This window comes from Dipteris shenzhenensis, chromosome 9, assembly GCF_047967505.1.
Source record: "Dipteris shenzhenensis isolate YYH24624 ecotype China chromosome 9, Dip_SZ_1.0, whole genome shotgun sequence".
Taxonomy (NCBI): Eukaryota; Viridiplantae; Streptophyta; class Polypodiopsida; order Gleicheniales; family Dipteridaceae; genus Dipteris; species Dipteris shenzhenensis.
This window is the reverse complement of record NC_141604.1, coordinates 1,081,437-1,644,380: the sequence shown is the minus strand read 5'-3', so window position 1 is coordinate 1,644,380 and position 562,944 is coordinate 1,081,437. Positions and strand designations below refer to the sequence as shown.

Below are 562,944 nucleotides of genomic sequence, written 5' to 3'. Positions count from 1 at the left end.
GGGGGGAGGAGGAAGAAGGAAATAGAAGGAACAATGGTGAGCTTGTGGAGGGATGGTGGAGGAAAATGGAAAACGAGGAAGAAGGAAATAGGAAGAGGAATGGTGGCCAACTAGTAAAGGGATGGTGAAGGAAAAGGGGGAGGAAGAAGGAAATAGGAGAAATAGTGGTGGGCTAATGGAGGGATGGTGGAGGAAAAAAGGGGAAGAGGAAGAATGGAACATGTGGGAAAGATTCAAAAAAAGGGGGGTGCAAAATATAAAGGAAAAATGAATTAGTGGAGGAAGTGATAAGGATTGAAAGACTTGTGGCTAATAATCAACATGCTCTAACTTTTTATGAGAATGTCAAAATGTCGAGCAATAAAAAACAGTAGTCAAAATCTTCAATGCTTCTACATTGTGCTCATATCTTGGACCGAAAACATTGGATAAGATTATGATAAAACATAGATCTAACAAGAGTTTATGCTAGAGTGTATGGGTTAATTTGAAAGCATTTTCACTCTTGAGTCTCCTTGCCCATGAGTAGTCTAGCTATGAGGGTTTCCTTCCTTATGCAAGCTCAGTTATGCCCATATTCACTTAAGATGCTAATCTCATCGACAATGGTGCCAAATGTTCTAACTTTTTCTCTCATTTCCAAGTATGAAGATTTTGGTCACCTACAAATATGGTTAGTCACATCATAATAGCAGAGTGACAAAAGTTATAGCATAGGGCCTTGGGTTGTATTCCAATTGGAGATGTAGGCTCTAGCATGGAAAGCAATCCTTGCATTAGCTTAGGTAAAGAAAAGCAGTTGTTCATGAAGGTTGATGGAGGTTTTCATATCCTTTGTGAGTTTTTAAGGTAAGGACGACTCGTAGGTTTCAAGTAAAGGTTTCTTGTTTTAAACGGAGTATGGTTGAGGAAAGGAGAATTGTCTCCTTCATGGACCAAGGGGAATTGAGGGTTGAGAAGCCTAAGCTAGTGTTTCATGGGGTGTAAGGGTTGAGTGGAAGTGAACAAGAGAGAGAAGGAGGAAAGGAGGAGTTGGAGTAAACAAGGAAGGGGCGAGAATGAAGGAGGAGTTGGAAGGAGGAGGAGCAAGACGAGGAGGCAAGAAGGAGTTGGGAGGAGGAGAAGGAGGAGTTGGAAGGAGGAGGAGCAAGACGAGGAGGCAAGAAGGAGTTGGGAGGAGGAGGAAGAGTTGGGAGTGAAAGAGGAGGGGTCGCAAGGAGAAGAAGGAAGACAACTGAAGGAAGAGGAGGATGAGGTTTGAGGGAAGGACTTACAAGGAGAGTTGGGAGTGCAAGAGTATAGGTTTCCCGAGTGAGAGCATGCTAGTGCACATGATAGTGTAAGGGAGCATGGACACAAGGAAAATAAGCACATGAACACTTGAATTGAAATGGACACTAAGCCCCAAAGAGTGGGAGCTTCATTCCATTAAATGAATTTATACATGTTCTTTGAATTCCTCTGCCTATGGTAAGGATTATATCTCTCTATGTAAAGCATATGTCAAGGACTTAGTCTTTCACTCTCTAGTCTCAAAATATCACTAGCTTTAGAATCCAAGGTCTTAATGTAAAATGGATGCTTCATTAGAAAAAGTGAAAATAAAGTATCTATTAGTGCATTCTCATTTATCATCTTTCTCATAGTGAGCCTCTCTCTCTCTCTCTCTCTCTCTCTCTCTCTCTCTCTCTCTCTCTCTCTCTCATGATTTTGCAAGTATGTCCATACTCTCTATCATGATTTTGCAAGTATGTCCATATCTTTTCTATGGAGTGTTTTGGCTATATCGATCCTATTAGATTAATCGAAAATGCTTTCAAAATCAAGATATTACAAGAAAAGCTTTACCACTGCTCTGTATCCACATAATGCACTCATATTGACAACACTTGCCTATGCCATTAACCCTTCTCAACAAAAGGTTAGCAAGTATGCACCTTTCAACTTTCATGGATATATTGATGTCAATTGGGAAGGGAGTATAAAATGATAAAAGTTCCAATAGTGAATATAACTTTAGTCATGGCAAAAACCAATACTGGCCTTACCATCAATAGAAGCAAAATACAAAAGATCCACCAATGTTGCATTTGAAGCAATTTAGTTTAGAAGACTTTTAGCCTATAATGCTCTATTCTAATAATTTAAGGAACACTTACCTAGCAAAGAACCCAATGTTTCATGACAAAACAAAGTGAATTAAATTGCATTACCACTCATCCAAGAAAAAGGCCTCAATGGTGAAATAGACCTTGTTTAAATAGGTACTAGATGTCTTCACCAAGCCACCTCTTGTCCACAAGTTTTATACTTTCAATAACAGGTCACTAGCTACATCTTACGTGGGGAAGTGAAGATTAAGTTGTAATCAGTGTAGAAGATATATTCAATGTACAAAAAGATATCTCATACACACCCTCTATTTATCTATTACAATTTAAGAGGGTGTGTTAAGTTTTATATATTCATCTTCTTCTTCATTATAATGTAGTATACAGCTAGTATGTGCATGCACCTCTCTCTCTCTCTCTCTCTCTCTCTCTCTCTCTCTCTCTCTCTCCTATGCATGATCCACTTTCACTTACTCCCCAACAATAACACCAAAATGTCATCATTCATTATCATTCATGTGTATTTCCAGGCTTTAGTCACCTAGTGTTATGTCAATTGTATGCATTTACAATGTAGCATATGGCCTTAATTCATATTCCATTGAGAGGTGTAGGTTGAAGCATGGAAAGCAGTTCATGCATCAACTCATGTAAGAAGAGTTCTTGATTGATTGAAGCTCATGAAAGTTTTCACTCTATTGGAGTTTAAAGTTTTAGAAAAGATTGTACGGTTCATAAAAGGATTGTAGGGTTCAAAAATGAGATAGGATTAAGAGAGTGGAGGCTAGTATCCTCTACCCATTGAGGGGGATGTGGGTTGAGTAATCTAATGTAGGGTTGAGAGAAATCAGTGTTGAGTAGTCTAATCTAAGAGGTTGAGGTTGCATGACTAGACCGAATGGGAGAACCAAATTATATAAATGGAGTGGATTTTGGAGTGTAGGGAGGAGTAGATTTGAGAAATGGAGGGTTGAGAGGGAGGTAGAGAGCATAGGATATCGCAAGGGGAGGAGTGCAAGGGTTGAGGGTAGGATGCAAAGGTTCTAGTATAACATGCTATCACATGTTGATAATGATGAGGGAGCAGACACACAAAGAGAGAGTGCACAAGAATATGAATGGAGTGAAAACACTACCCAAAGAATGCGGAATGCTTTGCATTTTGGGTTTTTATATGAGCCCTCGTGCTCTCTCTAGGACTATTCTCTCTCTCTAGATTGTAGCTTTTTACAATGTGCATTACATGTCTTGTATTGGCTTGGAATAGTAAAAACTCAAGTTGGAGTTCTTTTGATATGTCAAAATGAGCTATAACCGTTCAGAAATCCAACTCCAATTTCTCATTAGTAGCCTTTCTCTCTCTAACTTCATGATACACTTGCATTCAAGGTTAACAATTGTTATTGTCCTCCTAGCCTCTTTCTATGAGATGAAAGCTCAAGGCATGACAACATGGAAGAAATAATAAAACTACAATAATCCTTTTGATGAGAGTGGGAGTATGCCAAGATGTTGAACAATGCAAACCAAATATAGCATACTAACCTACTTTCAATGTTAAATATTTGATTAAAAGCATAAATTAAAGAGTATGCAATAAAAAGTTAGCCCAATTTTTTTAAATTTTTATGCTTTATATGTTATCGTGTGCCTATTGAGTGTGACATGTCCAATTTGACATGTTTAGTTTGTCTTTGTCTATCCCTTTGTTTTTGAAACAAGAAGAACAAGCCTACCGTTAAAATTGTGATGCATGGAGAGGACGGACTTCTTTTTTAGGTTGCTGCTTGCTTTATCCTTTTTACTTTTGCTTGTGCCACAAGTCAATCTAACTTCTTTTTTTGTCTAGCTTTCATTGGATTATTGTAGGTTAAACATAGAGGCAATATGGGAGTACTAGAAATAGTGTGGAGGAACTAGGAAGAATGAAAGTAGTGTATTTGCGGCAATTTATGAAAAGTAAAATGGTCGTGATGTACTATACTAGAGGAAAATTTTCAAGAATGATTGCTAGGTCTTTGGCCCTATAGTGAATAGTTCACACAAAGCAAGAAGCCTTGAAAGAGCTAGTGATTCCAACTCAAGTGCAAGAATTAGAGTTAACAAGGAGAAACCCCATATAGGCCAATTACTTTCAAACGAACTAAGGGGGACCTTGAGTCACTAAGGGGAGAATTAGTATCACCTAAGAAGAGTATAATTGGTTGCACTTGACCTAATTATCATTTGTAAGTGCTAGATGTGATTATGAGCCATTACAAAAATGATCTCAAATTGTTGAACGAGCACCTTGGGACACAATGTCCCTCTCTGTGACAACCAGAAGGGATATGTGCTCTTCTAGGCCTTCCAGCAATTACAAGGGGACTATCTAAACAGCCTCAATCATTGAACCCACCGGTAAAGGTCCGCAAGATATACAACGAAAATCACTTCACACCTAGGGGCGTTTGCACAACACCATCACTTAGTGAACACACGGATTTTCACCATAGCTCTTTGTACGCGGATTTCGATTTCGAGGCAAATCTTAGATTCTTGACCGAGACCAAGACGAGGAACCGGAAACAAAACTTGAGATTCAGATTGAGATATCTACCTTTGACCGTGATTGAGACTGAGATTGTGATAGAGAATGAGATTGCAATTGAGATTGAGGGATGGGCGGTAGGGAATGGGGGTGGTGGGGTGGTATATCCTTCCTCCTCTCCGAGAAGATTTTCCTTGTAAAAAATTTCCTTTGAATAAAGATATTCTTCTTCTCCAATTTTGAATTGCTATTTTGTGTGAAATCTCAACTTCACCTCACCATACCCTGAGACTAAAGGCTAGTTTGAAAGTGTGAACATGGGAAGAGGAATACCTAGAGCATCTTTCTCACGACACCTAAGGTTGTGGGATAAGTGGCTTGCAACAACACTAAGCCTCTCTCTATCGGAATGAGCCCATTTGAGGCAATGTATGTGTAACACAATTACTATCTATTCCTTTCCTGCAGATCACGGGAGCAGCACCATGGATATCCTCCCAGCCAACCTTGCTGAAGCTAACGAGCCAACAGAGAATGCCAGAAAAAACTTATGTGAAAATCCTTCTCTTCTCTCTCTAGCCTCAACAAGCCCCATCTCCCTAGATAGATCTAGATGCCACATGTCATCCATATAGGGCCTTCCTAATGCAACATTTCACCCCTCTCTTGGGATGCATTAAATCCTTTGCCCCTAGGCACAATCTTTGCATTAGGCCCTTAGCCTTAGATCTACCTAGTCTGGTGCTATCAACCCTCACCTAGGACCTTGACATTAATTCCCTCTCGATCTTTTACATGAAGCGTAAACAATTAATTTACAAAGATAGATCCTTTAAGGGAAATGTCGACTGATTCTTCCGAGGTCATGCTACCTCGGCTAGAGCGTAACATTCCTTCCCTCTTCAGACATCAGCGTCCTCGATGATAAAATCTGGAAACACTCTCCGCAACTGGTATACGGATTCCCAGGTAGCTTCGGATAGAGGCTGACCATGCCATGCAACCAGCACCGTGGGTATCTTCCGATTTTGTATTTGCATTGTTCCTCGGTCCAGCATTCTTGTTGGTTTGCGCCTTGCATTATCCTCTATCTCCTGAAACAAAACCACACCTTCGATTAGTGAGCCACCTGTATGCAAAAATTTCTTTAAGCACGAAACATGAAAAACCGGGTACACCTTACACCCCTGTGGCAATTCTAATTTATAGGCTACACTGCCTATTCTCTTTAGAATTAACCACGGCCCATAGTATCGAGGTGATAACTTAGCACACTCTCCTGAAGTCAACGACTTCGAGTGCAAAGGAACTCTGAAAAAAACTTTTTCTCCTTCCTTAAATACTCTTATAGACCGGTTTTCATCCGCATACACCTTGGCTCTATCCATAGCCTGGCGGATATTAGCTCTCGCAAGTGCTAGCATCTCCCGCATCTGAACTACAAAGTTCGCGGCACTAGGCACTTTCTGAGGTACTCCAACTATAGTTGGATTTGCTGGTTTATAACCATAGTTCAGCTCAAACGGACTGAACCCAGTAGAGGAATGTTTTCTATCATTGTAGGCAAACTCCAACAATGGCAACCACTTGTCCCACGTATGTTGCCTCAATGACACATATGCTCTCAGCATATCCTCTAAAGTCTGGTTGACTCTCTCCATCTGACCATCCGTCTCAGGATGATCCCCACTACTCATTCCCAACTCAGTCCTTAGTGTCTCAAATACCGCTGTCCAAAAATGACCAATAAATCTGACATCTCTATCCGACACTATGGATCTAGGCAATCCATGCAGACGAAATATATGTCTAATGAACAAATCCACCACTTGCGGGGCACTAACAGACGCTCTAGTCGGAATGAAGTGAGCCATCTTGGTTAGACGATCAACCACCACAAGGATAGAATCATACCCTCCTTGTGTCGTAGGCAGCCCTACAATAAAGTCCATGGAAATGCTCTCCCACTTACTTAGTGGTATTTCCAAGGGTTGTAAAAGTCCGGGTGGCTTCACCCGCTCGGCCTTACTTACCTGACACGAGAAACACCGTGTCACATATTCATGAATATGCTTTTTCATCTTGGGCCAAAAGAAATCTCGCTTCACGAGATCATACGTCTTCTCGACCCCTGGATGTCCCGCACATGGGCTATCATGGCACTGTCGAATGACTCTCTGCCTGAGATCATTCTGACTAGGTACTACAACCTTGCCATTTCTTTTTAGCATACCATCCCTTATGGCATAAGTTTGGCCTTTTCTGGATGCCACGTCATTCTTTTCATTTTCCCCGGGTTTTAACACATGAGCTTTAGGCCATAAGCTCTGGACAAACTCGTCCACTTTTTGAGTTTCTCTGATCTCGGTCATTAGAGCACTCTCTAATACCGTGAAACTCAGGTTGTGCATAATGCGAGACAATGCATCAGCAACCTTATTGTCTTTTCCTCTTCGGTATCGAATCGTTAAATTAAACTCCTGCATGAGCTCTGCCCACCTAACTTGGCGGCCCCTCAAGTCAGACTGTTTACAAAAATGTTTCAGAGTATCATGATCCACATCCACATAAAACTCTGAACCATACAAATAATGCCTCCATGTTTTCAAAGCATGGATAACAACATACAACTCCAATTCATGAGTTGGCCAATTCCTTTGAGAGGGAGAAAGCTTCTTGCTTTTAAAGGCTACTGGCCTTCCCTCTTGAAGGAGAACTGCTCCTACCGCAATGCCACTTACATCGGTTTCCAGAAACAACAGTTTCTGGGGATCAACTATTTTTAACACCGGTCCTGTGACCACAGCTTGTTTTATGGTGTTAAAACTTTCTTGTTGATTCTATCCCCATATAAAAGGTACTTTATCTGAGGTCAGATCAGTCAATGGCGATACTATTCCAGAATATCCTTTGATATGCCTTCTATAAAACTGGACAAATCCCAAAAATGATCGCAACGCGGTCAGACTCCGAGGGATTGGCCAAGTTAGTATCGCAGCCACTTTCTTCGGATCCATTTCTACCCCCTGTGGAGTAATTATGAATCCTAAATATTCAAGCCTAACCATACACAGTATAGTTTTCTTTTTATTTACATAAAGACTAGCTTTCCTCAGAGTATTGAACACTACTCTTAAGTGTTCACGATGCTCAGTAATACTTTTATTGAATATCAGGATATCGTCAATAAAATGTACTACGAACTTTCCGATATACGGACGTAGTAAACCGTTCATAAGCATGACGAATGTAGCCGGAGCATTGGTAAGTCCAAAGGGCATTACCAAAAACTCATAGTGACCAAACCTGCTTCTGAAAGCGGTTTTATGCACATCCTCGGCTCTAATCCGGATCTGATGGTAGCCACACTTAAGATCTATCTTACTGAAAATCACGGCTCCATGTAATGCATCTAGCAAATCATCAATCCGAGCCATCGGATACCTGTGCTTAACAGTGATATTATTCAATGCTCTGTAATCTATACAGAGGCGAAACATATCATCCTTTTTCTTCTTTAATATCACTCGCGAAGCAAAAGGTGAGAAACTTTGTTGAATCTGCCCCAACTTAAAGTATTCTTCCAGTTGTCTACGCATCTCCGCCTCTTCAGTAAAACTCATTCTATAGGGAGGTCTATTTACAGGTTCTGCCCCCAGAATCAGTTCAATCTTATGCTGAACATTCCGCTCTAGAGGTAACCGATAAGGTAGTTCATCCCTAAAACATTCAGAGAACTCCTCTGTTATAAGATTAGCCAGCTTGGCCATCTCACCACTTTGCGTAACATCAGTGCTAGCCGAAGAATCATCAACCGGCTCTACCGATGCTATGCAAAGGAATAAAAACTCTTCCTGAGCTTTTCGGATTTCCATCACGGAAACCAACGGTCCCTGAGGTATATCTTTTTCACCTCGCAAGACATAAAGCACATCATTCATCTTGAACTGATATACGTGCTTTTTCCAATCAATGGCTGGATTCTTCCTAAAATGCCACGCCATACCCAGGGCTATATCCGCATGAGCAAGCTTGGTCATTTCAAAATCAAGCTTCTCAGCATAGTCCTGAATTCGAAGCTCCAACTGGGTAACCCTTTGGTCCCATACTTCAGTTGAACTTTCATCTGCCATCCTGACTGTATACGCATAGTCAGATGGACTTGTTTTTAACTTCAGCCTCTTCACGAGCTTGGAGTTAATCACATTGTGAGTTGACGCCGAGTCAAACAACACAATGACATCATGATTGGCCACTTGCCCTTTCATTTTAATTAACTCCGTATCATCAAAGGCTGTATACCCCGTTGCTGCGGGCTTAGATAGGATGTTATCAGGTGCACTCGTCACTAGCTTAGCAACAGACACACATAACAAACAAGGTACTAACCTCTGAGAAGATCCCGCTAGCTAAATCTGCATCTCTTCCGCTCTGGGACTTCCCTCCATCTCCACGTCGCACTCTGAGATCACCATCTCAGCCATCCGACGATCTTTGTTACGTGGACAATCCTTCCACTGATGAGGCTCAAGGCAACCAAAACATAAGCCTTCTCTCCTCACTTTTTCTCTTTTTTCTGGGTTCAAGGGAGACTTAGACCAAGCCTAGGCTGCCATTGGGGTTACTTTCCTCTTCACTCCAATGGTAGTACTTGGTTTAGGAGTTTCAGCCGGTTTCGCCTGCTTGGCTTGACCACTCGGCTGAGAACCACTCCCTCTACTAGTCCATTTCTTCTTAAACCCAGATTTCTTCACATACCCATACTGGGTTCCGACCTGTGCAAACCCACTTGGCTTGCTGCCCTTGGCATCCTCATAGTTCAGGGCTATAGCTATTGCATCATCTAACGTGTTCGCGTACTTAGCCCGAACTTCCATTTTTATTCGATCATTCAATCCAAATATGAAATCTTTCATTTGGATTGATTGAGGCAGGGGTTCGTCAACCTTCATTACACTCTCTCGAAACTTATCAGTGTATTTTGCCACTGATAAATTTCTCTGACGAAGGTTCCTATATTGATCCCAAGCTCAGGATGCTTCGTCAGGAGGTAAGAAGTGTTTCCTGAACTCTCTTTTAAACCCCTCCCAGGTAGTGGATGCTATACCATCTTTTTGTTGTTTAATCCACCACCGATCCGCTACCTCACTAAACATGTGGGTGGCCTCACGGATCTTCTTGATGTCATTTCTGATTTCACAAATGGCGAACGCCTCGTCCCATTTGTGTAACCAGGTCTCAATGACATCGGAGCTACGGTCGTTCATCCGACCAGAATACTTTTCCGGTCTGTAATTGGCAATATTTGGCACTTTAGCCTTCCTAGGCTCGACCGTATGGACTAGACTCCGGTTCCATTGGAGCCTTTCCCTTCTCCTCTCGAGAAGGTCTGGCAGACATACTGTGTATCGCTCTCCTAAGTTCGGACTGCCCTGCATTGGCCTGTAATTGCTGCGCTAACAACTGTTGCAAGGCATCCTCCAGCAATGCAATCCTGCCAGATAAAGTATGAGCTACTGGGCGCGACACCTGCTGGGTCGGCCGGACTCCTGATTCACCAGGGTCCCTCCTAGAAGCTCCTTCTGCTTCCATTCAGTTCAATGGGTGTTTTGTTCTTTTTTTTTTTTTTTTTAAACACTGCTAGAAAACTGTATTTATAATCTGACACAATTCAGTGTACTGACACTTTGACACAATTCCCTATACTAGGGAATACCTGCAATCCCACATGCACACTGACCAGGCATTTGACACAGGCATATATCTCAAACCGCGCTTTTCCCTATACTAGGGAAATTCCTGCAAACTGACTCTAACTGAAGCACACAGGCATATGCACAGGCATAATCTGTCCCTGCTACAACATCAAAGCCTCATGCAGGCTGATCACTCTCGAGATCCTATCTATGAAAGTAGAGCATCACCCGACTAAATCGAGAAGAAAAAAAACAACACGAAACTAATGGAGGTCAAAGAGAGCTCCCTGGTCATCAACGATTTCACCACTTCTTGGTTCCATACAGATCCAGCCACACTCCTGCGACCAATCTGCAGTCATAGCTCCTGTACTGGCTGCTTGGCGTTCGAAATCTTGAGCGTACGTGCACCAGGGAAGCAGGTCACAGTTACTACGGGCCACCAGACTGTCCTGCGTCGCCTCTGTACTCCTAACCTGTCATCCGCTCCAGATCACCGCTTACGTACTCGCTGCCCAAATCCTAATTACGCGCCACCTGCTCGTCGACTAGCGCTACACGCCTATCGTTCCTTCCTAATTTCTAGCCTTGGGCTCTGATACCAAATGTAACACAATTACTATCTATTCCTTTCCTGCAGATCACGGGAGCAGCACCATGGATATCCTCCCAACCAACCTTGCTGAAGCTAACGAGCCGACAAAGAATGCCCTGAAAAAACTTACGTGAAAATCCTTCTCTTCTCTCTCTAGCCTCAACAAGCCCCATCTCCCTAGATAGATCTAGATGCCACATGTCATCCATATAGGGCCTTCCTAATGCAACATTTCACCCCTCTCTTGGGATGCATTAAATCCTTTGCCCCTAGGCACAATCTTTGCATTAGGCCCTTAGCCTTAGATCTACCTAGTCTGGTGCTATCAACCCTCACCTAGGACCTTGACATTAATTCCCTCCCGACCTTTTACATGAAGCGCAAACAAATAATTTACAAAGATAGATCCTTTAAGGGAAATGTCGACTGATTCTTCCGAGGTCATGCTACCTCGGCTAGAGCGTAACAGTATGGGTTCCTTAATTGCAAACATGGTTGTCAAAAAACAGCAAGCACAAGATCACTTGGAGAGGATGGGGGCTCGTCTACAATTGGCAAAAAAGAATAAAGCCAACCAAAAGAAACATGCGAATGAGCATAGGAGATACTTGGTTTTCAAGGAAGGGGATTATGTGCATTTACATTTCCACAAAATTCATTATGCTTCACTGAAGAGTAATATCAACACAAAGTTTTCTCATCAATATAATGGCCCTTACAGGATCATCCGCAAGATTGGGAAAGTTGTATCAATTGGAGCTACCAAGCACCTCCAAGATCCACAATGTTTTAATGTATCTTTGCTGAAAACACACATGGGCCAGCATTTGCATATTCTTCCAAAGTTCCACCTAGGAACGAGGAGGGCCATATCCTCCATGTCTCCGAGTGCATTGTGTGTTTCAGAGATAGAGTAATTTGCAACAATGTATCCATTGAGCACCTCATCAGATGGAAAGGACTACCGGAGGATGAACAATCATAGCAGCCAGAGAGCATTCTCCAATAGTACCCCTTCTTTTACCAGGCTGATCAGCATGACTTTCCTATCTCAGCACCCTTGTGTGACAGCCGAAACATGTAATTTTGAGGGAACTTTTCTATGGGAAGGGATGGCTGTAATGAAGGGGGAGAAAAGGGACTGACTTAATAGTACTCTAGTAAATGTTAGAGGGGATTGTGGACAGGACTATATAAGTCCAAACCCGCCACTCATGTAGGGACTTTTGATGTGACCTCTGATTTTATCCTACTCTCCTTCCTCCTACACGCCTTCTCTCTCTCTCTCTCTCTCTCTCTCTCGCACACACACACACACACACAGTTCACTCCCTCATAGTCCGCTCTCTCTCTCGGCCGGCTCCCTCACAGCCACTCATCTCATCCCGTCTCTCTCTCTCTCTCTCAGAACTACAGAACAGAACCACAGCAACTAAGAGACATGCAAGGAACACCGGAAGGGGCACACTAGGCAATGGAAGAACTGATATCTGAGAATGAGAAGCTCAAGAACGAGATGGCAGCCTTGCAGACAACGATACAAGGAAAGCATGCTGAGTTTACACGGCACATCACCAAAGGGAGAGCAGATATGCTAGAATGGAAGACTCTGGTTAAAAAAGGTGCAGCAGCCCCCAAGTAAAGAGATCATCTCTGAGGCTCTGGAGGAAGAAAAGAGAAGGAACAGAGGCTTTGAATGTCTTGGTTAGAGGCTTAACAGTCCTATGTCAGATGCCAAAACCTTGTTCACCAAGAAGGGAGTCAACCTCACATGCGAGACAGCATCGAGAGTTGGCAAAGCTGAGGCTCCAATAAGACCCAATGAAACTCCAAACAGCAATGGACAGGTCTACCCTAGAGATGCTGAAGCTGAGGAGTAAAAATATCCCCAGAGGTGGACAACAAACTCGTGGGGAATATCAGGTTCTAGGTATTGACCTGTCTCGTGAAACACAACCTGGGCCGTGCGGAGGAAGTAGTGAACTTGAGGTGCCTCTCGCAGTAGGTATGGAATGTGGTCCAAGTCAGTAGAGGGGCCCGGGCATATGACACAAAATACCCACAATGCAAAGGCCCTGAAGTGGGTTGGGTGTGCAATTTGAACACGATACTGAGTAATTTGAGATGCCCAAGGTGTTCTTGAGGAGATTGGAGGGATTACCAGGGTGATCCATTCCTTAATAAGGGGGTCTTCATTTGCTGTAATATTGTGAATGGAAAAACAGCAAATATGCTTGAGATACCGTCCTCAAAAAGGAAGGAAAGAGGCCACCTAGCACCAAAACTGTCTGCCAAAACGCTGCTGAGAATCTTGTGGGATCCTGGCTGAAAAGGGTACACAAGCAATTACGAATTAGAGGGGATCCTGATCTTGAGGAAGTTGATGACATTTTCCAGGCTCCAAATTTCGAATTTAGGGCTTGCTGTCCTGTGTAGACCAAAGACCACTTCTGGAGGCTGATTGCAGCGAGCAAAGGCGCACAAAGGCAGATGATGGTATGGCCGAAATCAGGCAAAGGATTAGCAGATTGGAAACAAACTGAAAGGTATTCGGTAATCAGCTGATTTCAGACTTAAAGGCACAGAGTTGGCACTGGTAGAGGCTATGTGTGGGAAGCAAAGTCGGGCAATAATCCAGGGCACTGAAACTGGCAGCAACTGTGCTGCTTGCAGGCAAAAATCAGGCGCTGATCAGGGCTGCTGTGTGTGGCCAAATCCATAGACAAAGGGCTGCTTGCAGGTTGCTTTACAGATGGGGCAGATCCACGTGGGAAAAACTGGTGCGATAGTGAATGTGCAATTTGACGAAAAGGCATCTGTGAGATTTTGAGGTTGGTTATGGCCAGAAATTAATTCGTGGGTTGGGATAACCCTTGATGACCTTGGAGTAGACCTTCAGTGAAGGGTTAGGTGTCCCTTTTTAGGCCCCCCTAGGTAACCCTTTTATAGGTTGATGCTTGTTATGAAAGGGTGCGCCTATTCTAAGGGGTATGACCCTTGGAGTAGATATGTCTTTTCATAAAGGGGGTGAATCCCTTCGTAAAGAAGGGTAGCCTTTTGTGGAAAAGGTGAGTCTTTTCGTAAACGGGTGAGACCCTAAATAGAAGGGGGTGGGTCCCTTCAGGGTGAGTGAAAACTCTTAAGTGAAAGGGTGTGACCCTTCATGAATGGGTGCACCCCTTGGTGAAAAGGTGTGACTTTTCACGAGGGGATGTGCCCCTTGAGTGAGGAGTCGTAGCTCTTCAAGGTGTGTCCGTAGGCGAAAAGCATGTGTCCCTTGGTTTGGGACAGCCCAAGCACACGAAAGAACACGAAACTAGTCGTGTCCATTCCCATCATCAAGTGATGTGAGGTGGATAGAGAGGCCACTAATGACTTAGGTGGGTTGTTGGTGAAATTTTGATCACTCATCATCTCCGTCTCTTCCATGCAACAGTGTGCGCACTGTGCATTACCTTCTAGCGTAGATTGAGGTATCAGATAAGTGCTAGAAGGTGAGGGGCATTTCCTACAGGCAGGGCAAAATTCACTCTGATACCACTGTAAGAAATCTAGATTTACTATTATTATAAATGTGCTAAGGAGCAGAAAGGTGACTAGAAATAGCAAAGAATAAGGAATAGTTGTATGGCTTGAAATGTCTCGAGTGTGTGTTCCGTACGCACAGCGGAAGACTGATAGAATGCATGCCCCAGGAGCTCACACAGTATGAGTATGGAGTGTGGAATCACAAACTTCTTAACTCATGTGCATAGATGTGCAAGCCAGTAAATAGACAATGCTCAGAAACAGATATAGAAGCAACTCTTTATATTTCCGTCCGTCCACAAAAAAGGACAGGATACAACACCAAAAAGTTCTCGTACTAAATGTCAAGCACTCCTAGATCTCTGAGCCTGCGTGCTTCACCTCGAGCATATGTAAACTCTCTGTCTAGATCCCTTCCACCTTGCTGTCCGGAACCTAGCCTAGGTGGGCAGCCCTTTCTCAGCTTTGTCTGCAGGCTATGATGTACCTCCTTCACCTCCAGAATATAGGCGTAGGTCTTACTGCTGCTCCAATCTGCTGACTTTTGGCTGCTCCAGGTGATGTTGATCTCAGCAACCTTCTGCCCTAGAAGACAGTCTAGGTTCAGCCTCTCCCTGGAACTAAGTCTGCAGCAACACCTCTCTACTTCACTTCCTGTACTTCACTTCCTGTGTAGAGGCCCAAGGATGGTGGATATGCTGCTCCTTTCTGCTCCTCCCAAAGCTGCTAGGCTGGATAAATTATGCCCAGCCTGCCCATTCTGGCCGACCAGTCTGTGGCTGGTCCAGCCCTATTAGGGCTCACAAACCGGGGCCTTTTTGGCCCACTCTTCTAGGGCCTTGGCCCTCCAATCAAGGCAAGGGCCCAGCCCTATATAAAGGCAGGTCCCTGCCTCATAGCAGCCTCCGTTGCTGCACCACCAGGCCTCATCCAGCCCCGTACAGCCTTGTACCCTGCTCCGTACACTTGCTGATGTCAGCACCACCTGTCCCAGGCCTGCACAGCCTTGTACCCTGCTCCATAAACTTGCTGATGTCAGCGCCACCTCTGCGCCTTTATTCGGGGCCTGTTCCAGCCCATACAGACAGTCCTTGAAGCGCCTCTGCCAGGCTGCTGTGTTGCCCACATGACAGCTCATGTGCTGCCCATGTGGCAGCCCCTTATGGCTTTCCTTTCCCTGTGAGGTGCTGCCCATGTGGCAGCCCCCTCCCTTAGCTTTTCTTTTGGGTTGCCCTAGGTCTCCCTCCCCCATGCTCTCCTCATATGGGGGCTTACAGATGGGGAGGTGACCATTCCAACGGTGGGATCCCCATATCCTATATATGGTGAAGTAAGAGGGCCCATGGAACAAAGTAGAAGACCCTCGGAAGAAGACAAACAAAGTAGCAGTGTATCCTTCTGCTTCACATGCTTCCCCTCCTCGGAGTGTGAGGATATGACCTAGAATGGAGTGATCTGCTTCAGACTAATGAGAACCCATTCTTGGGTACCTGCATTTCACCTTCAGGTAAGCGTCTACAACTGGGACAGCTTCCTTCTTGCTACCATGCTCTGAGAAAATCTGAACCTGATACTAATGGGGATCCTTAAAGCTAGTCAAGGCTCAGTAGAGATCCTGGTAGCTACCTCGTTGTTATGCTTGGTCTGTGTCCTGAGCAGGATACTAGCTTACTGGAATGCATTGTTCACAGCTTAAGGCATTGGAACAAAAATTTACTTTAGAAATAAGGTACACATTTGGATTTTTCGCTTGAAATGAGACGCCCAGAATTGAAGACCAAATTTTCAGTACCTCCACAAAAGGAATCTTCCTTATCTTCACACATAAAATCAAATTCTGGCACATGTCCTCCACCCTTTGTTAATCTTGTTAATCTCCTTAAACTGGAATAAATATTCACACTGTCTGGGTGGGTTCTGTCTCCCACGGTGAAGTGTTGTATTTTATCATTCACCTCAATCCAGGCCCTCCCAGGCTTCTTCCATACACCAGCATAAGTTCGTTGCTCTCGTACATTGTGAGCATCTGTCCACATGTGGGCATGCACATAGATGTTTGACATCAGAACATAACCAACAGCAGTGTCAGGATCCAACCCAATGACTTGATCAAAGCACCGTCTCCCTATATCTACATTCCCATATGCTCTACAGGCTGTCAGCAATGACGTCCAGCCAATTACGTCAGATGAGACAGGCATTGTGTGAAGTAGCTGTTCTGCCTCTTTCAGCAACCCTGCACTGCCAAAAAGTTCAACCATGCATGTAAAGTGCTCAATACTTGGCATGATGCTATGGTCTTGAGCCATAGATTTAAAGAAACAATGGCCCTCCTCTACTTGGCCAGTATGACTGCAAGCTGAGAGAATGCTGGTAAAAATGGTACCATTTGGCTGCAAGCCTTCTGTTTTCATTTCCTCAATACATTTCCTGGCTAGGCTCCAGTTGCCATGCTGGGCATACCCAGCAATCATTGCACCCCATGAAACTACATTTCGATTTGGCAATTTGTGAAACGCTTCACGCGCCTCCTCCATGCTCCCACATTTGGCATACATGTCAATAAGGGTGCTCACAACCACCACATCCAATTCAAGTCCACTTCTAGAAATTTGTTTATGTACCAGCTTCCCCTGCTCTAAGGCTCCCAAGCTCCCACATGCTTTTAAGATGTGGATGAATGTGACTTTGTCTGGCTTTAAGCCTTCCTGCTGCAAGTTCTTGAAAAGTTCGAGCGCAATAAGCTCATGCCCATGCTGTGCATATCCTCCAATCATTGCACACCAAGACACGACATTACGACTTGGCAACCCTTCAAATACTCTGCGTGCTTCCTCTAAACTCTCGCATTTGGCATACATATCGACAAGGGTGCTCCCAATAACCACATCAGCTTCAACCCCGGATTGTAAGATTTGTTCATGGATCCGCTTGCCCTGCCCTAATGCTCTTAAGCTGCCACAAGCTTTCAAAATGCATGGGAAAATTACTTTGTTTGGCTTCATGCCCTCCATTTGCATTCGCTCAAAAAGTTCAAGTGCAAGCCTACCTTGCCTATTCTGAGCATATCCGGTAATCATTGCACCCCAGGACACTACATTTCGGTTGGGTAATTTATCAAACAACTTGCGTGCCTCATCCAAGTTTCCACATTTGGCATACATGTCAACAAGGGTGTTCCCCAAAACGGCATCCGATTTGAATCCACTTTTGATGATCTGTTTATGTATCAGCTTGCCCTGTCCTATCGCTCCTATGCTACCACATGCTTTCAAGATGCACAAAAAGGTGACTTTGTCTGGCTTTATACCCACCTGCTGCATTTTCTCAAACAGCTCTAAAGCAGAAAGTCCAGAACCATATTGGGCATACGCAGAAATCATTGCAGCCCATGACACCACGTTTCGACTTGGTAATTCATCAAAAACTTTCTGCGCCTCATCTAGATGTCCACACTTTGCATACATATCAACAAGGGTGCTTCCAACGACCACATCTGAATCAAGTCCACTTTGGCTTATCAGACTATGTATCGCCATGCCCTGACCTATAGCTCCTATGCTACCACATGCTTTCAAAATGCATGGGAATATGAATCTATTTGGCTGTATGCCCTTATGATGCATTGCATGATACAATTCAAGAGCCCTGTGACTTTGTCCATGTGTAGCATGAGCTGAAATAATTGCATGCCAATTATGGATGTTTGGTTTTAGAACCTTGCAAAAGGCTAAGTTTGCCTCTAGCAAGCTCCCACATGATGCAAAGAGTCGGATAAGGCGATCCCCTGAGATAGGTGAAGAGTCAAGATCGTGGCTGACCATGAGAGCATGCACTTGCCTGCCAGCTGCCAGATCTTTCTTTTTTGCACACTCTTGCAGAAGATTGTGAATGGTCTGCTCTCTACATGGATTCTCCTGTATGGGCGTTGCCTCCACGTCCTTAGATAACTCATCGTGCAGTTCTGCCGTGCAAGCCCCACCACAATCTATATAGGGCCCAAAAGTTCCACTGTTGCCCTTAAGCCTAAAAACCCCAGCAAACTATGTTCAAGCATATGTGTCGTGAGTAAATTTGAACAGCAAATGAAAATATACTGAGTACAAAAGGAAGTCTAATACCTCCTCTGGAGTACCTGAAAGGCAACTGTGTTGGATCATCAAATTGTATGGCAGATTCAATATGATAGTGCCTCAAGTTGCGCAACTCTGCCTTTACCCAGGACAACGTGGATGGATCAGGGAAACCCTCTTTTACCTCGTCCTGCAAGACCTGAACATTTCTGAGTTCTCTTTGGCTTCCAGCTTGTGCTACCAAGGCGGACAAGAAAGCCATGACATAGATAACGAATAAGCATACCTTAATGAACCCCCCATTCCACAAATCCGAAGACTCAACCCACCGGAAGTGTTCTCTTATTCGTATTGCTGCTGCTACATCTGATGCCGTCGCTACTGCCCTCATCCCGACGAGCAGCGTAGAAAAGCAGTGACTGAATCACGGTGAGAAGGAGGCGAAAACTGCAACATGTTCACTGATAGACAGGTCGGGGGTATACCTGGCGAAATTGTGCGGGCTGTGCTTATGGGAAGATGTACCAAAAAAGACTATGTGAAGGCCCTTCTTTTTGTGTTGTAGAAAACCTGCATACTATATACAATGAATTTGCAAATTTGTGAAGTTAGTCTATATCATAGTGCCAAAATCTCAATAATATGTAAGTTTTGTGATTTGTTAAGAAAAATGTTTTCTCAAAAGATTAGTTCTTGTTACAAACTCCCTACTTTTAGAATGCCACTTTATCTAGCCGAGTGTCTTGCTCTTGCAAACATACTTGTCCAATAGACCCTGTTTGGTTTTAAGATCATCTTAGATACATGTTAGTACATAAAATCTCTCTCTCTCTCTCTCTCTCTCTCTCTCTCTCTCTCTCTCTTTTCAACTAGCTAAACTCTATATTTCAACCCCCCAAATTTGAAAGTCTCAAACCCCTATTGCTTCTAATTAGGAGCTTATGTCAGTGAGACAAAAACAATTTGGGATGTTTTTCCCTTATTCGGACATTTTTCCTTTTGTCCATGAATGATGACATAATATCTAAGGGCAAATGAGAGAGAGATTTAAAGAAATGTCAAGTCACTAGTAGAGACTTGCCATATTAATGGTGCTAAAGGGTGTCATAAATGTTTTGATGGGGGAGAGTTGGAGCATATTGATTCTGTGCCAACATGGACTTATGTAGAAAGAGAATGTGTTACAACTTCTACATACGACTTCTACATGTAGAAAGAGAATGTGTTACAACTTTGTGTTACAACTTCTACATACGACTTCTACATGTAGAGAGAGAATGTGTTACAACTTCTACATACGACTTCTACATGTAGGGAGAGAATGTGTTACAATTCCTACATGCAGAAAGAGAAGCTCTCCAACTTGTGTAAATACCCCATAATGGAATGAAGCCCACACTCTTTGGGGCATTGTGTTGAGTCTACTTTGGTATTCCAAGCATTTGTCTCAAGTGTCAATGTTTCTTTGTACTCCATGTCCAAAAGCATGTCCTAACCTTGCAACTCCTCCTCCCCTCACCTCCAACCTTGCAACCCATCCTCTCCCTCTCCTCCTCCCTCCTCCTCCTTCCAATTTCTCTCTCTCTCTCTTTCCCTCCCCCCTCCATCTCCACCACCCCCTCCCTCTTTCCCTCCCCCCTCCCCCCTCCATCTCCACCACCCCCTCCCCCCTTCTCCCCCCTCCATCTCCACCACCCCCTCCCCCCTCCATCTTCACCACCACCACCGCCTCCCCCCTCCATCTCCACCACCTCCTCCCTCTTTCCCTCCCCCCCCCCCCCCCCCCTCTCTCTCTCTCTCTCTCTCTCTCTCTCTCTCTCTCTCTCTCTCGCTCTCTTTTTCTCTCACTCTCTTTCTCTCTCTCTCTCTCTTTCCCTCCCCCTTTCTCTCTCTCACCCTCTCTCTCTTGCACTCTCTCTCTCTCACTCTCTCTCTTTTCTCTCACTCTCTCTCTTTCTCTCTTCTCTCTCTCTCTTTTTCTCTCTCACTCTCTCTCTCACTCTCTCTCTCTTCACTCTCTCTCTCTTTTTCTCTCTCTCTCACTCTCTCTCTCTCTCTCTCTCTCTCTCTCTCTACCATTACCCTCCCTCTTCTCTCTTCCCCTCTCTCTCTACCACCCTCCCCCTCTCTCTTCCATCCCCCCCTCTCTCTACCACCCCCCTCCCCCTCTCCACTCTCCCCCCTCCCCCCACCCCCCGCCCTCCCGCGGCGACGCCCCACAGTGGTGCCAGCCGCCCCGCCCACCACCCGCCACCCGCCCCGTAGCCCCGCCCACTCGCACCTCACCCCCCTCTCACCCTACCCTCTCCCCTTCCCTCCCTTGCGTATCCCCCCCACCCGCCCCCCTTCTCACCCTCCCCTCTCCCCTCCCCTCCCTTGCGTATCCCCCCCCACCCATCGCCCCTCTCACCCTCCCCTCTCCCCTCCCCTCCCCTGCGTATCCCTCCCTTGCATATCCCCCCCCCGCCGCCTCGAATGCCCCCTGCTCGAAAGCCCCCCCCCAACCCCCCCTACGTCACCGTCAGGAACGCCCCCTAGTTTAAACAAAAAAAAATCCCCAAAAAAAACCTAACCTAAAACTAACCTACGGTTAGTTACTAACTGAGGTTAGGTTAGTTGGTTAGCCTAAGTTAGGTTAGGTTAGGTTAGGTTAGTTGGTTAGCTTAGATTAGGTTAGGTTAGTTAGTTAGTTAAGTTAGGTTAGTTTAGTTACCCTAAGTTAGTCTAACTACAATTAGTTTACCTAGGTTAGTTACTAACAGTTAGGTTAGGTTCACTAACCTTCAGTTAGTTAATCTAACTAGATCTACTTGGTTCCAACCCCTCAGTTGGACCTTAAGTCCATTCACACTACCCTTAACCCCCCCCACAAAAAGGTCAATTTTACCCGCACATTAACCCCTCGTAACTCATCCGTTTGGGACCCAAACTGAACCCCGTTTAAACCCAGATTTCACACACGAAAACACCACGCTATGGGGTATTTTTCCAGCCCATTGCACACCATTTCGACATCCCTAGAACTCGCTCATTCACGCCCCCGTGTGGTCCTCATTTCGCACATATTCGCTCATATTTTCATGCCATGACCTCCAATTAACAATCCATCTACACCGGCACATTTCCCTACACACATAGGATCATCTTAGGCACATTATTAACACGACGGTCCCTACACACACTAACACCACTCTAACCCTCCCAACAACACTACATCCACACCCGCACTTGTGGCAAAGACACTCTTGGCAAATCTCACCCAATCTGCATGCCACTACATTTCGGCCAATGCCTTTGCCTCCACCACTCGCCAAATCCACATATAACTCCACTACAACAACCGCCCCTGGGAATCCTCTACACCGAATCCCCCCCTGAGATTCAACCACTCCCTTTAACTCCTCCATGACCCAACATGGCTAGACGCCGTCATGACAATGATGGGGATATCGACCTCAATGCAGAGGCTGACAATTTCTTTAATCGACGAAATAATAACAATCACGGCAGACACCCCTTGGGAAAATTGGAACTTCCCAAATATAATGGTAGGGGAGATCCAACCCGCTTCCTCCAGTATTTTGATGCCGCATGCCGAGCAGGTGGCGATCAATCCTATGAAACCAAGGTGGCTTGGTTTCCCATGGCCTTAATTGATGAAGCGTCTGAATGGTACCTAGACCTTCTAGTGGAAGAGCGCGCCACATGGGACCTACTTCAGACGAAATTTAAAAGACGCTTCAAACGGAGAGGCTACAAGATGATCCCGCTCTCCAACTAAGCAAGCTCGAACAAGGCCGGCGAGAAGATGTACGCACGTACCTGGGTAAGATGAAGAGATTAATCGCCAAATGTGACCCACGCCCAGATCAAAGTACCTCACGGCATGGTTCATTGCAGGACTCAAAAAGAAAAGGATATGAAAAAGATAAGCAGCTATGAAATGTTCAGTGCTGCTCATGCGGCAACCATTGACATCAACGATGGCATGATGGACTCAGACACTAGCAGTGATGACAGCAGATCTAGTACCCGAGATAAGCACTCCAAAAAAGGCAAATCCAAGTCCATTACCGAAACATCCAATGAAGATCGCCTAGAGGCCATGACCATGAAGCTGAAAGAAGACATGATGCAGGCCATGGAACAAAAACTTCACTTGTCTCAGCCGCCAACTCAAACATATCCACGGTGAGAGAATGTCTGGTGTCCACACTACATGGCAAATCACACAGCAAATGAGTGCCCAGTCCTCAGAGCCAGGATCACTGCACAAACAAGTCCACCGCCAAGGTTGTGGTGCCATATTTGCATCATCGGTGACCATCATGAGAACAGTTGCATCTTGAACATGCGCAACAATCCGCCTCGACCTCAACAATACCAAGCAACACCCATGCTAGTATACAGGCAACCGACACTTGCACAAGCGCCTCCAGCTCCGAGGCTAAATCCTGTTCCCATTCAGACACAAGTCCCACAACTACTCAGGAATCCGAATCCACGACCATATCCAAGAGCACCAAACCTAGCTCCTCAGGCAGTTCCAATACATCAATTACAAGCCGAGGAAGTAGACTCGTTATTTGAGTATGAAGCAGAGTACCCAGTGTACTATGTAGAAGGTGCAGAGGGTCTAATACTAGTTTATGCAAATCAAGTATGACCCAACACATTTCAAGCACCAATCAAGTGCTACGATTGTGGCAAAAATCATCGAATCGCAGAGTGCCCTCATTGTGGTAGCCCAGCTACTTTCCAACCACTCTATCGAGATTGTGGCATAGACATGCCTATATGGATTGTCCCATGAAAAATAAGGTCCCAGAACAGGTTAAGCCTAACATCCCAATTGGCATCATTGGGGTGGACCATCAAAGCGTGGGTCCGGCAAGTGTAAAATCACAACCTGTAAATGTAATTACATGCCAACAGAAAGAGGCCACCAAGGACCCTAACATTCCAATCCAACCAAAGCGACTCCTTAAAAAGAAAGCACAAGTGCCTCCACCTCCGCCAAGCAATGAGCAGCCGAGTTCATCCACATCAACTCTTGAGCCTCAAATAAAAGAAGCTCCATACCCAAATGCAGAGGTGGAGAAGGCTCGCTTTCAAGCACTTCAACAATGGGTACAAAGGAACAAGCCCAATTTGAGGCTGAGAAACAAGCTCAATTTGAGGCTGAGAAACAAGCTCAAGACCCAATCCATGACGGCCCCACAAAGTAATGATACTGTACTTGATCCTCTGTTCCAACAACAGACTCCAGAGCATAATATACCGCCACGTCAACTTGAAGGAGCCGCACTCTCTAGCATCCTGAGTTGCCCTGTGTCAATTCCCATTGGAATCCTCCTACGAAATTGTCCCAATCTCTGGGAGAGTTTCAAGGGATGGGTTGTTGAACTCGCAAATCCCCCTCCACCTATGAACGACATTGAAGATATCCCTGTGCGGATGGGTGAGAGAGATGACATACGCAACATTATTGTGCCTTTGATCCACAAGGCATATAACAAAGTCCAAGCCCTAGACTATTGCTTGCTTTTGGTGTCCACTTCACTTCAAGAGCTTGGAAACACCTTCATTCTTGAATCTGGGATCATTTCATTGGATTTCTGGCTCACTGTGTCAGTTTATGCGTTTTTTTGCCTGAGTGTTGGAACTCAAGTTTGGTGCAACCATTTGTAAATCTCTCAGTTCCAGTGGACTCAGGAGTCCTAAAACTTCTATGTTGCTCATCATTCACAGTCTGGTGGAGTTTACAAATAGCTCTGTTTCCAAAAATGTTTTTCAGTCCGTGTGTTGGACCCAGTGATTGAGACCACGGTTTCCAAAACCGTCTGTCCCATTGCGTTCTGGACACCCAAAGACCCCTACCTATCAGTTCTTACACAATTCGGTGTAGGATTTTCAGAGTTATAGATCTTTGTGTATTCGATTTCATCTCTCTGTTATGCATTTTTTATTCTAAGGTTTTGAAACCTTAGATTTATGCCACATGGCAGTGGATAAGTGTTGACTCCCATTTCTCACTCATCGGTTGGGATTTTGGAGTTCTGGCAGAAGAGAGATATTTGCACATTTTCTTGTTGAGTCCGATTATACAATGGCGCCCATGTTTTGAGGCATCTCAGGTTCTATTTTCAATAGAGGTCATTACCATGGGACTATGATTTCTTGAGCATACCTTATGTAGATCACTCTGGTTGCAGTTTGAGCAGTGTTGTGCGCTCATTTGTGGTGTGCATTGGGTTGCAGTGGATGATTTATAGGCCATTTGGATGCATTGCGGTCCTTATTGGATGCGTTGATAGGCCCAAATTACCTTGTGGGATGCTATTTTTTATGGACGCTTTGCACATGGATGCTATTTTATGCCGAGGGATAGCTTTGACACATTGCAGGTGATGCAATGATAGTGCTATGCTCTCTTGGATGAGATATTATTAATGCATATGCCAGTGGACGGTGTTTATGCTTGAGTCATTTGGCACTTATTGGCATTTTGGATTGCCATTGCAGTTGGCATTTTCTTTTGGGCCAAATTTGCTCATATGGATGCATAGTATATGCACATGAGTCAGATGCTTTGAGACATGAGTTTTGGTGATATTTCACTCTATTGTAGCATACACATTTAGGTGCACCTGGTATTTGGTGTGATTCTCTCTTGTAGGCACTAGCATTTGGGATTTTTGCTTCATTTGCATCATGGCATCCTCTTCCATGTCTGAAAATGAGTTTTTTAGCATTAAAAAGTTTGATGGGACAAACTTTTCTTTGTGGAAAGAACAAATAAGGGATGTGCTTATTCAAAAGAAGCAGATTAAACCCTTGCCAGGGATTGAAGCTAAGCCTGCAAATATGTCTGAGGATGATTGGAATGAGTTGGATGTATTAGTATTATCTACTATTAGACTTCATCTTGCAGAGTCAGTTTATTTCATAGTAGTAAATGAGCAGACTACGAAAGATTTGTGGAAGAAACTGTGTGCCACTTATGAAAAGGAAACTACCTCTAATAAAGTTTAGCTCATGAAGAGGTTGTTTGAGCTACAGATGAAGGAAGGGGTCTCCATTGCTTCTCACTTGAATGAATTCAATATTATTTTTAGCCAACTTCAGGCTCAAAAGATGAATTTGAATGCGGAGACTAAGGCAATATTTCGCTTATGTTCATTGCCATCCTCATGGGATACCTTCCGTACAGCTGACAGTAACTCTGCAGCTGGTGGAGTACTAAAATTTGATGATGTTGTGGGTAGCTTGTTGGCCCAGGAGATTAGACAAAAGTCTATGGATGGCAACAAGCAAGATGCAGCCTTAAATGTGCAAAGGGGCAGATCACAGTTCAGGGGGAAGTCCCAAGAAAGAGGGAAGTCTCGTAGCAAATCTAGGGCACGGAACATTGAGTGTTACCACTGTGGCAAGAAGGGCCACATGAAAAAGGATTGCTACAAGCTGAAAAGAGAGCAAAATGATAAGAAAAAGAATGCAAATTGGGGTGCAAATCAAAAGGAAGAGAGTCTAAGGGAGGACAAAGGAAAAGTGAAGATCGAGGAGATCAATGCAGTCACACATGATAGTAACAATGACGTTCTCTTCATGTCTAGTTTATCTGCAGAGTTGCTTACCACTTCAAATAATGCATATTCCCAAGATTGGATTTTGGATTCTGGTGCTTCATTCTATGTTACTCTCCATAGGGAATAGTTCTCCACTTATGACAGTGGAAACATAGGTTGTGTGCATCTTGGAAATCACTATGCATGTGACATAGTCGGAGCAAGGTGACATAAAGTTTTCTTTTGCAAATGGGTCTGCATTTATTTTGAAACATATGAGACATGTGCCTAAGTTGACCAAGAGTCTTATTTCAGTGGGTCAGCTAGATGATGTTGGTTTTCACACCACTTTTGGCTTTCAGAGTTGGAAAATTCAGAAGGGCTCTATGCTTTTGGCCAGGGGTGCCAAGTGTGGGACTTTGTATCCCTTACATGTATCAGGGGTATTTGATCATGTTGTGGCAATAACCAAGCAGCCAAGCACTTCTTTGTGGTATTGCAGGTTGGGGCACATGAGCCAGAATGGAATGAAACTCTTATTCCATTTGGGTTATGTACCACATTTGAGTTTCTCTGATTTTGAATTTTGTGAGCATTGTCTCTATGGGAAGCAAACTAAATCAGCCCATAAAAGAAGGGGAAAGAAAGAGTTTGAAAAGCTTGATTTGGTGCATTCAGACGTATGTGGTCCCATGCCTACATGGTCATTAGGCGGGGCTGAATACTATGTGACATTCATTGATGATGTAACTAGGAAAGTGTGGGCTTATGCTATAGCTCGGAAGAGTAATGTGTTCCAGGTATTTCAGAAATGGCTGGCCTTGGTTGAGAATCAGTCAAGTAGAACACTTAAATGCCTACGGACTAACAATGGTGGAGAGTATCTCTCTCATGACTTTCAGCATTTCTGTGATACATGTGGGATTAAGAGGGAGCTCACATCCTCTCGTACCCTAGAGCAAAATCTAGTTGCAGAAAAGATGAACCGTACCATTCAAGAAAGGCTGCAATGCATGCTTTCCAATGCAAGTCTTTCTGGTGGTTTTTAGGCTGAGGCAATGAAGAGTGCAGTGCATGTGATCAATAGATCACCTAGTAAGAGTTTGGATGGTGGTATTCCTGAAGAGGCATGGAGTGGCAAGAAGCCCTCTTACTCTCATTTGCATATATTTGGGTGTGAGGCATATGCACATGTGCGAAAAGAGCTTCGAAAGAAGCCAGATCCTAATTCTAGGAAATGCATCTTTCTGGGTTATGGTGAAAGTGGAGAGATGGGCTATCATCTTTGGGATCCAGAAGCAAAGAAGATCATATGCAACCATGATGTAGTCTTCACTGAGAAGAAGATGCATAAGGCACCCATGAGGGATGTGGAAATGAGGAGAATCACTTTCTAAGATGTGAATCCACCTGCAGATGTTGATAGACAGCAAGCTATCCATGCACCAAATGTGCAAGAAATGGTACCACCAAGTACTCCCATACGTATACAATCAAGGGTAGATGATGGATCATCTATTGGTGGAAATGATGAGCCAAATGTGGCTAATATGCAAGTGGGACAGCAAGCTGAAATGCCCTTGAGAAGATCATCTAGAGTGTCTAGACCACCTGATAGGTTTGTTCCATGGGTGGACTATGTGATGCTTACTGATTGCAGGGAGCCTTCTTGCTACAGAGAGGCTATGATGCACGAGGATCAACGCGAGTGGGAGTATGCTCTGCAATCAGAGATGAGTTCACTTATGAAGAATAAGACTTGGGACTTGGTTTCTTTGCCACATGGAAAGAAAGCATTGCCATGTAAATGGGTCTATAAAATGAAGGTCATAGGTGATGATGTGCCTAGGTACAAGGCCCGTTTGGTCGCTAAAGGGTTCAAGCAAGAGAAGGGTGTGGACTTTGATGAGATGTTCTCTCCGGTTGTGAAGATGACCACACTTAGATGCATGCTTGGACTAGTGGCATCAAAGCATATGGAGCTTATGCAGATGGATGTCAAGACAACTTTCTTGCATGGGGATTTGCATGAGGAAATTTACATGGTGTAGTCAGAAGGCTTTGAAGAAAAGGGCAAAGAGCATTTAGTTTGCAAGCTAAAGAAGAGTCTCTATGGTCTTAAGCAAGCGCCTAGAGAATGGTATCAGAAGTTTGATGCTTTCATTCAGTCCCAGGGTTTTAGAAGGAGTGAAATTGATCACTACCTCTACATTAAAAGGGCTAAGGATAATAGCCTGATAATCTTGGCACTATATGTGGATGATATGCTATTGGCTAGCAAGAATATTTATGAGCTAGATGCATTAAAGGCCAAGTTGCATGAGGCCTTTGATATGAAGGATTTGGGACTTGTAGGTCATATTCTTGGTATGCGCATCACGCGTGATCGGAGTAGGAAACTCCTTTGGCTTTCACAAAAAGAGTATGTTACAAAAGTATTGCAACGTTTCAATATGGAGAAGGGGAAGGCAGTGAGTACTCCATTGCCTCCGTATGTGAAACTGAGTCATACTGATAGTCCCAAATCAGATGAGGAAAGGGCCATGATGGCCAAGGTTCCTTATGCATCAGCAGTTGGGAGTCTTATGTATGCTATGATAGCTACTAGACCAAACATTGCATTTGTAGTGGGAGTTGTTAGCCAGTATATGGCTAATCTAGGAAAGAGGCATTGGGAGGTAATTAAGTGCATCATGAGGTACATGAAGTGTACCAAGGAGATGTGCATCTGCTTTGGTAGAGGAGACATGCATGTACTTGGGTACATAGATTCAGACTATGCAAGGCATGTGGATAGTAGGAGATCCACTTTTGATTATGTGTTCACCTTTGCAGGTGGTGCAGTGTCGTGGATGTCTCACGCACAGAAGTGCATTACTTTGTCTACCATAGAGGCTGAGTATGTTGCAGCCACAGAGGGTTTTGCATAGTGATTCCATGAGTGCTATTCAGCTAGCACAGAATCCGGTCTTTCATGCAAAGACCAAACACATTGAGGTCAGGTACCATTTCATCAGGGAGGTACTTGAGGACAAGCGCATAGAGCTTGTCAAGGTTCATACAGATGATAACCCTATAGATATGCTGACGAAGAGTCTACCTAGTCAGCGGTTTGAGTATTGTCATGTATTGATGGGCATTGGATAGTATGCTCACTGGTTGTTCTCCCTTAAAGGCACATTGTCCTTTAAGTGGGAGGTTGTGGGGGTTAAAGGTCATTGTGCCTTTACCCTGGTTATGTACAATACTCAAACACATATATAAATGAATGAAAAAGAAGATTAGGGTGGTTCTGCACCCACCAAAACTTGTGTGGCTCTCTATTTCTCTCTCTCCCTCTTCCGTTCTTGCTTCCGTTGAGAGCACTCTCACTTTGTTCCTCATATGAACCTTGGAACCTCCTTCTAACCCTGGAACCCCTTCTAAACTCTGGAACCTCTCTCTAAACCCTGGAACCTCCTTCTAAACCCTGGAACCTCCTTCTAACCCTGGAACCTCCTTCTAAACCCTGGAACCCCCTTCTAACCATGGAACCTCCTTCTAAACCCTGGAACCTCCTTCTAACCCTGGAACCTCCTTCTAACCCCAAAACTCCTCCTAAACCCTGCAACCCCCAATGAAGGTGAAAGCCTTCATTACCTCAATCATGATGATACACATTCCTTTTACACATGCATGCACTTTGTTTACTTACCACACTTATGCCTACGTCTCTCACTGGAACACGACTCGAGGTCCTAAGCTACACGTATACTACAACGACAACCCCAATATATCTGTGGGTGACAAAAAGCCTCGAAACCCTGCATATTGGGAAAACCCAGCTCTTCCTACGAAAGTAGTAGGAAAGAGCCAATAGAGCACATCGTGAAGGGTGGTGAGGAGAAGAGCACAAGTGCCAGTGAGGGGGGTGCATGTTTAAATCCCACTCCATTTTTTGGAGTGCAGGTAGAAAGACAGTCGACTGAAGTGTTGAACATGTTTGAGAAGAGTAGCTTGATGTCTATTGAGATGATGAGGAGGGGGCGTCAGAAGAGGTGGTACACTATGACAAGGAGGATGTTGGTGGGAACAAGGCACCCTTGTATGTTGAGAAGGTGAGTGGATTGTGTAGGAAAGGGTTTTCTGAGCTCAAAGACTAAGGCTTTGCCTAAGAGTTAGGATGGTGGTGAAGTTGGAGTGGTGTATCCTGGTGGAGTATGGGGTATAGGTTTTATTGTTGCTGAATGTCTGGTGATTGGCGAGCATTGAAGACAAGCCTCCTATGCCAGAAGCATATTATAAGAAGTGGGAGTTTAAGGAGGTCTAGATAAGGAAGCCACTGGATGAGAAAAGGAATGATCAAAAGGGTGTTCATTCACAAAAGATGGTTCCCAAAAGGGTTAAACATGTGGCACATAGTATAGGGGTGGAAAGGAGAATCACTTTCAATTTCTACATAAAGCTTAGAAGGGCCTATCCCAATAGTTGGGGAAGGGGGAGCAAAGGTGGGGAAGGAGGGGGGGGTCTATGGCAGTGTTGTCCTAGAACTTGAGGGGTTGCTATAATAAGGAGAAACAAAGAGGTTTTCTGAGAATGGGGAAACGTAGTATGGGGTTGGGAGAGGATAGTCACTTTCAATTTCTACATGAAGCTCACAACCCAATAGTTGGGGGGTAATCTATGGCAGTGTATCCTAAAACTTGATGTGTTGCTATAACAAGGAGAAATAGAGACGTTTTCTAAGAATGTTATGCAAAGGCTGTGATTCTGTTATTGTAGGAGATTGTGTGGGAGGACGACTTTTTTGGGTAGATGGTGTGGAATGAAGGGTTTGAGGTAAGTGTGAACTGTCCTAGTAGGGGTTGAGGGCATACGGCTGTGTTGGCTAAATGGCACCTACAAATGTGCGAGTTGTTTAAGGATCACGATGGACATTCTTTGGCTCTTCAGATTATTTGTGGAAATTTTGTGTTGAATGTAGCATCCATCTATGTGCGGGTTGTTGGAAATCTCTTGGAAAGAAGATGGTAGGGAAGAATTCGTTGTCAAGAGGGGATTGGAATATGACAAAAAGGAGTGTTGATAGATCGCATGCTAGGAGGATTGTATTGGTGTTGGAGTATGAGGAATGGGAGGAGTGTATTGATGTTGGGATATGAGGAATGGGAGTCATCTGTAATGGCTTGGGAGCTCATTGATTGTCATGAGATTAACCTGGTCACTTTTTCTTGGAATAACAAGAGGACGGGATTGGAATTCAAGGATCGGAGGAGGATGGGAGGATTGATAGCATTTATACATCCAAGGAGGGGTGGTGGATGTGGGATCCAATCAAGGGCTGTTCTTGTTTCAATTTGGTAGGGTATTGGGGAAGGGGGCAGTTTTTTACGGCAATGTTGTCCTAGAACTTGAGGGGTTGCTAGAATAAGGAGAAACAAAGAGGTTTTCTAATAATATTTTGAGAGGCAAGGGCTATGCTTGTGTTGTTGTAGGAGATTAAGTGTGGATGATGACTTTTTTAGGTAGATGGTGTGGACTAAAAGGATAAAGGGGTGTGTGAACTCTCCTACTAGGGGTTCAAGGTGTACGAATGTGTTGGCTAAATGGCTGCTACAAATGCATGAGTTTTTTAAGGATCAGGATGGACATTTTATGGTTGTTCAAGTTATTTGTGCACATTTTGTGTTCAATGTAGCGTCCATCTATGCACGGGTTGTTGAAAATGTCTTGGGGATAAGATGGTAGGGAAGAATTGGTTGTGGAGAGAGGATTGGAATATGACAAAACGGAGTGTTAATACATTGCATGCTATGAGGAGTGTATTGATGTTGGAGTATGAGGAAAGGGAGGAGTCGGTAACGGCTTGGGAGGTCATGGATTGTGGTTAGATTAACCTAGAAGGGTTGGGATAACAAGAGGAAAGGATTGCAATTTAGGGGTGGGAGGATTGATAGCATTTATGCATTGAGGGAAAGGTGGTGCATGCAGGCTCCCCAACCAGAGGGTGTTACTTGTTTCAATTTGGTTGACTGATCATTTGTTGGTAAAGTGGTGGTTCTCTATGCTTGTGGTGTTTGGTAGGTTGTGGTATACCCCTTTCTACTTAAATAAGCAGTGTTTGGTGAGAAGTTTTATGTAGGTGTTGTGAATCAATGGTTGGACTATGTGTTTTTCATAAGAGATCCCTATGTGAATTAGTGGTTCGAGTGTTGGCCTTTGGGAGAAGATCCCTATGTGAGATGGAATCAGGCTGAAAGGGGTTGTCAAGTTTGTGGTGTAGTGGGACAAGGAATATAAAACTAAGAGGAGGGTGGAGGGAATTCACTAGGGATTAGGGGGAAGCTGTATGAGGCTCTTAGGGCATGCTTGGAGGATCCAGTTATGGGTGTTCTTATTGCGGAAGGGGAAGGGACTGTACAGGTTTAAAAGTGTAAAAAATGGAGGAGGCAAGGGCGAAGCACATATTAACTTACGTACTATTCAGGATTGCTCGTCCCATTTCATTTCCCAACCAATTAGAAAGAAGCATTAGAAGGGGGGGGGATTTTCTATGGCAAGGTTGTCCTGGGACTTTAGGTTTTCTGAATGTTTTGAGAGGCAAGGGCTATGATTGTGTTATTGCAAGAGATTAGGTGTGGGAGGACGACTCTTTTAGGTAGATGGTGTGGAATTAAGGGTTTGAGGGGTGTGTGAACTGTCCTCATAGGAGTTAAGTGCATACGAATGTGTTGGCTAAATGGTCGCTACAAATGTGTGAGCTATTTAAGGATTAAGTTGGACATTTTTTGGTTGTTTAGGTTATTTGTGCACATTTTGTATTCAATTCAGCATCCATCTATGCACAAGTTGTTGGAAATCTTTTGGGGATAAGATGGTATGGAAGCATTGGTTGTCTAGAGGGGATTGGAATATGACAAAAAGGAATGTTGATACATCACATGCTAGGAGGAATGTATTGTTATTGGAGTATGAGGAATGGGAGGAGTCAGTAATGGCTTGGGAGGTCATTGATTGTGGGGAGATTAACCCGAAAGAATTGGGTAGTTTTTCTTGAAATAACAAGAGGAAGGGTTTGGAATTTAGGGTTGGGAGGATTGATAGTGTTTATCCATCAAGGGAAGGTGGTGGATGTAGGCTCCAATGGGGGTGTTACTTGTTTTAGTTTGGTTGAGGAAGGGTTTGGAATTTAGGGTTGGGAGGATTGATAGTGTTTATCCATCAAGGGAAGGTGGTGGATGTAGGCTCCAATGGGGGTGTTACTCAATTTGGTTGGAGTATTGGTCTTTGAGAGGAGATCCCTATTCGAGATGGAATCAAGCTAAAAGGGGGGTTGTGAAGTTTGTGGTGTAGTGGGATAGGGAGTATAAAAGTAAGAAGCAAATGGAGGGAATTTGGTGAGGATTATAGGGAAGCTTTATCAGGCTCTTAAGGTGTGCTTGGAGGATCCAGCTATGGGTGTTCTTATTGTGGAAATGGAAGGGACTGTACACGTTTAAGAATGTGAAAATGGAGGAGACGAGGGTAAAGCTCATATTAGCTCAGGTAGTGCTAGGGATTGCTCGTTCCATTTCCTTTCCCAACCAGTTAAAAGGAAGCATTCAAGAGGGGGAGGGGGGGAGTTGTCTATGGCAGTGTTGTCCTAGAACTTGAGGGGATTCTATAATGAGGAAAAACAGACAGGTTTTCTGAGAATGTTTTGAGAGGCAACGGTTGTGATTGTGTTATTGCAAGACATTAAGCGGAGGACCACGTTTTTTGGTAAATAGTGTGGAATGAAGAGTTTGAGGTGTGTGCAAACTATCCTAGTAGAGGTTAAGCGTTTACAGCTATGTTGGCTAAATGGTAGCTACAAATGTGCTAGTTGTTCAAGGATCAGGGTGGATATTTTTTGGCTGCTCACATTATTTATGCAAATCTTGTGTTCAGTTTAGCATCCATCTATGCGTGGGTTGTTGGAAATCTCTTGGTGATAAAACGATAGGGAAGAATTGGTTGTCAAGAGGGGACTAAAATATGACAAAAAGGATTGTTGATAGATCGCATGCTAGTAGGAATGTATTGGTGTTGGAGTATGAGGAATGGGAGGAGTCGGTAATGGCTTGGCAACACATGGATTGTGGTGAGATTAACCCAGAAGGGTTGGGCACTTTTTCTTGGAATCACAAGAGGAAGAGTTTGGAATTCAAGTATGGAAGGATTCTTAGCATTTATGCATCAAGGGAAGGGTGGTAAAGGGCTCCCATAGGGGGGAGTACTTGTTTCAATTAGGTAGGGATCATTAAGGCAGGGGAGTTCTCTACGGTACTTGTGTCCTAGTACTTGAGGGGTTGCTATAATAAGGAGAAACATAGAGGTCTTCTTAGAACGTTTTGAGAGGCAAGAGTTGTAAGTGTGGGAGAATGACTTTTTTAGGTAGATGGTGTGGAATGAAGGGTTTGAGGGGTGTTTGAACTGCCGTTGTAGGGATTAAGGGATTACAGGCTCATTATGGGTGTGTTGGGAAAATGGCCGCTACAAATGCACGAGTTGTTTAAGGATCAGGATGGACACTTTTTTTATGTTCAGGTTATTTGTGCACATTTTGTGTTCAAGGTAGCATCCATCTACGCACGGGTTGTTGGAAATCTCTTGGGGATAAGATGGTAGGGAATAATTGGTCGTTGAGAGGGGATTGGAATATGAAAAAAAGGGGTCTTGATACATCGCATGCTAGGAGTGTATTGGTATTTGAGTATGAGGATTGGGAGGAGTCAGTAATGGCTTGGGAGGTTGTTGATTATGGTGAGACTAACTCAGAAGGATTGGGCAGTTTTTCTTGCAGTAACAAGAGGAAGGGTTTAGAATTTAGGGCTAGGAGGATTGATAGCATTTATGCATCGAGAGAAGGGTGGTAGATGCAGGCTCCAACAGGGGATGTTACTTGTTTCAATTTGGTTGTCTAATCATTTGCTGGTAAAGTGTAGGTTCTCTATGCCTATGGTGTTGGGTAGGTTGTGGGATACCCCTTTCAAATTAGATAAGTAGTGTTTGATAAGGAGTTTTATGTAGGTGTTGTGAATCAATGGTTGGGGTGTTGGTCTTTGGGAGGAGATCCCTATCTGAATTAGTGGTTGGAGTGTTGGTCTTTTGAGAGGAGATCCCTATGCAAGATGGAATCAAGCTAAAAGGGGGGTTGTGAAGTTTGTGGTGTAGTGGGATATGGAGTATAAAAGTTAGAGGAGGGTGTGAGGTAGGGATTAGGGGGAAGCTTTATGAGGCTCTTAACGTGTGCTCGGAGGAAATTAGGTAGGGATTAGGGGAAAGCTTTATGAGGCTCTTAATGTGTGCTCGAAGGATACAATTATGGGTGCTTATTGGAGAAATGAAAGGGACCGTATAGGTTTAACAGTGTGAAAAGTGGAGTCGTTGAGGGTGAAGCGCATATTAACTTATGTAGTGCTGAAGATTTCTCATCCCATTTCCTTTCCCAATTAGTTAGAAGAAAGCATTCAAGGGGGGGGGGGGGCAGTTTTCTATGGCAGTTTTGTCCTTGATCTTGGGGGGTTGCTATAATAAGGAGAAATGCAGAGGCTTTTTAAGAATGTTTTGAGAGGCAAGGGCTATGATTGTGTTATTGTAGGAGATTAAGTGTAGGAGGATTACTTTTTCTTGTAGATGGTGTGGAATGAATGGGTTAAGGTGTGTGTGAACTATCCTCATAGGGGTGTAGGGCATATGGCTATGTTGGCTAACTAGCAACTACAAATGCACGAGTTGTTTAAGGATCAAGATGGACATTTTGTGGTTGTTCAAGTTATTTGTGCAAATTTTGTGTTCAATGTAGCATCCATCTCTTCGCCAGTTGTTGGAAATCTCTTGGTGATACAATGGTAGGCAAGAATTGGTTATTAGGAGGCTATTGGAATTTGACTGTTGATAGATCGAATGCTAGGCGGAGTGTATTGGTGTTGGAGTATGAGGAAGGGAGGAGTGTAGTATTAGGAATGGGAGGAGTAGGTAATGGCTTTGGAGCTCATGGATTGTGGTGAGATTAACCTGGAAGGGTTGGGCACTTTTCTTGGAATAACAAGAGGAAGGGTTTGGAATTTAGGGATGGGAGGATTGATAGTGTTTATGCATCAAGGGAAGGGTGATAAATGTGATTCTCCAATGGGGGGTGTACTTGTTTCAATTTGGTAGGGGATTAGGGGGGGGGCGAGGAGTTTTCTGAAGCAGTATTGTCCTAGAACTCGAGGGGTTGCTATAATAAGGAGAAACATAGAGGTTTTCTAAGAAAATTTGGCGAGGGTGAAGCACAGGTAGTACTGGGGATTGCTCATCCCATTTCCTTTCCCAAAAGGGTTGTGATTGTATTATTGCAAGAGAATAATTGTGGCAACACGACCTTTTTCACTAGATGGTGTGGAATGAAGGGTTTGAGTGTGTGTGAACTGTCTTGATAGGGGCTAAGAGCATATCGCTATGTTGGTTAAATAGTAGCATGGGTTGTTTAAGGAACAAGATGGACAATTTTTGGTTGTTCAAGTCATTTGTCCAAAGTTTGTGCTCAATGTAGCATCCATCTATGCACGGGTTGTTGGAAATATCTTGGTGGTAAGATGGTAGGGAAGAATCGGTTGTCAAGAGGGGATCAGAATATGACAAGGAGTGTTGATAGGTCGCATGCTAGGAGAGTGCATTGGTGTTGGAGTATGAGGAATGTAAGGAGTATATTAGTGTTGGAGTATGAGGAATGGGAGGAATCGGTAATGGCTTAGGACCTCATGGATTATGGTGAGATTACCCCGTAAGGGTTGGGTACTTTTTCTTGTAATAACAATAGGAAGGGTCTGGAATTCAAGGATGGGAGGATTGATAGAGTTAATGCATCTAGGGAAGGGTGGTGGATTGGGCTCCCTGGATTGGAATTCAGGGATGGGAGGATTGATAGAGTTAATGCATCAAGGGAAGGGTGGCATGACAACAAAAAATGATATTTTGTTTTGAAACTTGTGGGAGGATTTGTGGGGCCCACGAGGTGACAAAAGCTAGCCATGGAGACAAAGAACCAAGAAGCGTGATGGAGAAGTTGGTGGTGGGAGACGGCTCTTTGCGGTGGCTACTCTCGTTGCGGCTTTTTGATGTCGACTACTTTATTTCATGTAATCATTAATGTGGGTTTGACACTAATTAGAATAATTAGTAAAAATGATTATAAATGTGATTATGAGTGAAGTGCATCATTGTAAATACCACGGGTATGAATTATAAATACCTTGGTATAGGAATAGAATGGTTTGAGAGATATAATATGGAGAGCACATGCCAAGCATATGGAGGGCATGTGGAGGAGTGTGGAAGAGTGTAAAGTCGAGAGGAATTCTTCTAGAATTCCAAGGTGGTATATGGAGGATGTTGACATATGGAAAAGAGAGTTTCCCTATGGGCTCCAAGGGGAAAGAAAGAGTCATGAGGATCTTATGATGGGACACTTGTCAAAATGTGCCCAAAAGGACATTTGATTTGGTGACCCATGTCCTTATGTCACGAGTTCCTCCCTCTCCAACATCTGGTTCTCCCCTTCGTAGTTATGCCATCAATTGTATCTAGCTTTGCCTATCTTTTCCCTTCTCCCTAGAGCATAAGGCTCCCACTTTGTACCCCTCTTGTTGCTTTTGATGTTTTGAATAAACTTTTCCTCATCCTTCTTCCATCTCCTCTCTCCTCGCTCTAAAGCTTAGTGTATCCACATGAGTAAGTCATTTCTATTTTTTGAGATCTATGTTTCGTCCCAACCGTCCCATTCAGCCAAATCAGCCATATCAATTCATGCCTTTCACATTAGTTTCACATTGTGTTGAGTCAAAAGATGTTCTTCCAACAACACCTCGCCCTTACTTGTGGGGCTGACCGATTAGCTCAAATCAATGCTTCCCCTCAGCCTTTCTTATTTCCAATGCTAGAGTACAACCTCACCTTTGATGTCTATATCTTTGTTTTGATCTAAGAAGATAGAGAGTGAGTGTCTCTTTAAGCTTCATCTAAAGCCCAAATCTCTTCTCTCTTCTTCAATTTGTGGGTTGAGACATGACCAAAACCAAACCCCCAGTTTTGTGTCACATCTTTTGGTGGAGACGCCAGGTAGGTTTTGCCTAGGATTTTCCTATCATAACCTCACAATCTCAGATTGTTTACAAGCAAAGACTTTCTTCTTTGTGCTCATTTTTTGTGCAAGATGTACAACATTCTAGTGTTCCGTGGATCAGAAGGCTAGATGGTGCTATGTGACAAGGCAAGATAGATAAGGACCTCAACTACTAGAGTTAACTCACCAAGTTGCATCGGTCAAGGAGCTAAAACTGAAGGAAGAGTCAGATAATGATGGCTTCGAATGATCTAAACTCCAAAAATATTCATATGATCTAAACTCAAAAAATATTAATATGACAATGGATCTGTGAATGTGATAGGTCTCAAGAGGCCTGATATGATGTAATGGCACCTACCCCTCTAATAAATAGGTTCAAACCATTGTAGAGACGGGGGATAGTACCCCCACTACAAATGTTAGAAGAGGTTTTGTACATAAAGTCCTAGAGTCCTGAGGGTTTGGGTCATTCTTGCTACCAAGTCAAAACGGGTGTGTAGATTTTGGTCCCTTAGCTTGTTGTATATTGCTATCAATTTTGGCTAAATAATAGAAGAAAGAAATTGATAATTAGTAAGCATGCATCCATCTCTCTCTCTCTCTCTCTCTCTCTCTCTCTCTCTCTATATTGTGCATCCTCGCCCCCCGTCCCCCCCGCCCATGCTATATAGTCACTACACCTTGATAAGCCCTAGTTCACTAAGGAGCAAACACCCTACTAGTTGTGTGAAAAGGGCCATTTCCCCCCACACTAAGTGCACATTGAAGGGCAATGAGATGCAAACTTGTAGTACCACGATTTGGCATTAACATTGTGGAGACCTTGGAACTCCTAATATTCTAACTGTTAAACCTTGTAAACGAGGAGATATGACTTCAATAAAGGGCCAGAGCAGACAAAGGATTAAGGCCAAGAAGTAAAGGGCACTGACAAGGAGGACAACAAATCCAAGGCTCGGGCAAGCACGTGCCAAAATGAGGGGCAATCCACCGCTCAAGTTGACATCATCTTCACTAACAGCATACCAAATCAAGCCGATAGGGGTTACTTACGTCAAGAGTATTCCCTACCTATGTCAACGTATGTCACATCATTTTGGTCCTTTGCTTGATGACGCTTACCAATTTGATGGGGAGGTGCATATGCATGTAAATATGGGTGAGTGGTACCTGCCATTCCTTTTCAAAGGCTTGTTCATAAACAAAGTGGACATGAGGTAGTTATGGTCATGTTGTTGCCAATGGAAGTAGTGGGTGTGTAGGGTTCAGTCAAAGAGTTGGTTTGTATTCCATTGTCCAATGGGCCTTTATACTACAAATAAAATTTCCAACATTTAGCTCTTGAGCATTATTTTCTTATCTTTTCCCTCCATTTCAAGCAGCGTGTGTACTTGCCTTGCATAAAATGATTCACCCATTCATTACACATGCCTAGTAATCATTCCATGTGACGCGCATCATCACTTGCCCCTGAAAATCACAACTTGCCCCGCTTACCTAGAATAAATGCAAATGCACTAGCATGTCCAGATGAAGTGAATAACCTACTTGTGACCATGATTTGGGCTTAGCACCAATAATCATGGAATTTGATATAAACTCATGGTTGATATCTCTAAAAGAAGTTTATGTGTAAGGTCCTTGAGAAAGCAAGGGTGATAGAAAAATTACCCCAAATACAACACGTGAAGGTGTTATTGTGCTTTGGTTTATCTAGATAATATAGCCAATGTACTTAAGAAACTATATAGACTTCTCAATATCTTACATAAGAACTTGTATATCGAAAGGAATAAATAGGAACGTATTTGAAATAAGAAAGATAACCACGTTATATATATAATTATGCATATGAGTAAGTATAACTTTTCATTGAAAGGAGAAGCTCAAGAGAAGTGTACAATGTTGAAAGAAAAGAATCAGAAAATGCAACCATCATCAAGCATTGCACCAAATTAAAGGTACAGATTGAATGACAATGCGAAATTAGACTTTGAAATTTCTATTTGCTAGGTTAAGGAAAATTTGACACCTAAGTTCTATTGAGGTATTCATATAGTGTTGTCTCAAAAGCTAGGGCTAATAAGAGAGGAACTTTTTACATTAGTTGTTGTAAAATCTTGAAGCTTTTGACATAGGGCTTGTGTTCTTAAGAGTAAAGCTAAATCTAATGAGACCTTAAGTACTCCAAGATATGGAAGGATGTGCTTACATTGATCTCTACAAAAGAGTGACCACTTTGGATACAACTCCATGGATCTCTAGAGAAGAGTGACTAATTTGGATCATGTAGGGTGCCTTTGATCGCTATGATCATGGCAAAAATGAGGGCTCATTTGGTGTTCAATAGTAATAATAACATGTTTTTGCTATTGGTGGGCATATAGATTTTGTAACTACAACTGTAGTGTAGCTATTTGGCCATTATCAGCCATGCATGTGGTTGAACTTAGAGAATGGTATGGTGATCCAAGTGCACAATTATAATTTGGGCAAGGAGAGCGTGTTCCCTTCCATAAGGATGGTGTTAGGCCATGCATTGAGGTGAGCCATATGGAAGAGGGAGTCTGGAGCACATTTTCACAACTTGCAAATCCGGTGAATGAAAGTGCGACATAGTTTGACGATTGCAGTTGAGCCGATGAAAGGATTTAAGATGGTGAGACAGAGGGAACACACTGGGGCTTTATAGACAACCCAATTGCACCTCATGTGTGCCTAGGTCTTCAATGGGCAGAGGGTTTACACATTGAAGCGAGAATCTTTCAAAAGCTTAGTATTTGATGCATTGTTGATAGAAGACTACAACCGTACTTGAATTTAATTGATGGGATGAGTGCATGCCCAAGTTTAGGCAGCCAATGGAATTGCTTATTATGAGTGCCAATCAGTAGGCGCCTCACCTTTTCAATTCTGCCCAATTTTGGCTTTGTGTAATTGGGATGTTCCCTTCTAGCCCAATTTAAGCATTTGATTGGCTCCTAGCATTAGTAGACCTTATTGTGTAGCTACCCTAAAGGTTGAACCCTGACAAAAGTATGTTGATTGGGGTGGCTATGGAGTGACTATAGAGGTTGATAGACCTAAACCTTACAAAACCCTTGATGTGTGTGGGAGTGAGGAGTGGCTATTGAGGTTGAGAGGAGGAGTTGGAGGAGTGACTAGACAAGGTTTCACACGTGTTCGATGGGTGAAGTGACACACTGGAGCTGTGCCTGCTTGCCCAGCTAGCCAAAAAACTAAATCTGGCTCCCCATATGTCATTTTTTGCTTTGTTGCGTGATTTCCATCACTTGTCCAAACTTGGGCGGGCAAAGACCCCTCACCCAAGTGCTTGGGTGGGGATTTCTTTGTACAAAAAATTGAATTTTCCATTAATATGCTTGCGTTTGGACTTAAACTCGCCAGGTGTGTACCACCACCAGATGGACAGGTGTTCTATTCACACTAAGGTGGATGAAGACACACGGACGTAGAGGTAAAGCTAATATTTTTTTCATTGTCTATACAACGGAATGCCCATTGGTGTTGGGCAAGATTCTGCACAAGCTTGCCCTAGGGGGAAGGGTATTGTACTCTTTGTGAAAGGGGATTATTTTGCGATTCGTCCAGTTATTTTTATTCCTCTGCAGTCTCGCCCTCTTTTCCGCACTGCACATCCAATTAGTCTTCTGTTTCGCTATTTTGGGGCCTTGTAAATGATTTATTAGCATTGGCTCTCCTAGAGACAGTGCGTGTAAGGATCTAGTTGGGGCGAAGTTTTGTGATTATAGGTAATTTTTTTGGGAAATTTTCAAGTTTACAAGCTCTATTTTTGGATGCTTTCGACACATTGAGGAGCAATAGATTCTTTTAACACATTAAGAAGCAATACACCATTCACAACAACAAAGGTGTGCCCATGAACTCTTAAACTACAAATTGACTTAAGTAGAGGCTACCCGCTTTGGAGCAACCTTGAGTTTTTTCAACTACATGGATGTTCCATGAAAAAACTCATGCTTGCTATAATCACATTATATAGAAGTAAATGTAGATTACAACCTCCAAGCTAGATTACATAGTATCATACAATCATTAAACACATGCTTGCTATAATCACATTCCTAGTACAACTGTAAAATGTGAGGATATTCTGAGGAGAATTCTATATCTACCCACTTGGCATCAAGTGCCAAATAGTATTTGGACTTGACAAGATACCTGCAGTAATTCTGCCTCGAGTCCTTTCTTTCTTTCTTTGGAGATTCCCCTCCATCTCTTCCACCTCTAGTGGCTTTTGGTAACTTCTGATCATTAATGTGGACCGGTCTTGTGGTGTTCTCTGCTCCCTTCTGAATGACTGACCTGCTGCTCGAGCACCAGGTGGCCACATGCCCCACTTTCCCGCATCTAAAGCACTTTCTTTCCTTGTAAAGAATCTCTAGCATTTCCTGCTTTTTAAGAGCACTGGGTAGCCATGGGCCCTTCTTTCTTTGCAAATCTACACCCTTTTTCTTGGCAAGTCCATGCCCTTTTCGTTGTGGGGTTGACTACTTCCTTGTGGAAAAGGTATTCCAAGACAACCATGGTAGACATCCATTAATTTTCAACTCTATTTTAATAACTTCCTTGCACATAATCCTCAAATAGTTTTGGAATATGACTGGCTATAGCATCAACTTTGCTACTTGAAAGAATACTTCGTTCAAACTTTTTTTTGAGGCCTCATTGAAGTGAAAATTTGAGTTGCTTGGTTACTTGTGCATTGAAACATTAATTTTTTGAAGTCAATGAACTTACAAATGACATGAGCTCAACAAATTTTTTGGCATTTCCTTCAAATGGAGTACTAATGTCTGCATGATCTTAGAAATGATATTGTGTCGTTGCAACTAGAGAGATCATATTTCTTTCAAATGGATTGTTGATGTCTAGAGCCTCATAAGCTGAAGCCACTCCTTTTGTGCATACATGCACTCTTGTTATCAATCACATTGTGAAATACACATTCAATTATGATCATTCACCTTGTTTGACATACAGAAATGAAAGCTGCTAAAACCTAAACCCCTACAAAACCCTTGATGAGTGTGGGAGAGATGTGGCTGGCTATGGAGGAGTTGAGCGTTGAAGAGTGAAGCTTTCATCATTTTCTTCTTCTTCTTCTTCTTCTTCTTCTTCATCATCAGCATCATCCTCAAGTGCTATGGAGGTCTGAGCTTTGGAGCTTGAAGGTTTCAAGCTTTCATCAGCTTCTTCTTCTTCTTCAGCATCATATCTCGTCTTCTTGGCGATGGCTGTGCTGGCTCGTCGTCTCCTTCGCCACACCCTCCTCCTCTCTCAGCAGCCATCGCCGAGATCCTTCACCCTCCCCCTCTCCTTCTGCTCCTCCTCCTCCCCAGCTCCTCCCACCAGTGGCGAAGGCGAAGGCCAAGGGAAAGGGGACGAGTCGCCCAACGCATCTCTCATCCCCCCCATCGTCTCCTACCCTCCCCTTCCCCAGGAGCCTCGCAGACGCTTCCCCCCTCCTCCACAGGATGCTTCCCTCTCCCCCGACTCTCCTCCCGATGACCCTGCTGCCCCCAGCTTCTCTTCCGACATCATACCCCCCGCTTATGAATCCGCTTACAGACCTCGCGTGGCTCCCCTCCCTGAGGATCGCGCTCCCCAGCAGCCGGATGCCCCTGGCGGCATTGGTTTGGCGCAATCTCGAATGGGGCAACGGCTCAAGGGATTCGTTCCCGAGGATCAGATGGACATTCCTACACCCACAGTCGTGAAAGTTGAGACGAAGCCACGTCCGCCTCCGGTTGTTCTTCCGGACGCCATCCGGCAAGTGAAGGTAGAATTTGATTCTCCTTCACCTCAAGACGAATTTTCATCCTGCGAAGCAAATGTAGTATCGGGATCTTCCATTCATGCAGTTTTTTAAATCATGGACTCCAGGCTCACCGCAAGGCTCGGTTTGACGAGACGGTTGAAGTTGCAGTGCGCTTGGGTGTCGACCCGAAAAGATCCGATCAGGTGCTTTAGCCCGAAAGTGTTATGGGCACTGAGAAACATTACTTATGTCTTTCGTTTCAAGCTTTTCCTTCTTACATCGTAACCGTGGGCTTAGCGTGTTCTGTCTCATGCAGCTGGTCCGCGGTGCGGCTACTTTACCGCACGGCACTGGCAAGGTTGTAGACATTTTCATTGGCCCTTTCTAAACACCACTGTGGGTCTGTTGCTGAAAAGACATCATCGTTGACATTTAGTGCTTAACGCATGTAGGCCGTGAGGGTTGCTGTTTTTGCACAAGATGACGAAGCTGAGGAAGCCAAGGCTGCGGGTGCTGATGTGGTTGGGGCTGAAGAGCTTATTGACATGATATTGCGAAGTAAGCAGTCTTTGCTCTGTGGGAATCGGACGCGATTCCAAGATTCCTTTGAACTTTGCTGTTATTTATCGACAGCTTTTGATGAAAGGTCCTGTCTGGCACAGAAACATTTCAGGTGGAGGCAAGCTCGATTTTGACAAATGTGTGGCTACGCCTTCAATGATGCCGCAGCTTAGCAGGGTAATTTGTTCTCTTGATGCCTTTGAGAGCCCGGAATCAAGGCTGTAAAAAATTCAATCAGATGGTTTATCAGTCATGAGAGCTGAAGAACGTGGTAGGCTAACGCGTTGTGTTAGCTTGTCAGGGCCAATGCATGCAGAAATACATCTACACATTTGAAACTATATCCGGAACAAATCATCATAATTGCATTCATTTTTCTTATATCTACCAGCTTTGGACTTTCCTAAAGAGTCAGTAAGAAAGAAAGCTGACATACAGTGATTGTCTCTTAAAGGGAGGGTTTAAAGCATGAAAACGACCCGTTACAATAGTTTGTAAGAATATTAACCAGTGTGCGCCAGAGTAGAGTTGAATGGCCTCATACACATATTCTAGTTACTGAGTGGAAGTTGTCGCACAAGTAGCCTTGTCAAGCTGACCTGATTTCTTTGAATACTTTACTCTTTCGATTGCGACGGCTGAAGGCTGGCAATGTTGCACCTCTGTTGCTACACCTTGGCTTCAAAAACGCTAGGCCAAGGCTGAAACATGTTGGAATAAGGACTACAAAGAGTAATGATGTGTGGCTGACGTGATGACACATGCAAAGAATGCATTTGGATATATTGCCTCAAGGCCGACCTAGCCTTCTCGTCATCCATTTCGGCCCCTTTGTAGACCAAAAGAAGTGGACCAAGGTGGCCCTTTTTAGTTCATGCATCGGTTGCAGCAGCATGGTATTCAATTAAGTGGAAGCCTTGGCTGGATGTTGCCATAATGCTTCAATAACGAGTTCCCAATGTGATGGGGTGGAGGAGGTTGTGGGGTTTCGGAGTCTGGTTCATGTGTGTGAGAAAGGCAATATGACAGTGAGGCGATAATGAAAGAGGGGGAGATGGAACGGAAGAGACAGAAAGAGGCAGAGAATGTGGGATAGATGTAGAGAAAAAGAGGAGGTGAGAGCACATTGATTAGAGCTGAGGGCTTGAAGTATATCAAGCAGCGTGTTGTGGCATACCAGCTGTATTACTTCACAACACTTCTAGCACATCCATGTCCACAGAAACATCTCCCTCGCTTTGAATATCCACGATTTGCCCTACGACCGTCCCCTTGGAGGCTGTGGTTTTCTTGAGCTCAGTGATCACTCTTAGTACCTGCTCTAGAGCCACATCACACACTGCTCGAAGGCAAGGCTGAGAGCAAGGACAACAGTGTCTGTTGGAGGTCAACATCTCCTGATGTCACCTTAGTGAGAGAGGGCAAGTGCTTGTGGGTGTGCTTGCCCCCTGTGAGGTTAGGCTAGTCCAGAGAGGGTTTTGTTGTGGGTGTGCCCGCCCCCCATGAGGGTAGAGTAGGGAGTAAGGTTCCTCCGAGCTGACATGGAGGCACCTATATGGTGTGCCTGTGTGGCCACCTGTGGGGCAGCCTATATGCAGCAGTCCAGCACCCCCTGCAGGCAGAGGTGGGGTTGGCCACCTAGGCGCTGCTGTTGGCTTGGTTGGGGCAGGAGGTCACCTCCTTTATGGCTGTGTAGGCAGCCCCATAGGGCATAGCTGCAGTCGGCCTATAGGGCAGGAGGTCAGCCCCCTAGGCGGCCTGTTCATGGGCAGTCAGGCAGCCCTATATAGGCTGCACAGCATCCCCTTTATGCAGGTGTGGGGTCGGCCAGGTGGCCCAGTTGTCTGCCCTTGAGGCAGCCCTCTAGGGCTGAGTGCCAGCCCCTTATAGAGGGCAGAGGGGGGTCGGTCCCCTAGCAGGTGAGTCGGCTCTCATAGGGCAGTGAGTCGGCCCTATATGTAGACTGACTAGGGGGGACCATGGGCAATATATAGGCCCTCCTCCTCTGCTTCTTGTTTATCTCAGTCTGGAGGTTGTTGAGCAGTTGTGTCCAGCTGTTGAGCAGCCTGTTGTTGCAGACGTTTTTCCCCAGCAGTAGAGGGGCTTTCCCTAGAGATCACTTGCAGCTCTCTCTTGTTTCTCTCCCTCCCTCCCAGTGGTGTGTGTGTGAGGTTCTCTCTCTCTCTCTCTGTCTCTCTCTGTCTCTCTCTCTCTCTCTCTCTCTTTCTCCGTTTCTGTTCATTTTCGCTGCACTTCTCACAGTATCTTCTCCAAACTCCTTTAATTCTAGGATGTCCACTCCTGAGTTCATCGTTCTCCATACAGGAAAGGTCGCCATGAATGAGAGACAGTTTGAATCATCTACATGGCACATGCCGATGACATTACTGCTGCAACAAAGCTGAGTCGATTGAAGTCATGTCGGCAAGTGAAGTCATGTAGTCTTGCGTTTTCGTCATGCCTTGAGCACAGAAGCTATCGAATGCCACCTTAATACATTTGCCACTTAGCCAATCCATCATGGAGAGACCTTCACCCATCGAATCGACATGGTCTGGTCCATCCCATCCTAGCGCCTTGGAATATTACGAAAGGCTTGCATTTGGTAATTTTGACCTTTTCTCCACAACACAACCTTCTGTGCGCCCCATGAGTTCGCAGGTGGCGATGCAAAGGATTGGCCGCACCCTCTTCCCTCATGCAAGCAAAAAATAGCTCATAGATTCATGGATTTTGGTGGGATAGTAGAGAGGAACATCTTTCCATGGTAGCTTTGCCTTCGCATGTATGCAAGCCTTGAAGTCGACGGTTGAAGTAGAACTCTGTTGCCATAACTTAAGCTCCACTACATGCAGGCAAGGCACTATGAAGAGTGGGGCAATGGAAGAATCGAGCCATCGATGAATGTGTGGCCATGTGCCACATGGACAAGTACTAGAGAAGAATGGAGATGGCAAGTGAGCTTGGAATGCAATTTGGAAAGCTGCGGCTGTCCACACCATAACTCTTACTTGTTTTTCTCTCTCATGGAGGCGTAAGAACCCTTTAGATGCATTTTATGCTTCATCAAAGGGTCTCAACAGAAGGACCTTTTCTCAAAAAGTCCTTTGAATTTGAGGCCTACTCATGTATATACCTAGATGAATCCAAGAACATTCCTAAACTCATCCTCTAAAAACACAACATAGTGCAGTTTCAATCTCATGATAGTCACTCATAAGGTTGAAGACCATAAACTCCATCACGCATAACAGGGACTAGCTACTATGACATCACCACTGATGTCATCAACGCCCAATAGTGGGTGTATACCATAGTATAAAAAAATGCTCTCACACATACAAATCCACACACCCATACATACTTGAGCATCCATTTATACAAAGTCTTCATACTGAGTTTCTGTCGGCACTTCGGAGGTGAAGGACGAAGGCTAGCACTAAAGGAGAAGGCTAATAAAAACGTAGTCCAAAATCTCTTCATTCAAGCTACAACTACTTGTGAAGTCTAAACAATTTCATTTTAGTCTCTCCCAAACGAGCATCTAAATCTAGCTTATAGGGCAATTCACCATTTAAGATAGAAAGAATTATCACAATACCAGCAAGACGCAACATGGACGAAAACTTCACAAGGTGAAATTTGAAGAACATTCCCAAACTTTGTGTGCGGTTTCAATCTCATGATAGTCACTCATAAGATTGAAAACGAGAAATTCCATCAATCTCTTTTGCTCTCTTGCTTTGTGATTTTGATGGGCTTGCTTAGTGACATATTGTTCATAGCTTTTGCTTGTAGCATCATGGGGGACAAGCTTGTACTGTTCATAACTTTTGCTTGTAGCATCATGGGGGACAAGCTTGTGGAAATGCTTTCGTTCAAAATCTCATCTTCTTAGTCGCTTTGTCTGTCTCTTATGTGAGAGATTTATCCTCATGTCTAATTGCCCTCTGATTGTTTGCGTAGATCTTCAAACTCAGCTATTCCCTTTTTTACATCTTCATTAGGAGTTGTAGATGGGTTTGTGTTTTTAGCATCAATTTTTGAGGTTCTTGGTAGTTTAGGATCCTTGAGCATAGAATCAAAATTCCAATGCGAGGAGCTTCAAAGCCCATTTTCATTTTGCCCGAAGAAAGGGACAACCAACTACAAACATAAGAAGACGTCATTATATGAGAAGAAGGAAAGATAATCTCTGTCTCGAACATGCAGACAATCATAACATGATTGTTGTAAAGATGCACGGAAAACGGGTATTTAGCCAGAGAGGGATCACCAAAGACCTGATGATTGTGGTCGTTCAATAGGGTCCTTAGTGTCCAATAACAAATCAATAGTAAAGAAGATCATATCCTTGCCTCATTGGATGAAAACCAAACAATCAGAAGTTCCTACCAAAGGAAGCACTGGGGAAATGAGCTTGAAGTCGCTGTCGTAGCAAGAGCAAGAAATCACGAGACTTTGGGCAATGCCAGACTAGATCAGGTATAGGCTATTGTATAGGCAGGCATCGTTGATAAGTGGCAAGAACCCCAAGCATAAACCGCCACAAGAAAAAGAGGAAGCTTGAAAGCCAAGTGCTGTAATCTTTTGTGCGTGTCATATGCTAGATGCGATTGGCGTGAATTGGCGTGAATAGAAAGCTAAGGAGGAGGCAGCAAAACCTTGCACAAAGATGCAACTGTGATATCATCTACTGATTTCTCATGGCAAGGACGATCATCCAATTGAAGAACCTAATCTTTGAGGCGGTCAAATATATCAATACGCGGTACAGACTGAAAATCTGTGACAATAAATACCATATAGGACTATAACATTGTCCCAAAGCATACTTTCTGATAGCTACAGGAGAAGAGATGACCATACCAGCTGTATCAAGCACATCATCGACATGGCAGATACCTTTAGACCAAAGAAAATGAGAGTGGTGAGGTTCTTGTAAGGCCAAAGGAGGCATGAATTCCTTTGACCAATGAAGACCCTTAGCACTCTATGAGTTACCTACCAGAGTGTCCTTTGTCATGACGAGAGGAAGCACTAATCCGTGATTAGTAGACATTACAACATTATTATATATTATACGCCAATGGTGTAACATGTATTTGTATTTATGATGGACATCGACCGATTTGTTATGGCGGTGGATCATCTCAGTAGATAGGACTAGTCGAGCTGGAGCCACTGCTTCAAACGGCATCAAATTTGGACATGTGATACTTAATTTTTTAATAAAACTGTGCACACACATGTCTAGGTCCTAGGGACAATAGGAAGGGAAGGGTGCATTAAGGTGCATTGAATGGTAGATGCATGGGTCATAGGCTAAGGTTAGGTGTAAATGGGAAGATGGAACTTGAGTGATCTCGAGGGACATTAATGAAAGGGTATCACCCTTTCATTGTGAATCTCACGTAGCATTCTTCATTCACCTTGCATTCATCTGCCATCTCTCACACCTCTTGCATGTAGGTCGAAATAGAAACAAGTACTCTCATGAGGGCACGCTTCCCCATTGGATGGCCAATTGGCATTCGAATTCTGCATGCATTGCACACATTTGCATTCTCGAGAAGGCTGGTTCTTCACATCCTTGCCATTTCATTGCAGATGGGAGAGTATGTGCTTCTAATTAGTGATCAAACGAGAGAGAAAAGGGCATCCCTTTTTACTTTGCCTTTAATGTGACCTAGAAGAAAGTCCCAATGAGTGGGCTGCCAGTGAGTCCCAATGAGTGGGCTGACAGTGACCAGAAGTTCGTACTTTCAATTGCTCTCAGAGCTTCTCTTGCCGCTTTTTGACACCCCCACCCTAGGTGGTGCTTGTCTGGTAGGGCGAAGAGGAGCTTACTTTTTTGTCAAAGCAGCCACTGCCTTTGTCATCCTGCACCCGACTCAAAGGATTGTCCTGCTTTCTCGCAGCATGAGATTTGGAGCAGCATTTTGGAACAGCCCACATGCATTTCAAAGAAGCCCTAATCTTGCTTTGGGGCTTTGACGGCTCAATTTTGGCTTGTAGACTCTGTTTTTGGATAGTGCTATCATGTTTTATTCATTTTAGGTGCAGTCTATGTGTTTCCAACCCATATGCACATGGTGGAAGCCCGCATGTCACTTTGAACGTTCAAATCAATGTTTTGGAGCTGAAATTTATTTTCCAGTTGGTGGCTACAAATTTGCAGATTTGGTTGCACTTTAGTTGTTTGTTCCAATCATATATGGGGGGAGGATGGTTGCTAACAGTTTTCTAGTCATTGTTCAATTACAACTTATGGGTTGGTTTTTGATTTAATTTCTTTTTTCTATCATTACCTGCCCTATTATTTTACATAAGCTTAGCCAAGTTAGGCGTTTTATAGATGATTTATTTGTACCAGATGTTCCCAACTTTCAAGACTTTATGTACAAAGACGCTTGTGCTTTTTGGAGAAGGAATCTATCCTCGTGACTCTTGTGAACTGAACTGCACTTCAAGAGGGGATTCGTGTGTTTTGCAAAATATGGAGTCATTTCTTCCCAATTCCATAGATTTTTTGGCCTTTGTACAACTAAGGAGTCTTTTATCACTCAATGTCGTAAATTATTCACTTTACTAATACACGAGGTATAATCCAAGAAAAATAATGGAAAAAATAAGCACAATCTTAGATATGAAGTCTTTTATCTGTTGGAGATATCATAGCCAAAGAGTGTGGTGATGTGATGTGTTAGTGTGAAGTACTAGGTGATCTAGTACTAGTCTATGTGAGGAAATAATGCTCAAATGAAGAAGGCTTTGTACTTCACTTGTCTTGTTACACTTGATGAATGAATGAAAGCAATGAATGAGAGCATACTTCATGTCTTCATTTGAGCATTATTTCCTCACATCCCCTCTCTCTCTCTCTCTCTCTCTCTCTCTCTCTCTCTCTCTCTCTTCACCATGTTTCTAACATGGTATCAGAGCAGGCAGGATTCCTGCCCTAGCCCGCCTTGCCACGTCATCTTCTCCAACAAACCCTAAACCCTAACTCTGCTTAGCTGCCTCTCCTATGCAGTCTGCTCATTTCTGCCTCTAGCTGCCTCCTTTCCTCAGCCGTTTGCTTCCATTTCTGCGTGTCCACAGTCCGCCTCCATTGCCGCCTTCATACGAGACCTTTTGGAGCTTAGCCCGCCTTGCCACATCATCTTCTTCAACAAACCCTAAACCCTAACTCTGCTCAGCTGCCTCTCCTATGCAGCTTGCTCATTTCTGCCTCTAGCTGCCTCCTTTCCTCAGCTGTTTGCCTCCATTTCTGCCTGTCCACAGCCCGCCTCCATTGCCGCCTTCATACGAGACCTTTTGGAGCTTTGGGCGCTGCTTCTTGGCCTTTATAGCTTGCTGGTTGGCAGTTCCTGCAAGAGGCGTGTGCAGGTGTGGTTCCCACGGCTGTTTTGGAGCTCTAAGCTCCTGCAGCAGAGCCGACCATCTGTGTCTATCGCTTGTAGAAGTTTGAGGTCATTGAAGGCATTTCCGAGTGTGTCCGAGCTAGTGTTGCATAGCCGCCTTTAAGAGAGCAGTTTTGGAGGTTTTCAATGGCAAGAACAGCCTTTTATTACTGCTGCTGTGTAGTCAGCCACTTGACAAGATTCTCCGTAGCATTTTGAGTCATTTGAAGGCATTTTTGAGCTATTTCCAGCACTCCAGCACACCCACAACAGCCGTTTTTCAGCTTGGTGACCTGCTACGTCAATTTGAAGCTGTCCTTCTGAGCCGCCTTGCATATCTCAGACCTGCTGCAGCATTTCAAGCTCACAACGCCCACAAGAGCTCCTTCTCTGGTTTAGTTTTGTATTTGGAGCATCACCAGCCACGTGTATCTGCCCTCTTGCATACGTGAAGGCTCCTATTGTGTTTTGACGTCCTAGACGAGTCACCATACTTGCTGGTTCTTCAGCTGGTGCTGCGAGTTTGTTACCTTAGTCTGCACACATGGAGCCTCGCCCTCGTGGTGAAGGTCAATCGTCACAAGTCTCAGCTTGGAATGAGAAGAATGACAGGGCACTAGCGCTTATTGGTTTGAGGCTGGCTAACAATCTATTCATCTTGACTTGAGACATTGGACAAGCTCAAGAATATATACGTCACATCTACTGGACCTGAGGAGCAAGCTTTATCAGCTATATTACGTGATCTATCCCTCTCTGAGATGGTAGATGCTCGTTAGTGATGCTCTGTGTTTGTGTTGAGTCAAATAAAGGTTCTCAGCCTTGAGTTGTCCCTCTAAATTGAATGTATTTGGAGATTGAATGTACTTGGAATCAATAAGAGGTACCTTGCCGTGGGTTGTCCCCCAAAAAATGATTGTGTTGTGTTTTACTTCATTTGATGATGGTATTGACCACCCAGTTCAGAGTAAGGGGAGATGACGAGTGATGGTTTGCCCTTGCTTGCCCTATCAGCTAGATTTAGATTTAGATGCTCCTTGGGGAGAGACTAAAATGAAAATGTTTAGACTTCACAAGCAGTTGTAGCTTGAATGAAGAGATTTTGGACTACCTTTTGATTAGCCTTCTGCTTTAGTGCTAGCCTTCATCATGGCTGAGTCTGCCCTTCACCTCCGGAGTGCCGATAGAAACTCAGTACGAAGACTTTGTATAAATGGATGCTCAAGTATGTGTGGGTGTGTGGATTTGTATGTGTGAGAGCATATTTTTATACTATGGTCTACACCCACTGTTGGGCGCTGATGACGTCAGTGGGGATGTCATAGTAGCTAGTCCCTGCTATGCATGATGTAGTTTATGGTTTTCAACGTTGTGAGTGACTATCATGAGATTGAAACTGCACTATGTTGTGTTTTTAGAGGATGAGTTTGGGAATGTTCCTGGATTCATCGAGGTATATGGTTTGCCCTTGTTGGTCGCAAGTTGACTGAGAAGTCACTATCACATGGGAGGTGTAGGATAGTTGGACTTGCTCTTTGCAGTATTGCGGTGGAGGGGGATCGGTCTACCCTTTGCATGTTGGGTCTCACACTCTTTGCTCTAAAGGGGGGTGTTGGAGATATCACAGCCAAAGAGTGTGGTGATGTGATGTGTTAGTGGGAAGTACTAAGTGATCTAGTACTAGTCTATGTGATTGAGTCTTGTGTGAGTGCCACGTGTCATCATGGGACTTATCCCATATGCACTAGGTGCTAGTGTGTGAGTGAGTAGCCTATATAAGGCTTGTACTTCACTTGTCTTGTTACACTTCATGAATGAATCAAAACCTTCTTCATGTCTTCATTTGAGCATTATTTCCTCACACCCTCTCTCTCTCTCTCTCTCTCTCTCTCTCTCTCTCTCTCTCTCTTCACCATGTTTCTAACATTATCTATGGTGTATCGGCCTTAGGTATGTTTAGAATGATTGAACATAAGCTGAAAACAAAAAGTGGGGATCTAAATAGCCCGTTTTTCTTTTAGTTTCAAAAGGGAGTTTGATTGAGTATGCATGTGCTTTCTAAGTTAGGAATGTAATTTTGCATCTTTGTAGGAAGCGGTACATAAGTGTAAGGGTTCCATTTAGTTTTTTATGTTTTAAGAGAGAGAGAGAGAGAGAGAGAGAGAGAGAGAGAGAGATTTTGTTCTTGATTTTTGGAAGATTTTGTTTCTTGATTTGCTTGTTTATTTTTGCTTAGGATGCTTAGTTACCTTCTTCCTTTCTTGTTTTCTATTTGACGTAGTTTAGTAAGCACTGGGTTTGCCCAAGAGACTCCGCGGGTCTTTAGAAACCGAGTATAGATGCTTATGCTTGGGCACTGATGATGACATAAGTGTTGCTTTGCTTGCTAAGTATGTCTTCCTTTTGTTTTTCAAAAAAGTTTTTGTTACCTCTTTTTTCTTTTCTTTCGTTTTCTCTTTTATCTTCTGTGTAGAATTTTGGACTATAGAACAACAAAGAGACTCCGCGGGTCTTTAGAAACCCAGTATAGCTGCTTATGCTTGGGCACTGATGACGACATAAGTGTTGCTTTGCTTGCTAAGTATGTCTTCCTTTTGCTTTTCATAAAAGTTTTTGTTTACCTTTTTTTCTTCTCTTTCATTTTCTCTTTTATTTTCTTTGTAGATTTTTGATCTTTAGAACAACAAAAATTCTAAATTTGTATGATTGGACTTATTCTAGTCTTACAAAGGTATATATAAATCTGTATTATTGGACATTATCATCTAGCCCCGGCCCCCACATAGGAATCTTACTTTTCCAACCATAACATAACAAAACATAGCATAGCTATAACCTAACATAACATACGTTACATATTCTAGTCTTACAAAGGTATATATATTTAATTTCTTACATTTTTGGCTAGAAGCTCTCTTTGGAGCTCGTGGGTACAAAGTTGCAGATTTACTTACTTAGGTTGCTTGTTGTAGTCATGTGGGGTGCAAGGATAGTTGCTAATAAAATTTCAGTTCGTTTTCTACCTGTGGGTTGATTTTCTGTGCATTTTTGCTTTCTAGTAACTTAAGAGACCTTTTCATGAAAGGCTCTAAATTTTGATTGTACTTTTCAAAAGAGTCTTGCCCTTAAAAACTATTGATAATGGAATGTCAAACTTTGCTTTTCAAATAAAATAAAGTTTAGGAGTTTAAAATAGCTCATCGGAATGGAAAGGGAAAATTTTGAAGAAAGTTGCTTTGAAACTAGAAGAAGTCTCTTCAATTACTTGCTCAAAGCAAAGTAATTATCTTTCTAAAATGGGAAACTCTTCCTCAAAAATTCCACAGGAAAATTGTCATATCTTATATGGACAAATGTTCCAATTACTTCGCTTTTATTTGCAAAAATTTACTTAGAATGTCTTGGAGAGAATTGAACTCGTTTGCCAAAACTTATGCTCGTGCCTTAGTTTCTCAAAAGGATCTGATCTCAAAACTCCAGAGTTTTTGCACGTCTTTAGGGTGGGTTTGGAATCCAAGTATCCCTTTTCTTTGTGTTGCTTGGAAGTGTCACAAAATTCAAAAAAAGGCTAGATTTATTGCAGCGGCTTGTTAGACTACTTGACATATGTCTCTAAATGGCTAAGCTACTGCTTCAAAGCCATGTTGCCTAGCGACCATGAACTTTGGAGGGACTTATTAAAGGAGACAGATGATTCTTCACATTCAAGCTGGATTTGGCTTTGTAGGAGTGATTCCTATTGCAAAGTTTTTTAATTCCTCTCGAAGCATTCAAGAAAAAGAGTCTCCAATCCTCCTTCAAACCTACGATTTTACTACGCTTTATACAAAGATCCAGTTGGAAGATCTGAAGTTTAGAATTAAAAGCTAATGGTTGAAGTTCAAATACAATAATAATTTTGTACACGTTATCATTCATGGTTTATTAAACTTTTCTCTCAATATGGATGCTCTTGATGGTACTTAGTGTGAGATGCTAAGTATAATGAAGAATACACCACACCTTTAATTTATCTTTGCTTATTCTGCCCGCCTTGAGAATTATAGTGCTAATTTTTGGTTTTGCATCTTGCAGGTTGCTCGAATTCTAGGACCTAGAGGTTTGATGCCAAATCCGAAGGTAGGTTTTGCATAGAGCAAGACTAATCTGTTTTGTTTTTGAAGAGAGAGAGAGAGAGAGAGAGAGAGAGAGAAAGAAAGAAAGAAATTTTATTAGAGTCTTCGGAAGACCGATGGGTCTATGAGATTGGAAGAAAACCTGATACAAATCATAGTAAGGGTGGAGCTACTGAAACGAGAGAGAGAGAGAGAGAGAGAGAGAGAGAGAGAGAGAGAGAGAGAGAGAGAGAGAGAGAGAGTCCAGTGGGCAATGCAGAAGCTCCGAAGACATATCCAAGAGTCATGGTACCTCTCCGATAGGAAGCAAATATGTCACGTATTTGTAGCTGTCAAGTTGTCTCTTGTCGTGGTGGGGATGGTGGTTGCCGGGATCTTTGTATCCAATGGGTAGGATCAAGGGTGACACCTCGGGTTGGTCGGTCTCCTCTGAGTAAAGCGGGGATGGGCTGAACCTCTATTGTGTGTGCTCAGTCCTATGGCAAACCTCAGTGCATGGGTAACTCGCATGTCCTCTAGATACTGGGGCTTGATGATCAGTCCATCATCTGATACCCTCAAGAAGTGGTTTCGGTAAAACTGGAGCTTGGTAGGGAACTCCTAGTCCCCTCCCTAGGCCATGATGTGTATAGCTGAAGTAAATCCAACTGTATGATACGGTTGATCTCATCTCTTGGGATTTGGAGGGATGGGGGTCTAGACTAGACTGAAAGGTGGGGAGACGGTCCATTTGAAAGGCTTGAGATCGAAACCATTTGGAGATACGTGCATACCAGGCTGTGCTGATCCCACTCTTGGCAAGTCCTATGGATGACTCTAGTGTCAGTCTCGGTAATCTCCATTGGGGTAAGGTCCACATTCTGTGTAGATATGTCACTGTCTAGAAGATGGCATCAATCTGCATCTTGGACCCCATGACAACCTATAGCCTCTGGAATCTCCGCCACTCAGTCACCAGTAAATCATAGCCCCAAAAGGGTGTTGCGTACATGGCTGTCGGTCTCACTGGTGTATCAAATAGCCACCCCTTCGTCGGGGGATCTCGGAAGTGTGCTTGGAAGCATTGTCTCTCCAATCGAGCTAAGGCCCCCTACCCTCGTGTGAGTTGTGTCCTAACGGCGTGTGTCATCGTGAAGATGGGCCTTGCAAAAACTGCATCGAGATATGTATATGTTTGTACTATCTGGCTCCTCTCGACAAGTGAAGCTGTGTTGTCGGAGTACTGCTCGTGAGGTATTGAAGATTGTAAGCTTGGTCTTGCCAAGGTTAACCGTCAGGTCTCTCTCTGTAAAATGCCTTTAGAGCCTCAAGATGCAGTTGTAAGCCCATTGCAGAGGAGGAGATGAGAACTATGTCATCTGCATACAACAATATCTGTATCATCAAATCTGTAAGTAGGGACCCCTCTCCTCCTAGGCGGTCAATGAATGTCGTGATCTTGTCAATGTAGAGCCCAAAATAGGCTCATCACGCGCCAAATCATGTCATCTGGTATTTGCATCTCCTAAAGCCTCCGTATTAAACAAGCTCGTGGGACTGTGTCAAAAGCCTTTCGAAAGTCTACGAAGCAAGCATAGACTTTCTGGGATCTGGACCTCGCCTCCTCGATGACTGCCCGTAAGGTAAAAATGTGGTCTAGGGTGGAGTGCTGTGGTTGGAAACCTGCTTGCCCCAGTGCTTGCTGCCCATGTGCCTTAGTATGATCTCTCGCTCCATATATCTTGGCCAGTGTATGGCCTGTCATGAGTTTGCGGTAGTTCCCTGTATCCATTGGGTCTCTTGCTTTGTGTATCGGCACAATGATAGTGGTGCTCTAAGGAGAAGGGAATCTATGACATACTGCATGCTTAAACATCTATGCTAGGATTGGAGCCAGGATGTCATGCCCATGTGCAAAGTATTTTGTTCTCAGCCCCTCATGGTCCATGGCTTTCTGGTTGTGGAGTCGGTGTAATGCATCCCATACATTCTCTGCAGTAAACAAGGAGGATGTGGTGGGTGTGGGTAAGGAAGACAAATCCAGTGGTGTCTGCATTGGGACATCATATAGGGAGGTCGCGTATGTGTGCCAAACTCTTGGATCAATGGAGTCTCCATACAAAGGTGGGATCTCCCCCTCGAAAAGATCTGATCACCTCATCCATCCGATGTGAGAGAGAAGCTCGTCTCTTTTGACGAGTCACTTCACGCAGCATCCGTTGTGCCTCAGTCCTTGTAAGACGTCCCAAGGCTTGCTTTTGTATGACATGGGATCTCATCTCACGACACTCATCATTGAACCATGGATTTTGGGGCATCTTCCTTGTTGGGGAGCGTGAGGTAGATCAGGATGTGGGGAAGGATCTGGCTGAGCATCTTGAACCATTGATACTAAAGTGTCTGAGACATGAGCTATGTCTGCATAGTCCCCAAGAGAGTTTGGTAGCTCCGAGATAAGGTGACTTATGTACACTGTGTCAAGGGCATGGTCAAAATGTACCTGGATTCGAGTGAAGGCTAGCATGGGGGATCGAGACATTGAAAGTCAGATAGGAGTGGTCAGCGCCTTGTGGGGGGACGGGCACAGCGAGGTCATGTATATGTGGCACAAAAGATGGGGATCCCAAAAGGTAATCCATTGTACTCGATCCTCCTTCGTGTGAGAAGCAAGTGAACCCCTCCTCACAACGGCCACCTGGGAAGACCGTTGTCTATAATTAGATTGTGAACTGCTCCCATATCCAATAGATGTTGGCCATATGCATTGACATTTGGTGCATCATCTCGTAATCCCATGTTGGGTGTTGGAAGCAATGGAAGCTAAAAAATGGAAGCACAATGGAGAAAAACGAGATGTTGTAATAGATTGCTGAAAAACTGAAGTGCGTAGGCTCAAGGGAGAGCCAACATAACAAAACCCTAGGGCTAACTGTCCTAACTGGACTAAGTGTCCTAACTGACCTAGATGGTACATAAACTAAGTGTACCAATAGTCCTAAATGACTCTAACTAGGCCTACAAGGCTCATACCAAGGTATAAGTGGCATCTATGGATAGCCCATGAGATAGCCTACAAACCCCCCTCCATGGTATGGGTTGAAGTATTCTGGACATGGCTCAGGATACCTTAATAGCTAGTGTCATGGTTGCACATGTTTGTCCCGTAGGATATAGCAACCTATGACTGTAGAGAGTACAACAGATCAAGTGACAAAAGGTACTAAGTTTAAAGCTTGTCGAAAAGCCTCAAACTTAGGTCGAGGTAGAGCCTTCTTAAAAAGATCTGCGAAGTTGTCTTCAGTGGGAACATAAGACAATTCAATATCACCTGCTGATAATCGCTCTCTAACACAATGATAGTGAACCTCAATGTGCTTTGTGCGAACATGGAAAATTGGATTTCGTGCGACAGCCAAAGCACTTTGATTATCAGTGAAGATGACGGTAGGAGCAGTGTGACATGCACAAAGATCTGCAAGTAGCTTCCGAAGCCAAACTCACTTCACTGTAGTTGTAAAAGCCGCTCTATACTCAGCTTCAAAGCTAGAAGTAGCAACTGTACTTTGCTTCTTGCTGAACCAAGAAACACATGAAGTACCAAGCATAAAACAGTTGCCACTATGTGACACGAGTGTTAGAACAACCAGCCCAATCACTATCAGTGAATGCATGCATGACAAGTGAAGTATCAGCCCCATAAAGAAGGCCTAAATGCTGAGTGCCTTTAAGATATCTGAAAACACGCTTCACGGCATGCCAATGGTGCATAGATGGGCTGTGCATATATTTGCTTAATTGTGAGACAGCATACTGTAGATCAAGTCTCGTATGGCATAGGTAGATCAAACAACCAACTGCCTGCTGATAGAGAGTGACATCACATGTACCGCTGCCATCCTCAGAAGAGAAGTGAAAACCAGTCTCTAATGGTGTGGATACTGGCTTGCAATCCTCAAACTGAACATGCTGCAAAAGCTGTCCAATGTACTTGGATTGTGACATCAAAATGCCCCCCTCATTGTTAGCAAATTGAATGCCCAGATAGTAGTGCAGAAGACCAAGATCAGACATAGCAAATGTCTGCTGCAAATCAATTTTAAAATCTGCAATTTGCTGAGCATATGTCCCAGTTACAAGCATGTCATCCACATAAAGGACTAAAATCAGCAAATTTGTCCCACGCTTGCGGATGTAAAGGGTAGCCTCTGTAGGGCTGTTCTGAAAGCCAAGTGTGAGCAAATGAGAATGATTTCTCGAATACCAAGCCCGAGGTGCTTGCTTCAATCCATAGATGGCCTTTTTCAAGCGGCATACCTTGCTTTTAGAACCTTCAACCTCAAAGCCAAGAGGTCGGGAAACATAGACCTCTTCTTGCAAATGCCCATGAAGGAAAGCTGTCTTAATATCAAGCTGATGTATCTACCAATGAAAGTGGGCAGCAAAGGCAATAACAATGCGAATGGTAGTGATCGTGGAAGTGGGAACAAAAGTCTCCTCAAAGTCAATGCCATGCTGCTGAGCATAGCCCTTAGCAACAAGACGGGCTTTGTAATGGTCCACTGGACCATCAGCTTTCTGTTTGATCGTGTAAACCCACTTAGTTCCAATGGCATTCTTGCCATGAGGCAAATCACACAACTCCCAAGTGTCATTCTGATGGATAGAATCCAATTCAGCTTGCATGGCCTTCATCCAACAATCGTTCTGAAAGGCATCTTGATGACATAATGGCTCTTCATTGCATGCCGTAGCAACCAAAGCATAAGCAACAAAACTAGCATGCTCTTTCCGGACAGCTGCTCTCATACGGGCTGGTAGAGGAGTGTCTTGTTTGTTGTCTTTTAATGTGTCAAGGAGCCAACGGGGTACCTTTTTAGGCTCTTGAATTTCTGCTCTTTCCTGGTCAAGAGCCTTGTGCAAATGATCCTGATCAATGATAGGCATATCAGGCTGAATTTCTGCATGCACTTGTGGCTGCAAATGACCAACAGATGGAGGAGGGACAACCTCAGATGGAACATCATCCTGAGCATCGGATGGAAACAAAGGCATCAAGCTGTCAAATATGTCTGGGGCATCAACAACGGGCTGCTTATGACAGTCCAGCAAAGGCATAGTGGAAGATTCATAAAACACAACATCCCGACTGACAAAACACTTGCCCGTGCATAGTTGATATAGCTTATAGTCCCTGCTCTCTGAACTATACCCAAGAAAAATGCATTTAACAGCTTTATCATCCAATTTAGTGCGTCTCTGTGAAGGCACATGAGCATAAGCTAAGCATCCAAAAGTCCTCATGTCGGAAATGCGAGGCTTACGACCCGTCCAAGCCTCATAAGGTGTGATAGTCTGCAATGCCTTTGTAGGACATCTATTCAAGATGTAATTTGCACACATGACCGCATCCAACCACAACTTATTAGGTAAATGTTTGCCTTTCAACATGCATCTGGATATTTCCATCACTGATCTATTCTTCCACTCAGCCACGGGATTCTGTTGAGGAGTATAAGGCACCGTGCATCGATGATTAATGCCACGAGAAGTCAAAAAAACATCAAACTCCTTTGACATGTATTCACCCCCTCTGTCTGTATTAATTGTAGAATCCCGTAGGATAGAATAGATGCATCTTGGGAGAGGAGTGAGAGCACAATGAAACAAAATGTAGTTCTCTATTATGATTGTGAGAAAGAGGACTCTCTCTTATAGAAAGGGGGAGAAGGTAGTACCTTCCCTACATAAGTGGCAATCAGCCCCGACATCAGTGGGAATCAGTCCCTACATCAGTGGGACTGGCCTAAATCAAAGGAACCTCCCATGTGGGGGCCTTTGGCTTACATCATCACTTAGGTCACACACTAGACACATCATAGCACTTGATGTGCCTTTACAACACACACAAACACACATGTGACTCCCCTAGATGCACACATGCTCCATAGAGCAAGCCCTTGATCATACTTATCCCAACATACCCCCCCTCAAGGGGTTGCCTCTTGCAGTGCCAATGATACATCTAGTCTCATAGTTTCTCATGCCATCTCATGGTGGTCAAGGATAAATCTATGGCTAGGATCTCATGCTAGCAAGGGTTCCCAAGGGTGTGAGGTTCACAGAAATGGGATAGACAAAACACATATCACATGGTCTACATCATATGGTGACCAGCGGTGATTTACAAAAGACATAACATATGATATTCTTTTTGGAGTACTACTCCAGGTAGAGAACCTCAAAATTTGACCAAGTGATGATAAACAAAAATTCAAAAGACAAAGTGCTTAAAAAGCATAGTCTTTATTTTCAAAGTTTGATTCTTCATTTGCTGATGGAGTTCTTCCTTCAGCCAGATTTGCTTTGTTGTTGAAGTAGTCCTTCTTCACAAGAAATGCTTGATTCTCTTTGTTGTTCTTCATGGAATAACACATTCCCTTTTCCAATTGTAGGTAAAGGAACAAGATATATTTGAAGCATTTTCCTTGTGCACCAAATACTGAGAGAAGATGATCCCAAGCTTCATGTGAAGTTTCAAAGCCATCAATGATAGTAAGAGCCTTCTTGTCTTTGATCAACCAATTAGCTTTTTCTTTTGTAGACTTCTTTCCATTCACAACATTCCATATCTTCTTTTTCATAATCATAAACTCAGCTTTTGTTTGCCAAGTATGGAAACTAGTTCCATCCAACTTCTCTATATGCTTGGGCTTAGTCATCTTTACAATTCAAGTACTCATCAAGAGAGAATCACATAGTCATTATGTTGGAAAGGTCACCTCCCCATCTGTAAGCCCCCCATATGAGGAGAGCATGGGGGAGGGAGACTTAGGGCAGTGCCCAACAGGAAAAGAGAGAAAGGGGCTACCACATAGACAGCATCATGGCTGGCATGAGGGCAGCACATCTAGGACTGTTAAGGGCAGGACACAGGGCCAGGAAAGTACGGAGCAGAAGCAACACAGTCTGGGACAGATTGCGGAGGATCTAGGACATGGAGGCGCACTGTTTGCAGAGGCGCAGACATGGCAGGGAGTGCAGGCTCAGATCTGCAGCAAGGAATGTGACTGTCAGTGGGCAGGTGGCAGGCCTTTTATAGGCTGCATATTTGCCTTGAATGGAGGGCCAAAAGCCTTGGAAGTTTGGGCCATAAAAGGCCTGAATTGTGAGCCCTTTAAGGGCGGTTTTTCCCAAGCAGGCTGGTTGGTTTTCATACAGACTGGGTCGGTTTCTGTAACAGACTGAGTCGGTTTTTTTGGCCAGGCCTTGGGGGCCTATATAAGGAGGCCATTCAGGCCTCATTTCCACATCATCTGGAGCAGCAATTCCATCAGCAGAAAGAGCAGCAGCAGGGCTATCTTTGGGCCTACAGTCAGGAGGAGAAAGTAGTACCTTGTGCTGCAGACTTAGCTTGCAGGAAGCTGCCCACCTAGACTGGTTTCCAGACAGCAAGGTGGAGAAGATCATTCTAGACGGAAAGTCTACTCACGCTCGAGGTGGAGCACGCGGACTCTAGTCTAGAGATAGCCAGCAGATAGGAGGACGACTTTGTGGTAAGATAAGAGGACCACACCATTGGTGGGACTCTGGATCTGTCACTCTTGTATTGTGTCCATAGTTGTGGACGGAAATATATTATTTGGTGGTTTCTCTATCTAGTTTGGTTCATTGTCTATTGATGAGTCTGCACACCTATTGAATGCACATAAGTAAAGAAGTTTGTGATTCCACACCCACACCGCACACTGTGTGAGCTCCTGGGCATTATTTCCGCTGCGTGTACCCTCTGTTGGGTATTTTCTAACATGGTATCAGAGCCCAAGTAGGAGGCTCACAGGTGTGGGAGCCTGAAGGCAGGGACCTTGCTGAAGGACGACCCTGATTTAGAAGCTCTAAGGAATCGACTTCCACGACTGGAGGATTGTGCCCTTGCGAGAAGGAGGGTGACTCAGGTTCACGGTATGTTGATCCCGAAATCACAGTAAGGATGTCTGACATAGAGAGTTGGGTCGACGAGGAGTCAGATGCCTTTGTGAAGGTGAAGGACAGTATGGAGCGCTTTGTACCTTCCAGGTGTGTAGCTGTTGACACTGACACGAGGGTGGATTCCATGGAAAGCCCTGTGGTCTCATGGTCAGATGGATGCTGGACTTCAGAAGGGGACAGTACAGGATTACACAGGATCTTGGCAGGTGCCTCATTGAGGTACAGGGTTTGCTTTCAGAGCAAACATTCAGGCAGTACAACAGTCTGGTATGTATTTGATATTCTGCATTTGAACCTTTATAGCATGCTGTGGAGAGATTTTGCTCTTCATTTGTCTCAGGTGATAAGAGATTGGAAGGAATTGGCCTTCTTCGAAGGCAGAAGGGGAAGTTTTGGTGCTTCTTCAAATCTCGGACACAGATTGCTAGAAGGTGGTGGACAAAGAGTACTGAAGCCAGAAGAGTACCTGCTTGAGAACTCAGCGAGAGTTCGTGGTCCAGGTTATCTGGATAAATTCATTGGTTACAGACCTTGCCAAAGGAAGGACGGGTTGAAATAGACCCTCAGAGCATGGTGCCTGGAAGACTCCAGGTTGTTCACTCATTATGAGGGGGATGACTGGAAGATCGTGATGGCTGGGTTGCTCAAGTTCAGAGGCGGGAATGTGACTGAAGGAGGTGGTACCAGGAGGTGCTACCAGAGACGGACCTGTGTACCAGGATGGTGTGCGGAAGCGGAACCGGACCTGGTGGAGCAGGAGCCACTGGATGAAAAGCCAGGAAAAGATTTCGACACCGAAAGGTTCCAGAGGACTACGACCAGGGAGTTACTGGAGCATCTTCATCGACATGTTGGCATTGGGCTGAGATGTGTCGGTGAGAGGGGGTGTTGGAAAGGTCACCTCCCCATCTGTAAGCCCCCATATGAGGAGAGCATGGGGGAGGGAGACCTAGGGCAGTGCCCAACAGGAAAAGAGAGAAAGGGGCTGCCACATAGACAGCATCATGGCTGGCATGAGGGCAGCACATCTAGGACTGTTAAGGGCAGGACACAGGGCCAGGAAAGTACGGAGCAGAAGCAACACAGTCTGGGACAGATTGCGGAGGATCTAGGACATGGAGGCGCACTGTTTGCAGAGGCGCAGACATGGCAGGGAGTGCAGGCTCAGATCTGCAGCAAGGAATGTGACTGTCAGTGGGCAGGTGGCAGGCCTTTTATAGGCTGCATATTTGCCTTGAATGGAGGGCCGAAAGCCCTGGAAGTTTGGGCCATAAAAGGCCTGAATTGTGAGCCCTTTAAGGGCGGTTTTTCCCAAGCAGGCTGGTCGGTTTTCATACAGACTGGGTCGGTTTCTGGAACAGACTGAGTCAGTTTTTTGGGCCAGGCCTTGGGGCCTATATAAGGAGGCCATTCAGGCCTCATTTCCACATCATCTGGAGCAGCAATTTCATCAGCAGAAAGAGCAGCAGCAGGGCTATCTTTGGGCCTACAGTCAGGAGGAGAAAGTAGTACCTTGTGCTGCAGACTTAGCTTGCAGGAAGCTGCCCGCCTAGACTGGTTTCCAGACAGCAAGGTGGAGAAGATCATTCTAGACGGAAAGTCTACTCACGCTCGAGGTGGAGCACGGGGACTCTAGTCTAGAGATAGCCAGCAGATAGGAGAAGGACTTTGTGGTAAGATAAGAGGACCACACCATTGGTGGGACTCTGGATCTGTCACTCTTGTATTGTGTCCATAGTTGTGGACGGAAATATATTATTTGGTGGTTTCTCTATCTAGTTTGGTTCATTGTCTATTGATGAGTCTGCACACCTATTGAATGCACATAAGTAAAGAAGTTTGTGATTCCACACCCACACCGCACACTGTGTGAGCTCCTGGGCATTATTTCCGCTGCGTGTACCTATTGTTGGGTATTTTCTAACACATTATTCTAAATGCAAAGTATAAGGACACTTATGAGCTCCATGACTGAGTTCTACTACTCAAGTACAAGCAAAACAATGAAAGTTTGCAGTAAATAATGGAAGCCCCAAACTTACAGTGATTACTTAACACTCTTTGACCAAAATATGCAGAATTCTCTCAACAGAGATCAGAGTAGATTGAAGGGTGCAATTCTCATAGCTCATAGCTCTATTGAAGGGGATTTTTATGCAGAAAGAACACTAGTATACCAGACCAGGGCTACCAGCAAGAAGAGGCACAATGTTGCGCTAGGTCGCCATGTAGGTGCTTGAGAAAGTAGACTGGTTTTTTTGCAATTTCTCCTCCAATTCTTGACCAAACGAGCTCAGATTTCAACAGCAGCTTGCTTGTAGTGTCGTGCAGCTTGGGCTCAGAGGGATTTGCAGATAGGTAAGCACAGAGGCGGCATTGCGCGATTTATCGGCGAGCAGTCTTCGTGTTGGCGTTGCGCGTACAGAGGAGATATTTCTAATTGCTTGCAGCTGGAAGGTCGCCCGTACGTGAGGAGTCTACAGCTCTCAAAGGGTTTGAGCAATGGTCGCTTGTAGGTAGAGAACAGGGCTCTCACATATTTGGGGAAGGAGGAGGAAAATGAAGAAGATGAAGAAGCTTTTAGTTTATGCTAGAGAAAGCATCTAATGCTAGGCTAGGTTAGATCTAGAACCTAAAGCTCTGATACCAAGTGTAGAATAGATGCATCTTGGAAGAGGAGTGAGAGCACAATGAAACAAAATGTAGTTCTCTATTATGATTGTGAGAGAGAGGACTCCCTCTTATAGAAAGGGAGAGAAGGTAGTACCTTCCCTACATAAGTGGCAATCAGCCCCTACATCAGTGGGAATCAATCCCTACGTCAGTGGGACTGGCCTGAATCAAAGGAACCTCCCATGTGGGGGCCTTTGGCTTACATCATCACTTAGGTCACACACTAGACACATCATAGCACTTGATGTGCCTTTACAACACACACAAACACACATGTGACTCCCTTAGATGCACACATGCACCATAGAGAAAGCCCTTGATCATACTTATCCCAACATGAATGTGAGCAATGTGCAGCCCACTTTCATTCTCAGCCAAGGCAATAAAGTGCTAGAAGCATGAAGAAACATCAGACTTGGATTTCAATGCGAAAATCCAAGTGTACCTGGTGAAATCATCAATAAAAGTAACAAAATAGTAGAATCTTCCAAGAGTTGCAACCCTCATGGGTCCACAAACATCACTATGAACCAGATAAAGCTTACGTGAAGAACCAACTCTCCCATCCTTGGGAAACGCAGCATGGTGCATCTTACCAAGTAAGCATGGTTCACAAACATGTTTGGAAGGCATATGCATTTTGGGAATATCCACAACCATATCTTTCCTATATAACTTCACTAGGGCTCCAAAATTGAGGTGTCCAAACCTCTCATGCCACAAATGAGTATCTGCCATGGTAGAATCAATAGCAAAGGCATGTGCATCGGCAAGTGCAGCATCATCATCTGAACATCTGTCATAAGCATCAAGTCTGTAAAGATGGCTAGACAATGTGCCAGTCAAAACCAGGGTAAAGGCATGTGTAACATCATACATTGCACACCTCACACCATCAAAAATGACCTGAAAGCCACATGTGGCAATGGCTGAAATAGAAATGAGGTTCTTACGAATGCCTAGAACATAAAGTATATTCTCTAGAGTGACAATACCACCCGAGACAGAAGTAAGAGCAACTTGCCCAATTGTCTGTAAAAGACTCTGCTGTCCCAAGGTGTACCTGTGGCAAGAAAAATCCCCAAAGGCAACACGAGGCCTTTCCAAAATGCAAATGAAGGAGAAATTGGAAAAATCCAATGCAACAACGGCTTACCCAATGATGTACAGCAGTGACAGGCTCTAAAAGCGAGCAAATGAGGGCTGGAAATGAGAATCACAGCAAAAGAAGTGTTCCCACAAGGAGGAGAGCACGTGGAAATGGAGAGAAGCTCGCAGCTCGAGGCAAAGGGATGCCAAATGAGGAGGGAAGGGCTCAAAGAGAAGTCTCCGGATCAATTCAGCAACTCCAAATGGCTCCAAACATCGGCACACAGCTCGAGGCAGCTCCAAAATATTGGCATGCAGCTTGAGGCATCTTTGAAATGATTGGCACGCACCTCGAGGCAGCTCCGTACGGAGTTTTGACAGTTGTACGGGTTTTTGACAGGTGTACGGATTTTGGACAGGTTTGTACAGTGTGTATGGGATTCCGTATAGTAAGGTCTTGTTGCAGAAAAGTGCTCAGATTTGCTCTAAAATGCGTCTCCTTCGTGGTAGCTGCTCCAAAATGTGATCTTCTTGCGTCAGAATGAGATCTTTCATGACAGAATTGCTTTGAAAGGTCTCAAACACTCGTGGGAGTGTGAAAACCAGCAAGACTAGCAAGAATGAGGGCTCCATTGGCTGCCAAACAGCTTGGGAAAGCTGTCAATGGCTGAGGAAATGGATTCCTGACTTGCTCTGATACCACTGTTGGGTATTGGAAGCAATGGAAGTTAAAAAATGGAAGCACAATGGAGAAAAACGAGATGCTGTAATAGATTGCTGCAAAACTGAAGTGTGTAGGCTCAAGGGAGAGCCAACATAAGAAAATCCTAGGGCTAACTGTCCTAATTGGACTAAGTGTCCTAATTGACCTAGATGGTACATAAACTAATTGTACCAATAGTCCTAAATGACTATAACTAGGCCTACAAGGCTCATACCAAGGTATAAGTGGCATTTATGGATAGCCCATGAGATAGCCTACATCCCATGCTCTGTCAGATCTATTTCCGGCTCTCTAAGGTGATAAGCCTCGAAGTCAAGTAGGCCGACTTGTCTCTCCCCGTACGAGCATTGAAGCCCAAAAGTAGGTTTCCCCCTGTTTGGAGAATTCCAGGAGATTATCAAGTATCGTCTCATACAGGCTATTACCCTTTGTGGCAACCTCATGTGCGTACGATGATGTATGTGGAGGAAGTAGCATATTGCAAGGAAAATCGGGTGTGCACCAGCTGGTTGAATCCGCATGTTCTCTTTCCCCATGACAGATATATAGGGTCTCACGTTAATTGAAAAGGATTGCCACCCATCCTGATCCTCGTACGCCGCTGACTCTTTCCTATGGGCTGATTCCCACATGTACTCTGTCACAATGGGCATTCCCCTCTCCGGGCTCTCATGGAGCTCTGTGTAAAAGATCACATTTCTATTAGGGAATGTTTTAGAAAAGCCCGCGGGATTAGACCAGAGCCCCCGATTCCAAAACACTAAGCGGGGGCTGGAAATAGTCCCGTTGGACTTGTGTGCAGACTTAGTGCCTGCAGCGGCGGCCCAAGAAAAAGGGCCCATGTGCCCTGTTGGGGGTCTCTTGACCTGTGCGTCCTTTGCGTAGAAGGGTTGGAGCTTACGAGAGGGCTCGTGTGTCCTAGCGTGATCCTTGATGTGAGCCTGTGTTTTGGCGTTTTGCATGAGCCCTTGACCTGTGGCGGAGGTTCCGTGACTTATGGCCCATCATTTGTCCGATGGCTGCTCGTCCACACTACAGTTTGCACCGATCAGCTTTGGCTTATGACTCCTCTACCCAGGATCTATTTGTGTTTGCCACATAAGTTCTTGCCAAAGGTACGGTGGCTTGTGGCCCTCTGTGACAGAGGTCACTGGGTCGTGCAAGCAGAAAGGGATGGCGATGGGCCTAAGGGTGATGATGGGTGGGCTGAGAGAGAGAGAGAGAGAGAGAGAGAGAGAGAGAGAGAGAGAGAGAGATTAACGTCCGCGGAAGGCCTCACGGGCCTATGGGACAAAGTGCAAGAAACATCAAAAGGGAAAAAACTCATACAAGCCACAAAGGGTTGGAGTAAAGGGCGCGCTAAGGCCCTTGTTGAGTACTATGCTGAAATAAGAGCTCAATAGCTCAAGTAAGATCAAATACAAAACATGTCATATCGTATCATATCATATCATATCATGTCATGCCATATCATGTGCGATCTGAAGTAGAAAGAGAGCTGGAATTGGGACAGGATCTCAGAATCCGAAACTCGGTACTTTGGTACTCAGATCTGATGTGGATGTTGTCGCAGCCGCAGACTCTATAGTTCCACATCAGGAGGGGCCTTTAGATGCACCAGCCCGAATCACCTTGGTTGCTGACCACGAGGGGGCTACATGCACTTCTTCCTCGCAGACTGTTCCTGCCGCAGTCAGGACGACCGAGAAAGTGCAGGCACAGATGAGGACTCCATATTTTTCTTTAGCCTAACTCAGGCCTCCTCAGCACCTAGCTCTAGTTCTGTTGATAGAGGCCTGGCAGGTCCTCCTCCTCCATCTTTCACGAGTGCAGGTCTTCTTCGCACTTGCCGGCCAGACTTGCTTATCAAGAACTCTTTTTCGGCACTGGCAGATTCGGCGACTTTCATGGATGATGAGGAGTTTGTGCCCTCCACCTTAGGGGTTGTCATGGGGATCCCTTTTGATAGGGCCTCCCCTTCAGCAGGTGGGATCCTCTTACCTGTTGAGTTTCCTGCCCTCAGCAGGAGTGTTTCAGCCCAGGGGAACATGGTCTCATCTACTAGGTCGGGTAAGCCTTTCCATCCAGCATTCTCCCGTCGATGAGGATAGTCAGTTGGAACATACAGGGCCTAGGCGGAGTTCCACACCGTTGCCGTAGGGAGCTGATTTCGAATCAGCTTCATCTAGGTGTCATTGGAGGTGCGATTGATATCCTTTTTATCTAGGAACACAAGTTGGATCTCAGTGATTGCTCTAAATCGGGCAAACTGCTTTCAGGACATACCTGCTATGGGCACAAGGAGAGGTACTTGCATTTCGGTCTCTCTCTCTATTCTCCCCTTGGTTGCTGGTCATGGTATTTTTTTTCCCTCTAGAGCTCAATAGATTATTATTTTGATTGGAGGGCGTAAGATTGGTCTTCTCAATCTTTATGCACCCAACAACAGAGGGGAGCGGATCTCCTTTTGGAAGGAGTTACTCTTTTGGGCCCCCATTGCAAATTCTTGGATCATCGGTGGCGATTTCAACATGGTTGAGTTGCCATCAGACAAAAAGGGAGGCAGACAGGGTGGAATTCATTCTTTGGAGAGGGCAGCTTGGGATGCCTTTCTTTTTCAGTACAGTGGCAGGGACACTTGGTTGGATGATGCCTTTCATGTTATGCCACAGTCACTCCTGTATTCTTGGTCGAACAGGAGAATACACATGTTCGGACATCCATGCACGTATTGATAGATTTTATGTAGACGATTGGGCACTTGACAGAGGAGGATTTGTATGCATTTCTACAGGGGTTTCCACCTCAAATCATTTTCCAGTGGTGTTGCAGATCCTTGAGCCTCATCGGAGAGGACATTTTGCCAGTGTTAGGATTCCGGATGCTTTTTATGTAGAGGAGAGCCTCACGGAGGATATTTTACAGATTTGGGTTTCTCACATACAGGGTGGAGTTGTCCGTCCATCTCAGGTAGGTGCAGCCTTATCCGGAATTAGTGACTATTATCATACAGTCGCTGATTCCAGGAGACGTGAGATTGGTACACGCCAGCAGTTAGCGTCCCTTTAGAGGAAAGAGCAGAAGAGGCCTACAGATGCTTGGATTCAGGAGCGCCTTGTTGCAGCAAGGGCTCATTTGCAGATATTGTTGGATCAGAGAGCAGAGTATGCCTTTCATGCACGGGAATCTTTTTGGATTCAGACGGATGGCAGGGTCAACGAACACTTTTTCTCTCTCATGGACCCAGACATAGTAGAGATAGTGTCTCGCAGCTTGTTGACTCAGACGTAGTGAAGGATGAGATGTATGTTTCCCTTGATGCACCTTTCACTTATGCAGAATTCAAGATTGCATTACTTGCCCTTCACAAGGGCAAGTGCCTAGGTTTGGATGGACTTACCCCTTCTTTTTTTATTACTTTTTGGGAGCAAATTGGTGATCACATTACATCAGCCCTGCAGGGTGTGTGGGACTCTAGAGAGATGCCTGACTCACTTACAGATGGTCTCATTCATCTCATCCCCAAGGGGGGTAATAGGAATCTAGTGTCTCAATGGAGACCCATCACTCTATTGGGCACTTGTTACAAGATTCTGGCGAAAGCCATTAGTCTCTGGCTACAGCTTTTTCTTCCAGATTTGATTCATGGCACGTAGATAGGGTTTGTGCATGGCAGAAGAATATTTTCTCATTTTGGGAGGCCTGAGAATGGGCCATGTAGAGCCGCCAGAGATTGGCCATTCTACTCTTGGACTTTGAGAAAGCTTACGACAGAGTAGACTGGGATTTTTTAGAGGGTACTCTATCTCGCTTTGGTTTTTCAGATGCATGGATTAGAGGAGTATCCTCTCTCTACAGATCAGCCCATAGCCAAGTGCTCATTGGGGCGGTAAGAGAGGACAGATTTCAGATTTCCAGATCAGTCCGCCAGGGATGTCCTCTTGTCCCTTTTCTTTTTCTCTTTGTGGCGGAAGCTATGAGTATCTACCTTAGATCTCAAGCTGATATTTATGGGCTGAGGCTTCCTATCCGCTGGGAAGAAGAACTCCTGGATAGTGAGCTGGCAGATGACACGGCTGTTTTTTTGGATGCCTCCCCTAGGACACTCACTTCCTTCCGGACAGCCTTGGATTTATTTTGCATGACTGCAGGTGCACACATTAATTGGCATAAATCCAATGGTTTTTGGGTTTGTGAAGATGACACCCCGGATTGGGGTAATGATATTGCCTTCACTTGGGTACAGAGGGGCGTCTCTGTCAGATATGGGCTCCCAGGTTGGGGTGGGCATCTCTCCCTCACAACAGTTTGCTCCGATGTTGGAGAGCTTCAGAAGAAAGCTCCTTTTCTGGAGCTCAACGAAACTTGACTTGGCTTCCAGGGTGGTGGTGGTTAACCAGTTTCTTCTAGCCACAACATGGTTTGTATGCTCTTGTTGGTGTCACTCTAGGGATTGTATCACTCAGCTTAAGAGGCCCGCACGAAATTTTTTATGGAGTGGTCTAGATGGCACTACTGATGTTACAGCTAGGGTGGCCTGGGAGACCTTGATTCTTCCTAAAATCGGCCTTCGATAAACAAATTATAAACTTCATAAATAGCCACAATGCAAGCTTGAGTCACTTAAATCACTTAGCACAACTTAGAAACAAGCTTCAAGAACAACAAAGGTGAGGCTAGAATGCCCCTGCTCAATGAAAATAGTACACAGTGCACCGACTGGCCCCAAATGCCTTGGCGCCCCTTATGGTATTTATTTAATGCTTCTGAATGGACATGCTTTACAACAAGGGTTCAACCTTGCATTGTTCCTCTCTGCAAATCCTCTACTTGTCTTCAAGGCATCTAATCCCAGTGCACCACTAGAATTCCCACTGGCAAGGCATACTCAGGCATTCACTTCTGATCTGACACAACTTGAGGCATTTAGGCATCCAAACAGTGCATTGGCAAACTGAGCTCAAGGCAGCCTCAAGGCTATCACATGTATCTGCACTGTCCTTAGGCCTTGCACAGGATCACCTTGGCCTTTGGGTGCTTACTAGAACCTGTTGGAGTCCTGAAAGGACTGCACACAACACGCATGCACTGCAAAAAGCTGCAAAGCAAGAAAGAACAAGGAAAAATCGAACCTGGAACCAACTCCCGCTGTCTGTGGCAGAGGGGCGACCTCCTTCCTCGCACCTATCCTCTGTCCAAGCTCTCCGCGCTGTCTGTGGCAGAGGGGCGAGCTTCTTCCTTGCACCTATCCTGTGTCCAAGCTCCCCGCAGGGTGCAGGTGTCTTCCAACAATCAGGAGAAGAGAGAAATGAAGGTAGAGAGCGGAGGGTGAACAAGAAAGAGCTGCAGAGGAAAGATGGTTCATAGATCTGCCTCGAAATGATTGCCTCGGGATATGTTGTTAGAATTATAGATATAATTCAGCAGTGACCAATGTAATATAATAAGCTAGTTAGGGGCACTTTTCCCTCTTTAAGAGGTTTTTCCCTCTAACCGCAGTTAGTTTACTAACTATGGTTAGTGACTACTAAGGTTTTGTCACTAGGACAAAACCTTATCTTTCTCTCATTGTGTTGCACTCACACACTCTTCTATTGCAACTCAGCTTTCAGCTTCCAAGCTTTCAGCTCTCACTCTCTCTTGCTCTCTCTCACTCACCATCTCCTCACATTTGGTATCAGAGCGGGTTCAAGAGCTCCGTGCTCCCTGCTCCCTTCAGCTCCTACTCTTTGCCTCCAGCTCCAACCTCCCCGTCCAGCTCCAGCTACAGCCTGCATCATCTCGTCCGTACAGTCTGTACAATTGTACGGAATCTTGCCGTATAGTTGCGCCGTACAGATCAGCTCGTCGTACAGCTCTACTCCTGTATAGTTCCGTACTCCATTGTCGTCCGTACAATGCCTTGTAGACTTGCTCAGCGTATATCATCGCCAGATTGTACGGTTAGTCGTACAGTTTCGTATAGTTCCCGTACAGTTTCGCCGTAGTTGACCGTACTTGCGCGTACATTTTGTCCAACAGGTATCCGTACCTGTTTTCGTACAGGTTATTTTTTCGTACAGTGTACTACTTCGTCGTACAGTACCTGCCTACGTACTTGCTCGTTGTACAGTACTTGCCGTCGTACCATCCGTACAGTGCCGTACCAATTGTACGGCACTTCCGTACTCTTTTCAGTACAGTGATTCCGTATTGAATCTGCTTCCGTACAGCAGGTAGTCCCTTGTTTTCGTAGAAGAGAACTAGCAGGTGATCTTTGGCGGGCAAATTTTGCAGACAGCCATTGTTTGGCTCAGTATTCTGGGAGTACATTTGGGGCATTTTGTATGTTGCAGTCATTGCAATGATTGTGTAGTTTCGGAGCTACATTTGGAGCAAAAATTGCAGATTTTGTCTAAAATTTGGGGCTTTTGCAGATCTAGTTTGAAATTTGGGGCTTTTGTTTAGAAATTGCAGATTTGGGGCTTTTAGTAATTTTGCCCCTTTCTGGTTGCAATTTCAAGCCACAAATTGGGGCTTTTGTGTTGGGAGAGCAATTTGGGCTTTTGTGTTGGGAGAGCAATTTTTGGAGTATTCAGTTCATACTGCCTTTCTTGGAGTGTTTGAAGCACTTTTGGCAGATTTTGGAGAGTTTTTTTGATGCTTGGACAGATATCTGACAGTGCAAGTACAGAAATCTAAGTTGCATTTACAGCCCGTGCTTGGCTGTGTTTTTTGGGAGTTGTGCATTTCATTCCCAGTAAGGGAATTCAGCTTTGTATCTGCTTCAATCTTTTTCTCAGATATGGCCCATCAAAATCAGAATGAGTTCCAGTTCGGTGGTCTTTCACAAGAAGACAAGTTGGATGGTACCAACTACTCCCTCTGGAGTTTCATGTTACGTAATATTCTGATTTCTCTCAATTTATGGGATTATGTCAATGGGGATGAGATCCGACCAGCAGATATTGCACCTGCTACCCCTCCCCAGCAAGGAGGTGGAAGAGGTCGAGCACAGGGTGCAGCTGCAGGACAAGTTGTTGGTGCAGCTACAGTCACTACTCCAAAGCAGAAGAGATGGGATTCACGAGATGCCTTAGCTTTGTCATGCATCTCTCTTTCAGTAAAAAGATTTATCATTCCGCATATCCGGTTGTGTAAGACCTCCAGGGTAGCGTGGGATATTTTGGAAAGCATGTATGCAGCTCGGAATGATGCAAGGGTATCTTTTTTGAAAAGAGAGTTGAGTAATACACATATGGAAGAGGGTGACTCCATGTCAGTCCACCTCACAAAGCTACAGGATCTCAAAGAGCAATTGTTAAACATAGATGAAATTATTCCTGATTCAGAGATGATTACAACCACTCTGAATTCTCTTCTTGAGTCTTATCTCAGCTTTCATACCTCGCTGAACTTATCATTGAGGGGGGTGCAAATCCTCTCACTTTTCATGAGTTGATAGGACTTCTGCTTCAGGAAGAGCAGACTAGGAAAAATTTGGCTTCACGTGCAGGTGAACAAGCCATGCTCTCAAAATTTAAATAAAAAATAAAGGGACAGGCAAAGACATCAGTAAATCAGCCTTCCAGTGGGTCAGGACAGCCTTCACAAAAGGCTAAAAATGATGCGAGTAAGCCCAAGAAGAAGGGTTTTTGTCACTACTAGAATGCAGGAAAAGGCTTGCAAAAGAAAAGAAAAACAGCTCAGGTATGGCTGTTTCAGATTCAGCTCCTCATGCATCTGACAGTGGGGATGCTGCAGCCAACTTTGTTGGACAGGATTATGCCTTTTTATCTTGCATTTTAGATTCTAGGTTGGTTGTTCCAGATGCTCGGGATAGTACAGCCACTTGCAGTGATGATACATATGCATTTTTGACTTGCAGTTATGACTCTTCTACAGATGCATCTGCTTTCAGTGTTAATGAAACACTGAACACATGGTATTTTGACAGCGGTGCATCCAAGCACATCACTTCTAGGAAGTGTCTTTTTACTTCCTTGCATCCACCTCCCGTCGGTAGGAAAGTCACTTGTGCCAACAACTCATCATATTCAGTACGTGGCACAGGAGATGTTAAGCTCACTGCCATTGATGGCTCAATTTTCAGACTTTCAGATGTCTTATATGTGCCTGGCATAACCAAAAATCTCCTTTTAGTGTCCACTCTTAACAGAGGGGGATTTCAGGTCATCTTTGAGGATGACAAATGTGCTGTCCAAGACAGGGAAGATGACTATGCCTTAAGACAGCTGCCATGCAACATGCAGAATTATGGCATGCCAGATATGGCCACATGCATTACAACAGCTTGATGACATTTCATAAGTTTTCAATGGTTGATGCATTGCCACCTCTTGAGATACCTCCTCCACATGCCTGTGAAGGGTGCATTTTAGGTAAGATGCATAGATTCCCCTTCAAGAAGGATGGTTCAGTTAAAGCTGTCCGCAAATTACAGCTTATACATAGTGATGTCTGTGGTCCCATGAGGACTCCATCGTTGGGTGGTCATCTCTACTTCGTTACATTTATTGATGATTACTCCAATTTTACTTGGGTTTATGGGCTGAAACAGAAATCTGACGTGTTCACGGTGTTTAAACACTTTTCAGCCATGGTTGAAAATGAAATCGGACTCAAGATACAGACATTGCGCACGGATAGAGGTGGGGAATACTTGTCTGCAGAATTTGATGCTTTTCTGAAAGGCAAGGGTATTGTGCATCAGCTCACAGTCAGGCTGACCCCTCAGCAAAATGGCAAAGCTGAGAGGAAAAATAGAACCCTCATGGAGATGGACAGATGTATGCTGAAAAGCAAACACATGCCTCATAAATTCTGGCTAGAGGGTTTGATGTGTGCCAATTACATTTTGAATCGGGCTCCCACTAAGGCTTTAAAAACAAAAACTCCTTATGAGGTCTGGAATGACAGGAAGCCTTCAGTGGATCACTTCCGAGTCTTTGGATGCCTTGCTTATGCACATGTGCCAGTTGGATTTAGGCACAAGTTGTCAGATAAAGCCATCAAATGCATATTTGTTGGATACAGTGCAGAAAGCAAGGGGTACCGTCTCTACAATCCTGCTACACGCAAGATCATAGTAAGTAGAGATGTGATATTTTCTGAAAATTCAGCTCACACTCAGGCTGAATTTCAAATGCCTTCGTCTTCAGAGGATGTCTTTGAGGGGTTGCTACCCATTGCCTTGGGTTCCCCTGCTGATTTTTCTGATGCAAATCAGAATTTACAGCAACCTCGAGATGCTTCAGTTCCACCACAGGATGTCTTGCCCCCTCCATAGGTAGTGGAACAGGTGGTGCAGCAAGAAATTGCAGACATACATGCAGCAAAAATAGTCCCAAATTGGCTGTTACAGACTCTCAGAGAGAGTAAAATTGATGCTCCGTTATCTGGCAGAACTCGCAGTGCAGCAAGGCACATGGAAGGTGCTAATTCAGTGGAATCAGCATATGCAGGTACTCTCCTTGATGAGGAGGAGCCTGCCACATTCGAAGAGGCAAAGGATAATGTGCATTGGATGAATGCCATGCACGATGAGTTGCAGTCCATTGCAAAAAATCAGACTTGGGATGTTGTAGACTTGCCATAGGGTAAACATGCCATTGGCACACAATGGGTCTTCAAGGTCAAACGGAAGCCAGATGGCTCCATTGACAGATATAAGGCAAGGCTGGTTGCTAAAGGCTATGCTCAGAAAAAGGGCATAGATTATGAGGAGACATTCGCTCCTACATCCCGGATGACCACCATCCGATCAGTTATTGCAATGGCTGCACATTTTGAGTGGAATGTTCATCAGTTGGACATAAAAACAGCCTTCTTAAATGGGGACTTGCTTTAAGAGGTGTATGTCAAACAACCTTCGGGTTTTGAAACTACAGCAAATGCACTTCAAGTATGCAGGCTCAACAAAGCTTTATATGGGCTGAAACAGGCCCCTCGTGCATGGTATGCCAAGATCCATGCCTTTTTGACCAGCAAGGGGCTGCACAATAGTCCTACTGAGAGCACCCTCTACATCAAGATGGATGGGGGGGAAATTTTGGTCATCCTTCTTTATGTCGATGACTTACTGCTCATAGGGTCCAATGAAGAAAAAATTGCAGATTTCAAAGCTGATTTGCAGACCAACTTTGACATGTCCGATTTGGGGCTGCTTCACTTTTATTTGGGGATCCAGTTCTCTCATGAGAGACGTGGCATTGTTATGTCTCAGTCCAAGTATGTTCAGAAACTCTTGGACAAATTTAACATGCTTGAGTGTAAGCCCATAGCCACTCCCATGGAGCCGGGGCTGAAACTCACAATGCATGATGCAGGAGAATCAGTTGATGCCACACTTTATAGTCAGGTTGTTGGATGCCTCATATATCTCTGCAACACTAGACCTGATATTCAGTTTGCAGTATCTCAGGTGAGCAGGTATATGCACAGCCCAAAAACTATGCATTGGCAGGCAGTTAAGTGCATCTTCCGTTATTTGCAGGGCACAAAGTCTTTTGGCTTACTATTTCCCAGGGGGGGTGACTTGCAGATGCATGCCTACAATGATTCAGATTGGGTTGGTGATTATGACACTAGGCAGTCCACTAGTGGCAATTGTTTCTTTTTGGGTAAATCTTGCATTTCCTGGTTGAGCAAGAAACAATCTACAGTGGCTACCTCATCATGTGAAGCTGAGTACAGGGCAGCTTTCACAGCAACAGTTGAATGTGTCTGGCTGCGACGTCTATTTGCTGATCTTCATCTGTCTTTGGAGGGTCCTTCTCCAATTCTCACTGATAGTCAGAGTGCCATTGCAGTGGCAAAGAATCCAGTGTTTCATGCTCGCATGAAGCACATTGAGGTTCACTATCACTACGTCAGAGAGAAGTTACATGCAGGAGAGATCAGTATGATCTTTGTGTCCACACAAAGCACCACCACGTGAAAAGTTTGAGGCATTTCGCAATGCCTTGAACTTATATCCGTTTGGTGATTGATCAGCCTTGTACATGACATTGGCACTGCAGGGGGGTGTTAGAATTATAGATATAATTCAGCAGTGACCATGTAATATAATAAGCTAGTTAGGGGCACTTTTCCCTCTTTAAGAGGTTTTTTTTCCTAACCGCAGTTAGTTCACTAACTATGGTCAGTGAGTACTAAGGTTTTGTCACTAGGACAAAACCTTATCTTTCTCTCATTGTGTTGAACTCACACACTCTTCTACTGCAACTCAGCTTTCAGCTCTCACTCTCTCTTGCTCTCTCTCACTCACCATCTCCTCACATATGTGCCTGAGTCCTCCTAAGAGAAGGTGCCAAAAGCAATAGGGAAAGTTCCTCCTGTAGCCTGCACTGGTCCAGAACAGCTCCAGAACTGCACAGGCGATATCTTGTTGGAGGTACTGTTTCAGCCAGTTAGGATAGTGGGCTTCATGGAGCATGGCTCTCTTTCACGTGGTACTTGGATCCTGATCCGCTTCTTATCGCCCTGGGCTCATGGAGGCTGTGGCTCTATGGAGGTGTCTCAACTAAGTTTTTGCAGTGGGACCCTGGGGAATAGGAATGGATAGATGAAGGGCATCCCCTTCTTTTGTTACACGGTCAGTAATGCTAGGAAATTCCAGCTCAGCTGTAGGGATTGGAGGCCCACTAGAGCTCCTCATTGGAAGAACTTTCAGATTTCTGTTGACTTGCAGAAAATTTTTTGGCAGAGGGTCTGAAAATCCTACCGGAATAGAAAAATCACTCTCTTCTTTCGGCTTTCTATTCATGGTGGGATAGCAGTGAACCAATGGAGATCCAGGTTCGGAGCTGACCCTTCTTGCCCTCGTTGCCTTTCTGCTTTGGAGACAATACAGCATTGCCTTTGGGTTTGACAGGCGAGAATCATATGGAAGGGGATGGCAAGACTGCTCAGCACTTTTATTCGCCTATCTTTCTACATGACCTGGGGATCAGTGGCTTGGCTCACTCTTTCAGGGTCCCAGGTCTTCTTTGAGAGACTTGACTCCTCTTGGGCTCTTCATATCCGACATCTTATGGAGTCGAGCTCTCTAGAGGATGTTCCGGCCACTCTCTTCAGGGCTGCTCATTCCTCGGTTGACTCTCCTTAGGAGGTCTTAGCTAGCATTGCAGCATGGCACATTTGGAGAGCCAGATGCGCTGAGGCTTTGGAGGGTTCTCAGGTTCACCCTTCTCAGATCTTGGCGAGTACTTGGACAGATACAGTACACACTCTGATGGCCATTTGGGCGACCATGCAGGGATCATCTCGAGCAGCCTTCTCCAGGAGAGTTACTTTTCTCAGAGATTGGAGAGACTCTCCCTTCTTTGGTGAGACTTCTACAGGGTGAGTTGGCATTTTCAGCCTCAGCCTTGGTTTCTTTCTACCTCATTCCTCTGAGGTGTTTTTTATTCACATGCTTAGCATGTTGTATATTCGCACAGAGCTTGCTCTAGCGAGTTTCTTTCTTACTTAGTAGAAGTCTCTTTTTTGCCCCAAAAAAAAAAGATCTGCGTCTATCTGGCCGTCTCATGCTATGGTGGTAGAGGAGGGCATGGTCTCCTCGATCTCTGAACCCGTTGAGCTATGTTCAGAGTGACCACTCCTCTTAGGTAGTCTCCTTTGAGGAAAGTTGTGATAGGTCGGATCTCAATCGAGTGTGCTTCGGTCGCTCTCCGTGTCACGGGTAGCTTTTGCAATCCTCTCTCAGTAATCCATACTGCCTGCATATCAGCTAGCTCCTCCTCCACTCCACTATGTCTTGGAGTTGACTCAAATGCATAGAAATCTGTGACATGCTACTATGTCTAGTCAGCCTCTGTATCGTATGGTCTGGTCTTCTCCTGTTGCTCCTTGATCTGTTGTAGCAAGGTCTCCCTGTGGCGGCGCATCTCAAGTAGATAGAGCCCAATGCAGACCTGGTCATGGAAGTGGATCAGTGACGACAGTGGGCCGAATCCACTCCCATCATGATAAAGACAGTGGTATCGTCCCTGGATCTCGTAGTACGCTGGGCAGGCATAGAGAAAGTGCTCCTTGGCCTCAATCTCTTCTTGTGTGCATAACATACAAATCCACTGCTCTTTGGGTAATACGTGTTGCTCTCCCTGTCTCAATTCTCAGTTGATGGGATGGAACCCGTATCTGCGCAATGGCAATCCTCAGTGCATGTGAGACTGCCTTGTCCACGAGATATTGGGGCGTGATGATGAATCCGACTCTCAAAAAATGGTCGCGGTAGAATTTTGTGTGGTTGGGGAGCTCTTGATCTCCTCCCTAAGCTCTTGTGGAGCTGGACGAGGTCTAATTGTATGATACGGTTAATCTCATCTCGTGGAATCTACTCAAGGGGTGCATCCATACTATACTGAAAGGGGGGGAGTCTGTTTTCATCTAAATCCCGTGTCTGGCAAACCATGTGGATATACGTGCATACCGTGTGTCTGCCCCACTCTCAGCTAGTCGTCTGGATGACTCCAAAGCTAGCCTCGGTAGTCTTCACTAGGGTAAGTCCCAAACTTTGTGATGAATGTGATTGTCTGAAAGATGGCATCAGTCTGTAGTGGTGTCATGGCGAACTCTGCCTGTAGTATCTCATGCGACACTAAGGGCTTGCTCCGAATCATCCTAGATCCCATAGTCGCGTGTAACCGCTCAAATCTTCTCCACTCTGGTATCGGTAGGTCACATCCCTAGAAAGGTGTTGCATACATGGCAATCGGCCGCACTAGCGTGTCGAAGAGCCAGTAGTTCGTTGGTAGATCCTGAAAGTGTGCCTGGAAGCACTGTCTCTCCAATCGGCCTAGAGCACCTCGCTCCCGTGTGAGTCGTGCATGGGCTGCATGTGTCATAGTAAAAAGGGGTCCTTTGAAGATTGCTCCTAAATTGATGTAGGACTGCATTATCTCCACCGGCTTGTCTCGATAAGTGAAGATGAGTCGACGGAGCACTGCATGTGAGGTGTTGAAGACCATAACCTTGGTCTTCCCAAGGTTGATTGTCAGGTCTCTCTGTGCCTAACACCTATAGTGCCTCCAGGTGTGTCTACAGCCCCTCTGTTGAGGATGAGATAAGGACTATGTCATCAGCGTATAGCAATATCTATATCATGAGATCGGCCAGTAGTGACCCCTCGCCTCCCAGGCGGTCTATGAAGGAAGTGATCTCATCAATGTAAGCTCAAAGAGGGTAGGTGAGAGGGGGCAGCCTTGCGTCACTCCGATCGTGCTCTCGACCCAATCTGATAGTCAACCCAGGGCGCGAACTCTGCCTTTGATTGACTCATACTGGCTCATCACTCCCTATATCAGTGTCTATGGACTCTATAGCTCCTCTAGTCTCCTGATTCGTGGACCATGTCAAAAGCCTTCCGAAAGTCTACAAAGCATGGGTAGACCTTTTGGTGTTTGGATCTCGCCTCCTCAATGATAGCCCTTAGAGTGAAAATGTGGTCTAGGGTAGAGTGCTGTCTCCAGAATTCTGCATGTCCTAGTGTCCGTTGTCCGCGAGCCTCTGTGTGGCTACTGAGTTGCCTCTCTTAAACTGATGCAGAAATCTTAGTCAGAGTATGATCGATCATGAGGGTACGGTAGTTCCCAGTCTCCATAGGATCTCTGACTTTGTGTATCGGTACAATAGTGGTAGTGCTCCAAGCAATTGGGAAACCGTGCACAGCCCGGTTGAACATGTGTGCTAGGACCGGAGCTAGGACCTCGTGTCCATGTGTAAAGTGCTCAATTCGTAGGCCCTCATGGTCTTGGGCTCTCCGATTGTGTAATTTGCGAAGTGCTGCCCATACATTATGTGTGTGAACAAGTGGCAAGTAGTGGGCCTAGGCATAGAGGACATGTCTGGTGGTGTCTGCATCTGGGCATCGTAGAGGGAGCATGCATACGTGTGCCACACATTCGGATTGGTGATGGGAATAGGTGACTTCCCCTTCGATAGAAACCCCCATCCAGTGGTTAGGTCTGCTCCTCAAAAAGACCTGACAATCTCTTCCATTTTATGTATGAGGAAGGCCTGCCTCTTACGACGTGTCAATCGTCGAAAGATCCTTTGTGTCTCGGGTGGTGTCTGATGATCCCAAGCCTGCTCGTGTCCGGTGGGCTCTCGCCTCTCTGCTCGACATCGAACCAAGGGTTTTGGGGCATATTCCCGTCTCAGACCCGCATGGGTCGAGTCATGGGAAATGATCTTGTAGCAAGTAGAGTTGGGATCTCCCTGGCTAAGTAACTCATGTAAACTGGGTCAAGGACTCTGTCAAAGTGGATTTGGATGGGTGCATGTGCGGGGGGGGCTCACCCTATGGCTAGCATAGTGGCAGAGAGAGAGAGAGAGAGAGAGAGAGAGAGAGAGAGAGAGAGAGAGAGAGAGAGAGAGGTATTAACGTCTCCAGGAGACCTCACGGGTCTATGAGACAAAGTACAAAATATATGTAACTCATACAAGCCACTGTGGGCTGAAAGCAAAGGGCACACTAAGGCCCTTGCTGAGTACTAAGTGCTAAGAATTCAAAAAGCTAATACAAAATAGTAGGAAAAAGAGCAATCAAAAACCGTTGAGAGCCAGAGCTCCAAGTTCATGTGCAGGCTCCATATAACCCGGCCTGATGGCCTTGTGATGTGATGCAAACAGCTCACGTATTTGTGTCTATTGGGCTCTCTCCTGCGGTGGCGAGGGGCACGCTCTCTTGGATCTCTGTATCTGGTGGGCTACGTCGAGAGTAATGCCTCGTCTGTGGCGGTCCCCTCCGCGGAGGGCTGAAATGAAACCGGCCTCTAATCACTCAGAGGGCAATGGAACTAAACCTTTAATCATTTCAGCACTTATTTACAGCTCACAAAGCATATATCACAACCATTAACCATTGCATGATCACCATTTGGCATTTACCCATTTGCTCACAGACAAAACCACCAAAAAATGGATGGAGGCTAGAATGCCCCTGCTCAACTAACATATACCAAGTGCACCCGAATGGCCCCAAACACCGTGGCGCCCCTTTTGGTATTTCTTTATATTTCATAGTGAAATGATTACAAGTTGCATCTAGGAGACCTTCCCTGCAACTGAGAACAGAGCCCCAATTCACTGAGCCTTTGCAAGGCTTTCAAGCATAGAACACCATCACATAAGTGCACTTAACCCATAGGCTCAATCCAAAGGCATTCTCTTTTCTGAGTGCAATTCCATTGGCTTTCCAAATGCAATCACACTGCACCCCAGCTGCACTCTCTTTGAGTGGTTTCCAGATGGCATTCACAAAGCTTTTCAAAACTCCAAAATAAAATCAGCAAAGTACCAACCAAAGAATGACTCATGTAGCACTAGTGGCCTGGGCACCTGTGAACCAAGAAAGAGGCGGCACACGAAGCCAACCAATAGCTTATGGCAAAAAGAAATTGCTGCAGCAAAATCACAACTCACCAAGCTCTGAAAACTCGAACCAAGTCCTCAATCGCCAAGAGGACATAGTAGCCAATGCCCAATTGCATTCTCAGCCAAAGAGTGCAAAGGCATGAAGAAAGAGCATTTACAAGAGCCGACCAAGAAGAATTCCACTGAAAAATTTGAAAAGAAGCACTTTTGTCGTGAAGAAGTGGGGGTTCTTGGGCTCAAAAGAAGCGCGCTTCAGAGCGGAATGCATTGAGAAGGTTTTGGAGAATTTTCATCATCGGAAAGTCCTCCAAAACTGAGAAAAACCAGTCAAGCAGTGCGTGGGACCACTCGAAATTCAACAGAAAGCTATAGCTTTGCAAGAGGAGAGGCTCAAGTGGTAGGGGGGCCACTGAAGGTACATGGCTCTCTACGAGATCCATTAAATATGCCACGTCATCATTTTTCAACCACCACTCTTTTAATTCCTTGGAATGCCTTTGGGCCTAGAGATTAATTACCTGGCCTCCTCGATATCTGAACCCGTTGAGCTATATGTGCTAGGCACCATGCTGCGTTTAATTACACATTATTAAGCCCATGCTTGGACTTTTAAAACCAAAGTCCTAACTTCAGCTTTTCTGCTTGTCCTGACTTCTTTGCAAGGCATATTTGATCTTCTTGTAAGCCTCTTCAAGGCTTTCCACAAAACGATCAGCTTCGAAGATTCTCTCTTTTGTCTGCAAAATGGGAGGTATCTTGCTGGCACCTTCCACTATTTTAAAAGGTGCTTTACATGTGGATGTGTGCACCGTATTATTGTAAGCATATTCCAGCAAAGGGAAGTAATGCTCCCATTTGCTTTTGTAGTCTGAGACATAGCATTTAAACATATCCAGGATGGTAGAGTTTTCTTGCTCCGATTGTCCATCAGATCGAGGGTGAAAAGATGACGAAAAATTCAGCGTAGTGCCCATATTTTCAAACAGCCCTCTCTTGGATGAGTACATGACAGGCACCACTCCTGGACTTCCGAGACGACTCTATCATGCTACAAGACATGGACCTAGACGGAGCAGGTATGACCAAGACCTCATCGGACTGACACGGGCCTGTTACACCATATGGACACGCGCTCCTTGATTTGTGCAGGATGCATGATCTCATCATCTACAACGGGCTCGACCTATGGCTCTCCTCAGGTGGTTTTACTTGCTTCCCACACGGGGGAGCACTAGTGTAGTAGATTACATCATGGGATTCCCTACCTTCACTTCATTTATCAGCGACTTCACCGTAGCACCACTCCCTCGAGGAGTTGATCACACATACCTATTCTTCACTATCGCCACCCCACACTTAGCCACACCACACACACCACATAGGAAGCACGACACCTACCACGACATACACTTTGATCACAGCCTCTCACTGGCTTACTTTGGACGCCTAAACAGACTCCTAATCTACATCGATCACATACCACTCATAGAGGACCGTGCTGGCCTGATTAGTCGCACACTCCATGAGGCTGTCCTCGAAATCTTTCCCCACACCACATGGTCCACTAGACCACTACCTCTTGGTTCTGTACCCTGCAACAATTGGTACGATGTGGAGTGCAAGGCTTATCGCCGACAGCTCCGACTTGAAACTAGATGTCACCTCCCGAACATACCAGACACGGTACGCAAGTACCGTCTCCTCGTACGTCGGAAGAAGCAGGCATTTTTTCGTCAAAATGAGGAGGAGCTGTGCACATCTTGTACAGCAACAACTCTTAAGGATTTTTGGCGGAGATTCCTTGAGCGTAGGTTCCCATCACCCCTCACCGACACGAGAGTGTTGGAATATGGAAAAAGAACTAGAACTAGAAACTGGAAATGGAAATGAAATGACAAGACTAAAAGACAAGAAATACCTTGAGAAGAGTGTAGACAAGACATAAGCTAGACTGATAGATTAGAATGATGTGACCCATTGAATATATGGGCCAAAGTACAAGACATAATGCAAGAGTGTTTATGGGATAATTGTAGAAGTGCCACATGGCACACACTCAAGACATAAAGACTAGACTTAGACTTAGACTAGGAAATAGTACACTTAGTGTGCACTTATTTCCAACACCCTCCTTAAGTGGACACTAGGAGTAAGACAGAAAGACAAGACTAGAGGACAGACATAAAGACTGATAGACTGAGAGACAAGATAGAAGACATGACAGACAAAAGATCCTGAGACACCCCTCCTCAAGTGATATCCTCATATGGGTCCACAAGGGTAGGGACAAGATGGATCTAAAACATAGTCAGATTGATAGACAAATAGACAGACAGACAAGACTAGATAGACAGAAGACTGACTGTAGACAAATAGAAAGACCAAGACACTAGAACCCCTTGACCTACATCATCGGTGGTCAAGGTGGTAGACAAAACATAGAAGTAATCAGAAAGCCCACTTTTCATCATGTAAGGAAGGAATAGCAGGATCAGCTGATGGAGATGTTGCAGCAACATGGGCTGAGGTAGATGCAGGAGCTGATGTAGAGGTTTTGGAGTAGCAGTCCCTCTCCCGGTGATTATCACGGCCACAAATGGTGCATGGATGAGCCTTGAAACAGTCCTTCTCCACATGATTAGTCTTGCCACAATGGGTGCAAGGCTTTCTAACCTTAGAACTGCCTTTCTTTGCTAAAAATGCAGTGTCAGTTACCTTGCGTTGTTGAGTTCTTTCTTCTTCTTGGAGAGCATTGATGATACCCTCAAGAGAAGGATTATTATGATACTTGAAGGTAGTGACAAGAGTAGCATAGGAGTCAGGTAAGCTTTTGAGAAGCACAGCAATAGCAATATCTTCGGTTTGGGAGACTTGACTGACGCAAGCTGAACCATAAGACTGCGAAGATAATTGACATGAGAGGCTATAGTAGCTCCTTCCTGCATATGTAGATCAAAGAATGAGATCATAAGTGCAATCTTAGAGTTTTTAGATCGGGCTCCAAAAAGAGTGTCCAAAGTGATCCATGCTTGAGGAGCAGACTGTATGTCGGAGATGTGATGAATGTAATCATCTCCAAGGCCGAGCAATATGATAGCATAGGCTTTGTCGTTCTTGGCAGCAACAACTTGCTCAGATGGACCTTCGGGAGCATCACGGTGAACAATGTCCCAAAGGCCTTCTTTCATAAGATGGCACTTGATTTTGATCTGCCAAGTATGAAAGTTGGACCCATTGAATTTGTCGATAGATATGAGAGAATGAGAGGAAGATGCCATGTGGGAAGGTCTTACCTCTTGCTAGGATGCAAGGGCAGTGTCTATTCCCTTACAATATTGCAGAAAATAAATGAGAGGAAGAGATCCCAGAAGCCGGTTCTCTCACCACTTGGTCAGGGCCATAGCATATGACAGCCCATCGAAGTAGGAGGAACCAGCAAAAAAGGAGACTGTTCAGCAAACTGAAAGAGGCAAAGCTTAGTACCTCAATCCCGGGCAGAGATAGAGATGAAAAAGGAAAGCAGATCTTCGTGCAGATGAAGTCGAAGAAGTCTTCAGCCTGTGCAGGTACGGATTCCGTACAGTCGTACGGACTGTACGGATGTACGGACGATGGCGCAGAGTACTGACGGCGGAGTACGGACGAGGTACGACGACGTACGGACGGACGAAGTACGACGGCGTACGGCGGCGTACGGAAGAGCAGAGATGGATGCTGCGCAGATTTGTCGGTGACAGCAGATCTGGCGCTCAGATCTGGCTGAGCTGCGCAGGTCTGAAGCGCAGATCTGGCGCAGATCTTTGGAGTGGGCGCAGAAATTTAGAGCAGGAAAAGAAAAAAATGCAGCAGAGTCACGCAGATCTGGAGCGTGGCAGGGCAGATCTGCAGCAGGGGAGAGAGGAGAGAGAAGAGGCAGATCTGAGGGGGGGGAGGCAGATTTGAGAAGAGAGAAGAGGGAGAAGAGGAATCAATCTAGCTCTGATACCATGTTGGAATATGGAAAAAGAACTAGAACTAGAAACTACACCCGAGGGGCTCCAGCGACACTTGGATGCATTGCAGGATTTTTGTTTATCCCATGATTTGGAGGTCAACCTTGGCAAGACCAAGGTCATGATCTTTAACACCTCTCGAGTAAACATTCAACGGAAGTAGTTTACTTTTACTTTGGGTGGGTCACCAGTTGAGATCGTATCCTCATACACTTACTTGGGGGTCATCTTCTCCGGCCTGATCTTCATGATGAGACTAGCGATGCAGGCCAGACTGAGCAGGGGAAACGCCTCACTGGCTTGGCTAGAGAGACATTGCTTTCACTTCCACTTCCAGGACCCTCAGACCAAGGCTCTTCTCTTCGACCCCTTGGTCCGACCAGCCGCTATGTATGTATGGCAGTCCTTGTTGGGGGCCTGACATGCCAGAGATAGAGTGGACACGGGTGGAGTGCTTGCAGATCCTCATGCTCTCACGGATGATCCGGGGGAAACCGTTTGTACTACATCACATCATTCAAGCCGAGTTTGGTGCTTCTCCACTCCAGCTAGATGGAGCCTTTCAGACCATCACATATCTACACCAGGTTAGATCATATGGGGACTACACATGAGGGAGACAGAGGTTGCCATGATTGGCTCTCGATTTCTCCATGAGGTTGGCAGCAGAGGGAGACGAGCGATGTTGGTATGCTTGGACTCACAGATTGTTTGTGAGACTAGGGTTCCACATCGATAGGATACCTCCTTTTCAGTACAGTTTAGATGCCCCTCCGGTACTCCCACCCAGCATCCCGATCGGGCCACATACCAACCAGGTCATTTGAGACGATCTCTTGCAGCTGCACACCTTTAGGACCTGGTTGGAGCTGAGGGAGCTTCCATTGAAGCTGAGTTTCTATAGAGATTAGTGTCTTCGCATTTCGGAGGAGGGATTCATCACACCACCGGGGTACATTGGGCTTCATATGCCTCACTCACTACGGATCTCCATCGGACAGTTTCGGGTACACATGAGGGAGACAGAGGTTGCCATGATTGGCTCTCGATTTCTCCATGAGGTTGGCAGCAGAGGGAGACGAGCGATGTTGGTATGCTTGGACTCACAGATTGTTTGTGAGACTAGGGTTCCACATCGATAGGATACCTCCTTTTCAGTACAGTTTAGATGCCCCTCCGGTACTCCCACCCAGCATCCCGATCGGGCCACATACCAACCAGGTCATTTGAGACGATCTCTTGCAGCTGCACACCTTTAGGACCTGGTTGGAGCTGAGGGAGCTTCCATTGAAGCTGAGTTTCTATAGAGATTAGTGTCTTCGCATTTCGCAGGAGGGATTCATCACACCACCGGGGTACATTGGGCTTCATATGCCTCACTCACTACGGATCTCCATCGGACAGTTTCGGGTATCATCACACCGCCTCTGCATAGAGAGCGACAGAGTAGAGGGGATTCCTAGGGAGCATCGCTTATGCATATTGTGCGAGTGTCAGGAGGTTGAGTCGGAGGAGCATTTTATTTTCAGGTGCCCAGTGTACTACAAGATCCGAGGTCGCTACCACTGCCTCTTCAGAGACGGCTCCGGGCTCCTTTCCAGATTCCTCGCCTACCCAGAGCAGAGATGCCTCGTGACCTTCATCCACGAGGGAGTCCGATATAGAGAGTACTTACTTAGGCGACGGGGCTTGGTCACATCATCAGTCACCTCTCAGAGCAGGATCACAGAGTTCTTCCCATCGAGTGACATTGATCGTCCAGTCTCTAGCCGCAGACGTGATAGAGACCCCGAATCGACGATCGCAACACGACACACGAGACATCGAGGAGACACATAGATCACTCTAGGGGACCTCCCGTCATTGTTTAGACCCGAGATACGTCCCACGGGAGTCACGGTGGCTTTGGTCTTGCGTCGAGCCTTGTTCAGGAGATCGAGACGCACGGCATCCCTTGACGGGCACCAGCGTCCCATCACCGGCTATGCACTAGCCAGGGCGACATGACATACGGAGGATTCCGCTGTGCTCCAGTCCTTTTCTTTTCATTGTTACATCTAGATGTATTTGATTATGTATGATCAGACTTAGGATTCAGCATGGGTGATGATGCTTGTTTCAGTAGCTCCACCCTTACTGTGATTTGTATTAGGTTTTCTTTCAGTCTCATAGACCCATTGGTCTTCCGAAGACTCTAATAAAATTCATTTATTTATTTCTTTCTTTCTCCCAAAGAGGTTGGTCATCCTCGGATCTCTATCATTGATTATGGATTCAGGCATCCCATGATACTTAAAGACATGCTGCAGAAACAATTTGTCCATTTGATCTGCTGTAATTTTCTTTCGTACTGGCACAAAGTGGGCTTGTTTGCTAAACCTGCAAATTATTATCCACTATCCATCATGTCCAGTAGGAGTACGTGGAAGATCAAACACAAAATCCATAGCTATGCTTTGCCTTGGTCTATCCGGAATTGGCAAAGGGTGTAACAACCCAGGTGACTGCCAAACGTTGCTTTCTGACAAACCATGCATGTTCTCACATATTCTTCCACATCTTTTCTCAAAGATGGCGAATAAAAGTATTGCTCCACTGCTATAATTGTTGATGTAATTCCCCTATGTCTTGCATATGGAGGAGCATGACTTTCCATTATGACTTTTTGTCGCATCTGATCAGTGACACAGAGTTGTCCATGCATCAAAATGAAACCCTCTTTCAACATATAGTGATCATGCCTTTGACCATCAGAAAGCTGATCATAATTAGTTGAAAAATCAGCATCATTAACATATTGATCTTTCATCACATCTAACACATTGTTGTAAGCAATGCTCACTGCTGAAACACTGGGTTTCTTGGAGACTGCTTCAGGTTGTGGTTTCCTGGAAAGTGCATCAGCCACGACATTTTTGTTACCCGGCACATGTACAATTTGAAAATGAAACATTGAGAGGAAGTTAGCCCATCTCATGTGCTTTTCAGATAATTTTCTCTGCGTGAGAAAACATCTAAGTGACTGATGATCTGTCTGCACATAAAAATCAGCTCCAAGAAGGTAATGTTTTCATGTGGTCAAAGCATGTATCACTGCTAACATTTCCTTCTCGTATGTTTGCAAGTACAATTCAGCATCTTTGAGAACTTTACTCTCATATGCAACCGCTTTGCTATCTTGCATCAAGGTGCCTCCTATGCTGTTCCCACATGCATCACAAGTTATAGCAGGGTTTTGCAAGATTTGGCAAGATAATAACGCGTTCAGAACACAACTTTTGTTTCAGCTCTTCAAAAGCTGCATTTTCCTTTGGTCCCCACGGAAACGGTATAGCTTTCTTCTGTAAAGCATGCAAGGGAGAAGCAATTTCTGCAAAGTACTTTATAAACCTCCGATAGTATGAACACAACCCAAGGAAGCTTCTGACTTCATGCAGATTTTTCAGAGTTGGTCAACTCCTTATGGCCTCAACTTTTACAGGATTCATCTTGAGTCCATCCTTTGACACTAAATGACCCAGAAAATGAATCTCATGCATAAATTACTCACTTTTCTTGGTGTTTATTAACAGCTTGTGTCTTTTCAACTCTTGAAACACAATAGTGAGGTGTTTCCTGTGCTCTTGCTCATTTTTAGAGAACAAAGTGATGTCATCGAAGAAAGTGCCCACAAACTTTCTGTGTGCTCTAAAAATTATGTCCATCATTCTATTGAAAGTGGCAGGTGCATTAGTCAAACCAAAAGGCATCACAAGGAACTCATATAAGCCAAATGAAGTGCGGAAGGCAGTCTTGTAGACATCTTCAGGCTGTATCCTTATCTGATGGTATCCTTTTTTAAGGTCAATACGACTGAACATTGAGGAACCTTCCAACTGATCCAATATATCATCAATGCGTGGAGTTGGAAAATGGTTCTTAATTGTGACTTTATTCAAAGCCCTATAATCAATACACATTCTCCAACTGCCATCCTTCTTTTGCATGGCCCATGCTCTGCACATCTCAGTCTTTTTCGTTTCGTCTTCATCATGTGCATGTGGCAAAAGAGAGTTTGTTTGAGTATACTTGTTCTTTCTAAGTTAGAAATGTATTTTTGCCTCTTTGCAGAAACGAGACATAAGTGTAAAGTGCCATTTAATTTTTTATGTTTTAATTAAGAGAGAGAGAGAGAGAGAGAGAGAGAGAGAGAGAGAGATTCTAGTTTTTTGGAAGTTTTTGTTTCTTGACCTGCTTGTTTATTTTTGCTTAAGTCTCCTGCTTTGTTTCTTCTTTATTTCTTGTTTTCATTCTCTTTTGTTTATTTGATGTATTTTAGTAAGCATTGGGTTTGCCCCAAGAGACTCCGCGGGTCTTTAGAAACCCAGTATAGCTGCTTATGCTTGGGCACTGATGACGACACAAGTGTTGCTTTGCTTGCTAAGTATGTCTTCCTTTTGCTTTTCTTAAAAGTTTTTGTTTACCTCTTTTTTCTTCTCTTTCATTTTCTCTTTTATTTTCTTTGTAGATTTTTGATCTTTAGAACAACAAAAATTCTAAATTTGTATGATTGGACTTATTCTAGTCTTACAAAGGTATATATGCATGTGGCAAACTCCCAATCACATCTGGAAGAAGTCCTGCGGAAGGTTTAGGCCTTTTGCCCTTCCGATCAGCCTGTTTATCATCGTTCTTTTCATCATCCGATCTGTCTCTTTTCTTGGATGGGCAATCATAAGAGCGGTGTCGCTCTCCTTTGCTATTAAAACATTTGTTTTGCTTCATGAGTGACTTTTTCTCTTCATTAGATAACTTGGTACAGGGCTGTTTATTAGGCTGTCCACGCCTTTGACCAACTTTGAACCCCCAAGAAATGCAGCATCAAACTGTTGAAGGAATGTGAGGGCTTTGTACCTGTCCTGTACTCCATTATATGTCTCAAACTTGACATGAGAACCACCATCTTAAATTCTTTATATACATTTGATGTTGGTTGTCCCAGAGATGGCTGTATTTTTGCAGCATTCCCTTCACTAGGGAGAGCCATGCTTGACTGAACATTAGGCATGGGAGCATGTGCTGTGGCTTGCATGCCTGGCTGCATTCCCACATTGTCGTACATGGCTTGCTTTCTATGCCCAGTTGGCGGTGAAATCAACATAGCATCAAAGATAGAATCTATACCAAAATATTCAAGTTGTTGCCTCAAATATGGCTGAGGTGGCTGAGCCACATTTATGGACTGCACATTATTTTATTGAGGAGTAGAAGTACCCAAACCAAGGCCTTGTGCTGGCTGCTCATACTGTTGCACTGGCTGTACTTTTTGTTCCTCTTTCTCAAGTGCTCTTTTGGGGGCATGGCTTGCTTTCTATGCCCAGTTGGCGGTGAAATCAACATAGCATCAAAGATAGAATCTGTACCAAAATATTCAAGTTGTTGCCTCAAATATGGCTGAGGTGGCTGAGCCACATTTATGGACTGCACATTATTTTATTGAGGAGTAGAAGTACCCAAACCAAGGCCTTGTGCTGGCTGCTCATACTGTTGCACTGGCTGTACTTTTTGTACCTCTTTCTCAAGTGCTCTTTTGGGGGATTCCTCTCTCTTGGAAGTCACTTTCTGAGTCATTTTTGATGGCTGTCCCTCATGGGAAACTGATGCATGACTGTGCTGTCTGCCATGAGAAGTTGATGCATGTGTGTACTCACTCTTTCCGTGCTTGTGCTTTCTTGATTTCTTCTTCTTCTTGGCATGTGTTTGCACAATCTGAGTAGGGTTTTGAGTTAGCTGAGTCAAAGCAGTCACTGCACTTGCAAGCTGTGTATTCAACATAGTAGCATCATTTGACTCACTGCTAGGACTAGTATCACCGTTGAGCTGAGTTGTAGCTTCATGTATGGCCTGCTCAAAAGGCATTTATTGTGCTCGTTGCAGCTGTACACTAGCTAGATCATTAAGGCTTTCTTGCCTCCCCTTTGAGGTGTTGTGGAGCTCTCTTGCTCATGGGGACTCACCATGTTTATGGCTGTAATATTTCAAAAAGTGCAGCAAAGATATCCTTCCACTAAACTACTCAGGCCCACCTCTTGAGGAAGAGTGTGTGGTGTCCCGGCAATGGAACCAATGAAACCAGTCTCTAATCACTCAGAAGGCAATGGAACTAAACCTTTAATCACTTCAGTACTTATTTACAGCTCACAAAGCATATATCACAACTATTAACCATTGCATGATCACCATTTGGCATTTATCCATTTGTTCACAAATAAAATCACTGAAAAATGGATGGAGGCTAGAATGCTCTTGCTCAACAAACATAGACAAGTGCACCCGATTGGCCCTAAACACTGTGGCGCCCCTTTCGGTATTTCTTTATATTTCACAGTGAAATGATTACAAGTTGTATTTGGGAGACCTTTTCTGCAACTGAGCACGCAACTCCAATTCACTGAGCCTTCGCAAGGCTTTCAAGCATAGAACACCATCACATAAGTGTACTTAACCCATAGGCTCAATCCAAAGGCATTCTCTTTTCTGAGTGCAATTTCATTGGCTTTTCAGATGCAATCACACTGCACCCCAGCGGCACTCTCTTTGAGTGGTTTCAAGATGGCATTCACAAAGCTTTTCAAAACTCCAAAATAAAATCATGAAAGTACCCAACCAAAGAATGACTCATGTAGCACTGCCTGGGCACCTGTGAACTAAGAAAGAGACGGCACACGAAGCCAACCAATAGCTTATGGCAAAAAGAAATTGCAGCAGTAAAATTACAACTCACCAAGTCTTGAAAACTTGAACCAAGTCCTCAATCGCCAAGAGGACATAGTAGCCAATGCCCAATTGCATTCTCAGCCAAAGAGGAGTGCAAAGGCATGAAGAAAGAGCATTCTTGGGCTCAAAAGAAGCATGCTTTAGAGCGGAATGCATTGAGAAGGTTTTGGAGAAGTTTGATTGCCGGAAAGTCCTCCAAAACTCAGAAAAACCAGTGAAGTAGTGCATGGGACCACTCGAAATTCAATAGAAAGCTGTAGCTTTGCAAGAGGAGAGGCTTAGGAGGCTGTAGAAGCAAAAAGGTCCAGGAAAAGCCACTTTTGCAAATTCGACCAACAAAAGAAGTGCTCAGCTCTGCTCGTTCTACCAAACGCACGTGCATTGAGAAGGTTTTGGAGAAGTTTCGTTGCCGGAAAGTCCTCCAAAACTCAGAAAAACCAGCCAAGCAGTGCGTGGGACCACTTGAAATTCAACAGAAAGCTGTAGCTTTGCAAGAGGAGAGGCTTAGGAGGCTGTAGAAGCAAAAAGGTCTATGAAAAGCCACTTTTGCAAATTCGACCAGCAAAAGAAGTGCTCAGCTCTGCCCGTTCTACCAAACGCACGGAGGGAAAAGCATATCACTGCGAAGGGGAGGCAGAGGGGAAGCCATCAGGCCAAACGGAATTCGAGAAATCCAAATGGGTGAGGAGTTATGAAAGAAAACGGAATTCAGCTGAAGGAGGCTGAAAAACCAGTCCAAAATCTCAATAAAGGGAGAAGATGAGAGAGAAAACCACACATGTGAAGTTTAGAAGGTCCAGGAATGGCAAAGGAGCATGTAGAAGGCACTAGAGCCACCTGGAACTCTGGGGGGTCACTCAATCGCCAAGAGGACATAGTAGCCAATGCCCAATTGCATTCTCAGCCAAAGAGGAGTGCAAAGGCATGACGAAAGAGCATTTACAAGAGCCGACCAGCAAGAATTTCACTGAAAAATGCGAAAAGAAGCACTTCTGTCGCGAAGAAGTGGGGGTTCTTGGGCACAAAAGAAGCGTGCTTTAGAGCGGAATGCATTGAGAAGGTTTTGGAGAAGTTTCATTGCCGGAAAGTCCTCCAAAACTCAGAAAAACCAGTGAAGTAGTGCATGGGACCACTCGAAATTCAATAGAAAGTTGTAGCTTTGCAAGAGGAGAGGCTTAGGAGGCTGTAGAAGCAAAAAGGTCCAGGAAAAGCCACTTTTGCAAATTCGACCAGCAAAAGAAGTGCTCAGCTCTGCCCGTTCTACCAAACGCACGTGCATTGAGAAGGTTTTGGAGAAGTTTCGTTGCCGGAAAGTCCTCCAAAACTCAGAACAACCAGCCAAGCAGTGCCTGGGACCACTTGAAATTCAACAGAAAGCTGTAGCTTTGCAAGAGGAGAGGCTTAGGAGGCTGTAGAAGCAAAAAGGTCCATGAAAAGCCACTTTTGCAAATTCGACCAGCAAAAGAAGTGCTCAGCTCTGCCCGTTCTACCAAACGCACGGAGGGAAAAGCATATCACTGCGAAGGGGAGGCAAAGGGGAAGCCATCAGGCCAAACGGAATTTGAGAAATCCAAATGGGTGAGGAGTTATGAAGAAAAACGGAATTCAGCTGAAGGAGGCTGAAAAACCAGTCCAAAATCTCAATAAAGGGAGAAGATGAGAGAGAAAACCACACATGTGAAGTTTAGAAGGTCCAGGAATGGCAAAGGAGCATGTAGAAGGCACTAGAGCCACCTGGAACTCTGGGGGGTCGCTGAAGGTACATGGCCCTCTAGGGGGTCCCTTAAAAATGCCACGTCATCATTTTCCAACAACCACTCTTTTAATTCCTAGGAATGCCTTTGGGCCTAGGGATTAATTACGCTTATGTGCCTAAGGATTAATTACGCTTATGTGCTAGGTACCATGCCGCGTTTAATTACACATTATTAAGCCTACGCTTGGACTTTTAAAACGAAAGTTGTCACGGTCTTGTTGAAAGGGAGTGAAGGGGGAAGAAGAGGAAGAGAGTGAGGGTGAGAGAGAGAGAGACACTCAAAAATGTGCGGGTGTGAAATGATGAGCCACACCACAAACTCACTTGTGTTTTATTAGGATTAGGTTTACCCTATGACTGTCTTAAGACAGTCATAGGTGTCCTATCTTTTAATGAAGGGTTGGCAATGTGCCTTTACCCCAACAACCTCCCACCTAAAGGCCAATGTGCCTAAAGGGGAGAAAAGAATAAAAATTACAGCAATATACAGTTACTGTATACAAGACCATAAAGTAAGAATGGTCTCATCCTAATCCCATGATGTGGCGGCAATGTGCAAACCGCTCTGTAGGCAAGCTCTTAGTGAGCAAATCTGCAGGATTATCATCAGTATGCACTTTCACAAGCTCAAGTCGCTTGTCTTCCAGTACCTCCCTGATGAAATGATATTTCACTTCTATGTGCTTGGTCTTCTGATGAAAGACCGGATTCTTTGCCAACATGATAGCACTCTGACTATCACAATGCAAAACTGGCATATCTCCTGTAATGCCCAAATCTCCCACCAGCCGAGTAAGCCATATTGCTTTCTTGCAGGCCTCAGTGGCTGCAACATATTCAGCTTCTGTGGTTGACAGTGCAACGCATTTCTGCAACCGAGACACCCATGATATAGCACCTCCTGCAAATGTGAAAATATAACCGGTAGTAGACTTCCGGTTATCTGCATTTCCTGCATAGTCTGAATCTGTAAAACCATGCACCAATGCATCCTGCCTGTTGGGGTAAAGGCACTGGCCACCCTATGTAAATAGTACTTTATGTTGTACTTTAATGTAGGACACTTAAGTACACTAAGTACACATTTGTACTTAGATGTACTTAAGGGTTACTACCTTATCCATAATATATATGTGTGTACTTGGGGAGGTACCACTCACTCATTGTGATTATCCCCACTACTGTGTGTGCAGTGAGTCCTCTCACTCCCTACTCTATCTCCCTCACACTCCATCAACTGGTATCAGAGCCAACGGGCTCTCTCCCTCCGCTTCCACTCTCATCTCTCCCTAGCCTACCCCTACCGTACGGACAGGTCCGTACGGCCGTACGTCGTCCGTACAGCCGTACGGACGGATCGCAGGGCAAGGCTCCAAGGCCGCACGCTGCAAGGGCGAGGGCGCGGGCGGCGTAGCTGCAAGGCGCGGCGCAAGGCGGGGCTGCACGCTGCAAGGCGCAGTGCAAGGCGGGGCTGCAGGCTGCAAGGGCGAGGGCGCGGGCGGCGTAGCTCCAAGGCTGCAGCGCGCGGGCTACAGCGCGCAGACTGCAAGGCAAAGGCAAGGGCGGCGCGGCTGCAAGGCAAGGGCGCGGGCGGAGCGGCTGCAACGCGCAGCAGCTATCGACGTTGGCCAAGCGGCTGACCACAGTCGGCCAGAGCCCACAGACAGCCACCAAGGGCCGACCTTCCGTCGGCCATCACCAACAGCCAGCCGACTGGCCCATCCTCTCCTCCTTGCAGAAACTGGTACATCAACTGCTGTACATCAACAGCGTGCTACGCGCAAGCTCGAGCATTCAGCCACGAAAACATTTTGAAGGTACTGTTTTGCACGAAAATCGAGTGCATAGTACAGCAGCAAGTACACCGTACAAGTACAGCCAGCAGGCAGGGTACCGTGCAAAGGTACGCAAGGTGTTCTATTTGGGGCAGGGCTTTCACTCGCACTGAGGCTTAGCTTATGCCGCAAACAGTGTCGAGACAGGTCTATCACTTAGCCAGTGATTGTATGTCAGTGGTGGCACTGATTGTATGCATTGGACAGATCTGTACTTGATACTTGCAGTGTATGCCTTGTTGGATGCACCTCAATGGATTTGCAGTCAGATGCCTTGTGAGCAGTAGAAGTTGATGCCATTTACTGTGTTAATGCACGGAATGTGCTGTCAATTCAAGGGGCTTTTGATGCTATTATGCTTGGGACAAATGCTTTAGCTTGTTGCTGAAAGTACAATCACTTTTGGTACAGATTTGGTCGATTTTGACCAAGTTTGACTTTAGTCAAATTTGGGGCTTTTGTAGCCTGACCGGCAATCTGTCAAGTGGGAGCACTCTACATGCATCAGGCTATCTCGTAAAGCACTACTATGCTTTGAAAGTGCAAATTTGACTTACAGTGTTTTTTTTTTTGGTCAAAGGTCAATCTTTTTTTTAATTGGAGGTCAAATCTCTGATTTTCTTCATGCATTCAAAGGGCTTTTGAGCAATCTCACTTCCAAACTGTGAATTCAGTTGGGGGGGAAGTTTCTGGAGCATATGGAGGTCTAAAATCAGAGATCTTCATCCACAATCAGAGATTCACTGTTTTTTGACAGTCCGGGACTGTCAACCAGCAAGTTTGACCAGATTTCACTGTCAAAAAGGTCAAAAAGTACTGCTACTTTTTCAGAAAACAGTTCTGGGATTTTTCTGGAGCACTTTGAAGGAGCTGTACCGCACTTTCGCCAGCAGACCAGACAACAACTTGCTGTACTGTTTCTGCAGCAAGTGGGAGAAAGACTTTCAGTTGGTTTTATGCCACTGAAACAGTACCAAGTTCATTTTCTGATCGTACTTCCGCTGCGGGAGAATTTTCTTGGAGTGACTGGTGCTTAATTGAACACCTACAGGGATTCTACTTTCTTTACTATGAGTTCCAGCAGCGACGTGTCGTCCTTGTTCCAGATAAAGAAGCTCGAAGGAGCTAAAAACTACGACATATGGAGGACACAGTGCTACAATGTGTTGATGCAGAAGGACCAGTATAAACCTATAAAGGAGAAGGGTGTTAAGCCCTCCAACATTACTGATGAGCAGTGGGAGAAGATGGACGGCTTGGCCAGGTCGACCATTATGCTTACAGTTGTTGATTCACTGGTTGTAGGCATCAGGGATGAACCTACTGCGTGGAAAATGTGGCAACGCCTTGAGGATACTTATGCCAAGAAAAGTGCCACGGGAAAAGCTTACTGGCTGAAAAAGCTTGTTGGTCTTCAAATGAAGGAGGGGACAGCTATGTCCACTCATATTATTGAGTTTAACAGCATATTCAGCCAGGTGATCAACCAGGGGTTGAAGCTCGATGATGAGCTGAAAGCTACACTCATCTTATGTTCTCTACCTGAGTCATGGGACACATTCAGGACTTCTACCAGCAACTCAAATGTCATTCTGTTATTTGCAGATGTGGAGAGTGCTCTTCTACAGGAAGAGATGAACAGAAAGAACAATGCTATTGGGAAGTCAAATGCTTTGAATGCACGCAGCAGGTCCAAAACACGTGGAAAAGACAGAGAAAGAGAGAGGAGCAAGTCCCGCTCTAAAAGTGATCTTGTCTGCAATTATTGTGGCAAGAAGGGACATATTGAGAAAAAGTGTTTTCAAAAGAAGAATGACCAGAGAGCCAAAGAAGGCAAGGCTCAAGGCAAGTCTAAGGGCAAAGAAAAAGAGGAGCTGAATGTTACTTATGTTAGTGACAGTGACAGTGGACGTGAGATATGTTTCACCTCTTCACTGGAGGCTCATACACTTCATGCTGGTGATGGATCAGATATGTTTTCCTGGATTATAGATTCAGGTGCTTCCTTTCATGTGACATCCTACAGAGATCTGTTTGTCAGATATGCAGGAGGGCAGAAGGGAGTTGTCTTTCTTGGTGATAACCATGCATGTTCTATCATTGGTATAGGTGATGTCAGGCTTGTTCTTGAAAATGGCCAGCAGTTAATGCTTAAAGGGGTCAGGCATGTTCCTGAGGTGAAGAAGAACTTGATTTCCACAGGGTTGTTGGATGATGATGGTTATCATACCACCTTTGGTAATCAGAAATGGAAAATCAGCAAAGGGGCAATGGCTATTGCCAGGGGTCCTAAGGTTGATACTTTGTATTCACTTCATGGTGGACATTGTCCACATTCTGATGTAAATGCCACCGAGCTGCCAAAGATTTCATTGTGGCATAGCCGGCTTGGCCATATGAGTATTAAGGGAATGGAGCAACTGGCTCATTTTGGTTACTTGCCGAGTCTAAAATTTTCAGATTTAAAGAAATGTGAATTTTGTCTCTACGGTCGTCAAGTACAAATACCTCATAAGAGAAGGTCAGATCAGAAATTACAGCTCTTGGAGCTAGTACATACAGATGTGTGTGAGATGCCTACACTCTCTTTAGGAGGTTCAAAGTACATACTGTCATTCATAGATGACGCCACCCGCAAAGTGTGGGTTTACACTCTCAGGAAGAAGAGTGATACGTTCAAGGCTTTCACTAAGTTTGTTGCACTGGTCGAAAATGAGACAGGCAAAAAACTGAAAGCCTTACGATCTGACAATGGTGGAGAGTATTTGTCCAAAGAGTTTCAAGAATTCTGTGAGGCAAAGGGTATTCAAAGGGTGTTGTCTGCACCATATGATCCTCCACAAAATGGTACAGCTGAAAAAATGTTCAGGACCATTCAAGAGAAAGTCAGATCTATGTTGTCACATGCTGCACTGCCCCACACATTTTGGGCTGAAGCTGTAAAGACAGCTGTGCACCTTATTAACAGGTCACCAAACAAGAGACTATGTGGTGGTGTGCCTGAACAGGCATGGACGGGCAAGCCTCCGTCTTACAAACACCTACGGGTCTTTGGTTGTGTCGCGTATGTGCATTAGGATTTGGGATCCCAAGAACAGAAAACTTATACGCAGCAATGATGTCGTGTTTGATGAAACCATCATGTTCAAGGAACCTGTTGTACAGCAGGAACCTTTAAAAGTAACTATTGATGATGACAGGCATCATGGGCAACACAGACAGGCTGTAAATCAGCCACAACAGCAGCATAATCAGCCATTAAATGATGCTGCAGCAGATCCTATGTTGGAACACTGAAAGGAAAGAGTAGAGTTGACACAAAATCAGAATACTTGCTTATAGAATGAAGAAGAAAGAGGTCCTTAAGTAGGCACCTCATACAAGGTCACTGACATCACTGATGACCTCAAAGCTCCACAATCATCTCCTCAATCTGCTCCTAGATTCACTCAATCATCCTATGTGGCTTTTCCACCACCTAACTGTGCTTGTGGGCACCTAACTGTGCCTCTAGCACTCACACATAGAAACATAAGGTGTGCCTGAGGCATACACCTTGAGATATCCCAACAAACCCCCCCTCAAGGGAATGCCTCAAGCTATGTCAAGGATACATCTAGTCTCATAGTTTCTCATGCCATCTCATGGTGGTCAAGGATAAATCTATGGCTAGGTTCTCATGCTAGCAAGGGTTTCCTTGGGTGTAAGGTAAACAGAAAGGGATACAAACAGACCTTCCAATGGTTATCTCTCCTACATGTACATGCACACAATGTCTGTAGGAGGTACCATGGAACAAACATACACATGGCCTACATCATAAGGTGACCAGAGGTGTTTACAAACACACACAACACAATAATTTATTTTCATTCATTTTGGAGGACTATCCAGGCTGAGTACCTTGACATAAAAAGAGAGATCTGGAGCATACATAGAGATGAGTTTAAAATGCTTAATCTTCATGGGATGCCTCATCTTGTGGAGGCAAAATATCCATGTCAAGGCAAGGTCTTACCACATGGGCAGTGTCTAGTGCCTTATAAGATGGTACTATGATAGAACAAGTGGATCTGAAAGTCATATCCTTCAAGAGAACAATTATCTTGTCATCTCCATAGTTGTGTAGAGAAGCATATCTTAAGTATCTGAGCTTCATCTTTTTCTTGTACTTGGAGTCAAATAAAAGTGCCATGAGAGGGTAGATCTCTGTAGTTGCTTCCTTTTTGGCAACCATTGTTTTGGCAATCTTCAACAAGGAAGTCAGGTTGGCATTTTCATCCTTTGTAGCATAACAAGACATTGCTTTATGTTTTGGCTTTTCACATATTTTGCATAAGCAAGCCATGAGAGGCTCTAACCCAAGTATTGGGTAGTGTCTTCTCTCTTACAGGGCTTAGAATAACAACTGAAATGCTTCAAAATATAAGCATTTAATGTAGCAAATAGTAGTGACTAGATTTCAAACAATGATGCTTCCTTTTACATGCTTCATAGAAGTGGATGAAATGAACACTTTCCAATCACAACCAGGTCTAGCAAATCAAAGAAAAACTGAAGCAACACTTGTAATGAAGTTATTGAAAACTTCAAAAGACCAGAAATGCTAGAGTAGCATTTTATGTAGCATCATCTTCAAAACTTGTCCAAAACTGTCAAAAATGAAAAGCTGAACTTGGAGGGCTTGTAGCTCACTCTTCAAAGCAAGGAAAAGAGGGCTTTTTGAAGCAAAAGAAAGCTCATATACCAGAGAAGGTCCAGCACAGAGGTTGGACGAAATGGTGCGCACTTTTGCCCGGGAGAGTTGCTACAGGCTGAAACTGAGTTTTGACGATTTCTCCCTCGTTACTGAACCAAATGACTTGAAAAATGGCTCAAAATCTTCGTCTTGAGGTCGCCCATCTACTCCTAAGAGGGCTCAGGCAATGGCGGAGCAGGCAGGGAGTATTGAGCAACAGAAGAAATTCGCTGTTTGGAGAATGGCAGCCACCACAGACGTTTTTTCTTCAATTGCTTGCAGGTGGAAGTTCGCCCATACTAGAGGAGTTTCCAGCTCAGAGGGTTTGGGCAATGGTCGTTTGTAGGTGGAGAACCAAGCTCTCAAAGATTTTGGGAAGAAAGAGAAAAATGGAGAAGAAGAAGATGAAGAAGAAGATGATGATGTGGCAGAAATGGGATCAAGGGGGATCAAATGGCTCTGATACCATGTTGGAACACTGAAAGGAAAGAGTAGAGTTGACACAAAATCAGAATACTTGCTTATAGAATGAAGAAGAAAGAGGTCCTTAAGTAGGCACCTCATACAAGGTCACTGACATCACTGATGACCTCAAAGCTCCACAATCATCTCCTCAATCTGCTCCTAGATTCACTCAATCATCCTATGTGGCTTTTCCACCACCTAACTGTGCTTGTGGGCACCTAACTGTGCCTCTAGCACTCACACATAGAAACATAAGGTGTGCCTGAGGCATACACCTTGAGATATCCCAACATCCTAATGGACAGCCAGTTATGGCAGAAAACATCCCAATGGATGAGGCACAGTTAGGTGATCTTCCTGACATGCAAATGCAGCCAGGAATCATGGAACAGCCACCTTATCTGGGTGATGAACACGCTGGACAGCCAGCTCAAGATGATGGTCTTTGGGTTAGAAGGTCAACCAGACAGACGCGGCAGCCAGAAAGATTTGTTCCAGGCATTGATTATTTGATGCTCACTGATTGTGGAGAGCCTTCATGCTACAGAGAGGCTAGGCAGAGGGCAGACAAGGTTCAATGGGATCTTGCTATGAAGTCTGAAATGGACAGTCTTCACAAGAATGGCACTTGGGAATTGGTACCCTTGCCTACTGGTAAGAAGGTACTGCCATGCAAATGGGTTTATAGACTTAAAGTCACACCTGGTGAAAAGCCAAGGCATAAAGCCAGACTGGTTGCCAAAGGGTTCAAGCAGGAATATGGTGTTGACTTTGAGGAGATATTCTCTCCCGTTGTCAAGATGACAACACTCAGAACTGTATTAGCATTGGTTGCACATGCAGATATGGATTTGGTCCAAATGGATGTCAAAACAGCATTTCTTCATGGTGATTTACATGAAGAAATTTTTATGCAGCAGCCAGAGGGTTTTACAGTGAAGGGCAAAGAGAAGCTTGTATGCAGACTGAAGAAAAGTCTTTATGGTCTAAAGCAGGCACCCAGGGAATCGTATCATAAGTTTGATACATTCATGCGAACACAGGGTTACAGGAGAAGTGACATTGATCACTGCTTATATACCAAGAAAGCTTCAGATGGCAGTTTACTTATCCTCATTTTGTATGTGGATGACATGTTAATTGCTGGAAAATCTCATAAGGAAATGAATGCCTTGAAAAAGAGATTGCACCAGACCTTTGATATGAAGGATCTTGGTGATGCCAACCATATATTGGGTATGCGCATACTTCGGGATAGGGAAAAGCGGTTGCTATACTTGTCTCAGAAGGAATACATTGGCAAGGTCTTGCAGAGATTTCACATGGAGGGGGGGAAGAGTGTTGGTACTCCATTACCTCCTTATGTGAAAATCAGTGCTTTGGACAGCCCTCAGACAGATGCTGAGAGAGCTGAGATGTCAAAGATTCCGTATGCATCAGCGTGTGGCAGTCTCATGTATGCCATGGTTGCAACCAGGCCCGATATTGCGTTTGCAGTGGGAGTGGTTAGCAGATACATGGCTAAACCTGGCAGGAAGCATTGGAATGCAGTGAAAGGTGTCATGAGATACCTGAAGGGTACACAGGACTTGTGCATATGTTTCAGCAGTCAAGATGCAAAAGTGCAAGGTTATACAGACTCTGATTATGCTGGTCACCCTGATACCCGGAAGTCTACTACCGGATACGTTTTCACTTTCACTGGAGGTGCAGTGTCGTGGGTATCTAGAATGCAGCAATGCGTTGCATTGTCTACCACAGAAGCAGAATATATTGCAGCCACTGAGGCATGCAAGGAGGCTATATGGCTATCTCGGTTAGTGGCAGATTTGGGTTATCCATTGGAGATTCCATTGTTGCATTGTGACAGTCAGAGTGCCATACAGTTGGCACGTAATCCTGTCTTTCATGCAAAGACGAAGCACATAGATGTGAAATATCACTTCATTAGGGAGGTGCTTGAAAACAAGCAAATTAAGCTTGTTAAGGTGCATACACATGACAATCCGGCAGATCTGTTAACCAAAGGGTTAGCTGCAGAGAGGTTTGCACACTGCAGATCTCTTATGGGTATTGGTTGAGGCCAATATTCTTTCTCTCCTTGAGGGCACACTGCCTTTAAGTGGGAGGTTGTTGGGGTAAAGGCACTGGCCACCCTATGTAAATAGTACTTTATGTTGTACTTTAATGTAGGACACTTAAGTACACTAAGTACACATTTGTACTTAGATGTACTTAAGGGTTACTACCTTATCCATAATATATATGTGTGTACTTGGGGAGGTACCACTCACTCATTGTGATTATCCCCACTACTGTGTGTGCAGTGAGTCCTCTCACTCCCTACTCTATCTCCCTCACACTCCATCACTGCCTACCATAGCATATGCACAAGTCTTTGGTACCCTTGAGATACCTCAAGACACCTTTTACTGCTTCCCAGTGCCGCTTGCCTGGATTTGCCATGTACCTGCTGATGACTCCCACCGCAAAAGCAATATCCGGACGAGTGGCAACCATGGCATACATCAAAGATCCAACTGCAGATGCATACGGAACCTTGGCCATTTCAGCCTTATCATCATCTGATCTGGGGCTGTCCTTACTGCTGAGTTTTAAATGTGGAGGCAACGGGGTACTAATAGACTTCCCCCCCTCCATTTTAAAGCGTTGCAGTACTTTGTCAATGTACTCTTTCTGTGACAGAAACAAAAGTCCCTTGGACCTGTCACGAGTAATGCGCATGCCAAGAATATGATTTGCATCACCCAAGTCTTTCATGTCAAAAGACTTATGCAGTTGTTTCTTCAAAGCACTAATCTCATGCTGAGATTTACTGGCAATAAGCATGTCATCCACATATAGAATGAGTAGCATCAAACTGCCATCCTTTGCCCGTTTGGTGTACAAGCAATGATCGGTCTCACACCTATGATACCCTTGGGACTGCATGAAGGCATCAAACTTCTTGTACCATTCTCTTGGTGCCTGCTTGAGTCCATACAAGCTCCTTTTGAGCTTACACACAAGCTGCTCTTTCCCTTTAACAGCATATCCCTCTGGTTGACTCATATAGATCTCATCATGGAGATCTCCGTGAAGAAAAGCTGTCTTCACATCCATCTGACATAAATCCATGTCGTCATGAGCAACAAGAGCTAACACTGCTCTCAAAGTAGTCATCTTGACTACAGGGGAAAAGATCTCATCAAAGTCAATGCCCTTCTCCTGCTTAAATCCCTTGGCAACCAATCTGGCCTTATACCTCGGTAAAGCATTTGAATCCACTTTGACTTTGTAAACCCACTTGCATGGCAAAACTTTTTTGCCTGCAGGTAACTGCACCAAGTCCCATGTATCATTCTGAAGTAGGGAGTCCATTTCTGACTGCATGGCTTTCTCCCACTTCTTTTTCTCCGTTCTTCCCATAGCTTCCTTGAAGCTGGAAGGCTCACCACAATCTGTCAGCATGATAAAATCAGCCACATTATTGGCTCCTGGAACAAACCTGGTAGGAGGCCGTTGTACACGGGTGCTCCTCCTAACAAAATGTTCCGGATTAGGCTGCTGTCCAGCCTGTTCTTCATGTATGACGGGTGGCTGTACCACCATATCTGGCTGTGCTACAGCTCCATCTGCTGGCATATCCAGTGGTGCATCATTGGCAAAGTTATCTGGCTGATTTTCAGCCTGTATACCCTCTTGAACAGGATGATCTGCAGCAGGCTGCTGCTGCATATAAATGGGCATTCTTTGCTGTCCAACATCATCATAAATAACCCTCCTGTATTCCACAGGTTGCACGGGTTCCTTGTGTACACTATCCTCTTTAAAGATGACATCATTGCTGCGTATAATCTTCCGTTTAACGGGATCCCATAACCTGTACCCCATTTCACCTTCGTCACCATAACCCATAAAGATGCATCTGATAGACTTTGGATCCAGTTTGGTGCGTAGTTCTTTGCGTACATGAGCAAAGCACTCGCAGCCAAATACACGTAAGTGCTTATATGAGGGTGGCTTGCCAGACCACACTGGCACTTTCAACTCAAAAGCCTTGTTTGGCGACCTGTTAATAATGTGAACTGCTGTTTGCACGGCTTCTGCCCAAAAGCCATGGGGTAATGCAGCATAAGACAACATACATCGAACCTTTTCCTGAATAGTTCGATTCATACGCTCACTTGCACCATTTTGAGATGCATTATGAGGGGCTGTGAGTTCCTGTTTGATGCCCTTAGCTTGGCAAAACTGCACAAAAGCATGTGACAAATACTCACCCCCATTATCGGACCTGAGGCATTTCAGCCTGCGTCCTGTCCGATTCTCAACCTGAGAAACAAACTTCTTGAAAGCATCTAAGGCATCTCCCTTATGCTTCAAGAAATAGACCCACACTTTGCGTGTGGCATCATCAATGAAAGTAATAAAATATTTTGCACCCCCTAGTGATAACTGTGGCATCTCACACAGATCAGTGTGCACTAGATCAAGTGGTGCTCTATTCTGGGGAGTTCTCCTCTTATGAGGAGTGACAGAGTGCTTGCCAAATATACAATGATCACAAGTAGGCAAATCTGAAAAAGAAAGAGGCGGCAGATAACCCAAACGTGACAGTTCTTGCATTTCTTTAACAGACATGTGTCCCAACCGGCTATGCCACAATGAAACCTTTGGCAGCTCGGTTATGGCAACAACATGATTACCCACACTGGAAACATAAAGAGGGTACAAGGTATCACTCTTAAAACCCTCAGCCACTACAGTCTGGCCATCAGTAATCACCCATTTGGAATCCCCAAATGTGGTGTGGTAACCACTGTCATCCAATAAGCCAGTGCTAATCAGATTTTTCTTGATTTGTGAACACCATCAAGCATAAAAGACCGTCCATCAAGAAATACTATCTGTATACTGCCAATCCCTGCAATCTGACATGCATAGTTGTTCCCAAGATGAACAACTCCATGAGTACCTGTGTAGGAAGTAAACCACTCCCTATGAGGAGTAACATGAAAAGAGGCACCTGAATCCAAGAGCCAGGTGTGCATGTCATGGCCATCAATAACCAAAGCATGTGCTATTACAGCAGAAGAGCATAAAACATCATGTATGTCACTGTCACTATCCTCTGCTGCAACATTCACTGCATCCAAGTCATCTGCTTTGGCCTTGCCTTTGCCTTTGCTTGCATTTCCTGCATCCTTTGATTCAGCCTTCTTGGCTTTTTGATCCCGTATGAACTTGAAGCACTTAGACTTCACATGTCCCTTCTTGCCACAATAAAAGCATTCAATGTCCTTTTTGCCACGGGACTGACTGCGGGATTTGGACTTACTAGCTGATCTCCCCTTCTGCTGAGTCCTGCCTCTATCCTGTACCTGCAAAGCATTTGAAGACTTGCTTCCCGCATTATTCTTCCTGCTCATCTCCTCCATAAGGAGAGAGCTCTCTACATCAGCATAAATAAGAGTGGCATTCGAGTTTGACAGGGTGGTCTTGAAAGTGTCCCAACTCTCGGGGAGGGTACACAGCAAGAAAGTAGCCCTGAACTCCTCATCAAGGTTCAACCCCTGTGCAATCAGCTGTGTAAAGATGGCATTGAACTCACTCAAGTGTGAGGTCATAGCTGTACCTTCCTTCATGCGAAGATCGACCAGCTCCTTCAGCCAATAAACCTTACTGGCTGAGCTCTTTTGGGCATACAATTCTTCTAGTCTTTGCCATAGACCATAAGAGGTCTTTTCAGCCTGTACATTGAACACAAGAGTGTCTGAAATAGTGAGCATGATAGCTGCCCTCGCAGACAAATCAAGCTCTTCCCAGTCATCAGCTGCCATGTCAGATGGCTTGACACCCTTCACCCTTATGGGCTTAGCAATCTTCTTTAACAGAAGTACATTCAAGCACTGTTCTGCCCATAATGCATAGTTGTGTGCTCCTTCCAGTTTCTTTATGTTCAGAATCGAAGAATCACTTCCCCCTGATGCCATATCAGATAAGGAAAGTACCTGACTCCCTGGAAGTAAAAAAGACTGAATTAAAACTCTGATTTCTCAGAAAAAACCTGCTCTATTCAAGAGCAAGAAGCACTCTCAATGGTGCTGTTTTTACTGTCAGGAAAATCTGCAGCAAAACAGTAAATGACCTTGCAAATACTGTACCTTCTGACACACTGTACTGTGCTCAAAGAGGCATAAAAAACAGTAATTTCAGACTGCTGCAGCTGCTCAACAAGTGCTCAACAGTGCATAATTATCTGACAAACCACAAACACTGCTGTAAACACTGCTGTACTGACTGTACTGATCACTTCTCCCACCTCAGATGAGGTATTGCATTGAGTTAAATTGCAGAAACCACTTGGCAAACACCCAAAAAAAAATGACACTTCAGCCTGTCACATAACCTGCAACAGTAAATGGGATAAATCCCAAGCAATCACCCTTATACCAAGGGGAGAAAATGCATCTGAAGATCTCTGTCGGTAACCCAAGTGCTATCAAACAAAGTCTGGGCAAAAGCCCCTTGATCTGACACCTGAACCAAGTGAAGAACACCTCAACACTGAGGTAGCATGCAATACGAAAATCTCTCTGACACTTTTACCTGACAATGTGCAATGCATAGACTGCCCCTGTGTACTCAGTAACAACACAAATCACAACGTACAAACACCAAGAAGAAAATCTTTTGAGCACTGTCAACGATGGGCAGTTAGCGTGGCTCAATTGAGATTTTCAAAGTGCGTACAAAGAATGTGACCTGCAACAAATGTCACCAAATGCACTGCGGAAACAAAGCAAATGTGTGCTCCCTGGCTACACACTGCCTCAAGGCATATACTGCAAACACGTCCAGGCAAAAGCCCTTTGAAATTGTCACCCAAAACTGAGAATTGCACTCAGTAAATGCATAGAAGCTTCTGCAAAACAAGCATCTGACCTTCCTGAAAGACAAGTAACTACGCAAACACCACCACTGTGGCACAAGTCACCTCAAGCGTGAGGGACACGAGAGTACCTGCTGTACCTCAACAAATGCACAGTATACAGCTGAAATGCTTTAGGAATGCATCAGGAACGCTTCATGTACTTCCGTACTTGCGCATACATGCATGTACCACGCACAAAACAAAGTGCTTCAGCACTATTCCTCTTCCAAAAAATTTGTGTGCCTGCTGTACTTTTCTGTACCTGCAGAGTACCTGGTGTACTTTCTGTACCTGCAGTAGGCACGCTTCCCCAAAAAAAAAATTCTGTCGAGTCTTTTCAGCGAAAAATCGAATGCTGTACTTTCAAGAAAATGTCGAAAGGTTTGCCCTGATGGAACTCCCTACAGGTGTGGTGAAGGCGTCGTCCGTACAGTTGTACGGCAGTCCGTACGATTGCCCTTGGAGTAGCTGCGCGACGCCGCTTAGCAGCTATGCAGCTGTTGTGCAGCTGCCTGATGCAGCTCCGCCCTGCTGCTGTCAGCAGCTGATGTACAGCCCGCGACTCGCGTCGTCGCCCGTGCCCACGCCTGAGCTGCTCCCGTGCCCACACCACAGCCCGCGCCCGCGCTGTCGCCCTGCAGCTCGCCTTTGCTAATGCGCCGCCGAAGTCCGTCCGTACGACTGTACGGATGACATACGGTCGTACGGCGTTGTCCGTACGTCCGTACGGAAAGGGTTGGGTAGGCTAGGGAGTGGAGAGGAAAGGCTCTGATACCAGTTGAAAGGGAGTGAAGGGGGAAGAAGAGGAAGAGAGTGAGGGTGAGAGAGAGAGAGACACTAAAAAATGTGCGGGTGTGAAATGATGAGCCACACCACAAACTCACTTGTGTTTTATTAGGATTAGGTTTACCCTATGATTGTCTTAAGACAGTCATAGGTGTCCTATCTTTTAATGAAGGGTTGGCAATGTGCCTTTACCCCAACACTTGTAGTACATTAAAGTACTTAGAATTTCACCCCCCTGTGACATATTTCTCTCTTGAAACAACAAACCACAGTTTGCTGCTCCAAAACATAGGAGCGAGCATGAAATATACCATGAAAGAGTATACAAGAAAGCCGTAGCTTTAGTATACAGAGACAGTGAAAATATGGCTAGGAGAGGCATGCATCCATCCATATACACTCCTGAAAATCTATGTGATCCTCGGCGATCAATAGTGAAGATGCATCAATATCATGGAGTCTCACAGTAGAAATATTGTCAGCTCAGTATCTTAGTTGGTCTTACGAGAGAGATGTTGCCTACATGGCAGTCAATCTTACGAATTGGAGTGTGTGGAGCTTCGACATGGCTATCATACAACACAAGAAGAAAAAACATAGGGAGCTCAAAACTTCGTCGTTATCTGTACATCATATCATTCAAGCTGAGTTTGGTGCTTCTCCACTCTAGCTAGATGCATCCTTTCAGACCATCACATATCTACACTGGGTTAGATCATATGGGGACTGCACATCAGGGAGACAAAGGTTGCCATGGTTGGCTCTCGATTCCTCCATGAGGTTGGCAGCAGAGGGAGACGAGCGAGGCTGGTATGCTCGGGCTCCCAGATGGTTTGTGAAACTGGGGTTTCACATCGATAGGATACCTCCAGTACAGTTTGGAGGCCCCTTCGGTACTCCCAGCCACCTACCCGATCGGGCCACACACCAACTAGGTCATTCGAGAGGATCTGCTACATCTACACAGCTTTAGGACTAGTATCAAAGAGCCAGCCCTTCGTTGGTGGATCCTGGAAATGCGCTTGGAAGCACTGTCTCTCTAATTGGGCTAGGGCACCCTTTCCATGTGTGAGTTGTGCTCTGGCAGCATGGGTCATCGTGAAGCTTGGTCCAGTGAATATTGCCCCTAGGTATGTGTAGTACTGCACTATCTCTACTGGCTCCCCTCGGTAAGTGAAACTATGTCGACGTTGATGTTTATAAAGCACTGCTTGGGACGTGTTGAAGATCATAACCTTGGTTTTCCCAAGATTGATTGTTAGGTCCCTCTCTCCAAGTCTCCAAGTGTTTCTGCAATCCCTCGACTGAGGACGAAATGAGGACTACGTTATCTATGTATAGTAGTATCTGTACCATTAGATCAGCCAATAGGGAGCCCTCTCCTTCTAGGCGATCAACAAAGGATGTGATCTCATTAATGTATAGCCCGAAGAGAGTCGGTGAGAGGAGGCGACCCTGCTTCACCCCTATGGTGCTCTCAACCCAATCTGATAGTCCCTTAGGAGCGCGGACTCTCCCTCCGACGGCTCATAGTATCCATGGGGTCCCCTGTCTTATGAATCGGTACAATGGTGGTGGTGCTCCAAGTAGATGTGAATCCATGGCATACGGCATGGTTGATTATTTGTGCTAGGACTGGGGCTAGGACCTTGTGCCCATTCGCAAAGTGTTTAGTGCGTAGCCCCTCATGATCCGGTGATCTCCGGTTATGGAGTCGCAGGAGCGCCTCGCGTATGTTCTGTGTAGTGAACATATGACATATGGTGGGCCTCGTATGTTTGACATATCTGAGAGAGAGAGAGAGGCACAAGGCAGCTCCCACGGAGTGTAGAGGTAGCTCCATTTTATTTTGAAGTACGTACTTGATAACCTAGATAAAACATACACACATATAGTTGTTCCATACATCAGTTTAAGATTGAGAGTCTTTTGGTTTTGATTTGAACTCTTTAACTCCTTGATAGAATAATGCCGAGTTCCCATTTGTCCTGGCAGCCTTGACCTGAGAGAGAGAGAGAGAGAGAGAGAGAGAGAGAGAGAGAGAGGGGGGGGGGGCGTGGCGGGGGCAAGGGGAAGGCGGGCCTATGGTACAAATATGAACATAGTACACAAAAGAGGAAAAACTCATACAAGCCTCAATGGGCTTGAGCAAAGGGTGCGCTAGGACCCTTGATGAGTACTATGCTGATCTAAAGAGCTCAATATCTCGAGCAAAAATCAAGTACAAATCACATACTAGCTAAAGTAGGTTGAGACTTGGGACTCAGAAATCGAAGCCTTGCACTGTGGTGGCTCGTTTTGGAGCGGTGGACTGTCTCACGTTGTGGTGGGGGGGGGGTCGTGGTGGTCTCCTTGATCTTTGAACTCGTTGGGCTATGTTTAGAGTGACCCCTCTTCTCGGGCGGTCTCCCTTGAGGAAATTTGTGAAAGGCAATGCATAAAAATATGTGACATGTCGTTATGCCCGGTCTGCCTCTATATCTTGTGGTCTGGTCGCCTCTTGTTGCTCTCTGATTTGTCGTAGTGGAGTCTCCCTCCTTGTGCCGTTGCATCTCAAGTAGATAGAGCCCAATGCAGACCTCGTCATGGAAGTGGATTGGTTGTGAGAAAGCCGCTCCTCTCTTAGTAGAGGTATTAGGCTGGGTAGGCACCGAGAAAATGTTCCTCTATCTCAACCACTCCCAATGTGCATAGCATACATGCCGGCTGCTCTTTGGTTATATCTGTTGCTCTCCTCCTCTCAATCCTCATTTGATGGGATGAAACCCGCGCGATCCTCAATGCATGTGAGACTCCTTTGTCCTCAAGACACTGGGGTCTGATGATGAATCCCTCCTCCGATACTCTCAGGAAGTGGTCGCGATAGAACTGGGTCTTGGCAGGGAGCTCCTGATCCCCTAGTCCGAGATGTATGGAGCTAGAGGAGATCTAACCATATGATATGGTTAACCTTATCTCGTGGGATCGACTCAGGAGGTGCGTCCATGCTGTATTGAAAAGGGGGAAGCTAGTCCATCTAAATACCGTGCTTGGCAAAACTATGTGGATATTCGTGCATACAATGAGTCTGCCCGACTCTTTGCTAGTCGCCTGGACGACTCTAGGGCCAGCCTCCATAGTCTCCATCGAGGTAAGACCCATACTCTATGGATGAGTGTCAATGTTTTAAAGATGGAGGTGTCATGGCAAACTCTGCGTGTACTGTCTCAGTTGGAATTGAGGCCTTACTCTGAATCATCCTAGATCCCCTAGTCACTTGTTGCTACTCAAATCTCCTCCACTCTGTCATCGGGAGATCATTCCCCCAAAAGGGTGCTGCATACATGGCAGTCGGCCGCATTAGCATGTCGAAAAGCTAGCCTATCATCGGTGGGTCTTGGAAGTGTGCCAGGAAGCATTGTCTCTCCAGCTGAGCCAAAGCACTCCGCCCCCGTGTGAGCCGTGCTTGGGCTGCATGAGTCAACGTCAAAATGGGTCATGTGATTCGTGAAGACTGCTCCCAAATATGTGTAGGACTGCACTATCTCCACTGACTCACCACGGTACGTGAGGATGAGCCGGTAGAGCACTGCACGCGAGGTGTTGAAGACCATAACCTTGGTCTTGGCAAGGTTGACTGTCAGGTCTCTCTCTCTACAAAAGACCTCTGGGCCTTCAGATGTCTCTGCGGCCCCTCTGCTGAAGATGATATAAGGACTATGTCATCACCATATAGCAGTCTCTGTATCATGAGGTCGGCGAGTAATGATCCCTTGCCCCCTAGGCGGTCAATGAAGGATGTGATCTCATCGATGTCAAGTCCGAAGAGAGTTGGTGAGAGGGGGCAACCTTGCTTCACCGCGATTGTGCTCTCAACTTAATCCGATAGACCACCTGGGGCACGAACCCTGCCTCTGATTGACTCATAGAGGCTCATCCCACCCCAAATCAACGTCTCTGGAATCTGCATCTCCTATAGTCTCTTGATCATGGGGGGTCACGAGACAGTGTCGAAGGCCTTCCGAAAATGTACAAAGTATGTGTAGACTTTCTGGTGTTTAGACCTCGCCTCCTGAATGATAGCCCCCCCAGAGTGAAGATGTGATCTGGAATAGAATGCTGCCTCCGGAATCCTGCTTGTCCTAGTGCCCGTTGCCTCCGAGCCTCTGTATGACTGCTGAGCTCACTCTCTAATGCCGAATGAGTGTAGCCTCTAAGTGGGCATCTATACCCAAGACAAATGCAACATGAGCATAGAAACACTAGTACAATAGATGTTTGAGCCCATGGAGAGGATGGAAGCTATGGAAACTATATTGAAAGAGGGGTAATGTGTGTGTGTGTGTGAGTGTGAGAGAGAGACAGAGAAGACGGAGAGAGAGAGAGCTTATTGCAATGGCTTTATTTAATAGGTGGGTACTGTGACAAAGAATGTGGCAAATGCTGTGAGAAGCTTGAAGCAAGGTCGTGTGGATTTTAGAGCAGATAAAACAGGAATCGTCCATGCAGGTGTTGGAAAGGTATGTTGTATGCATATTTTTTATTCCTTTTCAGTTTTGGCCATGCTCTTTCAATGGACCTTCTCTGTTTGGTTACTGCAGTTGTAGAGTGTCAAAAGGCATTTCAACTTTGTGAAGTATTCAAGGGAGAGTGCTCTCTGGAAGTTCTAGCCTACTAGGCTGAATGGAAGACTCTGATGTAGCTTGGTTGTGGCAGGTGAGTTTTAGTGAAGAGGCTCTGAATGACAATATTGCTGCGTTTGCCAACGCAGTTCTTGCTGCAAAGCCAGCAGGGTTAAAGAAGAGTAAGTTAAATTGCCTTGTCAAGAGCTGACCAATTTAAGTGGTTATTTGTCTTCAAATGTGCTCGTTGGTGTGAATTTTTTCGCAGGAGTTGCATTTCCCGGTTTAAAATATTTGGTGGCTTTTGTTTTGGCTTCAATATGCAATTTTATTTTTAGACTTGTAACTTGGCACACATCTCAAAAGGGCTTTGATATGTTCTGATTTATATGAGCATGTGACAATTCTGCAGCTTCCAAATATGCAGGCTACATGCTTACTTTCTCAGTATGTTCTACGGTAATAAATTGGGGCAACAGTTTCACTGCAACAAACCCCACCCTCCTCCCCCCCAAGTTGTTTATATGCTCCTAAAAAATTTCCAGTTTTTTTTTTCCGTTTTCTTCCTGTTGAGGGTACCTTCCTCTTATATGCTACCTATGCTGTTTGAATTAAATGCCCAATGGGGTAGTTTCTGTGTAGTTTTGGCAATTTGGTGATGAATATTGTTTGTGTCACGATTGCAGATGGGCCCAGGTATTCGAGTTTCGATACCTTCTATTTCACAAGCTGTGGACAACTACACCAAGATGATGGGCAGCTTTCAATAGTCCATTCCTCATGGGTACAGGCTTGCGGTCTAGCTATACACAATCCATAAACGAAGGCTATTTTGATGGGCTATCCGATACTAAGATGATCAGTCAAAGCATTGAAAGTAGGCTTCACTTCTCAGGATGGTTTTCTCATAGTAAATGTGTGAGTATGGTTTACATGTAATTTTTAAGTTTCTGAGTGCCGCTGGGGTTGATGGGCTATGCCATACTTTTAGCACCTGAGACAAGATCAACACACAATTTTGAAGTAAAGGCATTGAAAGTAGGTTTCAATTCTCACGACAATTTTCTCATAGTAATTGTTTGAAGATGGTGAATTGTACGTTTCTGAGTGTGTTTGGCTCACAGATATTGGAATCAACATTTTACTCATTTGAAAGGAGCACTCCTTTGCACCTCTTGGAAAGGTGTGCAGCTAGTGTGAGCTCATAAAATCTCTTTGACCCTAGTTTTAGGGCCCGATCGGGGCTTTTTTTTCTGAAGTTTGATGGTAAACACTTCCATGCACATGCACACTCACACGCGTGCATTCAGTACTTTTTTTCTGGTGTTTGCCCATGGTATTTATGTCATTGGTATGCATTGAGCATATATAATTGTGACTCGGGAGTTACGGCATGTGTAGCATACCTTTCTTAGTATCTTATACTAGATGGTCTTCAGTGGTATGAGTCCTTTCACCTTTGCCATTCAGATTATTGTGTATGGCTCCTTACCTTCTTATGAGTGCACGTGCACGAATCTTTGCTTGAATCTTTCGATCAGACTACACGGTGCTAAAATGGATTTGATGTTGCATATAGGAAAGCTTGTTTAGGCTCTCTTTAGTTATGGATATGAAAATACTTGAATAAGAGATTTAGGAGTTGAAGAATTGAGTTGTGGTATCTTTAGGATTTTGTGTTTAGGTGTGTTTATAATCTTCAATCTAGAGGCGACCTTCAACCTGGCCCATTTCCCTGGAAAATTTAATTCTTCAGATTGGATACTATTCAACTTGTACATGTTTTTTGGAAGATTACAAGCTTATAAAACGTTTGCTTGTGATTTTGTTGTGGCCGCTAGACTTTGGCTTTTGTGGTCCATAAGGACATCATGGATTTTAACATCGATTTTGTTGTGGCCGCTAGACTTTGACTTTTGTGGTCCATAAGGACATCATGGATGTTAACATCAAGAATGTTTCGGAACATACAAATAGTAGATATGCCTATTAGTGAGCTGAAAGGCTTGCTATGTATAACTGCGATGCAAAATGTAACAATAGGCTCATTAGAATATAGTGAAATTGCGTATCATTGGTTGTGTTTACAAAGGTCTAAGGCAAAGCTTAACTCACCATTTTACACGATGGTGTCAAGGATAGGATAGTTTTGACTCGTTGGTCAACTCTTGATCATGCTACATGTATGAAGGCACACTCATGAAAGTCTAAGCTACCATCTTACACCAAGCTGTCTACAATGGTTGGTTTGCTTGACTAGCTGGGTTATAATTCAAGAGATTATAATATTTCGTTCTTGCATTTGTTGATGTATCCTTTTGCAATGTGCTTCAGCAAATTCTACCTTGGGCACATGTTTTATTGACTTCAGAATGAGATCTAGATACGAAGCCAAAAGGGTTGATATCATCCCACTCTATAGATTTTTACTCATCACATAGGAGTGTCGTGCTAATTTGCCATCTTGGACATACTTTGGAGACTTAAATTGCTAGTTTATTATTGCCCATGTAATTGTATGTGTGCCCATTCCTACTAAATGGTCTCTCCTTGATTTTATACCTTAGCCTACTTTGGTTATTCATAGAGCAGATTGTGCCTCCCTAGAGTGTGAGATTGTATTTTGTCCATTGGAGATCTAAATTTGGAATACATAGAGAGAGAGAGAGAGAGAGAGAGAGAGGGTGGGCGGGCGGGGAGGGGGACGGAGGGAGGGAGAGGTTTGCAATGTGGAAAGTTTGCATATAAACTTTTAAAGTACAATGTTCTCATAATTGTGTTGACTCATGAAAGTTGATGTTGCATCTCTTTAGTGGCTTTTGGACAATGTTAGATCATCTATGTGCAAAAAAGTAACAAAAATATCCTCCAATGTTACTCTTTATCAGTGCATGATCATAAAATTGCATGTTCTTAGCCTAAACTGACGTTGCAGTAATTTTTTCATCCATTGTTGATTGCCATTTTGGCTTTTGTCTCACATCTTCAAAATAGATAGATGGGGGAGGGAGGGAGGGAGAGGTTTGCAATGTGGAAAGTTTGCATATAAACTTTTAAAGTACAATGTTCTCATAATTGTGTTGACTCATGAAAGTTGATGTTGCATCTCTGTAGTGGCCTTTGGACAATGTTAGATCATCTATGTGCAAAAAAGTAACAAAAATATCCTCCAATGTTACTATTTATCAGTGCATGATCATAAAATTGCATGTTCTTAGCTTAAACTGACGTTGCATTAATTTTTTAATCCATTGTTGATTGCCATTTTGGCTTTTGTCTCACATCTTCAAAATAGATAGATTCTTCTATTTTTATGATTGCTCGCTTAAAAGAAAATTTATATCTTGACTAGAATTGTTTTACCCTTTTAAACAAATGTCAATCTTTGAGGTGAATAGTGGATCCCTTAGGATGCAATGAACCAATGGAGGTTCATGTTCGGGAGAGACTCTACTTGTATTCGTGGCCTTTTTGTTGAGGAGTCTAATCAACATTACTTATGGGATTGAGGATCATAATGGAGGGGTTTGCTAGTTTATTGAGCACCTTTAATGTTTCTCCCTTCTTCATGACTTGGGGCTTGATGGCTTGGATTTCTCTTTTGGGGCCTTGGTTTTATGAGGGACATGGCTCTTGTTGGTCTCTCTCAATTCGATGACATTTGGTCATGTCATATTCTTTGGTTGATGTTTCTTTGGTTCTTGTTACAAACCTACACATGCCTTTATGGATACCTCTTGGGAGATTTTGGCGAGCATATCAATGTGGCATATTTGAAGATCTTGATGCATAGAGGGATGGATCCCAGGTCCACCCTATGTGCAATTGGCTAGTATTTGAATAGATATTGTACACACCTTAGTGGTCATTTGGGAGAGCTTCTCGGGCAATTCTACTTAGAGGACTGTTTTCCTCGGGTGGTGGTGGTGGTTTTCTGTTCTTCTTGGAGCTCTCTCAAGGGTTAAGGTGGCACTTTCAGACTCAACCTTGGATTTTTTCTAGCTTTTACAAGTGCTCTTCTCGGAGCTCTCTCGAGGGTTAAGGTGGCACTTCAAACTCAACCTTGGATTTTTTCTAGCTCTCTTACAAGAGCTTGGTTTTGCCTACTAAGGTGTTTGTTTTTTTATGCCTTGCATGATTACTTCTCCCATGAGATTGGCTCTAGGAGTTTCTTTCTTACGTATAGAAGTATGTTTTTGGGAGAAAAATTAAAACTAAAATTAAGGAGTGTTAAAAAATAATAATTTCATACACGTAGGAATTAAAAGGCATGTGAGCAAACTTGCCCATATGGTTAGCTTACGATCTGAGGTGCAACTCTAGTTTGAAGCAGTATACTAAGATTTATGTCTTTTGAATCTAAGTGAATATATGACATCAATTGATGCAAAAGCATAGTAAATTCTACTATCTCTTAGTACCTTGAAAAGTTAATTGAGTATTCACATACTATTTAGCTATTCACATAGGCGAGATTATGATATTATAGAATGGATAAAAAATAAACATCAACCAATTAAGAATCTTCAAGAAAACAAAGTAATTCATATGAAACTTTATTGGTAATATGTATCACATAGGTTCATAGGGAAGAAATACCACATAGACGAATATCTTTAGAAATTGGAGGATGGAGGCTCAAAGTGTTTAGATGTTTAGTGTTGTAGAGAATTCTATCCAAAAGAACCTCTTCCATAGAATACAATTCCATTTTGCAAATCCATAACAATGCTTCAATAAGTTAGAAGTGGGTGTTGCAGATAACTCGGCTAATGGTGACACATGAATAAGAAAGGAATAGCCTTCTTTATACTCTTGGAGTAGTTATAAACTATTCATGGAGATTGTGAAATACAACAGATAAAGCTTCCATTATCATGTTATTAAGAACAATCTCAAAATGCTCAAAATCATATGATGGCAATCAAAAAGCAAATGGAATGTGTGTAACACTTGCAACTCAAACATGATTAAGAAAAGAGAGAAGTGATTTGGAGCTTGGAGCAAAAACTATGGCAAAACATGATAGAATTGTGTGGACGTGCCGTCCATAACACGTCCCGGCTTCGATGGACTCCAAACCTGCATGAGCATTTCGTTAAAGCAATCAATAGACTGGACGGTGCTGACAGTGAGTTTGAGGGACCTCGGTTGATGGCTTTCTATTCACATTTTTGTGTTATTCACATTTTTGTGTACTTTGCGTGCAAGACCTCTAAAGTCGTGAATTATGGGAGCTACTGCCAAGGCTATTTTGAAGCTCATCAATGTTGGACCATATTTCTGCGTACTTTGTGGGCAAGAGGTGTTGCTTGTGCAAATTTGAATCCTCTTTTTTTAATTACAGGAGCTACTCCCAAGGCTATTTTGAAGTTCATGAATGTGGATCACGTTATAATCTTCCATGTCAAAAGCCATTTACAGGTTTGTTCAAAAGCCTTGGACATTTGCTGAGATTTTAAATTAGAGAAGACGATTTTTATCGTGACAGTACATGGCCTTTGGGATCTCGACAGAAATACCGACTGGCAAAATACTCTTCAGGCTCGGTTGAAGGTGAGCTAACAACTTGTTCTGACTCCATGCACAAATGTGAATTATATATAAACTTATTTGATTCCACATTTGTTATGCATATGAATTGCAAGATGAGGAAAGATCAAAGCAAAGGATTTGAAAGTAAAGACATAGTAAATGAGCTGGGATCACATGGTGTCCATGTGCAAATCAAACACATTTCTTAGAAGAATCAAGTAACCATCTTGTTACAAAAGCAACACATTTTCTTCTAGCTAAAAAAAGTCAGGCATACTGGAATGGGAGTATGGGAGCAAATTTATGGTGCAAAACTTGTCTCCAGATAATTCTTAGACAAGTACGGATAAAATTTGAGAAGCTTATCAATTCCATGAGAGAAGGAAATTTTGTGAAAACTCTAATAGCTACAACAAGTAATCCTCAGAGATCCTTATATTATTTGTTAAAGCACAGGAAGAAAGCCATTATGCACACTATATGGTAAGCTCTTTTATGCTATATTCTAAACATAGTGAATTCTATAGATGATTCAAAAGATTCTTAACCAATAATTTCTTTTAACACAAGATTCTCACACATGGGCCATACTTGAAAAAAGAATATGGAAGCCTTCCCCTTTGGAGTTGGTGCAAAGTGGAAGAAATTAGGCTAGAGGGCCAAGGCTGCATGCTTTCTTGCTTGAGAAAAACAATTCAAAATTCACACAAAAAAAAGATAGTCAAATGGTAGAATCCAAAAGGAGATGTGAAACTTTCAATTAATTAGGAGGGAGAGCTAACTTGCTGCATGGAGCTCAACAAGACAATGTATTAGAAATAATGGTAAAATAGGGTCAAATTTTAGTTAGCTTTGACACAACTAGAGTTCCATTTAATATGCGGAATGGTGCAGCAATAGATTTTTCTCTCTAATGAGACAAGTCATATTTTAAAGCAAAAGATAGCGAGACATAAATTATAATGTCAAACAAGGAATAAGATTGTACTTAATCTTCATGGCTACTTTCTTCACTTGAAACTACATTTCTTACCTTTTTTTCATTCAATAGCTATGTTCCTCTTGTTTTATTTTGAATACAACAAACATCCACGTATATTCTAGTTAAAAATATTTTGGGTGTAAGCATGTTAGCTTGCCCTATTTGGGACATTGCTAACTAGGAATGCTCGTTAGATGTATTTTCAACCGTCTTCAACCGTCCGACACTCTTCTTTTCACATTCAAATGTATTTTCTCCCTTCCTTTCAAGGTTTGAAATATTGCCTTTCTCTTACATAAGAACATGGACATGTGAGACAAGCTCCATCTCTCTCTCTCTCTCTCTTACACACACACACACACACACAATTCTCATTTTATCCTTTGACCTTGCAAATTACTCTTCTTTCCTCTCTAAATCCTTTTAAAGCTATCTCTCCCCTCTCCTCCCTCTATAAATTTTCCGCCCAACTCTCTCTATCCTTCTTCCCCCCTTTTTTTATTAAAACCCTCTCTCATCCCCTCCCTTTTCCCCTACTCTAGCTCATTACATTCCCCCTAATTAGTTCTTAACTTTTCATAGTTTTCTCCTAAATTTGCATAATCCTATTTTGTCCCTTTTCACTCCCTAGCATAACCACACTCCTCTAATTTTTCCTTAATTTCCCTAGTTTCTTTTCCCTCAAACTCCCTTATTTTCCCCTTAATTTATCTCTAATTTTCTCCGCATCTTTTCCCAATCTCCCTTATTTTTCCTATTCTCTCTCTCTCTCTCTCTACAACCTCTCTCTCTCTCTCTCTCTCTCTCTCGTCTCTTCATTTCTCTCCCAAAACCCCCTCTTTCTCTTTCTCCAACCCCTCCCCCCCTATTTTACCTATTCATTCCCTCTACTAAGTATTAATTCTAATCTTTCCCTAAAATTTCTTAAGTCTCTTTCTAACAACCCCCCTTCTTTCTCCTTTATTCTTTGGTATGGTCCTATTTTCTTTCCTAAGTTTCCCTTTTTCATATCATCTCTAATTATTGCCTAATTGTTATTATCCCTCTCCTATTCCCCCTATTTTTCCTATAATTCCCCGCATGAGTCTCCGATTTATGACCCCCCTAACTCTCTGTTAGCCTCACTGATCACGACTCTCTACTAGCCCGACTCCCCTGACTGACCAAACTCCCATCTATTTAATTAACCCTGCTCCCCACCTCCTTTCCCATTGCCTTAGCCGCTCGCCTGTACTGTGCGTCTATCTTGTGCCTGTGCCTCTAGCTCCCGAATCCCTTTATTGCTCCTAGTTCCTCTTTGCCTCCCTCGCTATTCTGAATCCCCCTGCCCATGCTTTCTGTTGTCTTATGCCAACGTTGACCAGCTGCCTCCCTCCTTTACTCCCTCACATCTTTTGGACTCGTACTGTTGTCCCCCCCCTGGTGACCCATCACATCTTTTGGACTCCTTTACTCCCTCACATCTTTTGGACTCGTACTGTTGTCCCCCCCCTGGTGACCCATTCGAAACCTTGCTGGACCCTCACTATCTGCACTCTACCAACATGCTCTGCCAACCACGCTCACTGTCTCCATGTAACTATTATGGCTCTCTCTACCTCAAACTTGCCGCCACTTTGCTTAATAACTAAAGCTCTCCAATGGTCCAACATTATTCCTCTTTAAGCCTATTGGTCGACGATCTCTCACCGATCTCTCTCCCCCAACCATCTCTTGCCTTATGGACTCACACGTTAGACTACTTTTGGTCCCTCTTTTAAGCATATTGTGCATGGTTCCTTTTATTTAACACCCCTTATCCCACATTACATTATCGAAACTTACAACTACCTCTCTCCTACCTTACAATTATTATATCTTGCTTTTTCATAGCTAAAGTTTATCACTATACTTGAGGAGAGCGCTAGAGTCTGCCTCCTGAGTATTTTGAGCGAAATGTCTTTTGTCTGAGCAGTATGTAAGAAATGGTTTTAAGGAATATATGAGATTACCTCTTTCAATTTAAAAAAAAAAGTTTATCAGTATACCTTATATACCTCCCCCTCACTCATTACTATATAGCTCCCCCTCTCTTATACCCTAAAACTACTATGTCTTTCCCTTGATTCTTTTTTAAAATAGACTTCTATGTTATTATCATTGTCTTATATATGGTTAATTAAAAAACTTTACAGTAACTCTTATACTAACCTAGCTCTTAAACCTCTTGGTAAACATTCAACTTTTAGTTTAATACGTAGTTCATTCCCCTTCCCCCTCCTTTGGTTTAAAAATAAATTCATTCCCCCTATCCCATTCCTCTCCCCTTTTTTAAAAGAAAAATTTAAAGTGTTTTTTCTTTGTTTAGTTTCCCTATTCACTTTTTGAACCACACATCCTAATTTCTCTGAACCCTTACACCTTGTCTCCCTTATCTCTTCTCCATGGGTTTTTTCCATAACTAAACCCTTAGCCCTTATCCCCCTATCTTACTTTGTACTCTAAAAATTCCCCTTTCTAATCTCTTCCCAATTATTTACTCTCATGTGCCAATGGGGTGTGTGTGTGTTTATTTCATTTACCCCCCTTTAATTTTCATTTATTTCTTCACACTTCTCAATACCCCCACCTCCCCTTAATCTCCTCTCTTGTGGTTTGGCATCCACATCCAAATCTCCTTAACTTTTAGTTAGATTATTTCTTTTTAATCATTTCCCCCATTTTCTTTCTATTCATTTGTTTTAATTTTCTCTCCCCATCACGTCTAAACTCACTCTTCTACCCAAACAATCTTGTTTTTCCATTATGCTTGATAAGTGTATGGCCAAATATTAATTTTTATTGTGACTCCGATAACAAGGGAGGGGTGTTTATGACACTTGTTTTCCCAAGTAAAGTTAAAACTAGTTCTTACTGCTTTGCTTGTTGGATGGTGGCAGGTAGGCAGATTCCCCTCTTCAATAAAAATGATGTTGCCAATGACTTATCAAAGCTCAACTCCTCTCATTTCCTTTTTAAAAAAATGTTCACCCTATAGTGATGCTACTTCATTCATAGTGGATTTTCTATTTATCTTAAAGTTTGTCAATAAAACATTTCTCATTCCTACTCTAAATTGTCTTCACTTCACTATGGAAAGGGGTGTTGTAATGTCTTCTACACACACACACACACACACACACACACACACACACACACACACACACACACACACACACACACACACACACACACACACACACACACACACACACACACACACACACACACACACACACACACACACACACACATACACACACACACACACACACACACACACATGCGCATGCACCTATTAATCTTTCTCAACATATAGACTCACACATTAGCACCCTTTATAATTGTCAAAAACTGATACATTGCTTTGTTTGATGCAGCTCACCTAGATGACATCATATTGATAATGGTCTCTATGCAAACTTCGATGTAATGTGCAATTTTTCCGATGACCTTTGAATTTATTGGTACCTTCTAAGATTTGGAAGATGTAACAGTTTATCGTGGCTATGTCCTTTTTTTAATAATCCTTAATTTATGGTTGCCAAATTATAGTCACACCTACCCCGGTGCGTACCTAGATGATATGGCATTAGTACCTTGTGGCATGAATAATGTTATCTTGTTGATGTAACTATTGATATATGCAAAATTTTAAGTTATCTTATATGGATCCTATGAATTTTTGAGCCCTTTAAGCTTTAATTTAGTCACCATATAGACTTTCTACATTATAATGAATAACCTTATTGGCAATGCTAAACATGGATAGTTTAGAAAAATCCTACGCATGGATATTTTGGATGAGGGAAGAATAATTAGCATACCTACTTTAAGAGGTGTCTTTAATCTACTCAGTGGCATCTTGCCTATTTAATAACCCCCTATCCCCCTACCTAGCCCCCACTACCTAGGCTTCCTATTCCTACCACTTGTCATCCTTCTCGTTATGGCATCTACTCAAGTTCACTCCTGATCCAATTATCCCTCTACTGCTGTCCCGTTAGTACTTTCCAAGTTGTTGCCCTTTCTATAGAACTTGCACCACATTTTGGATTTCATGATGGTCCCTTCTCCTCTCTACTTCCTCTTCACGTTATGCCCACCACCTTTTGGCTCTTTCCCCTAACTGCTTCCTTGGTGCGCCCTTCTCCGTAGCCTTATGAGTTCTAGGTACAGGACACTAACCTTAGGCGCTTGTTAGCTGCTCGCTGCCACCCTGATTGCTCCCAGCTTGTTGCATGCTAGGCACCACTTAGCGCGTCGCTCCTATTCCATTACCCATCTAGTCATGGTAGACCCTTTGCTTTATGGTTACGTGCTTTGGAGTGAACTTCGCGTCTGCTTTGGCCCCCTTAGTTGATGCGACCTCTCTGGGCTCTTTTGTGCCATTACCTGCTATCATTTTCTTCCCTTAGGTCTATAAGTCTTGCTTGGCTTCATTTCCTTACTTGAGTCTTGAAAGTTCTCCTTGCAACCTTCTGCTTTTTCTACATACTTTGTTGATAACTAGTAACTCTACGTGTGCACCTCGTTGCTTGATAATGCTTCACTTTGATAATTGATCGAGGTTAGCATGACTTCTCGTACTCATTACGTGTCTTAGCCATTATAGTCTTGGCTACGTAACTCCTCACGTCTTGTCAACCTTTTGGTTGACTTTAAGATTTTGTAATTCATTGATAAAATTTTTCATTTATGATTTTTTGTATATTTTTCTAATTCTTTTTTACCTCTATGTTTTTATACTTACTTGTCCCCTTTAGTTATATTCTTGTTTTAGACTAACGTACTACTATCTTGGTTGAATTTAAGATTTAGTAATTCATTTCATTTATGATTTTTTGTATATTTTGTTAATTCATTTTTACCTCTCTATGTTTTTATACTCACTTGTCCCCTTTAGTCATTTTCTAGTTTTGGACTAACCTTGTAATTTATTTGTTTCCTTCCCCCCCTTTTTTTTGTGAAAACTCATTGCTTTAACTCCCTTTCTCTCTCTCTTTTAATGATGCATTACTTTATTTATTCCAATAATCGTATAGCCTTGATTCCTAATAATTTAAAATAATGTTTTTTTTCAAAATAAGTAGTCTTATAACCGTATGGTTATATGATTATTGACAGAATATGTTGGAATCGAACACCCCTTCGTGTAAAAAGACCATTAGAATGTCTGCTTGCTTGGATCCTGTCAAAATATCCTTCATCAACCAAATGATGAAGAAGGCTCGAAAAGATTCTAAAAAAATTAAAGAAAATGTTAGGACTAGACCGTACCTTTATAGAAAAGCCAAGATACTTCTAAAATAATGATGGATTTCCATTGACACTTTCCCTTAAATTCTCTCTTTTTTGTCGGGCTAATGGTTTAACTTGTTGTTTATTATTTGTGACAGCACAATAACAAGCGTGGAGGGAATGCTTGGATACCTGTCACCTATTCAATGACCATTAAAGTTCTAACTTTGATCATTGTAATCAAATATTTATTAAAATGTTATCACTTTTCTCTTCTCATTTTTTAATAATAGTATCTTTAAATTCTACGACTTTGAATTAAATGTATGGTTCAATAGTGTGATGGGATATTGAATTGTCTACACACACACACACACACATCCTTTCATTGTAGAGGATGTAAGTAAGCACCTATTATAAAGGTGTTTTTCCCCATAAGAAATACTTATATTGATAGCTTTCCAGACAAGTAATGCAATAGATTATTTGACATGGTGCCTACTATGGATTTTTTCTCACATGGGTACCTAATTGACCGAAATAATTATGGCTAGAATTCCTCATCATGGGGGTCATGGATCCCTTATCTAATAAATAAAAATATATTGGATAATTTTTCCCTTATGCAAATAGATGTTGAGTAATTAGATGAGACAACGAGGGAAATTACAAGAACAACCAACGGGTAACCACCGAGTAAGGAGGATTGCACATAAGTTTCAACTATGGTTTGGGTAGTCAAAGCATACCTAAGGACTACCCAACAACCCCCACCCACTTCGAGATAATGAAGGCGACTCCAGACCCTTAAGATTTGCATGCGGCGAAAGAACGGCCAGCAATTAAGGACGTAAGTACTATCACGCCACCCCGAGAGGAGAGACTTCACCCATACGTGAGAAACGGGGTATCCAAAGTATTCTCATCAGGAGGATATTACGAAAACAACCCCGTCATTCGTGCGAGATAGAAGAAGTGGGTGAACTCCATACGGGAAGAGGCTGTGAATATACTTGGAGACTTGGTTTCGCGCATCGAGGAGCCTGGAAGAGACGTTTCCTACACGTGCGATAAATAATCGACCTTCCACAGGTGAGTTATTACCTTGAGACTGTCGCAGACCAAAGGATAAGGAGACTCTTGGGAAGAACCTGCCTCCCCCACAAGATATTTAGGAAACCTCCTACTTTAGAAGGCGACAGCGGTGCCTCCCCATAGGAGGTTGCGAGCATAGGAAGTTGTAAACGTTGACCTGTCTCCAGCTTGCCAGTCTATGCTATACAAGATATGAAAGAGCCCCACACAGTTAAAATGCTGGAAGGGCGAGGAAGCCCCCGGTCGGGAGCTTGGGGGATGATCCCTAGATACGCTGGAACATGACGATGGTCTAGCTGTAGAAAAAATCCATCGAACACATTATCTTCATGAACTGTGAGCTTGAGCAACGTATCGTATCGTGGTCATTCTTGGAACTCGGTTCCAGAATGGTTGAGGGCGATATGTTAGCCCCAGGACAATCGGGAACCTGCGTGATCTACAGAGCTTGACAAAAGGCGAAAGACCTTTGGCTCCACCCCGTAGCGACAGAATGCATTTTCGTATTGCATCCAAAAATTCAATTTACGCTTTGGAGTCGAGACATGTTGTGCCAATCCATTATTTTGTTCGTTTGTCATTGCAAAGTTTCCGATGAACATAGTGAATGTCATGCATGACTTTTGTCATGAGCGTATACGAGCCACATAGCGAGCGATTTACAAAAACGTACTGTCTTTCTTTTACCCATATATGGCCATCTCCTCACAATTGATTATATCTATAGCCACGAATATTCTTTTACCGATCCATTCATTAGTTGTGTTGCAGGAGCACTACGAGTAGACGTTGAGGCCTCCATCAAACGACATGAACTTCCATAGCATATTTTATGATGCGTAGGTGCTGGATGATTTATCAACGGTGATATCTTGTTATCACGTTTTGCTTTGGTTTGCATGGCCAATAAGCAAGAGAAGTTTTGTAGTTACCAATATACAGTGGTTTTTCTCCTATTCGCTCTAGTGTGCTAATGACTAAATGTGGAGGTTGCTGCCCTCCAAGTTAGTGGTAATAGGAAAGATCTGAACATTTTATATCTTGGGCTACATTGTGTTCATCATAGAAATGCTTTGATTGACTTTGACATCCTTGATCTATGTACGTGGATTTGCTAATGAATAGAGATATTAGCAATGCAAATAGATCGATGGTTTGGTTTCTTGATTACTTGTTAGTCACACACTAGCAGGGTTGTGGTTGAGTGAAAAGTACAAGGCCCTAGTTGCACGATGTCGGATATCATACTTCTAGGGCATATTTTGGGCTGAAAATCCATGTACATGCCTGGTATGCATGCAGGATAGCCTGGGTTCTAAAGTAAAAAAATTTGGTTGGGGTTTGTACCCTAAATTATATTTTTTATTTCTACACTTGAAATTGAGAGCCTCATCAAGGAAAAATTAAACAAAAGAGATTACATCTACCTCCAAAGGCACTTTAAAAACTAACAACTCAATAATTGTGAAGAGCCTTATGGAGTTAAATGTTGGCTTAGAGCGACATATAGATGGCTCGGTTGAAACTTGCCTCAATCTCTTGATTAATGTAATACAAGAAATACTCTATGACAGTGTGTTTGAATGTCGACTTCTCATCTATATGTTTTAGTCACCATTCCCATGATATTTCCTAGTGGTTCATATTAGGCTATAACTAAATGTATAGAAATCTGTTTGGTGGGGATCACGGAATTTGTTTGATAGGAAGAAGAAAACTTCATGGAGGAAAGGGCATGTTGAGGCCCAGCAACTCTTTTTCATTATCATATTTTGTTGACTTTTCACAAGCCATAGAAAAGAAGTCAGTCGCGGCACGCAATGATTGTTGCCAAGGGGGAGAATTGTGTAATCATAAAGAGTAAAAAAATCAAGATAGAAAGGAGGAAGGGAGGGGGGGAGTGTGTGTATGTGTGAGAAAAATTGAAGGGTTATAAACAATGCCTCAAATAAATAGCAGGCGGACAATAGGACATTAAAGACATCTCCATGGTCTTTCTTATATATAGAAGTAAATTAGAGAGAGAGAGAGAGAGAGAGAGAGAGAGAGAGAGAGAGAGAGAGAGAGAGCTTAAAAATATAAATAGAAAAAATTAATTACTTAAATATGTAGAAAAAAAGTAAGCAAGAGAGTTAATAGAAAAAATTAATGACTTAAATATGTAGTAAAAAAGTAAGCAAAAGAGTTAATTAAAGAGGGTTAAGAAGGGTAAAGCGAGTTAGATAGGATAAAGAGGGTTACACACACACACACACACACACACACACACACACACAAGGGAATCAAGAAGATTGTATAGATATATTCATAAAAGAGGGTTAAGAGAGTAACTAGCAAGTCAACCACACTGACAGAAAGGGAGGTGAGTGGAGGGAAAGGGGGGGGGGGGGGGATGTGGACAAATTTACGGAAAAAAATTTGTGTGTATGTGTGTATGTGCTTAGATTTAAAAATCCCATCAATAATTGAGCCATACAACTAATTACATCAATTGGATAAAAAGTATAAAAAGGAGAACATATAAGGAAAACATGTTTGAGACATCTAAGTTATCAAAAATTTTCACAAAAATTAAGAATTTGTAATAATATTAAGTTTGACAAACACAATATTGAAAAAAGATTTTGAATCCTCAGGTAGTCCAGGTTTCGAGGTCAGGGTCCACTTACCTATACCACCATCCAAACAAACTAGGTGTAAGAACATCCTAGTTACATTTGGGTAGATAGGTAATGCCTGTTTTCCTCGGCTTGTTATCGCTCTAGCTTGGAATATAAACAATCATATGGGTTCTTATATAATTTAAAAAAGTTTAAGTCACAAGTGGAGAAAGGAGCAAATGAGTGCATGGGTTAAGAAGGGATTAGAGGAGGTATGGGAGGATTAGTGTGCTTGGTATGTGGGGTGGTAAAAAAAAGGGTGTGAAGGGAAGATTTCACGAGGTTTACACAAAAGAATAATTCATAGTTGGGAAAGTATACATGTGTGTGTGTGTGCGAGTGTGTGTGTGTGTGTGTATGTGTGTGTGTATTTGTGTGTGTAAAGAAATAAATGTTTGTGTGTGAGATACATTTACTAGTCAAAATTATTGTGTGTGTGTGTGTGTGGCCCGTCCCCAACCCAGAGGGTAAGACCACATGGTGGGGAGTAAGCCCACCATGTGGGACTTACTCCCTACCTATTGATAATAAGTGGATCTGTATAAGTGTCAAAATGAGAAAATGATGCCAATAGTAAATGCGTAACCATTTCTGCAAAATACATATAAAAGCTAGTAAAAAATAAGACGGATCATAAAAAGACTAGGGATTATCCATGATAAAGAAATACCTAATGGATGTGAATTAATTGTATGGTACTAGCCCCTGACCAAAGGCTACTTGGGAAATCAAAGTGTGTGTTTAGATTAAAAAGTCCCATCAATAATTGAGCCATACAATTAATTCCATCAATTGGATAAAAAGTATAAAAGGGGAACATATAAGGAAAAACTGTTTGAGACATCTAAGTTGGAAAACTAGAGTTTGCAAAAATTTTCACCAAAATTAAGCATTTATAATAATATTCAATTTGATTAATACAATGTTGAAAAAAGATGTCGAATACTTAGGTAGTCTAGGTTCCAATATCAGGGCCTTCTTCCCTACCACCATCCAAACAAACTAGGTGTAAGAACATCATAGTTACATTTGGGTAGATAGGTAATGCCTATTTTCCCTGGCTTGTTATCTCTTTACATAGAATATAGACAACCATATGGATTCTTAGATAATTAAAAAAAGTTTAAATCACAAGTGCATGGGCTGAGAAGGGATTAGAGGAGGAATGGGAGGATTAGTGTGCTTGGTGTGTAGGGTGGTTAAAAAGAGAGTGTAAAGGGGAGATTTCATGGGGGGTACATAAAATAAAAATTCATAGTTGGGGAAGTATACATGTGTGTGTGTGTGTGAAGAAGTAAGTGTCTGTGTATGTGAGCTACATTTACTAATCAAAATTATTGTGTATGTGTGTGTGTGTGTGTGTGTGTGTGAGAGAGAGAGAGAGAGAGAGAGAGAGAGAGAGAGATTATTGAAGTGTGAAGAAAAGTCCTGTAATTCCCAATAGTTCTATTATAGTAGGGTGGGCCCTACAGATTGGTCATTTTGATTTTTGGTCTCTACATGCCCATGACAGTTTTTGACAGATAGTTTCATTCAAGAAACAATCATACACATGACATGATGTGATACCCACATGTGCTTTGGAGGAATTAATGATCGATGACCGTTAGATTGTTTATGGATCGTGATGTTCTTTCGTAGCTCAGACCTATGTGGCAGGTGCATTTGTGGTGACTTTGAACTCTCTGACCAGTTACCTATGTAGTGGGGTCAACCCCTCATATGGCATGGTGTATTGAAGTCATGATGCATGTGGATGACATGTGGGTTTTAGGGGATTAAATCCTATAAGCAAAGGTGACTTTGAGTAATTCTTGGATATAATAAGGGGGCATCTTCTGCCACATTGCCAATAGACTTTAGTATTTCTCTTTCTAGATCATGATTTTGCATGTATGTCTAAATCTTTTCTAGATATAGATTTCTCTATCGCTATCCTATTGGATCCACCAAATCTATCTTCAAGGTCAAGATATGACAAGTAAAACTTTTCTGCTACTCCATGCATATAGTGATCTCATCTTGGTTCATAGTTGATTGCTCTGGACTTGTGCTTTTGACCCTTATAGCCACACTAATAAGAATCATCTTTAGTTAACCAATCCAAGTGCAATAGAAAAAACCATGCTAGACAAACAAGGTGTCATGTTCCTTGTAATCCAAAATATAGGAATGGTATTTGCATTGCACTTTCTTGAACTCCTTTGAATCTAATGCTAGATTGGTGCTAATCATATAATTTATCACATGGCTATAGGGGATATGCATCAAAATCGTTCTACTAGTCTTCATTTGTATTTTATCTTATTCTTGAAAATAGTATATTAGGGGAGACATGGGGTCGTGAAGAGACCTCATAAGGAATGAATTAGGAAATGGTTTAGGGGCTAATGCAAGCCCCATGTTGGGGTCCCAAGGAGGACTAACCCCATTCCCTAGGTGGGCTCAGCCCACAAGTGAACCCATTACCTACCAGCTTTACACATCACAATAAGAGGGAGACACCTCATTCAAATTTTGAAACTCAAATTTTAATTTCTCCCTCCCTCCTCCCTCCGAGGTGATGCAAGATTTCAAGGGCATTGTGGATGTAAAGGGGATGCATAGAGTTGATGTAAGTTGTGAAGCTTACAAATCTACTTTAACTAGAATGCTTGGCCAAGATGAGGGTTAAAACGTGTGCTTTCCCTTGTATCTTATATTTCAATAGAACATGAAACTACTTGTGAGTGGTTTTTAGCAAACATGAGAAAGATAATGTTAAAAAAATAGGACATAGAATAGGGAATAAACCATGAAAGTTACAGAGATTCTCTTGATTTTCATTATTAGTCTGGCGAAAAGGCAAAAGGATTTATAAATTTAGGGTATAAACAATGCATTGTATGAATTGTATTGCTAATGTTTGACACATGACAAGGAAAGTGCATGGCAAAATAGCAAAGCATTTTCAAAAATGTATGCTAGATCCAAAAAAGGTACATCTTTTTTAATCATAGTGGCCTCCTACTTTATGATACTTTTGAGACCGTGATGGATGCCCCTCAAGAATATTGTATCCTAACATTCCTATTGTGTTATTCTTTTTTATGTAGTATTGTTCTAATGTGCAAGATTTGTCTACATTTTCAGAAGTGGCCAAATTTTCAACTTCAAGTTGTCATCAAAGGGTGGATGAGTTGCAAAATCAATCGCCATCTTTAATGGAGGATTTGTTTTATGTTTAGTGATACTTCTTGAGAGTTTTGTCATGTGCCCTACATACTTTCTACTAGTTGTTGGTAGGCACATGATGCTATAAACTATGTGCTTCGGTCCATCTACTTGCATTGGCGCTTTGTTGTTGGCTCTTCTTTGTTGTCCTTGTTGCTATTTTCCAGATGTGTTTCTTTTGCTAGAGAAAAATAATAGATGCATCAGTGAGAGTAACATGGAGAGTGGCTACCCAATGCATGAAACAAACTAGGCTTTATATTTGCTTGTCATGATTCGATTTAGATGCTATAAATGGGTTTGTGTTTGCTCCAAATCATTGGTCGTATAGTTGTTTATTGAAAAGCTGGGTAATCTTCTCCATTGTGATTGACGGCTTTGTGGCATGGTGTGTATGGCCATTTGTTGCATGAATTTGTCTAAATTGCATTGCCCTATTGTCTTTTTGTTTCCTTTAGCAAATCTAAGGACACATTATATCCTTATCATAGCAATTTGTAGGCATAAGCTGATATGCCCTTCGTCTTTTCATCTAGTAGTTTCCACACTTCAAGTTTTTCTGGCAATTCTTTTGACTCATTGAAGTCGATGTCGAGGTAAAAAATAATCTCTTTGAGAAGCCTTACTATAATCACAAGTTGTGTTCAAGTCGTATTTATAGTGTTTGGCTATTTTGGTCTGGTAATAAGAAGTGCAATAATTAAGCAATGCAAATTTTCTTGAAAAAGTTAAATGTGACATACCATTTGCATATCTAAATCCTTTTGATTCAAGCTTCTCTTGTAGTTGGGCCTTGTAGAGGTATCCATGAAGTCACAAAGATCCCTACAATTAATGAACCCATTGATGTACATAGATGGGCACTGTCCTATATTGTTAGCTAGATGCATTTGACTCATTGTCAAGGTTTGAGTGTACCCCCAACATGTTGCATGTGCAATAGGTTGAGTGTACCCCCAACATGTTGCATTTGCAATAGGTTGGGGGTGCATATAACTTGTTGCACACATTAAGAAAATTTGATGATTTGTGCAACAAGTTGGGTGCACCCCCAACTTGTTGCACATGCACAAGTTGCCAATGGGGAATCATCATATCTTCTTGATTAATGCAACATGTTATATACTATACATGCAACAGGTTGCGGGTGCACACAACCTATTGCACAAATCATCAAATTTTATTGATTTCTGCAACAGATGCATTTTCTCCTATTCCCCTCTGTCCCTTCGTCCCCCCCTCTCCCCCCTACTCCCCCCTCCCCCCTCCCCACTACTCCCCCCCTCCTGTCCTCCCCCCTCCCCCCTCCACCTTTCCATCGCCTCCCCCCTTCCACCACCTCTCCCTCCACCTCCTAACCTCTAGCTGAATCCCCTAATAGATAACACATCATAGAATAACATATTGTATGCCTTGTTCCAAACAAATGGTGTATATTATGTAGTATCCACATAAGAAACATCATGTACCTTATGTGGCATCCATGTAGAACACACAATATATTATGCAATCAAATGGTGTATTAATACATTGCCTATTAGGCCATATTCATGTGGAGGTGACCATCTTGTTGCAAATTTACCCATCACATTGATGTATAGAGTGGGGGTCATCACTTACAACTTTGGGGAATTTCGAGCTTTATGAGGCCATATTTGTGTCTGATTCATACTCATTTAGTGCTCCAAATAACCCAATTTTAGAGTTCACCAAGTGATATTGAGTGGAGGTGACCAGTTCCAAATAGAAGTCCAAACGAAGTGAGAAAGTACAATATTTTTCAATAGTGTGTTTCAATTAATTTAAAATGATAACTTTATAATTATAGAGATGTTCTTGGATAATCCTAGAACCCATACCAAAATGTTTATCTTTTTTAAAAGGTTCCATCGTGAAGAATATATCAATATGGTAATGGACATTAGGGGAGAATTGGGGTCTCCAAAGGGCCCCCAATTAGTGTTTCCTAATTTCAACGGATTAGTGAGGTATTTGAGGTGTACCAATGGGAGTGCTCCTTTTTGTGGGGTAGTGCCATGTTGAGGTGGAGGGTGGGTAGACCTACAAACACCCTCCTCCCATATGCACCTCCCCTAAACAATGCTACAAGTCATTCAAGAGGTGGTGGGCTCTTCTGGGTGAATTTCCACCCCCTCTCAATTGTTGCAGGCCTTCCCCCTCCTCTTTTGTGGTCTAGCTCCATTCTCCCTCTATTTTTCAAATGTGGGAACTCATTTGGTAGCTTCTCTGCCCCCTCCTACTTTGGTCAACTATTTTCTCCCTCTCAAGCACCTCCTGTAGAGAAGCTACTCATTCTCTCTCCATTCCTCGCTATAGCACCTCCTACAACAACTGTTCATCCCCCTCTGCTCTTTCTCCCTCCATTCCTAGCTACAACACCTCTTGTAGCTACTCTCTATCTTTAGTTGCACCCTTTATACCTTCCCCTCTTCTCCCTCTATCGGAGTTGCTTTCTTCCTCAAAGCTGCACTTTCAGGTCCACTCTTGCTATTGTGATCTCTATACAAGCATGGTGAGGAGACCATACATGTCCTTTGTGTTCCACAGGAGCAAAAATGCATTGGGTGAATGAGTGCCTTGCACCTACATCTTGAATGATTGGATAGTCATGAGAGGATCTGCCAAGGGTCCACATAAGCTTCCCAAAAGCAAGAGAGGTGATCGTTTGCATGAATGGAAGGGCCGCATCATGAAGTTCAAGCTTGGGAAGAAAGGATGGCTTGCAAAGGTGCAACAAATCTACATGGGGAAGGACATGCGCCTTCCTCCATCAAGCAATCAATCAACAATACCATCGCATTATGAGTCTGCATTTTGTGTAAGATTTCTAAGTATAATGAGTCAATTTGAAATTGTATTTTGAAATAGCGCTTGTCTATAGACGATGTATCTCCTTCAGACTTTGAGGAGTGGAAATTAGTCGAGTGCTTCTTAGGTAAGTTTACTACCATTCATGAGGATTTAGGAAGGCAAATGCATGCTGGAGAGGAGTCCTCTGCTTTGAAATAGAGAAATATGTATTGGTATAATGCCAAGTACATTACTCCAAGGATGACATCAGGCTATGGCCATCTTGAATGCATTGCTACGCCACAACTTGAAGACATGGATTGCAGCATGGTGGACATAAGAACAATGCAATCATACAAGGAAAAGATTGCAAAGGATGTGGGCATGATGGCCATGAAGTTTACATTTGGCTCTAAATGGGTAAGGTTGTCTTGGTTTATGCCTCTGCACATTTTTGCTTCTTGTTTTCAGAATATCTAGATGCACAGAACAAAAACCATGTGGTCATGCAAGTGCCTACATGAGAATGCCCTTGAGGAATTTCTTGGGGTGAATTGGGGAAGCAGGTCAGGTGAACAAAAGGGTGATATGTTTCAATGCCATGTATAAAGGACAATGTGGTTGTCAAGTACCACATCTCCTGCCAAATGTTATATTTCACTTTCCAATATAGGTGTTGGAAGAAAATAGGTGGCAATTGGCTCCCCCTTGACTCTAACAATGATGATAATATAGGGGTAAGTTTATGTATTGATTCTCATCTAGGAGATGTCAAGAATGTGAGTGTCACATCACAATGGACTCTTAGGAGATGTGCGGGAACACCTATTGGTCATGGAGGATGACATGTTTGAGTGCTTTCACTTTACCTTAAATGGTGAAAAGGTAGGAAAGCATGTAGAGAAGCACATGCATAATGCCACTTTTATCCCTCCTGCAATATTGAAGATGGTAAACAATGTGGGGTGGAACAATTATGGATTTTGACATTTTCCAATTCATAGTGGTGCAATTAATTTTGATGTTTTGAATGGTTTTGTTTCATGACAATGTCAAGTCTTGCCAAAAAAAAATGTAATTCATTTTATTATTTATATTTAGAACATTTGGGGATATATAGGTTATAAAGTTACTTTAGTTTCAAAGTTTCACTATCATAGCCATAGTTCTCCTAGCTACCAAACTATCATGGATTCTGTTAGGTCTGCCTTCCATGATTTCATCTCCCGTACTCCATTAGTTGATAGAGAGGAGGAGTTATTTTGAGTCTTTGATAAGAGCATAGATGTCCTAGGCACCTACTTGGGAGCCTGAGATGAATTTGAAGACCTCATCAAGTAAATGCAAGACCACTTCGCGAGTTTTGCATATCAACTTGATGAGTCTACAAAAATATGGGTCCCAATTGATTATTTGAAGTACTTGTTTAATCAAGAACCTAGGTTCATGAAGCATTTAGATCACTTTCTAGCCTAGCTCACACCCTTAGGGTTTAGGGAGGTGGACACTGACCTCCTAGCATGTGGAGCCATGTGTTCATGCCACAATCCGTAGGCCAGCCGCCTGCTCTGATACCACTGTGGGTAGCCTTTGCATGGCTACCACCCGCCACATGTCACAAGGAAGCGCCAAGTACCGAGGGTCCCACTCCCCTGCCTCTTAGCCACGCAAGCCTCCCCATGCGAAAAAAATCCAATTGGGATCATGGGGAGAGTCTCTCAAATCCTTCTTATATCCCAAGATCCCTTCATGATCCCATTGTATATGGGATTTCTCCCTTTTATATCCACGTGTCACCTACGCATCTAGGGGTCTCAATACCCCTATAATTCTCACATGCTACCAAGGTTCCACCATGAAGGGGGTTAGGACCACATACCTTCCAACATGACAAATGGAAGAGGAGGCCTCAACCTCAAGCCCTGACCTTGTCCCTGCCCTTGCCGATCCTCTTAATTCTGTAGATGAGCCCAACATCTACAATGAAGAGTCCATTGATAAAGAAGCTGAGGAGTGGGAAGCTGCATTGGCCCTGGAAGTGCTCCAGAGACCTCTTGATCCCCATTCTACTTCTTAAATTCCATGCACCTCGGGCACCACCTCTGTTGACCCTACAACAATGATATGGCTTCTTGCTCCCCTTCTTGTCGATGGAGAACAGTGATATGGTTTCTTGCTCCCCTTCTTGTTGATGGAGAACAATCCCTCTTTCTCCATGACATCAAAGTTATGTTTGGTCTCTAGGAGGACGAAGCTCTTGGTGTCCCGTGTGGATATGAGGTGGACATGACTATGCAAGAACCTGGGTTTTTGGGAGCATATGATTCAACAGAAGAGGTTCTTGCTTTTACACTGGCCAAAATTAAAGATGCAGACAAATCGATCTACTCTGACCTACCTGATGTTCCAGAGGAAGTCTCCACATCTCACTCTAGACAGCAGGAGGCCTCTGGATCCATCCTCATTGACAAAGAGGAAGGGATTGAGCATGGTGACTCCATAGTGGTAAGAAAATATGAGCTTTGAATTTCTTCTCTCTTGGAATATTTTTTCTTTATTGGCATTCTAATGTAATGTTGGACTATTGCAGGAGGCATTTGAGGTCGACCTCTTCTCATCTCGGCAACGCCTTGTTTGCAATAGCTTCAATTAAGATCACTCATTGGCACATTACCTTGGCCAAGCAAAAGGGTGCTTTGTGGTTATATACATAAAGTTTTTGCCACCACAAGGCACTAATGACCTCATGAAGTGCAAGGCCTTGTCATGAGTGATTGGCCATGGTGACATCAATCAGAATGCTGACAAGGTCATTTTGGTTATCTGCATGGCTACCCTTAATGCTTTTGGAACCAATTTTCAAGGTATGGCATTGACGGCAGCAACAGCCATGTCCTTGGCCAGCAACGATAATAGTGTTGATGCTCTATCTACTAGGTTTAGAGCTAGGAGTCTATTTGGGAATTCAAAGCATGATATTCTCAATGTTTTAGAGAAGAGAGAAAGGTTGTGAAGCCTTATTGTACAGAACTTTTATTTTATATGAATATAGATATACTTTTTCTATAGTGTCCCATTTTGTGTTCTTTTACAAAATTTAGGATTACACCAAGTGAACCTAAACAACATCTAGGGCCTAAGGGAGGGATCGGAGTGAATACGCTTGGGCGAGTGCAAGATCCTTAGCCATCACTGAAACTCTTTTGGCATGGATAGCACATAAGTTTGCATCTTCAACAAGACCTATTGCGATCTGCTCCCTTCACCTCCTGAATTGCTCCCATAGTGTCTAAAGTGAAATGCACATCATCCTTGTAATGCTGTGCTATTTCATGTACAACACACTAGAAGGGTGCACGGGGAATGAGATTGTCCACAATGGTTTAGAACTTGCAGATCTCTTGAAGTGCCTTCACGCCTGATTTCTTATGCCTCTTAATCTTTGGGGGACCTGCACCGGCCTTTTAACATGGCTCCATGGCTGCTTGTCCACTTTAAACTTCTTTAGCCTCTCCTCCCTTGCAACCTCCTCTTCAGACTCCTCTTCCTGTGTCTGCTGGGTCTGTTGAGGTGGCCTCTCATGCCTAGGGGTTTGCTTTGTCCTTGTTCCCTTTTGTTGAGGCTGTGAGTCAGGCTAAGGCTCTTTCTTAGCTCGTACTAGAGGCTCCTCATATGCGACAATCTTGAGGCACAAAGGGTTGATGGTGCTCTTCCGTGCTGTCTGCTTGGTTGGAGGATTGGGGCCAAGGTTCATGATATCTATGAGCCCACCAAATACGTCCTCTTATTGTGGCCCCTTTAATCTCTCCATCTCCTCGCTTTACCTTTCTTGCTCCCCTTGTTGGTCTAGATGCTCCATGCTAGGACCCCACGGAGGAGGGGGGGGCAGTTGATCACAATTGATTGGACTATTTTGTCCCTCTTGGGAGACCTCTCTACTTCCACAGTTAGTTGTGTGGAAGGACTGAGAGGACCCATGATCGTGCTTGGATCCTTAATTATGCTGGGATTTGCTGAGATCCCTGGGATCCCCAATAAGAGTCAGATGATTGGGAATTGCATTGCTGTAACTCCTGATGATGAGAACCACCTTTAGATCCCTGTTGATCATCATTGCCCTGTTGGCCACTGGGGCTCACACCGTGTTCAGAGGCCATGGAGTTGTGAGGAGGAGAGCGGGTAGCGTCTAAATGACGTCTAATGGGTCTAGCAGTATGTTTAACTCATGCCATAGAAATGAGGGACTTTAACATTAATAGTGGATGGGCATGGAACATTTCAAGTTGAATGGCATCTGGCTGGTGATTTGAAGACCCTCAAGTGTTTGTATCGTTGTGATAAATGTGTTGATGTAAAATGGACATGCTTGTATTGCACCCACTCTCAGAAGATGCAAAAGGGAATCCTACATTGGCAAAATGGCATCCTTTCTTGCAACCAAAGTGCAGCCCCTCATCGTCACAAAAAGAATCCTAAGTGCTACCCCACTCTACCGATTCCATTGGAGCAAGTAGATGTGTGTACTTTGCATGTTGAACTACGTATACTTGATAAGTTACTCTATCTCCATCTAGTTTATGTTTGGAATTTGAGGCCACAACAAGTCTCTGCACAATGCATTGCAAAAGTTGAAGAACTACTCTCATTAATGGGACTTCACGGAGGCAATGTGAAGCTTAAGTAGGACAAGAAACAATTAGGAAAGACACAAAATCTTCCTGCTAAAGTGTCCATGGGTGGAGGAAAGGCAAGGAGGTTCTTGTCCAACCACAATGCTGATAAAGAAAAACATACATTGGCTCAAAGCACCCTAAGTTGGGAGTAATAGAAAGCTTTGTTTGAGTGCACTACAAATCAAGCTTCACATCCTACTTTGAGAGAGAAACTGTGGACAAAGCTTGATGCATTTATAAAGTTGCTTACACAAGGTCAAATAGATGAGCTTTATTATGAGAGATTCAAGACAGCATTGGGAGAATTCATATCATTGATGGTAGAAGTATGGGGGGAGTCACATATTACACATAACATGGTAATCCTCCTTAGTTTGAAATTTTGTGCTTTAAACTTGAGTCAGTTTATGTTTCTAATACGATGTTTTTCTTTACCACATATTCTTTATGCACATTCACTGTGGTTTGTGGAGCAATGGGGCCCTCTGTCCATTTGGAATACTCAAGGAATGGAGAAATCACACTACAGGGCAAAGGTAGCCTACTTCAAGAATACAAGGGATGGGGGTGGTATCATGTGAAGCAATGCACTACACAAAATGTTTGACTGGTTTTATAGATGTCTAGAGGCCAGGACTCTCAAGCGTGACAAGGTAGAGGTCTCAAGTCTCACAAAAGCGATTCAACATGTCAAGAAGACAAGGAGATGTGCTGCTTGGAAGTCCTTAATAGGGAGTCAAGGGGTTGCACTTTGGTTGCAACACAGAGTCAGACAGGGGAGGCATTGGGTCCTAAGAGAACCCCAAATTTAAAATGTTTGATGAATAAAGTTAACACTATTTTGAGTCAATTAAAGATTCCAAAATTCACAAATTTGTTTGGAAATTGCAGAGTTGCATGTGGATGTGCATGTGCATGTGCAACATGGTGGGGCACAGGGGTGGGTGGGTTGGGAGGGAGGGTGGTGAAGACGTAGCATTATCGAACTAGCAAACGAAAGATATGGGGGGGGGAGGGGGTGCACTCAAAAAACCCTAATTTTAAAGGGCCTATAAATAAAAACCCTAAAGTGCTTTAAAAAAGACTATATAAAGCATTTAAAAACCCTACCTCTTGTCTTTGAATAATCGACGGAATGTCGGTTCTCTCCAAAACCCACTTCAATGTCTCATGGCACTCCTTTAGGGTCTCAAAGGCTGCAAGCCACCATATGTCCTTCTTAGATTGGACTGAGAAACCCTACTCAACTTTCTCATCCCCTTGAGCAAAATGCAAGGCAAATATAAATGCTCACCCTCTGTCTCTTTTACCAACTAAGCTTCATCCATTTTTATAACAAATACTAGCTTGCCATCTGTACAATGAAAGAGAAATACAATAAGGATATAGAAATGAGAAGAAGTAAAGTTGAATGCGAAGAGGAAATTTCTCTTACCTTCTTCTCTCATCCCATAGAATTTGACCATGGCTCTTTGCAAATTCTCTACATCCACGTAAACATTATTGAAAGCATTCATCTCAAACGTTTGGATACCAGATTTCTTTTTACTCTTCCAAGTCATGGTGCCACTTATACAATGGTATCCTCCAAGCTTCTCTAGCACATTGTTTTGTTTCTTGATGTGCAAGCCTTACAGCCCTCGATGTTGGCAATGGCATTGTAGATATCTTATACTTTTCCTCCATAGCAGACTTGAAAATTTTAAAAATAGAGTTTTAAGCTTCACAACTTACACCAGCAGCAACACAAGCTCCAAGCACCTCCTTTGCTTGCATGAGGCCCTTGAAGTCCTTCATTACCTCTCTAGCAACTTGTTCATGTAGCCCTTTTTTGTCTAGGGTCTTTCAACACTTCATTGACATCACTTGGCTTTATTAAACTTCTTAGACATATGAAGGATCACTATCATCCATTTCCATTATTCCCATCACATCCTCCATGGAATTCCTAAAGTAGAGTACAAATGAGTCTTAGTGGAAACAATGCAACACCACGAATATTTTGGAGTAAGAAATTTCATTAAAAAATTGGGGAACTAACCTTGCAGCCCATACTATCCTCTTTTGGGCACCCCTATTGGTTGATAATGCATCCATAGATTACAACTATTTTTCCTCTCCTTCAATCCCAAAGCTGTTTTCTTCAACTTTTGTACTCGTTCTATTAACCTCTCTCGTTCCTTCTCCACAGCACATTGAACTTGGCCATAGATAGACCTTTCCAAATATTGCTTGCTTTCAATGAGCTTATGGATTGATTCTTCCAATTCCTATCGCTCCAAGTCCAGTGCACGTGCTTTGTCACACTGAGTTCCTTGTTTTGCATTTGCAGATCCTACATACTACTATGCATTGCCATAATAGTAATATTTCCCAAATGTTCTAGTTCTTCTACTTGGGGTCTTTGTACCACCTTGGAGAGCTAGCAAAGATGGAGCAGTGAGAGGGAGAGAGTAGCAAGTAAGAGGGAGGAGGAGAAGTAGGCCAGGGCAAGAGGAAGAGGAGGAGGAGAGTAGGGTGGCTGGTGTAGAAGGGAGGGAAGGAACTACTGTAGAAGGGAGGAGGAGGGGAGACCTGCTACAGGAGGGAGGAGGAGGGGAGTGCTATTGTAGGAGGGAGGAGCAGAGGAGAGGCAATGGGGCGGCTGGAGAAGGAGGGGAGAGGAAGGAGGAGCTAGAAGGAGGAGGAGGAGGGGAGAGGGAGGAGGGAGGAGGAGGAGCAAGACAAAGGAGGGGAGAGGAGGAAGAGCAAGACAGAGGAGGGGAGAGGGGAGAGGGAGAGGGGGAGCGAGAGGGAGGGAGAGGGAGAGGGAGAGGAAGGAGGAGGGAGGGAGGTGGAGAGAGAGGAGGGAGGGGGAGGGAGAGAGAGGGAGGGAGGGAGATTCAAAATTTGAAATTCAAATTTCAAAAAGTAGCCCCCTCCCCTCATTGATGGGGGGAGAGTTGGGCTCAATTGTCAGCTTAACCCACCTAGGTTGGGCTGGTTAGGACTCTTTGGGACCCTCCAAGCCCCTTGCATTAGCCCACTAAGCATTTCTTAATCCATTCCTTATGAGGCCCTTTTGAGACCCCCCCATTCTCCCCTAATGCAAATTTGAAAGAAAAACAAGTAGAAACAAGGATCAACATTGGAAAGACCTCCAACCAATTAATTTCAAATAAGAACCCTATTCTTGTAGAGATATTCAAATCAGTAAGTGAACTCTTCAGGGTTCACCTTGTCTTCATGAAGCTTTCCATCTAGTACTATTTTTTTAGCTCTAGGCTCTGTTGTTATTTATCTCTTATTGATACATTAATGGAAAAACATGAAAGAAATACATTGGTGATTGCACCATCATACTAGTATCTTATGGTTACCAACCTGCACAAACAATGTGGCAACTTTAATTTAATTTCTACTAGGGAGGAGAGGGATGCAATGGAGAGAAAGGAAAAGGTGTAAAGGGCAAGAAGAGAGAGAGAGACACACACACACATGGAAAAATGGGGGAAAAGGGGTGAGACTAAATGATGAATAAAAAAGGGAGGAGGTAAAAAATAGAGAGTGGAGCCCCTTGTTGTCACAATTAAATGGTCACTGGATTGCTTGTCATACATGTAATAGGTGCTCTAGAATAAAAAATACCATTGATCTAATAATTTTGACTCTCTTTCTAATATCTACAAAAAAAAGGGATAAAAATGACTAGTTGGTAGTGAGTCTTTTTGGTTGTTAAACATACGATTGAAGAACTAGTATAGATATTGCTAAAAGGAGGTCCATATATATATAAAAGGTCCTCCAAACCCCTCATTTTTCTTGCTTCAGCTAGGTGATAGTGATAAACAAAAGGCCTTGATGATTATCCCAAAGTTGCAACCCTCATAGTTGAGCATGTGGGGCCCTTCTTAAGGACTTTTACCCTTCAAATAGGGGGCTTAGAAAAGAAAACCTTCTATAAGTCCATTCAAAGAAGTGGCATAAAAAAGAAAACCTAAAAAAAAAGGTAATATGAGGAGCACCCCTCACAATAAGAAGGTTAGAGAACTCTTTAAACTTAACCAAAGAAAGTCAAGTCTACAATGGCCACCTAGGATAAATTCTAGAATTAAAGATGATTGGAGAATAAATACTAATGGCATCATGGCCCAACAATTGTAATACCTATTAAAATTTAGGTTGTTAAATGTATTACTTAATTCATTGTTGATTTGAGGTTGAGTTCAAGATTTCAAATTCATTCTCTCTAATATTACATAGGTCCTATTGAATCATATCAATTATTAATGAGTCATAACTTATGCCACATGGCTATATTCTATGATATGTTTTCCAATAAAATTAAAAATAGAATGTAAGCCTCTAAACTCAATGATACGCCAATCGTCATCACATATAAGCTTCCAATTTCAAATTCCTTAGTACCCCTCTAGTGACATCAAATCATTGCCATGCCTATCTCCATTTTCACCTCCTTTTCATTGGTTTTAGTCCAAGAGTCTTCATCGTCACCTTCCTCCTTTTATTATTGATGATCTTTGTAGAATTTTTATCAAACCAATTGCCATCTTCTATTTTAATATTGGTTTTATCTCCAATGCATCTCTATCATCCTTATCTTTGTTATTGTCTATAGCACATACATATTCTTCTTCATCAATTTACTTTTATAGCCATGGGATCGGCTATTATATACTTTGTCTTCATCAATTTACTTTTACAGCCATGGCATCAGTTATTATGTACTTTGTCTTAGCAGATGTAGGATTGATTTAAGGTTGTGATGTAGGTAAAACTATAATATCATGTATGTCTCCTTGAAGGAATTATCATCCTCATCTTTAACTTCATGTCCTCTTCTCCATCTGTTTTATGATTAGCATCATCTTTACCTCCTTCCCATTCAACTTAGTAATAAAAGAGATAGAGATAGGCGTGAAGATAAAACTTGATGGAGATTAAGCTAATGATAAAGTCAATTCAAAGAAAGTGCCCATAGACTTCAATGGAAAGATGTGAACTAAAAGACGGGGAGGTCAGCACTCGATAGAAAAAGCTCATAGCTTTGAGTACATCTTTGATGATGCCAAAAATGGAGATCAATATGCAGATGGGTTGGGGATGAAAACCAAAATAAAAAAGAAGATAGTGAGACTGGTTTGAATAAAAACATATCTTAGAACATAAACAAGAGAAAGAAGAAGGTGTAGATCATAGAAGTGCATGACTAAAAACAACATAAAATAGAGGAAAATAAAGATAGCTTGCATGTTCATTGTTGTCTTTCCCAAAATTTTCAACCAAACCAATTGCCATCTTCTTTTCCATTCTTGTCACCATGTAAAAGTTGGTTGTTGAAGACGAAGGCATGTATGGTAATCATAATAAAAGAGATGGAGATGGAGATGGATTGGAGATGAAGACATAAGAAAAAATGTAGAGAGGTGAATGAATAATAGAAGGAACAAGGTCCAAAGGAAGGAGATGGTTGGAGTAGAAAAGACATTGAATGGTCTAAAAATATCTTAAATAATAGAAGGAAGATGGTGCAATGAAGAAGCCCATGACTAGTTTAATTAGAAATGTTGAGAAAACCAAGAGAATGAGCATGCTTACCTCCATTTTCATGGTAGATAGGAAGAGGAGCATGAATAAAAGAATTGAAAAAGAGATGATATTGACTAGTTTGAATAGAAATGTTGAAAAAAATGATGATGATGAGCATGCCTATCTTCATTTGCATGTAGGCCTATATTTTTTTCAACAATCTAGTTTTTCATTATTGTCCTCATCTCCACCTACCTCCATATCTATTATTTCATTATTACATGAGTATTTTGTTAACACACATGGACCGAGCTCTCCTATGGACCCTAATCTACTCTAATGACAACACTAATCTAAGGTGGATGAATCCTAAGAGTGATCATGATCTATAACTCAAGTCAATTAGGTTCCAAGATAGATTAGCTTGGACTCATAAAGAGAATATTGAGATAGTGTAAAGTGCTTGATTGATATTACTTCAAATGGACCTCCCTTTTATAGGTGAGGGTACTTACATCCATATGCTTGCTCACATGTGGGATATCTCCTCCATGCCATGTGGCAGCTTGCCCTTTACTCATACCTTTGCTCTACATGTGCTCATGGCACCACAACTCTCAACACCTCCCCTTGGTGCCATGATCCTTTGGCTACTGCAAGGTGGTCAGATGTGAGTTACAAGATCAAATCCTCCCCTGGGTGCTTACATGGCTGCTCTCAGGTGGTCAGGTCTAATTTACAAAATATAGGCAAGGTTGGCAAGTGCTCATACCTTTACTCATACCTTTGCTCTACATGTGCTCATGGCACCACAACTCTCAACACCTCCCCTTGGTGCCATGATCCTTTGGCTACTGCAAGGTGGTCAGATGTGAGTTACAAGATCAAATCCTCCCCTGGGTGCTTACATGGCTGCTCTCAGGTGGTCAGGTCTAATTTACAAAATATAGGCAAGGTTGGCAAGTTTTTTTTGTTTCTCAATACATTCCATTGATGTCATCATGGATGTTTTTATCGAAGTTATATTTATATATTAATATAAAAAACTAGCAAAAGTTTATCGAGATATTTCTTTTAGTTTCACAATATTGATAGCATATAGCACAATTTTGTATATTTTCTTTTGAATTTTGAAGTGAAATATATAAATAATGGCGAAGCTTTAAAATTTTTCACATAAAAGTTTCAAATCCTGGCGAATGTTTCAAACGTTTATTTTTATTAGGGCATACAAGCTTTCGACACCAGTATAAAAGTTTCACTTGTTAACGAAACTAACATGAAAAAATCATCCCTGGATGTCACCTTTTGGCTCATGGCTTGATGACAATGTTGTGTAGTTGACTTGCTAGTTCTTCAATCTACAATCTTCTTCCTTGTGTCCCAGCTTCTTGCAATGGTGACACTTTGGTTTGTTCTTCATTTTGCAGTCACTTTTATAGTGACCCATCCTTCCGCAATGGTAGCACTTCATTGATGTTTTACTGAATAGTGCTTGTTCTTCATTATAGTTGTTGCGTGTTGATGTAGATGTCGATGTTGATGCCTTTAATTCTCTTTCTTTTCCAAGAACAGAGGATACACATTCCTCAAACTTTGGATCTGGCAAATTCTTCAAAGTGGTTGTCAGTGCACTGTACTCTGTAGGCATGCTTTTAAGGAGAATTGCAAGTGCATCTTTCTCCCCTACTTTTGCATTTATGCCTTCTAGTTGGGTCATAATGCTTTTGATTTTGTTGACAAATTGTGCCATGGATTCATTGAAGCCCATATGTGTACCATAGAATTCAATCTTAAGATGGATTTCTTGGTTTTTGGCTTTTGCACCAAACACTGTGTTCAACTCATCCCATGCATCCTTAGCATGATCCTTGGAGTCTAAATGATGAATTATGTTTGGACCCAAGTGCAATCCAATGAGTGATAGTGCTGCTTCGTCTTTTTTCTTCCACGCATCATTTTGTGTTGTGGGTATGTCTTCTTTTACAGTCTTCCAAAGCTTTTGATGCATCGGGAGATACCTCATTTGTGTAGACCACGTATGAAATCCTTCCCGAGTGAATTTCTCAACAGTTGGGGTGCGTATTGCCATTGCAAAGGTCTTACCAGTTGATGATACTTTCAAATCTGGCAGTGTCTAATTGCATACAAAAAATTTGAGTTAATAGGCGCGTAGAGCTCAAAAATTGATTAATTTTCCTTTTTGGAGCATGTGCAAATTCCTCTTAGATTGCAAGTTACGCCTTGTCGAAGATTCTGTGGAGAAGAGGGGGCATGATGAGGTGGCACAGGGAGCATTCACATGTTGTAGATACACTGTGCTTAGAAGGGGCTATGTGCTTAGGTGGCACTATGCCACATGGCAATCTCTTAACTGAACTAAATTAACCCATGTCAAAGCAAACTTAACCATAGTTAATTGACCAACACCTAACCATGCTGAATCTTTACCATAGTTACTTGACCCTAACCATGGTGAACCTGAACCTTTACCACAGTGGGAAATCTAACCACCTTATCTGCCATGTGGCATTTCCATGCGGTTTAAGGTTTGGAACCTGTGGAAATGTGCAATGCAACTGTGATGGGATGCTTGTGGAGTCACCGCCGCGTGCAAAAGGAATCGATGAAGATAGGGATGATTGGAGGAGGGAATGCGGAATGAGAGAGTGAGGTAGTTGCAAAGAAGACAGACGCCGTCCCATGGTCTACTCCCTATCATGCCTCTAACGAGCAGCAAGGCAAGCAACACCCACGAAGAAAGAAGGAGGAGCTAGTCAAGGCCCGTGGGCTTAAGAAAATGGAGTTGTTGCATGCACAGAAGTCGATGAAGCTACCAATCTCTCTCTCTCTCTCTCTCTCTCTCTCTCTCATATGCACACTCACAAATCTTAGAAAAGTTTTGAGCATATGGTGAAGTAGTCATGATAATTAGAAGGTGTAAACATATTTATAAAGCATTTGAGAAGGTTTGACCTTATACAAGATAATCTTCATGTGTTTGTTTCCCTTGAAAGTTTTGGCCACAAGGTCTAAACTTTCAAACTTTTGGTTCAAGATGTCATCCCCCATGGCCTCACAAAGTTTTTGCCTTGTGGCCAAATCTTATTCTAGAGTGGTGATCTTAACAAGATTTGGAAACGTTTTGACCTTGTGACCAAATCTAGTGAGCCGAGTCTCTATGGAGAATGAGGGAATTTTTTATTTGCAGCCTCATAAACAAGCTATGGAAAATTTTTGACCTTGTGGCAAAAACTTTTCAAGTGTCTACATATGTATATATGTATGTGTATGTGGGAATTTTTCTACCTTGTGGCCAAATCTTATAAACAAGACGAGGAAAAGCTTTGACATTGTGGCAAAATCATCATGATTCACAAGATTTTCTTGTGAGATACTCTTCGTGAGTTTGTCTCCCTTGAAAAATTTGGCCACAAGGTCTAAACTTTCACACATATGGTTCAAGGTGTCATCCCCTAAGGGCAGTTTGGAAGGCCTCACAAAGTTTTCGCCTTGTGGCCAAATCTTTTTGGAAGGCCTCACAAAGTTTTCTCCTTGTGGCCAAATCTTACTCTAGAGTGGTGCTCTCCATTTAATAAATGTTCCTATTACAGCCTGGTCTCATGTGGTCAAATTAATATGTTTCTTACACCATTCTAGGACAAATTAACTAGGTCAAGTGGTATTCTCCATTTAATGAATGTTCTCCATTTGGCCTATGGTTTAATAAATATTCCATTAGGAAAGTTTTGGGTGAGGTGGTCTTAGCACTAGGAAATCTTTTGTGATGACTTTGAAATTCTCCTCAATTTAGTAAGGGAATTCTTGAGTCCCTTGCCCTCCCCAATCTTATATCCCTCCATCACCCTCCCCTCCCAAACCCCCTTTTGAAGATATGGCTTTAGCCCATAGGCATGCAAAATATCTTTAGATGGTGCAACATTGACAACAAGAAACATGCCAATAGTAGATCCACAAGAACCTACTAATAAGAATGGAGTAGCTTCACAAGAACCTACTATTGCAATCAAGGATCTCAAAGAACTTCAAGCAACATTGCTGCCAACGGGATGCTCACCGATAAAGATCTCTAGTAATGTCTTAGAAACTTTCCTTCGAAGTGATTATCAGACTTACTCTAGGGGTCTACAAAATAATGTTCTTACTAGGTCTAGATGTGTCCATAAAGAGCAATAAAGTTATAACATGTGGAAGTCCTACCACTCTGCTCACATCTAGGAGTCCTAGGTGAAAATAGGACTAAGTGAAAGTAGGAGGTCAAGCCTCTTTGGGTCCTCAGCACGACACACTCAGCAAATCACAAGTACATCAGCCCGATGGCTCCTTGGTTGGGAAGATAAGCTACAAACACTAGGCAAAGTCAATACACCAATTAGCATCAACAACAAGTCCCATCAACAGAGCCAAAACAGAACAAGGCACTGACTTATGTCTAAGTCATCAGGGTCTTGAATTTGAGTTCACACATGGAATGATAAGTGGTTCTACACAAGCAACTCTCGAGGATGCATTCAACTCCAGAGTGAAGGTGATTACACCAATATGGATTTGGATGAGTTTCTTGTGAACTTCAAAGCTTTTTTTTCATATTCCTTTACTAACATCACCATTAACTATCTAACTTCTACTTATCCTCTTTTCTTTATTTTTTGTTTCTTTTAGTTGTAGCTTAGAAGCCTTTCCTAGAATCCCCCTCCTATAAACCTCTTCAGCCATAGTTTTCATTTTAGGGGTTCATACTGCATATTATCAAGATCCTCTCGATTTGATGACTCAGACAAATAAAGCTCCACATGATGCAGCAACCTTATTGGGCACAAATACTTCCAAGAAAAGCCCTCTATGAAATATAATCCAAAAAATGGATTTTGAAGGCACTTCAATGTAGAGAAGCAATACAAAATGTCATGCACAACTCCAGACATTCAAACATGGCATGACAAAGACATACTCTGATGAGAATCCATTAAGAGTCCTACTCAAATAAAATATGGGACTTAGGAGAAGCATGAGAATGCACTTTACTTACTCTACTAACACTAACACTACTAGGATCTTACATCAATCCCTATGAACACCTTTTTCCTAATAACTTACCCCTTAGACTTTTTTTAACTTTTTCTTATTCCTTCTTTGAATGGTCACAAGTACTCAATTCGGCTCACACGAACCTTGAGGTGCTAGTTCCATAAGAATCACTCATCTATACTTTCAGCAAGCATTCCATAACAAAGAGCCACTACATCCCTCTACTGTAATGGACCAAAAGAAGATTCCACCCAGTGCACACAAACGACTACTTTGTATGATCTTCATTGACAACACTCCAACAACCATGAACATTGCATGATCCAGAGGACTAGATCGAGATCAGGAAGGGGGGCATGTTAACATAATGGTTAACAATACGCCACCGCTGGTTAAGTGATGTGATTTGATGGACAATGGCGAGTCTGTAGAGCCAAGATTGTGTCTTGGAGCTATACGGGCCTGAAAAAGAAATGAGAAGGAACACTAAAAAGCTACACCTTTGTGAGCTTAAGTGTTTTCTAGCTATCTTTATTTGAGCCTTAAAGTAAGAATTTTGTGTAGTGAAAAAAAAAAGAAATGAAATTGTGGGCCCCACAAAGCTCCTTCTATCAAATTCCCTCTAAAACAACTTTTTGTAGCTCAATGAATTTTTGCTATCCATATGATTGATCCATTTTGTACACAAAATAATCAAGGAACGACTGTTGGCATGGCCCTTGCCCAAGCTCTAGGGCTCCTCTTTTTTGTCTTTGTTTAGAACAATCTTCCCCTTCACGTGAAGCTAATAAGGATGCCTTTTTAGTACCATTTATTATGCTTTTGTGGAAATAATTGATTATTAATAACTACTAAGTATATATCTTCAAACTATTGATATACAATGATGGTTGGCAAAACATTATGTTCATTTGTAGCATGATAAGTTCAAGCTCTTATGAACAAAGAGAAAAAACTTTTTAAATATTTAGAATTTTGACATTATAACATAAGAAATGGCTTTGTTCATATCACATTGATCGTTTTGACTTCAAACATGACCATGTTTGGAGTCATATTGGCCGAATTATGGCTGAAATATGACTGGCTATCCAAGCCCCCCCGAAATAAGTGCTTGGGGGGCTTGGATAGCCAGTCTTATTTCGCGGCCATAACTCAGCCAATATGACTCCAAACATGGTCATGTTTGTAGTCAAAACAATCGGAGTGGTATGAACAAAGCCATTTCTTGTGTTAGAGTGTCAAATTTCTATATAACTAAATAGTTTTGGTTTAACTTTTCTATTGAACACTTCCAATTGGTAGCTTTTAACTAGAACTAGGAGGACTTATTGGCATAAAGGTTAGATTCTTGTCCATAGAGACCTCAAAGAGTATCTTCATAAGTGTTTTGTGAAATGATTTAGAGAGCCCAACGAGCTAGGTGGGGCTAGGACATCTTGTTGGCATAAAGACTTTCATTAGTCTTAAGAGACCCAAATAGTATCTTCATGATTTTCCTGTGAGATGGTTTGAGGATTACATATATTCTCATCGGCACTTGTGATTAAAGAGACATGAAAGGTCTTCAAGATTAAGATCTATTACATCATTTGTGTGTGTGCCTTGGTTGTAGTGCTTACATGGAATGCAAGTTTGGAATGCTTGCCTTCAAATATGCAATGCTTTTTATGCATGACCAAAAAGATGCTTTGAAGGCATGCTTCTATAATTAGTCATCGTATTGGTTTGAAGATCAATGATTTGAAGGTTTTTTTTAGAATTCAATTTTGAAATGATTACCTTCATATAAAAAATGCATCCTTCCAATCATTGGATTGCTTTGAAGATATGCAAGCTTCCAATTAGTCAAATGCTTTTAGTAACTACATCGCTTCAAAGATTAATGCATGTTTGGAATACTTTGAACATGAAACCACACAAGAATCTACCATTTGAAACCTTACCCTCTTTTCTTGAGCTCTCACACTCCTTTAAATCCATGTGCTAGAACCTTGCCAATTGACCTTACTTCTCAAATGATCACGGATCAAGGGTTGTGTTATAATTTTTGCTCAAGACATGTGACTCTTATATCATGTGAAGTCCCTCGAGAGTTTTGTTATATAATGTTCTAAAAAATGACCAAAAAAATAAAGTCCCCCAAGCTCAGCCCAAGAAAAGCTCACAAAAAAATGAAAAAGCTTGCAATCAAAGCTCGCAAAAAATAAACATCTGTTTAGTGTGACTGTCTCAACTTCACATATTAGACAATAACACGTATATTGCTTTTCATTTTTGAATTTCACCATTAGAAAATAATAAAATATTCTGAATTTCACAATTTCAATCACAATTTATGTCAGTATAACTGCTTGCTGTTTGTCATGAACCGGCGCCGGGAGTTTCTATGCAACAACCCAGGCTTGGTGCCATTGTTTACGATCGGTGTCATCGAAATTTGGCACAATACTACTATAGGGACTGGTTTGGTGTCACTACAACTACAGCTATAACTCATGGAGGACCTATTGTCTATGGACCTGGATATGAAAGATGTCCTGGAACAAGAGAGGGAATCTCCAAGCCCATGAAGATCAGTGCACTCCTAGAAGTGGAATTCAGGAAGGAATTGGTGTCACTGTTGACTGAGTTTACAGACGTGTTTGCATGGGACTACTCCGATATGCGGGGGCTAGACCCAAAGTTTTACCAGCACCAAGCTAACCTGAAGAAGGACGCCATGCCTACCAAAATGCACTGTTAATGCATGAATCAACATGTGGCTAAGCAAGTCAAGATGAAGCTAGAGAGGCTACTGTAGGTGGGATTCATTGCACCAATCGAGGATCCAGAGTGTGCCCAAGAAAAACAAGAAGCTGCAGATTTGTGTGGATTACCGCAAATTGAATGCAGCTATAGTGCCAGACCCATTTCCACTCCCATATATATATTCCATGCTAGATGAAGTGGTAGGGCATGAGGTTTACTCATTTTTGGATGGGTCCAGTGGATACAATCAGATTCAAATGGTGCCAAAGACTTCTTCAAGCCTATCTCGAAGCTCCTTGATCCACTTCTCTGCTTCTTCTCTTCTATGCCTTTCCATGTCAACCATTTTTACAGCAGCCTCAGCTTGCTCTTGTGCCTCCTCTACCTTGGCTTTTGCACCCTCATTGAAAATTTTCTCAAGTTGCACTGCCTTTGTTGCATTGGTGGCTTTATCTTTTAGAAAAGTCAACTTCTAAATTATCTTCTTATCGTATTGCTCAAAAATCCATTTGAGGGTAGATGTCATCAAGTGCATTGCAACTCTAGTAAGTGCAGATTTTTGCTAACAACTTGAGCCTTGTGGGACAACCCAGTCTCTTTGAATACCTTTTACCAAAATCAAAATCACAACCACTTTGTTGTCATCACCCTTACCATGATTGAAGACTATATTGTTGCGGAACTCCCACACTGCCACCACCAACAACCCCCTTGGATGTATGCCTAGCAAGCCACCAACGTTGATGGGATTTGGGTGTCCTCAATAGGTAGCACCATCCTCTCTGGTCCTAGGTAAAACTTAGTTATGATACCAATAGATTCACGCACTGCTCTCTCGACTTTGTACCAAACGTTAGGTGATTGGGCAGTGCCAAAGTAAATGTCTCACAAATTCAAGGGATTTGTTACACAACGGGTACACCGGCAAAAGCTGATTTGCCCCAAACTAAGAGCCATTGATGAGCCACCTTCCATAGCAGGAATTTGGCCTTGCCGAAAACATAGCTCTTGCAGATTGTCCTCTGCCTTTGGGACCACCATGCCTAGCCCGCCCTGGATATCTTGGTCAAGTCACCAGATCCACAGCATTACATAGCATTCACTGATGAGAGGCCACCTTGGCTGAGAGCTTCTTGAGATGCATTTCTCCCATTACCCATTGATCTCCCCTCCATTGCAGTGGTGAGGCAACTGTGTTAGTTGGCAAGCCCTCTCAAATGCAATCCAACACAGCCTAAAGTGAATCCTTCTCACCAAGGCTTGGGGGAATCTGTTATGCTATTCGATCCACTGAGAGCTACTCTACAAAATTCATATCCCAAAGGTCAATCCACCTTCTCACCCCTTTACGGAATAAGCTCTGTGCTCTTGCAACATCATATAAGCCAAAGGGTACATCCTGGATGGCCAAGCTTCACCAAATTTATTCAAGAAGACTTGCATCACCCTTGAGACCACTATGTCCTTTCCACTGAAGGAGTTTTGCCCCTTCTTTCCAAGCTGCTACCAAAATTGCAGCTAAGGCCAAACCGACCACCTTATCTAGAAATCCTGAGACTAGTCGATCATACCAAGACATATCATTCTAGGAGCCCACCCCTTGACCCCGACCTTTTTCTATTAGGTCCTTCAGTAAATCAACCCATAGATAATGCCCATGAAATAGGCAAGATAGTATTTTACAGATTAGGGTCTGGTTTCATAGCCTTACATGTGGGATTCCAAGCCTTTCCTAAAGCTTTGGAGACTTAAGGGGCTCCCATGGAATGTGGTGGAGTTTCCTCTTCCCACTGTATTTGACGCAAAGAAAGTCTTCCAACAATCGTTCAAACTCTTTCTAGTTAGTTTTAGAGAATTTCCAGATGGTTGCTAGGTATATCGAAGTGGCAAAAAGCACACGTTGAATAACTAGTAGTCTTGCATTCTAGCTCAATTGGAGACCAATGCCAAGCCTTCAATTTACCCTTGATCTTGTCCATGAACCAGTTAAATATTTGCTTGATCGTGAATCCCATACCCAACAGGGCTCCTAAATATCTGACTACTCCTCCTCTCCGGATCGAGTTGATTGGCAAGGAACTTACCTAGATTGGCGATGGCGGATTTGAGTTGGTCCTTAACACGAACATTTTGGCTAGGCTACAGTGAGACCTAGAGGCATGAAAAAACCTATCCATCACTTCCATGAGGCTATTTACAATGGCCTCCTCCTTGACAAAGAAAGTGGCTATGTCATTGGTGAAGAGTTGCATGACTAATTGACCACTCGAGGGAAGGGCCATACCTTTGATCCAACCTTAAGACACATAAAGTTTGATCCAGTGGATAAATGGAATAGTGCATATTGCAAACCAAAGAGAAACAAAAGGGATGCTAAGGGATAGCCCTGGCAGATTGAGTGCCCTAAAGGAGTAACCTAGGAGTAAGTACCTACGACACCACCATAGAGACAAAGGATGGTTGGGACATTGCCAAATAGGGTGGTGACCATCCTAGTGAAACCTTCCCCAAACCCTAGACACTCTAGCATAGCAAGAATCAAATCCCACCTCACTCTATCATAAGTGTTATCAAGTTCAAAGCCATAGAGGATTACCTTCTAACCAGCATTCATGGCATGATATGATGTAAGCGAGACGTTAGAATGTTGTAAAAAATGTCATGACCTTTGATGAGCCTTGATCTACGACAGACTTCTCAAATCCTAGTGGCCAGTGCTTTAGCTATCAACTTATATGAGGTATTAAGAATTGTAATAGGGCACCATCAGTCCCCAACCTTGATGCGAGTTTGTCTTTTTGGGAAGAGCCTTATTGGCTAAAATGAAATCCTTAGCTCGTAACACTTGTTCTTAAAGAAATTCCTACATACATTGAAAAAAATGAAAAAGGAATAATGTGGGCTACACATACTTTAGCTTCATGAAAGGGAGTTCAATTTCAATTTCAAATGCCACAATTCATGAAAGGTACTTCAATTCCAAAGTCTTGATGTGTTTTATAAATGCTCCCAAAACTTGCCTCAAGGTGAAAATCCAACTATGGAATATCTAGGATGAAATGAATAGTTTTGCACTCTTCTTCTCCTTTCTCAAGCTCTTTGCATTCTTATCACTTTGTCCAACTCAACCCCATAAGACTAGCTCTCAAGGATCACAAGAGAAAGAAATAAGTCTCTCAATGATCATAAGAGAAGGAGATAAAGTAGAGTAAGAGCTAACTCTCAATGTTCACAATATAAGGAACTCTCTCTCAATGCTCATAAGAGAAGGAGATAACAAAGAGTATTGGAGCTTTGATAACTCATACACACCATGGTATAGTAATACTAACTATTCCAATAGGGGGACACTTTTTCTAGTAGTGTATACTCATTCAAGGGGGATTGTGCTTTCTTTAATTAAAAGGGCTTTTACTTACATCATGATTTCATGTAAAGACACCTTGTTGGAAGCTTATAAATCAAGAAAATTTACTTCCATAAATGGAGTTGATTCACACAAGAGTACATAAATATGATGAAAGGCCATCCATCAAGAGTCAAGTTTTTAGTTCAAAATTTGTTCAAAAGTGCAAGATGTATAGTTGACCACTCTATGAGAAGGTCGTTGACCTCAACTCTTGACCTCAACTCTAGAATCTATATGTTCTTGTTTCATCTTATTTTGAATATTTGGGTTGTTATCTAGAGGGATTGCTACCCTTGTGCCTAAATTCGTACTTGTATCATAGATCCGTGGTTACTTTGATTAACAAGTTCATCAACAATTTGGGATATGATAGCTCTTTTTATGAAAAATATTGTTATTATCTTGAGAGCTTGTTTTTAAGCTTTCTCAAATTTTCATATGTGAAAGGAAAAAAGAGTTCTAGAGAAAATTAAAGGTCCCCCTTGCTTCTATTGTTGATCGTTGCATTGGAGAGTTAACCTAGAAGTAATATATTCCAAAAAAGATTAGGAAAAAGTAAATAAATTATGGCCTCCTAAGTGCCAAAGAATAGTCACTTAAACTTATTTACTTAGTTTTCAACATGAATTTGGCGAACATTTGGTATTTAATATCAATCAATTTAATGCAAAACCATTTTATTGAATCATAATATCTAGAGTCTTGCTATACAACGTAACAAACATACTAGATAAAATATATTCACATTTAATAATTTAATGTATCAAAGGGTCACTTTTGAGTGAAGGTTCAAATTGCATGACAATGTTTTTACCACAACATGACTCTTTTGTGGTGTTGGTATAGTTTCAGTCTAACATCATATATTTGTTCCCATCATCCACATGATATTATTGAATGTAAAAATAGTATTGGCATGTTTCCTACCAAAAATTCATTGACAATGTGGTTTTGTAGTGCTATCCTTCCATTATCAATGTTTTCAATTTTTGTATGACTATGATGGATAAGTTCCCAATCCTCATGATGTTTAATGTAAAATCTATGTTCACATGGTTTCTTATATTTTATGTTCATATTCATAGTATTAGAGCTTCATTCTCGGTAAGGAAATTCTATTATGGGCACTATGTCTATTTATAATGTTGTGTTTATATTTATAGTATTGGAACTTCATTTCTAGGCAAGGAAATTCTGTTATAAGCACTAGGCAATAAAGGCATGATAGCTTAGATGTGAACACTTTTTTGTGGTGTTCCTTGGGGAGATCACTTCATTAGGAAAAAAAGATTGATTAGGTGGAATTAAAAGTAGATTATAATGCTAGCATATATAACTATGAATTTGTAATGCAAGGGAGCATCCCTTTTCACTAATGGAGAAAATTGCATTTGAAAAGATATGTGGACATCTTAAGTAGTTGAAAAATTGGGCACATATATATTTTATAGATGTTGACATGCCAAAATCATTGCTTGAAAATGTTAGAAGATGCTTGCATGCATAATTTAAAATTGAGTAAATAGTGAGATCTTGGAATAATCAAAGGTGACACCATATACATTCTTTTGAAATAGCTTGGTTTATAATCTTTTTATATGGAGGGAAAAGCAAAAATTGGTGAATAAATCATGTAAATGGAATCATGATTGCATGTCCCTACACTCAAGAGTCATTGTAGATTCTTAAGGGGATGGAAATTGATGGGAGTGTTTTCAAAATGCACATGAGTCTTTTCAATCTAGTCCCTATACATGAAAAGGCATCCTTACCTAGGAGTGTAGAAAGGAAACATATTGAAAATGAAAGAAAAATATGTGTGATGTGCCACCACAGTTTCAAATGAGGCCTATGGGTGACTTTACAAGGAAATGTTTTTTGATCACCCAAATATTAGGTCCACCCAATGTGCGTCATTGAGCCTTTTTTGAGAATTTAACTTTAATGACCACCACACTTTTATAGGCACCCACGAGTATGGATAAAAGATATAAGATCGAGTGGTTGCAAGAATTAAGCAATTGGGACCTAACATTTGAGGGGTAATGTCCTAAAGAAATATCTAAGACAATATGTGCACTCATGAAGAGCGGCTTTCGATATGAAAAATTAAAGCTTTTTTCAATTCCATTAGTGGACTGTGTCCCTTTTAAAACTTGACCACTAGCATGGGTATTGTGGAGAGATATACATGTTAATTTAACTTAACAAGTTCTATTAGTATTTAGAAGTTACAAATGATTGGAATTTGGCACTTTGAAGTTTAAATGGGATGGTATGTTAATTGATACAAGGTCCTTTTTTCCCTTGATTGGGTTTCTTAGGCACATATTTAAAGGATATGAAGCAAATATATCAATTTGAATTAGAATATCAAAGTTTCCCTTGATTGGGTCTTTTAGGCACATATTTAAAGGATATGAAGCAAGTATATCAATTTGAATTAGAATATCAAATTGATATAGTTAGATACGCAAACTTAATGTTGTTAACACTTTGTCTATTACTGTGATAAGAAGTCCTTGATGGTCACTCTATAAGGAATGCCCCAAGTTACCTCCATTTAAGGTCCTCGATAAAAACCCTTTGTTTGGTTTAAGGTAATTTAGAAACTCCCCTAATGTATGCATACAATTAGCCTCCTACATTGAAGATACTCCTCTTGTATACATATTTTAAAGTAGTCTAATAATTAAAACTTCATTTGGCTACGATGCATATTACATCAGTTAATTATGTTCTCATGTTAATTCACGTAATGAGCACGCGATCCTCTAGTGATATCATACATTTAAACAAGGATCATTTGGAATGGAGAATCGATTTTTTCAAGGTGCATTTGGTATTATATCTTTTCTTTAAGAAGGAAGGTGTCATACCATAGAATGTTTAGGTGGATGGAAGATGGGAAGCATCTAATGGTCCTATCAATGCTATTAGATAGCACTTTGAAAACAATTCTCACACACATATTTCTACTAAAATTTCATAGGCATAATGACAAAACAGCTTTGAAGCAAGATTTTGAAATTTGAGTCAGCTTGGGGGAGAATCTAAGTGTGTAGTGCCTAATGGAAGTCAATGCCGGTAATGAAAATAGATGACACTATAGCTTTGAAGCAAGATCGTGAAATGTGTTAAGCTTGGGGGGAGAATAGAAGTGTGCGGAGTGTCTAATGAAAGTAGATACCACTATTTCTAGATAGTTTTTTACTCTCTTAGCACATGCATTTTCTAATAAAATACCCTATTTAAAATAGGGTTACCTTAGGTGGGCCTAGCTTAATAAGCCTCCCATCCTTGTGGGGCTAGCCTTACCCTTAAATAATGTATAAACAAGTGGACAAAAAGGCCAAACACTCACACCATTAGGTGGATGTAAATGTGAAACAATAGAAAGCCAATTATATTGCTCTTGGTTTTCTAATCAATGACACGTTAGTGTTTTAACATTGGGACTAGGAGAGGAAAGGGGCCTCCAAAGTCATAAAGGAAAGGAAGTTTTGCTTTTGCTCCATTGTTCAGAGGCATGGCCTCATTCTCCTCCTTGAGAGCTTCTCTCTCTATCTCATAGAAAACTTTTCAAAATGAGCTTGCTTTTAATTCAATGTGTTATGTAATAGAGTGGGCCAATCTAGCTCGAGGGTTTTGGTCTCACCAAAAGCGTTAGCTAATAGAATACTGTGAATGCCTAGGCTCTACTCAAAGTCATAAAGGGTTGGCCGTGATGCTATATAAATGTATATACTATAATGCTGCAATAGTGGTAGAGAGCGATCAAATCTATATACTTAATAGATTGCTTACAATGCTGCAGTAGTGGTAGAGAGCGATCAAATCATCTCGCAGCCTTGCTGTGTAGTCGAAACGAGTTGTTGCCAGCAGCAGAAATCATGGCCGCGCAGGTGAAATTCGAACCTCACGAAACGGAGCACGTGAAATTCGTCCACCTTCCTTACGATAACCGTCGCATCGCTTACATGGAACTCGGTTGCATCGACGGCACCGCGCAACGCTCCCTCCTCGCCTTGCATGGCATCATGTGTTGCCGCCTCTCTGCTATGCCAGGTCTCCTGCTGGATTAACAGCATACAGACTTGCAAATATTAGATGTTTCTTGTTGATGGGCTACTCGAGAAAAGAGCTTTAGAAAGGCATATGATCCACTGGCATGGTCTCCAGAGTGTGAATGTTTTCTTTGTTCTCACTTTCTGGATGTTGGTACATGGTCATGGACAGGAATCTCCGAAGCAACGTTGAAGGAATTTGGAGTACGGCTTGTGGCAATAGACAGGCCTGGATACGGGCAAAGCGATCCGCATTACTCACAGACATTTGAGTCTGCCGCTAAGGATCTCGAAGAGATCATCGATGCTTTAGAATTGGGCAAGAAAGTGTGGTTGCTGGGTCTTTCAATGGGTGGAGCCTTCTGCTGGGCTGCCGCACGCCACATACCCGAACGCATTGCAGGCATAGCCATGTGGTCTCCTGTTGGCAACTTCTCATGGAAGGTGGGTCTGCAGGCAATTTTGTGTCATTTTGCATTTTGCCAGCGTCTCAGACTTCATCATACGGGAGGCCAATTTTCGCACCAGTACGACCTAGTCTAGTCCCTTTCGGATGCTATAGAATTTATGTTAACTCTTCACCCGGTCTTTCTCTCCAAGCTGTGGCTCCATCTTTGGGTTTTACCATTTTGTAATGATTCAGGAAGTTATAGTCTTTTCCGTTTCGGATATTGTAGAATTTATGTTGACTCTTCACCTGGCCTTTCTCTCCAAGCTGTGTCTCAATCTTAGGGAAGTTATAGTATTTACGTTGGCTCTTCAGCTCATGTTTCTTGGTCCTTCTCTGCAAGCTGTGGTTCAATCTTCGGGTCATTTGCCGAAGTTTATACAGGAACCATCAGAGCCTGATTTAGCTTTACCATTTTGTAATGACTCAGGGTATCTGCAAAGAGGATCGAACAGCGATGCTTGCTTCTTATACTATGACAGAACGGGCCCTCACCTCTATTGCGAGGTTGCTGCCGTTCATAGCGTTCCAGTGGTATGCAAAATTGTTGAGCCGCAGTCTCTCTAAAGGTCCCTCCGAGGACATCGCTAAAGGTCTCTCTCCTGAGGACTGGAAATGTCTGCAGAGGCCCGGTGTAGGGGAGCAGATGGCCAGGTAAGGAAGCAAGTGAAGAAAAATCTTTCTACATCTCGCTAAAGGCCCCTTGTCTAAAGTCCACCATTGAGAAAATCTTGTACAGCCAGGATCAACCTGCTTTGCAAGGTCTAACCATAGTCCTATAAAACAGAAGCTTGCAATAAAGAAGAGCTGTACAAGGTTGCACCCACCCTTAGAAGAGGGATCTGCTTATGTGTACAGTTCTGAGTAGAGGCATAATTTCGTGGCAAATGGTTTGTATGGTTTGTGTGATGGCAGGGACTATGTGGAGGCGCTCAAGTACCACGAGGGGTTTGGGGTGGCAAAGGACTTGCAGCTGATGAATAGGGACTGGGGGTTTGAGATCAAGGAGGTAGGAGATGTGTTCCAAGGGGAGATCCACATATGGCAAGGAGACAAGGATAGGCTGGTCCCTCTGAGAATGCAACAGTGGGTCGAGAAGCAGCTGCCGAACAAAGTCTTCTTGCATGAGCTGCCTGGTGAGGGCCATATCTCATGGGCTTGTTACAATGACACAGCCCATCGCCAGACCTTGGCAACCTTGTTCCACACTTAGCCCATACTCCCTCTAGTATAAAATCCAACATTTATCCACAAATTCCCACTACGTAATTTAACAAGACACGCTTCCTTCAGCTCAGCTATACACCGTAAGGTTACTTCCTTCAGCTCAGCTGTATACCATAAGGTTGACTGTTACTTCATCTTGCTCATTATTTTTAGGATCTCTTCCTCTATAGCAGCAATAGTTTGATCATTCGGCTTGCTAAATTCATCTATAGAACTCAATTCGCCTGTCCTTAAGCTTTTACAACTTCATTGTTACATAAACGCTATATAAGATTGTGATTGGTGCTCCATCTTAATCAGAGCTACTATCATTGTTATAATTGATCATTTGGCTAAATTAATCTCTAGAACTCTTACACCTTCATTGTTACATGATGCTATGTAAGATTGTGATTTTGTGCTCCATCTCAATCATAGCTACTATCATTGTTGTAGTACACATAAAGATTGCTCTTTTCTTACATGCCTTGTCTTTTGATCCATATTTGGGCTTTAAGTAGAGATTTTTTTTTGAACTAAAGAAGTATATTTCGTCACAGAAAGTAGCCAAGTTGTTGTCGGAATATGTATCGATATAGGCACATATATTTACATTACTATATCCCACAGTCAACTGTGATTATTCTGATAGCAATATTGGCATCTATATCAATACTAAGATTACTAATTTCTTTTACAAAAAGTACCTCCCATAAAAATATTAGTTTGTACTTTTGATATTTTGAAAGATAAAAATGTTGAGAACTTCCATAGTAAGTTTGGGTTAAAATAACTTCATATAATCAACATGAAGTCAAAACATGAAATGTCATTATGCAAATAGAAGTTTATCGACAATGAAAGAAAATCTCTATCCATGATAAATTATTCAAGAGGTTGTATTTACATCAATATTTGTATCTTCAACCAAGCCTCGCATTCTAATAGGGTCACCATTTGCTTGGGTGCAGTCAATCGCGAAACTATTTTCGGGGCCATTTTGGGATGCGAGGCAACGTGCTCATGGGTCTAATTTTGATTTTTACGTCATGATGTCGCACTGGCGTAATAATAAGACAATCTATTTATTCTAAATATAGCAGAGCTCGACATGGGGTAGCTCTGTACTACATCGTGCATTTGTGCATTGCTTCACGCAGTGCAATCTCTGGCTTGATCATCTATCATCGCATAGCCTTTTGCTGCAGCTTTGCCATCTGTCACTAAGCAGCGCACCCATTCAGATAATTAAAATTTAAGGTTGGCTTGGAGAGATCATCGCGTTGGTTCTTGGCATAATAATGAGACCCAATCTTTCATTCTGAACACCAATGCAATGCAGCAATCTTTGGTTTGACCACTTATCATCACGTAGCCTTTTGTTGTAGCTTTACTACCTGCCACTGGGCATTACACCTATGCAAATCATAGGTTGGCTTGGAAAGACCTTCGTGTTGATTTTTGATGTAGTAATGAGACGCAATCTATCATTCTAAATATCGCCTCAGTGTAGTCTCTGGCCTGACGACCTATCATCGTCCGAAATTCAAGGTTATCTTAGAGTGACCACTGCACTGATTCTTGAAGCTATAGCTCCATTACCTATTTTTACGTATTACAGAAGGAGGTCTATGACGACCAGCGTACTGGTAAACAAAAGGAGATCTATGACAGCCACCGCGGTGGTTCTTGGAGTTATATCTTTGTATACCAAGGAAAATGTATTTCCTTGTGCAACCAAGCAAAATGCAATTGACGATATAGTCATAGAGGGGTCCCTTTTAGGGACAAGGATCATATCGACATGCTATATCTGTCTAGTGGCATCCTAGATATTATATAATGCATGTTGGTATGGCCCTTGTTCTTAGAGGGGACCCCTTAAGGGTTGTATCGTCAATTGCATTTTTTGAAAGTTTAATTATATATTTTTAGATGTATCTCCATGCAACCACACAACGGTGGATCGTTAGAGCTATTCACTATTTTGGTCCTAAACCAAGAAAATTATAGTTTTGCTTTATTGGTATTTTAGTACTTACTGTAGTAAATATAAAATGAGGGCAAAAGTATTTCGAGCCACCACGGTGGCTGGAAGCCCGGTGGTGCCATCCAGATAATCAACTACAATTCATCGAGTAAAAATTGAGCAAAAAACACCGTATTGGAAAATTTGAGAATCTCGCAAGTCCTATTTTAGAATTTACAAAATTTTCAATATAGAATTTTCTCATTTAGAAGATACAAAACATAAACTAAAGTACTAAAATAATTAGTTTCTTTCCACATCTTATAGATTAAATAGAGAAAAGTAGTGCATTTAGAATTGCATGTGAGCTTATACGCACAAATGAGTGTTTAGAAAAAATTCAAATCCCACAATTCATGCCTAATAGATGCTACATCTATCTGTAATCTTTACAACAGGAAAGAATTGTAGCAATGATCCTTCTTACCAAAATCAGTGACAACATTTAAAATTTAATTAAAACTCGTAGTTTGCAAATAGTTCTTCCCTATATCAATATCACGAGTTGTTTGTAAAGTAAGGTTCCATATGCAGCCTCATTGTTAAACTCACAAGAATAACATGATTCTAGGGTGGATGAGTACACATAGCATACATTTTCATAGTCCATGCAGTCTCTACAATTGTTTATATAGCCTCCCACATTACCATCATGTACGTCACCAACAATGTATACTTGATTCTCTTCACCATCAACTCCTAGGTCCTCAACAATAGAGTACCTTAATGCTCGATGATTTAACGAGCATAGAGTCCTCCAATTAGAATATTTGTACTTTGGTCCTCTGTATCTTAGAATAGTTTTTCCAATCTCGATGGGTTTGAGAGCAAATAAGCCAAGGCCATCTCTAGTAATTGTTGAATCATCAATCATGAAGGGAATCCCCCTCACATAGAATTTCTCATGAGCTTGGAGTGGTAAGGTAGATGGTTTGAATTTATCATGATCAATAGTATATTTGCATAGCACACATACTTCTCCTTTTCCTGTCTTCCAATCTAGTAAGAATAACAAATGCAAGAATGCAATCAATACAATATATTATTGCATTAAAATGATCCACTATAGAAGATACATTATACATCACACTTGAATATAGTCCATTAATCATTGTTGTGAACAAAACCTTTGGAGTTGTCCTATATATTGCTTTGCTGCAACACCATTAATGAATGGTTTGTCATATCCCAATTGTTGAGCAATGTGCATGGCATCCATGTATTTTAAAGTAGACACACGAGTAATGCCTCTCAACTTAGACACTACTGATGAACTTAAGTAAATAGGTGGATTTTGAGAAATACCTAAAAACTTTGTTTGTATATTAGATGGGGCTTCGGGATTTTAAGTCACACCCTTTTCGTCCTCAACACCTCTAATGTTGGAGTTGGTCGAAGAAGTATCTTGCTCTCCCTCACTATTGATTGCACTCCATTCAATAATTACATTCATGCAATGGGGATACAAAGGGTGTCCAAATTCCACCGGTGATTGACCATATCTCTCAAAGTTTATCACTTCACGCACATCCGCTACTACCTCCAGACGAACAAGAAGGGTAGACGCTCAATAATCAAAACTGAATTCTTATGATCACAATTGAATGTTGTTGGAAAAATATAGTACCCTACAGGGCTAATACACCCTTTGTAAGGACTATCATCTATGAGCACGGTTCTGTCGTGTTTGCAAATATCAGCCCATCATTTCCAAACAAGTGTTAAAGGCTTGAACATTGCTTCTACTCCCATCTTATCTGGTCTGTATACTTTTTCTCCTGGATGTACGTAGCATTGTTCTTGGCTCCACAAAAGGTAATTTCTTCCCTACATGACGTTGTAGACACTCAATGATTGCCATCACATTCTTGCGCATAGCTGTTGACTAAATGCCCACGTGAAAGTTCTCAAATAAAGTGTTAAGAACAGTGCATACAGCCCAGCTGAAGTACCAACCATTGTTTGTCCATGCGTAGCTTTCACAATTTGTTGACTTTGAGAAGCAACATTGTAAAAGAAGTCCATTGAGATACAATACAATAGACAATCTGGTCAAGTTTCTGACTGGTGATATATTGGGCATATGGACTTCTTTTGTTTGATTTATTACCCACCCACATGTAAACATCCTTCAGTATCAATAGAGAGCCATACTTTTTCTTAAACATAATTTGGGTTTGAGGTGTGTGTGTGTGTGTGTGGGGAGAGAGAGAGAGAGAGAGAGAGAGAGAGAGAGAGAGAGAGAGAGATGATCGGTTTAAATTTTCAATACCAAACATTACAGACACATAAGGTCAAATTATTTATCTAGAACTTTAAATAGGAATGCTCTGAATGTTAAGAAAACATAACAATTTTATTCAAGATTAAAGATAACTAAGAATATTATAGAACACCGTAAAAGAAGTATTGTTCATAAATATGTAGTCCACCCTCCATCTTTACTCCTTTCTTTAATTTTTCTAGTGACTCAATCTGCATATTATTTAGACTTCTCCCTACACGGAATGAATATTCAAGGGGCATCGAATCAAGGGGATTTGCAAACTGTATAACTTGTTTCTGTGCAGCACCACTCCCACCAGTGCCATCATCTCTTGACTTTTCAAATGTTTCTTTACCCTTTAAAGAACCTCCACCATCAACTTTTGAAGAATTGCTCTCATCTATCTTTTGCCTCTTTGATTGTCTGCCATCCTTTCGATGAGAAACAAGTAGCTCACTGCTTTTTATAGTTTGAAATGCCAAGGAAATTGTTTTCGGACACACAAGTTCTTCGACCACATTCCACCCCATCTTCCTCATAGAGTACTCATCCTTATCAGTAATACGTGTGAAATCAAAGGCCGATGGATCGAGTTTGTATATTGTACTCTTCCCTTTCATCTTCACCACATTACAAGCTACTCCTTTTTTTCCTGCAGTTCCGTCAGAGACATCATCCACTATGCCAGCTTGTTCAAAGGTCATTCCACGATCCTTGAGTACAAACAAGTTAATAGTTGTTGTCATATTTCCATGATTTTCATAGACCTCCAAATACCATTCATAAAAAATGTCACCATTAACACCATCAACCACAAGGCTATCCCTCTTTGATGAAGTTTTGGGTGCCATGGAGTATCCAACCCTGTGAGATACAGGCAACTTTCCATTAGCAATTGATACTAGAAATGAAGATCTCTCTCTCTCTCTCTCTCTCTCTCTCTTCCAAAAACTTTTCATGGAAATATGAAAGCATACAGTTTTGACCTTGTGAACAAAACTTCTAAGGGCAAGGGCAAGATACAAGCATTGGATGTTTGGCCATAAGGTAAGGAAAAGATTTGGCCTTGAGGCCAAAATTTCTTATGACCATAACTTCTTAGGGAAACATCCAAGCATGGAGTTTTGGCCTTGTGGTCAAAAACTTATGAGGGCAAGGGCAAGATACAAGCATTGGATGTTTGGGCATATGATATGGAAAAGTTTTGTCCTTGAGGCTAGAACTTCTTATGGCCAAAAGGTATAGAAAAGTTTATGGAAGAGTTTTGACCTTGAGGCTAAAACTTTTGATGGAAAATGCAAGCATGGAATTTTGGCCTTGAAGCCAAAACTTCTTATGACTATAACTTCTCAGGGAAACATCCAAGCATGGATTTTTGGCCTTGTGGTCAAAACTTCTGAGGGCAAGGACAAGATACAAGCAATGGATGTTTGGCCATATGGTATGGAAAAGTTTTGGCCCAAAACTTCTTATGGCCAAAAGGTATAGAAAAGTTTGTGGAAGAGTTTTGACCAAGTAGGGAGTTTTTTCCGTGAGGCCAAAACTTCTAATGGAAAATATTTAGCCTTGAGGCCAAAACTTTTGAGGGCAAAGCCAAGATACAAGCGTTGGACGTTTGGCCACAAGGTTAAATGCAAGCATGGAGTTTTGACCTTGAGGCTAAAACTTTAGATGGAAAATGCAAGCATGGAGTTTTGGCCTTGAGGCCAAAACTTCTGATGGCCAAAACTTCTCAGGGAAACAAAATTTTGGCCTTGTGGTCAAAACTTTTTAGGGCAAGGGCAAGATACAAGCATTGGATGTTTCGCCACAAGGTGTGGAAAGTTTTCGCCTTGAGGCGAGAACTTATTATGGCCCAGAGGTATAGAAAAGTTTGAAGAAGAGTTTTGACCTTGAGGCTAAAGCTTATGATGGAAAATGCAAGCATAGAGTTTTGGCCTTGAGGCCAAAACTTCTGATGGAAAATATTTGGCCTTGAGGCCAAAACTTCTCAGGCAAACATCCAAGCATGGAGTTTTGTCCTTGTGGTCAAAACTTTTGAGGGCAAGGGCAAGATACAAGCATTGCATGTTTGGCCACAATGTATGGAAAAGTTTTGGCCTTGAGGCCAGAACTTCTTATGGCCAAACGGTATAGAAAATTTTAAAGAAAGAGTTTTCCCTTGTGGCTAAAACTTCTGATGGAAAATGCAAGCATAGAGTTGAGGCCAAAACTTCTTATGGAAAAGATTTGGCCTCGAGGCCAAAACTTTTGATGGCCAAAAATTCTCAGGGAAACATCCAAGCATGGAGTTTTGGCCTTGTGGTCAAAACTTTTGAGGGTAAGGGCAAGATACAAGCATTGGATGTTTGGCCACAAAGTATGGAAAAATTTTGGCCTTGAGGCCAAACTTCTTATGGCCAAAAGGCATAGAAAAGTTTGTGGAAGAGTTTTGATCTTGAGGCTAAAACTTTTGATGGAAAATGCAATCATAGAGGTAAGCACAAGATACAAGCATAGATTAATTGGCCACCAGGTATGGAAAAGATTTGGCCTTGTGGCTGAAACTTCTGATGGAAAATGCAAGCATAGATGCAAGGACAAGATACAAGCATAGATTGTTTAGCCATTCTCCAACATTGGCTATGTCTACCATCTTCAGTATGGTCTTTTGTTACCATCTTCAGCACGGTCTCTTTGCCATCTTCAACATGGCCATGGATCTTCAATATCCAAGGGTTGGCATCCAATGCCTAGGATGCTCCTATGAAGAAGGTTGATCAGGGAGCTTCTATTTGCCTTTTCCTTGTCCTCCACCTTCTCTTCCATGTTCTGATCTCGCATCTCTACCAGAATAGCCTTTGCTCTAGTAGTTGAACCTTTCTAGGCTCTACAATATTGTTGGAGTCAGAGAAGCTCTATAATAGTTTTGGCTCTAAATTTATAGCCATAATCAGCATTGTAACTATATTTTTTATCATTTACGAGCTCGACGAAGGGAGAGAGAAATCTCCAAACGATCGACGCAAACAAATCAGAGCTCCACAGAAAGCCAAGGAATTTCTCTGGTATTGTAATAATTTGTCATTAAAAATTTCTAATAGATACATCTATATTCAGGAGGGAGAAAGAAAGAGTTGGACTAGAGTAGAGGGGGATGAGTAGCTACTATAGGAGGTGCTAGAGAGGGAGAAAGACAACAGACCATAGAAGAAGGGGGTAGAGTAGCTGCCAAATGAGTTCCCACATTTGAAAAATTGAGCAATAATGGAGCTTGAGAAGAGAAGAGGAGGGGGCAATAAGCTAAGAGGGGGCAAAAATTCACCTAGAAGGGCCCATAGCCCCTTGAATTTTTTAGGTTTGTTTGGGGGAGGTGCACATGGAAGGAGGGTCAAGCATGGCTTGAGGGGGGGGGATCGTTTGAGTGGTCCCCAATGTAATAAGAGTAGCTAATAGGGGCTCTTTACCAGTCTGCCCACCCTCCCCCTCAACATGGCATTACCCCACAAAAAGGAGCACTCCCATTGGTAAACCTCAAACCCTCACTAACCACTTGAAATTAGAAAACACTAATTGGGGGCCTTTGGAGACCCCAATTCTCCCCTAATGTTCCAAATTTGAGCATCAAGAACCTTTAGGGGCCACAAAGGGTTTGAGGTGTAGAATTCATTCGCTCAACGTGGATGGCATCTACTTTGTGTCCCCCAATTTATTTTCCAATTAAAGATGCTATGATTGCAATTAATCAAAATTGTCCACAAGCCCCTGTTATCATGTGTAGTGTTGCACACAATTACACCACTTGATTCCATTTCCTATCCCTTAACAGCACCACTCCATTCACTGTGTTCACCTTTACTCGCCTTCCCCATGATCGCCTCCCTACTCAGTCGTTTTTTCCTCCTCCAGACACTCTCCTTTGGCACTCATGAACTCTCATAACAAAAAGGGGCTTCAAAATTTGGAAAGTGTCCATCCACCAGAATCTCTCTCATTTTCTTACCTAATAGCCAATTGGAGAGGAGAGCATGAGGGTGTAGAGGACACCCATAGTATCTACATAGATACTATGGGTGTAGAGGACACCCATAGTATCTATGCAGGCATCCCCAACAATAGTGTCTAGGTCTATAAGGTGACACGTTACACTGGCTTGAATGATCTTGGGAAGGTGAGGATGACAAGATCTTGATGAAAAATTCTGAGGGGGCCCAAAAATATCTCTAACGTGTGTGATTTCATATGTAGTTAATTAACCATAGGCCTTTGTGCTACACACAGTTGGAGGGTAGCCCCTTCAATTGTGTGTGGCACTACACACATTAGAGGGATCAATTGACCATGGCATAAAGTTGTCCACTCTCGCTATACACTCCATGCCTTCCTCCTGTTGTGGTAGTAACAGCTTGCTCATAGCCATTTCCACTAGCTTCCCCTCGACCTCACCCCAACAATGAATGACCTAGCCCATTCATGCACTTGGAAACTACTCGCTCCTCTAACATTACTCCCAAGTTGCCCACTCATGTCTTGGAAACTAGTCGCTCCTCTAACATTACTCCCAAGTCGTGCACCCCCACTTCCTCTTGGTGCTCAAATGATGTATCTTCATTTCTCTTAGCAAGCTTGATGATTGTGACATGCAGTAGGTTGTTATTGAGGAGTTATAAAAGATCGTTGAGACCATATACCTCGATAGGTTGTTTCTCTCCTTACCCCTTCAACTGTGTGTGGCATCGCACACAGTCAGGGCATCATGTAGACAATGGAAGAGCCTACCATTAGTGAATATTTGATGTATGTTTCTACATCTATAGCATGGGTTGCTCCCATTCCAAGTAGAAAGAGCCACATCGCTAGTGTTGCTCAGTGCAACTTTTATGTCTAGTAAGGTGGAAACAACCAATCTCAACTTTTCCCCTATAGCTACGAGTAAGGTCTATAGCTACAAGCAACTATGAATAGGAATATATGCGATATTTCCACACACAAAAAAATGTCGAACTACATGAAGAGACCTAATGAATGTTGCTATGAATGTAGGAGTTCAAAATGAGGAGGAAGACATCAGAGGAAGGTACTCATTTGAGTGGTGAGGGAGCAAACTGAATGAGGGAAGGAGAGGGCAGGATGTCATGTAAGAGGGGAGAAAGTTGTTGTTTGTCAAGGATTGAAACTATTCCAACCAAATAGTAATGAAATTATATTTATACAAACTTATAACGATGCATTATGCATGCTTGAAAGATTGCTAGAAAATGAACCTTTAATGGATACACTTGACTGAGAGAAGACAGAGTAATTAGCAAGTTACAGTTGGTGGGGAGGTTAAATAAAGGAAACGTTTTGGTGCTTGTTGTACTTCAAATTTGCATTAGGAAATCATCGTTGTTTAATGTTAGATTTTTGCTAGTTCAAATATTTATAAAAATACGATGCAGCGAAGAGATCGTTTGACAACAATGATCATAGTACAATAACCAAATAATAGACATAATAGAGCAGAATAAAAAATTTGTATCACCAAATAAAATACAATTGATTGTGCTGCAAGGGAATCATAGAACATGTCAAGAGGTTGGAATGCTCCTGAGTCAAGGCTAGTTAGATACTATGCATTATTCTTCCAAGGGATTCACAAACTGTATCAAGAGAGTGCTCCTAAGGCTAGATTTCTTAGAGACTACGCATTAGATGACTTTGTTCTTACAAACATTCTGCCAAGGGAATCGTAGATCATGTTAACAAACTGGAGTACTCCTAATGCTAGAATGCTTAGAGACTATGTATTAGATAATTTATTTTCATGAGTATTATGCTAGGGGAATCACAGTGTTTTAGGAGACCGGGTGCTCCTAATGCTAGATTACTTAGACACTACACATTATGCAACACTTAACTCTAGTGAACATTCTTCAAGGGGAATTGCAGGCCATGCCAATAAACCAAAGTGCTCTTAAGGCTAAACTGCTTACATTAGGAATATTTTGCCAAGAGAATTGAAAACTATGTCAAGAGACTAGAGCGATCTAGAGACTAGATTGTTTAGAAATTATATATTAGATAACTTGATTCTTATAAGCATTCTACCAGGGGGAATTACAGACCATGTCAAGAGATCGGAGTGCTCCTAAGGCTAGATTGCTTAGACACTACACATTATATACGACTTGATTCTAATGAGAATTTTACCGAGGGAGTTCCAAACCATGTCAACAAACTAGAGTGCTCTTGATTACTTCTGCAATAGATGACTTGACTATTATGAACATTCTGTAAGAAAATAATACAATGTTTGCTCAACAGATAATAGGATCTCGTATGCAAGAGAGAAAAGCAGATAGTATGGAGAATCAAAAATTTGATTACTGTAAAATTGATACAATAGATGGGGCTGCCTCCCAACCGTGTGCTCCTGTGTGAGAAGCTTCGATGGCATGCTGGAAACAGTAGAGGACGGAGGCTGGATGCTAAGGAATCAGGGTTGTTGTAGCCAGTGATGAATATGGGCTTCATGAGCTTGCTCTTATATAGCCACCAATCATAGTCGGTTAGACCCAATTGGGAGACCGACCCAGTCCACCCAAAACGGTCGACACGCTAGAATTGTGGCGCAAAATATAGCAACTGACCTATGGTCATCGTTCGGCCCACCATCCGGGATCATCTGGGACTCCAAACAAGCCCCGCAACCCGAGAGTGGGCTACCTCGGGAAATGCTCCGTCTACCCTCAGTGCGGTCAGTTATGGGTGCCAACTCTATCTGAAGCCGTCTAGCCATCAGGCCACACATGGCCCCCATCTGGTGTCCAAACCAGGACCTACTGGATAACCGAGCTACTCAAATGTCTTCTCCTCATATGGGGGGCTTACAAGTAGAGTTAGTTGGTTCCCGCATAGTTACATGAGAGTGGAGCATTGATATCTAACACCACCCCTCAATGTCCACTTGTAAGTGAACTTACTTTTTCGGCCCAATGCCAAGTCGATGAAGATGCCTCTCTAGCAAGTCTCTTCCAAGAGCCTTCGTGAAGATGTCCACAGCATTCTCTGTAGTCAGATAGTACACCAAGCCGACCTCTCCATCCATGATGAGCTCACGTATAAAGTGATATTGAATATCAATGTGTTTTGTGCGAGCGTGGAGCACAGGGTTCTTTGCAATTGCCATGCAACTCTGATTGTCACATGATAACTGTGTAGGCTTGTTCTGCACTGCACCCATGTCCCCTAAAATCCTCCTCAAACATACTGCCTCACAAGAAGAAAAACATGCTGATTTGTACTCAGCCTTGGTAGAAGAAAGAGCAATTGTGGGTTGCTTCTTGCTTACCCATGACACAGCTCTAGATCCAAGTGAGAAATAGTAACCTGTCACTGATCTCCTGCTGTCCACGTATCCTGCCCAATCCGAGTCACAGAATCTGGTCAAGGTGTTGCCCTTGGTATAGACGATGCCATAATCCTTTGATGTATTTTAGCACCTGCATCCCTACCCTCCAATGGTTCTCCCGAGGCTTATTGGAAAACCTGCTTAGTACACTAGTCGCAAAACTGATGTCTGGCCGTGTGTTGCATAAGTAAATCAAACTGCCCACAAGCCTTCTGTACTTCGCTTCGTCCACCAGTGGTGATGAATCCTCGTTTGAGAGCTTCACGTCAACCTCCATAAGGGGGCCAACTGTCTTACACTCAGCCATGCCAAATGCCTTCAATATCTCTCCAGCATACTTCAGTTGTGAAATGAAGATCTGTTTTGACTCTTGCCAAACCTCAATCCCCAAACAGAAATGCATCAATCCGAGGTCTGTCATTTCAAACTCTCTTCCTAGCAACTGCTTTGTCTGTGAGATCTTCTCTTCATGGTTCCTTGTTATGAGAAGGTCGTCCACATAAAGGACCACAATCATACACCTGCCTCCTTCTCTGTAGATATATAAAATTTGCATCAGATGGGCTCCTCCTGAACCCGTTTTGCAGAAAGTAGGCATCAATCCACTGGTACCATGCTCATGGGGCCTGTTTCAACCTGTAAAGTGCCTTCTTCAGTTTATATACTTTACCTTCTGAATCGGGGATCACAAAACCTGGTGGTTGTTCCACGTATAGCTCCTCCTTGAGATCGCCATTCAGAAAGGTGAATTTTACATCCATCTGAAACACGGGCTAAATTCCCTGTGCTGCTAAAGCCAAAACACTGCGAATTGTGGTTAGTCGAGTTGTGGGAGCAAAAGTATCCTGATAATCAAAACCGTGTACCTGTGCGAATCCTTTTGCCATGAGCCGAGCCTTGTGCTTGTCCAACGTGCCGCTGGACTTGTTGTACTTGGTCTTGTACACCCACTTGGTGCCGATTACCTTGCGTTTTGGTGGTCGATCCACAAGGTCCCAAGTGTTGTTCTTCATTATGGAGCCATACTCCGACTGCATAGCCTCCATCCACCTATCATCACCCTGTGCTTCTTCAAGACACTTAGGTTCTTCAGCACGGATCACCTCTATCATCAAAGCATAGTTAACCAAGTGTTCCTACACCCTTCTTTGCTTCTCTAATCCTTGGACCGGTGGTGTTCAGATGGTTCCTCTTCAATGGCTGGAGGTTCTCTGCCATCCAAAAGCTGCTTTACCCACTTCAGGAATGGCCATTGCCATTGTGGTTCTGTAGGCTCTTCTTCCTCTTCTTTATCTTGAATCCTCCCAAGCACCATTGGGGGAGTTCGGTCTGCTGTTGGTGGTTGTACTGGATGGATATCGTGGTCCTGGTTGTCTAGGAAGGAAGCATCCTCCTCCAATTGATGTGGCTGTTCTGAGAAGACCACATCGCGACTTACTATTACCTTCTTGGTAACAGGATTATAGAGATGGTAAACCTTTGCCTCTTCACCATAGCCCAAGAAAATACACTTCTGGCTCTTCAGTTCCCATATGGTCCTATTAGCATCAGGGACATGCACAAAACAGTCACATCCAAAAACTCTGAAATGTGCAGCTGAAGGTTTCTTACCAGAAAAGGCCTGCAATGGAGTTATCCCATTCACAGCCTTCGTGTAGCTATGATTCAAAATGTAAACTGCCGTGTTACATGCTTCAGCCTAGAAAGTCTTTGGCAAATCTTTCCCTTTCATCATACTCCTGCCCATTTCGTAGATGACGCGCATCTTGCGCTCTGCTATTCCATTTTGCTGTGGTGTATGTGGCGTGGCTTTCTGCCTCTTGATCCCATGACTTTTGCAGTAACTTTCAAATTCATTTGATGTGAACTCACCACCTCTGTCTGATCTCAACTTCTTCACCTTCCTCCCCATTTCTTTCTCGACCAATACATGCCATTCTTTGAACTTACTAAAAGCCTGATCTTTAGTCTTCAGGAAGTATATCCATATCCTTCTACTGTAGTCATCGATCAGCATCATGAAGTAGTAGGAACTACCTAAAGCTTCCATCTCCATCTTTCCGCAGAGGTCCGTGTGAACGAGCTCTAGAGGAGCCTTTGCCCTGCTAGCCTCTTTAGGAAAGGGTTGCCGATGCTACTTGCCCATCATGCAAGCTTCACATAGATCAAGCAAATTTGTAATTTCTGGTAGGTCTACAATCATTCCACTTTTATGCATCTCCTTTAAAGAACTAAGGTTTAGATGACCAAACCTCTCATGCCACAGCTTAGTGTTGCTCACATCAACTCGAGCACTGAAAGCTAAGAGATCGTAGATGTTGTTGCACCGTGTACCTTTACCAACGACCTTGCCTTGAAGATCCAAAATCTGTGTGCCATTCTTATCGAATTGAACTTTGAGGTCTCGATCCGTGATAGCAGAAATGGACAACAAGTTCCTCTTGATATCTGGCACATAAAGAACATCAGACAACTGTTTTACAACTCCATCTGACTTGAGAGCAATCGTACCTTTTCCTTTTGCTGGACATTTTGCATCATTGCTCAGTGCTACTAGGATGTCATTCCCTATCGAATGTAGAGAGGTATACCAATCCTTCCGACTGGTCATGTGGCGCGATGCACCACTGTCAATGATCCAAGGTTCATCCATAGGTACATGAACTGCCTCCGTGCAAATCTCCTCAATTGCTACAAACAGCTCCACTGGTACTGCCTGCGTGCTATTGCTGGACTCTTTCTTTACTCCGTTCTTCTCATCTACAATCTTCTTCCGGCACTCATTTTGCTTGTGCCCTGCCTTGTTGCAATAGAATCACTTGATCTTCTTCTTTCTCTTTTTATCATCAGAAGAAGATGGGTTACCAGAGTCCTTACCCTTACCTTTCTTTGATCCAGCCCAAAAAGCCGAATCTTCTCCAGTCCTCATCTTTTGACGCATCTCCTCCTCCAGAAGCATTGTGCTGAAATCCTCAAAGTTGAGGGGAGGATTTCTATTTTGCATATTCAGCACCGTAACAAGACCTTCATACTTTGGTGGGAGATTCCGTATGCACCTTCATGCTAGATTCTCGCTGGTGATGGTGATGCCAATCGCAATCATCTGATCGTGTAGATTCTTCACCTTGGTGATGAACTTCTCTACCATTTCAGACTCAGACAATTTCTCGTTCGCAAGTTGAGTCTCTAGATTCTGAATCTGTGTCTGATTCGTGGTCTCATACTGATTTTTCAAGACCGTCCATGCCTCCTCCACTGTGGTGACATGTTGAATTAACGCCATGACAGAATCACTTACACTGCAGACAATAGAACACCGCGCATCTGCATTTCTTCTTGTCCATGCGAGAATCTCATCTGCAATTGGTACTATCTGTTGTGCTGCATTGGCCGGATTTAGTCTCAAAACTGCTTCATGTCCACCCCAGTAGCAGTATCCCAAAGCTCGTATGCTGCAAAAGCATCTTGAATGAGCCATCATGAGAAGCCCATGAAGATTCAAGGGCTACAAAGCTCTTGAGAAGCTGATGACTAGAGCTACAAGTCTGAAGCAACAAATTTGGAGAGAAAAGCAAGGACATGAACTAAAGTTGGATGTGGTCTATAAGCAAAGAAGGTTTGTGGGAGCCTTGCATAATGGGAGAGAAGCGGGAAGGGGAGGGAAGGCAAGAGAAGGATAAGAGATGAGTTTTCTTATGGCCATGGCTCACCCCTACCCAATATGCATTATCCAGGGTCAACTTGGCTTGAGCAATGGCAGCAGCTTTCATCTTGACATTTGGTGGCTCAATTATGGCTTAGAGACCTCCTAGATCCATGGTAATCTAGACCTTGGGTGAGTTACAACAAAGTTGTAGAGCCACTAACAAAACTAAAAGCTTGAGCTGAGAATGCCAACTATAGCAAGGTGAAAGATGGACATCATTCAAAGAGATTACTTTGGAGCAAACCCAATTCGGCAAGAATGGTGACTGAGAGGAGATCGACATTGAGATAGAGATCAATCAAGGTAATGAGCTTGTAGAGCATGGCAGGGATCTAGGACCTTGGAGCTTATTGTAGTGAGAGTCCTGTGAGGTCACCAAGCTGTGGCTATGGCGGTGGAGATGAAGCCCCAAGGGCCATGCCTTGCATTAATTTATGTTGGCCACATTGCCCGCATTGTTGCAGGACCTAGGTCCTTCAAATCCTCCCCCTCCATCAGTGTAGGGATCTCCTCCCATGTCCTTGGGGGTCCAGAGTCCCCTTGATTTGCATTTGAGGTCTACCTTGTCACTACTTGTAAAAGAAAAAGAGGTTTAAATAGCAAAGGGAGAGGAGCAACTAAAAAGAAGGAGAAGCAAAGCGAGCAACCATTGTACCAAAAGCAAGTAGGAGAAGAGGAGCGAGTAGCCATTGCTCATCATGGTGTTCAAAAGCAAGTAAGCAAGCTGAAGCAACAAGATGATGGATAGATAAATCTCTAAATCTCTCTCTCTCTCTCTCTCTCTCTCTCTCTCTCTCTCTCTCTCTCCCTCCCTCCCTCCCTCCCTCCCTCCCTCCCTCCCTCCCTCCCTCTCTCTCTCTCTCTCTCTCTCTCTCTCTCTCTCTCTCTCTCTCTCTCTCTCTCCCTCTCCCTCCCTCCCTCCTTCCCTCCCTCCCTCCATTGTAAAGGTTTAAATAGCAAAGGGAGAGGAGCAACTAGAAAGACAGAGAAGCAGAGCGAGCAACCATTGTACCAAAAGCAACTCTCTCTCTCTCTCTCTCTCTCTCTCTCTCTCCCCCTCCCTCCCTCCCTCCCTCCCTCCCTCCCTCTCTCTCTCTCTCCCTCTCTCCCTCCCTCCCTCCCTCCCTCCATTGTAAAGGTTTAAATAGCAAAGGGAGAGGAGCAACTAGAAAGAAGGAGAAGCAGAGCGAGCAACCCATGTACCAAAAGCAAGCAGGAGAAGAGGAGCGGGCAATCATTGCTCGTCATGGTGTTCAAAAGCAAGTAAGCAAGCTAAAGCAACAAGATGATGGATAGATAAATCTCTCTCTCTCTCTCTCTCTCTCCCCTCCCTCCGTCCCTCTCCCTCCCTCCCTCTCTCTCTCTCACTCCCTCCCTCCCTCCCTCCCTCTGTGTGTGTGTGTGTGTGTGTGTGTGTGTGTGTGTGTGTGTGTGTGTGTAGATTTAATAATCCCATCAATAAATGACTATTTGGATAATAATAAAAAGTTGCATATAATAAATGGATTGAAATTTTTTAAGAAAACAAAATTGACATAACTTTGACCTAAGTACCAGGATCAGCAATAGAATTTTTCTTTATATAGAGGTTGCAAATTTAAGCAAAGAAATAGTACAAATGTGTCGAATCTATCTCCATGCTCCAAGGTCAGGGTCCACTTACCTGCCACCATCCAAGAAAAACTAGGTATTAGAACATCATAGTTTTAATTGGGTAGACAAGTAATGCATGTATTCCCTGGCATGTTATTGCCTTACCTAGGAACAAATACATCCATCTAGATTCACAAATATCATTTTTTTACAAATACCGTGTTATATGTACAATCAGTGTTAAAATTCCATCATTACCCTGCCACCAAAGTGTGTGAGATGATAAGGGAACCAATATTACTAATTTAAAGAGAATCAATGGATGGTCCACCTTATTATTGAAAAAAGACAAGGGGGGTAGTCCGCCCCTTTTGGAAAAGCGAAAAGTCTCTTAATTTTATTGAATGATGATGATGATGTGGGTTAAACCAAACCCAAGAATGGCAATTAAAGGTTAAAACAATTTGAAAAAATAAATGATTGAACCAAAAAATAACTTGCATGTAGGAAAAATAACAAAGAAATCATAAGGGAACAAGCAAAGCACTTAAGCCATAAAATGATTAAATAGACAATTTAATCCAGTCAATAATTAAAACACGAGAGTAAGTGCCAATATGGGAGGTAATCCACTCAATAATTAAACATGTTTTCACCATGGGGGGTATTCCACACCCATACTGGCAAATCGATATATTTGAAGAAAGTGTGAGCTTTAATTCAAATAAAGAAATTGAGAAACAATTAATCATAAATTATACATATAATTACTTTGAGAAAAGTAGGACCTTTTTGGTTAGTATCTAGGAAGTTTTCAACTAGTTGTGAACATCATCTAAAAAGATCTAAGCCTAAAACAAGTAAGTAAATTAATTCAATATTAACGATAGAATAATTAATAAAAGGAAGAAATTATATTATTGGATTACAAAAATAAAGAGTCATAACATAAATTAAATAGAAGAATTCCAAGTTAAAAGTGAAAACAACAGCTCTTAATGGAACACATAAAAGTGGATAAAGTTATAAACATAAATATATAATTTGTCAGTAAGCTACAGCACTATATATAATAAAGGAAAGGCATAGGGAACATATATATGTTCAAAAAAGAACACATATCTAAGAGTATAAATAAACACACACACACATATATATATAAATGAACATATATATATGAAAGTATGTATCTAAGGTGAGAAAAGGCCACTGAATAAAGGACAAACAGGAGGTGTAAGATCCAAATGGGAAGTCTAACAATGCTCCATAAGACGTAGCTCAGACTGCCAACAATAGTGCCGCTTGTAAGAAAAAGACACAACAAGTCGATAGCAAGAGCAAAAAAACCACCAACGTAAAGTAAGAGAAACTCAACGGAGATCACAGTAAAGCTAAATGTGAGAGCATAAGTAACTGGGGAGCACCAAGTAAGAAGAAGACTCTTGCAACAAGGAGGGTAATAAGAGAAAGCTCAAGGCAGCCAGGCACAGTGTCGAAGGCAGTCCGCAGCAGCCAAAAATCTAGGAAGGAGACTAAGCTATGCAAAAAGGAAAAAACACAATCGAGTACACTAAAGTTCATTTGTGTAGTTGAAGTTGCCATCGCTATTATGTAAGAGCAAGTTGGAGGGAAAAGAGGTGTGTAGAGTGATCAATGTAGTAAACAACTAGGCTACAAGGGTGGGAGTAATAAGTCTATGCTAAGGACAATCCATGCACAAAGTGTCAGGGACCAGCAATGCACAAAGAAGTAGTAGTACCAAAGAAGCATAAGGCGTGGAAGAATGAGGAAGCAAACAGGAGGAAGAGTAAACTTAACGTTGAGAATCTTGGAGGCATTACATGAAGCCATGCTACCACCCCGACAAGCAAGGTCATGGGTGTGAGTAAAACGGGGAAAAAGGATCTTAATAGTGGTCTTAGGGGGTTTATATATTTTAGGTTAGGCTTAGGGAGTTGGATAGTTTTAGGTTAAGCAAGGGGAGGGAAATGCTCATTAGAGACCCCAGAAATGCTCACCACTTACTAAACAATTCTACTGTGACAGTGACCTAATAATTGTGCCAAACTTATTATTGGTAGATTATTTTAGGAGTTCTCTCTCTGTATATATATATACAAAAAGTGTAGTCAATTATAATTAAGAACCCCAACATATAAATAAATTAAATTAGAAAACCATTTCAACACTTATATTTAAAGGAGATGGGATATTAAGTAGAGTAAGTTCATATAATAAATATATAAAAAAGGAAACAACACAAGTAGATATGGTTGTCATGAACTTAGTTAAAATGATAACAAAAGACTAATAGGGTATACAAATGATGAAAAAAGCCCAAGCAAAAGGGGAATCCTTAACAAGCAAGCTTGCCACCATGAAATACTCATACAGGAAGGGGAGATATTATATTACCATGGCTCATGCCTATACCATAATCAAGTGAGAGGTTTGAGGACAAGCGAGGTAACTATATAGAGGATGGCATGAATGTGTGTGTTTGTGACAGTGGGGGGGGGGGGGATAAATCCTCGGGTAATTTGTGTGGGCATCATGAGTGTGCATGTATAAGACATGGGAAAAGTGTGTGTGTGCGTGTTTTAAAAAAAAAGGAAACCTATAAACAACACAATACACAATGCTCAGATAAAGGTGGAAAAAACTTTTTTCATATTGTAATATGGATATATGAGTACAACTAGTAAGAAAATGTCGAATCCATCCAATAGTCTAGGTTCTGAGGTTGGGGTCCACTTACCTGTCACCATCCATAGAAAACCATTTGTTAGAACAAAATTGGCATCATGTGGGAAGACAAGTAATTCTTATATTCCCTGGCTTGTTACTGCTTATACCAAAGAGCCTAGAACTATAGACAGATCCTAAGAGTGATACATAAATTGGATGGATTTATCATAGGGGTAGTCCACCTCCGGAAGTAAAGTCAAGCTTAATTAAGAATTTTAAGTCGATTTGGTTTGAAAAAATAATGACTAAATGAAGGATTAAGTCTGTGTGTGTGTGTGTGTGTGTGAGAGAGAGAGAGAGAAGTGTTATATTGCCTACTAGATGTGTGCATGAGTGTGTGTGTGTGTGTGTGTGCCAATAGAAACCCATAATGGAACTAGAAAACAAATAAAAAGTAAAATACAAGAGAACTTTTTTTCTTTAATGGGACAAATTACTAAGAAAGCCAGCTTTAAAGAAAATTTAATGAAACAATGGGTCGGCATAGCTAACAATTTTCCATTAGTACAAGTAAATGGATTAGTAAAGGACAACATAAGTACGATAAAAAAGATGTAAATTCATAGAGAAAATATATTAACAGAGGAAGTATCAGTACTAAGTCAGATATAGCAAATAAAAAAAGGGGGATTTACAACTAATTAAATTTTATCTAGCCTTTCACAAAGGAGGCAAAAGCACTTAGAACAAATAGAAATTACTAGCCTTCCATCAAGGAGGCAACATACCAGTTATGGAAGACCAATTAAAGTATTTTCCTAGCCTTCCATGAAGGAGGCATGACATTAATTAACTCGCCTTCCATATAAGTGCCAAAACTATAGTTAAAATAAATTTTAAAGATAATATACATTTAGGAAATAATCATAAAGGTTATGAAAGAAGTTATATATATATATATATATAATCATTTTAGGTGGAAAATTAGCCAACCAATCCCCAAAGAAACAAAAGGTTAATTAAAGGTTTATTAAATTAGTTATCTCACATTCCATAAAGGAGGGACACAGAGCTATACCCCTATAGATGGGAAAAGGAATAATAAGTGTGTATGTGTTTGTTCAACCTATCAAACATCTATCCTATTATACTACTAGACCAGTTTTCAATGTCAAAGTAAATCAATTACAAACATCTACTATTGCCCTTTTCAAACAACTAGTGAGAATAGTCCGTTAATAACCAACCTCTCAATACCCCATAAGTGAGAATAATCCATATCATACCATTCCTCTTAACAAGGTGTCAAAGTGGGAGTCAATTATTATACTCACATTTATATCAGTACCTTACAAAAAGTACAATGATATTGATGATTAGTTTCTAATAGAGAGTTCAATTATATTTAACAATACTTGGAGAAAATCCGTTGTAGAGTCCTTCCCGAAGTTGCCAACACCATGTCTTCATGCCTTAGATTCTCTAATGTAAACCTGATGGAGAGGTATGCTGACTCACCTGCATCCATCCACAAACATAGCACGTTAGAACATGTACACTATGAATTGCGGGACTGCAAGCTTCAATGCCGGCACACAGTTGTTATCCATGTCACTCGATCAAGATTAGCATAATCAAATCCTGGCATTTTACTATTCAATAGTAATCAGAGGTGGGCAATTAAAGATATGAAGAAATGTATATAAAAGGTTAGTAAAATCCAAGTAATAAGTGGGAATCTCAAATAAACCATAAATATGGGAGTTCCAACCAAGTCCAAGGGAATTCCCAAGGTCGAAAATTCCAAATATAACATCCATATACTTAAACCTTTTCTTAATTTCCTATTGGCATTTTCTAACTACCAGTATCGAAGGACAGACTCCATGCTATAAGGACATGGTCCCATTCCAAGTCCAATTTTCCTAATTATAACAAGTTATCGACTCATAGCAAATAAATGAGAAATGATGGCCTTTTCCATTTATCAAAGTATAAAGTGTAAAGTGTAAAATATCAGAGCATAAAGTGTAAAGTGTACCTGTTACCATACAAGTTCTCATGAGATAAAATCCCAATGGCCACATTGTGAGCTTGGTTAGAGATAGATAGTCAAAGTCAAGATTTTTATGTCTAGCCCAACCATTTTCAATTCTAGCAAACAAATCATATTTGGCCAAGGGTGTAAAGACTTCCTTTCCATATAAAATTCACTAGTAATATGCAAAAGAATTCTCTTTTAAATTACAACTTAAGGCATGTTCCCAAGAAAATCCACCTAGAGCACTCCTTTATTTGATTTCTTAAAGCATTAATCCTTCTGCTCTCTCCATTATTCTTGAAAGACCAGTATAGCACATGATATATAAAACTTTGAAGTATTTAACCATGGTAAAAAAGAAATCCATATCAACATTAGTTTAACAAGAGGGAAAGAAATATTTCCTTTTGATGCCACTTTTCTCCAAATATCAAGATAATGCCTTCTCTGCATCACTTGTATCTCCATTCCAATGTGTTGTTCATAATTATTTTTGGAATATATATATAAATTTCTTACCTATCATATAGAATCCCAATATGTATTAGGCTTCCACACAAAACTCTCATGATAAATCCATTACCTTTTTCTAATAACAAATTCCCAAGTAGTTAAAGGAAATCAATTCGGGACTATGAAGCCCTGTGATCTAGTTAGTCAACCAACTCACGAAACAATGAAGAGTATTCAAGATGCATGAGTTAGGGAGTAGTATAAGATCAGGGACATCATGCATCGCCAAAAGACATTGTGAGTTTGTATCACAAGCATGGCTATGTGAGCAGAGTCGAAACCTCTCAGAGTTGCTTCTAGCTCCAACCTCCCAGTTTCTTGCGCATCATCCCAAATGAGGTTCGAATAGTAGTCAAAGTAAGATGATGGCATATCAAATAGGAGCATCCTCCAAACCAGCATACAAAGCAGCTAATAATGCAGCAGTAGGCAAGGGAAGTTCATTCCAATAGAGAAATCTCAAACCATAAGTGAAACAGAGAAAATATAGGCCATTGAAGGTCCATGCTTTTAAAAGAAAATCCAACCCATTGAAGAAAAAACGGTGACAAGGAATTACCAAGCTTCTAAAAGGCTATCATGCATTGGTAAGGCTTATAGGGTCGAATAAAATCCATCACAAATAAGCATTACCCAGATGGTTAATAGATAGGGGAAGCGCAGCTAAACTTTCTGATTACGTAGATGTTCCCCTTGTTTGGAGTAGCACAAGGCTCCGTAAGTGAGATCAAAGGGCTCAGGGAATGTGTAACAAATTCTTGATCCATTGTTGCTAGACACACGGAGTCAGGAAATACTTCTCCCAACTCCAATTTCTATTAGCGATACATATTTAGTGTAGTCATTCAACAATCCTCTCAGAAATCACGAGGAAACCAAGCGCTGATCTCTACCATGAAAACAAACATATTGGAGATGAAAGAACCCAGATCTACTGGTTTTTTTGAGGTAGAGAGTCATAGTTATGGTAGAGAGAATTCTTGCATAGAGCTATAGCTATACAGCTGTAGCCAGAGAATTCTTGCATAGAGCTGTAGCTATACATCTGTAAGCAGCGAATTCCTACATAGAGCTGTAGCTATACAGCTGTAGCCAGTGACTCTCTGGAGCGCATAAGGTGAGAAGATCTTCAACATAGCTATTCTAGAGTAGGAAATGACGAGAAATGTCTCTGAGATATTTGTACCCTCCCAGAAATGTTCTCATATCTAGGATAGTTTAGAACTCGAAATTGGGAAAGCCAATACATGTACGTAACTGGCGTGAGAAGCTCCTATATGTAAATGGTGCATGGAGCTCAGGGAATGGAAGGAGTCCATGGTGGGAGTATCTGGGCAATCCGGAAAGCTTTACATAGCATACAATAATTTAGAGGTAGAGAGTCAATGACACCAGAGCTAAACGATAGACAGAGGTTTTCTCTGTGGGCAAGAAGTTTCGGTGATGAACCTTGCTTTTCTTTAAACACTTGCCCATCGTCACTAACACATGGTCACGGAATGCAAGGGGGAATTAAAAAGCCAGTGTATTATGAGATTCCAGAGCAATCTAGGTACTGTGTGGCCATTAGCGAGCTCAGTTTAGAGACTAAATGAGCATAAATTCAAGAGAAGTCAAGAGAAGTATCCTTGTGAAGAGCAGTCTACTGGAAATTAAGAGAAGTCTCCAAACGAATGAGAAGAGCACACAGAATTTTGTGAGAGCCCTTACCTGGTTAAGGTTCAGCTCCGCAAAGTCTGCTGCCATCTCAAGAGTGTTGCTAATGCATGTTCGAGTTGAATAGTGGACTGGCAAAAGTCGAACAGTGTGCCATCTTCTACTTCTTCCATCCCAGCTCGTGTAGAATGCATTGGGTACTCCATCTTGGTAATAGAGAGAGAGAGAGAGAGAGAGAGAATGCATTGGGTACTCCATCTTGGTAATAGAGAGAGAGAGAGAGAGAGAGAGAGAGAGAGGAGGACGATGTACTTCCCATGCATTTATTCCCATAATAGAGCACGTTTCTTAGACTAGCCCCACATAGGCTCTCTTAAACAATCTCTTACAATAAGATCCTCAAGGATCACATGCCAACAGAGCCATTGAATTCCACTAGTGGTCCAATCAAGATGTCACCCTCCATCATTTAGTACCTATGGTACAAGTGTCCATTTTCTATCTTTTTTAATATATATAAAAATTGTTAATATACAACTCATTAGTAATGGGCCACTAAAGTGCTGACAAGTGTTCTATGCATACTTGGTCACGAGGGCACCTCTTTTTTCACCACGTGGTGGTCCAAGTTTTTTCAAGCTTTTACCAAGGACATTTTTCTTTCTATAAAATTTAATTATAAAGGTCATAAGAAGAGGTCTCAACATATACAAATCCTTGGGGTCTTAACATATATAAATCACATCCAACCCATTTAGATTTCCCTTATCATGGTTATGGATGCTAAATCCATCTCTTGTTTTCTATAAATAGATAATCATGAAGAAAAGGTCCACAATATTCTTATGGACAATCAAAGTGTTGATAACCCCAAGGAATGCCATTATACCCAAGGGGATTTGTGTGTGTGTGTGTGTGTGTGTGTGTGTGTGTGTACCCACCCTAACCCGGAGGGACACCATATGATGGGGACAGAACACCCATCATCATATGGTATCCTAGCCCTCACCAAGAAGTGTTAGTAAGGATGTAGTATTGATATGATAGCCCGAAAAGTGATTCTCATACATGAATTTAGTAATTAGATTTTTAATCTTACATTGGAGAAACCCATTATTGAAAAATAGTTTTATGAGTTTAGTCAAGTCTAGCCAGACCATCTCATGATTGATGCTGCATATATGATAGGGGACAACCTGAGATAAGCATACCTTGTAGCAGTTGTTCTTGGGTCTATTGCTATGAAGATGAATGAAAGCAACATTGGGGACAAGTAACTTGTCTTTTTTCCATGCAATTGACGAAATATAGTTTCCAATCAAAGGTTTTTGTAATATAAAGGTGGTATTGAGAAAGGTAGTACCCAGAGTAGTGGATCCAATAAAATTCGAAGTAGGTTTTAAGGAAAGGATATTAAGAGGATAAATCCATAAGGGGTTTTTGGGTGATATTTCTTGGGATGGATCAAGGCATCTCAAAATAAACTTATTGTTACAAAAGTAAAGATCATCTAAAAGAATATAAAAAGCCTTCTACCATATCCCAAAGATTAAGGCCCATAAGTCTCTGAATAAAAGCAATCTCAAACTTGAGAAGATAGAAATTGCACCATAAGGGGGAACCCATGGGTATTCCAAGTCCCTGTTTAGCAATGTTATTACCAATTTTCACAAATACATTAGTCAAAACAGAGAGATTAAGTTCAATGAATTTGTCAAATGAAACCTTGGGTTTTATAATCTTAGTAAGAACTAGCCTATGATTATATGTTTTAAACCTTGAGTTACCTTTTTTATGAAGTAAGTCCAAGTGAAATCTCAAAGAAGACATCAAGCTATCCTCCCCTGTATGTGGAATAGCTTCATAACATGTAGTAATATCAAACGTGTGCATGGAAAAAAAGGATGGAGAAAGATTAATCAAGAAGTCACAAGAGCTATTAATAATTATCCAAAAGGCATTAATCTTCTTATGACAGAATTTCCATGCATCATTATGTATGCTGATAACCACTTCTTTGAGTCGATCAATCATGTTTGCCAGGCCATAGCTAATAACTACAGTAATATGTGAGAAAACACATGCATGAGCATTAGTAATCCATTGAAACTTCTTTTTGTGGCTTTTATAGAGCTACACGTGAGATAAGGTAAAGTTAAAACATCCATTACCCCCAGTTCAAATGATCTAATTCTTTCTTTGATACATGCCATAATGTTTTCCTCATTCCAACTTGTAGTCTCAAATTCATTTCTAGATATCCTATCAATAGCTAGTAGTTGGCATAACCTTTTGCACATGAATGTAGGTGTTTGTGGTGATTTATCCAATCCTACAACAAACAAATGTGTACTAAGAGAGGTGGAACATAAGAGTATTGGAGATGATGATATGGATGATCTTGATGGCTCCCAGGATAAAGATGAAGGGGATGCACAGATGATTGTAGACAATGACATGGATGATCTTCATGGCTCACAAGATTACGCAAAGAAATCACGAACATATATCCTGGTATGATAATTTACTTTTCTTTTGCAAGCATTAGATTTAACTATAACCTATCAATCTCACAAGCTTTTGTATTTTTTATAGATAGCAGAGGGAAAGGAAGAAGAAATGATTTTACATGGCACTTCTCATCAAGCCTAAAGACACAAATTGGTTTAGCTATTTTTATGAGGAGATACTCATGGCTTGTGTCCATGGCGAAAAGATTGGAAACCCCATGTTCTTGATGCCTATCATCCATAACCTCTCTAATGACCCCATGCCGAAAGGCTATGGTGATGTAGACAAGGATATTGGTTTTTGCTCTCAACCCCCTCCACCAAGTCCATGCCCACAAAGCCCTCCCTAAAGAAAAGAAGGGAGGAACAATTCTCGAAAGCACAAGAGGAAGCAACTTCCAAATGGTAGCAAGATGAAGAAGCAGCTCGCAAACTGTAGGAAGAAGAAGAAGCCCGATGACAAAGAGAAAAAATAGAAAAGTAGCAACGATATGTTCTCTAGTACAGCAGGCACAGCTAGAGTGGCTCCGAGGAGAGGAGGAACAGAAAAAAGCTATAGAGACACTTGAACATCGGCAACAAGAGCAAAGGTTGAAAAGACCCATCGGCCAGGGGGAAGATATTAGAGACTTAACTCAAGAGCACCAAGAGCCCAACCCCCTGCCATAGACTCAGTAGCTAGCAGCCACTCAGGGACAACGGCCTCTCCAGCCCCCATTCCTTCCAAATGTGTATCAACAGGCAATGGAGTATTGTACGTCCAACCTTTGTTAAGGGTACTGAAATCTAATAAGGGAGGATAGGGAGGTTGATGTAAAAGAGATGGCATTCATGCAATCTATCACCGCCCTCATAGCCACTGCACATAATGTCCTGCATCGGCACCAAGAAGCCTTCATGCACCAAAACGTGGGCACAATTTAGACCACATGCAAACTCCGATAGACAGAGAGTGCCCTTGAAAAATAAAAGGCCGATCGCCTCATGGTAGATGCCAGTGGGCTTCAAGCAGTTGAGAAAGCCAAGAAGTTGGAATAGGAGCAATTGTAGACCCAAGAAACCCTCACTACTGAACGCTCCTGCACAGACACCCTCCAAGTGGATTTCAAGGCATTGCAATACCAAGCCACAATGAATCAGCAACACTATGCCCGAGTCATAGAGGAGAAAAGGGCACTAGAACTCTAGGTACAGCAATAGGCCACACTGATAAAGTAGTTACATATAGCTACCTAGCAAAGAGAACAACAAGTACTAGCTCTCCAGGCATAAGCGGCTCAAACATCATCCCCTCCAGAACAAGTACCAAGCCTTCTCCACAAGAGGTTGCATGCATCATCTTGTGCTTCCACACTCCGTTCCACATCGTGCACTATTCACTACACTTACACTTATTTTTTGCACACACTAGTCGTCGCTCTCTTGTGCAATATCCTTTTTTAGAACAGTTTCACACTACATGACCTCAATGAGGCCTTCTCCACTTATATTAATGTCGTAATTCCATGAAGATCTAGTTTTGGATGTTGACATGGATATCCCGACACTCTATTACCATCCAATTCTATATAATTTCATGGCATGGACTAGAGTGCTTTAAGAATCCATCAACTTCTTAATGACTATGACTCTACTCGAGCTTGCTAAGCCCTCTGCCCTATAAGACTTACCCTGCAATCCCAAAATTCTCCAACTTAGTCTCGAATGGATGCAAGGGTGCGGTTGAAATGATGCCAAGTTCATTTTCCATCACTTGTTTCGGGTATGTTGTGAGAGATATCCTCCTACCGGCATCATTGTCCTTTATAATAATATTCTACAAGCCCTTCAGAACATGATTCAAAGTGGCATAAGCCAATTTGATGATTCACATGTGGCCTATCCTACGGAATTCCATCTAGATGATATGGATTTAGCCTAGAATGTTTTTTCGGTAGCCCCACAACCATTTCCCTCCTCACACCCTGACATAGCACTTGGCACACAACCATAATAATGGGAACTCACATGAGCACGGGCCTAACCACACAACCATCCACCTCATAGCATGGGGACACATAACAATAGCCTCTCGAGGGAGAAGGACCAAAAGCCATGGGTACCAAGCAATGGTACAACATCCTTAAGCCCATGCTCTTCTCCAACCCAAGAGCCTGAAGAAGTAGCCTAGCATCCACTAGATGAAGAGAACTAGTAGCCATAGGAATTCACTCCTGACCACGACACCTGTTACGAAGTGATCACTTCATTCAGAATGGTCGAGGATGTGTGGTCGAGGATGTGGCATACACAAACCACTGGAAAGGAAAGCTGCAAAACTTTCATCTCACTCGGAAGGACATAATGGATGTGAGAGCTCTCACTGAGCTCATCCAACAAAGCTTCCGTAAGTGGCAGTGGGAGAATGATCGGCAAATATAGGGAGGATACAGACGACCTGACTACAATCAAATACCCCAAGCCGATGTTGATGCTGGTCTCTAACCAAAGTGGCGGGTTCCATTTTTGAAACACACAGTGTTTTGGAGAACTTACTGCTGCTCGTGGCTCAAACTAAGGATCAATCCCACATGCACCGACGATGGAGTTGGCCAAATTTTGAGAAGATGAGGGATGTGGATCCCAATATTTTGTACAACTTTCCTTACTTTGACTTCCTAGAGGTTGGCTCTTCACTAGCTTTGGATGCCCAGATAAAGGAGCTCAACACTACATTTGCATCAAATCCCTGATTCAGCACCTGTGGCCACCATGCATTTTTTTTTACTGCTCATCATTTTGCTCTGTGAGACCTCCCTACTCTTGACCTACTGGTGGAAGAGCATCATCAGCATGGCAGCTATGTGCTAAAATAGTATTCAATCTAAACGAGGGCCCCTTATTCCCTCAAGTGATGAGATTAAATGCACGTGTCTGGAATCTTCATGATCGTCACATCTAGACCTTTGAAGACATGTTCGAGACACATTTTTGAAAGCCGCTACATCTGTCATTTTGTTGCATCTCCCACAGAACATTCGACTGCTATCAAATTATGAAAAATGCCCTCAAGTCCTACATTATTCATCAGACACAATCCAAGGATAGATTGTGAACAGGAAGGGGGGCATGTTAACCCCACCACATTGGTTAATAGTTCTTGTACTATGATGAGAAAGCAGAAATGTAGGAGAGTGCGTGAGGAGTAGCATATGATAATTCCCTTGGAGCCAAATGGACCCAAGTGGTTGTAAAATGAGAGAATAGGGGTACATGAGAGCATAAGGGTTAGCCCTCCCTTCAAAATCTAGATGTGTATATAAGGCCAAAAGCTTGACTTTGATCTTCATTTTGTACTTGCAAGATTTGTAATAGAAGTTAGGCTCCTCTTCTCATTCTCTTGCATTCAATCTTCTTACTCTTTCTTGCTAAGTTGTCATGTGATTGCCACTCTCCCCCTACCCCCATCTCCTCTCCCTCATGCTCTCATCCCCCTTTCCCTCCCTTCTCTCCTCTCTTCCCTCCCCTCATGGAATCACTTGCACACCATCCAGTGGACACTTGGATGGGACAGTTGGATGACACAAGTGGACGGTTTACGCATACAGAGCTCCCACAAGGAGTTGTTTGAGAGTAGATGCTTCGAGGACATTCCCCCAAGATCCCCATGACACGTGAGCCACCATCGGAGACTTCACAGCTTAGGAGTCCTATAAGGAATTTTCTTTGGAGTGGGCTTGATGGCTTGACATATACTATAGCCAAGGTGGCTTGTGATACAATCATTCTCCCCACTCGGGAAAGGGGTCTTAAGATTATTAAGACCCCTTTCCTGCATGGACCATTGCACTATATGCAATGGTCCATGTGGGAAAGTAGCCCTACCTCCTCTATGGCTTCTTCCCAAAGATAGAAAAGTTGACTTGATGAGTCACCTTAGGTGGAGTTCAGGGAGGATCCAGCCGATTGATGCAGCCATATCGGTGGAGTGGTTGGAGACCGATGATATGCCTACTACTCGCTCTACTTGCATGGGTGCTTTTTTGGGAGTGGACATTCCTTTGCAGGTTATTGCCCTTTGATGTGCAGGTGAGGATGCCCTTGTATTTGATGTCCACTCAGGAGGCAGGCTATCCAGATCCATAGATGACATTTTGTTGGAGTCTCCTTTTCAGACTGTGAGGATATTAAGTTTTGTGGAGCATGGTTTTGACTCAGTGGTACCTTGATCTTGACCCACTTATTGCCCTAGGTTCATGGAGATTGTGGCTCTATGGAGGTGTCCCCATAAGGTTCTTACAGGGGGACCCTAGGGAGTGGGAGTGGATTGATGAGGAGCATGAAGAGAAGAGCCTCCTCTTCTTTTGCTACGCTGTCAATAATGCCACAAGAGGTTGGAAGCCTCCAGATCCATTGATTGAAGATTTTTCAGATATCTCGGAAGTGCAAAGGGTTTTCTAGAAGAGACCTTGGAAATGCCATCGGAATAGAAAAATCACTCTTTTCTTTTGGCTTTCTATTCATGGAGTGATTGCAGTGAACCTTTGGAGATCCAGATTTGGGGCAGATGCTACTTGTCCTCATTGCAATCCAACATTGCTTATGGGATTGCAGGAAGGCGAGGATAGTTTGGAAGGGGGTTGCTAGGATTTTTTGTACTTTTAGGAGATTCTAGCTACCATTTTAGCATGGCACATTTGGAGAGCTAGATGCATAGTGGCTATATATAGTTGGATCTCAGGTTCACCCTGCTTACACTTTGGCCAGCATTTGGATGGATACTATTCATACTCTAATGGCCATTTGAGGTACCATGCAGAGTTCTCCTCGGGCATCCACTACCAGGAAGACTTCATTCCTTAGAGAATGGAGGGTTTCTCCCTTCTTCTCAAAATTTTCTTCAAGGTTGAAGTGGCATTTTCAACCTGCCACTTCAACCTCCACCATGGCTTTTTCTAGCTCTTTTCAAGGAGCCTTTTTCTCCCATGCTTCGCATGATGTATTTCCGCTTCTAAGCTTATGCTTGTGGGTTTTTTTCATACTTTAAGTCTTTTTATTGAAAAAAAAATTGTGAATGTGTTACTGATGCAATATAAGGTGATGCCAATTTGAATTGTAGAGTATTAAATACACCACCTCTGAGTTGTGAGAGGGTGAACCTTCTGCTGCAAACCTATCCCTTTTCCTTCTTTTGTATCCAAAGTAGTTGCAAAATTATGACCACATCAACTTGTTACTAATTTTTAAGGGCCTTCTACATTGAATTTGAAGATTTAGGGTAGACCTATATTTTTTGTCAAATCTTATAGAGTTACATGTGCTCTCAATTTTGAACTAAAAATCTCTGAAATCAGAGTTGGAATGCAAAAGTTATAGCTATTTTACTATTCTCTTCATATTACATGCAATTAAGTGTTTTCAATTCTATGTATATTGTCTTAAATTCAATATAGGGCAATATGATATACATTACAAGTCATTAAAATGTTGTGTGCAAAGTTTGGCCACTCTAATGATCATATTGACAAATCTAGAAGGAATTTGACCATGACCTTGAAGGCAAAGTTAATTGGGATGGCATGTAGTGTTTTTGTCTTCGAATCAAAAAAATCTTTTTATAACAAGTTTTGGGGTTTTTGGACACTACATGCTATCTTGATCAACTTTGCCTTCTATTCCATGGTCAAATTTCTTCTAAATTTGTTAGAAATGATCATTAGAGGGGAGAAAGTTGTTAAATTCCTTAATCTAACCCTTGAAAATTTAATGCAAATCAAAATTTTGCAAGGTGACATAGGGGAACATCAAAGTATTAAATAAAAAATTACATTGGCAAAACCGACACAAGGTGCCTCCAAGGGCAAGATAGACATAGAAATTGAAATTTTTACAAGGTGATGTAGTGGAAGATCAAAATGTTTTGTATCAAATGAAAAATTACATTCACATGGACAGCCTACAAGGTGCCTCTAAGGTCAATAGATATAAGAAATCTATTGCCTAAGGGGTTAGAGAGTTGCTTTGCAAGGCACATAAGTTTGCATCTTGACCGACTGTCATTTGCTTTGTAGCCTATTAGAGTGCTCCCTCCATTTAATATAAAATATTTTAAATTTTGGCTATGTTTATGTTGAAGTTGATACATTTCATGATTTTTCATGAAGAAATATAGAGTTTGAAGGGGAAGATAAAGGAATTTGACCATTGTGGCCACACTAATTATCATTTTTTACAAATCCAGAAGGAATTCGATCATGGCACAGAAGGCAAAGTTGATCAAGATGGCATGTAGTGTCCAAAAACACCAACACCTACTATGGATAGAATTTGGCCATTTGGACATGCTCCAAATGGCCAAATTTAGCCATAGTGAGTTTTGGGGTTTTCGGACAGTACATGATGTCACGATCAAATTTGCCTTCTATGCCACAATCAAATTCCTTCTACATTTGTTAGAAATGATGATTAGAGTGGCCAAATTTGGCAAAAGACATTTAATTGACTTGTAATTTACATCAAAATGCCCTAAGTGAAATTTAAAATACTAGATGCAATTTCAACAACAATTAATTGCATGGAATATGATATGAAATAAGATATAATGATAGATGCAATATCGACAACAACAATTAATTAGAATAGCTATAACTTTGCAATAGGTTTACATACAAAACACCATTCAGCCATAGATGAATGAGAAATCTTAGCCATGGGCAGAAGAGCATTATCGATAATAGATGTTTGTATTTCAAATCGTATTACAAAGAGACTTTGTAGCCTATGTTTCTTCTTTTCTAACTCTAGTACTATATTGAGAATAGATGTCCTTGAATCCTTGAGTAAGTCTCTAGAAACATCACTAAATCTCACATTCAACTTGTAATTTTATGCAATCTACTGTAAAAGACATTATAATGGATCGTGTATGCTGCCTTGGGTCCAATAGTGTGACTCCTCCATGCCTTTTGTTCCAAATGGATAGTGACTTATGTATTATTTACAAACCATGGTCCATGTGCATAGAGAGTATGTTGCACACACGATGAAACAAATAAATATTGTGATAGTGATAGGATCATGGACTATGTAATATGCTTTTTTGTTGCCCCCTTAAGTCAGAAAGCAACTCCTCCCTCAGCTTGTGCAATGCATGGTGCACATACTTCTTCTAGAATCAAAATCTAAGCATGAACAAGTCTCTCTAGAGAAAATGGTGTTGGTAGTGGCACTAAAAAGTTCTTATACTTTCCAACGATAGCAAACTTGAAAATTTTAAACTAGATGTGTAAGCTTCATGACTTTTATCAAACATTTCAAGCTCCAAGCATCTTCTTTGCATTCACAATGCCCTTGAAGTCTTGCATCACCTATCCAGTAACTTGCACATTTAGGCCTTTGTGTCCTTAATTATGAAGAGAAAATATCATCCATGTCCATTGTTCCCATGAAGTTCCTTTAAAGAGAGCACAAGTGAATCGTAGCATAAACAATGCGGCATTATGGATATTTTAGAGTAACAAAATTTCATGTAAATACTAGGGAACCAACCTTGTAGCTTGGATTCTTCTTTTTCAAGGACCACTAGTGGGTCAAGATGCTTATTTCCTTGCAAACAAAGACTTTCATGCACATATAGAGCCTCCAACTCCATAAGTTCACATGGTACTTGTTGGAAATGTCCTCAAATGTTGACATCAATGATCGCAGGGTGTAGAGAGGGTGTGGGAAGCTAGGCATGAGTAGGAGGGAGGAGAAACAAGAGGAGGAACACGCATGAGCACCATAGTGGAGGAACTTACATGGGCATGAGGGAGGGGGAGGTAATAGCAATACAGAGGAGGAGAAGAAGGCATGATAAAGAGGGAGGAGGAATAGACATGAGCATGAGGAAGGAAGAGTAGGAAAAGAATGAGGAGGGGAAGAGGATGCAAGCAGAGGGGGGGTAGGAGGAGGAGGAGGAGGTTGGGTGCAAGAGAGAGGAGGACGAGGCATGTGGAAAGATGGGGGAGGAGGAGGGAGGAAGGGAGAAATTCAAATGTTGTGTTTCAAAATTTAAAAGAGATGCCCCCTCCCATGGTGATGTGCATCCCCTAATCCATTCCTTACAAGGCCCTTTTGAGACGCCATTTCTCCCCTAGTGTGAGAGTTTGAAGTCATTGTCGTGCCTTTCTGTCTTGCTTTCCTACAGTCATCATCATGGTATTGTTGCTTGTCTACTTGATTTCATCCCTGTCATGCACATTGTGTCCAACTATCGCTACATTGTATGCTTTGCTGCATATTCCACCCCAGTTGTGTTTCCCATATTAGTCTCTTATACTATCCTAATATTTTCCAAGATCCAATGAAACACCAAGCCCCTAGCGGCACTCCTAAATATTGCACTGCTCACCTTTACTCCACATTACTACATACTTGCATGTCCATCTTGTTTTCCCCCATTCCATACCAGATTGCATATTGATTCTAAAATGTCACAAAATAGTTAAATCTTCTATAACAAGCAATCCAAATGTTCTTCTTGTTCAATCAAAAGACTTGCAATATGATCCATGAATATTTGCAAGCTAAGTTCCTTCCTAGTTGGGAGTTAAGTTCCCTTAAGATTTACCTCGCAAGAGGCATTCTTGGTTAGAGCAATCAGTAGAGGTTAGTAATGCAAATAGTAGTGCCTTACCAATCTTTAGAGATCAAATCTACCCCATTTATGCACACTATGTGTAAGGCATTCCAAAACAAAGATTGAACCATACTTAAGAACCTTGCACTAAACCCCATTTTATTGAGGATTCTTATAAGAATAACCTACCTTAATCTTTCATATGCTTTATCCAAGTCAATTTCAAAGAAAAAATAGTGTTGCTAACTTTCCTAAGCATAGTCTATCACTATCAAGATGGTGTTTTAAAAATTTCCCTATGTTTTTAAACCCATTTTGATAATAATCCACTAATTGCATGAATATGTCTAATCCTAAGGGCCAAAAAATTTCCCAATATATTACATAAAATGTTGAGCATGGTGATGGGCATCCACACCTACTACTAGCTTGGATGGTCTCTTAGGGAAAAGCGTTTAAAAGCCCAAAGTTCACATATTTTGACCTCCATGGCATGCCTTGTTGTTGATCGTTGCCACAAAATTGGCTCTTCTTAGTCCAAGGTGGTCACTCTATGAAAACATAGAGCATGTGCAAGGAAGCACACATTTTAAATACCTTTGTATTTAAAAAATTACATTTGTTTGCATAATTGTTTACCCCTCTTCCATATGTATACATGTTGTAAATTTGAATTTAAAAGTCCCCTCCATACATGTAGATGTCATAATTACATTAGGTAAGTATCGTTAAACCCCTCAACCATAAAGAACTCGTAAGTCCCCCAGATTAAACAATCACCTGCTTAGTATACTATGTGTTAATAAAGTTATCGCCCCAAGCTTATTGGGTCCTAAAAATCCAAGTAGAATTCCACAATGAGTCCATTTGGTCCATGTGATTTCTCTTTCCCATACTAATTAGTATTTTTTAGAGATTTTTCTCAATGGATAATCTTGACAACACATATCTTTGGTCAATAATTAGACTTCTGGGAACTAGTCTCGACACTTTATGACCCATTCCATCAAGGAGGTTTGTTCCTCACCTAAGGTTTTACATAATTCCTTCAAGAATACTTTTGTAATATGCTAATAATCCATCACATTCTTACACTCTACATATTGTACTTTGTCCATGGCCTCTCTAACATATTTTCTCTTAATGGCACTAAAGAAAATATTTGATGCATAATCACCTTAGCTACCCATGCATACCTCCTCAAAATCCTTTATCTTTCACCCTTATCCACCTCTTATTTCATAAAATGCCCTAATTTTACCAATACTAGATCTAGGATTTTATCTCGTGTATTCCCCTTCAGTGCCAAAAACCTAGGCGTGAGTGGGCATACCAATTAGAGAATCCATCCTTATCTTGCCACGTTTCTATTCTCTGTTCCATTTCTAGAAAATCACAATACTTTTCTAATTGCGTTGTCCCTCTTGATCACAATGTTTGGTTGGTTACATGATTCTTCCTACCAAATTCTCGTCACATTCTCACAATAAATAACATAATTTAAATGGGAATAAGCAAAATTAATAAAAAACTACTTGATATTTCCACCCAAAGGGGTAGATGAAAACTCCATTTTATAGGCATGTGGCCTGATAGATCTGATGCACCTACCACTTCATTGCCCCTTTTATCCACTAGGGCCTTTAGAGCACATAAATTTGTCAATTCGAGTAGCTCTAAATTGTGTACATATTCAATTGTTGTTCCATATGAATTTGTCAATCGCTTCCTTATCTATCTCAATAAAATCAACTAATTCATATCACTCGACCAATTCATTCCATGCTTCACACTCTCTTTTCATCAATGATTTCCAATCTTTGACAAGGTTGAATTTCCCCCTTGCATATCCTCTCCAATTCTAGTCCATGCTCCTCACCTTTCTTGTGTCATGTGGGGCATAAACTATATGCAATCTAAGATCAAAGTAAATGCAACTTTTTTTTTTCCCCCCAAGAAAAAGACTTCTATTAAGTAAGAGAAAAAACCCGCGAGAGCAAGCTCAAAGCGGAATACATCATGAAATCATAAGGATAAATAAAAAACCCCCTCAGAGTGAGGTGGAAAACAACCAAGGCTTTAGAAACTTATTTATCTCTTTTTGTGAAGAGCATTGTTGAGGTGGGATCTTTTGCTCTTTCCTTTAATGTAGTTGTCCCCTTCAATCAGATGCCTCCTATTGAAGAGACTTTGCATGTCTCATTGGGTTTCAAATATTGCATTGAATTACTTAATCACTTCTAGTGCGATATCACATATGATGGCATGTTTCTTACCCATAAGAACACCGTTTCTTTTTGTAGTAGTTGTAGGACATATACTTGCAACATGCTTTGTTTGCTTATGACATATGATGGCATGCATCTTCACCCTCCCTTCCATCTCTCAGTTAAACCTTCTTACTATGCTTTGAGCCAAATAGAATGTCAATTGACATTTCTGCAATTTGAAGCTCCAAGATCATTTAGCTCATCATACAAAATGAACTTCTTGTCAGTCTTGCTCACCAACCAAATCCATCCCTTTACCTATGTAGCTTGGGGGGATGAGCACTCGATTGGCAATTCATTAAATGCACTTCCTCAAATCACTTTCTTCAAACTTGCTCCAATCAAGGTACAAGCAGTGGGGTGTTGCTATTGGTCTCTCACTTTAAGTTTTTAATGTTGCTATCGGTTGGTCTCTCAATTTAAGTTTTAAATGTTTGTTGCATGGGAGTGTGTACCATGGCTTTGCTATTCTAAAATTTAAATTCTTTTAGTATTTCCTCTATTATGGTTTCCACAACTATCTTTTGGTAGTATGAAAAATTTCCTTTACAGTATTTTCTCTATTATGGAACTATAGCTACCTTTTGGTAACTATGAGTTGAGTAATGAAATTACATGTTAGCAAGGATCTTTTGTTTGTTTTTATCCTATGATTGAGTTTTGCCTACCTTTATTGAATGGTATTCAAGTTTGATTATCTATACATGATCCAAACAAGGATAAAATAAGATGCAAAATTTATATTGTATGCTAAAAATTTCCTTGGGCATGTTAAGATGTCCTAACCAAAAAGATCTATTATGATTAAAAAGACGAAATAATGTTTAGTACTATTACTAAACAATTGTGAAAGTGGAGTTAAACAAGCTACTTTGAAGATGGTAACACTTTAGTGCATCCAATCAAGACTTACTTTGCCTTATTTAAACTCATATTGAGCATCAATGTGTATTGGTATCCCACAATTTCACATTGTGTTACGTCAATTGTAATACCGTGACATCGGTATAATGAGGAAACCATGAGGGCTTGACAATACTTACCTGTGTGGCTAATGAGGGCTAGGGTCTAGGGGGAAATCCTAGGCCTAGGCAATTAATGGAAGGGTGCATTAGTTGAACATAAAGAGGGGTTTAATGGTAAGGTCCATTTGGACACATGGCACCATGAGAGTTGGCCACTTGGGAGGTATTGGGCTGTGTGGGAGGATCTAGATGACAAGCTGGCTAGAAGGGGGTGGAGAGGAAAAAAACCCATGTACTAATTTTGGGTGAGCTAGCAGCTAAAGGTCTGGACCGTGGCTGGGAGGAAAAGACTGAAAAAAGCCCTCGAGTACAAAAGGTCGTAGCATTGGTATTAGAGCCCGCAACGATGGATTTTTAGCGTAACAACAGCCCGCAATGGTGGATTTTGGCATAGCAACAGCCCGCAACGATGGCGCAGTAGTAATTTAATAGCGTAGCAACAGCCCGCAACGATGGAGTTTGGAGAACCGTGTGCACTGTGCACTATCCTCTATTCTGAAATTCAGTTGTGGAACGAGACTGCAGGAGAGTTGCGAGTATGAATTTTTGAAGATTTTCAAGACTACCTTACGGCCATCGTCAACAGAGCACGACTAGAGAGGGCGTCACCTCTATGTTGCAGCTTTGATTACCCACACTTTCAGAGAGTCAGAGATCTATACTCCAGGGACTTATGGACTTTGGAAGAAGCATCGATGATTCGACGCTTATGTTCGTTGGTCGGCTTGGAGACTGCTCAGAAAGCTTTGTGAAAAGCCACGTCATCTAAGGTCTATAAGACCTTAGAAAAAGCCACATCATCAAAACCTTTTCTACCCCTCTTCTTCCTAATGTTTTTATTTTTTATTTTTAACCTTTTTTTCCCCTTGTTCTTCCCAATCTTCCTAACCTCGCCATTTTCAAAGAAGAAGATTGGAGATTGGTTCGAGGAGTTTGAAATCGAAGAAAGCAAAAGAACAAGATTAGGAAGTGACATCGCAAATTAAAAGAGCGTGAGGATGACTTGATTTCAAGGACAAAATCTAACGCTTCGAACAAATACCAGGAAAGCGGGCATCACATTTTTCTCTTTAACATAAAGCGCTTTGTTTTTTTTAATTTCTGAAAAATATACGTCTTTAAAATGACAACTCCATAAAGGGATGGTAGGATTAGGGAGGCCAAGGAAAGGGCTAGAAAGGGAAAAGCAACAATTGGAAAGGAAATACATGAGGAAGTACAAACTAAAATGCAAGAGAATAGTGTGGAAATGGAGGATATTGATTACGGTGATTATGGGATTCCGTATGCAGAATTCACTAAACTTGAAACTCGAACGCAAAATATAGAAACACAGTTAGGGGTTATCAGTGAAACATTAAAAACCCTAGCTAAAGCTATAACTAGGATAGCCGATTCTCAATCGGTATCTATTACTGAAAAATCACCGATTCCTCCTAATCAAGTTGAGAGGTCTACCTCTTGACTTAGAGAAACCTCGAACATCCTTAAGGACTTAAAACCGCCAATTTTCAATGGGGAAGAAAAGGAGCATAATAAAGATGCGATTAACACGTTCTTACAAAAATGGCAAGACTTTCATCGACTCAGGAATACACCTCCTGAAAATCAAGTCGTGGAAGCAAGTCTTTCCCTTGGAAATAAAGCCTATAAATGGTGGATGAGCCTCAGGGAGAGTGATAAAATTCCTAGATATTGGACTGAGTTTGAACAAGCCTTCCTAAAAGAGTTTTTACTGGAAAATGAATTAGAAAGAGCGTGGGAGGCTTGGGGCAATTGCACTATGGGTAAAAACACTCTAGTTCAGTCCATAGCGAATTATAGGGAGGCAGTCCTTAAGCTGAAGGGAATTGATGAATTCCAAAAGATAAGGGGTTTCATGAGAGGTCTCAAAGACACTTATAAGGTTGAGGTGAAAAGAAATTCACCAAAAACCTTTGAGGAAGCCATTAAGTATGCCCAAATATACGATAATACGATGGGAAAATTTAGAGTTGGAACTTCAGAGCAAACGAGTTTTGTTCCAAAGTTCAATAAATTCTCCAATTTGAAAAGGAAGGGGCACTTTAAGAAGGAGGTTCCTCAGGCACCACCTAAGAAACCTCAAACACTAAATTATCCTCTCTTAAAGAAAGAGGATTATGAAAGGGCTAGGCAAGAAAATCTTTGCTTCAAATGTCTGGGCAAAGACCATGCTGCTTGGAACTACCCAAAAAATAAACCAACGGGAGCTAAAGCCCCAAATAGACCTCCACAAAAACAAGTGCATGTGGTGCAAGTGTTACTGCTCAATGGTACTGAAAAGTACACTGAGGTAGAGGTCTATCATGAGGATAGCACCCATATGTGCTGTCTATCATCGGCAATGTGGCAACCCACCTTTGGTCCTCATGATTTGATGAGGATGCATGCAAAATTTAAGGGGCAAAGAGTAAGAGTGATGGTCGATGATAGTGCAACACATAATTTCTTAAACTACTCATTAGTTAAGAAATTAAAATTGCCTGAGAGTCCCAGTGCCCATGAATATGTGGTCTCTTTGGCGAAGGGCAGTGATAAAAAAGTTTGTGACACCATGATATATGGTGTAGAAATGGATATTCAAGGCTATCAGGATGCCTTGGATTTCCAAATCATGCATCTCGACCGAACAGATGTAGTGCTTGGTCGAGAATGGCTATATAGTCTTGGGCATAGCTTACAGAGGAGTTATCTTAATAACTCCATTATGTTTGAAAAAGAGGGTAAAGTCTTCCAGATTCAAGGAGAACATGATGTGCCTAACTTTCCTCTTATTTGTTCGATGCAATTGGAACGACTACTACACCAAGAAGAATGCGAGGTATATCTTTCTGAACTTACTTTTATTAGTGATTTTATGTCTTCTGCATCGGAAAGAAGTAATGTTATTTTTGATAATGTTAAAAAGTATAAATCTTCTTTCAATGATTTAATGTTTGAATTTAAAGATGTTTTTCCACTTGATTTACCTGATGGTTTACCTCCTGAGAGAGAAGTAGATCATAAAATAGATTTAATTCCTAGATCTACCCCTGTTTGTAAACCCCCATATAGGCTTAGTCAAACGGAGAAACGTGAGGTTGAAAGACAGTTAACATAATATCTTAGGAAGGGACAAATCCAACCAAGTAGCTCACCTTGGTCTACACCAGTTTTACTGGTAAAGAAAAAAGATGGTACTATGCGTTTATGCATAGATTACCGAGCACTAAACAAAATCACCATAAAAAATAAGTATCCCATGCCTCGTATTGATGAGCTCTTTGATCAATTGCAAGGGGCAAAATACTTTACTAAAATTGATTTAAGATCAGGATATCATCAAGTACGAATTAGGGAAGAAGATGTCCCTAAGACATCATTTCCTACTAGGTATGGGCATTATCAATTTAAAGTAATGCCATTTGGATTAACAAATGCTCAATAACTTTCATGACACTTATGAATAGTGTCTTAAGGCCATATCTAGGGAAATTTGCTGCAGTATTTCTAGACGATATCCTTATTTATAGTAAAACCAGAAAAAAACATTTGGAACATTTGCAAAAAGTGTTTCAACTATTTAGAGATAATTCACTCTTTGCAAAAGAATCCAAATGTGAATTCTTTGCAAAAGAAGTGAAATACTTGGGACATATAATATCCCAAGAAAGGGTTCGTATGGACCCTGACAAAGTAAGGGCCATATTGGAATGGCCACATCCTACAAATCTAGAAGAATTACAGATATTCTTAGGTTTATCAGGATTCTATAGGAGATTCATCCAAGATTATGCTAAGATTGTTGTTCCGATGACGGACCAGCTTAAGGGGAAGGGAAGCACCTTCATATGGGATGAACCTCAAAAGAGAAGTTTTGAAAAATTAAAGGTAGCTATAGCGGCAGCTCCTTTCTTAAAAGTAGTGAATCCCAATGAACCATTCGTGGTTGAGACAGATGCCAGTGATTTTGCTGTTGGGGTAGTACTTATACAAAAAGGCCAACCAGTAGCTTTTGAAAGCAAAAAGCTAGATCGTGTCCAACGGAATTACTCGGCATATGAGAAGGAACTATATGCTATAGTCTATGCTTTAAAGAAGTGGAGGCACTATTTATATGGTGCAAAATTTGAGATCATCTTTGATCAAGAAAGCATTAAATGGATTTGTAATCAACCAGAGCTTAAAGGTAGAAAAGCTAGATGGGCTGAGTTAATGCAAGAGTTTGATATACAATTGACATATAGGAAAGGGAAGTTTAATGTGGTAGCAGACTCTCTTAGCCGAATGCCAATTGTTAATGAATTGAGTTTTACTCAATTTCAGAATGATTTCCTAGAGTCCTTAAAAGGGAAATGTGAGTTTGATCCTCACTTCTCTGAAATATGGAAAGCAATTAAAAACAGGGATCCAACTAATCGAGAGGCTTTCACTGAGGAGTCACATGGAAATGGCGACACACCACATGTTGGTGATAAAGGACTCAAGTGGAGAAAATATACTATTGAAGATGGCTACCTACTCTACAAGGGTAGAGTATGTGTCCCGGATGATAATGACATTAGGCACCAAATCCTTTTTGAATGTCATGATAGTCCGAGTGCTGGACACCCGGGAATTCGGAAGACATATGTGCTTCTAGAAAGACAATTCTTTTGGCCTGGAATAGGTAAGGACGTCCAAGATTATGTATTGAAGTGCCAAAAATGCCAGGTCAATAAGGCTGAACGCCTTAAGGTAGGAGGTCTCCTACACCCATTGGAGATTCCTTCTGGCAAATGGGAAAGTATCTCCATGGATTTCATTGTGGGACTACCTAGGACACAGAGGGGGCACAACTCTGTGTGGGTAATTGTGGATTGGTTGACCAAGATGGCTCATTTTATTCCTGTCAGTGAAGATGTTAAAACTCCAGAATTAGCTAAGCTATTTGTGGAGCATATCTATAGACTGTATGGGCTACCCACCGATATTGTTAGTGACCGGGATAGCAAATTTAAGAGCCATTTTTGCAGGGCTGTGTTTAAGAGGTTGGAAACTTCATTGAATATAAGCACCGCGGATCATCCATAGAGTGATGGTCAAACTGAAAGGGTCAATCAAATCATTGAGGATATGCTTCGAGCATATGTAAGTAAATGGAAAACTAATTGGGAATAGTATTTGCCCATATTAGAATTTGCATATAACAGTGCCAAACATTCAGCTACAGGTTTCAGTCCATTCATGATGATGTATGCATTTCAACCTAAAGCCCCAATGATAGTGGGACTTGAAAAAGAGAAGGTTCAAGCGGCCAAAGACTTTCTTGAGGATATGAATCAAATGCTTAAGTTAGCTAAAGATAGCATAAGAAGAGCTCAAGATAGAGCACGGAGTTATGCAAACCCCCACCGTAGAAAGTTGGAGTTTGAAGTAAATGAGAAAGTCTACCTTAAGGTACCTGAATCTTCAGAATCTCTAAAAATAGGTAAATGTCCGAAGTTGTCTCCTAGGTATTGTGGACCATTCACAATACTTAAAAGGATGGGAGAATTTGCTTACAAATTAGCCTTACCTGAGGGATGTAGAGTACATCCAGTTTTTCATGTTGGTAGGCTAAAAAGAAAATTAGGAGATGATGATAATCTCATTGGAAATGAAGTCCTAGTTAAACTTATTGAACCCACATCTTTACCACATGAATCAAAAAAAATTTTAGATACACAAGACAAAAGAGCGCGACATACTATATGGAAAGAATATCTGGTTAAGTGGAAAGATAGATCTAAAGAGAGTTCAACATGGGAAAAGGTAAGCAGTCTCCAGAGGAGGTTTCCCAATTTTGTTTTCGAGGACGTAAACAATTCTTAAGGGGGAGGGAATGTTACGTCAATTGTAATACCATGACATCGGTATAACGGGGAAACCATGAGGGCTTGACAATACTTACCCATGTGGCTAATGAGGGCTAGGGTCTAGGGGAAAATCCTAGGCCTAGGCAATTAATGGAAGGGTGCATTAGTTGAACCTAAAGAGGGGTTTAATGGTAAGGTCCACTTGGACACATGGCACCATGAGGGTTGGCCACTTGGGAGGTATTGGGCTGTGTGGGAGGATCTAGATGACAAGCTGGCTAGAAGGGGGTGGAGAGGAAAAAAACTCACGTACTAATTTTGGGTGAGCTAGCAGCTGAAGGTCTGGACCGTGGCTGGGAGGAAAAGACTGAAAAAAGCCATCGAGTACAAAAGGTCGTATCATTTTGGTCATAGCACATTGTAGGGCAACAAAATTGATAAATTTTGTACCAAGGAAACAAAGACCACTATCGTGAATTTGATTATGTCCATTCTCATGTTGGAAACATCTTTTAACAATTAATCTTATCATTTGAAACTACATATGTTGTGGGTCTTGTGTAAGTTGATAACGTGGTTATTAAAAAGTAATATTGAAATTACATATGATAGCACATGAACTGACAATGATTCAATTTAAAAAAGGATGACATGATGTGTGCATAAATGGACCTAGCTACAAGCCACGAATATTGGTAAAAAAGCTCATTATAGAAAGGCATTGAGAATCTTCTATCCAACAATGACACTAACTTTACAAAATTGGATACTCATTTCTCCACAAGAATACCCTGTAGAATCATAAGATTAAATACACTAGAGTTTGTTCTATTACCAATTTGCAAAATTGATGTACGTCATTAGTATTTCTAAAACGTGACATGATAACAATTGAGAGTGCAGATTCTAAGCATTCCCAGCTCACTTATCATGTATTGTTCCAGCACTTGTGTTGTTTAAGAGGTTGGTAGGTTAGTCCTTTCTCCTTGATTTGAAGAAAGAGGTCTTATATAGTTGAATTTGGCATGGCATGGATGCCTAGCCAATTACTTCACCAACGATGGATCATTTCCCTATTTTGAGCTTTGTAAATATGGGCACTCCATGCACTGGACAACTTTAGTCTATCCCTTCCAAAAGACTATTTATATTGTTCTCTATAGTTCTCAAATGCATAAGAGAAATCTTCTCCATCCCTTTAGAACTTTCTATTATCTTTATAGTTTTTGAATGAAATTCTCTAGGACTAGAGTATGCTATTCTTTTCACCATTTTGTGATATTTACTCAAGAAAAATTTGTCATTTACTAAAGAGAAATTCTCTAACCTTCATGTATGTTGAGTGAATATATTAATCTACAAGTCATGCAATGCACTATTTATTTTCATATAGTGTTGTAACCATGTTTATTGGAACACACACATGCTAATTAGCTTGAGACATGCATGCAAAGTTTGCACATGGGCGCATCCTTGATGCTTGCAATAGACAACAACATGCACGTTCACACGTGTGTACACAGACATGTATATGCATATATACATACATAATGAACGCAATATTATGTATGATGTTGGATGATATTTCAAATTGCTACTCATACAAAGGTCTTATCATGGTTAGATGGCTTGAAGGTGACAGCTCGAATATTCAATATCACATCGAGCCTAGAAAGAGCCAACATTTAGACCCACCAATGACAAATGATATCTTAGTGGTCCAAGAGAGCTATCGCTACTCTTCCTTACCACAACCATAAAAATTAAGTCCCAAGTCTTTTTTGGCATTCTTTGTAAGGGGAGCTATGCATTTAGGGTGAATCTTGCATTTCATATGAGGCTATATTTATAGAAGACAAGGTTAACTTTACAATGCTAGTGATAATTTCTCCATAGAGTGCTTAAATAAAGTGTTTTTTGCACAATTGACAATATCTATTGAAATTTTCATCCAACTTTGCAAGTTGCCAAATGACACTCTTTTATTACACCATTATTATTTGAACATGCAAGTAATATCTCTTCAACACCCCTCGCCCCCCCTCCTTGCCTTCAGTCCTCCTTCCGAGGTTGTTTCATTTTGTATGTTCGTAATTGGGTTTTTCATGGTCATCTATGGGGTTTGACTTATTGTTAGGGCAACCCAAGATGGTTACCATTTACCAAATAGGTCTAATAGAAACGTAAGGATAAGATGGGAACTTGTTTCAAATAAGTTACCCCACACAGTTTAAGGATTATCCAATTGACTTTGTCTGCACGTCAGTTTGTTTGAGTTATACAGGCCATATGTGGTATTCTCCATCACTGAAGATGGTGAAGGCATTACTTGTTAGTCAAATCAATCTAGATTATTGATCATTACTTGTTGGAAGGGAAAGAGTGTTGACTTTCGATTCCTAGGGAGAATAAAGGGTGCAAAGTAAAGTGGTTAAGACTTTGAAGGGCATCTTTCTTTAAATATATGCCTCAAGTACACGAGTGTCCACATGAAGTTGTGGGAGTGAGGGTATGTTTACTATTTGCCTCATGTACATGCTTGTCATTGCTTGTCCACATGAATTCCTCGCTCTTGGAATATCTAGGGGCCTCTAAGGGGACCATGATATTGATGAAGGGAATTTCTATCTTTATGGATGTTATGAGTGTGTGGAGGTGGATTCTTGTTATGGGGCAAAGTCAAGCTAGGAGTTGTGGAGCATCATCACACATAATGCTAGAATCTATGCAAAACATAATCTGGCTTTACAAAATGCAAGGTGGTTTGTGAGATTTTGCCATGGCGGAGGCCACCTTTGGGAGGCTTGGTTGCCCAAGGTTGGGTGTAGAAACAGTTGTGTTGCATCCTCTGACAAAAGCTTACCGACAGAGGAAGCGCTAAAGAGTGAGGAGACGACGTGTCCCGAGCGACAGATTGGAGAGTTTGGTGAGAAGAAGGAGAAGAACAAGAAGAGGGCTGTTGTGAAAGGAGTGCAGTCCAAGGTGTCCAATTGGCCAGGTAGGATGCGTCCACGTGTGAAGTCGAGTTGGCAACAAAAGGCGAACCAAAAGGTTTGATCGTCTTCCTCATCGAGCCACCAAATCAATGACGAGATTCGCCATCCGCCATAGCCAAGCTTCATCTTCAACATTTTCCATTTCTAGGCGCTTTCCCGTTACCTTCGCTTCCATTTCCTCACTTCTCGGTCCATCTCCCAATCCGCACCACTCCCTCACAATCGCCGCATCACTTTGGTTGTTGCAGCACCAATCTCGAATCCCTACACCATAGCCTGGAATTTCGCCCCTCCCCCCCCAAGTCCCCCTTCCCAGCCCCTTGCCTTTCCTCCTCCTGCTTCCCCCGCCTTCCTCATGCTCACCAATATGTCCTTCGCAGTCCCCCTTCATGGACTTCCCAACGTCGCAGGCGACTCCAAGCACCTAGGTTCTCAGAATGTCGCCTGCAGGATGCAACGTTTGCAGCGGCAATGGGAGAGATTACCTTTGATAGGCGTTAATCGGAATCTCCTATCGCACCGTCACGCGTATCTTTTCGACCGATTGCGCTGCACCGTTCAGGTGCACCGATTGGAACTTTTTTTCTCCCCCAATTCTAGAAGTACTACCGTCTTTCTAGTTCCCGGTAGGGCTTTCGACCATGGTTTTTCGATCACAGTATTGAAGACCGCGCGCGTCCTGCGTTAACCGTTCGCGCGGTGTCAACATCAGTAGAACTTTTCTATTAATCCCATTGCGCGTTTGCGCTTCCCGCCTCACTTGGCAGCGGATAGGATTCCCCCCCGCCCCCCCCCCCCGGCCCTCTCTCTCTCTCTCGCGTATATTTCGGTGCGTTTCAACAAAGGCATCGAATGACTCTGTTTTGTTGTATTGAAGATTGCGTATCCAAGGTCTCTGACATCACTTACGTTATATAAATTCTGCAGCCTTTACAAAATGTAGATAATACAAGGAAGATTGCTTCAGGACTGGAAGCAAGTCAAAGTGACGGAGTCTTTGGGTCAACCGAATGGAAGGCTTTACCCGATATTTGGAGGACAGCTGCGGAAAAATTTGGAGACAGAACTGCGCTTTTCGATCCTCATCATCAACCTGTCACGCGGATTTCATTCGTACAAGTAATTGGAAGATTAAACTGTCTTTCCCGTTTTTCGTAAGCGGGACTCGTTCGGAACATTTTCGTCTTAATATTAAACACGACGCTGCCAAAAAGTTCTCGCTGCTTCTTCAAGATTACTGGTCCATAATTGCAGTGAACTTTATTCGTTTTCTGTTTGTCTCCTCATTCGAAAAGTGTTCTTTCTGGCTCTTACTCCCACGACAATAGCGCCGTTGGTCTGCGAAAAGGCTAGTGCGGGTCGCCTTCACCGTAATGTTTCTGAAGTTCTTGGTATCAATTTCATTGGACAGAAAATCCGTGTTCTCTCACTGGATTGTAGCGCATGATTTTTTTTGGAATACCAAAGGAATTTTCGTTCTTGAGAAATGGGCATACCGATTGGGAATTTGACAACGGCCTGTTAAAATTGCTTGAAAATTACCCCCTTAGAACACGTACCTTTTAGAATTTTTTTGAAGAGAATTTTGAAATATAGAAAATAAGGGTTCAATGGTGGGCAGTGGAAATGCTACTACAAGCACAATTTCTTCAAGACCAAATTGAAACGAGTACTCTTTTGAAAGTCGTTGAAAAGAAGCAACCATTCTGATCTCAAGCTCAAAGAATGGACTTCATATTGTAAAAATAAACCATTTCAACAGAATTCGAAAGTTTAGCGAAATTCGAAAATAAACCATTTCAGCAGAATTCGAAAGTTCTTGTTAAGACCATTTGGTGCATAACATAATGGATACAATGGAAATAGAATTGTTTTGTTAAGGCTAACTTTAATGTAACTGGACTAGTTATGCTAAGCTTACTAACATAATGTCCTGGATTCATCTAGCTATATGCTTCTTCCGTGTTAGCGGACATGCAAATTTCACCTTGTGAAGTTTTCATCCATGGTGCAGCCTGCTGATATTGCGATAATCCTTTCTATCTTAAGTGGTGCATTGCCCTATCAGCTAGATTTAGATGCTCATGTGGGACTCCATATGAAATAGAAGCTGCTGGAAATTCTCTCTGATCAGAGCATGAAAAAATCCTGCAATACTCTTGAAACTTTTTATTCTGACAGACAAAGCCTATTAGTTGTTGATTATAGATCAAAGAGTCTAATCTGGCATCTCATGGGCAGATTGGTTCGAGTGCCTCTTAGGGTGTCCATGGATCATGCAAGCATATTTTGCAATAGACATACCTTTCAGGTGTTTGATGCTCCGGGGGAAGGAAGAGTTGTGTGGCATTGCTGGCTACTTGGACACCCCTGAATGTGAGAAACAACCCCCCATCACATAGTGAGAGTTGGGGCTTTGACAGCAACTTCCACTTCGAAAATTTAACAGTTTAATGAAATTTAGAAAAACAAACCAGTCTAAAGAGAGGGAGTAAAGGCCGAGCGACAACAGAGAATGTAGACCGAGTCACGAAAGAAAATATCAACCTAAAGGTTCACGTCAAAATTTTGGAAGCACAATTGGATCTTGCCTCCGAAAAAGTACTAGTTTCAAAAGTAAAGCTCAATGATGTACATGGTGAGGTGTCCATGATTTTTTACGGTATATGGCAGCAGAGATATGAGCTCTAGGCCGAGGAGGTGCTGCAACTTTTGGCCAACCCACCGAGCTCTCTCAATCGAAGATATAGAAAAGGGATGATAAAGATCTGGATTCAGCAGCTGGGGGGGCATCGATGGCAAGGATGACCCCAAGAGCTTCATCAGTAAAGCCCACCCCAGCAAATGAACATCCACCAGCACCAAGGCAACTCAATAAGTGGAATCCTAATGACAATTGATTCAGGCAACTGAACTGGCGCGCAAATTGTTTTGATTGAGAAGCAGCCTATTGCCGAGCTCCGAGCATAGGAAGCTAGCTAGGTGATCCCTTAAAACTAGGGAGACATTCAAGCCGTGAAGGGCAACAATGAAGGATTGGTCTTAAGGCTATGCATGTAGTTGTTGCCATACTCACAGATTACATACTGCGCAGGGGTAACAAAGGCAGTTGAAATACCTCTCGCTCTTGAAAGACAGCAATTACTCTTTGATTCACTATGAACCTCCTTCGTAAAAGACAGCAAGCACAATGAAATACCTCTCGCTCTTGAAAGACAGCAATTACTCTTTGATTCACTACGAACCTCCTTCGTAAAAGACAGCAAGCACACTTCCCTTTTTGCTCTCCCTCTCTCTCTCTCTCAACAGAGACACTAGGGCCCAGGACAACATGTCGGGCTGGACCCCCCCAAGGTATTTTATTACTTGAAGAGAATCTGTTACAAAAGTTCAGCGTAGAGCTGTCTGATACACCCTCTAATCCAAAGCGTGAATCCTTCATTACAAGAGCTTCAAGCTCATTTCAAATTGGCAACATGCCACTTGTCTAAAATTTAGACTAAGTCCTATTACATGCCACTAAGGGCCATTCTGGAGTCTTCAAAGCACTTGGTCACACGAACCGCCTCCTAGATGCTTATTAGGCTCTCGTAACGCTTAGGAAAAATAACTCTTCCTACCTGCAACAATTAATTAAAGCGCACCACCATGGCACCCATTAATTGTTAGCGCTTTGCATGCAAATAACACACTGTGGACTAATTCTAGTCACGGTGGGCGTCCCCACTGAATACATGTGCACACCTAAACAAATATAAAAATATATATTTATTCTATGGTTGACCGGAGTCAACACTCTTGATTATAATTAAGGAGCTTTGACCAAGGGTCGAGGCGCCTTAATTATAGCCAAGTCTCTCCAACCGAAGTTGGCACAACTCTCCAACCGAAGTTGGCACATCTTGGTTAACCGGGGTTAACCCTCTTGGTAATAAACCAAGTCTCCCCGATCGAAGTCAGGTTTACTTGACTAGAGTCAAGTATCTTTGACCGTAGTCAATCCTTTGACCATTAAAAGAACTCTTTGACCATAATTAACACATATAAAACTCTTTAATTATGATCAAATAAATGGTGAACTATACTTTGACTTAGGATATTTACATTGTGGTGACAGCAGTCCATGCATAGTCAACATCAATGTGGCGGTGTGCCAAAGAGGAACAATGGCATCACGCACCATGTCTTTGTATGCCTCATGCTGCAAGTAGCTATTATTTATAATAAGCAGCCTTTTATCCGGTAGGCTATCATTTTTCACTTCGTAAAAAGATAGCGGCAACCAAAGTGGAGCATAATATAAATGTGGAAATGCATAATCAACCCACATATAGCAAGTGTGCATCATATTGCATTAAGCATATACCAATGATCCAAACATTCCCGGAAAGCTGACCGCTCGTTATGCTGAAAATTATAGCTAGGGAACAAAGCTTGTGTCTCTTTCCAAAGAATGGCAAGCCCCAACTGGAGGAGTAGTTGAGTCCGATGCACATGCTCCGAGGCTAGCATGTGCTATCATTTTTCACTTCGTAAAAAGATAATGGCAACCAAAGTGGAGCATGATTTAAATGTGGAAATGCATAATCAACCCACATATAGCAAGTGTGCATCATATTGCGTTAAGCATATACCAGTGATCCAAACATTCCCGGAAAGCTGACCGCTTGTTATGCTGAAAATTAAGGGAACAAAGCTTGTGTCTCTTTCCAAAGAATGGCAAGCCCCAACTGGAGGAGTAGTTGAGTTGATGGCTTTCGCCAAAATCTTGTAAAAAGTGCCCAATAAAGTGATGGGTCTCCATTGTGACACTAGATTCCTATTACCTGCCTTTGGGATGAGATGAATGAGACCATCTGTAAGTGAGTCAGGCATCTCTCCAGAGTCCCACACGCCCTGCAGGGCTAATGTAATGTGATTACCAATTAGCTCCCAAAAAGTAATAAAAAACGAAGGGGTAAGTCCATCCGAACCTGGGCACTTGCCCTTGTGACGGGCAAGTAATGCAGTCTTGAATTCTGCATTGGTGAAAGGTGCATCAAGAGAAACATACATCTCATCACCAATACAAGGATACACTGCCAAATAACCTCTCTGGCAACATCTATGGCATGTGTGCCCGGATCTGCAGTAAAAAGGGATGCAAAAAAATATGAAGCTACACGCATGACGGCATCAGGATCTGATTGTAACACCCCGTCTTAGTCAACAAGCTGCGAGACACTATCTCTACTATGTCTGGGTCAATGAGTAGAGAAAAAGTATTTGTTGACCCTGCCACCCATCTGAATCGAAAAGGATTCCCGTGCATGAAAGGCATTCTCTGCTCTCTGATCCAACAATATCTGTATATGAGCCCTTGCTGCAGCAAGGCGCTCCTGAATCCAAGCATCAGTGGGCCTCTTCTGCTCTTCCCTCTGAAGGGGCGCTAACTGCTGGCGTATACCAATCTCACGTCTGAGAATCTCACGTCTCTTGGAATCAACGACTGTATGATAATAGTCACTAATTCCGGATAAGGCTGCAGCTACCTGAGATGGGCGGACAACTCCACCCTATATGTGAGAAACCCAAAACTGTAAAATATCCTCCGTGAGGCTCTCCTTTGCATAAAAGGCATCCGGAATCCTGACACTGGCAGAGCGTCCTCTCCAATGAGGTTCAAGAATCTGCAACACCACTGGAAAATGATCTAAAGTGGTAACCCCAGTAGAACTGGATACAGATCCGCCTTTGTCAAGTGCCCAATCATCTACATAAAATCTGTCAATACATGCATGGATGGGCATGTGTACGCTCCTGTTCGACCAAGAGTACACGAGTGACTGTGGCATAACATGAAAGGCATCATCAAGCCAAGTGTCCCTGCCACTATACTGAAAGAGAAAGGCATCCCAGATTGCCCTCTCCAAAAGAATGAATTCCACCTTGTCTGCCTCCCTTTTTGTCTGATGGTAACTCAACCATGTTGAAATCGCCACCAATGATCCAAGAATCTGCAATGGGGGCCCAAGATAGTAACTCCTTCCAAAAGGAGACTCACTCCCCTCTGTTGTTGGGGGCATACAGATTGAGAAGACCAATCTTATGCCCTCCAATCAAAATAATGATGCATTGAGCTCTTAGAGGGGGAGATAATACCATGACCAGCAACCAAGGGTAAAATAGAAGGAGAGACCGAAATGCAAGTACCTCCCCTTGTGCCTATAGCAGGCGACCAGAAGGTATGTCCTGAAAGAAGTTTGCCAGATTTAGAGCAATCACTGGCATCCAACTTGTATTCTTGGATAAGAAGGATATCAATAGCACCTCCAGTGACACCTGGATGAAGCTGATTCCGGATCAGCTGCCTACGGCGATGGTGTGGAACTCCGCCTAGGTCCTGCATGTTCCAGTTGACTATCCTTATCGACAGGAGGATGCTGGGTGGAAAGGCTTACCCGACCTAATAGAGGAGACTAGCTTCCCTTGGGCCGAAACACTCTTGCTGAGGGCAGGAAACTCAACAAGTGAAAGGATCCCCACACCTGCTGAGGGGGAGGCCCTATCAAAAGGAATCCCAATGACCGGGACCCCTAAGGTGGAGGGCACAAACTCCTCATCATCCATGAAAGTCGCCGAGTCTGTGAGTGCCGAAAAAGAGTTCCTGAGAAGCAAGTCTGGCCGAGGAGTGCGAAGAAGACATGCACTCGTGGAAGATGGAGGAGAAGGACCTGCCAGGCCTCTATCAACAGAACTGGAGTTGGGGGCTGAGGAGGCCTATGGCAGGGCTGAAGAGGAATCTGGAGTCCTCATCTGTGCATGCATTCCCTCGGTCGTCCTGACTGTGCTAGGAACAGTCTGTGGGGAAGAAGTATCGGTAGCCCCGTCATGACAAGAAACCAAAGTGACTGGGGTTGGTACTGGTGCATCTAAAGGCCCCTCCTGACATGGAACTATAGTGTCTGGGGCTGCAGCAACATCTACCTCTGGAGTCTGGATGGCGTCTGTTTGAACCAGATCAAAGGTCTCCTCCTGAGGTAAAGGAGCCGCTCTGATCGCTCTCCGTCGTGGTACTGGATGTGCTGCGGGCTTTCGGCACCCTGCTGCCCCTGGTGGTCCTGGGGTGTGCGAAGCAGGGCGCCCTGCTGCTCCTGGTGGTCCTGGAGTGCGTGGTACAGGGCACTGGGGAGGTGCAGTTGAGGTAGTACGTGAAGGAGCTGCACCAGAAGACCTCTTGGGTCTTTTTCTCTTCCTTGGGCAGTCCCTAGCAAAGTGCCCAAGGGTCCTGCAAATCCTGCACTGGTCCTGTCTACCTGCAATCTTGACTCTCTGTCGAAAGAGAGAGCCATATGGGCGTTGAAGCACGATGTGGTCGTCTGAGATGTTAGGGTCAGAGACAATGACCCTAACTTGAGGCACCCCGTCCGCTCTGACTGCCTCTGCCGAGGAAGAAGGCATGCCAGGAAGTGGGGGGATCTCAGTGACCACTCCGAATGTGGCTTTGATAGTAGCAAGAAGTCCATGGTAGACCTGAGGAAGACCAGGAAATCTAATGAACAGTGATGTGACCTGACTGTCCTCCTCGACTAGATTGAAGCCCAAGGTGTAGGGCAAAAGAAAGATCCTCCTCGAATCCAAAGCTAGAGGATTAGCTTTGAGAACAAGGGCTGTGGACTCGTGGGAGTCGAAAACCACTTGGAAGAATCCACGTCCCAAAAGTCAAATATCCTTGAGGTGTGGGGCGAGATCTCCTGGTAATGCCGCCAGCATCCAGTCTCTGGCCTGTGATCTAGAAGGGTGTGACCCAAAGATCCAAGCGAAAAGTGATGTGGAGCCTTCTAGTTCCACATCTTTCTTGAGCTGCTGCAACTCGTCTTCTGAGAAAATGACGGTTCTCGCGGCCGGTGGAGGTGGACGAAGATTGGCTGAATGGGGATCCATTCGCCAATCGAAGTGAAAGGACCGATTCAAACACTGAAAAAGCTCCATCCGTGAAACTGCTGCCCAGGACGCCGTGGAACACGGGCGCAGGAAGAAGGAGAATAGGAGAAGAAGAAGAAGAAGAAGAATATATTATCGTCCTCTAAAGACCAAAAATCGGCCTATGGGACCTGAGCAATACAAAATCCTCGTACACAAAGTCTCCTCCCTTGGAGGGGAGGGTATTAAGAGAAACTACCTTTATGTCTTAGGTGAGTTTCTGTGCTTGAAAAGCTTATAGACAAACGTTCCTAAAGCTGGGGGTGACCCGCTATGTAGCATATCAGCCAGTCTGTTATGTCCCTCGAGAAGAGAGCTAAATGCTTTCCGGATGTGGGTATAGTAAGGGCATATCATTACCATGTGTTCTTCAGTTTCTGCCATTCCCTGGTCACATAATTGGCATATTCTGCTCTCTTTTGGCATATCTTTCCATCCTCCTATTTCAATCTGCAGCTGGTGTGATCGGGTGCGAAGTGAGGCCAAAGCTCTTCACTTATGTATTGCCATAGGTGTGCAAATGTACTTCTGCATGGCTGTTTCTCTTCCTGTATAAGTAGCCCAATATTCGGGGTTGATAAATGTATGGTAGTACTCAAACTTATCTCTGTTTTCAGCTGTTTGCCTTTTCCTGTGTAGTGCATTCAGCAGGTCATGATGAAAGGCATCCTCATCTACCTCCTCTGGAGAGTAGTCCAAGTATCTCTCTACCTCCCATTTTTGGAACCATTTTTTTAAATCTAGTGCCCATCCAGATGCCAAAATCTTACCCTTATTCGTCTTTTGGGACTTTTGACTTTCTACCCATGCCCTCTTTGGCAGCCTTTCATTATTCATGCCCTTGACCTTTGTGATGTATCTGAGTACTCTCTTGAAGGCATGCAACTCTATGGGTATGCATCCTATCTCTAGGAGTAGGAGAGAGTAGGGTGTGGTAGCCTTGATGCCAAGGTGTCTTCTAATGAAAGATTTCTGTATTTTTTCTACATCATTCCATTTTGATGATGGTATACTCCCCCCCCACACCTCTACCCCATAGAGCACTGTTTGTACCACATATGCCCCATAGAGGGAAGGAGAGAGAGGAAGAGGAGAAAAGGAGCCGGGGGGGGAGAAGCTAGGAAGGGAGGGAGCGAGGAGGGAGAGGGAGGGCGGGGGAGAGGAAAGGAAAGGAGGGGGCGAGATAGGAAGGGAGGGAGGGGGCTGGCGGGGAAGGGGAAGGAGGGTGGGGGAGAGGAAGGGAGGGGGCTGGTTAGGAAGGGAGGGGTGAAGGAGGAGGCGACGGGGGAGAGGAGGGGGGCGGGGAGTGTAGGGGCAGCTGGCAGGGGGGGGAGAGGGGAGCGGGGGGGGAGAGGGGGGGAGAGGAGAGACCTTTCCAGTGGGCACAAGCGGAGAATGAAAGAGTTGCATCTGATAAAGCAGGACACAGCATTTCAGCTTCACTTTGAGGATCAACGTGAGAAAGAGCATGTGCAGCATCCTGCATGATCCCCTCTGCAAGGGGCACATCCATATTCTGAGGAGAAGGAGGCTGATGATGCTAAACAAAAGTCGGATCCTAAACTTCTTCAACAAGAGAAAGATTGGCTTGTGATTTTTCTACCTTCCTCCAGTAATGCTTTGGAGCAGTAAAAGAAGGCTTATCCAAGAAAGCCTTAGCAGAAACCGGAGGAGAAGGAATAGTAACCTTCACAGTGGAAGGAGTAGGAGAAGCAGGCATTGAAGCAGAAGGGCAAGCACGTGCAAAATGACCAACCTGCTGGCACCGATAACATGCTGTAGGAGAAGAGGCAAAATGCAGCTTGATGCGCATCGGATGGGCAAATCCCAAATCAAGATCCAGAGTAGAGGGCACGGGCTGCATCATATCCCATAAAATACAAAGGCGAACATCCCGGGTAGCCTACAAAAACTCCTGTCTCGGAACATGTAGAGGCCTCCCCAAAAGCACTGCAAGAGTAGGAAGATGCTGAAGAAGAGGCAGAGGCAATGCTTTGAGGGTAATCCAGACCGGACAGTGAGTCAGAAGAGAGGCAGACGGATCAAAAAGCGGATCCTAGGGCATCACATAAGCAAAGAATATCAAGGCACATCGACCACCTCCACCCACACAGGGCATTTATGTTGAAGAAGACTCTGATAATCCTGTGTAGGCATCCATGGCTACACATGCACTAGTGATTTCCACAAAACAATGAAGATTTTTCCAATAACTATTGCTTATACTGAGCATATTGAAGGAACATGTGGCAAGCTATCTCTAGGAAAGGAAAGGAAAGATTGCAAGCATAATGGAAATGAACTCAAATGGAAGTAGGCAATAGCAATGAACCAAAATACTCACATGTAGATAGCTTGATGTTAACTGATATGAAAAGACTCAAGACTTGTACAAGACTATATAGTGTGAGCCTCTAGACTCTAGAAAGTCACAATGCATATGGGATGATATGAAAAGACTCAAGACTTGTACAAGACTATATAGTGTGAGCCTCTAGACTCTAGAAAGTCACAATGCATATGGGATAATCTCCCATATGACATGTGGCACTGTCTAGGACTCACTAGACTTTAAAATAAGTCCTAGGGACCTAGGACACACAAATACACTCACTTTGACTTCATATTCCAACATCCCCCCATGAAGGAAAGGTGAGGGAATACTGGAATGAAGCCAAGAACAGAACATGACAATGATGGAGTCTACTGCTTTGTGCACCCCAAGTAGCTCAGAGGCTCAAATGAAGCATGGCTACCTGACGAACACATCGGTATAAGGAATGCACCAACATCCTGGAACTTGGCCAGGCCTGATAGAGAGACCGATCAAAGCCAATAGAAAGGCTCCCACAATACACCCCCCCCTGGCTTCATAATAGGACTTGGTAGGAAGCCACACACCACTCATAAAGGAAATAAAACATCATTTGAGGAGGACTATACAAGGCTGAGAACCTCTATCGACTCAAGGACACAAGACTCATCATTACAAGCATTTAACTTAGCCCATAATTCGTGAGCAGTAGAATCAAAATCAAAATGATGAATAACTTCATCACCCAACCTCAAACCAATGAGAGAAAGAGCTTTGTCATTCAGATTCTCCCAGTGTGCAATTTTCTTTTCATTTGATTGTGGCTTTTTCTCCTTGCCACTAACAATATGCCACACTCCATCTTTCATAAGTACAAGATGCATCTTTGTTTGCCATGTAGGGAAGTTCTTACCAGAAAACTTCTCGAACGAAATGATAGTTGATTTGGAAGACTCCATGGCTGGAAAAGAGTAGAAATGCAAGTGTAACTATGGAAAGATCACCTTGGTAAGTTCTTCATGAGCTGGAACAGGTCTGGAGCTTCTTCATGGCAGAGAGATGGAGAAGTGGAGCAAAAATTTGCAGGCGGAAGTAGAAGGACATGGCGGGGAAAAACTGTAAAATCAGCAGCAGCTCCAAGAGAATGACTGGCAGCAGAGGTCAACGATAAAGAGGATGGACACCTCCACGTTGAGCTGGCTGCATCATGCTTGGGCTGTCAAATCATTGAGCTCGAACAAAATCCGCGCGCAGAAACAAATTTCGTCACTCCTTGCAGGAGCTATAACTTTTCACAGAAAACTTGGATTGCAATGATGTAAAAACGACTTAAGGTCCTCTACAACTTTTCTAAAGACACAAAGCCGTGATTCTACTTTCGGATCCAGACAGAAGCGTCACATCGTCCGCAGGTCACAGAAAGAGCAATAGAAATAGCACCACTCATCTCCATCTCCAACTCCATCTTCTATGTATTGTAAAGAGTATAGAGCCCTATCTTGACGGGAGCTGCGAGCTGCTCCCTGTGAGCTCCTGCTGAGCCGCCGCGCCTCCCCTGATTGCCCCGCTGCTTCGCCCTGTCTATCCCCTTCTGCTCCCCCTCTGCATTCCCTCGCCCTCGCCACCGCACTCTGCCTCTGCCTCCTCCCCCTCCGCTCACTGCGCCGCCTCCTCCGCTCTACCTCCCGTCACCCCCACCTCCTGCCACCTCCGCCAGCATCGTAGCCTCCATCGCCTCCGCCTCCACCTCCGTCCCCCACTACCTCCGCCTCTTTCGCCTCTCGCTTCCTCCTCCTCTCCCCCGTCGGCTCCCCTCTCCCGCCTCATCTCCGTCCTCTTGTCCTCTCCTTCCTTCCTTCTCTCCGTCCTTGCCTTCTCTTCCCCCCTCCTCTTCCGCCTCGCCCTCCTTGCTCTTCTTCTTCCACTTTCGTCCTTGCCCCCTCCTTCACCCCGCCTCGTCTCCGCCTCCCCCTCTGACGCTCTTCCTCACCCTTCTTTTTTTTTCATCTTCCTCCTTGCAGCGGGAGCATTTGTGCTTGTTAAGGCGAAAGAAAACCTTGGGCTCTATGGCAACACCCTCGAATCCCACAGCCGTTAAGGTTCTTCTTTCCCTAGCTAACAAGCAATAGGTACAGTAGGCAGTTCAGTCCCTCGAGGACAAGGCGCTTGTGGGCAGAATTGTGGGTCTCACGCTTACACGGAGACATGTGCAAGAGTGGATCCAGGCGAGCTTGGCATTAGAGGGAGACCACATCCAAGAGGTCACTATCTATGGACGAGGCGTTTCCCTCATCCAGCAGAGCTCCCTCGACACTACCTCTATCAGAATTATTGTTATAATTTAGCAGTGACCAATGTAATGTAATAAGTAGATTAGGGGCACTTTTCCCTCACTCGGAGGTTTTTCCCCCTAACCACAGTTTGTTCACTAACCGTACGGTTAGTGAAGGATAAGGTTTTATCACTTAGACAAAACCTATCACTCTATTCAGTTGTACTACACTCATCTATTGCAACTATCGTTTTCAGCTCTCTCTGTCTCTCTCCTGTTCCTGCTCTCTCACTTTGCTCTCTCCCTTGTTCTCACATTTGGTATTAGAGCAGTGTTCCTTCCCGGACCTGCTCCCAGCTCCTTGCCCAAGCTCCTCCTGCAAGTGACCTGCCCAAGCTTCTGCTACTGCATCGTCGCCGTACAACCCCAGCCCGTATAGCTTTCGTACCATTTCGTATAGCCACCGTTGGCTGTTCCGTACGTTCGTACTAGGCCCTGCCGCCCTATGCCATCTGCATGCCGTTCGTACCTACTACAGCGCATGTTCTGTACATTTCGTACACAGGCGCACACTCTGCCTGTACATTCTGTACAATTCGTCGTTGCCAGACCGTACAGCCCCCGTACCGTTAGTCGTACAGCTCGTCACTCATGTATAACTGCAGCGCATGTTTTGTACTGTTCACGTACACTGTAGGCAGTTCGTACAGCATACAAACTTTTGTACCTGAAAGCAACGTTCGTACATCGTACAACGTATGGCGATCGTACTACTCTGTCGTACGACGACTGTACACTTGCCAGCTGCACAGCTCACGTTCTATGTCCGTACACATCTCCCTGCAGCAGTCCGTACTAGTACGGGACTGCTTCGTTTGCAGGTGTTGTGCTAGAGAAGACTCTCTGTGCAGGTTATTTTCTTTGCAGGTACATTTTGTAGGGAGCCATTGTTTGGCAGAGCAAATTTTTGGGCAGATTTGAGCATATTCTTTGAATTGGGCATTTTGCAAAATTTGGGGCTTTTCGTGGATTTGCCCCAATTTCAACTCAATTTCACCTCAACATTTGAGGCTTTTGCAATTTCACTGCAATTTTGCAGTGAATTTTGGGGCTTTTGCAGGCAAAGAGCAATTTGTGCAACATATGGGGCTTTTAGACCATTTGCCCCTTTCTGGTTGCAATTTAAAGCCACAAATTGGGGCTTTTGTGTTGGGAGAGCAATTTTGCAGGTTTCAGTTCACATTAATTTCTGTGAGTGTTTTGAAGCACTTTTGGTAGGTTTTGGGAGAGATTGGATGCTCTGGCAGATTTCTGACAGAGACATTACAGAGATTTGAGTTGCATTTTTAGCCAGTGTTTGGCTGTATTTTTTGGGATTTGTGCACTCCATTCCCAGTAAGGGAATTCAGATTTGCATTTGCTATTTTCTTTCTCAGACATGGCCCAGCAAAATCAGAATGATATCCAGTTCAGTGGTCTCTCACAAGAGGATAAACTGGATGGTACCAACTACTCCCTCTGGAGTTTTATGGTATGCAATATTCTGATTTCCCGTAATTTGTGGGACTATGTAAATGGGGATGAGTTCCGGCCAGCAAATGTGGCACCTAATACCCCTCCCCAACAAGGAGGAGGCAGAGGTCGTGCACAGGGTACAGCTGCAAACACAAGTTATTGGTGCAGTTATACCTACCACTCCAGAGCAGAAGAGATGGGATTCACGTGATGCTTTAGCTTTGTCGTGTATTTCTCTTTCAGTGAAAAGATTCATCATTCGGCATATCTGGTCGTGTAAGACCTCAAAGGCAGCATGGGATATTTTGGAGAGCATGTATGCAGCTCGGAAAGATGCCAGGGTGTCTTTTTTGAAAAGAGAATTGTCTCATACACATATGGAAGAGGGTGACTCCATGTCAGTGCACCTCACAAAGCTACAGGACTTACGAGAGCAATTGCTGAATATTGATGAGATCATTCCTGATTCAGAGATGATTACCACTACTCTGAATTCTTTTCCTGAGTCTTATCTCAGCTTTCATACCTCGCTGAATTTGTCGTTGAGGGGGGGTGCAAAGCCTCTCAATTTTCACGAGTTGATAGGACTTCTGCTGCAGGAAGAGCAGACCAGGAAAAACATGGCTTCACGAGCAGGTGAACATGCCATGCTTTCAAAATTCAAGCCTAAAGTAAAGGGACAGGCAAAGACTTCAGCAAATCAGCCTTCCAGTGGTTCAGGACAGCCTTCTCAAAAGGCTAAGGGTGATGCAGGTAAACCCAAGAAGAAGGGAATATGTCATTACTGCAAAAAGCCAGGTCACTACATTGGAGAATGCAAGAAAAGGCTTGCAAAAGAAAAGAAAAACAGCTCCGGTATGGCTGTTTCCGATTCAGCTCCTCATGCATTTGACAATGAGCAAGCTACAGCCAACTTTGTGGAGCACGACTATGCCTTTTTGTCTTGCATTTCAGACTCTTAGTTGGCTGCTCCGGATAGTACAGCCACTTGTAATGATGACTCTTATGCTTTTCTGACATGCAGTTATGATTCTTCCAAGGATGCATCAGGTTTCAGTGTCAATGAGACACAAAATACATGGTATTTTGATAGCGGTGCCTCAAAGCATATCACTTCCAGGAAGTGTCTTTTCACATCTCTGCATCCACCACCTGTTGGTAAAAAGGTCACATGTGCCAACAACAACTCCTATTCAGTTCGTGGTACAGGAGAAGTTGAACTTACAGCCATTGACGGCTCAACATTCAAAATTTCTGATGTCTTGTATGTGCCTGGTATCACAAAAAATCTACTTTCAGTGTCCACTCTTAACAGAGCTGGATTTCAGGTCATTTTTGAAGATGACAAGTGTGCAGTCCATGGCAGAGAGCATGACTATGCCTTGAGATTGTCTGGCACTTTGTTACGTGGTCTTTTTCAGCTTGACATGTATGAGAAAAGACCAGCACATGCTCTTGCAGTTTCCACTCCTACTGTTGCTATGCAGAATGCAGAGTTATGGCATGCCAGATATGGACACATGCATTATGGCAGCTTGATGACGCTTCAAAAACATGCCATGGTTGATGCATTGCCTCCTCTTGAAACACCTCCTCCACATGCTTGTGAAGGGTGCATTCTTGGTAAAGTGCACAGATCTCCTTTTAAGAAGGATGGATCAGTAAAAGCTGTTCGAAAATTACAGCTTATCCATAGTGATGTCTGTGGTGCCATGAGGACTCCATCATTGGGTGGTCATCTTTACTTTGTCACTTTTATAGATGACTACTCCAACTACACTTGGGTTTATGGGCTGAAACGCAAATCAGAAGTGTTTATGGTTTTCAAACACTTTGCAGCCATGGTTGAGAATGAATCCACACTCAAGATACAGACATCACGCACAGATAGAGGAGGGGAGTATTTGTCTGCAGGTTTTGATGCTTTTTTGAAAGACAAATACTTTTTTGATGCTTTTTTGAAAGACAAGGGCATAGTACATCAGCTTACAGTGAGGCTAACTCCTCAGCAAAATGGCAAAGCTGAAAGAAAAAATCGTACTCTTATGGAGATGGAGAGATGCATGCTAAAAAGCAAAAAACTGCCTCACAAATTTTGGCTTGAAGGTCTCATGTGTGCCAATTATGTTTTGAATCGGGCACCCACAAAAGCTTTGAAGACCAAGACTCCCTATGAAGTTTGGCAAGGGAGAAAGCCTTCTGTGGATCATTTCCGTGTCTTTGGATGCCTTGCATATGCTCATGTGCCCGTTGAGTTTCGGCATAAGTTGTCTGATAAGGCAATCAAATGCATTTTTGTTGGGTACAGTGCAGAGAGCAAAGGCTACCGTCTTTACAATCCTGTCACACCGCAAGATTATTGTCAGTAGAGATGTTATATTTTCAGAAAATTCAGCTCACACTCAAGCTGAATTTGATTTGCCTTATTCTTGCGATGATGTCTTTGGGGGGTTACTACCCATTGCCTTGGGTTCCCCTGCTGATATATCTGATGCAAATCAACATGCTCCGATTCAGCCACAGGATGTCTTACCACCTCCACAAGCAGTGGAAGAGGTTGTTCAGCAAGAAATTGCAGATATACATGCAGCAAAAACAGTCCCAAATTGGCTGTTACAAACTCTCAGGGAGAGAAAAATTGATGCTCCATTACCTGGCAGAACTCGAAGTGCAACAAGGCATAGGGGAGGTGCTCTTTCAGTTGAATCAACTTATGCAGGTACTCTTCTTGATGAGGAGGAACCTGAGACATTTGAAGAGGCACAGGATAATGTGCATTGGATGAATGCCATGCACGATGAGTTGCAGTCCATCCAGAAAAATCAGACATGGGAAGGTGTCGATTTGCCACCAGGTAAACATGCCATAGGTACATAGTGGGTTTTCAAAGTTAAAAGAAAGCCAGATGGCACCATTGATAGGTACAAGGCAAGGCTGGTTGCAAAAGGATATGCTCAGAAAAAGGGCATAGACTATGAGGAGACTTTTGCTCCTACATCCAGAATGACAACCATCCGGTCAGTTATAGCAATGGCTGCAAATTTTCAATGGAATGTTCATCAGTTGGACATAAAAACAGCCTTCCTTAATGGAGACTTGTTGGAAGAGGTTTATGTCAAACAACCTCCAGGCTTTGAAATTTCAGGAAATACACTTCAGGTATGCAAGCTGAATAAAGCTTTGTATGGGCTGAAACAAGCCCCACGTGCATGGTATTCCAAAATTCATGCCTTTCTGACTAGCAAGGGGCTGCACAACAGTCCAACTGAAAGCACCCCCTACATCAAGAAGGATGGGGGGGATATTTTAGTCATCATTCTTTATGTAGATGACTTACTGCTCATAGGGTCAAATGAAGATAATATTGCAGATTTTAAAGCTGAATTGCAGACCACTTTTGACATGTCAGATTTGGGGCTGCTACACTTTTATTTGGGGATCCAGTTCACTCAAGAGAAAAGTGGCATCGGTATGTCTCAATCCAAGTATGTGCAGAAACTCTTGGACAGATTCAACATGCAGGATTGTAAGCCCATAGCTACTCCCATGGAGCCGGGGCTGAAGCTTACAATGCATGATGCAAGTGAATCAATTGATGTCACACTCTATAGTCAGGCTGTTGGATGCCTCATTTATCTCTGCAATACACGACCTGATGTTGAGTTTGCAGTTTCTCAGGTGAGCAGATATATGCAGAGCCCAAAGACTATGCATTGGCAGGCTGTAAAACGCATCTTCCGTTATTTGCAAGGTACCAAGTCTTTTGGCTTGATGTTTCTCAGGGGGGGTGACTTGCAGATGCATGCCTACAGTGACTCAGATTGCGCTGGAGACTATGACACTAGGCAGTCCACAAGTGGCAATTGTTTCTTTTTGGGCAAAGCTTGTATTTCTTGGTTAAGCAAGAAACAATCTACAGTGGCTACCTCTTCATGTGAAGCTGAGTAGAGGGCAGCTTTCACAGCGACAGTTGAATGTGTTTGGCTGCGTCGTTTATTTGCTGATCTTCATCTTTCATTGGAGGGTCCTTCTCCAATTCTCACTGATAGTCAGAGTGCTATTACAGTGGCAAAGAATCTTGTGTTTCATGCTCGCACGAAGCACATTGAGGTTCACTATCACTACGTCAGAGAGAAGTTGCATGCAGGAGAGATCAGTATGATCTATTTGTCAACACATGACAATGTTGCAGACATTTTCACCAAAGCACTTCCAATGAAAAGTTTGAGGCATTTCGCAGTGCCCTGAACTTATCTCCTCTTGGTGATTGATCATTTCCTTGTACATGACATTGGCACTGCAGGGAGGTGTTAGAATTATTGTTGTAATTTAGCAGTGACCAATGTAATGTAATAAGTAGGTTAGGGGCACTTTTCCCTCACTTAGAGGTTTTTCCCCCTAACCACAGTTAGTTCACTAACTAGGGTTAGTGAAGGATAAGGTTTTGTCACTTAGACAAAACCTATCACTCTATTCAGTTGTACTACACTGATCTAATTGCAACTATCATTTTCAGCTCTCTCTCTCTCTTGTTCCTGCTCTCTCACGTTGCTTTCTCCCTTGTTCTCACAACCTCGACACTTGTGGAGCAGAGCCGCATCCTCCTTGGCCCGCATCTTGTTTACCTCTTTCCTTCGTATCATGGATTCACAATGGAGGACATGGATACGACACACCATGTTCCACGTTTTTCGGCTACACTCCGCTTCCTAGGGCTCCCTAAGGAGTATCGGGCCATCCTCCCTTCCATTAGTCAGGCATTCGGCACAGTGCTCGAGTCCTTGCGGCCGCCTCAGTTCTAGCAGATGATGGAGTCCCTAGGATCAGACTGGTGGTTGAGAGCCTAGAGTCCCTTCTAGAGTTGATCCTCCTCGAGACCCTTGAAGGGGGCACACTTCGCTAAAGGGTGGAGATTTTCGAGTTACCAGGTCAGTGTCTTCGGTACAGACAAATGGGTCACCTCGCTAGAGACTGTGCCCCCGTGGCCTCCCTCGCGTGCCTCCCCCACCTCCTCTGCAAAGTAGACAGAGTCAGCAGGCCCGAGTCCAGCGTCCTCTCAGGCAGGAGCAGCAGTAGTCTCATACCCCTTGGGTTACCTCCTTAGAAGGGGACTGGACCTAGGTTAAAAAGAAAAAGAAACCAAGCAAGCAGGCCAACAAGCGCCGCAGGCAAAGGGCCAATCGCAGAGAGAGGGAGAGGGTTGACCGAGAGGCCTCGAAGGAGGAACAACAGGAGCTACCTCCTCTAGTGGCAGGGGCCACCGCCCATCCAGACGATCCTCCAGCTTCGGAGGTTCAGCCTCCGCACCCACCCTTGCAGCAGCAGCGAGCCTCAGGAGCTTCAGATGTGGCAATGGCGAAAGCCGCAGACGCTAGCCCGATGGGGGCCACGAAGGAGCCGATTGAGAGTCGCGACGAGCCTAACCAACAGGTGGGACCTGAGGTCATCCTTATCCCTCCTCCTCCCCCTCCCCCTCCCCCTCCCCCTCTTCCTCTTCACTTCCTCCTTCCCCTCCAGGGTTCCCCCCATCCCCTCTCCCCCCCTCAGCCCCCCCTTCTACGGTCACTCTCACCACTTGCCCCCCTCCCGCTATCCCCCGCATCCCTACTCCTCCCTCTCTCGCTGCCCCTCTTTCCACTTCAGCAACAGGTTCCTCAGCTTCGACACCCCTGCCAGCAGGCAAGGGAACGATGATGCCCCCTTTTGCTTCCTCATCGTAGCAGTAGGTCCGTTCAGGGAGGGATCCTGAGGGACGCGGCTCGTCCTCCCGGTCAGGAGCTCCCAACCTCCAGCCTAGGTGTCCCTTACCGCGGGACTTCTGGAGGTTGGGACTCTGGAACTATCTGGAGGTTCCGGACTCATATCCTCTACCATTGGAGGTAACGCTCATGGTCCTTCAACCCCGGAAAGGGGGTTTGATCAGTGCAGTGGGGTTGCAGACACACCCTGTTTGGAGATTTCCATTTGCCTCCACAGGGTTGGAGAAGTGATCCTTGAAGGTGTTCGATGCTATTTTGAAAAATCAGATTACACTCATGATGGACGAGTGGATGGGGCCACAGGGACTAGACCTTTGGTACGCCCATGGCGCGGAGGTGAACTTTCAGTTGAGCTTCACGCGCGAGGAGCCGATGTGTGGTTTGGCGACAGGAGTTATCAGATTGCCGTTGGAGGCAAAGGTGGAGCAGGCACACTTCTGGCCTCTCCAGAAGTGTGCGGAGCTGTTCGGGGTGGAAGCCTTCTTCATGATGAAGTGGGCACGGAAGATTGGTATTGAGCCGGTATCCACCCTAGTACGGCGCTGCACAGACACTGACTACTTGCCCTCTAAACCCCCGGCAAAATCACACATGGCAGTCTTTTTGGGACAGGCACCCACTCACAGGAGAGCCTTGTTCCCGACTCCCCAGTCCTCATGAGCTGGACCATAGTGAGTTGGAATGTACACGGGCTCCACGACCGTGTTCGTAGCCAACCGCAGTACCTGATACTCCGCCAGAAGTTGGAGATGGTAGTGTTAGGGCGGGCAGTGGACATCCTTATGATTCAGGAGCACATGTTTTCAGCCGCAGACATCAGATGATGCCATCACCTTCTCCCTGGGAGAGGTCCAGAGGAGTGGTCCTCCGCAGTAGGACGGAGCGGAGGGGTCTGCATCTCAGTCTCATAGACCTTGGCTCCAGAGGTCTACGATCAGGGCGAGCTCATTCCAGGACATGCAGTTTGGATGGGAGTTCGGACGAGAGAGTCCAGGATTGGGATCCTGAACGTGTATGCCCTAGCGTTTAGATAGCACCGCCCGGCCTTTTGGAGGAGGCTGTCAGAGTGTCTTCCGGATGTAGACTCCTAGATTGTTGGAGGTGACTTCAACAACCTGGAGTTTGGGGAAGACAAGTAGGGCAACGCCTCGTTCTTTGAGATGCCGGCAGCAAAGCGTAGCACCTGGGAGTAGTTCATTTTCATGATCAGTGGCAGAGACCCGTGGATAGAGTCAGATTTTAGCAGGACACCTGGCAACCTTCTCTTCTCCTTTGGACAGCGGAGACACGATGGACTGCTAGAGAGACTAGACCGTTTCTATGTTGGGGACTGGGCACTACACAGAGGCAGATCTACCAGGATTCTGGTAGGTACCACGATGTCAGACCACTCTCCACTGGTACTTCACTTGGATCAGCCCCGCCGAAGTCTCCCCCAGAAGGGGGTCCGCATTCCAGAGGACCTCCTGCAGGACGAGGAGATTCAACAGGTCATGGCAGGGATTGGGGAGCAGTCAGAAATGGCACCATGTGAGGGCTGGGCTGCGTGGGTGGCCAATACGATTCAGAGGAGCAGTGAGGAGCTGCAGGCTCACGCCCTTAGGCGGAGGAGGACCCTTCAGGAGCGTGAGCGGGCTTTGAGGAGAGACCTCGCCTCCATCGAGAGGCTCAGGGAGCAGGACCCAATTTCTCAGTGGCTTAGTGACAGACTCGAGAGCACTCGTCTCGAGCTTCAGGACACGGAGCTGCGGCGGGCTGAGTTCTCCTATCACTCCTCCCGGGCCCGATGGGTATAGTAGGGGAACATGATGACGAAGCAGTTCTTTCAAACCACTGGGCCCCGATCAGCAGGCACACAGCTATAGCGTCTCTGGGACTCGTAGGGCATCATGCACACTGACCTGCAGGAGACTCTGGACATGACCACGGGTTTTTACAGCCTGCTCTTTCAAACGGAGAGGATGCTGGTCTTGTGGCCCGAGAGCTAGTTTGGGATCATGTTCCGACAATAGTCTCGTAGGACTTATGCAGCAAATTTGAGGAGCCTTTCACAGATGAGGAGCTCTCGGAGGCCCTCAAGGCTCTCCTGGCCTAGAAGTGCCCAGGTGAGGATGGCTTGGCTTCGGCCTTCTTCCGGAACTTCTGGGAGATTATCTCCACCTGCGCCAACCAATGGGTAAGTCCTCGTGTGCTATCATCCAAAAGAAATAGGAAATCTTCCCTTGAGGTAGCCAATGCTACTGGTATTACGATAATTCTTTCTATCTTAAATGGTGCGTTGCCCTATCAGCTAGATTTAGATTTAGATGCTTGTTTGGGAGAGACTAAAATGAAATCGTTTAGACTTCACAAGCAGTTGTAGCTTGAATGAAGAGATTTGGACTACCTTTTGATTACCCTTCTCCTTTAGTGCTAGCCTTCATCATGGCTGAGTTTGCCCTTCACCTCCGGAGTGCCGACAGAAACTCAGTACAAAGACTTTGTATAAATGGATGCCCAAGTATGTGTGGGTGTGTGGATTTGTATGTGTGAGAGCATACTTTTATACCATGGTCTACACCCACTGTTGGGCGCTGATGACGTCAGTGGGGATGTCATAGTAGCTAGTCCCTGCTATGCGTGGTGGAGTTTATGGTTTTCAATCTTATGAGTGACTATCGTGAGATTGAAACTGCACTATGTTGTGTTTTTAGAGGATGAGTTTGGGAATATTCTTGGATTCATCTAGGTATATATAAATGATCTGCTGCTCGACCCAGTGTGTTTCCCTTGAGGTAGCCAATGCTGCTGCCTCCAGCTGCAAAGGGTGACCTATTCTAAGAGAAGAAAGCCACCTCCTCCACCCTATTAGAGTACAGTGTGCCCCACACGAGCGGGTAATAACCACTCCCTTGGATCCCACTGAACGTCCCCTGAGAGGAGGCCCCTCCCATAGCCATAGACGCCAGTGTGCAGCTATGGCTCGCTGGCATATCGCCCCTATCATTGTCATCTATGCTTTGCTCCCTGGGAATTGGTGCCTCACATCTTTTGGAGATGCCCTTAGTATAGAGATTTTTAATTCTTTCTGCAAAGGCTTTTGCAAGTGCGCTTTCCTAGTGCTACAAGATTTTCTGGCTCTTTGGGCGGCACCCCATGAGGCCAGGTTATGACCTTCTTTAAAGCTGGGTTGCCTATTGGGCTCTATGGACTTTATAGAAGGACTACAATCATAGAGGCTTTGGTGACCTTCCTTTTCTCAAGTTCTCTTTCTTCAGAGCATTGTTTACGGCAATCCTTTTGTGATTGCCTACGAGCTCACATTAGATGACAAGTTGTACAATGACCTTTTCTGATTTGTCATAGCATCTCCTCTCTTATGGGGCTGCACATTGTAAGATAAATACAACTGGTTTTCACCCCCCCCCCCCCAAAAAAAAAGTGTGCGTGGGTGTGTTTGGACCAAAGGAATTTGTTTTGTGGAAGATGTGATTGATACAGATGGTATGGTTATCTTTTTCCCTATTGCTGTCAGACAGTTTGCATTGGGGCATCATTTTAGACCACTTTGGTCCCTATTGTCACGAATGTTGCTTGATTATTTGTGAATTCCTCATCTTGAGATGCTCGACCGCCTTAAAGACTGGGTTCTTCAATCAAATGATAGTGTTTTCCATCCATTACTGTTGGCAGATATCATGGTTGCATGAGTTTATAAAGTCTTGCTGGCTCCCCCATGGTTCCTCTTCATGCTAATCACATCTGGTTTGTTACACACTCCTCTCGGTGGTGGTGCCAAAGATTGCAGTATGTTTGGGCTTTTAAACTTCCTCTTCGGTAAAAGTTCTTCTTGTTGTGAGATTTTACTCCTGTTCGGACAGCTTCTGGCTCATCGTCATATTGCTCCATGTCACCGATGCCAGTCTCCATGGGAGTCTATTCCTCATATTTGTTGGCATTTTCATGAATCTTATGATTTTTCGTTGTTGCTAAGGCAAAGTCTTCTGACTCACTACAGATTTGCATAGGAATTTCTGGAGGAGGCTCTGGAAATCCCTTAGAAATAGATCCCACTTGCCCTCGTTGTCTTTCTGCAGAGGAGTCAGTGCGACATTGCCTTTGGGACTGCAGTCAGGCGAGGACTATTTGGAAAGGGGTTGCGAAGATACTCAGCATTTTTCATACTTCCCCTTTCTTCATGACTTGGGGCTCGGTCACATGGTTATCCCTTACTGGGCCCTAGGTGTTTTATGAGGGTGAGCCTTCTTCTTGGGCACTCTTGGTCCGCCGGCAAGTGATAGAGCCCTGCTCTCTTCAGGATGTACCACTTACTCCCTTCAGGGCTTCTCATGCTTCAGTGGACACCTCTTGGGAGATCTTGGCTAGCATTTCCTCTTAGCACATTTGGAGAGCCAAATGTACAGAGGCCTTGGATGGCACCCAGATACACCCTTCACAGGTGTTCACGGGTATTTGGACTGACATGGTTCACACTTTGATAGCCATTTGGGCTAGCATGTAGGGCCCTTCACGGGCAGCCTCTTCTAGAAGGACTGTATTTCTTCGAGTTTGGAAGGATTCTTCCTTTTTCTCGGAGGTTTCTACTAGATTGAGATGGCACTATCAGCCCCAATTCTTTCTTTTTGGCTCTTGAGCTTTTCATGCATTGCATGGTGTATCCCGTATGGAGCTTGCTCTAATGGTTTTCTTTAATACTTAATAGAAGTCTCTTTTTGGGGGGGGGAAAAAAAAGTCTTCTGACTCATTTTTCGAGTGCTTGTTTTGACAAGCGTTTCTGGCTATTTGGTTTTCACCTTGTAAGGTAGGGCTATGATCTTCTCTTTTATTGGGTTCGTTAGTAGGCACTATGGACTGTATGGAATGACCATACCCATCGATTCTTTGGTGATCCATCTCTGCTAAGTATCAGTTTTTTGGGGCATCCTTAAGATTATCCTGCCTTCTTGTCATATAATGATATCGTTTGAGAACTTGTAATTGGATGTCCCTTTCTTTGTAATATAATGACAAATGGATTTTAACCCCCGCCCCCCCGCCCCCCCCCCCCCCCAAAAAAAAAAAAAAAAAGTGTGTGCGTACCGGGATAATTGCTTGTATAGTTCTTGCATCTTCTGTTTTGGACCTGTCCTCTTGCACGGGATTTCTTTTTCAGATTGATGACAAGGCTTCGAGCTTGTTTTCCCTCCACTTCCTTGGGAAGCATTTTTGGTTGTTTGGAAGCTATGCTCCCATCCCGGAGTATGATCATTTCTTCTCCTGGTGTTGATATTGGGCTCTTTGGTCATTGTATCGTGCTCGTGCCATTCGACAATATGAGCACTTTTCGGTGAATGTTTTTCCATACTTTGAAGGTTCTTTGCTTCGGTCTCTACAGAATGCTCATTCCCTTGGAGACCTTCCTCAGGCCCAGTTGGACGTTTTTTATTACTGTTTTTAGTTTTGAGTAGTAGCTGCCGACAGCTATGAATGTATGTTCTCTTAATGCAAAACTTCATTTGCAAAAATAAAATAAAGTTGTATGTGTATGTGTACATATATATGTATATGTATATATTATGTATGCATCGCAATTATGCATACCTGTTCTTGTAGCCCTTCCGACTTAATGGAAAGATAAGTTGCCTTGCTTAAACTGTGTGTAGGGCTCCCACATCATTGCAAGTGTGCCCCCAATGTGGAGTAAGTTTCGGTGATGAAATTTCTCATAGTTGTTGTTCATGGCTTCGGATCGTCTCTAGGGATTCATAGATGCATATTTGTCTGAATGATTTCTTTGGGAGAGAGGGTGTGATACCACCTGTGAAGTTTGTGGGAGTGGAGCAAGGATATGGGTGAGATGGATTATGGAAAGTGAAGACCCCCCCATGTTACCGAAAAACTGCAAATGCGAAGTATGAAGCTAAATCTAAATATTAGAATAAAAAACAAAATATGCACATGTTGACATGTGGCAATCTCGATTAATTTTGCCTAGGTGAACTTTACTTTTAAATTCAACCTTTAGTTTGAGGATAAGTTGTGCTTTTGCTTTAGAGCAAACGCGGTTGCCTAAACTAGAAATATATGCCTATGAGGGCCAAATGTGAATATATATATTATAGTCTTACAAAGGTATATACACTGGCCAAATGTCACTGAGACCATATTCACTAAAAATTACATAGACCAATGCTCTCAAGTCCTCGTGTTACGACGTTGTATCTCCTCCATCAGTGCTAAGGATCACTCCGACATCAAAGAGCGATGGTAAATGAACCATCGAGCAAGCATTGCTTGGTGTAGTAATCTTGTGGTGGAGGCTGGGCTTTCAGTCCCTTTGGTACAGTCTCTGTACGACCTAGCCTATGCATGGCTGTAACATCTGAGTGAGAGGTCCACCTCAAGCATGAGTCTCTACTCACTAAACATAATATCAAACATAAGATGATGCCTGCATTGAAGGTGAGAGTACTCTTGGGAATTTGATTGATGAACAAAGTTTTGTCGAGTTCTGCAAAAAAGTAACCCGTACACAGATTAGTAGCACGTTCATAAAAGAATACAAATATAGCAACAGGAATAAAAAGAAATCTTAAAAAAGTACTAATTAGGCAAGGCTTTTCACCTTGGACAGCTTGGATGAACTTGAGTTTTGTGAAGCTATTAGCACTTGTAGCAATGTCCTCACGAACAACAAAATGGGTGGTAGTACCAACAGCTTTGGACACAAGACTGCTACTAAGAGTCCTTAAGGAAGGATTTCTTTCTAGAATGGTTCTTATTTTGAACCAGAGAAGTAGATTGCAATTGTTGCCCAGGCCATTGGTTGCATGGTTGACTCCCACTTAAGTCCTAGAGTGATCTAGCATGGATTTCCCACCAAATTCTTATCATGATTTAAAAATAAATGTAAAGAATTCTTTTAGGCTTGCAATTTGATAGCTCCATGAACATCATAGCATAGGTACCCATGCTTATGGATCATGTATCTAATAGAGGCCAGGAATTGGTAGTGAGCTAGTGACATATGCGGAAATATACATTTTGAGTAGTATGAGTGTTTTGAAGGAGTCATCACTGACGAATGCAAGATTTGAAGGAATCGGAAGTATAGACTTTGCTTTGGTTATAAGTATCTACATGCACCTCGTCAAGGCATCCCTAAGGTGATGTAGCCCATGGCAGTTGTGGAAAGTATGACACATGTTAGCTGGTGGCGCCATGTCCTAGGTAAGTGGATGGCTTGCCACGTCCTATCAACCTTCTAGGCAACACCTAGGTAACCTCCCCACCTCTTTCATGTGTTTGCAATGTCAAGGGCATGTATGCTCTTTTAAGCAGACTAGAGCCCTCAAGCCTCCCTTTTCTCATTCTGAAGTTGTTGTACACCTCTCTTATTGTGAATGTAGCACTGAATTGAGGGGCTAGCTAGATGATCTTGAACAACAATTAATTCATGGCCTTAGCTTGACATGGTTGATGTGTCATTAGCTTCGTGGTTTCATGATTGCACTTTATGGTTGGATGGATGTCAAAGCAGCTTCCTAATAGAGATTTCCAAAAGCAGGTTTATGTGGAGTGGTCTCTAGTTTTTGGAGTTTCAAGGCAAGAGAACAAGGTTTGCAAGCTTCAGAAACCTCTTGAGCAAGCAATCCATGCATGTTGTCAGAAAGTACATCAAACTTTCTTGTCCAAGGGCTTCTTGCATTCTCCCATTGAGCCACAACATAATGACTCCAAGTATAAAGCAGTTCATGCAACCCCCATGGAATCCATGTGATTGATGAAATGATGATGGTCTTCATCATTTGGAGGGACATGTGCCACTCCCACTCATGATAATTTGGGTTGCATTACCATTGCAAAGAATCTCATATTTCATGCACGCATGAAACAATAAAAAAATTTCATCATTATGCCTAGGATTTTATCCAGGATGAGGTCAATGGGTGTTGGATATTCTCACCCAAAGCCTTTGCAAGGACACATTTGTCCATGTCAAAGTAGACTTAGTGATAAGACATTTGACTAAAAATGTTAAGGCTAGTAAAAGACAATTCTTTATTTGTACTTCTAGGATTTGTGGTCCTCATACGTTGCTATATCCCCATCGGAGCAATTTGTGAAACCATTGTACTTAGATACACTAGGTACTTTTGAGATATTTACTGAGTGCTATTCAGCCATACTGTTGGAGAAGCAAGACACATTTTCAGGATTTAAAAGAAAAAAAACGGGACCTTGAGGTATTGAGACAAGCATTAGGTTTTCCCTTGCTGGTTGTTTGCTAACGTAGGTCCTTTATGTTCTTCCTTAGGTTGCTCTGATCTACACAGTTGAGCATTGTGGAACCAAGAAAAGCTGATTTTATTTTCCTCAGCTTGCTTTTGTCCTCATCTTTGAAAGAAAGGCACAAGTTTTCGTTGCATATATTCACTTAGAAGAGGAAAAGAGGAAGCCCTATGCTGTTAATCTCCCATGAAGAGATCATACGAAGAATTATTTTGCAAAAATGCTATTGTGTCCAAAGATGGTAGGATTAGCTTGATTCTGCAAACTGTGAGACTGCGTACCTTGGATGTTCTCTTTTCAGATCCTGGAAGAACAAGTTTGTTGTATATGTTGACAGTTCGCTTAGTAAGAAGGATCTCCTTTCCTGAAAAAAAAAGGCAGGAAGTCTTATGTTTTTAATATCTGCAAGAAGGTATCACTCCAAGGATAGAAACATGTAAAGATGTCCAAAAGTGATGGGATTGGCTCAGTTATGTGAACTATGAAAAGCAGAGACCTTCTTGGATATTTGCATGGTCACTTTATTGATCCAAAAGTGGTAGATTGGATCAATTATGTGAAATATGAAAAGGAGATAACTTCTTGGGCATTTTGCATGGTCACTTTACTAATTAGAATGAATGGGCAGTAAGAATTGTAATTTAATGCCTTTGTCTGTTGGTTTTTTTTTGACGTCATGCAAGGCATAGATTTTATGGTCTAAGTTTTTTGGCTATACATTTCGTGATTAGAGTGTCCAATGTTGGTTTTTTCCATATGTTACTTTTCTCTGTTAAAGCATCCATGGCTCTCATAAGTGCTAATACCAAAGACATTTTTTCTCAGATCAAGGTAGCTACATTATAAATAATTGTTTTCCAATCTTCTGTTAAGTTTCTTCAGCACAGGTCAAGCTTATGCAGAGGATAGTTCACTCAATGTCATTTAGAGGCATACTTATTTCTACCTTCTATATCATATTAACTCACTAGATAGCAAAAAATGGATACACCATAGATGAATCAATTGAATAGAGTTGCTTTAGTTGAAATTTTACAATATCTACATGCCTTAGTGCCTCGTTAAGGTAGCACCCCCTTTTCATGGATTCAAGTCTCTGAAATCTGATGTTGAGAACGAACTTTGCCCTTCTTTTGCAATGATTATCGTTTCCAGCACTATAGCCTAGATCTTCATATCAGTTTTTCTGGCATGTTCAACGTGATGGGTTTTATTCATTCAAATTTATGTCTGATGCAGCTTAAGCAAGCAATTTTAGAGTTTGCAGAAGGCCTTCGGGTTGCAGGGATCTTGCCAAATGAAAAGGTTGCACTCTTTGCAGATAATTCATGTAGATGGCTTGTTGCAGATCAAGGTATTTGATGGGTTTTAGTTTTTAATAAATAAAGTGAATAAAGTTACATTTATATTTACTATGTGCATATCTTTGTCTGAATTGGCATTCCCTTTTCCCAGATCTCTTTGAGTCTTCCTCGCCACCAGCCCAGAGCTTGTCGGATTCCCCATTTCTTATTAAGATCCACTGTTTCCACTTTCCCCGCCATCAGTTTCTTGTAAGCAGCCTCAGTGGATAATTTTTTGAGTTGAGCCTTCCCTATAAACTAAGTCAGGTTAGGAGATTCATAGATGACTTTTTTGTCCTAGACATTCCAAACTTTGAAGTTGTTATGTACAAACATCCAAACTCTTTTGGTGGAGGAATTGAGGGTTTTGTGAACTTAATTGTACAGCTAGTGGAATCTTTTGTAGTTTCTTGGACCTGAGCATTACTCAATCTTCCTTAGGTTTAGAAGTTGATATCTATGATAAATGACAACAACCTGAGTATGCTATGTTGAATACTAGACGAATGCCTCACATCGACTCAAACATTTTTTATATGGCTAAATATGAAGTGATTACTTTTCAATTCTATATGTTCTCGTCTTTGCACAAGTAAGAGTGCATTTGTCTCTAGAAAGAGCTATAATACAAGAAAAGTAATAAAGAAACTCCGCTCTGTCCTTCGTTATAGTCATTAATCTTTGGAATTTTGGCATTGGGTATATTTAGGATCCATAAACATAGAATCAAAATCCAAAGTGGGGAGATTCATAGCCCATTTTCTTTTTAGTTCTTAGATTTTTAGAGTTCATGTATTCTTAGGTACCTGTTTAGTTTAGTTCTGCCATTTGTGTGTGTGTGTTTTCTTCTTCTGGGTTTGAAACTGGGCCCTACTATGGACTCTTTGGAAGGACATAAATCATTGGGTTTTTGATGATCTTTTTCTAAACAAGTTGTCCTTTTTCCTGAGCATCCCTCAGGCAGTCCATTTATGACTGTCCTTGACATGACCGTGACTCGGAGCCCGTGACCCGACAGCTCAGACAGAGGGTCAACACATAGATCACACTTGGGGACATCCCCTCCTTGTTTCGAGTCGAGTCGCAGCCCGATCGAAAGGGGTCACAGTAGCCGTGGTCAGATGCAGAGCTACGACCAGGAGACAACACTCTAGAGGAGCTACGCACCTCTAAGTGGCCGACAACACTCTATTGCTGACTTCATGCCTCCACTGCCTCATCCATCCTGATATCTTGCTGCCGCTGATGATGATGATGCTGAGATTGATATATAGTCGACCATGGACATGACTATGTTGTACTTGGGACTTAGTACTACCATTCTGCATTTTTTGCATTTTGCATTGGTATGGATGCTCGTTTAGTAGCTCCACTACCACAGCTTGTTGTATCAGGATTTTCACAGTCTCATAGACCCATCGGTCTTCCAAAGACTTTAATAAACTTTCTTTCTTTCTTTCTCAGTACTTGGCATATATGCAAGTTTTCTAAAGATGTAATTGCTATCCTTCTTGGAGACAACTTCCACTAATATAATTTTCTGGAGTTCCAAAAAAAGAAGAAGGTAAGATGCTTTTGAGAGCAAGGATTGGATGGATGCTAAACCCGAGTTGAATCTAATACATTACAACAACACTTGGGAGTTGTGTGACTTGTCTAAAGGCAAGCATGCCATAGACACTAAGTGGGTTTATAAACTCAAAAGAAAGGCTGATGGCAGTGTGGACCCCTATAAGGGCTGCCTTGTTGCAAAAGGTTGTGCTCAGCAGTAGGGTATCGACTTTTGCACGAACGTCATGCATTATGACCATTAGGTACATCATTGCTATAGCAGCCCATTATCATTGGCAATTGCATCAACTTGACATCAAAACCGGTTTGCTTCACGGAGATTTGCAAGAGGAGGTCTATCTCTCAGCCTCCTGGTTTTAAAGTCAGAGGGTGTGAAATTAAGGTATGCCAATTCCACAAAGTATTATATGGTTTGAAGCAAGCACCCCGGGCATGGTATGCCAAGACTCATACACATCTAATCAGCCTTGGTTTTCAGAACGGTCCTATGGAGAGCACTCTCTATGTACGTAAATGTGATGATGACTTGTTGATTCTTATTGTATAGGACCCACTACACAGCATATTGCAGCCTTTAAGGCTGATTTACAGGATTCATTTGTCATGACAGATGTGGGCAAGCCACACTACTATCTTGGCATTTAGTTTGCTTATGTTGGGGTAATTATGATGAGTCAGTCCAAGTACATTGTACAGTTCCTAAAGAGATTTCAGTTTGAGGACGGCAAAATAGTTGTTGAACCTTATTTATGTTTCTCCATGGATGATGTTGTTGAGCCATTTGATGCCACTCTCTATCTATAGGCTGTTGTTTGGCTGATATATCTGCCAGATGAGCCTAGATTTTCAGTATGATGTTTTCCCAACTGAGCAGATTCATGCATAGTCCCAGTACATAGCATTGGCAGGATATGAAGCGTTTCTTCCGATACTTAAAAGCACTCAAGGTTTGGGCCTTCTATATGGCCACGATTCTTCACTTATACGGCATGACTGTTCTCAATGATATGATACTACAGTGTCAAATTGTGGCAAGGTGTTTTATGCTTGGATCTTCACACATTCTTGGTTCTGCAACAAGCAGCCTACAGCTGCTACTTCTAGCTGTGAAGCTGACTACAAGGCAGCTTTTGGAGTGTATGTAACTACAAAAAATACTTGTAGATTTGGATGTTGGTAAGACATCTCCCCCCACTATCTACTGTCATAGTCATAGTGCTTTAGCCATTGCATAGAACCCAATATTTCATGCACGTTCTAAGCACATTGACGTTCATTACATAGTTACCAAGGAATGGGAACATTTTTGAAATCTCTGATGCTGGGAATGGGAATGTTCCGGGATGGGGGAAAGGGAATACCACATCATATAACACGTCATTGAGTCATGTGGAAATAGACCAAATTATGAAAACAAAACCACTTTTAGCAATTGTACAATATAAGAGAAAGGGCCTGAGAGAAGGCGAGGAAGAGGAGATTTGAACCGACCCATCATTGGTACGCATGAATAGAAAGAGGAGGACTCTTTCAGTGAGACTTGGCACGTGTCACAGCAGCCATGCCTAGCATTGGATGGATGGTTGATGATGAGGATGCTAGAACTACTAGTATCCTGCATTCTAGAGGACACTATCATTATACTTAACTCACGAATTTATGGATCAAGCTGCTCTGACAATCTGACTAGTTGAAAGGGACCAAGGTATGGATAGCTGTGGAACTCATACGAGCTCAATTGACTAATAAGGCAATGGAATTAGACAAGGTCAAGGCTGCTAGTAGGAAGGAATGGGCAGTATACCATGAGTGCATAGCACTCATCAAGGAGTTTCAATCCAAGCCAAAAGACTCTGAGCCTCGAACTGATGTATGGCTGATTATGTTTTTAATTATCAGACTACTAAATAACTGGAGTTGCTTTTTGCGCTCTTGGCAGCTGCCATGTGCCCTCCCTAAGCAGATGTACTAGATGGAATTTTGCTGTCCCATAGACGTGTTGGTCTCCCGTGGACATTAATAGACTTTCTTTCTTTCTTTATTTCTACTTCTTTCCAAGCATCCTAACATATTTCAGTATAAATGTCTTGTACTGAGATTTTTGTGGGGAAAGGATAATGTGAACAAACAGTTTTATACAGCTGAACCAGTTCAGATAAGTAGATCACCGTCACCCTTTCTGGTTCCATAAACTGTAATTTTGTAGGGATTCAAGTTTGACATGATTTATTCTAAATCTTATTTATAATGACATGGGAAATACAGTTTTATAAAATGAGCAGTGGGAATCTGAAATACAAGTTTTATTTCAGGCATAATGGCTGCTGGTGCAGTTGATGCAGTGCGGGGTACAAGATCATCCATTGAGGAGCTTTTACTTATATATACGCATTCAGATAGGTATGTCTTGGAAATAGGGATCCATATACTAGCAACAGAAAGGATGGATTGGGGTCAGTGGCTCATACTCAAGGAGTCTGCATAGTAATTGCGTTGGAGAAAGGCTCTGTTTGCTTAAGGTTCAAAATTATTCCTTGTTTGTTACAGTGTTGCACTCATTGTTGACAATTATGATCTGTATATCAAGCTGGGACCTCAGCTCCATGCATCTTCAAATTTGAAATTTGTAGTACTTCTTTGGGGTGAAAAGCCTGAAGTTGTTGAAGGCTCAAAGGCATCCAAGTTCACGGTGTACACGTACCAAGAAATTATTTGGAAAGGCCAAGAACGCCGAAAATTTTTGGCCACAGTTGGAAATTCAGGTAGGATGTTTTATGTCTACTTGGATATACTAAATGACAAATGGGGACGGCATAATTATCCAAAAACTTCTTGATCTTTGTCCCATAGATATGGCTTTAATCATCAAAAAATATCCACATAAACACTAAAATCCAAAAAATACTCAGCATATCTATATTTGTTATTCACTTTTGGTATATTGTATTTTTTGGATGAATATCTGATTTTCTTATTGCAAGCACCTAGCTATTTAGAGACTTCTCTTGATAAAAGTATGGCATGCATCACCTAATACTCTGGCAGCTGTTGCTACTTGACATGCTGTTGTCTTTTTCCATTGCGTTAAATTCTATCAGAAATAGAGAGGCATATTAGATAAGGTAGCTCTTTGGGCATAAAGATTTGTGCATTTTGAACACATTGAATGACACTACAGCATAATAAAAGTCATCGGGGCTGGGACATGTTATCTACTTGTGATAGGTGTATGTTGAAATCCTAATATTTCTTCAGTTTTTAAATCTATTTGTAGTAGATACTACTTGTTGACTTAAGTCTTTTGTATTCATATGACAAGAAAAAGGTATAGAAAGAATAGTGCCATGCCCCTCCTTCCAGAAATCACATCCTCAAGTGCATTACCTTGAGTTAACATAATCAGTAAGAATGAAGGACAATAATTTCGGAGTAATTTATAACCCATTTCTCAACTAACAGTACGTGCAAACAAGTGCTGGCTTGAAGAAATTGCATATTGATATAGATATGACTTTATAGTACATGTGTGGAACTATGTAATAGCGTTATCCCCCAAGCCTATGAGATATTTTCACATGATTAAGGATGGGAGAGATATTCATAGTGTCTTGGTTCAACGTTTTATTGGGGGTAAGCAAGTCATGTCCATGAGAGGGATGCAGCCTGCTTCAGCAAGTTATGTCCATGAGAGGGTTGGTTTAGGATTTAGTGGTAGTGCTTGAGAGGTTTGGCATTGTGGCAAGTGACTGCTCTCATTGTGTCAGGGCACTTGTAGTTGTGAGGTTCAGAGTGGGGCATTGAGTTAGAGAAGTGTTCATAGCAAGGAGTTGTTCAGGGTGGGGTTCATTTAGAGAGGGCAGAGGCCAAGCCTTCTCAATGCATATGGTGCTTTATAGTGTGTATAGAGATGGTGAGGGTTGCAATTATGAGTTGAATGGGTGGGTTTTAGATAAGGCAGGGGCCAAGCCTACTCATTGTAAATGGTGGTTTGTAGCCTCACACATCTAAATGCTAAATGCTTGTTTGATTCAACCTCCTGCATGTTGCACGAAGTGCAGACCTATCTCTCTCATGAGATGCCCTCTCATCACCGTGTCTAGATATATAGCCGGTGAGAGGACACTCAAAACTGCGCATTCTAGATCCTCAAGGCATGAGAAAGAAAGAAAGAAAGTCTATTAACGTCCATTGGAGACCAAAAGGTCTATGGGACAGCAAGAAACCCTCCAGTACATCTGCTTTAGGGAGGGCACATGGCAGCTCCCAAGGAGTGCAAAACCAACCCACATTATTTTAGAGTACCTACATATTAGTCTGAAAGAGTAAACAGCCATACATCAGTTTAAGATGGAGAGTCTTTTGCTTTTAATTTAAACTCTCTGAGGGTGGCGAGCTGTACGGACGGAGAGGTAGGTATGGACAGGGTTGTGCGGACGGGAGAGGTATGGAAGAGAGAGAGAGAAATTTTATTAGAGTCTTCGGAAGACCGATGGGTCTATGAGACTGAAAGAAAACATGATACAAATCACAGTAAGGGTGGAGCTACTAAAACGAGCATCATCACCCGTGCTGAATCCTAAGTCTGATCATACATAATCAAATACATCTGGGTATGACAATGAAAAGAAAAAACACTAGAGCGGAGCGGAATCCTCCGTATGTCATGTCGCCCTAGCTGGTGCATAGCCGGTGATAGGAAGCTGCGTCCGTCAAGGGGTCCCGTGCGTCTCTTTCTCCTGGAGGAGGCTCGACGTAAGACCAGAGCTATTGTGACTCCCGTGGGGCGTATCCCGGGTCTAAACAATGACGCGAGGTCCCTCAGAGTGATGAAGACCGATGGGTCTATGAGACTGAAAGAAAACATGATACAAATCACAGTAAGGGTGGAGCTACTAAAACGAGCATCATCACCCGTGCTGAATCCTAAGTCTGATCATACATAATCAAATACATCTGGGTATGACAATGAAAAGAAAAAACACTAGAGCGGAGCGGAATCCTCCGTATGTCATGTCGCCCTAGCTGGTGCATAGCCGGTGATAGGAAGCTGCGTCCGTCAAGGGGTCCCGTGCGTCTCTTTCTCCTCGAGGAGGCTCGACGTAAGACCAGAGCTATTGTGACTCCCGTGGGGCGTATCCCGGGTCTAAACAATGACGCGAGGTCCCTCAGAGTGATCTGTGTGTCGTGTTCTGGTCATCGGGTCTGGGTCTCTATCATGTCTGCGGCTAGACATTGGACGAGAGAGAGAGAGAGAGAGAGATAGATAGATAGATAGATAGATAGTTTTTTAACGTCGTAGGAACAATCCCAAGGAGCCAATTCTGACTCATCCAACGTCGATCCCTCTGAGAGAGAGAGAGAGAGAGAGAGAGTTTATTAAAGTCTTTGGAAGACCGATGGGTGTATGAGACTGTGAAAAACCTGGTACAAACGAGCTGTGGTGCGGGTCTCTACCTCTCCTGCTATCTATGATGTAATGAAGGCCGAAAGTGGGTCAAGTTAGTGGGGGTTAGGATAATTAGTATTTGGGGTGTTTGCAAGATAGAGGGGTCTAAAGGGCTAAGGAGGTACTATATAAGTACCATCCTCTCATGTACAAGGACACTTTCTGGATGTGACATCTAATCCTATCTACTCTCCCTCCCTCCTTCTTGCCTGCGCTCTCTCACTCTCTCTCTTCCCTATTCCCTCTCATTCTCTCCCTCTCTCTTTCCTACTTCATTCTCTCTCTCCTACCCCTTCTCCTCCCTTCTTCCCCTATCTCTCTCCCCCTTCTGCTAGTCTATCCCCTTTCTCCAAATCTGCCCCTACCCCCTTTTCTACATTGGTATCAGAGCACCTTCCTAGGACTCTAAGCCTTTCTTCTCATTTCAAGGTGAATCTCTGGAGCTGCTAGTAGTACTATGACGACAACAGCACTGAATAGCTACAGCAAGACCAAAGGAACACCATCATACAGCCGTTGAAGAAGCTAGACGCCATCGTACAGCCATTGAAGAAGCTAGACGTCATCCTTTTTGTTTAACAGCATATGGAATGCTTGGACGTGATGTAGCTTCTAGGCTCTAGCAGGCTCTCCCAAATCGACGAAGGTCTTCTGCTGTCGGTCTTCCGTCCGCTGAGCCTGTCAGGGTCTTCCATCCACTGAGCCACGTGAGCCCGTTTGCCTTTCGTCTATTGAAGACCATCCCTTTCGTCTACAGTCCACCCTTCCATCCATTGCCGTCCGTGCGCTCCCGTCGGTGTTTCTCCCGTAAGGCTGTTCGCTCTCATCGCTGCTGCTCATCCATGCCACACCACGTCCGGCAGCCCATCGCGGGTCTCCTGCAAACGCTCTCCTGCTCGCTCGCAATGCCCTCGCCGCTGGTGCCCTCTGTGCACCGCCCATCGCTACGGCCTCGTCGCCGTTGCCGTGGCTAGGCCCTGTACAAACCTTAGCATCTTGCATTAATTAATTGCCAGATTAGATTGTAACCAGGGTTAGTCTAGTTAGGGGGTTAGGTTTAGGTTTAGTTAGTTGGGGGCTAGGTTAGGTTAGTTCTAACTAGGGTTAAGTAGTTGGGTTAGGTTAGCCTAAGTCAGTGTCCTAACAGGCCTACTAGTCTTAGGTTAGGGCTGTCATAACTATCTTAGGTGGCTTAGGAACCCCCCCCAACCCAAGAAAGAAAAAAAAATGAAAAAAGACAAAAAAAGACCATTTTTCCAGCCTCTATCTTAGAGTCATTTCGGGACCTTCCCCAGCCCCATTTGGGCTTATTTGGGCCACATTTTGCAGGTTCTTCATCAACCTTTCTCTCAAGCTTCTCCATTGACATTTTCGTGGCTCTACACACTTTATCAATTTGGGAATTTCTTTGCACGGAAAGCCATCCATTCAAGCTTCCTCTCTCTCCCGTGGCAATTCACCATGGCAACCCAACGTCCCCCTCTTGAGTCACTTGATGACAGTGATCGGACTGCTCAGCATGAGTGGTTGCCTTCCATAGTGGGTGCATCCACTAGTGGTACAAATGTTCCTATTAACACTCAAGCCCTCTCTCCTACATCTCGGGTTGTTCAGGCTCAATTCCTTGCAGCATTCTCCTCCATGCTCCAACAGGATACATCTTTGCAGTTGGGACAGCAGATGATTAGTCAACAGTCTTAGCAGATTGGCCAGGTTGTCACATATGCATTACCGGACAAAGGCAAGCAGCCTATACCTCAGCATGGGGTCCAATCAGACAGCCAGAATGCATTCTCTACACCATGCCGAGGTTTTATGGCAGACGTTGCACGCACAGCAGGATTTCAGCCCAAGGGAACTCTTTCGATTACCATCTACAACCTCTTGTACCCTATTACATTGGATGTGTTACATCAAGTATTTTTCCCTTTTGGGCTTATTGAGAAGATGGTTACGCATCAAGTTTCAGGTGGACTACAAGCTGAAATGTATTTTGCCTCACAAGCTAGTGCACTGCAAACATGGAACACCTTGCATGGTCGGGATATATATGATGGTGGTTGTACCTTACATATTCAGCTGTTAGATTTGACAGTGATGTCCTAAGCTAAATGTCGAGATACGAATGCCATAGAGCAACCTGTTGTTGTGACTGCAGCTGCAAATACTAAAGGGTGTTGTGGGGAGAAGTGTTCTAATGAACATAGCAGTTTAAATGGCTATGAACAGCAAGAATCAAAAGCTGTCATTTTGGGAGCACCCAAGGGTATACCTCCTAGCTTTGCAATGCACACGCTTGATGGCATAGAGGCTGAATTCATGGATGCTTCATCGGTAATGTTTCAGAGCACGACCCAAGCCGAGGCAGAGAAGCAGATGGGCCAGCAAATTGGTGAACAAATTTGTGAGAAGGTCGGAGCAGTTGTGCACATTGCAATGCAGTCGATGTGAAAGCAGCCCATGCTTCCTCCTATGCACCAAAACGATGAGGATGGGAAGGATATTGATCCACCCAAAGAGTCTCCTGGAGCTATGATGCCTAGAGGAGCTATGCAGCCTAGCCATCCTATGCCTCTCACTAGTACACAGCCAAATCATGCTTCAAAGCCAGTTAACATGCCTTTGTATGCAGGACACAAATCTGATTATTTCAAGGAGATTACAACTGCAAATACAAGTGGATTTTTTGGGGATAACCGCTCAGATAAAAAGAGCAGCCCACATGATGGAAGCAAATACGGACAGCAAGCAAAAGAAAACTGTTGTATCAGTTTGCAAGAACAGTACTCTCCTCGAGATGATGCCTTGGCAGTTCAGCATATTAATGGAAGAGAGACCTATATGCAAGGTGATGGAACAAGCCTACATAATAGTCACAATGAAGCAGGCCCGATGGGTGAAAAGATCGATGATGAGCCAAGCAATGATGAGCAAACTTGTGATAGGAATCAAGATGCAGATGTTGACCAGCAAGATAAGGATGTGGATGCACTTACACTTGATCCTTCTAGGCATGCAAACTTTGAGGACAAAGTTTTTGAGGAGGAGGTGAGTATCCTGCATTGTATGGTCTCCATAAAGGAAGAAAATATAGAAGACTACACAGATGATAGCAAGGGATGCCCAAGTAAACTTACCCACAGTGACAAGGAGGAGCTTGTGCAGCATGAACAAGCTATGCATGATAATTTTAATCCTGAAGTTGTGTCACAACACATTCAAGAGCAGGACAGTGGGGAATATGGCCACAACTTCAACATAGCGGATGCCCTTCACTGCTGCTCACTAGGTGGGTATACTTGGCAGTTTAGCCTGCTACACTCAGCAGCCATTAGGAGAACAATGGCATTTCATAGGATTGCACTAAATGCAAGGGCATAACTCTGCAAGGATGTCCTCGTGCTTCGTACAAGATGTTATAAACGCTGTCATGTATTGGCACTTGCAAAAGCAAATCCCTATGCAAATGATGAGGTTGAACAGACCCATGAGGCTTATGTGAGGACTAGTACTTATAGCTCATCAAAGCTGACTACTAGTTACTTGCAGATATCACTAGCCTATGAGCTAGAAATTCAGAATTATGTAAAATGGTTCTTGGTTCAGCAAGTTGCAGACATAAGCCAGCAAGACAAGCCCCGAGATACAGCTGTTATGATTGCAGTCCTAATGCAGTTTGATGGTGATGTTTTTGGGCTACAAATTTTGGCATATTTGTCATCAGGGCATTATGCTTCTTATGCTGCATGCAGTTATTGCAGCTTACCAACAATGAAGGTCCATGGGAGTTGATATCACAGGAAGATCACCCATGTGTTTGCCAATTCCTTCATTGCCACATGCAAAATGTAATCACAGAAGGGAATCGTGCTATTGAAATGAATGGCTGCTTGATAGACATGCTTTCAAGCTTGGACGGAAATGAAGCCACTGCACTTCCAGATTTGAGTGTGGTGGCTATGGGTCTGAAATTTTTGATGCAATTCTTTTAGAGGGGTGATGCACTACACAGCCTTACGTGCATGCCACTATTTCAGTCCATTCACAACGAAGATTTATGGAACCTCATTTATCAGCTGATTGGAAACTCTACATCAATCTTGGGCATTGTCCCTTGTATGGAGAGCTTAAGAAGAGGCAGCTTTGCAAAAGAACTAACTGAGCTTGAAGGAATCACTTGGAACAGAATGATTGCACGAGAATTTATGGCTATGCCTTGTCAGTCCAAATTTAATGTTCATGTTACATGCAACCTACTGGTGTTGTTTGGGAAAGGGGCCAGAAGCATGCAACCAGGGAATGGTAATTCTGTTACAGATTTGGTTACAGCATATCTACATATGCAATTTCATGCCTCACCTTCAAGAAAGAAGGGCTACTCATTACAGTGCTTGACTGGAGCTTGGTTAGGAGATTATGGCAGAGACGACTTGCTCAATGTTGCTCAGATGCAGTCAATATGGCATGCACACTCAAGACTATGGGTCACCACATGCTTTTTTTTTGTGAAACCAGTAACTATATTATTAACTTGAGATCAATGTACATGATATTAGACTCCAAAAGAGAGCCTAATGGAAGAACTCAAAAACAGTCAGAAAACACTTCAAGGCTAGTCGCATCCAAGTCCCTCGCAGCATAGCTATCATGTAAAGATTGGTTGAGGGACATTCTGAAGAAAACATATGCCTGAGGAAACTGTTGTCCCATCCTAGAGTGCAATCTCTGTGTCCAAATAGTCCAGAGTACCCAAAAACGAGTCCAGTGAAAGAAAAGGAGGAATGGAGACATCTGGGATGAGAAGCATCCAAACATCCAGAATAGTTTCCCAAATCTGATAGAGGGAAACCGAAGCCACAGCAAATGAGAAACATGAGTGATTAATAACCGAGAGTGCGGGCAAGACCATAACAAATGGGGAACTGTCTCACGGTGATAAGAACAACGGGGGTAGGAAGAGGAAGCAATGCGACGTGCTGCCAATTTCACCCCAATGGAAAAAGCTCCCACTATACATCTCCAAAAGAAAAGCCTCTGTTTCAATGGCAATTTGGCTTTCCAAAATTTCTTGGGTCGTGATTGCCACCAAGATAGATGCTTATCCAAATTCCAAAGATTGTTGGCATGCTTATCAATCCATGGCGGTGAAAGAAGAAATCTGTAAACCATCGAGGAGGCCAGATTATGCATTGAAAGCGAACAGGTAGTAGGGGATAAGGAAATCAGATTCCAGTCCAGCAATCTGTCCTGTACAAACAGTGGAGGCACAGGAACAAATGGCTGCAACATAGCTGTAAGTATTCTCCAAATGGGCCGATGATGCAAACCCAAGGGGAATGTCCTGCAAGCTTGTGGGAATGAAAGCACATAACCATGTTGATCCACAACATCTCCGATAAATCTTATGCCCAGTTTCATAAGATTATATGCTTTGATTGGCGCCTGTAAAGCAAGAGGCGATTCAAACACCTTGCTCCAATGGATACTTTCCAAGCGAAAAGAATTACCATGATTGGAAGAAGCACCTGTCCATTTGGCATAAGAGAGAATTCTCTTCCAATCATGAATAAAAGCAGTAGAGACAGGACAGCCAGGAATTTTCCCCTGAAATGTGGTCATGATTGCTTCCCAGTGATCTGTAATCCAATGCCCATATGCATGGGACGTGATGTTTCCACACATAGCTGCTAACATAATAGCCCATGGCTGTTTTTGCTGAAAAAAATCAGCAATCATAGTGCTCTTTCTTGCCAGCATATGAAACTGAAGATTGAGAATATTCAGGCCCCCATGAGTCTTAGGAGAGCAAACAGCCTGCATGGGAAGAAGTCGCAATGCCTTTTTGTGAGATTTGCTTTTCGAAAATATCTCCATAGCCTGGGACATATAGGAAGCCAAATGCTTAAAAGACCAGGGATGAAGAGGCAAATAAAATTGCACGTATGCCATAATGATAGACTGGACTATCCGAAGTCGAACATGTAGAGGCCAAGTGGACAAATGCCAGTATTCCAGCTTCTTGTTGATCTTTTGAAGCACCCATTTGAGCTGTTGTTGAGGGGTAATATTCCAGCCAATGGGATATCCTAGATGCCTCACAAGAGTGTGGGGAGGGAGGATGTGGCCAGGCCAGAGAAGTGCATGCCAATCAGCTTCTTTCAATGCTAAAAGATTGGATTTCTGAAAGTTATTATGCAGTCCTGCAGCTATGCCAAAATCATTCAGAGTATACATCAAGTGAGAGAGGTCAGTTTGAGAGTTCTTGGGCATGAAATATGAATCATCAGCATATGCCTGTGCCAGAAACGGCTGTGCCCCTAGAATTTGCAAGCCATGAAGATGCCGTGTAGTTGTAAGATGGTCCATATGCAACAATAATGGATGAGTAGCAATGGCATATAGTAGCGAACTAAGAGGGCAACCTCGTCTCACTGAGCGGGTCATAGTCCATGCTCTTGACAACCCACCACCAAGCAAACACTGCGCAGTGGCATGAGAATAGAGCCAGTAAATAATGTGGACTAGCCGAGGGCCAAATCCCAATTTGTGCATAGTCTGAGAAATAAAATCCCAATGGACAGTATCAAATGCTTTGGCAATGTCAACTTGCAGAGTGAGAACATCTTGTTTAGAATATTTGGCATACTCAATTGCAAGCAAAGCATTGGAGATATTGTAATCTGTCTTCTGGGAACAAACCCATACTGCCTAGGATGAAGTCCTGCTTGCAAGATAAATCAAACCCTGAGAACAATCATCTTGGCAATGAGTTTGTAGATGACTGGCATGAGAGATATGGGTCGCCAATCAGCCATTGTCTCACACATGCACTCTGGGTTGCACATGGCTGATAGCTTTTGGGAGATGGGCATGTTTATGCTGTCTTCGAACTACAACAATACCTTGGACAGCTGACCCTTTTCAGCATGAAGCAAGTGGAGGTCACACAGGATCTGGCATTTGCTTGTTTTATCCAAAGTCCCCTCCTTGTTCTATCACATTAGGTACAAACAATATGTTTGAATATTTTGTTGTCATGGGGTTGGACTTTGGTGTATCCAGTGACGAGGAAAGATTGTGGGACCATGCCTACATGACTCCTAGCAGGCCTAATTCGTCTCTCTAAGATTATTTGGCTATTCACAGGCTAGATGCACCCAGAAGCCATCTGAAAGACATGTATGCTACTAGCATCCAAATATTGGAGGCTTGTGTGGTCAGAATTCTAGATCCATGGCATGTTGGGGTATTGAAGAAGCTTATCGAGCTGTTTGAGTCCAAATACAGCAGCTATAATGAAGATGATTTTCAGTTCTTGACATTTGGCAAGGACAGCATAACCAGAGCTACAATGCAAAGACAGCTCATTGAAGCGCTCATGGAAGCTACCATTGAAGGTATATGGCAAAGCAATCAATGCTTTACATGTGGAGAAAAGTGGACAGCAAAGCACAATGTGGTGTGCAGAACAAAAAACATGGATACAGCCGGAACTTATGTAATTATGGAGTTTCATGATGATGATCGTGGTAGGAGGGCTTACCACCCACATGACCCTGGAGGTGCCAAAACACCCAAGGCGCAAGAATATATTACATTTCCTTTTGACCACGGTGGTATGCATGACGGCATATGTCCTCTTTACAGCAGGGGACCCATCACCTGCAATTTTGAGGACAGAATGATTTTTTTAAAGGAGGGATGGTTGTAATGAAGGCCGAAAGTGGGTCAAGTTAGTGGGGGTTAGGATAATTAGTATTTGGGGTGTTTGCAAGATAGAGGGGTCTAAAGGGCTAAGGAGGTACTATATAAGTACCATCCTCTCATGTACAAGGACACTTTTTGGATGTGACATCTAATCCTATCTACTCTCCCTCCCTCTTTCCTGCTTACACTCTTTCACTCTCTCTCTTCCCTATTCCCATGTAATCTTCTTGCACAAGAGACCTAGGGCCACCTAGCAAAGATATCTCCACAATAGTCAAAAGCTCTTTGGATATATTTTCGTGATTGCTCACTGATCAACATTCATTCCCTTCTCTCTTACACTTGTTCTTCAATCTTACTACCCTTCATCCTCTTCTTGGCTTCATCTACCCAACTTCAAGTGCCTACCTACTCCAAGCTTCTCTTTCCTTTCCCTAGTTCCATTTCCATTAGAATCACCAACAACACTAAGTCTCTCTCTCTCTCTCTCTCTCTCTCTCTCTCTCTCTCTGGCTCTGGCTCTCGATTCCTCCATGAGGTTGGCAGCAGAGGGAGACGAGCGATGTTGGTATGCACAGACTCAGAGATGGTTTGTGAGACTAGGGTTTCACATCGATAGGATACCTCCTTTTCAGTACAGTTTAGATGCCCCTCCGGTACTCCCACCCACCATCCTGATCGGGCCACACACCAACTAGGTCATTCGAGAGGATCTCCTGTAGCTACACCCCTTTAGGACCTGGTTAAAGCCGAGGGAGCTTCCAGTGAAGCTGAGTTTCTACAGAGATTACTGTCTTCGTATTTCAGAGGAGGGATTCATCACACCACCGGGATACACTGAGCTTCATATGCCTCACTTACTACAGATCTCCATCGGATAGTTTCGGGTATCATCACACCGCCTTTGCATAGAGAGTGGTAGAGCAGAGGGGATTCCTAGGGAGCATCGCTTATGCATATTGTGTGACTGTCAGGGGGTTGAGTCGGAGGAGCATTTTATTTTCAGGTGCCCAGTGTACTACAAGATCCGAGGTCGCTACCACTGCCTCTTCAGAGACGGCGGTTCCGGGCTCTTTTCCAAATTCCTCGCCTACCCAGATCAGAGATGCCTCACGGCCTTCATTCACGAGGGGGTCCGCCGACACAGAGAGTGCTTACTCAGGCGATAGGGATTGGCCACATCATCAGACACCTCTCAGAGCAGGATCATAGAGTTCTTCCCATCGAGTGACATTGATCGTCCAGTCTCTAGCCGCAGACGTGACAGAGACCCGGACCCGACGACTGCAACACGACACACGAGACATCGAGGGAACACACAGATCACTCTGGGGGACCTCCCGTCATTGTTTAGACTCGGCATACGTCCCATGGGAGTCACAGTGGCTCTGGTCTTGCATCGAGCCTCGTCCAGGAGACCGAGACGCACAGCACCCCTTGACGGGCGCCAGCATCCCATCACCGGCTATGCACCAGCCAGGGCGACATGACATACGGAGGATTCCTCTCCGCTCCAGTCCTTTTCTTTTCATTGTTACATCTAGATGTATTTGATTATGTATGATTAGACTTAGGATTCAGCACGGGTGATGATGCTCGTTTTAGTAGCTCCACCCTTATTGTGATTTGTATCAGGTTTTCTTTCAGTCTCATAGACCCATCGGTCTTCCGAAGACTCTAATAAAATTTCTTTCTTTCTTTCCTCTCTCTCTCTCTCTCTCTCTCTCTCTCTCTCTCTCTCTCTCTTCACCCTCTTCACCCTCTCCCAGCCTCTTTCTTCTCCTCTCCCGCCTCAGCCCCCCCGCTCTCAGCCCCCCCGCTCTCAGCCCCCCACTCAGCCCTCCCGCTCTCAGCCCCCCGCTCTCAGCCCTCCCGCTCTCAGCCCTCCCGCTCAGCCCTCCCGCTCTCAGCCCCCCCGCTCAGCCCCCCGCTCAGCCCCCCGCTCTCAGCCCCCCGCTCTCAGCCCCCCGCTCAGCCCTCGCTCAGCCCCCTGCTCAGCCCTCCCGCTCTCAGCCCCCCCGCTCAGCCCCTCGCTCAGCCCCCCCGCTACCCCCCACTCAGCCCCCTCGCTCTCAGCCCCCCCCCCCCCCCGCCCGCTCAGCCCTCGCTCAGCCCCCCCCGCTCAGCCCTCCGCTACCCCCCCCCCCCCCCCCCCCCCCCCGCTAACCCCCGCTTGGGCGCTGCTGCAGCTGCAGCTAACCGCACCCCCCCCCTTTCGCTCCCCACTACCCCCTTTTTTTTTTTTGGGGGGGGGTCTCTTTTTCGTAAGGTGAAAAAAAAAAAAAAAAAAAACCTAGCCTCTCCTCCTTCTCCACCTCTTGGCTGCCTCTCCACTTCAGGCTTCCGCACTACCTCTCCACCACCTCGCACTGGATGTGCCTCCCATTATGGGGGGGGAACTACTGCTCCCGGTCCCAGTTGAACATTAACACTACGATCTGCACCCGCACCCCAAGAGAATGGGGGACAAAGCCAAGAAAGACGAAAATAACAACAACAACAAAAAAGCAAACGACACAACTGAATTTGGAGGATGTGAACACACGTTACAACCGAAGTGGACTCGGGGTAAATAGCAAGGCAAAGTTAGGACCCACCTCAGCTTCTTCAGCATCTATCTCTACCTCAACCTCAACCTCAACTCCAGCTACAGTGTTAGTTTCGTTTTCAGCTCCAACCTCAGCTCCCTCTATCTCTATCTCTACTTCGACTTGAGTCCCCGCTTCAGGCCCAGCTCTAGTTCCAGTCTCAGCTCCATCTACATCTACGATCAGCAGTGACATACTCATGCCCATGGCGCCGGTTGTTGTTCCCTTTCCCTCTTCTCCTGTTACAGCTTTCACACAGCTTTTGACACCTACTTCCGAGGTGTATACACTGTGCCGCATTATGCTTCACTCTCCCCTCTCCCTCTCAGTCAGCCCATCCTCCCACACCCCGTTGGGACTGCCTCACCCATTCCACTGTCATCTCCGTTCCTCACTCAGCCACTGTCCAGTTTTCGGACTCAGTCCCACTCTTTCATGCCACAGGCACCACAGTTTCAGCATGGACATGGGTGGACTGACACACCAGAGGCCCGTGAGACCCTACTCATGGAGATACATAATTTTCGTGAGCGTGAGATGGAGCTGGCTCGCTTCGCACGGGAGCAGGTCCGCTTCAACCACAGGAGCAGAGCCGCATCATACAGGAGCAGGCTAGAGCCATTCGGGACCAGGCGGATCTTATTCAGGGACTCAGACAAGATATCATGCAGCTTCGACAGGAGGTCACAGCCATACACACTGTCCCAGGGAGTACCCCGGTGGTCGAGGCACAGATTGCGAGCATGCAACCTGCTATTGAGGAGACTTCCAGATGGGTTGACGTGGCCAAACGGGAACCCGCAAGGGTCACCGTTTCGGCTACCCTCATGGAGCAGTAGCAGAGAGCCAGTAAGGCTCTCAACATCAGAGTACGAGGGATCCCACGCACTGAGGCTACACCGATGGTAGATGCGACTGCGTTCGTGACCGCTACCCTGGGTGTGACTGAGCACAGGATAGAGAGGGCATGGCGGGTGGGGGGAGATCCCAACCGAGAGCAACCCCTGATCATACGATTTGATGACACTCAGGCGCGACTTTCAGCTCTACGACGCAGGTCAGTCCTTCGAGATTAGCCAGCGATCTCTATGGATGAGGATCTCACACCTCTACAGGTTGAGGAGAGGCGCTCTTTGCTGCAGCAGCGGGATCAGGCCCGAAAGGAGGGGAAGTGGGCAGTGGTACGAGAGGGACGACTTCTTACAGGCCCCCATAGGACACCTGCCCCCTCCCCTACATAGGGAAGCGGGGCCTATGAGACTCAGATATCCGAGACCCTGTCCTGCACCATTTGGAACTGTAATGGTACCTTATGGTCAGAACCAGGGAACTTCTCGGAATCCTATACAGGCCACGACATAGTCTTCTATAGAGAGACACATCAGAGTCGAGAGCGCCCTCTCCCAATAGTCAGTGGATATACATGGGAGTCTGCCTACAGAGATGAGACGAGGGGTACAGGAGGAGTTCGAGGTTCAGGTGGAGTTGCAGTCCTTTTCAGATCCACACTTTGGGGGATCATTTCAGTAGAGCAGAGAGATACACATTCCAGATTCCTTTGGATCCGGATACGACACATGGATAGCCAGGATCTGTTTGTCGCAGTTTGCTACTTCCCCCCGGAGACCTCCCACTTTGCCAAAGATATTCGAGGTGATGATGAGACATCTCCATTTGCTGCCCTTTATCAGTCCATTGTTGACTTTTCTAGCTGCGGAGAAGTCCTTCTAGTAGGGGACTTCAACGCGAGGACAAGGACCCGTCAGGTACCACTTCTTGATTTCAGAGATGATTCCACTCTACTGGCAGATGTTGACCTTGAGGAGGCAGGTATGCTACGGGTTTCGGCTGACAGGCGAGGTCCACTTTCATCCTATGGGCAGGCCCTATTAGACCTGGGCAGAATACACGATCTCATTATCTATAATGGTCTTGACAGGTGGTTTCACATGCTTTCCACATGGGGGGGGCTCCAGTGTTGTTGATTACATCATGGGATCCCCTGTCTTCACATCTCGCATTACTGACTTCACTGTAGCACCTCTCCCCCCAGGGGCTGATCACACATACCTTTTCTTTCGCATCTCCACCTCCCTTCGCACAGCACCTTCCACCCCACTCAGGGCTTACTCCACCTACCACGATATACACTTTGATCGGGATCACTCACCTTCTTACTCTGGCTGTCTGTACATACTTCTCGCTTATATTGACTTCATACCCCTTTTAGAGGATCGTGCTGCCCTTGTCACCCTCTCACTACACGAGGCTGCCATTCACGCCTTTCCCCACACCACCCGCTCCACCCGCCCACCACCCCCTGGAACCGTACCCTGTAATAGTTGGTACGATGATGAGTGTAAGGCCTTACGCCGTCAACTCAGATTCGAAACCAAAAACAGTCTTCCGAGCACACTAGATACGCTACGTGAATACCGTAGACTGGTACGAAGGAAGAAACTAGACTTCATTCGTCGAAACAAGGAGGAGCTATTGAACATTTTGTTTAGTAACAACTCTAAGGACTTCTGGCGGAGATTTCTAGAAGGACGGTCCCCTCCGCCACTCACTGACACCCAGATCTGGTTTCATTATGCACGCACACTTTATGACATCCCAAATCAGCCAATCCCTAGCCTCTCACACATGCCTCGTCCCACATCATGCACCCTCTTCACTAGAGGAGGGGTAAAGAATGCTGTAATGAAACTTCATAATGGCCGAGCGAAGGATCATGAGGGACTATGTACTAAGTTCATTGCATATGGGATTAACCTCCTAGCCCCGATCTTAGCAAAGCTTTTTAATGAAGCAGTTTGTTTGGGATTTCCACACACTTGGACCATTAACACTATCTCACCCATCCACAAGGCAGGGGATCCCATGAGCCCGGAGAACTACAGGTTCATTATGATTGGACATGTCATGTCCAAGATTTATGCATCAGTACTTGACTCTGAGGTTAGTAGACTTGCAGAGTGTCGAGGACTCAGAGCAGCAGGACAGGCCAGATTCCAGCGTGATCATGGAACCATGGACCACATTCTGACGCTCAGATGTATCATCGAGGAGGCGAGATCACGAAAGCAGAGGGTTTATTGTTGCTTTGTGGATTTTCGCAAGGCATTTGACACAGTCCCGAGAGCCCGCCTCATATGGCGCCTACAGGACTTGGGTTATGACCAAGAGATCATTTGGGCTATCATGGCACTTTACGAAAGAGTTTCTGGCAGAGTTCGGGTAGGATCCGGGTGGATAGACGAGATCATGAGTACCATCGGGGTCAAACAAGGGTGTCCTTTGTCGCCTACCTTGTTTGGCCTCTACATTGACGAGCTTGAGACAGTGATGCAGACACAGGGGGGTGTAGGTTGCTCTCTTGCAGGCACGCTGATCCAGATTTTGCTCTATGCAGATGACGTGGCTCTCTTGTCTTCCTCAGCAGAGGGGCTTCAGAGACACCTAGACGCACTACAGTCCTTTTGTGAGTCTCATGATTTGAAGGTCAACCTGGGTAAAACCAAGGTCATGATCTTCAATACATCTCGAGCCATCATGCGTCTTGAGCAGTTCACATTTGCGGGGTCATCTGTTGAGATAGTTTCATCATACACTTATCTTGGGGTTATCTTCTCCGGACCGAGCTTCACTATGAGACCCACGATGCAGGCACGCTTGAGTAGAGGGTATGCCTCATTGGCCAGGCTAGAGAGGCAGTGCTTCCGCTCACACTTTCAGGATCCATGCACCAAGGGGTTGCTTTTTGACTCCTTGGCTCGCCCAACGGGGATGTACGGCAGTCCTTGTTGGGGGCCAGACTTGTCGGATACAGAGTGGGCCCGTGTGGAGCGGCTACAGGTTCTCATGCTATCACGGATGATTCGTGGTAAGTCGTCCGTTCCTCACCAGATCATTCAGGCTGAGTTTGGGTCACCCCCTTCACAGCTAGATGCTGCATTTCAGGTCATCACATATCTGTAACGAGTTAGGGAATATGGGGATTATACCTCGGGGCGTAGCAGGCTACCATGGATAGCTTTATCCTCTCCTATGGCACTTGCAGCAGGAGGAGATTAGAGGTGCTGGTATGCACGTACAGAGAGATGGTTTGAGCGAGTGAGGCTCCACATGGATAGACTACCTCCCTTCCAGTATAGCATGGATGCTCCGTTCTCTCCTCTCTTATCACACGAGGTCAACCAGGTTATCCGTGAGGATCTACTACAGCTACACACTTTTTGGACCTAGTTGGAACTGAGTGAACTCCCAATGAAGCTTAGCTTCTACAGAGATCACTTCTTACATATCACAACGGAGGGTTTCATTGACCCACCAAGATACACACAGATTCACCTACCCTACTCGATGAGGATCTCTCTTGGGCAGTTCCGGGTCTCTTTACACAGACTTCGCATCGAGAGCGGCAGAGCAGAGCGACTACCCAGGGAGCGGCGCATATGCACACTATGTGACATCATACAGGAGGTTGAGACAAGGAGCATTTCATCTTCAAGTGTCCTGTGTACTATGAGGTCCGAGGATGTTTCCATTGCCTCTTCAGAGATAGTTATGGGATTTTAGCCCATTTCCTCTCCTACCCAGACCAGCGGTGTTTGGCAGGTTTCATTCATGAGGCACTTAAGACACCGCGAGAGGATACTCCGAGCACGGAGACAGGAGTAGACTTCTTCCTAGGTTGATCCCTCTCAGAGCTCTATCACGGAGTTCTTCCAGCTAGATCACATGGATCCCAACGAGACAAGGCCTCGACATGACCGTGACCCGGAACCCATGACCCGACAGCTCAGACAGAGGGTCGACACACAGATCACACTTGGAGACATCCCCTCCTTGTTTAGAGTTGGAGCCCGACCGACGGGGGTCACAGTAGCCCTGGTTAGACGTAGAGCTACGACCAAGAGACGTGCCAGGACCGCACCTCTGAGTGGCCAACATCACTCTATTGCCGACTTCATGCCTCCACTGCCTCATCCATCCTGATATCTTGTTGTTGCTGGGGATGATGATGATGCTGAGATTGATATATAGTCGACCACCGACATCACTATGTTGTACTTAGGACTTAGTACTGCCATTCTGCATTTTTGGCATTTTGCATTTTGCATTGGTATGGACGCTCGTTTAGTAGCTCCACTACCACAGCTCGTTGTATCAGGATTTTCACAGTCTCATAGACCCATCGGTCTTCCGAAGACTTTAATAAACTTTCTCTCTCTCTCTCTCTCTCTCTCTCTCTCTCTCTCTCTTTGTGTTCGTCTACTCACGCCATCGTTATTGCATGTGACCATGGGTGACCTTCGCTGCTGCTCGCCATCACCAACTCTGTTGCTCCCTCTCCATCGTCAATGCTGCTGTATGTGACCTTCGTTGCTGCAGCTCTCCATCGCCAACACTGTTGCTCCCTCTCCATCATCAACGCTGCTGCTGCTCACCAACGCCAACGCTGTGATCTACTTCTCCATCGCCAACGTTGTGATCTACGCTGCTCGCCATCGCCAATGCCAATGCCAACGCTGAGCCCTCGCTCTCTCGCCATCACTATCTCCAGCAAATAGTGCAAATAGTGTGCTCTGTTATGGGAGCCACGCGTGCTACGTAAGGCCTTATGCCACTTGCCCGTCATCGCTGCTGATCGCCATCTGCCCGTCATCGCTACGCAAGGCCTTTTGCCTATCATCTCTCGTAAATTCTCTTCGTCCTGTCAAGAAACTCTCTGTTCGTCTCGCTGGCTCACGTTCGTCATCACTGGCTCATCGTTGTTTGCTGGCTCAGGTTCGTTGCTGGCTAACAGACTAGAACCAATCAGTTTGGTTAGTGTAACCAGACAGTTACTCACCCAGTTACTCCACACCACCCAAAAAATAATAAAATTAGGGAGGGTGCTACGTGTCATTTTCTGTCTATTAGAGACAATATGTACCTGTCAGAAAAAAACAAAAAAATCAGAGAAAATCACATAGAAAATCTCGGCACGTTGATCCAGATATTGCTTTATGCAGACGATGTGGCTGTTCTGTCTTCCTCTGCAGAGGGACTTCAGACACCTTGACGCACTTCAGTATTTTTGTGACTCCCATGATTTGAAGGCCAACCTTGGTAAAACCAAGGTTATGATCTTCAATACATCTCGAGCCGTCATGTGCCAGGAGCAATTCACGTTTGACGGGTCACCTGTTGAGATAGTTTCATCATATACATATCTGGGGGTTGTCTTCTCCGGGCCCATCTTCACTATAAGACCCACGACGCAGGATCGCTTAGGCAAAGGATACGCATCATTGGCCAGACTAGAGAGGCAGTGCTTCCGCTCACACTTCCACAGACCAAGGGGCTGCTGTTTGACTCCTTGGTCCGCCCAGCGGGCATGTATGGCAACCCTTCTAGGGGCCAGATCGGGTGGAGCGACTACAGGTGCTCATGCTATCACGGATGATTCGCAGTAAGCCATCAGTTCGTCACCAAATCATACAGACTGAGTTTGGGTCATCTTCACTACAGCTAGATGCTGCATTTCAGGTTATCACATATCTGTACCGAGTCAGAGAGTATGGGGATTACCCTTCCGGACGTAGGAGGCTGCCATGGTTGGCCTTGTCTTCCTCTATGACACTCTCAGCAGGAGGTGACCAGAGATCTGGTATGCACGCACAGAGAGATGGTTTGAGAGGTTGGGACTCCACATGGATAGACTCCCTCCCTTCCAGTACAGTTTGGATGCTCCTTTCTCCTCCCTCATGTCACACGATGTCAACCAAGTGATCCGTGAAGATCTCTTACAGTAACACACATTCCGGACCTGGTTGGCATCGAGCGAACTCCCAGTGAAGCTTAGCTTCTACAGAGATCACTTCTTACATATCAGAGATGAGGGTTTCATTGATCCACCAGGATACACGTGGATCCACTTATCCCACTCATTGAGGATCTCTATTAGGCAGTTCCGAGTCTCTTCACATAGACTTCGTATAGAGAGCGGCAGGGCAGAGCGTCTACCTAGGGAGAGGCGCCTATGCACATTATGTGATATGCAGGAGGTTGAGACAGAGGAGCACTTTATCTTCAGGTGTCCCATCTATTATGAGATCCGCGGGCGTTTCTACTGTCTCTTCAGAGATAGTTATAAGGCTTTGTCCCGATTCCTTTTCTATCCAGATCAGAGATGCTTGGCAGGCCTCATTCATAAGGTAGTTAGGCACCACGAGAGGATACTTCGATCAGGAGCAGACTTCTTCCTTTGCAAACTCCTCCCGGAGCTCTATCACGGAGTTCTTTCAGCCAGATCTCCTGGACCCCCCCGAGACAAGACCTCGACATGATCGAGACTCAGAGCCAGTGATTTGATAGCTCAAACAGAGGGTAGACGCACAGATTACACTCGGGGATATCGCCTCCATGTTCACCATCGGAGCCCGTCCGATAGGGGTTACTGTAGCCCTTGTTAGGTGTAGAGCTATGACCAGGAGACGTCATAGGACCGCACCCTTGAGTGGCAGCCGACAGCACTCTATCGTCGATTTCGTGCCTCTAGTGCCTCTTGATAAGACCTTTAATGAACTTTAAAAATGCACAAAATTTAAATGAGCTACAAAATGTCAAACTAGTTTTGAAGTTTTAGTTAGTTATTTGTAGGGAGATAGGTTTGAGTCATTCTTATACTTTAACAACGACTGATTCCTAGGTAAGGAAATTTTATAGGATATCTTTTCGTGCATCCAAGTACTAGTGTTAGTGTTGTATATTTGTAACTTCTAGTTATTCTATAACCTTTTGCACCACATAAAATTTTTTGTGTCATTTCCAAGGAAATATCAAGGTGCCTTGGGTCAAAATATTGAACGATACCTTTTATAGCATTATTGGTTGTTAAGTTTTCACTTTAGCAAAATATTTCACGATGCATTATCCCAAAAAGATGATGATAATGATGATGTGACTGATTTGTAGTTCAATCACCGACATGACTATGTTGTACTTAACACTTAGAACTATCATTTTGCATTATTTTTACATTATGCATTGGTGTGGATGCTCGTTTAGTAGCTCCACCTTCACAGCTTGATTGTACCAGGGTTTCACAGTCTCATAGACCCATCGGTCTTCCGAAGACTTTAATAAACTTTCTTTCTTTCTTTGTCATTCTCTCCCTCTCTCTTTCCTACTTCATTCTCTCTCTCCTACCCCTTCTCCTCCCTTCTTTCCCTATCTCTCTTCCCCTTCTGCTAGTCTATCCCCTTTCTCCAAATCTGCCCCTACCCCCTTTTCTACATGTGATCAGGGAGATAGCATGCTATGGCTAGAAGTACTTTGTGATCCCACTTTAAGATGGGTTAGATAAGGCCTCCCGCCCTTGTCTCTGTGATCTGATGAGGCGCTCTCTATGTCGAGCCGTCTCATGAATGAAAGTAGCGAGGCACCTTTGATGTGCGTATGAGAGGAGTCTGGGAAGGTCCTCGAATCCATCTTTGAAAAGGCAGTGGTATCGTCCACAGATCTTGTAGTAGACTGGGTGACGGAAGACAAAGTGCTCCTCTAACTCGACCTCATGCCGCTCACATAATGTGCATATACGACTCTCTCTAGGGATCCCCTCTACTCGTCCACTCTCGATACGGAGTCGGTGTGATGATGGTAGGCCATCTCCTGGTGGTTCTAGTGATGCCCTATAGGCCATGGTATGTGCCTTGTAGGCATAAATATAGGCACTTGTAGTGCTAGTGCCTTTTAGGCCACATAGGACACTTAGTCCTATGTGACACCTAGGATACTTAGTCCTAGGTCTATATACTTGTACCTTGTACTCCTTTTTTTTCATTGTTCTAGTTGACGTGACTGCAGACTCTATCGACTCCTTTTGCAATCTGCACTATCTCTTTGCCTATCGATCCTACAGTGGTATCAGAGCCACGTTCGACTCGTCTCCTGCCCTCGGATTTGCATCTGCTCCCTGTGCCACCATCCATACAATCTGTACGACTGTACGGACATCCGTATAGATCTCGCGCCAGAATTTGTATGTCTTCTACCAGCTGCTTCCGTATGTACTTGTGCTATACTTACGCTGTGCAATCTGCAACAAACGTCCATAGATAGGACACCTACCGTACCTGCGTCGACGTACAGCCTGCACACAGGACACCCATCTACCTACATTGCCGTACAGCAGCTGTACCTACGTCGTATCTTTCGTACTTGCATTCCGTACTGCGGCGTACATCTTCCATACAGCAGGTCTCGAAAATACTCCGTACAAATTCCGTACAGCGTACTTGCACCCGTACAGTCAAGTACATGCATCCGTACATTGCACGTACTTGTTTCGTACACTACAGTCTGTACTTGCATTGTACTTTGTACCTGCTCTATACTTGCTCAACACGTTGTACCTGCACCGTACCTGCTTTGTCCGTACAGCTTGTACCTTACAGGACATTATCAAAATTTGGGGCTTTTGAGGATTTTTGGTATCCTTATCTTCCTTCTACTGTTTAAAATCATCTCAAGCCATTTCAACAGTTTGGAAAGCCTACATTTGGAGGTCTATATTTTGGGACAGTTGCATTTTTTGCAGTCAATTTGTGGACAACAAGTCCTAATTTTACAGTTGCAAGTCTTGAGGGTATTTTCTTTTTGGGATTTGGTCTGCAATTTCTCATTTGATTGCAATACATTGGGTCAGATTGGAGAACATTGAGTCACATTTGCAGGACATTGTGTCAGATTATCATACATTGGGTCACATTTGCAAAAATTTCAGCAAAATTTGGGGCTTTTTTGTATTTGCCCTCTATTTGGCCTATTTGCCCTCATTAAATTTGGGGCTTTTGCCAGATTTGCTGTTTTTGCAGTGAACATTGCCTGCCACAGTCACATTTGGGTCAGATCTGCATTTGCCCTTTGTTTTGGGTTGGAAATTTGCAGATATTTGCTGTCATTTTTGGACAGCCAGCTTTTGCAGTGATAGCCTTGAGGCTTTTGGGTTTTTAGGTCTCTTTCAGGGTATCACATTTGCTATGGCTGGGAACAATCAGGATCTCTTTGGCGTTCTTTGTGAAGATGATAAGTTGGATGGCACCAACTATCCGGTGTTTTTATCTCATGAAACATATTCTTGTTGCAAAGCATTTGTGGAATATTGTTTCTGGGGTTGATATGAGGCCAGCCAATGCTACAGTGGTTGCCTCTACTGCTGGTCCCTCTGCAGGGGGTACTCCTCCTGATGCCTCATCTTCTAGCACTCCTGCTACTACTCTTCCAACTCAGGAACAGTCAAGATGGGATGCAAGAGATGCAAATGCACATTCATGCATTGCTTTATCATGCAAGAGAATCATTATTCCATACATCCGGTCTTGCAGGACAGCAAAGGATGCTTGGGATAAATTGGCTTCTCTCTATCAGATTCGCAATAAAGCACGCGTTGCATATTTGAGAAGGCAATTAGAGGAAGTCAGCACGACTGAAGGTGACTCTATGGATGCATACCTGGCAAAGGTCAAGGACCTCATGGAACAACTTGCCAACATTGATGAGGTGGTGCCAAATTCACAGCTTGTTAGTACCACATTGAATGGACTGCCATATACATATCAAGGGTTTGCTACAACCCTTCGATTAGTGGCCATGGGTAATCCAGACCACTATTCTTTTGATCAGCTAGTTACTTTGCTTTTGCAGAAAGAGCAAAGTAGAGCTAATAGACAAGCCATTATTCCTGATCATGCATTTGCTTCACAGCAGACAGGAAGAGGCAAGGCTTCCAAGCCTATGGGCAAGCCAAAATCTGCGTATAGCAGCTGCAATTCCTCCCATGCATCTAAAAATACAGCAGATAAGTCAAAGAAGAAAAGATGCAACTATTGTCGCAAGCCTGGACATGACATTTCAGAATGCAGGAAGTGCATTGCTTCGGAGAAAAAGAAAGTAGGATTGACAGTTAATGCCTCTCATGCTATTGAATCCCATGAGCTAGAAAGATGCTTCACATGCACATGCTCTTCAGGATGATTGTTGGGCATGGGCTGTCCATTGCTCATTTGATCCCTCCAAAGCTGATGCATTCTTTACTGCTAATGATGCTCAGTCGTGGTACTTTGATAGTGGTGCTTCCAAGCATGTCACATCTTGCAGACAGTTGTTTCATTCTTTAGCTGATGCACCTCGAGGAGACTGTTACATGTGCTAATAATGCTTCATATGCTGGAAAAGGAATTGGAGATGTGCAGCTCACATCCATTTCAAGCCATCCTGTCACTCTGACAAATGTTCTTTTTGTGCCTGGAATTGAAGTCAACTTGATTTCAATTTCAGCAATTGCCACTTCAGGTTTCAGAGTTATTTTTGATGGCTACAGATGCCTAGTTTATTATCTTCGTGATGACAATGCCATAGTTCTCACTAGCACTTTGCAAAAAGGGCTTCATCACCTTGATCATCACTCAGCTGCACTTTCTATTGAAGCATTGTCTATTTCAGATTCATAGCTTGCTGAAACTCATCTTTGGCATGAGAGAATGGGCCATCTCAATTATAGAGCTCTTGCAAAGCTACATTCATAGCAGATGGCAAATGATGTACCTCAAACTCACAGTTTCCAAACATGTGTGTGAGGGTTGTCTTTTGGGTAAGATGCATCGATTTCCTTTTCAAAAGAATTGTCCAAAACTCTCACAAAGGAAATTGCAGCTAGTGCACAATGATGTCCGTGGCCCAATGAGGACAAATGCCATTGGGGGGTACAATTATTTCATGACTCTCATTGATGATTTCACAAGATATTGCTGGATATATCCTTTAAAAGCCAAATCTGAAGTTTTCTCATGCTTTGAGAGGTGGCTGAATATGGTTGAGAATGAATCAGGATGCAAGCTTGTCACCCTCAACACAGATAGGGGGGGAGAGTATATGTCAAAGGAGTTTGATGCATTTCTGTCTTCACGGGGCATTATTCACTCATGTACTACCCCTTACACTCCTTAGCAGAATCCTGTTTCTGAAAGGAAAAACAGGTCCACAATGGAGATGGCCAGATGCATGCTTAAGGCCAAGTCTTTGCCAAATAAATTTTGGCTTGATGCAGTGATGCGTGCCAACTATGTGCTGAATAGATCACCTACACGGGCATTGAAGACTGTTACACCTTATGAAGCATGGAAAGGCAGGAAGCCTTCACTTTCACACATGAGAGTTTTTGGGTCTCTTGCATATGTTCATGTACCATCGCAGCTGAGACATAAGCTTGATGACAAGGCAATCAAATGCATATTTATTAGTTACAGCCAGGAGAGCAGAGGGTATTGGTTATACCAACCAAATACTGGGAAGATTATTGTCAGTAGAGATGTAATCTTTGCTGAACATTCAGCTTCTCCTCTTGTGGACTGCAAAGCTAAGCCAGATGTTGACATGTTTGATGCCTTTGAATCTTGGTTACCTCTGCCATCCTCAGAAGAGGACTTTGACCAGCAACATGAGCCTCGTGCAGGCCCTCCACCAAGCAATAATCAGCCACTACCTCATGCTGATTTGCAAGTTTCTCTTCCGGCACAAAATGATCTCACTATTCATGATGTAGTCATTGAAGAAAGAGCTATCAATAGACAGCAAAGGCACGTTCCCAGATGGCTTCTTGATACATTGAGGGACAGCAAACACGATCAGCCTTTTGCTGCCCGGACAAGATCAGGGAATAGACAGCATGGCCACTTTCTTGAGTTTGCACTCCTTGCTACAGCTTGCAATGAAGAGCCTCTATGCCATAAAGATGCTTTTGACAGCAAAGAGTGGATGGATGCAATGAGAGCTGAGTTACATTCCATTGCTAAAAATGACACATGGGAATTAGTAGATCTCCCTCCCGGCAAGCTTGCCATTGGAACCCGGTGGGTTTACAAATTAAAAGGAAATCTAATGGCAGCATAGATCGATACAAAGCCCGTCTTGTTGCAAAAGGGTATGCCCAACAACAAGGCATTGACTTAGGGGAGACATTTGCTCCCACATCCAGCATTACTACCATTAGATGTGTCATTGCCATTGCAGCCCATCATCATTGGCAAGTGCACCAACTTGACATCAAGACTGCTTTTCTTCATGGGGATCTGCAGGAAGAAGTATATGTCGCACAACCTCCTAGCTTTTTTTTTTTGCAAAAAGAGACTTCTATTAAGTATTAAAGAAAAACCGTTAGAGCAAGCTCCACACGGGATACATCATGCAATGCACGAAAAGCTCAAGAGCCAAAAAGAAAGGATTGAGGCTGATAGTGCCATCTCAATCCGGTAGAAACCTCCGAGAAAAAGGGAGAACCTCTCCAAACTCGAAGAAATATAGTCCTTCTAGAAGAGGCTGCCCGTGAAGGGCCCGACATGCTAGCCCATATGGCTATCAAAGTGTGAACCGTGTCAGACCAAATACGCGTAAACACCTGTAATGGGTGTATCTGGGTGCCATCCAAGGCCTCAGTACATCTGGCTCTCCAAATGTGCCAAGAGGAAATGCTAGCCAAAATATCCCAAGAGGTGTCCACTGAAACATGAGAAGCTCTGAAGGGAGTAAATGGTACATCCTGTAGAGAGCAGGGCTCTATCACCTGCCGGCGGACCGAGAGTGCCCAAGAAGAAGACTCACTCTCATAAAACACTTGGGGCCCGGTAAGAGATAACCATGCGATCGAGCCCCAAGTCATGAAGAAAGGGGAAGTGTGAAAGATGCTGAGTATCTGAGCAACCCCTTTCCAAACAGTCCTTGCCTGACTGCAGTCCCAAAGGCAATGTCGCACTGACTCCTCTGCAGAATGGCATCGAGGACAAGTGGGATCAGCCCCAAATCGTGATCTCCACAGGTTCACTGCAATCCCTCCATGAATCGAAAGCCAAAAGAAAAGAGTAATCTTTCTATTTCTGAGGGATTTCCAGAGCCTCCTCCAGAAATTTCTACGCAAGTCTGCGGTGATGAAGAAGCTTTCCCAATGGGGGGCTCTGGAGGGAATCCAACCCCTACTGTTCAGCTGAAACCTCCTGGCATTACAAACCGTGAAACGAAAGAAGGGAATCCCCCTCTCTTGGTGCCCATGATCTATCCATTCCCACTCTCCTGGGTCCCACTGGAAGCACCTGATAGGTGCACCTCCATATAACCACAACCTCCAGGATCCCAAGGCCAAGAGCAGAGGGTCGGGGTCTAAGTACCACTGCAAGCCAGCTCCTAGGTCCGCAAAACCAGCAATCCTGACAGGCTGAAAGGCAACCTCAAGAAGAATGCCATCCCTGGATGTAGAAAGTAAACCTCCATCCCCAACATCAAAGACCAATGTGTCTTCCCCGGGACCTCGAAGAGAGCGATCACCTGTAAAGGAACTGATGTCCTCGAAAAAGCCCCCATCCAAGTGGTGGAAGTAATAGGCAGCTCAACTATCCATTCCACCGAGATGGCTGCATCTATCTGCTGAATCCTGCGTGCTACCCCTCTGAGGTGACTCACGGATTGCAATCTCTGATCCACAGGTAGCCTGATAAAAGATTTCCAAGTGCCTACTGTGTAGGCGGGGCCTCTCTCCCATTTAGACCACTGCATGTAATGGGAAGTGCTCAGTGGTCTGGCATGCTCATCAAGAATACTATCATTCCAAATGATCGGCTGCCTATCAATCTCTTCGACAGTAGAAGGTGGAATCCTTCGAAGAGTGTTCCTGAAGCTCCCCCAAGCTTTCAGGATGGCAGTCATGAGAGGAGAGGCAGGAGATCTGAGAGGGGCTGATGTGAAAATCCATCGAGGGCTGTTCACCCAATCATCTCCCAAGGTTGGTGTGCAAGCCTGAATGCGTCCAAAAAAGAAATCTTTCCAAGGTTCCTGCCCAGGCATGAGTCCCCTCACCACCACCTTACAAAGCAATGCCCTACACTGCAAGTCCGGGTCAATGACATTAAGGCCCCCTTCACAAGTAGGGAGAATAATAGTCTCCCAGGCCACCCTTGCTGCAACATCTGTTGTGCCATCAAGTCCACTCCATAAAAAATTCCTGACTGGTTTGATGAGCTGAGTGATGCAATCCCTAGACCGGCACCAGCAAGAACACACGAACCAGGAGGTGGCCAAGAGAACCTGGTTCACTACCACAACTCTAGATGCAAGGTCGAGTTTGGCAGAGCTCTAGAAAAGGAGCTTTTTCCTTATACTTTCTAGTACTGGGGCAAACTGCTGTGCTGGAGAGATGTCCAATCCTACCTGGCATCCCAAATACCTGATAGGAACACCCCTCCGAATCCAGGAAAAACCAATGTCAATTCCCCAGCCTGGAGTGTCCTCATCACTGATCCAAAAGCCGAAGGATTTATGCCAGTTAATGAGTGCCCCTGCAGCTGAGCAAAAAATATCCAAGGCTGTCCGGAAAGAATCAAGTGACTGCAAGGAGGCCTGAATAAAAATAGCAGTGTCATCAGCCAACTCACAGTCAAAAAGCTCCTGCTCCTGTCTCAAGGGAAGTCTCAGCCCAAAAAGTTCAGCCTGAGATCTAAGGAAGATACTCATAGCTTCTGCCACAAAAAGAAAGAGGAAGGGGGCTAAAGGGCATCCCTGACGAACTGATATGGAAATCTGAAACCTGTCACCCCTTACCCCTCCAATCAAAACCTGGCTGTGGGCTGATCTGTAAAGGGAAGCCACCCCTCTGATCCAGGCATTTGAAAATCCAAACCGTAGAAGAGTGCCCTCAAGAAAACCCCAATCTACTCTGTCATAGGCTTTCTCGAAATCCAAGAGTAAGACTGCTAGCCTCTGTCCACTCTGCATAGCCCACTCTGTGGCTTCCCAAAAGGAAAAGATATTATCAAAAATGCTCCTGCCATGCACAAAGCCTGTCTGAGTATCATGGATGAGATCTGGAAGAAGAGGCTGTAGTCGAATGCTGATTGCCTTGGCAAGGATTTTGTAAAGAGTGCCCAAAAGAGTGATGGGTCTCCAATGGGATACAAAATTCCTGTTGCCACCTTTCGGGATAAGGTGAATGAGTCCCTCGGTCAGTGAGTCAGGCATCTCGCCCGAGTCCCAAATGCCCTGCAGGGCTGAAGTAATATGATCACCTATCATATCCCAAAAGGCTATAAAAAAAGAGGGGGTAAGACCATCGGAACCAGGGCACTTGCCCTTATGAAGGGCAGAAAGAGCAGTCTTGAATTCTGTGTTGGTAAAGCGTGCATCAAGTGAGCATAACATCTCTGGAGTGACCAACACAGGTAAACTCTGCCAAACTTCATCTCTAGCCACCTCTCTGGCCTGTGAGTTCGGATCTGCAGAAAGAAGGGAGGTATAAAAATCTGTCGCTAAATGCATGACGGTCTCCGGATGGGACTGCAAAACGCCGTCAGAGTCAATAAGCTGCCCGACACTCTCTCTACTATGTATGGGGCCAAGTGTAGAGAAAAAGTGTTTATTGACTCTCCCTCCCATCTGTATCCAAAAAGACTCCCGTGCATGGAAGGCATACTCTGCTCTCTGATCCAGCAAGGTCTGCAAGTGAACCCTTGCCGCAGCAAGGCGCTCCTGTATCCAGGCATCTGAAGGTTGTTTCTGCTCCTCCCTCTGAAGGGCTGCCAACTGCCGGTAGATACCGATCTCTCGCCTGAGTACCTCACCTCACCGAGCACTAGCAACTGAGTGATAGAAGTTGCTGAAACTGTCAAGTGCTGTGGCCACATGTGAAGGACCGGCCACCCCCCCTTGCATATGAGAAACCCAGATCTCCAACACTGCCTCTGTGAGAGTCTCACCCGTGTATAATGCGTCTGGGATCCTGATACTGTGAGACCGTCCTCTCAGATGAGGCTCTGAAATGGACAAAATTACCGAAAAATGGTCTGAAGTGGTAACACCGGGCGCAATGCAAACTGTCCCCCCTCTATCAAGAGCCCAATCACCCACATAGAATCTATCAATCCGAGCATGAATAGGCATCTGCACCCTATGGTTCGACCATGAAAACAAAAGTGATTGAGACTGAACAAGAAATGCATCATCTGATCAAACATCTTTGCCACTGAACCTGAACAAGAAGGCATCCCAGGCTGCTCTCTCAAGGGAGTGGATACCACCTTCTCTGCCCCCTTTCTTATCCGAAGGTGCCTCAACCATGTTGAAGTCACCTCCAATAATCCATGAATCCGCAATGTCAGCCCACGAGAGCAACTCTTTCCAAAACAAAACACGGTCCCCTCTGTTATTCGGAGCATAAAGGTTGAGGAAACCAACCTTACGTCCATCAATCAGAAGTAAAACCCACTGGGCCCTGGAGGGGGTTATGGTACCGTGTCCAATGACCAGAGGGAGAACAGAGTCTGAAACTGAAATTCATGTACCTCCTCTGGTTCCCAAGGCAGGAAGCCAAAAAGTTCGGCGTGAGAGCAGCTTACCTGACTTGGAGCAATCTCTGATATCCAATTTGTGTTCCTGAAGAAAAAGAATGTCTAGGGAACCACCTGAAACACCTGGATGGAGCTGATTCCTGATCAGCTGTCTGCGACGGCGATGAGGGATGCCGCCCAATCCCTATATATTCCAACTGGCTATCCTCATCGGCGAGAGGAAGTGGGTTGGAATACCTTACCCGACCTGGTGGCGGAAACAGAAGCCCCTTCCGGAGCAGGCCTCCTGCCATACACACGAGGTCCGAGGGGAGGAAAGTCCACATGTGAGAGAGAGAAGGATCTCTCAACAGGGAAGCCGATAACTGGCTCTCCAAAGGTAGAGGGTACAAAATCACCATCTGGGAGGCTAGAGAGGTCCTCCAAAGCGGAAAAAGAGTTCCGCTGAGCCAGTCCTGGGGAGGGGGTACGAAGGATTCCTACCGAAGCAGGAAGAGAATGTAAAACCCCCTTCCCTCTGTCCAAAGAGGGAGGCACCTGTACTGGATCCTGATCAAAAGGTAGAGCAGACGAGGTGCCAACAACCTGCGCTGCTGAGGAAGGTACAGCCTGATCCAAATGGTGGAGACGAACAAGGCTCCTGAACAGTAGTCTCCTCCTGAGGCTCCAAGGGGTAGCCTCCGAAGAGGTGGAGGAGTGAACTAAAGTAGAGGGGCTAGCCGCGACCGGAGCCCACCGTGGGCCAGAGGTGGCGCGGGGTGCCGAAGGGACTCGAGTAGCCCTAGGAGAGGGGGGAGCCCGTGTCTGAGGTCGTGTCTGTGGAGCGGTATGTCCTGCTCCAGCTCTCTGTCGTAGGCTAGTACGAGCTGGTTGCTTTGAGGGCCTCTTTTTCTTCTTTGGGCAATCTCTGGCGAAATGCCTCGAGGATCTGCAAATCCTACACTGGTCCTACCGACCTGCAACCTCAAATCTCTGGCGGAAGAAAGACCCATCGGGTCGCTGTAGCATGATGTGGTCATTTAAAATATTGGGGTCCTGGACAATGGCCCTAACCCTGGGAACCCCGTCCATCCTGACCGCCTCAGCAGCCGAGGAGGGCTCGCCAGGGAGAGGGGGGATCTCTGCCACCACGCCAAACCTCTCGCCAATAACTGAAAGAAGCCGGTGATAAACTGAGGGAAGACCAGGGAACCTGATGAAAACAGAGACTCCCTGCTTGTCCTCTTCAACTGGGTCAAATCCGAGTTGGAAAGGAAACAAAAAGATCCTCCTGTAGCCTAGAAGCAGAAACCCGTCCTGTAGCAGGTCTCTCGTGACGTCCGGGGAATCTAGGCACACCTGAAAGAAACCCCGTCCCAACAAACGAACATCCTTGAGGTGGGGGGCGAGGTCCTGTGGAAGCGCCGACAGCATCCAATCTCTAGCTTGTAACCTGGAGGGGTGTCAGGAATGCGTGCGAAGAGAGTCGTGGAACACTCATGCTCGAAATCCTTTTGCAATTGCTGTAGCTCGTCTTTTGAGAAAGTGATGGTTCTCGCGGCTGGTGTAAGCGGAGACGGATTGACTGAATGGGAACCCATTCGTCAATCGAGGTGTGTTGGCCGATTCAAACACAAAAATTAAAACTCCGTCCGCTTTCCTGAACCCCAGGAGACCCCTATAGGGGTAATCCAGAAGAAGGATAGGGTGAAGAAGAAGGAAGGAGGGAAGAGGAGGGGAAGATAGGGGAGAGGAGGAGTGGAGGAGAGGGGGAGAAGAGGAGTAGAGGAGAGGGGAAGGAGAGGGGGAGGAAAGCAGCAGCAGGAGCGGGGGGGGGGAGCAGCAGGCTGCAGCTGGGGAAGAGCAGCAGCGGGTGCAGGGGGGGAGCAGCAGCGCAGGGGGAGGAGGCTGCAGCGCAGGGGAGGGGGCAGCGCAGGGGGAAGGGGCTGCAGCGCAGGGGGGGGAGGCTGCAGCGGGGGGGAGGGGTCAGTGCGGGGGAGAGGGCAGGTAGGAGGGGCAGCGAGGAGGGAAGGGAGGGGGCAAGCAGCGGGGAGAAGAGGCTGCAGCGCAGGGGGGGGAGGCTGCAGCGCGGGGGAGGGGGGAGTGCGTGGGAGAGGGCAGTGCGGGGGAGGGGGCAGTGCGGGGGAAAGGGCAGGTAGGAGGGGCAGCGAGGAGGGAAGGGAGGGGGCAAGCAGCAGACGGGGAGAGAGGCAGCAGGGAGCGGGGAGAGAAGCAGCAGCAGCAGGGAGGGGGCAGCGAGGAGGGGAATAGGAGGAACAGCAGGGAGCGGGGGAGCAGCAAGGAGGAGGCGAGGGGAGCAGGAGGAGCGGGGAGCAGCAGCCAACCTCCTAGCTTTGAGGTTGTTAATTCTGAAAATAAGGTATGCCGGCTTAGAAAAGCCCTTTATGGTTTGAAGCAGGCACCCAGGGCATGGTATGCCAAAATTCATGCACACTTACTATCCCTTGGTTTTCATAATAGTCCCACAGAACCCACTCTTTGTGTCCGTGGGAGTAAATCTGATTTTTTAGTGCTGATTTTATACGTGGATGATATGCTCATCACGGGCCCAGATACTCAGCAAATTATAGCTTTCAAGGCTGTGCCACATCTAGCTGTGAGGCTAAGTACAGGGCAGCTTTCACCGCTACAGTAGAGTGTGTTTGGCTTCGACAATTACTTACAGATCTTGGTATTCGCCAGACATCCTCCACTATTGTCTACATTGACAGCCAGAGTGCTTTGGCCATTGCGCGTAACCCAGTGTTTCATGCGCGTACCAAGCATATTGAAGTTCACTATCATTATGTTCGGGAGCGGTTGTTAGCAAGAGACATAGAGTTGTCACTAACCCATGCCACTACCCCATGCTGATTTGCAGGTTTCTCTTCCAGCACAAAATGATCCCACTATTCATGATGCAGTCATTGAAGAAAGAGCTGTCAATAGACAGCAAAAGCAAGTTCGCAGATGGCTTCTTGATACATTGAGGGACAGCAAACAAGATCAGCCTTTTGCTGCCCGGACAAGATCAGGGAATAGACAGCATGGTCACTTTCTTGAGTTTGCACTCCTTGCTACAGCTTTCAATGAAGAGCCTCTGTGCCATAAAGATGCTTTTGACAGCAAAGAGTGGATGGATGCAATGAGAGCTGAGTTACATTCCATTGCTAAAAATGACACATGGGAATCAGTAGATCTCCCTCCCGGCAAGCATGCCATTGGAACCCGGTGGGTCTACAAATCAAAAGGAAATATGATGGCAGCATAGATCGATACAAAGCCCGTCTTGTTGCAAAAGGGTATGCCCAACAACAAGGCATTGACTTTGAGGAGACATTTGCTCCCACATCCAGCATTACTACCATTAGATGTGTCATTGCCATTGCAGCCCATCATCATTGGCAAGTGCACCAACTTGACATCAAGACTGCTTTTCTTCATGGGGATCTGCAGGAAGAAGTATATGTCACACAACCTCCTGGCTTTGAGGTTGTTAATTCTGAAAATAAGGTATGCCGGCTTAGAAAAGCCCTTTATGGTTTGAAGCAGGCACCCAGGGCATGGTATGCCAAAATTCATGCACACTTACTATCCCTTGGTTTTCAGAATAGCCCCACAGAACCCACTCTTTATGGCCGCGGGAGTGGATCTCATTTTTTAGTGCTGATTTTATATGTGGATGATATGCTCATCACGGGCCCAGATACTCAGCAAATTGCAGCTTTCAAGGCTGATTTGCAGCAGGTTTTTGAAATGTCAGACAGGGGACAACTCCACTATTATTTGGGCATTCAGTTTGCCCATGTTGAGGGGGGTATCATGATGTCTCACTCCAAGTATATTGGACAGCTCCTTGATCGTTTTCAGTTTGAGGATTGCAAGCCAATCTCTACTCCACTGGACCCTGGCTTCAAATTCTCAGCTCATGATGGGAGCCCACCATGTGATATCACTCTTTATCAGCAGGCTGTTGGATGCCTTATTTATTTATGTCACACCAGACCTGACTTACAATATGCAGTATCTGAGCTCAGCAAATTCATGCACATGCCCAGTTCACAGCATTGGCAGGCAGTGAAGAGAGTCTTCAGATATCTTAGAGACACTCAGGATATAGCCCTCTTCTATGGTGATCAGGGTTCACTTACCATGCATGCTTACACGGATAGTGAATGGGCAGGATGTTCCGACACCAGAGTGTCACATACTAGCAATTGTTTTTTGCTTGGCAATTCATGTATCTCTTGGGTCAGCAAGAAGCAACCAACAGTTGCCACATCTAGCTGTGAGGCTGAGTACATGGCAGCTTTCACCGCTACAGTAGAGTGTATTTGGCTTTGAGAGTTACAAATCTTGGTATTCACCAGACATTCTCCACTACTGTCTACACTGACAGCCAGAGTGCTTTGGCCATTGCACGTAACCCAGTGTTTCATGCGCATACCAAGCATATTGAAGTTCACTATCATTATGTTGGGGAGTGGTTGTCCGCAAGAGACATAGAGTTGTCCTATCTTCCCACAGAGGACAACATAGCAGATATGTTTACAAAGGCACTTCCTCGTCCCAAGTTCGAAGTCTTTTTACAGGCTTTACACTTGGTTCCCTTTGTTACATGATCTGACATCCCTTATACATTCATAGGTGGCTATATCCTTTTGGATGAACATGTGCCACGATGACCAGAAAATACCAGGTATTCTGAGATGTTTCCAGAATACTTCAGCCCATCCCATGGAGGGGGGTTTGTAGGCCATCTTCTGGTGGTTCTAGTGATGCCCTATAGGCCATGGTATGTGCCTTGTAGGCATAAATATAGGCACTTGTAGTGTTAGTGCCTTTTAGGCCACATATAGGACACTTAGTCCTATGTGACATCTAGGACACTTAGTCCTAGGTCTAGGTACTTGTACCTTGTACTCCTTTTTTTTCATTGTTCTAGTTGACATGACGGCAGACTCTATCGACTCCTTTTGCAATCTACACTCTCTCTTTGCCTATCGATCCTACAATGACAAACGGAACTGTCCAATGGCAATCCTGAGTGATTGTGGTACGTGGATCTAAGCATACCCTAGCGGGATAATGAAACCCTCCTTAGAGATGTGTAATGGTCCCGATAGAAACTGAGATTCATAGGAAGATCTGTCTATGCCAACCAAGTCTTGAATGTGTGTAGCTTTAAAAGATCCTCTCAGATGATCGGGTTTAGCTCGTTGTCACGAAATGGGATAAAGGGAGCATCAATGTTGTACTGGAAGGGTGGCAGCCTGTCTATATGGAAACCCAGTCTTTCAAACCATCTGCATGTGTGTGCATACCAGCATCTCTGATTACCCTGAGCTACTAATGCCATGGAAGAGGCTAGTGCCAACCATGGTAGTCTGCGACGTCTTGCGATACACGAGCCATAATCTTGCATGCGGTATAGATAAGTGATAGCTAGAATGCCGCATCTAACTGCAATGGAGATGCCCCGAACTCAGCCTGAATGATTTGATGGGGAAGTAATGGCTTACTATGGATCATCTGTGATAACAAAAGAACTTGTAACCTCTCCACTTGAGTCCACTCTGTATCAGATAGGTCTTGCCTCTAGCAAGGGCTGCCATACATGCCCGCGGGTCGAACCAAGGAATCAAAAAGGAGAACCTTGGTCTGTAGATTCTGGAAATGCGAATGGAAGCATTGTCTCTCCAGTTGAGCAAGGGAGGCGTATCCTCTACTTAGGCGAACCTGCATCGCTAGTCTCATCATGAAGATAGGGCAAGAAAATAGAGCCCACAGGTATGTGTATGATGAGACAATCTCAAGTGGTGACCCGTCAAAAGTAAACTGCTCTTTGTGTGTAGTTGCTCTAGAGGTGTTGAAGATCATAACCTTGGTTTTACCCAGGTTGACGTTCAAGTCATGGGACTCACAGAAATCTTGGCCAGTGTGTGGCCTATCAAGATTTTGTGGATGTTCCCTGTATCCATAGGGTCACGTGCTTTGTTTTTTGGTACAATAGTAGTGGTGCTCCAAGCGGGAAGGAAGCCATGGCATACTACTTGATTAAACATCTATGCAAGGATCGGAGCCAATATCTCTTGCCCATGTAAAGTATTCCATCCTCAACTCCTCATGATTGAAGGCTTTCCGGTTGTGGAGCCAACGTAGCGCAGCTCGCACATTCTTTGCAATGAACAAGGAGGACGTGGTAGGCCTGGGTTAGGAGGACAAGTCCGGTGGTGCATATATCGGGATGTCATAGAGTGAGGTCGCATGTGTGTGCCAAACTCCCGGATTGGTGAGGGGGATGGGTGATGTGCCGTCAGAGAGGAGCCCCCATGCAAAGGTGGGATCTTCTCCTTGAAAAGTTTTGATCACCTTGTCCATCCGCCGATGTGAGAGGAAAGCTCATCTCTTCCGCCAAATCACGTGGTGTGATATTTGTTGTGCCTTGATCCTCGTAAGGTGCTTGAAGGCCTGCTCACGTATAATTCGAGATCTCATCTCTCGACACTCCACATCGAACCATGGTTCTGGGGCATCTTCCTAGTTGGGGAGCGTGATGTAGATTGAGTCGTGAGGAAGGATATGATTGCGGCATCTTGAACCACTGATACTAGAGAAAGAAAGAAAGAAAGAAAGTTTATTAAGTCTTTGGAAGACCGATGGGTCTATGAGACTGTGAAAAACTTGATACAATGAGTTGTGGTAGTGGAGCTACTAAACGAGCATCCACACCAATGCAGAATGCAAAAAATGCAAAATGGTAGTACTAAGTCCTAAGTACAACATAGTACAACATAGTCATGTCGATAGTTGGCTATATATCTCAATCTCAGCATCATCATCGACATCATCATCATCATCATCATCGTCGTCGTCGTCGTCGTCAGGACATCAGGATGGATGAGGCAGTGGAGGCATGAGGTCAACAATAGAGCGCTGTCGGCCCCTCAAGGGTGCAGTCCTGGTACATCTCCTAGTCATAGCTCTGCGTCTAACCAAGGCCACTGTGGCCCCCGTCGGTCAAGCTCCGACCCTAAATAAGGGGGGGATGTCCCCAAGTATGATCTGTGTGTCAACCCTCTGTCTGAGCTATTGGGTCACAGGCTTCGGGTCACGGTCATGTCGAGGTCTTGTCTCGTGGGGGTCTATGTGATTTGGCTGAAAGAACTCCGTGATAGAGCTCTAAGAGGTATCAGTCGAGGAAGAAGTCTTCTCCTGTCTCCGTGCTTGGAGTATCCTCTCCAGGTGTCTAAGCATCTCATGAATGAAGCCAACCAAACACCGCTGGTCTGGGTAGGAGAGGAAACGGGCCAAAATCCCATAGCTCTCTCTGAAGAGGCAGTAGAAACGCCCTCGGATCTCATAGTAATCATAGTAAACAGGACACCTGAAGATGAAATGCATGTCACACAGTGTGCATATGCGCCTCTCCCTGGGTAACCGCTCTACTCTGCCGCTCTCGATAAGTCTGTGTGAAGAGACCCGGAACTTCCCAAGAGAGATCCTCAAGGAGTGGGGTGGGTGAATCTGCGTGTATCTTGGTGGATCAATGAAACCCTCCACTGTGATATGTAAGAAGTGATCTCTGTAGAAACCCAGCTTCACTGGAAGATCACTCGGGCCCAACCAAGTCCGGAATGTGTGTAGTTGTAGTAGATCCTCACGGATAACTTGGTTAACCTCGTGTGATAGGAGGGGAGAGAACGAAGCATCCATGCTGTACTAGAATGGAGGTAGTCTGTCCATGTGGAGCCCTAGTCCAGCAAACCATCTCTCTATGCGTGCATACCAGCACCTCTGGTCTCCCCTCTTGCTGCAAGTGCCATAGAAGAGGACAGTGCTAGCCATGGTATCCTGCTATGCCCAGAGGTGTAATCCCCATACTCCCTGACTCGGTACAGATACGTAATGACCTGAAATGCAGCATCTAGCTGTAATGGGGGTGATCCAAACTCAGCCCGAATGATTTGGTGAGGAACGGATGGCTTACCATGGATCATCTATGATAACATGAGAACTTGTAGCTGCTCCACCGTGGCCCACTCTGTATCGGACAAGTCTAGCCCCCAGCATGGACTGCCATACATCCCTGCTGGGCAGACCAAGGAGTCAAAGAGCAACCCTTTGGTCCGTGGATATATTAACGTCCTCGGAAGACCTCGTGGTGATAAGGAAAAAAAAGGACAGACAGCCAGGAAATTATGTACTTTACCACGTCAGATAGCTGAGACTTCATAGGGATCAGCAGCAATGTGGGCTCATAGATGATGAGCTTATGAACCAGATTCCAGAGTATGTGTCTTTGTACTAGGCACTGAGACAAACCCCCACAAAAAACTGATTGAACATGAATCACACAGACTCATAGAAAGCCAAAAGACTACATAGCCCAAAACAGATAAACTTAGAACTGAACTTTCCCTTAAAACTCAGAAAACAGCCAGCCTTAGAATTCTATGAACCCACAGCCAAAACTCCTAAGCTTCCATTAAGGACAACAGCACGTAACTCTTCACATAGTCATAACTGCACCACAGCATCTCCTTCATGTGGAGAAAACCAGCAACACGGCCTCTCTTATCATCACGGAGCATTTAGAATCTGTCCACTCCAAATTTGCAGTCGAGATTTGCAGCCCAGCACCCCAAGACTCCAGCAAAAGCAAACAGTCCGTACTCATCGCACAAGCCAAGTCTCTTAGGCTCCCAACAAGAGTAAGCAGCTTGTAGCTTGGCATATGATCAAGATAGCGCCACAGCATCACCTTCCCTATCGCCCAAGGTCCTCCACCCAAAGGTAACTGCCTCAAAGCCCCTGTACTTGCTCACAGAGCACCTGCGTCTCTCTTCTCCTTCACGCCTTCATAGTAGCGACACCACAGTATCGCCTTCTTTGTCATCAAGCCTCAGCATCCATAGCTCTCTTCAAATACGGCAGCCTAACCTCTTATCACATGCCCTCCTTAGCATGATGATCTTGGCCCGTATCAAGAACTCCAGCCAAAGCAATAGTCGGTGACTCATTCGTCACTTACAAGCCTGCACTCTCCGAACAAGCTTCTAGCTCACAACCTCCCTTCCTCTCTCCTTCATCTGGTCGTCCAACCTTCTCTTCAAGTACCCTCCCAGTGCAGCGTAGATCCTTCCACCAAGCATCCCCTTGATCCACTCCACCCGTCAACCTCTTCTAGATCACGTAGCCACCTTGCATGCACATGTTCCCTTCCAGAATTTCCATTGCACATCATCACGTGGAATTTACTACTCTCCCATAAAAAAATGCAAATACCCCCAAGGCACATTAAATGCGCATATTGGACCTTTAGTCACACAATTCCCACACACATTAGCATGCACATTAAAGCCTGCATGCACCCCCGTACACCCACATGAAAAGTCCCTTGACATGGACACCAGAACATATCAAATTCCCGTAACATGCAAGACCACATTGACTCAGAAAAAAAAAAAAAAAACCCCTTCATGACTTTGATTTTACATGACCCCAAAAACATTTTCATCTGACCACACATTGGATATCCTTGCTCTAGAGGTCTGGTACAACCACATTGCATTTCATCATTTCCCATGAAGTCCCTGCAAAACATACTTTATTGTCTCAAAAAACTATTTATCAGTCCATCATGCTTGTGAAAGAAAAATCCACAAATGCCAAAACCCACACCTACCCTAGATGTGTACAACTATGTGCCTACCCACAACTATATATAGTGCTCAAAAACTTGATACAGGTTTTGTCCTATCATGCGGGTCTATGGGACCAAATTCACACACCACAAAACACAACATCAGTTAGAGACTGAGAGTCTATGGGGGAGTATATCTCAGCCCCAGATTATTCTAATAGCATAACATAACTACATTCAGGTATTATGTAAGAGTGATCTGAATAACATCAGTTTAAGACGGAGAGTCTTTGGGTTTAGGTTTGAAATCTCTTATCAGTGCTTGCCCATCTCGGTAGGCCGCCCATTTACCTTCCTGCCTTGCTTCTTTCACTTTGATGAGTTCATTTGCCCATTGTTTGAGTTGGGTCATAGTGAGCTCTTCAGATATCCAAATCCTAGTACCTTTCAGCTTGTTGGTTTGCCTAAGGATCTTGACCCTTGAGCTTTTTTCTTTGAAATAAATTTGTGCCTTGTTAACCCACGAGTTGTGGTGGTGGAGCTACTAACGAGCATCCACACCAATGCAGAATGCAAAAAATGCAAAATGGCAGTACTAAGTCCTAAGTACAACATAGTCATGTCAGTGGTTGACTATATATCAATCTCATCATCATCATCATCATCATCATCATCATCATCAGGACATCAAGGTAGATGAGGCAATGGAGGCATGAAATCGACGATAGGGAGTTGTCAGCCACGGCACGTCTCCTAGCACTTCTTACATATCACAGCGGAGGGTTTCATTGACTCACCCGGATACACGCAGATTCACGTGCCCCGCTTGCTAAGCATCTCTCTTGGGCAGTTTCGGGTCTCTTCAAATAGACTCCGTATTGAGAGTGGCAGAGCAGAGCGACTACCCAAGGAGAGGCGCAAATGCACACTGTGTGACATGCAGGAGGTTGAGACAGAGGAGCATTTCATCTTTAGGTGTCCTATTTACTATGAGATATGAGGGCGTTTCTACTACCTCTTCAGAGAGAGCTATGGAATTTTGGCCCGTTTCCTCTCCTACCCAGACCATCGGTGTTTGGCAGGTTTCATTCATGAGGTACTTAGACACCGCGAGAGGATACTCCAAGCACGGAGACAGGATCGGACTTCTTCCTCGACTGATCCCTCTTAGAGCTCTATCGCGAAGTTCTTTAAGCCAGATCACATGGACCCCCACGAGGCGAGGCCTCGAGATGACCGTGACCTAGAGCCTATGACCCGACATCTCAGGCAAAGGGTTGACAGAGAGATCACACTCGGGGACATCCCCTCCTTGTTTAGAGTCGGAGCCCGACCGACGAGGGTCATAGTAGCCCTGGTTAGACATAGAGCTACGACTAGGAGATGTGCCAGGACTACACCTTTAAGGGGCCAATAGCAGTCTATTGCTGACTTTACACCTCCACTGCCTCATCCATCCTAATGGCCTGCTGCTGAGGATGATGATGATGTTGAGATTGACATATAGTCGACCTTCGATATGACTATGTTGTACTTAGGACCTAGTATTGCCATTTTGCTTTTTTTTGCATTTTGCATTGTTGTGGATGCTCGTTTAGTAGCTCCACTACCACAGCTCGTTGTATCAGGATTTTCACAGTCTCACGGACCCATTGGTCTTCCGAAGACTTTAATAAACTTTCTTTCTTTCTTTTCTGCATCTAACAAGGGCTACCGTGACCCCTATCGGTCAGGCTACGACTTCAAACAGGGAGGGGATGTCCCCAAGTGTGATATGTGTGTCAACCCTCTGTCTGAGCTGTCGGGTCACTGGCTCTAGGTCATGGTCATGTTGAGGCCTCGTCTCGTGGGGATCCATGTGATCTGGCTGAAAATTTTGAAAAAACTCTGTGATAGAGCTCTGGGAGGGATCAGCCAAGGAAAACATTTGCTCCTATCTCCATGCTCGAAGCATCCTCTCGCGGTGTCTGAGTACCTCATGAATGAAACCCACCAAACATCGCTGGTCTGGGTAGGAGAGGAATCGGGCCAAAATCCCATAGCTATCTCTGAAGAGGCAGTAGAAACGCCCTCGGATCTCATAGTAAACCGGACATCTGAAGATGAAGTGCTCCTCTGTCTCAAGCTCCTACATGTCACATAATGTGCATATGCGCCTCTCTCTGGGTAGTCGCTCTGCTCTGCCGCTCTTGATACGAAGTCTATGTGAAGAGACCCGGAACTGCCCAACAGAGATCCTCAGTGAGTGGGGTAAGTAGATCTCTGTGTACCCTGGGGGGTCAATGAAACCCTCCTCTTTGATATGTAAGCAGTGATCTCTGTAGAAGCTAAGCTTCACTGGGAGTTTACTCGGTCCCAACCAGGTCTGAAATGTGTGTAGCTGTAAGAGATCCTCACGGATAACCTAGTTGACCTCGTGTGATAGGAGGGGAGAAAACGGAGCATCTATGCTTTATTGTAAGGGAGGTTGTCTATCCATGTGGAGCCCCAGTCGCTCAAACCATCTCCTGGTGCGTGCATACCGGCACCTCTGGTCCCCTCTTGCTGCAAGTGCCATAGAAGAGGACAGTGCTAGCCATGGTAGCATGCTACGCCCAGAGAGAGAGAGAGAGAGAGAGAGAGAGAGAAGAGGGAGAGAGATCAATGTCCGCGGAAGGCCTTGCGGGCCTATGTGACAAAGTGCAAAGCACACCAAAAGGGAAAAGAACTCATACAAGCCACAAAGGGCTGGAGCAAAGGGTGCACTAAGGCCCTTGCATAGTACTATGCTGAAAATTAAAAAAAGCTCAATAGCTCAAGCAAAATCAAGTACAAAATATATCATGTGTATCTGAGGTAGGTTGAGACTAGAGCTGGAACTCAGAATCCAAAATCGGGTACCGTGCTGGCACGCCTATGAGTGGTGAAAATATCTCGGATTTGCGTTTGTCGGGTGGTCTCATGCGTGGTGGCAGAGGGGGACGTGTTCTCCTTGATCTCTGAACTCGTTGAGCTATGTTCAGAGTGACCCCTTGTCTCGGGCGGTCTCCTCTGAGTAATAGGTCTTACCTCAATAGAGGGTGCTATGGTTGCTCTCTGTGTCGCGGGTGGCCTCTGCGCCCCTCTCTCAGAAATCCAAATTGCTCGCATATCGGCTAGCTCCTCCTTGTCCATCGCACTTTGTCCTGGAGCTGACTCAAAGACATAGAAATCTGTGATTCGCCGCTGTGTCTGGTCAGCCTCCGTATCTTGTGGTCTGATCACGTCCTGCTCCTCTCTGATCTGTCGTAGCAGGGTCTCCTTGTGTCTGCGCATCTCAAGCAGATAGAGCCTTATGTAGACCTGGTCATGGAAGTGGGTGAATCGTGATAGTAGGCCGAAGCTACTGCCATCCTGATAGAGAAAGTGGTATTGCCCTCGGATCTCATAGTAGGCTGGCTAGGCGCAAAGAAAGTGCTGCCCTGTCTCAATCACTCCCAGTGTGAATAGCATGCAGATCCGTTGCTCTCTGGGTAAACATGTTGCTCTCCTTGTCTCAATCCTTAGCTGATGGGATGAAACCGGCATCTGCCCAATGGCAATCCTCAATGGATGTGAGACTTCTCTATCCTCGAGATACTGGAGTCTGATGATGAATCCCTCCTCCAAGACGCTTAAGATCACGGTAAAATTGGATCTTGGTGGGAAGCTCCTGATCTCCCCCCCAAGTCCGAGATTTGATATGGTTAATCTCATCTCATGGGATCGACTTAGGGGATGCATCTATACTGTACTGAAAGGGAGGGAGCCTGTCCATCTGAATTCCATGTTTGGCAAACCATGTGGATATACATGCATACCATGTGTCCGCCCCGCTCTCAGCTAATCTTTTGGATGACTCAAGGAATAGCCTCAGTAGTCTCCAATGGGGTAGGTCCCAAACTCTATGAAATGTTTGGAAGATGGCATCAGTCTATAGTGGTGTCATGGTGAACTCTGCTTGTATTATCTCAAGAGGGAATGATGCTTGCTTTGAATCATCCTAGATCCCATGGTCACCTGTAGCCGCTCAAATCTCCTCCACTCTGCTATCGGTAGATCACAACCCCAGAAGGGTGCTGCATACATGGCAGTCGGTTGCACTAGTGTATCGAAGAGCCAGCACTTTGTCGGTGGGTCCTGAAAGTGCGCCTGGAAGCACTGTCTCTCCAATCGTGCCAAAGCACCTCGAGTCATGCATGGGCTGATGTGCCATAGTGAAACAAGGTCCAATGAAAACTGCTTCCAAATATGTGTAGGACTGCAATATCTCCACTAGCTCATCTCGATAGGTGAAACTGAGTCGACGAAGCAGTGCGTGTGAGGTGTCGAAGACCATAACCTTGGTCTTCCCAAGGTTGAATGTCGGGTCTCTCTCTCTCTGCTACACACCTCTACGGCTTTCAGATGTCTGTGCGGCCCCTCCACTGAGGACGAGATAAGACTATGTCAACAGCATATAGTAGTACATGTATCATAACATCGGCCAGTGGTGATCCTTCACCTCCTGGGCGGTCTATGAAGGAAGTGATCTCATCGATGTAAAGCCCAAAAAGGGTTGGTGAGAGGGGGCAGCCCTGCTTCACTCCAATCGTACTCTCGACCCAATCCAATAGACCACCTGAGGCACGAACTCTACCTCTGACTGACTCATATAGGCTCATCACTCCCCATATCAGTGTCACTGGGGTCTGAATTTCCTGTAAGCTCCTGATCATGCGGGATCGTGGGACAGTGTTAAATGCCTTCTGAAAGTCTACAAAGCATGGGTAGACCTTCTGGTGTCTAGATCTCGTCTCCTTGATGATAGCCCTCAGAGTGAAGATGTGATCCAGGGTAAAATGTTGTCTCCGAAATCTTGCCTGTCCTAGTACCTACTGCCCCCGAGCCTTTGTATGACCGTTGAGCTCCCTCTCTAAAATTGATCCATAAATCTTAGCCAGCGTATGGCCAATCATGAGGGTACGGTAATTCTTAGTCTCCATAGGGTCTCCGGCTTTGTGTATCGGCACAATACTGGTGGTGCTCCAAGTAGGTGGGAAGCCATGATACACAGCTCGGTTGAACATCTGTGCTAGGACCGGAGCTAGGACCTCCTGTTCATATGCAAAGTGCTCAGTCCATAGGCCCTCATGGTCCTGCGCTCTCTGATTGTGTAATCGACGAGTCCGTTCTGTGTGGTGAACAAGTGATAGGTGGTGGGCTTGGGCAAAGAGGACATATCCGGCGGTGTCTGCATCTGGGCATCATAGAGGAAACATGCAAATGTGGGCCATATATCTGTGTCAGTGATGGAAATAGGTGGCATCCCTTCCAATAGAAACCCCGTCCAGTGGTCGGGTCTCCTCCTTAAAAAGATCTGACAATCTCATCCATCCTATGTGTGAGGAAAGAGGGAAATAGCACACCTTAATGAAGATAGGTCTAGCATCTAGAAGTTGAATTCGTATCCACATTTGTCGTGCATGCTCCTCTCTCCAAAGCACAGATATGAGTGGTCTCAGATGTGATTTGAAGCGGACAGCCACCCCCCGGAGCCTCGTACTCTGCTCTCTCTCCTCAATTCCCTCCTATGAGCTGACTCCCAAGTATATCTTGTCACTGTAGACAGCCCTCTCTTAGGGCTCTCATGTGTCTCAGTGTAGAAGATCAAGTCTCTTTCAGCGTATGTCTCTGAGAATCCCCCAGGGTCGTGGACCAGAGGGTGCCATTGCAATTCCACACCGCTATCTTCAGCTTATTGTGTGCTCTCATCTCATGGGCCTAACACCGTCACGTGTTGTTCACTGCACCTTCTTCTTGCTCCCCTCTTTCTGCCCTCTCTCAGATAATCACCTTCCCATCTCTGTAGGCTGCCCATTTCCCTTCTTGCCTTGCTGCCATAACTCGCACCATCCCTTCCCTCCTGTGCTCTTGCTGTAGGAGTGCGATATCATCATCCAAATAGATTTTGGTGCCCTTCAGTCTGGTCCTCATGTCCATGAGGGTGGATCTATCATTTGCTGTCCACAATTTAATGACCATGAGCCTTGTTGGTGCATCTGCCTTACCCACTCTCCAAGCTGATTCATAGGTGAGGTTGACGCCCATCTTTTCAAATAAAGCCTTGGCATGTGACATGGGGGTATCCCCCACTGTTAGGCCTCGTACTAGTACATTCATAGCCTTGTTGCTATGCCTCTTTTCTTCCTCCAAAGTTTCAAGTTGAGCTCTTTTTTGGGTGCTGTTGTGCCTTTTTTCAGTACATCCTTCCATGCAAGCGTATCTGCCTCTGGATAGAGGCTCTGGCAAGGCGGAGGGATAAAACTGTGTACCCATTCGAGAAAGCATGGAGGGGAGGTCCCTAAGCCTCATCCTTGTGTCAACAGTTGGCAAGTCTGTCATGTCTCTCACTCCATGTCTTAGCTATGTCATCTTCTTAGGGGATTATTGGTCCATGCTATTTGACTGAAAAAAATTAGTCATCATCCTTTGACAGGACTTTGGCTGTGGGCCTCATGATCTTGTCTCTGTGTACTAAGCAACTGGTCTCTATGTGTATGGCCTCATCAAGGACAATTGCTACTTATCTCTGATCCGGATGGACCAAGTGGCCGGAGAGGGGAGAATAAAGAAACAAAGATTTTTAAATGTCTGCAGAAGGCAAAAAAATCCTATGAGACCATCCCTATGGTAAAAGGAGATGTGTCTATCATACCTCTAAGAAAGGATTCTTGATGAAACTGCCAGTGAAATGAGGAATTGTAAGTAAGATCTATTGATGAAACTACTAATTAAATTACGAGCTGTGAGAAAGAACTATCGATGAAACTAGGAATTGTAGGAAAGAAACTCCGTGTGTCAAGGAGTTATTGTCATATCTTGTTATGTCTCCTATATCATGTCTTGGTTATGAGTGTCACGAACTATGTATGGCCTAAGTAGGATTCCATCTGGAGTCGCGATGTCTCTAAAACATGTTTGAGATTTGCTGCTAACACACTCAACTCCTCTCTGTAGCTATGTATGGCCTAAGTAGGATTCCATCTGGAGTCGCGATGTCTCTAAAACATGTTTGAGATTTGCTGCTAACACACTCAACTCCTCTCTGTAGGATGTACCTGTGGGCACCGTGAGGCGACATGAAATCAAGATGTCGCAATGATGGTGTCTCGGATGAGACGGTGCTTACTGTCTTGTGTTAAGTCTCCTATTGACTTGGCGTGCTTGAAAATCAAGGTCATGATCCTAATATCATAGAAGAAGTCTGCAATGTCCTATTATCTGCGGTTGTGTCCCGCGGAGGGTCTCATGAGTCTAGGCCACCTAAGTTGGGTGACCTCATTTACAAAGAGTGCGGCACATCTCTTGTCTGAGTAGTCAATGAATCTACTAATATCCATGTATTTATGGGAGAAAAGGCATTGTTGGTATCTCCCTAGGATCTCATAATACCTGGTGCATCCCATCAAAACACAAAGGGTGCAGAGCCTCAAATCTTTGCAGCATTGTGTGGCTACGAACTCACTATCTGCCAGATGAGGTCTTGAGCTGGTCGTGGTGATTTGTACTACATGGGAGAGATGGATCTATAAGTATCCTGGTGTCTCGGCGGAGGAAATGCTCCCTGTATAGACCAGCCTGGTCCCATGTTGTCCTAAGGACGTATACCTGTCATAGGTGATTTCGGATGATCTTATGAGCCTCTTCCTATGTCAGATGAAGGAAAGGGGTATCTATGAGTACTGATATGGTGGTAAATGATCATTAGATGTCTACGTCCTGCAGTTGGAACCAAGAGGAGACTCGTGCATACCAACATTGCTCATCTCCCTCCATAGCAAGCTGCATAGACAATGAGAGACATTCCATGGTAGTCTCTCACGGCCTACATCAGCTGAAATGCTTGACCCATTCCAATTAGGTGATGATCTGGAATGAGGCATCCGCTCCTCTCCCTCCATAGCAAGCTGCATACATGACGAGAGGACCTTCCATGATAGTCTCTCACACCCTACATTTGTCCATCTAAAACCGTTCTAGATAGATGATGATCTGGAATAAGGCATATGTGTGTCAGTCTCTCGCCGCAAATTCTACCAAAATAATGTCATGTGGAGTACATCTTTTCCCCGAATCACTCGAAATAGCATCGTGACAATCCCTCTGAATTACTCCACTCGTCTCTGAGGTCTAAACTACCCGAAATGCTCCTACATATAAGGCTTTTGATTTAACAAGAGAATTAAAGAGAACTATTTTCGTGGTCATGTGCTAGAAATGTGTCTGAAAACACTCTCTTAGAGCTGAGCGACTACCCAGGGAGCGGCGCATATGCACACTGTGTGACATACAGGAGGTGGAGACAGAGGAGCATTTCATCTTCAGGTGTCCTGTGTACTATGAGATCCGAGGACGTTTCCACTGCCTCTTCAGGGATAGTTATGGGATTTTAGCCCGTTTCCTCTCCTTCCCAGACCAGTGGTGTTTGACAGGTTTCATTCATGAGGCACTTAAACACCGAGAGAGGATACCTCGAGCACGGAGACAGGAGCAAACTTCTTCCTCGGTTGATCCCTCTCAGAGCTCTATCACGGAGTTCTTTCAGCTAGATCACATGGACCCCAACGAGACGAGGCCTCGACATGACCGTGATCTGGAGCCCGTGACCTGACAGCTCAGACAGAGGGTCGACACACAGATCACACTTGGAGACATCCCCTCCTTGTTTAGAGTCGGAGCCCCGACCGACGGGGGTCACAGTAGCCCTAGTTAGACGCAGAGCTACGACCAGGAGACGTGCCAGGACCGCACCTCTGAGTGGCCTGACAAAATATGAAGAGGGGAGAGGAGAAGAGTGGAGATGAGGAGAGATGGCACAGCTAGAGAGCACACCACAAATGACTAACTGTACACTAGAATTAGTTGAAAAATAGAATATATACAAACCCTTTTAGGGTTAGGGTTAGGGGATCTAACCCTTTCCTTTATAGCACTCCATAAGGTTAGTGCTATGCACATATGATCACGTGATGGTGCTATGCACACATGATCACATGATGTTGAGCATGAACTCTCAACACCTTCCCTCAAGATCAACATCATGAAGTAGGCCTTCCCTCAAGATGATGATTCTGGGGAATAGAAGAAGGACTGAGCATTACATTCCATCACACCCCTTTAATGGGAATGTCCTTCCTCTGTATCAAACCAAGAGCTAGTCGGTGTTTCTCGAATAGCTCTTTACCGAGTGGTTTGGTAAAGATGTCTGCAACATTCTCTTTGCTATCACAATGCTGCAGTGTGATGTCACCAAGTAACACTCTTTCTCTGATGAAGTGCTCTCTGACATCAATGTGCTTTGTCGTGGAGTGATATACTGGATTTTTGGCCAATGCTTGAGCCGATTGATTATCACAGTATATTGTTGTTGGCTTTGACTCATCAAAGTAATCTGTTTCTGACAATAGTCTTCTGAGCCATATAGCCTCACATGCACCTGTAGTGAGTGCTCTATATTCTGCTTCAGTCGAAGACAAAGAAACAGTTGGCTGTTTGTTTGACAACCATGATATAGCACCTTGACCAAGGAAAAATGCATATCCCTGTGTCGATCTCCTGGTCTCATGATCTCCAGCATAGTCACTGTCACAGTATCCATGCAACCGTGGATGACTTCCTCTGTATTCTATCCCAAACTGTCTTGTACCTCTGATGTATCTCAAGACTCTTTTGGCTGCATTCCAGTGAGATTGTTTTGGAGTTGCCGTAAACTGTGCTAGTGAGCTTACTGCATAACAAATATCTGGCCGTGTGATTGTCAGATATATAAGAGATCCAATGAGTTGCCTGTAGTATCTGTCATTGACTGTAGGCTTTTCTGAATCTTTAGTAAGTTTCAAACTCTGTTCCATGGGAGTGGCTGCAATCTTGCAATCTGCCATATGAAACTTCTTCAGGAGACTATCAACATACTTGAGCTGACTCATGAATGTGCTATCTGAATCTCTCCAGAACTCAATTCCAAGACAATAGTGCATAAGTCCAAGATCTTTCATGTCGAACTCTACAGATAAGTCTTGTTTTAGTTTTCTGATGAAGCTATCCTTGCTTCCTGTCACAATCAGATCATCTACGTACAAAAGTGCAATAGTAATATCTTCCCCTTGAACTTTGTAGTAGAGAGTATGATCTGCATTGGACTTCATGTATCCCAGATCAGCAAAATACTTATCAATTCTGCTGTACCAACTCCTGGGTGCTTGCTTTAAGCCATAGAGACTTTTCTTGAGATGGCAAACCTTGTTTTCCTTTCCTGGTTCAACATAACCGGCTGGTTGTTGCATGTAGACTTCCTCGTCTAGATAACCATTGAGAAATGCATTCTTGACATCGAGCTGATACACATTCCATTTGCTGAGTGTCGCTAGTGATATCAAGAACCGTATGGAATCCATCTTTGCTACTGGAGCATAAGTCTCATCATAATCTTGGCCATATTGTTGTGCAAATCCTTTTGCAACTAATCTGGCTTTGTATCTCTGAATACTGCCATCTGGATTGTACTTCACTTTGTATACCCATTTGTTGGCTATGGCCTTCTTTCCTGGTGGAAGGTCGCATAATTCCCAAGTGTTATTTTTATACAAAGCATCCATTTCTTCATTCATAGCAGTTTGCCATTCTGGCTTGTCTACTGCGTCTTCGAAGCGTCTTCGAAGTACACTGGCTCTTCTGTAGCCATGATGGTAGTCATAAGAGCATAGTTGGTGGTTTCCACCTGAATTGCTTTGCCTTTCTGAGCATATGTCAATCTGGCTGGTGGTCTACTTTCCCTAGTAGACCGTCTAAGCTGCTATGGCGCTGCTTGGGGTGTTGGTGGCAATTCTTGCTCTTCTTCATTAACCTGTTCTGTAGATGACTGTGAAGTCGATGCTTCTATCTCCTGTGTAGGTGAGGTTTTCCATTCTGATTCCTCATCGAAGATTACATCTCTGGAGATAATGACTTTGCGGTTGATGGGATCATACAATTTGTATGCTTTGCTTTCTTCACTGTAGCCAACCATGATGCATTTGCGTGACTTCGCATCCAATTTCCTGCGATGATCATCATGTATGTGGGCATATGCTATGCAACCAAATATGCGGAGATGCCCAATGCGTGGCTTGTGTCCAGTGAATGCTTCATAAGGAGTCATACCTTGTATCGGTTCGGTAGGAAGCCGATTAAGCAAGTAGTTAGCTGTAGCTATTGCTTCTGCCCAATACTGATTCGGAAGATGCTTTTCACTAAGCATTGCTCTAGCACTGTCTGCTAAAGTCCCATTCTTCCTTTCAGCTCTTGCATTTTGCTGAGGAGTATCTGCACATGTGAATTGTCTTCGAATGCCATGATTTTTGCAAAAGTTCATGAATGCTGAAGACATGTATTCACCTCCTCTGTCTGATCTCATGACTTTGATCTTTCTGCCTGTTTGGTTTTCTACCATGGCTTTGAATTCTTGAAATCTGGCAAACACTTCAGATTTCTCTTTCAGAAAGTAGACCCAACAATATCTGCTGTAGTCGTCGATGAAGGTCAAGTAATAAAGTGAACCATTGATGCTGCGGGTCTGGGCATAACCCCATACATCTGTATGAATCAAATCAAGAATACCTCGTGCACGAGAGGTACTTCTGACAAAGTTGGTTCGCTTTTGTTTGCCGAAGCAGCATGCTTCACAAACTTTTCCAAGAAACTGTAGCTTCGGAATCCCAATTGCCATATTCTGATTCCTGAGATCTAACAAGTACTTGAAGTTGACATGACCAAATCTCTTGTGCCATTTTGCAGATAGTGGCATCTGTTGCATTTGAGCTGACATGGCATGCTTATCTGGTACTGTAGCTAGCATCCTGTATAAGCGTCCTTCCTTGACACCTTTTGCTACTAGCTGACCTCTTTTGGATTTGTCTCTGATAGTGCATTCATCACCGTCGAAGATGACTTTGTAGTTGTGTTCCGTCATTTGACCTACTGACAAAAGGTTCTTGCTGAGCTTCGGAACATAGAGCACATCTGTGACTAATCCTTTTGTACCAGTGAAATTGTTCATAGGGATAACACCTGTCGGTGTATTGTCTGCTGTGTAGATGACATTCTTTTGACCTTCTAATGGCTTCATTTCTGTGAACCATTTCTGATGATTTGTCATATGAGATGATGCACCGCTGTCGATGTACCAAGGATCCTGTTCCACTTGGTCGACTTGATAGCTGAAATCCTCTTTGGGATTGAAATCAGTGTCTAGATGCATTGTATCAGTCTGATGCAATTCCTCACTTGCAAGAAACATATTTCCATGTTCATTTGCAAAATGACTGTGACTAGAATGTCCACCACGATGATTTCCTCTTCCTCGGGAATTCCCTCGATTGGATTGACCGCCTTGGTCATACTGCTTCTTGCGGCAATCTCTTTCATAGTGTCCAAACTTGTGACAATAGTTGCACTGGATGTTTGACACATTGGTGGATGCATTCCCTCGTCCTTGGAATCTTCCTCGGTTGGAATGATTTCCTCTTTGCTGATTTTGATGTTGCTGAGGATGATGCTGGTGCTGATGGTGATTCTGACTTTGATTTTGTTGATGATGACCACTTTTCTGGTATGATCTACCTCTGTTTCTGCCTTTGCCTCTGCTTCTCTCTGAAGCTGTGAATGCCTGATCATTAGAATGACCTTTACGTGCTTGAATGGCGTGAGTCCTGAGTTCTTCACCAAGTAGAACTGACTGAAGTTCTTCCAGTGTTGGAATTTGCCGTTGGATGGCAATACTCTGGACTAGATTCTCATATCCTTCTCCTAGTCCATTCAGGATTACTTGAACCATTTCTGCGGGATTCATAGTCTCTCCTGCTGCTGCAAGTTGATTGTTGTAGTCTTTGATGCGGAGTATATAAGCATGACCGGTTTCATTGCTATTGCGGAACTCTGGTTGATCTGGTTTCTCAAGGTGAGAATCCTGGATGTGTTCTTGGACTCGTAGAGAGCTGCGAACATATCCCATGCTTCTTTTGATGTCTTGACTGTGTTGAGCTGTCCTAGCATGACATCTTGCACATTCTGCTTGATCAGGTGATAGGCATACTTATCTTTCTTATCCCATTCTGCTTGAGCTCGGGCAATGGCAGGATCTGCTACTGGTGCGGAAACTGTTTGTGTAGATGTAGATCCCGATGTAGATCCCGTTGCTGGTGCTGTGACAACAGATGGAGTAGAGCTATTGGTGGCTGGATCGGCCAATGGTCTAGGGATAGATCCATCGACATACTCCCATTTGTCCTGAAGCACAAGAATGGTCTCCATTCGGTATTTCCATGTACCGTAATTGGAGTTGTCTAACTTAGCAGATGCCTCCAGATTGAGGTTGCTAGTCGACATGGTGCAAACAATGTACTCAAAAGTGTCCTGAAAAACTCTGTATGAATCAACTGCAAATGCACTGAAGATGCCAAGTGAAATCTCTGTACCGTCGGTGAAGATAGAACTGCAGTATATAAGATCTGATCTGTGTTACAAGGCTTGTGGCAATGATGCGGGGAATAGCCAAGAGGCTTTACAAGGCTAAAAAATGATGTGCACGATGCCGTGAGATAGCCAAATAGGCTTTACAATGGTGGCATGTGTGTGTGAAATCAAGTGCTATCTGCCCACTGAATCAATCTGCAATGCCTCTGAACTCTGAAGTCTGCTCACTGAACTGATGAACGTAAGGTTTCAGGTAATGTAATGATGTGAAATCGGATGTGAGCGTATGGACTGACTCCGAGTAGGTACTAGTCGGGAATTTCGGGCATGGCTTAGATTGGCAACTTGGGGAATTCAAAGCGTCCCCTCTATGGCGATCTAGTCTACTCTGATCTAGATCTAAACCAACCGTCGATCGATGAAAGAGCAGCAAATAATTCCTTTTCTTTTGTTCTTTTTAAGTGCTGGGTCAGATGCGTCGATGTAGAGGCAAATGTGCCTAAAGGAAGTGGTTTTGTCGGCAAGGCTCAAATGTGAGTGTAACTTGCGCCGAAATGTGCACGTGATGTAACGAGCGCGTAGAGCACGAAAAAACGAGCGACTTTCCTTTTTGGAGCACCCTCAAATTCTTCCTGGATCAAGAGATACGACTTGATCTAGGTGGAGGGGCAAAAGGAGTGCAAATGGTGCTCAATGATGATGTGTCACTGTGAGTCACATGCAATGATGATGTGGCACTGTGCTTAGAAAGAGGTGTGCTAGTGAAGCTCTGTGCTGAGGTGGCAGGAGTGTGCACATGCAGTGTGTGCACAGTGTGCCTGGCAAGGGACTGTGCCTGCAGGGGTCAGTGTTGACTGGACTGCTGAGGTGGCAGTGCTGAGGGGGCACAGATGATGTCAGCAAGGTGACGTGGCAATGCTGACGTGGCACTGATGACGTGTCCCTGATGACGTGGCTGATGACGTGTCACTGATGACGTGGCAGGTGACGTGGCTGATGATGTGTCACTGATGATGTGGTAGGTGACGTGGCTGATGACGTGTCACTGATGACGTGGCAGGTGACGTGGCAATCGGTGCTGACGTGGGATGATGTGGCAATGGTGATGTGGCAGCTGCTGACTAAGCTTACTAACCCAAGGTCAAATTGACTTCACCTGGTATCATCCTATCTGCCACGTGTCAAGACACTGACGAACCCTATCTGCTTGATAACCAGGGTTATGGTACCTGGGTTAACTTAACCAGATAAGGTGATGTGGCATTTTGATGACCAAACCTGCTGTGTGGTGACCCTGAGGATAAGGCCTATGCCACGTGTCTAGCTGTGGGTCACTGGAATCTAGGAAAGATTTCGACGATGATGCTGATTCCGATGCTCTCTTCCGTCCGATTCATGCCGCTTTGTTGTGGTGCAGCTAGAGCTTTGGTCGAGGGCATCATTTGGATTGGATGCACTGTTGCGCTGCGGTGATGCTAGCTGCACTGGAGTCAGCAGAATTTGCTGATGGAGCTGCAGAGGCATTAGTGCTCAATGGAGCACACAACAGCTAGAGCGTTGAGGCCCGTCCGTCGGTGGGCTTTGTAGTTGGAGAAAGGCTCAGGCAATTCATCTTCAATATATAACATTGGCCGTGAAGTCTCCAGCGGCGGTTGTGACTTGTCAACCAAGCGAAGTAAGCTCGTTCGTGCTCGGGATCTCTACAACGAGGCCCTTACGATAAGCTCTACCTCCAAAGAACGCGCTTCCTCTTGCAAGAACTTGGGTGCGCTCAACTTCTTGTGGAGCCAGGTGGAGCTCGAATCGTTTCCATCATGGAAGCCAATCACTCCGGACGGTCTTACTGCCTGCACGGATCATCTGAAGCATTCTGTGGAATTCTTTCTCAAGGCCAAGGTCGAGGGAGTCTGTGCGGGAAAGCCCAAAGAATGGCTTAGTCACGCCGAGGCATCCCTTTTAAAAGTAGTGAACTGGGCCGCGGAGAACTCACGGATCCTGGCCCTACAAGACGCGCCTATCTTAAGGACCCTTTGTGACCAATTCGATCGAGCCATACGCAAGGGAAACGTGGGCTTAGAAGCAGCTGTCGTTGCAAACTTGGTGGAAGCCGCTGTTGAAGAGATTGCGGTGCTCGGTCGTTGCAACAGTGGTTTGGCAGATACGGGCTAAGGCTTGCGTCGTCGGTATTCTGAAGACTGGCCGAAGCTTGATATTCCACTTGAGGCTGTTGATGGTCGTGTTGAAGGCTCTGGCGGATGAAGCTGTGTGGACTTGGAGGAGTCGAAGCAATTGGAGCTCTCTAGTTACATGAGAGACTTGGAGTCTCGCAGGACTTGAGCTCCAAACATAACTCTTTCTCTTCTCTCTTCGAAGAGAGATCTCACTAAAGCTTTACTTGTTCTTTGCAGAGATAAGACTCACTATCTTTCCTTTCTTACTCCAAGTACAAAGGAAGCAGAACACTCTCTCTCACCGTAGATCTCTCAATCTCTCAAGAATAGAATTCTCTCACAGAAGAACAAAAATCTTTCACAAACTCTTGAAGGAGATGAACGGAAATATCTCACCAAATGGACGGAATTTTCTCTCAACGGAAGTGAAGGGAAGGATCTCACAATCACTCAAGAGAACTCTCAATCTCACAATCTCTCTCACTCTCTCAAGAAACTCAATGTCTCAGCGGAAGACAAGGAAGCTCTGATACCATGACAAAATATGAAGAGGGGAGAGGAGAAGAGTGGAGATGAGGAGAGAGGGCACAGCTAGAGAGCACACCACAAATGACTAACTGTACACTAGAATTAGTTGAAAAATAGAATATATACAAACCCTTTTAGGGTTAGGGTTAGGGGATCTAACCCTTTCCTTTATAGCACTCTATAAGGTTAGTGCTATGCACATGTGATCACGTGATGGTGCTATGCACACATGATCACATGATGTTGAGCATGAACTCTCAACATGGCCCAGCACTCTATTGCCGACTTCATGCCTCCATTGCCTCATCCATCCTAATATCTTGCTGTTGCTGGGGATGATGATGACATTGATGATGACGTTGAGATTGATATATAGTCGACCATCGACATGACTATGTTGTACTTAGTACTGCCATTTTGCATTTTTGCATTTTTTGCATTTTGCATTTTGCATTGGTATGGATGCTTGTTTAGTAGCTCCACTACCACAGCTCGTTGTATCAGGATTTTCAGTCTCATAGACCCATCGGTCTTCCGAAGACTTTAATAAACTTTCTTTCTTCTTTCTTTCTATTCTCAATAATGCTGAGTGCTCTTTGGTCAAGCATGCTCACGCCACTGGTTTTATGTTAAGCTTGGGACCTGTGAAAGCACACCGCAAATATACATAGGATCTGACTATCCCAAATCAGCTTCTCTGCAAGTGTGAAAGTCTCACATTGGAGCTGAGCTTCATTGTTATTGTTGAAGATCATAAGCTTGGATTTACCCAAGTTGATCTTCATGGTTCGGCTCTCACAGAAAGCCTGCAGTTCTATTAAATGTATTTGAAACCCCTTTGGTGCATCTGAGATCAGCAGCACATCATCTGCATATAGGAAGAAGCGTATGATAGACTGTGCCAAAGTCAATCTTTGACCTCTGGATGAATACTGGAGGTTCTATTTGTCTCTTAGGCCTACGATGGACCCGTAAAATTCAAAGTACTATTTCAAGAGTTTTGACCTTTTTTGAGAGGCCTTTCTCTAACACTATCTCACCCATCCACAAGGCAGGGAAACCCATGAGCCCAGAGAACTACAGGACCATTATGATTGGACATGTCATGTCCAAGATTTATGCATCAGTACTTGACTCCGAGGTTAGCAGACTTGCAGAGTGTCGAGAACTCAGAGCAGCAGGACAGGCCGGATTCCGGCGTGATCATGGAACCATGGACCACATTCTGATGCTCAGATGTATCATCGAGGAGGCGAGGTCACGGAAGCAGAGGGTTTATTGTTGCTTTGTGGATTTTCGCAAGACATTTGACACGGTCCCGAGAGCCCGCCTCATACGGCGCCTACAGGACTTGGGTTATGACCAGGAGATCATTTGGGCTGTCATGGCACTTTACGAGAGAGTTTCTGGCAGAGTTCAGGTAGGATCCGGGTGGACAAACGAGATCATGAGTACCATCGGGATCAAACAAGGGTGTCCTTTGCCACCTACCTTGTTTGGCCTCTACATTGACGAGCTTGAGACAGTGATGCAGACACAGGGGGGTGTAGGTTGCTCTCTTGCGGGCACGCTGATCCAGATTTTGCTCTATGCAGATGACGTGGCTCTCTTGTCTTCCTCAGTAGAGGGGCTTTAGAGACACCTAGACGCACTACAGTCATTTTGTGAGTCTCATGATTTGAAGGTCAACCTGGGTAAAACCAAGGTCATGATCTTCAATACATCTCGAGCCATCATGCGTCAGGAGCAGTTCACATTTGCGGGGTCATCTGTTGAGATAGTTTCATCATACACTTATCTTAGGGTTATCTTCTCCGGACCGAACTTCACTATGAGACCCACGATGCATGCACGCTTGAGTAGAGGGTATGCCTCATTGGCCAGGCTAGAGAGGCAGTGCTTCCGCTCACACTTTCAGGATCCATGCACCAAGGGGTTGCTTTTTAACTCCTTGGCTCTCCCAGCGGGGATGTACGGCAGTCCTTGTTGGGGGCCAGACTTGTCAGATACAGAGTGGGCCCGTGTGGAGCGGCTACAGGGTTCTCATGCTATCACGGATGATTCGTGGTAAGTCATCCGTTCCTCACCAGATCATTCAGGCTGAGTTTGGGTCACCCCCTTTACAGCTACATGCTGCATTTCAGGTCATCACATATCTCTACCGAGCTAGGGAATATGGGGATTATACCTCGGGGCGTAGCCGGCTACCATGGATAGCTCTATCCTCTTCTATGGCACTTGCAGCAGGAGGAGATCAGAGGTGCTAGTATGCATGTACAGAGAGATGGTTTGATTGACTGGGGCTCCACATGGATAGACTACCTCCCTTCCAGTATAGCATGGATGCTCCGTTCTCTCCCCTCTTATCACACGAGGTCAACCAGGTTATCCGTGAGGGTCTACTACAGCTACACACTTTTCGGACCTAGTTGGAACCGAGTGAACTCCCAATGAAGCTTAGCCTCTACAGAGATCACTTCTTACATTTCACAGCGGAGGGTTTCATTGACCCACCAGGATACACAGATTCACCTACCCCACTCGATGAGGATCTCTCTTGGGCAGTTCCGGGTCTCTTCACACAGACTTCGCATCGAGAGCAGCAGAGCAGGGCGACTACCCTGGGAGCGGCGCATATGCACACTATGTGACATACAGGAGGTTGAGACAGAGGAGCATTTCATCTTTATCTGTCCAGTGTACTATGAGATCCGAGGACTTTTCCACTGCCTCTTCAGAGATAGTTATGGGATTTTAGCCCATTTCCTCTCCTATTCAGACCAACGGTGTTTGGCAGGTTTCATTCATGAGGCACTTAGACACCGCGAGAGGATACTCCGAGCACGGAGACAGGAGCAGACTTCTTCCTCGGTTGATCCCTCTCAGAGCTCTATCACGGAGTTCTTTCAGCTAGATCACATGGACCCCAATGAGACGAGGCCGCGACATGACCGTGACCTGGAGCGCATGACCCGACAGCTCAGACAGAGGGTCGACACACAGATCACACTTGGAGACATCCCCTCCTTGTTTAGAGTTGGAGCCCGACCGACGGGGGTCACAATAGCCCTGGTTAGACGCAGAGCTATGACCAGGAGACGTGCCAGGACCACACCTCTGAGCGGCCGACAGTGCTCTATTGCCGACTTCATGCCTCCACTGCCTCATCCATCCTGATATCTTGCTGTTGCTGGGGATGATGATGATATTGATGATGATGCTGAGATTGATATATAGTCGATTATCGACATGACTATGTTGTACTTAGGACTTAGTGCTGCCATTCTGCATTTTTTGCATTTTGCATTTTGCATTGGTATGGACGCTCGTTTAGTAGCTCCACTACCACAACTCGTTGTATCAGGATTTTCAGAGTCTCATAGACCCATCGGTCTTCTGAAGACTTTAATAAACTTTCTTTCTTTCTAGACGATTCTGTTATGACAAAATCCATGAATGGAATTATCTGTTGAAGTGTATGCTATCAGAGCTTGTCAATAAAGACATGGTGCAATAGTAAAAAAGAAAACTATTTGTGAGTATGGAGAAATTATCTCCATAATGTTTTCTTTCAGCATTTTTACTTTTGAAAGAATTCAGAATTGTAACTTCTTGACTGTTTTTTCCCCAATGCAGTTCCGATTAGATTTGAAGATATTGAACCGCATGATGTGGCAACACTTGTGTATACCAGTGGGACTACGGGTAATCCTAAAGGGGTCATGCTTACACATGCCAATTTGCTTCATCAGGCAAGGCTTGGGTTGGCAGATCTATTATTTGGTTTGCATACGTATCTAAAGCCCCTTATTTCAAAGTTTCGTAGATTTTGGGTTTCATTCTAACATAGATAGTACTTTTTCGTTTGTTTTTTTTTTGGGAAGAAAAAGATAGTAAACCAAAAGTCGACGTAAAACCTTAATGGCCTGCCAAAGCAAAAATATACCACATGATTAAGGAAATCTTGATCTCAAACTGATATTGAAGAACAAAGTACATACATGTGATACATCTATGTAGAGTATTGAGTATTTTTCATTCATGGAGATGGGTTTACTCTATTGCAGGTTAAACATTTAGGCAAAGTGGTTGAGATAACACCTGGAGATAGATTTGTTAGCTTGCTTCCACCATGGCACATGTATGAACGTTCATGCGAGTATTTCTCTCTTGCGCAAGGGATTGAACAAGTTTACACAAATATCAAGTCTCTAAAGGTGGGAAACAGTGCCTGCAAGCTATAACTCTTACAGATTGATAATACAGGTATCCTTAAATGTGTTTCTTCGTTGCAGGAGGATCTAAGGAACTTTTCTCCCGACTATTTGGTCTCAGTGCCACTCGTATTCGATACTCTTTACAGGTGAAACAAAAGCATGCCATGCTAGATTAGAGAATCCCCCTTTTCCCCCACTTTAAACCTATGTATCTTAGGAGATTCAAGAAATGCTGCAGCATCCAGCATGGTTATTCTTGCTGAAGGATAACCCTTTTTTGGCTAGCCGGGGTCACGTGCCTATTTTATCTATCCTTATATACAGTTTCATTGTTATGATGTTAGGGTGTCGGATTATTATTCTACATACTAGCTAGGATGAAAACAATTGAGACTAGGTTATGATTTCACCTCGTCTTTATTCTACAGGCTAGCTAGGATGAAAAAGATTGAGATGAGGTTATGATTTCACTTCTTCTGCAGTGGAGTTCAAAAGCAGCTTTCAGCTAGTTCGAGAGCAAGGAAAGTGATTGCTCTCACATTGATCCGCATCAGCATGGTGTATATGGAGTTCAAAAGGATATACGAGGTCAGCTTTTGGACCTGAAATTCCAGTAAGCAGTTTGTATTAAGATGTAAATAATGTGTCTCTAGCGATTGTTGTTGCTTGCTGAATGCTGATTAGAAAAGAGTTGCTCCATCCATCTTATTAATTGTTTCAGGGGAAAGCGTTAGCAAGAGCGAAAATGAAGACAACAGAAATTTCAGCTGCTGGAGATTGGATTTTTGCGAGAATTTTTGCAGCACTGCTACTTCCTTTCCATATATTGGGAAGAAAATTGGTGTACAGCAAAATACATGAAGCAATAGGAATCAAGAAGGTTTCAGAAGTTCTTTTCCTTTTAAATAAGTTATAATTTTTTGATGAATATTCTCAAAGCTCACACTTTTAGCAACTAGCTTTGATATGAAGGGAAGTTTTCCCCTGTATTTATTTTCCAACAATGCTTTCATATAAGACGTTTCCCAGATTTTCTATGTAGCCTAGATTGATGTTTGCTTTTGAATTCAGGCAGGGATAAGTGGTGGAGGAAGCCTAGCACCTCATGTGGACAAATTTTTTGAGGTGATTTGGTGGTCTTGTCCTGCTCATTCATTTTGTTGTGTTGCCTTTTCTTTTGGGAGTCATAAATTTTTGTGTGGAATGCCTTCTCTCAGTCGGGAGAGTGTGATGAATACATGAACTAATACATTGGATATAGAGTGAAAATTGCACAGGTGCAGGATGTTACTGTTTAGCATACCTTTCACATTGATTGATTGCTTTGCTATGACAGGCCATTGGTATTATTGTGCTAAATGGGTATGGATTAACAGAGAGCTCACCAGTAGTGTCTGCTCGGGTCCCTATAAACAATGTAAGTCTGCTGTTCCAATTCAAAGCACACACTTGGTGAAAAGAAGCATCAAATCGCAAATTATATGAGATGTGGTGAACATGATTGCAATATCCAAGAGCATGTGTTCATGACCAAAGGTGAATATTCCTAGTTGGCAGACACAAGGGTGGTTTTAGATTCATAGAATGTGGATCACAAAAAATGTTTCCTTGAAGTGATGTCTATAAATTCTAGAGTTTTGGAAACATTGCATCCCTTGGGGACATAGCATCTTTTTATAAATGTTCTCCTACCATCCCTTCTATGTATGTCTATGTTGTGACTTTGATGCCTGTGCCAGAGCATTCTTCTGTCAGGGATGCAGAAGTGCCTTTTTTACAGGAATCTTTTCATCCCATGTTACAACAGGTTTTTGACCCTCTGATTCAAAAATTTTGGGTACCATCCTATATCAAGAAGAATCACAAGGGCAAAAAACAGCTTGTTTTTATTGATGGTGTGGTTTCATCACTGCATCAGTTTTTACAGAGCAACAACTTGAAGCTGGAGGATGTTGTGTTTGATTCTCCTCTAGCTTGATATGTAACTTTTTACTTGGCTACCTCATGACTTTTGCTTTGAGGTTTTACTTGTAAAACTTTTTCCTCGTACTTATTGGTGGGTTTTTATCTCTTTTGAGGTTTCCCACACAAAAATCTAAAGATTTCACTAAAAAAAAGTGTGTGCTTTGTCTCAGTCTATAATTGATGTTGGTGTTTATCCTTTGTGTGTGTGTGTGTTGAGTATTGGAAACTGGCAATCTGGCCTTTGCACGTTCGTCTTCGAATAGTGCAGTCCATCCTTGTGGCATATATTCAGTTTTACTTGCCATTGATCATGTTCACTAAGGCAGATCTAACATCTTTCATGTCTGTCTTTATTGAACTCTTTTGGCGATCCAAACATGGTAGAAAAAGTCTCAGGCTGCTTTCGATGCATCACATTTGTTCTCCCAAGATGCATGGTGGATTGAACATCACGGATATTCATGTGCATATTCTTGCCCACAGGGGGAAAATGTTGTTGCAATTTCTGCAAGGTGATCAGCCTTGGGCTCTTATGATTAGGACTCTGGTCACTCATATTAGTATTTCTACGTTTGGTCATTGGCAACTCGATCACTGGGATTTCTTTTTTGGCTGCACTGATGGCACTTTGCCTGGATGCCCTTTTGTCTCCCGCTTGCTTCTTGATGGAAGCATGTTCTTTCTCATCTGGAATGGAATGGACGGCAATCTTTGCTTGGGAATTCTTTGAGAGCTGAAAGCATTCACTGGTCGAAAGTCTTTCAGCCTCCCTTGGCTTTACAGGAATCTCGACGTTCCTACTTTGTCTCGTTTAAAGGCATCACCTCGGTTGCTAATGCTATAGATGATGCTGGTACTGTGCTCCCCTTTTCTCTAGCAGCCACTACATATGGATTGGGCTCTCATTATTGTCCTTTGTGGCGACAAATTACTTCTCTGCTTTTGCCCTTTGTTCTGATTTCTCCTTTGGAACTCCAGGACCGACGGGATGATTGGACTTTGACTTCTCCAGGGTCCTCTTCTCGTCCTTTGAGGCTATCTCAGATTACTGCACCTGCATTGTATAAAATCCTTTTGCCTCAACCTTGGGTTTCAGAGAGAGGTGATTCTGTTTGGCGAATGCATCGCCCAGCCAAGTGATGGAGGAAAAGATTACAGCAACTTTGGGCCTATAAAGTACCACTTTGGCAACAGGTTTTCTTTTGGCGAGTTCTTTTGGAAGTGTTTCCATCTGGACAGCTATTAGCTCATCAACACATTGCTCCTGCACTTTGCCATAGATGTTTTGCTTCTTCGGAGACTGCGCCTCACTTGTTTTGGCATTGTCCATGCTCTCGTTTTGCTTCGACAGCACCTGCGAGTGAGATTCCCATCTGTTCCGTTTGGGAAGTTCTTCTGGCTATTTGGGTTTCATCCATCCAGACCGGAGTTTCATCTTTTCTTCGTTTGGGTTCACTATTGGGCACTATGGACTTTATGGACATATAGAAATTGTAAAGTCTTTGGTGATCCTACTTTCTCTCTGTTTGGCTTTTTTAGGCGTTCTCTGCAGCAATCTTTCTTTGATTGCTTGCAGAACCGCTGCATAGATCATGAGGTCTTTTTGGCATATACTGAAATTTTCAGTTGATGTAATTGTAGCACCTTTTTTTGAGGTTGCTACTCATATAATATAATCAATCAAAGATTTCACCAAAAAAAGTGTGTGCTTTGTCTCATTGTCCTGCGAGGGCTTCTAAAGATGTTAATATATATATTTTTCTTTCTTTCTCTCTCTTGTACAGGCGTCGTACCTCTTCGGTACAGTTTGTACAGGCCGCAATGTTAAAGTCTTTAGTGATCCCAATTTTTCTTTGTTTGCTTTCTTTAAGCATTCTTTGCAGCAATCTTTCTTTGATTGCTTGCAGACTCGCCAGATAGATCAGGATGTATATTTGTCTTATACTGAGATCTTCTGTTGATTTATTTTCTAGCGCCTCTTTTCTGAGGTGACTATTCTTGTAATATAATCAATCATAGCTTTCACAAAAAAAAAGTGTGTGTGTGTGTGTGTGCTACTTTGTCTCAGTACCCTCTTTTCTTTCATTGGATCTGATATTGGGCGTTGTGGACCCTATGGCTACATCGTAATCATGCATTTCTAGCTTCTCCTTTTCAGCACCCCTATGAGTTCTTCTGGGCCTCTTTGCGGCGGCAGTGCTTATATGATGCCTCTTGCATTGAGCTTTTGTTTTACTGTTTCAGATGGATAGGGCATTGGCTCTTTTCTGGAGTCCTGCCCTTTTGTAAAATGATTGTTTCATAATATGATGTCCATAGTTTCACACAAAAAAAGTGTGTGTGTGTGTGTGTTAGAAGCATTCATTATTCTTCATCGAGCTGTCGTTCGTCGTCACCGCTCCTGCTCTTGTCCGTCGTCACCCCTCTTGCTCCCGTCGCTCACGTCCGGTTCCCATCCATCGTCACCCTTCTCCATCGTCGTCACCCCTCTCTGTCTGTCCTTACCTCTCTCTCTCTCTCTCTCTCTCTCTCTCTCTCTCTCTCTCTCTCTCTCTCTCTCTCTCTCTCTCCCCTCGTATGTTACCCCTCCTGCTCCCGTTCGTCGTTACCCCTCGTGCTCTCGTTGCTCACGTCCTGCTCCCATCCATTGTCATTTCTCCTGCTCCCGTCTATCACCTCTGTGTGACCCTTCTCTCTACGTCTGTCGTCACCCCTCCTACTTGCATGAGAAGTTAGATCACGGATCTCTCTCTGCTGCTACTGCTCTGCGTTTTGCCTCCGTTCCAAGTGTCCAGCCTCCCCTGTCCCTCTCCGTTCGTGAGCCCCACTCCGCTCAGTCATGCTTGGTCTTTCCATCTGCTCCCATCGCTCACGTCACCTCACCTCCTGCTGCTTCCCCCGTCACCTTGGGTCAAGGTAGTTTGTTGGGGTTAGGTTAGGTCAATCTAACTAGGGTTAGGCTAAGTCATGGTTTGGCTAGCTTAGATTAACTACCTGTCCTAACTATCCTAACTATCCTATTGACTAACTGTCCTAGGTGACCTAGCGCCCCCCCCCCCCCCCAAAAAAAAAAACAAAAAACAAAACAAAAGAGGCTTTAACACCCCCTTTTAAGGCCTTCCATAGCCCCATCTGGGCTCATTCGGGCGCTCTTTCAAAGGCTCTTCGATGACCTTACTCCCAAGCTTCTCCATTGGAATGTTCAGTAATTCTCAACTGCTCATTACAACAGGATAACTGGAGTTAGTTTTCGAAATGGGAAAAGGGGAGAGAGACAAGGACAAAATCAAGAAAGAAGACAAAAACCAGCAGATACAATTAAAGCTCGAGGATGTGAATAAGCGCTTCAACCGGAGTAGATAGCAAAGCAATTTATAAGACTGTATCTACCTCTACCTCAGCTTCAGCTACAGCCATAGCCATAGCCATAGCCACCTCTACAATTACCCCCACTCCAGCTATTTCTTCATCTACAGACATACCCCTGACAGTAGGCGCGGCATTGACTTCCTCCTCTTCTCCAGGGTCGACATTGATCTCCTCCCTCTCTCCTTCTCCCGCTACAATTACAATCTCCCCATCCGCTTCATTACCTATGTCACCTACATCGGAGGTGCCATACACTGTCCCACACTACTACTCCACCTTTCTTTCTCCTCTCCCTCTCAGCCAACCACCTCTCCCACACCCACCTGATAACATTCCACCCATGCCTCAGACATCCCCTTATCTCACCTAGGTAGCCCAGTCACAGTCCACCTTTTTGCCACACTCTCCTAGCTTTGTACCACAACCCTTTTAGTTTCAGCTTGGGCGAGGACTAGCTAACCCATCATGGGAGTCTCTGCTCTTGGAGGTACACAACATTCGTGTACGCGAGATGGAGTTGACTCGTGTTGCACAAAAGCAAGCCCGCTCCCAGGAGCAAGCTCGAGTCATCTAGGAGCCGGCAGGCCTCATCCAGGGGCTCAGACATGACATTTTGCAGCTTCGATAGGAGGTAGCAGCTATCCATGCAGTCCCAGGGAGTATCCCAGTGATTGAGGAACAGATTGCGAGCATGCAATCTGTAATTGAGGAAAGAAAGAAAGAAAGAAAGTTTATTAAAGTCTTTGGAAGACCAATGGGTCTATGAGATTGTGAAAATCCTAATACAACAAGCTATGGTAGTGGTGCTACTAAACGAGCGTCCATACCGATGCAAAATGTAAAAATGTAGAATGGCAGTACTAAGTCCTAAGTACAACATAGTCATGGCGATGGTTGACTATATATCAGTTTCAACATTGTCATCAATATCATCATCATCATCGGCAGCAACAAGATATCAGGATGGGTGAGGCAGTGGAGGCATGAAGTCGGCAATAGAGTGTTGTCGGCCACTCAGAGGTGCAGTCCTGGCATGTCTCTTGGTCGTAGCTCTGCGTCTGACCGCTACTCCTCCCGATCCTCGTACTCCCCCTGTGTCCCTCATCTCATCTCTCTAAGAAAACTCCCATCTATAACCGTTGACTACTGGTAGTGGGCGCTCTGGACTCTAATGTGTCTTTGTACAAAAGACTATGTCACGACCTGTATAAGATTCTGAGAAGTTCCCTGGTTCTGACCATAAGGTTCCATTATAGTTCCAAATGGTACAAGACAGGTTCTCAGTATGCTGAGTCTCATAGACCCCGTCTCCCTATGTGGGAGGAGAGACAGATGCCCGATGGGGGCCAATAAGGAGTCCCCGCTTTCCATCTTTGCGGGCTTGGTCTCGCTGTTGTATCAGAGTGCGCCTCTCCTCGACCTGCAAAGAGGTGAGATCCTCATGCATGGATATCGATGGCTGGTCCTGTAAGGCTGAACTATGCCGTAGAGCTGAGAGTCGTGCATGAGTATCATGGAATCTTATAAGGGGCTGCTCTCGATTGGGATCTCTCCCCACCGCCATGCCCTCTCAATCCTATGGTCAACTACCCCAAGTGCAGTGGCCACAAATGCAGTCACATCGCTCATCGGTGTAGCCTCGGTGCGTGGAATACCATGGACTCTGATGTTGAGAGCCTTACTGGCTCTCTACTATTGCTCCATGAGAGTTACCGAAACGGTTGCCCTCGTAGGTTCCCGTTTGGCCACGTCTACCATGACCCGAAGCCTGTGACCCGACAGCTCACACAGAGGGTCGACACACAGATCACACTTGGGGACATCCCCTCCTTCTTTAGAGTCGGAGCCTGACCGACTGGGTCACAATAGCCCTAGTTCTTTACAGGTCCACTCTTTTGGGGACCATCTCAGTAGAGCGGAGAGATACACACTCTAGATTTCTCTAGATCTAGATCCGACACACAGACTTCTGGGTTTTGTTTATTGCAGTATGCTATTTCCCTCTCGAGACCTCACACATCACCATACACAGCTCTATACCAGGACATTGTCGACCTCTCGAGCCGCGGGGAAGTCCTCATGGTTGGAGACTTCAACGCAAGGACAGGGGCTCATCAGATGCCACTTCTTGACTATGATGCGAGTTTCAGTTGATTGACGAGCTCTGGTCACATCTTACGGGCATGCCCCGATAGATCTAGGTAGGATGCATGATCTTATTATTTATAATGGTCTTGATAGATGGCCCTCCTCAGGTGGTTTTACCTGCTTTCCACATGGAGGGGGCTCTAGCGTTGTTGACTACATCATGGACACTGGGGGGGAATGGATGCTCTCTAGTTGGCACCTTGATCCGGATATTGCTATATGCTAAAGCATGCAAACATTATGGAAATCACCCACCTTGTTTGGCCTTTACATTGACGAGCTTGAGATAGTTAGGCGGACACTAGGGGGGGATGGATGCTCTCTAATTGGCACGTTGATCCGGATATTGCTATATGCTAACATTATGGAAAGACCAATCATCTTGACAAAGATTGCTATAGGATCAATCCTTGCACTTATTGTGGCAAAAACAATCACTCTGAGAAGTTTTACAATGAGAAGGAGAAAGTCAAGGCAAATATGGTTGAAAAAAGAACTCCATCAGCCAATGAAGTACCAAATTTTGTAGTAGCATGACCAAATGAAGAAACAAATTTTGTAGAGGAAGATAAAGATTGGACCTTCTAAAGTCCAACATCTTTGAACTTTTGTCATCACTTGGTAAATCAATTTTGACGTTCTCTGCCTGGAGTAGTACTCAGGAATGTTATGTGTTTTTTTTTTTCAAGAAAATTACTTCATTAAGTATGAATGAAAACCGCGAGAGCAAGCTCAAATGCGGGAGTACATCATGCAATGCATGAGGAAAAAAACAGCTCAAAATGAGCTAATAAAGAATAAGGTGGAGGCTGAAAATGCCATCTCAACCCTGAGGGAGACTCAAAGAAGAAAGGAGATCCTTTCCAAACTCTGAAAAAAAGTAACTCTCTTGGCAGTGGCTGCTCTGGAGGATCCCTGCATGCTCGCCCAAATGGCCATCAGAGTGTGTACCGTGTCAGTCGAAATACTGGCTATAACCTGGGAAGGGTGAACCTGGATACCCTCCATCACCTCTGTACACCTGGCTCTCCAAATATGCCAAGCTGCAATGCTAGGACGTTTCTACTGAGGCATGAGCAGCTTTGAAAGGAGTGAAGGGAAGATCCTGAAGGGAACAAGACTCCACTGAGTGTCGCCGTACAATGAGAGCTGGATCTGGATCATGTCCCTCGAAAAACACGTGAAGGCTGAAAATCCTAGCAACACCTTTCTAGATCGTCCTCGCTTGTCTGCACTCCCAAAGGCAATGCTATACTGACTCAACTGCCATGTGACAACTAGGACAAGTAGGGTCAGCCCCGAATGTGGATCTCCATAGGTTCACTGCAATCCCTCCATGAATAGAAAGTCAAAAGAAAAGAGTGATCTTTTTATTCTTGAGAGATTTCCAGAGCCTACGCCAAAAGTTCTTCCGCACAACTGTGGAAATCTGAAAATTATCCCAATGTGGCACTCTGGAGGGCCTCCAACCTCTACAGCTGAGCTGAAACCTCCGGGCATTTCTAACTGTGTAGCGAAAGAAGGGGAAGCTCTTCTCTCGGTGTCCCTCATCAATCCATTCCCACTCCCCTGGGTCCCACTGCAAGAACCTAATAGGGGAACCACCATACAACCAGAGTCTCCAAGACCCCAACGCAAGGAGAATAGGATTAGGGTTAAGATACCACTGTGAGTCCCTGCCCCACTCCATGAAACCTGCAATCGTGACAGGCTGAAATGCAACCTCCAAAAGAATATCATCAGAAGATCTGATAAGTCTACCTCCCGACTGAACATCAAAGACAAAGGTATCCTCATGTGCATCTTGCAGTGCAATAATCTGTAATGGAATGCCCGTCCTTGAAAACGCTCCCCACCAAGTGAGCTATGTGAGTGGCATGTCATCTGTGTCTGATCTGGTAATCTCAAACTAGTCCCCCCTAACTCCACCAATAAGAACCTGGCTGTGGGCTGATCTGTAGAGGGCTGACACCCCTCTGATCCATGCATTTGAGAAGCCAAAACGAGTAAGTGTGCCCTCCAGAAAGCCCCAGTCTACCTTGTCATAAGCTTTCTCAAAGTTCAAGAGTAGAATGGCCAGCTTGTGGCCATTATGCATGGCCCAATCCGAAGCCTCCCAAAATGAGAAAATGTTATCAAAGACACTCCTGCCATTCACAAAACCCATCTGCGTATCATGGATAAGATCTGGTAGAAAGGGATGCAGACGAAGGCTGATAGCTTTAGCTAGGATTTTATACAAGGTACCTAGCAAGGTAATCGGTCTCCACTAAGACACTAAATTCCTACAACCCCCTTTCGGAATCAAATGAATGAGGCCCTCCGTAAGTGAGTCTGGCATCTCACCTGAGTCCCATACACCCTGCAGGGCTGAGGTAATGTGATTCCCAATCTAATCCCAAAAAGTAATAAAAAATAAGGGGGTAAGTCCATTTGAACCAGGACACTTGCCCTTGTGAAGGGCAGAGAGAGCAGTCCTGAACTCTACGTTGGTGAAGGGTGCATCAAGTGAAACAGTCATATCCCTTGTCACCAACCCAGGTAAGTGTCACCAAATAACCACTCTAGCATCATGTGTGGCCTGCGTGTCAGGATCTGCTGCAAGAAGGGAGGCATAGAAATCGGTGGCACCCTGCAAGACGGCATCTGGATGTGTCTGAAGAACTCTGCCTGAGTCAACAAGCTGTGAGACGCTCTCCCTACTATGTCTGGGGCCAAGAGTAGAGAAGAACTGCTTGTTGACCCTACCTCCCGTCTGAGTACAAAATGACTCTTTGGCATGAAAGGCATACTCTGCTCTGTGATCTAAGAGTGACTGCTGCTGAGCCCTTGTTGTAGCAAGGCGCTCCTGAATCCAAGCATCTGTAGGCCTCTTCTGCTCCTCCCTCTGGAGGGCAGCCAACTGCTTGCGGATACCTATCTCACGCCTGAGGATATCACCCCTCCTGATACGAGCAACTGAAAGATAAAAGTCGCTACTATGAGAGAGGGCTGCCGCTAAGTCTGAAGGAGAAAGCTGCCCATCCTACAAATGAGATACCCAGGTCCTCAACACTGTCTCTGTAAGGCCCTCCTTTGCATAAAAGGAATATGGAATCTTAGCATTGGCAAAGCAGCGCCTCACCCACATAAAATCTGTCAATCCGTGCATGTATAGGCATCTGCAATCTCTTGTTCAACCAAGAAAGAAGGAGAGAATGTGGCTGAGTGTGAAAAGCATCATCGTGCCAAGCATCCCTGTCACTGTACTGAAAAAGGAAGGCATCCCACGCTACTCTCTCTAGGGAGTGAATGCCACCTTCCCTACCACCCCTTTTGTCTGAGGGCATTTCAACCATGTTGAAATCGCCCCCTATAATCCAAGCATCTGCATTATGTGACCAAGAGAGCAGTTCCTTCCAAAAAAGAATACGATCCCCTCTAGAATTGGGTGAATAAAGGTTTAAAAGACCAACCTTATGCCCACCAATGAAAAGCCCAACACAAGATTAAGGATTTGAATTAGCTAAAGTCAGGGCTGCCAAAAAGGATGGAAAATGGGCAGTTTACCGTGAATGCGTAGCACTAATCAGAGAGTTTAAATCAAAACCAAAAGACTCTTAGTCTTAAACTGAAGTATGGCTGTTTACTCTTCCATAATATCATGTAGGTACTCTAAATAATCGGGGTTGCTTTTTGCACTCCTTGGGAGCTGCCATGTGCCCTCCCTAAAGCAGATGTACTAGAGGGTTTCTTGCTGTCCCATAGACCTTTTGGTCTCTAATGGATGTTAATAGACTTTCTTTCTTTCTTTCATTCTGGTGCAGGAGTGCGAAGGAGCCCTGCGAAAGGAGGAGTGGAACCAATAACCCCCTTACCTCTGTCAAGTGTAGACATACGTGCAAGAGAAGGGGGGTGCCGCTGCATGACCTCGGCATGAATCTACATGACCTCAGCCACGACTTTGGCATTGTTCTCAAGTAAGGCACGGGTCTTTGGAGAAAGGTTCTCCCTAGGTGAGCGCTCGTGTACATGAACATGGGCAAGAGCAGTCTCATCTGCACATGGACCCAGGACAGGAATGTCTCTTGCTTGAAGAGATGGGTCCGCGGCCCATCAGTGGTAGCCTGAGGTACTGGCTCCTCAACTTTGACAGGCATCCAACGGGGGACGACCGAAGCAGGACGTGCTGACTATCTTGTCCGCACTGTAGAAGTACTAGGATGAGAGGTTGACGGTCCTGACTGTGAAGCCAAAGGTCTAGCAGTGCATGAAGTTGTGGCAACTGGTCGTGAGGAAGGTCCAGGTCGGGTGAAGCTATGAGGTGCACCCGTGAATCTTTTAGGTCTTTTCTTTTTCCTTGGGCAATCTCTGGCAAAGTGGCCAAGGGTCCTACAAATCCTACACTGATCCTGTCTTCCTGCAATCTTGACTCTCTGTCTGAAGAAGGAGCCACCTAGATGCTGAAGCATAATGTGGTCATCCGAGATGTTAGGGTCAAAGGCAATGACCCTAACACGTGGTACCCCATCGGACCTAACTGCCTCTGCTGCTGAAGTAGGCGTCTCAGGGAGAGGGGGGATCTTAATAACCACTCCAAATCCGGCTCCAATGGAATGTAGCAGTCGATGGTACACCTGAGGAAGGCCTGGAAATCTGATGAAGAGTGACGTCGTCCGGCTGTCCTCCTCGAGAGGATCAAACCCCAATGAAAAAGGGGTCAAAAAAATCATCTTAGAGCCCAATGCGAATGGGCTAGCCTGAAGCACTGTATGTGCTACCTCCGAGGAGTCAAAAACAATATGGAAGAAACCTCGCCCAAGCAAACGAACATCTGTGAAGTGCCCTGTGAGGTCTCTAGGTAGAGCGGCGAGCATCCAGTCCCTGGCCTGTAACCTGAAAGGGTGGGACCCATGGATGTGCGCAAAGAGCGATGTCGAGCTCTCCTGCTCTGTATCTTTTTTGAGCTGTTGCAACTCGTCTTTTGAGAAAGTGATGGTTTTCGCGGCCGGTGGAAGCGGGCGAGGATTGGCTGAAGGCTAGGCCATCGTCAATCAAGGTGTGAAGGCCGACTCGAACACAAAAAGCTCCGTCCGAGCAAAAGTGCTACTAGGAATGGCTAGGAAGAGGATAGAAAGAGGAAGAAGGAAGAGTAGGGGGGGGCTTGAGGGAGGTGAGAGTGAGGGCTAAGGGAGAAGGGGGTAGCGGGGAGGGAGAGGTAGGGGGTGAGGGCTAAGGGGAGAAGGGGGCAGCAGGGAGGGAGAGGGAGAGGGTGAGGGCTAAGGGGAGAAGGGGGGCAGCAGGGAGGGAGAGGGAGAGTGTGTAAGGAGGGGTGGGCGGAGAGGGAAGGTGAGGAGAGGGTAGGCGGGGAGGGAGAGAGGGCTAGGGAGGAGAGGGTAGGTGGAGAGGCTAGAGGCAGGTGGGTAGGGTGGAGAGGCTAGGGGAGTGAGGGTGGAGAGGAGAGGGTAGGCAAAGAGGGGGGCCATATGGCCGTACGGCAAAGGGGAGGGGAGCAGGGCGGGGCTGAGAGGAGAGCAAGCGAGGCTGAGAGGAGAGGGCGGCAAGGCTAAGAGGAGGTACAGGAGGGAGAGGAGAGCGCTAGGGAGGGCCGTAGGGTCGTACGGCTGAGAAGAGGGAGAAAGAAAGAAAGTTTATTAAAGTCTTCGGAAGACCGATGGGTCTATGAGACTCTGAAAATCCTGATACAACGAGCTGTGGTAGTGGAGCTACTAAACGAGCGTCCATACCAATGCAAAATGCAAAATGCAAAAAATGCAAAAAATGCAGAATGGCAGTACTAAGTCCTAAGTACAACATAGTCATGTCGATGGTCGACTATATATTAATCTCAGCATCATCATCAATATCATCATCATCCCCAGCAATAGCAAGATATCAGAATGGATGAGGCAGTGGAGGCATGAAGTCGGCAATAGAGTGCTGTCGGCCACTCAAAGGTGCGGTCTTGGCACGTCTCCTGGTCGTAGCTTTGTGTCTAACCAAGGCTACTGTGACTCCCGTCGGTCGGGCTCCAACTCTAAACAAGGAAGGGATCTCTCCAAGTGTGATCTGTGTGTCGACCCTCTGTCTGAGCTGTCGGGTCATGGGCTCTGGGTCACGGTCATGTCGAGGCCTCGTCTCGTTGGGGTCCATGTGATCTAGCTGAAAGAACTCCGTGATAGAGCTCTGAGAGGGATCAACCGAGGAAGAAGTCTGCTCCTGTCTCCGTTCTCGGAGTATCCTCTCGCGGTGTCTAAGTGCCTCATGAATGAAACCTGCCAAACACCGCTGGTCTGGGTAGGACAGGAAATGGGCTAAAATCCCATAACTATCTCTGAAGAGGAGCAGCAAAGGTCAGGGAGGAGCAGCAGCTAGGTTGTTGTAAAACACATTGTTGATGAAATTGTTATTGTTTTTAGTCCTTATAGTCTTTGTAAATCACCTCTGGTCACCATATGATGTAGGTCATGTGATATGTGTTTTCCTCCATGGTACCTCTTGCAAACATGAGAAACTAGGACCACAAAAAGGCCTTAGATTAATCCTTCTACGTGCAAGAGATATAACCATTTGGCGGGGTTTTATCCCATTTTGTAAACCTTGAGTGTTGGGCACCCTTGCTAGCATGAGATCCTAGCCATAGATTTATCCTTGACCACATGAGATGGCATGTGAAACCAGGTGACTAGATGTATCCTTTGACATAGCATGAGGCAACCCCTGAGGGGGGGCATGTTGGGATATTTGTGATCAAGGGCTTGCCCTAAGGTGCATGTGTGCATCTAGTAGCAGTCACATGTGTGTGTGTGCTATGGACCATGGCACAGGTGATGATGTAATGAAAGGCTCCTCTTAAGGAGGTGCCTATGATATAGGAGTTGCTATGATATAGAAGTGATCTCCTTTGATGTAGGAGAGGCGCCTTTGATTTAGGCCAACCTCACACACACTCTATAAAAGATAGTTACCTCTCTCACAATGAATGGAAAACTATTTTGGCTTCACCTTGTGCTCTCTTGCCTTAGTCATCATGCATCTATTCTCTTCCACCATTCCCAACAAGGCCTTCCTGAAGGCTGGTTCAACAAGGAGGATATGTACAATGAGACTCTATCATACATCAAAACAGCCACCCCTTGCATTGAATGACCATGAAAAGATTCAGATTCCACAACTTATAGTCACCACTCTAGAGGGCATGCCATAATTACAATTAACACATGGGATACACAAATCAAGATTCTTTACCAATTTTACAAGCTGAAATGGACCAACATATGGATAGTTGAAGAACTCAAACGAGCTCGATTGAACCAAAAGGCAACAGAATCGGCCAAGGTCAAGGCTGCTAGTAAGGATAAAATAGGAAGTATATTGTGAGGGCGTGGCCCTCATCAAGGAGTTTAAATCCAAACCAAAATATCCTCAGTATTAAAATGATGTCTGGCCATTTATTGTGTCAGACTACAAATTTGGAGTCGCTTTATGCACTCCTTGGGAGCTGCCTTGTTCCCTCCCTAAATAGATGTATTATCTGGTTTTGTGCTATCCCATAGACCTGCTAGTCTCTTGTGGACATTAATAGAGTTTCTTTCTTTCTTTCTTTCTTTCTCTTCTACACAGGCTGGCAGGAGATCCCACTATGCGGCAGCCAGAATTCTATGGTCTCCTGCTTTGATTTTGTGACACTTTTTTAGTAAGGCTCCAGGGCCTACCAATATGGGGGTACTATCTTATAGTCTATGGGTTAGTTCTTAATGATGTAATAGCCCATGGAAAGTGGAACTGTCCATCATTTTTTGAGATGCCTTTTGGTTGGGGTCAGGCTGTTGAACAGCCACCACTGTCTTTACAAGAAGTTGGGGCATTTTGTCTCAACTTCTTTCTTTTGAATACATATTGCACTTGAAGATTTAAAAAATTCCAGAGTATTCCTTGTGCTTTTATTATACATCTTGGAGAGGGATCATCATCTCAAGTGTTTTGAACACAGAGAAATAAATGGTGGGATTAGGCTACCGTCTTGATTATTTTCAATTCAGAAAAACTTCCATTGTTTTTTACTTGATGTCAATTTCAATATTAGAACTTGGAAAGGATTGTGAAACCAATTTATAGGAGAGAAACTAAACTGGTGAATCCTGATATGCTGTTGTTTATCATTCCAGGTTTTGGGAACAGTTGGCAAACCACTTCATGAAACAGAGATTAAAGTTGTGGATCCTGAATCTGGTGCAAACCTCCCACATGGAACAAGAGGCCTTGTCAAAGTTCGTGGCCCCCAAGTGATGAAGGGATACTACAAGGTAAATCTTTAAAAATTTTGCTTACCATTTATGTTCCAGTCTTTGGATTTATGATTTTGATAACATATTCTCAGGGCATTTGAATTTTGACAGAATAATGCAGCTACAGCTAAAGCAGTGGATGAGCAAGGGTGGCTTGATACTGGAGACCTTGGTTGGATTGTACCTGACAAAAAATTTGGTCCAGCACGATTTTGTGGTGGAACCTTGGTATTAGATGGCCGCGCTAAAGATACTATTGTGCTATCAACAGGTACATTCTTGAAAGCAACGTGTTACATATTTTTTGTTTTCAAATCTATTTGAGCATTTTCAGAGTTATTGCTGATTTATGCTTTGAGGTTGCATCCAAATATGAACAGATTCCATGTCTTTCAAATGGGAATAGAAATGACATTTCACAGAGGCCAAATGTTGATTGCTATAGTTTTATGTTTTGCTCTTCTTCTACCACCCGACAAGTCTGAATGTCTTCAGGAGGGGCAAGTATGAGTAGAACAGTACCCTAGTTAGTTTGAATCAAAATGTTCAAATCACTAGGCCAAGATGCTCTCCACCACTACGAAGCCAAAAGAAAGGAAGGTAAGGAGGAACCCTATGGGACTGATCTAAGGCCACCACTACAAAGCCAAAAGAAAGGAAGGTAAGGAGGAACCCTATGGGACTGATCTACAATATTAGGACTTCCTTAGTATGTTGCCTGAAAGGATAATTGGATTGGACTACATGAAAATAGAGCAGATATGTCCTTGATGTATATCTTGGCGAAGCCCATCCTGCTTATGGTACCCTCTAAAAAGATCCACTCGATCTTGTCAGAAGTCTTTGAAAATTCTGAAGGATTAAAGAGGCTTGGACTAATGCTATGCCTTATCTATGGCCTCCCAAAAGTGAAGGAGTTGTCTAATAAGTTGTGTTTATGATTATATCTTGTTTGAAAGTCATGGATTAGACCCGCTAGTGTTCGTTCACTGCTGATCCTTGCTGCTCCCTTGCTGCCCCCTCTCCCTCAGCCCCTCCTTCCCTCCTCCTCTCCTCTCAGTCCGCTCCCCCTTCCCCTCCTCTCGGCTCGCTCGCTCCCTCCCTACCTGCCTAGCCCTCACCCGCGCTGCTCCGCCCTCACCCGCTCGCTGCTCCGCCCTCACCCGCTTTGCTGCTCCGCCCTCACTCGCTCGCTGCTCCGTCCTCACCTGCTCGCTTCCTCCCTACCCGCCTAGCCTCGCCGCTTGCAGCTCCCTCCTCACCTGCCTAGCCTCCCCTCATACAGCTTCCCCCCCCCCCCCCGCCTAACCTCGCCGCCTGCAGCTCCCTCCCTACCCGCCTAGCCTCGCCGCCTGCAGCTCCCTCCCTACCCGCCTAGCCTCACCTGCAGCTCCCTCCCCGCCTAACTTCCCTCCCCATCCAGCCTCGCCGCCTGCAGCTTCCTCCCGCGCCCGCCTGCAGCCCTCTCCCGCACCCACTGCCTCCTCTGCCCACTGCCTCTTCCGACCCTTCGCTCCTGCTGCTCCCCCCACCCGCCTGCAGCTCTGTGTCAAACACTTCCTCTCTTGATTCTACTGCAGATCACGGGAGCAGCACCACGAATCTCCACCCAGCCATATCTCGCTGAGGCTAACAAGCAGACAGAGATCTACATTACCAATTCAACGCGAATCATCTTCTTCTCTTCTCTCACTAGCCTCAGCAAGCCCCAATTCCCTAGATAGATCTAGATGCCACATGTCATCCATATAGGGCCTTCCTAATGCAACATTTCACCCCTCTCTTGGGATGCATTAAATTCCTTGCCCCTAGGCACAATCTTTGCACTAGGCCCTTGGCCTTAGATCTACCTAGTCTGGTGCTATCAGCCCTCACCTAGCACCTTGACATTAAATCCCTCCCAATCATTTACGTGAAGCGCAAACACATATATTACAGAGATAGATCCTTTAAGGGAAATGTCGACTGATTCTTCCGAGGTCACGCTACCTCGGCTAGAGCGTAACATTCCTTCCCTCTTCAGACATCAGCGTCCTCGATGATAAAATCTGGGAACACTCTCCGCAACTGATATACGGATTCCCAGGTAGCTTCGGATAGAGGCTGACCATGCCATGCAACCAACACCGTGGGTATCTTCCGATTTCGTATTTGCATTGTTCCTCGGTCCAGGATTCTTGTTGGTTTGCGCCTTGCAATATCCTGTATCTCCTGAAACAAAACCACACCTTTGATTAGTGAGTCACCAGTATGCAAAAATTTCTTTAAGCGCAAAACATGAAAAACCGGGTGCACCTTACCCCCCTGTGGCAATTCCAATTTATAGGCTACACTGCCTATTCTCTTTAGAATTAACCACGGCCCACAGTATCGAGGTGATAACTTAGCACACTCTCCTGAAGTCAGCGACTTCGAGTGCGAAGGAACTCTGAGAAAAACTTTTTCTCCTTCCTTAAATACTCTTATAGACCGGTTTTCATCCGCATACACCTTGGCTCTATCCATAGCCTGGCGGATATTAACTCTCGCATGTGCTAGCATCTCTTGCATCTGAACTACAAAGTTCGCGGCACTAGGCACTTTCTGAGGTACTCCAACTATAGTTGGATTGGCTGGTCTATAACCATAGTTCAGCTCAAACGGACTGAACCCGGTAGAGGAATGTTTTCTATCATTGTAGGCAAACTCCAACAATGGCAACCACTTGTCCCACGTATGTTGCCTCAATGACACATATGCTCTCAGCATATCCTCTAAAGTCTGGTTGACTCTCTCCGTCTGACCATCCGTCTCAGGATGATCCTCACTACTCATTCCCAACTCAGTCCTTAGTGTCTCAAATACCGCTGTCCAAAAATGACTGGTAAATTTGACATCTCTGTCTGACATTATGGATCTAGGCAATCCATGCAGACAAAATATATGTCTAATGAACAAATCCGCTACTTGCGGGGCACTAACAGACTCTCTAGTCGGAATGAAGTGAGCCATCTTGGTTAGACGATCAACCACCACAAGGATAGAATCATACCCTCCTTGTGTCATAGGCAGCCCTACAATAAAGTCCATGGAAATACTCTCCCACTTACTTAGTGGTATTTCCAAGGGCTGTAAAAGTCCGGGTAGCTTCACCCGCTCGGCCTTGCTTACCTGACACGAGAAACACCGTGTCACATATTCATGAATATGCTTTTTCATCTTTGGCCAAAAGAAATCTCGTTTCATGAGATCATATGTCTTCTCGACCCCTGGATGTCCCGCACACGGGCTAGCATGGCATTGTCGAATGACTCTCTGCCTGAGATCATTCTGACTAGGTACTACAACCTTGCCATTTCTTTTCAGCATACCATCCCTTATGGTATATCTTGCATAAGTTTGGCCTTTTCTGGATGCCAGGTCATCCTTTTCACTTTCCCCGGGTTTTAACACATGAGCTTTAGGCCATAAGCTCTGGACAAACTCGTCCATCTTTTGAGTTTCTCTAATCTCGGTCATTAGAGCATTCTTTAATACCGTGAAACTCAGGTTGTACATAATGCGAGACAACGCATCAGCAACCTTATTGTCTTTTCCTCTTTGGTACCGAATCGTTAAATTAAACTCCTGCATGAGCTCTGCCCACCTAGCTTGGCGGCCCCTCAAGTCAGGCTATTTACTAAAATGTTTCAGAGTATCATGATCCACATCCACATAAAACTCTGAACCATACAAATAATGCCTCCATGTTTTCAAAGCATGGATAACAGCATACAACTCCAATTCATGAGTTGGCCAATTCCTTTGAGAGGGAGAAAGCTTCTTGCTTCCAAAGGCTACTGGCCTTCCCTCTTGAAGGAGAACTGCTCCTACCGCAATGCCACTAGGAACAACGGTTTCTGGGGATCAACTATTTTTAACACCGGTCCTGTGACTACAGCTTGTTTTATGGTGTTAAAACTTTCTTGTTGATTCTGTCTCCAAATAAAAGGTACTTTATCTGAGGTCAAATCAGTCAATGGCGATACTATTCCGGAATATCCTTTGATATCCCTTCTATAAAACTGGACAAATCCTAAGAATGATCGCAACAACGCGGTCAGACTCTGATGGATTGGCCAAGTTAGTATCGCAGCCACTTTCTTCGGATCCATTTCTACCCCCTGTGGAGTAATTATGAATCCTAAATATTCAAGCCTAACCATACATAGTATAGTTTTCTTTTTATTTACATAAAGACTGGCTTTCCTCAAAGTACTGAACACTACTCTTAAGTGTTCACGATGCTCAGTAATACTTTTACTGAATATTAGGATATCGTCAATAAAATGTACTACGAACTTTTCGATATACGGACGTAGTAAATCGTTCATAAGCATGACGAATGTAGCCGGAGCATTGGTAAGTCCGAAGGGCATTACCAAAAACTCATAATGACCAAACCTGCTTCTGAAAGCGGTTTTATGCACATCCTCGGCTCTAATCCGGATTTGATGGTAGCCACACTTAAGATCTATCTTACTGAAAATCACGGCTCCATGTAATGCATCTAGCAAATCATCAATCCGAGCCATCGGATACCTGTGCTTAACAGTGATATTATTCAATGCTCTGTAATCTATACAAAGGAATCTATACAGAGGCGAAACGTATCATCCTTTTTCTTCTTTAATATCACTGGCGAAGCAAAAGGTGAGAAACTTGGTTGAATCTGCCCCAACTTGAGGTATTCTTCCAGTTGTCTACGCACCTCCGCCTCTTCAGTAAAACTCATTCTATAGGGAGGTCTATTTACAGGTTCTGCCCCCGGGATCAGTTCAATCTTATGTTGAACTTTACGCTCTGGAGGTAACCCATAAGGTAGTTCATCCCTAAAACATTCAGAGAACTCCTCTGTTATAAGATTAGCCAGCTTGGCCATCTCACCACTTTGCGCAACATCAGTGCTAGCCGAAGAATCATCAACGGGCTCTACCGATGCTGTGCAAAGGAATAAAAACTCTACTTGAGCTTTTCAGATTTCCATGACGGAAACCAACGGTCCTTGAGGTATATCTTTCTCACCTCGCAAGACATAAAGCACATCATTCATCTTGAATTGATATACGTGCTTTTTCCAATCAATGGCTGGATTCTTCCTAGAATGCCACGCCATACCCAGGGCTATATCTGCATGAGCAAGCTTGCTCATTTCAAAATCAAGCTTCTTAGCATAGTCCTGAATACGAAGCTCCAACTGGGTAACCCTTTGGTCCCATACTTCAGTTGAACTTCCATCTGCCATTCTGACTGTATAGGCATAGTCAGATGGGCTTGTCTTTAATTTCAGCCTCTTCACGAGCTTGGAGTTAATCACATTGTGAGTTGACGCCGAGTCAAACAACACAATGACATCATGATTGGCCACTTGCCCTTTCATTTTAATTAACTCCGTATCATTAAAGGCCGTATATCCCGTTGCTGCGGGCTTAGATAGGATGTTATCAGGTGCACTCGTCACTAACTTAGCAACAGACACACATAACAAACAAGGTACTAACCTCTGAGAAGATCCCGCTAGCTAAATCTGCATCTCTTCCGCTCTGGGACTTCCCTGCATCTCCACGTCGCACTCTGAGATCACCATCTCAGCCATCCGACGATCTTTGTTACGTGGACAATCCTTCCACTGGTGAGGTTGAAGGCAACCAAAACATAAGCCTTCTCTCCTCGCTTTTTCCCTTTGTTCTAGATTCAAGGGAGACTTAGACCAAGCCCGGGCTGCCATTGGGGTTACTTTCCTCTTCACTCCAATGGTGGTACTTGGTTTAGGAGTTTCAGCCGGTCTCGCCTGCTTGGCTTGACCACTCGGCTGCGAACCACTCCCTCTACTAGCCCACTTCTTCTTAAACCCAGATTTCTTCGGATACCCATACTGGGTTTCGACCTGTACAAACCCACTTGGCTTGTTGCCCTTGGCATCCTCGTAGTTCAGGGCTATAGCTATTGCATCATCTAGCGTGTTCGCGTACTTAGCCCGAACTTCCATTTTTATTCGATCATTCAATCCAAATATGAAATCTTTCACTTGGATTGATTGAGGCAGGGGTTCTTCAACCTTCATTACACTCTCTCGAAACTTATCAGTGTATTATGCCACTGATAAATTTCTCTGATAAAGGTTCCTATATTGATCCCAAGCTCGGGATGCTTCGTCAGGAGGTAAGAAGTGTTTCTTGAACTCTTTTTTAAACCCCTCCCAGGTAGTGGATGCTATCCCATCTTTTTGTTGTTTAATCCACCACCGATCCGCTGCCTCACTAAACATGTGAGTGGCCTCACGGATCTTCTTGATGTCATTTCTGATTTCACAAATGGCGAACGCCTCGTCCCATTTGTGTAATCAGGTCTCAATGACATCGGAGCTACGGTCGTTCATCCGACCAGAATACTTTTCCGGTCTGTAGTTTGCAATATTTGGCACTTTAGCCTTCCTAGGCTCGACCGTATGAACGCTAGACTCCGGTTCCATTGGAGCCTTTCCCTTCTCCTCTTGAGAAGGTCTGGCAGAAATACTATGTATCGCTCTCCTAAGCTCGGACTACCCTGCATTGGCCTGTAATTGCTGCGCTAACAACTGTTGCAAGGCATCCTCCAGCAATGCAATCCTGCCAGATAAAGTGTGAGCTACTGGGCGCGATCCTTGCTGGGTCGGCCGGACTCCTGATTCACCAGGGTCCCTCCTGGAAGCACCTTCTTCTGCTTCCATTCCGTTCTATGGGTGGTTTGTTTTGCTTTGATTTTGTTTTGATTTGGGGTTTTTTTTAAATTAAAAAAAACCACCACTAGCAAATTGTATTTACAAATTGACACAATTCAGTGTACTAACAGTCTGATACAATTCCCTATACTAGGGAATTTCTGCAATCCCACATTCACACTGATCAAGCATTTAATACAGGCATATATCACAGATGGCGCTTTTTCCTATACTAGGGAAATTCCTGCAATCTGACTCTGATCGAAGCACACATGCATATGCACAGGCATAATCTGTCCCTGCTACAACATTAACGCCTCATGCAAGCTGATTACTCTTAAGATCCTGTGTATGAACGTAAAGCATCACCCCCCTTAAATCGAGGAGAAAAAAAAACAACACGAAAATAATAGAGGTCGAAGAGAGCTCCCTGGTCGTTAACGAACAGTCAATTCCAGTCAACAACCTGTCGTACTCCTGCTATCAGTCTTCAGTTACAGTTAATGTACAGGCTGCGGGCCACCAGCCTGTTCTGCCACCCCGTTCGACCAATTTGTCCGTCGAATTAGTCGGACCAATTGGTCTCCCGCTCAGTGGGATGTTGCCCGCAAGGAGGGGAAATGGGCCGTGGTCTGAGATGATAGGTTGTTTACCGGCACCCGTCGGGCTCCCACCCTTGCCCCCTAGGGGGACGGGGCCTATGAGACTTAGGTTTTCGAGACTCTAGCCTGCACCATTTGGAACTGTAATGGTACCTTATGGTCAAACCCAAGGAATTTCTCAGAATCTTACGTAGGACGAGACATAGTCTTTTACACGGAGACACACCAGAGCCGAGAGCGTCCACTACCGATAGTCAGTGGCTACACATGGGAGTCAGCCTTCGCGGATGAGACGAGGGACACAGGAGGAGTTCTAGGATCAGGCGGGGTTGCAGTATTGTACAGGTCTTCCCTCGCTGGAGCCATCTCCGTTGAGAGGAAGGATGCACACTCCTGATTCATGTGGATGCCTAAATAGACTCCTAACCTACATCGATTACATACCACTCATAGAGGACCGTGCTGCCATGATTAGTCGCACACTCCACGAAGCTACACTTCAAGTCTTTCCCCGCACCACACGGTCCACTAGACAACCACCTCTTGGTTCTGTACCCTGCAACAACTGGTACGATGTGGAGTGCAAGGCTTCTCGCCGACAACTCCGGCTTGAAACCAGGTGTCACCTCCCGAACACACCAGACAGGGTATGCAAGTATCGATGTCTCGTACGTCAGAAGAAGCATGCATTTCTTCGTTGAAATGAGGAGCTGCTGAACATCTTGTACAGCAACAATTCTGAGGAATTTTGGCGGAGATTCCTTGAGCGTAGGTCTCCATCACCCCTCACTGACACGAGAGTCTGGCACACGTATGCACGCCATCTTTACGATGTTCCACACTAACCTACTCCAGATCTCATACACACACCTCGCCCCACCACTTGCATGTTGTTCACCAGAGGGGGAGTCAAGGACGCGACATTGAAATTGCACAATGGCCGAGCTAAGGACCACGAGGGGCTATGCACTGAGTTTATCGCATATGGAATCGACACGCTATCCCCGATCCTAGCAAAGGTATTCAATGACGCCGTTTGCCTTGGCTTCCCCCGCACTTGGACACTCAACACCATCACCCCCATCCACAAGGCAGGGGATCCCATGGACCCGAGTAACTACAGGACTATCATGATTGGACACGTGATGTCCAAGATCTATGCAGCAGCCTTGGATGTGTTGGTTAGCCTGTCCGCAGAGATGAGAGGGATTAGAGCAGAGGGTCAGGCCGGTTTCAGGCGAGACCATGGGACTATGGATCACCTACTCACACTCAGGAGTGTCATAGAGGAGGCGAGATCACGGAAGGAGAGGGTATATTGCTGCTTTGTGGATTTCTGCAAAGCCTTTGACACAGTACCTCAAGCTCGACTCATCACGTGCCTACAGGCATTGGGATTTGACCAGGAGATCATCTGGGCAGTCATGGCACTTTATGAGAGTCTTAGGCCAAGTTCGGACAAGCGCAGGTTGGACAGATGAGATCTTGAGCACCTTAGGGGTCAAACAGGGTTGCCCCTTATCACCAACTCTGTTTGGCCTCTACATCGACAAGCTTGAGACTTTCATGGGGGCTCTGGAGGGACCAGTTGCTCACTTGTAGGGATCATCATCAGGATTCTTCTTTATGCAAATGACGTGGCACTCTTGTCGCCCACACCTGAGGGGCTCCAGTGACACTTGGATGCACTGTAGGCTTTTTGTTTATCCCATGATTTGGAGGTCAACCTTGGCAAGACCAAGGTCATGATCTTTAACACCTCTCGAGCAAACATGCACCGGAAGCAGTTCACTTTTGGTGGGTCACCAGTTGAGATCGTATCCTCATACACTTACTTGGGGGTCATCTTCTCCGGCCCGATCTTCACGATGAGACCAACGATGCGGGCCAGACTAAGCAGGGCATACGCCTCACTAGCTCAACTAGAGAGACAGTGCTTCCACTCCCACTTCCAGGACCCTCGGACCAAGGCTCTTCTCTTCGACTCCTTGGTTCGACCAGCCGGTATGTATGGCAGCCCTTGTTGGGGACCTGACATGCCAGATATAGAGTGGACACGGGTGGAGCGCCTGCAAATCCTTATGCTCTCACGGATGATCCGCAGGAAATCATCTGTACCACATCATATCATTCAAGCTGAGTTTGGTGCTTCTCCACTCTAGCTAGATGCATCCTTTCAGACCATCACATATCTACACTGGGTTAGATCATATGGGGACTGCACATCAGGGAGACAAAGGTTGCCATGGTTGGCTCTCGATTCCTCCATGAGGTTGGCAGCAGAGGGAGACGAGCGAGGCTGGTATGCACGGGCTCCCAGATGGTTTGTGAAACTGGGGTTTCACATCGATAGGATACCTCCAGTACAGTTTGGAGGCCCCTTCGGTACTCCCAGCCACCTTCCCGATCGGGCCACACACCAACTAGGTCATTCGAGAGGATCTGCTGCATCTACACAGCTTTAGGACTTGGTTGGAGACGAGAGAGCTTCTAGTGAAGTTGAGCTTCTATAGAGATCACTGTCTTCGTATTTAGGAGGAGGGATTCATCACACCACCGGGGTACATTGAGCTACACATGCCTCATTCACTACGGATCTCCATCGGGCAGTTTCGGGTATCATCACACCGCCTCCGCATAGAGAGCGGCAGAGTAGAGGGGATCCCTATGGAGCATCGCATATGCACATTGTGATGTTAGGAGGTTGAGTCGGAGGAGCATTTTATTTTCAGGTACCTAGTGTACTACGAGATCCGAGGTCGCTATCACTATCTCTTCAGAGACGGCTTCGGGCCCCTTTCGAGATTCCTCGCCTACCCAGATCAGAGATGCCTCGCGGCCTTCATTCACGAGGGGGTCCGACACAGAGAGTACTTACTCAGGCGACGGGGCTTGGCCACACCACTAGACACCTCTCAGAGCAGGATCACATAGTTCTTCCCATTGAGTGATATTGATCGTCTAGTCTCTAGCCGCAGATGTGATAGAGACCCCGAGCCGACGACCGCATCACGACACACGAGGCATCGAGGGGACACACAGATCACTCTGGGGAACCTGCCGTCATTGTTTAGACCCGAGACACATCCCACGGGAGTCATGGTGGCTCTGGTCTTGCGTCGAGCCTCCTCCAAGAGACCACGACACACGGCTCCCCTTGACAGATGTCAACGTCCCATCACCGGCTAGGCACTAGCCTGGGCGACATGACATATGCAGGATTCCGCTCCGCTCCGGTCTAGTCTTTTTCCTTTTCATTGTCACACCCAGATGTATTTGACTATGTATGATCAGACTTAGGACTCAGCACGGGCGATGATGCTCGTTTAGTAGCTCCACCCTTACTGTGGTTTGTATCAGGTTTTCTTTCAGTCTCATAGACCCATCAGTCTTCCAAAGACTCTAATAAAATTTCTTTCTTTCTTTCTTTCTCCCTCTCAGCCCGCCCCCTCCCCTCTCAGTCCGCTCCCCCTTCCCCTCCTCTCCCTCTTAGCCCGCCCCCTCCTCTCTCAGCCCGCTCCCCCTTGCCTCCTCTGTGCATCTGGCTCTCCAGATATGCCAGGATGCTATGCTCGCTAGAATCTCCCAAGAGGTATCCACAGAGGCATGTACAGCTGTAAAAGGAAGGTGTGGTACCACATCCAACGAACGGGACTCAATTTGATGACATCGAACCGAAATGGCCCGAGAGGAGTCAAGTCTCTCATAGAATACCTGAGGCCCTGTAAGAGAAAGCCAAGCCAGTGAGCCCCATGTCATAAAGAATGGGGAGTGGGCAAACTGACTGAAAATCCTGGCTACCCCCATCCAAATCATCCTCGCCTGTCTGCAATCCCATAAGCAATGCTGAATAGTCTTTGAAGCAAAGAGGCAACGAGGGCAAGTTGGGTCGGCTCGAACCTGGATCTCCAAAGGTTCACTGCAATCCCACCATGGATAGAGAGCCAAAAGAAGAGAGTGATCTTCCTATTCCTGTGGGATTTCCAGAGTCTCGTCCAGAAGCACCTCTACAGATCCGCAGTGATATCAAATGTCTCCCAATGAGGAACTCTGGAAGGTCTCCAACCTCTACTATTGAGCTGACATCTCCTGGCATTACTGACCGTGTAACAAAAGAAGGGGATGCTCTTCTCTCGATGCCCTGCGTCAATCCACTCCCACTCTCCGGGATCCCACTACAAATACCTGATGGGAACTCCCCCATAGAGCCAAAGCCTCCAAGACCCGGTGGAGAGTAGCCGGGGGTCTGGGTCTAGGAACCACTCTTTTTTTTTTTCCCAAAAAAGAGACTTCTATTAAGTAAGAAAGAAACCCACTAGAGCAAGCTCTGTGCGGAAATGCACCATGCTAAGCATGTAATAAAAAACTCTCCAAATGTGCCATGCTGCAATGCTAGCTAGGATCTCCCATGGAGAGTCAACCGAGGAGTGAGCAGCCCTGAAAAGAGTGGCCGGAACATCCTCTAGAGAGCACGACTCCACAAGGTGTCATCGGATGTGAAGAGCCCAAGAGGAATCAAGTCTCTCAAAAAATGCCTGGGGCCCTGAAAGAGTAAGCCAAGCCACTGGTCCCCAGGTCATATAGAAAGCTAGGTGAACAAAAGTGCTGAAAAGTCTTGCAATCCCCTTCCATATGATTCTCGCCTGTCTGCAATCCCATAGGCAGTGCTGTATTGTCTCCAAAGTAGAAAGGCAGCGAGGGCAATAAGGGCCAGTTGGACCTCCAATGGTTTACTGCTATCCCACCAGAATAGAAAGCCAAAAGAAGAGAGTGATTTTTCTATTCCGGTGGATTTTCAGAGTCTCTGCCAAAAAAGTTTCTGCAAGTCAGCAGGAATCTGAAAGTTCTCCCAATGATGAGCTCTGGTGGGCCTCCAACTCCTACAGCTGAGCTGGAATTTCCTGGCATTACTGACCGTGTAACGAAAGAAGGGGATGCCCTTCTCTCGGTGCCCTTCATCTATCCATTCCCATTCCCCAAGGTCCCACTGCAAAAACTTAATTGGGACACCTCCATAGAGCCACAGCTTCCATGAGCCAAGGGCGAGGAGAAGCGGGTCAGAATCCAAGTACCACTGTGAAAGAGAGCAATGCTCCATGAAGCCCACTATCCTGACTGGCTGAAACGATACCTCCAACAAGATATCGTCTGTGGATCTGGACAGCCTGCCCCCCGAAGAAACATCAAATACTAAGGCATCCTCATGTGGGTCAAGAAAAGCAATCACCTGTAAAGGAACTCCCAATCTGGAAAATGCCCCCATCCAGGTGGAGCAAGTAATAGGCATGTCATCTGTGTCCACCCAATCCAAGGGCAAGGCAGCATCAATCTGTTGGACTCTCCCTGCACTCCCTCTGAGATTAAGAACCATCTAGGCCTGTTGGTCTGCAGGAAGCTTCCTGAAGGCTTTCAGTGCTCCCACTGTAGATGCAGGGCCCCTCTCCCATCTTGGCCACTGCATGTAAGGAGAAGCTCCAAGTGGTCTGCCAAGCTCATCCAAAATGTTGTCATTCCACATGATAGGCTGCGTTTCAATCTCTTCACGGGTGGATGGGGGAATCCTGCGAAGAGTACTCCTAAAGCTGGCCCATGCTTTCAGGATAGCAACCATAAGAGGGGAAGAGGGAGACCTGAGGTGGGATGTGGTGAAAACCCATCTAGTACTGTGTGTCCAATCCTCTCCTGAAGTGGGCATGCGAGACTGTACGCATCTGATAAAAAAATCCTTCCAAGGCTCTTGCCCTGACATAAACCCTCTCACAACGAACTTGCAGAGTAAAGCTTTGCACTGTAGATCTGGGTCGATGATATTCAAACCCCCTTCTCTTGTAGGAAGAATCAAGGTCTCCCAAGCCACCCTAGCTATAACATCAGTTGTGCCATCTATACCACTCCATAAAAAGTTTCGTACACGCCTCTTAAGCTGAGTGATACAATCCCTAGAGTGGCACCAACAAGAGCATATAAACCATGCTGTGGCAAGAAGAACCTGGTTAAGCGGAGGCCAAGTCAAGTTTGGATGAGCTCCAGAAAAGGAGCTTTCTTCTGATGCTTTCCAACATCGGAGCAAACTGTTGTGAAGGAGAGATGCCCACCCCAACCTGGCAGCCCAAATATCTAACAGAGACGCCCCTCTGTACCCAAGTGAAGCCAATATCATTACCCCAATCCGGGGTGTCATCCTCGCAAATCCAATAGCCAATTGGATTTATGCCATTTAATGTGTGCACCTGCAGCCGTGCAAAACCTGTCCGGAAGGAAGTGAGTGTCCTGGGGGAGGCATCCAAAAAAACAGCCGTGTCATCTGCCAACTCACTATCCAGGAGCTCTTCTTCCCGGCGGACAGGAAGCCTCAGCCCATAAATATCAGCTTGAGATCTAATGTAGATACTCATAGCTTCCGCCACAAACAAAAAAAGAAAAGGGGCAAGAGGACATCCCTGGCGGACGGATCTGGAAATCTGAAACGTGTCCCCTCTTACCCCCCCAATGAGCAACTGGCTATGGGCTGATCTGTAGAGAGAGGATACTCCTCTAATCCATGCATCTGAAAAACCAAAGCGAGATAGAGTACCCTCTAAAAAATCCCAGTCTACTCTGTCGTAAGCTTTCTCAAAGTCCAAGAGTAGAATGGCCAATCTCTGGCGGCTCTGCATGGCCCATTCTGAAGCCTCCCAAAATGAGAAAATATTATAAAAAATACTTCTGCCATGCACAAACCCTGTTTGCGTCTCATGAATCAAATCTGGAAGAAAAACCTGTAGCCGCAGACTGATGGCTTTCGACAGAATCTTGTAAAAAGTGCCCAATAGAGTGATGGGTCTCCGCTGAGACACAAGATTCCTATTGCCCCCCTTTGGGATGAGATGAATGAGACCATTTGTAAGTGAGTCCGGCATCTCACTAGAGTCCCACACGCCCTGCAGGGCTGATGTAATGTGATCACCAATCTGCTCCCAAAAAGTAATAAAAAAGGAGGGGGTAAGTCCATTTGAACCTGGGCACTTACCCTTGTGAAGGGCAAGTAATCCAGTCTTGAATTCTGTATTGGTGAAAGGTGCATCCAGAGAAACATACATCTCATCCTTCACCAATACAGGGATACACTGCCAAATAACCTCTCTGGCATCATGAATGGCCTGTGTGCCTGGATCTGCATTAAGAAGGGATGCAAAAAAATCTGAAACTACACGCATGACAGCATCAAGATTTGACTGTAACACCCCGTCTGAGTCAACAAGCTGCGAAACACTATCTCTACTATGTCTAGGCCCATGAGTAGAGAAAAAGTGTTTGTTGACCCTGCCACCCATCTGAATCCAAAAGGATTCCCGTGCATGAAAGGCATATTCTGCTCTCTGATCCAACAATGTCTGCAAATGAGCCCTTGCTGCAGCAAGGCGCTCCTGAATCCAAGCATGTGTGGGCCTCTTCTACTCTTCCCTCTGAAGGGACGCTAACTGCTGGCGTATACCAATCTCACATTTGAGAATCTCATGTCTCTTAGAATCAGCGATTGTATGATAATAGTCACTAATTCCGGATAAGGCTGCAGCTACCTGAGATGGGTGGACAGCTCCACCTTGTACGTGAGAAACCCAAATCTGTAAAATATCCTCCGTGAGGCTCTCCTCTGCATAAAAAGCATCCGGAATCCTGACACTGGCAGAGCGTCCTCTCCGATGAGGCTCAAGAATCTGCAACGCCACTGGAAAATGATCTGAGGTGGAAACCCCAGTAGAAATGCATACAGATCCTCCTCTGTCAAGTGCCCAATCGTCTACATAAAATCTGTCAATCCATGCATGAATGGGCATGTGTATTCTCCTGTTCGACCAAGAGTACAGGAGTGACTGTGGCATAATATGAAAGGCATCATCCAACCAAGTGTCCCTGCCATTGAACTGAAAGAGGAAGCATCCCAGGCTGCCCTCTCCAAAGAATGAATTCCACCCTGTTTGCCTCCCTTTTTGTCTGAAGGCAACTCAACCATGTTGAAGTCGCCACCAATGATCCAAGAATCTGCATCCGCTCCCCTCTGTTGTTGGGAGCATAAGGATTGAGAAGACCAATCTTACGCGCTTCAATCAAAATAATGTTCCATTGAGCTCTAGAAGGGGAGATAATACTATGACTAGCAACCAAGGGGAGAATAGAAAGAGAGACCGAAATGCAAGTACCTCCCCTTGTGTCCATAGAAGGCGACCAGAAGGTATGTCCTGAAAGCAGTTTGCCAGACTTAGAGCAATCACTGGCATCCAGCTTGTGTTCCTGTATAAAAAGGATATCAATAGCACCTCCAGTGATGCCTGGATGAAGCTGGTTCCGGATCAGCTGCCTACGGCGACGGTGTGGAACTCCGCCTAGGCCCTGTATGTTCCAGCTGACTATCCTCATCGACAGGAGGATGCTGGATGGAAAGGCTTACCCGACCTAGTAGAGGAGACCAGCTTCCCCTGGGTCGAAACACTCCTACTAAGGGCAAGAAACTCAACAGGTGAAAGTATCTCTACACCTGCCAATGACCGAGACCCCTAAGGTGGAGGGCACAAACTCCTCATCATCCATGAAAGTCGCCGAATCTGCCAGTGCTGAAAAAGAATTTTGGCCGAGGAGTGCGAAGAAGACCTGCACTCGTGGAAGATGGAGGAAAAGGACCTGCCAGGCCTCTATCAACAGAACTGGAGCTGGGGGTTGAGGAGGCATGTTGCTGGAGTGAAGAGGAATCAGGAGCCCTCATTTGCGCCTGCACTTTCTCGGTTGTCCTAACTGTGGCAGGAACAGTCTGCAAGGAAGAAGTACATGTAGCCCCCTCGTGGTCAGAAACCAAGGGGTCAGAAACCAAAGTGATTGGGGCTGGTGGATCTAAAGGCCCCTCCTGATGTGAAACTGTAGTGTCTGGGGCTGCAGCAACATCCACCTCTGGAGTCTGGAAGGTGTCTGTCTGAACAGATCAGAAGTCTCCTCCTGAGGTAAGGGAGCCGCTCTGATAGCTCTCCATCGTGGTACTGGGTGTGCTGCGGGCATTGGACGCCCTGCTGTCCCTAGTGGTCCTGGGGTGCACGAAGCAGGGCGCCCTGTTGCTCTTGGTGGTCCTGGAGTGCGTGGTACAGGGTGCTGGGGAGGTGCAGTCGTGGTAGTACGTGAAGGAGCCGCACCAGAAGACCTCTTGGGTCTTTTTCTCTTCCTTGGGCAGTCTCTAGCAAAGTCCCCAAGGGTCGTGCAAATCCTGCACTGGTCCTGTCTACCTGAAATCTCGACTCTCTGTTGAAAGAGAGAGCCATCTGGACGCTGAAGCATAATGTGGTCATCTGGGATGTTAGGGTCAGAGACAATGATCCTAACACGAGGCACCCCGTCTGCACTGACTGCCTCTGCCGAGGAAGAAGGCATGCCAGGAAGGGAGGGGATCTCAGTGACCACTCCGAATGTGGCTCCGATAGTGGCAAGCAGTCGATGGTAGACCTAAGGAAGACTAGGAAATCTAATGAACAGTGATGTGACCTGCCTGTTCTCCTTGACCGAATCGAAGCCCAAGGTGTAGGGTAAAAAAGAAATTTCCTCCTCGAACCCAAAGCCAGGGGATTATCTTTGAGAACAAGGGCTGTGGACTTGTGGGAGTTGAAAACCACTTGGAAGAATCCACATCCCAAAAGTCGAATATCCCTGTGTTGTGGGGCGAGGTCTCCTGGTAACGCCGCTAGCATCCAGTCTCTAGCCTATGATCTGGAAGGGTGTGACCCAAAGATGCGGGCGAAAAGTGATGTGGAGCCCTCTAATTCCACATCTTTCTTGAGCTGTTGCAACTCGTCTTCTAAAAAAATGACGGTTCTCGCGGCCGGTGGAGGTGGACGGAGATTGGCTGAATGGGGATCCATTCGCCAATCTATGTGAAAAGGCCGATTCCAACACTGAAAAAGCTCCGTCCGTGAAACTACTGCCCAGGACGCCTTGAACGCGGCACAGGAAGAAGGAGAAAGAGATGGTAGGAGAGAGGGGAAGGGAAGGAGAGCATAGACTGAAGGGGGAGACGGAGGTAGGCTAAGGGGGACGCGTGGGGAGCTGAGTTAGGAAGGAAGGGGGCGGGGAGGGAGAGGGAGGTCTCCTTGGGGGGGAGAGCAGCGGGGGGTGAGGGGGCGGGGGAGGGAGGGGGGCGGGGGAGGAGAAGGGGGCGGGGGGGCTGGCGGGGGAGAGGGAGGGCGGAGGAGAAGGGGGCAGCGGGGAGGGGGGAGGGGGAGAGCAGCGGGATGGAGGGGGCGGGGGAGGAGAAGGGGGCAGGGGGGCTGGCAGGGGAGAGGGAGGGCAGAGGAGAAAGGAATCACTATGAATCTGATCCCTGCACCAAAAGACCTACAACCCTGATAGGCTGAAAAGCAGACTCAAGCAAGATGTCCTCTGTGGACCTAAGCAATCTGCCAGCATCCTGCACACTAAAAACTAAAGCATCCTCCTGTGCATCTCGAAAGGCCAAAACGTGAAGCGGAACACCGCCTCTCGTAAAAGTACCTGCCCAAGTGGAGCAAGTGAGTGGCATATCATTTGTGTCTACCCAAACCTGTGGAAGGGCTGCCTCAATCTGCAAGATCCTCCCTGCACTCCCTCTGAGATGTCCTGTCAACCTAGATTTGGTCTCCTCTGGAAGCCTGCGGAAAGCTTTCCAAGACCCCAAAGATGATGCAGGTCCCCCCTCCCACCTGGACCACTGCATGTAGAGTGAGGCACCAAATGGTCTGCCATGATAATCTAAAATACTATCATTCTACATGATCAGTTGCCTATCAATCTCTTCACGAGAGGAAGGAGGAATCCTCTGAAGAGTGCTCCTGAAATTGGCCCATGCTTTCAGAATGGCAACCATGAGAGGGGACGAAGGTGATCTGAGGTGTGTTGTGGTGAAGATTCACCTAATACTGCTCATCCAGTCTCCTCCTGAAGAAGGTGTGCACCTCTGTATGCTACTATTAAGAAAGGCCTTCCACGATTCCTACCCTAGCATAAGTCCCGCACTACCATCTTGCATAGTAAAGCTCTGCACTGTAAATGTGGATCAATAATATTTAGACCCCCTTCCTGTGTATGGAGGATGAGGGTCTCCCAAGCCACCCTGGCTAAGGCATTTGCTGTGCCATCAAGCCCACTCCAAAGAAAATTTCTGATCAGTCTCCTGAGCTGAGTGATGCAGTCCCTAGAACGACACCGGCATGAACAAACAAACAAGGCCGTGGCCAAGAGGACCTGGTTTGCCACCACAATTCTAGAGGCAAGATCCAGTTTGACTGAGCTCCAAAAAAGGATCTTCCTCTTGATGCTCTCCAACATGGGAGCAAACTGTTGCGTGGAAGAAATATCCAAGCCGACCTAGCAGCCCAAATACCTGACAGGCACGCCCCTCTGAACCCAAGTGAATCCTATGTCAAGCCCCCAACCTAGAGTGTCCTCATCACTGATCCAAAAGCCATTGGATTTATGCCAATTTATCTGCGTCCCTGCCACCAAGCAAAATAAATCCAATGCTGTCTTGAAAGAAGTGAGCGTCTGTGGAGTGGCATCCAAGTAAACTGCTATGTCATCTGCCAACTCAGTGTCAAGTAGTTCCTCTTCCCTTCTGATGGGAAGTCTCAGCCCAAAGATGTTAGCTTGAGATCTAACATAGATACTCATAGCTTCGGCCACGAACAAAAAAAGAAAAGGAGCAAGGGGGCATCCCTGACGGCGGACTGATCTGGAAATCTGAAATCTCTCACCCCTTACCCCACCAATAAGAACGTGGCTGTGGGCTGATCTGTACAAAGAGGAAACACCTTTGATCCAAGCATCAGTAAAGCCAAAACGTAGAAGGGTGTTCTCCAAAAAACCCCAATCTACTTTGTCATGCATGGCCCACTCTGAAGCTTCCTAGAAAGAGAAAATGTTATAAAAATTGCTTCTACCATGCACAAATCCCGTCCGAGTGTCATGAATAAGATCTGGGGGAAGGGGCTGCAATCAAAGGCTGACTGCCTTGACCAGAATCTTGTAACAAGTCCCCAGAAGTGTGATAGGCCTCCACTGGCACACTAGATTTCTGCAACCTCCTTTCGGGATAAGATGGATGAGACCGTCTGTAAGTGACACGGGCATCTTGCCAGAGTCCCAAATGGCCTGCAGGGCTGAAGTAATGTAGTCTCCAATCATATTGCAAAATGCAATGAAAAAAGAAGGGGTAAGGCCATCCGAACCTGGGCACTTGCCCTTGTGAAGGGCTGAAAGTGCAGTCTTGAACTCTGTGTTGGTGAAAGGTGTATCAAGCAAAACATGCATATCCGGTTTCACCAACAAAGGGATGCTATGCCAAATAACTTGTCTAGCATCCTCTCTATCCCGTGTCTCAGGATCGGCAATAAGAAGGGCGGCATCAAAATCTGAAGCTATACACAAGACATCATCTGGATCTGTCTGTAAAACCCCATGTGAGTCAATAAGCTAGGATACACTCTCTCTACTACTATGTTTAGGGCCAAGAGTAGAGAAAAAGTGTTTATTGACTCTGCCACCCATCTAAATCCAGAAGGACTTCTGTGCATGAAAGGCATACTCTGCTCTCTGATCAAGCTCTCTGATCAAGCAATATCTACTGATGAGCCCTTGCTGCAGCAAGGCGCTCCTGAATCCAAGCATTTGAAGGCCGTTTCTGCTCTTCCCTCTGCAAAGCTGCCAACTGCTAGCGAACAGCAATCTCACGTCTGAGAATATCTCGTCTCCTGGTATAAACAACTGAGAGGTAGAAGTCGCTAATACCAGAAAGGGCAATAGCTAAATGTGATGGAGATGGCTGCCCACCTTGGACATGAGAAACCCAAATCTCTAGGGCTGCCTCTGTAAGGTCCTCCTCTGTGTACAAGGCATCCGAAATCCTGATGCTGGCAGACCGGCCTCTCAGGTGAGGCTCTGAGATAGCCAGCACAACAGGAAAGTGGTATGAAGTGGAAACCCTAGCAACAATGCATACCAATCCACCTCTGTTTAGTGCCCAATCATCTACATAGAATATGTCAATGCGTGCATGAATAGGCATATGCTGCCTCCTGTTCGACCAAGAGAACAAGAGGGACTGTGGCTGAATAAGAAAGGCATCGTCCAACCAAGTATCTCTGCCACAGTAGTGAAAAAGGAAGGCATCCCAAGCTGCTCTCTCCAAAGAGTGAAGTCCTCCTTCTCTACCCCCTTTTTTGTTTGACGGTAGAGGTCTCCACGGCTGGGCAGACACAGGATCGAGAGCAGTCCTCACTTCCTCCCTTGGATAGGGGGAAGGGGATAGTTTACACTATTAATCCTCTTCCCTCAGAAGGGATCCTTCGCACTCCGGTGTGTGGCTTGCTTCACAGGAACTCATTTTCAGCCCTGGCAGATGATTCAGATTTCCCAGAGGAGGAGTTTGTGCCCTCTACTTTTGGTGAGCCAGTGATTGGGTTTCTTTTTGACAGGACTTCTTCTTCAGGTGGCAGGGTTCTTTCCCCTGTTGATTTTCCACCACTTGGTTCCATTCCTCGCTTCTCGAGCAGGAGGTCTTCCCCTGTTGAGGGGTTTGTTTCCGCCACTAGGTCGGGTAAGGTGTTCCACTCTACATCCTCCCGTCGATGAGGATTATTTGTTGGAACATACAGGGCCCAGGTGGCATCCCACATCGCCGCCGTAGACAGCTGATCCGGGATCAGCTTCATCCAGGTGTTACTGGGGGTTCCATTGATATCTTATTTATTCAAGAGCACAAACTGGATTCTAGAGATTGTGCCAAGTCAGGCAAGTTGCTTTCTGGCCATACTTTTTGGTCGCCTGCCTTGGGCACTAGGGGGGGCACTTCTATTTCAGTTTCGCAGTCGGTTCTCCCCTTAGTTGTTCGACATTGAGTCAGTATTCCCTCTAGAGCTCAGTGGATTATTCTTTTGATTGGAGGGCGTAAGGTTGGTTTCCTTAACCTGTATGCCTCCAACATTAGAGGGGAACGTGTCCTTATGTGGAAGGATTTGCTCTCCTGGGCTCCCACTGCGGATTCATGGGTGATTGGAGGTGACTTTAACATGGTTGAGTTACCGTCAGACAAAAAAGGGGTTAGAGAAGGAGGACTTCACTCTTTGGAGAGAGCAGCTTGGGATGCCTTCCTTTTTCACTTCTGTGGCAGAGATACTTGGCTGGATGATGCCTTTCTTATTCAGCCACAATCCCTCCTGTTCTCTTGGTCGAACAGGATGGTCGAACAGGAGGCAGCAGATGCCTATTCATGCACGCATTGACAGATTCTATGTAGATGATTGGGCACTAGACAGAGGTGGATCGGTATGCATTGCTACTGGGGTTTCCACTTCAGACCACTTTCCTGCACTTGAGAGGCTGGTCTACCAGCATCAGGATTCCAGATGCCTTGTACACAGAGGAGGACCTTAGAGAGGCAGCCCTATCCATCACATGTAGCTGCTGCCCTTTCTGGTATTAGCGACTTCTACCTCTCAGTTGTGTTGGGGTGTAAAGGCCCTATGTAACATTTATAGTTTGTATACAATGTGAAACCGGTTCGTTGAACCGGTTCCACCCTAACCCTTACACATGAATAAAACTCATGGGTTGTGGTGTGCCCATTATCCATTCTTCACACCCACACATTGTTGACTCTCGTCTCCTACTCTCTCTCACTCTCCACTCACTCCATCAACTGGTATTAGAGCCTTGCTGTAACTCCTCCTGCCAAAAGTTATTGTGCATTGGACAAACTGCAGCAGGAAGTACATGCCATAAATCCTCGTCAAAAGTGTTCAAATCAAGGGCCTTTTGCCTATTTGCAGTTCTGAATTGTTTGCCACAGTTTGGGGGACTGTTACATGCCTTTTGGTCACTAATTGAGCACTTTAAGTTGGGGAAATTGTGCCATTTTCTGAGTATAGCAGTAATTCACTGTTTCGGGACAGTTTCGGGACTGTTTGAGTTTCGTTTCGTCCTCGAACACTCATTTTTTGGTGTTGTACCATCATTTACTGTTTTTGGACAGTTTTGGTGGAGCTTTCCTGCTGCTGTACCGCATTTTCGAGTGCTATAATTGTCATTAAATCTTGCTGTACCGTTTCTGCAGCAAGTGGGAGGTGTTATTTATCTGGGAGTGTTTCCGCGCTTTGGAGATACTTTGCTGAGCACTTCTAAGTGCTTGCAGGGAGTCACACACTTTATTTCTTGGTTCTATTTGCTGATATGGCTTCATCAGGAGAGAGCTCATCTTTGCTCCACATCCGGAAGCTTGAGGGTGCTAAGAACTACGACATCTGGAGGACCGAGGTGTACAATGTTTTGTTGCAGAAGAGTCAGCATCTCCCTATAAGGGAAAAGGGTGTCAAGCCCTCCGCCATTAGTGATGAGCAGTGGCTCAACATAGATGAGCTTACGCGTTCCACACTCATGCTATCAGTTGTGGATTCTCTTCTTCCTGGGATACGGGATATGCCCAATGCATGGGCAATGTGGCAGCGGTTAGAGAACACTTACTCTCAAAAGAGTGCCACAGGCAAGGTTTATTGGCTCAAGAAGCTTACAAGTCTCGAGATGAAAGAGGGAACATCAGTCAGTGCACACATAAATGAGTTTAAAAGCATATTCAGCCAAGTGCTTGCACAAGGGCTGAAACTAGATGAGGAGGTACAGGCTGTAATTCTCTTAGGTTCATTGCCAGAATCTTGGGACACTTTCAGGACAGCCACAAGCAACTCCAATCCTCTCTTAAATGTGGCAGATGTGGAGGGTGCCATTCTCTTAGGTTCATTGCCAGAATCTTGGGACACTTTCAGGACAGCCACAAGCAACTCCAATCCTCTCTTAAATGTGGCAGATGTGGAGGGTGCCATCTTGCAGGAAGATATGAATCGAAAGAACAACTCAAGTGGGAAAGGGAATGCATTGCAAGCACGTGGACGAACCAAGAATAGAGGCAAGAGTCAGGACAGAAATGGTAGGAGCAAGTCCCGCTCCAAAAAGGATGTTGAATGCGATCATTGTGGCAAAAAGGGACATCTTAAAAGGCAATGTTGGAAGTTGAAAGTAGAAAAGAAAGAGGGCAAGCAAAAGGCAGATGCAAGTGATGATTCGAAGGCCATTGTGCCTCATTCTAAGAAGTCTTCTGTCAAGTTAGAGGAGCTGAATTATGTGTCTGATGGCAGCCATTGCTCTTTAGATCTTCTTTTTACCTCTACTATCAGTGCACACTCTCTACATGCGGGGTGTATCTCAGATCTTAACACATGGCTGATTGATTCAGGGGCTTCTTTCCATGTTACTCCTTTCAAGAACAGCTTTAGCAAGTACCATGTTCGGAAGCCTCAATATGTGTATTTGGGAGATAATCATGCATGCCTCATAGAGGGAATGGGTGACGTGAAATCGCAGCTCTATGATGGTTCAGCTTTCATGCTTCATGATGTACGCTACGTCCCTGAACTTAAGAAGAATCTCATTAGTACGGGACAGCTTGATGATATGGGATATCACACCACTTTTGGTGCTCAGAAGTGGAAGATAGTAAAGGGCTCCATGGTTGTTGCTAGGGGTCCTAAGATGGACACTCTCTATCCATTTGTTGCTGGAAAAATTGTTGTATCTGGTGATGCTTCTGTTGCCGAGTTGCCAAAGGTTCCATTGTGGCATAGCCGGCTTGGACACATGAGTGTCAGAGGAATGGAAGAGTTGTCTCGTCTTGGTTATATCCCGTCTCTTAAATTTTCAGAATTGAAAAATTGTGAGCATTGCATTTATGGTAAACAGAATATGTGTCCTCATAAGAGGGGTTTGGGTAAGAAAAGCTCACAGTTAGAGCTTGTGCATACAGACACATGTGAAATGCCAAATCTATCACTCGGGGGGGCAAAGTATTTTGTTATATTCATTGATGATGCCACACGTAAAGTGTGGGCCAGTCCTCTTCGTTCGAAGAGTGATACCTTCACGAAATTTAAGAAGTGGCTTGCCTTGGTTAAGAACCAAACGGGTAAGACACTCAAATGCCTGCATTCTGACAATGGAGGGGAGTATGTGTCGAAGGAGTTTGATGCATTTTGTGACTCCAAGGGTATTAAAAGAGAGATCACTGCTCCTTATAACCCACCTCAAAATGGAACTGCAGAGCGTATGAATCGAACCATTCAGGAGAAGGTTCGGTCAATGTTGTCACATGCTGCACTATCCCATGGATTTTGGGCAGAGGCCATGCAAACGGCCATTCACCTCATCAACAGATCGCCTAATAAGAGGCTGGATAATAAGGTGCCAGAAGAGATATGGAGTGGAAAGCCTCCTTCTTATAAGCATCTGCGAGTCTTTGGTTGCGTAGCGTACGTACATATCTGCAAGGATTTGCACAACAAACTCGAGCCTAAGTCTCATAAGTGTGTATTCCTAGGATATGGTGATGATGGGGAGATGGGATATAGACTTTGGGATCCCGCACAAAGGAAAGTCATACGCAGCAATGATGTGATCTTTGATGAAAATAGCATGCACAAACAGCCCATGACTGCTCCAGAAGGCAGAAGGGTTGTATATGATGAAGATGCACATCCTGGACAGCAAAACGAGAGGGCTGTACCGCAGCCAGAACAGCCCCAAAATCAGCCCAATCATGCTGCAAATGATGATCTTGATGACCAACAGGAAGAGGGAAACGATTTCCCAAATGTTATGCCACCGCTTGAGGAGCTTCATGACATTATCTTACAACCGTACCTTGAAGGACACATGCCAAATGATGATGATATGCAGGCTGAACAGCCAGCAGAAGGTCAGGAACATAGGGTTCGGAGGTCCACTAGGATCACAAGACCACCTTATAGGTTTGTCCCAGGGGCTGATTATGTCATGCTTACGGATAGTGGTGAACCCTCATGCTTCAAGGAAGCAATGCAGAGGGATGATAAGCTCAAGTGGGAGCTTGCCATGAAGTCAGAGATGGATTCCTGAAGAAAAATGAAACTTGGGATTTGGTGCCATTGCCTAATGGTAAAAAAGTATTGCCATGCAAATGGGTTTACAGGCTAAAAGAGATACCAAATGCTAGGCCGAGGTATAAAGCCAGACTGGTTACCAAAGGCTTTAAGCAGGAATATGGTGTTGACTTTGATGAGATCTTTTCTCCTGTGGTTAAGATGACTACCTTAAGGACTGTGTTAGCCTTGGTTGCACATGAAAACATGGCATTGGTTCAGATGGACGTGAAGACTGCTTTTCTTCACGGTGATCTCCATGAGGAGATATACATGCAGCAGCCTGAGGGTTTTGCAGTAAAGGGGAAAGAGGATCTTGTGTGTAAGCTCAAGAAGAGCCTTTATGGTTTGAAACAGGCACCAAGGGAATGGTATCATAAATTTGATGCTTTCATGAAATCCCAAGGCTTTAGGCGAAGTGACACAGATCACTGCTTGTACACCAAGAGGGTATCAGATGGTAGTTTGCTAATTCTCATTTTATATGTGGATGATATGCTTATTGCCGGTAAATCTCTCAAGAAGATGGATGTCTTGAAAAAGGGTTTGCATCAGACCTTCGACATGAAGGATTTGGGACATGCCAGCCACATTTTAGGTATGCGTATCACTCGGGACAGAAATCAGCATTTGCTTTATTTGTCTCAAGAGGAATACATTGGCAAGGTCTTGCATAGGTTTCATATGGAGGGGGGGAAGACTATTTCTACTCCGTTGCCTCCACATTTGAAACTCAGTGCTAAGGACAGCCCGCAGAGTGATTCTGAGAGGGCAAAGATGGCCAAGATACCTTATGCTTCAGCTTGCGGTAGTCTCATGTATGCCATGGTTGCTACACGGCCCGACTATCATGAGATACCGGAAGGGTACGAAGGAGTTTTCCTTTTTTCTTTGGTAAGCATGATGCCATTGTTCATGGGTACACAGACTTAGACTATGCAGGTCATCTAGATAACCGGAAGTCTACTACCGGTTATGTTTTCACTTTTACAGGTGGTGCAATTTCATGGATATCTCGTTTACAGGGATGCATTGCCTTGTCTACTACCGAGGCAGAGTATGTTGCAGCTGCTGAGGCTTGCAAGGAGGCCTTATGGCTTGCTTGGCTTGTGGCAGATTTGGGATTCCCTGGTGATGTTCTGTTCTTGCATTGTGACAGTCAGACTGCCATCCAGTTGGCACGAAATCCTGTTTTCCATGCAAAGACGAAGCATATTGATGTGAAGTACCACTTTATCCGTGAGGTGATTGATGACAAGTTGCTTCAGCTTATCAAGATTCACACAGATGATAATCCTGCAGATCTTCTGACGAAGAGTTTACATGCCGAGCGGTTTGCATATTGCAGATCACTCATGGGTGTTGGATGAGGCCAATTTCAGATTTGTGTTGGTCTTGTATATCATTGTATACTTGCTATATTTTTTTTTCTCACTCTCCTACGGGCATATTGCCTTTAAGTGGGAGGTTGTTGGGGTGTAAAGGCCCTATGTAACATTTATAGTTTGTATACAATGTGAAACCGGTTCGTTGAACCGGTTCCACCCTAACCCTAACACATGAATAAAACTCATGGGTTGTGGTGTGCCCATTATCCATTCTTCACACCCACACATTGTTGACTCTCGTCTCCTACTCTCTCTCACTCTCCACTCATTCCATCAAGTTGCTTGTACCAGGAGACGAGATATTCTCAGACGTGAGATTGGTGTTCGCGAGCAGTTGGCAGCTTTGCAGAGCAGAAACGGCCTTCAGATGCTTGGATTCCGGAGCGTCTTGCTGCAGCAAGGGCTTATCAGCAGATATTGCTTGATCAGAGAGCAGAGTATGCCTTTCATGCACGGGAGTCCTTCTGGATTCAGATGGGTGGTAGAGTCAATAAACACCTTTTCTCTACTCTTGGCCCTAGTGCAGCATACAGACGTGTACACCTTCTTCAGGAGGAGACTGGATGGACAGTATTAGATGGATCTTCACCACATCATACCTCAGGTCTCCTTCATCCCCTCTTATGGTTGCCATCCTGAAAGCATGGGCCAGCTTCAGGAGCACTCTTCGGAGGATTCCCCCTTCCTCTCGTGAAGAGATTGATAGGCAACCGGTCATGTGGAATGACTGTATATTGGATGATCTTGGCAGACCACTTGATGCTTCACTCTACATTCAGTGGTCCAGATGAAAGAGGGGACCTGCCTCATCTCTGGGGTCATGGAAAGCTTTCCGGAGGCTTCCAGAGGAGAAATCTCAGTTGATAGGACATCTTAGAGGGAGTGCAGGGAGGATCTTGCAGATTGGGGCAGCCCTTCCAGTGGATTGGGTAGACACAGATGATATGCCTCTCACTTGCTCCACTTGGGCAGGTGTTTTTACAAGAGGGGATGTTCGAATCTCTTCAGGTTTTGGCCTTTCGAGATGCACATGGGGATGCCTTGGTTTTTGATGTGCATGATGATGGCAGATTGTTCAGGTCCATAGAGGACATCTTGCTTGAGTCTGCCTTTCAGCCTATCAGGGCTGTAGGTCTTTTGGTGCAGGGATCAGATTCAGAGTGGTTCCTTGACCCAGACCCCCGGCTTCTCTCCACTGGATCTTGGACACTTTGGCTCTACGGGGGAGTTCCCATTAGGTATTTGCAGTGGGAAGCTGGAGAGTGGGAGTGGATTGACACAGGGCATCGAGAGAAGAGCATCCCCTTCTTTCGCTACATGGTCAGTAATGCGAGGAGATTCTAGCTCTTTAGTAGAGGTTGGAGACCTTCCAGAGTTCCTCATTAGGAGGCATTTGATATCACTGTGGATTTGCAGAGGTGCTTCTGGAGGAGACTTCTGGAGGAGACTCTGGAAATCCCATAGGAATAGAAAGATCACTCTTTTCTTTTGGCTTTCTATCCATTGTGGGATTGCAGTGAACCTTTGGAGATCCAGATTCGGAGCCGACCCTACTTACCCTCGTTGCCTCTCTGCTTTGGAGATGATTCAACATTGCTTATGGGATTGCAGACAGGCGAGGATGATTTGGATGGGGGTAGCCAGGATTTCACTCACTTTGTGTACTCCCCATTCTTTATGACATGGGGCTTAGTGGCTTGGCTTTCTGTTACTGGGTCTCGGGTCTTTTATTAGAGACATGACTCTTCTCGGGCCATTTCGATTCGACGTCATCAGGTTGAGTCCTGTTCTTTGGATATGGTACCACACCTTCCTTTTACAGCTGTACATGCCTCTGTGGATACCTCTTGGGAGATACTGGCGAGCATAGCAGCCTAGCAAATCTAGAGAGCCAGATGCACAGAGGCATTGGAGGGAACTCAGGTTCATCCCTCGCACACATTGGCTAGTATCTGAACAGACAACACCATACATACTTTGATGGCCGTATGGACGAGTATGCAGGGAGACTCCCATGTAGCCTCAGCTAGGAGGGCTTCTTTCTTCAGGGAATGGAAGGATTCTCATTTCTTCTTTGAGACTCTTACAGGGTTGAGGTGGCACTTTCAGCCTCAGCCTTGGTTGTTTTCCACCTCATTTTGAGGGGTTTATTTATCCTCATGGTTTCATGATGTATTCTGCTTTGAGCTTGCTCTCGCGGGTCTTTTCTCTTACTTAATAGAAGTCTCTTTCTTGAAAAAAAAAAAGAGAGTCATGGATTAGTTCAATGAGAATGGGGAACGTTCAAGGCCTTAATTAAAATCTCGTAGACTTTATTTAGATTTAGAAGTGTAATAGGTGCCACTGTGATCTCCTCAGAGGTGACTTGAAGAAAAGTCAAGACTACGTATTAGAGATGTTGAAAGAGGGCACAAGTGAGAACGTCCTCTATCAAGCATGTCTACCTTGATGTGGCCTTCAAGGCTTCTATCATTGGTGAAGCGAACCGGGTGTTTCTTGATCATGTCTTGCATGGCCAGTGTAGGAATCCTGGCTAAGCCTCCTCCGTGGGACCTCCACTTGGGGAGTACTTTTTCTAAAAGAGGTCGCTATAAAGGGAAGTTGTCATCTGTAGCACTTATTGGCCAGTACCTCTTGGATGTCCATCTACATGCGACCTTGTGCATCTGTCAGTCTTTACAACAAGACTCCTATTAATGTAGGTCTAGTGACCTAAAATAAGCATCTTAACCTCTTGTGCCCAGGTTATGTCCCCAAGGCTTGGCTGAAGTAAAAGTACTCTGCTTGACAGGTTTTAACAGTGTGAAGTATTGCTAGCTGTTGCTCCAAGGATGCTGAAGGCTCTCTCCCCCTTGGGGCTTTAGGGTGGAAAATGCTTGCGGCAACAAGCAATTCTGGTCCTTTGAATGGCCTTGGCAACCAGCCCTCCATGGGGCTCCCTCTGAGCTCCTGCTTAGGTTAGCCTAACTTTAGCTTTATTTGTGGGTTCGGTTTAGCAGGCTGTGTTAGTTATGGCTGACTTGGTTAGATTAACTAGGGCCAGGGCTAATTAGTTTGGGATTAGATTATGTCAAACTAACCCGGAGTTAGGATTAGACATGGTTAGGTTAGGTTAGACTAACTACTTGTCCTAATTGTTCTATAGGTCTCATGTTAGGGTTGTCCTAACTGTCCTAGGTGACCTGGAAACCACCCCTCCCCCCCGCCCAAAGGAAAAAAAAGGCAAGAAAAAGTGGTTTTTTAAAAGGGCCTTTCACAGCCCCATTTGGGCTCTGTTTCAAAGCCTCTTCATCGAGCTTCTACATCGACTTTCCTGTGTATTGCACACAACATCAAGTGCTATTACAACAGCATTTACTTATGTCTATTTGCTTCCTGTGGGACAGCATTCTTTGCCAAATTGGGACTTTTTGCAGGAAGCTAGCTACACTCAAGCTTTCCCTATCTTGTGACAGTTCACCATAGCACCCAAGTGTGTCCTTGTTGAGGGATCACTACATGACAGTGATGAGGATGCACAACATGAGCATGAGCATGTGCATGTGCCTACCACGGTGGGTGCAGCCACTTGCGGTGCAGAAGCTCCTACAGCTCAACCTCTCTCTCCTACATCTTGGGATGCACAGGCACAGTTCCTTGAAACATTATCCTCCAAGCTCCATGATACATTTCTACAATTGGGCTAGCAGATCTCTCAGTAGATTGGCCAACAGCTCCGTCAAACATTATCATATAAGGGCAAGCAACGTATGCCCCAGCATGGGCATCAGTCAGACAGCCAGAATGTAACTTGGAGGTTTTGTGTTAGATGCCCGACGCTTAGAGGGATTTCACCCCTTTAGTCAGTCTCAATTTAAGCAGCTTGCTCCTAGTATGGTGATTATCAAGGCGTTGAGGATGTTAGAAACATGGTGAGAGGAAGAGAAGGAGAGATAGGCTAGGGAGTGAAGAAATGATACACAAATGTAGAAACAATAGAAGGCTTTCATTCATTCATCATGCATTCTGCTACTTCCAAAGCTTGCATTGTTGCTGATCAAGAACTCAACTTTGTCGTCCTCAACAACATCCCAAACTCCTTCACACATGAGGAGCAGCTGCATCTTGGTTTACCATGTGGGAAAACCTTTCCCCTTGAGCTTCTCCATGAGCAAGGAACTAGAAGACAACGAAGTCATGATGGCAAAGACCTTGATGAAGGCGGGCAGCTGGCTGAGATGAAGAACCAGCAAAGGAATGGGCTGGTCTCGAGCTTCAAAACACAACAGCCAACTCCTTGTATGCTAAAGGGTTGATATAGATGTTTAGTTGTGCTCCAAATGCCCCAAAATACAAAATTGAGTGAACCCGAGTCAAGGAGCAGTAAGTATATGCCCCGAAGTGCAGAAATGAACCAAGAGATGAGCACTTGAGGGCCTTAAAAGAACTCGAAGTGCTGCAGCAAATCCAAAATGTGGTGCAGCAGGTGTGTAGATGTTTCAAAGTGCAGCAGCAGGCCCAAAATGTATAAGGCGGGTCTCTAGGGCAGCTCCAAATGTTGTAGCAGATCTCTGATGCACAAAACAGCAAATATAGCTGTGCTGAAGGCCAAGAATAGCCCCAAAATACTGCTGTTGTTGGTGGTTCTGCAGAAGCACTTTCAGAACAGCTCGAAATTGTCTTCTAAGGCCTCAAACTGCTGCCAAATATGCGTGCAGGTGGTCGGCTCTGTTGCAGAAGCCTAGGAACCCTAGGTTAGGCGATGAAGAGCTTGAAAATGACTTCAAGGAACCACACGTGCTGGTGTTCCTTCTGGGCTTCCTGCTCTTCTTCTTTTGGTAGGTCATCATCTCCTCAGACTGCTTCCCCTTCTTTGCACTCGGACCAACCTCCTCTTCTCTATCTCTCTTCCCTAATGGCATGACATCTTTAACTTCCTCCAACTCCAACAAGCCAAATGTAATTGCCTTACCTTTCCCTCTCTCTTGTGCAGTGGCTTTATGGATTCCAGAGGTACTAGGCTGACCTGCATCTTTACTTCTACACTATGATCATTCACCCTATTATTTAACCCTGTTGGCAATGGATAAACATCACCTCCAGCATGAGGAGGCCCATCACAGTGTGTGCTGTAATGTCCCCACTGCACTGGACACAAGGTGCAAATGACCCTTGACCTTGTCCTGCCTGCCACGTGCCTGAATTATTTGAAGAAGGCATGCTGCCTCTCCCATAACCACCCGATGATCTACCTCTTCCCCTACCGTTCATCAAATTCAAACTCAAACTCTTCATAAGCTCCAACATTTCATGAATTTCTTCTTTTATATTCTCCTCCTTCCTGACTTCAGGCTTCTGTATTTGTGGCTTCACATGAGATAATTTCAGGCACATGCTGAACCATTGGCATCTCTTGCATCATTTGTGACAATCTTATCTGCTTCCTCTCCTTCTCTTTTGCTACCCTGAGAGCATCCTCATAAGTGACCAGCTCTTTACATTCCCCACATAACTCACAATGAATCACTCTCATGCGAGGCTTTGTCTTCATAGTTTCAATCCCTAACCACACAGAAATTCAAGCAACATTCCCCAACCAATCTTATGGCTGTTTTGTCTTGAGTACCCAATCTCAATTCAAAACTCCTCCTGTCCCTAGTAGGATCGCAAAAAAGATGATAAGGAAAAAAAAGGAAAGACAACCAAGAATTATGGACTTCACCACGTCAGATAGCTAAGACTTCATAGGGATCAGCTGCAATGTGGGCTCGTAGATGATGAGCTTATGAACCAGGTTCCAGAGCAGATATCAAGAGAGCACACAAATAACAAGTCAATCTCCCACACAATCTGACTAGAACACACACACAGGAACACACAGACTCTTTGAAAGAGGGGAAAGAAGGCTTTGACTTGTTGTAGCTCTGTGTCAACCAAGAGTTGTTCATACACACAGTCGTTCTTTGTACGACAGATTGACCACACATGATGTATCTACAACACCTCCTTCCAACAGCTTGTATAAGTAAAACAGCTCGTACTTATGCTTCTCATACGGAATCCTCATGCACAAAGAACCCCCAAGAATGCTAATCCATCGAGTTATCCCCTCCACCTATAGATTCATGAGACCTCAACGATCAAAGTCCCTATCATGATTTCCGTTCAGTCACCATTGCATCTGCACACAAGCTGTACGTCATACTCAGAATTGTAAGCAGCCACATCATGAGTGCTTCCAGCAGGACAACTCCCAATCCGTCTTCTGTTCCAACTAAGCTCCCCCACGCAGCCTGCACACTTGTGCGTGATTAAAGGTAACAAACCCACAGCCCAAAAAAATAGGCGACTTGTACTTTATGTCGATCAGCCCGTTAGCTCTCCGCTCAGCTAATCGTCCATCAGCCCTGTGCTTTTCTTTTTCAAATCATCACACCCCGTTGACAACCCGTACACAGCCCAATCGCCCTCTCAGATCGTCACAACCCTCTACACCTTGACGCACTGCTTTTGTACAACACTTTGAAGCCCATGAACCATCCGTTCATCGACCAACGGATCCTTTCCTCTCTCTTCCTTTTCCGCTCTCTCCCCCCCCACGCAATCTCTCTCGCTCATCAACGTTTTCCAGCACTCTCCAGTAGCCGCCATCCCACGTATCAGTCCACTTGTCAGCCAGAGCATCCCCCTTCCTTGATCACGTAGCCACCTTGCATGCATACATTCCCTTCCAGATTTTCCAGCCACGTCATTACGTAGAATTTACCACTCTTCCATTTAAAAAATGCAAATATCCCCCAAGGCCACATTAAATGCACATTTTGGACCTTTGGTCACACAATTCCCACACACATTAGCATGCACATTAAGACTTGCATGCACCCCCGTACACACACATGAAAAGCCCCTTGACATGGACACTAGAACATATCAAATTCCTGTCACATGCAAGTGCACATTGACTCAAGAAAATAAAATAAAAAAACCCTTCATGACTTGATTTTCATGACCCGAAAAACATTTCACTTGACCACACATTGGACACCCTTGCTCTGGAAGTCTGGTACAACCACATTGCATTTCATCATTTCCCATGAAGTCCCTGCAAAACATACTTTATTGTTTCAAAAAACTATACATTAGTCCATCATGCTTGTGAAAGAAAAATCCACAAATGCCAAAAGCCCACACCTACCCTAGATGTGTACAACTATGTGCCTACCCACAGCTATATACAGTGCTCAAAAACTTGATACAGGTTTTGTCCTATCAATGCGTTCCAGATCGATGAGATCTCCCCAGCCTACCGGATACAGGGTCAGAGAATACAGAGGATAGATCGTGATGGTGGGTGAGCACCAGGTTCCACCTGTGGCTACCATGGTCGCCATCTAGCAAGATATCATCTCTACTCTACGCTCCACCTGGGAGCATGGGAGTCCATGCTCTAGAGTAACTATTGAGCGGCGTGCTCGATTCTGCAAGGCTTGGCCTGCAGGAGTCTTCTACATCTTCACTCCGCGAGGGATTCACTGGTTGTATAGTCCCCCCACTTGGCTGTTAGCCCCAGTACCAGAGATTCCCTAGGCAGTGAGCTGGGTTTCTCTGAAATAGGCCGATATTTCTTTCAGCCTTTTCCTGGTTTTTTCCATACTCAGCACCTTCGGGGCTGCTGTTTTGTATGAAGTCTTTCAAGCATTAATAGAAGGTTCCTTTCTTTGAAATAAAAAAACAGTAGAATGGAGGAGATTTGAGCAGCTATAGGTGATTATGGGCTCTAGGATGATTCGGAGTAAGCCCTCGGTCCCCCATGAGATAGTACAGGCAAAGTTTGCCATGACCCCTCTCCAGGTTGATGCCATTTTTCAAACAGTGACATTCCTCCACAGAGTTTGGGACATGCCTCGGGAGAGACTTCTGAGATTGGCACTAGAGTCTTCCATACGACTAGCAGAGAGTGGGGTCAGTACAATATGGTATGCACGCATCACCGCATGGTTAGCCAGTCACAACATTTAGATGGACCGGCTTCCCCCGTTTTAGTATAGCGTGGATGTACGACCTGAGTTGATACCACGGGATGAGATTATCCACATCATACGGTTAGATCTTCTTCAGCTCCACACATCTCACACTTGGGGGGGGACCAGGAGTTCCCCACCAAGACCCAGCTCTACTATGACCATTTCCTGAGAGTATCGGAGGATGGGCTCATCATCAGACCTTAGTATCTCGAGGACAGGGGAGTCTCACATGCGCTGAGGATTGCCATCAGACAGATGCGGATCTCGTCCCATCCGATCGCCCCCATCGTGCACAACCTGCAAGTCCGCTGCACGCAGGGTATGCCTGCAGCTCTCCCTGCCTCGATCCTCAGCTCAGGGCACTGAGGTAGACCTAGCACAGAAACAGGTTAGGGGTTTCTATGCATTTCACTCAGCTCCAAGGGCACTCTGGGGTAGAGGAGGAGGAGCTAGCCGACATGAGAGATGTATGGATCCGTTGAGAGAGCCTACACAACATCGCTGGACGAGGGACACAAAGAGACGCGTGCACGATGTGACAGGCGACCAGAGTACACACGATCGAGGTTCGACCTATTTCAGCTCTCCTCAGGGGAGATCTACTGAGGAGAGGCATCACCCTTGACATAGCCGATCGAATTCAGAGATCCAGGAGACCATGCCCTCCACCACCACGGGAGACAGCCCGACGGATGCAGATATGTGAGCTCTTTGCATCTCATCAAAGAGCCACCATGGAGCTTGGATACGTGGAGCCGGTGCACTCGATATTTTCATGCCACCCTCATGCTATTTTTCTACTTTTTTGCTATTTTTGTAGTATAGCATTTTTGTACTCAGCAAGGGCCTTAGTGAGCCCTTTGCCCCGGCCCAAAGTGGTTTGTATGAGCTACTTGATTCCGTACTTTGTCCTGTAGGTCCGCGAGGCCTCCTGCGGACGTTAATATATCTTTCTTTCTTTCTTTCTACTGGATTCCAGTGGCCTCTTTGCACACACACTTGAGACAGGAGGTGAAGGCAGGAGGGTGCAACTCTCACCTTATATCAGCCCTGCAAAGTCTTAGATCAGACTTAGTGGGTATAGGAACAAGATCCAATAGCAGGCCGACTTGCCATGTAGTCCAACAAATGGCCGCATCAACACTACCATGTACCAGACTGATTGCTACATGTGCAGTCTGTCATGTCAGCAGACATGCCACATGGATTGCCAACAGTTCCATGTCATCATTCTTCTATAGAGATGCCAAGTTTGCATCCCACCTATTGTAGGGATGCTACATCAGCACTTGCAGCAGTGGCACATCATTTGTTGGTGCTAAATCAGCAATTGCAACCACATCATCATGCACAGCTGGATAACAGACTCGTGGGCAGTCATGCTTGCTGCCACATCATCAGCCTGTATATCTGTGTAATGGAGGGCTAAGTCTGGATGCCACTGCATCCTCCCTTCACCTACCCTAGTGCTCTTGGCTTCTCCTCTATGGGGGCCTTATATGTGAGCATCTATAACTAGGTAGCAGTTCAGAGGGTGGGAGCATTGATTCTCCAACATAAAGGACATTGGGATGGCAAGTTCAAGTGCCAAGATTTTAGATAGAGAGAATACATTGGTTGGTAAAGGGAAGAGAACCCAATCTCAATAAGTAGAAATCGAAGAGGATATGTCAGGTGCATAGGTAGATTCCAATGTTTAGCAAGTTATATACGAAACAACCTATGCGGCAGTGTGGACTGTGACTTCATTAAGATTAAAGAAGACCCATGGAGCCCTCACCTCGAGGAATGGCTTTACTTATTTCACATGGATGCTTTTTATCTAGTAGCGTTATTTTCTTGGCATATCTCAGAATTCTATGTTGGAATGCCGAGTATATGCTCTTGAAGTTCTAATCAAAATATGTTTTTTCCTAGGTGAAAATGTAGATCCAACACACATAGAGGAAGCTGCTATGCAAAGTCGATTCATCCAGCAAATCATGGTCGTGGGCCAGGTGTTCAATTTTTTTCTTTGCAACAAGTGAAAAAGTTATTCTTCGATCGTATACATAGTTGTTATGAAACACTAGACATGCTTTAGACAAGCATGTCGAAAAAAAAGATACTACATCTTGTTTTAAATTACAAATATTCAATTTAAAAAATATATAAAAGTCTGCAAATATATAGATTTGCCATAGTCAAAAGCTGCCATTTATTATATAGAATCTAGACATTGAGTGCATGTCACAACTTACATATTAAACTTTTAAGAGTGTAAGCATTTCTTTTTTCAATGAAAAGACTTCTATTAAGCATGAAAGAAACATCAAGAGTGAAGCTCATGGCAAAATTACATCATGCAAGGCATGCGAAACCAAACACCGTAAGTGGGCAAAAAAACATGCTCATTAAAGAATGCTAGAAAAGCACCAATGTTGAGGCTGAAAGTGCCACCTTTACCCTGTGAAGGACTCCAAAATCAACAACGAACCACTCCACTCCCTAAGGAAAACTATCCTCATAGAAGATGCCTCGGAAGACCCCTGCAAACTCACTCAAATCGCCATCAAATTGTGTACAATATTGTTGGAATTATATCTATAATTCAGCAGTGACCAATGTAATATAATAAGTTAGTTAGGGGCACTTTTCCCTCATTTAGAGGTTTTTCCCCCTAACTGCAGTTAGTTCACTAACTATGGTTAGTGACTACTAAGGTTTTGTCACTATGACAAAACCTTATCTACACTACTTTGTGTAGTACTCTTTACACACTCTTTACACACTCTATTGCAACTACAGCTTCTCAGCTTACGACTCTCTCACTCTCTCTTGCTCTCACACTCTCTAATCCTTCATTTGGTATCAGAGCGGGTTCAAGACCCTCGTGCCACCAGCTCCCTCAACGTTCTCTCCCTCAACGGAATCCGACGTACCATCGCCGTACAGTCCGTACGGATTTCGCCGTACAGTCCGTACGGATTTCGCCCTACGCCGTACGAATTCCGCTGTCCGTACAGTTTCCGTCGTTGCTGCCGTACAGTTCCAGTACAGATCGCCGTTGCTGCCGTACAGTTCCCGTCGTTGCTGCCATACAGTTCCAGTACTGATCGTCGTTGCTGCCGTACAGATCGTCGACAGCGCCGTACAGGCGCAGGTGCATCCGTACTATTTGGCCGTACAGATCGCCGTACTATTTGGCCGTACAGGTCCCCGTACATACTGTACGTACAGTTCGTACTGTACTGTACCACCTGTACCCTTCACAGATTTGTGTGCATTTACACAGGTTGCCTTCAGCCACAGGTGTTCTTTGGCAGGCACATCTTGCAGGAAACCACAAATTGGGGCAGTCATTTTCTGGGAGTACATTTGGGGCTTTTACAGACAGATCTGCAGATCTTGTCTGAAATTTGGGGCTTTTGTGTTAAAATTGCAGATTTGGGGCTTCTGGCTTTTTTAACCCCTTTCTGGCTGCAATTTCTAGCTACAAATTGGGGCTTTTGTGTTTGGAGAGCATTTTTTGGAGTATTCAGTATATCCTGCCTCTATTGGAGTGTTTGGAACACTTTTGGCAGATTTTGGAGAGTGTTCTATGCTTGGACAGATTTCTGACAGCTCAAGTGCAGAAATCTAAGTTGCTTATACAACCCGTGCTTGGGTGTGGTTTTTGGGAGTTGTGCATTCTATTCCCAGTAAGGGAATTCAACTTTGTATCTGCTTCAATTCCTTTTTCAGATATGGCCCATCAAAATCAGAATGATTTTCAGTTCGGTGGTCTTTCTCAGGAAGACAAATTGGATGGTACCAACTACTCCCTCTGGAGTTTCATGGTACGTAATATTCTGATTTCTCGTAATTTATGGGATTATGTCAATGGGGATGAAATCCGACCAGCAGATATTGCACCTGCTACCCCTCCTCATCAAGGAGGTGGAAGAGGTCGTGCACAAGGTGCAGCTGCAGGACAAGTTGTTGGTGCAGCTACAGTTAATACTCCTGAACAAAAGAGATGGGATTCACGAGATGCCTTAGCTTTGTCTTGCATCTCTCTTTCAGTAAAAAGATCAATCATTCCGCATATCCGGTCGTGTAAGACCTCCAGGGCAGCGTGGGATATTTTGGAAAGCATGTATGCAGCACGGAATGATGCCAGGGTATCTTTTTTAAAAAGAGAGTTGACCAATACACATATGGAGGAGGGTGACTCCATGTCAGCCCACCTCACTAAGCTTCAGGATCTCAGAGAGCAGTTGTTAAATATAGATGAAATTATTCCTGATTCAGAGATGATTACAACCACTCTGAATTCTCTTCCTGAGTCTTATCTCAGCTTTCATACTTCGCTGAATTTATCATTGAGGGGGGGTGCAAATCCTCTTTCTTTTCATGAGCTGATAGGACTTCTGCTTCAGGAAGAGCAGACCAGGAAAAATTTGGCTTCACGTGCAGGTGAACAAGCCATGCTCTCAAAATTCAAATCAAAAACAAAGGGACAGGCAAAAACAGCAGCAAATCAGCCTTCCAGTGGGTCAGGACAGCCTTCACAAAAGGCTCAAAGTGATGCAAGCAAGCCCAAAAAGAAGGGTTTCTGTCACTACTGCAAAAAGCCAGGTCATCACATAGCCGAATGCAGGAAAAGGATTGCAAAGGAAAAGAAAAACAGCTCAGGAATGGCTGTTTCAGATTCAGCCCCTTGTGCATCTGACAGTGGGGATGCTGCAGCCAACTTTGTTGGTCAAGATTATGCCTTTTTATCTTGCATTTCTGATTCTAGGTTGGCTGTTCCAGATGCTCGGGATAGTACAGCTTCATGCAGTGATGACACTTATGCATTTTTGACTTGCAGTTTTGACTCTTCTTCAGATGCATCTGCTTTCAGTGTTGATGAAACACTGAACACATGGTATTTTGACAGCGGTGCATCCAAGCACATCACTTCGCGGAAGTGTCTCTTTACTTCCTTGCATCCTCCCCCTGTTGGTAAGAAAGTCACTTGTGCCAACAACTCCTCATATTCAGTACGTGGCACAGGAGCAGTTGAGCTCACTGCAATAGATGGCTCTATTTTCAGACTTTCTGATGTTTTATATGTGCCTGGCATAACCAAGAATCTCCTTTCAGTGTCCACTCTTAACAGAGATGGATTTCAGGTCATCTTTGAGGATGACAAATGTGCTGTCCGGGACAGGGAAGCTAACTATGCCTTAATGTTATCTGGTACTCTGCTGCGTGGGCTTTTTCAGCTTGATATTTTTCAGAAAAGAGCAGCTCATGCTTTGGCAATTTCTTCCCCTACAGTTGCCATGCAAAATGCAGAATTATGGCATGCCAGATATGGCCACATGCATTACAACAGCTTGATGACACTTCAGAAATTTTCAATGGTTGATGCATTGCCCCCTCTTGCAATACCTCCTCCACATGCCTGTGAAGGGTGCATTTTAGGTAAAATGCATAGATTTCCCTTCAAGAAGGATGGTTCAGTTAAAGCTGTTCGCAAATTGCAGCTTATACACAGTGATGTCTGTGGTCCCATGAGGACTCCTTCATTGGGTGGTCATCTTTACTTTGTCACATTTATTGATGACTACTCCAATTTTACTTGGGTTTATGGGCTGAAAAAGAAATCTGAAGTGTTCACAGTGTTTAAACACTTTTCAGCCATGGTTGAAAATGAAACCGGGCTCAAGATACAGATATTACGCACGGATAGAGGTGGGGAATACCTATCTGCAGAATTTGATGCTTTTCTCAAACAAAAGGGTATTGTGCATCAGCTCACAGTCAGGCTAACCCCTCAGCAAAATGGCAAAGCTGAGAGGAAAAATAGAACCCTCATGGAGATGGACAGATGTATGCTGAAAAGCAAACACATGCCTCATAAATTCTGGTTAGAGGGTTTGATGTGTGCCAATTACATTTTGAACAGGGCTCCCACTAAGGCTTTAAAAACAAAAACTCCTTTTGAGGTCTGGAATGACAGGAAGCCTTCAGTGGATCACTTCCGAGTCTTTGGATGCCTTGCCTATGCACATGTGCCAGTTGAATTTAGGCACAAATTGTCAGATAAAGCCATCAAATGCATATTTGTTGGATACAGTGTAGAAAGCAAGGGGTATCGTCTCTACAATCCTGCTACACGCAAGATCATTGTAAGTAGAGATGTCATATTTTCTGAAAATTCAGCTTACACTCAGGCTGATTTTCAAATGCCTTCACCTTCAGAAGATGTATTTCAAGGGTTGCTACCCATTGCTTTGGGTTCCCCTGCTGATTTTTCTGATCCAAATCAGAATTTACAGCAACCTTCACATGCTTCAGTTCCGCCACGGGATGTCATGCCTCCTCCACAGGAAGTGGAACAAGTGGTACAGCAAGAAATTGCAGACATACATGCAGCAAAAACAGTCCCAAACTGGCTGTTACAGACTCTCCGGGAGAGTAAACTTGATGCTCCGTTACCTGGCAGGACTCGCAGTGCAGCAAGGCACATGGAAGGTGCTAATTCAGTGGAATCAGCATATGCAGGTACTCTCCTTGATGAAGAGGAGCCTGCCACATTTGAAGAGGCACAAGGTAATGTGCATTGGATGAATGCCATGCACGATGAGTTGCAGTCAATTGCCAAAAATCAGACTTGGGATGTTGTGGACTTGCCACAGGGTAAACATGCTATTGGCACACGATGGGTATTTAAAGTCAAACGGAAGCCAGATGGCTCCATTGACAGATATAAAGCCAGGCTGGTTGCTAAAGGCTATGCTCAGAAAAAGGGCATAGATTATGAGGAGACTTTTGCTCCTACATCCCGGATGACCACCATCCGATCAGTAATTGCAATGGCTGCACATTTTGAGTGGAATGTTCATCAGTTGGACATCAAAACAGCCTTCTTAAATGGGGACTTGCTGGAAGAGGTGTATGTCAAACCACCTCCGGGTTTTGAAATTACAGCAAATGCACTTCAAGTCTGCAAGCTTAATAAAGCTTTATATGGGCTGAAACAGGCCCCTCGTGCATGGTATGCCAAGATACATGCCTATTTGACCAGCAAGGGGCTGCACAATAGTCCTACTGAAAGCACCCTCTACATCAAGATGGATGGGGGGGAAATATTAGTCATCCTTCTTTATGTTGATGACTTACTGCTCACAGGGTCCAATGACGACAAAATTGCAGATTTCAAAACTGATTTGCAGACCCACTTTGATATGTCAGATTTGGGGCTGCTTCATTTTTATTTGGGGATCCAGTTCTCTCATGAGAGACGTGGCACTGTTATGTCTCAGTCCAAGTATGTTCAGAAACTTTTGGACAGATTTAACATGCAAGAGTGTAAGCCCATATCTACTCCTATGGAACCGGGGCTGAAACTCACAATGCATGATGCAGGAGAATCAGTTGATGCCACACTTTACAGTCAAGCTGTTGGATGCCTCATATATCTCTGCAATACTAGGCCTGATATTCAGTTTGCAGTATCTCAGGTGAGCAGGTATATGCACAGCCCTAAAACTATGCATTGGCAGGCAGTTAAGCGCATCTTCCGTTATTTGCAAGGCACCAAGTCTTCTTACTGCTCACAGGGTCCAATGACGACAAAATTGCAGATTTCAAAACTGATTTGCAGACCCACTTTGATATGTCAGATTTGGGGCTGCTTCATTTTTATTTGGGGATCCAGTTCTCTCATGAGAGACGTGGCACTGTTATGTCTCAGTCCAAGTATGTTCAGAAACTTTTGGACAGATTTAACATGCAAGAGTGTAAGCCCATATCTACTCCTATGGAACCGGGGCTGAAACTCACAATGCATGATGCAGGAGAATCAGTTGATGCCACACTTTACAGTCAAGCTGTTGGATGCCTCATATATCTCTGCAATACTAGGCCTGATATTCAGTTTGCAGTATCTCAGGTGAGCAGGTATATGCACAGCCCTAAAACTATGCATTGGCAGGCAGTTAAGCGCATCTTCCGTTATTTGCAAGGCACCAAGTCTTTTGGCTTACTATTTCCCAAGGGGGGTGACTTGCAGATGCATGCCTACAGTGATTCAGATTGGGCTGGTGATTATGACACTAGGCAGTCCACTAGTGGCAATTGTTTCTTTTTGGGAAAATCTTGCATTTCATGGCTAAGCAAGAAACAATCTACAGTGGCTACCTCATCATGTGAAGCTGAGTACAGGGCAGCTTTCACAGCAACAGTGGAATGTGTCTGGCTGAGACGTTTATTTGCTGATCTTTATCTGTCTTTGGAGGGTCCTTCTCCAATTCTCACTGATAGTCAGAGTGCCATTGCAGTGGCAAAGAATCCAGTGTTTCATGCTCGCACGAAGCACATTGAGGTTCACTATCATTACGTCAGAGAGAAGCTACATGCAGGAGAGATCAGTATGATCTTTGTGTCCACACATGACAATGTTGCAGATATCTTCACCAAAGCACTACCACGTGAGAAGTTTGAGGCATTTCGCAGTGCCCTGAACTTATATCCATTTGGTGATTGATCAGCCTTGTACATGACATTGGCACTGCAGGGGGGTGTTGGAATTATATCTATAATTCAGCAGTGACCAATGTAATATAATAAGTTAGTTAGGGGCACTTTTCCCTCATTTAGAGGTTTTTCCCCCTAACTGCAGTTAGTTCACTAACTATGGTTAGTGACTACTAAGGTTTTGTCACTATGACAAAACCTTATCTACACTACTTTGTGTAGTACTCTTTACACACTCTATTGCAACTACAGCTTCTCAGCTTACGACTCTCTCACTCTCTCTTGCTCTCACACTCTCTAATCCTTCAAATATCTACCCAAATACTCGCCAATATGTGTGAAGGGTGGATCTTTAAGCCATCCAAAGCCTCTGTACATTTGGATCTCCAAATATGGCATGCTGAAATGCACACTCGAATCTTCCAAAGGGTATCCATGGTGGTATGTGCAAGTTTGTAAGGGAAGTCAGGAACATCGTCTAGAGAGCATGACTCAGATAAATGTCATCGAGCCAAAAGAGCCCAAGAAGGGTCATGCCTCTCATATAAGACCTGAGGCTCCAAAAGAGAAATCCAAGCCACCGAACCCAGTTCTTGAAGAAGGAAGAAGAAAAAAAAAACTCAAAAGATTAGTAATCCCCTTCCAAATGATTCTCACCGGTCTCCAATCCCATCAACAATGCTGAAATCCGTAGCAGAAAGTCAACGAGGACAAGTAGAGGCTTCCCTGAACATGGACCTCCATTGGTTCACTGCAATCCCTTTATGGATACAAAGACAAAAGAAAAGAATAATTTTTATATTCCTAAGGGATTTTCAATGTCTCTACCAAAAGGATTTCTGTAGGTCAGCAGAAATCTGAAAATTCTCCCAAAGGAGGAGCTCTGGTAGGCTTGTAGTCTCTAAGGCTATGCTCAAATTTCCTAGCATTACTGATCATGTAGCAAAATAAGAGGAGGCTCTTCTCTCGGGGCCTTGCATCAATCTACTCCCACTCCGTGGGGTTATAGGGATACCTCCATAGAGCCAAATCCTCCATGAATCCATGGGAATATGATCTGGGTTAGGGTCTAGATACCATCTTGAAGTCCAAAAAGACTGCTCCACATGACATAAAACCTTGAGACACTCAAAAGCAATGTCCACAACAATATTCTCATTTCTAGACCTGAACAACCTGCCCTTAGAGGGAACATAAAAAACCCAGGCATCCCCCTTTGAACCTTGTCATAGTCCTATAAATTGAAGAGGGATAGCTGAAAATCCCTAAGCCAGTAGAGCATTAGGAAGGCCTTCTTTGTGTATCAACCGCATCCAAGGGTAAGGCTGCATCAATCTGTTGAATTCTCCTTTTGCAATTCCTTTGAGGTGAGTTTTCTGAGAAGGCTGCACCAAGGGTAAGGTTCAATTCCTTTGAGGTGAGTTTTCTTGGAAGGATTTCAAAAACCTTACCCTTGGAAGGCTTTTGCAATTCCTTTGAAGCACATAAATCATGCCATCGCTAACAGTGCCCGATTAACAACCACCACCTTGGAAGCGATGTTAAGTTTGGTTGAACTCCAAAAGGGTGAGTTTTCTCTTGACATAACTTATAAGAGAAAATTGCTACGAAGAAGAGAGACCCACGCCGAACTGGTAGCCCAAGTACCCGATGGAGAGACACCCTTTTGAATCCAAGTAAAATGGTAATCAGCCCCCCAATCTGGAGTGTCATCAGCGCTAATCCAGAATCCATTAGATTTATTCCAATTTGTGCTCTATCTATAGAACAATATAAATCCAAGGCTGCCTTGAAAGAAGTGAGAGTGTGTGGAGTGGCATCCAAAACAATAGCAGTGTCATCCACAAGATCTTTGTCCAAGGGATCCTCATCTTGTCACAAGAGAAGTCTCAGCCCAATAATCAGCCTGAGATCTCATAAAGATACTCATTGCAAATAAATACAGGGAAGGGGCAAGAGGGCATCCCTATTGGAGTGATCTCGAAATTTGCAAAATCTCTCCTATGTCTCCTTTGATACGCATCTACTTGTGGGCTGATCTGTAGAAAAAGAAATCCCTTTGATCCAAGCATCTAAAAATCCAAAACGTAGAAGCGAGAAGCCCAATCTATGGTCATAAGCTCTCTCAAAATCCAAGAGTAGAATGGCTAGCCTTTGGCCACTTTACATAGCCCGATCCGAAGCCTCCCAAAATGAAAAGATAGTATAAAACATGCTTCAAACATGCATGAATTCTATTTGTGCATTGTGAATGAGATTTGGAAGGATAGGATGCAAATGCAAACTGATAGCTTTGGTCGAAAATTATATAAAAGGTGCCCAAAAGAGTGGTTAGTCTCCATTGAGAAACCAAATTTCTGCACCTCTCCTTTGGGGTAAGACGAATGAGACCCTTTTGTAAGGTAATCAAGCATAGTACTAGAGTCTTGAACGCCCTGCGGGGCAGTGGTAACATGGTCCCTAATCATGTCCCAAAAAGCAATATAAAAGGAGGGCGACAACCCATCTGAGCCCAGGCACTAGCCCTTGTGGAGGGCAAGAAGTGCAGTCCTAAATTCTAGATTGGTGAAAGGTGCATCAAGTGAGACTCTTGTGGTTTCACCATTGCTAGAATACCCTGCCAATCTCTATGTCTAGCATCAGTGTTAGGATCTGCAAAAAGGATACATAAAAACCAGTAGCTAAATGTAAGACGGCATCAAGATCTGACTGTAAAACCCCGTCAGAGTCAATAAGCTACCATGTCTCGAGCCAAGAGTAGAGAAGAAGTGTTTATTGACTCTTCCTTCCATCTGAATCCAAAAGACTTTCATGGATCAAAGGCATACTCTCCATCTGAATCCAAAAGACTTTCATGCATCATCAAAGGCATACTCTGGATTTGATCTAAACAAAACCTACCAATGAGCCCTTGCTACTGTAGTGCTCCTGAATCGAAGCATTTGTAGGTCGTTTCTGCTCTTGTCTTTGCAGGACTATTAACTATTGTTGGACGCCAAACTCATGTCTCCTGGTATTAGTGATGATATGATAAAAGTCACCTATACCAAAGAGGGTTGCTGCCATATGTGAAGGAGATGGCACTCCAAAATGAGGCTTGAAAATTATCATAATTACTGGAAAGTGATCCAAGGAGGAAACCCATGGCCCAATGATCAACATAAAATCTGTCTATTTGCACATTGATGGGAATATGTAGTCTCGTGCTCGACCACGAGAACAAGAGCGAATGAGGCAAAGTATGAAAGCCATCATTTGTCCAAGCATATTTGCCACTGAACTAGAAAAGGAAAACATCCCAAGCTGCTCTATCCAATGAGTGAATGCCACTTCTCGTTCTGCCTTTTTGTCTGAGGGAAACTCCACCATGTTGAAGTCCATGAATCTGCAATGGGGACCCAAAAAAAAGCTCCTTCTTGAAAATGATGCAATCGCTCTATTTTTTGATATGCCCACCTCCTCCACCCCGCCCCCTCCCCCGCCCTCCCTCTCCACCCCCCGCTGCCCCCTACCAGCCCCCTCGCCCGCTCTCCCCCCCACACCCCCTCCCTTCCTAACCCGCCCCCTCCTTTCCTCTCCCCCGCCCACCCTCTCCCTCCCTGCCAGCCCCCTCCCTCCCTCCTAACCCGCCCCCTCCCTCCCTCCTAACCTGCCTCCTCCTTTCCTCTCCCCCGCCCACCCTCTCCTCCCCGCCAGCCCCCTCCCCCTACCCCGCCCCCTCCCTTCCTAACCCTCAGCTCCCCTCTGCCTCCCCCTGCAGCCTACCTCCGTCTACCCCCCTCATTCTACCTCCTTCTCCCCCCCCGCAGCCCCCCCCACCTCCTTTCCTCCTCTTCCCCTCTCTCCTACCCTCTCCTGTTCTCCTTCTTCCTGCGCCCGTGTTCCAGGGCAGCAGTTTCATAGATGGAGCTTTTTTAGTGTTTGAATTGGCCTTTTCACATCAATTGGTGAATGGATCCCCATTCAGCCAATCTCTGTTCACTTCTACCGGCCGCGAGAACCATCATTTTTCAGAAGACGAGTTGCAGCAGCTCAAGAAAGATGTGGAACTAGAGGGCTCCACATCACTTTTCGCCTGCATCTTTGGGTTACACCCTTCCAGATCACAGGCTAGAGACTGGATGCTGGTGGCGTTACAAGGAGATCTCGCCCCACACCTCAGGGATATTTGACTTTTGGGACGTGGATTCTTCCAAGTGGTTTTCGACTCCCACGAGTCCATAGCCCTTGTTCTCAAAGCTAATCCCCTAACTTTGGGTTTGAGGAGGATCTTTCTTTTACCCTACACCTTGGGCTTCGATCTGGTTGAGGAGGACAGTCAGGTCACATCACTATTCATTAGATTTCCTGGTCTTCCTTAGGTCTACCATCGACTTCTTGCCACTATCGGAGCCACATTCGGAGTGGTCACTGAGACCCCCCCCCTTCCTAGCATGCATTCTTCCTTGGCAGAGGCAGTCAGAGCAGACGGGGTGCCTCGAGTTAGGGTCATTGTCTCTGACCCTAACATCTGAGATGACCACATCATGCTTTAGCGTCCACACGGCTCTCTTTCAACAAAGAGTCGAGATTGTAGGTAGACAGGACCAGTGCAGGACCCTTGGGCACTTTGCTAGAAACTGCCCAAGGAAGAGAAAAAGACCCAAGAGGTCTTCTAGTGTAGATCCTTCACATACTACCCCGACTACACCTCCCCAGCGCCTTGTACCTCGCACTTCAGGACCACCAGGAGCAACAGGGCGCCCTGCTTCGCGCACCCCAGGACCACCAGGGGCAAGAGGGCATCCAATGCCCACAGCATACCCAGTACCACGATAGAGAGCTACTAGAGCGGCTCCCTTACCTCAGGAGGAGACCTTTGATCCTGTTCAGACAGACGCCATCCAGACTCCAGAGGTGGATGTTGCTGTAGCCCCAGACACTACAGTTTCACATCAAGAGGGACCTTTAGATGCACCAGTCCCAGTCACTTTAGTTTCTGACCACGAGGGGGCTACAGATACTTCTTCCCCACAGACTGTTCCTGCCATAGTCAGGAGGATCGAGAAAGTGCATGCACAGATGAGGACTTCAGATTCCTCGTTAGCCTAGCCACATGCCTCCTCAGCCCTCAGCTCTAGTTCTGTTAATAGAGCCTGGCAGGTCCTTCTCCTCCATCTTCCATGAGTGCAGGTCTTCTTTGCACTCCTCGACCAGACTTGCTTATCAGGAACTCTTTTTTGGCACTGGCGAATTCGGCGACTTTCATAAATGATGAGGAGTTTGTGCTCTCCACCTTAGGGGTCCGGTCATTGGGATTCCTTTTGATAGGGCCTCCCCCTCACGAGGTGTGGGGATCCTCTCACCTGTTGAGTTTCATGCCCTCAGCAGGAGTGTTTCAGCCCCGGGGAAGCTGGTCTCCTCTACTAGATCGAGTAAGCCTTTCCATCCAGCATCCTCCTGTTGATGAGGATAGTTAGCTGGAACATACAGGGCCTAGGCGGAGTTCCACACTGTTGCCGTAGGCAGTTGATCCGGAATCAGCTTCATCCAGGTGTCACTGGAAATGCTATTGATATCCTTTTTATCCAGGAACACAAGTTGGATGCCAATGATTTCTCTAAGTGTGGCAAACTGCTTTCAGGACATACCTTCTGGTCGCTTGCTATGGGCACAAGGAGAGGTACTTGCATTTCGGTCTCTCCTTCTATTCTCCCCTTGGTTGCTGGTCATGGTATTATCTCCCCCTCTAGAGCTCAATGGATCATTATTTTGATTGGAAAGCGTAAGATTGGTCTTCTCAATCTTTATGCTCCCAACAACAGAGAGGAGCGGGTCTCGTTTTGGAAGGAATTACCCTCTTGGGCCCCCATTGCAGATTCTTGGATCATTGGTAGCGATTTCAACATGGTTGAGTTGCCATCAGACAAAAAGGGAGGCAGACAGGGTGGAATTCATTCTTTGGAGAGGGCAGCGTGGGATGCCTTTCTCTTTCACTACAGTGGCACGGACACTTGGTTTGATGATGCCTTTCATGTTATGCCACAGTCGCTCCTGTACTCTTGGTTGAACAGGAGAAAACACATGCTCATCCATGCACGTATTGACAGATTTTATGTAGACGATTGGGCACTTGATAGAGGCGGATCTCTTAGCATCTCTACTGGGGTTTCCACCTCAGATCATTTTCCAGTGTTGCAGATTCTTGAGCCTCATCGGAGAGGACGCTCTGCCAGTGTCAGGATTCCGGATGCTTTTTATGCAGAGGAGAGCCTCACGGAGGATATTTTACAGATTTGGGTTTCTCACTGCAGCCTTATCCGGAATTAGTGACTATTATCATACAGTCGCTGATTCTAGGAGACGTGAGATTGGTATACGCCAGCAGTTAGTGTTCCTTCAGAGGGAAGAGCAGAAGAGGCCCACAGATGCTTGGATTCAGGAGCGCCTTGCTGCAGCAAGGGCTCATATGCAGACATTGTTGTATCAGAGAGCAGAGTATGCCTTTCATATGCACGAGAATCCTTTTGGATTCAGATGGGTGGCAGGGTCAACAAACACTTTTTCTCTACTCATGGACCTAGACATAGTAGAGATAGTGTCTCGCAGCTTGTTGACCCAGACGGGGTATTACAATCAGATCTTCATGCCGTCATGCGTGTAGCTTCAGATTTTTTTGCATCCCTTATTACTGCAGATCCGGGCACACATGCCATAGATGATGCTAGAGAGGTTATTTGGGAGTGTATCCCTGTATTGGTGAAGGATGAGATGTATGTCTCTCTTGATGCACCTTTCACCAATGCAAAATTCAGGAGTGCATTACTTGCCCTTCACAAGGGCAAGTGCCCAGGCTCGGATGGACTTACCCCTTTTCTTATTACTTTTTCGGAGCAGATTGGTGATGACATTACATCAGCCCTGCAGGGCGTGTGGGACTCTGGTGAGATGCCTGACTCACTTACAGATGGTATCATTCATCTCATCCCAAAGTGGGGTAATAGGAATCTAGTCTCACAATGGAGACCCATCACTCTATTGGGCACATTTTACAAGATTTTGGTGAAAGTGATCAGTCTGTGGCTATAGGTTTTTCTTCCAGATTTGATTCATGATACGTAGACAAGGTCTGTGCATGGCAGAAGTATTTGCGATAATATTTTCTCATTTTGGGAGGCCTCAGAATGGGCCATGCAGAGCCGCCAGAGGTTGGCCATTCTACTCTTGGACTTTGAGAAAGCTTACGACAGAAAGAAAGAAAAAGATTTTATTAGAGTCTTCGGAAGACCGATGGGTCTATGAGACTGAAAGAAAACCTTATACAAATCACAGTAAGGATGGAGCTACTGAAACGAGCATCGTCACCCATGCTGAATCCTAATTCTGATCATACATAATCAAATCAAATACATCTGGATGTAACAATGAAAAGAAAAGGACTGGAGCGGATCGGAATCCTCTGTATGTCATGTTGCCCTAGCTAGTGCATAGCCTGTGATGGGACGCTGGTGCCCGTCAAGGGGTGCTGTACGTCTCAATTTCCTGGACGAGGCTTGACGCAAGACCAAAGCCACCATGACTAAACAATGACGGGAGGTCCCTCCGAGTGATCTCTCTCCCCTCGATGTCTCGTGTGTCGTGCTGCGGTTGTCGGGTTGGGGTCTCGGTCACGTCTGCGGCTAGAGACTGAACGATCAATGTCACTCGATGGGAAGAACTCTGTGATCCTGCTTTGAGAGGTGTGTGATGATGTGGCCAAGCCCCATCGCCTGAGTAAGTACTCTCTATGTCGGTCCCCCTCGTGAATGAAGGCCGCGAGGCATCTCCGATCTGGGTAGGCGAGGAATCTAGAAAGGAGCCCAGAGCTGTCTCTGAAGAGGCAATGGTAGCGACCTCGGATCTCATAGTACACCGGGCACCTGAAAATAAAATGCTCCTCCGACTTGACCTTCTAACAGTCGCACAATATGCATAAGCAATGCTCCCTAGGAATCCCCTCTGCTCTGCCGTTCTCTATGCGGAGGCGGGGTGATCATACCTGAAACTGTCCAATGGAGATCCGTAGTGAGTGAGGCATATGAAGCTCAGTGTACCCCGGTGGTATGATGAATCCCTCCTCCGAAATACAAAGACAGTAATCTCTGTAGAAACTTAGCTTCACTGGAAGTTCCCTCGGCTCCAACTAGGTCCTAAAGGTGTGTAGCTGCAAGAGATCCTCACGAATGACCTGGTTGGTGTGTGGCCCGATCGGGATGGTGGGTGGGAGTACCGGAGGGACATCTAAACTGTACCGAAAAGGAGGTATCCTATCGATGTGGAACCCTAGTCTCACAAACCATCTGTGAGTCCGTTCATACCAACATCGCTCGTCTCCCTCTGCTGCCAACCTCATGGAGGAATCGAGAGTCAACCATGGCAACCTATGTCTTCCTGATGTGCACTCCCCATATGATCCAACCCGGTGTAGATATATAATGGTCTGAAAGGCTGCATCTAGCTGGAGTGGAGAAGCACCAAACTCGGGCTGAATGATGTGATGTGGTACAGACGGTTTCCCTCGGATCATCCATGAGAGCATGAGGATCTGCAAGCGCTCCACCCGTGTCCACTCTATCTCTGACATGTCAGGCCCCCAACAAGGGCTGCCATACATACCGGCTGGTCGGACCAAGGAGTCGAAGAGAAGAGCCTTGGTCCGAGGGTCCTGGAAGTGGGAGTGGAAGCATTGTCTCTCTAGCCGAGCCAGTGAGGCGTATCCCCTGCTCAGTCTGGCCTGCATCGCTGGTCTCATCATGAAGATCGGGCCGGAGAAGATGACCCCCAAGTAAGTGTATGAGGATACGATCTCAACTGGTGACCCACCAAAAGTAAAAGTAAACTGCGTCCGTTGCATGTTTGCTCGATAGGTGTTAAAGATCATGACCTTGGTCTTGCCAAGGTTGACCTCCAAATCATGGGATAAACAATAAGCCTGCAGTCCATCCAGGTGTCGCTGGAGCCCCTCGGGCGTGGACGACAAGAGTGCCACGTAATTTGCATAAAGAAGAATCCTGATGATGATCCCGGCAAGTGAGCAATCGGTCCCTCCGAACGCCCCCATGAAAGTCTCAAGCTCATCAATGTAGAGGCCAAACAGGGTCGGTGATAAGGGACAACCCTGTTTTTTCCAAGAAAAAGACTTCTATTAAGTAAGAAAAAAACTCGCGAGAGCAAGCTCAAAGCGGAATATATCATGAAATCATGAGGATAAATAAAAAATCCCTCAGAGTGAGGTGGAAAACAACCAAGGCTGAGGCTGAAAGTGCCATCTCAACCCTGTAGTAGTTTCAGAGAAGAAAGGAGAATCCTTCCATTCCCTGAAGAAAGAAGCCCTCCTAGCTGAGGCTACGCGGGAGTCCCCCTGCATACCCGTCCATACGGCCATCAAAGTATGTACGATGTCTGTCCAGATACTAGCCAATGTGTGCGAGGGATGAACCTGAGTACCCTCCATAGCCTCTGTGCATCTGGTTCTCCAGATATGCCAGGCTGCTATGCTCGCTAGAATCTCCCAAGAAGTATCCACAGAGGCATGTACAGCTGTAAAAGGAAGGTGTGGTACCACATCCAACGAACAGGACTCAATCCGATATCCGATGACGTCGAACCGAAATGGCCCGAGAGGAGTCAACTCCCTCATAGAAAATCTGAGGTCCTGTAAGAGAAAGCCAAGCCACCGAGCCCCATGTCATAAAAAGTGGGGAATGGGCAAAGTGACTGAAAATCCTGGCTACCCCCATCCAAATCAACCTCGCCTGTCTGCAATCCCATAAGCAATGCTGAATAGACTCCGAAGCAGAAAGGCACCGAGGGCATGTAGGGTCGGGCTCCGAACCCGGATCTCTTAAGGTTCACTGCAATCCCTCCATGGATAGAAAGCCAAAAGAAGATAGTGATCTTTCTATTCCTGTGGGACTTCGAGAGCCTCCTCCAGAAGCACCTCTGCTGATCCGCAGTAATACCAAAAGTCTCCCAATGAGGAAATCTGGAGGGTCTCCAACCTCTACTACTGAGCTGAAATCTCCTGGCATTACTGACCGTGTAACGAAAGAAGGGGATGCTCTTCTCTCGATGCCCTGCGTCAATCCACTCCCACTCTCCGGGGTCCCACTATAAATACCTGATGGGAACTCCCCCATAGAGCCAGAGCCTCCAAGACCCGGTGGAGAGTAGCCGGGGGTCTGGGTCTAGGAACCACTCTGAATCTAATCCCTGCATCAAAAGACCTACAACCCTGATAGGCTGAAAAGCAGACTCAAGCAAGATGTTCTCTGTGGACCTGAGCAATCTGCCACCATCCTGGACACTAAAAACCAAAGCATCCTCCTGTGCATCTCGGAAGGCCAAAACCTGAAGTGGAACCCCACCTCTCGAAAAAGTACCTGCCCAAGTGGAGGAAGTGAGTGGCATATCATCTGTGTCTACCCAAACCTCTGGAAGGGCTGCCTCAATCTGCAAGATCCTCCCTGCACTCCCTCTGAGATGTCCTATCAACCTTGATTTGGTTTCCTCTGGAAGCCTGCGGAAAGCTTTCCAAGACCCCATAGAAGAAGCAGGTCCCCTCTCCCACCTGGACCACTGCATGTAGAGTGAGGCACCCAGTGGCCTGCCAAGATCATCTAAAATACTGTCATTCCACATGATGGGTTGCCTATCAATCTCTTCCCGAGAGGAAGGAGGAATCCTCCGAAGAGTGCTTCTGAAACTGGCCCAAGCTTTCAGAATGGCAACCATGAGAGGGGACGAAGGTGACCTGAGGTGTGCTGTGGTGAAGATCCATCTAACACTGCTCATCCAGTCTCCTCCTGAAGAAGGTGTGCACCTCTGTATGCTGCTGATAAGAAAGTCCTTCCACGGTTCCTGCCCTGGCATAAGTCCTCGCACCACCATCTTGCAAAGTAAAGCTCTGCACTGTAAATCTGGATCAATAATACTGAGACCCCCATCCTGTGTAGGGAGGATGAGGGTCTCCCAAGCCACCCTGGCTAAGGCATCTGCTGTGCCATCAAGCCCACTCCAGAGAAAGTTCCTGATCGGTCTTCTGAGCTGAATGATGCAGTCCCTAGAACGGCACCAACATGAACAAAAAAACCAGGCTGTGGCCAAGAGGACCTGGTTGACCACCACAACTCTAGAGGCAAGATCCAGCTTGGCTGAGCTCCAAAAAAGAAGCTTCCTTCTGATGCTCTCCAAAACGGGAGCAAACTGCTGCGTGGTAGAAATATCCAAGCCGACCTGGCAGCCCAAATACCTGATAGGCACACCCCTCTGAACCCAAGTGAATCCTATGTCAAGCCCCCAAACTGGAGTGTCCTCATCACTGATCCAAAAGCCATTGGATTTATGCCAATTTATCTGCGCCCCTGCCGCCAAGCAAAATAAATCCAATGCTGTCCTAAAAGAAGTGAGCATCTGTGGAGTGGCATCCAAGTAAATTGCTGTGTCATCAGCCAACTCTCTGTCAAGTAGCTCCTCTTCCCTTCTGATGGGAAGTCTCAGCCCAAAGATGTCAGCTTGAGATCTAACATAGATACTCATAGCTTCGGCCACCAACAAAAAAAGGAAAGGAGCAAGTGGACATCCCTGGCGGACTGATCTCGAAATCTGAAATCTCTCACCCCTTACCCCACCAATAAGTACCTGGTTGTGGGCTGATCTGTACAAAGAGGAAACACCTTTGATCCAAGCATCTGTAAAGCCAAAGCGTAGAAGGGTGCCCTCCAAAAAACCCCAATCTACTCTGTCATAAGCTTTTTCAAAATCCAAAAGTAGAATGGCAAGATTCTGGCCACTCTGCATGGCCCACTCTGAAGCTTCCCAGAAAGAAAAAATGTTATTAAAAATGCTTCTGCCATGCACAAATCCCGTCTGTGTCATGAATGAGATCAGGGAGAAGTGGCTGCAATCGGAGGCTGATAGCCTTGGCCAGAATCTTGTAACAAGTCCCCAGAAGTGTGATAGGCCTCCACTGGGACACTAAATTTCTGCTACCTCCTTTTGGGATAAGGTGGATGAGACCCTCTGTAAGCGACCCAGGCATCTCGCCAGAGTCCCAAATGGCCTGCAGGGCTGAAGTAATATAGTCTCCAATCATATCCCAAAATGCAATGAAAAAAGACGGGGTGAGGCCATCTGAACCTGGGCACTTGCCCTTGTGAAGGGCTGAAAGTGCAGTCCTGAACTCTGTGTTGGTGAAAGGTGCGTCGAGTAGAACATGCATGCCCCGATTCACCAACACAGGGATACTCTGCCAAATAGCCTGTCTAGCATCCTCTCTATCGTGTGTCTCAGGATCAGCAGTAAGAAGGGTGGCATAGAAATCTGAAGCTATGCGTAAGACATCATCAGGCTCTGTCTGTAAAACCCCATGTGAGTCAATAAGCTGGGATACACTCTCTCTACTATGTCTAGGGCCAAGAGTAGAGAAAAAGTGTTTATTGACTCTACCACCCATCTGAATCCAGAAGGACTCCCGTGCATGAAAGGCATACTCTGCTCTCTGATCAAGCAATAACTGCAGATGAGCCCTTGCTGCAGCAAGGCGCTCCTGTATCCAAGCATCTGAAGGCCGTTTCAGCTCTTCCCTCTGCAAAGCTGCCAACTACTGGCGAACACCAATCTCACGTCTGAGAATATCTCGTCTCCTGGTACAAGCAACTGAGCGGTAGAAGTCGCTAATACCAGAAAGGGCAGTGGCTACATGTGATGGATATGGCTGCCCACCCTCGACATGAGCAAACCATATCTGCAGGGCTGCCTCTGTAAGGTCCTCCTCTGTGTAAAAGGCATCTGGAATCCTGATGCTGGCAGACCGGCCTGTCAAGTGAGGCTCTGAGATAGCCAGCACAACAGGGAAGTGGTCTGAAGTGGAAACCCCAGCAGCAATGCATATCGATCCACCTCTGTCTAGTGCCCAGTCATCTACATAGAATCTGTCAATGCGTGCATGAATAGGCATCTGTTGCCTCCTGTTCGACCAAGAGAACAGGAGGGACTGTGGCTGAATAAGAAAGGCATCATCACACCAAGTATCTCTACTGCAGAAATGGAAAAGGAAGGCATCCCAAGCTGCTCTCTCCAAAGAGTGAAGTCCTCCTTCTCTACCCCCTTTTTTGTTCGATGGTAACTCGACCATGTTAAAGTCACCTCCAATCACCCATGAATCCACAATGGGGGCCCAGGAGAGCAAAGTCTTCCACATAAGGACACGTTCCCCTCTAATGTTGGAGGCATATAGGTTAAGGAAACCAACCTTACGTCCTCCAATCAAAAGAATAATCCATTGAGCTCTAGAGGGAATAATGACTCCGTGCCCAACAACTAAGGGGAGAACCAACTGCGAAACTGAAATAGAAGTGCCCCCCCTGGTGCCCAAGGCATGCGACCAAAAAGTATGGCCAGAAAGCAACTTGCCTGACTTGGCACAATCTCTAGAATCCAGCTTGTGCTCTTGAATAAATAATATATCAATGGAGCCCCCAGTAACACCTGGATGAAGCTGATCCCGGATCAGCTGTCTACGGCGGCGATGTGGGACGCCACCTAGGCCCTATATGTTCCAACTAATAATCCTCATCGACGGGAGGATGTAGAGTGGAACACCTTACCCGACCTAGTGGCGGAAACAAACCCCTCAACAGGGGAAGACCTCCTGCTCCAAGGGGGAGGGATGGAACCAAGTGGTGGAAAATCGACAGGGGAAAGAATCCTGGCACCTGAAGAAGAAGCCCTGTCAATAGGGAACCCAATCACTGGCTCCCCAAAAGTAGCGGGCACAAACTCCTCTGGGAAATCTGAACCCTCTGCCAAGGCTGAAAACGAGTTCCTGTGGAGCAAGCCAGACACCGGAGTGCGAAGGATCCCTTGTGAGGGAAGAGGATCAATAGTGTAAGCTATCCCCTTCCCCCTATCCAAGGGAGGAAGTGAGGAATGCTCTCTATCCTGTGTCTGCCCAGCCGCGGAGGCCTCTCCTACCTGAGGAAGAGCATCTGGCACCGCTGGATGTAAGGAAGAAGCTACAACCGGGGAGGAGGTCGAAGCTTCAGCGTCTCGGACTGTGCATGGTGAGACTGGAGGGACAGCTTGAGGTGTAGCAGAGTCCACTAAGGTACCCTCGTGAATTGAAGGAGGGATCTGCACACGTACCGGAACCCACTGTAGAGCGTCGCGTGTACCTAAGGTAGGTGGGGGTCGAGGAGCAGGTGAAGGACCTGTACCACGCCCCTGTCGAGGCCGAGGAGCAGGTGCTGGACTTGTACCACCATCAATATGAGGAGGACCGCCATGCGAATGTCGAGGAGCAGGAGCTGGACCTGTACCACCCCTCTGTCAAGGTCGAGGAGCAAGTGCTGGACCTATACCACCCCCCTGTCCCCCCTGGCGAGGCCATGGGGCGGTAGCTGTACCAGAGGGCTTCTTGGGCCTTTTCTTCTTCCTGGGGCAATCCCTGGCAAAGTGTCCAGAGGTCCCGCAAATCCTGCACTGGTCCTGCCTACCTGAAATCTCTACTCTCTGGCGAAAAAAGGAACCATTCGGGCGCTGGATCATAACGTGATCCATCTTGAGGTTAGGATCCTTGCAAAGGACCTTAACTCTAGGAACCCCATCAGCCTTGGTTGCCTCTGCTGCAGTCAATGGCAACCCAGGGAGGGGTGGGATCTCAGCAACTGCGCCAAAATGCTCCTCAATAACAGAAAGAAGTCGATGGTAAACCTGGGGAAGCCCGGGGAACCTGATGAAGAGCGAGAAGATTTTCTTATCTGCCTCCACTGGGTCGAAACCAATATGAAAGGCTTCAAAGAAGATCTTCCTGTGTCCTAGGTGTAAAAACTCAGCCTTGAGCACAGTGCTCGCAGCCTCTGGAGTGTCAAAAACAACCAGGAAAAAGCCTCGTCCCAGAAGACAGACATCTAACAATCGTGGTGTGAGGTCTGGGGGGAGAGCCGCAAGCATCCAGTCTCTGGCTTGGGATCTGGAGGGGTGAGACCCGAAGATGCGTGCTAGCAACGTGGTAGAGCATTCAATCTCTACATCCTTTTTGAGTTGCTGCAACTCGTCTTTAGAAAAAGTGATAGTTTTCACGGCCGGTGGAGGAGTAGGATTGGCTGACGGAGTATCCATCGCCAATCGAGGTGAGGAGGCCGACTCTAACAAATTAAAGGCTCCTTCTGTTCCAAAAAAAGCTGCGGGAGAAAAGGGGGGCAGAAGAAAGGGAAAGGAGGCAAGGAGGAAGCAGGGGGAAGGGGAAAGAAGGGGAGGGTTGAAGGGGAGAGGCTGAGAGGCTGAAGGGGAAAGGGGCAGGCTGAGAGGGAGGGAGGGGCCAGGCTAGGAATAGGAAAGGGAGAGGAAGGAGAAGCTGGAAGGGGGCGGGCTGGGAGGGGAGGGCTGAGAGGGAGAGGACAGGAAGGAGAGGGAGAGGTAGAGGAAGGAGAGGGAGAGGAAGGAGAGGGAGGGGCAGGGAGGGGGCGAGGCAGGCTGAGAGGGGGAGGAGAGGGAGCGGGGAGAGAAGGGAAGGGGGAGGAGAGGGGGGAGGGGGCGGAGAGGCAGGGAGGGGGCGGGGGGGCGGGGGGGCAGGGGGGCAGGCTGAGAGGCAGGGAGAGGGCGGAGAGGCAGAGAGGGGGCGGGGGAGCAGGCAGGGAGGGGGCGGAACAGCAGGGGGGGCGAGGGAGCAAACAGGGGGAGGGGGCGGAACAGCAGGCAGGGGGAGGGGGCCGGGACAACCCTGTTTGACTCCTATGGTACTCAAGATCTCATCTGTGCAACCTGCGCCTGTCCAAACTTGGCTTGAGACTCTCTCATACAGTGCCATGACTACCTAGATGATCTCCTGATCAAATCTCAGTGTCGGTAGGCGTGTGACGAGACGAGCTCGAGGTACTGTGTCAAAGGCTTTGCAGAAATCCACAAAGCAGCAATATACGCTCTCCTTCCATGATATGGCCTCCTCAATCACACTCCTGAGTGTGCGTATGTGATCCATAGTCCCATGGTCTCGCCTGAAACCGGCCTGACCCTCTACTTTGAGCCCTCTCTTCTCTGCAAACAGGCTGACCGACATATCCAATATAGCTGCATAGATCTTGGACATCACATGTCCAATCATGATAGTCCTATAGTTACTCGGGTCCATGGGATCCCGTGCCTTGTGGATGGGTGTGATGGTGTTGAGTGTCCAGGTGCGGGGGAAGCCAAGGCAAACAACATCATTGAATAGGTTTGCTAGGATCGGGGCTAACGTGTCGATCCCATATGCGATAAACTCAGTGCATAGCCCCTCGTGATCCTTAGCTCGGCCATTGTGCAGTTTCAATGTCGTGTCCTTGACTCCCCCTCTGGTGAACAACGTGCAAGTGGTGGGGTGACACGTGTGTATGAGATCTGAAGTGGGCTGGTGTGGGACATCATAAAGATGGTGTGCATACGTGTGCTAGACTCTTGTGTCGGTGAGGGGTGATGGAGACCTACGCTCAAGGAATCTTCGCCAAAAATTCTTAGAGTTGTTGCTATACAAGATGTGCAACAGCTGCTCCTCATTTCGATGAAGAAATGCTTGCTTCTTCCGATGTACGAGACGTCGGTACTTGCGTACCATGTCTGTTGTGTTCGGGAGGTGACATTTGGTTTCAAGTCGGAGCTGTCGTCGGAGCTGTCGACGATAAGCCTTGCACTCCACATCGTACTAATTGTTGCAGGGTACAGAACCAAGAGGTGGTGGTCTAGTGGACCATGTGGTGTGGAGAAAGATTTGGAGGGCAGCCTTGTGGAGTGTGCGACTAATCAGGGCAGCACGGTCCTCTATGAGTGGTATGTGATCGATGTAGGTTAGGAGTCTGTCTAGGCGTCCAGAGTAGGCCGGTAAGAGGCTGTGATCAAAGTGTATGTCGTGCTAGGTGTCGTGCTTCCTATGTGGTGTGTTTGGTGTGGCTAAGCATGGGGTGGCGATAGTGAAGAATAGGTATGTGTGATCAGCTCCTGGAGGGAGTGGTGCTACAGTGAAGTTGGTGATACATGAAGTGAAGGTGGGGGATCCCATGATGTAATCTACTACACTAGTGTCCCCCCCGTGTGGGAAGCAAGTAAAGCCACTTGAGGAGGGCCATAGGTCAAGCCCATTGTAGATGATGAGATCATGCAACCTGCCTAGATCAAAGAGCGTGTGTCCATATGGTGTAACAGGCCGATGTCGGTCCGATGAGGTCCTGGTCATACCTGCTCCGTCTAGGTCCATGTCTAGTATCATGATAGAGTCATGTCGGAAGTCCAGGAGTGGTGCCTGGCGCGTGCTCGTCCTGGCGTTGAAGTCCCCAACAAGAAGAACTTCCCCGCGGGCTGAAATGTCTGGGATATCCTGATGTAAGGGTGCATACGGTGATGTCTCACCCTCCTCTCCTGCCACTCTGGCGAAGTGGGATGTGTCTGGCGGGAAGTAGCATATTGCTATGAAAAGGTCATGGATGTCTGTGCGTCGGATTCGGATTCACATGAATCGGGAGTGTGCGTCCTTCCTCTCAATGGAGATGGCTCCACTGAGGGAAGACCTGTACAATACTGCGACTCTGCCTAATCCTCAGACTCCTCCTGTATCCCTCGTCGCATCCCTGAAGGCTAACTCCCATGTGTAGCCATTGACTATCGGTAGTGGACGCTCTGGGCTTTGGTGTGTCTCCGTGTAAAAGACTATGTCTCGTCTTGTATAAGACTCTGAGAAGTTCCTTGGGTTTGACCATAAGGTACCATTACAGTTCCAAATGGTGCAATCTAGGGTCTCGGAAACCTGATTCTCATAGGCCCCGTCCCCCTAGGGGGTACAAGTGGGAGCCCGACGGGTGCCGGTCAACAATCTAGCATCTCGGACCACGGCCCAGTTTCCCCCCTTGCGGCAACATCCCGCTGCTGCAGAAGAACTTGTCACTCCTCAATCTGTAGAGGTGTCAAATCCTCGTCCATGGATAGGGTGGGATGCTCTCGTAGAGCGGTTCGGCGTCGGAGTGTCGCTTGTCGGGCATATGAATCTTTGAAGCGAATGACTAGGGGCTGCTCTCGGTTAGGATCTCTCCCAACATGCCATGCTCCCTCTATGCCATAGTCGGGGACCCCCATGGTGGTGGTCACAAAGGTGATCGCCTTCTCCATGGGCGTCGAAGTGGTGCTGGTGCTGTCTCGCATGATCCCTCATATCCGGATGTTGAGGACCTTCGAAGCCCTCTGCTGCTGCTCCTGTATGGCGGCTGAAACGGTTGCCTTTGCGGACTCGCCACATCCACCCATCTAGTCGTCTCTGCTATAGCTGACTGTATCATGGCTATGTGTGGCTCCATCTCTGTGACTGGTCTCTTGTCCTCATCCCCGTGTTCCCTTCATTATGGGGGAGGCAGTAGCGGGCATAGAAGGGATTGCAGTAGGTCGGAGCGGTTGGAGAAACCCCGCTCGCAGCTTCGATCCTTTTTTTTTTTTTTAATATTACCAAAAAAAAAAACAAGAGGGGGAGGGGCTGAGCGAGGGGTAGCGGGGGGGTAGTGGAGGGGTAGCGGGGGGGTAGCGAGGGTGTAGCGGGGGAGGGAGAGGGGTAGCGAGGGGGTACAGAGGGGGTAGCGGGGGGTAGCGAGGGGGTACGGAGGGGTAGCGGAGGGGGTAGCGAGGGGGTAGTAGAGAGAGCAGGGGGTAGCGGGAGAGAGAGAGCAGGGGTAGCGAGGGGTACGGAGGGGTAGCGGAGGGGGTAGCGACGGAGTAGCGGAGAGAGCAAAGGGTAGCGGGAGAGAGAGAGCAGGGGGTAGCGCAGGGAGAGAGCAGGGGGTAGCGCAGGGAGAGAGCAAGGGGTAGCGAGGGGGTACGGAGGGAAAGTGCAGGGGGTAGCGAGGGGGTAGCAGAGAGAGCAGGGGGTAGCAGGAGAGAGAGAGCAGGGGGTAGTACAGGGGTAGCGAGGGGGTACGGAGGGGAAGCGAAGGGGTAAGCGAGGGGGTAGCAAAGAGAGTAGGGGGTAGCGCAGGGAGAGAGCAGGGGGTACTCTATCTTGCTTTGGTTTTTTAGATGGATGGATTAGAGGAGTATGCTCTCTCTACAGATCAGCCCATAGCCACGTGCTTATTGGGGGGGTAAGAGGGGACAGGTTTCAGATCTCCAGATCAGTCAGCCAGGGTTGTCCTCTTGCCCCTTTTCTTTTTCTGTTTGTGGCAGAAGCTATGAGTATCTACCTTAGATCTCAAGCTGATATTTATGGGCTGAGGCTTCCTCTCCGTCGGGAAGAAGAGCTCCTGGATAGTGAGTTGGCAGATGACACGGTTGTTTTTTTGGATGCCTCCCCCAGGACACTCACTTTCTTCTGGACAGCCTTGGATTTATTTTGCATAGCTGCAGGTGCACACATTAATTGGCATAAATCTAATGGTTTTTGGATTTGCAATGATGACACCCCGGATTGGGGTAATGATATTGGCTTCACTTGGGTACAGAGGGGTGTCTCCGTCAGATATTTGGGCTGCCAGGTTGGGGTGGGCATCTCTCCTTCACGACAGTTTGCTCCAGTGTTGGAGAGCATCAGAAGAAAGCTCCTTTTTTGGAGCTCAGCCAAACTTGACTTGGCATCCAGAGTGGTGGTGGTTAACCAGGTTCTTCTAGCCACAGCATGGTTTGTATGCTCTTGGTGGTGCCACTCTAGGGATTGTATCACTCAGCATGGCAGACCACTTGGAGCTTCTCTTTACATGCAATGGCCCAGATGGGAGAGGGGCCCTGCATCTACTGTGGGAGCATGGAAAGCCTTCACGAAGCTTCCTGCAGATTGATAGGCCCAGATGGTTCATAATCTCAGAGGGAGGGCAGGGAGAGTCCAACAGATTGATGCAGCCTTGCCCTTGGATTGGGTGGACACAGATGACATGCCTATTACTTGTTGCACCTGGATGGGGGCATTTTTCAAATTGGAAATTCCTTTGCAGGTGATTGCTTTACATGACACACATGAGGATGCCCTAGTCTTTGATGTTTCTTCGGGGGCAGGCTGTCCAGATCCACTGACGGTATCTTCTTGGAGGTACCGTTTCAGCCAGTCAAGATAGTGGGCTTCATGGAGCATGGCTCTCTATCACAGTGATACTTGGATCCTGACCCGCTACTCATCGCCTTGGGCTCATGGAGACTGTGGCTCTATGAAGGTGTCCCAATTAAGTTTTTGCAATGGGACCCTGGGGAATGGGAATGGATAGATGAAGGGCACCGAGAGAAGTGCATTCCCTTCTTTCATTACAGGGTCAGTAATGCCAGGAAATTCCAGCTCAGTTGTAGGGGTTGGAGGCCTACCAGAGCTCCTCATTGGGAGAACTTTCAGATTTCTGCTGACTTGCATAAATTTTTTTCGCAGAGGCTCTGCAAATCCCACCAAAATAGAAAAATCACTCTCTTCTTTTGGCTTTCTATTCATTGTGGGATAGCAGTGAACCAATGGAGATCTAGGTTCGGGGCTGACCATACTTGCCCTCGTTGCCTTTTTGCTTCGGAGACAATACAGCACTGCCTTTGGGATTGCAGACAGGCGAGAATCATATGGAAGGGGATTGCAAGACTTTTCAGCACTCTTGTTCGCCTCCCCTTCTATATCCCCCTAGGAGATACGGGTGGTTCAGTCCATTCATGATGATGTATGGATTTCAACCAAGAGCTCCAATGACAGTGGGACTCGAAAAAGAGAATGTTCAAGTGGTCAAAGACTTTCTTGAGGATATGAATCAAATGCTTAAGCTAGCTAAAGATAGCATAAGAAGAGCTCAAGATAGAGGACGAAGTTATGCAAACCCCCACCGTAGAAAGTTGGAGTTTGAAGTAAATGAGAAAGTCTACCTTAAGGTACCTGAATCTTCAGAATCTCTAAAACAAGTAAATGTCCAAAGTTGTCTCCTAGGTATTGTGGACCGTTCATAATACTTAAGAGGATCGGAGAACTTGCTTACAAATTAGCCTTACCTGAGGGATGTAGAGTACATCCAGTTTTTCATGTTAGTAGACTAAAAAGAAAATTAGGAGATGATGATAATCTCATTGGAAATGAAGTCCTAGTTGAACTCATTGAACCTGCATCTTTACCACATGAACCAGAAAGAATTTTAGATAAACAAGAAAAAAGAACGCGACATACTATATGGCAAGAATGTCTGGTTAAGTGGAAAGATAGATATGAAGAGAGTTCAACATCGGAAAGGGTAAGCAGTCTCCAGAGGAGGTTTCCCAATTTTGTTTTCGAGGACGTAAACCATTCTTAAGGGGAAGGGAATGTTACGTCAGCCATAATCCCGGGAGTGTGGATATGGTGAAGTGGGAAGCTAGAGGACTTGACAGTGCAACTGTGGACACGCGAATTAATGCCTAGCATTATAGAAGGATGCCAAGAGGGGTCAAAAGATTAAGGTCCTTTGAAAGGACACTTGGCAAAAAGGGGTCAACATGTCATGCATTGGGTTCAAGAGAGATTCTAGAGAAAGGATCCAAAAAAAGGAAGGAAGGACAAGAAACTCAGAAGAGAGTTCACGGAAAAATTTTCTTTGGGATGGGGCTTCCTCGGCATTTGCTTTACCCTCTTCATGGGCAGAGGTATCATTTCTACAGTGGGTTGTATCGCCGGAAGAGGGAAGATTGTGCTCTTCCTAGCAATCTGTTGGCCCTCAGGAAGCCTCTCTATGTCCGGGAGGTTATCGAATACATTTTGCTTGATCGGGGGAGTGCTCTCATGGGGAGGGGAAGGCCGAGGGGAAGGCTAAGGGGAAGGCCGAGGGGAAGGCTGAGGGGAAGGTTGAGGGGAAGGCAGAGGCTGAGGGGAAGGCAGAGTGGAAGAATGAGGGGAAGGCTCATGCTCTTGGGAGAGGCTCGGCGTCGGAGTGTCGCTAGTCGAGCATGTGAATCTCTGAAGCGAATGACTAGGGGCTGCTCTCTCCCAACACGCCATGCTCCCTCTATGCCATGGTTGGGGACTCCCATGGTGGTGGTCACAAAGGTGATCGCCTCCTCCATGGGCGTCGTAGTGGTGCTGGTGCTGTCGCGCGTGATCCCTCATGCCCCGATGTTGAGGGCCTTCGAAGCCCTCTGCTGCTGCTCCTGTATATGGCGGCTGAAACGGTTGCCTTTGCGGGCTCCCGTTTCGCCACGTCCACCCATCTAGTCGTCTCTGCTATAGCCGACTGTATCGTGGCTATCTATGTCTCCATCGCTGTGACTCGGGTCCCTTCAGGCGCTGCTCTGAGGGTCCCGAGCTCCTTTCGAAGCTCTGTGATGTCGTGTCTGAGTCCCTGGATAAGGGTGCCCTGCTCCTGTATAATGTGGGCCTGCTCTTGGGTGTATCGGGCCTCCTCTTGGGTGTAATGTGTCAGCTCTGCCTGACGGGCTCGGATGCTTTGTATCTCAGCCAATAGGGAGTCCCAAGCATTTGGCGGGGGCCTAAGATGTCCTGGTCCAGGTGGAAACTGGATCTCGAGAGGGGTTGGAATGAAGGTGGGCTGCTGAGGTTGTATTGAGGGTGGGGGCAGCATGATCTGGGCAGGGGAGTGATATGTAGGAGTAGCGAGGCCGGACGAGGTGATGAAGGGTGGCTGACTAAGAGGTGGAGGTCATACGAGGGGAAAGTACTGTGGAGCCGTGGCTAGTGGGGCCAGTAGTGATGCTACTGGAGAGGAGACCTGTGATGATGATGTAGGAGAGGGGGAGGAGAGAGGTGGCATAGATGATGAGGCAGATGATGGTGGTGAAATAGTGGTGGTAACCATAGAGGTCGAGGATGTGGTAAGCGGCATGGGCTTTGGGTGGGCCCCTTTCTTCAGAAACGCGGTGCTGTCCACTGTCAAACCGCTCCGGTTGCTGCGTTTGTTGAAGTCCTCCAGACTGAGTTGCTTTTGTGTTTTCGCCTTGTCACCGTTCCCCTTCGCCATCTCCACGCGTATGCAGATTTGGATCGAAGGGTCTCCCGCCTAGTCTCCTGTCCTCATCACCCTGTTCCCTTCATTATGGGGGAAACAGCAGTGGGCAAAGAAGGGAGTGCAGGAGGTCGAAGCTGCTTCTCTTTTTTTTTCTTTTAAAAAAAAAAAAAGTCGGAGCGGAGATTGTTTTTTTTCTATTTTAAATAAATTTAAGGGGGCAAAAAAAAAAGGGGGGGGGGGGGGGGTAGCGGAGGGGGTTAGTGGAGGGGGTAGGGGGGGGTAAAGAGGGGTAGCGGGGGGGGGGGGGGGGTTAGCGGAGGGGGTTAGCGAGGGGATAGCAGAGGTAGTGGGGGTAGCAGAGTGGGTTAGCGAGGGGTAGTGGAGGGGATAGCAGAGTTAGCGGGAGGGGGTAGCAGAGGTAGCGAGAGGGGTAGCAGGGAGGTAGCAAAGGTAGCGGTAGGAGGTAGCGGGAGGGGTGAGCAAGGGGCTGAGCGGGGGGGTTGAGCGAGGGGCTGCGGGGGCTGAGTGGAGGGGTGAGAGGAGGGGTGGGGGGGGCTGAGCAAGGGGGTAGGTAGAGAGGGGGGCCGTGCAGCCATCCGGCAAAGGGGAGGGCAGCGGGGCTGAGAGGTAAGGGAGTGGGGCTGAGAGGAGAGGGAGCGGGGCTGAGAGGAGAGTGCGGCAAGGCTGAGAGGAGGTACGGGAGGGAGAGGAGAGCACTAGGGAGGGCCGTACGGTCGTACGGCTGAGGAGAGGGAGAGGAGCAGCAAAGGTCGGGGAGGAGCAGCAGCCCGCTTAGAGAGAGCTGAGATGTGAACGAGCGAGGAGGCTGAGCGGGATAAGCCTGAGCAGAGAGGCTGGAGCAGACTGAAAGACGACCAGAACAGACATTTGGGAGGAGGGGCGGGAGGTGGGTGAGTGTAGAGGGGGTTAGAAGCAACGTGGGACGGGGGAGAAGGGGGGGGTTTGGAGGGGGAGCAAAGGGAAGGGCTGCAAGGAGAAAGAAAGAAAGAAACAAAGTCTATTAACGTCCACTGGGGACCAAAAGGTCTATGGGACAGCAAGAAACCCTCTAGTACATCTGCTTTAGGGAGGGCACATGGCAGCTCCCAAGGAGTGCAAACGCAACCCCCATTATTTAGAGTACCTACATAATAGTTTGAAAGAGTAAACAGCCATACATCAGATTAAGGCTGAGAGTCTTTTGGTTTTGATTTAGACTCTCTGATTAGGGCTACGCCTTCACGGTAAACTGCCCATTTTCCATTTTTTTTGGCAGCCCTGACTTCAGCTAATTCAGTTGTCTTATTCTTGAGTTGAGCTTGTGTAAGCTCCTCTGCTATCCATACTTTGGTACCCTTCAACTTGTAATAGTGTCGAAGAAGCTTGATCCGCATTTCTTTTGACTTCAGTGTAAGGATTGCATGACCTGTATAGGGCATAATAGAAGCTGGCCTGGAGTCGTCATCATCCTGCTTATCATGATCCCCCCATTCAATGTTGGGCAAGCTTGCTTTGATCTTTGTCAATATTTCACACCATGTGTCCTCCTCTTTGTACCAATCTTTTGGGAGTCCCCCTATTCTAATCTTCAGTGCATTATCACATCTAGCTTTGTGTTCTTTAATCTCTGCTTTCTCTGCTTGAATATCAGACTTGCTTTGATGTCTGCTTCCATAGTCACTTCCTTCTTAGCAGTTTGTACTTCAATGTGAACAAGATATTTGACTCTACAGACTAGCTGCAGGGTAGGGGGCAATCCTTACAAGATTTTACAGCCTCATCAATTACTGCTTGCTTACCAGGCCCTTCCAGAATGTGAAGTCGAGCCTTTACTTGTGCCAGTTCCAATTGTAGCTCTCTCACTACCTACTACAGGTAAAAAATCTGATCTTGTTGCCCAAGGATGGGTCGTTTTGAGCCTTCTTGTTGGTAATTCTGTGCATATAGAGAGGGTGTCATGGCTATAACTGTAGAGTACCGAGTTCTGATGGAGGTTGGAGTTGAGGGGGACTTGGAGGAGAGGGTAGGCCAATCCATAATTGGCTATCTATTGAACCCCCTAGCTTAACCTAACCCCCGGGTTGGGTTGAGGGTTTAGCCCAACTCGGGGTTAGGGTTAGTGTGTTTGCTGCTAGCGAGGTAACTGCTGGCTGAGGCAAAGGCCTGACGGGTGGAGGGCTTTAACGGGTTGCTGATGGGCTGGATGGAGAGGTACGGATAGGGTACGGACTAGTTATGGGATGGTGTTGATGGGGTGTACCAGAGGTATGGAGAGGTACGGGCTGCTGATGGAGAGGTAGGGACTGCTGACGGAAAGGTACAGGACTGCTGACGGAGAGGTACGGGCTGCTGACGGAGAGGTATGGACGGCTGATGGGCTGCTGTTGATGCGTTGCTGCTGACGGGGGGATGGGCTGTACGGACATGAGAGAGAGAGAGAGAGAGAGAGAGAGAGAGAGAGTACTCCAACCGAGCCCTCCTAACGGAGAAGGAGCGGATGGTAGATAGGCAGGGAAGGGGATGGTGGGGTAGTGGGAGGGAGAGAGGTGGGGAGAGGAGAGGAGGGGGGGGGGGGGGGGAGGCAGGGAGAGGATAGTGATACTCGAAGCTCTTAGAGTACTATATATTTAGACAATACACTCTAGTCAAGAGCTTACAAGTCACATCTTAGAATTTAAATTTCGACATCCAAATAACAAGAGGGCTACTCTGTGGTACTACATGAGACATCAAATTTAAAAAATCTATTATAGATCAATCATCATAGGTATCAAGAATGAAGTCCTGTACACCATAAGACAAATATCAATATGATAATTGAGATCAAAGTCTCAAGAGTGAGCCTTTTCGACAATAGACACATGACAATAAAAATAGATATGAGAGAAGGAGGCTGCCTTAAAGGCACATGTTTCTAACATGTCTTCGGTGTACCTATTAGAAACTTGTTTCATGCAAGTTGTAGGAATGACCAACCTCCACATGAAACTCTTAAGACCTTAACAGCTAGGTAAACTCCATTTCTTTGCACGTTATCACTTTCTCACCTTGTGATTTCTTATGTCCAGAGAAGGAGAGAGAGCTTAGGAGAGGAGAAAAATTTAAGATGGGAAGAGAGTTAAATTTACAAATTTGATGCATTAGGTGATTGTCTATGTTGAAAATGAGAAAGTACATGTATGAGACTGGAATACTTGTTCTCTCTCTTTTCTAGAACATTTCTCATATGCCGCTAATATAACTAGACTGATATATACTTGAGAGAAACTCATTTTTGTGCACATTATAAAATTTTTGGCATCTGCATGTATATTAGGGGCTTGTGCAAAAACTTTATTAGAAGAGCACACCCTGGGTGAGGGCTCTCGAGAGAGACTGGCACTTGCAGAGGAAGCTATTGAGGTGGGGATTGAGGTGGAGCAATTGAAGTAGGGGGAGGGGGAGGGGCTTGTCAAGTGCTTATCCCCACCAATCAGGTACCCTCTATCTGTGCTATAATCCAAGCTCCTCCCTAGGCTGAGTGTTTTGAAAGGAGGATCTAGGTTAGTATTATGCATACATGTATACATGTATGCATGCATGCATGCATGCATGCATATGTGTGTGTGTGTGTGTGTGTGTGCGGCAATCCTTATATGATGCCTGCCATGAGGGTGATATACATGCTTCTTGCATAGAGCTTTTCTTTTTATGTTTCTGATCTCTGGGATACTCTCCATTTTGGAGACTTCCCATCTTGTAAATTTATGAGAATATATATATACTGCACTAGATTTACCAAAAAAAAAAGTGTGTGCAGCAATGGAGACGTCCTCCTCTGCCTCGCCAGCCTCGTCTTCCTCCCCGTTTCTGTCTGTACAGTCACCCTCATCGTCTACCTTGCCTTCCGTACAGCTGCCGTCAGCTGTACGGCCTTCCGTACTATTTCTGTGCAGCCTGCTGCCCCCCGTACAGACCCCCATACAGCTTTCGTGCTCCCTACAGCTCCCCGTACGGCCTTTCGTGCCTGTTGTACGACCATCCGTACATGCTGTACGGTCAACCGTACAGCGTGTACGGTCAACTGCGCAGCCTCCTTCCTCCTCTTTTGTCTTCTCTGTGTTACCACTCTTTTCTAACTTAGTCTCTAGTTCCGATCACGGGAGTAGCACCTCTCTTTACCACCCAGCCAAACTGCCAAAGCTTCCAGCATGAGAGAGAGAACCATAACAAAAATCACGTAAAATCACAATTCTTCATTCACTCACAAGCCTTGACAGACCCCAATTCCCTAGATAGATCTAGATGCCACATGTCATCCATATAGGGCCTTTCTAATGCAACATTTCACCCCTCTCTTGGGATGCATTTAATTCCTTGCCCCTAGGCACATTCTTTGCACTAGGCCCCTGGTCTCAGATCTATCTAGTCCGGTGCTATCAGCCCTCACCTAGGACCTTGACATTAATCCCTCCCGATCATTTACATAAAGCGCAAACACATATATTACAAAGATAGATCCTATAAGGGAAATGTCGACTGATTCTTCCGAGGTCATGCTACCTCGGCTAGAGCGTAACATTCCTTCCCTCTTCAGACATCAGCGTCCTCGATGATAAAGTCTGGGAACACTCTCCGCAACTGATATACGGATTCCCAGGTAGCTTCGGATAGAGGCTGACCATGCCATGCAACCAACACCGTGGGTATCTTTCGATTTCGTATTTGCATTGTTCCTCGGTCCAGGATTCTTGTTGGTTTGCGCCTTGCAATATCCTCTATCTCCTGAAACAAAACCACACCTTCGATTAGTGAGTCACCAGTATGTAAAAATTTCTTTAAACGTGAAACATGAAAAACCGGGTGCACCTTACACCCCTGTGGCAATTCTAATTTATAGGCTACACTGCCTATTCTCTTTAGAATTAACCACGGCCCACAGTATCGAGGTGATAACTTAGCACACTCTCCTGAAGTCAACGACTTCGAGTGCGAAGGAATTCTGAGAAAAACTTTTTCTCCTTCTTCAAATACTCTTATAGACCGATTTTCATCCGCATACACCTTGGCTCTATCCATAGCCTGGCGGATATTAGCTCTCGCAAGTGCTAGCATCTCCCGCATCTGAACTACAAAGTTCGCGGCACTAGGCACTTTCTGAGGTACTCCAACTATAGTTGGATTGACTGGCCTATAACCATAGTTCAGCTCAAACGGACTGAACCCAGTAGATGAATGTTTCCTGTCATTGTAGGCAAACTCCAACAATGGCAACCACTTGTCCCATGTATGTTGCCTCAATGACACATATGCCCTCAGCATATCCTCTAAAGTCTGGTTGACTCTCTCCGTCTGACCATCCGTCTCAGGATGATCCCCACTACTCATTCCCAACTCAGTCCTTAGTGTCTCAAATACCGCAGTCCAAAAGTGACCGGTAAACCTGACATCTCTGTCTGACACTATGGATCTAGGCAATCCATGCAGACGAAAAATATGTCTAATAAACAAATCCGCTACTTGCGGGGCACTAACAGACTCTCTAGTCGGAATGAAGTGAGCCATCTTGGTTAGACGATCAACCACCACAAGGATAGAATTATACCCTCCTTGTGTTGCAGGTAACCCTACAATAAAATCCATGGAAATGCTCTCCCACTTACTTAGTGGTATTTCCAAGGGTTGTAAAAGTCCGGGTGGCTTCACCCGCTCGGCCTTACTTACCTGACACGAGAAACACCGTGTCACATATTCATGAATATGCTTTTTCATCTTTGGCCAAAAGAAATCTCGCTTCACGAGATCATATGTCTTCTCGACACCTGGATGTCCCGCACACGGGCTATCATGGCATTGTCGAATGACTCTCTGCCTGAGATCATTCTGACCAGGTACTACAACCTTGCCATTTCTAACTAGCATACCATCCCTTATGGTATATCTTGCATAAGTTTGGCCTTTTCTGGATGCCAGGTCATCCTTTTCATTTTCCCCGGGTTTTAACACATGAGCCTTAGGCCATAAGTTCTGGACAAACTCGTCCACCTTCTGAGTTTCTCTGATCTCGGCCATTAGAGCGCTCTCTAATACCGTGAAACTCAGATTGTGCATAATGCGAGACAACGCATCAGCTACCTTATTGTCTTTTCCTCTTCGGTACCGAATCGTTAGATTAAATTCCTGCATGAGCTCTGCCCACCTAGCTTGGCGGCCCCTCAAGTCAGGCTGTTTATAGAAATGTTTCAGAGTATCATGATCCACATCCACATAAAACTCTGAACCATACAGATAATGCCTCCATGTTTTCAAAGCATGGATAACAGCATACAACTCCAATTCATGAGTTGGCCAATTCCTTTGAGAGGGAGAAAGCTTCTTGCTTTCGAAGGCTACTGGCCTTCCCTCTTGAAGGAGGACTGCTCCTACCGCAATGCCACTTGCATCGGTTTCTAGGAACAACGGTTTCTGGGGATCAACTATTTTTAACACCGGTCCTGAGACCACAGCTTGTTTTATGGTGTTAAAACTTTCCTGTTGATTCTGTCCCCAAATAAAAGGTACTTTATCTGAGGTCAGATCAGTCAATGGCGATACTATTTCGGAATATCCTTTGATATGCCTTCTATAAAACTGGACAAATCCCAAGAATGATCGCAACGCGGTCAGACTCTGAGGGATTGGCCAAGTCAGTATCGCAGCCACTTTCTTTGGATCCATTTCTACCCCCTGTGGAGTAATTATGAACCCTAGATACTCAAGCCTAACCATACACAGTATAGTTTTCTTTTTATTCACATAAAGACTGGCTTTCCTCAAAGTACTGAACACTATCCTTAAGTGTTCACGATGTTCAGTAAGACTTTTACTGAATATCAAAATGTCGTCAATAAAATGTACTACGAACTTTCCGATATACGGTCGTAGTAAGTCGTTCATAAGCATGACGAAGGTCGCTGGAGCATTGGTAAGTCCGAAGGGCATTACCAAAAACTCATAATGACCAAACCTGCTTCTAAAAGCGGTTTTATGCACATCCTCGGCTCTAATCCGGATCTGATGATAGCCGCACTTAAGATCTATCTTGCTGAAAATCACGGCTCCATGTAATGCATCTAGCAAATCATCAATCCGAGCCATCGGATACCTGTGCTTAACAGTGATATTATTCAATGCTCTGTAATCTATACAGAGGCGAAACGTATCATCCTTTTTCCTCTTTAATATCACTGGTGAAGCAAAAGGTGAGAAACTTGGTTGAATCTGCCCCAACTTGAGGTATTCTTCCAGTTGCCTACGCACCTCCGCTTCTTCAGTAAAACTCATTCTATAGGGAGGTCTATTTACAGGTTCCGCCCCCGGGATCAGTTCAATCTTATGCTGAACTTTACGCTCTGGAGGTAACCCATAAGGTAGTTCATCCCTAAAGCATTCAGAGAACTCCTCTGCTATAAGATTAGCTAGCTTGGCCATCTCATCACTTTGCGTAACATCAGTGCTAGTCGAAGAATCATTCACCGACTCTACCGATGCGGTGCAAAGGTATAAAAACTCTACTTGAGCCTTTCTGATTTCCATTACGGAAACCAACGGTCCTTGAGGTATATCTTTTCCACCTCGCAAGACATAAAGCACATCATTCATCTTGAATTGATATACGTGCTTTTTCCAATCAATGGCTGGATTCTTCCTAGAATGCCACGCCATTCCCAGGGCTATATCCGCATGAGCAAGCTTGGTTATTTCAAAATCAAGCTTCTCAGCATAGTCCTGAATCCGAAGCTCCAACTGGGTAACCCTTTGGTCCCATACTTCAGTTGAACTTCCATCAGCCATCCTGACTGTATACGCATAGTCAGATGGACTTGTCTTTAATCTCAGCCTCTTCACGAGCTTGGAGTTAATCACATTGTGAGTTGACGCGGAGTCAAACAACACAATGACATCATGACTGGCCACTTGCCCTTTCATTCTAATTAACTCCGTATCATTGAAGGCTGTATACCCCGTTGCTGCGGGCTTAGATAGGATGTTATCAGGTGCACTCGTCACTAACTTAGCAACAGACACACATAACAAACAAGGTACTAACCTCTGAGAAGATCCCGCTAGCTGAATCTGCATCTCTTCCGCTCTGGGACTTCCCTGCATCTCCACGTCGCATTCTGAGATCACCATCTCAGCCATCCGACGATCTTTATTACGTGGACAATCTCTCCACTGATGAGGTTGAAGGCAACCAAAGCATAAGCCTTCTCTCCTCGCTTTTTCCCTTTGTTCCGGGTTCAAGGGAGACTTAGACCAAGCCCGGGCTGCCATTGGAGTTACTTTTCTCTTCACTCCAATGGTGGTACTTGGTTTAGGAGTTTCAGCCGGTCTCACCTGCTTGGCTTGACCACTCGGCTGCGAACCACTCCCTTTACTAGTCCACTTCTTCTTAAACCCAGATTTCTTTGGATACCCATACTGGGTTCCAACCTGTGCAAACCCACTTGGCTTGCTGCCTTTGGCATCCTCGTAGTTCAAGGCTATAGCTATTGCATCATCTAGCGTGTTCGCGTACTTAGCCCGAACTTCCATTTTTATTCGGTCATTCAATCCAAATATGAAATCTTTCACTTGGATTGATTGAGGCAGGGGTTCGTCAACCTTCATTACACTCTCTCGAAACTTATCAGTGTATTCTGCCACTGATAAATTTCTCTGACGCAGGTTCCTATATTGATCCCAAGCTCGGGATGCCTCGTCAGGAGGTAAGAAGTGTTTCCTGAACTCTCTTTTAAACCCCTCCCAGGTAGTGGATGCTATGCCATCCTTTTGTTGCTTAATCCACCACCGATCCGCTGCCTCACTAAACATATGGGTGGCCTCGCGGATCTTTTTGATGTCATTTCTGATCTCACAAATGGCGAACGCCTCGTCCCATTTGTGTAGCCAGGTCTCAATGACATCAGAACTACGGTCGTTCATCCGACCAGAATACTTTTCCGGTCTGTAATTGGCAATAATTGGCACTTTAGCCTTCCTAGGCTCGACCGTATGAACACTAGACTCCGGTTCCATTGGAGCCTTTCCCTTCTCCTCTCGAGAAGGTCTGGCAGACATACTCTGTAGTGCTCTCCTAAGTTCGGACTGCCCTGCATTGGCTTGTAATTGCTGCGCTAACAACTGTTGTAAGGCATCCTCCAACAATGCAATTCTGCCAGATAAAGTGTGAGCTACTGGGCGCGATCCCTGCTGGGTCGGCCGGACTCCTGATTCACCAGGGTCCCTCCTGGAAGCTCCTTCTTCTACTTCCATTTAGTTCAATAGGTGTTTTGTCTTGGGTTTTCCTTTTTGTTTTTTTTTTTTTTTAAAAAAACACCCCTAGAACACCGTAATCACAAGCCGACACAATTCAGGGTACTGACACTCCGAACACAATTCCCTATACTAGGGAACTCCTGCAATCTGACATGCACACTGATTACGTATTTGACACAGGCATATATATTCAATCCCGCCTTTCCCTATACTAGGGAAACTACTGCATTTCACTCTGACTAAAGCCCACAGGCATATTCTCAAGCATAGTCTGTCCTTACTACAGCATTAAATTCTATGCATACTTGTCGCTTTTCACGCAAACGGAGTATCAGCAACCAACCAGGGAAAAAAACACAGAATCGACAGAAATGACAAAGAACCTTCCTGGTCTATGAATTTTGATCCAAACCCAAAAGGGAAAATAGGTAGAAGGCCCCCTGGAATTCGAATTCTGCAGCTTGCAGCCTGCACGACTGTCTGTTATCACCTACGGGCCTGGTCTACCCTTGGCTACCCTTTGTAGTCGGTAGTTCTCCGATTGGCGCCGTGCCTTCAGCGATGCCCACACCAATTTTACCCGAAGCCATTCGTCACCACGTCTCCGTTGAATTCCCAAAAGGCGTCGTGACACGGTCTACGCTCCACGCCAGGCGATCGTTCAAGTGCCTAGGCACCTTTTTCGGACGCGTACGTAAAAGAATGGCGAATCTGCTATCCTTCGTCGCTCGTCAGCAACTTCTTCGTTCGCTTCCTCTCCAAAGAAGCTCCGTCCAGCTTACGCAATCGTAATACCAACTGACGCGATCGTCAGACGGACCCTTGCCCTCATGGTAATCCAGCACCCCGCCAATACGCAGGTCCGCACGTGAGCGTCACACTGTCACAACCCTCGACGAATCGCTCCACCAGCCCGTTCGTCGATTCTACCTTTTCTTCCAACCTTCCGCTCTGATACCAAAATGTTACCACTCTTTTCTAACTTAGTCTCTAGTTCCGATCACGGGAGTAGCACCTCTCTTTACCACCCAGCCAAACTGCCAAAGCTTCCAGCATGAGAGAGAGAACCATAACAAAAATCACGTAAAATCACAATTCTTCATTCACTCACAAGCCTTGACAGACCCCAATTCCCTAGATAGATCTAGATGCCACATGTCATCCATATAGGGCCTTTCTAATGCAACATTTCACCCCTCTCTTGGGATGCATTTAATTCCTTGCCCCTAGGCACATTCTTTGCACTAGGCCCCTGGTCTCAGATCTATCTAGTCCGGTGCTATCAGCCCTCACCTAGGACCTTGACATTAATCCCTCCCGATCATTTACATAAAGCGCAAACACATATATTACAAAGATAGATCCTATAAGGGAAATGTCGACTGATTCTTCCGAGGTCATGCTACCTCGGCTAGAGCGTAACACTCTGCCTCTGCTTCTCCTACTCGTGTTCTTCTTCGGCGGAAGCATGGTGGTTTGTCTGTCTCACCTTTGATCAAATCGGCAAAGCTGGATATTTTCGATGGCCCTTCTTCTTGCCTCGAGCTGGATCTCCTTTGCCAATTGTGCTCTACCTCTGTCGCAGAAGTTCCTTCATCGAGTTTCCCGCTTGTTTGTTCCTTGGATTCTGCCCTTTTGGTCTCTGGTCTTCGACAAGCTCAGCAATTTGGAGTCTGCCTCTATTTCATGGGCAGGGTTTTATCTTCAGCTCAGCTTCGTCATTGGGCTGATGTTGCAGTGGGTCTGGATTGTATTTCTTTCTGGGCAAAGGATTTTATTATGCCCACAACTCTTCGACTGAGGTGGTAGAGCGCCTTGTCAGTCATGCTGGTGTTCCTGGGGCTGGTTTCTTCGCCTATGTCATGCCCTAGGATCCACTTTTCGATCCTTCTGCAACCCTTCTAACTCACTGTCCGGTTTGGATTACTCTCAAAGCGCTGCCTGTGCCTCTTCTTCAGCATCTTCCAACTCTTGCAGCTTTTTTGGGAAGGCCTCTTCATGTTCTGAGACAGGAGTCCTTGCAAGCCTCTCGTGATGTTCGTCTTTGCATTTTGTGGGACATGACGCAGCCCGTACCATCTACTCTGGATCTTGATTTGGGATTTGCCCATCTGATGCGCATCAGGCTCCATTTTGCATCTTTTTCCACTGCATGTTATCGGTGCCGACAGGTTGGTCATTTTGCATGTGCTTGCCCTTCTACATCCAGGCCCATTCCTCCTGCTCCTTCTTCAGCTGTCAAGGTTACTCTCCCTTCTCCTCCGGTTTCTACTAAGGCTTCTTTGGTGAAGCCCTCTATTGCTCCGAAGCACTACTGGAGGAAGGTTGATAAATCAAAGGCAAATCTTCCTCTTGCTGAAGAAGCTCAGGATTGCACCCTTGTTCAGCACCATCAGTTTCCTTCTACTCAGGATATGGATGTACCCCTTGCAGAGGGCATTTTACAGGATGATATGCATGCTCTCTCTCAAGATGCTGCCTCAGCGCTAATCCCTGCTTTATCAGATGCAGCTTTTTCATCGGAAGATACGGATGTTGATTTAGCTTCTCTGCCTTTGATGCATGTGCCAGAGTTTTCTTCTATCCGGGGTGCAGAAGTACCCTTTTTACAGGAATCTTTTCATCCCATGTTACAGTAGGTTTTTGACCCTCTGATTCAAAAGTTTCGTACTAGCATATATCAAGAAGAATCACAAGGGCAAAAAACAGCTTGTTTTTATTGATGGTGTGGTTTCATCACTGCATCAGTTTTTACAGAGCAACAACTTGAAGTTGGAGGATGCCGTGTTTGATCCTCCTCCAACTTGATATGTCACTTTTTACTTGGCTACCTCATGACTTTTGCTCTGAGGTTTTACTTGTAAAAACTTTTTTCTTGTACTTATTGGTGGGTTTTTACCTCTTTTGAGGTTTCCCACATAGAAATATAAAGATTTCACTTTTAAAAAAAAGTGTGTGTGTGTGTATAAACTGTGCCTCACTTGTTTTCGCATTGTCCATGCTATCGTGAGTTTTTTGATCTGCTTCGACAGCGCCTAGATTCCCATCTGTTCCGTTTGGGAGGTTCTTCTGGCTATTTGGGTTTCATCCATCCAGACCGGAGTTTTTTCTTTTCTTCGTTTGGGTTCGCTACTGGACACTATGGACTTTATGGACATATAGGAATTGTAAAGTCTTTGGTGATCCTACTTTCTCTCTATTTGGCTTTTTTAGGCGTTCTCTACAGCGATCTTTCTTTGATTGCTTGCAGACCCGCTGCATAGATCATGAGGTCTTTTTGGCATATACTGAAATTTTCAATTGATGTAATTGTAGCACCTTATTTTGAGGGTTGCTACTCATATGATATAATCACTCAAAGATTTCACAAAAAAAAAGTATGTGTGTATAAACCTGAGAGAGAGGCCTTAGCCCCTACATGCTATACGGTACAGCCAACACCCTTTTGCCTGCCTCTTGCTCGCTGTACAAACCTGCCAACGTTCAGTCTCGACCCCCTTCCTGCCTGTACAATTTCTGGACAGTCAGTACGGAAGCGTACGGCTGTACGGACTGCTGTTGCTGACGCTGCTGGGACCTGCATGTTGTGGGAGGCCCTTCTTCTCGTTCGAATTCATATCCTGCTTGCTCTTGCTATCGAATTCTCTCTCTGTTTGGCAGGTTTCATTCATGAGGCACTTAGAGGATACTCCGAACACGGAGACAGGAGCAGACTTCTTCCTCGGTTGATCCCTCTCAGAGCTCTATTACGGAGTCCTTTCAGCTAGATCACATGGACCCCAACGAGACGAGGCCTCGACATGACCGTGACCCGACAGCTCAGACAGAGGGTCGACACATAGATCACACTTGGAGACATCCCCTCCTTGTTTAGAGTCGGCCCGACCGACGGGGGTCACAGTAGCCCTGGTTAGACGCAGAGCTACGACCAGGAGACGTGCGAGGACTGCACCTCTGAGTGGATGACAACACTCTATTGCCGACTTCATGCCTCCACTGCCTCATCCATCCTAATATCTTGCTATTGCTGGGGATGATGATGATGATATTGATGATGATGCTGAGATTGATATATAGTCGACCATCGACATGACTATGTTGTACTTAGGACTTAGTACTGCCATTCTGCATTTTTTGCATTTTGCATTTTGCATTGGTATGGACGCTCGTTTAGTAGCTCCACTACCACAGCTCGTTGTATCAGGATTTTCACAGTCTCATAGACCCATCGGTCTTCCGAAGACTTTAATAAACTTTCTTTCTTTCTTTCTCCTTTCTCTTTGTACGCTGTTTTTTGTGTTTGTTCACAAAACTTTTTCTCTTTCTATCGCGAGCACTTCTCTTTTTTCTCAGATTTCTAGTTCATCTTGGATCTTTTTCTGGTTTTTTCTCTTTTCCTTCTCCAGAACTTGTCTTCTTCTCTCTACATTCCTAAATATCTCTTTCCTCTTCTTCTCCTTGCAAATAGACTATTTCCTTCTTCTTTGCAGGCTGTTCTCTTTTATCACTTTACAGGTACCCCCTTTTTGGGTTCCATCTTCTTTAGAAGACATGGCTGAATACTCTTATGAAAAAACTTTTCAAAAGGATCGATCGACTCAATGCAAAAAGCAAAAGCAGGCTGAGGGTCAGCATGACCCCGTGCATGATTCTGTTGAAGCACAACTGGTGGTCTATGATGTCATGCATGAAGGATTTGCAGACACAAGGAAAGAGTGGAAAGACTCTGTTCCATCAGTTGGTCTCATGATTGAAGTGGATGAAATTGTGGATCCCGTTAGAGACTATGCCAAAAATGTAGTCATTTTATTTTTCCCAGGTCAGATGCCACCTGCTGCAGAGGTAGGCAATTGGTTGACCCGAACACTGGCTGGCTCGTTTGTTCGTAAGGTACACTATGCAGCTAGAGGCTTTTTTTAGGTCATTATGGTAGATGAGGTTCACAGGCAAATGCTTTTGGAGCATTCGCCACTCTTTTTTGGGTAGCAAATGGTGCACGTTTTGCCATGGTCTCCCACAAGGGATTATCAGGCTCTGATTTGACATCGATGTCCGGTCTGGGTTGAAGTTGTAGACTTCCCGCAATGCATGGCTTCACTCTTGCCTAAAATTGCAGCAACTTTAGGCAAAGTGGTTTTCCCACCGTGGCCTAACGGCAACTCTAATCGATTTTGCATTCTCTGGGATACTGATAATCCCACACCGGAGTCATATTCAGTCACGGTGAACAATGTTGACATGGGAAGTGCATTTTATAAATTGAAATGGGGATTATTTGCAGGGGCTTGTTTTGAATGTAAAAAGGAGATTTTCTGGCGTTCAAAAAATGGCAAGAAAAGTCTCAGATTACTCTCTATGCATCGTCTCTGTTCTCCAAAGATGCACGGGGGTTTGAACATACTTAATATTGAAGTGCATATACTTGGTCACACAGGGGCAAAATGATGTTGCAGTTTATGCAAGGGGATCAGCCTTGGGCTTTCATGATCCGCTTTCTTTTGTTGCATATTGATACTTTTGCTTTTGGGCATTGGCAGCCTACACAGTGGGATTTTCTATTTGGCTCTATTCAAGGAAAGATCAGAGGCTGCCCTTTTGTCTCTCGTTTGCTTCTTGATTGGAAGCATATTTTATCCCACTTGGAATGGAATGGCAGGGATTCTTTGTCGGGAAATCCCTTGAGGGCTGAGAATATTTATTGGTCCAAATGTTGGAGGCCCATCAGAGCTCCTCATTGGGAGAATTTTCAGATTTCTGCAAACTTGCAGAAAATTGTTTGGGAGAGGCTCTGGAAATCCCACCGGAATAGAAAAATCACTCTCTTCTTTTGGCTTTCTATTCATGGTCGGATAGCAGTGAACCAATGGAGATCCAGGTTCGGAGCTGACCCTACTTGCCCTCGTTGCCTTTCTGCTTCGGAGACAGTACAGCACTGCCTTTGGGATTGCAGACAGGCGAGAATCATATGGAAGGGGATTGCAAGACTTTTCAGAACTTTTGTTCGCCTCCCCTTCTATATGACCTGGGGATCAGTGGCTTGGCTCACTCTTTCAGGACCCTAGGTTTTCTTTGAGAGACATGACTCGTCTTGGGCTCTTCACATCTGACGACACCTTGTGGAGTCGTGCTCTCTAGAGGATGTTCCGGCCACTCTCTTCAGGGCTGCTCATTCCTTGGTTGAGTCTCCATGGGAGGTTTTAGCTAGCATTGCAGCACGGCAAATTTGGAGAGCCAGATGCAATGAGGCTATGGAGGGTTCTCAGGTTCACCCTTCTCAGACCTTGGCTAGTACTTGGACAGATACGGTACACACTCTGATGGCCATATGGGCGACCATGCAGGGATCCTCTCGAGCAGCCTCCTCCAGGAGAGTTACTTTTCTCAGCGATTGGAGAGACTCTCCCTTCTTTGCTGAGACTTCTACAGGGTTGAGTTGGCATTTTCAGCCTCAGCCTTGGTTTCTTTCTACCTCATTCTTCTGAGGTGTTTTTTATTGCATGCTTAGCATGTTGTATTTTCGCACTGAGCTTGCTCTAGCGAGTTTCTTTCTTACTTAATAGAAGTCTCTTTTTTGCCCAAAAAAAAAAAAAGGTGCTACAATTACATCAACTGAAAATTTCAGTATATGCCAAAAGGACCTCATGATCTATGCAGTGGGTCTGCAAGCAATCAAAGAAAGATGGCTACAGAGAACGCCTAAAAAAGCCAAACAGAGAGAAAGTAGGATCACCAAAGACTTTAGAATTCCTATATGTCCATAAAGTCCTTAGTGCCCAGTAGCGAATCCAAACGAAGAAAATATTAAACTCCGGTCTGGATGGACGAATCCCAAATAGCCACAAGAACTTCCCAAACGGAATAGATGGGAATGTCGCTCGCAGGCGCTGTCGAAGCAGATCAAAAAACTCACGAGAGCACAGACAATGCTTAAACAAGTAAGGCACAGTCTCCGAAGAAGCAGAACATCTGTGGCAAAGTGCAGGAGCAATGTGTCGATGAGCTAATAGCTGTTAAGATGAAAACACTCCCAAAAGAACTCGCCAAACGAAAACCTGTTGCCGAAGCGGTACTTTATAGGCCCAAAGTTGCTGTAATCTTTTCCTCCACCACTTGGTTGGGCGATGCATTCGCCAAACAAAATCACCTCTCTCTGAAACCCAAGGTTGAGGCAAAAGGATTTTATACAATGCAGGTACAGTTATCTGAGATAGCCTCAAAGGACGAGAAGAGGATCCTGGAGAAGTCAAAGTCCAATCTTCCAGCCGGTCTTGGAGTTCCAAAGGAGGAATCGGAACACACACACACACTTTTTTTTTTGTGAGAATAAATATTTCATTGCTGTGAAATAACTACATTGATAGGTACTCCCAAAGCGGAGTAACTACTACTCAATCGAAAATCTCAGTATAAGTCATATATACATCATGATCAATCAAATGAGTCTGAAAGCAATCATAAAACAATTGCCGCAGAGATCGTTTGAAAAAAACAAAAGATGGAAAAGTAGGATCACCAAAAACTCTATGATTCCGTCCATCCATAGAGTCCAAAGTGCCCAGTAGCACACCCAAACAAAAAATAAATCAAAACCCTGTCTAGCGGGATGAAAACCAAATAACCAGAAGAACCTGCCAAAAGTAACAGTAGGAAATCTCGCTCAAAGCCCCTGATGAATGAGAGCGAGAAAATCACAAGTATGTGGACAGTGCCAGAAAATGTGAGGCACAGATTCAGCACAATGTAGACATTAGTGACAAACAGCCGGGGCAATATGTCGATGCGCGAGTAACTGTCCAGATGGAAAAATGCCAAGTAGGACTCGCCAGAGGAAAACTGTTGCCGAAGAGGGACTTTATAATGCCAAAGGAGACGCAGCCGCTTTCTCCACCATTTTGATGGGCGATCCATATGCCAAACAGAATTGGCTCTGTCAAAAACCCAAGATGGAGGTAACAACACTTTATACAAAGAAGGCACTGTGATATGTGACAGCTTCAAAGGACAAGCTGAAGAAGAAGAAGAATGGAGAGTCCAATCCTCAAGCCTATCGTGAAGTTCCAAACCAGGTACCGGCAAGAAAGATTGAAGCATTTCTGAAATTTTGTGCCATAAAGGATGATAATGAGCTCCCAAACCATACTTATTAGCAGCTGCAGAAAAAGATAAAAGAGTGCCATCATCCTGAAGTATATGCGCCACAGAAGCAATACCTTTGAAGGATATAAAATAAGAACGAATGGGTTCTTGTGTAGCCAAAGGAGGCTGTAGCTGGAATTTCCTTGCATTACTGACCGTGTAACGAAAGAAGGGGATGCCCTTCTCTCAGTGCCCTTAATCTATCCACTCCCATTCCCCAGGGTCCCACTGCAAAAACTTAATTGGGACACCTCCATAGAGCCACAGCCTCCATGAGCCCAGGGCAATGAGTAACGGGTCAGGATCCAAGTACCACTGTGAAAGAGAGCCATGCTCCATGAAGTCCACTATCCTGACTGGCTGAAACGGTACCTCCAACAAAATACCATCTGTGGATCTGGACAGCCTGCCCCCCGAAGAAACATCAAAGACTAGGGCATCCTCTTGTGTGTTACGTAAAGCAATCACTTGCAAAGGAATGCCCAATCTAGAAAAAGCCCCCATCCAGGTGGAACAAGTAATAGGCATGTCATGTATGTCCACCCGGGCCTGTCAGTCTGCAGAAAGCCTCCTGGAGGCTTTCCATGCTCCCACAGTAGATGCAGGGTCCCTCTCCCACCTGGGCCACTACATGTAAAGAGAAGCTCCAAGTGGTCTGCCATGCTTATCCAAAATACTGTTGTTTCACATGATAGGCTGCCTTTCAATCTCTTCACGGGTGGACGGGGGAATCCTGCGAAGAGTACTCCTGAAGCTGGTCCATGCTTTCAGGATAGCAACCCTAAGAGGGGAAGAAGGAGATCTGAGGTGGGCTGTGGTGAAAACCCATCTGGTACTGTGTGTCCAATCATCTCCTGAAGTGGGCGTGTGAGACTGTATGCATCTGATAAAGAAATCCTTCCAAGGCTCTTGCCCTGGCATAAGTCCTCTCACAATGACCTTGCAGAGTAAGGCTCTGCACTGTAGATCCGAGTCGATGATATTCAAACCCTCTTCTCTTGTAGGAAGAATTAAGTTCTCCCAAGCCACCCTGGCTATAACATCAATTGTGCCATCTAGACCACTCCATAAAAAGTTTCGTACGGGCCTCTTGAGCTTAGTGATACAATCCCTAGAGTGGCACCAACAAGAGCATCCAAACCATGCTGTGGCTAGAAGAACATGGTTAACCACCACCACTCTGGATGCCAAGTCAAGTTTGGCTGAGCTCCAGAAAAGGAGCTTTCTTCTAATGCTCTCCAACACCGGAGCAAACTGTTGTGAAGGAGAGATGCCCACCCCAACCTGGCAGCCGAAATATCTGACGGAGACACCCCTCTATACCCAAGTGAAACCAATATCATTACCCCAATCCAGGGTGTAAATCCCAGTCTACTCTGTCGTAAGCTTTCTCAAAGTCCAAGAGTAGAATGGCCAACCTCTAGCGGCTCTGCATGGCCCGATTCCTGTGCATGAAAGGCATACTCTACTCTCTGATCCAACAATGTTTGTATATGAGCCCTTGCTGCAGCAAGGCGCTCCCGAATCCAAGTATCTGTGGGCCTCTTCTGCTCTTTCCTCTGAAGGGACCCTAACTACTGGCGTACACCAATCTCACGTCTCCTGGAATCAGTGACTGTATGATAATAGTCACTAATTCTGGATAAGGCTGCAGCTACCTGATATGGGCGGGCAACTCCACCCTGTATGTGAGAAACCCAAATTTGTAAAATATCCTCCATGACGCTCTCCTCTGCATAAAATCCTGACACTGGTAGAGCGTCTGGATGAGGCTCAAGAATTTGCAACACCACTGGAAAATGATCTGAGGTGGAAACCCCAGTAGAAATGCATAGAGATCCGCCTTTGTCAAGTGCCCAATCATCTACATAAAATTTGTCAATACGTGCATGGATGGGCATGTGTACTCTCCTGTTCGACCAAGAGTACAGGAGGGACTGTGGCATAACATGAAAGACATCATCAAACCAAGTGTCCCTGCCACTGTACTGAAAGAGAAAGGCATCCCAGGCTGCCCTCTCCAAAGAATGAATTCCACCCTGTATGCCTCCCTTTTTGTCTGATGGCAACTCAACCATGTTAAAATCGCCACCAATGATCCAAGAATCTGCAATGGGGGCCCAAGAGAGTAACTCCTTTCAAAAGGAGACCTGCTCCCCTCTGTTGTTGGGGGCAGAAAGATTGAGAAGACCAATCTTACACCCTCCAATCAAAATAATGGTCCATTGAGCTCTAGAGGGGGAGATAATACCATGACCAGCAACCAAAGGGAGAATAGAAGGAGAGACCGAAATGCAAGTACCTCCCCTTGTGCCCATAGTAGGCGTGACACCTGGATGAAGCTGATTCCGGATCAACTGCCTATGGTGACGGTGTGGAACTCCGCCTAGGCCCTGTATGTTCCAGTTGACTATCCTCATCGACAAGAGGATGCTGGATGGAAAGGCTTACCCGACCTAGTAGAGGAGACCAACTTCTCCTGGGCCGAAACACTCCTGTTGAGGGCAGGAAACTCAATAGGTGAAAGGATCCCCACACCTGCTGAGGGGGAGGCCCTATCAAAAGGAATCCCAATGACCGGGACCCCTAAGGTGGAGAACAAAAACTCCTCATCATCCATGAATGTCGCCGAATCCGCCAATGCCGAAAAAGAGTTCCTGAGAAGCAAGTGTGGCCGAGAAGTGCGAAGAAGACCTGAACTCGTGAAAGATGGAGGAGGACTTGCCAGGCCTCTATCAGTAGAACTGGAGCTGGGGGCTGAGGAGGCCTGTGGCTGGGCTTTAGAGGAATCTGGAGTCCTCATTTGTGCATGCACTCCCTTGGTTGTTCTGACTATGGCACAAACAGTCTGTGGGGAAGAAGTATCGGTAGCCCCCTCGTGATCAGAAACCAAGGTGACTGGGGTTGGTGCATCTAAAGGCCCCTCCTGATGTGGAACTGTAGTGTCTGGGGCTGCAGCAACATCCACCTCTGGAGTCTGGATGGCGTCTGTCTGAACCGGATCAAAGGTCTCCTCCTGAGGTAAGGGAGCCGCTCTGATCGCTCTCCATCGTGGTACTGGGTGTGCTGTGGGCTTTGGGCACCCTGCTGCCCCTGGTTGTCCTAGGGTGCGTGTAGCAGGGCGCCTTGCTACTCCTGGTGGTCCTGGAGCGCATGGTACATGGTGCTGGTGGGGAGGTGTAGTCGAGGTAGTACGTGAAGGAGCTGCACCAGAAGACCTCTTGGGTCTTTTTCTCTTCCTTGGGTAGTCTCCAGCAAAGTGCCTAAGGGTCCTGTAAATCCTGAACTGGTCCTGTCTATCTGCAATCTCGACTCTCTATCGAAAGAGAGAGCCATCTAGACGCTGAAGCATGATATGGTCATCTGAGATGTTAGGGTCAGAGACAATGACCCTAAACTTGAGGCACCTCGTCTGCTCTGACTGCCTCTGCCGAGGAAGAAGGCATGCTAGGAAGGGGGGGGATCTCAGTGACCACTCCGAATGTGGCTCTGATAATGGCAAGAAGTCGATGGTAGACCTGAGGAAGACGAGGAAATCTAATGAATAGTGATGTGACCTGAGTGTCCTCCTCGACTGGATCCAAGCCCAAGGTATAGGGCAAAAGAAAGATCCTCCTCGAACCCAAAGCCAGAGGATTAGCTTTGAGAACAAGGGCTGTGGACTCGTGGGAGTCGAAAACCACTTGGGATAATCCACGTCCCAAAAGTCGAATATTCTTGAGGTGTGGGCGAGATCTCCTAGTAACGCCGCCAGCATCCAGTCTCTAGCTTGTGATCTGGAAGGGTGTGACCCAAAGAAGTGGGCGAAAAGTGATGTGGAGCCCTCTAGTTCCACATCTTTCTTGAGTTGTTGCAACTCGTCTTCAGAAAAAATGACGGTTCTTGTGGTTGGTGGAAGTGGACGAAGATTGGCTGAATGGGGATCCATTCACCAATCGATGTGAAAAGGCCACTTTAAACACTGAAAAGGCTCCATCCGTGAAACTGCTGCCTAGGATGCCCTGGAACACGGGCGCAGGAGGAAGGAGAACAGGAGAGGGTAGGAAAGAAAGAAAGAAAGAAATTTTATTAAAGGTCCACGGAAGGCCATACATGGCCTATGGGACACAAAATCATCCGAAAGGAAAATACATCATCAACGATGCGCCAACTAGGTGGCCTCATCGTAATACCGCTAAGATGCCAAAAATGGCTACAAAAATCCTAGATACAAAATGAAATGAAATAGAGTACCAAAATTGCCTAGATACAAAATGTAAAATATGAAATATGAGGAACATCGTCTTCCCTAAGGGGTCTGTGATCCAAAGAAATGATGGAAGTCATGGCCATCGACCATGCCTCCTGCTATGAGTGTGAAGATCTGGGCAAGTGTCAAATGGGCTGCTGGCGGTGCCAAGTCTCCATGGAGCAATCTCCTCCGAAAATCTGCCATCATCCTCCGTCGTCTAGAAATAAAGCGACGGGTACGGCCTCTGTGTAAGATCATCCTGCGGTGCTGCCGGATCATGTCATATGTACATCCTCGGGGTGGAACCATCGGTGCTCTCTGGCAAGATGGGCTATCTCTGTGCTCATGATCCTGCGCCTCGTCCTGCTCCTCATGAATAACCAGGTCTCTGGCAGGGATGCGACGGTGCTCTCTGAGGAATCTCTCTCTGTATCTGGTGATCTCCCTGATGAACAACGCTAAGCAATACTGATCCTCATACTCCATAATCCGAGAGGTCCAAATCCGTGCCCAAATAAACAGTGAAATCTGCCACGGATCTCATAATATAAAGGGCATCTGCAAACAAAGTGCTCCTCAGTCTCCACCTCCCCCATAGTGCAACAAGGGCATATCCTAGTCTCTCGCCTGGGTCTATGTCCGGTAGCTGTATGACGCATCCTGCCGGCCTCAACGTCTAATCTGAGGGAAGATACCCTGAGCTGGCCCAAGGCAATCCTGAGTGAGTGCGACATATGAACGCCGATATATCCTGGGGATATGATGAAGCCATCCTCTGAAATCCTGAGAAAATGGTCACGATATGTGGCCATCTTCGTAGGAAGCTCCGTGGGATGAACCCAAGTGCGAAACGTGTGTAGCTGCAACAAATCTGCCCTGATAACCTGGCTGAGCTCATGTCGAGTGAGAGGGAGGCGAGGGGCATCTATGCTGTATCGAAATGGTGGCATCCTATCCATATCCAAGCCCAGCGAGGTGAGCCATGTGGAGAGTGTGTGGTACCAACAAAAAGTATGACCTCTCTCCGCTAACATCTGCGAGGATGTCAGTGCTAGCCACGGTAATCGTGCTCTGCCTGCTGCTGAGTCTCCGAGCGCCCTGATCCTATGCAAGTACGTAACTGACTGAAATGCTGCATCTAGCGCTAGGGGTGTAGCTCCGAACTCTGCGAACGTAATCTGATGCGGTACCGTGGGCTTCGCTCTGATCAATCTGGAGAACATGATGATCTGTAACCTCTCTACTCGTCTCCAATCTGCAACCCTGAGATCTCCTGCCCAAAAGGGGCTAGCATACATGACTGCAGGTCTCACCAGCGTATCGAAAAGTAAGGACTTCGTGTCGGGATGCTGAAAATGTGACTGTGCACACTGCCTCTCGAGAAGAGCCAAGGCGGCATACCCTCTACTGATCCTATCTCGTGCTGCATGCGTCATGGTGAAGACTGGACCTCTAAATGTGGCACCCAAATATGTATACTCCCTAACTAGCTCCACCTCCTGCCCATCAAATGTGAAAGAGAACTCGCCTCTCCTATAAACTTGGTATGACGTGTTGAAAACCATGACTTTGGTCTTCCCAAGGTTTACAGACAACCCTCTGTCCTGACAAAAGCTGTGGAGTGCATGGAGATGTGCCTGTAAACCCTGCTGGGAGGAAGAAATAAGAACCACGTCATCTGCATAGAGGAGAATCGGTATCGTGGATCCTGCCAGTAAAGAACCTGTACCACCCATCGTCTGTATGTACATCTCTAACTCATCGATATAGAGACCAAAGAGTGTCGGAGACAAAGGACACCCCTGCTTCACCCCTATCGTACTGCGTACTTCCGCCGACAGCCCCGCCCGTGTCCTGACTCTACCTGTGACTCTCTCATACAAGGCCATGATCGCCCATTGAATCTCCCCATTGAATCCCAAGTCACGAAGTCGCTGGAAGAGTCTGAAACGCGGCACAGTGTCAAATGCCTTTCTGAAGTCCACGAAGCAACAATAGAGCCGTTGCTTACGTGACTTCGCCTCCTCAATCAAAGCCCTAAGTGTGAAGATATGATCTAGAGTCGAGTGCTCTGCACGAAATCCTGCTTGCCCTCTAGCTCTCATGCCTGTCGCCTCGGCATGGTCATTTATATGTCCTTCTAGAATGGTCGCATAAATCTTGGCCATGACATGGCCAATCATAATGGTCCTGTAGTTCGACGCCTCCAAAGGATCCCCCGACTTGTGTATGGGTACTATGGTATTTTCTAGCCAACTAGGTGGAAGACCTGTACAAATGGACTCGTTAAAAAGACGGGAGAGGACTGTAGCTAAGGCATCAATCCCATGGATTACATACTCCGCTTGCAATCCATCATGGTCCTTAGCTCTCCCAGTCTTCAAACGATGAGCTGCTGCTCGGACACTATTGGATGAGAATAAGGCAGAGGAGGTGGGTCTAGGCACATGGGATAAGTCAATCTGTGGCTGGTCTGGAATATCATATAAAGTGGAAGTATAGGCAAGCCAAACCTGCGGGTCTGTAAGAGGAGTTTGAGATTTCAAGCGAAGGAATTTCTTCCAGAATTCCTTGGAATCACAGCTGAAAAGTAAACTTCTCAGCTCCTCCTCATTCCGGGCTAGAAATTGGCACTTTTTGCGTCGCACCAAACGCTTGTAACTCTTCTTGGTCTCAATGAGGAGGGGAGACTTCTCCTGTGTCTCAAGGCGAAGCTTCCTGCGGAGTTCTTTACACTCCTCATCATACCATCCATTACAAGGCACAAGACCGACTGGTGGAGGACTGGATGTGTGGCAAGTGACGGGGAAGGACTTGTGGGCTGCTGAGATGATGGAGGTATGTACAAGGTCCCACCGATCCTGTGTGGAGGGTAGGGCATCGAGAAGGTGCGGACGGAGAAGACCACTCAGGTGCTGGCTATAAATATCATCAAACTGGTGGTCAAAAGGAACCTCATAGTATGGCTGACGCTCATGATGTCTAGAAGGGGGGGCATGAGGAATCTGGGTAAGAATAAAGTGCAGACGTGCATGATCGGCTGAAGGCATAAAAGGGTCGACTGTGAGGTTATGTACAAAAGGGATTAAAGTCGGGGGACCCAAGACGTAATCAATGACGCTCGTACCACCACCCGCGAAGGGAAAACATGTGGCTGTGGATGAATGCGGCCACTGTCGAAGTCTATTATAAATGACCATGCCGTGCGATGAGAGAAGCTCCAATAGGCGATGTCCCTGATCTGTCACCTCTACCCCTCTATCTGAAGATAAGCGTGGAAAACTCTCATCTGGGGCAGCTGGAACTAAGACTGGATCCTCAGCAAAGTCCAAAATCTCTGCCTGTCTGTCTGATGTCCTCGCGTTGAAGTCTCCTAAAAGGATGACCTCTCCGCGGCGTGAGTACTCCAATACATCGGCTGACAAATCCTCAAAAGGTGATTGTCCTGGTCCATCTGAGGCATAACGAGACTGTCTTGGGGGAAAGTAGCATACTGCAATAAACAAGTCTCTCAGGGGGGGTCTCCTGATCCGTACCCAAAGATATCTGGCCCGATGGTCTCTGCTCATGACTGTGAGTATCGATCTGAGATGCTCTCTATAAAGAACTGCCACACCGCCAGATCCTCTGACTCCTCCTGATCGTCTAGTCTGCTGTCGAAAGACAGACTCCCAGGCATACCCTGTCACCTGCGGCAAGCCTCTCTCTGGGCTCTCATGGGTCTCTGTAAAGAAGACGATGTCCTGATCAAAAAAGGCCTCTCGTAAGTTGCCAGGCTGAGCTGTGAGGGAACCATTACAGTTCCAAACTGCGAAACTCAAGCTATCTGGCAGACTACGTGTCCCATAGGCCTCGTGTCGTCAACTGTGGGCTCCAGCCGGTCTAGATCGCATAGCTCCTATCAAAAGTCTGCCCTCTCTGATCAGGGCCCACTTGCCCTCACGACGGGCAACATCCCTCTGTGCAATGAGACGTCTATGCTCCTCCCACTGAAGAGCTGTAAGGTCCTCATCCATGTGAATCTGTGGATGGTCCCTCAATCTGGATCTCCTTCGTAATACTGCGAGACGGGCCTCAGCATCTCTGAATCTGATGATAAGTGGCTGGTGCCGTGCTGGATCCCGGCCCACTCGATATGCAGCTACTATGCCATGATCCTGAACTCCGAGTGTCCCAGATATGAACCTGTCGCCTGATCCATGGCTGATCTCGTATCTGATCGCTCAACTCCGCGGATGCGGATGTTGAGGGCCTTCTGAGCTCGCCGCTGACTCTCGGCAATAGTCTCAGAGACTGTGGTCTGCTGGGCCTGTGGGGCTCTACGCACAACGTCCACCCACTCTGAGGTCTTCTGTACCTCTGTCTGCAGTGTGGCCAACCTCTCCTCAACTGCTGCACTAGCTGGGGGAGCTACATGCAGCTGCTGGAGGCGATCATCGCATGCCACAACATGCTCCTGAATGCGTATCTCCAGCTGCACTATGCGCTCAGCATGTGTCCGTAACTGGATATCCCGATCAATATCTCTGGTATGAAGCTGGCGAATATGGGAGTCCTGATCAGATCTATGACTCTCAACTGTCGATAGCTGATCAGTCAGTGTGTGTATCTGTGCTGTGAGAGACTGAATCGCAGCGCCCTGAAGTCTGCAAGTCTCCATGCACTGCATAACTAAATCTCTCAATCGCAGATTATCTGCCAGGATTGCTTCCGCTGTGGAGGGTGAAGGGGAGAGGGGGTACAAGGATGAGGGGGTAAGAGGGTAAGAAGGTGAGTAAAGGAGGGGTGCAGAAAATGGAGGTCCTGAAGAGAGAGATCCGGTAGAAGGAAGTAGGGAGTCAGGGACCGAGGAAGAGCCTACACTAGGGGAGGAAGGGGCTGAAAGGGAGGGTCGGTGGGGAGAGGTGGGAAGAAGCTGGGTAGGGACTAGGGGAGGGGAAGAAGAGGAGGGAGGAGGCTGGGTAGGGAATAGGGAAGGGGAGGAAGAGGAAGGAAGAGGATGGGTAGGGACTAGGGGAGGGGAGGAAGAGGAAGGAAGAGGATGGGTAGGGACTAGGAGAGGGGAGGAATAAGCAAGGGAAAGGGCTAGGGAGGAATGAACGGGAGCAAGAGGAGGAGGTGAGACTGAAGGAGGGAGAGGAGGAGGATTGAGTAGAGGAGGTGGGTAGGAAAGGGTTGGGATTGAGGCAAGGGAGGTAACCGGAAGTGATGGGGGAGATGGAAGTAAAGGAGATGGGGTCGGAGCCACAGGAGGATTGAGTAAAGTAGATGGGTAGGAAAGGGTTGGGGTGGAGGCAAGGGAGGTCGTTGGAGGTGGTGGGGAAGGAGATGTTAGGGGTAAAGAAGAACTTGCCTCTTCGGCTCTTGTACTGCTGCCTATGCTTTTATCTTTCTCTACTTTTGCTCCTTGGAGGGCCATGGTGGAGCTCCTTGTTTGTGGCATCTCCTTACTCCTGGAAGTGTTGAATTCTCTGCTCAAAACTGCCTCTAAGGGCCATGGTGGAGCTGCTGAATTCTCTGCTGTCAAAACTGCCTCCTTTTGCCCTCAAAACTGCCCTTTTTAGCTCTGTTTTTGTTGCACTCCTGCACTTTAAGGACACTTGTTGTAAGTCTATTCACGCGGGGGGGGGGGGGAGAGAGAAGTTTAAGACTTTCCTTAAACCCCCTTCCCTTCCAGCAGAGAACCCCCTTCCCTTCCGACAGAGGCTTGCGCAGGGAGCTGTTGGCTTGCGAGGGAGCTGCGGGGCTGAGCAGAAGCGGGTGTTGCGAGGCAGGAAGCTGTTGGCTTGGCTTGCGAGGCAGCTGCGGGGTTGCGGGGCTGAGCAGAAGCGGGTGTTGCGAGGCAGGAGGCGAGAGAGGAGCAGCTTGCGCAGGAGAGAGTGTTGCGAGGCAGGAGGCGAGAGAGGCTGAGGCGGAAGAGTGTTGCGAGGCAGGAGGCGAGAGAGGCTGAGGCGGAAGAGTGTTGCGAGGCAGGAGGCTGAGGCGGAGGGGAAGGGACTGAGCGGGTGAGGGGCGGGACTCAGGCTGAGCGGGTCAGGGAGGGAGGGAGGGAGGGAGGGGGTGAGCGAGGAGGGAGAGAGAGAGAGAGAGGGGAAGAGGAGGAGAGGAGGTGGGGGGGGCTGTGGGGGGGGAGGAGGAGGTAGGCTGCGGGGGGTAGAAGGAGGTAGGCTGCAGGTAGAAGGGGGCGGGGGAAGGCTGCCGGGGTAGAAGGGGCGGAGGAAGGCAGCAGTGGGGGGGGAGGAGGGGGGCGGGGGGAGGGGGAGGGGAGTTGCGGGTTAGAAAGGGAGGAGGTGGGGGAGGGGGAGGGGGCTGGCGGGGAGGGAGAGGGTGGGCGGGGGAGAGGAAAGGAGGGGGAGGGTTAGGAAGGGAGGCGGCGGGGGTGGGAGAGCGGGCGAGGGGGCTGGTAGGGGGGAGAGGGAAGGCGGGTAGGCAGGCGGGGGGGGAGAGGGTGGGCGGGGGTGGAGGGGGTCGGGGGGGCTTGTGGGTGGGGGAGAGGGAGGGCGGGGAGGAGAAAGGGGAGCAGGAGGGTGAGGGAGAAGGAGGGAGGGGGCGGGGGTGGAGGAGGGGGGCGGGGGGGCTGGTGGGTGAGGGAGAGGGAGAGGGGGCTGGCTGAGAGAGGCGGGGGGGGGCAGCTCACGGGGAGAGGAGCAGCTCAACGGGTGACATTCTTTGTAGCACCTTATTTTGAGGTTGCTACTCATATAATATAATCAATCAAAGATTTCACCAAAAAAAGTGTGTGTGAGAGAGAGAGAGAGAGAGGAGATGGTTTTGCCCTGCAGCCGTACAGACCTGAACGTCCGTACAGCCCCCGTCTGTACAGCTTTCAGCCTTTGTGCAGACCTGAACGTCTGTACAGCCCCCCGTCCGTACACCCGTATAATTTTCTGTGTCCGTACAGAACCGGCAGCCCCCATCCGTGTAGGTCCTCGCTGTTTGTACGCTTCTGCCTTGCCATCCGTATACCTTTTGCCTCGCCATCCGTACAACTGTCCGTACAGCTCTGACATGCCGTACAGAATGTACTTCTCTGTTTTCTGCTGTTCGTACAGTTTCCCTCGCCATCCGCACAGATCCTCTTGCAGTCCATTCCGGTTCTTCAAGCTGTCCGTACAGGTTCCCTTGTCTTCCGTTTAGTTCCCCTTGCTGCCCGTACAGGCTGCTGCTGCCTCTTCTCCTCCCCTTTCTGCTTTACTTTTCTCCTTGTAGTTCATTTGCTGTCAGCCTTCTTCCTTCCGTACATATCTTTTTCCTTTTTTCTATGCCCTCGCATTTTTCCTCTCAGTTTTATTGTCTTTCCTGGATCAAATGGCGGAGTGTCCTTATGAGAAGACTTTTCAAAAAGACAGGTCGGTTTCTAACAAAAAACAGAAGCAGGTGATGGGTCAGGATGACACCTTTTATGCCTCTGCAGAGGCTCGGCTCGTCTACAAAGTGATGCATGAAGGTTTTGAGGATACCCGCAAGGGTTGGAAAGATCCCCTTCCCACTACAGGTATCATGGTTGAGGTGGATGACATCTTTGATCTTGTCAAGGAATATGTCAAGCATGCCATTATTATTTTCTTTCCTGGATGTATGCTTGCTGCTGCGGCTGTGGGCAATCGGTTGACTAGAACCCTGGGTGGGTGTTATGTCAAAAAACTCCACTATGCAGTGAGAGGTTTTTTTGAGATCATCATGGCTGATGAAGAGCACAGAAAGGTTTTACTAGAGCACTCTCCACTCTTCTATGACCAGCAGATGGTCCGTGTCTTGCCCTGGTCTCCTACCAGGGATTATCAGGCATTGATTCGACACCAATGCCCTGTATGAGTAGAGGCTGTGGATTTTCCTCAGAGCATGGCGTCTCTATTGCCAAAGATTGCAGCTTCTCTTGGCAAGGTGGTTTGTCCACCGAAACCAAATGGCAATTCGAATCGCTTTTGCATTTTGTGGGACACGGATAATCCCACCCCGGCTTCTTATTCGGTTACTGTCAATAATGTTTCCATGGGGAGTGCTTTTTACAATTTGCAAGAGCTTGCTTTGAATGCAAGGGTTTTGGGCATATGGCTTCACAGTGCCCTTCTCGAGCTCCTAAACTACCAGTGCAAGCGGACACAGGCCCACCTCCAAGTAAGAATTTAAATGCCTCTTTTGTGATGAAAAACAAAGGGATCAAACAGTTTTTTGCTGTCCAGGATAAAGGCAAAGCCCCGGCTGCCTCGAATGCTTCTACTCCTCTTTCTATGCCTTCGGCATCTCAGCCTCAAATGAAGGGCAAAAATTTGGATGAAGCATGGCAAACTCCTCCAAAAGTTCTTTCTCCTAGGAGACCTTTGCCATCCAGGACTTGGAATAGTGCATCCTCATAGGGCAAAACCCCTGCTGAAAATTCTGGAATTGGTTTTGACTTGGGCAACGGTCACTGCAAATTGTACCCTCTTTCTTGAAGAGGAAGTTGCTGCTCTCTTGTCTTCTCCTCAAGCTGATTCTTCTTCTCAGGGCAGAAGCCCTGACCTTGAGGTGGAGATGCAGACATAGTCAGCTTGTTTGTTTGCTGTACATGTCCTATATGTGTAAATATGCTTGACCATATCAACTGCGTTACACTCAATGTACAGGGTTTGTGTGATCATAGAAAGTGGAAACTTGTGCAGATGTATATCAGACAATTGGAGCTAGGCATAGTGGCTTTGCAGGAGCATAATCAGCACATGTATGTTGGCCACATAGGACATTTTACTCGTTATGATATTTTCTATGCTGGGGAGCACTCTTTCTCTAGAGTAGCTTTTTTGGTGAGGCATGATCTTCAGCCCGTTGTGGCCCTCAATGATCGCCATGGTAGATGGATTATTATGCAATGCCTCATTCAAGGAGAAATATTTGAATTTGCATCGGTTTATGCCCCTTAATCTTCCAAAGGTCGAGCTTTGATTTGGGATGCCATGCATAATTATCCCTGGAGACTCTATGCATTCATCTGTGGTGATTTCAACAATGCTCCGCAACCGGGAGATAATACTTCAGGTCACACTCATATGTTGGCTTCTCAATAACAGGCATGGTCTAATTTTTTGGTTCAGCTGCGTTTGGTGGACATCTGGAAGGAATTACAGCCCACACTCCCAGGCTATACCTTTTCAACACAATGTTCAATCTTCTTATCAGGCACACCTGGACATATGGTATCAGATTGATCCGCAGCATCGTGATGCCTTACTTGTCAATTTTTTGTTGATCATGCCTTCATGTATTGTGATCATGCACCCCTTTGGTTGAGGCTCTCCGTGCATGACTTTCCTGATGACAGATTGCCTTGCAAAAGGCTTTCGTTGGTGAATAACAGTTATCTGGAACATGTTGATTTTAAAGCTATGGTTTCTGATGCCATTCAGCCTCTCTCTTTTCAAATGCTTTTTGACCAAGATTATGCATGGCAGGCTTTTGTTGCTCGAATGCAAGCTGTGATTCGGAATTATGGTAAATCATTTATGCGAGCCACACAGGAGACTGTTGTGCATGCTAAACTCACTTGCCAGAGTCTGACTAGGCTTAGTCACCTTCAGCCTTTGTCTTCTGATGAAAGCATGCACTTATGTCAGGCAAAATTCTGCCTCCAATCAAATGATCGAAGAAATCTTGCTAAATGGGAAACCCGATCCCAACAAAGGGCTTTTTTGGATAAAGGCTGTTGTTCGAAGCAATTTTTCAAAAGTTTGCATTACGAACTACAAGCTGCAAATATGTGTCGGGTACGGATGCCTCATGGTTGTTGGTCATCATCTCGCTTTGAACTTGCTGATTTTTGTGTGCAACACTTCTCATCCCATTTTGGGCATGTGGACTTTCCTTCTCGTGACATTTTGTCTGCATGTCAGTTTCTCTTACAGCATGTCCATCCAATTCTTTCTCAAGCTCAGGCTTTGGAGCTGGAACTTCCCTTCACTGAAAGGGAATTGTCAGATGCAGTTAAATCATGTGGTAGATGGAAATCTCCAGGATGGGATGGCCTCACTGTTGAATTCTTTCTTGCTTTTTGGGATAGCCTCAAATCCCCTCTCCTGCAAATGGCTAATTCAGCTTGGGAAAATCAGCAAATGCCCCTGTCATGGAAAAAGGGACTGGTAAAGCTCCTTCCTAAGAAGCAGATTTCTGATTTTATCACTGATTGGAGACCAATCACGCTCATGCCAGTCATTTACAAGATTATAGCTAAAATGCTTGTTGACTGTATCAAAGGCTATCTGCATGATGGGCTGCATCCTTCTCAAAGGCTATCTGCATGATCGTATCAAAGGCTATTTGCATGATGGTCTGCATCCTTCTGAATATGGCTTCGTTCCTCGAAGGCATATCATGGATAATATTGCCAATGCTTATGTTGGGATTGAATATGCCAAGTACACACAGCAGGATGTTTTGCTCTTATAGATTGACATTGCCAAAGCTTTTGACACAGTTCAATGGGAGTTCATCTCGCAAACAATGCGATCCTTGGGCTTTGGAATAAAAATGCAGTAGGTTATTTATTGGCTCTACAGGGATAGCAATGCTGCTTGTATTATTTTTGGAGACATCTCGGAAGAATGGACTCTTCATAGTTCGGTTCGTCAGGGCTATCTCCTTAGTGCCTTACTGTATGCTATTGCTACTCATCCTATGCTACAATACATTAATCATCTAGTGGCTACAGATTCTCTCCATGGTTTGGAACTGGATGAAAATTGCAGCATGGTTGCTCAAGCTTATGCTGATGATTCTTTCTTTACTCCAAGGAATACTCCGCCTGATCTTTCTGCTTTGATGCACAATTTATGGTTTGGCAGCTAGCCTGCATGTTAACTTTCAAAAGTCTAAGCTGCTCCCATTGGATCTTAAAGACTGGCACAGTCTCTTATGGCCAAGGGAGATCATCCCACCCACTTAGTTTGTTCGTCACCTTGGTTATCCTTTGGGCTAGGGATTTACTCGTCGACAGCAAATTGATTGGGTTCTAATCAAGCTCCAAAAAAAGCTTGAATATTGGAAATTGGCACCTGGCCTTTACATGTTCGCCTCCGAATAGTGCAGTCCATACTTGTGGCGTACATTCAATTCTATTTACCCTCGATCATGTTCACCAAGGCAGATCTTGATTCCTTTAGGTTTGTCATTATGGAGATCTTTTGGCGTTCCAAACACGGCAGAAAAAGTCTCCGACTGCTTTCGGTGCATCGAATTCGTTCCCCTAAAATGCATGGCGGTTTGAATATCACTAATATCTAGGTGCACATCCTTGCTCACAAGGGAAAAAATGTTGCTGCAATTTCTGAAAAGGTGATCAGCCTTGGGCTCTCATGATTCAATCTCTGCTCACACATATTAGTACTTTTGGTCATTGGCAACCCACTCAGTGGGATTTCTTGTTTGGGTGCATTGATGGCACTTTGCATGGCTGCACTATGGTCTCCCATTTGCTTCTTGAGTGGAAGCATATTCTGTCTCACCTGGAATGGCATGGTTGATAGTCTCTGATGGGTATTTCTTTGCAGGCTGAAAGCATTCACTGGTCAAAAGTTTGTCAGCTTCCGCTTGCTTTACAGGAACCTTGCCGTTCTTACTTTATTTCGTTTAAAGGGATGAATACTGTTGCTGATATTATTCATGATGATGGCTCTATGCTTTCCTTTTCTCTGGCAGCCACACAGTATGGTTTGGGTTCTCATTATCGTACTTTGTGGCAACAAATCACTTGTATGCTTTCACCTTTGGTCCCAATTCCCCCTTTGGAAATCCAAGATTGATTAGATGATTGGACATTGACTTCCCTTGGGTCCTTCTCTCGGGTGAGGCTATCTCAGATTACTGTGCCTGCAATTTACAAAATCCTATTGCCTCAACCTTGGGTTTTAGAAAGGGGTAATTTTGTTTGGCGATTGAATCGGCCAGCTAAGTGGTGGAGGAAAAGACTGCGGGAACTTTGGGCATACAAGGTTCCATTTCGGCAATAGCTTTTTTTATGGCGAGTGCTTTTGGGAATTTTTCCATCTGGACAGTTGTTGGCCCGTAGGCACATTGCTCACATTGCTCATGTTTTATGTCATCGGTGTCTGATTTCTCAGGAGACTGTGCCTCATTTATTCTGGCATTGCCTGTCTTCTCGGCAGTTTCTGGATTCTCTTCGACAGAGGCTACGAGCGAGATTCCCGACTGTTCTCTTCGGGAAATTTTTTTGGCTCTTTGGTTTGCATCCACAGCGACCGGAGTTTCATCTTTTCTTTGTTTGGACTCGCTATTGGACACTTTTTACTTTATGGACGGACTGCAACTGTTAAGTCTTTAGTGATCCCAATTTTTCTTTGTTTGGTTTCTTTAAGCGTTCTCTGCAACAATCTTTCTTTGATTGCTTGCAGACTCGCCAGATAGATCAGGATGTATATTTGGCTTATACTGAGATCTTCAGTTGATGTATTTTCTAACGCCTCTTTTCTGAGGTGACTATTCTTGTAATATAATCAATCAAAGCTTTCACTAAAAATAAATAAAAAAAGTGTATAAACCCCTTAATGTGAAGAAGAGGGCCTTGAGCACTGGACGACATGTGGTGAAAATTATCAACGTGCTAAGCAAGCTTTGTACTCAGGACATAAGCAAGGGTGAAGGAGAGAGCCAGCCATAAGCAAAAGCACAACTGTCTGTGCATTTAATCCAACAACACTCTACCCCATGAACTGTCCATCGTACCTCCCTCTCTAAACACCTTCACGTGAAGATCTAGAGAATCATCAAACTCTCGAGCCTTCCAAACATTTCTCATAGTCCTTATTTATGGTAAACCTTAGAATCCTACGTTAAACGACTCCACTCAAACCCCCCCCCCCGCCCCCCCTTCCCCCTTTATGGGAACACGTCCCCACACTAACTCATTCAATTATAAATCTCGAGCCCCAGTGACCCGATTGACATAAAACAGGTCCCATGTGAAAGATCACTCAACACCCCACCTCCCTAGGGACTCCATAGCGAAGGTGGACTTTAAAAAAACCCCGACACAACCTGCTACACAGAGTCGCTAAAACCCGCTAACTGTTTGTAATAGTAACAAAATAAATTTTCACATAACGTCCCCCCCCCCCCCCCCAAGCTTTAGAGTACGTAGCGCGTGCTCAACAGTTGCATAAGCTCAACTTCCAAGAGAGGTCCATCATCCTTTATCCAAAGAAAAATGTGAGACACTGCCATCCACTGTAAGAAAGCTCATGAAGATAATCAAGGCCCTACCAGCTCCCACATACATGCTGTCCACTACCTCATCCCCGCAAGCTGCAATATCCTCAATCACATCCTTCATTGGAGCATTAACACCTTCAACCTCTTCATCATGCACCACAATAGTGTGGGTGGGTATCTAAACTTGGATTCCAAATCTCCTCTCCGGACATTCGAGATCTCCTTAAGCTCCTCCCCTACAATCGTTTCAAGCTATTAACCATAAAAGCATCATCACCATCATGTATACATTTGTTATCTAGCTTGGCCCTCAGCATAAAGCTTCTTGCTTGAGCTTTTTCCACATAAATCTTCATCGCTGATTCATGTACATTTTCCTTTCCGAAACATCATACCTTTGTGCACCAATATTATCAAGCACAAGAAAACAAATATTACACCCATCACCTGTGTCCATATCCACACAAGCATATGCTGAATACTTGTTAAAAATCCAATCAATCATCTCATCCATGTAGTGGTTCTAGGCATCATCCCTTCATAGACACAAGGGCTAGACAAACGTGCAAATAAGGGTACCTCAAAGACACTAGCAATTTGCACACAATCCTCAAGCAAAAAGCACCAATCGACATCTTGCACCTTATGAACTTCAGCTTGTGCATTTACCAGCATATCCTCATCTCATAAAGACACATCCAAATGCATACCAAGATTTTGTGCTACCTGACACAATTCATGGCTTGTAACTACAGAGGAACTCCTCAACACTGCATCATGGTTATCCAACATAGAAATCCAGTTTTGAATTTGTGATGATCAATGCTGCCTTGAACACAAAGTTGAAGGCGTTACATTGATGTACAATTATAAGGTTCCATCTTTGTACACACAAAAGTCTCATAGCCATTGATACTAGGATGTTTAGAATCATAGTCGATTGGGATGCTCAAAATATCATCTAATTTAGGAATTATAAATGAAATCCAAGATTCTTGGTAGAGTCTACTCACCTTGTAATTGGCTCTCTATTCATGGAGGGATAGCAATGAACCGATGGAGGTCGACATTCGGGGTTGATTCCACATGTAAGTCCCTTTGTTAATGAGTCTATTCAACATTGCTTATGGGACTTCAAACATGCAAGTTATTGGGAAAAAGATCGCTAGAATATTGAGCACCTTTATGCATCCTGATTTCTTTGTAACAAGGGGCTCAGTAGCCGGGCTCTCTCTTTTAGGGCCTCAGATGGTCTATGAGAAACATGACTCTTCTTGGGCTTTTTCGATTTGATGAAATTTAGTTGAGTCATGTTCTCTAGACAGTGTTCTTGCTCTTTGTATACATGCATGTGTGGATACTTCGTGGGAGATTTTGGCGAGCATATCAGCGGGACATATTTGGAGATTCAAATGTTCAAAGGCCCACCTTAGGAGTCAGTGGGAGCGGTGTATAGGCACCTCTTTGGCAGCTCGTGGGAGACTTAGATCCTTCATGAGGACATGGGACTTGCTCATTATTTTTTCATTTGACCCCTTTTGGGATGTCGTGGCATTTTAGACCACCACCATGGCTTTTTTGCCACATTGTTGAGGCTAGGGATAGAGTACTTTCTCTCCCACCTGTTGTATGATTCGTTTTGAATGGAATATATCACTCTTTTATCAAAGGCCCACCTTGCACACACATTGGCTAGTATCTGCACATGCATGGTATGCACCTTGGTAGCCCTTTGGGGGAGCATGTAGGGGTCTTCCCAAGAAACCTTTACCAAGAAGAATGTTTTCTTGAAGGAGTAGAGTGGCTCCCTATTCTTCTCAAAATCCCCCATAGGGTTGAAGTGGCACTTTCAGCCTCAACCTTGGATATTTTCTCACTCTCTTATAAGATCTTGGTTTTGCCCTATTTGGGGTTTTGTTTTCTCATGCATCGCATGATTACTTCTCTCTTGAACTTTGCTCTTGGAGTTTCATTCATACTTCATAGAAGTCTCTTCTTTGGTTTAAAAAAGCCTCGATTAAAAGTCTTTCTTTTGTCCTAAAATTGATCGGAACTGAAAATAGTTAGAATGAGAACACTTGTAGGATCAGTAAACGAGAGAGCAAGTACAAGGTACAAGAGTCGATAGATATCAGCCGTCACGACAACTAGAGTGAAATGAAAAGAAGAGTACATAGTACTTGTAGCTAGACCGTAGGACTAAGTGTCCTAGGTGTCACATAGGACTAAGTGTCCTATGTGGCATAAAAGGCACAAAATACACTAAGTGCCTATAACTATGCCTACAAGGCACATACCAGGTCCCATAGGGCATCACTAGAATAGGGAGAAGATGGCCTGCAAACCCCTCTCCATGGTATGGGCTGAAGTATTCTGGAAACGTCTCAGAATATCTGGTATTTTCTGGTCATGGTGGCACATGTTCATCCAAAAGGATATAGCCACCTATGAATGTACAAGGTATGTCAGATCATGTAACAAAGGGTGAGAGTGCTCTCAACGGAAGCAAGAACGGAAGAGGGAGAGAGAGCGAGAGAGAGACAGAGAGCCACACAAGTTTTGGTGGGTGCAGAACCACCCTAATCTTCTTTTTCATTCATTTATATGTGTGTTTGAGTATTGTACATAACCGGGGTTAAGGCACAGTGACCTTTAACCCCCACAACCTCCCACTTAAAGGACAATGTGCCTTTAAGGGAGAACAACCAGTGAGCATACTATCCAATGCCCATCAATACACCATCAATACACGACAATACTCAAACCGCTGACTAGGTAGACTCTTCGTCAGCATATCTGCAGGGTTATCATCTGTATGAACCTTGACAAGCTCTATGCGCTTGTCCTCAAGTACCTCCCTGATGAAATGGTACCTGACCTCAATGTGTTTGGTCTTTGCATGAAAGACCGGATTCCGTGCTAGCTGAATAGCACTCATGGAATCACTATGCAATGTCGGTACACCTGTATGAATCCCCAAATCTCCCACTAGCCGATCAAGCCATATAGCCTCCTTGCAACCCTCTGTGGCTGCAACATACTCAGCCTCTGTGGTAGACAAAGCAACACACTTCTGTGCACGAGACATCCACGACACTGCACCACCTGCAAAGGTAAACACATAACCAGAAGTGGATCTCCTACTATCCACATGCCCTGCATAGTCTGAATCTGTGTACCCAAGTACACGCATGTCTCCTTTACCAAAGCAAATGCACATCTCCTTGGTACCCTTCATGTACCTCATGATGCACTTAACTGCCTCCCAATGCCTCTTTCCTGGATTAGCCATATACCGGCTAACAACTCCCACTGCAAATGCAATGTCTGGTCTAGTAGCTATCATAGCATACATAAGACTCCCAACTGCTGATGCATAAGGAACCTTGGCCATCATGGCCCTCTCCTCATCTGATTTGGGACTATCTGTATGACTCAGTTTCACATATGGAGGCAATGGAGTACTCACTGCCTTCCCCCCCTCCATATTGAAACGCTGTAATACTTTTGTAACATACTCTTTTTGTGAAAGCCAAAGGAGTTTCCTACTCCGATCACGCGTGATGCGCATACCAAGAATATGACCTGCAAATCCCAAATCCTTCATATCAAAGGCCTCATGCAACTTGGCCTTTAATGCATCTAGCTCATAAGTATTCTTGCTAGCCAATAGCATATCATCCACATATAGTGCCAGGATTATCAGGTTACTATCCTTAGCCCTTTTAGTGTAGAGGCAGTGATCAATTTCACTCCTTCTAAAACCCTGGGACCGAATGAAAGCATCAAACTTCTGATACCATTCTCTAGGTGCTTGCTTAAGACCATAGAGACTCTTCTTCAGCTTGCAAACTAAATGCTCTTTGCCCTTTTCTTCAAAGCCTTCCGGCTGCACCATGTAGATGTCCTCATGCAAATCCCCATGCAAGAAAGCTGTCTTGACATCCATTTGCATAAGCTCCATATCCTCTACTGCCACTAGTCCAAGCATGCATCTAAGTGTGGTCATCTTCACAACCGGAGAGAATATCTCATCAAAGTCCACATCCTTCTCTTGCTTGAACCCTTTAGCAACTAAACGGGCCTTGTACCTAGGCACATCATCACCTGTGACCTTCATTTTGTAGACCCATTTACATGGCAATGCTTTCTTTCCATGTGGCAAAGAAACCAAGTCCCAAGTCTTATTCTTCATAAGTGAACTCATCTCTGATTGCAAAGCATACTCCCACTTGCGTTGATCCTCACGCATCATAGCCTCTCTGTAGCAAGAAGGCTCCCCGCAATCAGTAAGCATCACATAGTCTACCCCTGGAGCAAACCTATCAGGCGGTCTAGACACTCTAGATGATCTTCTCAAGGGCATTTCAGCTTGCTGTCCCACTTGCATATCAGCCACATTTGGCTCATCATTTCCACCAATAGATGATCCATCATCTACCCTTGATTGTATACCTGTGGGAGTACTTGGTGGTACCATTTCTTGCACATTTGGTGCATGGACAGCTTGCTGCCTATCAACATATGCAGGTGGATTCACATCCTGGAAAGTGATTCTCCTCATTTCCACATCCCTCATGGGTGCCTTATGCATCTTCTTCTCATTGAAGACCACATCATGGCTGCGTATGATCTTCTTTGCTTCTGGATCCCAGAGACGATAGCCCATCTCTCCACTTTCACCATAACCTAGAAAGATGCATTTCCTAGACTTAGGATCTAGCTTCTTTCGAAGCTCTTTTGGCACATGTGCATATGCCTCACACCCAAATATACGCAAATGAGAGTAAGAGGGCTTCTTGCCACTCCATGCCTCTTCAGGAATACCCCCATCCAAACTCTTACTAGGTGATCTATTGATCACATGCACTGCAGTCTTCATTGCCTCAGCCCAAAAACCACCAGAAAGACTTGCATTGGAAAGCATGCATTGCAACCTTTCTTGAATGGTACGATTCATCTTTTCTGCAACTGGATTTTGCTCTGGAGTACGAGGGGATGTGAGCTCCCTCTTAATCCCACGTGTATCACAGAAATGCTGAAAGTCATGAGAGAGATACTCTCCACCATTGTCAGTCCGTAGGCATTTAAGCGTTCTAGCTGACTGATTCTCAACCAAGGCCAGCCATTTCTGAAATACCTGGAACACATCACTCTTCCGAGCTATAGCATAAGCCCACACTTTCCTAGTTGCATCATCAATGAATGTCACATAGTATTCAGCCCCGCCTAATGACCGTGTAGGCATGGGACCACATACGTCTGAATGCACCAAATCAAGCATTTCAAACTCTTTCTTTCCCCTTCTTTTATGGGCTGATTTAGTCTGCTTCCCATAGAGACAGTGCTCACAAAATTCAAAATCAGAGAAACTCAAATGCGGTACATAACCCAAACGGCATAAGAGTTTCATTCCATTCTGGCTCATGTGCCCCAACCTGCAATGCCACAAAGAAGTGCTTCGCTGCTCGGTTATTGCAACAACATGATCAAATACCCCTGATACATGTAAGGGATACAAAGTCCCACACTTGGCACCCCTAGCCAAAAGCATAGAGCCCTTTTGAATTTTTCAACTTTGAAAGCCGAAAGTGGTGTGAAAACCAGCATCATCTAGCTGACCCACTGAAATAAGACTCTTGGTCAGCTTAGGCACACGTCTCACATGTTTCAAAACAAATGCAGACCCATTTGCAAAAGAAAACTTTATGTCACCTGCTCCCACTATGTCACATGCATAGTCATTTCCAAGATGCACACAACCTGTCTTTCCACTATCATAAGTGGAGAACCATTCCCTATGGGGAGTAACATGGAATGAAGCACCAGAATCCAAAATCCAATCCTGGGAATATGCATCATCTGAAGTGGTAAGCAACTCTGCAGATAAACTAGACATGAAGAGAACATCATTGTCACTATCATGTGTGACTGCATTGATCTCCTCGATCTTCACTTTTCCTTTGTCCTCCCTTGGACTCTCTTCCTTTTGATTTGCACCCCAATTTGCATTCTTTTTCTTATCCTTTTGCTCTCTTTTCAGCTTGTAGCAATCCTTTTTCATATGGCCCTTCTTGCCACAATGGTAACACTCAATGTTCCGTGCCTTGGATTTGCTACGAGACTTCCCTCTTTCTTGGGACTTCCCCCTGAACTGTGATCTGCCCCTTTGCACATTTAAGGCTGCATCCTGCTTGTTGCCATCCATAGACTTCCGTCTAATCTCCTCGGCCAACAAGCTACCCACAACATCATCAAATTTCAGTACTCCACTAGGTGCAGAGTTACTGACAGCTGTACGGAAGGTATCCCATGAGGATGGCAATGAACATAAGAGAAATATTGCCTTAGTCTCCGCATCAAAATTCATTTTCTGAGCCTGAAGCTGGCTGTAAATAATATTGAATTCATTCAAGTGAGAAGCAATGGAGACCCCTTCCTTCATTTGCAGCTCAAACAACCTCTTCATGAGGTAAACTTTATTAGAGGCAGTTTCCTTCTCATAAGTGGCACACAGTTTCTTCCACAAATCTTCCGTAGTCTGCTCATTTACTACTGTGAAATAAACTGACTCTGCAAGATGAAGTCTAATAGTATACTTTGCTAATGCATCCAACTCATTCCAATCATCCTCAGACATATTTGCAGGCTTAGCTTCAATCCCTGCCAAGGGTTTAATCTGCTTCTTTTGAATAAGCACATCCCTTATCTGTTCTTTCCACAAAGAAAAGTTTGTCCCATCAAACTTTTTAATGCTGAAAAACTCCTTTTCAGGCATGGAAGAGGATGCCATGATGCAAATAAAGCAAAATCCCAAATGCTAGTGCCTGCAAGAGAGAATCACACCAAATACCAGGTGCACCCAAATGTGTATGCCACAATAGAGTGAAATATCACCAAAACTCAAAACTCAAAGCATCTGACTCATGTGCATATACTATGCATCCATATGAGCAAATCTGGCCCAAAAGAAAATGCCAATAAGTGCCAAATGACTCAAGCATAAACACTGTCCACTGGCATATGCATCAATAATGTTTCATCCAAGAGAGCATAGCACTATCAGTGCGTCACCTGCAATGTGTCAAAGCTGTCCCTCAGCATAAAATAGCATCCATGTGCAAAGCGTCCATAAAAATAGCATCCCACAAGGCAATTTGGGCCTATCAGCGCATCCAACAAGGACCGCAATGCATCCAAATGGCCTATAAATCATCCACTGCAACCCAATGCACACCACGAATGAGCGCACACTGCTCAAACTGCAACCAGAGTGATCTGCATAAGGTATGCTCAAGAAATCATAGTCCCACGGTAATGAGCGCTACTGAAAATAGAACCTGAGATGCTTCAAAACATGGGCGCCATTGCATAATCGGACTCAGCAAGAAAATCTGCAAATATCTCTCTTCTGCCAGAACTCCAAAATCCCAACCGATGAATGAGAAATGGGAGTCAACACTTATCCACTGCCATGTGGCATAAATCTAAGGTTTCAAAACCTTAGCATGAAAAATGCATAACAGAGAGACGAAATCGAATACACAGAGATTTATAACTCTGAAAATCCTCCACCGAATCGCGCAAGAACTGACAGGTAGGGGTTTTTGGGCGTCCGGAACGCAATGGGACAGACGGTTTTGGAAACCGTGGCCTCAATCACTGGGTCCAACACACGGACTGAAAAACGTTTTTGGAAACAGAGCTATCTGTAAACTCCACCGGAGTGCGAATGATGAGCAACATAGAAGTTTTAGGACCTCCTGAGTCCACCGGAACTGACAGATCTGCAAATGGTTGCTCCAAACTTGAGTTCCAACACCCGGGCAAAAAACGCAGGAACTGATACAGTGAGTCAGAAATCCACTGAAATGATCCCAGATTCAAGAATGAAGGTGTTTCCAAGCTCCTGAAGTGAAGTGGACACCAAAAGCAAGCAATAGTTGCCTCTACAAGTCAATATCGAACGGAACAAGGAAAAGCTCAAAAAACGACTTTTTCTTTGAAAGCTCTTAACAGGCTCTCAAAACCACTTCGCAAAGCCAAAGTGACTTTTCCAAAGGTTCCTCCAAGGTCTCTGCACACTCGGATGCAAGTAAAGTCACCCACAAAGCTTCCCACAAAGCTTCTCCTTCCTCCCACAGAGCTGCTGAGCTTCCAAGCATTCACGCACGCTCAGCTAGATCACCCGAGCTCTGATACCAGTTGAGAGTGCTCTCAACGGAAGCAAGAACGGAAGAGGGAGAGAGAGTGAGAGAGAGACAGAGAGCCACACAAGTTTTGGTGGGTGCAGAACCACCCTAATCTTCTTTTTCATTCATTTATATGTGTGTTTGAGTATTGTACATAACCGGGGTTAAGGCACAGTGACCTTTAACCCCCACAAAGGGAACCAAGTGTAAAGCTTGTCGGAAGACGTTGAACTTGGGACAAGGAAGTGCCTTTGTAAACATATCTGCTATGTTATCCTCTGTGGGAAGATAGGACAACTCTATGTCTCTTGCTGACAACCGCTCTCAAACATAATGATAGTGAACTTCGATGTGCTTGGTATGCGCATGAGACACTGGGTTACATGCAATGGCCAAAGCACTCGGGCTGTCAGTGTAGACCATAGTGGAGGATGTCTGGCGAATACCAAGATCTGTAAGTAGCTGTCGAAGCCAGACACACTCTATTGTAGCGGTGAAGGCTGCCTTGTACTCAGCCTCACAGCTAGATGTGGCAACTGCTGGTTGCTTCTTGCTAAGCCAAGAGATACATGAATTGCCATGCAAAAAACAATTGCCGATATGTGACACTCTGGTGTCGAAACAACTTGCCCAGTCACTATCCATGTAAGCATGCATGGTAAGTGAACCCTGATCACCATAGAAGAGAGCTAAATCCTGAGTGCCTCAGAGATATCTGAAAACTCTCTTCACTGCCTGCCAATGTTGTGAACTGGGCATGTGCATGAATCTGCTGAGCTGAGATACTGCATACTGTAAGTCAGGTTTGGTGTGACATAAGTAAATGAGACATCCAACAGCCTGCTAGTAAAGAATGATATCACATGGTGGGCTCCCATCATGAGCTGAAAATTTGAAGCCAGGGTCCACTGGAGTAGAGATTGGCTTGCAATCCTCAAACTGAAAACGATCAAGGAGCTGTCCAATATACTTGGACTGTGACATCATGATACCCCCCTCAACATGAGCAAACTGAATGCCCAAATAATAGTGGAGCTGTCCCATGTCTGACATTTTAAAAACCTTCTGCAAATCAGCCTTGAAAGCTGCAATATGCTGAGTATCTGGGCCCGTGATGAGCATATCATCCACATATAAGATCAGCACTAAAACATCAGATCCACTCCCACGGACATAAAGAGTGGGTTCCGTGGGGCTATTTGAAAACCAAGAGATAGTAAGTGTGCATGAATTTTGGCATACCATGCCTCGGGTGCCTACTTCAAACCATAAAGGGCTTTTCTAAGCGGGCATACCTTGTTTTCAGAATTAACAACCTCAAAGCTAGGAGGTTGTGTGACATAGACTTCTTCCTGCAGATCCCCATGAAGAAAAGCAGTCTTGATGTCAAGCTGGTGTACTTGCCAATGGTGATGGGCTGCAATGGCAATGACACATCTAATGGTAGTAATCGTGGATGTGGGAGCAAATGTCTCCTCAAAGTCAATGCCTTGTTGTTGGGCATACATTTTTGCAACAAGATGGGCTTTGTGTCGATCTATACTCCCATCAGATTTCCTTTTTAATTTGTAGACTCACCGGGTACCAATGGCATGCTTGCCAGGAGGGAGATCTACTAATTCCCATGTCATTTTTGGCAATGGATTGTAACTCAGCTTTCATTGCATCCATCCACTCTTTGCTATCAAACGCATCTTTATGACACAAAGGCTCTTCATTGCAAGCTGTAGCAAGGAGTGCAAACTCAAGAAAGTGACTATGCATCTGTCTATTCCCTGATCTTGTCCGGGCAGCAAAAGGCTGATCTTGTTTGCTGTCCCTCAATGTATCAAGAAGCCATCTGGGAACTTGCCGTTGCTGTCTATTGACAGCTCTTTCTTCAATTACTGCATCATGGATAGTGGGATCATTTTGTGCTGGAAGAGAAACCTGCAAATCAGCATGGGGTACGGGCTGATCATTGCTTGTTGGAGGGCCTGCAGGAGGCTCATGTTGCTGGTCAAAGTCCCCTTCTAAGGAAGGCAGAGTTAGCCAAGAGTCAAAGGCATCAAACATGTCAACATCTGGCTTAGCTTTGCAGTCCACAAGAGGAGAAGCCGAATGTCTAGCAAAGATTACATCTCTACTGACAATAATCTTCCCAGTATTTGGTTGGTATAACCTATACCCTGTGCTCTCTTGGCTGTAACCAATAAATATGCATTTGATTGCCTTGTCATTAGGCTTATGTCTCAGCTGAGATGGTACATGAACATATGCAAGAGACCCAAAAACTCTCGTGTGAAAGTGAAGGCTTCCTGCCATTCCATGCTTCATAAGGTGTAACAGTCTACAATGCCCTTGTAGGTGATCTATTCAGCACATAGTTGGCACACATCACTACGTCAAGCCAAAATTTATTGGGCAAGGACTTGGCCTTAAGCATGCATGTGGCCATCTCCACAGTAGACATGTTCTTCCTTTCAGGAACATGATTATGCTGAGGAGTGTAAGGAGTAGTGCATGAGTGAGCAATGCCCCGTGAAGACAAAAATGCATCAAACTCCTTTGACATAAACTCTCCCCCCCTATCTGTGTTGAGGGTGACAAGCTTGCATCCTGATTCATTCTCAACCATATTCAGCCACCTTTGAAAGCATGAGAACACTTCAGATTTGGCTTTTAAAGCATATAGCCAGCAATATCTTGTGAAGTAATCAATGAGAGTCATGAAATATTTGTACCACCCAATGGTATTTGTCCTCATTGGGCCACAGACATCACTGTGCACTAGCTGCAATTTCCTTTGTGAGAGTTTTGGACAATTCTTTTGAAAAGGAAACCGATGCGTCTTACCCAAAAGACAACCCTCACACACATGTTTGGAAACCGTGGAGTTTGAGGTACATCATTTGCCATGTCCTGTGAATGTAACTTGGCAAGAGCTCTATAATTGAGATGACCCATTCTCTCATGCCAAAGATGAGTTTCAGCAAGCTGTGAATCTGAAATAGCAAATGCTTCAATAGAGAGTGCAGCCGAGTAATCATCAAGGTGATAAAGGCCCTTTTTCAAAGTGCCAGTGAGAACTATGGCATTGTCATCACGAAGATCATATACTAGGCATCTGTATCCATCAAAAATCACTCTGAAACCTGAAGTGGCAATTGCTGAAATTGAAATCAAGTTGACTTCAATTCCAGGCACAAAAAGAACATTTGTCAAAGTGACAGGATGGCTTGAAATGGATGTGAGCTGCACATCTCCAATTCCTTTTACAGCATAGGAAGCATTATTAGCACATGTGGCAGTCCCTCCTCAAGGTGCATTAGCTAAGGAATGAAACAATTGTTTGCAAGAGGTGACGTGCTTGGAAGCACCACTATCAAAATACCAAGATTGAGCATCATTAGCAGTAAAAAGTGCATCAACTTGGGAGGGATCAAATGAACAATGGACAGCCCATGCCCAATCATCCTGGAGAGCATGTGCATGTGAAGCATCTGCTGGCTCATGGGATTAAATTGAATGTGAGGCATTAACTGTCAATCCTGCTTTCTTTTTCTCCGAAGCAATGCGCTTCCTACATTCTAAAATGTCATGTCCAGGCTTGCGACAATAGTTGCATCTTTTCTTCTTTGACTTATCTGCTGTATTTTTAGACGCATTGGAGGAATTGTCACTATTAGGCACAGATTTAGGCTTGCCCATAGGCTTGGAAGCCTTGCCTCTTCCTGTCTGCTGTGAAGCAAATTTATGATCAGGAATAATGGCTTGTCTATTAGCTCGACTTTGCTCTTCCTGCAAAAGCAATGTGACTAGCTGATCAAAAGAGTAGTGGTCTGGATTACCCATGGCCACTAATCGAAGGGTTGTAGCAAACCCTTGATATGTATCTGGTAGTCCATTCAATGTGGTACTGACAAGCTGAGAATTTGGCACCACCTCATCAATATTGGCAAGTTGTTCCATGAGGTCCTTGACCTTTGTCAGGTATGCATCCATAGAGTCACCTTCATTCATAGTGACTTCTTGTAATTGCCTTCTTAAATATGCAACACGTGCCTCATTGCAAATCTGATAAAGAGAAGCCAATTTGTCCCAAGCATCCTTTGCTGTCCTGCAAGATCGGATGTGTGGAATAATGATTCTCTTGCATGATAAAGCAATACATGAATGTGCATTTGCATCTCTGGCATCCCATCTTGATTGTTCCTGAGTTGGGGGAGCAACAGCAGGGGTGCTAGTAGATAAGGCATCAGGAGTAGTACCCTTTGCAGAGGGACCAGCATTAGAGGCAACCACTGTAGCATTGGCTGGCCTTAGATCAACCCCGGAAACAATATTCCAAAAGTGCCTTGCTACAAGAATATGTTTCATTAGATAGGACCACATCGGATAGTTGGTCCCATCCAACTTATCATCTTTACGAAGAATGCCAAATAAGTCATGATTGTTCCGAGCCATGTAAATAGTACTGATAGAAATGCACTGACAAAGTGACCAAAGTATAGCCTCAAGGCTTTAAACTGCAAAAAATATGATTTACTGTCCCAAATACCTGTGAGCTAACAACAGATATTTCTAGGAGGCTGAACTGGGCCTCAAGGCAACACGGTCCCTTTTCTTGCTCAGATGATGAAATAGAGAGAGCAAATAGACTGAAAATATGTGCAGCAAGGTATAGAAACAGGGTTACCAGCATCTAGAGTTGTGGTAGTGAACCAGGTTCTCTTGGCCACCGCCTGGTTTGTGTGTGCTTGCTTGTGCCGGTCTAGGGATTGCATCACTCAGCTTATTAGACCAGTCATGATTTTTTTATGGAGTGGACTTGATGGCACTGCAGATGTTGCTGCGAGGGTGGCGTGGGAGACCATTATTCTCCCTACATGTGAAGGGGGCCTTAATATCATTGACCCGAACTTGCAATGCAGGACATTGCTTTGTAAGGTGGTGGTGAGGGGACTCATGCCTGGGCAGGAACCTTGGAAGGATTTCTTTTTTGGACGCATTTAGGCTTGCACACCAACCTTGGGAGATGATTGGGTGGACAGCCCTTGCTGGATTTTTACTTCCGCCCCTCTCAGATCTCCTGCCTCTCCTCTCATGACTGCCATCCTGAAAGCTTGGGGGAGCTTCAGGAACACTCTTCGAAGGATTCCACCTTCTACCATCGAAGAGATTGATAGGCAGCCGATCATTTGGAATGATAGTATACTTGACGAGCATGCCAGACCACTGGGCACTTCCCATTACATGTAGTGGTCTAAATGTGAGAGAGGCCCCGCCTACACAGTAGGCACTTGGAAGGCTTTTATCGGGCTACCCGAGGATCAGAAAGAAAGAAAGAAAGAAAGTTTATTAAAGTCTTTCGGGAGACCGTGAAGGTCTATGAGACTAAAGATAACTGATACAATGAGCATAACGGTGGTGGTCTCAAAACGGGCCAACCAACCGTTTCTACAAAAAAAGAGGTTATGAAGGACTATGCAGTCTGTGAGTCACCTCAGAGGGGTAGCACGCAAGATTCAGCAGATAGATGCAGCCATCCCGATGGAATGGACAGTTGAGTTGCCTATTACTTCCACCACTTGGATGGGAGCTTTTTCGAGGACAGCAGTTCCTTTACAGGTGATCGCTCTTCGAGGTCTCGGGGAAGATGCACTGGTCTTTGACGTTGGGGATGGAGGTATACACTCTACATCCAAGGATGATATTCTTCTAGAGGTTGCCTTTCAGCTTGTCAGGGTTTGCTGGTTTTGTGGACCATGGAGCGGGCTTGCAGTAGTACTTAGACCTCGACCCTCTGCTCTTGGCCTTGGGATCCTGGAGGTTGTGGTTATATGGAGGTGCACCTATCAGGTGCTTGCAGTGGGACCCAAGAGAGTGGGAGTGGATAGATCATGGGCACCGAGAGAGGGGGATTCCCTTCTTTCGTTTCACGGTTGGTAGTGCCAGGAGATTTTAGCTCAACAGTAGGGGTTGGATTCCCTCCAGAGCCCCCCATTGGGAAAGCTTCTTCATCACCGCAAATTTGCGTAGAAATTTATGGAGGAGGCTCTGGAAATCCCTCAGAAATAGAAAGATCACTCTTTTCTTTTGGCTTTCTATTCATGGAGGGATTGCAGTGAACCTATGGAGATCACGATTTGGGGCTGATCCCACTTGTCCTCGCTGTCATTCTGCAGAGGAGTCAGTGCGACATTGCCTTTGGGACTGCAGTCAGACGAGGACTGTTTGGAAAGGGGTTGCTCGGATACTCAGCATCTTTCATACTTCCCCTTTCTTCATGACTTGGGGCTCGGTTGCATGGTTATCCCTTACTGGGCCCCAGGTGTTTTATGAGGGTGAGCCTTCTTCTTGGGCACTCTCGGTCCGCCGGCAGGTGATAGAGCCCTGCTCTCTTCAGGATGTACCACTTACTCCCTTCAGAGCTTCTCATGCTTCAGTGGACACCTCTTGGGAGATTTTGGCTAGCATTTCCTCTTGGCACATTTGGAGAGCCAGATGTACAGAGGCCTTGGATGGCACCCAGAGACACCCATCACAGGTGTTCACAGGTATTTGGACTAACACGGTTCACACTTTGATAGCCATATGGGCTAGCATGCAAGGCTCTTCACGGGCAGCCTCTTCTAGCAGGACTATATTTCTTCAAGTTTGAAGGGGTTCTCCCTTTTTCTCGGAGGTTTCTACTGGATTGAGATGGCACTATCAGCCTCAATCCTTTCTTTTTGGCTCTTGAGCTTTTCATGCATTGCATGATGTATCCCATATGGCGCTTGCTCTAACGGTTTTCTTTAATACCTAATAGAAGTCTCTTTTTGCAAAAAAAGAAACAGGGCTACCAGCTGAAATTGAGCTCCCAACACAAAAGCCCCAAATTTTGTTGACCTGAGTGATGACGTGGCACAATGTGACAGTCCTGAACCTGAGATTGACTCAAAACTTCAATTTTTGGAAGGATTTCAGTTGTCAACCTTGTCCAAAGTGTTGTATTAACAGGTTGAAGCTCTAGATGTCAAAAGCCCTAAATTTTTCTGTTGGAAATTAGGGTTTGACAGTAAACACTGTCAAAAAAACAGTAAAAGACTGCAAATGTTGCTTGTGAATCAGCTTCTGGTCCCCTGAACTTAAGGCTGAGACCCAAAAGACCTTTGCAGGTAGGGTATGACAGACCACGGAGCTGCTGCAGCAGATTGAAGTGCAAAAGGTGGCTGGAGCGAAGCTGGAACAGCCCTCAGGCACTTGGAAATAAGTGCATGGCTGCATGTGTTTCCTGTGGGGGTCTCTGAACAGGTCGCGATAGCAAGATGCCTCCTGCAAATGACTCTGGAGAGGTCACGGGAGCTGGGTGCTTGGATCTGAGTCTAGTTGAGGTCGCGGGAGCTGGGCGCCTGGATCTGCAGTACAAAAGTGGCGAAAGATGGCCACGGGTGCTGTAGAAGACCTCGAAAGTGCTGCAGCAGGGGCCTAGAAGCAGTCGCACCTGCTGGAAGCAGCAATAAGGCAATTTTTGGCGACGAAAAGACTCTAGGAGCCTTGGGCAGCAGCTGGAGAGCCTCGAACAGGCTGGAACAGTGACGACCAGCATAGGATCAGACTCCCAATGAGCGATGGAGGGTTCAAGGGGCTGAGGAGAGCTGGAAGACAAGTGTAAGGCTGGCTCTGATACCATTGTAGGATCGATAAACGAGAGAGCAAGTACAAGGTACAAGAGTCGATAGATATCAGCCGTCACGTCAACTAGAGTGAAATGAAAAGAAGAGTACATAGTACTTGTAGCTAGACCCTAGGACTAAGTGTCCTAGGTGTCACATAGGACTAAGTGTCCTATGTGGCATAAAAGGCACAAAATACACTAAGTGCCTATAACTATGCCTACAAGGCACATACTAGGGCCCATAGGGCAGCCGAAGATCACACCACTTGTTCCTTTATTACATATAGATATCAAGGAGCTTCAATTCTTCTGCCCCTACCAGAATATGCAGCATCAGTTCGGCTGCTACTATGAAGGGATGGTGCAGATCGTGTGTGCCTCCTTTAAGTGCTCGCTCAACTTTGCTACTTCTTGAGCTTCTCCGACTCCGTGTAATAAACCTGACTTAGCACATTGGCTATGGAACCTTGCTTGCGACTATATTAAGCGGCTAAGCTTCATCTTGGCTTTGGACCTAGGCTTGGAATCCGTTATGCTGCTAAGCTTCGTTCTTTTTTGGATGATGGACGTGTGCCTCTTGCATGCACTAAGGCACGTGTCCAAAAGCTCCTAACAATGCAAAAAATGAGACCAACAAGTGCTATGCAGCAGGAATTCAGACCTGTACTGTAGAGAGAAGTGTAAGGGTACACATTATACTGTAGAGACCTGTACTTTAGACAGGAGTGTAAAGGTAAACCCTATAACTTGTGTGGCAAGGCTTGCATGCTGCATAGTGGAGAATTTAGCCAAGAGATCGCCACCAATACAGGGTCACAGTATGTTGCAAGAGAGGAGGCCTAGGTATGAAGTCTAGAGGGAGGATGCAGTGGGGCTTTTAACTTAGGTCATCTCCATTATCAAGTCTCAATTTTCTTTTAAGGATAGCCTTGCCTTTTGTGTATAATGGAAATCTCTTAAGTCACAGCACACCATGCATCATGAAAAAGTCTCTTGTCTCATTTTCAAATAAATCCATCTTATAAATCCTTTATGGTGTAAAAAGTAAAGGGAAACTTATCCGCAAGAAAGATGTGAATGTGGTGAATCCAAATGCGATCTGTGTTGTTTTCTATCTTCACTTAGTTCATTAGATTGCCAAACATTACATGTTTTATTTTGTTCTAAACAATAAATTTTAAATTTGACACGTGATAAGAGCAGCTGATATTGGCACTGCATGATGTTGACACAGGATCAGCGTCGGCTTGGGGCTTTAATCGTGCCCAATAAAGAGGAGCTACAAGCAACATCTTTTTCTGGTTCCAACGATAGTACACCTTCTTACACTAATGATGTGATGCGTTTAATCCGTGAAGAGTTGAATAAATAGTAATTCTCATCCCAACCTACCCTCTCCCATGTGTTCATGTGGGGATCAAATTTTCATGTTTGGATTTCATGAAATATGCATTGGTTGGAAACCTCCTTGCTTGTCTCTCATTATGCTAAGATTGGGTATGCCTGCAGTACCTCAAGTTGCTCTGTACCAGTTGGACCATTCATCATTATTCAGGAACCATTCACGGTGAGTTTTTTTCACACATTGAGAAGTTGTTTAGTTGCATGAACTATATCGATAAAGTCAGTTTAACATTGATTCCCTTCATGACTATGCTGAGGCTCAGCTTGTTTATGAGGTTATGCATGAAGGGTTTGAAGAAACCCGTAAAGGTTGGAAAGATCCACTTACCACCATTGGCATTATGGTGGAAGTGGATGATATATTTGATCCAGTTAAGGAGTATGCAAAGCATGCCATTATAATTTTCTTCCCAGGACGGATGCCTGCTGCTACAGATGTTGCGAATTGGTTGACTCGAATCCTGGGTGGTTCTTATGTCAAAAAAGTTCATTATGCAGCGAGGGGCTTTTTTGAGATCATCATGGCTGATGAGGAGCACCGCCAGGTTTTGCTGGAGCACTCTCCTCTTTTCTATGGCCAGCAGATGGTCCCATGTTCTGCCCTGGTCTCCCACCCGGGATTACCAGGCATTGATTCGGCATCGTTGCCCTGTTGGGGTAGAAGTTGTGGACTTTCCTCAATGCTTGTCTTCTCTTCTACCTAAAATTGCAGCTTCCCTCGGTAAGGTGGTATGTCCACCGCGACCCAATGGAAATTCGAATCGCTTCTGCATTTTGTGGGATACAGATCATCCCACTCCAGCTTCATATTTGGTCACTGTGAATAATGTTTCCATGGGAAGTGCTTTTTACAAGCTCAAGTGGGGGCTGTTTGTAGGTGCTTGCTTTGAATGCAAGCAATTTGGGCACATGGCTTCACAATGCCCTTCCCGAGCTCCACGGATGCGAGTGCAACCTGAAATGGTTCAGCCTTTGAATAAGAATGCAAATGCCTCTTCTGTGGTAAAAAACAGAGGGGTCAAACAATTTTTCTCTGTTCAAGACAAAGGCAAAGCCCCGGCTGTCTCACATGGTAATGTTGCTTTTCCTGTGCCTTTGTCCTCTCCACCTCAGGGGAAGGGGGAAATAATTTTAACTGATGGATGGCAAACTCCTCGCAAAGTGATCTCCCCTAGGTGACCTTTGCCTTCTCGGACTTGGAGTGGTGCATCCTCTCATGGGAAAACACCTGCTGAAAACTCTGGTGTTTGCTTTTTGACCTGGGCTGCTGTGACTGCAAATCGGACCTTGTTTCCTGAAGAAGAAGTTGCTGCACTTTTGTCCTCTCCTCATGCTGATGCTTCATCCTAGGGCAGAGGCCCAGACATTGAGGTGGAAATGCATACGTAGACAGACCGTTAGTTGTTGTACATACCTGTCCCATAACTGTAAATATGCTTGATCATCTGAAGTGTGTTACTCTCAATGTACAGGGAATGTGTGATGGTCGCAAATGGAAACTGGTCTGGATGTATATCAGGCAATTGCAGCCTATATAATTGCTTTGCAAGAGCATAATCAGCATATGTATGCTGGTCAAATAGGCCATTTTGCTGGTTATAATATCTTCTATACTGGAGAGCACTCCTTTTCTGGTGTGGCTTTTTTGGTAAAGCACGACCTTCAACCTGTTGTGGCTCTCAATGATCGCCATGGTAGATGGATTATTGTTCAATGCCTTATTCAAGGGGAAATTTTTGAATTTGCATCGGTTTATGCCTCCTAGTCTTCTCGTGATAGAGCTTTGATCTGGGCTGCCATGCATACTTATCCATGGCGGCAACATGCCTTCATTTGTGGTGACTTTAATAATGCCCCTCAATCGGGTGACAACACCTTAGGCCACACTCATATGTTGGCTTCTGAAACACATGCATGGTCTGATTTTTTGCTTCACTTGCACCTGGTTGATCTCTGGAAGGAATTACAGCCCATGCTTCCGGGTTATACCTTTAGCATAATGCTCAATCTTCTTATCGGGCACGCTTGGACAGATGGTATCAGATTGATCCACAGCATTGTGATGCCTTTACTTGTCAAATTTGGGTTGATCATGCTTTCACACATTCGGATCATGCTCCTCTTTTTGGTTGAGGCTTTCCTTACATGAATTTCCCACTGACAGATTGCCTTGCCAAAGGCTTTTGCTGATTAATAATAGTTATCTTGAGCATGCTGACTTTAAAGCCTTGGTCTCTGACCTCTCTCTCGTCAGATACGCATTGGTTTGGATTATGCCTGGCAGGATTTTGTTGCTCGGATGCAAGCAGTTATTCGAGATTATGGCAAATCCTATATGCAAGCCACAAGGGAGATTGTAGCACATGCCAAATTTACATGTCAGAGTTTGACTGAGCTTGCTCATCTTCGCCCTTGGTCTTCAGAGGAAAGCCAACTCTTATGTCAGGCTCAATTCTCTCTTCAGTCTAATGATCGCAGAAAGCTTGCTAAATGGGAAACTCGATCCAGACAACGGGCATTTAAGGCGGCTCCTCGAAGCAATTTTTTAAGAGTTTACACTACAAAAGACAGGCTGCCAATATCTGTCGGGATCCGGATGCCTGATGGTTCTTGGTCAACATCTCGTTCAGAGCTTGCTGATTTATGTGTGCAGCACTTTCATTTGGATACTCTTTCTCCTCGGGTCGTGTCTGCACGTCAGCTTCTTTTGCAGCATATTCATCCAATTCTGTTTGATGCTTAGGCTTTGGAACTTGGACATCCCTTCACTGAAAGGGAATTGTCTGATGCATTGAGATCCTGTGGCAGATGGAAATCTCCAGGATGGGATGGTCTCACTGTTGAATTTTTTCTTGCATTCTAGGATCTTCTTAAATTCACCTTGCTGCAAATGGTAAATACAGCATGGCAAAATCAGCAGATGCCTTTGTCATGGAAAAAGGGTCTTCTCAAGCTGATTTCAAAAAAGCAGCTATGTGATTCACTCGGTGATTGGAGGCCAATCACGCTCATGCCAGTCATTTACAAGATCATTGCCATAATGGTGGTTGATCGGATTAAAGGTTATTTGCATGATGGGTTGCATCCCTCCCAATATGGCTTTGTTCCACGTCGCCATATCACAGATAACATTGCCAATGCTTATATTGGGATTGAATATGCCAAATACACGTAGCAGGATGTTCTACTCTTGCAGGTAGATATTGCAAAAGCCTTTGACACAGTTCAATGGGATTTCGTCTCGCAAACTATGCGAGCTTTGGGATTTGGACAAAAAATGCAGCAGGTTATTTACTGGCTTTACAGAGATAGCAATGCGGCTTGCATTATCTCTGGGGATATATCTGATGAGTAGACTCTTCGTTGTTCGGTCCGCCAGGGATGCCCTCTCAGTGCTTTACTGTATGCCATTGCTACTCATCCTATGCTGCAATATATTGATCATCTTGTGGCTAGAGGATCACTTCATGGCTTGGAATTGGATGCTAATCGCAGCATGGTTGCTCAAGCTTATGCTGATGATTCTTTCTTTACCCTGAAGAATACGCCCCATGATCTTGGTGCCTTGATGCAGGCCCTCTCTATTTATGGTTTGGCAGCTGGTCTTCATGTTAATTTTTAGAAGTCTAAGCTGCTCCCTTTTTGCATTCCAAAGACTGGCATAGTCTATTATGGCCCGGGGATATCATTCCACCCACTCAGTTTATTCGTCATCTTGGTTACCCTTTGGGGTGGGAACTCACTCGCCGACAACAAACTAATTGGGTTTTGGCTAAGCTTCGGAAAAAGCTTGAGTATTGGAAACTAGCAACCTGGCCTTTGCAGGTTTGTCTTCGAATAGTGCAGTCCATCCTTGTGGCATATATTCAATTTTACTTGCCATTGATCATGTTCACTAAGGCAGATCTTACATCTTTCATGTATGTCTTTAAGGAACTCTTCTGGTGATCCAAACATGGCAGAAAAAGTCTCAGGCTGCTTTCAATACATCACATTTATTCTCCCAAGATGCATGGTGGATTGAACATCACGGATATTCATTTGCATATTCTTGCCCACAGGGGGAAAATGTTGCTGTAATTTCTGCAAGGTGATTAGCCTTGGGCTCTTATGATTAGGACTCTGGTCACTAATATCAGTATTTCTGCGTTTGGTCATTGGCAACTCGATCACTGGGATTTCTTTTTTGGCTGCACTGATGGCACTTTGCCTGGATGCCCTTTTGTCTCCCGCTTGCTTCTTGACTGGAAGCATGTTCTTTCTCATCTGGAATGGAATGGACGGCAATCTTTGCTTGGGAATTCTTTGAGAGCTGAAAGCATTCACTGGTCAAAAGTCTTTCAGCCTCCCTTGGCTTTACAGGAACCTCGACGTTCCTACTTTGTCTCGTTTAAAGGCATCACCTCGGTTGCTGATGTTATAGATGATGCTGGTACTGTGCTCCCCTTTTCTCTAGCAGCCACTACATATGGATTGGGCTCTCATTATCATCCTTTGTGGCGACAAATTACTTCTATGATTTCGCCCTTTGTTCGGATTCCTCCTTTGGAACTCCAGGACGGATTGGAAGATTGGACTTTGACTTCTCCAGGGTCCTCTTCTCGTACTTTGAGGCTATCTCAGATTACTGTACCTGCATTGTATAAAATCCTTTTGCCTCAACCTTGGGTTTCAAAGAGAGGTGATTCTGTTTGGCAAATGCATCGTCCAGCCAAGTGGTGGAGGAAAAGATTACAGCAACTTTGGGCCTATAAAGTACCACTTCGGCAACAGGTTTTCTTTTGGCGTGTTCTTTTGGGAGTGTTTCCATCTGGACAGCTATTAGCTCATCGACACATTGCTCCTGCACTTTGCCATAGATGTTCTGCTTCTTCGGAGACTGTGCCTCACTTGTTTTGGCATTGTCCGTGCTCTTGTGAATTTTTTGATCTGCTTCGACAGCACCTGCGAGCGAGATTCCCATTTGTTCCGTTAAGGAAGTTCTTCTAGCTATTTGGGTTTCATCCATCCAGACCGGAGTTTCATCTTTTCTTTATTTGGGTTCACTACTGGGTATCATGGACTTTATGGACATATAGGAATTGTAAAGTTTTTGGTGATCCTACTTTCTCTCTATTTGGCTTTTTTAGGCGTTCTCTGCAGCAATCTTTCTTTGATTGCTTGCAGACCCGCTGCATAGATCATGAGGTCTTTTTGGCATATACTGAAATTTTCAGTTGATGTAATTGTAGCACCTTTTTTTGAGGTTGCTACTCATATAATATAATAAATCAATGATGTCACCAAAAAAAAAAGTGTGTGTGTGTGTGTGTGTATCAGTGTGTGTGTGTGCATGTGTGTGTGTGCACTGGTGTGGTGGTGTGTGTGTGTGCTCCTGTCCGTACAGCCAGCTTCGTCGTTTTTTCTGCCTTCCGTACAGCTGCCGTCAGCTGTATGGTCTTCCGTATTGTTTCTGTGCAGCCCGTTGCCCCCTGTCCAGACCCCCGTATAGCTTCCCGTCCAATCTTCGTACCCTCTGCAGTCTCCCGTACGGACTTTCGTACCTACTGTACGGCCGTCCGTACAGGATGTACAGTCCACCGTACAGACCACTGAACAATTTCCTGTACAGCCTCTGTACCCCTTGCAGTCCCACGTCTGGCCTTCCGTACCTGCTATACGGCCATCCGTACAAGCTGTACGGTCGCCGTACAGCCTGTACGGCCAATTGCGCAGCCTCTTTCGTCCTCTTTTGTCTTCTCTACCTCTGCGTCTCCTTCTGCCTCTGCCTCTTCTACTCGTGTCTTTCTTCGGCGGAAGCATGTTGTTTTGTCTGCCTCGCCTTTGATCAAATTGGCAAATCTGGATATTTCCGATGGCCCTTCTTCTTCCCTCCAGCTGGATCTTCTTCGCCAATTGTGCTCTACCTTAGTCGCAGAAGTTCCTTCATCGAATTCTCCACTTGTTTGTTCTTTGGATTCTGTCCTTTTGGTCTCTGGTCTTCGACAGGCTCACTGCCTCTACTTCATGGGCAGGATTTTATCTTTGGCTCAGCTTCGTCTTTGGGCTGATGTTGCAGTGGGTCCGGATTGTATTTCTTCCTTTGTCTTTCTGGGCAAAATATTTTATTATGCCCACTGCTCTTCGACTGAGGTGGTAGAGCGCCTTGTCAGTCATGCTGGTGTTCCCGGGGCTGGTTTCTTCGCCTATGTTATGCCTTGGGATCCACTTTCCGATCCTTCTGCAACCCTTCCGACTTATTGTCCGGTTTGGATTACTCTCAAAGCGATGCCTGTGCCTCTCTTTCAGCATCTTCCAACTCTTGCAGCTTTTTTGCAAAGGCCTCTTCATGTTCCGAGACAGGAGTTCTTGCAAGCCTCCCGTGATGTTCGTCTTTGCATTTTGTGGGACATGACGTAGCCTGTACCATCTACTTTGGATTTTGATTTGGGATTTGCCCATCCGCTGCGCATCAGACTCCACTTTGCCCTCCACCTTAGGGGTCCCGGTCATTGGGATTCCTTCTGACAGGGCCTCCCTTTCAGCAGGTGTGGGGTTCCTTTCACCTGTTGAGTTTCCTGCCCTCATCAGGAGTGTTTCGGCTCAGGGGAAGCTGGTCTCCTCTACTAGGTCGGGTAAGCCTTTCCATCCGGCATCCTCCTGTCGATGAGGATAGTCAGTTGGAACATACAGGGCCTAGGCGAAGTTCCACACCGTCGCCGTAGGCAGCTGATCCGGAATCATCTTCATCCTGACGTCACTGGAGGTGCTATTGATATCCTTTTTATCCAGAAACACAAGCTGGATGCCAGTGATTGCTCTTAGTCTGGCAAACTGCTTTCAGGACATATCTTTGTTCGCCTACTATGGGCACAAGGGGAGGTACTTGCATTTCGGTCTCTCTTTCTATTCTCCCCTTGGTTGCTGGTCATGGTATTATCTCCCCTTCTAGAGCTCAATGGATCATTATTTTGATTGGAGGGCGTAAGATTGGTCTTCTCAATCTTTATGCTCCCAACAACAGAGGGGAGCGGATCTCCTTTTGGAAGGAGTTACTCTCTTGGGCCCCCATTGCAGATTCTTGGATCATTGGTGGCGACTTCAACATGGTTGAGTTGCCTTCAGACAAAAAGGGAGGTAGACAGGGTGGAATTCATTCTTTGGAGAGGGTAGCGTGGGATGACTTCCTCTTTCAGTTTAGTGGCAGGGACATTTGGTTGGATGATGCCTTTCATATTATGCCACAGTCACTCCTGTACTCCTGCTCAAACATGAGAATACACATGCCCATTCATGCACGGATTGACAGATTTTATGTAGGCGATTGGGCACGTGACAGAGGAGGATCTGTATGCATTTCTATTGGGGTTTGCACCTTAGATCATTTTTGAGTGGTGTTGCAGATTCTTGAGCCTCATCGGAGAGGACGCTCTGCGAGTGTCAGGATTCCGGATGCTTTTTATGCAGAGGAGAGCCTCACGGAGGATATTTTACAGATTTGGGCTTCTCACATACAGGGTGGAGCTGTCCACCCATCTCAGGTAGCTGCAGCCTTATCCGGAATTAGTGACTATTATCATACAGTCGCTGATTCTAGGAGACGTGAGATTCTCAGGCGCCTTGCTCAGCAAGGGCTCATTTGCAGACATTGTTGGATCAAAGAGCAGAATATGCCTTTCATGCATAGGAATCCTTTTTGGATTCAGATGGGTGGCAGGGTCAACAAACACTTTTTCTCTACTCATGGGCCCAGACATAGTAGAGATAGTGTTTCGCAGCTTGTTGACTCAGACGGGGTGTTACAGTTAGATCTTGAAGCTGTCATGCGTGTAGCTTCATATTTTTTGCATCCCTTCTTACTGCAGATCCAGGCACACAGGCCATTGATAATGCCAGAGAGGTTATTTGGCATTGTATCCCTGTATTGGTGAAGGATGAGATGCATGTTTCTCTGGATGCACCTTTCACCAATGCAGAATTCAAGTTGCAGAATTCAAGACTGCATTACTTGCCCTTCACAAGGGCACGTGCCCAGGTTCAGATGGACTTACCCCGTCCTTTTTTATTACTTTTTGGGAGCATATTGGTGATCACATTACATCAGCCCTGCAGGGCGTGTGGGACTCTGGTGAGATGCCGGACTCACTTACAGATGGTCTCATTCATCTCATCCCAAAGGGGGGTAATAGGAATCTTGTGTCTCAATGGAGACCCATCACTCTATTGGGCACTTTTTACAAGATTCTGGCGAAAGCCATTAGTCTACGGCTACAGGTTTTTCTTCCAAATTTGATTCATGACATGCAGACAGGGTTTGTGCATGGCAGAAGTATTTTTGATAATATTTTCTCATTTTGGGAGGCCTCAGAATGGGCCATGCAGAGCCGCCAGAGATTGGCCATTCTACTCTTGGACTTTGAGAAAGCTTACGATAGAGTAGACTGGGATTTTTTAGAGGGTACTCTTTCTCGCTCTGGTTTTTCAGATGCATGGATTAGAGGAGTATCATCTCTATACAGATCAGCCCATAGCCAGTTGCTCATTGGGGGGGTAAGAGGGGACATGTTTCGGATTTCCAGATCCGCCATCCGCCAGGGATGTCCTCTTGCCCCGTTTCTTTTTCTGTTTGTGGCGGAAGCTATGAGTATCTACATTAGATCTCAAGCTGATATTTATGGGCTGAGGCTTCCTATCCGCTGGGAAGAAGAGCTGCTGGATAGTGAGTTGGCAGATGACACGACTGTTTTTTTGGATGCCTCCCCCAGGACACTCACTTCCTTCCGGACAGCCTTGGATTTGTTTTGCACGGCTGCAGGTGCACACATTAATTGGCATAAATCCAGTGGTTTTTGGAATTGCGAGGATGACATCTCGGATTGGGGTAATGATATTGGCTTCACTTGGGTACAGAGGGGCGTCTCCGTTAGATATTTGGGCTGCCAGGTTGGGTTGGGCATCTCTCCTTCACAACAGTTTGCTCCGGTGTTGGAAAGCATCAGAAGAAAGCTCCTTTTCTGGAGCTCAGCCAAACTTGACTTGGCCTCCAGGGTGGTGGTAGTTAACCAGGTTCTTCTAGCCACAGCATGGTTTGTATGCTCTTGTTGGTGCCACTCTAGGGATTGTATCACTCAGCTTAAGAGGCATGTACGAAACTTTTTATGGAGTGGTCTAGATGGCATAACTGATGTTACAGCCAAGGTGGCTTGGGAGACCTTGATTCTTCCTACAAGAGAAGGGGGTTTGAATATCATCGACCCAGATCTACAGTGCAGAGCTTTACTTTGCAAGTTCGTTGTGAGAGGGCTTATGCTAGGGCAGGAGCCTTGGAAGGATTTTTTTATCAGATGCATACAGTCTCGCACGCCCAGTTCAGGAGAGGATTGGACACACAGTACTAGATGGTTTTTCACCACAGCCCACCTCAGGTCTCCATCTTCCCCTCTTATGGTTGCTATCCTGAAAGCATGGGCCAGCTTCAGGAGTACTCTTCGTAGAATTCCCCCATCCACCCGTGAAGAGATTGAAAGGCAGCCTATCATGTGGAATGACAGGATTTTGGATGAGCTTGGCAGACCACTTGGAGCTTCTCCTTACATGCAGTGGCCAAGATGGGAGAGGGGCCCTGCATCTACAGTGGGAGCATGGAAAGCCTTCAGGAAGCTTCCTGCAGACCAACAGGCCCAGATGGTTCTTAATCTCAGAGGGAGTGCAGGGAGAGTCCAACAGATTGATGCAGCCTTGCCCTTGGATTGGGTGGACACAGATGACATGCCTATTACTTGCTCCACCTAGATGGGGGCATTTTCCAGATTGGGAGTTCCTTTACAGGTGATTGCTTTTCTTGACCCACAGGAGGATGCCTTAGTATTTGATGTTTCTTCGGGGGGCAGGCTGTCCAGATCCACAGATGATATCTTGTTGGAGGTACCGTTTCAGCCAGTCAGGATAGTGGCCTTCATGGAGCATGGCTCTCTTTCACAGTGGTACTTGGATCCTGACCCGCTTCTCCTCACCCTTGGCTCATGGAGGCTGTGGCTCTATGGAGATGTCCCAATTAAGTTTTTGCAGTGGGACCCTGGGGAATGGGAATTGATAGATGAAGGGCACCGAGAGAAGGGCATCCCCTTCTTTCGTTACACGGTCAGTAATGCTAGGAAATTCCAGCTCAGCTGTAGGGGCTGGAGGCCCACCAGAGCTCATCATTGGGAGAACTTTCAGATTCCTGTTGACTTGCAAAAAAATTTTTGGCAGAGACTCTGGAAATCCCACCGGAATAGAAAACTCACTCTCTTCTTTTGGCTTTCTATTCATGGTGGGATAGCAGTAAACCATTGGAGGTCCAAGTTCCGAGCTGACCCTTCGTGTCTTCGCTGCCTTTCTGCTTTGGAGACAATACAACACTGCCTTTGGGATTGCAGACATGCGAGAATCATATGGGATTCATTCTTTACCCCAAAAAATACTTGGAGTGATCTGTCCATGATTATACAGGCTCTTTCTACATATGGATTGGTTGCTGGTCTTCGGGTAAATTTTCAGAAATCAAAACTGTTGCCGTTGCATGCACAGGAATGGCACAGTCTTTTGTGGCCTGGGAAAATTGTCCCCGCTTCTCAATTCATTCGACATCTTGGCTATCCTCTAGGTTGGGGACTCACCCGTTCCCAACAAACTGATTGGGTGCTAACAAAGTTGAGGGCAAAACTTGATTAATGGAAGCTTGCAACTTGGCCATTACATGTTCGTTTGTGAATCACACAATCCATTTTGATAGCATACATACAATTTTATCTGCCTCTCATTATGTTCACCAAGGCAGATCTCGTTTTCTTTATGTCAGCTATCATGGAAATTTTCTGGTGTTCAAAAAATGGCAAGAAAAGTCTCAGATTACTCTCTATGCATCGTCTCTGTTCTCCAAAGATGCACGGGGGTCTGAACATTCTTAATATTCAAATGCATTTACTTGGTCACAGAGGGAAAATGATGATGCAGTTTATGCAAGGAGATCAGCCTTGGGCTTTCATGATCCGCTCTCTCTTATTACATATTCATACTTGTGCCTTTGGGCATTGGCAGCCTACTCAGTGGGATTTCCTATTTGGCTATATCCAAGGCAAGATCAGAGGCTGCCCTTTTGTCTCTCGCCTGCTTCTTGATTGGAAACATATCTTATCCCACTTGGAATGGCATGGCCAAGATTCTCTGGCGGGAAACTCTTTGAGGGCTGAGAATATTTATTGGTCCAAAGTATTCCACCCTTCTTTGGCCATACAAGAACCCAGACATTCTTATTTTCTTTCCTTCAAAGGCATTTCATCTGTGGCGGATGTACTTCAGGATGATGGCACACTTTTATCCTTTTCTATGGCTGCTAGCAAATACGGTTTGGAAGCTCACTATCATCCTTTATGGCGTAGGATTTCAGCAATGCTTCAACCGTTCTTGCCGGTACCTCGTTTGGAACTTTAGAATAGACTCGAGGATTGGATTTTACACTCGTCTTCCTCATCAGCCCGTCCCTTGAAGCTCTCACATATCACATTGTCATCTCTGTATAAAGTGTTATTACTTCCGCCTTGGATTTTTGACAGAGCAAATACTGTTTCGCATATGGATCGCCCACTGAAGTGGTGGAGAAAACGGCTGCGTCTCCTTTGGCATTACAAAGTCCCTCTACGGCAACAACTTTTCCTTTGGCAAGTCGTGCTTGGCATTTTTCCATCTGGCCAGTTACTCGCACACAGACATATTGCTCTAGCTGTTTGTCACAGAAGCCTGCACTCTATTGAATGTGTGCTTCACATCTTCTGGTTTTGTCCACATACTTGTGACTTCATCGCTCTCATCTGACAGAGGCTTCGAGCGAGATTTCCTACTGTTACTTTTGGCAGGTTTTTCTGGTTGTTTGGTTTTCATCCAGCGAGACAGGGTTTTGACTTATTTTTTGTATGGGTACGCTACTGGGCACTATGGACTTTATGGATGGACAGAAATCATAGAGTCTTTGGTGATCCACTATTTTCATCTTTTCTTTTTTTCAAACGATCTCTGCAGCAATCATTCTATGATTGTGTTCAGACTTGTTTGATTGATCAAGATGTGTATACAGCTTATACTGAGATCTTTAGTTGAGTAGTAGTTACTTCAATTTCGAAGTAACTATGAATGTAATTATTTTACAGCAATAAAAGATTTATTTTCACCAAAAAAAAAAGAGTGTGTGTGTGTATTAGTGTGTGTTCTTTTAAAGCATACATTGCTACATATGGTGAATGCTGCGTGGCAAAATCAGAAAATGCCAGATACATGGAAGAGAGGTCTTGTTAAACTCCTTCAAAAAAAGCAAATTTGTGAATCTTTGGCCGACTGGAAACCTATCACCCTTATGCCAGTCATGTACAAAGTTACTACCAAAATGATTGTCAATTGGCTTAAGGGGTTTTTACATGATGGGTTGCATCCTGCCCAATATGGCTTTGTCCCGCGTAGGCATATCACAGATAACATTGCTAATGCCTATGTTGGAATTGAGAATATGCCAAATACACGCAGCAAGATGTTTTGCTATTGCAAGTTGATATTGCCAAAGCCTTTGATATTGTTAAGTGGGATTTTAATTCATCGACCATGCAGGCATTGGGATTTGGCACAAAAATGCAGCAAGTTATCACTTGGCTAAGGGACGGGCTGAAGAGAAAGAAGAGTGTAAAATCCAATCCTCAAGCCTATTCTAAAGTTCCAAACGAGGTACCGGCAAGAATGGTTGAAGCATTGCTGAAACCCTATGCCATAAAGGACGATAATGAGCTCCCAAACTGTATTTGCTAGCAGCCATAGAAAAGGATAAAAGTGTGCCATCATCCTGAAGTACATCCGCCACAGAAGAAATGCCTTTGAAAGAGAGAAAATAAGAACGTCTGGGTTCCTGTATGGCCAAAGTAGGGTGGAATACTTTAGACCAATAAATATTCTCAGCCCTCAAAGAATTTCCCGACAGAGAATCTCGGCCATTCCATTCCAAGTGGGATAAAATATGTTTCCAATCAAGAAGTAAGCGAGACACAAAAGGGCAGCCTCTGATCTTGCCTTGGATAGAGCCAAATAGGAAATCCCACTGAGTAGGTTGCCAATACCCAAAGGCAGAAGTATGAATATGTAATAAGAGAGAGCGGATCATGAAAGCCCAAGGCTGATCTCCTTGCATAAACTGCAACATCATTTTTCCTCTGTGAGCAAGTAAATGCATTTGAATATTGAGAATGTTCAGACCCCCGTACATCTTTGGAGAACAAAGACGATGCATAGAGAGTAATCTGAGACTTTTCTTGCCATTTTTTGAACACCAGAAAAATTCCATGAGAGCTGACATAAAGGAAACCAAATCTGTCTTAGTAAACATAATGAGAGGCATATAAAATTGTATGTATGCTATCAAAATGGATTGTGTGATTCGCAAACGAACATGTAATGGCCAAGTTGCAAGCTTCCAATATTAAAGTTTTGCCCTCAACTTTGTTAGCACCCAATCAGTTTGTTGGGAACGGGTGAGTCCCCAACCTAGAGGATAGCCAAGATGCCGAATCAATTGAGAAGCGGGGACAATTTTCCCAGGCCACAAAAGATTGTGCCATTCATGAGCATGCAACGGCAACAATTTTGATTTCTGAAAATTGACCCGAAGACCAGCAGCCAATCCATATGTAGAAAGAGCCTGCATAATCATGGACAGATCACTTCGAGTATTTTTTGGGGTAAAGAAAGAATCATCAGCATATGCTTGAGCGATCATGGTATGACTGCCAGGAATCTCCAAACCGTGCAACTGGTCAGTGTCCAAAAGGTGGTCCAGATATTGAAGCATTGGATGAGTGGCTATGGCAAAAAGTAAAGCACTTAGGGGACATCCTTGCCTAACAGAACAACCAAGAGTCCAGGATGTAGAAATATCCCCTAAAAGTATGCAGGCAGTTTTACTATCTTGATATGAAGCTCTCACATATCACAGTGTCATCTCTGTATAAAGTGTTATTACTTCCGCCTTGGATTTCTGACAGAGCAAATACTGTTTGGCATATGGATCGCCCACTAAAGTGGTGGAGAAAACGGTTGCGTCTCCTTTGGCATTACAAAGTCCCTCTTCGGCAACAGCTTTTCCTTTGGCGAGTCCTGCTTGGCATTTTTCCATCTGGCCAGTTACTCGCACGTAGACATATTGCTCCGGCTGTTTGTGGCAGATGCCTACAGTCTGCTGAATCTGTGCTTCACATCTTTTGGTTCTGTCCACATACTTGTGACTTCATCGCTCTCATCCGACAGAGGCTTCGAGCGAGATTTCCTACTATTACTTTTAGTAGGTTTTTCTGGTTGTTTGGTTTTCATCCAGAGAAACAGGGTTTTGACTTATTTTTTGTATGGGTACGCTACTGGGCACTATGGACTTTATGGATGCACAGAAATCATAGTCTTTGGTGATCCACTATTTTCATCTTTTGTTTTTTTCAAAAGATTTCTGTAGCAATCATTCTATGATTGTGTTCAAACTCGTTTGATTGATCAGGATGTATATACAGCTTATACTGAGATCTTCAGTTGAGTAGTAGTTACTCCATTTTCGAAGTAACTATGAATGTAATTATTTTACAGCAATAAAATATTTCTTCCAACAAAAAAAAGTGTGTATCAGTGTGTGTGTGTGTGCTGGTGTGTGGTGTGTGTGTGTATTGGGGAGTGGTGTGTGTGAGAGAGAGAGAGAGAGTGAGATTCCGTGCTAGCCCTCGTGCTGCCATGCTACAATTGCTTGTCTCTCCCTCAGTTTGACACCTTCGAGGTTCCTTTTGATGTCCGTTTTCTGTCCGTACGCTCTGTCAGAAAATCCGAAAAAAAAAATATTTTTTTTCGTACTGTCAAAAATCCGTATGACTTTTTCCGTACAGTCAGAAGAATCCGTATAGTCCGTATAGTCAGGGAAGTCTGTACAGTTTGCATGTCAGAATTTTTTTTAAAAAAAAATGTCAAAAATCCCCGTACGATTTTGTTCGTACAGTCAGAAAATTTCGTACAGTTTTGTCCGTTCAGTCCGTACAGTTTTGTCCATGCAGTCGGGGAAGTCCGTACAGTTTGTCTGTCAAAAAAAATATAAAAATAAAAAATAAATTTTTTCGTACTGTCAAAATCCCGTACGATTTTGTCCGTACAGCTAGGAAAACACCGTACAGTTTTGTACCTGCTGTGCTTTCCTCCTTGTAAAGCATTGCTGCTTCAAAGTTTTCTCCTTAACTTGAATGGCGGATTATTCCTATGAGAAAACCTTTCACAAAGACTAGTCAGTTTCCAACAAGAAACAAAAACAGGTGATGGATTCAGATGATTCCCTTCATGATTGTGCTGAGGCTCAGCTTGAACTCTTCTAGCGATCCAAACATGGCAGAAAAAGTCTCATGTTGCTTTCGATGCATCACATTTGTTCTCCCAAGATGCATGGTGGATTGAACATCACGGATATTCATGTGCATATTCTTGCCCACAGGGGGAAAATGTTGCTGCAATTTGTGCAAGGTGATCAGCCTTGGGCTCTTATGATTAGGACTGTGGTCACTCATATCAGTATTTCTGCGTTTGGTCATTGGCAACTCGATCACTGGGATTTCTTTTTTTGCTGCACTGATGGCACTTTGACTGGATGCCCTTTTGTCTCCGGCTTGCTTCTTGACTGGAAGCATGCTCTTTCTCATCTGGAATGGAATGGACGGCAATCCTTGCTTGGGAATTCTTTGAGAGCTGAAAGCAGTCACTGGTCGAAAGTCTTTCAGCCTCCCTTGGCTTTACAGGAACCTCGACGTTCCTACTTTGTCTCGTTTAAAGGCATCACCTCGGTTGCTGATGTTATAGATGATGCTGGTACTGTGCTCCGCTTTTCTCTAGCAGCCACTACATATGGATTGGGCTCTCATTATCATCCTTTGTGGCGACAAATTACTTCTATGCTTTCGCCCTTTGTTCGGATTCCTCCTTTGGAACTCCAGGACCGACTGGAAGATTGGACTTTGACTTCTCCAGGGTCCTCTTCTCGTACTTTGAGGCCATCTTAGATTACTGTACCTGCATTGTATAAAATCCTTTTGCCTCAACCTTGGGTTTCAGAGAGAGGTGATTCTGTTTGGCAAATGCATTGCCCAGCCGAGTGGTGGAGGAAAAGATTACAGCAACTTTGGGCCTATAAAGTACCGCTTCGGCAACAGGTTTTCTTTTGACGAGTTCTTTTGGGAGTGTTTCCATTTGGATAGCTATTAGCTCATCGACACATTGCTCCTGCACTTTGCCATAGATGTTCTGCTTCTTCGGAGACTGTGCCTCACTTGTTTTGGCATTGTCCGTGCTCTCATGAGTTTTTTGATCTGCTTCGATAGCACCTGCGAGCGAGATTCCCATCTGTTCCATTTGGGAAGTTCTTCTGGCTATTTGGGTTTCATCCATCCAAACCGGAGTTTCATCTTTTCTTCGTTTGGGTTCGCTACTAGGCACTATGGACTTTATGGACATATAGGAATTGTAAAGTCTTTGGTGATCCTACTTTCTCTCTATTTGGCTTTTTTAGGCGTTCTCTGCAGCAATCTTTCTTTGATTGCTTGCAGACCCGCTGCATAGATCATGAGGTCTTTTTGGCATATACTGAAATTTTCAGTTGATGTAATTGTAGCACCTTTTTTTGAGGTTGCTACTCATATAATATAATCAATCAAAGATTTCACCAAAAAAATTGTCCCCCATGTAAGGACATGGCTAGAGGAAGATTAGAACATGGTGTAAATGCTCGTGAGATTAGAACATAGCTAAAGATTGGGCTGAAGGTAGGTGGTTGTAGCAAGATTTGGGTAATGCTATTTCTTACAATGTCACAAATACTAAAACTAGAAAAGGTCAAACCTTTCTTGTAACCTAAGTGGCCTCCAAAAGTGATCCCTTTTTTAATGTAAGGAACCTAGGGCCTCAATTTGGCCATGCATGAGTAATTTTCCTAACAGCCAGCCCATGTGCATTATGTGAACAAACAGGTAATATGCAACACTATATAGGAGAGTGCTAAAAAGAGTCAAGACACTCAAGGGGACGAATATTCTATCTTTAGTAGGTTTTTTAAACAATATATCCATACTAATAAAATTGGTGTACACTTTGTGTGCACTTTCCCACTCACCTCTCTTGCATGTGAATCATACTTTATCATGATAGAGCTACTGTGAGGTTCCAAAAAAAAAAAAAACAGTGGCATCATCAAACAATATCAACTTGAATCATAACCAAGGGGAATAGCAGCAATTACGGAACTTGGAAGCTCATAATACAGAGAATTTTTGCTACAATCGAAGAGGACTTTGTAGATCCCATAGACCTTGCAATTGCCGAAGGAGCAAGCAGATTGGGACAAGAAGGGAAAGTGTGTGTAGATCATTTGATAAAATGGAGTGTACAAGATGTTATTCTTGGTCAAATTATCATAATGAATTTATTCAAAGAGGCATGGATATGTTTGCGTCATTTTGTGGATCAAAGAACTATCCAATGATAAATTAGACAAACCAAAGTTACACACAAAGCAATAAACATGATATGCTTGTGTTTTGAGAATCAAAGACATTAACAGAGAGCTTGCAACAGCTAGGAACTGGATTCGGTGTATTGTCTGCTGTGTAGATGATATTTTTCTGACCTTCTAATGGCTTCATTTCTCTGAACCATTCCTGATAATTTGTCATGTGAGATGATGCACCATTGTCGATATACCAAGGATCCTGTTCCACTTGGTCGACTTGATAGCTGAAATCCTCTTTGGGATTGTAATCAGTGTTTGGGTACACTGTATCAGTTTGATGCATCTCCTCGCTTGCAAGAAACATATTTCCATGTTCATTTGCAAAATGACTGTGACTAGAATGTCCACCACGATGATTTCCTTTGCCTCGGGAATTCCCTCGATTACTGCTGGATTGACCGCCTTGGTCGTACTGCTTCTTGCGACAATCTCTTTCATAGTGTCCAAACTTGTGACAGTAGTTGTACTGAATGTTTGACACGTTGGTGGATGCATTCCCTCGTCCTTGAAATCTTCCTCGGTTGGAATGATTTCCTCTTTGCTGGTTCTGATGTTGCTGAGGATGATGCTGATGCTGATTCTGACTTTGCTGATGATGTTGTTGATGATGATGACCACTTTTCTGATATGATCTACCTCTGCCTTTGCCTTTGCCTTTGCCTCTGCTTCTGTCTGAAGCTGTGACTGCCTGATCATTACTCCCAGAAGAGTCAGTCACAATAATACAGAAATGAATCAAGCGCACATCCTTGTGGAAATATGAAATCTGTCTGCTCTCATTCCATTGATTTGAACCTGCCCGTTGGCTGATCTGTATAAAGACGAACCCTCTCTAACCTGAGAATTAAGAAGCCATGCAGAGTAAATTATCTTCCAAAATCTCCAATCCACTTTGTCATCGGCTTTCTTAAAATTGCATAGTAGCAATCTCCTGGTTATTTTACTTGGCCCATTTTGAGGCCTCCCAGAAGGAGAAAATAAAATATTACAAAAAATAGTACTGCCATATACAAAGACTGTATGTGTATCATTGATTAGGCATGGTTGCAAGTGAAAACTAAAGTTTAATATGTTGTGCCCAATGGAGTGACTGGTCTAATCACGAATCGATTATGCCCTTTAGGGATGAGATGAATGAGACCCTCTAAAAGTGAAGAAGGCATAAAACTAGAGTCCCACACTCCCTGAAGAGATGAGATGACACCAATATCATCCCACAAGGAAATAAATATTGAGGGACTCTATCCATTTGTATTTGTGTGTTTATCCTCATGCAGGGGATGTAAGGCATCTTGAAATTCCGTGTTGGTGAAAGGCTTTCATCAATAGATTCCTTCATGTTTGGATCCACTAACAAAGGAGCTGTATCCGAATAGCTACAGCCACATCTCTGTCAGGAGTATTACCCTCCTTTGTGAGAAGGGAGTCATAAAACTCAGTGGCAATCTGCATGACAATCAATCAACTGTCGCACATTTTCCATGCCATGCAGCAGGCCCAGGTAGTAAAAAAGTGCCTATTAACTCTTTTTCCTGTCTGAATCTAAAAAGACATGCATGATAAGCATACTCAGTTTGCTGCTCCGAAAGCATCTGCTGGTGAGCCCTTGCTGTAGCATGGCACTCCTAAACCCACATATCTGAAGGTCTTCCCTCTACCAGGTTGCCAATTGCTGGCAGATGGCCGTTTCCTACCTCGAAACCTCCTAGTTTCTTGTTCTGATGACAACATGATGAGAATCACTAGTGTTTGCAAGAGCTGTTGCTAGTGCAAGGGTAGAGAATAAACCATTCTCCAAATAAGGATTCCGAAAATCAGTGAGGTCCCTCTCTGCATAAAAGGACTCTAGAATCTTGATATTGGTGGACCGGGAGGAGGGACCCGACTCAAAGGGAGTGAGAATAACTGGAAAAAAATCAGTAGTGGAGACCCTTGGGGCAATACATATAGTGCAACCCCAATCATCAACATAAAGTCTGTCAAAACAAGCATGGATAGGCCTATGACTAGGAAAATAGGGACCTTTGTCCAAGTTCCAATCATCATTTAAGAATCTTGGATGGACCTCATTAGTTCTCTATTTGACCAGGAAAATGGGAGTGAGAAGAAGGGGATCTGAAATGCATCATCAAACTGGCAATCCCTGCCTTTGAATTGAAAAATGAACGCATCCCAAGCAGCTCTTTCCAGAGGATGAATGCCTTCTTTTTTCTTTTATAAGTGGGCATCTTCGCTAGCATATTGAGGGCACATTGAAGTCCCCCACAATGGTCAAGGGACCTGCCTTTGGGGTCCAACCAAAACCAAATGCTCTTTCCCTCGTTGGGTGAGTATAAATTAAGAAAACCTATCTTCCACCACTCAATCACAAGGATAACCTGTAGAGCTCTCGAGAACATAATAACACCATGCCCCACAATTGATGGGAGAATAGAGTCTGAAACTGAAATGCAAGTCCCTCCTGTAGTACCAATCGCACTTGACTAAAATGTATCACTAGAAAGGAGTTTACTAGATCTCTTGCAAATGGTATCATCCAGTTTGTGTTCTTGTAAGAGAAAAATTCAATCGGCCTGTTTGAGACCCGTGGAACACCACCTAGACCTCGATTATTCCAGCTAACAAACCTCATCGATGGGGTTGCGTGAGACATGAACTACTTAAGTACCCTGACCTAGTGGTGGAATTACTTGCCCCCATCCCTGATCTCCTAGTGTAAGGATCAGAAACTCTGTTGAAAGATCAACCTTGCAATGACCTCCAACGAGTAGAGAACAAGCCTTTGAAGGTGAAATACTATGAGCCTGCTTGTCACCAAAGGTGGAAGGAACAAACTCTACAAAGTCCGCAAAATGAGCTAAAAGAGTATATGCATTCTTCTGCACAATCCAAAACGGGGTGTCCATCCTTTGAGACATAGGAATAACCAGAGTGACCGAAGGGTCAAATCAAATGCAAGTCCTTGCATGGAATTCCAGTGAAAGTCCTTGCATTGAATGTCTTTCAACCAAAAGAATGACCTCTTGCAAAGATGGACATAGAGTCTAAGGTGGATATGGCATCAAAACTCTGCCATCTCGAACTACTACCCATGTCTAATGGAAAGTAAAAGGAGGATCCTGCTGATCTTGGTGAGCACAAACCTTTCTTTCTGTTCCTTTGTGCCTTTTCTTCTTTCGGAGGTCTCTGGTAGAACGGCCAAGAGTCTACAACTACAGCATTGATCTTGTCACAATTGCAATCCTTTTTCTGAGGAAAGAAACATCTGGAAATGGAAGCATAATATGGTCATCACTAATGTTAGGGTCAGTGACAATGATCCTAACACAAGAAACCCATCCATTTTGACTTCCTCTGCCACTAAAGTAGTAGTGAAGGAAGAGGAGGGCTCCAATGGTGGGAAGAAATCAGAGATAGACCCAAGGAATTCTAGGAAACCTAATGAAAAGAAAAATAGCCTCTGTACCTTCCTCCAGCGGGTCAAACTGAAACTAAAAGGTTGGAGAAAAAGTTTTTTAGAACTCAGGATTAGAGGGCTAGCCGCCAAGACTGCTGAGATAGTCTCTGGGGGATCAAAAGACCACTTGACAAAATCCTCTGGCCAAAATTTGAATTCCTGATAAGTACGCAGAGAGGTTCAGATGATGGGTTCCAATACTCAAGCTGGTCTCTAGCTTGAGTATTGGAAAGATGAAACCATGAACACATGCAAAAAGTGTGGTGGTAGACTCTACCTCAACAGCTACTGCAACTCGTCTTTTCAGAAAATGCATGTTCTCATGGACGGTGGAGGGATGGAAGGAGGATTGGCTGAAGACCAAACTATTTGTCAATCAAAGAATGAAAGGGACAACTTGAAACTGTTGAATATTCAATCCATTGCCTACGAAAACCTTAAGAGGAAAGCTAAGGGAGAGAACTTACGGAAGGAACTAAGAGGGGTTAGGGAGGGACTGCTGAAAGGGGGCTAAGGGCTGTAAAAAGAAATATTAGGCTGGAGGCTAACAGGAAGGAACATAGCAGCTAAGGAAAGAAGAAGGTTAGAGATTAGGGGAGGGAAGGGGGCTGTACAGGTAGTTGGACAAGAACTAGGGGGGAGAGAGAGAAGGATGAGGGTTAGGGGGTTAGAAACCTTGGGGTGGTTGATGGGAGTTGATGGGATGTGGGGGGCTGTATGGGTCTGTACGGAAGCTACGAACTGTTCATAGAGTCACGTATGGCAAGCAGTCAGAGAGGGGTTAGCAGGGGTTAGGTCAGGGAGGCAAGGGGCTGTAGGGTCTGTACGGGGATGCATTTTCTGTACGATGATTATGGGCTACTGCACAGTCTAGTACTGCAGCTGGGTGCGGCTAGGGCTAGGCAAGGGTGTGGGACAGACAGAGTTAGAGGTTAGGACAGACGGAAGGGAAGGTATGAGGGTGGGGAGGCTGAGGAGCAGGTGGTTGTCGAGCAGGAGCAGATTGACAAAAAGTACTTTTGGGAAGCTGGAAAAACCAACTTGTAATTTATAGAGTGTAGAAGAGTTGCTTTGTATGTTGAATCATACAATTAATATGCGTACTCGTAGATTTTTCATTTTAAAATGTATGATGGAGATGTATTATGCCATAAAAGTCGATTTAATTCTCACGAGTATCTCTACGTTTGTCCCCCCTTTTTTTTGACAGATAGAGAGTGGTTTGTTGACTCCTACAATGAAAATCCGTCGCAATCTTATATACGATAGATATCATTCACAAATTGAAGCATTATTCTCCAAATAGTGCTTCACATTTTGTATTTTAATTGTATAAAAAAAGCATGTTCTTAAAAGCCATTGTAAAGTGACTATAAAGGAAAAGTGGTCATTTTGTAATTGGGCATATAATCATTCTTTGATGCAAATCACATAGTTTGGTCTTGGTAAGTTATATGCTTGCATCTCAACATATCTATTAAATTGAGAAGGCAATCGTAAAGTGCACGGATTTCTCCAACGTAGAGAGAGAGAGAGAGAGAGAGAGAGAGAGAGAGAGAGACTCCTCTCTCTCTCTCTCTCTCTCTCTCTCTCTCCCCACATTTGCTACTCTCCCTTGGACTTTGTTTTTAAATTCTTTAGATTAAATGATGTTTTGGATTTTTAAAATCAATGATCATTCACTTCGTCAGCTATATTAAGTGTTCTACTCTTTTTTTATTGTTAACTTGAAAATGTACAAATTCTCTTTACGTTTTGTTCATTATATGAATTTTTTCGCTTTAGCGGAATATCTTTTAATTTTTCCAAGTAAGAAGCTAATAGGCATTTCATTATTTATTTACTCAACACAATGTCATATTAATTATTTAAATGGAGTTTGATTTCTTTATATTACTCCTAATAGCTATGTGGTAATTCTAAAGCATGTCTTTATTTACTCTTGTTTTTCTTGTACCCAATACTTGGCTATTGGTTGTCTTTTAGTATAGATAGCATTACCTAATATCATTCTTTTTCCCAGTTGTAAACCTTATTGAATGTAGTTTTTGCTTCATTTGCTTGGCTACTTTGATTGGCAAGTTTTCTAATTTCTATTTGCCTTGAAGACGGGTATTCCTACTTCCTTCAAGTTGAGTGTTTATCCCTTTTAGTAGTGTTAATCCTTTGGGCTTAGGGTTTCTTGCTTAAGATGCTCTTGGTTGCATACAAATTAGGCTTGTTAAAGACCTTATAGTTTGATGTTGTTGTTTTGGAGTGCACTTATTGCTCATTTTGGTACTATGGTGGATAGTACTTGAGTGGAATAGGGTAGTGGAGCTCCATGGACCATTGTTACGGGTGTTTCCTTAAAAAAAGAGAGCGTTCTCCACTTGTATCCCTAACATTCACCCTACTTGGTCTAATGACATGGGGGGGAACGACGGAGCAAAATGATAAGAGGTTGCATTTTAAGGAATTCCAAGCTTTGAAGGTCTTGAATTCCTTAAAACACGCTTGTTTTGAAAATGTCAACATCCTAGGGTGGGAAAAAGGCCATGGAATATGCTTTCATATCTTTTCCTCTCCATGTGATTAGACCCTTACCCATTTGTACTCTTTTTTTAAAGACACTTAATGATCGATCCAAATTTCTTCTTTATAACAATTTCATGCCCTTCCTTTCATGTGATCTCCAATTAGTCTTTTTCTCCCTTTTGCCTTGTCTCCAAGCTTTGAGCTCGTAAGCTACTATGTGAGCTTCTTTATTGAGTGATAAACCTATGAAATCACGAAGTTTGAGTATTCTAATCAAGCTAGAAGAGTTGGAATGTGAGAAGTTGCGTTTATTGAGAATTTGAGACAAAGCCACAAGTGTGAGCATGGGAGGAGTACTAGAAGCTCAGTTTAATGTGCCCCTTGGGATCTTCGTCTATCATAGAACAATATTCCAACAAAGTGGTCACTTATGGAGCTTTGCTTGTGAAGTTATTTTCCATTTCAAGACTATTTCTGAGATCCACTTATAACTTTTGTTCTACAAAGAGTGTTAGGGAATGCTTGGATGGATAAATAGACCTCATTGAGGGAGTCCTTGTTTAAGTTTCTAGCTACATCCCACATCTTGTACCCTCTTCACTAAGGTGGGGTAAAGGATGCCATAATGAAACTTCATAATGACCGAGTGAAGGATCATGAGGGACTATGCACTGAGTTCATTGCATACGGGATTAACCTCCTAGCCCTGATCTTAGCAAAGCTCTTTGATGAAGCTGTTTGTTTGGGGTTTCCACGTATCTCGACCATTAACATTATTTCACCGATCCACAAGGTAGGGGATCCTATGAGCCTGGAGAAGTATATGACCATTATTATTAGACATGTCATGTCCAAAATTTTTGCATCAGTGCTTGATTCCAAGGTTAGTAGATTTGCAGAGTGTCGAGGACTTAGAGCAACACGACAGCGGCATGATCATGAAACCATAGATCACATTCTCACGCTCAAGTATATCATCGAAGAGGCGAGGGCATGGAAGCAGAGGGTTTAATGTTGCATTGTGGATTTCCATAAGGCATTTGGCACGGTTCCGAGAGCCTGTCTCATATGCTGCCTACAGGATTTTGGTTATGACCAGGAGATCATTTGGGTTGTCATGGCACTTTACGAGAGTTTCAGAGTCTGGGCAGGATCTAGGTGGACATACAAGATCATGAGCACTATTGGGGTTAAACAAGGGTTTCCATTATCACCTACCTTGTTTGGTCTCTACATTGACGAGCTTGAGACAGTGATGCAGACACAGGGGGATTAGTTGCTTTCTTGTGGGCACGCTGATCTGGATATTTCTTTAGGCAGATGACGTGGCTCTTTTGTCTTCCTCAGTAGAGGGCTCTAGAGACACCTTGACACACTACAGTCCTTTTGTAAGTCTCATGATTTGAAGGTCAACATGGGTAAAACTATGATCTTCAATACATGTCGAGCCATCATGCGCCAGAAGCAGTTCACATTTGATGGATCAGCTGTTGAGGTAGTTTCATCATACACGTATCTTGGGGTTGTCTTCTTCGGACCCATCTTCACTATGAAACCCACGATGCAGGCACGCTTGGGCAGAGGAAATGCTTCATTGGCGAGACTAGAGAGACAGTGCTTCCGTTCACACTTTTAGGATCCACGGACCAAGGGACCGCTTTTTGATCCCGTAGTCCGTTCAACAGGGATGTATGGCAGTCCATGTTGGGGCCCAAACTTGTCGGATATAGAGTGGGCTCGTGTGGAGTGGCTACAGGTTCTCATGTTATCACGATTGATTCGCGGTAAGCCATCTGTTCCTCACCAGATCATTTAGGTTGAGTTTGGGTCATCCCTATTATAGCTAGATGTTGCATTCAGATCATCATGTATCTGTACTGAGTCAGGGAGTATGGGGATTACACTTCTGGGTGCAATAGGCTACCATGGCTAACATTGTTCTCTTCAAAGGCACTTTCAGCAGGAGGGGACCAGAGATGCTGGTATATACGCACAGAGATGGTTTGAGTGACTGAGGCTTCGCGTGGATAGACTCCCTCCCTTTCAATACAACATGGACGCTCTGTTTTCTCCCCTCCTATCACATGAAGTCAGCCAGGTTGTCCGTAAGGATCTCTTTAGCTACACATATTCTGGAGCTAGTCAAGACCGAGCCCAGTGAAGTTGAGCTTCTACAGAGATCACTGCTTACATATAATAGAGGAGGGTTTCATAGACCCACCAGGATACACAGTTTTACTTACCCCACTCACTAAGAATCTCTATTAGATAGTTTCGGGTCTCTTCACATAGACTTCGTATCGAGAGCGGTAGAGTAGAGCGCCTACCCAGGGAGAGGTGCATATGTACAGTATGTGACATGCAAGAGGTTGAGATAGAGGAGCACTTCATCTTCAAATGTCCTACGGGGTTTTGGCCCGACGATTCCTATCCTACCCAGACCAGAGATGTTTGGTAGGCTTCATTCATGAGGTACTCAGACACCACGAGAGGATACTTACGGAGATGAGCAGACTTCTTTCTTGGATGATGTCTCAAAGCTCTATCACGGAGTTTTTCCAGCCAGATCACATGAATCCCCACGAGACAAGGCCTCGACATGACTGTGACCTAGAGCCAGTGACCGGATAACTCAGATAAAGGGTTGACATGCAGATTACACTTGGGGATATCCCCTCTCTGTTTAGAGTAGGAGCCCAACTGACAGGGGTTACTGTAGCCTTTGTTAGGCGTAGAGCTATGACCAAGAGACGTGCCAGGGGTGCACTCATGAGTGGCGGACAACACTCTCGCCGATTTCATGCCTCCATTGCCTCATCTACCCTGATGTCTTGATGGAACACAACATAAGTAAATAAATTGTTAAATTGTCTGAAGACCTCAAAACATAAACAAAAGTAATATACCTCATTTGTAAATTTAGTTGCAAAGTTAAAATGCATCATGCATTAGATTTGAAAACAGATAGTCTTCATAAATCAATTTGACTTTAAATTTCAATTTTAGTTAGTTTAAGAGAAAAACTACAAATGACATATGCACTTCATTAGCATTAAACAAGCTAAAATGAATTGAAATATCAATATAGAATTTTTATAACATCATTAGTAAGACGCATAACAAGTGAAGCATATTAATAATAAATATAGAGCCTTATTAGAAACGTGACAAGATTAACATGTAACTAATAAGGAGAGATATTAGTCCTAGTCAAATACTGACTAAGAAGAATTATTTGAAATAGATTGAAAGAGACTAAAAGAGAATTTCTATTGGTCCACAAATAACTAATCAATTCACTAAATGAAATGAAGCAATAAATTGCTTAGAATAATTTTTTTTGTGAAAGAACAACAAAGGAATTCTAATAACAAAGGGGTATGAGAAAAGGTATGAGATATGACACATATGTGATATAACTTGTTAAACTGGACATAGCAGCATAGGAAAGCTGAGCTAGGTAAACAAAAGAAAAGAAAGGAAAGCACCTCATTTCATCAAGGACAAGTATAGTTAATATGATAGTGAGAAGGGAGTTAAGTCCACGAAAATGAGAAGTTTCTGAAAAATATTATGCATACATTAACAACTTGTCAAAGTAACACCCTATTAAGAAGACATTAGCAGGACCCCATCAAAGTAATGCAACATAACAAACATGTCTTTCTTAGTAAAAAAGGTAGAAGGAAATACAGTAAACCAATCCTATTGAATGCACTAATGATGGAAAAGCACTCAAATGTAAAAGGAAAAAACTTTATTAACCCACACAAATCATCATAGAGTGAGAGCTAAAGGTTGGCAAATCATCAAGTCTATGGTTTTTATTGGGATAACCATAGAGTTGCAAAATTGAGAGAAGGAAAATCTCCTAGCCAATGATATACACCAATCCTTCTTCCATGACATTGTAATAACTTTGAAGTAATATAGCTATGGTAGACCAAACAATGTCAACAATCATACACCGAACAATAAAATAAAGGAAGTTAACACTTGTCTTGGTTAGTTGTTCCTTTTGCGATCATAGTACATATGTCTTTTCCTAGAGTACTACTCAAGATGAAAACATCATTTGAAAAATCCAAAGTGTGATAATGAACAATTATAAAGTAAGGACTCACCAAAAAAATCCACGTGTAATGGAACATAATGGTGCCTTCTCAATTAGCTCTAATAAAAGTTAAAAATTTACTATTCTTGTAAGATTTCATAATTTTATGTCTTTTTTCTTTTATTGGAGTATGTTGATACCCCTCTTATAATCTCAAATTGCATCAAAGCTGTTGAAAATCTTAGAAGGAATGCCTTATAGGGTAGAATACTACCAACCAAAGTATATACAAGAAGATATAATATGACCATTGTAAATTCTTGAGCTTTGTTTAAAAAACAAAGAGTCATTAAAAACAACATGAAAAAATGAGTCAACTATACATTTAGAGCCTTTAGAGTTATGGAGGGTGAAAAATTTTCGGGCATTTTTCATAGAAATTTTCCCTTTGCTGTACATGAGATGACAATATTTGGATCATGATCAAAAAATTAAAATAATTTTCAATTATTTGATGCTATACTTATAGGGTTATCTATTTTTATGCATGACTCCAAAAAATCAGGCCTTACTAAAAGAGAAACAAAATTGATAGTTTGCATGTACATTTTAGACACCTTCAAATATTTTTTAGATTCCATAGGCTAGCCCGAAATATATATGTATGTAAGAAAGGTATATGCATGTGTTTTTCCTAGAAGAAACCAGACATGAAAAGGAAATAAAAAAGAATTCAAGAGCTAGCTGCTAAACATATGATTCAATATTGGCTCAACATATGGTTTATGTAGATGGAGGAGTGGCCCATAAGAAGATGTCTAGCCAAAATTATGCCCATTCATTTTTCCAATAAATAATGGATTTGAAAAGTCTAATCAAAATAATACAGGTCTCAATCCTGCAAACTAGTCATGTTTTCAATCTTATCCTACTTCTTGTTACATTCATCATCAACAAACAAGTTGTGAATACATGGCCTCTCTAACTTTTCCCCTTCATATCTCCTATCGGTTGACATAAATTTTGCCATCCACGTAGGATGGAAAAGAATTATATTCAAACATACATTCTAAATCATAGTCACTGAGAATGCTTGGAGTATGAAAATACCATAGAAAACTTAACATGCATGCCCACAATAGAGCAAAATCCACAAAAACCTTAGCAATAAAGAAACAACTATTCACACTAAGAAAGAAAGTGACAACTCGGCAACCCAAAGCTTTGAAGATAAGTCAAATACCCAAGTGCTACTTTTGCTAGAGTCGGAGCGATTGTTGGTAATTATGGGTTCTTCTTCTCGTGGGCTATTTGGCTTCTGTATCCATGTAGACACTCGCCCACAGTTACCCATAGCTGAGGCCATCCCCTTTGCCTAAGAATTGTTGCTAGCTCTAGACTCCATCAGAATTTTATGCAATGTTCCTAGTAAGGTGCAATTTCAGATGGCTTATCATATGTTGGATGTGACCATGACCCAAGACACTGGTTCAAAGTCTACCTCTATCCAATCATCTCAATGGTTACCCCAAGCACTATCAATCAGATCCCTTGTCTATTCGAAGTATTGTCCTTTACGATCGCACTTGCCACAAATTCAATCTGGAAGTCAAGACAAATTCCAAATGCCCAACGAGCAACCTTCCGAGTCCAGTGATAGGCTATGATGAAAAAGGTATATGGGAACTTCCAAGCTCCACCATGGATACCCTGCCTAATTATATTTTTAGTTGTTGCACCTGATTGAACAACTCCAGAGTATTTCCATGACCGAGTCCACCAATGTGTGGCACCATTTATTAGCAAGAGTCCAATTTCCAAGTGGATCGAGCCCTAAAGGTAGAGGTAGAGTAGACCTTCAAAGAGAAAGACATAGGGTCCCTACCCAGGCAAGCTGAATTTTTGGTGGGGTGGACCGTACTAGTTCGTGGGTCACTTCTATGATGGCACATTTTTACTTGCCATGCTTAAGGGTGAAATTTTCCTAGTTAATGGCTACCGCCCTAGGCTCTCTTTTGGCTCCATGCTACCATATCTACCGCCTTAGACCCTCTTTTGGCTCCATGCTACCATATCCCTTCCCTAGAAATTGAAAGACAAGTCGGTCGTAATGGTCGCACATGTGAATTTAATTTGGCCAGATGGTGTCACCAAGTGATAGGATGCGCCTCAGCTTAACTGTAGTTCGCAGGGTGCCACATCCCAAAGAAAGCCATCATCACCCGACATGCATGCAAAAGATTCCTTGCCCTTGCATGCCTTTTTTTTTCTCACCATCACTCGTTCTCTTGGTCATTTGCAACATTGTGCATTACACTTCTGCTCTCCTTGCCCTTTGTGCTCACTTGCACTCTGCCTTTTATCCTCGCAGCTCCCACCATCGTGAGTTACACTTGGCTGTCAACCTTCAACACTACTACACTTGCAAGGTTGACGACTGGCTTGAGCAAATGCATCTCAAAGGTGCAGTGAATCTACCATGGAGCACGGTCCCCGTTCATCTCGAGGCTGATAGCATCATGATACAACTCCAATAGTGGAGGGTAATGCATTAAACTTAGGTGAGTATCTTCTCACCACCAAGCTGGTGGCTTTAGTAGTCCATCTCCTCCTCAATGGTGGCGGTGAACTTCGTTGCTCCAGGGACAAGCCCAAAGACATAAAAGTACTCAGCAACCATGCCGACCGTCCTCTCATCCCCTGCTATAGAATTTTTTCTTGAGTTAATTTGGTTGCAAGCAAAGCCTACTAATGTTTTGGCTTGCTGCAATAGGGTGGTTAATGCAAGAAGAAGACGCAAAGTTCATGGCATGGGTACAATTGTTTATGGAGCAATTTCTCCATGAGTACAAACACCTCGTCCAACACAACAACGCACTGGGCCGCATTGGCCAGGTGTATTCCATCATGTTCCCATTCTTAGCATGACCAATAGTCAAAGAGATGGGGGCGAACCCCATGGAGATGTTGAAGTCAGGAAAGCGCCATACAAAGCACAAGCTAGAGAAGAAGATCGAACGTATTAAGAAGGCCCTATGAGTCGTGGATGTGGAGGATATTAGTCTCAATAAGTCCCCTCACGTCCAAAGCAGATGTTGCTACAGATGACGACTTCGAGCCGTCACTTCATTCGCGTTCATCTTGGGTCTCGAAACGGTCACCTTCTCTGAGCCACCTCCACCAGCATTCTCGACGAGTCCAACTCTTCTAGAACCCCTTACCCCTGTCTCTACTTCCTTGTCTCCTCCCTTGCATCCTAGCCCTTCCGTTGCCCACTTCTTTGGTAGTTCTAATTACGCCACCCACCTTAGTGTCTATTTTGCCTCCCCAAGTGATTGCAGCTATCACAACCAGCATAGGGTGTCAGGAGCAATGCGATAATAGATCAACAATGCGAGAAGTAGAATTTGTAAAATACACAATACAAAAGCACACGGGATGGAAGAGACAGAGACACCGGCATACATGGTTCACCGAGTCTAGGCTACATCCACGGAGAAATGGCCAGTCTAGTCTATGTCCATAGAGAAACAACCAGTCTTGCATCTTTCTTATCCAGCAAGTGAAAAGATACAAGATACTAGCAGTATATCCACCACTCTCCTGCTATGTGAGCCACACCTCATCTTAAACAATTTTGACCACACAACTCATAAGAAACTCAGGCACCAATTTTCATGTATTTTTGGTTGAAACCCCTAGCGAGACAATACTAGGGGGGGCATTGCCCCCCCTTCATGGGATGGTTATAGACACGCATGGGTCCAAAGCACGGCCAAAAAACACTCTCTGAAAAAGGATCCGGCTCTACATACCATAGGGGTGATCCCCAAACTCAACGACCCCATCAAGGCGTTGTTCAAAAGAAAGGCAAAGCAAGAACCTACCATCGAGACATCTACCACCACTACTAGCAAGCGCTCGAGGATGAACACAAATCAGGAGGCGGAGTCAAAGCTCACCATTACCATGCATCCCACTTAGTTGGCCACACCCATTGAATTTACCCATCTTCCTCCGCTAGGCAGTGTTGAGGTGGCCTGCTATTGTGTCCAATACATCATGAAGTACCTGGCAATCGGCCGAACAAAGAGATTGCGCCAAAGGCCAATAGCAAGTTGTAGTAGCAAGAGGAAGAACTGGCACGATTGCGATATGATTTCGGGATGAGGGTCTTCTAGCTGTGACATAGGAGGTGGAACACCTCTGGAATGCCTCAGTCATACGCAACAACAAGCCGAGGAGTAGCATGTTCGAATGCTAGAGAGCTTCCACCACAAGAACATGTAGATACAATAGCCCTAATGATTCTTTGGGATACGCAACTAAGCACTACCTAGAGCCAGCACGTAAGCACAATCCCCATGCACCACAACATACTGATGGAGTTGCAAGAACTCATCATGACAGAGTAGGTCGAGTGGTGGAGATAACACATTGAGTGCCTAGCTCATCCTAGCACCTAGCTGCAGTTGGTCTTCCTCTGGAAGGATGAGATGGAGCCAGATCCGAATGCAGTTGGTACTTCCACTCTCCAACCATAGGGCACCACTAGGCTAGCCAACCAATCTTCAGTACACGGCCTAGAGATGATGCCTATGCCACATGCGAACAGCCAGAAGCAGTCCACCTTGTCCCTTGCAAAGGGAAAATCCCCCTCCATGATAGAGACTCCATGAACGGATGACCTACTCCTCCTTGTCGGATTGGCTAAAGAAGTAGAGTCGCCTCAACTCCAGCTCCTGCAAGAACATATTTTTGCCCTGCAATGCAACGGGGATGACACTAAGGACCAAATCACGGTAGCCAAGCTACATTTTAGGCTCAAGTACAAGAGTTGGGTGGAGTAGGAGTACGAGCTCCGACAACAGATCAAGATGCTTGAGTAGAGCATTAGCGTGCTTTAGAAGAGAAGAGAATAGATGTGGAGTTAAGGGAATCTTGATCCTTCGGAGGATGTCCCCACCCATGCCAGTTCCCATGAGTGACCTCCAGTATAGCCAGCATAGAAATCTCCTCCCCCTCCACTACGGAAGTGAGCTCAATAGCTTTCTCTCTCCAAGACATTCTGCAGCAAGAGTAGGAGGAGCACAACAAAATGGCAGTGACGGTTTGCATCCTGCAGCAGCAGATAAATAATAATGACCTCTTGCTGGAGAAGTAGCACTTCTAGTAGAACCTCAGTATTGTCCGATAGCAATTGGTATTTAGCCAGTAGATTGTTGACGATGTCTACATGGGTATCTAGTGCCTTGCTTAGTTGGTGACATAGTTGCAGATTCTAGAACTCCCATGGTACTCAGTGCTCTCCACAGGTTCTCCTAGATACATGCACGCAATTGGGCCACTCTTCCCTAGCTAGCACCACTGGCTCCACCGACAATGCCAAATTTTCCAGCCATTGTGCCTCGCTAGCAAGTGCCTCAACAACTCGAACAATAGCTTGCTCCACCCCTAGACCAACTAGCTAGCAATGCAGAGTCGGAGATTGATGAATGACACCTATTGATATGCATCCTGAAGGGAAAAGGTACGATGGAGGAGCATCTTTCGAGTCATTAGGAGAACAATGGAAGGCACTACCTCACAAGACTTCTTCACAAATTCTCCTTTAGCAAGCATCTTTCGAGTCATTATTCGGGTTGTCAACCCTAGCTATGCCATAAATTGATGTTATTTCTTTTTACATAACTACTGTTGTCAATATAGATTTAGCTCCCCTTTAAGGATTTGACTCTCCGTAGGCCTTGTGGATTCTCAAATTTTCATATGAAGCAAGTCAATGAAACACATGCATCTGTGTTTACAACACTTAAATCCTTGTGTGTGTGTGTGTGTGCATATACTGAAGATTAGGGTGTTTTGCACCCACCAAAAACTTGTGTGGCTCTCCCTCTTTCTCAACCTCTTTCGTTCCACTTCCGTTGAGAGCATTCTCAATTGGTATCAGAGCTTGAGTGATTTATTTGACAGTTGTGGGTGGTCTAGCTGAGCCCAGAAGGTCATTATGTATCCATACAACTGTGTGGGTGGTATTGTTCCCTTGGGGTACCAAAGTGCTCGAGGGTTGCACTACTAAAAAACCCTACGTATCACATGCATTCAAAAGGTATAAAAAAATAACTCAAGTAAAATATTTTCCCAATAAAACCACCTCTCTTTCCTTATATGAACTAACGAGTTTTTTCTAATAGTAAAATTAAAAAACCCCTCTTATTATTGTAATCATGTTAAATTTTTTCCAAAAGCTAGATTAAAATACCCCTCCTTTTGAATGTACATGGTACACTATTTTTTTTTAGGTGAACCCCCAAGCCAAAGTGTTGACCAGTCTGACCACCCCGACCAAGTAGGCCTTCTGATAACACCGGCAGGCCCGATTATCGAAGTCACCCGATTCAGACCCACCTCTGAAAAAACCCAGTCAAGAGGCTAGCTGTTGTTCAAGCAGCCATTAGGGAAATTTGGAGCTCATTTTGGGGCCCTCTAAGGACTTCCCTTGAGAATATTCTCTCAAAAAAGGGGGGCATGAATAATTTTTTACAGATTAGCTCCATTGTCGGACTTGGCATTTCTAGAACCTAGTCTTTGAGGGCTTTCCAATGATATATATCATTGGAAAGCCCTCAAAGACTAGGTTCTAGAAATGCCAAGTCTGACAAGTTTTGAGCTAATCTATAAAAAATTATGCATGCCCCCCTTTTTTGAGAGAATATTCTCAAGGGAAGTCCTTAGAGGGCCCCAAAATGAGCTCCGAATTTCCCTAATGGATGCCCTTGGTTATTATAGTGCTGCTCGTGTGAACGTAGCCATTTTAGGATGTGATCGCTAAATCAAACCCCATGACACCTTACGATGACCGTTGGTAAGAAGTGGACCTTAAAAGGGGCACCTTGCCCCTCTATGAAAGTTGTTGGAAGTTGTAGGTTGTAAGTGTTGATTCCACACTTTTGAAATACAAGTGATATTTCTCATTCAAGACTTGTCGGTTGAGTAATAGCACTCCACGGGGGTACTTTGAGCACTGTATCCTTTACAGTTTTGCATTCTAGCTTCCAACCACATTGTTTTTTATTTGTTTGTTCTTGCTACGCTTTTATTAATTAAGTCTCACATTGGGTCAAGCAACTTGTTTTGATTTGGTATTGCTTAATGCTTGATACAATTACTTTTTTTTATCGGCTCGTGGCTGTAGTTTAGACAAAACGTTATATCAATACGACTGCTTAACATGGTAGACAAATCCCTGTTAATAGGTTGCACAAAGTTAAATATTTTCCTTTGTTTAAAAGCTAATCCTAAATTATGTAAATACATTTTCATTTGCCTTAAAGTTGATTCTAAATGAAGGATATGTTTCCTTGTGCACCCACCATGCTGGTTCTATTTTAGTGGGGGTTGTAGTTAATTCTAAACCAAGGAAATTGTATCTCCTTGCAATCACCATGCTGGTTCTTACATTGGTTCTTGGAACTATTTTAGCGCTTCTTGTAGTTAATCCTAAATCCAAGGAAAATGTATTTCTGTGTGTAACCACTGCGTTGGTTCTATTTTAGTGCGGGTTGCAGTTAATCCATAACCAAAGAAAATGAATTTCCTTACAACCATCATGCTGGTTCTTGGAACTATTTTAGTGCTACTTGTAGTTAATCCTAAAACCAAGGAAATGTGTTTCCATGTTCAATGATTGCAACCAGCAACAATCGCTACTAGCAACAATGATTACAAGAACAATATTATTTATATTAAAGTTGAAATTTAAATGAGATTACACCTGGTGAATCTAACAACTTAGCCATTGATGAGAGAAAAATTGAACAAAGAGATTACAACTCAACAATTGTTGAGAGCCTAAAACTTGAACAAACGAGATTACATCTACATCTAAAGACATTTTATGAAAATTATCAACTTAGCAATTGCTGAGAGCCTCATGGAGCAAAAATTGAACAAAAGAGATTATGTTGCTCCCCCCAAACAACACGAGAAGGAAATTGAGCCAAAGAAATGGTGTGGCAGTCCTCACTCGGGATAATCTCAGCCACGACACATGCTGAGGGGGTGCACTACTAAGAAATTATGTGTATCATGTGCGTTCAAGGGGTATTCGAAAAACCCCTCAAGAATTTTTCCCAAATAAAAACACCCCTCTTTACTTATGAACTAAGTGATTTTTTTCTAAAAGTTATATTTTAAAATCCCTCATGTTATTGTAATCTTGTTAAAAATTTTCAAAAAGCTAAATAAAAATACCCCTCCTTTTGATTGCACATGGTATGCTAATTTTTTTAAAGGTGAACCCCCCGAGGGTGCATACCTTTAGCATTGACCTTTAACAAAACTAGGAACAGTGAGGAAGAACATCAACTGAACTGGCTATCCGGGCCAATTTAGAGGGATCAATCCTTGAATCAATGATCCACCTGTGTAAGTCCAAAGGTCATTATACCACATTGCTCGTAGACCAAGCTGGCCTAAGTCAAGCAAATGTGGAAACAATGATTCTGGCCTCTCTTTGAGTTAACATCCCACATATTAGGGGAATTCTAATCTCCGGATTATTCCAGTGATGTCTCTAAAAAGTAGGTCGATGATAGATCTCATGGCCAGTCTACTGCACTCTCACAAACCTTCGGATGCATTCTCACCACTATCTTCTTACAATATTTTGCCTCTTATAGATGCACAGTAACTCCTTCTTGCACCCCAAGATTTTCTCATCTTCACATTCTCCCTCAATACACCTTTGATCCTAGTCCATTTCTTGCACAAAAACTTATATCATAAGTCAGCTTATGGCTGGCTCATAGATGGTTGACATTATTCTTGAAACCAGGAAAAAGGGCAGAATATTCACCCTTTCCATGATGTTCATATCGAACCACCATATGCATGTAACATGTTCTCCTTTAGTCCCTCTCCGCATCGGATCAATTTCTTGCCTTTGCTCTTCTAGAAGGCACCTTAGATAAGAAAATAGATGTTGGAAGGCTCTTGGATAGTAGGCCATGATCTGTAGGAAGGAGAGGCTACTAGGAAAAGAGGATGGCAAGGGCAAGTTTGGGGCAGAGGGACCACAACAAAAGAGTAAAGCAAGGGTGGATGAGAGCAAATTAGCCAAATCATGCTCGGGGGAGGCTTGGGGCCATGGTTAAATACATCTTAAGTTAATCAAAATTTGAGCCACCGTAGTGTGACTGGAGGCTTGGTTGTGACTTCCAAATAATCATGAGCCATCTTAGTAAGCTATCTTAAATTAGTCAAAATTTGAGCCACCGTGGTGACTAGAGGCTTGGTTGTGCCCCTGGGGCACCAACTCCTTGTAGTAAGAAAACCTATCAAAATCTTGAGTATGAGATGAATTTAGCAATATGCCATGAGTAGAACTTATTCAAATTAACATGGTTGTGTTCTACATTAAAAGAGCTTTAAATATGTTCTTACACTTTGAAATTTAAGTAACACATGAAAAAGTTACATTAATTTGAAAGGAGATGGGCTTTCATATTTTAGTGTATTTTTTGTTTTACCCCCCCATCCAAAAGACCCCCCCCTTGGGCCTCACATATTATGAAAAATATGTACGAATCCTAAAATATTACATATTTTTCAAGGTATATATCTTATATTTTGTGGGAGGGGGGACATGAAATTATCATATTTTTCCCTTGCATATTTGAAAATTTGTAAGGGAATCAATGCACATTATATATGGACCTTGTTCCCCCATACCCTGGATTTTGGAGGAGGGTAGTAACATATTACATATTGAGTTGGCACCCCAGGGTTATGCCATCCAAAAAATTATGAGGCTACCCACCAACTATCTTCGCACACACACGGATGAGTGAGGTGTAAAGTTGAGGGTGGCAAGTTTGCAAGTCATGTTGAAAGGACAGAACAGAGAGCCCATTGCCTGATGAAACAAGCCAAAGACAAAGTGATGGTAGCAGATGATACAAACAAGAATGAAGCTACTATGATGGTCGAATACTCCATATTTCCAAGGTAGATTTTATAAGATGAGGGTAAGTGTGGGCATAGGCTCCTTTTTCTAAAAACTACATTTATAGCCTTTGAATTAATGTGATGTTTGTCACAATGTGTGCTTGTTTTCTTGAAAAGTGACATCGTTACAATTCTGTGGATGGTCACATAGGAAATTACACTAATTATGAATACAAGTTGTGGCCCTATCTTAGGCAATGAAAAATACAAATGAATTTAATTAATAGTTAGACCCAAACATGTATGCATGAATTTAAGAGTTTCATTCAAAATTTTAGAATTTGAAAATACTAATAGTTCAATTATTAGTGAGAATAAGCATAAGATAATTCTTTGTACTAAAAATTAAAGAGAAATTAAAGTTGCAATTTTTTTATTCTCTTAATGTTGCATACTTGATGTCAACATGAATTTGGTGGGTCAACATTCTTTTTGCAATTCATGCAAATGGATAAAAGCATGATTGGTTGTAGCTAATCCTACAACTAAATACAAAAAGGGAACCCTTTAGAACAAAATTCAATTAAAAATCAGTTTCTAAAATTGAAGTATTGTATTTCATGCTCTAGTTTAAAGGTTAAGATATTGCATGCATGATGGAATATTCAACTTAAGCAAATTGTATTTTATTCCCTTTGTTTTAGAGCATTCCCTTAAAAAATGTTGCACCCAAAATGGATACACCCATTCATGCTTTAGTCAAAACACCTCCTTATTTGGAAAATGTTGGCTTGCTTTTTGTTTCAAGGTACACACATAATCTAGCAAGTTTATCCACAACGTTCAAGAGCTTATGCACATGCTTATGGACAAATATGTATTTGAATTTGAAAAATGGGAATCTAATAATATTATGATTTTCTTCCATCCATGAAACATCACTCATGTTTACAAACATATCATCCTCCATAGGATCACACAAACTCCAACCTCCGACTTCACTACCAAGAATGCTACTAACATGACCACCACCACCAACAGGAACCTGACCACTAGTATCAATAGATACTTGACCACTAATCCTAGTAGAACCACCAGCACCAAAAAAGGTAGCAATAGTAACAACAATTACAGTAATTGAAACAATAGTATGAGCAACGGCACCACCAATCATTAGCAACAAACCATAAATTGGAATAGGAACACCCAAAGTAGATGCACTAGAAACAACAACACCTACAGAATCTCCACCACTGGATCCAAGAAACTCCACCCTCTTACCAACAACACCATCAACTTTCCTATGATAAACCCGCAATTTCTTCTTTAAAACCTGCTCATAATTCTACAAGCATCCATCCTCATAATAAGAGTTAGGAGCTAACTCCATGCAATATCCACCCTCACACTCTCACTCCTATCATATTTCACTAAAACACTATATTAGGGAATTTGGGAATTTTCACATAGTTTGGGATTTTTAAATATGGCTAAGATTTGGTCACATGGTCAAATATTAATCCATTAATTGAAAGTGGAATCCGTTGACAAAATATGAAGAGGGGAGAGGAGAAGAGTGGAGATGAGGAGAGAGGGCACAGCTAGAGAGCACACCACAAATGACTAACTGTACACTAGATTTAGTTGAAAAAATAGAATATATACAAACCCATTTAGGGTTAGGGTTAGGGGATCTAACCCTTTCCTTTATAGCACTCTATAAGGTTAGTGCTATGCACATATCATCACATGATGGTACTATGCACACATGATCACATGATGTTGAGCATGAACTCTCAACACCTTCCCTCAAGATCAACATCATGAAGTAGGCCTTCCCTCAAGATGATGATTCTGGGGAATCGAAGAAGGACTGAGAATTACACCCCTTTAATGGGAATGTCCTTCCTCTGCATCAAACCAAGAGCTAATTGGTGTTTCTCGAATAGCTCTGTACCGAGTGGTTTGGTAAAGATGTCTGCAACATTTTCTTTGCTATCACAATGTTGTAGTGTGATGTCACCAAGTAACACTCTTTCTCTGATGAAGTGCTCTCTGACATCAATGTGCTTTGTCCTGGAGTGATATACTAGATTCTTGGCTAATGCTTGAGCCGATTGATTATCACAGTATATTGTTGTTGGCTTTGACTCATCAAAGTAATCGGTTTCTGACAATAGTCTTCTGAGCCATATAGCCTCACATGCACCTATAGTGAGTGATCTATATTCTGCTTCAGTCGAAGACAAAGAAATAATTGGTTGTTTGTTTGACAACCATGACATAGCACCTTGGCTAAGGAAAATGCATATCCTTGTGTCGATCTCCTGGTCTCATGACCTCTGGCATAGTCACTGTCACAATATCCCATGCAACCGTGGATGACTTCCTCTGTATTCTATCCCAAACTCTCTTGTACCTCTGATGTATCTCAAGACCCTTTGGGCTGCATTCCAGTGAGACTGTTTTGGATTTGCCATAAATTGTGCTAGTGAGCTTACTACATAACAAATATCTAGCTGTGTGATTGTCAAATATATAAGAGATCCAATGAGCTACCTGTAGTATCTGTCATTGACTGTAGGCTTTTCTGAATCTTTAGTAAGTTTCAAACTCTGTTCCATGGGAGTGGCTGCAATCTTGCAATCTGCCATATGAAACTTCTTCAGGAGACTGTCAACATACTTGAGTTGACTCATGAATGTGCTATCTGAATCTCTCCATACCTCAATTCCAAGACAATAGTGCATAAGTCCAAGATCTATTATGTTGAACTCTGCAAATAAGTCTTGTTTCAATTTTCTGATGAAGCTATCCTTGCTTCTTGTCACAATCAAATCATCTACATACAAAAGTGCAATAGTAATGTCTTCCCCTTGAACTTTGTAGTAGAGAGTATGATCTGCATTGGACTTCATGTATCCTAGATCAGCAAAATACTTGTCAATTCTGTTGTACTAACTTTTGGGTGCTTGCTTTAAGCCATGAGACTTTTCTTGAGATGGCAAACCTTATTCTCCTTTCTTGGTTCAACATAACCTGCTGGTTGTTGCATGTAGACTTCCTCGTCTAGATAACCATTGAGAAATGCATTCTTAACATCGAGTTGATACACGTTCCATTTGCTGAGTGTTGCTAGTGATATCAAGAACCATATGGAATCCATCTTTGCTACTGGAGCATAAGTCTCATTTGCTATTGGAGCGTAAGTCTCATCATAGTCCTGACCATATTGCTGTGCAAATCCTTTTGCAACTAGTTTGGCTTTGTATCTCTGAATACTTCCATCTGGATTGTACTTCACTTTGTATACCCATTTGTTTGCTATGGCCTTCTTTCCTGGTGGAAGGTCGCATAATTCCCAAGTATTATTCTTATACAAAGCATCCATTTCTTCATTCATAGCAGTTTGCCATTCTAGCTTGTCTACTGCGTCTTCGAAGTACATTGGCTCTTCTATACATGATGATAGTCATAAGAGCATAGCTGGTGGTTTCCACATGAATTGCTTTACCTTGTCAATCTGGTTGGAGGTCTGCTTTTCCTAGTAGACCGTCTAAGCTGCTGTGGCTCTGCTTAGGGTGTTGCTCGCAATTCTTGCTCTTCTTCATCAATCTATTCAGTAGATGACTGTGAAGTCGATGCTTCTATCTCCTGTGGAGGTGAGGTTTTCCATGCTAATTCCTCATCAAGGATTACATCTCTGGAGATATTAACCTTGTGGTTGATGGGATCATACAATTTACATGCTTTGCTTTCTTCACTGTAGCCAACCATGATGCATTTGCATGACTTCGCATCTAATTTCTTGCGATGATCATCATGTATGTGGGCATATGCTATGCAACCAAATATGCGGAGATGCCCAATGTGTGGCTTGTGTCTAGTGAATGCTTCATAAGGAGTCATACCTTGTATCGGTTCTGTAGGAAGCCGATTAAGCAAATAGTTTGTAGTGGCTATTGCTTCTGCCCAATACTGATTCGGAAGATGCTTTTCACTAAGCATTGCTCTAGCACTGTCTGCTAAAGTCCCATTCTTTCTTTCAGCTCTTGCATTCTGCTGAGGAGTATCTGCACATGTGAATTGTCTTTGAATGCCGTGATTTTTGCAAAAGTTCATGAATGCTGAAGACATGTATTCACCTCCTCTATCTGATCTCATGACCTTGATCTTTTTGCCTGTCTGGTTTTCTACCATGGCTTTGAATTCTTGAAATTTGGAAAACACTTCAGAAACCCAACAATATCTGCTGTAGTCGTCGATGAAAGTCAAGTAGTAAAGTGAACCATTGATGTTGTGGGTCTGGGCATAACCCCATACATCTGTATGAATTAAATCAAGAATACCTCGTGCACGAGAGTACTTTTGCCAAAGTTGGTTCACTTTTGTTTGCTGAAGCATCATGCTTCACAAACTTTTCCAAGAAACTGTAGCTTCGAAATCCCAATTTCCATATTCTGATTCATGAGATCTAACAAGTACTTGAAATGACCATATCTCTTGTGCCATTTTGCAAATAGTGGCATTTGTTGCAGTTGAGCTAACATGGCATGCTTATCTGGTACTGTAGCTAGCATTCTATATAAGCATCCTTCCTTGACACCTTTTGCTACTAGTTGACATCTTTTGGATTTATCTCTGATAGTGCATTCATCACCATCAAAGATCACTCGATAATTGTGTTTCGCCATTTGTCCTACTGACAAAAGGTTCTTTCTAAGCTTCGGAACATACAATACATCTTTCTGACCTTCTAATGGCTTCATTTCTATGAACCATTCCTAATGATTTGTCATGTGAGATGATGCACCGCTGTCGATGTACCAAGGATCTTGCTCCACTTGGTTGACTTGATAGCTGTAATCCTCTTTGGGATTGTAATTAGTGTCTGGGTACACTGTATCAGTCTAATGCATTTCCTCACTTGCAAGAAACATATTTCCATGTTCATTTGCAAAATCACTACGACTAGAATGTCCACCACGATGATTTCCTCTACCTTGAAAATTCCCTTGATTACTGTTGGATTGATTGCCTTGGTCATACTGCTTCTTGTAGCAATCTCTTTCATAGTGTCCAAACTTGTGACAGTAGTTGCATTGAATGTTTGACACATTGGTGGATGCATTCCCTCATCCTTGAAATCTTCCTCGGTTGGAATGATTTCCTCTTTGCTGATTTTGATGTTGCTGATGCTGATGCTGGCTTTGATTTTATTGCTGATGATGACCACTTTTTTTATATGATCTACCTCTGCCTCTGCTTCTGTCTAAAGCTATAAATGCCTGATCATTAGAATGACCTTTACGTGCTTGGATGGCCTGAGTTTTGGGTTCTTCACCAAGTAGGACTGCTTGAAGTAATTCTAGTGTCAAAATTTACCGTTGGATGGCAATACTCTGGACTAGATTCTCATATCCCTCTCCTAGTCCATTCAGGATTACTTGAACCATTTCTGCGGGGTTCATAGTCTCTTATGCTGCTGCAAGTTGATTGTTGTAGTCTTTTATGCAGAGTACATAAGCATGACCGGTTCGCTGCTATTGCAAAAACTTTGATTGTTTGGTTTCTCCGGGTGAGAATCCTAGATGTGTTCTTGGACTTGTAGAGAGTTGCGAAGAACATATCCCATGCTTCTTTTGATGTCTTGACTATGTTGAGCTGTCCTAGCATGACATCTTGCACATTTTGCTTGATCAGATGACAGGCATACTTATCTTTCTTATCCCATTCTACCTGAGCTCGAGCAATGGCAGGATCTGCTACTGGTGTAAAAACTATTTGTGTAGCTGTAGATCCTGTTGTTGGTGCTGTGACAACAGATGAAGTAGAGCTACTGGTGGCTGGATCGATGACCCCTGGAACAATATATTTGTAGATCTACAACAACTTCAAAGAAGAATGGTCGAGTTTTATGGAATAACATTTGAGGAGTGCAAAGGCATTTTGAAATTTGTTATCAAACTGGATGAGTGTGAGGTTGTAAAGGAAAAGAAAATGGAAAGGGTTACTATTACATTGATGAGTGGAGCACTTGATACATCATTAACTGAAGCGAGTTCGAAGTATTTTAGTGTGCAGTCGGAGAAACACATATGGTGGTTAGACTCGTTCCAGGTATGATCATTTTTTGTTTCATACTTGATTTTGGTCATTGTTTTCAAATCTCTTATAGTAAGACTTTTGTTCTCTATAATCTGGCAGGTGAAGACAGAAGACCATGAAACACTAGATTGGGTGTTTCACCACACGGAAATACCAAGAATAATCAAAAGACAAGTGCAAGGCGAGAATCTCCATGTTGCAGGAAAAGGTGATTTTCAAGTAGAGTGGCACATGGCGGGGGATCTTAAAACACTTAACTGCATGTATAACGTTAGTAAAGGAGGCAACTCAAAGTCTCCTTGTCTTTACTGCAAAGAATCAGCTCAAGTAATGGATTCCAAATGGTGGAAGAGAGCACCTAATAGAGATAAAGTTGACCCTAACTTCAAGGCCATTCTAGACATTCCACTATGTAATGTTCACATATGCACATTGCATGGTCTATGTTGAATTATTAAGAAATTGGTATTTTTGTATATTGGATTTGCTTGGAAACTCCGTCCCGAAAAAAATAGAAAGGATGCTCTTCAAGCATTGGAAAAGGTTCTTTCTTCAGTCTCTGCAATCTTCTTGCCTTCCATAGACACAATCCATCCTGCATGGACATGCAAACACATTGAAATGACTGAAGGCATGTTCTAGCATGCTGCCTCATGAATATGCAAGAAAATGCGAGGAGAAGGCTTTAGGAATTTCAAACAGCCAAAATCGCGTTTTGTTGCAAATATTGAATTGTTGCTTCATCCACCCCTATCATTGTGGTTTTGTGTCATGGCTGTACTCTCCTTGCATAGACTCAATCCATATACGTGAAAGATTGTATGTACAAGATGGGCGAGCTTGTGAGGTACTTTACATGATACAAAATATGATGCGTATCAATGCTCCATGCAAGTTTGAATGCATATTGCTAATATGCTGTACTTTTTCATTTCTAGGTATGTGAGCTCAAAGGAAATAGATCCCACCACACTTGAGAATGCTCGAGTTATGTCAGTGGAGGTGGTTTGTTTAGTGGAGGAGACATTTCCACGTTCTATTCTCACAAGCCAACTACATCTTACAGTGCATTTGGTGGATGAGATTGCTATATGTAGTACTATACATGCACGATGGTTGTTCTTCCTCGAGCACTTCATGAAGACCTTGAAGGGCTTCGTGAGACAAAATGCAAGACCCAAAGGTAGCATGGCCGAGGGTTGGTTGGTACAAGAGTCACTTGTATATATTTCTGAGTTTCTTGTTGATGTGGATAGCTCTCTCCCACGACTATGGAGAGATGATGAAGACCTAAGGATGACCTCTATTGTGCCTCAAGGGAAAGGACGCAACAAAGTAATAGACACGGAGTTGCATAATAGTATCAACCTCTTTTGCGTGCTTAATAGTGATGTGATAAAAAGATGGGTGACAAGATACAAGGATGCAAAGGCAAGAAGACAAGAAGAAAGGGCCCTCTTTCGTACACACCACGGATCTCGTGTGCCATACCCTCAGTATCTAAGAGCACTTCCAAAGGATATTCATGTGGATTGGCTACTTGATGAAATGAAGGAAGCAGAGAAAGACGAGGGGATGCATATCATAATGGAAGAATGGGAGTATGCTAGGGGATGCATGAGCAAGGTCGGTATATAGAATGTTATGCATAAGTTAGGAGCTTTCAATAATTTAGATTGCTTCTTTAATTGATTTTTTCTTGGTGTAGTGCACTATGTTCAATGCTATATGGTGTGAGGGCAAGCATTTCGAACACAACGGATTGATGATAAGAGAAACACACAAGATTGTGGTGTCATTGCTAGCTTTGAGGGAGCCAATGGAGCCATAGATGATTATTGTGGCATAATCCAAGATATTATTATGCTTGACTTTCGATGCTTCTTTGTGTATGTTTTGGATGTAAAGTGGTTTAAGGACGTGGTGGAAAGAGGCCCTAATGCAACAATCAAACGCCATGCAAGTGGCCTTGTAACTATTGACTCCACAAAGTTTTAGCAAAGTAGGAAGGACATACTAGTACTACCGCAACAATGTGAACAGGTACTATGCACACATATAAAAATACTCGCTTTTAAATATTTGATGCAAGAAAAATAACATGAATGTATTTGTGTTTGAATTAGGTTGTCTATCAACCAATGGTGGATAATAATAGATGGTGGCATGTCATACCTATTATGCCACGTTCCAAAGTGATGTATAGTACATTTACTAATATGGAGCGTATGGAGGATGATCATGGCCATGGACGTGATGATGACCGTGATACGAGAGAGGAGGATGGTCATGAGATAGGAGATACAGATAATGAGGCCATTACCCGTGAGGACGAGCCTACCATTGGTGATGCTGATTTCGATGAGCACATGAGTAGCACCAGTAGTAGTGGGTTGAATGTATTTGTAGATCTAAACACTTGTTTGGATTTTGAAGTAGACAGTTTGGCAAGGGTTGATCTCATTGAGGATGAGATTGAACCATAGCCCCATCATTGATATTGGCAAAACTATTTTACATATTGTTTCATTCTCCTCACCTCACTTAATTCTTGTAGATGTGGGCTTGGCAAAAAGCATTGATGTTTTTGTTAAAATTATGTGCTTTGGTAATCATGGGCAATGTTTGGAAAGCAATGATGTACACCAAAATCTCACTTTCTGTATTCTCTGGTTTGCATCTATCTACGCGTCTAATTCTCAGTGTAAACGCGTAAATAAACGCGCTAATACAAGTGCAAATAGACGCGCTGATAAACGCGATGTTAGACGAGCCCATATTTTCTCAGTTTAGACGTGCAAATAGACGTGTTAATACACGCACAAATAGACGAGTTGTTAGACGCGCTTGTAGACGTGCCCGTAATTCCTCTACTAAAGCAATGCCTATAGACGCGCCCACTATTTTGTGCGTCTACCAAGCGCGTCTATAGTTGCTTTGTGTTGTTGTGCATTCGAGGGCACGCTCTATAACATTTTCTTGATATGTTGAAAACCAAAACGGATTGAAAATTTGGAATCCAAACTAGTGGGACTACTACATGGTGGTCTTAAAACATTAATAATTGGTGATATTGGTATCTAGATTTACCCTAGAATGAAAGAATTTGAAAATGTGTAATTTGTGCATGTGCAAAGATCACAACTGTGCCCCGAGGGGAGATTATAAGGTATTTAGGCAGACCTCTAGGTGTAGGAGTGAACATCCTCCAACGGTTTAACTGGTTCAAAACCAGAATCAGGGAGAAGCTGAAAAAGTGGAGCGGCCTGTGTCTGAGCTGGAACGCGTGAAGCTTGGTAGTGCAGCATATTCTGGCTGCAACGACAACATACATGGCCTCGATCTGGAGATTCAATAAGACACAATATTGGCTAGAGGTCGAAGCTTTATTCAGGGGGTTCGTGTGGGCCTAAGAAGGTGGTAGAAGAAAGATGCATTATATTAAATGGGAAACTTTGAAGGCCCCTAAAGCTTTAGGTGGTATCAGAATCCCGGATGTCAGGCTCAAAAACATCGCGCTTCTGGGAAAATGGATGGCGAACCTATTCAGCGGACAGGCACCATGGGTGGAGATTACCAAAGAATTCATGACCACTTGCAGAAGCAAGGGTGCGGGTCAATGGCGAGGCCTAGACTGGTACGATAGGCTGATCTCAGAGTTCCCCATCAAGATTGTCGGCTCATACCTCATTGTTGGCCTAGTCCAGGCCTGGAAAGACTGCATTCATCTATTCAAGTGGAGAGGCAGGAAGGGTCTCAGAGGTGATGGAAGCCTCCTCGAAAGTATTTGGTGGAGCAGGGCTCTCAACAGGGATGGCGAAGCCTTCGCGTGGCATGATCTAATCAGAGCTAGAAATCTCTACAAGAAAGGGATTAGGATCTGGCTGGACCTTTGGGACGTCGGCAAGGCTGACTGGAAGACTGTGGAATAGATCCGTCGGGATTTTACACTGTCACAAGGAGAAGTGGACTTGATCCAAGCAACTCTCGACCGAATTTCAAAACACTTGCCCTCCAATAGCGTGCATGCGTGGGAAGGTAAGGAGAATCAGTGGATATTGGGGAAGACCCCTGTGCAAAAGCTGTCGGCGAAAATCATCTACAAGAAACTCATCTCGCGACAATCGACGGTTGCCAACCTCAAGGGCAAGTGTAAACTGCAGGCGAAGCATGAAAGGCGAAGCATGAAGTGGTGGAAAGCCCGCCTCAGGGAGATCTAGAAGGGATGCGTCATGGGAAAGGTCAGGTACAACCTTTGGAAGATTATTAACCAATGGCTCGGGCTATCAAGAGCAAATTAGTGAAAAGAGTGGCGATCAACCCCGCCAGTGTGCTCTGTGACTGCGGCTTAGAGGACACCCGCCACCTCTTGTCCTGTAGTGAAAGAAGTCTGGAGTAAGCTTGAAGCGACAATTAGAAGCATGGGATTGTTGTCGAAGTTCAAAATTGGCAATCGGTGGCACCTCCCCCTGCTAGGCAACACAAAGGGACTTCGATCCATGCTGGTGTGGCCAACTGGCCGTACCTCCGCACAGCGGTGATTTTGAGAGTGTGGGAAATGCGAAACAAGAACACCTTCAACACAAAATCCAACAAGGGTTTAGAGTGTTGACGATGACGGTGATAGTCAAGATGTTTCTAAGGGACTTTAGTAGGGTACTAGATACACTAGATGTACACTAGTAAGCCAAGTAATCAACGAAGTCGAGGTGTGGGTCGTGTTAGGCTAGAAGTACTTGTGCTCAGAGCATAGGCCTGGGGTAGTTCCCCCTTAGGCCAATTTTTGTATGGGGTGATTGAGGGACTAACCCCCCCTCTTTTTTGTTAATATAAGCCGACACGTTTATTTATTTAAAAAAATAAATATTGATGTATGTATTGAACTGCGTGGATGTAAAATCTTATATACATTTGGATATTGGACCCTCCTATCCCTCCCGAGCGTACGTTGGGTTTGTACTTAGCAATGCGTCGGGAAATGAGCAATGATCGCAAAAAATATGGGAGCCTGCAAGGAATGGAACCTACATGATGCAACAGAAATAGCCCGCATTTCTTTTTTTTATTATTGAAAGTGGTTTGCTCTTGTATTACTTAAAAGATCCCAAAGGATATCTCATACAAAGCGCTCTGTAAGCGACATCTAGCAACTTTATTAGGCCAACACGCCACTAACCACCCAACCTATGAGGAAATCTCCAAAGTAGCCTTTTTACATGGTACATAAAAACATTAGGACTGGTAATCGACGCCTCATATCGGGCAATCCAGATCGGGTGAAGAGTAGCATATCTAATGATATCCCATAGGATAGACATATCTATGTACTCCATTTCCAAGCTCTTAGCACACTTCGACCTAATATTCCGCCACACATTTTGGACCCAAAGGCAGCCCCAGAACAGGTGGGTGAGAGTCTTTGCAGAGGCTACAAAATTTGCACCGATCGTCCACCTGTAGCCACGGTACGTGGCTACCAATAGGGAAGTGACCGCCCACAATCCTCTAGAGAAAAAAGTTAATTTTGATGAATGGAGTGGCCTTCTAGACTCATGAGAATCTGCCCCTCCACATGATTTCCAGATCATCCCTTAGCCATCTCTCATTGAGCCTCAGATGCTAGTTTTCCTTGTAAGCCATCATCTTATCAAGCGTCTTCATAGTCATTTTGTTCAGTGGGACAGCGGCTCCCCATTCCCATTCTTCAGCAATAGACCCATCTGAGGGTTGCATATTGGTAGGCTAGTCCTGTGGGATACGAAGGATGAATTCTCCCACTAATCTTGCTTCCTCTCGGGTCATCCTGAACTTCTCAATCATCTGTTGCATTGTCAGCCAGTCCTCCAAGAGAGGATCCCAAATATCCTCCCATGTATGAAGGCCCTTGGCATACAGCCCCCCCGCAGTAACCTCCTTTCCAATGGCATAGTAGCCACCTCCTGGCCATGCCACTTGCCACCATATTGACAATCTAAGGGAGAAGTCAGCGCTTGCTGTGGACCTGCCTTTCCATCCTAGCAGCCCAATACCGTCTTTCCAAGCAATCACCAATCTGTTCAAGAAGCTGGATTTCAGAGAGAGGGGGGCCACTAAAAAAACTTTGGTCCACATATCCATCCCTTGGAAGTGCCTAACAGCAGCTCTACGAATAGCATCTTCTAGGAAACCGCGGTCCATGGTTCATCAGACTCCAAGAATTACATTCAAATTTTCATGAGGAGCGAAATGGATCTCTTTAGATCCGGGATGCCAAAGCCTCCTAGCTTCTTGGGTAAACATAAAAACTCCCAAGAAAGCCACTTCCATTTGGTTTTCTTCCAGATAAATGCCCTTAGTTCCTTTTCTATTATCAGCAGATGCGACTTGTAGAATGCACAAACTGATAGAATATAGAAAGAAGTAGGAGCAAGTATGTGTTTCACCACAGTACACCTTCCGAGCATATTCAGAGGGAGCTTGGACCATGCCTCAACCTTAATCTTGAACTTTTCCCACTACCACATGAACCTCTGTCTGATGGAAAATCCAACTCCTATAGGGACCCCCAGATGCCTGATGATCTCCTCTCTTGGGACTTACTGCAATCCTGTATCCTTCATCCAATCTGCTAGATCCTTCCTTGATACAGAGTGCTTTCGACTTCTCCCATTGTATCCTAGAGCCCAAAGCTTCACAGTCCACTTCGAACAGGCCCAGCACTAACCTCAGCTAATTGGGATCTGCTTTGCAAATGGAGTTAGAGTCATCAGCAAATAGCTGGGCAAACAACGGGGCGTTGGATCCTGGGATCCTCATGGGGTCGAGTGAGCCCCTTGTAATTAGTCTCTTGAACATAGCAAGCAAGGGCTCAGTAATGATGGCAAATAGCAAAGGGGCTAATAGACATCCCTGTCTAATAGACCTTCTAAGTGGCAGGCATCCCACTTCAGAGCCATTGACTGACACCCCAGCTGAGGCATTTGACAGTAGTGTTCTTATAATAGCCAGGAACCTTTCCCTAAAGCCCATGGCCTAGATCACATCTATTATGTATCCCCATTCCACACGGTCATATGCCTTGTCAAAATCAATATTCAACAGGATGATCTCTTCCTTGTTGGTTCAGGCATGTTCCAGGGTAGATATGACATTCAACACATTGTCTTGAATGTGTCTACCCTTGATGAAGCCATACTGCTGGCTCGAGACTACCTTTGGGACAATATTGGCAATTCTTGCTGCCACCATCTTGGCTATCAATTTATACGACACATTGAGCAAGGATAGGGGTCTCCAATCCCCGAATTTCTCTATGGGAAATCTCTTGGGAATCAACCAGATCAGCCCCTTATTTACTTTGGGGGAGATGGATTCCCTTTCCCATGCAGCATTGGCCATTCTGAACCTCTAATAGTGTCCCAAAGAGCTAGGTATACTTCAGATGACAGGCCATCCGAGCCTGGAGCTTTGTTCTTCTTCAAATGGAGAAGTGTTGCGTCTACCTCCTCAACTATAAATGGCCGACCAAGTGCCTGCATATCATCCTCTGTGACTTTCTGGTCTATGCATTCAATCAACATTTGCCTTGCTTCCAGCTTGCCTCTTGTCTTGCATTCTGCCGCCCCCAAAATAGCCTCGAGGGAGGATGTGATTTGATGAGTGATATCATCCTGCTCTGTAAGCCAGTGATCATCCTAGTCTTTGATCCAGCATATGTTGTCCCTTGCTTTGTTTGTTTTTAGAGTTCTGAAAAAAAAAGAAGAGGGAGCATCCCCTAGCGCTAGCCATCTAGTTGAGGACCGCGGATCCTCGCCCCTTCTGCCTTTTGCAATTCCACCTGCTTAAAGGTGGCTTCACAGTGTTGCACCTCCTTCAGTTCCTGAGCATCCAATGTGTCCCGCTGCCTCAAAGCTCTTAGCTTCTCCCTTGCATTCGAGTCCATGACCCTTGTATTCCTGGCACGTGCTTTCCCTAGCTCCCTTGCTGTGCGGATAATAGCAGCTATTTCTTTGTCAAACGCAACAATCGGGTCAAGCTCCCCCCCTGCACTTTGCTTCCAAGCATCCACCATACTCTTGCAGTTGAGTTCGTCAAGGAGCGAGGTATTAAGCTTAAAAATTTGCTTCCCTTTCTTCAATGGTTTACTGCCAACCACAAAGGAGATGAGACAGGGCATGTGGTCGGACACGGTCTAAGACCGATCCACCATTCCCTCCCAAGGCAGGCATACCCAAGAGGCACCACTGCTGAACCAATAGAGGCATGCCTAGATGGCGAGACTCCACCATGGCATTCCGCTCCTCCATCGTCGCCTAAGCTTTGCTCCGAGTTTCAGCATGATTAAAGTCTCCCACAACCACGAACTGTGCACCCAGGTCATGTTCACCCAACCATTCCTAGAAGTCCTCACATTCCCTTACGTCTGTGGGAATATAAAGCGATACTATGTCTAGGGGCTCCCCTTCAGCTTCAATGCGGATGCCAACTGCTGAACCAACTAGGTGAGCAAGCACTTTGGCTGCCCGTAGCTCCTTGCTGCAGAGGATCGCAGAGCCCCCAGCTCCTTTCTTCTTGAATGAAAAGAAAACACCAAAGCCCTTGAAGAGGGCCGCTAAGAACGAAGCCTCCTCCTCACACAGTTTTATCTACTGCAAACAAACAATGTTAACTTTCCACTGCCTGATTTTTTCTGCCAACACCCATCTCTTGGCTCTTCGGCCGAGCCCATGCATATTCCATGACAACATCTTAACCAGCATGATCAATCGAGACGTTGGAGGACCCCAATACATCAAAATAATTCTGTCTTTTGACCTTGGTCTTCTTGCCATTGGACTTTGTTGCAGCGATCTCCTTCTGAGAGTTTTTCCTGAAGCTACGCATGTTGTCTTCCGACAGTCCCAATCTCTGAGGCAACACCATCTGGTTTGTTGTAGTAGAGGGGCTGAGTGGGGGCGACTTCTTGGGCTATGCTGTCCTCGAGACTGTAGGAGGTTTCTGGGGAGCTTTTTCCATGATGCGGGCCTCCAGCGGTGTCTCCATGGGGGCAAGTTCCTCCGTAGCTTGGGCAATCGGCTCAAGCTTCTTCTCCACCTGCATGCCCGTCCGTCGATTCTCCTCCTGTTGCTTCTCCTTCTTTTCCTGAGTGTTTCTCCTCGGGCATTGTCAAGTGAAATGATCGATCTCCTTGCATGCAAAACATGCATTAGGAAAGGGGCAATATCGAACACAAATTCGCACAGATTCGAAGTCACCCGTGTCCAATTCCACCACTTCCGGTGGTTTCTGGGTGATATCCCAAAGGATACACACCCTCGGGACTGGGTTGGTCTCCACTGAGTGCGGGGGGGGAGCAAAAATGACCTGACCGAGTTCTCTAGCAACTTCTCGAACCACTGGTCTGAGCATGAATGGGAGAGCAGGGAACGTGACCCAGACCGAGCATACATTCTGCAACTCTGTGGCTGGGACGAAATTAGCGTGATAGGCCACAGCAATTAAGCCATAAAATGGGATGCTCCCCCTGTCCAAAACTTCCTCCACCAGCTCGGTCGAGTGTAGTCGCAGTAGGTAGAAGCCCTTGCCAACGTATGTGATGGACACGATGCCATATCTCCGCATGTTGGGGCTTGCTCTCCATCTCTCCAGGTTTGAGTAGGTCTTCCCTATGAAATACACGAAAAGCCCCTTCTCACGGAGTTCGATGTATTCTCGTAGAATCGCAGAGACCGATGCCTTGAACACCACGGCATCTTCTGGCACCCCCAGAACGATCTTCCCCAGGCCACTAGATATTTCCTCTAACAAAGCTTGAAGGGTGTGTCCATTGTCCTCCACAAGGTCCATGTTGTCTTCGGAGTCCTCCTCTTGCATGTCGGAAGCTCTCGAGCCTTGATCATCTTTTGCCCATTTCGCGGCTGGAGAGCCAGTCGGAGACCTTGCTTTCATGGGTGCTGGCACAGGGCCGCCCTTCGGCAGCCGGGAGCTTGGAGGAAGGTTGCGCCATTAGAAGTAACTATTATAGCCCGCATTTCTTGTGCAACCGGTGCTTTGATTGCAAGAACCCGGCAATGGCTAGCGGCTAGTGGACATTTTACATAAATCCATGTGATTAATAATTACTCGAATGGAGCGTAACTTCACAACTTCACAAAGTCTGGGAGTCTTGTGGGAGGGAATGTTTCAGCGGGATTCGCGAGGACAGTGGACTGGGAGAGGATCCATGAGGATGATTTACAATGCCTCTCTTGTGGTCCCCACTGCCCATGGGCTGTGGTGCTGAGCAGTGGGAACTTCAACTTCAACTGGGAAGAGCAGCCGGCGTAGAGGCCCATTGCCCAATCGTTGCAACAGTCGAGCCCTTTCTCGCGAGTCGCGAGCTCTGGTGAGAAAATGGACGTGAGTCAAAATTCACCAAGCAAACCGGCAGGCACTAGGGTCGAAATTGAAGTGAGCGAATAGCTATAATCAATCATCAGTGATTGGAAGTCCAAACTTGCGGTATGGGTCGCGTCGACAGGGCAATAAAAACGAGCACCATACAGTAAAAACGAGGACGACAGCAGGTGAAACGTTGCTGCGATGAACGAGGCGCCGGGGAGCTATCTGCCGTGGTACAGGACTACTGTCTACAGGTCAGCGCAGGCGGCAGAGTAACGTCCCAGCTCCAGGCCCAGGGGATCCAGGAGGGGGAGGCCTGCAGGAGTACTGATGGCTGGAGAAGTTACAAGTCCCAAAAGGCAGCTTGTGAAGTTGTGATAAAAGATGGCCGATAAAAGAGAAAGAACAAAGAAGGGTTTAGGGTTTAATAAGAGTACAAGAATCGAGGAGGGGGAAGCGCCGCCGACTTCTTAATTTTTCTGCCTGACATATTAACATACTAATTAGCCTTCGTCCTCCCCGCAATCTATCTATCACCTAAGATTCACCTTTCACATTTCAATTTCAACCAACCACTCACAGAGCCGCAGCCTTCCCTTGAACCTTCTCTTCTTCTTCTTCTTCTTCTTGTTCTTCGGACTTCTTCTTCTACTACCACTACTTCTAGGTCGAATCTAGGCGCCCCCTCCCTCATCATGCTCCTTCTCCTCCTCCCCTCCTTCCTGCCCACTCTTTCACTCACCTACTATGTTTCACCACCACCACACCTCCTCCTCCCCGCGCCTCCTCGATGCCCCCTCCTTCTCCCTCGCTCTTCCTCCACCCCCGCACCGCTCCTCCTCCTCCTCTCTCTTCACTGGCATTCCTCGGCTTTACCCACTTACGTCCCCTCCATCTCCCGCTGCACCAGCCTCCTCTCCCCTCGAGGACACGTTGGCTCAATCCGGAGATTTTCTGAATAGCCAGCTTTTTCAGTGCAGCCACGACTACTTCAAGGACGACTCCACTACAACGGCGGGCTGTGCAGATCGTGCGTCCGATTTGACGGGCTGTTACATCGCCCCTCAAGAAATACGCGAGTATGACTTCTTACGCTGCATAGAGGGTTCCGAACCCCCGGACTCACAGGTCGACTGTACCTTACATCTTGGCAGGGCAACCCCCAACACGGAGTCTGATACGGTCGAACGAGTGCCCTCCCAACAATATCTCCCGGCTTCTCCAACGTTGTCTCGTGGAGAGCATTCCTCGCCACAGCGGCAATCACCTTCTTCAATTAGATGCCCTAAAATCAACGCTGAGAGACCCGTTCTAGACGTGGCTGCAAACGGCGATGTTAAGGACACTCACACACGGTCACCCTCAAGAGCCTCCTGTTCTACTAACTGCCTCTTACCTCGTGATGATCATCGCAGCGATGCGTTGAATCATTGGAGGGAAGTTTTCACCCTTCCGAGCAAACGTTCTTCGGAGGTATATTCCACAAGGACTCTTGCACGTGAGCTTCTCGTATGTCAAACCCTGGAATAATACATTTTGGAGATACATTAATGCTGCTGCATTGGGTCATCCTGTTTTTGGTCGCTTTCTAGTTAGGACCGAGTCCTTCTTGAAATTCTGCAACAAGCTCGTCCCCTCTTTTGGGGTTGGGGTGTCGGATGCATGAGTCATCCTCTTGCAACAAAGCGACCCGAACTAACCGATGTTGTGCTTTTCTGGTAGGTTATCAGCCCCTTCTCTGGCTCGTTCACTGGGGCGGACTACGAGCACGACGATGCAATGACTATCTTACGAGAAAATACCGAGCTTGAGTTAGGACACAGTTTGGCAATCAACACCCGTACGTTTGTGGGCGTTCAACGCGAGAAAATCAGGCCATATATTCATCACATTGCCGACAGCACGACAAAGAAGCAAGTCAAGGAGTCCGTGGATGGTTTCCAATCGCGGAGATCTTGTGATGCGGATTGTTATGAACGTATTTCAACCTCGCAAGGGAGCTACAAATGTTTCGAGCTGTGCTATCGTAAAGGCGACCGAAATCAAAAGCAGATAGGGTTTGCGCCATTGGGGGTTGAGCTGGAATGCCAAAGATCCACTACAGAGGAGCGCGCATATCAAGGGATAACCACCAACGCCGTTAGCAAAGATGAGCAGGGCTACGTGATCCGAATCTGTGCGCAATGCAAAACCATGAAGACGCCGCTATGGAGAAACGGTCCACAGGGCCCGAAGGTAACGATTTGATCTTCTTCACTCGTTTCGGTTTGGGGTGGTCACCTCTCTCGAAAAAGCTTATTTCAGCCCTAATTATGAGAAGCAACCATGGAGCAGCTTGTTTTATTTTTAGTCGAGTACAGGTCGACCTTTCGCTCACCTTCATCTCCGTGTTTTCTTAATCAGTCTCTTTGCAACGCCTGTGGCATTCGCCACAAGAAGGAAGAGCGTAGATTTGCAGGTGGAGAGGATTCGAACTGCTTTTCTCCTGACACGTATCAGGAAGGATCGGCAGCGACCTGTGATATAGCCAGTCAAGGAAACGTCCGGTCTGGCCCTGATCAAAAGCCAGCTTGCCAACCACAGTTGGATTCTGTTGTTGTGCCATTAACGGGAACTCGGGAAGAGAAAAAGTCCAAGCTGACAGACGATCTGGCAAGAGGTTGATAGATGCGCAGTTGCGAGATCGACAGGAACTTGTTCGGCACTGTCCGTTGGTTGGTTTAAACTCGAGATCCCTAGTGGGAACTCGAGGAGAACGCCTAGGGCTCGAAGTATAATTTTCTTGTGTCTTTCCATTCGAAGTGGCAATCAGCAATGATCAACATTTCCATCCTACTATGTAATGTCGAGTCAAAGCTTGAGGTTCTTTAGCCCGTGGATATGCATTGTGTTTCCTGCTAAAACGGTGGTCCATCGGCATGTGTATAACATAGTATCAAAGCACTAATCGAGATAGAATCTAAGAGTCTTAAGACATACGAGGAAATAGGATGTGAAGGGTAAAGGTTGTCCCATTGGTATTTAAAATGTATTTCTATGTTCCCATCCCACCATGTGGAATTGCAAGAACTAGGGATGGTTAGGTGAGAGGACACATGGCATTGTTTCATATGTCCAATAGGTGAGAAAAAGGACACATGTCATCATTTGATCCTTTCCAATCCATAGAAAAGGGATCCCATTCTCGCTCTAAGATTGTAAGGCCATGGTCCAAGATGCAAGGGAATGTGCGTATTGACAAATAGATTTCCCAACTTAAACCTCGGGGGGTCCATCTAGGAAATGTAAGTATACTATGAGAGTTCAAAATGAGGGGTATTTTAATTCTCAAGACTTACAAAAATATATTTATAGCAGGGGTAATTTTATACACTGTTTTAAAATTAACAGGTAGGGTGTGTTTATTCTCAGATCTAAATTAAAAGTTATTTTTTAAATATTGTTTCATCTAGGATGATGTGTAAGAGCAGTCACAATTTGTTGATGGGTGACTCAAAATTTTAATGTGTTGACTACCCCTCGCAGTCATGATAAGTAGATATTGGTGTTGGATTGATCCAACTGTGGTCTCTCAAGTTCTCCTCAAGTTCTAGACACTCCACAGATCGTCTTGCATGGTGATCAAGATCTCACCGATGTTAGCCCCATAAGAAATTCCTCCTCGACCAAAAATATCAACTAGACCCACAGGAAGATCATCATGAAGTCATTGGTAGTGTGGAAGGTGGGGCCCTCCATGCCATCCCATTGACTAAAAACTTCACGAAGAGAATCAAAGAAGCTGCCAGGTCCATTGGTTCAAGGATGGAGAAGAGATTTGATTTTTTTAGATATGCCTATAAAGTCTTTGCTCACTAATCGGGGTGAAGAGAGGAGATAGGATTTGGGTAGGAAAACAAAAAGCATTTGTAATTGTAGTAAAGAATCAAATACCTCAAGCTTTGTGGCTTCAAGAATTGAATTGTGGCCTGGATGAGAATTCCTACATGCATCACAAATAAGATATTTCTACTCATATCAGAATACTCTTGGATAGATAGCCAATTGGGCAAGAGGGTGAGGTGAGAGCCATGTTGAGGTCGAAGGGGTTGCTGGCTACATTCATTTGTGTGTTGAAATCTAAGAAGGGGATTATCCAATACTGGGAGGGGTGCTAGTCATCGAAGTGTGTGACAGAGTAGAAGGTGAGACCTTCGGAGTGCATCCGCATCACATAGGAGGAGTCATTGCTCCAAAGCTCCATACCCTCATAGAAAAAGATCCCTGTGATGATTGTATCGGTATGCTCCTCAGTGTTAGAAAAAAACCATCATTTAGTGTTCTGAACTAGTAAAAATGGCAAAAAACCATCGTAAGTGGTGAAAAGCAGGTTATTAAAAAGGATAAAATTTTATGGCAATCTCGACTTTAATGATATTTAAAAGATATACCTTGAAAATCAAGGTTAGATTAATAAGCTCTCTTTGGAATACCGGTTAATGTTGATAAAGCACTTTATAAACTAAAGGTTATATAATATATTCTTATTTTTATATAATATTAATAAAATTTAAACAAATTAATCCATGTGGCTTGCATAATAACCCTTGATCAAATAGATCAACTTAGATTCCATCATCACCGTTGATTGCTTGTTAGATGTGTGGTTGTCATCTCTTATCCTTTAGGTCTCCTCCACTCTTTTCTCAAACTTTGCTCTTGCTTTCACATCATGCCCTTAGCTCGAGCACTTGCCACTGAGTGCCACCACCATCAATCTCCAGTTCAAAGAAAGCCCCAACTTGTTTGCAGTTTTGATGACTCACGACTCGTCACTAAAGACTGAAGACTCAAGTCACTCAACAGCAGCCAGATACTTTCATTGAGCAGTCGTTTGGAATCTGTATTCTGGAAATTGGTTGAAGGTTCTTCTAAGTTCTACGCCCCCCTTCCCTAGAAAATGGAAACCTGCGAGCTTCCCAATTCCTTCATGTGTGATCCCCTCAACTCGAGCTTCATTGTGAACAGCCTGTTGCCTTAGTACGTAGTATTTGTAGGTTGCTGTTGTGCCTCTTGCTCGCCTGCCAAGCCTTCCCCGTGTAGTTGCATCCTCACCTTGATTAGATTCAATGGGTGGGTCGCACACCCCGCCACTATTGATGCCACCTCGCCTTCCAGAAAGCCCTTCCACCCCATCACTGTGCAACGCAACTTTGGTCACTCGACACGTAGTCCTGGGGAGAACAGATCTTGGGGGTCTCAGAGCTGTCGAAAAGCCGCTACGCTTGCATGCGGGATCTGCATCAAATGAAAACATTGATTAGGATTTCACCATTGTCACCTTTTGCTTGGACTCCCCATCTCCTGATGTGACTGCTCCTTTCGGCTCAGTCGTGCCTTCGTGGGTGGATTAATCCTGCACTCCAAGAAATCGTATGGACTCCATGAACTGCGACTCCTTGAGCCTTACAGCTTCAAGAGAATTGTCCATAACTCACCTCCCTCTAATTATACCCAACTTGGAGCACACCAGTGAGACGAATTTGAGCTTTTCGGCAAATTGCACCTATGTCTCTCTGGGTAGCAGCTTGCATCGCCCTCGCCGCGCCATTACTTACCTTTTTGCTTTTGCTAGTAACATGGTGGTTGTGCTGGAGTATGGCTGCCATCACAGCAAGTTCTTAGTCTTTCTAACGTATATGAATCTAGATAGAAACTGAGCAGCTTTCTATGTTTCCAGTTGCTAAATTTTCGTTTCGAGGAGAGGGTGGCAGCTAGGTTTGAAGATTATTTGCTCTTCCCCCACTTTCCTTCTGCTCTACTGCTGTGGGCTTTCGATTGCTTGCGACTCTGGCGCAATAGCTGTTGCACAAGTCACGTCTTATTGGCCCAAGATCGAGGGCTCTTTTTCCAAATGCTGTTGAAACCATCTACTTATTCTCAGAAGTTTTACACTGTGTAGTAATTTTTGGACGTGGGTTCCACTCTCTTTGCCACAAGCGGCTTCTAGAAGGGATTGTTTACACAGATCGCAGAATAATCCTTGGTCTGTTGCTTATGATAACTAGTGCCATAATTTTGCATTGTGACAAGGCCGAAGTGCATGGGCTGGTGGCTGAGCTTGAATGTCGTTGAAGCTAGAGCCTCTAGAGTTGTTGGAGAAGCCAAAGGTTTGAGGCACCTAGCTTGCACTTGGAGCTGCTGTTGATGCCCAACTACACAGACCGGTTGAGTTGATGGAGTGGTTGTGGACGTGGGAGATGCGTGTGAAGATTCATTTGAGCCTAGAGTTTGTCATTCAGTTGTAGTGAGGCACTATGCACATGAGCCGCTTACTATTGGGGGCTTGCTGCTGTGGAGTTTTGTTTGTACGTGGTTGGAGGCATAGTTGAAGAGCATTGTGGATGCTTGAGAAGGCGTGTTGGAGCTGTTTGTTGATGAGGCATGTTGTCAGCTTGCTGCTGCTGGAAGCTCAGTTCTCTTCTTGAGCGTGCTACCCCCCATCATGAGGGCTTTGCAAAAGCTTTCCATTGTTGTAAGGCTCCTCTATCTAGGGCCCTGTCTACACGGCAAAACAGTAGAACACAATCTGGAGAGTTTTGGAAATTAGTGCCAAAGACCAAAACCGAATCCTAAAGACTGTGAGAAGATTAAAAGTCCCCTGATTATGGATCTGTAGGGCTGCATTGCACGCAAGCTCTCTTCCCTAGTTGTGGGGTTCCAATGCCAATTGTGTTTGCTCTCAACCATGAAAATAGACATACCATGTCCCAACGTACTAGTGTACTAACGATATCCAAGCTCATAGCACTCCAATTTCACTCCTGGCTTCACTTTAATCCAGAGCGATCATCATGATAGCACATCCCTGCCTCATATCAAGTACAACCCTATTAATATCATGATAGAGCAAAATATCAGTACTCAACTCTATTCACACGACTCTGCCAAATAGCATATGGTAGCTAGAAGTCCCCACAGTAATTTCGTTATGGTGAGTTTCAGAACCTGTGATATCCCCATACCTCTACTTAATATTGACTGAAGCATATGGTAGTACATGATGAGGAGAAAGACCTAGACTCAAAAACCTGCATACATTCGGCAATCAGAAGCTATGTTTGATTGCATTGTCCAACTCTAGTCTCCAAGTCTTGCATGCTGATGGGAAATTGTTGAGTAGCATACCAATTTGGGCAAATGATGGATAGGAAAGGGCAGTATCTAGGTGGAATTATAAGGAGACAGAAGGATGGAGATAGCCAAGGAAGACAACTTAGATGTATGGAAAGGAAACCGATAAGGTAGGTGAAAGGGGAAAACAAACAGGTCTACTTAACGTCCACACATGCTTGAAACACTTGCTTGGAATATTTTCTTGAAAGTGACATGATGAGACAAGATTTTAACTTTGGAGCTTCTATGAATTTGATATGCAAGAGAGTAGGAAGGTCCTCCAGAAGCTTGGAGGGCCTCCTCCAAGCCCCTCCCTCTTTTCAAATGCAATGATGACTTAAGCTACCACCTCATCTTTTGGAAGATGAGGATGATTGTTGGAGCATATAGCATGCAACAAATAATTTCATGTTTATATATGCCTATGCTTCTTTAGTCTATGCTTCTATGCCATTTATGCTTTATGCTTTAATATTTCTATAGTCTTAGTATGTATTAAGCAATCAAGTCATGCAATGTATAGTATGTAAGCAATCTAGCCTCGGGAGCACTCCAGTCTCTTGACACGGTCTGCAATTCCCCTCGCAGAATGCTTATAGAATCAAGTCGTGCAATGTATAGTATGTAAGCAATCTAGCCTTGGGAGCACTCCGGTCTCTTGACACGGTCTGCAATTCTCCTGGCAGAATGCTTACATAATCGCAATTCCCCTGGCAAAATGCTTACAGAATCAAGTCGTGCAATGTATAGTATGTAAGCAATCTAGCCTCGGGAGCACTCCGGTCTCTTAACACGGTCTGCAATTCCCCTGGCAGAATGCTTACAGAATCAAGTCCTGCAATGTATAGTATGTAAGCAATCTAGCCTCGGGAGCACTCCGGTCTCTTGACACGGTCTGCAATTCCCCTGGCAAAATGCTTATAGAATCAAGTCGTGCAATGTATAGTATGTAGCAATCTAGCCTCGGGAGCACTCCGGTCTCTTGACACGGTCTGCAATTCCCCTAGTAGAATGCTTATAGAATCAAGTCATGCAATGTATAGTATGTAAGCAATCTAGCCTCGGGAGCACTCCGGTCTCTTGACACAGTCTGCAATTCCCCTAGTAGAATGCTTATAGAATCAAATCATGCAATGTATAGTATGTAAGCAATCTAGTCTCGGGAGCACTCCGGTCTCTTGACACGGTCTGCAATTCCCTTGGCAGAATGCTTAGAGAATTAAGTCGTGCAATGTATAGTATGTAAGCAATCTAGCCTTGGGAGTACTCCAGTCTCTTAACACGGTCTGCAATTCCCTTGGAAGAATGCTTAGAAAATCAAGTCAATAATTGGAAATACATCTACATGCTCACAAGAATCAAACTGTTTAGTTGTGTGTGAGAGAGAGAGGAAGGGATAGAGAGAGAGAGAGAGAGAGAGAGAGAGAGAGAGAGAGAGAGAGAGAGAGAGAGAGAGAGAGAAGAGAAAGAGAGGATAATCTTACAAAAGCAACTGATTTTGTTTTATGTGCAGAAGGTAACATGGACAAGATGAAGAGTCATAAAAAACGCGTGTTATATGAATATAGATTCAAGGAAGGAATGCGAAAAATATTCTCGAAGTGTCTTTGCATGAGCTTGTTATAAAAAACGCAGGAAGATTTGGAAAAGTATTTTGACTTAGGGGAAAGAGGGATGGATAAGCTTTGTGTGGATCTTTCCTCTGATGTCATTACCATGATGAAGAATGAAGATCCACAATGGAATATGCAATACGAATTTCAAGATAATTTTTGTGTGAGTATTCGCATAGAACTAGGGAGAGTTAAAAGTGTTTATGAAAAGTGGACAAGCACATTCAATCCCAGAGATACAAATAATAAAGAAGAGTTGATTGATTGGTTTTCCTTAAAGTGGAAGGCAGTTATGAGTTCAAAGAGGAAAGCATTCAATGCCAGTTCTTCAAAAGAATGTGTCAATCCCACAGGATTGAAGATGCCATCTTTGTTTTTTCTTGAGAAGCAACAGATTCATGTACAAGAGAAAGATTATGTGCTGGGTGAAGGCTCATATGGAAGAGTGGTGAAAGGTAACATCATTGGTGTAGACTGCTTTGATCCAAAAGAGACCTTTGCCATTAAGAAACTTAAGGTATCTCAAAAGCCAAGTGAAAGGGAAGAGAGAAGGTCCATGCAAGAGTTAATGGCAAATATGGAAACAATGCAAGCCCAATTACCTCATAGAGGACTTGTTCGCACGATTGCTCGTGTGATAAATCCTCCAAGATTGGTATACCAGTATTGGAATGGGGAGACATTGGACAAATGGTCAAGGTTAAATGCTATGAACTCAGTCTATGTGGGAGAGGAGCTAGACCATTTATCTCGTGTCCGTACTCATGCCGTAAATCTAGCTGGTACTTTGATGGGGACGTTAAAATACATGCATGGAAAAGATCTTTTGCATAATGACTTGCATCCTTCAAACATTATGCTTCACTTTGATAGTGAGTCTGATAAGGTCTTCATAGGAATTATCGATTGGGGATTTAGCAAGAGTGATAAATATGTCAATGATGGCAAGGATCGATGTGATCCTCAATTCAAAGAGCGATGCATGCGAAGAAAGTGGTTGGCTCCTGAGTTGTATACTTTTCCATATACAAAGTTTTCCAAGGAAACTGATATTTATGCTGCAGCCTTTTCATTGGAAAAGTTGTATCGGCTAGCTTACAAGTACTTTGTTCACATCCAAGATGCAACTAAGTTGGATCACTTAAAGCGTTGGTGGAAGAGAATAGAGGAAATGAGAAATCCTATTCCTAAAGCTAGACCTACTGCAACAGATGTTACTCATACATTTGAAGTTATATTCAAAGTCACATGTAAAAGTGCATTACGACATGATGCATTGTAACCTTTTGTAGCACTATAGTTTCTAAATAATATTCCAAAGATTGATGGTTTTCTTTCTAGTACATGATCTATTTATGTATATAAAAAACATGTCAACTTTTTTAATTTATTCTTTCAAATGACTCATTAATAATGTTTATGTAATATTTGTGTTGATACAAGCAAGAATTAGAAGGTCTATAGTTATTTGTTTTGATATAGCGTTTGTGAAATACTTTATTTTTCTCTCCTCAAGCTAGAATATTGATCTTCAATAAATACCTTTAGTGATTTAGACTATGGCATACCATTTAGAATTTAAAAGTTATGAGTTTATTTATATTTTTCTCTTATTTTGATTAGGTATACTATTGATCATATCATGGCTTCAAAGACTCACATAAAGGTGTTTGACTATGGATCATCTGAGAAGAAGCTTTTGGGATATGTTAGAGTGCTTGGTGACTCTACCTATAGCATGATACGTAAGGAGATTATGCAAGATGGAATCATTAATGTTCCTTTTCATTTTGTTATCAAAGATGACAATGATGATGAAGGTTGCATACTAAATACAACACAAGAAGAACGTTGGAATGTTGAAGAGGATAGGTGTGTTGGTATAAAGAGGTCTCTAAGTACGATTGTCAATGAGATCACACCATCAAAACGTGTTTGCAGAACATCAGATAATATTCATAAAGAAGTTGATATTATAAATGTTGATGAAAGAGGTGAGCATGTTTCTTGTAGTCATGGTTTAAACATGCACAAAAGTAAACTTTTAGCAACGTCTATTCTTGAAGATTGGGATAGTCATTGTGAAAAAGTTCGCAAAAAATTGAGGCAGCGTAAGACACCTAGAGATGATAAATTTGAGCTCCTCACAGAGGATCTTAATGGAAAGCCTAATATTCTAGAAAGCCAGAAACATCAAAAAAGATATGCTGCCAATCGAGGATTTATCACTGAAGAAGCATCTCTTCGAAAAGATAGCATGAAGGACGCTCAGGACGATGTTGATGATGCAACAATAATTCTTGATGCTATTGAGGAAATGCACACTTTCAATAATTCTCATGAAGGTAATCTCCATTAGAAGCATTTAGAGATTTGAAGAGTCTTTCTTTTGTTAAAATTTTCATAAATAGGGTCAAAAAAATATTCTTCTGAAAGTTTTCATTATCGAGTATGTTGCAGGAGCAAAGTTTGAGATAGTTGAAGCAACTTTGAATGACTATAAGGATAAAAATGCTATAAGAGTGGCATGTGGATATGATGGAAAATGGTTGTTTTTGTGCCCTTGAGGTTCATATCTACAAACAATTTTATCAGAACATATAAAAGGAAAAGCTCACATCACTTCTTCCAGCAAGAAATCAATGGATCCATGTCCAGTATTATCAAGGGTTGTTGGCCGACCTAGGAAGCATTTTGACAAAGATCCACGACAAACATCATTGGGAAGGTTCCTTGTACAAACAAAGGAGTTTAAAGTGTTGCAACCAAAATGTGGTGAGACAGAATCTCTTTCTGATTCCTTGACTGAGTCATTCTTATCTTCACCATCAAATATAAATTTGTTGTGTTGGGGATTATGGCAAGCTAATGTTCATGTCAATGGTTGTGAAATTAATATTAAGTCATTTTTGATGGATCAAAAGATGGGGCATGAATGGTTTTGTGAACCATATATAAAGGCCACTTTACATGATGGGAATATGGAATACAAGATAGATGGATGCTTCAGGCACATAAATTGTCTTCGTATATCAATCATTGGAGTTCCATTTCAAGGTTTCTCATGTGAACACTGTAAGAAAATTTTAGGTTGTTCAGATTTTCGTATGAGATTATATAGGGAGAATCTTGCCGTTCAGAAGAGAGGAACCAGGAAAAGAGGCAAAGGAAGGCGGGTAGACTACCTGACAATTGAAGAGCTAAAAAATGCCACTTTTGAGTGTAGGAGAAGTTTGAATGAAGAAAAAAGAAGGCTGTGGTGGGCAACATAAAAAATTGTAATGCTGTCAGTCAGAGTCAAAACTTTGAAAGAATCAAGTTTTGAATGTATAAATAGGAAAGATGTTCGACGCTTTTGTAATAACATAATTGAAGCTCATAGACAAGGAAAGTTTAGTGGAAAATCAGCCTTGTGGGAGTTTTTTCAAGAAGTGGCACAAAACATGTTACGGTCAAAGCAAGGACACAGGTTTAGTGACTCTACAAAAACCATATATGAAGTTATTAAGCTATGGGGTGGTCCAAGACTACATGACTTCTTGAGTATAAACCTTGGAGGTCCATCTTTGTCTACCACCAGAAGGCAAGGAAGAAAAGAAATTGAATTTATTTGTGGTGAGCACGAATACATATTCGATGCTGTTGGGAAGATCTATATGGATGCAAAAAAAAGATATGGAGTCATTTCTATAGTTCCAGTTATCATAGTGGAAGATGAGACAACCATTAGGCATCGAATAAGGTATGAGACAACCATTAGGCTCTCTATGCATTCTACTTTTATCTATATCATCAAGATATTTATAATTGCTATGTTTGGAAATCTCTCAAAAAGATGAGGAAGTTATTAAACTTTATAATTGTGTTGTGTAGATGGAATGCAAAAGATGACACTCTTATTGGGTTTTGTGGAAAGAAAGGAGAATATCATCAATGCTCATCAAATGACTCCATTGTTGTTGGTGAAGGCTCACAAGGATACTCAAATATTATAGATGCCTTTCAAAATCATATCATAGGTCATTATGCTAGACTTTTGATTGTTAATCCTCTTCATGATCTTCTTCCACGATTGGCTTTGATTGTGCATTGCACATGCAATCATTTTGATAGTGATTTTGTAAGGAACCAATGGAATCTTTTGGAGACCATGTGGAATGCAAACCTGAAAGATAAAGTTGGACCCATAATTGGACATGCTTCAGATGGAGATAGTAGAAGACGAAAGTTGATGCTTGAAGACTATTTGGAGAAAAGCGAACAACCTTTTGCTATCAATTGGTGTGGATGGAATTTGAGAGCAAAAATTGTAGGAGGAAATGTGTATGGCCTTCATGATCAAGACTTTGCACACTGTGGAAAGAAACTTACAAGCCCACTTGATAGTCCTACTCGACAACTAGCAATTGGACGTGTTTGGATCACACTAAATCATGTATCTATTGTTTACAATTCTTTTTCAATTGAGGAGCACAAGCTACGAGATAGAGATATTCAAAGGAATGATCGACAAAATTGGGGAGCAACTCAAAGGATTGCAAGTAGACAAGTATAGAAATGTTTGAGAAAACTTCAAAAAAAAGAAAGAAGTATGAAGGGGACTGAGGCCTATTTGATGATTGTTGCTGATTATATTGATATTTTCTTGTCACCATATTTGATCTTGAAGGAGCGTGTGGTGCTTGCAGCCAAGGTAGTCTTCTTTTTCAAAATTTGGCGACTATGGATTCATCACCATCCAACCTACACCTTGAAGAAAAATTTCATCAGTAAGGAGGCTTATACGGACTACATGCTTTCTTGTCATTTTGTTGTATTGCTCATAAAGATGTTTCGAGATTTTTATCCTAATCTGAAGTGTCCACTACATCTTACCAGTTCTGATGCTGCTAAAATCTATTTTAGTAAAGTTGGAGGCATGATTGGGCAAGAAAGAGCATTTGATCTTGGAGATCTTCTACATAGCATTGGTAGCTTGAATAAAATTGCCATGCATGAGTGTGCTCAAAATGGTCTAACTTTCTCTAGGGCTCATAAAAAGCAAGAGCATATATGGAAACATTTGAACAAACAAGAAGGGATGATTGAAGAAAATCTAGGTGACTATGAGAGTGTTTCTTCTGATGAAAAGATGATTGATGCATTAAAGGAGGGCTTACAACGAGCTCACATACTATGCGAGTCTTTGGATTTGAAACCTAGCAAGGCTGAAGACTTGAAATGGTGGTTTCAACCTTGGCTGGATGTAGGGTCTACATGGTGTAAGCTAGATGTTGAAATGGGAGAAGCTGATGAGAATGATGACTTTGTGGAGCCATGTGGTGAAGAAGAAACTATGGATGAGAATAGCAATGAAAGCGAAGAGGTTATTGCACTTAGTGAGATTAGACATGAAATTGATGACATTTTGAAGGAAACAAGAAACATGCCCTCTAAGAAAAACATTAGCCCCATTGTAGAGGTGGATGGAAATTTATTTTCAAGTCAACATTGGTGAGCCAACTCAATGGATGTACAACCTTGTCAAAAGATAGACTCACAAGGGTAAAGCAAGGTGTTTACTTCAACCATGAAGCAAAAGCACAATCATCAAATGGAAATTTATTTGGCATAGGTTGTGATTGTGCTGTATACTTTCATGATAACACAAAAGGACAAGGAAATCAACACATGAAAAGAAATGGAAAAGCTACAATCACGAGGATGATGGATGCAACTCATGGTACATGGTACTTAGGAAGAGTTCAAAAGATGAGGAAGAAAGTCGGAGGGAGGTACGTGGATTATAAGTGTGGCTTTGATTTAGCAGATAGGCCCCAAGGTTTGGAAGTTCAGCTTGGATGGTATCAAAGGGCAAAAGGAGCACAAATGTTTACTTAGGATTTGACAGACTTAAACATGGTGGACATTGAAACAATTATTGCATTAGCAAATTTGACATATATTGTAAGAACAGACAAGTACCAGCTAGATGAGCATGACTACAAAGTTTTTAATGACTTCTTGAAAAGTGCTAGGTAAGTTTACTTTGCATTTTTCATGCAAGATGAAACTTTCCAAAATGTCTTATAATGAGCTACATCATCTAAGGATCATCCTTGGCTAATTTTGGTTTCAGATAATGATACGTCACATGTATCGCATAAGGAGTTGGGCTAGTTCTTGAGGCAAAATTCTACATTTTTTGTAAGTCGAATACCTTAAGATAAACTTGAATACAAACTTTTCTTGAGATATAATTCTATATTTTTTGTAAGTCAAGTAATTTAGATAAACTTGAGTGCAAACGTTTTCTAGCTTTATCTAACATTAATCATGCAAAATTCTTGATTCTTATTGGTGAATAAACAGGGCAATACTGGATGGAGGGTCAAATTTGGAAGCCAAGTGGCCTGTTTTAGTGCCCTCCCTTGGCTATAATCTTTACACTATAAACAAGACAATTCCACATCCTCCATGTTATCCAGCTGAGGTCATTCAAGGATCCATCAATGAGGAGGAGAAGTCTGTGTAACAACCTTTAGTCTAGCTATCTCTAGCTGATTTTTTGCCACGTCTAAGTCTAAGGTTTTGATTAAACTCTTGATGACAAGTCTTGGTTGTAACTTGTATCTATTTTTAGATATCAATATGCTTGTACTTTGGATTCAACTCTACCTTTTCATTTGGTACTTTTGATGAAATTTGGCTATAGCTTGTGAGCCTCGCTTCTGTGCTAGAGTCTAAATATCAAATTGAGCATCTAAATAGAATTTATCTACCAAATTGTGCAATCAATGCAAGTTTGATATGGATCTCATCGAAGCTTGAAACATCCCAAACCTCTAACTAAACCTTCATGTGAAATTCCATATTGAGCAGCAAAATATGGATTATAAAACTCTAAAGGACTACTAAAGGAAGAATAGACTATATCCAAAAAACTATGCATCCAATGTACAGGTGGTCTATGGCTTCCCTTAAATATCCACGCATTCCAATTCTATCTGCCAAAATAGCTCATTATTTTATTTACATATGGTCTCAAAATTGTGAGGGGAAGCATGGGTCCTTCAAAAGTTTGAATTGAAATATAGTAGAAATGGAATAAAGGGTGCTTTCCAAACTGAAAAATTGTCGTATGCATTAATAATTAAGATCTAAATTCAATAAAGAAGCTATAATATTTCATCATTCTACAAATTTTTCTTTTATATCATATGCATCTAGCATATGGTTTGGAAGTTAGGATATTCAAAAATTTAGAAAAAAGTGATGTAAATACATAAATATGAAAGCATGTAACTTAAAGAAAAGTAAAGCGACATAAATTGAGAAAAAGATACGGATTGAGTGATAATAAGCTTAATAACTTTGTGCACTTAACATGATTAAGTTGCATGCCTTTATGATGAGATGTTAAACACTATCTTTTCCTAATATAGAGAGTGGCATATAGGCAACATGATGCTAGTGCATGCATCATATTGAATATAAACACTTGCACTACATCAACATAATGCTACTACATGCATCATATTTAATATAAAAACTCCCATTAGATTAACACAAGGTTAAAGTTTAAGCCATCTTCTTATAAGTTTGTGCCATTTTATTCATAGTTCAATTCAAGTTACTTCATGCAAATCTCTAGTAGGTAGTGACAATTTCGGAGCATGCAAGGGAAACAAAATTGGATAAGGTGGAGTAAATACATGAGAATTTGAGAATTGAAAAGATCAAAAGTTGAAAATACATTCTATTAGGTACTAGTATGGATGTAAAGCATGCATTTAGGCGACATACAATTTAAATGGTTTTATTCAATTATACAATAGATTAACACAAGGTTAAAGTTTAAGCCATCTTCTTATAAGTTTGTGCCATTTTATTCATAGTTCAATTCAAGTTACTTCATGCAAATCTCTAGTAGGTAGTGACAGTTTGGGAGCATGCAAGGGAAACAAAATTGGATAAGGTGGAGTAAATACATGAGAATTTGAGAATTGAAAAGATCAAAAGTTGAAAATACGTTCTATTGTGAAAGGGGTGATATGAAATCGCTGAAATGAGGCAAGTGACAAAAGCATATACATGCCGAAGATATACAACATTGTTTGTTACAAAATTACCCTTTCGAAAAGGGTGATACGAAATCGCTCAAACGAGTCGCATACAGAAGCATATACATGCCGAAGTATATACAAACTACTACTAATACTACTACTGCTCATCTGAATCATTGTCCTCGTCCTCATTGTCATTGTGGTCGCTTTGGCCTGATCCTTGGCCCTTGTGAGTTGATCCCTAGCCCTCGTGAGCTATGCCTGATCCCTGGCCCTCGTCGAAGCTATGTAAACCTAATCCTTCGTCATCACTACTCACCTCCACTGATGGGACGTTCGAATTTGCATCCTAAGAGTGAAACCATATTAATTGGAAATTAGATTGGATCTTAAAGAATAAAACAATTTAAAAAGTGAGATTACAAGTAGGAGTAGACTTATACCATGCAAGCAGCCACCTCAACCCAATCGACCATCGCTCCCATGGCCTCCATCTCAATAAACCACGACTTTGTTCCTATGTAGAACGTGCATCTCGCCTCTTTGTCTGTGGTAACACTACAAGGCACATGCCATTTTTCGATGAAAATACTGACCTTTTTTACACAAAGATTTTTTTTTAACGGGCGCAAAGGTCGGTATTTACGTCGCTATTAGCATCAAAAAATAACGGTCACTATATAGCGACACTGGTAAACGTCGCTATATAGCAACACTGGTAAATGATGCTATATAGCGACGCTTGACAGAAGCTTAAAAAAAACATTAGTGGGGCTAAACAGGACCACAGCAAGCCCTGTTTTGCCCCACTAATGTTTTTTTAAAAGTAATTACAAAAGAATGTTGTTTGTTACAAAATTTTCCTTGTGAAAGGGGTGATACAAAATCACTCAAACCAGGCAAGCGACATCAACATATACATGCCAAAGATATACAACATTGTTTGTTACAAAATTTAATTATACTGTGCAAGCAGTCACCTCAACCCAATTGATCGTTGCTCCCATGGCCTCCATCTCAATAAACCACGGCTTTGTTTCTATGTGGAATGCACGTCATGCACATCTCGTCTCTTGCTGTGGGAATGCGACTCATCGCAACTTGTTGTGGGTCCAATTTACAAGAGTTAGATAAAGTGCATGCAATATGTAATAAAACAAATAGAACAATAAATTAAATGAGAGGAAGTAAACTTACCACACTGTCTTGAATGCCAACCATCCACTTGCACCAAAGTGTGAAGTGCCTATGGAGTCTAGCTGTCTCCTCACAGCCCTCCTCTTACCCTCAAACTTTTTTGGATGGTCCTTGTACTCCTTGAAAAACTTCCAGTCTGCTTTGTCTGCCCAGCTGGGTTTAGGCTTCCCCTTTCCGATGGAAGTACGCAAGGTTGACCTACAATGCTTCAAGACACCACCCATGCGCTCTCGCATGTAATTCTCATTGAACTCCCAATTTGGGGGGTTAGGCTATTGTCTTTTCAATTCATCGATGACTGCCTGCTTCTTTTGGTCATCCTGGTACCGCCAGTTAGTAGCCATGCCGCTCTTGAATTAGTGGCTCATCAACCGCCTCATGGTGGCCATCACTGCTGAGCCCTTTTTATTTTGTATTAGCGCTCTAGCCACCATGATTTCATAGGACAGGTCCTCGGGCGAGAAAGGAGGAGTCATGGGAGTGGTAGAGTTAGAGCGAGGGGTGTCACTGTGAGTGCTTATGGAGCGAGGAGTAGCAGAGGGAGTGGGAGAGGGCAAGGGACCTAACTTGTACTGGGTCTCATGACCAAGTGGAGACCTGTACGGATGTGTGTGTGCTAACCCGTGTACATCTCCGGAGTCAGGACATCATAAGCGACCCTTCCTACTCTTCCTTCCCTTATGATGGGTACGCCCAGGTGATGACCCCTCAGTCAAAGGGGCTAGAGGGGATGGCTGTCGAGTAGGTCCAGCCGTCGGTGTAGGAGAGGGAAGAGCTGAGGTCCTCTGGGATAGTAGATAGAAGAATCTTGCTGCCTCCACATCGCTCATCTATGCAACAAACTCGTTGGGACTCTCGACAAAACCATGGGACTAGCAAAGGAGTTCCTCGAGGGGTAGTCGCAATGCTAGGTCTGAGAAAATATCGCCAAAAGTATGTCTGCAAAAGTATGTATATAAAAAATGTATGTCTCCTAAAGTATGCTTAAGCAAAATTTGTCTCCAAAAGAGACATTCTCAAAAAATGCCAAAATGGTGGAGGAGGTCTACTGCTCTGCGTTACTGTCCGAGGTACTTTCCTCCTCCGAGCTGCTAGGCCAGTCACTGCTTTTCAGCGATTATGTACTCGCAATCCACAAAGGCCTCCACACAATCCATTATGTCCTTTACACAATCATATTTGGGGCTCCAGCAATCGTGGCGGTCTCTCCAAAACCTATGGAGGTCCCGTAGGTTGTGTCATGCATTCCTCAGTTGCCCCTACTCCACTACCCTTCAGCTTGGACCCCACCCAAGCACACACACCCCCACGTTGTACTTCACCCAGTCACTCTTGCGCAATCTTCTCTTTTACATGAGCTAGCAGAGAAGCTATGTCTATAATCCTTGTGACGTGGGGAACCGGGTTGGGGTTTAGGGAGGACACATGTGGGTGAGGGCATGGTTGTTCCATTTAAAATCTGTTTGAAAAAAAAAAGAACCAAATATGGCTAAGGAGCACGTGAAAAAAGAACCTAATACGGCTAAGGAGAACAGAAAAGAGGATGAAAGAGAGGAAATAAAAGAGGGGAACAGAAGAGAAAGAAAGAGGGGGGAAGAGAAGGAAAAAAGAGAGGGGAAAAGAAGAGAAAGAAGAGAAAGAAAGAGGGGAGAAGAGAAGGAAAAAAGAGAGGGGAAAAGAAGAGAAAGCATATGAGGGAAAATCGAGAGAAAGCATATGAGGGAAAGCCGAGGGAAAGCATTTGAGGGAAAGTCGAGAGAAAGCATATGCTTATGCTTATGCATGAGCATATGAGCATATGCTCATGCATAAGCATAAGCATACCTATGCTTATGCTTATGCATGAGCATATGAACATATGCTCATGCATAAGCATAAGCATAAGCATATGAGCATAAGCATAGGCAAATGCATATGCTTATGAAAAGAAGAGAAAAGAGGATGAAAGAGAGGAAATAAGAGAGGGGAAAAGAAGAGAAGGAAGAGGGGAAAAGAGATTGAAAGAGGGGAAAAGAGTATAAGCATAAGAGAAAAAGAGAGAAAGCATATGCTTATGCTTATACATGAGCATATGAGCATATGCTCATGCATAAGCATAAGCATATACTCATGCATAAGTATAAGCATAGGCAAATGCATATGCTTATGAAAAGAAGAGAAAAAGAGAGGAAAAAAGAGAGGGGAAAAGAAGAGAAGGAAGAGGGGAAAAGAGCATAAACATAAGAGAAGGAAAAGCATATGCATAAGAGAAAAAGAGAGAAAGCATATGCTTATGCTTATGCATGAGCATATGAGCATATGCTCATGCATAAGCATAAAGCATAGGCAAATGCATATGCTTATGAAAAGAAGAGAAAAAGAGAGGAAAAAAGAGAGGGGAAAAGAAGAGAAGGAAGAGGGGATAAGAGATTGAAAGAGGGGAAAAAGAAGAGGGAAAAAGAGCATAAGCATAAGAGAAGGAAAAGCATATGCATAAGAGAAAAAGAGAGAAAGTATATTCTTATGCTTATGCATGAGCATATGAGGGAAAGAGGAGGGAAAGAGGGAGGAAAAGAGGAAAAGAGGGAAAGAAGAGGGAATAATAGAAGAGAGGGTTGCTACGGCCATCACTGCGGCTTGCACTTAAAGGCACTAGCTACAAGCCAATGCAAATAATAGAAATAAAAAAAGGAAAAAAGAGGAAGCACTTTCTTACCTGAAAAAGTCCCGCTCAGTGTTTCGTGAATTGGCCCTACAAAAGAGAGGAAACATACCATTTTTCAGATAACTAATTAGAGGAAGGAGGAGTTTGGAGAAGCAACTTTTCAAAGGGATTGGTTTGAGGAGACAAGCATAAGCCTATAAACAAGGAGAAAGCATAAGCCTACAAATAAGGAGAAAGAGAAGGAAGAGAAATACCAAAAAACAGAAGAGGTGAGCCTTCTTTCTTTCACCAAATCTCGTTTTTTGTCCTTAACCTATGAAAATCAAGCATGAAAATTAGCACATAGGCTTAGGAATGCAATGAGAAACATGCTTCAACACTCACAAAATGAAATCTCACAAAAAATGAACCTACATTGCTTAAAGAGACACACCTTCTTGAAAAACTTCCTTTCACACAAGTAGAGAGGGAGCACAAGTACTGGGAGAGGGGTTGGGTAGGGGTGAGGAGTGTGGGGAATAGAGAGGAGGAAAGTGAGGTCATCGAATATAAGGTAGGAGGAGAGATTTTTGCTTTTCCCACAATAGAGTTGTGAAAGACAGCATCACACGGGGTTTTGGGTTTTAGTCCCAGGCATCGCTATATAGCAACCCTGGTCAGCCGCTATAAAGTGACACTTAATATCCTAAAAGCATCACTATATAGCAATGAAACAGGGCAAATCATCGCTATATAGTGATGGTTTAGGACACTTATTCTAAGGAGAGAGAAAAAGAGCTCATGGGTGGCTATTTTTAGGATCTTAATGGATTTCCTTATAGCTCATGTTGTGATTTTAGAGGTGTGCAGATGGAAGGGACGAGTGGAAGCTTGTCAGATGATGCACCAATGCTCGAGAGCGTAGAGTGGCTTATGGAGAGGTATTGTCATTGCACTCATTGCAAGCGAGAAGTACGACATCAATGCCGTATTGTCATGCACCACTTGCGAATGTATAGGGAGGAGCCCAAACTAGTACCCACCGTTGGTGGTGCACATGGTGATGGATCATCAATAAGTCAATGCTATTTGAGTTCATGATTAATATTGCATGTGTACACGACACGAAACCTTGAGACAAGATCTTATATTTACAAGAAACCTTGAGACAAGATGAGGAGGGTGGCGAGGGTGCGCATATACCTTCACACTTTGAGCAAGACTATAGTCTCCCAAATGTGCCAGATGATGACAAGGGTATGGTGGACATGATGGATTCTATTTTTAGGGGTACTACATCACATGTACACGTGATGTCCGAGTCTGAGGTCAATATGGTAGAGTTGCAATCAACACAGTTGTACGAGGGTGCTAGGATGTCTAAATTACAGGCTTGTCTCTCATCAATCTTGAATCTACAAGCGAAGTATGGGTGGTCGGATAGAAGTGTCTCGGCCTTAATGAGGTTGGCTCCCACATTAATTTGTCTCATTATTTGGTATTGTTTGTTTTGAGAATCATCATGTATGTTTGAGAATCATGATTATTTGAAGCCTATGTATGTTTGAATTGCGATAGGTTGCTCTAGAAGATGTTGCCTACACCAAATACCATGCCCACGTCAAGAGATGAAGCGAAGATAATGCTAACAATGGTGGGTATGGATTATGATACCATCCATGCTTGCCATATTGATTGTATTCTCTTTTCACCGTGAGTATGAAGATTTGGCTAGTTGTCTGGAGTGTGGGGAACAATGATATAGAGATGACTTGCAGGGTGAGCAGATCCCGATAAAGGTCTTGAGACACTTTTCCATCATTGCAATAATACAACACATGTTTCGATTTAAATCCATAGCGGAGTTGATATCTTGGCATGCATCTCATCGGTCCACTAATGACACATTGAGGATTCCCGTAGATTGTGCAGCTTGGAAGCACATAGACAATGGACTTTGCGAGGGAGCCACACAACTTACATCTTGGGCTCGCCATGGATGATGTGAACCCTTTCGGGTTACGCTCGACATCTTGGTCAACATGGCCCATAGTCTTGGTGAATTACAATATCCCACCATGGCTAACAATAAAGAAGGGACACCTCATGCTTGCACTGCTTGTGCTAGTAGAAGTACAAGGCCAAAAATATGGACGTGTACATGGCACCCTTGATAGAGGAGTTACAGATCTTATGGAGAGGAGTGAGGGTCTTTGATATTTCCAGAGCTCCTAAACATACCAATGACATTTTAGTCAGGGGAATCTTGATGTGGACCATGCATGACTACCCAGGATATGGAGAGTGCGCAGGTATTTACATGTATAATATAGGATTATGCTTTTATGACTCTCTTTCGCACGCATGTCTTATACTAACACATCATGCATGCGTGCAGGACTTGTTATAAGTGAGTACCATTCTTGTCCTATTTGTGGACCAGGTTTGAAACTACTTACACGATACTCCAAACATATGAGGAAAAATGTTTATGAAGGTCATGCTCGATACCTTCCGCTATACCATCTTGCGCGTGGAGGTCAGCTTGATCCACCACCACCATATTTGAAGGCAAGTGACTGGATTTAGGCTTGGAGGGCAAATGGAGAGGAGGCTATCCATCTTTCACGAGCTTCCTTATTGGGGTCAGTTGCAAATCAATCATCTCTTGGATCCCATGCATATCTTCAAGAATGTGGGGGCTACTATTTGGGCACACTTTGTGGGTTCCAAAAAATCGAGAGGAGTGCGATAAGACTTGCATGCTATGAATAGGATGCCTCGGTTGTGGCCCCAAGTGCGTGCTCATAAATTTGTCCTCCTGAAAGCAACATGGATCCTCTCTAAGAAAGAGGAGGCAATAGTCAAGGTGGACGTTGCCTCTTTTCGAACACCCAGAGGGTACATGCATTGCTTGAAAGGAGCATTTTCAAAGGACAATAAGCTTAGTGGGCTTAAGTCCCATGATTGGCACAAGGTCTTATAGGTATTCTAAGCTATAGGATTAGTGTATTGATAATCATGATGCGTTAGTGTAATTATGATTATGTTATATTATTGACATGACTTCTTTGTTGCTTTGATAGTTCATCCTCCCAATTACAGTGAAAGGGTGCTTACAAGAAGATGTTAGAAATGCTATATTCAAGATCAGTGGTATTGTGAGGTATGCTTACTATCAAATCGCATTGATTGCATTTTCTTCAATTTAAGTTGAATAATCTGTAGACTGATCGTGAATATATCTTACATGGGCATGTGAAATAGGTGGATATCTCAAAAAGAGATCTCCATATTAAGCATTGAGAAGGCTAGGGTGGACTCCATCGAAGTTGTACGCTTGCTTGAGAAGAACTTTCCCTTGAGCATTATGACAACTCAAGTGCACTTGCTTGTGCACATAGTTGATGAGGTGGCCATTGCAGGTACCGTTCATAGTTGGTGGATGTTTTTTCTCGAGCGGTTTATGAAAACTTTAAAGGGATTTGTAAGGCAAAGAGAAAGACTGGAAGCAAGCATTGCAGAGGGATGGCTTGTGCAAGAGTCATTAGTATATATCATGGAGTTTCTTGCATCCATGTATCCCGATATGCCGCAGGCTTGGCATAACAAGAATGATGATCGCATCGTTGGCGAGGTTTCCCCAAGGAAAAGGGATTGAAAGAAACATGAGCGAAGAGAAAATGGAGAAATTCAATAAGTTTTGTATCCTCAATAGCAAGGAGATGCAGAAGTGGACTGAGAGATATGAAGCAGCCGAAGTAGAAATAATAGTTGCAAGGAAGAGATTCAGAGTAATGTACAGGCGATCACAACCATATCTATGGGATCTCACCCTTCTCCTCACTCACATGTCACTTGATTGGCTATAACTGGCTCTATGTAAAGCCGAACATGATGGAGAGACAATAAACGATCGCGAGCCAGAGTTATCATCTAGATGTATGATGCATGTAAGTTTCTTACCTCTTAATGTAATTAAGTAATTATTTGTGGCAATATACGCAATAAAATAGATGCATCCTCATTGTTTTAATGATGCTCTTTTGCAGTACAAAAAGTACAATGCATTATGGTCATATGGACGACATTTTCGCATGGAACGCATCGATTCAAAGAGAGTCACGTATGATTGTGGAGTCATGGCTAACTTCACACAAGATAGCCGAGCAAGTGCTTCAGATACCAATCTTCTCTCCTCACAATTGGATTATTGTGGGACCATTAGGGGAATTTTGGACTCAAAAACGGCCTCTTGGATTAGTCCCTTAAGATTTGTGATTAGTAAACCAATCAATGGGAAGCAGGGATGTTTTTATCGAAGGTATAGAAATATTGTATTATAATATACTGGCGAAATTTTTCATAAATTATTTTTAAAAGTTTCAAAGAATTGGTGAATTATATCTTTTGTTATAATTTTTGTTTTAAAACTTGGCTAAATATTCTAGGGCATTTAAAAAACTTTCAATTTTCACAAATATACTAAAAACTAGTTATATTGAAAACTCTGTCTTTTCTGTTTTACATAATTTCAAAATACATGAAATAGATAGCATTTAGGATACTGTAGAGTATGAAAAACATAAAATTGTTTAAGGATAATGAATATCCTTCAAATCCAATGGGGGAAGAAAATTCTCAAAGTCTAGTTTAAATAGTCCAAAAAAGCTAATTATAGCCTTTTCTTTTATAGCTTGACTTCCAGAGTGCTAATGCTCTATCATATGGAAAGCTGCTAACATTATAAGAACAAGAGTATAATCTCAAGCTAAGATCTAATTTATCATCTAGCTTATTACGAAGCTTATTCTTCAAGTAACCGAGAGTCCTAAAACACCTTTCATCCTCAACTAAGCTAAGAATAAAGGTTTGACATAAATTTGCAAGCTTGAAGTACTCAGAAATGTTATCTTGTAGGAATGTACTGTGAGAGAGCTCGTTCCAAAGCCGAACCATCAAACCTTGCATTTGAACATTTTCCATTAAATTACTTTGCTGGTGCATGACTTCTCCAAAAAGGGAAGACTGTGAATAAAGCTTTCCAAAATCCAACAATGTCCCATCCAAAGTGTTTTTTGAGAGCATCCAAATGATTCTTTAGGCCTGCTTTGATACTTTCATAAGATCCATTGACCCAAAAATGTGGAAATATAATGATAAATGCTTCCAATAGGTCATTTTGTGGAAACCTACTTTTGATCTCATCTACCACTACACTTGCAACTTCACTAAGGGCATTTTTCACTATTTGTACTTTCTTTAAAAAAGCCTCTTTTTTAATGTATTGTAGTCTTTTGTGTTGTTTGTTTTCTCTCGTCATCCTGAAAACCTGATTGTTTGCACGAAGGCAAACATATCCTTCCTGGTCACATGTTAAAAGTGAGGAATCCCCATTTAGGTCTATTAAACTTTTCCAATCTTTAAACAATTTCTCATCTTGAAAACTGGAGCTTGACTTCTTATCGTATGCTGTTGTTATACTCAAATTAGTGAGTTTTATTGCCTTGACATATTCATTGATATAAATATCCTTCGATTGTGACATTTTACTCAACATATTCATTTTATCTAAAAGTGGAATATTCCCCACAATCCCAATATCGAATCTATGTTGGTCAGTTTATGATATAGAATATCTACCTTTTCAACCTCTTCTTCTACCTCCATGTGCATTAAATAGACCAAAGTCTTGTATTCATCCCATAATCTTTTCATTGGCTGAACCAAAGATATGTAAGAGTAGCTTTTTTTAACCAACGTCTCGATTCGTTGTACTGATGGAAATGCGGACACAACTTTGTAAGCTAGAGTTGTGCGATGAGCCATACAATGTATCCCAACACAGTAAGGAGCATATTTTGTTTCTATTTGTACAGAGACACCATTCCAATAACCTTGCAAGTCTGAAGCACCATCACATGCAAAACAAACAAGTTTCTTGACCATCTCAGACTCTATCATGCCTCCATACTCTTTTAAAGCTTGGATCAAAACTTGCACTAAGTTATTAGCATTGGATTCTGAATTAAGTTTGTGTACATGTAAAAAATATGGTTTTCTCTTATTGTTTTCTAACACGTACAAATGCATTCCCAACCACGATGTAGTATCCACAGCTGTGTACTCATCCAATGACACAGAAAAAAAGTCTGCAAGTTTTAAAGTCTCCTTTAAATCATCAATTACTACTTGGTTCATGCGGTTAGCCATATCTGTTGCACTACTCCTTGACCAATGTATGCTTGCCAAATTAGGAACATCCAAGAATTGAAGATATGATTGGTAACCCGAGAAGTCTATCAGTGAGTGGCCTTGCTTCAATATTTGCATGATAGTTGAGAATTGCACTATCTTTCTCTATCAACCTGATCATCGATACATTCCCAATGTTTTTCAATGATCCTTCACTTTTATTTCTGCTAGACTCTTGTGCAAGCAAGAACTCATTGTACTCAATCTCATTTTTTAAGTGGCAGTTATTTTCCTTGCCCCATTCTTTGATCACTTTCTTTTCATTACTTGTACCTTCTACAATCTTGTAAACCTTCCCACAATGCTTCTCAATCGTATCAATCTTCAATTGTAACCGTGCCTCCTTTTTCCTTGCCCATGTGCATATTTTACAAATGGCCCACTTTGGTGCATCCCCAGTGTCCACTTGTTCTACGTCTAACCAAGGATATTTGGCTACCCAATCTTCTTAAAAATTCCTATGAATATCCCAAGCTCTCTTTCTCTTTTGCTTACTTGAAGAGTTGCAATTTTGTGATGCATTCTCAATGGCTTCTTTAGTTGGTGTTGACATTGATGATAGTGTTTCTGACATTTTTCCACTTTCCAATCCAATTAAATCCACTACCTCATTATTTGTCAATGATGTGCCAGCTGATGAATTTTCAATTCCAATTGCATTCCCTTGATTATAGTTTTGTGATCCTGTCTTCCCTGCTTCCAAGACTTGAAAACTCAAATCCCCGTTAAAACTATCATCATTAAGCAGTGATCTAGAACATTGATTTTTGGCATGATGCATTGTGCCCAAAGCATGTTCAGGAGTCCCATAAATTGCTTCATGATTCATGGATGATGAACTTGAGAGCAAATTCTCTAGTGTACTTGATGTTGTAAACATGTTTATATTAGTGCTCAATGATGTAGAAGGTAATAAGAAAGATGCCAGAGCTTGAACTTTCTTCTTTCTTCCCATGATAAGTACATGTTTAAAGAATTGCCTTTATTAGTTGAGCATAAAATAGAACATAATTTCTTTTCTCTAAACACATGCTGAAAAAATAGCATAATAATTCTTATCCTTATAAAATTATGTGCACTTCAAGTGCGTTGCAAATCAAGTATAACACATCTTCCAAGAGAAGAAATACTTTAATTTATTTTCATACAAATCTACTATATGAATACAAAATGAATACAAGTCAACCACATGAATACAACAACAAGATATTTCTAGCTTCAAAGCAACATTCATCTCATCAAGGGGCCACATTTCTAGACTTGCATTACATCCAAAGCAACATTCAAAGGTAGATTGAGTATATTTTCTATGTTGCTAGCTTCAAAGCAACATTCATCTCATCAAGGGGCCGCATTGATAGACTTGCATTACATCCAAATGTTGATAGGATACTGTAGGTATCCATAAGTGCTATTCTCTCTATAGAATTCTCAGTCATCATCTTTTCAAAGGCATGTTTTTTTAATACACTTTAATAGTGCACTATCAGGCATGTGGCGAGACTGTTCAAAATACCCAAGTGCATCTTCCCAAAAGTGTATAATCTCTGTAATTATCCATCCTAATGCATATATGTCTGATTGAGGGCTATACACACCTCTCCTAGAGAAACATTGAAGCTCAAGTGCAAACCACTTCTTTCGTGCATGCTCTTGCTCGTTCTTATGCTTCCTTTGTGTAAATTGTTGGTCAGTCTCTAGAGATGTCTTCTTCATATCCTTAAAATCTTTTCTAGTCTCTGAAGAAACTAGTGCCATCCCCCAATCAATTATGCCAACTCTACATGCACCATTTGCTGTGAAATCTAACAGAATGTTACTAGGATGTAAGTCTATATGAATCCATTGACCCTTATGTAACCTTGCTAATCCAACAATGAGTGCATGTATAATGTGGTGCACATTTGAACTAAAGTTGTTAATTTGCTCTATTTGCTCCCTTCTACATACATCTTCCAATGTTCCTTGTGCCCTTGCCTTCGTTTCTTTGCCTCTTTTTAGGACTATGTCAACATAGCGCCTAAACCTACCTTGCTCATATGGTAAAGTTCTCATGAAGTGCATCAAGTTACCACCGTTAAAATACTACAATAACACGAACAAGCACATGATGCCGAATTTGCATTTGTCCCTCCTTCCTTGCCTCTCGTGTATGATCCCCTATGTCACCCTTATATTGCTTTCCAGCACCAAGTTTCTTAGATCTAGTTGACAAGCTGAAGAAATGTATGCTTATTTATTTTGTAAAAGTTTCTGTTGTGAATATGCATATACATCATTGTCTGTGATGTGCTCTTTCTTTTTTAATGTATTTATTGGTGCATTGTATAGAGTAAGTTGAAATTGGTTTGGCATGCTTTATGTAGTGTAGTATTATGATTTCAAACATGAAACAAGGGCTTGGTTGAGGAAGTGGTGTCTGGTTCCTGCCCTCACAAGGCAGGGGGCTAAGAGGCACCACGACCTAGGACCAAGTTCCTTAACTCTAGTTGACAACCTGAAGAAATATATGCTTATTTATTTTTTTAAAGTTTATGTTGTGAATATGCATATGCATTATTGTTTGGTATGCATGATGTGATGTGATCCTTCTTTTTTTAATAAGTTGATACCAATTTCATGTATGTTGGGTTATGATAAAGTTGTTCCATTTCTTAGATTTAGAACTCTTTTTGAATGCTCTTTTGTTTTGATCCTACATATGGTTTAGGGATGGAAGGATCTAAGCATAAGGCTATTGATTTTGAGTTATCTAAAGGACAATGGAAGTATGTCAATCAGGTCCTTCGAGATGAGTTTCTTGCAGAGATAAATAATATGAGTACAAAGGAGATGGAGATGACCATAGAAAGCACTTCTAGATTGCATACTCTAAAGAGCAAAGTTGTTTTGAATACAAGGCATCAAGTAGAACTGGATCCTAACAGGAAACACCTTGTAGGGATCACAAAATGGGACATTGATGTTATGCTATGGGTAGAGAGCAACATTGGGAATGTCTTGGCTTGGTTTAATGAAGCATCTGCAAGGAACCCAACATTTGCAAATGATATTAATGAGGAAAAGATGCATGTATGGAATTCCTTCTGGGCTAAAAATAAGATAAAGATTATAAGGTCAGATGTGAAAACCATACTAGCTGTAAGTTGGGAAAAAAAGTCAGCAATTGCTTTTGGAAGGGCGGAGGAAGTAGCAAAAGGAGAAGAAAGTGCAAGGATTTTGAATGGAAAAATGCGAGAAGTGCAAGGTGGTGATTCTCAAAAGCTACAAATCAGGGCAAGTCATATAAGCAATGTGTCCTTCATGATGTACATAACTGAAAATGAGATCCAATTTGGTGAAAAGATAGGTTCTAGCACATATGGATTTGTCTACAAAGTACAACTCACAAGTGCTCCAGGATTATTATGTGGTGCCTCTTAGCCCCCTGCCTTGTGAGCACAGGAACACACCACTTCCTAAACCAAGCCCTTCTTTCACGTTTGAAATCATAATACTACACTACATAAAGCATGCCAAACCAATTTCAACTTACTCTATACAATGCACCAATAAATACATTAACAAAGAAAGAGCACATGATAGATGCATATGCATATTCACAACAGAAACTTTTACAAAATAAATTAGCATACATTTCTTCAGCTTGTCAACTAGATCTAAGAAACTTGGTCCTAGGTCATGGTGCCTCTTAGCCCTGTGCCTTGTGAGTGCAGGAACCAGACACCACTTCTTGAACCAAGCCCTTCTTTTATGTTTGAAATCATAATACTACACTACATAAAGCATGCCAATTTCAACTTACTCTATACAATGCACCAATAAATACATTAACAAAGAAAGAGCACATTACAGACAATGATGCATATGCACATTCACAACAGAAACTTTTACAAAATAAATAAGCATACATTTCTTCAGCTTGTCAACTAGATCTAAGAAACTTGGTCCTAGGTCGTGGTACCTCTTAGCCCCCTACCTTGTGAGCATAGGAACCAGTGTAAAGCACACGTGTTGCACCATGCAGTCAATGCAACCACGGTGACCTCTACCAGACGCACCAGCCACGATGACCTCCCATCGAAATTGAGAACATACATAGAGGGAAAATAAAAGGCAAGATTGACCATGCTTAGAGGCTCCACAATGCCATCAAGACTAGAGTACGGTTTATGAAGTGTACTCAACGATGAAGGAAGTGCAAGAGGTGTGAGTGGAGAGGTCGAAAGGGAGCATGCATACAATAGATCAACCAGCTAGCTGCTCATGAAGGCACTAACATAGAGAGGATGGGGACGAAATGCTAACAACAAATGAGAAGGGTTGCGCAGGCAGACGGTCAAGAGCAAAAAGAGTAGAGGTGTGGCCATTCTAAAAGCCCATCCGATTTAAAGATAAGAGGTAGCCAAAAAGGAAAGTGTAAGTGATGGTCGGCGAGGGTGTGGAGTGAGAACTGATGGCCTATGGAGACCAATATTTGTACCACCATGCAGTGCAAAAGAGGTTGTGCATGAGTCCATATCAATCGAGCGCCACCCACGACGTGCAATAGACCATAAGGAGTAGAAAGGCAACCATTACCACAGGATAACACAAAGGTGTGTGCAATGCAAGGGAGAACAAGGTAACAAGGCATGCTATCAAAGGTAGCCAGCAAGTGAGGTAAGTACGCAAGAAAATGAACCAAAGAGACTGCAAATCAAGTGAAATGGACAAAGCACCTGACTATGAAGCGATGAAGTTTGAAGGTAGATCCGAGAGAATGAGGAGCAACAAAGGGACTCAAGTTGGAGAAGTTGAATAGTGGGAAAGGTCGAGCAACCAGAAAGCTGGGAGTATGAGAAGGAAGGAGCAATCAAAGTCCTACGAAAGGAAGTTAAGAGCTTGAGTGAGAGAGGGGGCAAGAGGGAAGTAGGCAATGAAGAAGTAGAGATGAAGGAAGGCAAAAGGAGTGGTCTAAGAACAATGAAGATAAGAAGTGGAGTAATAACACACCAAGAACAGTGACGGTGGAGAGAACATGATGGGTGGCAAGTGGTGGAGCAAATAGTTAGGTGGAGATAGGGTTAGATAAGAGGGGTTAGGTAAGTACAAGGTTAGTTAATAAAAGGGGTTTGGGAACTAGGCACGCCCATTAGCAAAATTACAAGAAAAATAAATTGTGTACAATTGTAGCTTGTCTCAGGTTAGAATAAAATTATAACCATTAACTTAATTTAGAAAATCCACAACAAAAAAAGAAGAAACTAAAAAGGTTCAATGATTATGTAAAGAAACCACAAGATTAAGAAGAACAAAATAGAACTAGTGTAAGGAAAACATGAGATCAAATGGAATTAATTGTGAGTGAGAAAGAGGTCGAGGGTAGTGGAAAGAAGCACAAAAGGGAGATAGACTACAAGGGAGAAAGATGCTAAAGTTAAGAAGGTGCAACACAAAGGGAAAGGGGGCAGTGAAGGTGACGGAAAGAAGCAAGAGAAAGAGATGATAAGAGTATAGCTGGAGGTCAGCTATATAAAGGAAAATAGTAGGCAGTTAGGCAAGAATTGGTAGTACAATACACTAGGGAACATGGGGCAGTGGTAATAAGGGTAATAGGGGAAGGTCTAGGGGAGTTTTGTAAAGGGACATAAGGGCTTAGGGGGGTATTAAAGGAGAAAGGTGCGGTTAAGGGAGCAGTCAACGTTATCCACTAAAAAGAATGTGTTCTAGGAAGGGGGGCAATATACTTAAGGGACTATGTTTTGAGTAAGAGTGTGTGTGGGTGAGGTTTTATTTTTAAATGGGGGGATAATTATGCTAATAAATATAACAAAATATTCTAATAAGGTTCAAAATTGACTAATTAAGACAAAATCAAAGTGTGTGTGTGTGTGTGTGTGTGTGTGTGTGTGTGTGTGTGTGTGCGCGCGTGTGTGTGTGTGTGTGTGTGTGTGTGTGTGTAGTGAGGGGTAATTAAGGTTGGGTGTGTGTGCACTATATGTGAAAGTAAGGTTGTCCATAAATATAAGAATGCTCATAAACCTAAGAGAATATTTATTTGTCCAAAAACCATAGAAAATACATGAGAATAATGCCTATACACATAAGAAACACTATGCCAATAATGCCTTTAGACAAAATTGATGTCACTAATTCCCAATCGAAAAAGAAGTGTGTAAGACTCTTGTAAATTAAATGTGTGTGTGTGTGTGTGTGTAAAAATAGAAAGAGAGTATGTCCCCCTATACATTGATACATACATTTAAGTATTTGCATGTGGCATTTTAGTTTAGTTCATTTCTTCTTATTTGTTGTCATCAATCTATAGAGAATTCCACTACACAAGATTGTGAGATTGGATAGATGGCTTAAGTGTACTAAATGTATGAGAATGCTTGAGGGGTAGATTTATATTTAAAGCCTCTATTGACTGGCAAGTTCTTTGCATTGTGATAAATTTCTAAATATATAAATGTATAGAAGTACATGATGAAATTAAAGTTTGATTTACACACGCACACACACACACACACACACATACAAAACTAAATACATGACTACATATTCACTACTCTAGCTCTATTCATTAATTTAGTTGAATTTTTACCTACTTTTCACAATCATAAACTGTGACTAAAGAAATACATAAAATATCTAACAAGACACCTTCTATCAGGCCATTATAGAAAATTTAATTCTTTAATTTTGTGTCACTTTAATCATTTGATTCTTCTTGCTAAGAATCTACTTGTTGTTTCTGTTAACCTATGTATGTAGTGTCCTTCCATGTTCTTGTTGAAGATAGAAGCATGAAGAGATTTATCCCTACTATATGACTTGATGAGGGGTAGACATATTGCTGATGATGGGCCTACCATAGGCTTAAGTTAGCCAAATGTATGTTGTATGTAAGGGCATAAGTCTTCTTGATTGCACAAGTCTTCTTTTGGTGCTTAATTCTATAGATCTAGCCAAAATTTTAAATTGTATATATAATATGTTGGTGAAAGTTTCCAACTATATTTATTTATTATATAAAACTTTGGCAAATTTTCATGGACTTTATTTATAATTTTATAATCTTAAAGGCTAAACCTAGCTCTTTTTTTAATTTTAGTTTCAAATTGTGGTGAATATACTAAGCTTTTATTTTTATAAAAGCATATAAACTTTCACAACCCATATAAAACTTTCGCTTATTAACAAAACTAATGCAAAAAAAGTTTGAGCATTAAAAGAATGGAGGATTCCATATTGGCCTCTCATTGGTGGAGAGACTTCCCCTTGGTCCCCACTAGGCTCCCACTTGCCTCCTCTTTCCCCCACCACCTCTTGGGGAATTTACTCCCCCGCTTGACTTTTTCATGGTCCCCCTACTCTCCTCCCTCACTCCATGGGCCCCCAAGATCGCGAGTTTTTTTCCCTCCAAAAAATCAAAAATTTCCAAAAGTGTCCCCAACCCCCCAAACACCTCCCAAGAGGCCCCCCAAACTACCCCCATTCACTCCCGACCTTGCTCCTAGCCTGTTTCTCCTCTCACCCTCCTCCTTCTCCTCTCAATCTCCCCTCAGCCTCCTCCTCTCAGCCTCCTCTCAGCTTCCTCCTCTCAACCTCCACTCATACTCCCTCTCTGAATATCCTTAGCCTCCTCTCAACATCATCACAACCTCTTCTTGCTCTTAGCCTTGTCCTCTCAATCTCTTCCTCTATTCTTTCTCCCATTCTTTCCATATTTATGAAGCGCTCCTCTTCCACTAGACCAGATGTAAGACACATTTTGAAGGAGTGCTTCATTTTGGGAATTAATCAAAAGGGGCTTGTATGGGAGCGAGGGTAAGAGGACTATGTTGTGGGGAGAGAGAGAGATAGAGAGATGAGAGAGAGAGAGACAGAGAGAGTGTCTATGTGTATGAGAGAGAGATATGGATTCCCATGCATTGTGTGTGTGTGTGTGTGTGTGTGAGAGAGAGAGAGAGAGAGAGAGAGAGAGAGAGAGAGAGAGAGAGAGAGAGAGAGAGAGAGAGGGGGGGGGGAGAGGGAGAGATGGATTCCTATGCTCTGTGTGTGTGTGTGTGTGTGTGTGTGTGTGTGAGAGAGAGAGAGAGAGAGAGAGAGAGAGAGAGATGGATTCCCGTGCTGTGTGTGTGTGTGTGTGTGAGAGAGAGAGAGAGAGAAAAGCAAATGGATTCCTATGGATCATGATGTAGTGGACACAATAAAGATTTGATTTGATTTGATTCCTAGGCTTTGTTTGATTTGAAGTTATTTTGTAGATATTATGATTTCTATTTCTAAATGATTTTAAAGAAATACTAATGATTTACTTATTGCAATTGTCAGGATGCATCAAAATTGACCATTTAGGGACGTGCCAAGCACTGCTAGTACAATATCTATGAGAAGTGAATTCATGATTACAATGGGGCATGCCTTACAATGATTATTATTTTCTTTTATAGATAAAAAATTTAAAGATCAAGAAGTTATTGGAAAGGCAGATGTAGTACTATCTTTCATTGAATGGAAGCATTCATGTACATTGGCTAAATGATTTGATTGAATATACCAAGAAATTGTTTATACCACATTGGATATCTATATTTTGTTCTATAAATTATCATATTAATTCTTTCATAATGTATTACTTTAGGCTAATGTTGTATTTAGTTAGCCAAAACAACTTTGAATTACTACATGAATCAGTGAGATGAAGAACAATAGGTTGTGCATGGATGAGAGTAGCTAGGTTGTTTGTGGGATCTTGTCGATGAGGTGTAGATGTAAGTCTTGAGAACAACTGATGGGGCATGGATTCCTCTAGAAGGAATTCCTTTATTAGGGTAGTAGGTTGTCTTTGAGATCTTGTGGATGAGGTATAGATGTATGTGTTGTGTTTGGGATTTTAAATCAATGGGTATATTGTCTTTGAAAATGTACTACTTTTAAAGATTATGTAGGTTTAGTTAGATATGAGTCTTTATTTACTTAATAAATCCTAATGGTGCCAAAATACACCACCTTATGCATGGATGAGACAAATTAATATGTATTATGTTGTGTATATGAAATATGTATGTAGCTATTTGGAAGTTATATTTACTTTTTGGACATTACATCACATTTGAAAACCATCAAACATAATTGCATGTGATCACTTGTATTTATTATTTACATAGAATGGGAGTTGGCAACTTGAACCCCCAAGTAATACATGCTTTGATGAAATACTCCAAGTAACATTTTGGGAAGGTTCTACTCGTAGGTATTGCTTATATTTAGAGCTAGATTGATTTTTTAATTCAATTAATAACTTTGACTCATGAATAATATAAGTTAGAGGGGATATTATAATTTAATATGTATTTAAAAATTTTGCTTTTATAACTTTTATAAATTATATAACATTTTTTAAAGATCTCCAAATGTACCAAAAATTTGGATGTAATAAATACAATGCATCATTTTTAAATTTAAATTATGTGGAAATCAAGCATGCAAAGATTCAGTAAGAAGACAGGATAGGACAAGGGTGGGAAAAAAATGTTCAATTTTATTTATTAAAAGAAGTGGAAAGCTTTTGAAGGTTTAAAGTTAACATATCCATCAAGACCCGATGAAAGATATCCATATCATATCCTAATGTTTGGCATCCAAAAGTAAAAGTATTTGAGCATCTAAAAGAAGCAACACCTATAGATCAATTGTACCATAAGCATAGAACATGTCCATGCATATCCATGCTATTGAATTGAGATACAATGAGATTATTAGGGGCATACATATGTATAATATCGATGATTCTTGTATAAGGTAACAATTATCTATAATGACAAATTGTCTCTAAAAGTTTAAGAGTGACATTTGTTCTTATTGGTTTTAGTGTAAACACTAAAACAATAACTAGAGAAGGACATAATACATAAGAAATAAATATGATTGAATTTATGTAATAGATCAATCTTGGAGTATAATATGCATATGCGTGCAAAAGTGAAAGGGATGCGCATGGGACATATATAAACCATGAATAGAGTTTGTAGATAAAAAAAGGCACTCTAAAGTGTTTTCTTGGCTTGGATTTGCATGCCCAATTCTAAATGCAAATTTGAAGCCTAAGATAGCGAGTTTGGGCAGAAAGAGATGATGATAAAAGTTGTAAGGAATCAAAAGACCGTTAAAAGTTATATTATGAATTATTTTCATATCTTGCACCATTTAGAAGAGCCTCCAAACAGGGTTGTTTTTTCCTAGTGTTTAAAAAAAAAAAAAAAGAACTTGCTAGATCAAATCAAGGGACTAGTGTTTGGGGAAAGGAGAGACATTCCCCCAAAAAATTTTTGAAAAAAAATGGCCACATGGCCCTAGGTGTGAGCAGGCGTGACTTTTGGCCAAACGGGGATGGCAGGGCCCCCGTCTGGCCAAAAGTTGTGCCTACTCACACCCAGTGCCATCTAGCCTTTTTTTTTCAAAAATATTTTGGGGGAATGTCTCTCCATGCCCCAAACATAGTGTTTGGGGCATGGAGAGACATTCCCCCAACAATATTTTGGAAAAAAATGGTCCCTGTCTGGCCAAAAGTCGCGCTTGCTCACACCCAGGGCCATCTGGCCATTTTTTTTCAAATTTCTTTTGGGGGAATGTCTCTCCATGCCCCAAATATTGGTTCCCAAGAAATCAAGCATGCCTAATAGTTTTTTTTTAGGGGGGGGGGGGGTCAAGATTGCCTAATATTTTTCCAAATCATCTTTTTTCTCTTTTACTTATCGGGAACCACTATTTGGGGTCCAATCTTGTTGAAGCCTAGTTCAAGTGGTTGCCTTTCTTTGTTTACACTCTTTGTTTACACAATACTTCTTCTTCTTGGCTCAACTGATTTTTTGTATAGATGTGTGGCTAATGGGGTGTACTGTGTTCATTATAGAGAAACTTGCTAATCTCTAGGAAGGGGCTGATTAGGGGCAAGAAGTAATGTCATAAGACACAACAAAGTCCTCTTGGCCAAGCACACATTTGGGCCAAACTTACATTGTTTGATCCAATTGCACACCCACATGCACATTGAGGCCAAGAGGACTTTTTGAAATTGAGTTTTGGGTAAACTTCAACAAGCAGCAAGAATAAGATGACAATAATAAAACAACATAGATTATGATTTTACTTTATTTCATGAGAGTGATAACATTTATTTATTTTAGAATGAAATATCAATTACCATAGAAAGGGCAAGTACAAGCAACCTCCATTGGGGAGCCAAAATATAGTGTCTACAAAAGGACACACTATAAAATAATAGGTGTCCTCTAAAGGAAAAGAACACATACAAGGCAGATAAATGTTGATGGGTATAGTGGTAAATGCTAAAGAATGAGCACTTCCATCAGGTTGAAGAAGATTCTTTCCTCTACCTTTGATTGACTCAATGTTCTATCCATCCATGCTCAAGTTCCTTGAAATCCAATCAAGATTACTTCCACATATTTGTGAAAAGATTTGAATAATGTTTGTCCATAAGCTACATGGAGAAGGTAGTTCATAATCCCTAGATGTAGCCCTCATGCACCATGTAGCTTGCACCCTTTGATTGATTGCTTGCTCCACCGCGATCTGCCATGAACACATTTTGTCACATGCGCTTGTAACTCAGGAAACACTTCTACTTCTTGTTGGTAACATTTAAATGGAACAATGAGAGATGTGAGAAAATAGATTTGAGTTACTGAGTGAAATTAATTTAAAAATTTAGATTACAAAATAGCTTTGTTGTTACACTATCAACTACCAAGCACCACATTGTAGGAGAATCTTACACAAATGGAGCCATGAGAGGGTTAGAAAAGTGATGAAAAATAATTATGGTGAGAAATTCAGGGGTCAAAAAGTGATTAGGTGAGAAGAAGAAGGATTGAGGCATTGGAAAGTGAGTGTGGTGGGTAGAAGAAGGATTCAAGGGTTGGAAAGTGATTTGGGTGCATATGCATGGTTTGAGGGAAGGTTTAGAACCATTTCAGGTCATTTTTGGCACTTATGAAAAATTTTAAATTTTTGGGGGTAGTACCCGCGAGATACTTTTTAGGAGCGGGGACCACCTTGGGGTATAAAGATGGTGGACTTCTTGCACATGGTGGGGATCCCCCAAGTGGGAGAGGGAGGTGCACTTTTTGGGACCACCAAAGCCTAGGGAGGTGTACTTTTTTGGACTCATATGGGGGTGATGGGACCCTTTATAGACCTTATTAGTTCTTAATCCATTTTGCTAATCCACTCCTTATGAGGCCCTTTTTGAGTCCAAAATTCCCCTAATGCCATACGAAAAATCTATGAAATTGATTGTAGATGATTTAGTATTTAATTTCTTGATGTAAAATGGTTTAGAACTATTTATAACATTCCCCATGTGACAGTGAGAAAAGACATTAGCGGTTTCTTTGCAATAGACTCCACCAAACTTTGGACTGATGAAAGTAATACTTTTGTTCTTCCCAAGCATTGTGAGCAGGTGCATCATAATGATTTAATTAATCGAAGCTTTCGCTTTTAAAGATCCATTGGTACATGTACTTAAGCATAATTTCATATATATAATTGATGGCATTTGGCACCCATCTTCAATATAGGTGGTTTTTCATCCGGATCGTTCTAATCCAAGATGGTGGTACGTGATCCAAGTTACACCACGAAGCAAGCAAATTTTTGAAGATAGAGATGTGGATATGGAGATGCCGCTACCAATGCCAAATCCAATTGATCCAGATGGATCTAGCGAAGAAGATGAAGATCACAATATGAGCCAAGAGGAAGATGTGCATAATGACATCGTACACGAGGAAGATGGAGATCATGATATTGAGGAAGAAGATGACGATCATCAAAAATCACCACACTTTATTGAAGAAGATGATCAAGTCTTAGGTGAATGTACGATGCCATAGTACGATGATGATATAGGAGATCAACTCAGTATAGAATTGGAAATAGACTTGTTTGGTGCGCTAGACTTAGCTTAGGATGAAGCCGTTGATGTAAATGCTCTTCATTGATTTTTTTCATCTCAAACTTGGACATGAATATATAAGCTTCAAACTTGATGTACATGCTCTTGTACTTTTATTCTTTCAAAGGATCAAACATGTATGAAAAGGGAAAAAAAATTGTCATTATGAAAAACTATCTTTAAAGGTCGGTATGGGGAAAAACACTCTCTGTAAAATGTCGCTATAGGAAACTATCTCAGTCTTACTATATAACAACCTTCTACAAGTCTAGTAAGTGTCACTATATAGCGACTCTATATAAATGTTGCTATATAGCAACACTTGCCTAGAGTTGCTATATAGCGACACTTAACTAAACCCGCTTTGCTTATCGACGATACCTGCTCAAAGCATCTATTGTATACTCAAATTAGTTTTTTTGCATTTTGTTTTTGGCAACTTCAAAAGCATGGTGCACTGCAAGATTTGGTCATACGTGATGGAGATACAAAAAGTACATGCCTCAGTTTCTTTCTTGCAGTGTAAATATTGTGGACACAAGTTCACAGGTGGTTCTACTCGTATCAAGCAACATTTTCTCAAAATAGGCAGTGACATTGGAGCTTGCACATGCACTCCATCTAATGTTCTTCCATTATGCAAATCATATTTAGAGAAAGTGAAGAAAGTGGTTAATCTGACCCTAATAAGAACTTGTGCAAATCAACAAGATGTGAGCACTGAGGTTGATGAGACAGTTAAAGGAGAAGCACCAATAAATGCGAGGAGTGTATCCATACATGAAGGTGATGTAGATATGCTAGCAAGCGGGTTGGAGTTGAGTTTTGATACGACTAATGTTTGTCAAGTAAAGAAGAGAAAAAAGGAAGAACAATCTTCTATGGAGGATGGATTTCTTCGATAACAAGTGCATGAAGAGCACTTAAGATGGACAGAAGCATTTCTTAAAAATGGTATACCATTCAATGTCATCAGAGATGACACATTTCGTTATGCCTTGAAATCATGTGCTAGACCAGGATTTATTTTGCCAGATTATAATAAAATGTGTACAGATCATCTTAATAGAGTCAAACAAAGTGTGGCAGATTGCTTGAAAAAAAAGATATTGGAGTTTATTCCTACATATGGGTGCACTCTTGCATTTGATGGATGGACTAGTAAGCAAGCCATACCCTTGATAAATGTAATGTGCATTACTCCCAAGGGAACTATGTTTTTGGAGAATATTGATACGTTTCTAAAAGAAAAAACTTCGGCATATATTGTAAAAATATATGAAAGAGCAATTTGCAAAGTTGGTGGCAGTGAGAATGTTACTGCATTAGTAACAGATAATGCATTGAATTACAAGACTGCAGGTGAGATGGTCATGGCAAAGTATCCCACTCTGACATGGGTGCCATGTGGTGCTCATACTCTCAACTTATTGTTGAAGGATATTGTACAATTGCCATTTGTGCAACCAGTACTGCAAGATGCCAGTACTGCAAGATGCTAACACCGTAGTGAGTTTTATAAAGAGTCATCAATACTTGAATGCAGTATTCAAAGAGTACTCTATGAAGCAACTCAGGCAATCTTGCCAAACTAGATTTACCACTTCTATTCTAGTTCTTGCTAGATTGTTAAAAGTGCATCAGGCTTTAGCCGAGACTGTTGCTGATAGATGATGGGCGAATTGGCTAGAGAAAAAGATGCAATGCACAATACCAGGCTCTAAATGTGTGCATCTTATTCAATCATCTCTATTCTGGAAAAATATCAAAAGAATAAAAGAAGGTGTAGAGCCATTTGTAACAGTATTGAAGATGGTTGATGCTGATGCCTTTGTTATGGGTAAAGTGTATTGGAAGATGTCAGAAGCAATACGACAAGTTAAAGAATTTGTGTGCTTTGCCCCTAGGGAGAAGCAACAAGTGGTATATTTGGCCAATAAGAGATGGAAGCAAATGCACACCCCTTTGCATGGAGCTACATTTGCAGTACATCCACAATATCAAAAGCATGCTCAATCATAAAATCCTGAGGTCAAAAGTAACTTTCGAGAGGTTTGTAAAAACTTACTTCCGGGAGATCAAGGAAAACTGGCCTACTAGCAACGAGTGAGGTATACGAATTGTGAAGGCTCTTTTGGAGATCCTTGGAATCTTGATGTTATTAAGACGACTATTGCACCTACTTGGTGGAAGGAATATGGTGGAGAGACATTGGAGTTGCAGCATGTTGCAACTCATGTGCTCTCTGTTGCTACATCATCGGGTGCATGTGAGCGAAATTGAAGTGCATACGATTTTATTCATTTTAAGAGACACAATTGCTTAAAGCCATTAAGAGCTGCAGATTTGGTATTTTGCTTTGGAAATCTACGATTGTTAAAAGGATTTAATTTTGCTTCTAGGGCAACAAGTGAAGCCACTATAATGAGAATTGCTAGATAATGATTGACTATAGAATTAGTTGCTGAGGGTGCATTCAGCGAAGAGGAAGACGAGCTTGAGCTACTCAGTGACAACAGTGAAGTCAAAGAGATAGACGATATTGTACCTATGTTGAATGCAATATAAAGTGATAGAAGAATATGATAGGTGATAGAAGCAGTGGATAAAGTTCTAATTATATCAAATATAATGTTGTATACGAGGGGATGGATGGGAGAATATGTCAAGCGATGGGAGAGCGCATATGCTCGTATCCATCTCATCTCCTTTTGTACTTGAAAGCTAGAACCTTGTGGGCTACAAGCGACGTATTGTAATTATTGAGACTGTGGACGATTTTGGTATACATAATAGTTAGAGACAACCTTGTGACTTGCAAAATACTTTCAAGGCAACATTGAAGGGAACATTAGAAAGTTGGAAAGAATAATTGAATATGTGCAATCGAAGTTTATATTTTCAAGTCTCAAGGGTTGATCTAGCTATTATGTGCACTAATTCATGTTGATATATTTTAATATTTCTACAGTAACTTTACAAGTCCACCTGATCCATAGAAAATCACTTAAATCAATTATACCACTTACTTCACTTAGATCACTTTAATCACTTAAGTCACTTAAATCACCTAGTCCACTTAGATCACTTATACCACTTAAATCACTTAGTCCACTTAAATCACTTATATTACTTAATTCACTTAGATCACTTAAATCACTTAGTCTACTTAAATCACTTAAGTCACTTAAATCACCTAGTCTACTTAGATCACTTATACCACTTAAATCACTTAGTCCACTTAAATCACTTATACCACTTAATTCACTTAGATCACTTATATCACTTAAATCACTTAGATCACTTAAATCACTTAGTCCACTTAAATCACTTATACCACTTAGTTCACTAAGATCACTTAAATCACTTAGCCCACTTAAATTACTTATATTACTTAGTCCACTTAAATCACCTACTCCACTTAGTCCACTTAAATCACTTAAGTCACTTATATTACTTAGTCCACTTGAATCACTTAACTCACTTATATCACTTGAACCATCATTGCAGAAGAAGAGTATTATAAAGTTATATATGAAGTTTACAATGTACATAATTATGCAGTAGGATCCACATCTACCGTTCCTTGAGTGCTTGGGGTCCTGCACCCTATGAATCTATATTAGTCTCAGCTCTATCCAAATCTCCAAAGGATTGTCTATAGTGTGCAAGCTCAGACTCCAATGTCTGTATGCATGCTTGCAGTAACATCTTGTTGACAGAGAGGTATGGCAGATGTGGCCAAGTCAACAAGATCATTGTGTGCCTAGGGAGTTAGCACACGAGGTCTCTGAGACACGGGCTCTCTGTTCTCTGTCCTTGCTTGCTTGCGCTCTGCAGGACGTCCCTTTCCTGTTCCTGACAAGTGATGCTTGTCATTCCAATCCACGCATCGATGCAAGACGTCGTAAACATACACCTGTTGGATGAAATACATGGGTATTTGCTAGTTATTGGGGATGCTTCCTTCCACCTCTATGAATCATTGGAGAAGGATGTGGGATAGCGTTTTGTGCTACAAGTCTGACAACTTGGGTTGTACATATTTATTCCTAGCACTTCCTGAACAAAGAAACAAGGTGTTTCTTATGAACTCTGATGGGCATAGTCTCTGTACTTATCGAAGAGAGATTGGGTCACCTTGCATGGTATCATCCCAGCAGTAAAAATACCTAGCCCCTCTCTGCCCAGCATCTCTCTTTGCACTTGTAAGATAGCCTGAGCCTCGGTGTGATTTAGTTGGTCTACTAAATCATCTTCTTGAGGCACAAAAGCACCTTGTGGGCCCTCTGGGACTGGAGATTGCTCTGGTTGGGGAGGATCATGTGGGAGAATGTTCTCTAAGTTCTCTCCCTCCATGCTCATACTTAGCCTAAAAAATGACAACAAGATAAAATTAATTTGTAACCATAAATAATATTAAATATTTAAACAATTAAATAATATTAAACCTATACAAACAATATTTAAATATTTATTGTTGCATCATTTATCATATTTTAAAATTGGACCACATTTTTATCACAACATTCACTTATACAAATAATATTTAAACATTACTTATCGCATCATTTATCATGTCACTGTAAATATACAAACTTGAACAATGGAGTGGATCCAAACTTGGATGTTATATAAAACTAAAAATGTTACAAGTTCCATGATCGGTCACTCATGTTACATCTCGTCCAAGAAAGACTCAGTCATTCGCTAGTCTAAGTCCTTGGTTTGGACTGAGCTGTATACCACATCTTGGAGCAATGTCAAAAATCCCACAAAAATCTATAGTACTTGGACATCTATTCAGTTTGGTTGACTTTCCCTGAACTGTAAATCGTCGTAGATGCCCGATTAGAGCTTCTGCAAGTCCCGTACTTGGCGATGGTGCACAAATGTCCAAGATTTTCAGGATGTGATGAGACATGGTGTACACATCTTGTGCAACATCAAAAGGTAGGGGATTGGTGCAGAGGCACTATGGAGCAACATGACAAAACCTAGCAATGGAGCTTCGCACAACGTCGGGACTGTCACTGAGTAATGCGGGATAGTGCTTTCTAGTGCTACATGGTGTCATCATTCCCTTGTTGGGATATCTCAAGGTGTATGCCTCAGGCACACCTTATGTTTCTATGTGTGAGTGCTAGAGGCACAGTTAGGTGCCCACAAGCACAGTTAGGTGGTGGAAAAGCCACATAGGATGATTGAGTGAATCTAGGAGCAGATTGAGGAGATGATTGTGGAGCTTTGAGGTCATCAGTGATGTCAGTGACCTTGTATGAGGTGCCTACTTAAGGACCTCTCTCTTCTTCATTCTATAAGCAAGTATTCTGATTTTGTGTCCACTCTACTCTTTCCTTTCAGTGTTCCAACATGGTATCAGAGCCATTTGATCCCCCTTGAGCCCATTTTTGCCACATCATTATCATCATCTTCTTCTTCTTCTTCACCATCTCTCCCTCTTCTTCCAAAAATTTGCTTAAGCCTGTGTTCTCCTCCGATTCTCAGCCATTTCCCACACCCTTCTAGCTGAAGATCCACCTAGTTGGGGCAAACTTCTGGCTGTAAGGAATCGACGAATCCTTGCTTCTGCTCGTCGCCATTACAGGAAGATCGTCGAAGTTCTCTGCTGCATTTTCTCTGCGCCTGCTCCTTCTTTGTCTAATTCCTTTCAGGGCAAGCTTCTCCATACCTAGAGCTACCTTGTGCTGAAATCTGAGCAGCAATGGCTGCATATTGAAGGAGAACATAGAGAAAAACCAGTCGACTTTGTTGAAGAAGGAGAAGGCGACCTGACGCATTTTTTCACCTCTTCTTCCCAGAGGATCTACTGTGGTATACCAGCTTTCTTTTGCCTCAGAAATCCCCCTTTCTTTTGCTTTGAAGAGTGTGCTATGAGCCCTCCAAGTTCAGCTCTCTAGTTTTGACAGTTTTGACCTGCTTTTGAAAATGATGCTACATAAAATGCTACTCTAGCATTTCTGGTCTTTTGAAGTTTTCAATAACTTCACTACAAGTGTTGCTTCAGTTTTGTTTTGACTTGCTAGACCTGGTTGTGATTGGAAAGTGTTTATTTCATCCACTTCTATGAAGCATGCAAAAAGAAGCATCATTGTTTGAAATCTAGTCACTACTATTTGCTACATCAAGTGCTCATACTTTGGAAGTCTTTCAGTTATTTTTGCCTTGTAAGAGAGATAGACACTGCCCAATATCTGGGTTAGACCCTCTCATGGCTACCATATATAATCTTGAGAAGTTCAATGGAAAGGGCTTCCATACATGGCAAATGAAGGTGAAATTTGCATTGATGCGGGAGAACTTATGGGGACTTGTCAAACCTACTCCTACCGCTTCTTCTACGGCCTCAAATGCTGGACAATCTTCAACTCCGACACGACCGGCAAGGGATCCAGCAAGAGAAGAAAAAGCATATGGTATAATTGCTTTAGCTTTGGGTGATGATTACATACATCATATCTCTGACTTGGAGTCTCCTTCGGAAGCTTGGCAGAAGCTAGACATGATTTTTGGTGCAAGCTCTCACATCTCTAAACTATCACTTAAAATCTCTTTCTTTGAATTAAAGATGGCAAGTGATACTACTTTAGCTGCTCATGTCAACTATATGCAGAGTCTTATGACTCAATTAGCTTCTATCAACTCTCCTATCACCCCTGATGATGCTATGGCAGTGTTACTTAAGAGTATGCCTGAAAGTTTTGATCACATTGTTAGCACTTTGAAGAATCTTCCCAATCCTAACCTTGAAGGCATTATCTCTGCTCTCCAAGAAGAAGAAAGGCATATGGAGCTAAGGAAAGGCAATGACACTGCTTATGTTATGAAATTCCAGAAGGGCAAGTATACTCCTTGCAATCACTGTGGAAAGACAAATCACCTTTCAAAGGACTGCTTCAAAGTTAATCCATGCAAGCACTGTGGTAAAAACAACCATAGTGAGAAGTCTTGCAGAGCCAAAGCAAAGACAGAAAATGCAAATCTACTTACAGTGAATGAGCCTCCACAAGGTGAGGCATCCTTTGAAGATTATGCATTTTAAACACATCTCTATGTATGCTCCAGATCTCTCTTTTTATGTCAAGGTACTCAGCCTGGATAGTCCTCCAAAATGAAATTATTGTGTTTTGTGTGTTTTGTAAAACACCTCTGGTCACCTTATGATGTAGGCCATGTGTATGTTTTGTTCCATGGTACCTCCTGCTGACATTGTGTGCATGTACATGTAGGGGAGATAACCATTGGAAGGTCTTTCTGTATCCCTTTTTGTTTACCTTACACCCAAGGGAACCCTTGCTAGCATGAGAACCTAGCCATAGATTTATCCTTGACCACCATGAGATGGCATGAGAAACTATGAGACTAGATGTATCCTTGACATAGCCTAAGGCATTTCCTTGAGGGGGGGTTTGTTGGGATATCTCATGGTGTATGCCTCAGGCACACCTTATGTTTCTATGTGTGAGTGCTAGAGGCACAGTTAGGTGCCCACAAGCACAGTTAGGTGGTGGAAAAGCCACATAGGATGATTGAGTGAATCTAGGAGCAGATTGAGGAGATGATTGTGGAGCTTTGAGGTCATCAGTGATGTCAGTGACCTTGTATGAGGTGCCTACTTAAGGACCTCTCTCTTCTTCATTCTATAAGCAAGTATTCTGATTTTGTGTCCACTCTACTCTTTCCTTTCAGTGTTCCAACATCCCTAATCACAAATGCCCAAATACACCTCCTTGGATGACTCCGAGAAGTGTAGCATAATGTTTTGCACATGCAAATCATTATGCAGGACATTGTGTTGGTGCATGTAATGAATAGTGTGAACTAGTGCACTTAAAATATCAAATACATGCTGACGGACCTATGGAGCTCTAGTAGGCAATAGTATCATTGGGTTATCATCATGGACTAGACCTATTGCTCGAATGATGCCTAGATGTATGACATTGCCCAAGCATGTGGCTTCTTCCAATGCTCTGGCCTTCAATGCATCAACGGGCATAGAAACCCTCAGCACCTTACATGCATAAATCTTGTCCCTTTCAAAGGGAGTGACAAGAATATTGCACATGTTGACTATTCCTTTTGTGCCCGTGCCCACAACTGCACTAAGCATGAATCGGATGTCTCATCGCTGAAGCAGTATGGGCCGCATGGGTCTTGGCACTGCTACATGATCACACAAGCCATATGATGTGCGTGGTGCTTATGCAGGCGAGAATGAAGGAGATGGGAATGTATCTGCTTGTGCAGATAGATTGTGCATTTGTGGTGCAGGCGAAAATATGAGAGATGGAACCTGGTCTGCACATGCAGTAGGAGGCACAAATGGAGGCACAAAAGATGTGGTGAAATGTGATCGTGCATGTGGTGGGAGATGTGAAAAAGGAGGAGGAACTTCTGGGTATGAAAGATCTTGGAAAAAAGGGATACAGGGAAAGACATGTTGTGGTCGATGCACTGATGCATATGCATGGCATGGCTACAGTGGTGCTTGTGGTTGCTTTGGGTGGAATGCAACATATGACTAGGGACATGGGTGCATTGGTGCTTGTGGTTGTGGTGGATGTAATGTAGCATCTGACTGGGGGCATGGGTGCATTGATGCTTGTGGTTGCGGCTGTGCTTGGGGGCATGGGTGCATTGATGGAAGGGAGGTTGAGGCAGCTCCTTTGCCTTTGTAACCTCACCACACATTCTTGATGTATGTGACCCTAGCATATACAGCAGGACCCTTTCACTTTGTGTCACATGAGTTTATGTCTCAATCTATTTGACCGAGGCATCGTCGATCCTCCATCGCTAAGTGGTACAAATACTAGTCTATAGACTCTATTGTGAAAACATCTGGAAATTGATCACGCAAGGTCCTCCCTCCATGCTCTGCCATTGTCCTCACCAAATTTTGTACACCGCTTTCACCATTTTGGAAAGCTGTCTCAATGATGTCCTGATCGACATTCATTAAGACATGTACATTCTCATTTTTCAGCACCTTCCTCTGAGACTTTGTGAGATCAGGTTGCTGACACTTTCTCTTCTCACCTACGTGAGCCATCTCATATGCAGTAAGCTGCAACACAGTATTCAAAAAAGAATTCAGTGCCAGGTGCAATAATAAAATCAATGCAAGCAGTCTAAGAAATTACTTAGGTATAACCTCTCAACTCAATCTCAACACCAGGCTTCAACTACAACACACAACTATCAAGGGACAATTGAGTGCTAGACTAAGTGTTTAAAAGCTCATCGCATGATTTCTAACTTAGGCTGCAACACACAATTATCCAGGGACAGTTGAGTGCTAGACTAAGTGTCTAAGACAACGTCGCATGATATCTAACTTAGACTGCAACACACAAATATCAAGGGACAGTTGAGTGCCAGACTAAGTGCTTGAAAACATCTCTAAATTTACACACACAACTCTCAAGGGAGAGATGAGTGCTAGAATAAGCATCTATGAAAACATCACTAATCTTGGACTGCAACACACAACTCTCTTAAGAGAGATGAGTGCCAACCCAAGAGTTCCTACAAACAAACATTTTTATACAAATTGAGACTGCAACACACAACTCTCTTAAGAGAGATGAGTGCCAGCCTCAGGTAAAAGATAATTATTTATATTATAATTAAAATTGCAACACATGACAAAAACAGACTGCAACACACAACTCTCGCAAGATAGATGAATGCCAGCCTGTCTACACACTTAAATATAATATAAATATTAAACAATTTGAAAAGACTGCAACACATTGCTCTCCTAAGAGAGATGAGTTCTAGTCCTAAACAAAACAAGAGAGAGAGAAACATTAATTACTAACGAAAGACTATAGCAGAAGTAAGGTGCAGTAAGGTACCTATGACGAGAGCTAGTAGGTATGGAAGTAAGCAGGAGGTAGCAGGTAGGCAAGCAGGAGGTGGCAGGTAGGCAAGTAGGTGGCTCAGGAATACACCTAGATGTATTCGTACGAATACCAAAAATAACAATTGTTTCAAGTTTATACTATATTCATACGAATAAATTAGGAAAAATCGTTAGATTCATTTTAATTCGGGAAAATCATGATTTTTTGCATTTTTTCGAATTTAGGTTGCATCTAGAACTTAATAGCTCTTACTAGATGAGAGTACACAAATTTTTGTGGACTCTTATGTAGTAATTCATAATTACGGCCTCTCTCGTTTGTTTTTTGTATCAAAAAGCTTTGACCTACTACATCTCACTTCTCATAGGTTGTTTCTCAATTATCCTTAAATGATTCCTCAACCTTGTTCCTTTGCACTTCATCCACTTTCACTTCATGGAACACTCTGTGTACTATACTATTCTCAAGGCTTTGTTTACTATATGTTGAAGGCACACTTGTGGAGAGGTTGGGTGTAATCCATGTTACAACATCATGTACATAGCGGACGCAAGGGACTCCTAGGGCTGCTCAAATTGTGAATGGAAAAGTGATCTCTCTTTCATCATAGGACTTATATTGAGGCCATCTAGGGATTATTACCTTAAATTAAATGGTATATCAACTATTATATCACTACCATTTTGTGGCCCTCCTTTCCATCATTATGTCCAACTCAAAATCTGCCCATCTAAGACTTTACTTTTTTGGGAGTTTATGACCCATTTTGGTGCTTCTCCTCATCATGGTCCCACTTAATTGCCAAACATTACTCCTAATTTTATGTTTAATGCCTCTTTAGGATTGGTGCCCATGATGTGGCACTTCAAGATTTCCTCAACAAATTCTGCTTAAATGACTGCACCTATGGCCAAAACAAATTAATTTTCATTCCATTGATTTGCTTTTACAATTTAGTTCCTTCCATGTCCTATAGTGTGTTAGTCCCATTTTCAAAATATTTTTTAATATGATATGGCCCTACCCATGCTCAATATAGATTTTGCTTCATTACTCCTAGTGGGGCACTGTTCAAGCATCTCATCTTTTGTTGTTTTTTGATGTTATGGTCATGCCATGCCTTCATCCTTTGCTAGGTTGTGCCTGGCATCTAGGATTCCCATGGGATGATCTCATCAATTTTGAACAATTCATCCACATTCTCTTCTTGATCGCTTCTTCTTGGGCATTCATGTGTTGTACTATGACCTTGAGGCTTGACATAAGAATTCCATTGATATGACTTCTTCAAGACCAAATGTGGCAACTGCAATAGAGTGTTCGTCATTGTAATGTTGATGACATTCTGGTATGCTCATGATGCTCTTTGGAGTTTGTGATCCTAATTATTTTGGTGTGCTCAGTCACTCTCTTGTGGAGAATTGTTTTTTGAGCACCTTGTTCATTGCTTTGGCTTGACCATTTAGATGTGGATAGTATGTTGTTGATTTCTTAGGCTAAATGACAAATCCCATCATCATGAAATCGATAATCAAATTGATGAAGTGAACCCTTTGGTGAGGGGTCTCAATGGGATATCCAAATTTGCAGATGGCATTCTTGTATAAGAAATGTGTGGTGCTTGGGGCTGTGTTGTCCCTAAGGGATTTTTCCTTTAGCCCATTTAGTGATATATCAATTACCACCATGATGTATTTGTTTTGGGATGGATGTGCAGATATGTTGAATGGGCCCTTGCAATCTAATCTCCATTTTTGAAATGGCTCTCGTGTGTAGTTTGGTTGCAATTGCATCTCACCTTGGAAGGTTTGAACTCCAATTCGTCGACATGGATTAGAAATTTTGCTGTGTTTTGCAATATCTATAAAGATAGTGCTCAACCAAAATCCCACACTTAGGACTTTTGTACTGTAACTCTGATGGAGAAATGACCACTGGCTACCCATTGATGGGCTTCATCCATGAAGATTGCCCTTTTGTGCAGAAAGTTGCATCGTCAGACTTTTGAAGATTGCCCTTTTGTGCAGAAGATGCATCGTCGAAGTACTTTTTGGTATAAAATAGCCACCAATGAGCAAATACTTTTAGGACTTAAGTGCAATCCTTCACCTTTTGTTTGCATGTTCATTAAATGTCATCATTGACAGCTACTGAATTATCTCTTTTTGCTTGTCTTCATACATTGACACTACAAATAGACTAATGTTGGGGAGGCTATTATCAATCTCTTTGCTAGATTTCTTAAATTTGATATGAGATAAGTAATCAGCTTCACAATGTGGTGACTTGGGCTTGTGGATGATCTTGCAATAGAATTCTTGGACTAGTATCCAATGAATCAGCAACAGTGACTCATGATCATCTTATTGATCAAGTATAGCAATGCCTAATTATCCATGGAGAAGATGAATGAGTGGCATACTAGGTAGTACCAAAAAATTTGGACGCTGTACACTATTTCCAAGGCTTCTCATTCCATCTCAAGTAGTACATCTCTATTGATTAGAACATTCATCTTGCATAGTAGATCAAGGAAACATTCTCAAAGATCCACCATAGCACAAGATTATCTTAGCAAAATAAGGATCAACATACCATGTGAGAAAATCTTTGTAGAAACAATCCATGATACAAAGTGTGACTTCATATTGATTCTTTGATACAAAAATAAGTTATCATAAAATAAAACATTATTCAACCATCGAGAACAGTACATAGATGGATTTGAGAGTGCTCTCAATGGAAGCAAGAACGGAAGAGGGAGAGAGAGAAACAGAGAGCCACACAAGTTTTGGTGGGTGCAGAACGCCCTAATCTTCTTTTTCATTCATTTATATATGTGTTTGAGTATTGTACATAACCGGGGTAAAGGCACAGTGACCTTTAACCCCCACAACCTCCCACTTAAAGGACAATGTGCCTTTAAGGGAGAACAACCAGTGAGCATACTATCCAATGCCCATCAATACACGACAATACTCAAACCGCTGACTAGATAGACTCTTCGTCAGCATATCTGCAGGGTTATCATCTGTATGGACCTTGACAAGCTCTATGCACTTGTCCTCAAGTACCTCCCTGATGAAATGGTACCTGACCTCAATGTGTTTGGTCTTTGCATGAAAGACCAGATTCCGTGCTAGCTGAATAGCACTCATGGAATCACTATGCAATGTCGGTACACTTGTATGAATTCCCAAATCTCCCACTAGCCGATCAAGCCATATAGCCTCCTTGCAACCCTCTGTGGCTGCAACATACTCAGCCTCTATGGTAGACAAAGCAATGCACTTCTGTGCGTGAGACATCCACGACACTGCACCACCTGCAAAGGTGAACACATAACCAGAAGTGGATCTCCTACTATCCACATGCCTTGCATAGTCTAAATCTGTGTACCCAAGTACATGCATGTCTCCTCTACCAAAGCAGATGCACATCTCCTTGGTACCCTTCATGTACCTCATGATGCACTTAACTGCCTCCCAATGCCTCTTTCCTGGATTAGCCATATACCGGCTAACAACTCCCATTGCAAATGCAATGTCTAGTCTAGTAGCTATCATAGCATACATAAGACTCCCAACTCCTAATGCATAAGGAACCTTGGCCATCATGGCCCTTTCCTCATCTGATTTGGGACTATCTGTAGGACTCAGTTTCACATATGGAGGCAATGGAGTACTCACTGCCTTCCCCCCCTCCATATTGAAATGCTGCAATACTTTTGTAACATACTCTTTTTGTGAAAGCCAAAGGAGTTTCCTACTCCGATCCCGCGTGATGTGCATACCAAGAATATGACCTGCAAGTCCCAAATCCTTCATATTAAAGGCCTCATGCAACTTGGCCTTTAATGCATCTAGCTCATAAGTATTCTTGCTAGCCAATAGCATATCATCCACATATAGTGCCAAGATTATCAGGCTATTATCCTTAGCCCTTTACTGTAGAGGCAGTGATCAATTTCACTCCTTTTGAAACCTTGGGACCGAATGAAAGCATCAAACTTCTGATACCATTCTCTAGGCACTTGCTTAAGACCATAGAGACTCTTCTTCAGCTTGCAAACTAAATGCTCTTTGCCCTTTTCTTCAAAGCCTTCCGGCTGCACCATGTAAATTTCCTCATGCAAATCCCCATGCAAGAAAGTTGTCTTGACATCCATCTGCATAAGCTCCATATCCTCTGATGCCACTAGTCCAAGCATGCATCTAAGTGTGGTCATCTTCACAACCGGAGATAATATCTCATCAAAGTCCACACCCTTCTCTTGCTTGAACCCTTTAGCAACCAAATGGGCCTTGTACCTAGGCACATCATCACCTGTGACCTTCATCTTGTAGACCCATTTACATGGCAATGCTTTCTTTCCATGTGGCAAAGAAACCAAGTCCCAAGTCTTATTCTTCATAAGTGAACTCATCTCTAATTGCATAGCATACTCCCACTTGCGTTGATCCTCGCGCATCATAGCCTCTCTGTAGCAAGAAGGCTCCCCGCAATCAGTAAGCATCACATAGTGTACCCTGGAACAAACCTATCAGGCGGTCTAGACACTCTAGATGATCTTCTCAAGGGAATTTCAGCTTGCTGTCCCACCTGGATATCAGCCACATTTGGCTCATCATTTCCACCAATAGATGATCCATCATCTACCCTTGATTGTATACCTATGGGAGTACTTGGTGGTACCATTTCTTGCACATTTGGTGCATGGACAGCTTGTTCTCTATCAACATATGTAGGTGGATTCACATCCTGAAAAGTGATTCTCCTCATTTCCACATCCCTCATGGGTGCCTTATGCATCTTCTTCTCATTGAAGACTACATCATGGCTGTGTATGATCTTCTTTGCTTCTAGATCCCAAAGATGATAGCCCATCTCTCCACTTTCACCATAACCCAGAAAGATGCATTTCTGAGACTTAGGATCTAGCTTCTTTCGAAGCTCTTTTGGCACATGTGCATATGCCTCACACCCAAATATACACAAATGAGAGTAAGAGGGCTTCTTGCCACTCCATGCCTCTTCAGGAATACCACCATCCAAACTCTTACTAGGTGATCTATTGATCACATGCACTGCAGTCTTCATTGCCTCAGCCCAAAAACCACTAGAAATACTTGCATTGGAAAGCATGCATTGCAACCTTTCTTGAATAGCAAAATCCCAAATCCTAGTGCCTACAAGAGAGAATCACACCAAATACCAGGTGCACCCAAATGTGTATGCCACAATAGAGTGAAATATCACCAAAACTCAAAGCTCAAAGCATCAAAAGATGCATCTGACTCATGTGCATATACTATGCATCCATATGAGCAAATCTGGCCCAAAAGAAAATGCCAACTGCAATGGCAATCCAAAATGCCAATAAGTGCCAAATGACTCAAGCATAGACACCGTCCACTGGCATATGCATCAATAATATCTCATCCAAGAGAGCATAGCACTATCAGTGCATCACCTACAATGTGTCAAAGCTGTCCCTCAGCATAAAATAGCATCCATGTGCAAAGCATCCATAAAAATAGCATCCCACAAGGCAATTTGGCTTATCAGCGCATCCAATAAGGATCGCAATGCATCCAAATGGCCTATAAATCATCCACTACAACCCAATGCACACCACGAATGAGTGCACACTGCTCAAACTACAACCAGAGTGATTTGCTACAATAAACATGGTTGTAGGTTAGGCAAAATAACATATGAATGCAAAATAAGCAAACAATATACAAATGTGTATGCATGCTTGCTTACCTTGCAATTGCTCCTAGTTGATAAATGACTTTAAGAAAACCTTTGATCAAGGAATCTTGGACGACCAATGGCAAAATGTGATGCCATACATAACTAAGGAAAAATTAGGAGATTAAATCGTGACCCATTTGTATTGACATGATTCATATATTGTAATATCAACATATAATAGATTATTCCAACCATGGCCTTTTTAGGTAGATAATTTGGCAATTAATTACTAAATAAATCACTAAAATAATGTATGGATCTAGTACTAGCTATTCTTAGAAGGAGGTTCCAAGGTTTAGAGAGAGGTTCGAGAGTTCAGAAGAGAGGGTTGAGGAACTAAGGGTTTATGCTGGGAGGAGCATAGGAGTGGGAGAGGAAGGTGTAAGAGCATGGGGGGAAAGAAGAGAGAGGAGGAGGGAGGAGGAGGAGGAGGAGGAGGAGGGAGTAGGACGAAGGAGGAGGAGGAGGAGGAGGAGGAGGAGAGGGAGAGGATGGGTTGCAAGGTTGGAGGAGAGGGGAGGAGGAGTTGCAAGGTTAGGACATGCTTTTGGATGTGGAGTGCAAGGAAGCATGGATACTTGAGACAATTTCTTGGAATACCAAAGTCGAACTCAACACAATGTCCCAAAGAGTGTGGGCTTCATTCCAGTATGGGGTATTTATACAAGTTGGAGAGCTTCTCTCTTTGCATGTAGGAATTGTAAGACATTCTCTCTCCACATGTAGAACTTGCATATAGAAGTTGCATGTAGGAGTTGCATGTTGCATGTTGCATGTAGAACTCGCATGTTGCATGTAGGAGTTGCATGTAGAACTCGCATGTTGCATGTAGGAATCGTATGTAGAAATTGCATGTAGAACGTGCAAGTTGGATTCCTAGGAGGGATTATTCCTAGCCTTATGCAAGTACAAGCAGAGCTTTGCCGCTACTCTATACACATATTCTGTGCTATCTAAGTCCATGTTGGCACAGAGATAACAATCTAGATCAACTTTAGTGCTTTGATGTAACCACGTTGATTTATTTGATCACTTGGACTTTGGTAATTCCCCCATTACTATTGCTTTAGCTAATTTGGAAACTGGATTCCTCTTGGAATTTCCTTTGTCCTTCATTGCCTTTGGCGAATCCCTGGGTGCCAACTCAATATGTGTTATATTACTACCCTCGTCCAAAATATAGGGTAGGGGGGCCAAGGTCCATATAGAATATGCATGGATTTCCACCAAATTTTTCAAATATGCAAGTGAAAAATATGAAAATCTCCTATTCCCCCTCCCATGAATCATAAGGAATATACCTTGAAAATATGCAAGGTTTTAGGATTTGTACATCTTTTTCATAATATGTGAGGCCCAAGGGGGGGGGGGATCTTTTGGATGAGGGGGGTGTGAAACAAAAAATACACTAAAATATGAAAACCCATCTCATTTCAAAATTATGTAACTTCTTCATGTGTGATCCAAATTTCAAGGTGTAAAGACATATTTGAAGCACTTTTAGTGTAGAACACAACCTTGATGGTTTGACTAATTTGAACTCATGGCAGATTGTTAGAATTATCTCATACTCAAGATTTTGATAGCTCTTCTTACTAAAGTGAGTTGGCACCCCAGGGGCGAATCCTTTTGGGAGGTCATTGGAACTTCTTGTCCTCCACCAACCTTTTTGTTGCTACCCACACTACATCAATCATGGCAAGATGTGCATAACATTGAGGGCAAGTTGCTTTTTCTCAATGGCAAAGGTGTAGGCCTCTTCCAATTCTAGGAATTTGGGCTTGCAATTCTTTTGGATCATGCTTTTTCCCATCATTATGTGCACATCCTTACCATCTTTTCTAATTGTAAGGTTTCTCCTCCCCAATCATGGAGAACCATGGTTGTCACAACATATGATCGGGTATCCTTCTTTGCTTTCCATCTTGACAATGGTGAATGTGACCATGACATAAGCACCATTTATCTTTATGCAGACATCTTGAGAATGGTGAATGTGACCATGACATAAGCAAGATCTTGATGAAGACATCCTTGAGAATGCCCATGGGCATCACCAAACTCTAATCTACCATCTAAATTTTGAATGATGAAGGTTTTTATGTTTTTCAACTTTAGCCTCTATCATAACTTGTCGTAGATGATGTTCACTCCTGAGGCTTCATTAATGATTACTTCCTTTACCATGTGATCTAGACTTTAACATATGGGCACTTCGTTATCCCAAATCACCATTTTCGTCACATCAGTCCTTGCCATGAGGGGTGCACAACCATGGTAATTTTTCAAGTATGGAACTTTGAAATAACTTTGCATGGTGAGGAGCAAGTTCCATCATAGTAGGCCAATGGATATCATCATATTCAATTCCCAAAAATTCACCCAATGTGAGTTGATCTGTTTCTACTTCACTCATCCTTTAGGTTTGAAGTCTTATTTGTGTTTTCTGATGAAGCTCTCCTTGCTTCCATTACTATCAAATCATCTACATACAATAGTGCAATTTTGAGGTCATCCCATTGAACTTTATAGTAGATTGGATGATTTATATTGATTTTTTTCCACAAAAGAAGAACTCTATTAAGTGTAACCAAAACCTGTAAGATTTTTTTCCACAAAAGAAGGACTCTATTACATATGAACAAAACCCGTAAGAGCAATCTCAAAGTAGATAAACATCATGCAAGCATGAAAAAAACACTCTATAAGGGGACAATAAAAGGATCTTGAGAACGAACAAGAAATAAACCAAGGCAGAGGCTAAAAATGCCATCATAGCCAACCCTCTTGGAAGAAGTTACTCACAAGGTCCTTTACGTGCTCATCTAATAGCTTTCAATGTATGAATAGTATTTATCCATATAATGGCCAAAGTGTGAGAAGGGTGGACCTAGAATTCATACAAGGGCCTCTGTACATTTGGCTCTCTAGATATGCCATGCTAACATACTCACAAGTAACTCCTAAGAAGCATCCACACAAGCATGGATGGATCTAAAGTGGGAGAAGTGAACATCATCCAAAGAGCATGACTCAACTAAATGTTGCCATATCAAGAGAGACCAAGAAGAGTCATCCTCTCACAAAATTCCTCAGGCCCCAAAAAAAAGAGCCGCGCCACCGAGCCCCAAGTCCAATAAAAAGATCCTCAGAACAAAACAAGAAATAAACCAAGGAAGAGGCTGAAAGGGGAGCGTCTCCATTCCCTAAGGAATATAGCCCCCCTAGAAGAAGCTACTCACAAGGTACTTTACATGCTCATCCAATAGCTATTAGTGTATGAATAGTATTTATCCACTCCAAAGTTTGAGAAGGGTGGACTTGGAATTCATCCAAGGCCTCTATGCATCTAGCTCTCTAGATATGCCATGCTAAAATACTCACGAGTAAATCCTAAGAAGAATGCATAGAAGTATGAATGGATCTAAAGTGTGAGAAGTGAACATCACCCAAAGATCATGACAACTGAATATTTCCATATCGAGAGAGCCTAAGAAGAGTCATCCTCTCATAGAAGTCCTCAAGTCCCAAAAAGAGAGCCACACCATCGAGCCCCAAGTCATAAAGAAGGGGAAAGGATCAAATGTATTGAAAATCCTAGCCATCCCCTTCCATATAACCCTCACCTAATTGCAATCCCATAGGCAATGCTAGAGAGTCTCTATAGCTAAAAAACAATGCATCCTAGATTGGCAATATACTTGTCAATACTATTGTCAAAAATTTGGGCACTTGCAATAATCTCTTTTCCTCCAGTCCGTAATAGTTGAATCTCTTTTCCATTCTCAACATATCATCATGGTTGATGTATGCACACTTCTTCATCATCCAAATATCCATTTAGGAATGCATTCTTAACATCCAATCTATGCATATCCCACTTTTATTCATGGCCAAGGATACAAAAAATCAAATGCAATCCATCCTAGGTACTGGAGTATATGTTTCATCTGTCTCATATGCCCAAATCCTTTTGCCACCATAATATGGGATTTTCATCTTTCAATGCTATCATCTAGATCTTCAACAAGATCAGTAGAGCTAAGGAGGTCATCATGTATTTTAAGTTTGAATAAGAATATATTCTTTTTTACTTCCTTTGTCTCATGCTCAGAGCTTGTCTATTATTTCATATAATAATTAGTTGAATGATTCTCAATCACTCTGCTTATAGTAGCCTATTCTAGTTCTTAGACCTATGGTGGTTTCAGAGCCAAGTTTAAGATATGGAGAGAAAATGCGAGCATACAGTGAAGCTAATTTCTTACAATAGAACCAACTTTCCAACCTAGCAATTGACACTCCTACTGTAATTGATGGAGAAGGGATTTTGGATGCCTCTCTCAAGTACTAAAAAAAAACTGATGAGACAGAAGTCTCGTGACTCTCCTAAGTCAATAGATCGATGGGAGGAAAAAAATGAGACAGCATAATCAAGAACAACAAAACAGCTTCAAATATGTCTTTACACCATAAAATTTGGGCAACACATGAAAAAGTTACGTTATTTTGAAAGGAGATAGGTTTTCATATTTTAATGTATTTTTTTTTTACCCCCCCCCCCCCCCCTGGGCCTCACATATTATGAAAAATATGTACAAATCTTAAAATCTTGCATAGTTTTCAATGTATATACCTTATATTTTGTGGGAGAGGGGACATGAAATTTTCATATTTTTCCCTTGCATATTTGAAAATTTTAAAGGAAATCCATGCATATTATATATGGACCTTGTCCCCCCATATGCTAGATTTTGGACGAGGGTAGTAACATATTACATATTCAGTTGGCACCCCAGGGAAGTAGGACTTCCCTCAAAATGATGATTTTGGGGAATCACAGAAGGTTTGAGCATTACATTCCATTACACCCCTTTAATGGGAATTTCCTTCCTCTGGGTCAAACCAAGAGCTTGTCAGTGCTTCTCGAAAAGCTCTTTACCTAGTGGTTTGGTAAAGATTTTTGCAACATTTTCTTTGCTATCATAATGCTGCAGTGTGATGTCACCAAGTAACACTCTTTCTCTGATGAAGTGCTCTCTGAAATCAATGTGCTTTGTCCTGGAGTGATATACTGGATCCTTGGCCAATGCTTGAGCCGATTGATTATCACAGTATATTGTTGTTAGCTTTGATTCATCAAAGTAGTCTATTTCTGACAATAGTCTTCTGAGCCATATGTAGTGAGTGCTCTATATTTTGCTTCAGTTAAAGGCAAAGAAACAGTTGGCTGTTTGTTTGACAACCATGGTATAGCACCTTGACCAAGGAAAATTCCATATCCCTGTGTGGATCTCCTGGTGTCATGATCTCCGGCATAGACACTATCACAGTATCCATGTAATCTTGGATGACTTCCTCTGTATTCTATTCCAAACTATCTTGTACCTTTGATGTATCGCAAGACTCTTTTGGCTGCATTCTAGTGAGACTATTTTGGATTTGACCTAAATTGTGCAAGTGAGATTAATGCATAACAAATATATGGCCATGTGATTGTTAGATATATAAGAGATCTGCCAATAGTACCTATCATTGACGGTATGTTTTTGAATCTTTTGTAAGTTTCAAACTCTGTTCCATGGGAGTGGCTACAATCTTGCAATCTGCCATATGAAACTCTTAGAAGACTGTCAACATATTTTAGTTGACTCATAAAGGTGCCGTCTGAATCTCTCCAGAATTCAATTCCAAGAAAATAGTGCATATGTCCAAGATATTTCATGTCAAACTCTACAGATAAGTCTTGTTTCAACTTTTTTATGAAGCTATCATTGCTTCCTATCACAATCAGATCATCTACATACAAAAGTGCAATAGTAATGTCTTCCCCTTGAACTTTGTAGTAGAAAGTATGGTCTGCATTGGATTTCATGTATTCTAGATTGGCAAAATACTTGTCGATTTTGCTATACCAACTTCTAGGTGCTTGCTTTAAGCCATAGAGACTTTTCTTGAGTGGCAAACCTGATTCTCCTTCCCTGGTTCAACATAACGTGTTGGTTGTTGCACGTAGACTTCCTCGTCTAGGTGACCATTGAGAAAATCATTCTTGACATTGAGCTGGTACACATTCCATCTATTGAGTGTCGCCAGTCTGAGTTGCTGTGGCTCTTCTTGGGGTGCTTCTGGTGGCAATTCTTCCTCTTCTTCATCAACCTTTTTTGTAGATGATTGATTAATCGGCGCATCTATCTCCTGTGTATTTGAGGTTTTCCATTCTAATTCCTCATCAAAGATTACATTTCTAGAGATAAATGACCTTTCGGTTGATGGGATCATACAACTTGTATGCTTTGATGTCTTCACTGTGACCAACCATGATGCATTTACGTGACTTTGCATCCAATTTTTTGAAATGATCGTCATGTATGTGGGCATATGCTATGCAGCCAAATATGTGGAGATGCCCAATGTGTGGCTTGTGTACAGTGAATGCTTCATAAGGTGTCATACCCTAAATTGGTTGGGTCGAAAGATGATTAAGCAAGTAGTTTGTAGTGGCTATGGCTTCTGCCCAATATTGATTCAGAAGATGCTTCTCACTAAGCATTGCTCTAGCACTGTCTGCTGAAGTACCATGCTTACTTTTAGCTCTTGCATTCTATTGAGGAGTAACTGCACAAGTGAATTTTCTTCGAATGCCATTACTTCTGCAAAAGTTCATGAATGCTGAAGACATGTATTCGCCTCCTCTATTTGATCTCATGACTTTGATCTTTTTGTCTATCTGGTTTTCTACCATGGCTTTGAATTCTTGAAATCTAGAAAAGACTTCTTATTTCTCTTTCAAAAATTAGACCCAACAATGTTTGTTGTAGTCGTCGATGAAAGTCAAGTAGTTAAGTGAACCATTGATGCCACGAGTCTGAGCATAACCCCATACATCTGTGTGAATCAAATTAAGAATACCTCTAGCTCGAGAGGTGCTTCTGTTGGTTCGCTTTTGTTTACCGAAGCAGCATGCTTCATAAACTTTTCCAAGAAATTGAAGTTTTGGCATTCTAATTGCCATATTCTTATTTCTTAGCTCTATCAAGCTTTTGAAATTGACATGTCCATATCTCTTGTGCCATTTCGTGAAAAGTGGCATTTGTTGCGGTTGAGCTGACATAGCATGCAAATCTGGTACTGAAGTTGGCATTCTGAACAAGCATCCTTCCTTGACTGCTTTTCCTACTAGCTGATATTCTCTGAATTTGCCTTTGATAGTGCATTCATCTCCATCAAAGATGACTCGGTAGTTGTGTTTCGTCATTTGACCAACTCATAAGAGGTTCTTGCTGAGCTTCGGAACATAGAGTACATCTTTCACCAATCCTTTCATTATAGTGAAATTATTCATAGGGACAATGCCTTTCCCTTGAACAGGATTCGGCATATTATCTGCCGTGTAAATGACATTCTTCTGTCCTTCTAATGGTTTCATCTCTGTGAACCATTCTTGATGTTTTGTCATATGAGACGATGCGCCCCTATCGATGTACCAAGGATCTTGATCTGGTTGATCAACTTGATAATTTTGAATTGCAATCAATGTTTAGATAGACTGTTTCAACCTTCTGCATATCCTCGCTTGCAAGGAACATATTCTCAGGTTTATTGGCACAATGACTGTGACTTGAATGTCCCCCACAATGATTTCCTCTTCCTCGAAAATTCCCTCGATTGTTGCTAGGATTCTTGTAGCAATCTCTTTCATAGTGTCCAAACTATGACAGTAGTTGCACTGACTGTTTGACACGTTGGTGGATGCATTCCCTCATCCTTGGACTCTTCCTCTATTGGAATGATTTCCTTTTTGCTGATTCTGATGTTGCTGAGGATGATGTTGATGCTGATTTTGTTATTGATGATGACCACTTCACTGGAATGATCTGCCTCTGTCTCTGCTTCTATCTGAAGATGTGAATGCTTGATCATTAGGATGACCTTTGCGTGCTTGAATGGCTTGCATCCTAAGTTCTTCACCAAGTAAGACTGATTGTAGTTCTTCCAATGTTGGAATTTGCCGTTGGATGGCAATACTCTAGACTAGATTCTCGTATCCCTCTCCTAGTCCATTCAAGATGACTTGAACCATTTCTGCTGGTGGATACATGGTCTCTCCTACTGCCGCGAGTTGATTGTTGTAATCTTTGATCTTGAGTACGTAAGCATGACCGGTTTCATTGCTGTTGCGGAAACTCTAGTTTATTTGGTTTCTCAGTGTGAGAATCTTGGAAGTGTTCTTAGACTCATAAAGAGCTACGAACATATCCCATGCTTCTTTTGATGTCTTGACTGTGTTCAGCTATCCTAGCATGACATCTTGCACATTTTGCTTGATCAGATGATATGCATACTTGTCTTTCTTGTCCCATTCTACTTGTGCTCGAGCAATGGCAGGATCTGTTACAGGTGCAGACACTATTGGTGTAGTTGTAGATCCCACTCTGCCGGTATTGTGGCAATAGGTGGAGTAGAGCTACTGTTGACTGGATCATCCACCAATGGGTGAGCCGACATATCAAGTTTAAATGATCAAGGAAGGGGATTTGGCCTTCATGTACAATTCCAAGCTTGGAAGCTTTCTTGCGAAACTCAAACTCTAATATGATGGAAGCATCCTCCTTGTGACCCTAGCATCTTTTGCATTTTCCATCACCCTGCCCAACACCTATAGTTGGACAACACTGCTTTACATAGAATCAGCTAGAGAATAGTGCACATTTTCTCAAGAATGTCTCTGTGCCAAATCTTTTAGAATCTACCTTTCCAACAATAGCTATTATCTGCTAAATTCCATCTTTGCTTGAGAACCTTATTGACTTCTTTGTCTCAGAAAGGGGAATTGGGATGGGAAAAATGTGAGATTCCCACCCAATTCCTTTATGTAGAAATTACATGCACCCCCTTTCCACTAAAAACTCCCACTCCAAAGTTCCAACCTACTCATCTCTAGAGGTTGTTCTTGGTTGGATAGCCTAAAATCTCTCTTTATCTCATGCCACGTTTCCATCTGAACTCTTCCTAGAGCTGTCTCCAGCATTGTGACCTTTCTTTTTCTTTTCTTTTTTCACCCCCCCACCCCACACTCTTGCTCGCGTGGTCCTATCAAGGGGCACTTGCCTTAGACCGGTGAGCACAGGGTCCACAGCTGTGGTTAACTCACACACCCCCAACCACATGCTAGGACACCAGGCCCCAACCTCCAAGATTTGAACCCGTGACATGGAGATTGGAAGCCCAATGCCCAAACCACTAGGCCAAAGCGTTGGGAGGCATTGTGGACCTTTCTTAAACAAGACTGCCATTAAGGAACTTAATGGTGTCATTCAAGGTATTGGCCTTGAAAATAGAAGAAACTCAAAATGGAATCATTGTTATTAAAGCCCCTTTTCCTGAAAAGATAATGTGATTTTTATTGCTTCGAAAGCAGTCCAAAGGGATCTCCCTGAAGGGCTACCCTCAGTTCTGCATGGTTCAAGGTTGCAAAGGGCTGAGAAGAGAATAAATTTTTGATTGAGGAGCTCTTATAGGTCTAACCTGTATAGTTCCTCATCAAGAGATGTTCCCATACTGATTTAGGATTTAGGATAGCCTTGATTATCCAAGAAGCTGACAATTTATAGGCTGCTTGTTGAATATCAACCACTCCTAACCCTCCTTCACTCTTAGGCTTGGTGCAAAAGGACCATTTTTCCAGAGAGATTTTTCCTATCAGAGGCACCACCCTAGACAAATGACCTGCATTGTCTGATGAACTTGTCAAGCCTAGAGTGTGAGGGGAAACAACAAGATATGTATAAAACAGCTACCAGGTAAAAGCACTGGTTAAACACTAGTCTCCTCCCAACAATATTTGCTTGGTACCAGCTCCACTTGTCCATTTTTTCTTGAACTTTTCTTAGGACTAGTCCCACCCATCTTTCATTGAGACCTCAAAGCCCATTGTTATCCCAATTAACCTGAATATAATTCCCTTTAGGAGTTTGACACATCTATTTGATCCACTATTTCTTGATCGCCTAAGAGCAGGGTGCAGTATACCTATTCGCATGGTTAAACATAGGTGCTGAAGCAGTTTTATGAAACATCACTTTTGGCAGCAGGCTTCCCCCCTTCCAGAAAGCTCACGGTTGGTGTGGCAAGCTCTCCCCTTTGGACCTAAGTTTCTGTTCTAGAAGGAAGCTGCATTTGTGTAGGCATGCATAGATGTTGGCCATATTATAGCCTTTGAATATACCACTGGAAAATTGATTTCAATGAGTGCAAGGAAGAATTCCGAGCAGGATTGAAAGGCAAGAAACCATTTTAAGAGAAACTACTTCCTTGTTTGAAGGATAGCTGGGTTTTTGTGGAGATATATTCTGGCACAATTCAGACCCCATAAGTGGAGGTACAAGCAATTTTATGTTGGCCATACTATAGCCTTTGCATATTCCACTGGAAATTTGATTTCAATGAGTGCAAGGAAGATTTTGAGCAGGATTGAAAAGCAAGAAACCATTTTAAGAGAATCTCCTTTCTTGTTTGAAGGATGGTCTGGGTTTTTGTGGTGGAGAGAGATTCTGGCACGATTCAGACCTCATAAGTGGAGGTACGGGCAATTGTATGCAAGTTAGCCATTTGAAGCAGCCAATCTGGATTAATAAGAACAAAGTGCTGAAGCTATCTCAGCCCTAGTTCTGGGCATCAAAAGCTAAAGCTCACACGATGCAGCTTCCGTTTCTTCATAACAGGTGAGTCTCAATACCAGATCTAGGTTTGGCACGTGCCCTTCCCCCTTCACACGTGTGATGAAACCTTCTAGCAATATCAAAATTTCTGTACAATGGCCATTACCCACTAGAAACTCATGCACCTTCTTGTTTACCTCTATCAAAGCACATGCAGGCTTTTTCCTTGCCCCTGAATATTTTCTCAGCTCCTCTACTCCGTATGCATCATCCCACCTGCTAGCATTTGCATAGATATTTGACATGAGCATAAATGAAGCAGCAGATTCTGGATTCATGTGAAGGAGCTGCTGAAAGCATCTGAGTCCTAGCACTGCGTCCCCATGAGTTTTGCAGGCACTCAGGAGAGCTGTCCATGCCCCTTCAGACGGGGTATGCATACTGTCAAGGAATCTCTCTGCCTCATACAAATGTCCTGCACGCGCAAAAAGATCAATCATGCAAATAAAATGACCTCTTGTCGGAGCAATGCCATATTCTTCTTTCATCACCTTGAAATACTCTTGGCCTTTGAAAACCAGGTTGGTATGGCAGCATGCCATAAGAAGACATGTGAATGTAACAGCATCTGGTTTCACACCCTGTCCTTGCATGTGCTCAAAACACTGTAGAGCCATGTCACCCTCATGATTGACACCATATCCTTCTATCATTGTGGTCCATAGCACAACATTTCGAACTGGCAGCTTGTCAAAGACTTCCTCTGCCTCTAAAAGTGAGCCACATTTGGCATACATGTCAACCAACGTATTGCCAACAAGAAGATCTCTTTCAAAACCCTTTCGAATTATCTCAGCATGTAGTTCATGCCCTTTATCTATGGCTCCTATGCAACCACAAGCTTTCAAGACACAAACAAAGGTGACATCACTTGGAGATACACCCTCCAGTTGCATCCGTTCAAAACATATCACGGCTTCCTGACCATATCCATGTTCAGCATATCCTGAAATGAGTGCATTCCATGACACAACATCTCCAATTGGCAGCATATCAAAGACTTTGCGTGCCTCTGAAAGCAAGCCACTTTTGGCATAGCCTGCAACAAGTGCTGTCCCAGACACAGCATCTTGAACTGGCAGCTTGTTAAAGACTTCCCAGGCCTCTGACAGTGAGCCACATTTTGCATATGTGTCGACCAAAGTGTTGCTAACAAGAAGATCTCTGTCGAATCCTATTTGTGTGATTTCCATGTGTAATTCTCGTCCTTTATCTATGGCCCCTATTCTGCCACAAGCTTTCAACAAGCAAAGAAATGTGGCAGCATTCAGAGAGACACCCTCTACGTGCATTTGTCCTAGACATTCAAGTGATTTTTCAGCAGGTCCATGTTCAGCATATCCTGCAATTAGAGCAGTCCAAGCTACAACATTTCGAACTGGCAATGTGTCAAAGACATCCTGTGCCTCCGGAACTGAGCCACATTTGGCATACATGTCGACCAGCGTGTTGCCAACAAAAGTATCTTTTTCAAAGCCCTTTTGTGCGATCTCAGCATGTAACGTCCGGCCCTTGCCTATGGCTCCTAAACTGCCACAAGATTTCAATACGCAAACAAATGTGACAGCATTTGGAGAGATGCCCTCCTGTTGCATCTGCTTAAAACATTTCAAAGCTTCCTGAAAACACCCATTTTCAGCATACCCTGCAATTAAACTGGTCCACATCACAACATTTTGAAATGGCAGCTTGTCAAAGAATTCATGTGCCTCTGCAAGTGAGCCACATTTGGCATACATGTTAACCAAGGCAGTGCCAACAAAAAGATTCTCTTCAGAACCCTTTTGGGCAATCTGTACATGCAACTCTCGGCCTCTTGCAACATCTCTAAGACTTGTACAAGCTTTCAGTAGGGCCAAAAGTGTATAGCTGCTAGGATGCACGTTATCCTCTTGCATTTTCTGATACAGGTTGAGAGCATACCGCATTTGCCCACAGTGGATATACCCTAATATGAGAGAGGTCCATGAGTGCTCATTCCGAAAAACCAGCCTGTTGAAAATCAGATGTGCATCGGATACACATCC

The 562,944-nt window shown here is 44.0% G+C and overlaps 6 protein-coding genes across 10 annotated transcripts in view; 4 read left to right on the top strand and 2 right to left on the bottom strand.

Moving 5' to 3' along the window:
- Window positions 1-14,797: 14,797 nt before the first annotated feature.
- On the bottom strand, window positions 14,798-19,173 carry LOC147898054 (pentatricopeptide repeat-containing protein At5g27110-like). 5 transcript variants are annotated; one of them, XM_087379574.1, is made up of 4 exons: window positions 19,019-19,173; window positions 18,820-18,914; window positions 18,582-18,723; window positions 14,798-18,503 (listed from the first exon to the last, which is right to left on the bottom strand). In XM_087379574.1, the coding sequence occupies exons 3-4, from the start codon at window positions 18,618-18,620 to the stop codon at window positions 16,179-16,181; spliced, it is 2,364 nt and encodes a 787-aa protein (XP_087235700.1). In that variant the 5' UTR covers window positions 18,621-18,723; window positions 18,820-18,914; window positions 19,019-19,173; the 3' UTR covers window positions 14,798-16,178. The 5 variants fall into 5 exon arrangements, with proteins under 5 accessions (XP_087235700.1, XP_087235696.1, XP_087235698.1 ...); XM_087379570.1 differs by having other exon boundaries at window positions 14,798-18,486; window positions 18,596-18,732; window positions 18,820-19,097; XM_087379572.1 differs by having other exon boundaries at window positions 14,798-18,486; window positions 18,596-18,723; window positions 18,820-19,097.
- Window positions 19,174-43,264: 24,091 nt separating this feature from the next.
- Window positions 43,265-117,847, top strand: LOC147898053 (Ribosomal protein L1p/L10e family). Its single transcript, XM_087379056.1, has 10 exons — window positions 43,265-44,034; window positions 44,139-44,216; window positions 44,330-44,371; window positions 44,466-44,571; window positions 44,687-44,751; window positions 56,055-56,099; window positions 116,583-116,690; window positions 116,887-116,974; window positions 117,205-117,251; window positions 117,479-117,847. The coding sequence occupies exons 1-10, from the start codon at window positions 43,486-43,488 to the stop codon at window positions 117,560-117,562; spliced, it is 1,212 nt and encodes a 403-aa protein (XP_087235182.1). The 5' UTR covers window positions 43,265-43,485; the 3' UTR covers window positions 117,563-117,847.
- Window positions 117,848-163,351: 45,504 nt separating this feature from the next.
- Window positions 163,352-165,851, top strand: LOC147898052 (uncharacterized). The gene is made up of 4 exons (XM_087379393.1): window positions 163,352-163,826; window positions 163,998-164,269; window positions 164,704-164,927; window positions 165,189-165,851. The coding sequence occupies exons 1-4, from the start codon at window positions 163,652-163,654 to the stop codon at window positions 165,484-165,486; spliced, it is 969 nt and encodes a 322-aa protein (XP_087235519.1). The 5' UTR covers window positions 163,352-163,651; the 3' UTR covers window positions 165,487-165,851.
- A 46,816-nt stretch (window positions 165,852-212,667) lies between these two features.
- LOC147898051 (long-chain-fatty-acid--[acyl-carrier-protein] ligase AEE15, chloroplastic-like) lies at window positions 212,668-463,199 on the top strand. Its single transcript, XM_087379362.1, has 18 exons — window positions 212,668-213,142; window positions 213,508-213,699; window positions 241,913-242,027; window positions 245,901-245,988; window positions 246,136-246,350; window positions 306,153-306,268; window positions 306,584-306,733; window positions 306,812-306,879; window positions 307,216-307,321; window positions 307,455-307,613; window positions 307,805-307,858; window positions 308,070-308,150; window positions 322,363-322,500; window positions 322,594-322,753; window positions 359,101-359,180; window positions 440,498-440,634; window positions 440,773-440,830; window positions 462,907-463,199. Exons 1-18 carry the CDS (start codon window positions 212,936-212,938, stop codon window positions 463,000-463,002), a joined length of 2,220 nt encoding a protein of 739 aa, XP_087235488.1. The 5' UTR covers window positions 212,668-212,935; the 3' UTR covers window positions 463,003-463,199.
- Window positions 463,200-495,284: 32,085 nt separating this feature from the next.
- Window positions 495,285-497,498, top strand: LOC147898050 (uncharacterized). Its single transcript, XM_087379883.1, has 3 exons — window positions 495,285-496,155; window positions 496,405-496,917; window positions 497,086-497,498. Exons 1-3 carry the CDS (start codon window positions 495,430-495,432, stop codon window positions 497,344-497,346), a joined length of 1,500 nt encoding a protein of 499 aa, XP_087236009.1. The 5' UTR covers window positions 495,285-495,429; the 3' UTR covers window positions 497,347-497,498.
- A 63,036-nt stretch (window positions 497,499-560,534) lies between these two features.
- Window positions 560,535-562,944, bottom strand: part of LOC147898049 (pentatricopeptide repeat-containing protein At2g13600-like) — a 2,602-nt gene continuing 192 nt past the window's right edge. Inside the window, exon 1 of the mRNA XM_087379749.1 lies at window positions 560,535-562,944. This exon is cut by the window's right edge and continues 192 nt beyond it. Coding sequence (XP_087235875.1) covers window positions 560,881-562,944 — 2,064 coding nt within the window. The 3' untranslated portion in view covers window positions 560,535-560,880.

Coding starts and splice junctions, on each gene's coding strand:
- LOC147898050 (XM_087379883.1), top strand. CDS start 495,430: ATGTTTCACCACCACCACACCTCCTCCTCCCCGCGCCTCCTCGATGCC. Junction 496,156..496,404: donor CGAGCAAACGTTCTTCGGAG/GTATATTCCACA, acceptor CTTTTCTGGTAG/GTTATCAGCCCCTTCTCTGG. Junction 496,918..497,085: donor ACGGTCCACAGGGCCCGAAG/GTAACGATTTGA, acceptor TTTCTTAATCAG/TCTCTTTGCAACGCCTGTGG.
- LOC147898052 (XM_087379393.1), top strand. CDS start 163,652: ATGGCCGCGCAGGTGAAATTCGAACCTCACGAAACGGAGCACGTGAAA. Junction 163,827..163,997: donor CCGCCTCTCTGCTATGCCAG/GTCTCCTGCTGG, acceptor GGTCATGGACAG/GAATCTCCGAAGCAACGTTG. Junction 164,928..165,188: donor GTAGGGGAGCAGATGGCCAG/GTAAGGAAGCAA, acceptor GTGTGATGGCAG/GGACTATGTGGAGGCGCTCA.
- LOC147898051 (XM_087379362.1), top strand. CDS start 212,936: ATGCTCACCAATATGTCCTTCGCAGTCCCCCTTCATGGACTTCCCAAC. Junction 306,734..306,811: donor CAAATATCAAGTCTCTAAAG/GTGGGAAACAGT, acceptor TCTTCGTTGCAG/GAGGATCTAAGGAACTTTTC. Junction 440,635..440,772: donor CGTGAAGAGTTGAATAAATA/GTAATTCTCATC, acceptor GTATGCCTGCAG/TACCTCAAGTTGCTCTGTAC.
- LOC147898053 (XM_087379056.1), top strand. CDS start 43,486: ATGGCTGTGCTGGCTCGTCGTCTCCTTCGCCACACCCTCCTCCTCTCT. Junction 44,035..44,138: donor ACGCCATCCGGCAAGTGAAG/GTAGAATTTGAT, acceptor CATGGACTCCAG/GCTCACCGCAAGGCTCGGTT. Junction 44,752..56,054: donor TGATGCCGCAGCTTAGCAGG/GTAATTTGTTCT, acceptor TGCATCTTGCAG/GTTGCTCGAATTCTAGGACC.
- LOC147898054 (XM_087379570.1), bottom strand. CDS start 18,924: ATGAGGGCAGTAGCGACGGCATCAGATGTAGCAGCAGCAATACGAATA. Junction 18,733..18,819: donor GGAATGGGGGGTTCATTAAG/GTATGCTTATTC, acceptor AGAAATGTTCAG/GTCTTGCAGGACGAGGTAAA. Junction 18,487..18,595: donor CCAACACAGTTGCCTTTCAG/GTACTCCAGAGG, acceptor TGGGGTTTTTAG/GCTTAAGGGCAACAGTGGAA.